Source organism: Trichosurus vulpecula, chromosome 7 (assembly GCF_011100635.1).
Source record: "Trichosurus vulpecula isolate mTriVul1 chromosome 7, mTriVul1.pri, whole genome shotgun sequence".
NCBI lineage: Eukaryota > Metazoa > Chordata > Mammalia > Diprotodontia > Phalangeridae > Trichosurus > Trichosurus vulpecula.
This window is the reverse complement of record NC_050579.1, coordinates 29899910-30476625: the sequence shown is the minus strand read 5'-3', so window position 1 is coordinate 30476625 and position 576716 is coordinate 29899910. Positions and strand designations below refer to the sequence as shown.

Sequence of the window (576716 nt, the reverse complement as noted above, 5' to 3'; positions counted from 1 at the left end):
CCTCTGTGTGCAGCCTGGCTATTGACTAGTTAGGACAATTGTCAAACTTTAACATCAAATTTGAAGAAAAGATGACAAAAAGACTCTAGATGGATTCACAATAATTCCAAACTCACCCAAACAGCCTGTTGACTCAGAAACATGAGAAATGGATTCAAGTCTAGCTTGCATGTCACATAGATTTGACCCATCCAATACTGGCGTTCATTTTTGAGTCAGCACCTGCCTTGTCTCGTCGGTCCCCCTCCCTGCGTGAGGCTGGGAACTTCTCCAGCTAGGTTAGGTCTTGTACATCCTTCCCCATGCTAATAAACCAGGTAAAGAGCACGGGCTGAAGTAACAAAATCAGGTCACTTGCTCTCCCACCTCCATGGCTTTGCCTAGATTGTCCACTGTGCCGGACGTGCTCTCCCTCCCCATCTTAAAATGCCCCGAAGCTTCAAAACTCTTGCTACTCACTACCCCTACAAGATTCCCCCAGCTCGTAAGTGCACTCTCAGTACAAAATTACTTTGTATTCATTTTGTGTGTCTATATTTATATACTTGTGTTTACACACATTTTTCATTGTTGTAGTTCAGTTGTTTCAGTCACATTCTACCCTGTTTGGAGTTTTCTTGGCAAAGATTCTGGAATGGTTTGCTATTTCCTTCTCCAGCTCATTTTACAGACAAAGAACTGAGGCAAGGGTTAAGTGACTTTCCCAGGGTCACACAGTATATACAGTTGTGTATGTATATAGTTGTGCGCATGGAGAAGTAACTATACATGTAACTATATACACGTACGTATGTGTGTGTGTGCGTGTGTGTATATATGTATATATGAAGAGAGAGAGATTCTTCTCTATGTACATGCCATCCATCCCCCACTGCAGTCAAATATAAGCTCCTTGAGGTCAATGGCCATTTTGTCATTTTTCACCCCCATCTTGTAGCACGCTGCCTTGCACAAAGTAGTCATTTGCTAAATACATGTTTCTTATTGGAAGCTGAAAGAGAAAGCCAAAAGAAAGCCATAGAAAACCAATCTCATCTCCCATTCCTCAGTAAATACAATCTCATCCTCCTCCCATTCCCAACAGCCGGATTGGAGCAGTTTAATGTTCAAACCCTTCCAACACTCACACTATTGTCACAGGACCAGGGAGGCTCAAGTGACCACTCGAGGTTTACCAGTCAAAGGGAAGCACAAAGTTCCTTCAGTGCTTGGTCATCCCCTGGACAGTGGATGAAACTCTGGACTTGGAGTTAGGAAGACCTGAGTTCAAATCTTGCCTGCACAGCTATGTGGCCCTGAGCAAGTCACTTAACCTCCATCTTAACCTCATCTATATACTGAGGTTGGTCACAGTGGTCTCCAAGGTCCCTTCTGGTTCTAAATCTATCATCCTTTGAGGGATAAAACGAGGAGATATTTGCTTACCAGGATGTTGCCTCTTTCCTGCAGGACATTCTGTCTGGATGGAAGAGTCCACGGTGTACTGTGGACAGTAAAATTCTTCAGACGGGAGTAGTGGAAAAAAAATTTTAAAATTAATACCAATAATGTTCTCTGTGATTTAGACTCAAGCATGCCAAAAATGCTTCCGTTTAATTGAACATTAATCTGCAGCTAAGGCATTTCCAGGTGGGAGAAAGATGCTCAAACTGGCCTTGTCCCCCATGCCTTCCAACTGGACTCTGTTCCAAGAACATTTCAGGCAATATGAATTTTCTTGAACAAGGAGAAGATGTTTATGTTAAAATATGTTAAATGTAAAAAAAAAAGTAACATTTCAGCCCTCAGTTTCTTCATGTACCACCCCCTTAATGACTGAAAAGAATTCTCCTCTGTGATCACTATGTGAATGAGAAAAGCTTGGGGTGTTCAGGGAGGACCAGCAGCTCTGAGGGCATCCTGAGCCCTTTTCCAGGGCTGCTCATCCACCTTTGGTGTCTGCCTGTCACTCAAGTCTAGGAAGTTAGGGACGCCAGGAAGAGGTGATAGGGAGGGAAAGCATTCCAGACAGAGAGGACAGCCAATGAAAATGCCCAGAGTTGGGAGATGGAGTATCTTGTTCTGGGAACAGCCAGGAGACCAGAGTCACTATATCCTAGAAGGGTTTTGAACACCTGGGAATCTTCGATGCTCTTCAGAGGAAAGGGGGCTGCCTTGGCTGTGGGAAGGGGTTGGGGGCAGTGGGTTTGTGCTGGTAACCAAAAATGGGCTCCTTAGCACTTAGTCAACAAGTGCCCTTGAATAGTTTGGCTTTTTCCCCTGAACTAACTGAATGCTGTTTGTATGTTGGATTGGAGTAAGCATGTCGGCCCCTTCACCTTGCTTCCCTTGCTTAAGCAGATCGAAAGAACCTGTGCTTTCCCCAGCATACCCTACACCCCTCACAGAAGCCGGATGGTTAAAAACAGCTTCCGTTGGAGCCAGAGGCTGCTACAGCTACAGCCACAGCCGAAGCTGAAGCAGGAGCTGCCAGTAGCAGAGCTGACCTACGGGAGGAAGCTGAACAAGGACTTGAGGCCAGTGGGTAATCTTTTTACCATAGAGGGGAAGCATGTATATGATTTTGCTTTATACCATCATGCTTCTCTGTGGCCTCCTGGTTACTCTTGTGAGGTGGACTTATTGGGCCTGGAAGCTTTTGATCAATATATCAAAATGGGGATGCTGGTTTGTGGGCTGGTTACTGTGGAGGCTAAATATATGCTTTGATTCTTCTGCCTCCTACTTTGAGAATTACTTATATCCGGCAGTTCCGAACCTTTCAGACATATGTATGATCCTCTTTGAAATTGTAAACTCTGCCCTCATAATACAGGGTTCTTCCTCGAAAATACCTTTTGGGGGCAGAGAAAATCCATGCGGCCAAAGGCATAGAGGTAAGTGCTGAAGTGGCCCACCTGTGTCTAGTGTTTCTTTCCCTCCCCCACCAAACACCACCAGATGAGACCAAGTCATAACGACAACAATAATGAACAACAGTTAGCATTTATGTTGTGAGTTAAGGTTTGAAAACTGTCTTACATATTTAATTTAATTTAATCATCACAGCAACCAGGGAGGTGATTTATCCCCACCGGACAGGTGAGAACGCTGAGGGTGAGAATTAAGTGACCTGCAAAGGAGTATGAACAGGCAGTTTTCAGAGGAAGAAATTAAAGCTATCTATAGTCATATGAAAAAAAATGCTCTAAATCACTATTGATTAGAGAAATGCAAATGAAAACAACTCTTAGGTACCACATCTCTCCTGTCAGGTTGGCTAACATGACAAAACAGGAAAATGATAAATGCTGGAAAGGATGTGGGAAAATCGGAACACTAATACACTGTTGGTGGAATTGTGAACTGATCCAACCTTTCTGGAGAGCAATTTGGAACTATGCCCAAAGGGCTATAAAAATGTGCATACCCTTTGACCCAGAAATACCACTTCTAGGGCTGTATCCCAAGGAGATCACACAATTGGGAAATGGACCCGTATATACAAAAATATTTATAGCAGCTCTTTTTGTGGTGGCAAAGAATTGGAAATCAAGGGGATGCCTATCAATTGGGGAATGGCTAAACAAGTTGTGGTATATGAATGTAATGGAATACTATTGTGCTCTAGGAAATGAGGAGCTGACAGACTTCATTACCACCCGGAAAGACCTATATGAATTGATGCTGAGTGAGGGGAGCAGAACCAGGAGATCATTATACGTGATTACAGACACACAGTATCTGTAAGCCTAACTTTGATAGACCTGGCTTCTCTCATCAATGCAAGGTTCAAAGGCAGCTCCAAAAGACTCATGATGGAAAAAGCTATGCAGATCCAGAGAATTAGGGAGTCTGAATGCAGATGGAGGCAAACTATTTGCTCTCTTTTTTTCCTTTTTTGGTTTCGTTTCTTCTGTCTCATGATTCATTCCATGGGTTATAATTCTTCTTTACAACTGGACTGTTATGTAAATAAGTTCAAAGTGAAGGTCTATGTAGAACCTACATTGGATTACATGTCATTTTGGGGGGAGGAGAGAGAGGGAGAGAAAATTTGGAACCCCAAAACTTGAGGAAATCAGTGTTGTAAACTAAAAATAAAAAATAAAGTTTATAATTAAAAAAAAAAGAATTAAGCAACCTGCCCAGGATCACAAGGCCAATAAGTGACCAGGGCAGGATTCCAGCTTCTCCTTCTTGCCTCCAAGCCCTTCACTCTCCACTGCCTCGCCAAGGCTGGACATCTCAGTCACTACCTTTGGAGCCTCAGAAATTTAAAAATAAATTGGATTTAGAAATACGTTTTTTCATTTTCTGTTGCTTTGTGGGGGAGGGGATCAGAAATAGGGGTGTGAACTGTGAGGAGCAGATAACACAAACTTAGAACAGTATTTTCATATGAAAAATTCCACCAAACCTTGGGTATAGGGTTTGTACCATTGTTTGTGACACACACAAACTGGTTTATTCACAAACTATCCAGCCTCTAAAGTAAGGTTATGCAGCAGAAGCCTCCATCCTACAAGACATCTGGAGCTGGCCTGAATCTGCCACTTCCTTCTTCAGCTCATTTGAAAGATGAAGAAACTGAGGCAAACAGGGTGAAGTGACTTGTCCAGGGTCACACAGCTAGGAAGTGCCTGAGGCTGCATTTGAATTCAGGTCTTCCTGACTCCAGTACCAGTGTTCTGTGCACTATGGTGCCACCTAGCTGTCCCATTTAAATCATAACACTTCTTACGAAAAGGTAAATGCCGTAAGCTATTTATACTAAATTTTCACATAGATAAATCAGAATACATCACAAGGGCCCCATGTTCAGTATCTTATAATACATTCTAAAATTGAATTATTTATATAGACAGGGTGCACCCCATTCCCCAAATTTGCCCAGGGCCTGTCATACCCCAAGGGTAGTCCTGCTTCTGACATACAGTGGTTGTGGGACCATGTGGGAATCTCTGGGAAGGTAGAAGATTGGACAGAGCCCTGGGCATGACCTCAGCCAAGTCACCTCACTTCCTTGGGCCTCAGTTTCCTTGTCTGTAAAATAAGGAGGGGGGGGGGTGGACTAAACAGCCTCTGTGATTCCTTCCAGAGCCACAGGGATGATCCTTTGAAGCAACAATAGGCCTATGATTCAGACGCAAGACCTCCATGTAGCTTCCCTGGTAGGGCAGTCCAGAACAGCTGGGCTGCACTAGACTGGACACTCAGGCTTCACCTGACCCAGGAGGGGCCAGGCTCTAGGAGGAAGGGCCAATGGACATCCTTCCAGCCAAGGCCAGGTGAAGTGGGGGTGGGGGGAAGGGGGAGGAGCAGCTCAGACCTTTGCTTTGGCCCAGTCCTGCCTTAGGTCTTGCCTCTCCATTCAGCCGGAACTGTCCATTTCCCCCTTGGCTCGGCCCTCCCCATACGACCCCACCCCTTGGTTGACCGCCCTCATTTATTTATTCATTACCCTGGCTTCTAGTGATTTCCCTTGTGACTCCAGGGAAAGAGAAAGGAGGGCTAAGATTTCCAGTTCTCAGATCCAGCTGAAATCTCTTCTCCGCCTCCCAGATTCTGCTGATGAGTTTTAGTTGCAGGGTCTGAGGAACAGCCCTTGACTGATTTGGGGAGAGTTTTCCATCTGCCGTTGGAGGCCCTAGAGCCTCGGGTTAGAATGGACCAGGCCCCAGGAATCACTGATGAGGGCCCTTCTGGAGACAAGAGGAGTGGGGAGGCACAGCCGAGGAAGGGATTTTGGAAGATCATCCCAGAAGGCTTTTTGGCAGAAGCCCTGAGTCTCTTCAAACTCTCGGGACCCCTGGTAAGAGGGCAGGGCTGGGGAGGAGAGGAGAGCACCTTGGGGTCCCCATCTCCCATCACCCGGTTGCTTTCCTAAGCTGGATATAAATAGAGGAAGCCTGGACTATTGCGATTAGAGGTCATTTAATTTTCCAGATGGGGAACTGAGGCTCAGGTAGGACTTTGAGGTCACAGGATAGTAAACGTCAAGAGCTGAAAAGCTTTCATCCCAAGGACAATCCCTAACTGAGGTGGGAGACAAAAGGAAGGGGAAGGAAGGCAGAGGTGGGCACCCCTCAAGTGACATCCCCAGTTCTCAGGGGTCCGGCTGAAACTTCCGCCCAGACCCAGCAGGAGAAGACCTACCATATACCAAGGACCAAAGGCGTGGAATGTCTGCCCAACTTCCTCTGAGGAATCATACTTTACTCTTTCATGAGACCTTTCCCATCCCCTCAACTGCTAATGCCTCCATCCCCCAATTATATCATATTTATTTGTGTGTAGACACACATGTACTCAGCTCCCAAACTAGATCCTCCTTCCCATCACCTTCTCCAGTGGAATCAGAGAGGGACTGCTGAGGTTTGGGGTTGAGGGGTGCTTGAGACCCCAAAATACCAACATGCCGGGTCCTGCCGAATGAATTCGACTCAAGCCTTCTCAGCCAAAGATAAACAAAGTTTGTTAAAGAATGGCCATATTGGGCAGACTCTTAGGGAGCCTGAGCATTTGTGACGCTAATGCCAGTGGACCAGATTGATCTGAGAGAGCACCGTTATGGAGGCAAGATGGAGCTTACATATTCAGAAAGATTGTGGGAGGGATCTAGGGTGGTCAAGGGTAGTCTGGGGTGATGGGGAATGGGGTTTAGGGTGGACTGGGGTGACTGGGGTAAGGTCTGACTTCTGGGTGGGAAGTAGCTGAAGGCTACCAGGAAATGACAGACCAGGGAGGGCTATAGATATTTTGATAGGATCAAGGGTGGGGAAAAAGCCAGAAGGCAGTCTGGAGGTAACCAGACAATGGAAGGCTAGGCTAGGCTATTTGGACATGAAAAGCCACATCAAGTGGGAAGATTCAGATTGGAGTTCAAGGGGGTTCCCACAGTCTAAACCCTAACATGACCCTGTCACAAGGCATCCACCTGTGGCCTCAGGAAAGATCAAATGAGGCAGTATTTGTAATGCACTTCATAAACTAGAAAGTTTACACTATATAAGTACTGGCTATGGCCATGATTATAAAAGGAGTTCCAAGCCAGTAGTGACCATTCATCAGAGGGCCTTTCTCTTGCTTCTCCATGCCCCTGATGCCTTTCCTTGGTTTTTTTCCTCAACCACCAGCATATGACATTCATTCTGTGTATGTGTGAGCTCCTCAAGAACGAGGAGGGGAAGCAGGGCCTCTCAGTGCCCATGGGGAGCCCTCTCCAAGTCTCATTTCTATCTCTATATCTATCCCCAGTGCCTGGCTCACGAGGCACATGGCACATAGTAGGTGCTTAATAAGTGGTTGTTGAAGGGAACTGAGCTGAACACAGACCTGCTGGAAGTGCCCAGCGAGGAGTTACTCTGGGAGCGTCCATCATGTCCAGTTAGTGTAAGGGAAAAAGCGCCAGAGTCAGAAGACCTGAATTTGAATCCTGCCTCCACTTTGGGCAAGTGACTTCCATTCTCTTGGCCTCGATTTTCTCCTCTAAAAAATAAGGAGGTTGGGCTTGATAATCTCCAAGGTCCCATCTGGCTCTAAGTCCAATGACCCTTGACCCCCCCACCCCGGGACTCAGGGAACTCTTGCCTTGTCCCTCTTTTCAAATGAGATAATATTTGTAATGTGCTTAGCACAATGCCCAGCACATAGTAGGCACTTAATCCATGCTTATTCCCTTCCCTCTAGTTCCTGTTCCAACTGTTGATTTTCATGATCTTTGTGGTGAGCAGCGTGTTCTGTGGACACCTGGGAAAGCTGGAGCTGGCCTCGGTGACACTGGCTGTGGCAGTGAGTACTCCGCCCTATTTATTCGCTTGGGGGGAGACAATCCCTCCTTGGAGAGAGGCTAAAGTTCTGTTTCCTTCTCTCCCCTCATCCTCCTAGTGCTACCATTTCTGGGCACCCCTGACGTGACATCCTCAGTCCTCAGGGGTCCGGCTGAAACTTCCGCCCAGACCCAGCAGGAGAAGACCTACCATATACCAAGGACCAAGGGCATGGAATGTCTGCCCAACTTCCTCTGAGGAATCATACTTTACTCTTTCATGAGACCTTTCCCATCCCCTCAACTGCTAATGCCTCCACCCCCCAATTATATCGTATTTATTTGTGTGGAGACACACATGTACTCAGCTCCCCTGATAGAATGCAAGCGCCTTGAGGACAGGCAATGGTCTTTTTTCTTTTTTCTTTTCCTGCCAGCCCCTGGCATGTAGTAGGGTAGTAATGAATGTGCATTGGATTATTCGTATTTATTTGTGTATAAACACATTTGTACTTGTCTCTCCTGCTAGAATGTAAGCTCCTTGAGGATAGGTAATGGTCTCTTCCCCCTCCCCCCCAGTGCCTGTGAATACAGTAGGGGATTAATGAACGTGTTGGATTGTATTTATTTGTATATAAACACATATGCACTTTTCTCCCCTGCTAGAAATGTGAGTTCCTTGAGGACAGGCGATGGTCTCTCTTTTCTTTCTTTTCCTCAGTGCCTGCCATGTAGTAGGGAATCAATAAACCTGTGTTGATTGATTGATAAGCTTTGTGTTCTCTTGCTCTAGTTTGTCAACATTTGCGGAGTTTCAGTCGGTTATGGCATGGCCTCAGCTTGTGACACCCTCATGTCTCAGGTAGGAGGTGGTTCTTGGGCCTGGCTTCTCTTCAGCACACACTGAGAATTACACGTCTCATTTTTTCCAGGGAAGAATCAGATAAGCCGCCTACTGCTCTCCTCTCTTGAGTGAAGTGTTCAGAAGCAGGTTAATTAGATAGATACCCATGGCTGGAATCCAGGCCCCTAGAGAGGAATTAGTCTACAAATTGGGGTGTTGGTGTAAATAATGCAAATGCCACTTTAGGCTACCTGGAGAGAGGCAGAGTATCTGGGAAATTAAGGCACAGAGTCCAGAGGCAGCTGGAGGAGACCGGGTCCAAGTCCCATCTTGGATACATCCTGATTCTGAGCCTCTGGAGAAGTCACTAACTTCTCAGGCTTCCTCCCAGGTAGTTCACTGAGGGCTAGAATAGGTGCTGATCTGAATTTCTTCATTGATAGTTTCCTAAATGAATGAAATTGTAGGTCTATTTGAAAAATACAAAAGGTATCCAGAATTTAGAAGGTGGTCATCCAACCTTCTTCTTCCCTGGCCAGACCATAGCGATATTCATTTCTGGTCACCACACTTCAGCAAGAACCAGGAATGAGAGACCATGCCACGTAAGAGAAAAAAACCAAGAATGTTGAGTCTGGAGGAAAGAATTGGGAGACTGGGGGTAAAAGCTAATTCTTAGTACTTAAGGGATTGTTGGCTGGACCAGGAAAGTCAAACGCAAATAGAAATGGCCTCACATAAACATCCCTTGACTTGCTGATTTAGAAAACCACACAGTAACAGTATTTATGTTTTCTTGTATTTTTATTTAGTTTGTTAAATATTTCCCAATTACCTTTTTAATCTGATTTGGGGCTCACTGGAGAGTGTTGTCTGGCCAGTAAGCCTGATACCTCTGGTGTAAAAGAGTAATTGAAGAAGCTAGAGATGTTTGGCCTGGTGAAGAAGGTTCAAAGGCATCTGAGCCATCTTGGGGTATTTAAAGGGCTTTGGTAAGAAGAGAGATTAATCTTTTTCTGCTCTGCTCCAGTGGGCATTACCCCATACTTGGAGCAGTATTTAGAAGTGGCAAAGAGGCCAGCTGAGGCTTGCCCAGGAAAAGCTTCCTAACAATTAGTCTCTGCTTAGGAATTTCAGGAGGCAGAGAGCCCTAACAGCTGGGAATTCCTTGCGTAGGAGGCCTCAGTTCTCATTCTATTATCTTGTGATGGGGCTCTGTTGGATAATGTGTCACATACAAACAGATACTCGATTGTCCATGGCCATCTGCAGGGTTCCACCCTCCACCCCCACTCCAAAGCATCTCCTCCAGCACTCAGCCCACTGGAGTTACTCCTTCAGATTGAGATAGCATGTCTCTAGAAGCTCCTAGTTCAACCCAAATATTGCTTGATAAGTGGGATGTAATAATTAGCTCTTAAATGCCCATAAAGGCATCAGCACAGACCAGTAGAGTGGAAGTTCTTTGAAGGCAGGGGCTATTTTCAGTTTTTATCTTTGTATTTCTACAGCAGGGTTCCTGTCCCCTTCAGCTTTCAGGAAAACCATCCTGTGCCCCATGTTCAATCTGGAATATGAAAGGAAAGAAACTCTAGTGTTTGCCATGCATATGCACCTAAGAAATAAAACAAAAAAGATAAATTAATTTTTCATGAAGAAAACTATTCCATACATTACATTTTGGGTATCACAAAGCCGTTCAACGTGAATTTTTTCATGATTACTATGACTTTGGGGACGTTTCAATAAGATAATAGAAATATTTACCAAATACTCCTCCCCACATGCTTCTTATCTACACCAGGGTAGAGCTATCCACCCCTGGCCTAGGGTCAGCATCCTGCTTTGTTTAGTAAGTGTTTGTAGAATGAATGCATGAACCATTTCAGAAGCCTGGACCATGAGGGAACAGAACATAGAATAGAATGGGTACATTTCTACCGGAGATGAAGGAGTAGAGAAAGACAGAGGACCTGGAACAGCTAGGAAGAAGCATGAGGGTACTAGGCTCCCTGGGAAGTGAGGAGTGGAAGAAGGAAGAGGAATATCAGAAAAGTCTGCCCCCAAAGGGCTTTACTTTGCCAGGTCCAGCCTGGAGCTGGTAGAGTGGTTTAGGATGTCTGCTTGAGTTGGGGAGGTACTATGCTAAGTGCTTTACAATGATCATCTCATCTGATCTGACCCTTGGAACAGCCCCTGGAGCGAGGTGCTATTATCATCCCCGTTTTACAGATGGGGAAACCAAGGCAGGCAGAGGTGAAGTGACTTGTCCAAGGTCACACAGCTAATAAGTGTTTTAGGCTAGATTTGAACTCAGGTCTTCCTGCTCTATCTGCTGAGCTACCAGCTGTCTCTGAATGGGGCTTTTGCCACTGCTCAGTGGTCTTTCTACCTTCCTCTGCCTCCAGATTTCACTTCTCAGAGGCTGTTCCATCCTTTCCCTCTTCTGCTTAAGCGCCCCAACTCTACTTCCGCCCTCAAATACTTGGTCTCTTATTTCACTGAGAAAAGAGGACCACTGATCCTTTAAACTCCTTCCTCACAACATCTCCCATTTCCATTCAACTCAACACTTAAAAAGTGCCTACTGTGTGCTGAGCTTGCCATCACTCAGATCTTTTCCAGATGAACTGCTCTTGAGCTATGTCCCGCCCCATTTTTTCATTTGTGAAGTTGGTTTTTTGAACTCCAACCTAAGATTTTACATTTATCCTTAATCAATTCTATCTTATTTAGAGTCAACCCAAAGTTCCAGATTTCTTTGTATTTTGACTATCATCTGATATAGGAGCTAGGTGGCTCAGTAGATAGAGTGCTTGGCTTAGTGTCAGGAAGACCTGGGTTTAAATCTGGCCTCAGATACTTACTAGCTGTGTGACCCTGGGCAGGTTACTTCATCCTGCTTGCCTCAAGTTTCCTCAAGTGTAAAATGAGGATAAGAGCACCTAGCTTATAGGGGTTTTGTTGGAGATAGAAAGAGCCCTTTTGTAAAGAGCTTTTCACAGTGCCTGGCACATAGTAGGCATTATACAAAGGCTTATTTTTACTCCCCTACCCCATTCCTCCTAGTGTGTATGATCTGCAGATTTGATGACTATGCCTTCTATGTCTTTATAGAAGTTATTGTATTAAACAGGGATCAAATAAAATAATAAATAAACAGCAAATAATAGGAAATAAATATAAAAATTATAAAATATAATTAAATACACAACAAAATAATAATTAAATTAAATAATACCACTCCTGGTGAGAAAACTCCCTCTACCAATGCAGATCAGTACCTGCTCTGCAATTTATAGTCTTAGCATGTTGTTTGGGAGCACTGAGAGAAGTGACTTGCCCAGGGATACACAGCCAGGATGTATCAGAAATGGAAATGGAATCTCAGCCTTCCAGACTCTAAAGCTGGCTCTCTGTTCAATCCATCCCTTAACTGCCTCTAGTTACCTGGAAGGAAGGAAGGAAGGAAGGGAGGAAGGAAGGAAGGAAGAAAGAAAGAAAGAAAGAAAGAAAGAAAGAAAGAAAGAAAGGAAGAAAAAGAAAGAAAGAAAGAAAGAGAGAAAAGAAGGAGGGGAGGAAGGAAGGAAGGCAGTTTGCCATGACTTGTCCTTTTTCTTAAAATGAATTTAGATTGGAACCTTTGCTTTTTACCTTACCTACATTTCTCAGTGTATTCCTCCTTCTTCTTTGAAGAGGAAGGGAGAGAGACAGAGAGACAGAGAGGGAGAGAGAGACAGAGAAAGAGAGAGAGAGATTTCTTACATCAAAGAATTTTTTAAAAAGGCAGGAAGTAGTAAAACTAACCAACATACAAAAAATCCAACTTTACATGCATTCAGTGTCCCACACCCATAGCCCTTCCCCCACCCCCATTTCTACAAAGAAGCTGAGAAGACACCTGTTCATGTCTCTTCTTTGGCTCCAAGGTTGGGTCCACGACCTGTTTGTGATGAAGCCACCCTGGCTCTTTGTAATCACTACGCCCCTTTCTAGGTGCTCACAAACCAACGTCTTAATTAAAAGGATCTAGAATTTTTCTATTCCCTTACCACATTCCATGAGGATCTGGGGTTGAACTTGGCATCTCCCCTAGGTACATCTGCAATGCAGGGCTCGGAACATAGTTGAATGTCTGTTCAGTTAAATTGCGCCAGGGTTCATAGAACCCTAGGATCACAGATTCAGGGTGGGAAAGGACCTTAGAAGTCAAACCCTTCATTTTACAGATGGAGAAACTGAGGCCCAGACAGATGAGTGACTTGACCAAGGTCACCCAGATAGTAAGGGTCAGAGGCAGGATTTTAACCCAGGTCTTCCTGCCCTATCATGCTGTTTTCCAGACCTATGGAAGCACCAACAAGAAACACGTAGGGGTCATCCTGCAAAGGGGAATCTTGATCCTGCTGCTGTGCTGCTTTCCCTGCTGGGCCCTCTTCATCAACACCGAGAACGTCCTTCTCCTCCTCAGACAAAACCCTGACGTGTGTAGGTGAGGCCCATGACCTCGAGGTCTCCAGCTAGGTTCCCTGGGAAATAGTGGGTGGGAGGCACATTGGCTCTTCCCAGAGAGTGGACTTTAATTTGTTTTTAATTGATGTCTTTGATGTAAATGGTACTCAGCATTGTGCAGCCACGTGTGGCACGTGACACAGAGTCCCCCGCTGGTGTTTTCTGGTTACCCAGGGGTGGTCTTCACTGCTTGAAGGCTATGCCTGCTAAGAGTAAGCCTTGGCAGGTGTAATCAAGGACAGCAAAGTTGGCCATCCAAGGGTCAACGGAGCATTATGGCACAGCGGATGGGCCAGTAGAACCAGAATGATAATAACTAATGTTTACATAGCACTTACCATGGGCAGGCACTTTACAGTTATTAACTCCTCTAATCCTAACAACAACCTTGGGAGGTAGGTGCTATCATTATCATCCCCTTTCTACGGATGAGGAAACTGAGACAAACAGGTTAAGTGACTCACCCAGGGTCCCACAGCAAGTAAGATCTGAGGCTTGACTTGAACTCAGGTCTTCCTGACTCCAGACCCAGTGTTCTAACTAATGTACTACCCAGCTACCATCACATTCCAACCACCTCCACGTGATCTTGGCTAGGTCACTTCACTGCTGTGGACTTTGGTTTCCTGATCCTTGACTGAAGTAAGAGGGTTGGAATAAATGACTCTTTGGGTTCTTTCTGGTTCTCACTCTGGGATTCTGACTTTGGAGAAGATCATTGTGAAGCTAGTCACAACAGGATGACTTTTTGTTTTTTTGCCTCTCAACATTATTTAACCAGTTACTATGGGAGCTGGAGTGCACATGGGTGGAGGGCTGACCCACAGTGATGAAATCACAGACCCTTGAAGCGTGAAGGAAGTAAAAGGAACACAGATGACTATGAGCCTTTATGGGATTTTTCAGGTTATGTTGCTGCTTTCTTTTGTTAGCTTCAAGGAGCTTGGATGGATGGATGGATGGATGGATGGATGGATGGATGGGTAGATGGACGAACATTTGTTAAGGAATGCCATCCCAACAAGGACTATAAAGAATGACATTCTGTGAAGGACAGACTGCCTCTACACAAGAGAGGCCAATTTTTAATTTAGGAGGATCATACCTCAAGACTAATGGAAATTTTAACTCGAAAGAAACAACCTAATGTTTGTGTGTACAGCTAACACCTAGCAGCAATTATGTTCTGAAGAGATGGGGACAAATGCCTGAAAGAGGCCAGCTAGGCTGGTTTCTCAGAGATGATATCTCAGATGCAAATAGACACTAATTTGTTATTATCCGTTAAAAATTTGCTGTAATGGTTATGTCTCACTCATACTTTGTTAATGGATTTTAATTGCATGGTTTATCTTTTGCTTATAAATGACAAGCATTCTTGTTAGTGTTACCTCTGAATCCTAAATTACAGACCGGGTATTCAAACTCCTAAGGTTTAAAACTACTCTAAGACTTTTTGGACGCGCTGTACTGCCGAGGTCTCAGGCTGCCAAGTACTTGGTGCTCTTTAATACCAGCACCAACTTCCTAGGGTTGTTGAGAAGATCAGATGGGATAATATTTGTAAAGCTCTTAGCACAGTGCCTGGCACATAGGAGACTTTATATAAATGATAGTATTATCACGGTGTCTTTGTTGTGGTTCCGTTATTTCAGTTGTGTCTGACTCATGACCCCATTTGGGGGGTTTTCTCGGCAGAGATACTGGAGAGGGCTTTGCCATTTCCTTCTTCAGCTCATTTTACAGATGAGGAAACTGAGGCAAACAGGGTGAAGTGACTCACCCGGGGTCACACAGCTAGTAAGTGTCTGAGGTGGGATTTGAACTCAGGTTTTCCTGTCAATACACCCAGTACTCTATCTATTGCGCTGTTACTATGAGTCAAGTCCTGTGATAAACACTGAGGATACAAAGACAGGCAAAAATAGAAAATTCACGAAAATGATCCCTGCCCTCAAGGAACTTACATTCTTCAAACCCTCGAAACAGCGACAGCGAGAGGGGGTACTTCCACAGTCAGTCTTCCTCTGATGGCTCATGATGGTCTGGGGGTGATCCTGGGTTCCCAGAGACTGTGGCAGAAGAGCTCCAGCTTTGATAGGTCCTGCCAAACTGGAAAGATTTTAAGGATAAGGCTGAATGGAGACAGTGTGTGGCATGCCTGTGGTTGGAGCACCAGGCTGAAAGGCTCTTCCCCAGGTTGATCCCGAGGGGTGATTTTTCTAGCTTAAGTAATTCTCGAAGACCATCTGGCAAGAACATCATAGACAGTTTGGGATTTTTATTAGAAATTTACTGCTGAGCATCAGTGTAGAGAGACAGAGAAGGGGAGAGAGAGATAGAGAAAGAGAAAGACAGACATAGAGACAGAGAAAGAGATTCAGAGACAGAGAGAGGCAGAGAGAGAGCTGTCATCTATGCAAGCCTTGTGTATGCATGTTGTTCCAGCTTGGTAGCTAATTCACAGGCTTTTCTTCACCACAGGGTCAAGCCCCAGGCTCCTCTCTCCAGCTTTAAGGGCTGCAGGATCTCTAAGCTTCTTTGTGGATTGGCAGGCGGCAGGTGAACATTTTATACGTGTCCTAAGTGCCGGCCTCTCATTGGCTGGCCTGCCTCGCCCCCTTGAAAGGACACATGAAAGTTGTTCAGTGACTATTTACATTTAAATAAATTAAGTTCAATGCGCAAACTGTCATAATCCCATGTCAATCCTTCCCCCCTAAGTCTCTTTGAGAAGAATCTTCTCTAAGGAGTCTTTGTATACATTCTTTGTATAATCTAATTCATTGTTCTCAGCCTAGTTCCGGTTAGTTTGGGGGTTTGGGTTTGGGTTTGCTTTTTTTTTTTTTTTTGCAGTATTTCATAAAAATTTCCCTAGGTTTTCTTTGTATTCCTTATACTTTTTTAGCTTTAATTGTGCTGTCAAATTTCACTATGTGAAAGCACCACAATTGATTTAACCCTTTTCCTGTCGTTGGACATTTAGGTGGTCGCCAATTTTGTGTTCTCTTGTTTACAATCACATTTAGCAGGAAACAGAACTAGACCAGGGATTGTATTGGTACTGGGAACTCTCAGATGGGGAAAATGCTCCCCACCAATGCAGGTAGCACCTCCTCTGCCACTTAGAGTTTTAGAGGGTGACCTCAGGCCTTAAGACGTGCTGTCTCTACCCCTTGTACCACTCAGCCACTAGGAAATCTTTGAACAGACAGCACTTGGTGGGGTTTGTTTTGGATCAAAGTATATCAAAATTTGGGTCAAAGTGTGTGTTCAATTTTCTAAGTTTTAGTGAAATATTGCAAGATTATTCTCCGAAAAAAGATTCTGTGAGTTTGCAATTCCACCATCGATGAATATGTACCCGTATCTCCACAATCTACAAACACTGAATTTCATTGCTTTTAATTATTTTTGCTAATTTGACAGATGTGAGGCTGTACATCAATGTTGTTTTAATATGCATTTTTTGGCGTTGAGTCAGAGGACCTGAGTTCAAATCTTACCTCTTGTTTACTACCTATGAAACTTTGGGCAAGTTGCTTCATTCTTCAGGGCCTCAGTTTCCTCATCTGTAAGATGATAAAGCTGGACTCTATGGCCCTCAAAGTCCTCTTGCCATTTCTTTCTCCAGCTCATTTTACAGATGAGGAAACTGAGGCAAACAGGGTTAAGTGACTCATCCAGGGACTAGACCTGAGGTCCTAGGATTGTTAGTGGAGTTAAGCCTTTTGCCAAATGATTATTAACAATTTGAGTTTCTTTTTTTTAATTATCTGTTCTTGTCCTGTGTTCATGTTCCCACACTGATACAACCACAAATTCTTTTCATATTTATGCTGTATATATTTATACATACCCTTGACAACTCCCCCTTTAGAATGGAAGCTTCTCAGGAGAAAGGATTGTTTCATTCTTTGTATTGTATGACTGGAGCTTCACACAGTGCCTGGTATACAGTAGGCACTTGTTAAATGCTTATTCTTTGATTGACATAGATCAAGGTGCAGAACCCCACAGCTAGGAAAATGGAACCAGGAGAGGGCTCTGTTGGTCACTGTAGAACTCTGCTAAAATGTCATTTATTTCTCTCTGTTCCTTGTAGGATAACCCAGGAATATGTGATGATCTTCATTCCTGCTCTTCCTGTAAGTTCCCTTACCTCTCACCTCTAAAGGGTGGTGGTTATTTCCACTGCTCCCAGGTACAATGGAAGGGAACCCCCAAATTCTAGTTGCTTATACTTTTCTGTATCAGTCCTAGGTTGTTCTCTCTCATCTAGAAATTTGGTGGTCTCAGTCTGATGCTTGGTCAGGTTGTGTCTGTGCAACAGGCAGAAAGAATATCCAAATCTCAAAGGCAAGGGAAGGAAAGAGAAACCACCAATTCCAGATCTCACCCCCTTGTTCCTATCATGCAGTTAGTTGCCTGTAGGGGGCTAAAAGAAGTCGAGATTTAATGGGAGTCTTGGAGGTCAGTAGGTAGAATTGAGGAGGGATGGCCAGAGAGAATGCCTGGAGTCAAGAGATGAAGTGTCTTGTTTGTGGAATAGCCAGGAAGCCAGGGGTGCTGGATTGAAGAAGGCTGGAAAGGTAGCAGGGGGGCTAGGTTATGAAGGATTTTGAATGCCAAGAAGAGCATTTGATCCTGGGGGTGATAGGGAGCCACTGGAGTTTATTGAGTGGGGGCGAGGGGTGTCAGACCTGTACTTCAGGAAAATCACTTTGGTGGCTGAACAGAGGAGGGGTTGGAGTGGGGAGAGACTTGAGTTAGGTGCAATTTGACAGAGACTAACATGGTGCAGCAAACAAGCAGGCACTTGATGAGCAGGGAAGAGGAGGAGCGTTTGAAGGAAGTAGCCAGAAGTCTACTTCTTGGAAATTTACCCATGGTTAGCCCATCCAAGATCAGTCCTAATGTGTGCTTGTAAATTTCTCTACAGGCCATTTTCCTTTATTCTTTGGAAGTGAAATATCTACAAAACCAGGTATGGTGACATCCCCACCCCATCCAGGCTCCTGGATGAGATGGTCCAAATAGCTACCCCCCTTACCGCATGCTCCCCCTGGGCCCCAGCCTCTGCTGGGGCTATGTGGTCTCTTGGGGCCAGCCTAAAAAGTGCTTTCAAACTTGGCTCCACCTGGGCTAGAAGGAATGGGGAAAATCGGGCTGTGGAAGAAATTAGAGATCTCGTTGGCCACCCCCGAGGTGGTTCAGTGAACAGGCCAACTCTTCTGCCCACCCTGATTTAACGCACAAGCCTACTCTCTGCTGCCCCTCCCTATGGGGAACTGACCCTCCAATGATCTCTCACAATTGGTAAGAAGGGACTCAGGCTGAGGGGTGGCTGGCTCCCTGTCTTGATCATGGGAGTTTATGTGCTCCTGAAGAGCATCTCATCCTGGGCTCCTGGCCTGGTACTCTGGGGGGTGGGCACACCAGTATCACTAACTCATGAAATCTCAGGTCTACAAGGGCATTGGAGAGCATCAAGTCAGACCCCCTCATCTAATGAGAAATGGAAATAGAGGCCCAGAGAAGGAAGTAACTCACCTTAGGTGACACAGCCAATCAGCAGAAAAACTGGTAACAGAACTCAGGGCTTCTCCTCCTTCCTCAGATTCGCTCCCTTCATCATCACTACCTCCTTCATAAGTCATAGTCACAGAGTCACTTCCAAAGACATGAAGACCCATTCACCAACACTCACAGGCAAACCTGACACCAACATCAGGGGGCCTATCACACCTCATCCCTCTGTTGTCTTACCTTGCCAGACACACTCACAAAGACAAAGTCACACAGGTACACGAGACACTCCCAACCAGACACACTCACGGACAGGCTCGAAGCCACACAAACCTTAGACACAGTCACAAGAGCTCACACTCACAGGTCCTCCCTCTCCAGTTACCCAGCTGCAGAGGGGGTACCCAACAAAGACTCCAAGAAGGAGAGCAGGGGGTCTGAGTGTTCTGTGGCTAGGTTCCTGTTTTCCTGTATTTCAGGGCATTGTCTGGCCTCAGGTTCTCAGCAGCATCCTGGGAAATGGTGTCAATGCGTTGGCTAACTACTTCTTTCTCTACATTTTGAATATGGGAGTGCCGTAAGTAGCAAGCGGGCATCACAAAGGCTGGAAGAGTCTTCCGGCACAATGACACCAGCAAAGATGATGATAATAGTAGCTAACATTTACATAGCCCTGGAAGGTTCGCAAAACTCTTTACAAATATGATCTCAAAACAACCTCTTGGGAGGCAGGTGATTTTACTATCCACTCAGCACCATACCCGGCACATAGTAGGTTTCTAATAAATGCTCATCGATTTACGGATGAGTAAACTGAGGCAGACAAAGGCTAAGTGACTTCCCCAAGGTCACACAGCTAGTAAGTGTCTGCGGTAAGATTTGAACTGCAGTCTGTGGGGTCAGGATGTCGTCTAACTTTAAGCTACGATCCTGCGCTCCTATGACTCCAAGATCACGCAGTTCAACTTCTCGAAAGGAAACTCACAGTGAAGAGCAAGACTCAGAATTTCAGTTCAGGTCTTTGGACTCTTTCTATCGCACCGAATCACCTCAAGGAAGGCAACCAACTTGGGAGCCTGGCCTGCGATTTCCGCTTGTGGGCAGCTGCCATCGCTGTGAGAAGGCTCCAGGTCCCGGGGGGTCTCCTCCCTCTGTCCTGGAGGCCATTCAAGGGTAGCCCCCTGGTTGGGTCGTGTGGGCTCAAGCCCAATAGCAGATCTGCCCCTAGAGAGAACAGGCTGCCTCGGGGGCAGCATGTGTAATCATTTACTGCTGCTGCTACTGCTACTACCACTACTACTACTACTACTACTACCACCACCACTGCTACATTATCATTATTATCATTATTATATTACATTACATTATCATCATTATCATTATCATGACTGGTTCAATCACCTGCCGAGGCGGGAAGGCGTACCCATAGGGTGGGGGTGGGGAGCGGAGGCAGAGGGTTCCGAGGAAGCCTTCCCCACCTGGGACCTTCCTTCTCCTTCCTTCGCAGGGGCTCTGCTTTGGCCAATGTCATTTCCCAGTATATGCAGTCCATCATCCTTTTCCTGTATATCGTGGTGAGAAAACTCCACCTGGAAACGTGGGCAGGTACCGTGTCCCCTCTCTTTCTGGCCACACCCATCCAAGTGTCTTTCTGTCTGCTCGCCCCATCCCTCTCCTGGTGGTAACGTGCTGGCCAGTCCTGCGGCGCGTGGCTTTTCAGGTCAGAGAGACATGATGTGTGTCTGGGTACAAGGATCGTGGGTCTAGAGCTGGAAGAGAGCTCAGAATCCCACTGGTCCAGCCCTTCCATTCTCTAGATGAGCAAACTGAGGATCAAGGTGAGAGAGGTAGTGAGCGTCAGAGGCAGGTGTTGCCCCCAGATCCTTCGATTCTACAGCCAATGTTCCTTTCCCTGCACCGGCGCCTCCTAATGAGACGTTCTGCCTTTCAACCTTTTCCGGAACCTTCCTGGCTCCTTTAATCTTCACGATAGCACGGTGAGGGAACCAGAGGTGAGAGTTATTCTCCTCATTTTACAGATGAGAAACCTGAGGCTAAAAATGATTAAAAGAGGTTAAAAATGACTTGGCCGAGGTCCCAGAATAAGCTAGTGGCAAAAATGGCACCAGAATTCAGTTCTCCTAACTCTGGTGGGGGGTGGAGCAAAGTCCCTAAATTAGGAAGTGAACTTCAATGTCACTGAAAAGGTGAGACCCTACCAAGGCTGGAAATAGACTAGGCCAATTGAGGCTGTACCCCAGGTATTGACCTCTTCCCTGGGGGGCTCGACGGCTGTCCTGTGTCCTTCCCCACCCTAGCACCATCTGCCCCATTGTTCTGGTCCCCAGGCTGTGACCTAGCTGGTACTTTTCCCAGGAGTCTCCCAGCAGGAAAGGGGAATGGCCCCCGATGAGTCACCTGGCCTGAGGTCTTTGGCCACACAGGATGCCTGGGACAACACGCGATCTGCTAGGGGTGGGGCAGCAGGGATCCACAGCAAAGCTGGTCACCAGCCCCATGAGTGGTAGCCATTGGCCACCCTTACCTTCCAATACCAAACCCAGCCCTGGCCCTTTCCTGTTACTGTCCACCCCCCCCCACCCCCACCTCCCCGCCGCCCACTGTTGCTATGACACCCACTGGAGCCCTGTGCTTTTTTGGAGCAATGGAATTAGAGTCAGAGAACCTGAGTGAGAATCCAAGTTCCACCATTCACTCCCTACGGTGCTTGGACAAATCACTTCATCCGCATCTGAAAAATGGGTGTTGACTAGATGGCCTTTAAGGTCCCTTTCACCTTCAGATCTGGGATTCTCTCACCCTGGATCTTTTTGGCTTGAATTTCTAGAGAACAGGGTGTTACAGTAGGAAGAGCCCCGATTCTAGAGTCAGAAAACCTGCATTCAAATCTCCCCTCTGACTTTTACTATTTCTAGATCTATAATGCTCTGATCTTTTCATGCTAGCTTTCTCATCAGCTCTTGCACCCCCCTCCAAGGATGATTGCTCCTCCCCCAAGAAGAGGACCTAGCATACCCTCACTCCCAGACCCTCTCTGTGTCACCATGACTCAGCAATCACGGTTCACAGACTTAGAGCTGGAGGGACCTTAGAAGTCTCCACTCCAATACCTTCACTTTACATCTGAGGAAACTGAGTCTGAGAGAGGCGAAAACTACCTTACCTATGGTCACATGTAGGAGACAACAGAGCTGGGGTTCAGCCTCAGGTCTTCTGGCTCCAAATCTCATGATCTTCCCATTGGACCACCATGGAGGAAGATTTCAGAGGGTTAGAGTTAGGACATGCAGGAACATGTGAATGGGGGGATTCTAGGGCTGAGGCTTGGGACAGTGGGAGGGGGGAGGATCGGTCAGCTGCCTGACATTCAGACTCTTCTCAAGTAAGCCATCTGTCTGGATCCTTACTGATGTCATCCAGGCCCCCCAGGTCACTTTACCTGTTCCCTAGCAGTTTCAGAACTGAGCTTAGAGTTATAGAAGATAAGAATGATGACCTTGAAGGAAGGTCTGGGTTCAAGTCCCACCTCAGATACCAGATGTGTGATCCGGGCTTTGTCTGGCCTCTAGGTGCCTCGGTTTCCTCATCCGTCAAGTGAGGACTCATTGGCCTCCAAACTCCCTTCCAACTCTAAATCTATGATCCTGTGACCCATCATCACCCTGACTTCCCAGTTATTCAGCCTCCTCAACTCCCATGACCTATGTCTCACCTACCTCAGCTATGCATACATAGGAAATGATCATGCCTTAGCGCTTCCATTGTCTCAACTGAACTTGCCTCAGCTACCAGAAGTGGCTCCTAACCCCCACCCCCAATTCTGGGTTCAACGGCCCTGGCACTTTCCACTGTGCCATGTTGCTTCTTCTGAGGCTCTTTGATCAACTTAGCTACTTTCATTTAAGGCTGGCTTTGCTGCGGCTGTTCAGGAACCCCTAGGTTGACCCTCCTCAGGCCTAACTTTGAGCAGCCCTGGGCCAATGGATTTAAACCACTGGGTCTGGCTGATACTGGAGGTAGGGGACAGGAAGGGGGACTCCAGAAGCAGACAGAGGCCTGGACTCCTGGCTACGTTGCATAACATCACTCGGCCCTTGCCCTCCTTTCTCTTCTCAGGTTGGTCCCTCCAGTGCCTACAGGAGTGGGAAACCTTCTTGTCTCTGGCCATTCCAGGCATGCTCATGATATGTATCGAGTGGTGGGCCTATGAGATCGGGAGCCTCCTCATAGGTAAGACTTTGCCATTCATAGAGCCATTGGAGGAACTGGAGGAAGGATGGGAGAGCTGTCTTTACCTATTTGGAGGGGCACCAGGTAGCACATAGATTAGCTATGTCCTGCTGGTCCCCAGAGGACTGAACCAGGAATGGAGAGTGGATGTTAGGAAGAAGGTTAGTCTTGATATCAGGGAAAACGTCCTCATGATGAGAGCCGTCCACGAGTGCAATGGGCTTCCTGGGGAAGTATTGTAGGATCGCAGGAGCCACGAAACAGCTGTCCCTTTAACCTTTGCAAACCACTTTACAAATATTGTCTCAACCTGATCCTCACAGCAACCCTGGGAGGTAGGTGCAGTTAGTATCCCCATTTTATTGATAAGAAACTGAAGAAGAGGTTAAGTGACTTGCCTAGGGTCATGGGGAGTATAAGTGTCGGAGGCAGAATTTGAGTTCAGGTCTTCCTGACTCCAGGCCCAGAGCTCCATCCATTAATTGAGATTTCAGCACCTTTCCCTTCCCTTGCTCCTCTTCCAGGGGGTGGCTGGCCTATATCTGGTACACGTTGGGGAAGGCTGGCACCATCTCTGTATTCTTCAACATTTTGTTTCTCCTAGGTCTGCTCAGTGTGGTGGAACTGTCTGCCCAATCCATAATTTATGAGGTGTCGACTGTTATGTACATGGTGAGTACAAACCTCCCATCCCTTCTAGGCCTGGAAGGAAGAGGCAAGAGACCTTAAGAATCATCTCTCCCCCTTCTCCTTGTAACTTTCCTAGTCTGGCTCTATCCTTGGGGACTTTAGGATCAGAGGACTTGGAGTGAGAAAACCCTTCCAGACTCTCTGGTCTAATTCCTCCTTTTGCAGAAGAGACCCAGAGAGGGTAAATGGGTTATTCTAGGACACCTGGGGCTTCCTTCTTAAGAAGGGCTTGATTATAAAGTCCTCAATCCCTCCTATCCTTAGAGCAATGTGAATTTGTTTAAAAGATATTTTTGTAACTACTTCAAAATAATTGGCTTCCTTTGTGTTTTATTTTGTGCATTTAAGAATATTGTTCTGAGAAGGGGCGCATAGGCTTGACCATCCTACCAGGACATTTTAAAAAGGGTCTAAGAATTTATGCTGCATTCTTTTCCAGTTTAAATCTGTGCTCAAAATGGTTAAAATATTATCCTACTTATAATTAAATGTAGTGCATTTCCAAGGTTGACAGTGATCAGTAAATTGATATTTATTGATCATTTTAAGGCAGAGCTAAATTTTGTCATTAGGGCATAGGATCAGGAACTAGCAGTCCATATCCACAAAAGCCCCTTCCTCTCCCTCCCTCTCCCTCTTTCCCTCCCTTCTTCCCTTCTTCTCTCTCTCTCTCTCTCTCTCTCTCTCTCTCTCTCTCTCTCTCTCTCTCTCTCTCTCTTTCTCCCTCTCCCTCTCTCTCTCTCCCTCTCTCCAGTTTTCTGTCATCTAAACACTTGACCATGCCATATGCCTTTATCCATTCATGGGGGGGCGCGGAAACGTTCAATTGAACAGCACCATGGACAGATCCCTGGAGCATTTTATCAAGGACATCGCTCTCGGTTGATTTCAATCACCATTCTTGAAGCTGATTGTCTACCAACAACTGCCCTCCTAGCTCCTTCCCAGGATCTCTTTTCCCTCCTACACCTTCATTTGCCTTTTCACCTGGCTGCTTTGTCCACATCCTGGGTCTTCTCCTCGCTATCAATTCTTTACTTTAGCTAAAACATACAGCCACGGGGAAAAGCACCCTCAAAACTTTGCAGCAATTTTGTGTGTCTTTCTAAAGACACAGAAACAGATACTTTTGCTTTATTTTTATTGATAACTTCTGTTTTCCAGACATATCACTTCCCTCCCCCAGTCATTGTAACAGAAGAAAAAAGAAAGGGGGAGGGGGGAAGCAGCTCAGCAAAACTAAGCAACGCATCAGTTGAGCCAGACAGTTTATCTAGTGATCCATACCGATAAGTACCTTTGCAAAGAAAGGAAGGAGGCCACCAAGCACTTTTAATTTCACCCCAATCACTTTGATTCCAGATTCCTCTTGGATTTGGCTCCGCTGTGTGTGTCAGAGTGGGGAATGCCTTAGGTGCTGGGGACATCCAAGCAGCTAAGAGATCTGCTGTTACTGGTGTGCTGTGCACTGGTATGTAAATGAGTACTTTCCAGTCCACTCCCAGTCTTTGCCTCTGGACCATGGGTCAGGACATATCTTTGCAATCATCATTGGGCAGATACCCTGTGTAGACCTAGCCAAGTGCTTCCTAATAGGACAGGGACTTTGCCCTCTAGATTTCCGCACATTTCAGGATGGATTTGGGGTTAATGTAATGACTGTTGTAATTTCCCCCCATACCCCAGATCCAATTCCATCTCTCTGCTCCCAATTTATAGGGAATTCTTACTTCTTACAAGGTCCCTTTTGGGGGGAAATCAGAATTTGTGATTTCATTGGTATAGGGAACTCCCTCTACAAAGGCCAACCACTGCTCTCTAGCTTTTGGTCTTTCTTAGAGGGTTACCTGAGACATTGAGAGGCTAAAGGGTTGCCCAGGACCACAAATACATTAGGAGTCCGAAGTGAAACTCAATCCAGTTCTGTCTCTGAAGGTGTGACTCTATCCCCTATATACTACCCTGCTTCTCCCCCGAGGCCCCTGCTGGACAAATTTGTGAAAATGGTTCTGGAGGAGAGTACCAGTCACATACACTAAGCCAAGGTGTCAATTTTTTTTTCCCTTTGTAAGGGCAAGTGCCCTAATGGAAAGCTAGCTCAAGGAAGAGAATGTCCCAGGGACCCCAGGCACCAAAAAGGAGGCTGGGGCCCATTTCTAATGCTTCTTTTCTTGTCTCTCCCTTTTCAGTTGGCATCTTTTTTGTCACTGGCTCCCTGCTAACTATCTGCAAGGATGTCTTGGGAAAGATTTTTACCAATGATGAGTAGGTAATCTATATCCCTACACCCTTGGGTAAATATGGGTCCCTATTTAGTCCTGGGAGAGCTCCTTGAGGTGTCTTCATGTATACACACTAAAGGGGCATGTCTGGCTGCTTCTTTGTCTCTGATATCTTAAAGTGTGTTGGCTGGGGTTTGGAGTGGGAATGGAGGCATCAATCCACCAAACATTCAACAAGCCCATAATAAGTGCTGGGTACTGTCAAGCTCTGGGGATACCAATACAGTCAGTCAGCAAGCATTTATTAAGTGCTTACTATATGACAGACCCTATTCAGTTTTGGGGATATATAGTCAGGTAGCCAGAAGGCATTTATTTTGCACTTACTATATGTCAGATCCTTTTAAGTTTGGGGGATAGAAATACACTTAGGTACGGAAAAAAGCATTTATTTTGTGTTTGCTATGTGGCAGACCCTGTTAGGTTTTGGGGATATCAATGCAGTCAACAAGCATTCATTAAGTGTTTGCTATGTGCCTGGCAAAGTGGAAAATGTTGGGAATACAAAGAAGGGAAAAATACAGTGCCTACCCTCAAGAAGCTCACATTCTAATGGGGGAGAACAAAGTGAGACAGTCTCCCCTTCAAGAAGATTTTATTCTAACTGGAGGATATGACACCTGTCAACCAGTTAACAAGCATTTATCAAATGTCTTCTGTGGGTCAGTGCCTGGGCTCTGCTCAGCCCTGGGGTACAAACAAAATGAGACACTCTCTGTTTGGAGCTTCTGTTCTACTAGAGACATGTGTTCACACCTAAGTAAATATATACTATATTAAGGAAAGGGCCTGGATCTGTGATTTCATTGTTACAAATAACTTCTAGGTGGGGAAACTCCTTTTGCCAATGCAAGTTAATAACCTTTTCACAACTTCCAGTCTTAGACTAGGGCTCCTTGGACCCCCTTTGGCAGTCTGGGGTGGCCTACTGACCCCTTCTCAGAACAATGCCTATAATTATATAAAATAAAATATGTAATACTACACAAAGGAGGTCGATTATATTGAAATAAAGATGTTATTGTTTTCTATTGTTCATGGACCCCCTGAAATCTATCCAGGGAGCTCTGGTTACAAACCTATCTTACGGGGTTGCCTAGATTCCTGAAAAGTGAGATGATTTGCTCAGGTTCACAAAGCCAGTGTATGTCAGGTGGACCAATCCTAGGCTCAAGGTTAGCGCTCTCTCTCTCTTGGATTTATATGTATCTGTATGATGTATCGATCATACATGTACATATGATATATGTACACACATACATATATACATACATACACACGTGTGTGTGTGTGTGTGTGTGTGTGGATGTCTCACCTAGATGTCTCAGTTTTCTTTCTTTCTCTCATCAGTGCTCCTCAGTGGGCAGGATAGGTATAACCCAGCCGCTGAGCACACAGTTTGATAGCCCTGAATGAATGATCTTTTCCCATTCCTCTTGCAGGGAAGTCAATGCCCTGGTGAGCTGGATCATGCCTGTCTATATTGTCTTTAATCTGTTTGAGTCACTCTGTGTAAGTAAATTCCTGAGCTCTGGGCCATCTCTCCCACTCCTCAAACCATCCTTAGGCACATGACCTCTCTCCCCTCTCTCCCTCCTCTCCCCCTCTGCCCAAGGTCTTTATTGGGCAGCTTCCAAACCTAACCCAAACCCAACCTGCTCAGCTTTGCTTCTCTCTTGTTGTTCCCCCAAGCCACAAGGCGAGAGTGTGTGTACCGAAAAAAAGCCCCTTCTCCCTGACTCCTGAATCTCAAAGGGCCATGGAGGACAGAAGACTTCTCCCCTGCTGAGAACAGCTACCAATAACTCAAACTAGGGCCAGTCCCCTGCCCAGGGATCCTGGTCAGTGGCTGAGGGAAGAGAGGCACAGAATCATAAGGGACCCGAGAGCTTATCTAGCCTAACCCTGTCATTATGACAGATGAGGAAACTGAGGCAAAATACTCTAAGGTTTGCAAAATACTTTACAGATATTATTTCATTTGATTCTCACAACAAGCCTGTGATAATAATAGCTAACACCGATAGTGCTTTTAAGGTTTGCAGAGCACTGTATGTGTTCGATCCCACTTGATACTCCTGTGAGGAAAGGGCTATTAATGTGCCCATTTTACAGATGATGGAACTGAGGCTAAGAGACATAAAGTGACTTAGCCCAGGGTCACACAGCTAGGAAGTGTCTGAGGTAGGATTTGAACTTGGATCTGCCTGATTTTAAGTCCTGTCATTCTATCCACCATGCCATTGAGCGGCCTAGTATCAGATAATCAGAATCAGAATGTGAACTCCGGTCTTCCGGTTCCAGAGCTAGTCAATGTGCTCTTTTCTACCTTGCCAAAGTGGAGAAGAGGGGGACCCTGGGTCTGAGTTCAGGTCCAATGGCTGATTCTAAATTGTGCCCTCTGAATTTAGCATTCTTTCCTTTGAACCATGTGCCCTCTCTGCTAGGTACCATATATTATGGGGTACGATCAGAGCCAGGGTGAGAAAGCAGTGACAAAGCAGCCTTGTTTCAAGGTCAGGAAAACCTATGCCCAAGTCCCAGCTTCTACACTAGGCTGAATAAATGATCTCTGCCTCCATTTTCCCTTCTGTACAATGGGTACAAAACTACTTCTAGGTTGGATGAGAGATTCGAGATATTTTGGGTAGAGCCTTATAATGCCTGCCTATTATTGTTGTCACCATCATCATTATTATAATTACTTCCCTGGGGCTCATTCTAAGGCTTCATTTGTCCTTTCCTGGGGCAATGGAAATTGTGGAACCAACTGGATTTAGAACCAAGACCTCTGTCCAAATTCCAGCTGTGACTTAGTACTGGTGGGACCTTGGGCTTGACCTCACTGGGTCTTGGTGTCCTCACCTGTAAGATGGTGGGGTTGGATTGGATGGTCTCTGAGCTCCATTCTATCTTCCGAGGATAGGGAGTACCCCAAAGCCCAGTTTTCTTTATCTATAAAATGAGGACTAGATGGCCCTTCTAGATTGTTAATCCCACAATCCTTTTCTTTTGTTTCCCCACCAGTGTGTTTGCGGTGCACTGCTGAGAGGAACCGGCAAGCTTGTCTTTGGGGCTACTGTGAATGCCATAGGCTATTATGCCATTGGTCTCCCAATTGGTGCTGTGTTGGTATTTGTGATTAAAATTGGAGTCATAGGTACGAGAAAAGTCTGATGAAGCAAGTAGGTAGAGGGGTCAGGGCACCACTGAGTGCCATTTCCCATGAGTTTTTCCCTTGCAGGACTCTGGCTGGGGATGCTGTCCTGTGCTGTCCTGGCAACCACTGCTTTTATCATCTACACTGCCAAAATTAACTGGAAGCTGGCTGCGGAGGAGGTAATCGGGGGTGCTTTGATGGAATGAATCATGCCAGGAACACAGTGACATAATAGGCACTCTTTGGTTTTGGAAGGGGAAAAAAGGGGCAGATCAGTGATTTTGTGGGCATGTCTTATCAGCAGGTTACTGCCTCCATTGCTGGATGGAGTCTGGCAGAGGAGCCATGGAGCTCCTGACCCATTGTAAGCCATTCCAGGGCCAAGAGGTTCTATCTATCCTCCCCTCCCCACAGTGGATTACCCACCTCCTTTGAAATGGCCTCAAGGACTCTCCAGAAAACTGATCATAACCTCCAACCAGTCACATTCCTAGTATTAGCTCAAGCTATCAATTATATTTCATAGTGAGTACAGATAAAAGTGCCTCCTTGGTCTATTGACTCCACTAGGCATAAGGGAGTAGGTTCCATGAGAAAATATTCCTGGCATGTTTTGGGTAATGTACAGAATAGGAGGATGTAACTTGTTTTTCCAGACAGCACAGTGGACCCACAGATCAGGGAGTGGACATGAAGGTTGGGGAGATGGTCATGGGTTCTTCCTTTGGGAAGAGTGGTGGAGACAAGACACTCCCAGGGAGGGAGCCACATTCTATTCAATCAGTATTGTCATGTGACCTCTGGATTAACCTTCCTGAATGCACAGACCTGGCCAAGTCACTCTTCAGCTCAAAAATCGTGAGCTGCTCCCCAATACCTGCTGAGAAAAGCTTAACTTCCTCGGACTTCCAAAGTCGTTGTCTGGCACCTTTATAGCCTTGCCAAATGGGCATCGTTTCATGCCCCCTACAATCCAACTGCACCACTCAGATCCCTGAGCACATCCTCCCCAGGCTTTAAAACCCAGCTCAGAAGAGGTCTGTCTCCTTTTCCAGAAGGTTCCCTGCTGCCCACAATCTCCATCAGGTTCAGGTCTCATGTAGCCACTTTGTACTTTTTCTGCACGTACCCTCCGCCCCCAACAGATTTATGCTGTAACATTATTTATTAGTATCTGAGTTTGTGTTGGGTTCTGCTTTTAGACAGTGAGCAGCTCCTTGAGAGCAGGAATTGCCTCTTGCATCTTACCTAACATCACAGATCCCTTAGTTCCTAGCAGTGATCCTCCCATAGAAGGCACTTAATAACAGTGTTGTGAAGTTAAATTTAAATTAATTAGGAATGAACCTAGATAAGGAAATTTGACAGGAGCGTGCTAACTGCTGAATACCCAAGCTTCTTTTATCTTCATTTTAGTCTACAAATTTTAATCAGAAGTAACTTCAATTTCAGTAAATAAATTCATCAGATCCTTGAGCTAAAGCTGTAAAAGCCTGAGAGAGTGCCTTGTTTGACCTCACTTTACAGATGAGAAAACTGAGGCACAGAAAGATGGAATCACTCATCCAGGGTGCCGCAGAGCTGGGACACAAGCCCAGCTCTCCCGAGCACAAGTCTGGTGGTCTTTCCACTGACTTCTCTTTCCCCCCCTAAGTTCCTACTATGTGTAGGCACTGCGAGGAGTTACAAATTAGAGATAAGACCCAGTCTCGGCCTCAGGGAGTTAGCTGGACTTTACGGTCCTTTCCAGTTCTAAATCCAGGATCCCAAGATCCTCAGCATTGGGAGAAGTAACCACGTGAGACACGCCTTCTCTGACAAGTTTAAGGAAGGATAGGCACCTGTTAAATAAGATGTAAGAGGAGCTCTGTCTAAAGGCAGGAGGATGGAAGAAATGACCTTCCAAGGTGACTTCAAGTTTCATATGCTTTGTTTTTGGTACCTCCTGGACCCTCCTGTCCAATGTGGCTCCTACAAGGGTCACTGGATAAGACAAGAGGAAACCTGAAAGTATCTACATGGCCTACTGAGTCTGTGAGCTCTAGCAAAGATGAAGTGGAGGGTATATGGACACAGATAGCTTCGGTCCAACTCGTCTTTCCAAATGCTAAGCCCCGTCTCACTTCCCTGGCACACATCCCATCCACTTGAACACCTTTTCCCACCTCCCTTCTGGGTCCTTATATACCTTATTATTAACAGCTGTGTGATCTTAGACCAGTTACCTAATTGGAGTCTCATATCCTCATCTAAATGGGGGATAATGATATTTACATAATCTGCCTCATACATTTTAAGACAAGCATTTAAGAACCTAACCACACGGACATAGTCTTGTGACTGTTATGGGATGGGATGAGAGGCAGCCAGAGGGCACTAGCTGACTAACCCTGGTGCAATTTAATCACTAGGCTCAGAAGCGAGCTGGAGTTCACCAACAAGAGCCTCAGAGCACAAGCCCCAGGCAGGGGCCAGGGGAGGTGGCTTTTTCCTCAGGTAACAGTCACTGCTTCTTATTCTCAAACAGAACAGAATGTCAATGTGTCTTTAATTTTTGTAAGTCAAGCATGCCAAGCCAATTGAGAGTGGCCACTAGTCCTTGACTGTGTGTACATATACACACGTGTGCATTTGGGATGGTCAGTGTTTAAAAACTGGCTGATTTTGCATCTCCTCTGTCATTTCTCTGATTGGATCAAGCCTATGAACCAATCCTTCCTGCTGCACTGTCAGGGTTAGGGTCTCCCTCACACATTTCCTTGGACTGTATTGGTACAGTGGTATCCCTCAACAGAAGGTATCAGTGAGTGTTTCAGAGTGCTTGGGCCCAGGGCAATGAGCAGTAGATTGGCAGAGGACCTTACTGGGTGTAGTCGTGTGTTGTACTAACAAACCACAGGACGGCATCGCAGGTTACAACAGGATTCGGCTGTGTTCCACTCGCAGCTAAAACCCAAAGGACACACATTATGTCCTATACTGTAAGTTCCTGAGGGAGCACTGACAGCACCAATCATAGCAACACATAGTAAGAAGTTTCCATGGCAACATGTATAAGATTAAAGGCATATTTAATAGAGAGGCACCATGACTTGATGGAAACAACTGTGAAGTTAGCAAGTCCTGAGTTTAAATCTTGACTTCTTACTAGAAGCGGGACTTTCGGAATCTTTTAAACTCTGTGCACTCCAATAACTCTCTAGAATTTATCTACCAAGTCAAACACGGACTTGGTGGAGGGAGTTGTTCACAATGATGAAAACGAGAGCCCTTCGCCTAGGGTGTATTCATGTCCACCCCATTTCAGTGCCATGTTCAAACACAAATCACTCTTAGTAATTAACACCTACTATTCGTGACCTTGGGCAAGTCAGTTCACCTCAATGCTCCTTAGTTTCCTCATTGGTAAAGTAAATGGGCTGGACTAGGAGGCATCCATGATCCCTTTTGACTCTGAATCTATATGAAACTCAGAACCTTCCCATTTGTAGACTGCTTTTGCTTTTCAAAGCAAATAACATCCTTTGATGGCCACCTGAAATGCCCATCTTCCAGGAAAGTCCTCCTTCCATGGTTCATGAAGATGTGGACATAGCTCTGGGCTCCTGACAACTATGCCAGCTGAGTGCAAGCTCCCATGGGTCCTACCCAGGTTGGAAAGCTTTGGAGCATGGATGACTGTATCTGTCACCCAATGGCCACTGTGGCTGAATGCAGAGAAGCTTATAAGCCAGAGAGCTGGCTATCAAGGCATCACATTTTTTCAGTTATAATGACTGACCATCAAAGCATAGAAGGAATTAGGATCTTTTCATTGGTTAAAAAAAAAGTCAAGTAGCCACACTGATGAAGCCACAGGTCCTTGTACTTATCATTTCTCCCATTTTTCAGATGGGGAGATGGATGCTCAGAGGTGTATTCATTTACCCAAAGTCACATAGTTCCTAAACAGAAAAGTTCAGACACAAACCCAGGTGTTTCGACTCTCCATTCAATGCCTTTTCCATTTTGCCCTGCTGCTTATGACACTCTCTTTGGGTTGTTCATTTCCCCAGTGGCTACAGGTAGCAACCCTGGAATTATTTTGACAAGGTACTCAAAAACCGAGAGTCAGGCAGACCTCTTACCACCTCTGGAAGCAACATCTACCCTTTCTGCCGCCTGCGATGTGCTGTCACTAAAGCAGCTGGCTGTCCGCCGGGGGATTTCTCTTCTAGTGGCTGTCACAGTGCTGATTCTAGGGGTCATGGTCAAGCTCATGACTACCAAGCACTAGAAAGGTTTACCCTACTGAAAACTGAGCCGTCTTGGAACAGTGGCCCTGGGACCGTACCAATCGGAGTACAGGTGGTGTCCTGAGTTACTGAAAACCTCTTCTTTATAAACACTGAAGTCCTTTAGTGCTCCATGGCAACCCAATATATCTTTTCTTCTGGCTTGGAGGTTGGGCTTCCAAGTAGGTCTGCCATGGTCAGAGGGAATGTCAAGGTGAAACTGCTTCCCTCCCTCAAACTTGGACTGCTCATTTGAAATGCTTACAAACTTGAACTAAAATCCTGAGAACTGTCAAAGCTATTTCCAAGTATGAATGAGTTCAAACTGCAAATATTTTGTACCAGAACACACTAGTTACCAGGTTAAAGAAACCGTTTCCGTGGGAGATGTCCTGCTGCTCAGGTTCCTCTGGAAAGCCTTTATGAGGCTGTTTACGTACTCCTAGGCCACACTTTCTAGGCCCAGAAGGGCCTGCTACACCACCATGGATGTTTAGGATGCTCTGTTCCATACAACTATCCGCTTGGGGGGGATGGGTGGGTCTTGGGAACGTTCTCTTCAGAAATCCCATTCAGAAGTATTCTGAGCATCCAGCCCATCAGAATTTCTCTGAAGCCTTTGCCATCATCTTTTTTTCCTCATAGCAATGATGCCCCCAAGAGCACTGAGGACTCGTCAATCATCTGCAGACTACTCTCAGTCACGAGAATCCCATTTCAGGGTTTGCTTAAATCCACTTTGCTTGCTTGCTTGGAACACAAGGGACATAGTGAAAGATAGACACTATCTTTCAGTGGTATCTCTTGCAGAATCTAGAGCAGCTTAGAGAACTTAAAAGTCCTCCCCTCCCCACAAAGTGTGCTCCCGAAGCCCAGAGAAGCCATGAGACAGACATGTCCACAATTAGTAGCAAGCTGCCCAGCTTTAGTTCCGCGCTGCTGCAGGATTTCCTCCCAGGCTTCAGCCAGAAACACCTCCAAACAAGCAGAACAGATGAAATATAGAGAGAGTGCCTCAAAGGTCTTGGTAGAGCTTTAAGCTTTAACAGCTGACTTCTGGGACACATTGCACTGTGTGTATATAACTTTTAATACCACAAGTTAATGTCCTCCATGTCCACAGACTTACAGAAAGAGTTTTAGAGGATAATGATCCTCCTTGCCCTATGACAGAAATATTACTGTCATGGCCTACCATACTATGACCAGTTACTTTGCTGAAAATATAAATACTGGGGTTGGGTGTGTCTAATAAATAAGCCTACAGCTAGGAGACATTTATAGCCAAAGTTTTATCATTCTCAGAGCCGCCAAGGTTCCCAGCGGAGAAAAACAAAGATATTGAGAACTATTTTAAAATTCATCTCAATTTTATTAATAAAGATTTTTAAATAGTAACCAGGCAGCAGTTAAGTTTCACCAAAAAGGCAAATGTGATACACAATTTTGATACACTAAGTCCAAACAGTTTTAAAGTCCATGTCTAACAGTGTAAGGTAATTGCCTAAAAGTTGCCATTTAGTTAACCAGTTCCATTCCCTAAAGAAAGCTAATGATTACTTTTAGTACATGAAGCTTCACCAGCAGGTTATACCTATGCCTGAACAGAATCAATCTAGCAAAGCGATCAATGAAGTAAGCCTCTAAGGGAAATTGCATTCCTCCCCTGAGACCACCACTGATTTCAGATTTTAAATCTGGACATGTATTCAGATGAAAAACTCCCCAATAAAGTCAGCTGAACATTTTTAAGCATGCAAGGGCTTACATGGGTGGCCAGATCACACCTGTGGTGTCTGGCAGGCTTAGTACCACTGCATGTCCACACAACCTGGTACATTGGTAGATGCAGAGTCAGTCTAGTGTTTCCCTTTTCCTCCTTGCTATTCTTGTTGACCCCTGGGTCTCACTTCATCTCCTGACTACACATACGAACCCTGGACCAACACTTTCCCTCATGTCTGGGGATTCAGAATTCATCTTGCTGCCTTCTGGAATTCTTTCCTCACTGATTGGGCTGGTTATTAATGGTGTCTAGTAGAGCTGGGACATTATAACATTAAACACGTCTCTACTTGGGCTGTCATCCACCCATATGATGTCCTCCAGGCTGAACATTCCTTCTGTTTAAGACATCGGTTTCAGTAAAATGATTTGCTGCCCTAAATTATTCAAATTCTACACTTTAAATTTATTTAGAAGGATGGATATTTGGCTTTAAAACATTATAAAGAATGGTTGCTTGCATTTTGGCATACATAATTTGAAAATAGAGATTGAACTTGTCTCAGTTTGTCCTTGTGGCAAACAAATCTGTCCACAAATACCAGCTTTGGGGATCTGGGACTCAGTGAAGGGGGGCTTCTTTAATAGCATAAAAAACAGCTCAACTGAGGACTCCACAATATAAGGATCGATACATAAAAGCTGCCCTCTGTGGGCAGTGGTGGCCCTTCTTGGGACCTGGCAACCTCAGTGAAGGCATATGCATTAACTCTGGCTGTCAAAAACCTGGACTTAACTAAGGCACAAACCCAGGTGAAACACAAAACATGACAGGAGACAAATTACAGAAAACTGTTCTCTGTGAAGACCTTGATTGTGAAGTAAATGTAATTATTTACTTTGCAAAGGATACCTGTGTTCACAAACAGGATGGTGACTGAGTTCTTTGATTGTGGCCAAGTTTAAAGCTTCCTATATCCCTTTGGGCTGCAGTTCTAATTCCCTCAAAACCTGAGTGTAGCAAATGGGAAGATTCTGTGTACCTCCTCTAACCTGGCCTCATGTGGAATTACAAGGCACTGACATAAAATGGCTTCTCTTCTGAGCTATACTGAGGAAGACCAGCTTCCACACCAAAGACCTCAGACCTATGAGGGACTCTCAGTAACTGAGGAACTCTTTCAAAGCCCTGCCCAAACCCTGCCCCCTCTTATGTTCCAACAGAGCCTGGGAGTGGGTGCAAGGTGGAGGGGGAACAAGGCCAGGAACCAAAGAGTCCCACCTAAAGCATCCCTTTCTCCTCACTCCTTTGACCATCTCATTGCATAACAAACTCAATCTGGAACATTCACCTCAAATTGCCCCGTTGCTAGAAGAGTTTGGAGATGTGATTGCAATGGCAGGTTTTTAGGAGAGTAAATAGCAGTCTGCTTTAAGGTAAATTATCTTTGTACTTTTATATTAATATTTTTAATAGGAATCAATTTGTTCATGAATCTGGTAACAAAAGTAGAAATCAAGTAAAGACAACTTGCAAGTTGAACCTGAGCCATCTTTAGGAGTATTGAAACTGTAGAAAGAAAAGAGAGATAAGGGTTAATTTATTGTTTTGAATAAGGAAATAAACTACTTCATTAGTAATCTCAAAACAAGGATTTATGAATTACATTTTACCATATAGTGCCTTTCATAAGAGGACCTAAAAATATTTTTCAAATAAGGGCAAAATATCTCTAGAAAATGTGTTGGTTTTATGTTTTTAAGTGAAATTCAAAGCTAAGTTTCCTGTCAACTGTCAGAGGTTAGATCCCAGTGAGGAAGTGACCCCAGGATCTTTGCCTCCCTGAACCAGTCTATACCAATAACTGAAAAATGGCCCTTTCCCTCTCAGCTGAAAAACTTCAGAATGAACAATTCTTGTTTTTAAAATTCAAAACGTGTCTGGGACTAACTAAACCTAAATCATGCCTTGGAGGCCCAAAGCAGAGCACTTTTACAATAAAAAAAAGCTCAAATAGATCTATTCTTCAGAGGTTCTCCAGCTTCTGTAAGTTTTACATTTCTTGTTCAGAGCTCCCAAACTTATTCCACCAACAGAAAAGGGAGGGCTTGAAGTGAAACCACCAAAGAGTGTGCCAAAACAGGTAAAAATGAACTCCAGGAAATGAATGAGGGGAAGGAAAAGATGAAAAGTTAAACATCCAAGGAAGGAACAAGGCTATGAGAAAGCACAAATCATTAGCAAGCTCCCAGACTAGCCCTTAGCAAGCCACACGACGGGTGATTCTAATGGAACCACAGAGATGTTAACATGAAAGAGACCTTGGAGGGATCATCTGGGATATGTCCCTCATGGGACAAGGAAGAACATGGAAGCCCAGAATGTGAAAGAACTCACCCAGAATCACAAAGCGGGGCTAAGCTAGAATCAGCACTCAGATCACTGGCCTCCAGGCCAAGACTTTTTCCACTAAACCATTCTGCATGTCTTGTGGGGGAAAGAAATGAGTCAGCCAAACCCAGGCCAGGTCTTCTAGAGTAATACTAGACTGGTGCCAACAGTGCAGTTGCACTAGGTGCAGGCCAGTTTGAAGGCCACAAGAATGTGGGAACCCTTACTGCTTCTTTCCTCTAGACTTCCTGTGGCTAACAAGCTACCATTAAGACTGAGAAACTGAGTGTGGATGAGTGAGACTCAAAAGTGGCCTGAAACCCCAGGGGACAGGACAAAAGCCACTCCTACAGTCGCCAAATGCACCCTGTGGCCTTTCTAACTGCAGCTTCCCAAATGAACACACTACCTGGAGACTCTAAGGGACTGGTCCCAATTGCAGTCAGGATCACAACACTATTCAAAAGGGGGGCAAGAAATGGAGTGTGAATGAAAAATAAACAGTAATGTCAGTTCCTATGTGTATATACATCCTCCCAGAAAAGCTAACGGAGGGACAGCTTAGTGCCAGCCTGCTGCCCCACAGCCCTTCTGACCCTTGGCACCTGGAAGCAAGCAGCTTCCCTTTCTTGGCCCAATGGTATACTAGCGCACATATTCTACATCAGGGCTGTCCAAAATGCGGCCTGGGGGTCACGGCCTGTAGTGCCATGCGGCCTGCCTACAAGCACAGAAATTTACATAAATGCTTTAGTAAACGAAGCCGAGTTACCCCAGAGCTCTCACTAAAATGGCAAATCAAAATATATTGTCTATTGTTTCAATAAAAACCTAAGGTTGGACAGCCCTGTTCTACATTATCTTTGCAAATCTAATTTTTATTTTCTATGTTGTTTAAAAACAAATTCTGTAGTTAAGCTGAAAATCTGACTATAAGGAGCCAAGCCCCAGTGCAATGGGTCTAGGGCTAAGTGGAGGCCCCTCCCCGCCCCACATGGGTAAAAAGGAACAAGGAATGCCTACCTCTCTTTAACAGACAGTGCTGCCTTTGGCAATCCGCCGTTCCTCACTGTTTATTGGACCAATGAAGTCTGTGAATTACCAGAAAAATCAACAGGGCCTTTCTCCTCAGCACAGCTTGGTATTTCTGAGAAGACCCAAATGATTCAAAATGCAACTTGCATCCCTCACTCCCAAAAAGGTACAATGGGGTGGGGGAAGTCAAAACCCTTTCAGAATTAAACACACACACACACACACACACACACACACACACACACACACACACAGAGAAATAGAAACAGAAATCTATTAAACATTGAGTCATCACTGAAACGGTTGTCTTCATTCTGTCCAGCCTTCTCCTCCACCAGTCACGTCAGACATGTGCTTCTCCCTGCCCTCACACAGCACCGGGTCTCTTTCCCTCCAACCACCCCTCCCCCCTAAGCCCTTACATTCATAGAGCAGCATAGATCAGCTGTCCAGCAAGGCTTCTGGCACCTGCCACCACAGTCACAAAGATCCACATCCAAATCAAGCTTTACAGACAGAGACAGAGACAGACAGACAGAGAGTGAAAGAGGAAGGATAGACATCCAATCCAGTCACGTGCTTGAGAAGATTGGCATCTTTTACCAAAGCCACTTGCCAAGCCCTTATATGCTCTTCCATGAATTCCTCTGCTAATCCGACCCAGCTGAAAACAGAATTCTAAAGGAGTAAAGGACTTCAATTGCTGAAATGAAAACTGGCATTGATGGGATCACAACCTGCAGAGCTAATTCAGACACACCTTCCCCCAGCGCACACAGCTCAGGACTTCACCACATACAAAATTAAGGCCATTTATTATGGGCTATCTCTTCTCTCCCATTCCCCTCACATCATGTTCCATAGTTCCTTCCCTCCAACGTGACGATGATGAGGTGGTTCTTCCCGCCAAAGCCAGCTCCTCCCACCTCCGTTAGCAAACCACCCCTGCATGTACCCCTCCTTTCTTTCCAATATTTTGGCTCCTGGCCCCACCCCTCCCAAGACATGCCCCAGCCCCCCCATCTTTAGCCCTCACCACAATAAAGCTCCTGCTGTCACATGGTGGACTTCATCCCCCTATCAGCAGAACTCTCTGAAAGAGCTGTCTACAATCAGTGACTTGACTTCCTCTCCTTTCACTCTTCTAAACCCTCTGCAATGTGGCTTCTGGCCTCATCACTGGCCTGGAACTGCTCCCTCCAAAGTTACCACCTTGCCAACATCTCTCCTCTGACACTGCCACCACCTGGAGAGGCCCTCATCACCTCCCACCTGGGCTATGTAATGGTCTGTGCTCCCCAGCTGCCAAAGCAATTTTCCTAAAGTGTGGGTCTGACCATGCCACTGTCCCCCTCCCTCCCACTCAGACTCCAGTTGTTCTTGTTACCTCTAGGACCAAACAGAAACATCTCCACTTGGCATTTAAAGTGCTTCCCAACCTGCCCTTTCCTATCTTCCTGGTATCCTAATTCCTTCAGGACTCAGCTCAAGCACCTCCTTGTACAACAATTTCTTCAAAGATCCTTTTGGATTGACTCCATATCCTGTAGATGCCAATTACCCAGCACATAATAATAAGCAACTATCCTTAGAGCCTCAACTTGATTCAGATTTCAATCTGCATAAGAGCAAAAAGGCTCAGAATTTCAACCTCTGCCCATTTTTTTAAAGCTCTAAAAGTTTAATATGCTTACAAAAAAGAAAACATGAGATGTAGCCCCAAAAACCACCCTAAAAAAGCAGAAAAATAAAGAGATTCACCAATAATCTGACGGAAAGAACGTGACTTCAACTATGCTTTTATAACAAGGAAAGAATACTTACTTTTACAACTATGGCAACCAACACACCCAGAAAAGCGAGAAAGAAGAGACCAACTCTGCCTTTGTTGAAGCGTTTCAAGAGGAAGAAGTTTGCCCAGTCTACCTTGGACTGGCTGTTTGGTGGGTATCTGAGCTTGTTGGCACCTTCCATCTTTAAGCTCTTTATTAGGCATGATCGGCGATGGGAGAAGGTGTCAAAACTGTGTTTTCCATGATATGCGCCCATCCCACTATTACCTAGAATCCAAGGGAAAAACAACCATGAGTTAATGAGCACTTCTTGAGCATCAACTGTGTGCAAAATCTAGTCCTGAGCACAATACACAAGAAAGGGATATGACCTGTGCCTTCAAGGAGCTTGAATTATGACTGAATTGAGTTCCAATGAGGCAACTTGTAGGGAAATTCTTATGTTTAAAATGGGGACAAACTCAAATCTCTTTTGCCTACTTCACAAGATTGTATAAAGGATTAACTGGGACAGTCTATGAGAAAGAGAGCTGAAATCTGACAACAAATGGCAAGTATAATGATCATTATTACAGAAATGGGCAGTGAAATGAGGTATTTTTCTCAACTGCCCAGAGGAAAGTGTGCTAATGGAGTCCTTAATTCACTGCTATCAGAAAATTTGGCTTGGAAGCTGTTTTTCTGTAGGATTATGCTAGATCCATGTTACTCTAATTGGAGGTCATGTTTCAGCCATGATGAAATTCCCAGGAGGTAGCTGGAAACCAGAGTGTCAGGGCCTAAGATTTGACGGATGATGGTCAGAAGATGGACACTATTTAATTTTTTTCAACTTTTTAACATTGCTGTTTAGTTTTGAGTTCCAAATTCCATCCCTCCCTAAGACAATGAGAATCAGATGGAAATTACTCATGTACAATAATGTGAAACGTTTCTATATTAGTCATTTTGTACAAGAAGACTTGGATAAAAGAAAAAAATGAAAGAAAGTGAATATAGCATGCTTCAGTCTGTATTCAATCACTATCAGTTCTTTCTCTAGAGATAGATAGTATGCTTCCTCAGTCCTTTGAGATTGTCCTGGTCCATTGTATTGCTGAGAATAGCTAATTCTATCAAAGTCAGTCATCATACCATGTGGCTGTTACTGTGTACAATGTTCTCCTGGTTCTTTGCATCAGTTTCATGTAAGTCTTTCCAGGTTTTTCTGAAATCATCCTACTTGTCATTTCTTATAGCACAATAATATTCCATTACAATCATATACCACAGGCTGTTTAGCCATTACCCAATTGATGGGCATCCCTTTGAGTTCCAATTTTTAGCCACCACAAAAAGAGCTGCAATAAATATTTTTGTACAAATAGGTCCTTTTCCCTTTATTTGGATGTCTTTAGGATACAGACCTATCAGTGATATTGCTAGGTCAAAGGATACGCACAGTTTTATAGCCCTTTGGGCATAGCTCCAAATTGCTCTCCAGAATGGTTGGAGCAGTTCACAACTCCACCAGCAGTGCATTAGTGTCCCAGTTTTCCCACATGCCCTCCAACAGCCAACATTTTCCTTTTTTTGTTACATTAGCTACTCTAGTGGTACCTCAAAGTTGTTTTAATTTGCATTTCTTTGATCAATAGTGATGTAGAGCATTTTTTTTCATATAACTATAGATAGCCTTAATTTCTTTGTCTAAAAACTGCCTGTTCATATCCTTTGACCATTTATCAACTGGGGAATGATTTGCACTTTTATAAATTTGACTCAGTTTTCTATATATTTCAGAAATTAGGCCTTTATCAAAGATAATTGTTGCATATCTCCTCCACCCCTAGTTTTTGGATTTCCTTATGATTTTGGTTGCATTGGTTTTGTTTGTGGAAAAACGTTTTTTAATTTTATATAATAAAAATGATCTATTTTACATTTTGTAATGCTCTCTGTATCTTCTTTGGTCCTAAATGCTTCTCTTATCCATAAATCTGATAAACTATTCTGTATTCTTTTAATTTGCTTTATGTGTAAATCATGGACCCATTTTGACCTTATCTTGGTATATGGTGTGAGATATTGGTCCTTACCTAGTTTCTGCCATACCGTTTTCCAGTTTTCTCAGCAGTTTTTGTCAAATAGTGAGTTTTTGTTCCAAAAGCCGGGATCTTTGGGTCTATATGCTAGATTACTATGGTCATTCACTATAATGCAATCTGTACCTAACCTAGCCCACTGATCTACTACTTTGCTTCTTAGCCGGGCACCACATTGTTTTGATAATTACTGTTTATAATACAGTTTGAGATCTGATATGGCTAGACCACCTTCTTTCACATTTTTTCATTGATTCCCTTGATATCCTTGAGCTTTTGTTCTGCCAGATGAATTTTATTATTTTTTCAAGTTCTATAAAATAATTTTTTCATATCTTCTTGGTATAGCACCAAATAGATTTAGATAGAACTGTCATTTTTATTACATAGGCTCTGCCTACCCATGAGCAATTAATATTTTTCCAATTGTTTGATTATATTAACTTAAAAAGGTTTTGTACATTTTATAATGCTGTCTTGTTTGGTCATGAACCTGTAATTCACCTAACTTCTTTAAGGATTTCGATGCTATACCACTTGGTGCATACATGTTTAGTATTAATATTACTTCACTGTCTATGGTACTTTTTAGCAAGATGTAGTTTTCTTCTTCATCTTTCTTAATTAGATCTATTTTTGCTTTTGCTTGGTCTGAGATCAGGATTGCTACCCCTGCTTTTTTAACTTCAGCTGAAGCTTAATAGATTCTGCTCCAGCCCCTTACCTTTACTCTGTGTGTGTGTCTCTGCTTCAGATGTGTTTCTTGTAAACAACATATTGTAGGATTCTGGTTTTTAATCTATTCTGACCTCTGCTTCTGTTTTACGGCAGGATCCCACTCACTTTCAGAGTTATGACTACTAACTATGTTATTTCCCTCCATCTTATTTTTCCTTCTGTTTGTCCTCTCCTTTCACACTTTCCCTCCATGACAGTGTTCTGCTTCTATCGCCTCCCCCAGTCTGCTCTCTCTTCTGTCAGCGGCCCCCACCTACCCTTTACTTAATCTCCTATTGGGTAAGATGGATTCCTATATTCAACTGATTGTATCTATTATTCCCTCTTTGAGCTAATAATGATGAGAATAAGGTTCAAGTGATGCTCACTGTCCACCCTCCCATCCTTCCCTCCACTGTAATAGGTTTTCCATGCTTCTTCATGTGAAATAATTTACCCCATTCTACTTCTCCCTTCCTTATGCCCCCAGTGTACTCCTTTTGCTCATCCCATAATTTTTTTATGTCATTACTTCAAATTCACCTTATACCTGTACCCTCTCTGCCTAAATATATATTGAGGATCATTTAATACCATTTTATATCATTTTTGTAACTTTCAGTAAGGGCCAGAGCCTTTTATTAATGATCAACTAGAAGAAGAGCTGAACTCAAGATTCTTTGTTCTCTGAGTTTACCCAGAAAATGCCTCTTCTTATGTCAACAAGCCCAGATGGGGCTGATTTAAGAGCATTCTTTCCTCTGTCCATGGACATTAATGGTGAGAACCTTCACCCCAGACCCTATCTTGAATTATGTCTTTTTCTTATCTTAATATTTTATGGGCATATACTATGTTATGAAATGTTAATGGTAAATTAAACACAGAGATCCTGGGTTGTAATTCCAATTGACACTTTGTCAACTACCCTGACTTATTGTATTTACAACCTATTCCATTAAGGAAAATCCTTATCTTGTATCATGATTAAATATACATGGGGATCATAAAAGTGAAGTAATACAGACATGCTGAATTGTGACTGTTCTAAAAATGTATATAAGCTTTCTCACTCTTTTGTGCAGACAGTCAAATTTTGTCTGGCTCCATGCTATGCTTTAAGGGAATAAACAATATTGATTTTTGTATCACCAAGCTGTTTGCCTCCTTTCACCCAATTTTCAGGTTAACAATATATATTCCTTCCAGCTGTACTATTAGTGGTACAATTTTTAAGAATTACAAGTATCAGCTTCCCATGCAGGGATGTATACAGTTCAGCTCCACTGAATCCCTTATGTTTTCTTTTCCCTTTTTAGGCTTCTCTTGGGTCTTGATATTGGAAATCAACTTTTCTGTTCAATTCTGGTTTTCTTATAAAAGCTTGAAATTCTTCTATTTCATTGAATGACCATTTTTTTCCCCCTGAATGCTTAATTTTGCCAGGTAGGTGATTCTTGGTTGTAGTCCTAGCTCCTTTGCCTTCCAGAATATCATATTCCATGACCTCCAATCCTTCAATGTCATAGCTGCTAAGTCCTGTGTAATCCTGATTGTGGTTCCCTAATATTTGAACTATTTCTTTCTGGCCACCTGCAGTATTTTTTCCTTGACCGGACAGCTCTGAAATTTGGCTATAATGTTCCTTGGAATTTTTATTTTTTAATCTCTTTCCTGAGGGGATTGGTGGATTTTTTCAATGCCTATTTTGCCTTCTGGTTCTAGGATATCAAGACAGATTTCCTTGATAATTTCTTGAAAGATGCTGTCCAAGTCCTCCTTCTGATTATGGCTTTTGGGTAGTCCAATGATTTTAACATTGTCTCTCCTGGATCTGTTTTCCAAGTCAGTTGTTTTTCCAATGAGGTATTTTACATTGTCTTCTATTTTTTCATTCTTTTAAATTTGTTTGATTGATTCTTGAGTCTTGGAGAGTCATTAGCTTCTACTTGCACAATTCTAGCTTTTAAGGAGCTGTTTTCCTCAGTGGATTTTTGCATCTCCTTTTCCATTTGGCTGATTCTACTTTTTAAGGAGCTGTTTTCCTCAGTGGATTTTTGCATCTCCTTTTCCATTTGGCTGATTCTACTTTTTAAGCAGCTGTTTTCTTTTTCAAGCTGTTGACTATTTTTTCGTAATTCTTTTGCATCACTCTCATTTCTTTTCCTAATTTTTCTTCTACCTTTCTTATACAGTTTTTAAGCTCCTTCTAAAGCTCTTCCATGAGGTCTTTCTGGGCTTGCAACCACTTTCCATTTATTGTGGGGTTTTGCCCATAGGTGTTTTGATATTGTTATTCTCTTCTGAGTTTGTGTCTTGATCTTCCCTGTCACCATAATAACTTTCTAAGGTCAGATTCTTTTTTTTCCTCATATTTTTTGGGTTTTTTCCTTTCTTTTAAATTTGAGCTCTGCTCTTGGGGTAGAAGGGGCACTGTCTCAGACTTATTGTGCTAGGGGTTGCAGACCATAGCTGTTTATCTGATGTTGCCCTGAGGCCCACAGGGGACCCTTGCGTCTGGTGCTGTGCTGAAGGGGTGGGGTGGTGGGATGGCTGGCGATGGAGGTCATATAGGTCTAGCTGGTGCTGAGCTGGGCTCCTAGTGCTGGTGTCTAGCATGTGCTGAGGTTGGTGGGGTGTTTCTGTGTTTCCCCAGGGCTACACTGAAGCACGTGTGGGTCTGGCCTTGCCCAGGGCTATGCTAAAGCACTGGCAGGGGCCCTGCACTGGTGGTTGCCTATTTTTTTAGGGCCCGCTAGGGTTGGTGTCTACCCGTTTACCCAGGGTTATGCTGAAGCACATTGAAATGGATGTTCTGAGTGAAGAGAAGGCATACAACAGAGTTCTCAGCTCTCTGCTGCTCACTAGCTGCCATATGCAGGTAGGCCAGTCATTTAAAAACTAAAACAATGTTATCCCATTTGTAAAATGGGAGTTAATAATTAAAAAATAAAACTTACATGACTTACCTTGCCAGGTTGTTACAAGAAAAGCTCTGTAACAGGAAACCAGAGCTATTAGTATAAACTCAGCAGGAAGTCTGTTTGAGTCTCTCTCATCAATGCTCTGTTCCAACCTGGCTCCCCATCCCCCCTCTGACGCTCACTACCTCTGTGACTGTGACCAAGCCACCTCTCTTGTCTGAGCCATTTAGGCCTCATCTGCAAAATCAGGGGGTTGGACTGGGAAGCCTCCAAGGTTTCTCCCAGAGCGGGCTCTATAGGCCTAGGAGCCTTCCAGCCCATGTGCCCCTTCCAGGACATACACAGCAGAGTAAACAGTGTGAGCAACAAGCAACAGTAGAGACAGACAGGATTACAAACCTATTTGTTTGCTTGCTTTAGGGTGGAGGGAGAGTGCTGGTGGAAATAACAGGAATCACACAGACACAGACACAGACACACACAGACACAGACACAGACACAGACACACACACGCAAGTGCAGGCTCAAACATCCAGGTCACATCCAGTAACCAGGGAGTTCTTCCAAGGCTCACCTTGGGCCCCTTTTTCTTCTCAAACTCTCCCAATGGCTGATCTCACCAGCTCCCATGGATTAATTACCATCTCTTTGGCAAAGGATTCCCAGATTCTACGTCCAGCCCTAGCCTATTTCTTGAGCTACAGTCACACATGACCAGGTGCCTTCTGAATATCTCCAACTGGATGTCCTGAGGGCACCTCAAACTTACCATGTCCAGAAATGAGCTTGTCACCTTTCCCTCAAAACTTTCTGTCTTCCCAACTCTCCTATTACTGTTGAAGGGCCACAATGTTCCAAGTCACCCAAAGCTCAGGGTCACCCTTGATTCCACTGTCACTCCCTCCACATGTCACCTTGATGACTTTTTCTTGACTTTCCCCATCAGGATCAGTTCTGCTGGGTTTTCTGGATCTGTTTGGAGGAGTGTGAGGGTGGGGTTCACTGCACTTATTCCTGTTACTCCACCATCTTGATTCCCTTCCCCATTGTGAGCTCTTAGTAAATGCTTGTTGACTGAATGATTGTAACATACCCATTCACTTTTACTACCTTTACAAAAGGAACAGATAAACAGAATATCAGAAAAATCTGGGAGGCAGAGAGGGAGAAGTGACTTTGATGTGAAAGCTGGGTTTTAGTACCAGATCTGCCCCTAGACTAGTTAGGTGAGGCTGGGTAAGTGACTGCCCTTCTCTGGGACACATTTTCCTCATCTATAACAGGAGAAAGTTGGACAACATGTTCAGATCCTAGATGGAGAACTGGAAGGGACTTGGAAGGCCATGAGACCAATCCCCCATTTTACAGAGGAGAAAATGACACCTTCTTCTTGCTTGATGAGTCTATGAATAAATTAACTGGGGAAAGGATAGACTTAACTGAAACAAATGTGAGGCATTACATAATATGGTGGGGCAGGCTTAATGCTACAAAATGGCTTAAGAATACAGGCAATGGCCACCCTGATACAGATCAATGCTCCACTGAGATTCGTACTCTATTTTTGATAGCTGGCACCAATGGACTACATTTTAGAAATCCCATATACAGAGCTATCCTCTGCACCACTGAGTTTTAGGGGATAAACTCTAGGGAATCAAAAACTAGAAAGAACCACCTTTGGTACTTTTAAAATAAGCACGTTGTGTAATTGGATTTAACACTTACCAACTCCTCCAAAGGGCAAAGAGTTGAGAGCGAAATGCATGATGACATCATTGCCAGTAACTCCACCACTGGAGGTCTCCTGTATCATCTTTTTAATCAGCTAAAAGACAAAATAGAACATTCTGACCTCACTGGCCCTCCCAATCCTCAAAAATCCCAACTACCTCTGACCAACTGCACATACTCAGGCAGGACACAGGACATCCCCAGAGAAGTCTGGGGATGTTTGGCTTTTAAAAAAAAACTGCTCAACCAAGCAAGTCAGTTGTTCCCAGGATTCTTCATCTTATCTTTACTTTCCCCACTGCAGGGTTTCTTTGGTAGTGCATTATGCCTACAGTAAATTTAAAATGCAGTCTGGTCTGACATGACATGGATCTGATATAAAACTTTCCGGAAACATCGATTATCGAAAGTGAAATACACTTGCATTAGCCAACAGTAGTCTTTGCTCAGTGATTGCCATCTGGTGGCTCTGCATCTTGTAATGAATGAATGAAAAGCATTTAGTATGTGGCAAGCACTGTGCTAAGAGTTAGGGACACGAATACAAAATAGAGACATCTCTCCCCTTGGCGAGCTTGCATACATAGGGAAGTGGTGTCGGGGGAAGGGAGTTACAGGCTGCAAAGTCACAAAGATGTTAAGTCCACTAACACACATTTCCATGAAACAATGTTCCCATAGCATGATGGGGTGAGTGGGGATGGGAAGGTGGTTGGCAGGGCAGAGATGGCCAGGGTAAAAATGAGGACACCAGGTTCCAGAAAATACAGAGCTGAAGAGCTTAGCTCTGCCCAGGCACAGCCTCTAGTGATCCAGAGTAGAAGGTGAAGTAGCAGCAGCAGATGGGCAAAATGTTTAGATCTGGTGTTCTGTTGCAGACACAGAACCATGTGTCTGCAACTTGTTTGCAAAGTGCCAAGGCACTCATTCAACCTGGACGTATGCTATATAAACATGAAGAAACACCCAAAGTGTATGGTTCTCTCAGCTGCCATCTCCACAACTTGTGCCTCTGACCACTGTCAAGAGTAGTAGCCCTGAGAAAAGACACAAGGACCAGCACCGTGAATGCCCCTGCCCCAGCTCCCAGAGTGGAACTTCAGCTGAGCACTACCTGGGGCTAGAAATCTCCCTCCACATCAAAGGGTAAAATTGAGAGAAATGAATATTAAATAACCAAATTGTGGGAGATTCAGGATTTTTTTCCTTTCCTCCTTTGGAGATTAGGTCAAAGCTTAGTTCTCTGAAGGGCAAGGCAGATGATGAGATGAAATCTTGGAATGTTACCTCACCCAACTAGAGAACCTTAGAAAGAATTTAATCTAAAGTGGATTCCGACTCATTGTGTTCCACTGAGGCAGGCTAGTTTGCCTGAGGCTGGGAGTGGGAGTGAGAGTGAAGACAGGCAAGTCCCTCAGCCCCTCATTAGAACAGGTCCACCTCTCATTATAATATTCATTCTTTTATTACTTGTTAACCAATTAGAGTTTCCACCCCCAGGAATACCTGTTCTTCCAAGGGCACATAAGGGTGTTGAATGGGATCCATGAGGTTCCAAGGGCATATAAGGGTGTTGAGTGGGACCCATGAGGGGTCTTTGGTATTCCAGAGTGCCACTGGCTCCTTTTATTAATTATGCAGAAACAGTGTCTCTAAAATTTTTTATATCACAAAATGGAGGCCAAGGCCATACTTGCTTAATAACCCGAAGTCCCTGGCAAGACTGGATGCATGTAATTAAATTCAAGATAAAACAGATTTGTCGGAAGTTATGAAATGAACTAGTAACACATATCAACCTCTATTCCCAAACAAGTGTTTTGACTCTAAGGAAACATCTGGGTGATTGTCCTGGGGATGGTTTGATACTACTCTGTTGCCCTTTGGGAATTGGTAGATGCAGTCTTTGTAGTTGCTAGCAGATTAACTGTATGCATATAGTCTGGATTTAACCATTTTCCTCTTTTCAATATACATATTTTTTAATTTCAAGGATTGTCTCCACATAGGTTCATTTCAACCTAAAACTATCCTTCCTGGCCATCACTACCACAGACCTCCTAAGCACAACAACAGCCTATCTCGATGACTATGAGAGAGAGGAACAAAAAGCCAAGTGAGAGTCCCAGCAGAATATTGCCCAGGCCTCCTAGCCTGCTTCACCCAATGCCACTCCTGCCCCCTTTTCACTATACAACTGAGGATCAAGTGGCATTTTTCCTGTCCTATGGCTGGGTCAGCAAATTCCAGCCTCCTGCTCCCCTGATGCCTATGGACCTGACTAGCTATATTCTGAGACAGAAAAAACAAATCCTTCCTCCTCCTATCATTAACCATTTTCTTCATCCATACCCCCACCCCAGGTCCCACGGGTCTACCATCGACTTAACGAACACCCTTTCATCACTCCTGTGCTTGTGGAAACCTGGTTGTCTTGGGATGGCCTCTCACCCCTGGCCCACCCTTGATTTGTCTGGATGCTCCTTCTTTCAGGGTCCCCTGCCTACTCTTTGCTCCTCCCTGCCCTTTCCAGACCTTCACTCCACTGTCATTGTTTAGTAACCTTTCTTCCGTTGAGATCACCTCTGACAATCTCTATCACCTTGTTAATAACATCCTCATTTCCCAGTCACTCTTCTTTTTTTAAAAAGTTTGCTGTTCTCCTCTAACTCACCCCACCCCAGGGACATCACCATCAAGAGGATCAATATTCATTACGTTTCTGGTAACTTTCTGGCCTCCCAGTTCATCAGTAGCCATGGCTACAATCTCTCTTCTACCTCAACCACCCACAAGGTTGGTTACACCCTAGACCTTCACCATCATTAAAAACCGTGCCACCTTCATGATTAAGAATTTCAAAATTCCCTTCTCTGATCATAATCTCTTCCTTTGCCTCATTCCTCTGAACTATTTCTTTTTCATGTTTAAAATGTTTTTGTTTGCATATTTTAAAAATTATGCATTATAATAATGAAAATTTTTTGAGCCACCACCAAAAAAATGGCATTTGAATTAACCTGCATTTTACAGCTGGCCAGGACCTTTGCTACCTATACCCAAGCCAAGCTCTTCCTTCACAAAAATACAACCACTGGAATCCCAACTAAGCGGGCAGGCAGACTGAAAGGAAATTCTGAACCAGTAGTTCTATTGTTTTTTGGATATTGAAAGTGGAGAACACATTTATTTAAACTTGATCCAACTCTTCACACCTTACAAAGCTGAAGATGTTGCCTATGGAATGTACCATGTTGGCACACTGGCAGGGCGGACCTCATTATCATTCACTGCCTGCTTCTCCTGCCCAATGGTTTCTTCTGAAAACAGTGGCTTTTTGTCTCATGTTTCTGTCTTCTTCAATCTAGATTTACTAAATAGTTGAGCCTCAGCCCTATCCAGCTTGTCAGGCACCCTGGGAAGTCAGGACCCCAGGTGGCTGCTCTGGTCTGTCTCTGAACTCTCTTCTTCACCCTCATAAAAACCTCCAGGCTCCCCATGCTGTGTCTGGTTTCTTTTTGTTCCCCTCGGGTTTTGATTTCTAATTAACCAGCTCCACTCTGTACTATTCTCTGCTCTTCAGTCCCTTGCTTTCTTGTCCTCCTGCTGTTCTGGGCCCTGAATCACATCCACCCCCCACCCTTTCTGCTCTCACCCCTTAGCTGCTGTATGCTACTGGAGAAAGTCACACAACTGGGCTGCCTGGGCCCACCAATGAATTCATGTTACCTAATATCACCCGGACCCTAACTGCTCCACTCCCCACACCCTCTACCTCAGCAGCTATTCATCTAGTGAGCACTGATTTAGCACCTACTACATACTAAATACTCATTGTACCAAGTACTGGAGAGTTAATTTCATTCACTGACCAGGAAAACCTGGAAAATGAAGTTCTTCCCACCGAGTCTCTGGCACTATCCAATAACCCAATATTAGAAACAGATGGGAATCGGCAGAAATGATGGCTGCATCCTAGGTCCACACTCATTTCAGACTTTCTTGGCTTCTCTACCATTCCTCCATGTCCCTGTGCCAGGCACTTCCTCCTCCCCTGCCCTTTCAGCTTTCTTTTGTTCATAAATTTATTCATTTGACTGTAAGCCTCTTGAGGGTAAAGACTGTCTTTTTCCTATCTGTCTTCCCAGTGCTCAGCACAGTGCCTGGCACACGGTGGGCACTTAAAAATGTTTATTGACCGACCGACCACCTCACTCACAATTGAATCCTATATCTGTTGTTGAGACGAGGAACTCTTGATTCTCCTTTTGGATCCTTAGCAATTAGCACATTGCTTTCTACATAACGAGCACTTAATAAATGCTTTTTCATTCATTCAATTGGGAGAAAATACTCAATACAAAGTAGACACAAAGTAAATTCTGGGGAGATGGGAGGAATTAGGACAGGCTTCCAGAAGAGGCTACCCTGGAGGAGGCTACGAAATCCACACAGCAAAGGTAAGGAGGGAAGAGATTCCGGGCATGGGACACAACTGGGGAAAAGGCACAAAAACAGCAAATGGGCTGCCATGTATGAGGAACAACAGGCAGACTGGTTTGGCTACAATGCCAAGTACATACACCGAGTCTGCAGAGGGAAGCTGGCTTCTGACTGTGAAGGGCTTTGAGAGCCAAACGGAAGAGTCTGTATTGGATCCCCCGTTTAGGACTTCTTGAGCATGGAATGCCGCGGGGAGCCCTGGGCTTTAGGAATCTCACACTTCAGGAGCCTTATGGAGGATGAATTAGAGAAGCGAGAGACAGAATGCAAGTGTCCTGGCTGAGAGACATAAGGGGCCTGAAGCAGGGTGGTGGTGCTGAGATACAGCATGGAGGAGGAACGCCAGGATGTAATTGCCAACTGAAGGTGAGGATAAAGGAAGTGAAAGATGAGTCCCAACTGGATGAACTGTGGTAACCTCAATGGAAAGGGCCAAGTCAGAAAGAGGACAGAGTTTGGGAGGGGAAGGTTTAAAGATGCTAAGTTGTATATTTTGAGATGGGAGATGCCTGCAGGAATCCAGCTGGAGATTCAAAGAGGTGGATGACAATATATGGATTAGGGTTCAAGAGAGAGAGGAAGGTTGGATGTATCTGGGAGTCATCTGCCCAAGTATGACAGTTAAACCCATGGGAGCAGATGAGATCCCCAAGGAAGAGAAGGGGATCTCAGGGGCAGAGATGGCAGGACTCTCCCTTCCTCAGGCTCTCCCATCTTCCAATTCCCTTTCCACACAGCTGCCAAAATCATCCTCCTGCACAGGTTGGATCACATCCCTCTTCTTCTCAAAAGCAATCTATGGCTCCCTAGCGCCCCTGGGATAAACTGCAAAACTCTAGGACTGGCATCAAAGACTTTTCACAATATAGGTCTAACCTACCTTTCCAATCTCATTTCACATCACTCTCCTTCACACCACCTTTGTTCCAGCCTAGCCATCCCTCATGGTACATTCCATTTCCGGCTTCATGCATTCATACAAGCTATCCCCATGCTTCATCTCTGCCTTTTAGAATTCTTATCTTCCTTAAAAGACTTAGAATGCCACATGAGCTCTAGAAAGCTTTCTTGGGTCTCCCTCTTGCTCTCACCTCAAATTCCCCTGAATTCTACTCACTGGTCTTCAGGTCCTATCTTCCCCACCTCTCCTCCCAGTAGAATGTAAACTTGTTGAGGCCAATGACCATTTGGTTTTTGTCTTGCTGCTTCCTAGTGCCCAGCACAATTCCTTACCAAAAGGAGGTGCTTAATAAATGCTGGTTGAGTTGACAACTGTATTTTCTCTACTGGACTTGGCTCATGTTTATGCCCAACACCGGTGTGCTGCGGCCTTGCTGACAGGCTCCAGCTCATCTTGGTCTCTGGCCAGCACTTAAAAACCCTTCCCTTTTAATTTCTAGCATCCATGCACAGTAATCTCAGTGCTCTTTCTCCTTTCTCATGGGATATGGAGGAGTCCATAACCTTTGAACTCCAGGGGGCTTTCCTAAACCAAGTTCATCTGATCTCTGTTCCATGACTTATTCATTATTCAAGGGTCCCACTGTTGGTGCCTTGTGAGCAGATGCCAGAGATGCTTGCAGATGAGATCCTACAAAGCATCTCTAAATACAAGAGGTTTGTGAGAAAACAGGCACTGAGGCAGGAAAGGGGATCGCCTCAATTTCCATTCCAGCCTAAGCCGCCACCTCTGGGAATCAAGTCCTCTTCTACCTCTTCTGACTCATTCCCTCTTATTCAACATTTTCTTCCCAGCAACACTGCTGGCACACAAGCCCCTTCCGGGCCTCTCTCCCACTGCCATCAGGCCCTGCTGAGATCACGTGGCCACTGGCTTAGCTCACCCAAGAAGGAAGGCTTTCTTCAAAATGATTTTAGTTTCTAAAGTTAAATAAATAAAAATTTAAAATAATCAATAAAAAAAGCATTTATTAAATGCTGACTTTGTGCCAGGCACTCTGTTAAGCACTGAGGATACAGAGAAAGGCAAGACAGTCGTTGGCCTCAAGGAGTTCACATTCTAATGGTGAAGTGTAAATAACTGGGCCACCTCAGAGGAGAAGGCAGGGGGAGAGGGGGAGGGGACGTGACAGGCCTTGGGAGGCGGGAACTGAGCTGAGTCTTTAACAGAACCAGGGAAGCTAAGAAGCGGAGATTTGGTGGGCAGGTTTCGAAGAGACACAGTGTCCCAAGTACAGAGGAGGCCAGTGCACAGAGAAAAAACGCACTGGCCAGTGGAGCTGGATTGGGAGTGAGTGGAGGAGAATAAAGTGTAAGACTGAAAAGGAAGGAAAGGAGCAGGCAGAGAAGAGCTTTAAATGTCAAGGAGTTCTAGCTTTGACGTGGGAGGTGATGGGCAGACCACTGAGAGGCAGCTGAGCAGAGGAGGGCCCAGAGTGGGAGATCAGTTAGAAGGCTCCTGCTGAAATAGCCCAGGCAAGAGGGGGTGACAGTTTGTGGCAGTGGGGTGGCCACGAGTAGACAAAAGGGAGCTTGTATGAGAGATGTTGTCTCTTCCAGAAAAGACAGGCTTTAGCAAAGGATGGAGGACACAGGTGAGTGAGAGCGAAGGTGAGGAACTGGGGACAGCATCAAGTACAGAAGTGTCAAGTAATGGAGCATGATACCCCAAATCTGGCCCTAGGGGCTAGCACTTGCTTTGTGGACTAACAAACGTGCCCTCATCTGTCTCATTTTGCACACCATCTGGCTCTACCACTTTAACTCATAATGAAACAAACAAAAAACCCAAACCCAACACAAACAAACTAGACGTGCTGACGCTCAACTTCCAGGCTCTATTTTTCCACTCAAGGCTGGTACCCTTCCTCCACTCGAGGCTGGCACCCTTCCTAACTGTTCCCCCCCAAAACATCTGGAACAAATACTTCTGGCCACCATTATAAGAAGAACCAAGAGAATACATATGGAAACTACAACATAAATGAAAATATTGCTAAAAAGAAATCTACTTTCAAGGAAGGGACAAACCAGTGAAGGTGCCAGAAGGCAGTAATGAAACAGCTCCTGTGACACAGCAGATGGAGGCCAGCCTGGGCTGAGATACGGAGAGACTGATTACCAGAGGGTCACTCTCAATGCTCTTGACATTTCATGTTTGTTGTTCAGTCGTTTTTCAGTTGTGTCCAACTCTTTGTGACCCCATTTGGAGATTTCTTAGAGAAGATAATGCCATTTGCCATTCCCTTCTCCAGCTCATTTTACAGATGAGGAACTGAGACAAGCAGGGTGAAGTGACTTGCCCAGGCTCACATAGCTAGGAATCTCCAAGGACAGATATGAGCTCAGAAAGAAAGACTTCAGGCCTAGTGCTCTGCCCATTTCACCCCCCAGCTGCTCAGACATTTCACGTATTCAACAGCTTTTCTTTGGCATTTTGGGGGTGAGAAATAACTCTGATATAAAGACAAAGGGCATCAATAAAACATTTTTCCCCTAAAAAAGAAAAAAAGTCCATTTTATTAACTGAGCAAACCTGAGTTGCTCCTTTGCAAGGGCATAACCCTATTGGGGCCCTACTTTTTTCTAGGTTTTTAGTCCCAGCAACTGAGGGCGGAACAATTCTTCCTAGCAAGAGGGGCCTTTCTTGGCCCACTGGCCATCCTGGCTGCCTCTGGACAGCAGCCTCTTCTTTGCCACATCTCCTTCCTCTCTTCCCAGGTACTCCTCCTTCTCCTCCTCCTCCCAGTCAGTTGAGCTGTCCAGGTGAGCCACAAAACAATATGGATTGGGCACCCTATTGCAGAAGCAACCCAGCTACTGTGCTGAAGTCAGGAACAATGACTTCAATGAATTCTGCTGGCTGATTTACTCTTCCTACTCATGAGACAGGGCTCTGAAAGACTGAGGAGGACACAACCTCTTTGCCCCACAAGCTCTCACACAAACGGCCACAGAGGAATCAGATCGCATACTTCAAAAAGCCCCTGTCCTTCCCCCACCCTCATCTGTGTCCATTTCCTAGTCCCCTGCCCCTGGATGCTCCCAATTAAATAAGTGGAAAGACATCAACCACCTAGTCAGGGATGTCGTATGGATTACGGAGAGAAAGGCAAGCTGCACGTCAAATGATGTTTCCCCATTACATTTCAGGGTTGTTTGTGAGCCATACACCTTGGGACATTCACCCTCTTAGGACTCAACTATAAGTCAGAGAAGTTTGGGAAAGGTTAAGAACATTTTGTAAGCTCAGTAACATCCCATGGGCCCCATTAACCCAAAGAGAAATCCAATGAATGTAGTCCTCCTTGGTGAAGTCTAGCTTTAAATGAGACAAACAACTTTGGACTTACTGACAAAGAGGATTGTATTTTGCAGTCTCTAACACTCACCTTATTATTATTAGAAAACACATACAGGGCCAGGGGTTTTTCTCGCTGGTTTATGAACTGTATTGCTTCATCTGCATTTTTCACAGGCACTATTGGAAGCACAGGACCAAAAATCTCTTCTTGCATCACCCTGGAGTTGGGGTTAACGTCAGTAAGAACAGTCGGGGCTGCAATGAAAAAAAGAAACCCAAATAACAATGCAGGAGTGGGGTAGCCTCCTCTCTTCTTCCACTCTGCCCACATCTATCCATATGATCACTTAGCCTCTAACCTGGGCCCTACGCCTCCTCATCTACCTGTGTGCTCACTTTCTGAGCAGGTGCTTGCACCTAGGAAGGATCAGAAGTTATCTCCATCAGGCAGCCTTGTGCACAAAGCATGATGGGAGCTATGTCTGCCCATCTTTTTAGTATACATGCCTTCCTCTCTAGGGGCGCAGGTGTTTCTTTCCTCCTTCATCCCTGCCTTACTGTTCTTACCTTTATTGTCTCGTTTGGTCCCTATAACAAGCCTGTAAGCAGGGAAAACGGGCAGAACTAGTATTTAATCAGTACAGAAACAGAGTAAGTGACTTTGCCAGTTAAGGCCAGAGAAGACCAGATCCTGTGACATTAGTTCAGTGCTCTGTCCTCTTTCCCCTGCAGAGCCTGGCACATCCTACAGGAAGCCAATCCTCTTCTACACCACAAGACAAGTCATTGGTGACCACTTAAAGCAAATGCCTAGATGCCATGCACAAAAGAAGCAAGGCTTATTTTATTTAGTCTGGCTTTTATTTTAAACATGAACACGGACAATGTGATCTAATTCAATCCTGCCAAGTTCTGACACCAGGCAATACTGAGGCCACATGGCCTGTGAAAGGTTCAACAGCCCTGACCAGGCTCTGCAAGGAATCACAGCAACGATGTGGACATCTGTGTCCTAAGACCACTGAAGGCTGAGCAGGTCCTCAAAGGTCACAATGACCAGTGCAGAGGGGACTTGGTTCAACCAGTAACCATCTGTCACAGCTCTTGCTGCCTTCATCAGACCATCTTGGTAGCAGATCTGATGTTTCTGCTCCACAAGGCCGAGTGTCACAACTAGCTCAGAAGGCTTTTTTAAAAAGTTTTTATTCTGAATTTAAGAAATAAAATAAGCATTTCTGTTCTGTTCATTTCACTCTTCATTATTTCCATGCAAGTCTTTCCATGTTTTCTAAAATCATGGAGCGCATCACTTCTTATAGCACAACCTTATATCAAAATCACATACCACAACTTGTTTAGTCATTCTCCAATTGAGAAGCATCCCCACAATTTTCAGTTCTTTGTCGCCACAAAGAGAACTGCTATAAATATTTTAGAACATATACAGGGTCTTTTCCTTTCTCCTTAATCACCTTAGGCAACAGGCCTAATGGTGGTATTGCTGAGTCAAAGGGTATAGGCAGTTTTATAATTCTTGGGCATAATTCCAAATTGCTCTCCAAAATGGTTAGATTAGTTCACAATTCCACCAACAATGAATTAGTGTGCCAATTTTCCCACATGCCCTCCAACATTTGTTAGTTTCCCCTTCTTTCATTTTAGCCAATCTGATAGGCTTAAAATGATACCTCAAGATTGTTTTAATTTGCATTTCTCTAATCAATAATGGTTTAGAGCATTTTTTTTCATTTGACTATAAATTGTTTTGATTTCTTCATCAGAAAACTGCCTGTTCATATCCTTTGACCATTTACCAACTGGAGAATGACTTGTATTCTTATAGATTTGAGGTATGAGATCTTCATCTGAGAAACTGTCTTAAAAAAGGCTTTTCCAGATTTTCTTTTTTCCTTCTGATCTTGGCTACACTGGTTTTATTTGTACAAAATCTTTTTAACTTAATGCATTGAAATTATCCATTTCACATCTCCCAATAGTCTCTATCTTGCTTATTCATAAATTGTTCATCTACCCCCAAGTCTGATAAGTAATATGTTCTATGTTCTTCAGATTTTCTTGTAATATCTGCCTTTATATCTAGGTCATGAGTCCATTCTGACCTTATCTCGGTAAATGGTATAAGATACTGGTCTATGCCCAATTTCTGCAAAACCGCTTTCCAGCTTTCCCAATGATGGTTACAAAATAATGAATTCTTATCCCCAAAACTTAAATCTTTAGACTTGTCTTTAGACTTTGTGTTTACAAAGTTACTATAGTCATTTGCTGCCATCAGAAGGCCTTTCCAGAGGGAATGCAGCCTCTTGGCCAAACAGAAGTGCCACCTGGGTCTTCAAAGGTAAAAAACAAAGCCAACAACAACGAGCGAGTAAACTGTTTCTGGAACAATTCTGCCAGGCCCTGGCCAGGGGCCACCACCACCCCTTCTTTGTGTTCCCGTTTTCTCAAGTGCCAGGATAGGAACAATTCTACTTACCCTACCTTCCCCTCCCAGGGTTGCTGTAAAGCCAACACCAGGCAATCAATTTAAGTTATAGTCATAGGGCAGAAGCTGAAAACAGGAAAGGTGTGCAGTGGATGGAGAAGCAGCCTTAAAGTCAGAAAGACCTGAGTTCAAGTCTTGCCTTTGATACATACTGGCTGTATGACCACGAAGAAGTCTCATAACCTCTCAGGGCTGCAGGAAACTCTCTAAGGCAAAGACAAGTGCCAGTCTCCACTAGTGAGGACAGAGTCTACACCAGGAATTTCCCACCTAAATAAAACCACAGGTCCAGACCACACCACTCCCTCTCAAAAAAAGTGAATAACTCACTCATATCAGTATTTATTAGTCATTACAGTCAAGGTTAAAAAAATTAATTAAAAACAGCATTCACAGGTATATAAACTAAGAAACCATCATCTCTCATATTTAAAAAAAAGTAAAATACCTATGTATCGTGTAGCCTCGTCCGTCTCCCCTCCAAAAGCTATCTTTTGTCCTTCAAGTAAATTTGTCACTCTTTTAAAATGACGAAGGTTGATGATCCTTTCATAATCAGGAGACTTTTTTATTTCTTCACCATAGAATTCCTATTTAAAATAATTAAATGTACTTAGTTTTAATGCTCAGACTCATAGCTCTACCAATTAACTTGAAGAACCCAGAATATATACCCAGGTCAAGAATCTACCTTGTTTCCCAAATATCATCATATTTCTACCCATCACCATACTGCTTATTCGTATTATCTCTAGCTAAATGATTATTACAGATGGGGTTTTGAAAGATCACTGTTTTGGATCAAGTTCCATAGAAGGAAAAAGAAAAGCCCAGAGATGGTAAAAGTTACCCAGCTATTAGATATTGTCTTTGTCCAGGGTGCCCAAGGGAAGACTGACACTTAAGACATGCTAGCCAAGGGACAGTCCTAATTTTTATACTCTTCATCCTTCCCTACACAACCATATACACAATCATAGTCCAAAGGACTCAAACCCGCCCCTACCCTCGCTGTTTACATCACACAGCTAGGACACCCCACTGATCAAAGTCCATTAATATCACTGACGCTAAAGAGCTGCAACCACTTTGTACCTTCTGCTTTTAGACCTCTCCATGAAGACAGAAGTCGAGGGTCTCCAATTTTGTGAGAACTCATGGACCCCCAAGCATGGAAAAATAGAGGTTCCCAAGGAACCCTCCCTGCTTATAAGCATAGGGGAACTACAACATTAGAGATATACATGCCCCAAGCCTGCCATGAAATGATGACCTAAGTCTTCACATGCCCTGCAGACCCCAACTTCCACAACCTCTCATTTCTGTGAGTTACGCAATAATCCTGGAAAGAGCTTGAAGCTTCTCAGGGTGTAATACTCCTATCCACCCCACACCTCCCCCCGACTCCCCCACTCCCAGCACTGGAAATGGAAACATGGAATCAAGTTGGCAAAGCAAAACTAATGGAATCACAAGAACAAATCTCTCTCCTCAAGTTCCCCGCACTTGAGAAAGAGACAGGAAAGGACAGACAGGAGTTAATTTTGCTCAGAATGTAGACTACATGAAGAGGAGCAAAATGGGATAATACAAGAAGGAGAGTGTTCTTGAGGGGGAAGGAAGATACATATGCCAAGAACTCTGCTGCAAGGGAAATGGTGAGAAGTACAAAGGCGAGGTCAAGGCCAAGTGTTATAAGAAACCTGATGGAAAGAATGCTTAGTTACAGGGAAACAGCAGGGGTATGGGTATGGGGGAGGCTCAGTGGAGGAGTTAGCCCTTGAGTTGGGTTTTGAAGGAAAGGGGAAACTTCCACAGATGGAGAAGAAAAATGCCAGAGTCAACTCCAAGCAGGAGGGAATGTTGACACCCCTTGCCTTCCCCTCCCCCAGAAAGAGAACGGCAAGACAAGTTCGGGGGGGTGCAGTGTTGGGGTGGCCTGAAACCAATGCAGTTTGACTGAAATATAGACAATGTGAAAGCTGGAATGAATGAGACTAAGGTTGGAAAGGCAGCTTGGAGCCACATTTTAGAGGGTCTTAACCACCAGGATCAGGAATTTATGCTTTATTGAATAACTAATGGTAAGCCATTGGAGATTTTTGAGTAGGGCACAAAATACGAAGATTATATGGAGAGCTATGTGAAGTTTGTCGTAGAGAAGGAAGACAAGAAACCACTACCGTAGTCTGAGCATGAAGAGAAGTAGGGTCCTGGTAGTAGGAACATAGAGGAGCCAGAGGCAAGGTATATTGAGGGGGCAGAACTGACTGAATAAGGCAACTGATACAGGCTGGTGGGAGGTGAGGGAGAGAGAAGAGTCCAAGATGCCTTGGAGGTTAGGAGCCCTGCCAAGCTGGGAAGATGGTGGTACCATCAAAGAAATAGAGAAATTTGGGGGAAGGATAGATTTTTGGAAAGGGAGTTTTTCTGGATGTGCTGAGCTGGAGGTGTTGGTGAGACACCCAGATAGAGAAAGCGGGAAGTTGTAATGAGATTGAAACTCTGGGGAGATGCTGGGGTTAACAATCACTATTTGGGAATGATTCACATAGAAGCGATTCCTGAAGGCACAAAGCAGATGAAACTTGTTCAGTGAAGTCATTTGCTCCCTCCTCTCCAGCTCCATAACCACCTAGTCCAGGCCCTCAGTAATTCAGACTACTCAACAGCCTCCCAACAGCTTCTGTTTATGGTCTGTCTTGTACTCTGCTGCCAGATTAGATTCCTCTTCCTGAAATATCACTTTCATTCCCAAATCAGGAACCCACAAGCTCCCTATGTTACCTATCACATAAAGTCCAGATGGGATTCGGAGGACAGCATCACTTTTCATCTAATTCCATCTTCATATAGCCCCTTCTAACACAAGCTCTCCTTTCTAGCTAGGTCAGTCTCCTCAGCACCCCCTCGCAACATTTCCTGTCATGGTGAGCTTCCTGTCAAAAGAATATCCTTTGCTTTCTTCAGTGGCAAGGCAAATTCTAAATATCTCCTGAATAATTAATAAATGAATTCTCCAGAGTGCCAGGTCCAGTATTTTGCACACAACTGATGATGCTGTCTGAGATAGATTGTGTTTATATCTGTGGTTCTCCATCCCAGTTTCAATACATGTCAGGGTCTCTCAAATGATCTTAAGAGTTGTCACCAAATTTCTCAAAATTCTCTAGTGTTTTTAATTCACTTAAACAAATAAATGACACACAACAAAGTGAAAACCACACCTCTGTGTCACCTGGGAGACAAGGATCCAGTACACCAACAGGGTGGGCCCACACACCCTAGGAAGGCCTCTCTAAGTTGAGAGGCTAAGTCAGCTGTCAAAGGTTCAGAAAAGTTTAGCCCCAGGCTGCCTGATGAGCAAGGATTGTTTCAGCTACAGCAACTCAAAGACCTTCTGCTCAGGTGTAGAGGGCTGCACTCTGCATCTGCGGAGGAAGTGCCCACAGCAGCAAAACCACCGACCCTTGGAGTACTGCATTAACTGTGATTTGTTACTGTTAGAGAGGGACCACTATCAGACAACAGGGGATCAATTCCAAAGGGTGTGGGAATCGCTGACTCACACATGTAAATCAGTCTGACAGTTTGCACTCACCAATCACCTGCCCAATAATTTTACTAATAAGGGAATTACAATAGATTAATGGACTGATGACTTAATTCAGCAACTCTTCCCCACGAATGGTGAAACTGCCAGTTTGTTTCTTTTAGCTAGACGGCAATGACCACTATTTGACAATCTTTCATTGGAATTGCTCAAACTGGATGAGTAATCACTGAGACCAAGACAGGAAAGCACATGAGGATAACCCTTCCTCATCATCCTGCCCACCCTACACCCCCCCATTGTGTCCAACAGACTGATATGACAGAAGTCATTCAAGGATTTGTTAGAGGCGCTGCTGCCAGTCATACTTATCAACACACAGAGACATGCAAACATATACATACATGTGTCGTATATCATAGCATAGACCCACCATATACAAAAACCAGTGGGCCCTGAGTAGTAGTCCTAAGCTATAGTCTATGGGTTTTGGTTACATAAGCCAAGTGGAAATAACAGAATTTTAAAGAGGGCAGAAGGGGAAGTAATGATTTAGACATCAAAGAACAGACAGCAGAAGAGGAAGATCAACACCAGGTAAAATAGTAAATGGGTCAATAAACATTGAGGATGTAGCTGGAATCCGCAGAATAACCATTAACACCGAAGCTATGGCTAGTTATGTGACATGTTTATCTCATGCAAATGGCAATTTGAATAAAGCCAAGTGAGAAATTCTCTGATGATACTAAGTCTTCACTCACCTTCACAGTTTCCTTTATCTTCTCCACAATCTGACTCTGGAGGGACGGCTCACAGAGAACGTAGTCGGGAGCAATGCAGGTCTGACCACAGTTCATATACTTTCCCCAGGTGATACGTCTGAATAAAACAAGAGGCAAGATGAGATAACTATATTAAAATCACCCTCTATTGGTTTCTTGTTGTTATTCGAAGAATTCATTTATAAATTTCCAGAAGGAAGAAGAAATAAAATAGTTCTGAACAAATAATCTCTCCCTTACAACCAGACTCTGTGCCTTATCACAGAGTTTAGACAACTCTCAATTATCCCTGTTAATGGAAACAGCTGCCAATGATCTCCACATCATTTCAATTTGGCTTTAGATAATGTCTATGTGAAAGATGGTGGAATAAGGCAGGCACTCGACTGAGCTCTCCCAAATTACCTTCCAAACAACTTTAAAATGACGACTCAAAACAAATTCTGAAGTGGCAGAACCAACAAAAGGATGGGGTCAAACAATGTTCTAGTCCAAGACAACTTAAGAAGGTTGACAGGAAAGACCTGTCTCACTGAGGTGAGAATGCAGCACAGTCAAGTGCAGGCCTCACTAGGTGCCAGCAGCAAGTCCTGTCCCAGCAAATAAGCACAGGCCTTGGGACCAAATGAGTCAGCAGTAGACCCCTGGAGCTCTCAGCCCACAGATGATAAGGGGGCTGGACAAGTGGTCAGAAGGAGATTACAAAGAATACTTTGCTGGCACTGGGTGCAGGAGATCTGGGTCATAAACCTGGGTTGCAGACTTAGGGTGAGGAGAAAGACTAGCACACTAGAGCATGCAGTCAGAAGGAAGTGGGAATCCTAGTCACAGCTCCAGGGCAGAAATGAGTACTTGTGGTTGCTCACAGACCAGAGCACAGACCAAGAGAGCAGTGACCACACTTCTCCTTATAGCACACCACTTCGGAAGAACTAAAAACGTATAGGTCCCCAGAATTAACTCTGAAAACAGAGCATGAAAAACCTGAAGCTTGGGAGACTATCCCCTCTACCCCAAGAGTAGAACTTTAACATGTAGTTAAGTCAAGAAATAGGCTAGAAAAATGAGAAAGGAAAAAAAAAAAAGAACCTAACCACAGAAAGTTACCATGGTGACAGGGCAAATCAAAGCATAAACTCAGAAGAGGACAACAATGTTAAAACACCTACCTGCAAAGCCACAAAGAAAAATGTCAATTGGTCTCAGGAACAAAAAAGAATTCTTGGAAAAGCTCAAAAAGAATTTTAAAAATAAAATAAGAAAGGTATAAGAAAAATTGGGAAAGGAAAAGAGAGTGATGTAAGAGAATCATGCCAAGAATGCAGAGCTGGTTCAATATTAGGGAAACTATCAGAATAATGGACCATATCAATAACAAAACCAACAGAAATCATATAATTAGCTCAACAGATGTAGAAAAGGCTTTTCACAAAATACAACACCTGTTCCTATTAAAAAACACTAGAGAGCATAGGAATAAATGAAGTTTTCCTTAAAATAATAAGTTTTATCTATCTAAAATCATCAGTAAGCACTATCTGTAATGAGGTTAAGCTAGAAGCTTTCCCAATAAGATCAGGGCCGAAGCAAGGATGTCCATTATTATCACCACTATTATTTAATATTGCACTAGAAATGTTAGCTATAGCAATTAGACAAGAAAAAGAAATTGAAGGAATTAGCATAGGCAATGAAGAAACAAAACTATCACTCTTTGCAGATGATATGATGGTATAGAGAATCCTAGAGAATCAATTAAAAATCTAGTTGAAATAATTAATAACTTTAGCAATGCCATAGGATATAAAACAAGTCCATATAAATCCTAAGCATTTCTATATATTGCCAACAAAATCTAGCAGCAAGCGATAGAGAAATTTCATTTAAAATAACTGTAGGCAACATAAAAGACTTGGGGCGTCTACCTGCCAAGACAAACCCAGAAACTATATGAACACAATTACAAACACTTTTCACATAAATAAAGTCAGATCTAAACAACCAGAGAAATATCAATTACTCACAGGTAGGCTAAGCCAATATAATAAAATTGATAATTCTACCAAAATTAATTTATGTAGTGCCAAACTAATCAAACTACCAAAAAACTATTTTATAGAGCTAGAAGAAATAATAACAAAATTCATTTAGAAGAACAAAAGGTCAAGAATATCAAATGAATTAATGGGAAAAAATATGAAAGAAGGTGGCTTAGCAGTATCAGATCACAAACTGTATGACAAAGTAGTAATCATCAAAACTATCTGGTTCTGACTAAGAATTACAGTGGTGGGTCAGTGGAATACATTAGGTATAGGATACATAGTTATAAATAACTATAGTAATCTAGTGTTTGATAAACCCAAAGATCCAAGCTTTTGGGATAAGAACTCACTATTTGACAAAAACTGCTGGGAAAATAGGAAAGCAGTTTGCCAGAAACCAGGCATAGACCAACATGTCACACCATATACCAAGATAAGGTCAAAATGGGTATGTGATTTAGACATAAAGTGTGATATAATGGACAAATTAGGAAACCATGGGATAGTTTACCTATCAGATTTATGGATATGGAAGAATTCATGATCAAACAAGAGAGCATTATGAAATATAAATGGATAATTTTGATTAGATTAAATTTTAAAAGGTTTTGCACAAATAAAAACAATGCAGCCAAGATTAGAAAGAAATCAGAGAGCTGGGAAAACATTTTTTTACAGCCTGTATCTCTGAGAAAGGCCTCATTTCTTAAATATAGAGAGAACTGGGTCAAATTTACAAGACTGTAAGTCACCATTCCCCAACTGATAAATGGTCAAAGGAGATAAGCAGGCAGTTTCAGAAGAAGTCAAAACTATCAAATACTCATATGAAAAAATGCTCTAAACCACTATTGATTAGAGAAATAAAAATTAAAACACCTCTGAGATACTACCTCACACCTATCAGATTGGCTAGTATGACAGAAGAGAAAATGAAAAATGTTGGAGGGGATGTGGGAAAACTGGGACCCTAATGCACTGCTGGAAGAGCTGCAAACTGATTCAACCATTATGGAGAACAATTTGGAACTATGCCCAAAGGGATATAAGACTATGCATACCCTTTGACCCAGCAATACCACTGCTAGGTCTCTATCCCAAAGAGATCCAAAAATAAGGGGAAAAGATTTACATGAACAAAAATATTTATAGCAGCACTTTTTGTGGAAACTGAAGGGAAGTCCATCAATTGGGGAATGGCTGAATGAGTTATGGTGTATGATTATGATGGAATACTATTGTAAAAAATGATGAGCATGATGGCTTCAGAAAAACCTGGACTCACATGAACCGATACAAAATAAAGTGAGCAGAGCCAGAACATTGTACATAGCAACAGCAGTCTTATATGATAATCAACTGTGAATAACTTAGCTATTCTCAACAATAAGATGATTCAAGACAATTCCAAAGGACTCATGTGAAAAAATGCTATGCATATCAATAGAAAGAACTGATGGCATCTGAATGCAGGTCGAAGCACACTATTTTTCACTTTATTTTTTTTCAGGGTTTTTTTGGAGGGGGGAGTGTCTGTGTTTTCTTTCATAACCTGACTAATGGGGAAATACGTTTTGCACGATTGCACATATATAACCTACATCAAATTGTTTACCATGTTGGGGGGAAAAGGGAAACAAGGAGAGAATTTGGAAATCAAAATTTTTAAAAATGAATGTTAAAAATTGTTTATACATGAAATTGGGAAAAATATATTTAAAATTTTTTGAAAATAATGTGTCTGCTGCATCCAGGGGACCCCCAAATGACAAGGAGCTTATGTTTTCAAATCCTTTTTTTGAACTTGGCCTAAATTTTCCTTTTGAAACAAAGAGATGGGGCAGCTAGGTGGCACAGTAGATAGGACACTGGCTCTGGAGTAAGGAGGACCTGAGTTTAAATCAGGTCTCAGACACTTGACACTTACTAGCTGTGTAACCCTGGGCAAATCACTTAACCCTGACTGCCTCACTCTAAAAAAAAGGAAAAAATGAAACAGAGATGATTAGGTTCCCACATCAAAAGGACCAGCCTCACATTAGGGCTAGCCCACATCAAACACAATTCTATTTGAGCAGCCATCCTGGCCACCTGGCAAAAGGCAAGACAGAAGATGTAGGGCTAGCCCACATCAAACACAATTCTATTTGAGCAGCCATCCTGGCCACCTGGCAAAAGGCAAGACAGAAGATTGTTGATGGCTCAGGGAATGTGCCTCACACACTACAGAATTAGTGACTGCTGGTCTTTGGTGTACTGGCAAATGCTTCTCACATGACCATGACCTTAGGGGTTTGCTGGGCAGTGTCAGTGGGATTTCAGTGACTTGGAGCTATGTCTAAGGGGGACCCCCCCCCCCCGCCACCATCACCTCAAGCCAGCTATTCATATGGGCAGGTATTTTTTAAGTAAGCTGTTCATAACATGTAAGTTTTCTACATTTTCATTTGAACATAGACCCTGATATTCCAAAACTTTGTACTTCAAATAGTGAAGCTAAGCTGTAGAGGCACAAATTAGAAGGTACTGGGTGTTTCATTCCTCTCCTCTGCTTCCTATTTTCCTTCCTGATCCAATTCAGTAATGGAGGTGGTCTACATCAGAGAAGTCAAACTCAAAACTCCAGGCTGAACCAGATTAAAATGTAATTGGGAAACATTTAACAAAAGAACTAAAATTACACTACAATGGAGATAACGTTAATTTGTGGTTCTCTATGTCAATATGTGTTCCTATTTGAATCTGACACCACTGGGCTACATAATACAGTACTATCCTGAACCAAAGCTGGCTTCTTTTTCTTATACTAGTCTGTGTTTTTCCTTAACATGCTAAGTAAAACAGTGTCTAAAATAACATTAGCTTTTTTAGCAGCCAAGTCATCTTCGCAGCATATAAAGGAAGAGTCAATTGACATAATAATCATGATGTCAACAGAGATGAGTAGGCAGAGAAGGTGATAAAGTGAAAAGTCAATGAAAGCAAACAAAGTATCTTGCATCCCAAAGAGAGCTGAGATGGGACAGAAAATGCACCAAATAGATAACTCCTAGGCAGACAAGAGCGTTAAATACCTTGCTGTGTAAAAGTCAGCCAGGGTGCTCAGAATACAGCAGCTGTGTCAGATGCCTTGCAAAAAGGGCAGCAAAACAATCTTTCATAAGAAGAGTCACAGAGTGCCAAATCCTAAAGGTCCACCAAGGCTTTTACCTTCTCCATGGTACCAGGGTACTTTTTAAGGAAGGACAGTTATTTTCTGGATATCAATATCAAGAAGGTTAGGACTAAACCTCCTCTCCAGTCCCAGCCCTGTCCCCAGGCATCTCTAGCTTCCCTTAACTAAGAGGGATGATCAAATCTCTAATAGAATAGTCTATAGTCTTATAGTCCTCCTGTGGACACAGTCCGCAGGCCCTCTTGAAAAGGTAAATAGATGTAACATCAGGCCTCCAAGACACACTGTGTCTGGGACTAGCCATCGCTGCTAAGGTCAACAGGAAATCCCACACTGTAACTGCAAAACTGCAAAGAAGGCAAACATGGAGAGGTAAGGCAACTTTGATCAACTAACAGTGGTTCCCATTTGAGGGGTTCTTGACAATGGTCCAAGAAGTGCAATTTAAAAATTCTTTAATGGTTCTTTAAGCAATACATAAATGTAAAGAATTTTAGGAGTGGCATATTAAATTACCCTGGGAGTTCACCACTTTTTGTTGTTGAAAGGGGTTTAAGGAACAAAAAACACTGGGAACCACAGAACTACAAGTCACTATTAGAACTACACTGCTGAAGCTGAAAGGATGATATATTTATTTCCATTTAAAATTAATCATTTAACTTTTTCAGGAAATATACTTTGTTGAGATTTGGTAGGGTGGTATTAGTTGAGAAATGTCTGTTGTCTAAAAACAAGATCTATTAATAAAGAGAGAAAGAATAAGAGAGAATGGGGATGGGGAGATGGAGAAGAAGAGGTAGGGAAGCAGCATAGTAAATGGATAAAGAAGTGACCATGGAATCTAGAAGACCTGGGTTCAAGTTCTACCTATCTATGTCACCATGGGCAAACCATTCAACATCTTGGTATCCCAGGCAACTTTCTAAGGCTTCTATGTTACAGATGAATTGCCAGTCTACATCAATGTTTTCATTGAAAGTGTACTTTCATTAGTTTATAATGAAATCTCAAGTCTAGACTCCAAACTACATTCCCCCTACCCCTAAAAAAGGAAAACAAAAAGAACCCCAAATCCACAAAGTTAAACAGTTTGTCCAGGTGGGAATTTGGAATCAAGTTATAGCACCAAGATAAAGGCTCAAGTAACTAGCTACTGGGAAGCCAATACCATTCCTTTTCATATGAATTCTCCTAATAAAAATTCAGGTTTTTGGCTATGGAAGGTAGAGCATTCTCTGCGATCTGTAGTTGCTTAGGGTACTGAAAAGTTAAGAGACTTTCTCAGGGTCTCAGGGTCATACAGCCAATGGGTATGGGAGGCAAGATTTAAATCCAAGTCTTCCTGGCTTAGAAGCCAGCTCTCTACCCACCATACCAGAGGTCTCAAACAGCCCGTGTGGACCCCAACACTGCTGAGTCTGATTGTAATGGCATTTTCTAAATTAATCTGTGGCCTCCAAGGAACCTTATGTACAGCTTAGTGGTCCCCATTTCTTTTTGAGGCTGACACCACTGCTCTTCACCAACCTGCCTCTTGCTAGCAAGTGCTATTTTTAATTGAACAATCAGAATCAGAGAGAAGGTTTAGAGAGTCCAGATAACCATAAGAAAGTTCACAAAGTGACTCACAGGCTGCCTACATGGGGCCTAATGTGCCCACTGGATATCCTACCCAGTCTGAGGATAGTCCAAACCAATGGTTCACTATGAGCCAGGTAATTCATATTTGGATACGTAAATCATACACAGATGTTCACATGCTTCTAGTTCTGTCAGTAGGGGAGAATCTAATGGTTTCCTTTGTTAAAAACCTTGGAGATGAACTTCTCTATTCACTCTTTTCATGCAAACTTGCTGTCCTGTTGAGCCTTGGCCTGGAAATCTAGCTTCTACTTCTCCCTTGGTCTTCCCTTCACTCCCTACAAAGTACAGCATGCTGTAGTTTTCCTGTGACAGGTGGGCAAAGCATGACATGAAGCCAAACAAAAATAGCTTTTTTAGCCAACAAGGCAGCAAGATTACACCGAAATGATGTGAACCTGTTCTCTCCAAGGCTCTTTCAAGTGCAGCAAGGCCAGTGTCCCAGAGCGATGCCCTCTCTGGGCCCCACAGATGAGGCTGCTATCCTGGGGGTGTGGTCTGTTTCTATTTAATCCGATCTTCCACAGAAACTGACCTGTGCAGTCATGCACCTCTGGAAGTCTTTGGAGAGACAAAAGTGAATCAAAGGGATGCTTTTTGTGGTGAGGAGGAAGCAAAAACACAATTTCAGATTAGACAGTCAAACCACGCCCCAAATACCTACTTTAGTCGTTGGCACAATTACTAGCCTGGAAAAAGGGACACAGGAAAACAAAAGAATCTACACTCTAAGTAAGCATCTTGTAAGAGGATTTTCATCCTTACATAATCAGTAAGGGGCCCATTTCTACCTTTATGAAATGCCCTCAGGAAATAGGTTAAAGCAGGAAAATTTTCCAAAGAAAAATCCAGAACAATAGTGGAAGACAATAATTCAAATACTACACAGTAAAGGCCCACTTTTTTTCTTATTCAAAGTACCTGACTCTATTCTAGACCAAACAGAGAAGAGAGTGACTATTTAAATGGAAAGTTAAGAGGAAAGAGGGTGCACCGGAGAAGAACATTTATTCAATTAGGAATTGTGGCTTCTGAATATTCACTTAAAAGACATAAGGACATGCACAATAACTCAGGCATGGCTGAATTGTGGTTTATCAGCATAATGGAATATTATTGTATGCCACAAGAAATGACAAATATGAAGAAGATACAGAAATTTGTAAAGACTTATAATGGAATGATGCACACTGTCTACGACTATAGAAAGATAACAAGTGTGACAAAACCCACTAAAGTACATAAGAGAAAAAGAAATCAGAAGAGGACATAGAATTTGACAGGACATTGTTATTATTTTGTTCACTGTCACAGGAAATATGATGTGACTTACAAGTGGGACTCCTGAAACTGATTAGATCAGGCTAAATGTTCCACCAGCCAATCCGTTCAACTGCTGACCAAGCCTCATAGTAAGACTCAAGATGGAACTGTCCGATGTTCTTTCTCTGCCTCCACCTCAAACCATCAGCATCAAGGATTAATCACTTAATTCCTTTGGACATCAGACCAGATGCAAATTCTCAATATCCCAGAATAGTAGGAGCTAACGTACAATTATCAAGCAGGAATCCCAGGAGGTCTTTAGGATCTTAAGGAAAGGTAACTCTGAACAGATATGTGATAAGAATATTTTTTGTCAGCAGGTGGGTCGGGGTGTGTGTCAGGGGTGGGGGTGGGGAATAGAGAGGAAGAGAGTTTAAACAATCATCAATAATTTTTATTAATCATGACAGATATTACAGTAGGATGGGATATGGTTCAATAAAAAGGAATATGGAGGAGGTGACGAGGGGAAGTACTCTTCTGGACCTAAGCTGACTAGGATCAGTCAGGAGACATTAATAAGTGAAAAAGTGGCAGCTATGGGGGGTGGGGTGGTTTGGCTATGTGAAAGGGCAATATTCCCAACCATTTAAGACTGGTGATAGAAGAGAGGAAATCCAGGCATAGTCTGACACCTACCCTAAATCTGGAGAGAACAAATGTCAAGGGGTTCAGAGAAAAAAGGCATAAGACCTCATAGCCTAAAATTCTAGGCAAAGTTGGTTTCAAAAGAGATGAGAAGTCTCATGAATGCCATGTTGAAAATGTAAATAGAAACAATTCCAATGAAAAAGAAAGGGAGTGCTGTCTAGAGACCAAGGCAGATCCACAGGGAACTCATCAACCAGTTTACATTTTTTAAAGAGATGGGCAGAGATGAAGAGAAGGCAGATAATGAGAATAAATCCAAAAGTGTGATAGCCCCTCGAGTAGAGCTCAAATGAGCCAAGGTGGTGAAGGCTTAGGTTCCCAAAGTGGGCCATGCCACCCACTGGGAGGCACTGGAATGATCCAGGGGAGCAGTAGTAGCCCTGGATACAATTGGGGGGCGCTGAACAAAAATAGGGTTAACCTAACCTAACTCCAGGGGCCACTGAGTAATTTGTTTTTCTCCAAAAAGGCTGGCAGGCCAAATAAATTTGGGAACCTCTGGAGGAAGACAAAAAGGAATTAACAGGTTAAAAGGGAGCTGAAACCCCAAATGAGTAAGAAGCTACAGTCAGGTCTAAGCTACATCTCACAGCAAATCACTGGTAAGTGTTGCTGGCTGAGTCACTGTCAGTTAACTCAGAAAGATTTGGGAAACCAGAGGTGCCAAATGGCTTGAAAAAGGCAAATGTTTCAATTTTCTATAAATCTGTCTAAAGCAGAGTTTGGGGACTACAGGTCAATGAACTTGGCATCAACTCTTGGCAAAATCATCATACATGTTAGTAAACTGATAGTTTGTGAACATCTAAAAAGCAAAGCAATCACCAAAAGCTGACTTGGTTTTATCAAGAACAGGTCACGTCAGACTAGTCAAAAAAACATTTAAGTGCTTATTGTGTACCAGGCACTGTGCCGAGAACAGGGAATACAAGTACTAGGAAACAGAAAAACAGTCCCTGTCCTCAAGGAGATTAGATTTTAATGAGGGGGAGAGGGAGAAGGATATAAAACTTACAAGGAAACTGAGATGCAACAGGGATGAGGGATAAAAAGGTATGCATCCAGGACAATGCTGGCAAAGAGAATCAGGCCAGGGACAGAATGGTTGGCTATGACTTCCTCAAAATGGAGGTTCCAGAAGAAACCCACCAATGGGAAGATGGGGAGCTACAGGATAGAAGGGATCTCCCAGCATAAGGTAGCTGAGTTATGGTGGTGAAGTCCAAAGAGTCAGGAGGGGGACAGTCAGTCTATAAAACCTGATTTCTATTTTTTGACAGTCATTGGACAGGCAGATCTGAGTAACACTGTAGACTAAAACCAAATTCCAGAAAAGCATCCGATAAAGTCCTCTTGTGCTCCTTATGGAAGACAGAGACATGGGTGAGATAGTAGTAGAGTTAGGTGGATTCAGATCTCCTGGAATGACTGGAGGCAGAGTCAATGGATTAATGTCAACTTGGTAAGAAGTCTCCAGGAGTGCCTCAGGGACCTGTCCTTGCCTATGTTCTATTTAACATTTTGATTAATGACTTTAAGCAGATAGCATGCTTATCAAACTTGCAGATCATTTAAAGCTAGGAAGGAGAATAAATACTAGTGGAAAAAGACAGCATCCAAAAGGGGGGACAAACTAGAATGATGGGCTAATTTATTAATAGATACTACTATACTAAGGTTCAAAAATCAACTTCACAAAAACAATATGGGAGATAGTCTATCAACAAGCATTTATTATGCACCTACTATGTGTCAGGTACTATGCTAAGCTCTGAGGATACAAAGAAAGACAAAAGACAATCCATGCCCTCTACTCCTGAAAAAGATCTGGTGGGAGGAGAAGTGGGGCCAGCAGACTGCCTATTCAATATGAAATGCAGAAGAACATAGTGGGTCACACAGTTAATGTGATCTGAGACTATACAGGGTGTCCCAAAAGTGTTAGTGTTGTTTTAGGTGATTAATGATTAACTGATTAAATTAGCTCATCATTCTAGCTTGTCCAAACCTCTTTGTACGTGGACTTTTCCCACCAGCATGTTTGCTCTCCTTCCTCACTTTGTGTGGTATCCAAATTTGACAAACCTACCATCCGTTTTAAGTTATTAAGGCTTAAAATGGCACTGAGACTTGAGTATAAGGTATAATGAGAGGCATAACACCCAAAACACAGGAGGAAACATCCCTGTTGTACTCTGCCAGGATCAGACCACATCTCTATCAAGTATTGTGTTCAGTTCTAGGTACCACATTTTAGAACCTGGGCAAGGGCATGCATTAAAAAAAAAACTAGGAAAAAAAATCCCCAATTAAATACCAAATTGGAAATAGTGAAGGTCAAAGGAGAGATTAATAAAAATGAAGCTTAAAAAAAATTAAATTAATAAATAAAACTAGAAGCTGATTTTAGAGGAAAAAAACAATAAAAGAGATAAACTACTGGTTAATTTGATTTTTAAAAAGAAAACCAAATTACCAATATCAAAAATGAAAAAAGGTGAATGCCACCAACGAAGATGAAATTAAAGCAATTATTAGAAGTTATTTTGCCCAATTATATGCCAATAAATGTGACAATCTAATTGAAATGATTATCTACAAAAATATAAAATGCCCAGATTAACAGAAGAGGAAATAGAACACTTAAATAACCCTAGCTTAGTAAAAAGAAACTGAACAAGTCATACATCAGCTTCCTAAGAAAGAATCCCAAAGACCAAATGGATTCACAAGGGAACTCTACTAAACAGTTAAAGAACAATTAATTCCAATACTATATAAACTATTTGGAAAAAAGGTAAAGAAGAAGTCCTACCAAATTCCTCTTTATGATACAAATAGGGTGCTGATACCTAGGCCAGGAAGAGTAAAAACAGAGAAAGAAAATTACAGTATAGACCCATTTCCCTAATGAATATTGAAGCAAAAATTTTAATTAGAATACTTGCAAGGAGATAGCACTGTATCACAAGGACCATACACTGTGACCACATGAGATTTTTGCCAGGAATGCAGGGCTGGTTGAATATTAGGAAAACTATCAGCATAACTAGCCATATCAATACAAAACTAACAAAAATCATATGATTATCTCAGCAAATGCAGAAAAAGCACTTGACAAAATACAACACTCATCCCCAATAAAAACACTAGTAAGTGTAGGAATAAATGTAGCTTTCCTTAAAATAAGTAGTATCTATCTAAAATCATCAGCAAGCATTATCTGTAATGGGGATAAGCTAGAAGCTTTCCCAATAAGATCAGTGCTGAAGCAAGGATTATCACCACTATTATTCAAGATTGTACTAGAAATGCTAGCTATAGAAATCAGACAACAAAAAGAAATTAAAGGAATTAGCATAGGCAAATCACTACTACTCTTTGCAGATGATATGATGGTATACTTAGAAAAACCTAAAGAATTAACTAAAAAAACCAGCTGAAACAATAACTTTAGCAAAGTTGTAGGATATAAAATACCTACCCATAAAAGTCATCAGCATTTCTATATATTACCAACAAAATCCAGCAGTAAGACAGAAAGAAAAATTCCATTTAAAATAACTACAGACAAGATAAAATACTTTCAGTTCTACACGCCAAGACAAACCCAGGAACTATATGAACACAATTACAAAACACTTTTCACACAAATAAAGTCAGATCTAAACAACTGGGGAAATTTCAATTGCTCATGAGTATGCTAAGTCAACAAAATAAAAAATGAAAATAATACCTGAATTAATTTACTTATTTAGTGTCATACCAAACAAAATACCAAAAAAATTATTTTGTAGAGCTAGAAGAAATAACAAAATTCATCTGGAAAAACAAAAGGTCAAGTATATTAAGGCAATCAATGAACAACAGGGTAGCTTAGGAGTATCAGATCATAAACTATATTACAAACTGGTAATCATCAAAATAATCTAGTACCAAGAAATAGGAGTGCTGTGTCAGTGAATAGATTAGGTACACAACATCCAGTCATAAATGACCATAGTAATCTAGTGTTTGATAAAACCAAAGATCCAAACTTTTGGGATAAGAACTCACTCTTTGATAAAAATTGCTGGGAAAACTAGAAAGCAGTTTGGCAGAAACCAGGTACAAACCAACATCTCACACATACCAAAGTATGGTCAAAATGGGTATATGAGTTAGACATAAAGGGTGATATCATAAGCAAATTAGGGGAACATGGAAAAATTTACCTGTCAGATCTATGGATAAGGGAAGAATTTATGACCAAACAAAAGATAGAGAGGATCATGGGAATTAAAATGGATAATTTTGATTCCATTAAATTAAAAAGATTTTGAAGAAACAAAAACAATGCAGCCAAGATGAAAAGGAAAGCAGGAATGTGGGGAAAAACATTTTACAGCATGTGTCTCTGACACAGGCTTTATTTTTTAAATACACAGAGAACTGAGTCAAATTTATAAGAGTATAAGTCATCATTCTCCAATTGATAAATGGTCAAAGGAGATGAACAGGCAGCTTTCAGAAGAAGAAATCAAAGCTATCTATAGTCATATGAAAAAAAAATGCTCTAAATCACTATTGAACAGAGAAATGCAAATTAAACAGCTCTGAGGTACTACCTCACACCTATCAGATCAGCTAGTATGACAGAAGAAAAAAATGACAGATGTTGGAGGCGATGCGGGAAAACTGGGATACTAATGCACTTTTGGTAGAGCTGTGAATCGATTCAACCATTCTGGAAAGCAATTTGGAACTATGCCCAAAGGGCTATAAGACTATGCATATCTTTTGACCCAACAATACTACTACTAGGTCTGTATCCCAAAGAGATCAAAGAAAAAGTAAAAGGACCTATACATACAAAAATATTTACAGCCACTCTTTTGGGTGGCAATGAACTGGAAATTGGGGGGGTGCCCATCAACAGTGGAATGGCTGAACAAGCTGTAGCATATAACTGTGATGGAGTACTACTGCACTAGAAGACATGAAAAACATGGGAAAACCTATATGAACTGATGTAAAGGGAAGTGAGCAGAACAGATCACTGTACCCAGTAACAGCAATACTGTATGAGGATCAACTGTGAATACCTTAGCTATTCTAAGCAATACAATGATCCAAGACAATTCCCGAAGCATTTATGATGAAAATGTCCATCCACCTCCAGAGACAGAACTGATGGAGTCTGAGTGCAGACTGAAGCATAATTTTTTCATTTTTTTCTTTCCTGTTTTTTTTTCCTTTTTTTCTTTTCTTACAACATGGCTGATAAGGAAATATATTTTGCATGATTTCACATGTATAATTGACATCACATTTCTTGCCTTCTCAATGGGTGGAGAAGGGGTGGAAGAGAAGGAGAGAATATAGAACTCAAAATTAAAAAAAAAAAAGCCAAAAATAAATAAATAATAAAAAGAGGGAGGGAAAAAAAAAAAAAAGAACCTGGGCATGCTGCAGAGAGTCCAGAGGAGGCCAAGCAGGATGCTAAAGGATCTTGAAGTCATACCCTATGAAGGGCCAAGGGAAATCCTTAAGGACACAGAGAGATGCCACAGGTGAACAAGCAGACATGCTATGCTTAGTCCTAAGAACAAAGGGCAGAAATGGGAAAGAAGCAGATTTGAGCTTTTGAATGTTAAATTTCAGGGAGGAGTATATTCCCCTTTAATAGAACGCTTCATGTGGAGACTCCATCGCCATCTGTCAAGAATCCTATAGGATAAGTTCTTTTTCAGGTATAGGGTGGACCAGGTAATATCTGTCATCTCTTCTCAATGAGTATCTGAATGATATATCATTTTTAAAAACCAGAAAAACATTTAAAAGACATTGCAATAGTAAACTCTTTTGAACTCTGGACACCCTTCATATAGTGAAATATTCAAAACCAAGCAGTGACATTCTAAGATCAGTGGCCCTAGGGTCAAAGTATATAGTGCATAACAAGGAGTTAATTCCCCTTGACGGAAAATAAATGTGAATGGCACCCTCACCTGCAAGCTATATCAAGATTACAATCTTTATCAACGTAACATGGACTCTTCCCTCCGAGCTCCAGAGTCACAGGGGTCAAATGCTTGGCAGCAGCTTCCATGACAATCTTCCCAACTCCAGTACTTCCAGTATAGAGAATATGGTCAAATCTTTGCTTCAGAAGTTCTGTGGTCTCCTTAACACCACCATTAATAACACAGTATAGATCCTTAGAGGAAGACATGAGAGAGAACAAGGTTAGGTTATCAAATGATTGTAAGCTTCCCACATCCATTCTTAAAGACATCTTCCTATTCTACTAGGCTTTAAAAAATGTTTTAAGTTACACTGCTGCAAAGGGGATTCTAAGGAGACAGACTATGCTATCCCTCTTGTCACTGACAGACAAAGACTCAGGACACAGTCAAGTGAGTAGTTAGCACCATGGACCAGAGTACTAAGATCTGGGTCCAACTGTTTCTGGCCACTAAGACGTGAGGATCCCAGTTCACACAAGAGGAAGACATGGCCTTTGAAACAAGAGGAGATCTAGACCTTATTCTAGATATTCTTATTTTTTCAGTTGCTTATGCACCCAACTGATAGCATTGACTGTTTCTGGCTCAGTAAAGACTGAGTCTACTCTGTCAGAAGATTCTTAAGCTGACAGCAAACCTTGCCAGGGAGAGGCTGGTATTTTGGGGGGACCTCCTTTAAGAAATTCAGTAAGACTCAGAAACTCAGACATCATGGCACTGACTACCTCATGCCTTATGCAAAAAGGAAGAGGGGAAGGAATGGCCAGTAGGGACAAGGTGAGCTTCAGTAGGGTTTGACCTCACAGAATCCTATCACTTGTGTCCTGTGGACTTTAGAGAGTTACTATTGGTCAACTCCTACCCTTTCAAAAGTCTCTTATCTATAGCAGCTCTTCAAAAGGCATCAGCTCTAGATAGTCTGAGATAAACTGGTTCCCTGTCAATGACAGGGCAGAGGGCACACCAAGCTTCATCTCTGCATAGCAGCACCACCAAAGGGAGCAATGGGATTGTGTCTAAAAGCTAGATGAATTCCAGCCCCAGCCTGATCAGACCAGGGAAGTTTTCCACTCCTTTTCCTTGTTTTTAATTCTTAAAATGAACTTTTGTTGATACCTTTTGTTTTTCACATGGTCAGTTTCTCCCAGTATCCCTCCTCCTCCTTCTCCCAGAAAGCCACCCCATATAACAAATATTTTTTCAAGAAAAAAAAAAGGAAGTAAAAAAGTTATGGGGAAATCTGGCCTCAGACACTTACTAGCTTGGTGACCCTAGGCAACTCACTTCACCCTGTTTGCCTCAGTTTCCTCATCTGTAAAATGAGCTGGAGAAGGAAATGGCAAACCACTCTAGTATCTTTGCCAAGAAAATCCCAAATAGGTAACAAAGAGTTAGACATGCCTGAAACAACTAAACAACAACCAAAAAAGTCAACAATCAGTAAACTGAAGAAGTCTGAAAAGATTTGCAATTATGTTCTGCCCAAACCCAAGCCTAGTTTAAGGCCATTATTCTCTGCCCGCCTCCGCTCCTATTAACCTACTGCTAAAGACCTGCACAAAATCAGGCAACAGAACTGACTGGGTCCACTACAAATTTCTATTATCTAATCTCAACTGAGTCCTCACTGTATCAAAGCAAGCCTTTTATCCCTGACAGCCTAGATCACTCTTCTCAAAACTATTTCAAACCTCTTCTCAAGCCTCCCCCAGCAGCCCTTTCTCTAAGGATCTTGCTTTCTGCTTTGTTGAGATTTTGCTTCTTCCTCTCTTCTCATACCATCTTGAATCCAATCTCTGTCGAAGAGATGGACCTTCTGCTTGCCAAAAACTACCCTTCTTTTTTTAAATTTTTTTATTTTTATTTTTTTTTTAAAACTACCCTTCTACATGTACCTTTAATCTTCTCTCCTCCCATCTTCTCCAGACTGCCTCCCAATTAATTACTCCCTCTCTCTTATTTATCTAGTGGTTCCCTCTTTACAAACACATCCAAGTCTTCCTGATCCTTAAAAACAAACAAAACTTTAGCCCAAGAGCAGAGCCCGTACCAGCCCTAGATCCTATCATACCTGTTAATTTACAGGATGTGTCTATGTATGTATAAAAATAGATGTGTATGTATAGACAAATATACGTACCAGCATACATTTCTCCTTGAAAAAGCTACCACTCAATGCCTCTTCTTGTTCTCACCCTCTCCTAAGTCCTCTGCAATATGGTTTCTGACTTCACCATTCAACAGGTGCTGCCCTCTTCAAAGTTACATGATGCATTTATGTAAACTCTGATTTTTCTTGATCTCTCCGCAGCATTGCCAACATTAACCCCGCTCCCTCTGACCCTGGATGAATTTTCATGACGATGCTCTCTCCTGGTTCCACCACCTGTCTGACCATGCCTTCTCAGTGTCCTTTGCTGATCATCACACACATCCCAGCCCCTCCCTGTGGCAGCATCTCAAAGGTCTATCCTCGGTCTTCTCTTCTCTTCTTACACATTCCTCCCTTCCAAGCAAACCTATGGTCTCTAGGGTTTTGCGCCAGCCATCTCCCAGGCCCAGATTTTCTGTCTCACTCTCTGTTCTTTAAAACTCAGCTCAAGTACCACTTGAGTACCATCAGGGATTCTTAAATGTTTTTGTTGAGTCAGGGACCCCTTTGGCAATTCAGTGAAAACTAAAGAACGCTTTTCAGAATAATACTTGGAAAAAGCTTATCATAAAATACGTAGGATTGCAGAGGGAATGGATTATATTGAAAAGGAGTTATCAAAATCTTCTTTGGAAATTCAGTTTGCAGATGCCAGATTAGGTGCCCCTGCTCTACCTGAAGTCTTTCCTGATCCCTGGAGTGGCTAGCACCCTCCCCTTCAAGGTTACTTTGTATTCGGCTTGTATAGACTCTATACGTTTACATACGTCCATGCTAGCTCCGTTACTAGAACAACAACTCCTTAAGGACAGGGATTATTCCTTTGGGTGCTCACAAGGCATTTGCTGTTGATGGCTACAACACATTGTACAAATGGTGCAATAGCATTCTCCAATCATGAACATCAAGGAGACTTAGAGAAAGCAAAGGTACAAACAATCTGACTGCTCAGCCCAGAAGCTGTACCCCTGCCCCCCCGGCCTTGGCTCTTGTCCAGTTCTGGGCAGTTTCTCTGTTTAAATGCATGCTCAGGCTTAAGGGAGTTGCAAATTGATTTCTGCCACTACACACAAATCGAATGAGTAAATACATGCTGACGTGATACAGAGGAAAGTACACAGAACCAGGAGAACAATTTACATGGGGACCACAATAGCATTAAGAGAAACATGAAGGTCTTCAGAATGCTGATGGCTGACCACCAGACCCATGGACCAATCATGGGCTCACAGGGAAGTGACCATCCTACCTCAGGCACAGAATGAGGAAAAGACTAGCCAGCCCTAAAAATGCACTGATTTATTTTGCTTAACTCTATTTGTTACGAGGCAAGAGAGGGTAGGTTTCAGTAAGGTGATGATAATTTCCTTAATGTATTAATAAAACTTAAAAATAAACATTTTAAAATCTGTGGTTAAAAAAAAAAAACAACCAAGGAGGAAATACTCACTTTGTCTAAATATTGAGGGAGGATCTTGGCCAAGAGTGTGGCTGTCCTTTCACTTAATTCGGATGGCTTGACTATAACAGCATTTCCTGAACAATACAAAGCACTGAAGAATCAGATCTAACATTTGAGTAACTTCAACAGCTATTGGTGCAATGTTGAACTGGGGGGCACAGCCATTCTAACTGGCTTTTTGGTAACTGTTACTCCACTCACTAACTCACTTTCTGAAATGGTACAAATTCATGAGAAAGCCTTCGTGACTTTCACCCTTCTACTTTCTGGACCCCTCCAAATCCTGGATTAAAAGGTAGATATAGACTTGGTTAATGGGTGGGGGGGGGGGGAGGTCGGGTCGGGTGGAAGAATATGAAAAGGGAATGTTGTAGTTCCTTCTCCCCTAGCATCCATCTCTCTGGGAAAAGCTCTAATCCTCCTTGCCACATACTGACTAGTCCCTCCAGAATAACCAGCTTCCTATGCTTTTCTTTAGCTGTGGGTTCACTAATCCTATTTCAGCTTTTCTATCTGACTATGTAGATAACTTTTCTAACACGGCTGCAGAGAGAGGTCTCAGGGACAGTAGTGAGCACTTCCAAGACAGGTAACATGTTTCTGCTCCTCAGGCCTTTCCATCACTTTTTTTTTTAATGCTTACTGGGAATAAATTCTCATATATTCCCAACTAATCCATTCTGTAGATTCAGCCTGCCAGAGACAGAAGGGATATTAGTCAACACCTCTTGCCTAATCTCCTCTTCTGAAGAGATTCTCCACTCTTGAACTTTCCTCCCTGCCCTGGAATTTTCAAGCAACACCAAACAAATAGGTTTAGCTGACCCTTAATGGGCAGATTGTTAAGATACCATGCAAATGAAGTATAAAGTTCATGGCACTGATTAATCAGAATCCTTGGGGGCACAGTACAATGCCTAACATGCGATAGCTAGTACATCAAAGACAACAGAATTTACTTACTCAAGGCCTGGGATTCTAGCCAACTGGCTACAATCCCATTCTGTTTACTCCTAATCTATGGGCTGACCTTTGAGGCCTTTACAAATCCCACTAGTCTCAAATGTATGTGGATTCCCCAAGTGCTTGCTAAGAAAGTTACTATGTCTAATTAAAGTCTCTATCATGATTAAATAATGTTTATGAAAAGTAAAGACTAAGTGTCTGGCAAACATGAATGACCATCACTGGAGGGAAATGATTCAACTTGACTTCATCAAAAATGACTCAATGACTTCTACTTTTAATTTGCAAATTAATTTGAGAAAATAAGCATTAAAAAAAAAAGGTAAAGATGACACCATACCTGCTGCAATAGCTCCTATTAATGGCTGCATATTTAGGACAAACGGGTAGTTCCAAGCCCCAATAATCAGGACCACTCCAAGAGGCTCTGAGTGGACATAGGCCTCATCCATCATTGTCAAGAAATTCTTCTTAGCAGGCTCTGGGGCAACCCACTCAGGAAGGTTCTCCAGTACATGGTTAAGCTCCCCAAGAATACTAATTACTTCTTGACTATATGCGTTGAATTCGCTCTATCACAATAGAGAATCATAGTTAATCTTAAAGTGGATATATGGGACAGGAAATACACTCTGCTAAACAATTAATCCCACCCTACTGATTAATGAAGTTATCTCTGCAACTTCGTATTGTTCCAACAAACCCATGCTAAATTCCATTCACCCAACACTGAAATCCCTCTACTCTCTCTCCTACTCATAGCAATCACTTATACAAACTGGCCAAAAACTTAACTGAGAAAAAAGGCCTGAAATTCACTGGAGTTGAATGCCCTTTGACCTTTCATAGCGCACCTGGGCTCTGTGTCTTCACTTGTCTATAACTTGGTTGACAAATATTTTTTTCATACCTCTCTTTTTCTCTCCATCTACTAAAGTGTGATTGGGTCCAAGGCAGGTTCTTTGTGGATCTCGTCCCCTCCCTCCCCCGATCTTAAGAAATCCTTAATAGTGATACGGACTGATGGGGGAACTCCCTCTACAATTTTTAATCTTCTAGAGATGCTACTAGCACGGGATCACCTAGCCTGGATACTGGAGAGGTGAGACTTGGACCCGGGTCTTCCTGGGCAGCCCTCTATCCAGTACACCATAGTACAACCCTCCAAAAGCCCTTTCTGCTTTGGTGCCCTCTCCCCAGGGCCAGCCCTAGCCTGGCGTCCTAAGGGAGAGGTGATGGAAGGGCAGCCCCGCAGTGGAGGTGGGAGTGGCGGGTCACGGCCTTGGAATCGATCAACCAGACTCCTTGTCCTTGGCCTCCCTTCCATCCCAGGACAGATTTCCTCCCTCCCTCCCCCGAGATGAAGTGAACGACTGACGGGCTGTCCGAAATAAGGTTCTGCCTCCTCCTAGTGCCAGGGGAGAAGTGGGGGAAGCCGCGCCGGAAATCAGTTCAACGCAGAGCCGGGGGCGGGGAGGGGGCGGGGCTTCCTCCAGTGCCCTCCCCCCTCCCCGTGGGATCTCCCAGCGCAAGCGGGGTCCCGCTCCCCCACCCCCCCCCAACCTCCCCTCACACCCCCGCGCACCTTGTGCAGGTCCTCGGCCAGCGCCCCCACGATCTCCTTCTGGCACTCCTGCACCATCCTCTGCAGGGCCTGCAGCTGCTGCAGGCGGAACGACAGAGGCCTCGAGCGGCCCGTCTGGAAGGCCGTCCGGACGCGCAACACCAGCTGCTCCATGGCGCCGCCCTGCACGAGACCAGAGCCGAACGGCAGGCGCCCGGAGAGGCCGGCTTCAGGGCCGAGGGCGGGGCGCTCCTGACCGGGGCGGGTCCTCTCCGGCTCCCCCTCCGCCCTCTCCCCCCTCGCTCCGCCCCAACCTTCGCGGGCAGCCCCTTAGGGGGCGGGGCTCGGGGCCTCAGGTGCGAGGGAAGGGCGGGCTCCTCAGCTCCTGGGCGCCAGTCACCTTCAGGCCCGGAGCCCCCAGCCCGCCCTCCTATTGGCCTGAGAACGCCACGTGCTCGAGCGAGTCCCCGCCCCGCGCCCGCGCCCTCCGCTGGTCGCCTGCGGTGGCCTGGGATGGGGGTGGGGGAATGGGGTTCTGACGTCACGCGAGGTTTGGCTCAGGGCCTGCCCTCCCCTCCTCGGTCACGCTGTCTGGTGGCCTAGGCCTCTTCTTTGGGTAGCACCGGACGCGTCACCCCTGCCTCCTAGACCCGTCCTTGAGGATTTCCCCGACCCGTGGGCGGCTCCAGCCCCACTACGGAGTGGAAGGGAATTCCCTGAGGGCACGGGCCTTGGCGGCAGGAAGACCTGGTTCCAGTCCCACCCCTGGTGTAATCTGGGCAAATCCCCCGCATATTTTGCCTCAGTTTCCTCATTTGTAAGACGAAGGAGGGACTGATTGGTTGCCAGGAAGGTCCTTCCGGCTCTAGACCCAACATCCTAAGTCCAAAGGAACTCCCCATCTTTCTTCCCCATCAGCCACGCTCTTCTGCGCTTCCTGGACTGCTCCCTGCACGTGGCTTGTCCGTTTCACCTCATGCTAGGTGGGTTCCCCGGGGCTCGCCCTCTGCAGGACCCCGGCTGGAGTGCAGCTGCCTGCTTTAATGCACTGTATACTGCTAGGCTTTTCCCATCCAAGCCCTCCTCCACACACACCTCTCACCTGGGCTTGGGGAAATGCCTCTTGCCTGGAGTCAAATATAATATAAGCTATCAACAGGGGCCCTTCATTATCCTACCTCAACCTTTCACTCAACCTCAGCATTCTGCAATACTTATTCCAGCCAAACTGCATGACTTGCTGTTACTCATACACAATATTCTGTCTCCTGCCTCAGTCGCTTTCCAAGGCCCTCTTGGACAGGCCAGAAATCCTTTTTCTCTTCACCTCTGCTTCTTGGAACATCTAGGTCCCTTCTAGGCTCATTCTCATACAAGAAGCCTTTCCTGATTCTCCCAGTTATCTGAGAACGTCTTGTTTTTCCCATCGGAATATGAGCTCCTTCCAGGCAGGCATTGTTTCTTTTTTGTCTCTGGTCTCCTGGACTTGGAAGAAAGGCACAGAGTGAGCACTTAATAAATGCCTGCCAAATTGGTTCGAAGGGAATTTGAGATAATGTAGTCCAAACTACTGTTTCACAGAGAAAGAAACAGAAGGGCCCAGAGAAGTGATCTTAGTCAACTATAGGCAGGGAAGGCCCCAGTCCTAAGGGTGGGACAGAGCTGCTAACTGGTTTGTGCAAAGAAATGAATGAGGTTGAGTTCTGTCTCAGAAGAAATGGCAAATTGGTATTTAGATCTACTAAGCTGGTTTGCACACAGGAAAGACACATGCCATGACAAAGTATCCTAGAAAGGAGAAGTCAAAATGGGACCTCCATAGTAAACGATTTAACCAGACCCAAGAGATATTGTGCTTAAGTTTCCCTTTAGGGCAAATCAGCAGCTCTGCAAGGTCTCCCTCGGTGGTACATCACTCCACATCTAGGAGCTTGTTCCTAATACTCTCCATTCTTAAGGAATTCTGGACACCAAGTCAGATTTACCAAAATTAGACACATTTGCTGAGGCTTAGGGAATGGATCTTATTGCAGTCTCTAGAACCACAAAACCTATTTCAGTTTAACCCAGACCTACTAAACAGCAACTCTATTTAGTAGGTGTTTATTAGTAGGTGTATAATTCATATTTAATTTCTATGTTCAAGGAATTGACCACAGAGGGATCTAGAAGGATCCTCCAAGGCCATCTGGTCCCACCCCCTCATTGCTCAAGGCCTGGGTTGGAGGCAGAATTTGGGTGTCACCCAGCCACGGGTCAAGAAGCTTACATTTCGCTGGAGGACATGCCATGTAAATGAAGGGAAAGAACCCTCAGCCAGACTAGAGGAATGGTGAGGGTGATGGGAAGGCTCCTGGCCATTTTGCCACTGGAGCTAGACCTTAAGAAAGGTCATCTCTCTGAGGGGACAGGGCTGGAGAGGAAGTGCATTCCAGACCTGAGTCGGGGCCAGAAGCCTGGAGGAAGCCAGAGACATGGGAAAGTGCAGGTTGGGAAACAACTAGTCATGTAATCTAGAGAGCATGAAGAGATGGCTTTCTCCCCAGTATTTACCACTTTTGTTCTCCCCACTTGTTCCCTTTGGGTAACACTACCACACAGGGTGTGTAGTCCGGTTACTTCCCCTGTATTCTTTTCCCTTAAGTAACTGAAGGGGTAAGATTTAACCCCTCTTAGGTACATGAGATTACACAAACCTAGGCCTCGATTCAATTGCAAAGTTAGCCCCTCTTAACTTGACTCAATTGCAAATCTGGCACAAGTCTTATCTCCTAAAGGAGAAAGCCCTGGGAACTCAAGAAGGAGGTTCCTCGCTAGGTCCTGGCCAAGACCCTGAGATGGACCAGTGTCCTGGAATTAGCCACTCTAAGGATGGGCTGTGCTTGGAGACCTTGAAGGGATTGACCTCCTTTCAGGGCCTTGTGTAAGATGCAGCATTTGCCAAAAACACCTGGCCTGACACCTTCTTTGTTCCCAGCACTATTTGTGCCATAAGATTCGGACCCCAAATTGGAATCTCACCCACGGCAGAGACATCTGGCCTGGGACTTCCGTGAGTGGGACCCCGACGGCTGTACCCCGGGATTCCCCAGCTTGTGTGGTCGGGTTTTGGAGCTCCCCCGCATCGGTGATGACTGTAAATATGTTGATTTTAGTACTTGCCTGTGCAATGGTGACCAGGCGGTTGGAGCCCTGTCTCTTGAGCCATTCCTCTAATCTAGTAATTGCCTTGCTATCATTATTCTTAAGCCTCCCTCTCTGCTACTTTCAATCTCGGTCTCTCTCGCCTGTATTTTAATAATAAAAGAAAAAAACCCTTTTGGGCTTCTTGGAGTGCAGAGTGTTTTGTCCGGGTGAATCCAAACCTTAACTGTACAGTAACTTGATAGCATCTTCAAATTCTACTTCATCTGTTCATCTGTCCAGATTTACTAACTGGTCATTTTGTTTCTCCCTCCAAAAGTCAAAGTAAGATCCATACTTATTGACCTCCCTGGCTTTAAGTCCCAACTAAAACCCCACTTTCTACAGTAGGCCTTCTCTCACCCCTCTTAATTCTGGTACTTTCCCTCTGTTAATTATTTCTTACTTATCCTGTATGTAGCTTGCTTTGTATATATTTGTTTGCATGTTGTCTTCCCCATTAGATAGTAAGCTCCTTGAGGGCAGGGACTGTCTTTTGCCTTTTTTTGTATCCCCAGAGCTTAGCATGGTGTCTGGCACCTAGTAGGCACTTAATAAATGTTTATTGAATGAATGAATGAATGCTAACCTCCTTCATGCTAGGACATATCTATTGACAATCCTTTCAGATTATTTGAACCCCAATAATATCCAAAGCTTCCAAGCTGCTTTTGCTCTACTTTAAAAATGCCCTTTCTGGTGTCAGCAACTTCAAAGACCAGATAAGATTAACAAGGGGTATCTTTCCTGGGGGTGACAGGAGGTCTGCGACCAGAACAGCGGGATTTCTCTTATCTTGATATTCTAGGGACATTTGCATCTTGTGATCATAATCTCTAAGTGATGTTACCTTATCAATTGTCCAGTTCAACTAAGAACTTCTTTATGATATGGAGACCATAAGATTGAGTAACACAGACATGCTGAGTTGGAACTAAAAATGTGCTTAAACCTCATTCCTTAGTTCAGACAGAATTTATGCTCTGGCTCCTTGTACATACAAGTAAGCTAGCTCCATTAGCTTTAAGAAAATAAACATCTTGAATTTACAAATCACCTAGCTTGTTTGCCTCCTTTAACCAAACTTTCAGGTTGACATTATATAGATCATAAGATCATATATTTGTAGCAGGACGGATGTCAAAGCTCATCTAGTCAACTCTCCCATTTTACACATGAGAATACCGAGGCCTCAAAGGATGAAAAGGCTTGCCCAGTATCTATTAGGTAGTAAGTAGCTGGGCCTAGATTCCAAAACTAGGGTTCTTTCCACTGCACCAAGTAACCTCCTTTTCCATAATCCCAGGGGACAAAAGCATGAAAGAACCACATTTGTTTTCAGCAACATAGACTTGGAATTGATTACAGGATCACAGATTCAGAGCTGGGAGGGTCTTCTGAGGTGATTAAGTCTAATTCATTTTACCTACAGTAAACTGAGATCCAGAGAAATTAAGTAAAGTCCCTAAACACGGATTAAGTATCAGAGGTGATATTTGAACCTTGATCCTCCTATTCCCAACCTACTATGATCTCAACAGCCAGCTATTTTTCTTGTTGATCAACTGACTGATTCAGATACTCACACTTAAAATTCACTGATCATTGGGAAAGATTTTGGGCATTAGGAAACCATGCAGAGGAAGTCATGAAAAAGACAGCAATCTTTGGTTTGACTATTTTTTAGGACTCCATACAAATCTAAGGGCAGCCCTGCATTCTGGAAACACAGCTGTTACATAATTTACTGCATTATCTTTACAGCCAAATAGCTAGCATAATTGTAGTAAAGCATCCAACATTTCCCTGATTATAAAAGTTTAAGGCTGTGGGGTTGGAGGGACTCATTTGAACCTGACTGGGAAAACCTCCTTCTTCGTGACCTTTTAGTTCGAGAAGGCTGGTTTTAGCCAGGAGGCTGACTTCACCTACAGCTATTGCTTTAAAGAAACCTAAACATTGGTGAATTCATTCAAAGGACTAACAACAGCAATGAATCTTAGAAAAGAATCAGAAAAAGAAATTACCTTCAACAGAATTTCCCAGTCAAGCTGACAGCCACAATGAGCACAAACAAAATGAAGCTCTTCTGCTCAGCACAAATATAAAGGCGCTCTCAGGAAAGTTGGACCTGAGCCCAAGACCTTTGTACCGTATTATTTAGATAAAATGATAGAGGATTTTCATGTCTGCTTGCCAATTCACTCCCTCTTCTCCTGTTTGCTTCTCCATAACATCAGACCTGCAAACATTCATTGAACCTACCATGTGGCAAGATTGTGTTGGCCTCATTCAGCTCTTTGCCCCTTCCTACTTCTTTCTCCTAGCTCCCATTCTAAATCTAAAGTACAAGCAATTGTAGTTACTTGTGATCATGCTTTTCTGATGTTTCATTGGTGGCAACCTGATAAGTATCTCCAACCCAGCCCTCCACCTGGTGTCAGCATGAATATCTTCCATCTATCTTATCATCACCACCATCAACCAACATGTATTGAGCCACTCCTATAAGGTGGCAGTGGGATGCTCTGAAGAGAGCCCTGGGTCCACAGAGTCATGTAGGTCCATATCTCCACTTAGAATTAATGGATCCTAGTAAGCACTTAGAATGTTTACTGCTTGTATGACCTGATGTAAGTCCCCTAGCCTCCCCAGGGAGCCCTGTGTTTTCTTTCTGGAAAATGAGGAGGTTGGACAAGATGGCCCTCCTTCCATTCCTGAATCTCTGATTTTACCGTCCTATGTGCAGGGTACTGAGCTATGTAGTATGGATCCAAAGACATTTAGTGTTGCAGTCTAGGGGTGCTGGGAACCCTGAAATTCAAGGGTACAATGCCAGTTTTTAAGAATCTGTGAATTTCATGAGGATAAAAAATTGGTACTTTTATAGGGCCAAAAGATTGTGGGAAGATTGGGATGGGATTAAGGAGTGGGAAGTAGCCTGGGATGATCTGGAAGTAACCGGAGAGGGGGTCTGGAGTGGATTAAGGAGTGGGAAGTAGCCTGGGGTGGTCCAAAGGTAACAGAATAGAGGGGTGGGCTGGAGGGAGGAGGGCACATTGAAGGGACAGTTGAGAGGATTATAGTGGGATGAGCCCGATGCCTTAGGCAACCACTAGGGATCTGGGTTCAGGGCCTGAGTTCCCGAAATTCATAGGAAAGTTGAGGGGGGAGTGCAGTCCAGATCCCATACACCTTCATTTAGGATAAGATCTCTGCCTTCTTACAGCATAGTTGGACACAGAACACATATGTGAAAAAAGTAACTATATAAAGGCAGCATAAAAGTAAAAACGAGTGGTCCAAAAAATATTTGGAGTTCAGAGGACTGCTTTGAGATGAGCAAAAGATATCCTTGAGAGTTAGGTTATCTGGATCCCAAGTGTCTAAAGATAATCTTGAACCTGCAAATCAGTTCTGGATTATCTGGGCTAGAAATAAATCCTAGATGACTCCAGTCTACAAGGATTAAGGCAAAAGCTGCCCAGATACTTTCTTTCTTAAATTCAGTGTCCCTTAGGCCCACAGTCCCAAGTCTTTCTCGATCTAGCAGTGTGTAAGATGAGGTTGGGGAGATGAGTGTATGTACTGTGTGGCTCCTGCTCTCAAGCAGCTTAAACTCTAATGTGGAGGGAAGACATGTAGGCAAAGTTTGGATGCCAGGAAGAATTTGCTGAAGTGCCAGACAGGATTCACAGGCCGGGAGCAGACATCTCTGGCAGCAGTGCTTGCCTCGTTCCTCTTGGCAGTATGAAGTCATGGTAGAGACTCCAAATTGGCCTCTGCTTCTCCACCTCAGCCGATCCAGGACTGATTCTCAAGTTTAAATTTGAGTTTAAAATCATCCTTGGGTACTTCCAATCGATCAAGGCTATCTATTCTGCTTCAGCTGCTAGTAGATTAGGATTCCGGCATCAGCCACCTGACTTCCCAAGGATCTTCAGAGGCCCAGCTCCCTGACCAGACCACTACTCTTAGGACTTGTACACATAGTAGCATTTAATAAGGGGCAGCTAGGTGGCACAGTGAACCTGACTTCAAATTTGGCCTCAGACTTATTAACTGGGTGACCCTGGGCAAGTCACTTAACCCTTTTACCTCAGTTTCCTTATCTGTAAAATGAACTGTAGAAGGAAATGGCAAACCACCATAGTATCTTTGCCAAGAAAACCCCAAATAGGGTCACTAAGAGTCATACAAGACTGAAAAACAGCTAAACAACAAGCATTTAATAAATATTTATTGAATGAATGGGTAACAATCTTTCTGATTTTCAGAATATAAGTTTTTAAACAGATAGACTGGACAAACCTGGGAATGTGAACCTGGACATGGAATTTTAAAAGGAAAGTATAATACTAAACAGCTTTCGAGTGGGGATGCTAAAATTTATTTCAACTTATCTGCTGCTAGATGTATGATAATCAAACAATCCCAGAATTGGAAGGGACCTCAAAAGTCACTTACTCTGACCTCTCCCTCCTCATTTGAAGCCTGAATTCTCTATACAACATCCAACAAATAATAATATAACCTCCGCTCAAACACCTTAGGTGTCAGGGAACTCACTACCTTTCGAAGTAGCCCATTCTATTTTTGGACAACTCTACCAGTTTGGAAGTTCCTCCTAACACTCACCAATAGCTGTTCTGTACTTTGGGACCAAATGAAGCAAATATTTAAATAAGATCCACCTTCATCTGGGGCTGAAGCAACAAAAATATTTACTAGGAACTGTACGTTTTCTTAAACTGCAGGCCAAATATTTTGGTGTCTGAGGGAGAGCTTGATGAAAAATATCTCACATGTTAATACTACATTTGGCACCAAGATGGGGGAAAAAATAAAAAAGACAAAAGACTTCAAGTAAGTGGGTTAGGGGCACCATCTTGTGGAATGAGGTGGAAATGAAATGCCTGGTTCCTGCATCTGTTACTGAGTGGTGCTGGATGAGTCCTCAAGTGTAGGAATTGTTTCATTCTTGGTACTTCTCTCCCTAGCACCTTTTACACAGAAGATACTTAACAAATGTATGTCGAAGGATTTACAACGGCTAAGACATGAAGAGTCTTCAAACATCCGTATCGTGCCTTAGAATAGGGGCTCCAAATATGGATTCGTGGATTGGCTCCAACTAGAATTCAGTATTGGATCTGGATGAAGAAGAGATGTCAACGAAGGGCTCTTCAGAACCAGGAGAACATTGGGCACAGTACCAGCAATGTTGTATGCCAACCAACTGAATAATTTGGCTATTCTCAGCAATACAATGATCCAAGACAATTCCAAAGGACTCATGATGAAAAATGCTACCCACCTCCAGAGAAAGAGCTGATGAAGTCTGAATGCGGATCAGGGCATATTTTTTTTTACTTTATTTTTCTCGGAGGGGTTTTGTCTGTTTTCTTTCAAAATATGAATAATATATGGGAATGTTTGCACAACTGCACATGTATAGTTTATATAAAGTAGAGGAGGGGGAGGGAAGAAGGGCGAGAACTTAGAACTCAAAATTTTAAAAAATGTTGAAAATTGTTTTTATGTGTAATTAGAAAAAAATATTTAAAAAATACCACTTTCTAAAAAACAGAACAAAACCAAAGGACCCTTGTTGCATTCCTTTCCCAGGTGGGTTGAGCAAATATAATTTTTCCAGTGTGTGAATGAACTTGACCCAGATTAATTTTACCTTATACCTTTACCCTAGTAATTTAAAGTATGTCCCATATATCCTAAGCAGGAGGCTACACCCTAGAATAATAAAAAGAAAAAGAACCTGGTTAAAGTTTAACCGTTTAGGGCTGCATTCTAGAAAACTAGAACCTTGGTAAAGTGTGGGCATACAGCATATGGAAGAGAAATCATCAGCCTTTTGCCCTTTTCCTTTAAAGATAAGGAGACTAGGTGAAAATGTTGAACCTCCCACATGAAATAATCTTGCATCGGACTAATCCTTTCAGCAGAGAAAGCTGGTTGTCACGATTCTTTCTGACAAGCTCTCCAACCTGCCTGCTCCACGTAAACGTCTTTTATGAGTCTCCAAGGGCTGTATTGCTGGATTTGATATTTGCTTTACATTTCTAATTGATTCTGGAAGTTGTGGTGAGGCAAGTGTAGGCTTGACATCAGGAAGAACTTCCTAAGAATTGGAGCTGTTTGTAAATAGAATGGGCTGCCATGAGAAGTGATGGGTTCTCCTTCCTTAAAGGTTCTCCAGAAGAAGCTGGAGGACCCCTTAGACAGTATGTTATAGTAGGGGTTCCTTTTGGGTCTAGTTTGGACCTGAGAGCTTCTAAGTTCTCTTCTGAATCTCAAATTCTGTGATTCTCTGAATGTAATTAAATACTAGGATGCCGTGCAAATTGGCAGATATGAAGAAAAGAAATATAGGAAAAGTCATGAACTGATACAGAATGAAATAAGCAGAACCATAAGAACAACATATACAACTACAGCAATTCAAATAAAAAAGGCTGCTAAAAGAAAGCCAAAATGAGTAATGAAATATACAACTCCCTCCTCTCAGTAGAGAAGTAGAATATGGCATATATGATGTCACTGTATCAGCCACTGTATTAATTGTCTTAATTATATTTCCTTACTACAAGGGAGGGTATAATCCTAGGGTTTGGGGGTGGGGTACATAGCACAAATCCAGAAATTATGAATAAGAATAAAAGCCATCAATAAAATTTACTTTTTAAAAAAAGGCATGTCTGATTCTTGCTCCCTCTTTTGGGGTAGTCTTCCAAAATGGAAAACTGCAAGCATGCTCAGCTATATACAATTCATAAAAGTTGGGTTAGGAAATCTCTGCTCTTTCAACATTTCACCACTATTGGTTTCATACTGGTATATTCTAGGTAGGGAGAGGCAGGGAAGGAAACTGGAGAGTTCATACCCAGGCCACAAACATTACCCTGGGCAGAAACACCATGATACCCATTTCAGGAAAAGGCAGTCCAGGGCAAGGCACTTGGGTCCAGTAGGCCTCAAATTTCTCAATTTACTCTTTCCTTCCTTGTTTGGGTCATTTCCAAGCGTACTTTCCTCTGGGGCTTGAACCCTCAGCTTCCATACTCATCCATACTGACTCTCATTCAAAGGCCACTCCAAAAATGTTCTACCTTGAATTCAAACTCCACACAGCTGTTCTCATTTTCACCTGTCTGGTCCCACTCAGAATGCTCACAGCCTGCGCAATCAACCACATGTCTTTGGTAAACATTCACCCCATCTCTATCTGCACACAATTCCTCCATCTGTTACAACGGTAACAGCCCACCCAGACTCCAGAACAGATAAGCCAGTTTTCTGGTGTCATCCTGACCCTCCTAAATATTCTTCACAGAACTGTAATCCCTTGCTCACCCTCACAACCCAACACCACCATTATGTTGAGAAAAGGAGATGGGGTCTTTCCTTCCACTCTCAGTCCAGAGTGTTCCAAATTCCTGACAAACAAATCCTAAAACTCAGAACAAGTGGAAGCTTGAGACAAATACTAAGAGAGAACTGAGGCAATCTGGAATAAGGCTCAGGGAAGTGTCAGAAGTCTGAATGGGAAGATGGTGGCTGGAAAGCAGTGACTTGTGTGAGCTCCCCCCAGGTCCCTCCAAAAACCTATAAAAAATGGCTTTGAACAAATTCTAGAGCTGCAGAAACCATGGAATAGCAGAGGGAAGCAGGGCTCCAGCCTAGGACAACCTGGATGGTCGCTGGGTAAGGTCTATCCCACAGAGCTGGGAGAAGAGCCCAGCATGGGCTGCACCTGGACCAACCAGACCAGGAGCCAGGCAGAACAGGCCCTAGTGCCCTGAATCAGTGAGCTGTGGCAGTTACCAGACTTCTCAACCCACAAACACCAAAGACAACAGAGAAGGTTAGTGGGAAAAGCTGCGGGGACACAGTGAAAGGAGTTTGCGGTTAGGCCACCGCCCCAGGGGCAGTGGAGGTGGTGCAGCTCTGAGGACAGAACTACAGCTGCAGTTGCTTCCAGCCCCAGGCCTACCTGGTGGGAGGAATTAAGTGGCAGATCAGAGCAGGAGTGCAGAGCCTGCTTAAGATCTGAGTCCAGTCTGTGTAGAAATAGCTCTGAAAACAACAGCACAACTCCTCAAGCTTGGGACAAAGTACTCTCTACTCTATAAGCAGTCATACCCCAACAAAAAACTCAAGGGTCAAGGAGTTGGCTGGGAACATGGTCAGGCAGTGAAAATGGACTCAGATTCAGACTCAGACTTTGGAATCTTTCTTTGGTGACAAAGAAGACCAAAACATACAGCCAGAAGAAGTCAACAAAGTCAAAGAGCCTACATTGAAAGTCTCCAAGATAAACATGAACTGGTCTCAGGCCATGAAGAGCTCAAAAAGGATTTGGAAAAGCAAGTTAGAGAAGTAGAGGAAAAATTAGGAAAAGAAATGAGAGTGATGTGAGAAAACCATGAAAAACAAGTCAATGACTTGCTAAAGGAGACCCAAAAAAATGCTGAAGAAAATAATGCCTTAAAAAATAGACTAACTCAACTGGCAAAAGAGCTCCAAAAAGCTAATGAGGAGAAGAATGCCTTGAAAGGCAGAATTAGCCAAATGGAAAAGGAGGTCCAAAAGACCATTGAAGAAAATACTACCTTAAAAATTAGACAGGAGCAAGTGGAAGCTAGTGACTTTATGAGAAATCAAGATATTATAAAACAGAACCAAAGGAATGAAAAAAATGGAAGACGATGTGAAATATCTCATTGGAAAAACCACTGACCTGGAAAATAGGTCCAGGAGAGATAATTTAAAAATTATTGGACTACCTGAAAGCCATGATGAAAAAAAGAGCCTAGATATCATCTTTCAAGAAATTATCAAGGAGAACTGCCCTGATATTCTAGAGCCAGAGGGTAAAATAGAAATTGAAAGAATCCACTAATCGCCTCCTGAAAAAAATCCCAAAAAGAAAACTCCTAGGAATATTGTCGCCAAATTCCAGAGCTTCCAGATCAAAGAGAAAATACTGCAAGCAGCCAGAAAGAAACAATTTGAGTATTGTGGAAACACAATCAGAATAACACAAGATGTAGCAGCTTCTACATTAAGGGACTGAAGGGCTTGGAATATGATATTCTGGAGGTCAATGGAGCTAGGATTAAAACCAAGAATCACCTACCCAGCAAAACAGAATATCATGCTCCAAGGCAAAATATGGATTTTCAATAAAATAGAGGACTTTCAAGCTTTCTCAGTGAAAAGACCAGAGCTGAATAGAAAATTTGGCTTTCAAACACAAGAATCAAGATAAGCATGAAAAGGTAATTAAGAAAGAGAAATCATAAGGGACTTACTAAAGTTGAACTGTTTTGTTTATATTCCTACATGGAAAGATGATGTGTATAATTCATGAGACCTCAGTATTAAGGTAGCTGAAGGGAATATACATATACATATACATACACACACACACACACGCACACACACACACACACACACACACACACACATATATATATATATATATATGGACAGAGGGCACAGGGTGAGTTGAATATGAAGGGATGATATCTAAAAAGAAATCAAATTAAGGGATGAGAGAGGAATATATTGAGAGAAAGAGAAAAAGGGAGAGATAGAATGGGATAAATTATCTCACATAAAAGTGGCAAGATAAAGCAGTTCTCTTGGGAGGGAAGAGGGGGCAGGTGAAAGGGAATGAGTGTATCTTGCTCTCATCAGATTTGACATGAGGAGGGAATACCATACACACTCAATTGGGTATTTTACCCCATAGGAAAGAAGGAGGAAGGAGATAAAAAAGGGGGGATATGATAGAAGGGAGGGCAGATAGGGGAAGGAGGTAATCAAAAGCAAACACTTTTGAAAAAGGACAGGGTCAAGGGAGAAAATTGAATAAAGGGGGATAGGATAAGAAGGAGCAAATATAGTTAGTCTTTCACAACATTGAGTATTGTGGAAAGGTTTTGCATAATGATACACATGTGACCTATGTTGAATTGCTTGCCTTCTTAGGGAGGATGGGTGGGAAGGGAAGAGGGGAGAGAATTTGGAACTCAAAGTTTTAAAAGCAGATGTTCAAAAAAAAAGTTTTTTCATGCAACCAGGAAGTAAGATATACAGGCAATGGGGCATAAAAATCTATCTTGTCCTACAAGAAAGTAAGGGAAAAGGGGATGGGGGAAGTAGAGTGACAGAAGGGAGGGCTGACTGGGGAAGGGGTCAATCAGATTATATGCCACCTTAGAGTGGGGGGAGGGTAGAAATGGGGAGAAAATTTGTAATTCAAACTCTTGTGAAAATTAATGCTAAAAACTAAATATACTAAATAAATAAATAATGATTTAAAAAAAAAAAAAGAAGTCTGAATGGCTCTGTGGAGTAAAAAAAAAAAGGAAGAGATAAGAAGAAGCCAGAAGCTAGATTTCCACATAAGACTTTCTTCAACAATGACTGAAGGAAGTTCCTGATTGCGTTAGGGTTTTTACACTAGGATTTTGGATTGTTGTGGAACACAACGGGTAGCCAGCTCAGCTAAGTGAGTAAAGGGCCAAGCAGCTCCAAAGAGTGGGAGAAGGCCAAAAAAATCCCCTCGAAAAGGCAATAAAGGTTTGCTATGGGCATAATGTCCCCCCAAGGACCATAAAAACCCTACAAATAGTCACAGGGAAGAGGCTGTCTGCCATGGGCAGGTAACTGCAGAGCTATAAACACTTCCAGCAAAAGTGACACAGAACTGGGTGTATCCATTCTAGGAAAGGGAGTCTTCTCAGTGACCTGGAAAATGTGCTGTATGTATGTTTGTACCAATACCGAGAAACAGCTACATGTGTACAAACCTATTGGCTTTCCTCTTAACTGAGGTGCAGGGACTGGAGGAAGGCCTCTCTCTTCTTCAGGTTCAATAAGAATTTATTAAGAGCCTACTAAGTGCCAAAGCTTGGGCTAGGTGCTAGGAACACAAAGTCAAAAATGAAAGTCTGTCCCCTCAAGGAGCTTACATTCTAAGGGGATTAGGGGACATATACATAAAAATTGAATACAAATCTTTGTCAAACAATGTTGGTGGAGGCGAAGAGGCTATTAGCTACTGGAGGATCAGCTTGCTATAGAAAATGGCCCTTGAACTAAGCTGAACAGAAGCATGGGGTTAGATGATGTGAAAGGTGGGCATATAGCATATTTCCAGGTCTGGGGGACAGCTTGTTCAAAGGTCCCACATTGGGAGAAGGAATGTGTGAAGAGTGTGTGTGTGTGTGTGTGTGTGTGTGTGTGTGTGTGTACATATACACATACATACATAAATAATAGAAATGCATGAGGAAGAGCAAGTAAGCTGGTTTGGCTTTGTCTGCTGAAGTGACTGGAGCCTAATAGTCAGAGACTAGGGAATTGTTACATACACTCAGACCTTTGCTTTAGGAAAATCTATAAAGAGGAGAGGACACAAGGAGGCTATTGTAACACACAGGCAAGAGGCACCAAGGGCCGGACCAAGGGCATGACATGTAAAGGGCTTAGTGGGCCCCGGGCAGCTGAATGACTATGGAGAGAGGGAAGAGAACAGAGAAACACTCCAAGCTTGTGAACCTCAGTGATTTCTCCACAGAAGAAGGGAAGTTAGAAAAAAGGGAGGGATTTAGTGGAAAGATCATGAGTTTTTTTGGGACATGATGAGTTTGAGATGCCTATGGGACATCTAGAAAGAATGTTGTCAGAAAGAATAAAGAGTTTCTTGAAAGAATAAAGGAAATAGAAAGGAAGAATTTATGACCAAGGAAGAGATAGAAAACACTATGAAATGCAAAATGGATAATTTTGATTACATTAAATTGAAAAGGTTTTGCACAAACAAAACTGATGCAACCAAGATTAGAAGGAAAACAGAAAACTGGGAAACAATTTCTACAGCCAGTGTTTCTGATTAAGCCCTCATCTCTCAAATATAGAGAGAGCTGAGTCAAGTTTATAAGACTATAAATCTTTCCCTAATTGATAAGTGGTCAAAGGATATGAATAGGCAGTTTGCTGATGAAGAAGTTAAAGCTATCTACAGTCATATAAAAAAATGGTCTAAATCACTATTGATTAGAGAAATGCAAATTAAAATAATGCTGAAATACCACTTCATACTATCACATTGGCTAATATGACAGAAAAGGAAAATGATAAATGTTGGAGAAGATGTGGGAAAATTGAGACACTAACGTGGAGTTGGGAAATGATCCAGCCATTCTGGAGAACAATTTGGAACTATGCCCAAAGGGCTATAAAACTGTATATACCCTTTGACCCAGCACTTCTAGGTCTATATACCAAAGAGATAATAAAAAAGGGAAAAGTACAAAAATATTTACAGCAGTTCTTTTTGTGGCAGCAAAGAACTGAAAATTGAGAGGATTCCCATCAATTGGGGAATGGCTGAACAAGTTGTGGGATATGAATCTGATGGAATACTACTGTTCCATAAGAAATACTGAGCAGGAGGATTTCAGAAAAACCTAGAAAGACTTACATGAACAGATGCTGAGTGAAGTGAGCAGAACCAAGAGAATATTGTACACAGTAAGAGCAACATTGTGCTCCAATCAACTATGATAGACTTACTTCTTCTCAGAAATCCAATGATCCAAGACAATTCCAAAAGACTCTTGATGGAAAATGGTATCTACATCCAGAGAAAGAACTATGGAGTCTGAATGCAGATTGAAGCAGACTATTTTCACTTTTTTTTCTTTCTTGTGGCTTTTCCCTTTTGTTCTGATTCTTCCTTCACAACATGATTAATGTGGAAATATGTTTAAGGTGATTGTACATGTATAACCTATATTAGATAGCTTGCTGTCTCGGGAGGGAGAAGTGAGAGAGAAAAATCTGGAACTCAAAATCTTATAAAAATGAATGTTGAAAACTATATTTATATGTAATTGGAAAAAATACTATTAAGTGCAAAAAAAGAATAAAAGAAATATTGCAAATAGAAAGAAAAGAAAAAAAATCTAAAAAGAGAGATGGGAAACTTGACACAGAAAAGAATGGGAAGAAGAACTTTGGAAAAATGTAACAGATGTGAGGCTCTCTCCATAGAGGGTGGAACTAGATTATCTGGGGGGGAAAGCAGCTTCCTGTGCTTTGAGGAATGATGAAGGGGATTCATGGGTGCCACCAGGAAGGAAGTCATCCAGTACTAGTGAAAAGACAAGCTGTGGTTTGGGGCAACTCCATGCAAAGGGATATGAGGTAGCCATTTCATGAACCAGAATAAATCACAGAGAAGTAGGCAATTTCTCCAGCATATATATTTGGTTGGGGGGTGGGCAGGGTGACAATCTCCTGAGACCTCGCCAATTTGATGACCAATGTTCATTTCTAGTGATTTATGCCAGGTCAATTAATACCACTAAAAGAAACTTAGAAAGCAGTGCTATGGAGTATGAAATTCTAGACAGGAACTAAAGACCATGATAATATAGGCAGTCTTTTCATGTACTACCAACTGAAAGTGGTACCAATTCAGAAGAGAAACAAAATTAAGAAAGTAAAAACAGGTTAAGGAGATGGTGCCTGAAAAGAGGAGTTAGAGTTCTAGACCACAACTTAAATTATAAGAATGATGGGAGTTTGGTTAGAGAAGGAATGCATTTGATAAGGGCGAGTAAAAAATATTTGCCTAAAGACTTGCAAAGCAAACCATGAAGACTGTCAATTAAAAAAAGAGGAGGAAGAAGACTGCCTTTCTCTCTCTCTCTCTCTCTCTCTCTCTCTCTCTCTCTCTCTCTCTCTCTCTCTTCCTCTATCCATCCATCCATCCATCCATCCATCTATCCATCCATCATCTATCTATCTATCTATCTATCTATCTATCTATCTATCTATCTCTCTTACACCTAGCCAGATACCACAAAAAGTAGCAGGTATGATTCACATACCAAGTGATTCTAAGGAGCCACTCTCCCAGAAGAGAGGAATTAATAAAATTCCTTTATCTTTAGATGTCTGCATAAATGCACAGTTTATGGGTAATAAAAAGGTGACCCAGAGATTTTAATGGAAAAGGGTACCTCGATTAAAGAGACTGGGTAGACTGTGACTCATGACTGGATTACAATTACGGATGACTATATCTTCATCAGAAGAAACAAACCTATTAGATAATGGGGTGGTAGGTTAGCATTACATATTAATAACCTCTTCACTTGAGGAAATCTATGAACCATATGAGAAGCCTGGTGGAGAACGTTTGAGTGGAGACCAATGGAGTCAAAAGCAAGTGTATTAGAGATAGGCATGTACGGTAACCCACTAGAGCAAAAGAATAGAAGTGAATGATGAGTTTGGAAAGTGGGTCACCAAGCTGGTATAAAGGATAATGTGACTGTGACTGGGAGCTTGGCTACCCAAATGCTTGCTTCTCATTCTGCTAAAAACAAATGTAATTGGGAACTATTTAACAAAATAAAAATTCAATAGAACAGAAATGATGTTACTCTGTGGTTTTCTAAGTCAGAATGTGCCAGCAGGGATCCTTATGTGCTACTTAGTGACCCTGTTGATGCCTTGGTTTACATGATACTCCATTTCCTGTTCTATACTTTGCCCTGTAATCCCCTCCTCTCCTTCCCCTCTCTTCTAAAAATCAGAGTAGTCACTGCTAGCCAAGAAACCTTCGGAGAAAAGGGTTGTCATCAGGGACACATTTAGCTTCAATAGGTCTTGAATGTGGGTGTGTACTGGCTTCTCACCATCCTTTAGTTCACAAAGTTCTGGCTGATCATCATATCTCAGTCAGAAGAGTCAGTGAGATCCAAAACCTGGGCTTTAACAACATTCCCTCCATCCCATCCCAATATCACTGCCACCCTGCACCATGCCTTACTCCAAGCCCCCTCCCTAGGCTTAGCCATAATTTCTCTCCAAGGTGGCTGACTTCCACATAAACCAAGAAACAGTCCTTTTTTCTTCTTCTTCTTCAACTTTACTTCTCTTGGAAAGACCATCACTCGTATCCTGGCTTTGAGAAGATCTTTGTTTCTACATAAAGATACTAAGTACTATCCACCAATATTAAAAATACATTTTGTTGTTTAGATTTTTCAGTCGTGGTCAACTCTTGGTGACCCCATTTGGGGTTTTCTTGGTGGAGATACTGGAGTGGTTTTGCCATTTCCTTCTCCAGCTCATTTGACAGATGAGAAAACTAAGGCAGACAAGGTGAAGTGACTTGCCCAGGGTCACACAGCTAGTAAGTGTCTGAGGCCAGATTTGAACTCAGGAAGATGAGTCTTCCTGACTCCAGGCCTGGCGCTCCATCTACTGTATAAACTGGCTGCCCCTAAAAATACATAAAATCCCTTAAATGATTCAAAGAGTTTTGGTTAGAAAGAGTTATTGGGAGAGAGCTCACATAAGATTCTGCTGATGGAAATAGTCATATAATTTACCATATTAATTTAATTTCAAGATACTTAAAGAGGGTTAGCAATAAATAACATGGAAAAAATTAAATGTACAAAGAACTAAAACCAAAACAAAACCAGACAGGAAAAAAAACAACCATCTCTCTTTATGGCCTATAGTAAAACTCTATGGGCCCAGGTGAACCCACAAATAATCCTTTCCAGATCGGTGGAAGGATGTATCTCCTTCTGTTTTAAGGAAGTTGGCTTCCCTCTACCCACTTGAATTCTGTCTGGCACACCTAGCCAAGAACAGACTAAGCATAGCAACAGCTTTTGGAAATTCCTATCTGAAATCCACAGAGCAGCCACACCATCAGCATCACACACTTTCTTCATCATCGTGATCGATCCTCATCCACATTTATATGATGGGTTACAGGCTACAAGGGCCTCATAACAATCTGAAAGTATTATTTCTACTTTATAAATGCATCCAGTCTCTTTCTTTTCCAATCCATCCTCCAGAGACGCCAACATGATTTTTCCCAAATCACAGGTCTGACTTTGGCACCCCCCTACTTAAGGGGCCGTCAAGTGGCATGGTAGACAGAGCCCTGAAGCTGGAGTTGGAAAGACCTGAGTTCAAATCCTTCCTTGATCATTTACTTGCTGTAGGAACCTGGGCTGATCACTCCCTCTCTGTGCCACACTTTCCTCCTCTAGGAAAGGAAGGGGTTAGACTTGAGGCTAAAGTCTCTCCCCACTTGAAGTCCATTTCTATGAATAAACCCCAGGGGCTCCCCATGACTCTAGGATAAAATACAGTCTTCTGTTTGATATTCAGCACAACCTGGCTCCTTCCTCCCTTTCCAGCCTTCTTAAACCTTATTCCCTCCACATACCTTGGGATCCAGCCACATTTCCCTACTTTCCTCACACATCACAATCCATTTCCCATCTCCAGACATTTGCCCATTCCTGGAATGCTCCCCCTCCTTACCTGTGCCTTCTGGAACTCCTGGTTTCCTTTCAGACTAGGCACAGTTTCTATCTTCTATAGGCCTCTCCTATTCTCTTCAGCTGCTTGGGGCCATCCCTTTCTGGCCTGTCCCATCTCGAGCCACCTCGTGTCTACTTTGTTTTTATCCTGTATATGCTGTGGCTACATTTGTACATGCTGCTAACAAAAAGACAGCTGCAAACAGTACTCGACACAGGGAACACTCAAATATTTTTCTTTAAGACAATGAAAATATTGGCTTAATATTGAAAAACTTTCTCATGACTAGCGACAATTAAACAGAAGCCTTGGCCAATCTGACACAAGATGCTATCTCCTTGGGCCTCAGTTTCCTCATCTATCAAATGGAGGTAATAAGTGGAACCACTCCTACATCATAGGTTGTTGTAAGAATCAAATAATGAAGCACCTAGAAGCACTTTAATTTTAAAGTGCTATTTGAAATGTAATCAATAATAATAACAATGTAGACAGAAAGAACAAATGCTGAAAGTGGATTCTGGACCCAAGCTTGACTCTGCAGAAGAGGTGAAAAAAATGAGCCTCCCTCCCTGCAGAGGTGGGAAGCTATGGGTATAGAATAGTACACACACTGTTACGTATGATCATTGGGGTGAATAGTTTTGCTGAACTGGCTTTTATTTCCTTCTCAGTTTGGTAGAAGAGATGATTTGGGGAGGGGAGAGAAAGGGAAAGATGGGAAATGTGATTTAAAAGAAAAGACATCAACAAAAAAGATAAAATTGGAAAATCCATAAAATGAAATGTAGTCTTATCATTAATAGCACTAAATCTGCCACCTAGATATGTCTAACACTTGTATCTGACACATTCAGAAGGAGAGATAAAGCTCTTATTATATGCCAGGCATAACAATATAATTCCAAGGACTTTGGGGATTTGTTTGGGGGAGGATTATTTCGCTTAGAAGGCACTATTAATGCCAGGCAGGAAGGCCCTGGCAGGTGATGAGGAGAAGCCCAGGCTTACCTGCATGTGGAGTAGTCTGGGCACATAAGGTTTTTTTGCTGTATTGCACGCTTAGAGGTGTTTTCACATAGATCGGTGGTGTCAAACAGAAACTGGTAGAACTGGCTACATACTGACTTAGAAAGCCACAATTGTCTATACCGTATTGTAATTTTATTTATTCTGTTAAACATTTCCAAATTTCATTTGATTTTGGTTTGGGCTGCCATCGGGAGCCCCTGACTTTGAGTTTGAGACCTCTGGTGTAGATGACACTTATCCTCAAGAAACCAAGACTTGGTCCATAAAACTGAAGAGATTCCTCCAGGATTTACATGCTTGTCACTGGTAAACACATAGGCCACAATATTCTTCAGAGCTGCGAATGTGGTGGCTACCACCATGGTACAGACACCTGGAAAAGACAGAACAACAGAATTTTAGACACTGGAGTATGATAAAGGCTTCAGGGATATAATGAATAAAGAAATCTAACAGTTCCAAGAGCTGATTCATGGGACACCAGAGTAGGAAAAGACTTTAAGGTCAGGAGGTCTGTCCTTGCTCACCCACAGGGCAAGAGTGTCTTCTCCAACTCTGCTGTTGGAGAGATGACCCTCTGGCCTTTGCCCATCCCACTGTCAGAGAGACATTCTTTGCATATAAGGCAAAATCTGCTTCCTTATTTCCCAGTCCCTGTTCTGCTTCCTTCAGCTACGATCACATTGTGAGGCCACTTTTGAGGCGATGGTCCTTTGAGTACTTCAGGACAGTTCTCATAATCATCTTTGATTATCTATTGAGGAAGAGCTAAATACATGATGGGCTAGGAATGTAAGAGCACATGACGGTGTCATAACAAATGACAAAATGGACTGTTTAAGAAACTGGAAAGGTCTCTATGAACTGATACAAAGTGAAGTGGGAAGAACCAGGAGAACAACTCCTACCATGAAAGCAATTGAAAGAAAAATCGCTTTGAAAGACTTTGGAACTCTGATCAATGCAATGATAAGCCGCAAGTCCAGAGGACTGAAGATGAAACATGCTGCCCACCTACTGCCAAAGAGGTGATGGTCTTAAAATGCAGAGGGGGACACATAGATCTGAACATGACCAGCCAGTGTGGGAATTTGTTTTTGTAGACTCTGCATATTTGTTGAAAAGGTTAATTTTCTCTTCTTTTTTAGTGTTCAAAGATGGGTTTGGGGGTGGGAAAGGACAGGTGTGAGGGAAACATAATGTCTGTAAAAATAAATAAATAGAAATATGAACAGACTGAATTGGGGAAGATGGAAACTCTAGGGTATTTTGTGAGTAAAATTCACTTTTCCCCTAAAAAACAAAAATAGAGTTTTAGATTTACCCCCACTCAGTTTTATGTCATTGGTCCCAACCCATGATTCCAAGGCACAGAATTCTTTCTGAAGCCTGAATTAGTCATGCAGTTTATGGAGGTATCCCTCCAGCTGTGGGGCAAAGTAGGTTTGCTAGGTCTACCTTCTACAACTGTGCCCGCAGTGGCATGAATATATGATGAAGTAATTGACACAAAAAGACAAAGACATGGGGCTAGGCGAGTCACATAGTCAAGCTATAGACTGATTTTAATGAAGTTACTGACAGTATTTTATACAAGTTAGTTGCTGAGTCATCCAGACTTCAAAGAAGAGTACAATAAAGCATTGGTTAAGTTTTTATCTCCTTGTTCCTAGCAGCGAGACACTATATTTACTCAAGGCTAACCAAATTGAAACATTTATGTTCTCTTGCATGTAGATAACCAGACTGAAACATTTCTGTCATCTCCCATATAAATAGTCAGCTACAAAGGTGGGTTTTCTTTGCCACACCTTCTTATCCTGAAACTGGCCCTTGCCGTGCACAGACCCATTCTCAACTGACCTTGCCGTGCAAAGATCTAAGAGTTTTCCTTGCAGAGGTCTGATGAGGCCTAATCAGGATATAGCTGGTTTTCCGTATACATCTTTATCCAAGTCTTTTTAGGTTTCCTTCTCATCTCTTCAAGACAATGAGGCTTGTAAAAGGGGCTAATTCAGTAATAACCAGGAGAGGCTGATGGGCCAAGTAGGATGATAAAGATGAGTCAGAGGACTCAGAATCCATGTTACACAAAGTAGGTGTTCAATGATGCTAGAGAGATGAATAAATGAATCCCACCAGATTTCTCAAATCATTAAGACAAGTGATACTCAGAGGGCATAGTCCAAAAAGAGTGTAGGAGAAACCTTTAAAGAGAGTAGTCTCAGAGGAACCTAGCCAGCTCACTAGTTTGGGAGAGCTCTGGGTGAGTGAAATGCAGGAACAGCAGCAGGCCCAGGGTGGAAGTACTGGCTACTACGGCAATCGAGCCCTAGGCCTCTCAGCCCAGGACAGGAGTCTGTTGGGAGCTATGGGAGACACCAGCACAGAGCCTGCGGCTGTGGGAGCAGCTAGCCCAGAGGTCTCCAGCCCACAGCCTAAAGGTTTGAAACTCACCTTCTTGAAATTCCGAGAGCCATGACGGCCAAGTAAATCATCTCTCCCCCACCCCCTTGAATAAACCCAGAGAATATTACCTCCGGAGAAACAGAGGAGCCAGAAGTGGGGCTTCAGTAGCCTTTTAGCAAGAGAAGTTGGGGAGAGGGCCCTTCTTGTGGTGGCAGAAGAAGACTAGTGCAGGAAGAGAGGTGCCCCAGCAGCCCTCACCACAGCAGAACAAGAAGAGTTACTGAGCCCCAGGGGGGTAGAGCTAGCAAATGTCAACACCAGGACCCCAGACATGCCTTTGCACAGCCAGGGGAAGTGGCAGACACCAGCACAGATAATGGCTGAGACCACCTGTGCTGTAGAGCAGTCCTGGGGAAGAGGAGACTTCCAACAGCCAGGCCATCCCTCCCCGATACCTCACAAAACCAGAGGCTGTAGCAGACAAAGCCAATGAGCAGGCACAGATCCCAATACAAGAAGCTTGGGACAGAGCCCCCGAGCCCTAGAAGCAGAGATCCACTTTAGAACCCAGGAGCAAAAAAAAAAAAACACCATGAAAAAGCACCCTAAAAAGCCAAAGACTATTGATTCCTATTATTGAGACAGGGAAGATCAAAATACTAATTCGGAAGAGGACAGCAAGATACCCACATCTGAAACCTCAAAAGGGAATGTGAACTGGTCTTCAGCTCAAAAAGCAAAGTAAAAGAAAAAATGGAAAAAAAATTCACTGATGAAAACAAATTTTTAAAAAGTAAAATTGGCGAAATGGTTAAGGAGATTCAGAGTATAAATGGAGAAAATGTCTCATTGAAAAGTAAAGTCAACCAAATGGAAAAGGAGATAGAGAAGCTAAAGGAAGAAAACAATACATTAAAAATTAGAATTGGGCAAGCAGAAGCTAATGACTCTACGAGACATCAAGAATCAGTCAAACAAAATCTAAAGAATGAAAAAATAGAAGAAAATGTGAAATATCTGACTGGAAAAACAAGTGACCTGGAAAATAGATCCAGGAGAGACAATCTAAGAATTATTGGTCTACTGGAAAGCCACAGTGAAAAAAAGAGCCTGGACAGTACCTTCCAAGAAATCACCAAGGATAACTTCCTCAAGGTCCTAGAACCAGAGGGTAAAATAGCCAGCAAAGAATCCACCAATCACCCCCTCAAAGAGATCCCAAATTAAAAACTCCAAGAAATATTATAGCCAAATTCCAGAATTATCAGGTCAAGGAGAAAATACTGCAAGCAGCAAGAAAGAAACAGTTCAAATACTGTGGAACTACAGTCAGGATCATGCAGGATCTTTCAGTTTCTACATTAAATAACAGGAGAAACTGGAACATGATATTCCAAAAGGCAAAGGAGTTTGGACTACAACCAAGCATCAACTACGCAGCAAAATTGAGCGTATTTTTTCAGGCAAGGAGATGGACATTCGGTGAAATGAGGGAATTACAGACCTTCCTGATGAAAAGGCCAGAGCTCAATGGAAAATTTGATCTTCAAATACAAAACTCAAGAGAGACATAAAAAGGTAAACAGAGAAAAAAGCCTCATTAATCAATAAGGCAAATTATTTACATCCTTGTATAGGATTATATTGTTTTATATATGTGTCAATCTTGAGAATAACACAGTTATTATGACAATTGAAAGGGATATACATAGACTGTGGGTGTCAGTATAAAATAACTGATACAATGATAAAAAACATAATTGAGATATGTAGGGATGGTTCTGGGAGAAGAGGTAAGGAGGTAGTAGAAAAGGATATGAAGAGGCACAAAACATATTATAGTAGAGGGAAAGAAGGGAGGGAGAAGAGCAGTATTTGAGCTTTACTCTCATCAGATTTGGTTCAAGAAGGGAATAACATACTCTGATAAGTATAGAAATCAAACTTGTCCTATAGGTAGTAGGAGAGGAAAGGGGAAAGAAAAGGAAGGGGGGGTGGTCAGAAGGGAGGGAAGAAGTATCAATGGGAAAAAGGTAAGATAAAGAAGGGGAATCAAGAGGGAGGGTAAACTGAGGAAGGCAGTGTCAAAAGCAAAACTCTTTTGAGGAGTGGAAGGGAGAAGGGAGAAATAAAAACATAAATGGGGGGAAATAGGATGGCGAAAAAGACACAGATAGATATCATAACTGTGAATGTGAATGGGATGAACTCTCCCGTAAAACAGAAGTGGATAGCAGAATGGATTAAAAACCATAATCCTACAATATGTTGTTTACAAGAAACACATTTGAAACAGGGGGATACACACAAGGTAAAGATAAAAGGCTGGAGTAGAATATATTGTGCTTTAGCTAAAGTAAAAAAAGAAGGGGTAGCAATCCTAATCTCAGACAAAGCAAAAGCACAGGTAGATCTAATTAAAAGAGATAAGGAAGGACATTATATCATGCTAAAAGGCACCATAGACAATGAGGCAATATCATTATTTAACATATATGCACCAAGTGGTATAGTGTGCAAATTCTTAGAGGAGAAGTTAAGGAAGTTATAGGAAGAAATAAACAGCAAAACTATACTAGTGCAGGACCTCAACCTCCCCCTCTCTGAACGTGAAAAATCTAAACTTAAAATAAACAAGAAAAGTTAAGGAGGTGAATTTTAAAAAAGGCAGATATGATAGACCTCTGGAGAAAATTGTATAGGGATAAAAAGGAATAAACTTTTTTCTCAGCAGTACATGGCACATACTCACAAATTGACCACATACTAGGGCATAAAAACCTCACAATCCAGTGCAGAAAGGTAGAAGTAGTCAATGCATCCTTTTCAGATCATGATGCAATAAAATTATTTGTAATAAAGGACAATGGAAAAATAAACTAAAAATTAATTGGAAACTAAATAATCTAATCCGAAAGAATGAGTGGGCCAAGGAACAAATCATAGAAACAATTAATAACTTCTTTCAAGAGAATAACAATAATAAGGCAACATACCAAAACTTATGGAACACAGGAAAAGCAGTTCTTAGGGGAAGTTTTATGTCTCTAAATGCTTACATGAATAAAATAGATAAAAAGGAGATCAATGAATTGGGCATGCAACTGAAAAAGCTAGAGAAAGAACAAATTGAAAATCCCCAATTAAATACCAAATTAGAAATACTGAAAATCAAAGGAGAGATTAATAAAATTGAAATCAAGAAAACTATTAAATTAATAAATAAATCTAAAAACTGGTTTTATGAAAAAAAACCAATAAAATTGATAAACCTTTGGTCAATTTGATTTAAAAAAAGAAAGAAGAAAACCAAATTACCAGTATCAAAAATGAAAATGAAGAGGAAATTAAAACAAAAATTAGGAATTATTTTGCCCAATTGTATGCCCATAAATTTGACAACCTTAGGGAAACGGATGAATATTTACAAAAATATAAATTGCCCAGGTTAACAGAAGAGGAAGTAAAATACCTAAATAACCCCATCTCAGAAAAAGAAATTGAGCAAGCCATCAATGAACTCCCTAGGAAAAAATGTCCAGGGCCAGATGGTTTTACATGTGAATTCTATCAAACATTTAAAGAACAATTAATTCCTATACTTTATAGATTATTTGGGAAAATAGGTGAAGAAGGAGTCCTACCAAACTCTTTTTATGACACAAATATGGTACTAATACCTAAACCAGGAAGAATCAAAATAGAGAAAGAAAATTACAGACCAATTTCCCTAATGAATATTGATGCAAAAATTTTAAATAAGATATTAGCAAAAAGAATGCCTCAACTCATCACAAGAATAATACACTACAACCAGGTAGGATTTATTCTAAGAATGCAAGGCTTGTTCAATATTAGGAAAACTATCAGCATAATTGATCATATCAACAACAAAACTAGCAGAAACCATATGATCATCTCAATAGATGCAGAAAAAAGCCTTTGACAAAATACAACACCCATTCCTATCAAAAACACTAGAATGCATAGGAATAAATGGAGCCTTCCTTAGAGTTATAAATAGCATCTACCTAAAACCATCAGCAAGCATTATGTAATGGGGATAAGCCAGATGCATTCCCAATAAGATTAGGGGTGAAACAAGGATGTTCATTATCACCCCTATTATTCAATTTGGTACTAGAAATGTTATCCGTAGCAATAAGAGAAGAAAAAGAAATTGAAGGAATTAGAATAGGCAAAGAAGAAACTAAATTATTACTTTTTGCAGATGATATGATGATTTACTTAGAGAATCCTAGAGAATCAAGTAAAAACTACTTGAAATAATAAACAACTTTAGCAAAGTTGCAGGATATAAAATAAACTCACATAAATCCTCAGCATTCCTATATATTACTAACAAAGCCCAACAGCAAGAGCTAGAACGAGAAATTCCATTTAAAGTTACTGTAGACACTATAAAATATTTGGGAGTCTATCTGCCAAGACAAACCCAGGGCCTATATGAACATAATCATGAAACGCTTTCACACAAATAAAATCAGATCTAAATAAATGGAAAAACATCAGTTGATCATGGCTAGGCTGAGCTAATATAATAAAAATGACAATTTGACCTAAATTAATTTACTTATTCAGTGCCATACCAATCGAACTACCAAAAAATTGTTTTACAGACCTGGATAAAATAATAACAAGAGGTCCAGAATATCTAGGGAATTAATGTAAAGAAATGCTAGGGAAAGTGGCCTAGCCATACCAGATATTAAACTGTACTATAAAGCAGCAGTCATCAAAACTACTTGGTACTGGCTAAGAAACAGTGTGGTGGATCAGTGGAATAGGTTAGGTACACAAGAAGCAGAAGTCAACGACTATAGCAATCTACTCTTTGATAAACCCAAAGAATCCAGCTTCTCGGCTAAGAATTCACTATTCTACAAAAAATGCTGGGAAAATTAGAAAATGGTATGGCAGAAACTGGGCATAGACCAATATCTTACACCATATACCAAAATAAAGTTAAAATGGGTTTATGATTTAGGAATAAAGGCTGATACTATAAGCAATTTGGGAGAGCAAGGAACAGTTTACCTATCAGATTTATGGGAAAGGAAAGAATCCATGACACAACAAGAGATAGAGAACATTACAAAATGCAAAATGGATAATTTTGGTTATGTGAAATTGAAATGTTTCTGTATAAAAAAAGCCAATGCAATAAAGATTAGGAGGGAAGCAGAAAATTGGGAGAAAATCTTTACAACTAGTGTCTCTGATAAAGGCCTCATCTCTAAAATATGCAGGGAACTGAGACAAATTTATAGGAATACAAGTCATTCCCCTATTGAGAAATGGTCAAAGGATATGAACAGGCAGTTTTCAGAGGAAGAAATTAAAGACATATATATATATAAATATATATATATATATATATATACATAGGCATATGAAAAAATGTTCTAAATCACTATTGATTAGAGAAATGCAAATGAAAACAGCTCTTAGGTGCCACATCTCTCCTGTCAGATTGGCTAACATGACAAAACAGGAAAATGATAAATGCTAGAGAGGATGTGGAAAAATTGTAACATTGTTACATTGTTGGTGGAGTTGTGAACTGATCCAGCCTTTCTGGAGAGCAATTTGGAATTATGCCCAAAGGGCTATAAAAATGTGCATACTCTTTGACCCAGTCATACCAATTCTAGGGCTGTATCCCAAAGAGATCACACAAGTGGGAAAGGGACCCGTATGTATAAAAATATTTATAGCAGCTCTTTTTATGGTAGCAAAGAATTGGAAAACAAGGGGATGCCCATCAATTGGGGAATGGCTAAACAAGTTGTGGTATATGATTGCAATGGAATCCTATTGTGCTATAAGAAATGGGGAAGATACGGATTTCATAATAACCTGGAAAAACCTATATGATATAATGCTGAGTGAGTGGAGCAGAAGTAGGAGAACATTATACACAACCACAGATATGTGGATTCTGAGATGACTAACCTTGATAGACTTGGCTCTTCCCAGCAATACAAGGTTCAGAGACAACTTCAAAGGACTCATGATGAAGAGAGCTATCTACATCTAGAGAAAGAACTATGGAGTCTGAACGCAGATTGAGGCAAACTATTTGCTCTCCTTTTTCATTTCTCTTTTATTTTGGTTTTGTTTCTTCTTTCTCATGATTCATTCCATTGGTCATAATTCTTCTTTACAACTTGACTATTGTATAAATAAGTTTAATTAAAGATATATTGGATTCCATGCCGTCTTGGGGGGGAGAAGGGAGGGGAGGGAACGGAAGAAAATCTGGAACTCAAAAACATGTGGAACTGAGTGTTGTAAACTAAAAAATAAAAAATCTTAATTAAAAAAATAAAATAAAAAATAGTGGTCTCAAAGTTCACACCTATAATGTGACTCCATATGTGCTTTCAACAGTAAGAAAGCTAACAAGTTACAATCTGATATGAAGAAAACAGTGCTAATCATTTATGTGATCTTATTGCATCAGAAAAATTGGAGACATTCTGGAGACTAAAAGTAAGTTACAGTTGATTACTGAATCTTATGAAAGACTATGGATATAATTCTCCTGTCACCTCACCTTCTCTTTGTGTCCTGAACATGCCCACAGCCCTATATCACTTAACTCCAACGCACTTTCATGTCATTGCATCACCTCCCTGATGTCATGGTCCTCATCAAGGATAAAGGACAAACAATAACAACATATCTATATGTGCACATGTTGTGTACAAAGACTCCCCACCACCACCCCTATTAAGCTCCTATAAGGCAGAGACTGCTTCACTTTTTGTTTTGTAGCCCTAGGATTTATAGAATAGTTCCTGCACACGGTAGGTGCTCAGTAAATACTTTTTATTAGTGACGATTGGCTTCTAACTGCCCATCTGTCATCATTTTCCAATGCTGTAGTGCGGTTGTATGTAGCGGCTGCCCTCCCTCAGAACTGGAGCTCACCACACTTGCATACGCAGGTAAAAAAGTCTCCTCAGTACTTTTTATATAAGTACATTGGGTGGTTTTGTTGGACCATGTAGACACTCTTTTTCTTTCTGCTTGGTCTCCCCATGCTTTCCCCCTTCAGCCCATGAGGGCTGCCTGACTTTTGCTCACAGAGTTTGGGTAAGATGGGAGTCACCTACTCAACTCCTGGCGAGACAGAGAAGCACACTCAAGGCCTCATAGTCCGGCCCCTCACAGTATCTTATGGTCCTCAGACCCAGGAGTCCTGGGCCCTGTCATCTGGGCCACTGCTGCACCCTCAGTCCTCAGGGCCTTCCCATCAGCCCCACAGCTGAGCTGTCTGAGCTGGTCCTGTCTCTCCCAATTAGAAGGTGAACTCCTTGAGAGCAGACAGAGCTTTCTCTATTGGCATCCTCAGCCCTTAGCACAGTGCTTGGCACACAGTAGGTGCTTAATAAATACTTTTTCATTCATTCTATTTGCAGGAAGTGTGGTTTCTTTTTTTTTTGAGGGGGGAAGGCAGGGCAATTGGGTTAAGTGACTTGTCCAAGGTCACACAGTGTGTCGACTGTCTGAGGCCACATTTGAACTCAGGTCCTTCTGACTCCAGGGTCAGTGCTGTACTCATTGCACCAGCCAGCTGCCCCAGGAAGTGTGATTTCATAATAGGTATAAGTATGCATGAGCATGCCATGTCATGAAGTCCTTTAAGGCATTTGGTTACTTTCCTTTAACCACAAGGATTTCAGTTATTTTCTTCAGGTAAGGGAGCTACATGTGACAACAATTTCTCTTACTAATTCTTATGTAAAATTAGTGTATTCCTTGGCAGGAGCAAGGGATAAGTTAATAATAGTTACGAGAGGCCAGAAGGTTGTTTTTCCTCTTCCAGATTCAATTCAACGAACAGTTATCAAACACTCTCTGTGCTGCGAGGTATACTGGGGCAAGTGGAGAAAACTTTTTTTTGAAAAGTTCCCTGTCCCTAATTCATTCTTGGTGGAATTATGAACCAATCCAACCATTTAGGAGAGCAATCTGGAATTATGCCCAAATACCTAGATCCTTTGACCCAGCAATACCACTACTAGGTCTATTTCCAAAGATAATTAGGGGAAAAGGAAAAGAGCCTGTATGTTCTAAAATTTTTATAGCAGATGCCTTTGCGGTGGCAAAGAACTGGGAACTGCAGGGATGCCCATCAGTTAGGCAAGTTGTAGAATATGATTGTGATGGAATATGACTGTGCTATAAGAAATGATCAGCTTGATGATATTAAAAATATCATGTATAGACTCACACAAAATAATGAAGAGAAAACTGAGCAGAACCAAGAGAACATTGAATACAGTAATAGCAACCTTGTTTTAAGAAAGACTTTAAGGGCATAAGCCATTTTGACTAGTATAAATTCCCCAATTAACTATAAAGGAAATATGAAGAAAGACAATATCTGCATGTGGAGAAAGAACGGATAAATAGAAGTATGTACAGAATAATTTTACTTGTATATACCTATTTATGTCCAATGCTGGCCATCTCTAGAGCAGGGGGCAGGGGAGAGAGAAGGGGAAAAAAGGGAAAAAAAGAAATTTACATGATAATTTTGTTGTATATTTGAAAAGAATTGCAAATTGTGCATAGTAGGCTTGCAGTTTCATGTGCAATGATCTTTTTTATTTTACTGTGTTATGGAAATGCTTGTTTTATTCCATAAATCAAAAAAAATTTATAAAAAGAAAAGGTCCCTGTCCTTGAGGACTTGACCTTCTGCTGGATTTAGTCTTAGCTCTGAAAATCTGAACCTTAAAGGGACAACTTGCCCTGGAGCTGGAAGGGACTGTATAGACCATTCAATAAATATTTACAATAAATATCCACTTAGTGGATATTTGACAATGTGAAATGACAATGTGAAACTAATATAAAATTGTGGGAAGAAGTCACTAAGCTTTCGGAACAATTAGATGTCAGCCTGGAAAAGACAACTCAGAATATGTCCAACTAAATACAAAATATTTCAGAAATCAAAGAGTTAAACATTAAAGTTATGATTTTAAGTACACATAAAAGATAGAAGGAAGTGAAATGATAATTATCCTAGTTAAAGAGAGAAGATAAATTCCTAAAGAAATAGGGAATATCATGCTTCCAGGGCTTAGCACAGTGTTTAGCACATAGTAGGTGCTTAGTAAATGTTTATTGATCATGAAACAAGATTGATGTATTTGTATCTATAAAAAATAAAAATGCAATCACTAAAATGTAGTAAAAATAAGTATCAAAAGGAAAGAATAGAATAGAGAGAAAAATCTGTGAGAGGAATAACTACAAAATCTTTACTATTCAACATATACAAACCACTTAGAGAAATATATAAGAACAATACCTAGACTTCACTCCATTCATAGTCGAAGGAAAATGAGTCTCATACAAGGAAATACTGGTAGGGGACCTGTATTCATACAAGCTGTTTGTGCAAAAATGTACAGCCTCTCTAGAAATCAGATAAATAAAAATCCAAATAGCTTTAAGGTACTATTATATACCTATTAAACATGCAAAAAAAATCACAAAAAATCCCCAAATTTGAATGTCAGCAGGGAGACAGAAAAAGTTGCACATAGACATTGGCACAGGAGCTGTAAATTGGCTCATTCTTTCTGGTCACTCAATTAACAAACATTTATCACGTACCTACTATGTTCTAGGCACTGGTAATACTAAGACAAAAATTAAAAAATCTCAAGCATGAGATTACATTCTATTGGGAGAAATTACCTGGGATCATAGTCTAGAGCCAGGAGAGACCACAGGGCACTCCCCTCATTTCACAGTAAATGTAAGTATATACAAGTTATAGACAAAATAGAAATAATGTAATTTGGGAAGTGGGGGCATGGAGCAGTCATTCAGTGTGGACAAGGGAGAGCAGCACCTGCTGATCTTGGATTAGTTCATCTAATACATCATTCATACTGTTGTAACTCAGATTGGGTGCATGCCCAGATCACCTAACGTGGAGGAAGTCATGTGGAAAATGGCAGGGACTTGTTTCTAGGAGAATAAATTCTGTATTTCCCTACTGTGTGGGTGAGGACACCCTCTTGGGGCTGTGTTTTTAAAATGACCAGACTGGGACAGTATCATGATCTCTTTCTGATGGCATCAAAGCAGGGAAGGTTTTATTTACCTGCCACACGGGCACCACATACTGAGCTGGGTAGGGAGGAAGGACTGACTACCTGTAGTGCCAAGAAGCAGGCCTGGGATTTTGATTTATTGTCTTTTCCAGTTCTAATTACAATAGATAGAAGCCCCAGACCCGGGAGCTTGAGCCATGGTGACCTTGGAGTCAGGATTCCAGGTCAAATGTCCTGACAGCTCAACGGGGTGGGTATATAGACCCAGAAGGGTTTAGGACTTCAAATTTGGTGGGACTGAAGCTATCTAGGAAACAAACTAAGTTGTGCATCTAATCCAGGGGTGGGGAACCTGCGGCCTTTAGGCCACATGTGGCCCTCTAGGTCCATAAGTGAGGCCTTTTCACTGAATCCAAACTTCACAGAATAAATCCCCTTAATAAAAGGAATAGGTCCTAATCCATCTCCCCTCCCCTGAGAATGAGATAGTATGGGGGGGGTAATTATGAACTGAGGTATTAGGGAAAATATTTATGTGTTTGTTTTTGCTATACCTTTGAAGTAAATATTTTCTCTGCAAAAGCTAATCTATTAAGTGGTTAAATGGACCTGGGGTGCTGGGGATCCTAAAATTGAGGGAATGCAATTTGTAAGGGATTGAATCAATACCAGCGATGAACCCCGGGGAAGAGCTGAAATGTAACATACTTGGCCACCTGGCAGCTGGGGGACCAGGGTTGTCGCTGTTATGCCTGAACACACTCTAGGCAGCTTCCCAAAGAAGAAAAGAACCTACAGAACCCACCTGAAGAAGTATAGGTAGGAAGGGCCTTCAGAGTAGATGGGCCTCACTACCTGCCAGTCCTAGTCCTGTACATCTTGGAGATTTGGAGAAGGGAAGGGAGTAGGAAGCCCTAGAGAAGAGCAGTCACCTGAGGGGAGAGCTTGTAAAGGCTCTTGGTTAGCTGACAGGCCACAGGAGTCACTAGGGGGAGCCAGAGGACTGACAGATATGGTGGTGGGGCCTAGACATGGCCTCTGGGGTTGGACGCCCCAGCCTATGGCTCTGCACCTCTGTTTTAGGCCTTAATCACTCCCATTTACAAGTCAACCCACATGAAGAAGGACCCAGAGAAATCAAAATGTTTGTAGCAGCACTTTTTTTTGTGGCAGCAAAGGCTCAGAAACAAAGTAGATGCCCATTGATCGGGGAATAGTTACATAAGCTATGAAGCATGAATGTAAACAAATACTACTGTACTGTAAGAAATGATGTGTGTGATGAATACCGAGAAGCATGTAAAGATCTATGTGAACTGATGCAGAATGAAGAAAATAATATAACTACAATAGTGTAAATGGGAAGAGCCATAAAATAAAATTAGATGTGAATGTGGTTTGGCACCAAAGAGACAGAAAAAAGGGACCTTCCTCCCTCCTTTGCAGGGATTCATTTTCCCTCCCTTTTTATTCTTTGTTACAAAGAATGCCTCACTGGATAGAGGAGGGGAACATTATATATTTGGAAATGAATAGGATGTGTATAAACAAAAGATATCAATAAGATTTTTTAAAATCTAAAGAGAGTGGCCACAGTCTCCTAAGATTCTCTCCAAACTAAATAACCCTAGTTCTTTCAATGAAGCAATCAATTGACTCCCAGTGGCAGCCAAATTAACATATTTATCCTCTAGGAAACTGTCCCCTTGGCATAAGTAAGAATGAAATACTAACTATGTAGCGTGAGAAGAGAGTGACAGCAACTCAACCAGTAAAGGAGCAAATGAATGAGCTTAGGCATCTGTTCACTTTGCTTTGTTGTTCAGTCACGTTTTCAGTCATGTCCAACTTTTAATGACCCCATTTGGGGTTTTCTTGGCAAAGATGCTGGAGTAGTTTGCCATTTCCTTCTCTAGCTCATATTACAGATGAGCAAACTGAGGCAGATATGATTAAGTGACTTGCCCAGGGTCACACAGGTAGTAAGTATCTGAGGTTGGATTTGAAATAGGTCTTCCTGAGTCCAGGCCCATGCTGTATCCACTGTGCCACCTCACTTTCACTTACTTTGGATTTATTTGTTCATCTAATTTTGGAAATTCCAGATTTAGCTCCTTAATGCCCTCTTTATTTATTTTGTTCATGTAACTTTTTAGAGAGAGGATTTTTCCTCAAAGGATTGTTTTAGCTGTATCCCAGAAATTTTGGTATATAGTCTTATCATTATCATTTTCTCTTTCTAAATAAAAAACATGTATTAGTATATATTGTTTAGATATCACCAACATTTCCCAAGGTATCTCTCCTCCCCTCCCAAGAGAGCCATCGCTTATTATATATTATAGAGAAAAAGAGAGGGAGAGAGAGAGAGGGAGAGGGAGAGAGAGACAGAGAGAGAGAGAGACAGACAGAGAGAGACAGAGACAGAGAGAGACAGAGACAGAGAGAGACAGAGAGAGAGAGAGAGACAGAGACAGAGAGAGACAGAGAGAGAGAGGACAAAAGGCACTGTATAAATGTTTTCATTAAATGAACTGAGTGGTCATTGCTTTGGTACTTGAGCTATCTATCTAGGTACCAAAGAAAAGAAAGAGAAAAGAAAACCAGGGTTAGCAGAACCAAAACAATATGCATGATGACAGCAACAACTTAAAGAAAGTAACACTTCAAGACTTCAGAATGCTGACAGATGCCATGAACAATTATGGTGTCAGAGGAATCAAAGTCAAACATGCTTCCCATCTCTTGATAGAGGTGCAAAACGAGGCACACATTTTTGGATATGATTGATCTATCAATATGTTTTACTTGGCTATACTTATTTCAAAGATTCAAGAACCAATGAACCACAGTTAGGATACCACAAAACCTAGCAACTTCCAGTAAAAGAGAAGAGCTTGGAATACAATATTCCAAAAAGTAAAAGATACGAACTTACAACCAAGAATGATCTAATCTACAAAGCTCAATATAATCCTACAGGGGCAAAAGTGAATCTTCAAAGGATAGAGGGATTTGAACATTTCTCATGAAAAAGTTGAATAGGTACCTACTGAAACGCAAGCACAAGAATCAAGAGAAACCTAGAAAAGTAAACGTATTTTTATAATTGGAAGGGTTGTACTAGGATACAGCGCCAACAATCTCATAGGGAGAAAAAAAACCTAAGTGCTTCCATAATCTTAATATCTTCAAATGGAGTTAAATAAGAAAAACAGAGGTCCTGGGGGCAGATTAAAATATAATATTGTAGAAAGGAGATAGCTGGCGGGACTTGCAAGTCTCATAACTGAGGTGCATAAAAAGAAAAGAATACAAATATGTAGAAAGAGATGGGAAAAGCAGGGATTTTCAGATTTCAAATAAAGCACTGGCACTAAGATGGTGCTGGATGCCTCAGTCATGTGGCCCAAATGATCACAGGCACAAATGGCAGAGAAACCAGTATACCTTTCTGAGTGTTCCTGGCCTATCCTAAAAGCTGACCAAGATTCCTAAGTACTAACGGAAGAGATGAAGATTAAGCTCTAAAAGCAATGCACTGGTATGTTTGGATCCCTGCTTATTCATCCTTAACTGTTACTCAATTCAGCTCAGATTTATTTCCTGCCAACTATGGGCAAGGCCCAGGGCCAGACTCTGGAGATACACCAAAATGGCAGCACCTTCCCTCCAGAAGTTCCTATTGTATATGGACACTGACTGCATTGACCCCCTTTGCCGCATGTACTATAGCAGAGTATCCTGTCCTCCTGGATATGCTCTTGTCTTTGGCACCTCCCTGGTTCTTCTCTGGCCCCTTGGGCCTTTCCTGTTCAGCATCCTTCATCTACATCCTTCTCCCTTAAAGGTGTGTCCTTCCCCTTAGGTTCTATTCTGGGCCCTCTTCCCTTCTCTCTACCATCTCTCATGGTGATCTCATCACCTCCCATATGGGAATACCATTTCAAGATCAGTACCTAATACAGTACCTAGCACATAGTAGGCACTTAATGGTTGGTTGCTGACCTTTGTTCTCAGAGAGAACCAAAATGGCATCATTATGTTAGAGTCAGGTGACAACGCATCCGACTGTGCCTGATCAGACCAATACAAGCTCAGAATGCTCTACCACAGATCGGGCACAGATGGTCCATGTGAACATTTCGAGTGAATTCTCTAAATTTGTGCATCTCGTGTTTCCTTTGAACTGTTTCAATTCTGCTTTGCTCATAGAGCACTGCACATTCTATGATGTGGGCGTGCCATGTTGGCCAGTCCTATGCCAGTGTCTCCCAGGTCACACAATCAATTCCAAAGTGTGGTCGCTAGCTCTGGGACCTTAAGTAGCATGCTCTTTTGGCTCTTTGGGTCACAGCCATCTTTAATACATTCCTCCACCTGAAGTCAAGAAAGAATCGACACCTCAGATACAGTAGCAATAGCAGGACAGAGCACTCCCACGCCCTGGCCCAGGTGGGGGGGTGGTAAAGATTCAAGGCCTCCCTTTATACCCCAGGGTTTAACCGCATGCCACCCATCTCACTTCAATGGAGCCACAGAGGAAAGAATAACACCCATGGCTGACTCATCAGCCACATCAAAAGGCCCCCTGCTTCCTTATACTCACTCATAGCGTACTTGAGGCATGTTCCAAATCTGAAAGCAAGACACCCCCCGCCCCCCCTCCCACACACATACACATTGCACATGCCCAGGGCAGAATCACTAAATATCCATGTTGGGGATTCATCCTAATGCCCAGGGCCTAAGGATTATGGTCTCCCTGGGGGTTCCCTAGTATCCCCCAGAATATAGATACCCTTTTCTCTTTTCTCCTCCTGGTGAGTCTTGACCATTTTTTAAACTTTTGCCATTCTGTAGACCTACTAAGCAGATGCTGTTTGGGGCACTAAAGTTATAGAATATTAGTTTTGTTGTTCAGTCATTTCAGTCACATCCAACTCTGTGACCCCATTTTGGGGTTTTCTTGGCAAAGATACTGGAGGGGTTTGCCATTTCCTTCTCCAGCTCATTTGACAGATAAGGAAACTGAGGCAAACAAGGGGAAGTGACTTGCCCAGGGTCACACAGCTAATAAGCATCTGAGGCCAGATTTGAACTCAGGAAGATGAGTCTTCCTGACTCCAGGCCCAGCAGCACTCTATCTCCTAAACCATTTAGCTGCCCCAGAATATTAGTAACCTCATTTTAATGTCTAACAAAAACAAGTTGGAATTTTTCTTTGAGCTCTGGTCCTCAGACTTTTAAGTTGTTAAATTGATTTACCCCAGTTCAGGCCCTCATCATCTCTTGCAGTAGACTTCTAACTGGTTTCCTTGCCTGAAACCTCTCTCCCCACTCCAATACATCTTCCATTCAATTGCCAAGGTGATTCTTCATCTAAACATTATAGGTCTGACCTTGCTCAATGAGCTCCAGTGGCTCCCTATTACCTCCCGAGCTTAGTTATACTATCCGCTGTTTGACATCTGAAGCTCTTTATAACCTGCCTTAAATCCTCTCTGTGCACCCTGTCATCTAGCCACACTGGCCAGAGTTTGCCCCTGGATGTTCTTCCCCTCTCCACTGAGCCTCTCAGGTTTCCCTGGCTTTCTTCCAGATTCATCTTAAATTCTACCACCCACAGCAGGTCTATCCCAGGCCTCCTCCATGCTGATGTGACCCTTCTCAGAATGCCTCTCATCTTCTCTGTAAATATCTTAGATGTATCTAGTTATTTATGTCACCTCCTTTATTAGAATGGATATTCCTTGAAGGCAGGAATTTTTTTCTTGGAGGGAGGATTGTCTTTTTTAAAATTCTCTGACCTTAGTAGAGCACACATAGTGGGCACTTCATAAACCCTTGTCAACTAACTTTCTAAAAAAGAACTTACTAATGGAAAGAAACCCCAAAATAAAGGGGGGGGGAGAACATACTTTTGGAAAATCCCATCAATGAAGACGATTTTCTTTTGAAAATTGACTAACAATTTCAGTGTTTAGAGATAAGGCTAGACCTGTGACTTCATTTTATTTGTTTTTTGTTTTGTTTATTTATTCAAAAACTCCTGGGTAGGAAACTTCTACCAATGTAGTTGTTTTCTCTGTAACTTCTATTCTTAGAGACCTGCCCCGAGAGTGTGTCCAGGATCACACAGTATGTGTCTGACCTTATTTTGGGGTCATCTAAAAAAAACACTCCCACTTCTGAAGCATACTGATTATGTGACCCTGGGCAAGTCATCTGACTTCCAGGAAGGCTGCAGGATAGGTGCAGATCGAAATTGGTAGAGAAAATTTCCTCACCTGGAGCTCCCTATGGGATGAAATCCAACCCTGGACCTGAACCTCCCCTGTTTGCGTACCAAGGACAGCTACTCAGCTTAGCCTTCAAATCCTCTTCCTCCTGCTGTCCTTTCCTCTCCCCTAACCTAATTTTTTATTATTTCCACTTTTAAGCCATCCACTCCAACTAAGCTTGCTGTTCCCACCCTTGCCACGCTGACTTGGTCATTCCCACCTTTGTGTCTCTTGTGCCAAATGATTACCTTAAGCCCTATGTTATTCCAATCAGTTATTGTTTAGTTTAGTGGGATTCCACAGGGGAGTGAGTACTTTTACTATACTTGTCTATTATTGTCTATTGACATACATTTAATAATATACATTTAGTCCGTCTAAGTAACTAATACCAGCACATATTTTACATAGCTTATATTTAAGGATAATTAGATAAGATTAGGCAGATTCTTTCTTACACTCTTAGAGAGTTCTTTAATTTAGGCCCTGGAGCTTTGTTGTAAGTTGACCATAGGAAGCCAACTAGAGGACCCCCTCCCCTCCCCACCCTTTTTGCTTTGTCATAATGATTTGCATAGTCATGGTGACCAAGCCCAGGCATAGTGGAGATGACCTAACGACATGGAAAGCCCCCTGGTTTATTTTTGTCCCTCTGTTCTGTATCATCTCCTCTCTTGCCCAACATGAGGAAATGGACCAATTGACCAATGGGTGACCTTTGCCTTGCCTATCCTATGACCAACATCCTATGACCATCAGTCCTGTACGTTTTGGGCTTGCTACTGGCCATGAGCTCTTCAACCCTAGGCTGATCTGTAGGTTGTCCTAGAAGGTCAAGGTATGGGTCTGTTGACCAATGAAATTCTGTATTTTACTCTGTATCATCTTGTCAAATGGGATAAAATCAAGGGCCTAGAGACAGAGGGCTTCTCAGATCATGAGGAAGATCTGAGGTCTCATTCACTGAAGGAGGCCAAGACCCTTTAATAAATGGTTATTGGCTCGGAGCTCTGCCTCAGTTTCTTTTATTATAGATGGGACAGCTTCGGACCCCATGCTCTTCAGTGTTGTCTCCTCTCTTGCTCCAGGTCTGACCCTCAGTAGCAAAATCCATCTCAAAACTCACCTTAGGACACCATTCTTTTCTCATGAAACCATCCACCCACTGCCTTCAGTTTTTGTTTACCCCATTCTGCCCCTGAGGAGCTAGTCTATGGCTCTACCCACAGTAAATACTTAATCTCCACAGACAAATCAACTTGGTGATAACATGAAGGGAAAAAGAAAGATTTATTGAAAGAGAAGGGTTTTGAAAACTGATTTTTAAGATTTCCACAAACCCTTCCAAATGTATGGGTTTATACTTTCTGGAAAACAAAAACAAAAGCAGCCAGCTACCATATTAGCAGAGTATAATATATAAACAGTAACCAAAGTTCTTCTCCAAGTCATTGACGGATGAGTTAGCAAGAGAGCCTTTCAGAGGAAGGCACGGGACCAGGCCCCCGCTCCGGCTCGGCTCCTTTTCTTCAGGCAGGCAAAGGTACTTGCCCTGTCGATTCTCAAAGGACATCCATAGGTACAGAACTGGAAGGGACCTGGGAGGCTGGCCTCTCCATTTTACAGATGAGGAAACTGAGACCCAGAGAGGTCTCCTGAGAGAGGTAACACAATTTGTTCAATGTCCCACGGGTGGTAGTGGTAGTGAGTGGCAGAGCCAGGGATTTGAACTCGGGTCCTCTCGACCCCAGGACCAGCACCGTGAAGCCTGTCCTTTTAGGTGGCGGCTGATTACTACCACCTTTGGGGAAAGGGGGAAGGAGATTTACCGCGGATTCCTTCATTGGCTCAAATGTGAAATGGGAGTCACTTTCCATCAGTCCCTTGACCCGTGGCTATGTTCCCGTATAGAGCCGCACCAAAATGCCCACCACCAAGATTAAAACAGCTGCCAGGAGTGCCAGCACCCTCCGGAGGACCAAGTCTTTCAAAGATAAGACTGTGTTTTTTGAATGGGGCCCAGAAAGGGGCTCCTCCGGCTTCACCGGCTGCTCTGCTGGGCTCTCCTCTTTGTTGGCAACATTGCCTGCATCACCCAGTAAAACACCGGCCTGACGCTCCGAGTCCACTACAAGAAAAGAGAATGTAGTCGTTCTGACTAGGGCGCAAATAACTCTGTTCCAGACTTCTAAAAGGATTGTTGATCTAGAACAAACCTCAGAGGTCACCTAGATCAAGTCCCTCATTTTACAGATGAGAAAAAAACATATGAGGCAGATAGAGATTAAGTGACTAGCCCCGGGTCACATAACTAGTAAGTAGGTAATCCACAAAACGTGCACGTGTGTAGGAGGCAGCGAGGTGGCACGGTGGATAGAGTGGAGTCAGACCAAGTCATCTTCCTAAGTTCCAATCTGGCCTCAGTCACGCACTAGCTGTGTGACCCTGGGCAAGTCACCTAACCCTGTTTGCCTCAGTTTCCTCATCTGTAAAATGGGCTGGAGAGGGAAATGGCAAACCACTTCAGTATCTTTGTCAAGAAAACCCCAAATGGAGTCATGGAGAGTCGGACATGACTGGAAAATGACTCAACAACTGTAGGGACTAAACGAGTGATGGGACCTGAAGCATCTTGAGCTTGCTGTGCCACCTGGTGGTTGAAACAAGGGTTGCATTCTGAATATTCTGGCCCCCAGACCTTGCCTTTTCACTCTCTGTGCCCAGGAAAGGCAGGTATTCTTACCGGGAAGAGAAGGCTTATGGTCCAGAGGTGGGGAACCTGTGGCCCTCTAGGTCCTTGGGTGTGGTCTTTTGACTGAGTCCAGGTTTGACAGAACAAATCCTTTTATGAAGGGGATTTGCTCTGTGAAGTTTGGATTCAGTCAAAGGGCTGCACCTGAGGACCTAGAGGGCCACATGCAGCCTTGAGGCCGCAGGTTCCCCACCTCTGGCTGATACCTTATATTTGTACGTGTTTAGGTTGTGCTGTCTCTACCCCTCAGTATAACATACGCTGCAGGAATTGCTACCATCGGTCAGTATCCAAGCTTGAGAAGCTTTAGTGCTTTGAGATTCATTGACTTGCCCAGGGTCCTCCCAGCTTAGTAAGGGTTAGAAGCAGGTTTTGAACCCAGGTCTTCTTAACTTAGAGCCCACCCCATGCCATGACTAATAGTTTCAGCCCCTTTAGCAGGTCATTCACTGCCACAGAACTAGACAAATTCCACTCGTCTGGAGGGTCTGGACAGGCCAGCTCATCAGGAAGGGACGATGAGTCATACCTGATGGGATTGGGCCCTGATAGATGACTCGATCCTGATGGTTCCGAGCTCGGGTCGCTTGACCCTTCAACTTGGCACGCACTCGAGCCTAAAAAGGGAAAGTCAGAATCAATCTCTGACCCTTCTCAGCAAGAATTTCCCAGGAAGATCTTTACTGGACACTTGATTCAGGGAAAGCCAGCTCTTCTAGCCCCTTCTCTCTGCTTCCCAGTTGTTGGTAAATTCCCCAGGGAGGCCTGGAGCTGGCCAGGTTTGAGGCAGGGATACAGACCTGGCCCCACTACCAGAGAACCTGACAAGTCATCCTCCCTCCTTGGGCCAAATTCTATGTCCTCTGAGACCCATCCAGGCTTGAAATCTATGCTCCTAAAATCTATGCTCTTTCACAAAGTTTGAAACAGAAAGGCAAAAAAGAATCGAGATGGGTTCTCTATTCTGTGAAGGGCACCCTTATCCTTCCAGCTTCCCAGGATCTGCAGCCACACAATCATTCTTGACTCTTCCCTCTCTCTTAGCCCCTTGTAGTCCATCACTTGCCACATCCTGTCACTTCTGCCTCCATGACTCTATAGCATCCATCCCTTTCCCTCCACCCACACAACCTTCTCCTTCCTGCCTCAATCATTTCAACATCTCTTCCTTGGTCTTTTCCCTTTCCAGTCCATTCTCAGCACCAGAGATGTCAAACACACCATAGGCCAGAACCAGAGGAAAATGGAATTGGGAAATATGTAACAAAATAAGTACAAATACAATGGGACATAGATAATGTTAATATGTGGTTTTCTAAGTCAATCCCAGCATTCAGGGATCTTTATGGGAGGTTTAGTGCCACTTCCCCATTTCTTTTTGAGTTTGATGCCATTGGTCTAGGTGATATCTCAGGTACTTTCTAATTTTAAATCTAGAATCTAGCTTTTCTCCTTCCTGGGCCTCAGTTTCCTTATCTGTGAAATCAGAGGGTTAGACCAGATAGCCTGTAGAGGTCCCTTTCCAGATCCAAATCTATGATATGTGATTTTTCCCAGGCCTCGGTAATGAAATGAAGCTGTGAAATGAAAGGGTTAAACTAGAAAGCTTCTAAGGTCCCTTTCTTTTTTTTTAATTAAGTTAATTTAATTTATTTTTAGTTTTCAGCATTCACTTCCATAAGTCTTAAATTTTCACCCCCTCCCTCTCGTTTCCCCTCCCAAAGATGGCATGCAATCTGATATATGCTCCTCTACATATACATTCCTGTTAAACATATTTTCACATTAGTCATGTTGTATAGAAGAATTAGAATGAATGGGAGGAACCACGAGAAAGAAAAAACTAAACAAAAAAAGAAAATAGTCTGCTTCATTCTGCATTCAGACTCCATAGTTCTTTCTCTGGATGTGGATGGTATTTTCCATCATGAGTCTTTTGGAATTGTTTTTGGTTAAGGTCCCTTTCTAGACCTAAACCTATGCTCTGTGATCTCTCCTCTCTAGATCTCAGTTTACTCATCTGTAAAATGGAAGGATTGAATGTTAGAAGGGGTTAGATGTCTTCAAAGGTCCTTTCAATCTGTGATTTTAAAGTCTCTGATGTTTCCCCAAAGTTTAAATGGCAGAGATAAAGAAAAGGAATCAGGAGAGATTCATCAAAAATCGCTCACTCCTACCTTGACTTTCACTGTGTTACTCACCCTAATCTAACACCTGGAAGGGAGGAGGGAGGGGGAAGAGCAGGAGGACCATCACAAACTAGGTTGGATCACATCAGGAAGGCTTTGGACTGTTGGAGATGATGGGGGATGGGTTCCCACATCTCCTCCCAAAGTTGAACTCTGTTCTTCCTCCTTCTTGAGATTCTCCTTTCCAGACCATCCCCAGCTGCTGGGAAGAAGCCCGCCCCATATTTCTCTAACCAGTGGATAAACAAAGGAGGACCGGCCCTAACCTGTCCATCTGGCTGTCTACACCAGCCTCCATGCCAGTAAAAACAAGAGACAAGTCAATGCCAAAAGGAGAAAAGGGTCTTCCAGAAGACAGGCGAGGCAGAAAAACGCTGCCTTGTTGACATTCTCCATGGGGAAGCGTTTGCGGGAATGGATCATGGGCAGGGTTACCTCTTCACTGGCCTTTTCCCAGTTCAGGCGTAAGATGAAGGCCAGAAAGCAGACGGCTTGCAAGATGGAGCAGATGATGATGCCGGACCACAGACCTAGAAAGGGAAAGACCAGCAACGAGCAAATATGAATCTCATTGATGGAAAACCTGCTCGCCTCTTGGCCAGTTTGTCCTACAGGTAGCAACGGGTGGTGCAGTGGAGAGAGATTTGGAGTCAGAGGAAAAGGATCCAAATCCAGGCTCTGCCACTTGGGATAAGATGTATGACCTTGGGCAAGTCACTAAGACTCTCTGGGTTGCAATTTCCTCACCTGGAAAAGGAAGGCATTGGACCTTCTATCTGGCCGTTTTTGGCCTCTCGGGTCCTTTTCAGCTCAGATCTATCATTCTGCAGAGGCTGGGTTCAATCCAACAACTCAGCTAACCATTATTAGCTACCACCGAGGCACCGGGCACCGGGCTGAGAAGAGTGCCGAGTAAAACAAGGCCCAGTCCTTTCACTTAGGAAGCTTGCGTTGTATTCAGCTGCTGCCTAGGCCATATAGCAAGCATTTATCTAGGGCTTGAGGGTTGGAGAATGCTTTATTTACGATATTTCAGTTGATCCTCACAACAACTCTGGGAAATTGGTGCTATAGTTATCAGCATTTTACAGATGAGGAAACAGGATGATAAAGGTTAGGTGACCTGCCCAGGGTTCCTCAGCTGGTGTCTGAGGCAGGGCTTCCTGACTCCAAGTCCGACCCACAACCTGGCCATCTGCCCCGCCACTGCCACCCAGATTTTCCCTAAGGGAAGAAGCCTCTACTTCTGGAATGGACTCCCAGAAACTATGGCCCATTTTGTTCCTCTGGGGAGTGAATCCGCTGAGCTTTGGAACACATGCCCTGGGCCTGATCCATCTTGACCTGCGATCTGGGGAGTGCAAACTTTGCTAGCCCACTGTAGCAGGCTCCACACTAGATCATGCTTCCTATTTCACCTAATCCTCTACCGAGGCCACCCTGCCATGCCTCAGTCTTCCCACTTTCCACCTCTTCCTTGGAGCACAGTAATCAAGTAAACACTGTTGGTGCTTGTGGAAAGGTCATGACAACCGACAGCTGGGTCACCACCTCTCTGTGATTCTTCAGACCTTTCTTTATTGTCCACATACACTATCATCTCCTTTCAGAGTGAATAAACAAATGAAAAATGCATGTATTGAGCACTTTCTATATGCAAAGTATTGTGCTAAGCTGGGGGTGCAAATAGAAAAGAAAGACATCCCTGTCCTTAAGGAGCTCCCATTCTAATGGGAGAGACAAGGAAGGTTCCATTGCAAATCAGAAAAGGCCCAGGGTTCTTGGGGGACAGCAACAAAGCCTCTTTTTAAATGCAATTTCCTCTGATAAAATCTGGTCGGTTTCTGATGTTGAGCCATCTACAGGGCCAAGGACTTGGGTGACAAGAAGCCTTTCTGGCTCTTCGTGACTGTGGTTGTAGGGGCCAGGCTGCATCTCCACAGGGCTGCTTCCTAGGATGATGGCTGTGGACATCGGGCTGCTCCCAAGGTTCTCGTGTTCAGGGGCCTGGACTGTCTCCATCAGGACCTGAAGGGTCAAGGTGGCGATGGTGGTTCAGTTTGCCTGACCCATGCTGCCTCCTGTCTCTCCCCCTGTGTGCCTGCCCTATGTGTGGCAGTTGGTAGGATGGCTGCTTCTTTCTCTACAGGAGATACTCTCCAGAATACTGGCTGTGAGGGCTGAGTAAGAAGGAGGATTGGTCGTCTGGGGGTGGGGGCAGGGTTCTCCCGCTCTGATCTCTCCTGTGCCTGCTTGACAGCTGGTGGCAGTTGGTCTGCAGTTGTTCTTGGGGAGGAGGGGTGTGATGAGGAACGTGACCTCTTTGAAGGAAGGGACTGTCTCATTTTTTTTGTCCAGCCCAGTGCCTGTCATGCAGCAAACTCTTAACAAATGTCCATCCAGCTTAGTAGGGGAGGTAAGACATGTTCCAATGAGGCAGAGAGGTGGCTCAGTGGATAGAATTCTGGGCCTGGAGTCAGGAAGACCTGAGTTCAAATGTGACCTCAGATACCTACTAGCTGTGTAACCTTGGGCAAGTCACTTTAACCTCTGTCTGCCTTAGTTTCCCTCCTCTGTAAAAAGGGGATAGTAATAGCACCTACCTGACATGGTTGTTGTGAGGACTGAATGAGATAATGTTTGTAAAGTGCTTTATCAATGCTCTCTATGACTATTGTTATCAAATAAAACACAGAGCAGAAATGTAAGCAAGAAGACAACCAAAAGGAGTGCTCGGTTACCGGGTGGGCCATGACTCATGCTTCCTTAGGGGCAGCCAAGAAGAAGCCAGGCCTGGGGCCAGGCGACTCTCCAATTTCAGCAAACGCAGAGACATTTTTGGCTTTGCTGGCCACGGTGTCCGCCAAAGGCTACCAACAGCAGGCCCAAGAAGGTGCCAGGCCGGAGCAGAACTATATCTCCAGGGACAAACTACTCCAACAAGAAGAATTGGCGACTGTTCTGCTTTCCTAAAAAAGGTGGTTGGGGGTACGAGTGGGGCTGGGGAGAGATCGAGTGACGGCCTGACGTGTAAGAAAGAGCAGGCCCGTTAGTGAGCTGGGTAGAGGGCAATGGGACGTCTCCCATGACAGTCCAACCTCGGCTTCCAGCTTCTCTGCCCGAGGTTTCTTGAGTCAATCCCAAAGTGTGGCGCCCCCCAGAGCCGTATCATTGTTCCATTCTTTGTCTCTGAGTCCCCTCATCACCCAGCACCATTTCTGGCATGTAGTGGGTGTCTAATAAATGCTTACTGGTTGATCTTTGGACTTAAGGAAGAAATAGACTACCCGCATAAATAAAACCTTCTGCAAATCTCTTAAGCTTACAAATAAAACCTGGGTGATAGGGGTCAGGGAGGCCTGTGTCTGATTCTCACCGCAGGCATTTACTAATACCATGACCTCTGGGTTTCAATTGTGTCATCTCTGAAGTGGGCCAGGTATTGGCATCCAGGGAGTCCCCGAGTACAAGTCCAGACCGCGATCCTCCCTAACAATCAAGGCAGGGGCTGGTAGAATCTCAGAGCGGGGCCGTGTTAATCACTTAGCTTCGTAGACCACACTTTCCTCATCTGTGAAATAAGAGGCCTGGAAGCTAATGATCTCAGAGGTGCCTTCCCGCTCGACTCAGAGCAGGGAAGAGCTGGGTGGGAATCCTGCTTGAGACCCTTATTATTAGCTGGGCCAGTCACCTAGCCTCTCACCTTCAGCTTCGCCATCTCTAAGATGCAGACGATTGAGCCCCTGCCTCGCAGAGTTGTTATAAGAACAAGTGACCCCCCAATACATTCATATACATGCAATACATACATACATGTATGTGTGTGGATATAGAAATATAGCCATATACAAACACAAACACTATGTAACTATACATGCATGCACGTATGCAGACATGTGCACATACACACGTATACATATGTATACACGTGTGTGTTTATGTTTCTATCTATGTATATAGACATAGATAGGAATAAAATAAAAGCACCCATCTCTCGAGGTTGTTGTGAGGCTCAACTGAGAGAATAACTGCAGAACACCTCGCACACAGTGCCTGGCACACGGGAAGCACTTTATAAATGTTGGCTATTATGAATATTAATATACATATATTATATTTTAATATAAATTGTAATATGTCACTGATAATGTATTGCATATTATAATAATATACTGGATTATATAATAATATATAAATATTTTTATGATATATTTTATATATTGTATATAAATTTATAATTTGTTACATATAAACGTATCATTTATATAAATATATAAATATCAATCAGATAAGTAAAATGCCAATCACGTGATGGAATTATATATACACACATAATATATTTATAATCATATATACACATATGCAGATATGATTGTATATACATATAATTATGCACACACATATATTACATACACATAATCATATACAATCTTAAATCAAATATTAATCATGCATACACACATGATATTGTGTAATTACAGAAATATTAACAATCGCCAGAATTTATGTAGTGCTTCCGAGGTGCCAGGCACTGTGTGCTAGGTGTTCCACAACTATTCTCTCATTTGAGGCTCACAACAACCCTGGGAGGTAGATATGATTATTATCCCCATTTCACTGTTGAGGAAACCGAGGCAAACAGAAGTAAAGTGACTTGCCCAAGGTGACACAGCTAGGAAGAGTCCAAGGCTGGATTCGAACTCAGGTCTTCCTGACTCAAGGCTCAGTGTTTCCAGCCACTGTGCTTCCAGTCGCCTCCAATACTGCTGTTCTTACTGCTCACAGTCCCTCAGGTGACTCAGCTGAATCACTGCTCCCTCACTGGTCTCCCAGGCCATGTGGTGCAGTAGAAAGAGTGTAGGATTTAGGGTCACTGACCCCAAGTTTGAATTGTGGCTGTACTGCTTAGTCCTTGTATGTCCTTGGGCAATTGACTTAACTTCTCTGGGACTTTTCCTCATCTGTAAATGATAGGCCTGACTAGGTAAACTCCATGGTCCCTCTCAGTCCCAGAGTTAGGATCTGAAGGTTCCATAACCTGAGACCCTCAGGTCTCTCTGATTTTTAAAACCTAGAGGGATTTTCACGGCTTACCAAATGAAAGGGCTATTGAGTAGTCTGGCATTCAAGACTCTTTACCATATGACCCTCGGCTACCCTTCCAGGCTGATCATGCATAGAAGGGACCTCAGAGGTCATCTAGACTCTCTGGCAAATGGGCATCCAGCCTTTTTCTCGAAGCCCCTCAGTGATGAGCAGCCTTCTCCTAAGGGACCCCACCTCTCAGCTTCCTACTTCACGGGACCCCAGGAAATCAGGAAGACCTGAGTGGGAACGCTGCCTCCGGATACTAGCTACATGTGCGCTCCTCACTTACCTCTCTGGGCCTCGGTTCCCTCATCTGTAAAATGTAAGAAGTTGGACTAAGGTCCCCTCCTTCAGTTGACGATTCCAGAGTCTCGCCCTGCCCTGCCCTGACATTTCGTGATGCTACCATCCTTTGGGTTGGCTGCTTCACTATTTGAATAACTCGTAGCCTTTCATGAAAATATTATTGAATCTGAGAACATCTGGAGGAGAGGCTGGGATAAATCGGACTCTAGTTGACTCTAGGTATCAAATGTTCTTTCCCTGGTTCTGGGGTGGAAGCGAGGATTGGTGAATATGAGCACAAGCTATGTCTCTATCAGCTCATTCGCTCTGAAATGGACACATGCCCTTTTTATCATCCCCATCACCCACATACAGACTTATCCATGACACATCTGTGCTCCCCAGGGCTGTTATTTTAGGAAAAGGAGCTGTCCAGGTACTGCTTCACCCAATATTTTTTATTAGCTCTGGCTGGCCCAGACCTAAGAGCTCAGACCTCCCACCCAACCCCAGGAGTGTTCTAAAAATCCCCTTGGACCTCGCCCTTATTATTTTACACTTTAGCTATGAGATCCTTGAGATTGGGGACCATCTTTTGCATTTCTTTGTATCCTCAGTGCTCAGCACAGTACCTGGCACATAGTAGGCATTTAATAAATGCTTGTTGACTGACTGACTTAAGCTGGCCTTTGCCATCTCAAAATGGAGAGCAAGGGGTGGAGTCAAGATGGTGGCTGGAAAGCAGGGACTAGCATAAGCTCCCCAAGTCCCTACAAAACCCTATAAAAATGGCTCGGAACCAATTCTAGAACTGCAGAACCCACAAAATAGCAGAGGGAAGCAGGGCTCCAGCCCAGGACATCCTGGATGGTTGCTGGGTGAGGTCTATCGCGCACAGAGCTGGGAGGGGAGCGGAGCAGAGCCCAGTGTTGGCCACACAGACCAACCAGACCAGGAGCAGGGCGGAGCAGGCCCTAGCACCCTGAATCAGTGAGCTGTGGCAGTTGCCAGACTTCTCAACCCACAAACACCAAAGACAACAGAGAAGAACTACAGAACCCACAAAATACCGGAGGGAAGCAGGACTCCAGCCCAGGACAGCCTGGATGGTCACTGGGTGAGGTCTATTGCGCACGGAGCTGGGAGCGGAGTGGAGCAGAACCCAGCACAGTCAGCGGCAGGACCAACCAGACTGGGAACGGGGTAGAGCAGGCCCTAGCACCCTGAATCAGTGAGCTGCAGCAGTTACCAGACTTCTCAACCCACAAACACCAAAGACAACAGAGAAGGTTAGTGGGAAAAGCTGCTGGGGACAGAGTGAAAGAAGGAGTTTGCAGTTCGGCCACCTCCCCAGGGGCAGTGGAGGTGGGGCAGCTACAGAACTACAGTTGCAGTTACTTCCAGCCCCAGGCCCACCTGGTGGGAGGAATTAAGTGGCAGATCAGAGCAGGAGTGCAAAGCCAGCTTTGATCTGAGTCCAGTCTGGGTTGGGGGTTCTTGGGGAAGGAGGAGTGCTGGTGTGGCAGAGCTGGCTGTAATAGCTCTGAAAACAACAGCACATCCCCTCAAGCTTGGAACATAGTACTCTTTACTCTACAAGCAGTCATACCCCGACAAAAAACTCAAGGGTCAAGTAAGTTGGCTAGGAACATGGCCAGGCAGTGAAAATGCATCCAGATTCAGCCTCAGACTTTGGAATCTTTCTTTGGTGACAAAGAAGACCAAAACATGCAGCCAGAAGAAGTCAACAAAGTCAAAGAGCCTACAACAAAAGCCTCCAATAAAAACATGAACTGGTCTCAGGCCATGGAAGAGCTCAAAAAGGATTTGGAAAAGCAAGTTAGAGAAGTAGAGGAAAAATCGGGAAGAGAAATGAGAATGGTGCAAGAAAACCAGGAAAAACAAGTCAATGACTTGCTAAAGGAGACCCAAAAAATACTGAAGAAAACAACACCTTAAAAAATAGACTAACTCAAATGGTAAAAGAGCTCCAAAAAGCCAATGAGGAGAAGAATGCCTTGAAAGGCAGAATTAGCCAAATGGAAAAGGAGGTCCAAAAGACCACTGAAGAAAATACTACCTTAAAAATTAGACAGGAGCAAGTGGAAGCTAGTGACTTGATGAGAAATCAAGACATTATAAAACAGAACCAAAGGAATGAAAAAGTGGAAGACAATGTCAAATATCTCATTAGAAAAACCACTGACCTGGAAAATAGATCCAGGAGAGATAATTTAAAAATTATTGGACTACCTGAAAGCCATGACCAAAAAAAGAGCCTAGATATCACCTTTCAAGAAATTATCAAGGAGAACTGCCCTGATATTCTAGAGCCACAGGGCAAAATAGAAATTGAAAGAATCCACAGATTGCCTCCTCAGATCCCCAAAAGAAATCTCCTAGGAATATTGTCGCCAAATTCCAGAGCTCCCAGATCAAGGAGAAAATACTGCAAACAGCCAGAAAGAAACAATTTGAGTATTGTGGAAACACAATCAGAATAATCCAAGATCTAGCAGCTTCTACATTAAGAGATCGAAGGGCTTAGAATACGATATTCTGGAGGTCAGTGGAGCTAGGATTAAAACCAAGAATCACCTACCAGCAAAACTGAGTATCATGCTCCAAGGCAAAATATGGATTTTCAATAAAATAGAGGACTTTCAAGCTTTCTCAGTGAAAAGATCAGAGCTGAATAGAAAATTTGACTTTCAAACACAAGAATCAAGAGAAGCATGAAAAGGTAATCAAGAAAAAGAAATCACAAGGGACTTACTAAAGTTGAACTGTTTTGTTTACATTCCTACATGGAAAGATGATGTGTATGATCCATGAGACTTCAGTATTAGAGTAGCTGAAGGGAATATGCACATATATATATATATGTGTGTGTATATATGTGTGTGTGTATGTATATATGTATGTGTATATATATATTATATTTATATTTTTATATATATATGTGTATATATATATGTGTATATATATATATATATATATATATATATATATATACAGAGAGAGAGAGAGAGAGAGAGAGGGCACAGAGTGAGTTGAATATGAAGGGATGATATCTAAAAGAAATAAAATCAAATTAAGGGATGAGAGAGGAATATATTGAGAGAGGGAGAAAGGGAGAGATAGAATGGGGTAGATTATCTCACATAAAGGTGGCAAGAGGAAGCAGTTCTGTAGGAAGGGGAGAGAAGGCAGGTGAGGGGAATGAGTGAATCTTGCTCTCATCAGATTTGACCTGAGGAGGGAATACCATACACACTCAGTTGGGTATCTTACCCCACAGGAAAGAAGGAGGAAGAAGATAAAAAAAGGGTGGATGATAGAAGGGAGGGCAGATGGGGGAGGAGGTAATCAAAAACAAATACTTTCAAAAAGGGACAGGGTCAAGGGAGAAAATTCAGTAAAGGGGGATAAGTTAGGAAGGAACAAAACATAGTCTTTCACAACATGAGTATTATGGAAGGGTTTTACATAATGATAAGCATGTGGCCTATGTTGAATTGCTTGCCTTCTTATGGAGGGTGGGTGGGAAGGGAAGAGGGGAGACAATTTGGAACTCAAAGTTTTAAAAACAGACGTTCAAAAACAACAACAACAACAAAAGTTTTTGCATGCAACTAGAAAATAAGATACACAGGCAATGGGGATAGAAATTTATCTTGCCCTACGAGAAAGGAAGGGAAAAGGGGATGGGAGGGGAGTAGGGTGACAGAAGGGAGGGCTGACTGGGGAACAGGGCAACCAGAATATACACCATCTTGGAGTCGGGGCGAGGGTAGAAATGGGGAGAAAATTTGTAATTCAAACTCTTGTGAAAATCAATGCTGAAAACTAAATATATTAAATAAATTAAATTAAAAAAAAAAAACGGAGAGCAACACCATTGGCCATAAGCAGCTTGAGGTCAGGGAATGTTTTGTCTTTGTCTTTGTCTTTGTCTTTGTCTTCCTAAGGCCCAGTAGAGTTCCTGGCCCAGGTGGGCAGGCTCTTTTTGCATGCATGGGCCCAGGATTCCTGGAGAAAGCTGATGATTCCCTCTGGGGTACCTTTAGAAACCCCAAGAAGTGCATGTGTTTGGATACAACCTCTGAAGTTCCTCAATCAGAAATTCCAAAGCTGGAGGAAATTGTTTCAGGCACAGACCACAGCGTGGAAGAACGTATATGGGGGCAGAGGGCTTGGCTCCTACAGGAATCCTCCTTCTAATGCTTCAGCCGGGTGATTTGGGGAGGGGTCGGCTGAGCCTCAGTTTTTGTGAAATGAGGAAGTAATTAATAATAATAATAAAAAAAAGTAAGAGCTAACATTTATTAAGCACCTACTATGTGCCAGTCACCACGCTGAGTGCTTTACAAGAATCATCCCGTTTGAGTCTTCCAACAACCCTATTATTATCCCCATTTTACAGAAGAGGAAACTGAGGCAATCAGAAATGACTCATCCAGGGTCACACAGCTAGTAAGCGTCTGAGGTCACTTTTGAAGTCGGATCTTCCTGACTCCAGGCTCAGCGCTCCGTGCACTCTGGCACCACCTAGCAGCCCCGGTGTAGTATTTGCACCATCTATCCCAAAGGGTTATTGCAACGTTACATAATCCTTCACTTCTGCAGAGATATGAGCCATCCTTATGAGAGACACCAGAGTCTTCGATGACCACCTCATCTAGAGGCAGCGAGGTGGTGCAGTGGATGCAGCGTCAGGCCTGGAGTCAGGAAGATCTGAGTCCAGATCTGGCCTCACGCACTTACTAGCTGGGTGACCCTGAGTAAGTCACTTAACCTCTGCCTCAGTTTCCTCATCTGTAATATATGGATAATAATAGCACCTGCCTCGTGGGTTATTGAGGACAGAATGAGGTAATGTTTGCAAAGCGCTCTTCAAACTTGAACGCGCCACGTAAATGCCAGCTCTCTTGGCAAACTTCTACGGCTAATTCACTTTTTTTTTTCCCAACTGTTACCCCTGAGATGCCATCATCCCTTTGGTGATGTTTTACTACTCACAAACCATGACAATTCTGAGGCGCAGGGAGTTGTCACTTACCTATCACCCCGAGGTTGGCCGCAAACATCAGCGAGATTCCGATGGGGAGGCCGATGACATAAAAGCCAATGGCATTCAAGATGGCCCCAATCTTCTGATTGCCCGATCCTCTTAGAATCCCACCGCACGTACACTGTCAGGCAGAACGCTATTTTAGCAAGTACTGTTTGTAATTAGCAGGTGCGGCGATAGGGGCTGGAGCTGGGATTTCATCAGTGTGGGGAACTTTGATGCGAGGAAACTCCCTCCACTAATGCAGATCACAGCATCTAGCCTTAGAGGGCTGCCCAGCACCCTGGTGTATCAGAGACAGGACTTGAGGCCAGGTCTTTCTGGCTTTGAGGCCAGCTCTTTATCCACTACATCATTGCTGCCTCTCCATATACAGCACATGGTATTTTTAATCAGATAATGAGAATTATGGAGAGCAACCACAGCTTAGAGAACTAGCTTCAGGGTCAAGAAGTCCTGAGTTCAAATCCTACCCCTTGGCACAGATTGACTGTGTGACCCTGTGCAAATCAGTTACCCTCTTAGTGCAATTTTCTGATACTGTAAATTACACAGCAAGTATTGATATATGTTGGTAGAGGGAATGTCCTCATTGGGAGCTCCCTTCTGTGAAATCGCAGGTGTAAACCAAAAAAAAGGAGAAAGACAGAATCGTAGCTTTAGCATTGGCAAGGACCTTGGAAATTACACAGATCCAGAGCTAGGGGCAAGGGTAGGAGAAGCAACCAAGCAGCTGAGTAGCGTGTATTTTTCTGAGGGGGCTGTAAAGATACTGTAATAATAAATAAATAAGCAAGCAAGTGAAGAAATAAATGAATAATGAATGAACAAATAAATGAGAGATAAATAAATGAGTGAATGAATGGATAAAAGAGATAAATAATGAATGAATAAAAATAAAAGATAAAACAAATAAACAAATAAATAAAATAAAAGTAAAAATACTGTGTAATATTATTTTCTATAAATATATGTGGGAAGCAATGTGGCATAATGATAAAAAGCCAACCTCAGACACATTAAAATCTGTTTGCATCAAGCTTCTGATGCTTACTACCCATGCGACCCTAAGAAAGTCACTTAACTGTGTTGGCCTGTTTCCCGAACTGGAAGACTAGGGGGTTGGACAAGGCAGGTTCTGGGGTTCTTCCTGTTTCTAGCCCTGATTCTGTGATCTATGATTTATTAGGTAAACTACTCAACTTGGACAATATGGCCTCTGAGGTCCCTTCCAGCCCCAGATCTATGATTCTATGGTCCTAAATCTTTCAAAGTTTTAATTCATAACCTCATACCAATGCCAAGACTCAGTACTGCATTCAGAACACCTATTGATCTAACCAGAATGAAAACCTTCTGCAGGGATGGGCCCTCCCAGCCCTTCTCCTCTCCTTGATGCAATCGGAAAAAAAAAGAAAAAGAAAAATCCACCAGAAAAAAAGTCCGGGGGGCAGCTAAGTGGTGCAGTGAGTACAGCACCGGCCCTGAAGTCAGGAGTTCAAATCTGGCCTCAGACACTTGACACACTTACTAGCTGAGTGACCTTGGGCAAGTCACTTAATCCCAATTGCCCTGCCTTCCCCCCTCCAAAAAAAAAAAAAAAAGAAGAAAAAAATCCCAGGACGATCCTGCAGCATACTTACAGCAAAGCCATCAAAAAGATGGGAGGAGGCATAGATGGGAATGACCTTGGAGACCAGGGTGACAATCTCTCTGTTAGGAAAAGAAAGAGCCAAGAGCTTAGTGAGAACTACAAGCTCCAAGGTCCATACTGGGCTCTCAGGGTAACGGTGAGCACATCCCTATAAAGATGCACTCTTTGAAAAGTCTTTTTTATGCCTTTTTTAAAAAAACATCCCACCTCCTCCACCTGCCCCAAGCAGGTCCCACCTTTGGGACAGCTAGGTGGCTCAGTGGATGGAGAGTGCTGGGCCTGAAGTCAGGAAGACTCATCTTCCTGAGTTCAAATCCGACTTTAGACACAATTACTGGGCAAGTCACCTCACCCTGTTTGCCTCGGTTTCCTCATTTGTAAAATTAGCTGGAGAAGGAAATGGCCAGCTACCCCAGTTTCTTTGCCAAGAAAACCCCAAACAGGATCACCACAAGTCAAACATGATTGAAAACAACTGAACAACAACAAAATGGTACCACCCAGAGAGTCTTCCCTTATAAGAAAGAAAACTTTGTATTTACTTGCTTGTGTATATGATCATCTTTTGTACCCCTGTAGAGTACAAGCCCCTTAGGGGATTTTTTTTGGTCATTATCACCAGTGAGAAGCAGCATGACAGAGGTGGCCTTGAGTCACCAATCTACAGTCACTCATCACCTCCTGACTGCTTCCCTGCTGCCTACAAACACTTCCATGTCTTCTCCATCTTCAAAAAATCCTCCCTTGACCAGGCAAATTGTCTGATGTCTTTCTCCCTTCTGTGTCTCAATACCTTGAGAAGGCGGTCTGTAAGCAGGCCTCTGCTTCCTTTCTGGCTTCTGACCTCATTATTCAGCTAAAGAGCTCTCCAAAGATCCCTCTCAATCCTTGTCTTCCCTTCTCCCATATGTATACATGTCTCCCCCTTTAGAATATGAGCACCCTGAGGGCAGGCCTTTCTTTGTATCTCTGGTACTTAGCATAGTTACCTGGCACATAGCAAGTAACGAATGCTTGTTGGCTGACTATGCTGGGTTCATGTCCCACTCTGCCTTTATAACTCTGGGTAAGTCATTCAGCCTTCAAAGCAGGTGTTGACCTGCCCTCAGAGAGGGATTTCCACACTGGAAGCTCCTCATACCTCTGACTATGAAATCAGAGATCTGACTAACACAACCAACCCATTCCCCAGCCAAGTATATGAGGCCCAAAGCAGGTGCTTTTGGGAAATTCAAGAGAGGCAGTGAGTTACGGTGGGAGTGGGCTAGACTTAAGAGTCAGAAAGATCTGATTTTCTGGGGAGGAAATCTCTACCAATGCAGATCAGCAATCATTCTGTGACTTATGATCTTAGAGGGTTATGTGGGAAGCATTTGAGCTGAGCGTTCAAGGACACACAGCCAAGATGTCTCAGAACCAGACCTGAACTCTTGTCTTCGTGATTCTCAAGCCGGAGTTCTCTACTACATCACACACGCTGCCTCCAGAAAAGGCAGCAAGAAAATGCTAAGAAAAGCCAACCACAACAATGGAAAACACAGTCTGCTTGTCCCAGCCAAGTTCTTAGTTGTGCTTTGGTACATTTTTGGGAATGTACTTGGATGGGGAGAAGGAGGCATTCGTTTGTCAGGAGGTATCTGTTATCAAGAATTGTTTTCAAAGAACTGAATACATTGTTATAGAGGGCAGGGAGTCTTCCCCTTTTTTGTGTCATAGGCCTTTCTGACAGCCCAGCGAAGTCAATGGACCCATCTTAGAATAATGTTTTTAAATGCATAAAAGATATCGAATTGCAAAGGAAGCCAATTAGATTGAAATACTGTTATCAAAGTTTAAAAAAAAAGTCCATGGACACCCCTGAAATCTCAACCTGGACTCAGGTTAAGAACTCTGCTGTGGGAAATCCATGTACTCACCTGTCACTAGTGAAAATGTACCCAACGACATCTTTGCAGCTTGCAAGGATGATGCACAAGGTGACCGCAAACATTTCTATGGAAAAAAGGAGGGCAAAATAAACCACCTGGTACATGAGAATAGCAAGGCTCTCCTGGAGAGGGAGAGAGGGCAAGTGTTCACCAATTGCATTTCTGTCTAGTAATTCCAAAAAAATTCCAGGAAGGAACCAGGATGAGAGAGAGATGGGTTATTCTACAGACATGCACCAGCCAGCACCTGTGGTCAGCAGAGAAATAGCCGAGGATATCTTGGCCTGCTCGATATCCCCTGCTCCCAGCGAGTTTCCGACGTGAACGCTGGCAGCCACACTGAATCCTGTGGGGATCTGAAAAATAGAAAACCCCCACCCACCAAAAAAAATAGTAAGAGACAAAGGACACAGCAAGCTTTTTAAGAACCTTTGACTCCCGGCAGGGTTTCCATTTGGTGAGTTAAAAGTCAGACAATGGCAGAACTTTGAATCTCCTAAATAAACTCAGAGGGTGGATGGGAGGCTAGCCTACCATAAGCAGGAGGTTTCTGGGTTCCTGGGATGCACAGTCTGGTCCCCAGTAAAGATGAAAAAAAAAAGCTGGAAATAGTCATTGTTGGAATAATCCTACGAGAAGCAATGAATCTGTCACTTCTTCCCAAATGCCCCCTCCCTCTGGTGTGGCATAGGAAAGAGAGAGGCAGGAAAGCCTGGGCTGGAGTCAGGCCTCTGATACAGGCTGCCTTTGGGACCTCAAGCAAGTCACGGAGCATGTTCAGTGAACAGGCCTCAGCTGCCTCATCTGTAAAACGGGGGCGGAGGGGGTTGGACCTGATGGCTTCTGAGGTCCCTTCTAGCTCTAAATCGATGACTTGTGTGACCCTGGACAAGGCACACGATCTCCAAGGGGGCCTTGGCATCCGTATTCCTTTCCAGCTCTCAATCTATCCCAAATCAGAAGACCTGCATTCCTATCTCAGTTCTGCTGTGTTCTGGCAGTATGACCCTGCACCAGTCACTTCCCACACAAATCCTCAGCTCCCTCACCTATAATATACCCTGTACTACCCACCTTGCAGGGTACCTGGGAGGATTAAATGAGATAAAGTGTGCAAAATACTGCACGAGCTGGAAAGCCTAACATCAACGTTAGCCATTGTCTCCTCTGCCACCAACTACAGTAATGGTATCAGAGTAGTTGTTGTTAAAATGGCTGCTGAGCAATCCAATCTAACAGGCACTTATTAAGCACCTATGGTATACACTATAAATACCCACACAAAGACAAAACAGTCCTAGTCCTCCAGGAGTTAGTATGAAATTGGGGCATGGGGGGGACAACATATATCAAGATAAGTGGATACAAAATAGATATGAGGTAAACCTAAAGAGGGGCTGTGTGGTGAATGGGCCGAGAGTTGGCTTCAGAGTAAGGAAGTCCTCGGTTCAAATGCTAACTCTTGTCATATACTAGTGATGTGATCCTGGCAAATCATTAACTTCTTGGTGACCCATGGAGGGGAGGGCAGATGGGGGTGGAGGTAATCAAAACAAACACTTTGGAAAGGGGACAGGGTCAAGGGAGAAAATTCAATAAAGCGGGATGGGTTGGGAAGGAGCAAAATGTAGTTAGCCTTTCACAACATGAGTATTGTGGAAGGATTATACATAATGATACATGTGTGGCCTAGGTTGAATTGCTCAACTTCTTAGGGAGGGTGGGTGGGAAGGGAAGAGGGGAGAGAATTTGGAACTCAAAGCTTTAAAATCAGATGTTCAAAAACAAAAAAAGTTTTTGCATGCAACTAAAAAATGATACACAGGCAATGGGGCATAGAAATTTATCTTGCCCTACAAGAAAGGAAGGGAAAAGGGGATGAGAGGGGAGGGGGGTGATAGAGGGGAGGGCTGACTGGGGAACAGGGCAACCAGAATATAAGCCATCTTGGAGTGGGGGGGAGGGTAGAAATGGGGAGAAAATTTGTAATTCAAACTTGTGAAAAATCAATGCTGAAAACCAAATATGTTAAATAAATAAATTTAAATTAAAAAAAACTTCTTGGTGGCCCAACAACTGTTTTAAGAGTATAAATTATAGAATATTTGCTGATCTGCAATGGTAGAGGGATTTCCTCGCTGGAAGGAAGGAATGAAATTACAAGTCACACAAAAAATAGTAACGGGGACAGGAATCAGGAAAAGCCACTTATTTTTGTTCAGTTGTTTCAGTCATATTTGGTTCTCCATGATCCCATTTGAGGTTTTCCTGGCAAAGATACTGGAGTGGTTTGTCATTTCCTTTTCCAGCTCATTTGACAGATGAGGAAACTGAGGCCAACAGAGTTAAATGACTTGCCAGGGGTCACCCAGCTAGGAAGTGTCTGAGGGCAGATTTAAACTCAGGTCTTCCTGACTCCAGGTCTGGTGCTCTGTCCCCTGTGCCACCTGTTTGCCCCAGGCCTCTTAAAGGAGATGGCATCACAGCTGAGCTTTTCAGGCAACTAGGGATTCTAAGAGGCCACAGAGAGGAAGGAGAACATGTCAGGTACGAGGGACATCCTGTGCAAAGGCATCAGGATGGGAAATGAAGTATCCCACACTGAGAAAAGAATTCGGGCCAGTATGATGGAAAAGTAGAGTGCAGTGGGAAGAGTATCAGCCTAGAAAACTCGGCTGGGCCCAGAATCAGAAGGGTTTTATAAATCAGACAGAGGAATTTAAGTTTCATCCTAGGGCAATAGGAGTCATCAGAGCTTTCTGAGCAGGAGAATGATAAGGTCACTTTGGGAGGGACATCTCGCAGATTCTTACACTTTAGGACTATTAATCTGGCAGCCAAGTGGAGAACAGATTAGACAGGGAAGAGCCAGGATACAGGGAGGCCAATTAAGAGGCTACTGTAATAGAAGAGAGATGTTGAGGGCTAGGACTGGGGTGGTGGCCACATGAGCACAGTGAAGGTGATGGAAAAAAGTGGTTCTGGGAAGGCCTAAGCAACAAGATGGAGCTGGGTTGGATGGGGGTGGGTGATGAGTGAGAGGAATGGCTTGACTCCTAGGTTACAAACAAAGGTGATGAAATCACTAAGTTACCCTCAATAGAAATAGGGAAATTAAAATGCTAGGATCACTGGTGGACCCTTGTCCACTTTTGTAGCTTTCTTTGCAATTAAGTGGGTTATGTTGTACAGTGGAACCATCTTAAGCCTAAGAGAAGCTGTAGATGTATCCCGTCTATCAGAGAGAGATTGTTTTGGAACTAGACAATGTCTACTGATGATAATCAAATCTCTGGCTATGACCACATTCACATCCTTATTCTTTTTTTTCATATTTTAAAAAATTCTTCCCACTTAATAGTATTTTTCTCTATCACATGTAAAGATAGTTTTCAACATTCAAAATTTTTTATAAGATTTTGAGTTTCAGTTTTTTTCTCCCTCCTCCCCTCCCCCCTCCTCAAGATGGCATGCAATCTGATATAGGCTATATATGTGCAATCATATTAAACATACATCCACATTAGACATGTTGTCACATCCTTATCCTTAGCCTAATTTTCTTGAGTAAACGGATTCTGCCTTCTGTAGCAGCATTGGCTCACAATATCCTGGAAAGGGAATTTTTCTGCTTATGTTGACACTTTTATTCTCAAGACATTTAATACATTTTTGTTCAATTGTATTTATCATCAATATTGTTTTATGATGATGAGCAGGAGGCTTTCAGAAAAATCTGGAAAGACTGACATGAATTGGTGCAAAGTGAAATGAGCAGAACCAGGAGAAGATTGTACACAGTAATGGCAACATTGTATGACAATCAACTATAAATGACTCAGCTATTCTCAGCAATGTGATGATCTAAGACAATTCCAAAGGACTTATGATGAAAAATGCTATCCACCTCCAGAGAAAGAACTGGTGCAATCTCAACACAGATTGAAGCATACCTTTTTTACTTTCCTTATTATTCTTGTTTTGTTGGTCTGTATTTTTTTTTTGCAACATGGCTAATATGGAAATGTTTTGCATGACTGCGCATGTTTAATCTATCTATATCAAATTGCTTGCCTTCTCCAGGAGGGGGAGGGGAAGGAGGGAAGGAGAGAATTTAGAACTCAAAATTTTAAAAAAAATGTTAAAAGTTTTGAATTAAAAATTTTTAAACATTGTTTTAGTTTGCTATCTGGTTTTCTGAACATACCACCATGTGATCTGAAGTAGACATTTTTAACTTCTTATTTTCTGATCGTTGCATTTACTCCTTGTCTTATTTCTGTAGATAACATTTCTAAAATTTTGTTAAATAGTCATTCTGGGAGCAGATAATACTGTTTTACCTCTGCTCCTATAGGAAAGCTACTAATGTTACTTCTTTATGTATAAAGCTGATTCTTGGTTCCCCAAATAAATATTTTTGTCATATTAAGAAGCATTTTTTTGGTGTTAGCAAAGAATGAGAAACAAAGGATATGGGGATAGATTGGAGAATGGCTAAACAAACTGTGGTAAATGAATGTAATAGATAGAATATTACATACATCATTTTAAGAAATGATGAATATGAAGAATTCAGAGAAGCATGGAAAGGCATATGAACTGATGCAGAGAAAAGTAAATGGAAACAGGAAAACAATATGCTCAGTGACCACAGCAATGTAAATTGATAGAACGCGCGCGCGCACGCACACACACACACACACACACAAGTAAACAGAACTATGTCTCTTAAGAAGAGATGAGAAAAATGCATTTCCTCCTCTTTGGTTTCCTCCTTTTGGCTGATGTGTTAGTTTTAGGGGGTAATTTTAATATTTTACTTTTCCCCCAATTATATGTAAGAACAATTTTAACATTCTTTTTTTTTTTTTCAAATTTTGAGTTCCAGTTCTCTCTCTCTCTCTCTCTCTCTCTCTCTCTCCTCCCAAGCAGTTTGACATAAGTTACATATGTTTGCAGTTATACAGAACACATGTCCATGTAAGCCAGGCTGTGAAAGAAAACACAGACAAAAAAAAATAACCAAAAAAGAAAGTAAGGAAATCTGTAGTCAGGCTCCACCAGTTCTTCCTCTGGAGATGGACAGCACCTTTCGTCAAAAGTCCTTCAGAACTGTCTTGGATCATTGTATCACTGACAAGAGCTAAGTTATTCACAGTAAATTGATGTGTTAGTTTTGTTGAGATGATTTGTGTTTTTGTCTTTTTTATTACAAGAGATGGTTCACTGGGCATATGTGTGGGAGGGTGGGGGGAGAGAAATATATTCAGAAATAAAGGCAACGTGAAAACAAAAGATGGGTGGCTAGGTGGCTCAGTGGATAAAGTGCAAGGCCTGAAGTCAGGAAGTCTCATCTTCCCAAGTTCAAATCTGACATCAGACATTTACTAGCTGTGTGACTCTGGGTAAATCACTCAACTGTCCCTCAGTTTCCTCAACTGTAAAATGAGCTAGAGAAGAAAATGGCAAACTGCTCCAGTATCTCTGCCAAGAAAACCCCAAATGGGGTCACAAAGAGTTGGACAGGAGTGAAATGAATGAATAATAACAAAAAAGACATTAATAAAATTATTTTTCAAAAAGCCTATCCTTTAGATTGATGGAAAGGTAGTAGAAAGGCATTCTATATTGTAGCAGGTCTCCATGTGCGGGAGCACAGAAAGATAAGACTAGATGGGTAGGGTATGGGTCAGCTGATCAAACACCATGAATGCCTGAAGTCTGGAAAGGCTTGTTGATAGAGCTTAGTATTGTGGGTTTTAAACATCTTGAAAAAGAAGGAAAGGTGGGTAGGCTGGTCAGTCATCAAAAGCAAAGGATGAGAGATGAACAGCTCACACGCTCTACGGGAACCCTAAGAATGTCAAAAGGTCTACAGAGAGAGAAACATAGAAAGTCACAGACAAGAGCTATATAGCGTGAGAAGGTACAGATAGGTTGTCATCTGAGCTATGGAAGGGAGCTATTCATATTGATGAGATCACAAGTCCTTGAAGCATGGAAAAAGTGAAATTATATACTCTAAAATAAAAAATTTTAAATGAATAATATATTTAAATAGATAAATACAATTTTAAAATAAAAAAAATTACATACTCTAAAAATAAAGTAAGTTTAAAATAAATAATTTTAAATAAATAAATAAAATTTTAAAATTGAATTATGTGCTCTAAAATAGAAAGCAAAATAAATTTAAAATCAATCAATAAATTTAAATAAGTAAAATTTTAACATAAAATAAATGACATGCTCTAAAATAAAATGCCTAAAGGATCAAATGCAAAAAATGGGTTGACAAGTCTAGCTGTATATGTTTTGCCATTTTGCCAAATTCTCTAGTCAGAACATTGCTGAATAAGTGCAAACTTACTACTATATATTGAGCTGGGCCCAGACCTGACCATGCCTCCCTTTCCCATCCCACCCCACCACCCACTCAGGCCATCTTGACAGCTGCTTTGGTCTCAGTAAGGTATTATTATCTTCATTTTTCAGATGGGGGAACTGAGGCTCAAAGAATCATAGGATTACTGGATGACAGTTTTAGAGCAGGAAGAGATATCAGAGGCCATCTTAGCCATCAGAAGCTTAGAGAATTAAGTGACTTTTAAGATCACAAAGAAAAGTGTCAGAGGTAAGGTTTAAACCCAGGTCCCTCCTGACTCCAGGACTGGCCATTTACCACCCCCCCCCCCAGACACAACACCACCTCCTGGGTAGAAAGGATTTGTACCTGGCATTCCGAAGTACCTGCTCAACCAGTTCTGGCTTTCCACTGGTTTCTCATTACCAGTGAAGTTACAGGCAGCAAAGGTCTAGAAAATAGATTCTTCTCTTAAGTGTCTAAGCGTGTTCCTTAACATCTTAATAATAGTGAGAATAATTAGTAGTAATGATAAGGATAGGTGGCATTTCTACAGTGCTTTAAGATTTGCAAAGCGCTATACATATGTTCCCTCATTTGATCCTCCAAACAATCCCACGACTCAGGTGCATCCTCACTTTACAAATGGGGGAACTGAGACTGGGAAGTGATGTGATTTGCCCAGGGCCACCTAGCTAGTAAGTCTCTGATCTAGAATGTGAACTCAGGTCTTCCTGTCTCTAGTCTGGCATTCTATCTTCTCACCAGTGGCATCAAACTCAAGTAGAATCTGGGCCACTAAAGCCTACAAAGGATCCCTTCGAAAATAACATATTAATATTATGTTCTGCTGTATTTTTTATTTATTTTGTTAAATATCCCCAAATTAGATTTTAATCTGGTTCTGGCGCCATCCTCCTGTCTGATACCTCTGCTCTTTACCCCTTAGCCGCCTCAAAGTCAACAGCTCAACAAATTCCTTTTCCTCTATACTGTTGTTGTTGTTGAGTCATATGCGACTCTTCATGACCCCTTTTGGAGTTTTCTTGGGAAAGATACTGTAGTAGTCTGACATTTCCTCCTCTAGCGCATTTGACAGATGAGGAAACTAAGGCAAACAGGGTGAAGTGACTTGCCCAGGGTCACAGAGCTAGTAAGTGTCTGAGGCTCGATTTGAATTTAGGAAGATGAATCTTCCTGACTCCAGGCCTGGTGCTCTGTGCACTATGGCACCCCCTAGCTGCCCAGGAGAGATATATCTGGACTGAAAATCTGGCTCTGCTACTTAATACACATGTGCCCCTGAGCATGACTTCATGTCCCTGTTCCTTAGTGTCCTCACCTGTAAAATAGGGGTTCGATCAGATGACCTTTGCACTTCCTTCCAATTCTAAATCTATGACCCTAAGTTGCTTAATCTCTCTGGGCCTGTTTCCTCATTTGTAAAATGAGAGGGCTAAACCAGATGTTCTCTGAGATCCTTTCTAGTTCTAAATCTACACTCCTATGATTTGATTTTAATTCTAAAACGAGGCCAAAAACGACATGGAAAGGTTTCTGCATGACATTTTCTTTTCATATCCTATCTACGATTATATAATTTTTGAAAATATGCTAGTGCACTAGCAGGGCTCCCACACCGCCAATCCCAGCAATGGAACATGCAGAGACGTCTCATCCGTCCTTCTTAGTTCCAGTGACCGGGAAGGAAAGCTTTTAACCAAAATGGCACTGCATATCCTTAGGCCCCTTACCATGTACACTATTGTAGCCAGCTCATAGACAACAGACTGGGCTCCCAGCTCCACCATGCTGATGGTACCTGATGAAAAGATTCCATTTACTCCCTGGCTTAAGTGGCACCTTCCCACTCCATGTGTCCTCCTCCAGCATCACCTGTCCCTGCACTGACCGCTGAGGAAGCTCCCAATCTCATATGCCCACCACTCAATACAGAGCATGAGCATGCTTGGAATGGCCAGGTGAAGGAAGGAGTCCCACTCATGAAGGCACTCAAGGGACCACCCTGTAAGGAGAAGACAAAGAAATTCCTTTCGCTACAAAGAACAGTTTCCCCAATCAGTAACTTTTATTCTCATCCTAGCTGCAATAATTTTGTTCATGCAGCAGCTTTTTCAACTTCATGAATACACCAAAGCCCCTTTTTTCATGTAGAAATTTTATTTACTGAAGACAGGAAAAGGGTATTTATTAGGTTGAGTAGAAACACAGAAAGTTCTAAGAATGCCTGAGTGAAAGCAGCCCCTTAAGCAGAATAATTATCTGATGTTAAAGACAGCTGCAGTGCATTTTTCCCAGCTGTTAATTTACATATGACTGGTTTGTAGGATTTTGAAATTTACTTCTGTTTGGGAACTCTGGGACAATAACATCTGATAAGAAATGTAGATTTGGGGATTTTTCACTTATATATGAGGAAAAGTTGATTTGAATCAAGAAAGAGAAGCTAGAGAATTAGAAGCCTGATGGCGATGGATTTGAAAAGCTGACAGAACCAAAAAGTGAACAGGAGATAGTAACAGTTACTTTGAGATGAGCCTAACTGCACCTAACTGACTAGGGACCGAGAGGTACTATAGCTGCTCCAGTGAGCTGATCTGATCAGAGGAAAATCTTGTGCTGGGAGCTGACTGGAGAAAGCAGAACCCTTTGCTGTTTGAAGATCTGGCCTTGCTTTCCAGGCCTATTTGTAGGCTTAAAGAGAGGAAATCCTTTATAGGCTTGTTTATATTGCCTTTTGCAAGCCCTTAAAACAGAGAGAAAACCTGAATAGCTAGGTTTCAGACCTTAGAAGCTCTAAGGATCCCAGGCTTAATAAGGCTTCTGTTTGTTAAAGGAGCCTAACACTGCTTACACAGCCTGAGAAGAGAAGAGGAATGCTCCTGCTTCCCCATACTGCCCAAGGACATCAAGGCCTGTATTCTAAAGTTATAAGTTTCCCTACTCATGTGTGTCACTGCCAGCTTTCTATAAGTTTGCGTCCATTTTCCCCAATGGACACTGTACGTTGTCCCAAAGAGGGGGACCTAGGTTTATAGGTGGATTGTTATGTTGTGCTGTGATTACTAATTGTCCTTTTCTCAGTAAATGGTTTATGATTAAAAGTAAGTGATATCATCTCAGCTGATTTGTTTAAATGGAAATCATGCCACTGGAATCTTAGGAACAACAAATGTAAGTACTAGACATATGTCTTCCCCTCTACCAGGGAACCCCTAGAATACTGAAAATGAGTTGTAGCAATACAGCAACTTGGGAACCACCCTGAACCTTGCAGTGTGAGTATGGGGTATACGGGGTGAATGAGCCAGCCCCAGTACTGGAAGAGAGATCCTGGAGAGAGTTGGGGGTCAATGTCACACCCTGTGTTCTACATTACTAAAATTGATTCTTAGGGTCCAATGGGGTAAACTTTTTCTTCCCCTTTCAATAAATAAAATGACCACACAAGAAAAGTGCCATGCATTTGTAATCAAAGTTAGCTATTTTATCTTTTTTGATCACTTCTATCCCTTGTTTGGTTAAGAATTCTCCCAAGGACCATAGCTGGATCTGGCTCTCTACTTTTTGTTATGATATGACTTTTAGTATTCAGGTCAGGATCATTTTGAGTTTATTATGGTGTATGGTATAAGATGCTGGTCAGAACCTAATTTGATCAAGAATTTCCTTGTGGAATCATGTGGCATTAGTCAGTCAATCAGTCAATAAACATTTATTAAGTGACTACTATGTGCCAGGCACTATGTTAAGCTCCTCCAAGAAGTGTACAATTTGGAGTGGACTATGGCATGCATTACCTTCCCAGGTGTCACGGTATAGTTTTCTCCAGAGAATGTACAGAAAGAGGAGGAGGGTCAGGGTGAATTGGGAAATGGTATTCGCCAGTGCTGATCCCCTAGGAGGAAAGAACAAGACAGAGTAGTGGTATGATATCTGCTCATCTGCATTGCCAAGCCCCTACAGTGAACTAGGGAGTTTCAATATGCCAGCAGGAGGACTGATCACTAGGATCACAGGACTTTGAACTATAAAGGACCCTAGAGTTCAAAATCATAGAATTCTCAGAGTTGGATTATCTGGTCCAAGCCCGTCATTTTACGGAGGAGGAAATGAAAACCCAGAAAAGGGAAGTGACTAGTCCAAAGTCACACAGCTAATAAGTGGCGGAACCAGGCTTTGGATCCAAGACCCCCGACTCCAAGCTGATCATCCTTTCTGCTATGTTATGCAGTACATCCTTCCCACAGGCTATTTCCACAGGTTAATTTTTCTGGGGAAGCAGGTATAACCTTCCACCCCTTGAAATGTTTCCTCAGTTGGCACAAGGAGGTATAAATAGGTGGGTACATGTTACCAATGCCAAGGTTGCTTGAGGTCCAGCAGCCCAGGGCAGTGTGAGCCTTTTTCCTTTTCCCTGTTCAAAGACTGAATTAGACTCACATCACACCCAAGCTCAGTTGATGGAGAAGCACGTAGTTAATGAGTGCATTGAGGATGTTGGCCACCACTCCCGTAATAATCTGAGGAAGTATTATTCCCTGAAACAGGCAGAAAACCACTCAGTATTTTTAAAAGTACTGTCTCTGTGCCAAACACATGTTAGGAGTACAATTCTCTTTTTTTTTTCAAATTTTAAAAGAACGAGAAAGTTCTAATCATCTTACCTGATTCTTACCTATTCAGAAGACTTTAGAGGCACATATTTAGAGCTGGATGGGACCTGAGAGGTCATCTAGTCCAACCCTGGCATTTTACAGATGGGGAAACTGAGAAATGGAGAAAAATGAGATGACGTGCCTAGAGCCATGCACGTGATAAGTGGAATAACTAGGACTTGAACCCTGGTCCTCTACAAATGACTTATCCAATGCGAAAGCAAGAATTTGAAAATGAAAACAAAAATAATTTTTTAAAAAAGCTCCCAAATCTTGAAGGGAGGGAGTGAATTTGAAAATGAAAATAAATAAATAAATAAAATAATAATAAATAAAATAAATAAAATAAAATAAATAAAATAAATAAATAAATTAAATAATAATAAATAAAATAAATAAATAAATAAATAAAATAAAATAAAATAAAATAAAATAAAAATAAAATAAAATAAATAAATAAAAATTTTTTTAAAGCTCCCAACTCTGTTGATGCATTAGAAAGAACCAGGAATAGGACTCAGAAGTCAAGAGACCCAGATTCTAGTCTCCACTTGGTCCCTACTCCATGATGTACGTTAGGCAGGTCATGTGAAATGGCCTCTCTGAGCCTCAGCTTTCTCTTCTATAAAATGGAGAAAGTGACCTAGACGGTCTCCCTCTCCAGCTCCAAGGTTTCAGATTTCTAGCCCCTAATTAGAAGGATCTGTGATCATGAGACATGGGGCTATTTCTCCTCCCACTGGTGGAGGCTGCCTTCCCCTGTGGGTTCTCTCCCATCAAGAATTTTATTCCATATTCCCACTATTTTTTTAATTTCTCCCCAAAGTTCTTTTCCACATCTGTAAAATGGAGTCCATAGACCTCTCAGGAGTATAGCGAAAACCAAACATATGTAGAGTGCTTCAAAAACTGGTCAGTAATTGTTACTTAAATAATAGAGAATAAAGAATTACATTTTTCTATGCTGGGATTCAGATCCAAACAGCCCTGGGACAAGTTACTGTCCATTTACATTGATAACGTTCAGCCGGGTATTGTGCACATTCGTAGTATAACTGCTTCTGGCAGTCGAATAAGTGTCAAGACATAATCTCATGGTTTGTTTGTTTTTGGTTTTTTTAACTGCTATCATGATGATTTTCATTCCCATTACCTCTCCTAGAGGGGAGGAGTATGGAATTCTGGCCACATGGAGACAGAGGCAGGAATCTAGAAAGAAGGAATCTCCTGTGAAAGTAGAGAAGCAACCAGGAGGTGTGAACCCCACCTATGTGACCCCAAATATGACGTGTGACACCAAAGATCGCCGTTTCTAATTATGGAACTGTGAGACCCCAATCTGGGGATCTGAGAAATCAGCTCACTAATTATATCACATATGTACTTCTATGTATACACACACACACACACACATATATATATATATATATATGTCTACATAGGCATATATAAATAATAGTGTTTATTAGTGAGCACAGTGGAGTTACCTAGGAGAAACAGAGAAGACTCAGGAAGGTACGGTGTTTCCCTGAGAATCGGGAGGCCTGCATTCAAACCCCGTTCACACATTAGCTCAGTGACCCTGAACAAAATACTTGACTATACTGGCTCCCACTGCCTCATTTATAAAATGGGGCTGATATCTCACACTAGGAGACCATGTGGTGCAGTGAAAAGAATGATGAATTTGAAGTCACAAGACCCGAGTTCAGATCCTGACTGCCATTTACTACCTGCATCACTTTGGGCAATATTCTTCACCTCTCAGGGCCTTAGTTTCCTAACCTGTAAAATGAGCTGACTGACCTGTAAGATTGGCTTTAAGTGCTAATCCTATGACCCTGTGAACAGGGGAATTTTCAGGAGCCAGATGTCCAATTTTTTTTACATAACTACCAAATATTAAGCCCTTTGTAGTCAGAGATTGTGTCTGGGGCAGAGGAAAGAGCTCTGGATTTGGTATTACAGGCCCTGAGTTCAAATCCGAGCTCTGCTAGTTACTGACTCTGTGATCTTGGATAAATCACTTAACTTCCCTATGACTCAGTTTCCTTATCTGTAAAAAAGGCCTGGACTAAATGGTATCTGAAGTACCTTCCAATTCTAGGTCTATGATCCAGTGAGATCTAGGCTCTGCCCCTCACTACCTGTGTGACTTTGGGTTATTAATTAATTTAATTAAACAACTTCTCTGGGCCTTAGCTTCCTCTTCTCTGAAATGAAAGGCTTGGACTAGATGATTTCTGAGATCAATTCCAATTCAGTTTGGGATCTATGAACCTAGAAACATGGGGAGATGTGTTTTAAGTGTTTCCTATGCCAAAACAGAATTTTCCCTGCACTCTCTGAATTAAGAACACACTGATCCCTGTGTGAGACTGATGCCCAAAGTTTTCTCAGAGAGAGAAGGAAACATACCCACTGTACCCCTAGAGGAAGGAAATGAGTGATCATTACCTGGTTCTGCAAATATTTAACCTGCAGTATGTAAAGGAAGGCTGCCTACGAGAAAACAAAGAGACGTAAATGTTAATATTTCATTTCTTTCCAAGCTAGGTGACTTAATCTCTGCTCAATCCTGACCACCCATCTGCGTGGATTAGCGGAGCTGCTTATCTGTGATGCCCACATGCTTGTGCAGACTTCTCCATGACCTTCGACAGACTAGAAATGGGGAAAGCGTGGCAGGTTTAGGGGGATGAGGATAAAAACCAAGTGAACTTGTCTTGGTTTTCAAAAAAGGAATGACAATAGAGTCTACAGACTAGGGACTTCTGGGAAAATTCTAGACTAGACCATTAAAGAAATGGGTAGCCAACGCCTAAAAAACAGATGTGGTGATTTCAAAGCACCCAACATGACTTAATCAGGAGCAGCCTCATGCAGACCAGCCTTATTATTAAATTAGAATATGGGCATTATCGATATAGTTTACTGATCCTAACAAATAATTCGGTAAAATATTTAATATTATTCCTGAGGACAATACGGAAAGAGGTGGATTGGATGTTAATAAAATTTGATGGAACTGGAACTGGTTAGGGAACCAGACTCAGAGCCCAGTTGTTAATGGTCTCCACCGGACTGCCCCAGGGTTCTGTCCTTGGCCACATATGGGTGAACATTTGTTATCAATGATTTGGATAAAAGCATAAACATCAGACTCATCCATCTTGTAGCTGGCACAAGGCTCAGAGGGATAGTTAACACAAAGGACAATAATCACGGTGCATAAAGGTCTCGACAAGCTACAGCATTGGACTCAATCTAATAAGCATAAATATAAGGTCTTATTCTCAGCTTAAAAAAACCACTTCACAAAGATAGGATGAGGATGGCAATGACAGGGAGCATTTATTCCAAAAAAGGATCTGGAGTTTTTTGTGAACAGCAGGTTCTATGAGAGTCAGCAGCATGATGGACAAGTCTCCCAAATAAAGAAAAATACCACTAATGTAACCTTGAGTGGCATTAAGAGAGAGGCTTAGCTTTCTGAAATAAGGAAGCCTGGGGAGCACTCTGCCCTAATCAGACCACATCTAGAGGGCTGTGTCCAGTCATGGGAGGCTCAGTTGAAGGAAGCTGGGAGATGTTCAGTCTGGAGAAAAGGGTTGACACTCCAGCTGTCTCTGAGTATTTAAGGGGCTCTAAGGTGGAAGGGGGAATCAGACCAAGCCTTTTGGGCTCCACAGAGCAAGAGGGGGGAAGCTGTGATGAGGTCAGTTTTCAGCCTGCTATCAGTGAAAACTTGCTAACAAAGGGAGCTTTCCCAAAGTAGATTCCTCCTCACTGAAAGTCTTCAAGTTGTTGCCAGTCAGTAAGCATTTATTAAGTGCTTACAGTGTACCAGAACATGAGCTGGGAAGGGATGGTTCCCTTGGCTAGGTATGACTTTTTTTTCCCCCAGTATAGGTTGAACTATAACTAGGGGTAGCTAGGTGGCACCATAGTGCCACAGAGAGCTGGGCCTGGAGTCGGAAGACTCATCTTCATGAGTTCAAATCCAGCCTCAGACACTTACTAGCTGTATGACCCTGGGCAAGTCACTTCACCCTATTTGCCTCAGTTTCCTCATCTATCAAATGAGCTGGGGAAGGAAATGGCAAACCACTCCAGTATCTCTGCCAAGAAAACCCTAAATGGGGTCACCAAGAGTCGGACGTGACTGAAAACTCAGCAACAACTTAATCAGTTGAACAAGAGATTCCTTCTAGCTCTCAATGTGCTCTTTTCAGTCTCCTCCATTCCTCCCATTCTGTGCTCATATAGAGCACCACACCAGACGCACAGCTGCAAAGCCTAACCCCCAGGAGCCGTCTAGTCCAACCTCTTTGTATTACAGATGAAGAAACTATGCCCTAGAGAGAAAAGACCTGCCTTGGGTTACAAAGACTGTAGAACCAGAATCTGAACCCAGGTCCATCCTCGCAAGACCCTAAGGGGTCAGAATTCCAGGCAATTGCTACCTCCTCATTCCATGGCACACAAAATACCCACTTCCCCTTCCCTTGTAATTCCAGATGGCCATCTGCCACGTTGAAAGCTCCCTCTCCCTGATCTCTCACCTTCATCTAGTTTAGCCCTGGCCAGCGGAGTGCTGGAGCTAGCTTATAACCCACTGGAGCTAGCTGTAACCTGCTGAAGCTAGCTCATAACCCGCTAAAGCAAGCCAGTTGTTAAACTTTTAGTGTGAGCATTTACACCTTGGAAATGGGTTAGAGTTACAAATAGAAACTTGATTTATTGATTGTCCAGACTTAAGGAACTGCTGGAGAAAAGTGTTAATAATGTTTATCCTTCTCTAATTATTCATCTTCGTGCCAGCTAAGCCTTCCAGCTATTTCTGTTTTCCTCTGTTTATAAATCAACCAACACGTATTTATTATGCATCTATTAGGTGCCAGTCACAGGGGACGCAGGTACAAAGAACGAAACAACCCCTGCTGGTAACGAGCTTACGTTCTAATGGGGAGGGGGCATGTATAAGCACCTACAGCATAAATACCAAGCAATAAATACAAAATAGTTAAATATAAGGCAATTTAGGAAGGGAAGGCGCTAGTCAAAATTTTCCCTCCTTTTTTCTTTAGTACTATAACTGTTTAAAAATAGAACACTCTTCTTTTGGGGGAGCTTAAAGGATTTCTGAGGGTAATTTTGGCCACTCTGGATTAATGCTTTAAGGTTTCTCTTTAGAGCCTAAACCCCAGTTAAGGTTGGCCTCAGGTGTGATGGAGCCTTGTCTGGTAAATGTCTCCCTGACCGAGTGCACCTTGTCCCTAGGACTCCAGCAGTGTAAACTCGATCTCCTGGAAATCCCATCTCTATCTTCATTACCCAAGCACCCCATAAAATGAACCCTTTGACCCTTGGGAACTCACAGGAAGAGCAGGGATGAAGATCAGGACGTAGGTCTGAGTAAGCCTATCAGAGTTAAAACAAAAGAGAAAAGGAAAAGCGTTACAGGTGCCCCTGGCAATGAGATGGTCTAGCAGACAATTGGCTGGGTCTGCTCAGGCTCTCCGGCTTGTCCTGAGCACAAGCATTTAAATGTGACCAGCCAGCCCAAGCAAAGGGAGACTTATTCTAATCCCTACATTCCAAAGTCAGCTTGTCACCTCAAAGTCCAAATTATTTCCTCTTTTGAGAAAAAAAAAGTCTCTAGTTTCCAGGACAAAGAGCTTTCTTAAATTCTTATCGCCTCTTATCGCCTCAGACTCTCACCCCCCACAGGCCTCCATTCCTCCATTCTAAAGGGGTTTGGGGACTGAATTCCAAGCTCTTTGACCCTAGAAACAAAAAACAAGTTTTTCAGCCCAGGAGCAGCAAACCGGTGGCCAGGATGCTTCTAGCAGGTAGGCATTGGGCTGAAGGGAAACTGAAGGATTTGAACCATTAGTCCAAAGAGAGCTTCAAACACCCAATGTTTCATCCGGTCCACTGGGCTTTGCTAATGTCTGGGCTCCACTGTCTGGGCAGTGTTTTCTACTCACCATTGGTAGAAGTGACAGTGATAACAGCTATGATTATTACACACCATTCTTAGATTTTTGAAGTGCTTCACAGCCGCCCTCTCATTAGATCCTCACACAACAATCCTGGGAGGGAGGCACTGTCTCATCACACCCATTTGACAGATGGGGGAACTGAGGCCCGGAGCAGCTCACCTGGACACATCTGGATCCTGCCTGAAGAGGAGCAGGATCTGCTCAGTGTTAATGAAGACGGCCCAGCAGGGGAAACAGCACAAGAGGAGCATAAGGATGCCTCGCTGGACGATGACCCCCACGTACTTCAGGTTACGGCTGCCGTATGTCTGAGGGGAACACGGGAGGCAGAGAGGGCTGTTAGCTCAGGATTAAACAAGCCTTTACTGAGCACCTACTATGTGCCTGGCAGTGTGCTAGCTTCTGGACATACAAAGACAAAAAGGAAACAGCCCCTGCTTACATTCTATCTGGGAAGATTTTCCCGTTACTTTCTCGGTTGTCATTCAGTCGTGTCTGACTCTTCATGCCCCCATTTGGGGTTTTCTTGGCAAAGATCCTGGAGGGGTTTGCCATGTCCTTCTCCAGCTCACTTTACAGATGAGGAAACTGAGGCAAACAGGGTTAAGGAACTTGCCCAGGGTCACATAGACTGGATTTCAACTCAGGTCTTCCTGACTCCAGGCCATATATATATTAAAAATGCTTCTCTAATGGTAATAGGAAATCAGTGAAATCTCCCCTCAACTCAGACATCCCTAGGCACTGGGCATATGAAGACAAAAAGGAAGCAGTGCCTGCTCTCAGGGAGCTGACATTCTATGTGGGTGGCCAGGGAAGGCACTGTCTAGGGAGTCACAGGGGGTGAACTGACCCACAAGGCAGACAACGGATCTTCCCTTTGCAGGAGCAATGTTAGGACTGGTTCTAAGTAGAAGGAGGGCATGTAGAAGGAACCTGTGCCACTTCAGGAGAAATGGCGAGAAAGAGGGGTTGCATCTGTGGCTGCAGATAAATGAACGTAAGGGAACATGAGGCGGGAGAGAGAAGCACAATGAGAGACATAAGGAAAGTCCTCTCAGAAGCAGTGAAGAATTGAACGGAGCCTTGAAAGATGCTAAGATTCTAACAGGTGGAGGTGAGAAGGGAGGGTATGCCAGACACGGGGCACTGCCTAGATAACAGCACTGAGGTAGGGGGCACAAACACAGACAACCCTGAACAGGGGTGTTTCTACATTCCTTCCCTCCCACCTCCAGGTTGAATGACTTGCCCAGGGTCATACAGCTAGTAAGTCTGTGAGGTAGGATTTTTATCTTGGTTCTTCCTGCCTCTAAGCCCATTTTCCGTCTGCACTGTTTTTTTGTGTCTCTCATACATACAAAAACAACAAAAAACCCACAAATCTACCTACCTTTAATCCCAGATCATTTCAGTTTTGTAAAACCTGGGCCAAATCCCTCTAAGCCATAGGTGTCTCAGGGGCGGAATTCTATCCTGGCACTGGAGGTCAAGTTACTGAATCTCCCTCCACCTTACTTTCCTCATCTGTAAACTAAGGAGGCTGGATCATTGCCTCCGAGCCGCCTTCAGGCTCCAAATCTAAGCTCCCATGCTAAGCATAATGCAGAGGAAAGAGGCCCGATTTGGAGTCAGAGATCCCAGATTCAAATCCTGCTCCTGCCTGGATGACCTTGGGTGAGTCACTTTGAATCCCCTGCCCCCACCACCTGTAAATGGAGAGGGTTGAGCCAGGTGACTTCCGAGCTCCCTTCCAGCTCTGAGGCCATAATCCTTCGGCCCTATGATCATCTCCAGCAAAGAAAGCCTGCAACGTTGGCAAATGAACATGCACGGCTTTTCCTATTAGCCCAACACAAAGGAATTCATTCAGTTCTGAAACTGAGAATGAAAGTTCTGGAGGCAAACAAGACCCAGCAGAGCTCCTGGGGCTCCTACTGAAAACAAAGGTCAGCTCAGGCCTAGCAGCACCAGTCAAGACAAATGTCTCCAAACACACATCCTGGGAAGACAAAACAAAAGTCTGTTTTTCTATAGATATTTTTGAGAAGACTCAAAACCAGACTCCAGAGCAAATAGGTGCTGCCCTGACATTGGCGGCTAGACAGCTGGGAAGCATCCTTTCCCAGCGGGTGGCCCAGACACGAGCAGGGATGGCTCTTGGTTCCCAGGCTGAGTCAGGGTCATCTTTGCTGCTGCTTTAGCTTCCTTCCCTAAGCAACAGGGAGAGTCTCCAGCCCTGCCTCAAGGGCCCACAGCATCTTTGAGGTAAGTGGGGGAAAGACATTATCACACTAAGGGATCCCGCAAAACCTACACACAGGACAGAAATAACTCTAGGATAGGGACTAGACTAGAGCTGCTAAGTGGTGGCATAGTGCACAGAGGGCCACACCTGGAGTCAGGAAGACTCATCTTCCTGAGTTCAAATCTGGCTTCAGATACTTACTAGCTGTGTGACCCTGGGCAAGTTACTTCATCCTGTTTGCCTCAGTTTCCTTATCCATAGAATGAGCTGGAGAAGGAAATGGAAAACTCTAACATCTTTGACAAGAAAACCCCAAAATGTCATGAACAGTTGGACATGATTGAAACAGCTGAATAACAGGGACTGGACATGAGATTGGGAACTCCTGAAGGTAGAGACTCTTTCAACTAATACAGGTTGGCTCCTGCTTAGTGACTTATAGTCTCAGTTGTCTTCTCTTTGTGACCCCATTTGGGGTTTTCTTGGCAGAGATACTAGAGTGGTTTGTCATTTTTTTCTCCAGTTCATTTGACATATGAGAAAACTGAGGCAAATAGGGTGAAGTGACTCGCCCAGGGTCACACTGCTGGTGCCTGAGGTTGCATTTGCACTCAGGTCTTCCTGACTCCAGGTCCAGCCCTCTATCCTCTGTACCACCTAGCGGCCCTTGTCTTGGAGAGTTGTCTAAAGCACAGACTTGGGTGATAAATCAGAGGGCTCCCTAGAAATGGCCCCAAGCTCTGTTTTTTGGACTAGTGGTCCAGACCCTTGATTTCCCCTCCAGCCCGTTGCCTGCCTGCTAGAAGCATCCTGGCCACCGGTTTGCTGCTCCTGGGCTGAAAAACTTGTTTTTTGTTTCTAGGGTCAAAGAGGTTGGAATTCAGTCCCCAAACCTCTTTGGAATGGAGGAATGGGGGTGTGAGGGTGCAATTCTGAGGAGATAAGAATTTAAGAAGGCCCTCTGTCTCGGAAACTAGCAGACTTTCTTTTTTCTCAAAAGAGAAAATAATTCAGACTTTGAGGCCCTACACCGACATCACCCAAGGAAGAGCATAGGGTCATTGATGCATAGCTGGAGAGGACCTCAGAAGCCTTCTCTAGCCCAACCTCATTTTACAGATGAGGAAACCAAGACCCAGGAAAGTGAAGGATTTAGCCTAGTGCACATAGGCCATGTCAGAGGTCATATTTAAACCCAGCTCTTCTCTTTCCCGTGCTTTTTATTCCGTCTCTTTCCTTTTATCTCTCACTCATTCCTCTTGAAAGCAGAGCCAGACTACGTTGTCTCTGGAAACAACATGGCCTGCCTGGCATCTGTCACCGCCACGCTCCCTTCACCTGTGTCCAGGCGAGGGCCAATGTGAGAGCCTGACGGCTAGCTGCCACCTCCTTACCTGCGAGATAAGCGTGTCACAGGCTGAAGCCAAGCCGAATCCGACTGAAATGCCCGTGACGTTTATCACCTACACAGAGAGCCGTGGAAAGAAAACAACATTGCATCCGTTAACCCAAGGAAAGGAAGCCCTTTCTTCTTCAGTGTGAATAAGACCCACGCCCCTGGCAATCAACCAGGGTGCACAAGAGGAATGGACCCATCACTGGGTCCTAGGGATGGCTAGGTGGTACAGTGGATAGACCAAGAGTCACAAAGCCCTGAGTTCAAATCCAGCCTCATTCACTCACTAGCTGTGTGACCCAGGGCAAGTCACTTTACCTCTACTTGCCTCAGTTTCTCCCTCTGTAAAATGAGGATAATAATATAGTCTCTCTCGCAGGGTTGTTGTGAGGATAACATGAGATAATATACACAAAACTATCCGCCAACCTTAAAGTGCCAGGGAAAGGCTAACTATTATTATGCTGAAACCCGAGGTCTTTCCTATTGCCCTGGTTGCTAGGACTTCCCCTCCTTACTCTGTATACATTTTGTTTCAATTTACTGCCAATATACACATTATTTCCGCCTTAGAATGTAAGCCCCATGAGGGCAGGATCTTTTTTTTTTTTGCCTTTATATCCTCAGCATCCTAGGCTGGCATTCAGTAGGCACTGGATTAATGCTTCTTTAAATACACAAATGAAGGATAAAGCCAGAGCTGTGGTACATCACAAGTTTCAGATTGCTCTCTCTGCTATGGCCCAGGAATGATCCGCCCCCAAGTCATCAGGCAGAGGGGCAAGCTGGGGCCCAGGAAGCAGTTCAAGATGCGGGCACCATTTCTGAATGCTCAAAGACGGGATAACCAGTGCTGGAATTCTGACGTGGCAAGACCGATAACTTTGCCCAGCCCCATCCCCTTCATTCAGATGAGTCAGGTCTGAGAGTGTGCTGTAAGTGGTCCAGCATTCCTCCTTTCTGAGTGATCCATCCTCTTTTTGGTTTGGCTCCCGGTATTACCCCCACTAGAATAGAGACAGCCTCAGAATGACTTCTGGCCTCCCTTCAGTTCTAGGCTTGGGGGGCGGGGCAGAGGAAAAAAGGAAATTTTGCTGATTTCTTCTTTCCACCTTTAGGCCTCACATATCACCAGGACAAACAGCTAACTAATTCACAGGTTGGACCAACTGGTCCAAAGGGCAGTTCCCACTTCCTAGTTTGGAGAATAGTCAGCTACTGGTTGACTGTCATAAGATCAACCTTATTGAATAGCACATGGAGAAGGTAATACATACAGCAATCGCGAGGGTGACGGCATCCAGTTCCAGCTTTCCCAAGTGGCCACAGAACACAGAACTTATGAAACTGATTAGAAACATCATCAGCTGAGCCAAAAACTAGAAAATAGAAAAAAAAAAAACAAAAAATACCGTGATTCCGTGTCAGCCTGCTAGGATGCCCGAAGATGGTAAAAAAATGTTTGTCCCATGGTAAACAGCCTTTTAGCTCCCTCCTAGTCTTTCCCTCTCCAAACTGGCCCAATCCAAAAAGCATTTACTAAGGGCCTACCATGTGAGGGATGCTACGGTAGGCACTAGAGATGCAAGACAAAACAGATTGGGCCTGCCCTCAGGGAGTTTATAATCCTCATCTCCTCCAGAATGCCCACAGATACTTTTGGAGTCAGAAGCCTCACTGCCAGTCTCTGCTCAAACTTGGTGACAGCCTGAGCTGAGAATAAGAAGGCATGACAAGCAAGTGGAAACAACAAAATGTTAAAGAGGACACATAGTAGGTGCTTAATAAATGTTTATCGATTATTAGCAAATGTTTATTGATTGCTTAAGCAGAGAGAAGCAGTGTGAGGTAAGGCCGGGAAAACTGGTTGAAATCAGACTGCAGAGGACCTTGGATATCAGGGTAAGAAATCTGCATTTTCTGTTTATAGACAGTAGGGAGTGACCATCAGAGCTGTGTCTTCTAAAACTGGCTCTGAGAGTCATTGGATCTTATGGAGAAGAATGCACAGAGGTCCCCTAGGAACCTGTTTTCATAGTCCAGGTAATAAAGGCACCTCCTCTTACCTTATCTAGGACAAAGTTTGGTAGCTAGGGTTACACGGCATTCAATTTTGACATTTTTCTTTGTTCTTTTTATTTACCCTGTTGTAGTCATTGACTATGTTGTTTTCTTGGATCTGCGTACTTCTCTTTATTATTTCACAGAACTTTGCCAAGGGAACTTTCTGTCACCAAAAGGTCTGTTTGCTCACTTATTTTCCTGAGCAGAGCATGACTTCACAATAGATTAGTCTGCCTTTCTTGGGAGCAAGGGATTGACTGCTGTCCTGTGATTCCTCAGTAGTATTTTGTTTTCCAAAGTTATGTGTAAAGAAAGTTTTCAATATTCATTTTTCTAAGATTTTGAGTTTCAAATTTTTCTCCCTCCTTCCCTTCCCTGGCCCCACACCCCACCCCCAACAGCAATCTGGTATAGGTGTCCCATGATTCCTAACGGAGAACAGAGGCGCCAGCCTGACCAACACTGCCCTGGAAACGAGCACCCCAATGAGCACTCAAATGAAGGGTGTGAGGCTCTGATAAGCTACCCAAGGGTAGCGTATATTAGCACCTGGTTCACAGGGCTGCTTTGAGGAATAAATGAGATAAGATACATAAAAAACATCCTATCAATGCTTTTAAATTTTTATATCGTCTTGTTTTTATACCACCTTTATTTCCCAAAATGTCCCTTTCTCCTTCCCCACCCAGAAAGTCACTCTTTAGAACAAAGGACAAAAACAGAGAGAAGAAAGGCAGGTCAGCAAAGCTAAGTGAACATCAACCAAGTCTGACAGTAAGCAATATTCTATGCCCATCATCCCCCAACTATGGGAAGGTGAATAGGAGAAATGGAGCTTGTATACCTTGATCTGGCAGGTCAAATTGATCTTGAGCAAGGGGCTTTTCCTCGGGGGCCTCAGTTTCCTTGCCTATAAAGTGAGGGGATTGGATGGTCCCCAAGGTCCTCATAGAGTCCTTCTCTTCCTTAAGACACTACCTTCCTCTGCATGAAGCCTCTCCTGATCCCCACAACTGCTGTTTCCAAATACTCCTTCCCCAGATACTTTGTGTTAACTAAGTTAACTATGGAGTTACCTTTGTATATATTTGTACTTCTTCATTTATATGTATGTATGCATATACATACACACACATACACATGCACACACATGCACACACACACACACACACACACACACACACACACACACACACGTCCTTTCTTGAACTAAACTGCCAAGCATTCAAACTCTGCTTCAGAGAGTGCAATTCTGATGGGTTGTTAGAATGCAAAATGTATGCTTGCCAAAAAGACTATTTTATGGAGAACTCACACAGGCAAGCGTTCACACGGTGGTCAGAAGAAGTGGTACAAGGGCACTCTCAAGGTCTCTCTTAAGAACTTTGAAATTGATTGTGTGACATGGGGGACACTGGCACAGGACTGCTCAGCATGGCGTGCCCGTCTCGGAGAAGGTGCCATGCTCCATGAGCAAAGCAGAACTGAAGCAGCTCAAAGGAAACGTGAGTTGTGCAAATTTAGAGAATCCTCCCCAGGTGTTCACACGGACTATTTGTGCCCGTCCTGTGGCAGAGCCCTCCGAGCTCGAATTGGTCTCATCAGCCACAATAGGACATGCTGCTATCCGAGGGACTCTCAAAAGTCCTCTCCAGCACCATAATTCAAAAGCATCAATTCTGTAGTGCTCAGCTTGCCTTATAGTCCAACAATCGCAGCCACACATCGCTACTGGAAAAACCATGGTTTTGACTACCAATACATTAAAAAATAAATTACATGATTCTTTTTTTTTAAAAAAAAACAACATTAATAAATATAGCACTTTGAGGTTTGCAAAGTGACTTACAAACATTATCTCATTTGATCCTTGGGAGGTAGGTAGGTGCTATTATCATCCCCATTTTACAGTTGAGGAAACTGAGGTAAACAGAGGTTAAGTGACTTTCTCAGGGTCACCCAGCTAGTAAGTGTCTGAGGTCGGATTTGAACTCAGGTCTTTTCTATTCCAGGTCCAATGCTCTATCTACCGTACCACCTAGCCTGTTTCATAGAGGTGTTGAGGTCACATCTACAGAAGTATTTTGAACACTGCAGATTGCTACACGAATGTAAGGGCTTCTGGCAATAAATTGACATATATCATCTCACTGAGCACAACACCATCTGAGGGAGGTACTACAGACACTCTTCTCCCTATTTTACAGATGGGGAAATTGAGGCTCAGAAAAGTTACTCAATTTGCCTAGGGTCACACAGCTCATAAACACCAGAGGTGAGATTTGAACTCAGGACTAGACTGGTGCTCTCTTCTTTTCTCCATGTATACGTGGAGGGCTCTGGATCTGGAGTTAGGAAGGCCAAGGAGAGCCACTTACCTGTGGGATTTGGGGACCTTCCTATCTTATCCGTAGACTAGATAACTCTCTTCCAGCTTTAAAGCTGTAATTTCATGATTCCATCTGGAGATAGCTCAGTGCTCTTGCCCTGGTTTGGGGGAAAGGTCCCAAAGGTGTGTCCTGGGCTGTCCTTTGGTACAAGGCTCATGGCAAGGGAGACAAAGGTGGGGGGAGCAAGTGAGCCACAGGGATTGAAGTAGGATTTAAAGCGATAGCCTGACACCTTACTCTGTCTGGGCCTCAATTCTCTCGTCTGTAAAATGAGGAGGTGGAACTAGATCTCTTAAAATCTTTTTATACAAGAAACAAGTAGGTTAAACATTAAACCCTCCCCCCATAAATCCCTCCAGGAATTCATTCCACAGGTTTCCAATTTGCCTGAGAGAGAATTAGACTCTTTAACATAACACATATCAATATGATACCACTATAACCAGTAATAAAACCAAAAGACAACTATTAGTCTTCCACCATGATAATAATCTGCGATAATTTCTCAGTAGACCAAAGTCTCAAGGCCATGGCAACATGGAGCAAGGTCTCTGTAGTCATTACTAGCTATTACTATCACTACTGTTATATTTATTAGCTGTGTGACCTTGGGCAAGTCACTTAACCCTGTTTGCCTCTGCTTCCTCATCTGTAGCTGGAGAAGAAAATAGCAAACCACTCCATTATCTCTGCCAAGAAAGCCCCAAGTGGGGTCACAAAAAGTCGGATACAACTGAAAGATGACTGAACAAAAGTCATTACCCACAAAGCCCAGGGTGCAGAACAACTCTACCATCTTGACTATATGGGGCCCAGCCTAGAGTCCCAGCAGCAGGGGCCCTATGGCTCCTGGAAATTTCTGGCCTCCAGTGACCAACTGCATGGACTACTTGTTTGGAAGCTTCACCCCAAGCTCCCAAGCACTTTGCAACCTATTCCAGAGCCTCAGTAGCAAGAATGTACTTTGACCAAAAAGTAACCCAGTCACTGGTCAGAGAGCCACGATCCTGTGAACGATGGAAGGGACTGGCCATTCAGTAGATGGGATTCTATCCAGCATCCCAAGGCCAGGCCCGTCCCTTCTCTGCCTCTCAGACAAGGTTTGAGGTCCCTTCTGGCTCTGAAGCTGTGGTCTCAGGATCCCGTGACCCAGACAGTTCTTCAACCCACGGCTGCTGTGACTGTTTGTGACCTATCCTTTAACAAGGAAAAGGCATGAGGTGTGGAGTCAAATGAGATGAGTTCAAATCTGTGACCTCAGTTTCCATATCTGGAAAAAGGAGAAATAGCAGCGCCTCCCTCCCAGGCTGTCCCAAGACTCCAATGAGCTGCTGTGGGTAAACGAGCTTTGCAATCTTTCAGGTACTTTAGCAGGCAGCTGCTGGTTCTGCTGAGGTCGCACAGGTAAGTAGTAGCAATGTAAGTATTGGGTCAGACTCCATTTTGGCTCTTTCATCTAAAGGGCATTGACTGCTAAAATGACAGCCTATATACAGAGAGCGAAGATGCCAGCTGAGACAAGGAGTCCTCCCTCAGACCCTGAGCCCAAGAGCCTTGGCAATGTCTGTGCCTCCAGCCCATACCCTCATACGTCATCCCAGGAAGCAGCCCGTGGTCATGTAGCCTGACCCCTGCCCCTGCAGGTGTAGCAGCCACGCCTCCTGAAGACCCAGAAAAATCAGGGCTTCTCACCAGAGCCCTTGGCCCTGTCCAATGTTTTACCTGCAGAAATGGACATGATTTTATCAGTGGAAATGACGTTTAAAAAGCAGCACTTTCACCTGCTCTGTAACTGCCCCATAAGGACCATGGGCGTTTTCTATCTGACATGCAGCTGAAACCTTCCATACGTGTTCTCCCTCTGTTAGACTGTGAGCTCCTGGAGAGCAGGGATGGTCTTACTCTTTGTTTGTGTTCCTGGCATAGTACACTGCTTTGTGCATAGTAAGAGCATAATAAATGCTTCATTCATTAATTCAATTAATCACCTCATTAGAATGGAAGCTACTTGAGGACTGGGACTGTCTGGGGTTTGTTTGTTTGTATTTATATATCCAGTGCTTAGCACAGTGCCTGGCACATAGGAAGAGGTAAAATAAATGCTATTGACTGACTCATTGACCTACTTTCAGAGAAGTTTGAGAATGAAGGACGAACAACAACCACTCTAAGTTTTTTTTCCTAACATCCTGACATCGATCCTAATTTGTCTTCTCTACCATTTGGACCCTGTTCTGTTCCTGTTCTGCCCTGTGGGGCTATAGTGGATCAAGTCTTTTCCTTCTTTCATATGACAACCCTTCAGATACATCAAGGCAGCCATCATATTCTTCCCTTCCCCAAGCTAACCATCCCCAGTTCTTTCAACTCATCCTCATAGACTTAAGGCCCTTCTCCACGCTGATTGGACTCTCCTAGACATTCCCCAGCTTACCAAAGTCCTCCCTAAACTCTCATACCTAGGACTGAACCCAGCCCTCCAGATGTGGTCTGACCAGGGCAGCGTACAGAGGAACTTTCACATCCTTATTCCTGGCAGTGATTCCTCTTTTATTAAAGCTCACACCCAGGCCTTTGTTTATTTTCGGTTTCCACATCAAGTTTCTGATTGACATTAAATGTGCAGTGAACTCCAATCTCCAGATCTTAAAGACAAACTATCCTCAAACCATGGCTTTCCCTCAACCTGTCTTTGTGGGGTTGACTTCTTTTAACCCAAGGGTAAGACTTGACATTTATTCCTCCTGAATGTCATGTTATTGGACTGAGACCAAGTAAAATTAATCATACATTGTTAATAAAATAAAGGGTGAAGAGTTATGTCAAAGTTAGTTTGTGCATTTTCTTTAAAAATAAACTCCAAAACTAAGGAGATGCCCATCAACTGGGAATAGTTGAACAAGTTGTGGCATATAAATGGAATACTATTGTGCCATAAGAAAGGATGAGCAGGCAGATTTCAGAAAAATCCAGAAAGACTTACATGAACTGATGCTGAGTGATGTGAGCAGAACCAGGAGAATATTGTACACAGTAACAGCGACATTATTTGATGATCAACTTTGTTAGACTTAGCTTTTCTCAGCAATACAGTGATCTAAAACAATTCCAAAAGACTCATGATGGAAAATGCTATCCATATCCAGAGAAAGAACTATGGAGTCTGAATGCAGATGGAAGCATATCATTTTCACTTTTTTTCTTTCTTGTGGTTTTCCCCTTTGTTCTGATTCTTCTTTCACAACATGACTAATGTGGAAATACGTTTACATGACTGTACATGTATGACCTATATCAGATTGCTTGCCATCTTAGAGAAGGGGGATAGGAGGCAGGGAGGGAGAAAAAATTCAAAACTCAAAATCTTATAAAAGCGAGTGCTGAAAACTATCTTTACATGTTAACTGGGAAAAATACTATTAAATGAAAAAATAAAATAAAAATGAACTCCAAATTCTACAATTCATGCCAGTTAAACACCAAAACTAAAATCTATATGTTAACAGGAGGTGGATCTTTCTGGATCCTCACACTTGGTGTGTTAACTCTCCCTCCCCAGCTCTAGACTAGATCATCTCATTTAACCCATCTCTCTTAAAGATGAGGACTTGGGGGTCCAGATCACACAAGGGAGTTAGGGGAGTAGCAGGAATGAGAACCCAGCTATCCTGACTCCACAGCCCAGAGAATTCTTACCACCCCACCACACCCCCACCCTTCTCTTGTACTCATCCTTTGCCTTCCAACCCCATAGCCAATCTGCCCTATGAAATGTCTTTCTGATTCCTTCCCCATTCCTTCTTGCCTCCTGGCCTCCATCCCCATCTGCCTAGGACACCTGAACAACTTTCTAGCCAGTTTATAAATCCAGCCTTTCAGCCTCTCCCCTCTCCAATCCATCTTCCACATTACCATCAGACTAAGCATCCCAAGACACCACTTTGATCTCTTTTAAAGGACAAAGACCATGTCTTTGTGGTCTCAGCACCTTCCTTAAATTAAGTAAGTGCCTGATAAATGTTTGCTGGATTGAATTCGGCGTCACTCCCTTGCTCAAAAATCTTCAATGGCTCCCTACTACTTATAAGATAAAGTCCAAACTGTCATCAGGTTTTCAAGGATCCCTGAACCTGGCACTGGCTTTATCCCCCACTACTTCCCAACATGCACCTCCTCATCTAGCTAGAGCACTCTTCTCATGTGACCCCTATATACACCCTGCTGCCACACTGTTTGGGAATAAATGAATGACGACCATTTATTAAGTGTATACCAACTGTAAGCCGGTCATTGTGCTAAGTACTAAAAATACAAAGAGAAAATGTGGAAAGGGCTCCTTGCCTTCTGATAGGCGGAGACAACCCATACTGGGGAATGATGGCCAAGGAAGAGAGTTTGGTTTGGGGAGTCACAGTGATGCTGAGTGGAGCCCCAGGGAAGTCAGCTGTCACTCCTTTCCAGAATCAATGCAGGTACTGATTTGATTACTGGGCCCAGAGCAAGAGGCAGAAAGGAGGAGACAGGAGAAGGTAGAAGGTTGGGTGGGACATGAAACAGTCTGGTCTGGTGGCCTGGGGCTGTCTGAATAGAGTCAGGCTCCATGAGTTAGCTAGCAAGGTGGCTTGGCCTGGATAAATGGCTTTCTACTCATTGTCACTTGTGTATCCAATCTCTAAGTAGATTGGAATCTCTAGGAGGGCAACTATCATGATAAATGCTTCTTTTAAAGGAGCATGGGGGGGGGGCCACAATAGGTATTAAACCTATTAAACCTGTCTGTTTCTTCAGAAAGCCTGCCAATTTAGTCTGGCAGCAAGATATTTTGCGGTGGGAAGGCAGGACCAAACTTCCAAGCAATTCAGATACCTGCAGGCATACGGTTTTCCGCCTGACTCTCAACTCATCCTAATGCAGAGTTTCTTCCTTGTTTTGGGTGTCCTGGCCCCCTTGGGCAGCCTGGTAAAGCCTATGGACTCCTCAGAATACAGTTTTATTTTAATACATAAAATAAAATCCCCTTATTTTATTTGTCCTGGTAAGTAATAGGAATTGGAATTGAAGGCAGGATTTCTTAATCTGGGGTCCATGGACTTGTTTTTTAAAAATAATTTTGATTGCTGCATTTCACTTTCATTGGAATCCTATGGATTTAGAAACACGATTCTGGGAAGGGGTCCAGAGGTTTCCCAGCCTGCCCCAGGAGTCCAGGACACAAATAAAGTTAAGAACCTCTGAGGCCCCTTCCAGCTCTAAATGTGGTAGGGGGTTAGAGTGGATGGTATCTCCAATCCTCTGATTGCCTTTGGAAGCAGAGGCTCCTGGAACTCGGCCTGCCTACTCATTGCTAGATCTATCCATGGCTAATGAGCATGACCCCACTTGGGGGTTATGGCTTCTCTCCCACCCTCTTTTCCCTTCTCTTTCCCCCTAACCATCTCTAACCTCCTGGTTCTTATCCATACAATCATAGATTTAAGAGCTATAGGATCACCTGCCTAGTCCATCCCACTCAGTTTCTGGAAGCCAAGGGAAGTAAAGTGATATCTCAAAAGTCAAGCTAGGTGGCACCATAGTGCACAGAATGCCAGGCCTGGGGTCAAGAAGACTCCTCTTTGTGAGTTCAAATCTGGCCTCAGATACTTACTAGCTGTGTGACCCTGGGCAAGTCACTTTATCCTGTTTGCCTCAGTTTCCTTATCTGTCAAATGAGCTGGAGAAGGAAATGGCAAACCGCTCCAGTATCTCTGCCAAGAAAACTCAAATGGGGTCACAAAGAACCGGACATGACTGAAACAACTGAACAACGAAGTCACATAGCTATTAAATGGCACAACTGGTATTCAAATCCAGGTAGTCCAATTCTAAACCTCATTCCACTCTTCTATGCTTGACTATGAGGAAAAATCTGGTTTTTCCTTTAAATTGTTTTTAATCTGTGAGCAATTAGTTCACAGAAAAAGTCGTGTCCTATAGGCTCACTGGGCCACCCAGGGAGATTCAGTGACATCTAGGCTATTAGAGTATTTTCATGCTCTGGGCCTCAGGCCTCAGCAAAATGAAGGGGGTGGATGCAATACCCCTTCCAATCCCCTCCAGCTCCAACCTGCTATGATTCTACAAACCCAGCAGCAGCCAACCCAAGGAAGGGGTGTTGTGTTTTGTGATTTGGAGAATACGGGAGTCATTTTTCCTCGTGTCACAGGACAGGATGATACTGTAGAAGCAAATGAAATCAGGGGCTGAGAAATAAATGGCTACTCTCTGACAAAACCATGCCTAGAGAAGAGAGACAGACAGAGAAAAAGAGCGAGAGACAGCGAAAGAGAGGGAGAGAGAAAGAGAAAGAGAGACAGGAAGAGAGAGAGGAGAGAGAAAGAGAGAGGGAGACAGAGAGAGAGAGGGAGAGGAGAGGAGAGCCAGAGAAAGAGAGAGAAAAGAGGCAGAGAGAGAGAGGAGAGGGAGAGACAGAGAGATGGGAGAGGGAGGGAGAGAGGGAAAGAGAGAGAGGGACAGGGAGGGGGGAGAGAGCAAGAGAGAGAGAGAGAGGCAGAAAAAGACAGAAAGAGAGAGAAGGTAGGGAGAGAGAGAAAAAGAGAGAGAGAGGGAGGGGGACAGAGACAGAGAGAAAAGAGGAAGAGAAAGAGAGCAAAGAAAAGAGAGGGGGGAGAGACAGACAGAAAAAAGAGAGAAAGAGAGACAGGGAGGGAGACAAAGAGAAAGAGAAAAGGGGGCACAGAGAAAGAGAGACAGACAGAGAGAGACAGAAAAAAACAGAAAAAGAGAGAGACAGGGAGGGAGGCAAAGAGAAAGTGAAACAGAGTTGAATTTAGCAGGGTTCTAAGTTAGGACCTGAGTTCAAATCTCAATTCTTCCACTTACTACCTGCATGACCTTAACCCTTAACTCATCTGGGCCTCAGGTTGGTCTCCTGTGGTGTGTGCACTAGATGGCCTCTGAGGTCCCTTGCAGCTCTGAAATTATGATTTTATGACAACCTCTTTCTAGCCTGGCACCCAAGTCCCTTGCTAAGCCAGATCTGTCAGAAATCTCTCTGTCTGCGGGCTATTTCTGATGCCTAAGCAACAATTCGAAGGCAGAGGGCCTGAAGAGTGAGTGGTCTGGCTATTTCTAATGAGAAAAAAACATCTATTGCCTGCACACGCTGATGGTACTGTGTCTTTTTCTTCCCTGCCCATCTCGTTTAGGGCGATGATACTCTCACCTGATCAGAGACAGCTGAGACTACTCAGCAGGAGCCAGGTGCTCCCAGTTCTGTAGCAAGGATGCTTGAAATCCCCAGGGCTGAGTTCATTTGCATTTGTGGTGTTCTAGCCACCTGTGAGGCCCTAGTGAAAAGGTCTTGGGGAAAGGGTGGATGTCTTGGAACTGAGCAGCAAAAGGCTATTTCAAAGTCCTGCCTGGCTGGACATCAAGAGCTGCAGAGACAGGATGGGACCAATCTGTCCTACAGATGCCATAATGTAATCCATTTGGCAAAAGATAAACACTGCTCCAGCCTGATATGCCTGCAGAAAAGTGACTTTTCTGGTCAAACAAGGCTGTGCTCTTAACAGTGGAGCTGAAGACGTGGGTTTTTTTAAGCCACCTAAAAGGACAGAGATGCAGCAAAGTATTACAATTCATAGGGATCTTACAAGAGGAGGTGACATTGGGAGTCATGTCAAATTCAACTCTCATTTTACAGAAGAGAAAACGGAGGCTCAGAGGTGATTCACCATGGGCCACAGCAGCTAGTAAGTGTCTGAGGATTTGAACCCTGGATTTGAAGTCAGAAGATCTGAGTTCAAGTCCAGCTATTAATTTGTTCTCTGTGTGACTTTGGGCAAATCATTTCACGTCTCAAGCAGAGGCTCTCTCATCAGTGAAACAAGGGGGTGGAGAACTAACTGGCTGACCTCTCCCTGAGGTCCTTCCAGCTCTAAATCTATGACCTCAGGACCATCAAGTCTGAGCCCTTCCATTTGGGAGGTGGAGGTGAGAATTTCGTATGGAATTTACCAAACCCAGAGTTGACCCTTTAGGGATGGGGGTTGGGGGGTGGGGGTAGGGACATCCAGAGAGTTTAGAACTGTAAGAGACCTGAGAGGTTACCTAGTTCAAGCCCTTCATTTTACAGGAGACTGAGGCCTAATGAGGTCAAAGAGACTTGTCCAAGCTCTGAGTCCAAGCTGGGAGCTGAACACAAATGAGAGAGATATGGAAGAAACTGCCCTTGGGGAAGTTGCCTGAAATCAACTCCTTGATTAATCAACTCTGCCACTAACTCTCCGTGTCACCTTGGGTGAATCATTTACCTTCTTCAGGCCTCAGTCATCTCATCTGCAGAACAGAGGGAATGGATTGCTTGATTTACAAAGGGCCCATACAGCTGGAACATTTTGTGACAGTGTAAAAATCCCAGTGACACTTTCAGCCCACTGCCCTGCCAAGTGGGATCATCTCTCCTGGCTGCCAGAACCTCAACCCAAGAGGAGTTGCAGCACCTGGATTTGGTCACTTGTGACCACATATGACCACTTCTTGTGTGACTTTTGTTCAGGTTACCTGACTTCCCTGGGCCTCAGTTCCCTTATCTGTGAAATAAGGGGGCTTGACCAAACGGTCTTTATGTTCTCTTTTGGCTCTAAATCTATGATTATACAAATTCTTTTCTTCTTTTTCTTTCTTGTTGTTAATGTAAGGAAAGGATATAGAATAGTTTCTCTCTCCAAAAGGCTGTAAGATTCAAAAATCTACCTGAAAGACCTTTTCTAGGCAGAAATCTCTCAAGTGACACATTCTGTTATGTATTGTCTTTGGCACTAAAGATTCTAGGAGACACAGCCATACAACAAGGGAGACAATTTGGCTATCTGGGTCCTCAGTCTCTCCAGCTTTAGAATGGGCACAGTGATCATTCTCCCTAACTTCACAATAGATGAACTGAGGACATGGGAACCTAATTTATTTTCTCAGTCAAAAAAGGAGATGTAAGGACTCTTTGGGGCTTTTGGCAATAACATACATCCCTTATTGGCTTTGCTGGTTTGAGTAGGTATCCTAGAAGGCCCTGATTTTTCCCAGAGTCATCTCTCCTCCCAGAGCACAGTCGGGGTTATGGCAAAAACAATGAATTAGGGGTAGAATCATAGACCTAGAGATGTAGGGGACCTCAAAGATCATTTAGTCCAACCCCCTCATTTTACAGATGGGGAAACTGAGGCCTGGGGGATGTAACTTATAGGATCACAGCTCTAGAAGCCACCTTGTACAACCCCCCTTGTTGTACAAACAAGAAAATTGAAACCCAGGGAGGTTAAGGCAGAGGGTGAGCTTCAGGCACCCTGTTCTTCTGACTCCAGAGCCAGTATGCCTTCTACTTTATACCACTCTAACCTGGGTTCAGACTTACTTGTTATGAGCTTGGGCAAGTCAGTGACTGTCTCTGGGCCTCAGTTTCCATATCAGTAAAGTTAGAGGTTTGGATCCGACGGCTTTTAAGTTTCCTCACTCTGTTTCTCCAGCCTACAGGTCCCATTCTAAAGGATCGGCATCAGATTTGACTAGATCCATAAGAAATTCCCACGCCCGAATCCCAAACCCGCAGTGTCCTGCCCTTCTTAGAACTCCCTTAGGCGGGTTAGGTCCTGAAAGTTGAGTTTGAATAATGCTGCAAAGCTAGCAGACCAAGCTCGTCCACGCGGTAACAGTTTGCGTAATCAGGGACGAAATTGTAAAAAAAGAACCTTTCCAAGTCAGGTCAAGCAGAAGTGGGGACATTAGCGCTGTCTCTTATGACAGCAGACAGACAGACGCTGGCTTCCCTTCTGCACGCAGGAAATGCCTGCCCTCCTTGCTCAGCAAGAAGCCCGGGACTGCTGCCGGTCCCCGCAGCCATGACTTCCCCAGCTGGCCCTCCAGAAGCCCCGGGCTGGAGTCCTCCAGGTGGGCATTCTGGATGAGCCCAAGAGCGAGGTGGGGAAAGGGAGGGAAAGGAAGGAAGGAAGGCGGAGGGCGAGAAGGTGGAGGGGAGCTTACCACCGGGCCGGCCAGCCACAGGAGCCCCCGCAGTTCCTTTCGGAAGTTGAGGGTCAGCAGCCAGCGTAGCCCCCGGGCCTCGGAGGGCGCTGGCACGTCCTGGGGAGCCTCCTCCATACTCGGCAGACTGGCTCCCCGGCGCAGGGTACAGAGAGGGCCAGTGAGCGCCTGGACTCTAGAGGAGCAGTCTCCGCCCCGGACCGCCCCTGCTCCAGCCCGAGCCCGCCCAGATCATCCCAGGGCGGGCCGGGCCACCGGCAGCTGTGGGGCAGCGCAGACTAGCCGGAGACGCCAGCGCGCAGCTGGGAGCCACTGCCCGAGCGCCCCACGGCCACGGTCCTGAAAGCTCTTGGAGAGTGTTTGGAACGCGCTGGCCTGATCTGCCCGCCTCCAGGAAGCCTGTCCCCGCCCCACCAGGACCGGCCATTCCTCCGACCGAGCCGGCGACCTTGACCGCGTATCCTCTAACGGTACAGCCTGGCGCGCGGCGCCCGGAGCCAAAGCACTTGGCTCTCAGCTCCATCTCTGCCATTAACTACCTGCGTGACGCTGGCCAAGGCGGTTCCTTTTGGTCCGCGTCAGCCTCCCCACCTGGAAGATGAAGTCGTTGGGCTTAAGGCTCACACAGGTCCCTGCAAGCTCTAAACACTATTCCTTCCTGAAAGTACAGTACAACCCCACCCTCCTTCCCCAAACAACTTCCCTCCTCAATTAACTATGAATCCGTGAGAAATGGGTATTTTTAGCTAAAGGGCTTTGAACGGCTTGGGGGCAAACAGAAGCACAAACACTGAAGGAGAACGTAACATTTTAAAGCTAGATTTTTATTAATCACCTACATTTCCGAATGTATTTTCCACCCACTCCAGGTAAAACCATCTCTTATGTCAAACAAACAAACAAAAATAAGGAAAAGAATAAAGTGAAAAATAAACGTAATACGATCAACCCATTTTTTAAAATGACCATTATATCCTGTAGACCACTTCCCCCCACTTCTGCAGGGGCCAGAAAAGGGAGAGGAGATATCCGAGATAACGTTTGAAAGCAGCAGGGTGCAGGGGAAAGAGACATCACCAGAGCAGGGGTCAGCAGACCTAGGTTCAAGTCCATGTTTGGCTGCTAACTGACTGGTAGCCGTCACTTCTCTGTAAATTGGTGGGGTTGGGGTGGGAGTAGGGGGCTTGAATCAGAATATTTCTAAGGTTCTGCCATTCTACGAGGGTCATTTGTCCATTCACTGGGGAATTACAGTTAACTGCTCAATAGAAAACTCCCCAGATGGCTAACTTAATCTATGCTTTAATAATAGGCAGCATGTTCATAGCATTTTAAGATTTGCCAAGCGCTTCACATAGATGGTCTCATTTGATCCTCACGATAACCTGGTGAGGTTGGTATTATCATTATTTCCATTTTACAGATAAGAGAAACTGAGGCTGAAAGAGGTTAAGGACATTGCCCAGTGTCACACAACTAGTAAAGGGTCTGAGGCAGGATGCCCACTTGGATCTTCCTGAGGATACTCTAGGCACTCCTACCCAAACCATGCTCTTCCTCCTGTGGTCTTCTTCCTTGCCCCCCTAATTCTGGAAGCCATGCCTTGCTTAGTACAGCTCAATAGTGCATTAAGCTTTGTTGGCCCCCACATCACTCTGTTGATTCACGATGATCTTTTATTGTTCAGTCCTGTCTGACGCTCTGTGACCCCCGTTTTGGAGTTTTCTTGGCAAAGATACTAAAGTAGTTTGCTATTTCCTTCTTCAGTTCATTTGACAGATGAGGAAACTGAGGTAAAGAGGGTGATGTGACTTGCCCACGGTCACACATCCAGTAACTGTCTGAGACTGGATTTGAACGCAGGGAGTTGAGTTTTCCTGACTCCAGCCCAGAACTCTGTCCACTGAGCCACCTACCTGCTGCAAAGATCTATATCCCTAAGTTTTTCACACACACACACACACACACACACACACACACACACACACACACACAATTATAGCTGTAAAGCTGATTTGTTTTGTACCCAAGAGTAAAATTCTACATATATTCCCATTGAATTTCATCTTCGTAGATTCCAGCTCCATGCTTCAGCCTATCAAGAGCTTTTTGGATCCTGACTCTTTTATTCCATGCATTAGTTGTTCTCCCCGTTTCGTGCCATTTGCAGATTTGAATATCTTATTATCTATGCCTTTATCCAAATTATTAATAAAAATGTGAAGCAGCATAGGGCTCAGCATAAATCCCTAGGGCACTCCATGAGATACCCCCCCCTGCCCTGACACGAGCCCACAGCAAATACTTTCTGAGTCCAGCTAGCTGTCCGGACAGTTCAGAATCCTTTTAATTGTATTGCTCCCTAATCTATTTCTCTTCATTTCTCCCTCTCTGTCTCTGTGTGTGTGTGTGTGTGTGTCTCTCTCCTTTTTTCTCTTCTCTTCTCTCTCTCTGTCTCTGTCTCTCTCTGTCTCTCTGTCTCTGTCTCTCTCTGTCTCTCTCTCTCTCTCTCTCTCTCTCTCTCTCTCTCTTTCTCTTTCTCTCCTCCCCTCCCCTCCCCTCTCCTCTCTTCCCCTCCCATCTCCCCATCTTTGTCTCTCTCAATCTCTCTGTCTCTGTCTGTCTCTTTCTCTCTCCCTCCCTCCCTCCCTTGGTAAATCAAGGGATCCAGCCCTCTCATCAGAGAGGGATCTCATCAGCTCCCCTGGTTTCAGTTGGTATCCTTTATACAGAAGACCTCCGTGCTTCTAAATCTAGCCTTAGTCTCTCTCCTGGGCTCTAATCCTGCTTTGACTATTCCTTGCTGGACATTCATCTGGATGTGCCATTGGCATTTCCGATTCAATGTGTTCAAAATGGAACTCATTATGTCCTCACACCCACAACCTACCCCTTTCCCAAACTCCCTTGTTTCTTGAGAGGGTACCAACCAGCCTCCCAGTCAGCCAGGTTCACAACCTCAGCCATGCTTGACTTTTCCCTCTCCCTCACTTCCTAGCTGCCAAGGCTTCTTGATCATCCAGCCGCAGCACCTCTTGTATCTGTCCCCTCCTCTGCACCCACACGACCCTTGCCATCTCTAGCCTATCGAAGTAATCTCTGAGCTTTTCTCTATCCACTGCGCCCCCTAGCCGCCCCTGCACTACATGACACTGCATGGTCTTCTGATTCCAAAACCAGCCTGAACTATACTGATCGCAATGCTTTTCAATTCTGTTCCCCCTTAAGTCATCTGGTTCTAATTTGGAATCTGAAGCACCAGAGTAGCCTGAGTCAGGCCTAAGCTACAACATTTGTCACAGAAGTGACCAGATTGCCGAGTGATGGATTGATTTAAGTTGGGAAAAGATGATGCCCAAGAAGGTGACTCCCAGCAGGCCCCCTGGCAACGATGGCTACACACTATGAGGTGTCTGCCATCCTTTGTCCCAAGGGGACTAGAGGGGAAACTATCTATGGGAATTCAGCAGCTAGAGCAAGGGAAGAATATGCTTGTAACTTTAAGAACTATGCCCTGAAGGTGATAAATGTGGTGAATTTTCACTTGTTAAATTTGCATAATGTTTGTGTTTGTGGGTAATTGTGATCTCCAGGCCCCAGCTATGGCAGATCTATGTCCACCATAAAGACTAGAATTGAAGAATTGTCTAAAAACTGTACAAGGGACTGCTTAGGGTTTTTTCTATGGCATTTTGGAAGCCATTGGGGACCATGCCACATGGACTTTGTTGGGACTCTTCTGTCCAAGGCACTGGGGAAGGTCCTTGAAAGGACATTCCTTGATCCTCCCCAGAGGCCTCTGTGCCAAATGAGGCAAATCCATCATGATTGATTGGCTCGATCAGTTTAAGAAACTTAATGGGGGCGGAGGGGATAGCTTGGGCTCTTGCCCTTCCAAACTTTCTCTGTCTCTCCCTCTCTCTCTATTTGTCTCCCTCTATCTCTCTATGTCTGTCTTTCCCTGTCTCTGTCTTTCTCCCTTATTTCCCTCCCTTTTTCTCCTCTCTCTGTATCTCTCTTCCCTTCTTCTCTCTCTTTCTTCCCTACCTCCATCTCTCTGTTTCTGTCTCTCTGCCTTTCTCTTCTGTCTTTCTCTCCCTCTCTCTCTGTCTCTCTCTTCTCTTCCTTTCTCTCCCCTGCCTTCACTCTCTGCCTCTCTGTCTGTGTCTATCTCTGTCTCTGCATCTCTCTGTCTCTGTTTCTCCTTTCCTCTCTTCCTCCTTCCCTCTCTGTTTTCCAGGAAGGGCTGAGTGAGGAGTTGCTATGGAGTGGGCCCCAGCACAGGGGAAGCGGCAACTCTCACGGACACATTCTGCCTAGCAGCTCTACAGATCTGGCCTAGAAGGGTAGTGGCCAGGCTCCAGCAGCAGCAGTGGCAGCAAAGCCTATGTCAGTATTCAGTCTGACCAAGAGGAGCAGATCTCACGCCCCAGCAGCAGAGGCAATGGCAGTGTCCACAGCCATGCTCTAGCCCTGGTACAAGAGGGTTGTGGTAGCACCTGCATCAGCACCCAAGCCCTAGCCTATAGGGACATCATTTAGCTTAGCACAGAGGGTCATAACTAGGCCCTGGAAGAGAGAGCCGTACTTAGGCCCCAGGAATGGCAGCGCCTACTGTGCTGTGGCTGGACCGGGGCGGGGGGGGGGGACGGGGAGGGGGTCAGCATTCAGTCTCCAGTACAGGGAGGGTAGTGCTTGGCCCTGGCAGAGTGGGCAGTGGATCAAGGCAGTCTAGCCAGCCCCAGCAGCAGTAGAAGGGCAGTGATGTGAATACAGCTGCCAGTGCTGCAAGGACCCAATGGTTACTGGGCAACTTTTCAGGAAGCACTCAGCAGACCAAGGCATAGAGTTTGAGGGGACATAACTCTCTTTCTGGCTAGAGCAGGGAGGAGGAACTGTCTATGTAGCACCTTCTATCTCCCCCTCCCCAAGAAATGGGGAAATCCCTGAGCAAAAGCTTCTAAGGGGGCAAAGATTTGTTATTGCCCCCTCTCTCCCTAGGGCTCCCAGGGTCCAGGGAAGGGCCTGTGTGGAGGACCGCTGGGTCACTTGCAAGATTAGAACGACCTCTTAGTTACTTTACTACATGTGATCCAGCCTTCTGATGACCATCAATGACTGTGGAAGAAGAGACATCTGTGCTCTAGTCCAACTGTTTCTGGTACCGCTCCTGCTCATCACCAGCACTTTCTTCTGGGACATCCCCTCACTGGGAAACACAAAGGTTTGGCCTCATCCACATGGACCAGGTTGTTATGATGCCAGCCTTGGTCTTTCTTAAGGGGAGAGGCAAAGCCTGGGACTCTTGGTCTTCCTTCTTCTCCCTATTCTATCACTTCTTCAGGGATGTTACATTGCTTATTTTTTCTGTGGTGGCATTGACTTTTTTTTTCATTTTTCTTTTCCCCCTCCAATGCTGTCCATGTCAGTCTTCTTATGGGCCTGAGATTAGGGTTGTCCAAGAATAAATCCATTGAAATGGTGGGCAGCATATTGAATTTCGGTTCAGTAGTTTTTTTCAGTCGTCTCTGACTCTCAGTGACTCTATTTGGGGTTTTGGGCAAAGAAACTGCCATTTATTTCTTTAGCTCATTTTACAGATGAGGAAACTGAGGCAAACAAGGTAAAGTGACTTGCCCAGGGTCACATAGCTAGGAAGTGTCTGAGGCTGGATTTGAACTCAAGAAGATGAGTCTGCCTGACTTCAGGCCCAGTGCTCTATCCAGTGGGCCACCTAGCTGCTTCTAGTATGTTGACTTAGAAAAGCACAAATTAACATTATTTATGTTGTATTGTAGTTTTATTTATTTTGTTACATATTTCCCCAGTTACTCTGGCTACAAGGTTCTCTGGCTGCAAGTTTGACATCTCTGCTCCAGATCTTTAGACCTTTAAGACTTTGCCACCAACAGATAGAGTGTGGCAAAAGCAATATCTGCCGTATTAGCTAGGCCAGTTTTTACTTACAAGATTTTAAACCATTCTAAAGATCTAATTGGCTCAGGGGACTAAGACTTGGGCTTTCTGGTGTCCTGAGTACAAAAGGCCAGCACACAAAGAGTTAACCTCGTTCTGACCAGTGGACCAGCATGATCTGGGATAGAGGCAAGGAATCTACAACCAAGTGAATCAATGCTGTATCCTTCCTAAATGACCTTTCTATTCTACAGTTAGGGAGACTTCCAAATCTAAACTGTTCATGTACGAAAGTTGAATTTCTAAACTCGAAGCACCAGATTGGCCTGACTCAGGCCTGGCCTATGATGTACAACTGCTTCCTTTTAGAATTGTACATTTTCTCAGTGATGTCTTTGCTGCTACTTCTTGTGAGCAGATGCATTGAAAATGTATTGTTTCCTACTTGTTCCCTTCATTTCTTTGGAAACTGTGGTGTTCCAAGCTTCACAACTATAACAACACTTCCAGGAGAATGTTGACATTTTTTAAAAGGTGAGTTGTTGTTTCGGGGGCAGCTTAGAGTGGTTGAAAGCACTCCACAATTTCCCAAATGCAATCTAATCAGTAGCACCAGTAATAATAAATTTCCAGAAACATTTTAAAAATGCTTGATGGAAAAAAGCAATATTCTGCTTGGCTGTTGAAATCATTTTCCAAAAGCACAAAAGTCTGACCATATCGTTCCCTTGCTCAGTAATCTTAAAGCAGCTTCCTGCCACATCTAGGACAAAACACAAAATCCTCAGCCCTCCAAAAGCAGGCCCCAGACCACCTTCCCACTGCTCCTTCATGTTGCTTGCCTTCCTGTGACTGGCCCGTTGTTCTGCTAGTCCCTAAACGTACCGTTCCGTCTTCCTCCTCCAAGACCTTACAGGCTATTCCTCAAGACTAGCTGAGTCTCTCGTTCCCTCCTTCGATCCCTTCAAGGCTCAGCTCAGGTGTCCCTGCCTCTAGGGAGCCTTTTGTTATTCTCCTACTTGTTAGTACTTTCTCCTCTTAAATTATCTTGCATTTGAGAATAAATTTTCTATTTACATGTTATTTAAAGTACACATCCCTTAAGGGAGAGAAAGGGAAGGGACAAATTTTTTGTTACTGTTTGGTTTTTGTGCCCGTAAAGTTTTGCACGCAGTAGATATCTAATAAATGTTAAATGTAGTCAACCTTGTCCACCATCCTCTTTTCAATTTTGGCTACTAGGAGCTCAATTCCACTTCTTTCCAATGGGTGGCAGCAAAGTCCTGCAAACTAAACAGATTCACTGGGACCCCGTCAGCAACAACATTCCCAGCGTGGCTGCTGCTCTTCCATACTCTCCTGTCGTACAATTCCATCTAGGAAGCTTGAGTCTGGATGCCCATATTCCTTCAGCATCTCTTAGAAAGGTCTCTTTATTCCAGCTGACATCTGGACCTCACTGTAATACTACTCCTAACTTTGAGCATTTAAAACCTTTCATGATCGGCTCCAGCCTATGTTTCCAGGTACTACTTGTCATAAATTGCATTTTTCAGCCATTGGCCTGGTTGCTATTGCTTGCACATAACTTCCTATCTTCATGTCTTTGAACAAGCTGGGATGCTTTCTCTTCTCACCTCTATATTTTGGAACTCTTCAGAGGCAGAGCTCAAATGCTAACACCTTCAAAAGACCTTTCCTTATTCTCCTAATTTTTAGTCTTCCTTCTCCCTTCCCTCAATCTCTTCACTTTGTATTTACTTATATAGCACACCCTCTGAGATTACTTCCTTAACTCCCACTTCCATTGGCAGACTGGGTCCCTAGTGGGTAGCTGACATCTACTAGTCTCATGGTACTATGTGATGGCCTGGGTTTCTAGTATTGTCACTCATGAGCCCCCACCACCATGCTTCCCATTAATAATCAGACAGCAGCATTAGTGAGCTTTTAGCAAAGATATTTACTATGATCATATAGTATGAATAATTGACGCAAAATACTCCCCCCAAACTGGGGGAATACGCTCTCCCTAAAAACATAAGGTGCTTGAGGAGAATGGATTCAAACTTTAAGTGCATTGGTAGTGAGGCACAAGTGTAGAAAACACATGGGCCCAAAGGGTAAACTCACAACTTCTGGTTACAGTAAGTCCTTATCCACTTTATTTGTGTGTGTGTGTGTGTGTGTGTGTGTGTGTGTGTGTGTGTAGAATTGTGCTTTAGCATGTTAAATTGATTTCGTTTAATGAATTCATTACAGTTGGAGATTCTTGTGAATTTTAAAATTTACCAGATTTTATGTTTACCTGATAGAGTCTGAGGGATTATTCAAGTTACACATTAGTACATTCCAATTACAGTGAATATTGACTTACTTCAGGGGATAACTCTACCATTTTAAAGTTTATCGTCGACACTATTTCTTCTTCTTTGTAGCTCATCTTTTTCTAGAGCCTGGACTTCTGAAATCTTTATTTGCTCCTCAGCTGGAATGCCCTGGAGCTGCTTTAATGAACTGATAATTAATTTATGAAGTTGGGCAGGCTTGCCCTGTTCCTTAGGTACTCATTGAGAAAGACAAGGCTTGGCAGAGGGGAACAAGGGGCCAATCACATTTTAATAAGGCACAGAGACAAGGGGCAAAAAGTGGGGAGGGATACAGAGGTAGATGATGTGGCTCAGGGACAAGGGAATGGGATGGTGAAGGAAGGCAGAGTGGGGAAGAGGATGGGGAGAGAGCAAGGGTAAGGCAGGGGGTACTACTCAAGGAATCATGGATCAGAACTTGGAGCACTAGGTAGCATGGACCTTATTGAAATGGAAGAAGAGTCTGAGGTCTCATTTTTATAGGATTTTTTTGGGGGGGAACAAACCAACTCCTACCTGTACCATCTAGGGGTTAGTTCATTAACATAACCAAATCATCTCAAAGTTATCAGTAGAATTTCAAAGTTGTCAGTACCTTTTTGATGTTCCACTGGTCTGGGTTTGTGGAGGTCTGGATTTTATCTAGAATTTTTATATCATACGATCATTGAACTTTGACAGGTAGTGCCTACATGCACATATTAATTACTAGGTTGCAAATTTTAGTTAATATATGATAACAATTTGGAAATTGTGCTCTTTTGATCTTTGGAATAGTTTGTATGTGACTTCCAGGTTCCCCTTTACAATCTTATTTCTTCCAGCACTGGCAAGGTGGGAAAGAATATATAGGGAAGGAATATGATACCACCCAACCCAGGGGTGGGGAACCTGTGGCCTTGAGACCACATGTGGCCTTCTAGGGTCTTGGGCACGGCTTTTTGACTGAGTCCAAGTTTTACAGAACAAATCCTTTTATTAAGGGGATTTGTTCTGAAAAGTTTAGATTTAGTCAAAAGGCTGCACTTGAGGACCTAGAAGGCTACATGTGGCCTCGAGGCCACAGGTTGGAACACCTTCCCACCAAAGGCTGGTTAGACAAAAGACCATCATAAATAGTGAATAGTGAGCCAATCCACGCAGAATAGCAAGCAAAAAATCAGAGAAGTTATATAGATTAGCATATGCCAGAAAGTAAATGAGCTTTAGATGGAAGTGAAATGAAATCTCAACCCAACCATGAGAGGCTCTGTTTTCACCCAAGGGGAAATTTTCTAAAGTCTCGAGAAAAGAAAACTGGAAATCAGAGACATGCTGAGGATGGAGTGTCCCCAACGTGCTAGCATCCTCCAAAGTCAGCATCCTCTCTCCTCATGTCTGCTGTCCATCTGAAGAGTATCTGGGACCACACATGTCCTCTCTCAAATAATCAATGCCTCTCTTTCTCCAAAGCTCTCACACCAGTTCTTTCCCTCTTGGAGGAATGAAGCATTGAATGAACATTCCCTCCCCATTCCAGAACTACACCTGTGTACCAAGAGCAGGAATAATGTCCCAGACTTGGAAGCCTAGTTACATTTACACTTACATACACTTGTGAGTTGCTTGTATCCACAAGGCCAACTGCAGTGTCCTGCACATATTAACCTTCAACTGACTCATTAAACACCTAGTAGGAATACAAAAACAAACGGGAAACCATCCTTGCCCTCAAAAAGGAGGAAACACTTTTTACACTTATAAGTATATGCGCAATAAAAGGGGATGGAAGGAATATTTCTTAAGCACATACTACAGGCCAGATACTTTACCAATATTATCTCAGGGTAACACTAGCAGCTCGAGGAGTCAGGAAAGGTCTCAGGAGGATCAGAGATGTAGAGCTGCAAAGGAGCATAGAGTCCAGCTCCCTCATTGTAAAATCTGTAAAGATTTTTCATTTCCCATTTGTAAAGATTAGAAAAAGGAGGCTGAGAGAGGTTAAATGACTCACCCAGAATCACGAGCTAATGTATTGGAACCAAAATTCAAACTGAGGTCTTCCTGACTCCAAGTCCAGCCTCCTACCATGGAGCCAGCTACCTCAGATAGGAATGAGCTGTGATTTTCAAAGAAACTGGCAATTCTAAGAATCAGGAGTAAGAAGGGACTGCATTCCAGGCATGGGGACCGGCCTGAGCAAAGGTGTGGTGATGGACTTGCGCGTCAGAGACAAGAAAGCTAGTCTGGACGCATCGTAGAGAATGTGGAAGGCAGGAATGTATTCGGGGTCTGGAAAGGTGGACGGTGGGCATGAGGAAGGGATGGGAGAGGGACCCCCAAGGGTAGCATTAGCATTATGGGGCTTTCCATCGGATGGCATGACTTGGCTATGGAAAGCAGGCTGGCTTCTGTTAGAGACTCTGAGTTTGAATCCTGACCGTGTCCCTTATGTGAGTGAAACCCAGGTACGCCATCAAGGCTCTTTGAACTTCCTCCTCCAGAGTCCCTTTACAGAGTCCCTTCGGACTCAAAATCTATGATTCTAAGATCTAAAGCTCAGGCTCATGTAGGGCAAGATAACTTCCTTCCCTATAGTTCTACACCCAAGGAATCTCAGCCAGGTCTTGGGCACCTGGGAGCCAGAGTCCGCCTCGCTCAGCCCGAGAGGGTGAGCTCCGCAGCTCAGCGGACTGACCTAGGCAAGGCGTGGGAGAGCTCTCCGGGCTGAAGTTTGGCTGCGGGGTACGCCGGGATGTGTAGTCCACCTTGGCCCCTGGATCTCTCCGGCCGTCGCCGCGGCGCCGCTGGACTACACTTCCCAGTGTTCCTCGCGGGCTCCGCGTTCCCTCTCGCCCCCTGGCGGACGCGGGCGCCAGTCTCAGGCGCCTGAGGCTTCCTCGGGACGCAGAGCATCCGCGAGGCTAGACCAACCTGCTGCTGCTGCACTGCCCCGGCACCGGCCCGGCTGCTGCGGGAGGGCGGGCGGGCACAGGTGAGGGATGCGCGTGCTGCCCTGCTCTCCTGCTGCTGCTGCCCCTGCTTCTGCCGCTGCCCCTGCAACTGCTGCCGCCGCCGCTGCTGCTGCTGCTGCTGATCCCGGTCCTGCAGAGCCGGTGCAGCACCTGCCGAGAGGGAGGGAGGAAGGACAGAGGGAGGGAGGGAGAGATGCAGGGATGGAGAAGCTGAGGATCGGGAGCCCGGGGAAGGAAAGGCTCGGGGCCGGACGGGACTGCCTCCTCCTGGCTTCCCCCTTGGAAGGCACCCTTCTGTCCTCTCTTAGCCTCTGCGGGCTGAGACGGCGAGGGGAAGGGACCTCTCTCCACCAGCCTCCCCCCTCTCTTTCCTATCCTAGAGTCCCCCCACAGATACCTTCCCATGACACTGCCGGGGCCCAGGTGTAGATAGCCCTTCATTGCCCCCTTTGCATGGCGAGGAGGCGTTCTGGCCCCAGCAGGCATGCCTACGACTGGCACGCAGCCCCGGGGCGGGAGAAAAGGTGGCCTCAAGGTCCAGGCTGGTGGCTGGCCCCTGACCCCCAAGGGGAAGGATCCCCCCATTCCCAGACACCTCTGTGTCTGAAATGGAGCGGGGCTGCCCTTAGCCTTGTCTCCTGCCAGGAGGGCTCCTTCAGCCTAACTCCCCTTCAGGGAAAGGTGAAGAAGATGGGGCCCCTGACGCTTTGGTGGGGTTCGCAGAGAATCAGCTCAATGAACCCTCACATCCCTGGCAGCCAGAATTTAGACAGGGCCCACAGGGGCAGCTTGTGTGACCCCCTGTTCCGCAGCTGTGAGATGCCCACACCTGGTCTATGGGAGTTCAAGGTAAGGTCCCTAAGGCTGCCATTTCGGAACCACTCCTCAGCAGTGCGGGCCATTTCACTTTATGAGGCCCTGGTTCCTTGGGCTCTGGGACGGTCCAGTGACCACCTCTTCCCAGATCCCTTTGAAATGGAACTAGTTTTATTTCGGAAGACAAGTAAATGGAGAGCACAAACCTCTGTGTTTGGATTTTACTCTTGTGGGGGAATTCATCACCAAGAAGTAAGCTTATATAATAAGTAGGGGACATTGGGTTTTTTTTTTTTAAACTACTGTGTGCTCATTTGTGCCCTCTGCTGGAGAAATTACCTTGGACCAGTTCAAATGCTTATCTGTTTCTGCAGTAACTAGAGGCCTGAGATAAGGTTATTAACCGGCAGGAGAGCCGTATCTGAGCCAGCCAGCCTTTTTGGGTGCCAGTTCAGGATGTCAGTTTTATTTAGAGATATATTCATGACCAGTGAAGAAAAGCAAAATAAATAAACACATAAAAACGGTCCTGTGCAGAAATTAGCCTTAATTGGATTTGTTTCCTTCCTCTCCCCCCTGCCCCCGCCCCCACTCAGTGAACCATTATTAAGCACCTACTATGTATAAGAGAGAGCTTGTAATAAAATCTGGAGGTGCAAAGATATTGGCCCAGACCCGGTTCTCAAGGAATTCATATGAGAAATAATAGGGGAAATGACATTTATGCAAATGACTGTGATAAGGAAGAAGACTAAAAGGTCATAGGAGATGTTGAGGTAAGAGATTATAAGAAATTTGAGGAGGGCCAGATCATTTTCACTCAGGCTTCATGGAGGAGGTATCCCCAGATGTGGGACTTGAAGGAAGGGAGGATTCTGCAATATTTTGGAGAAAGCAAGAATGTGCTTGGGATTGATAGGAGTTGTACATATAGGTTGGGGCCTTTGCCTGGATATAAACTTCAGCCGGGTCAGTGATAATTCAGACTAAATGCAAATGGTGGCTGATTTGGGTTTTTTTTTCTGAATTATGAGAATGGGGATTGTGACATTGTGTTGAAACCGAGCAGAAAAATTTTAGAGACTTTTAGTCAAATGGCAAGACTCCTTCCCTCCCCACCCCCTCCAAGGGTCAAGCTTCATCAGCTGGTTATTTTCTTGTGATTCTTTGTTGATGCTGTCCTGGGGTCGGTCCAGTCTTCAAAGAAGTGATACGTGCCCATAGTGCTTTTTTTTAAAGAATTTTTTAAAGAATAAGTGAATGAGAAAAGCATTTATTAAACACGTATTCGTGATAATAAAACAGTGTACTAAGTGGTGGGTATACAAATAGAAAACAGAGTCAGTGTCTGCTTTCAAGGTCCTCACGTTCTCATTGGGGAGACAACACACAAGGAGGGGGTAGGGGGCTCAGCTGCTTTTTAGATGGAAAGTCTCAGGAGCCCTTTTCTGGAGGTCAAATGGCAGAATCTGGGAATGTAGATGGCTCTGCACCCCAATGAATCCTGGTGCCTACAATACTAGACTTGGAGCCAGGAAGCTCTGGGTATCTGGGGACTTGTTATCTCCCTTATAGAATGTGAACTCTTTGAAGACAAGAAGTGTTTCATTTTTGTTTTTATATCCCCACACATAGTAGGTGCTCAGTACATAGTAGGTACTTCATTACTAATTGATTGACTCTGAGCAAGTTGGTTAATGGCTCCCTTGTATGGCTTTGGGAAAGTCGCTCTATCGCCATGGGCCTCAGTTTCCTCCTCTGTGAAAAGGGGGACTAGATGGCCTCTTAGGTACCTTCCTGCTCTAGATCTGTGGTCCTATGTACTCTACACACTATGCTAAGTGGCTTCTAAAACATTGTTAGTGTCAGTCATTATAGTTACTTATTATTATCCTAAATGATAGGGGATAGCTAGGTGGTACAGTGATAGAGCACTGTGCTGGGAATCAGGAAGACTCATCTAACCTCAGACATTTACTAGCTTTATGACCCTTAGCAAGTCACTTAACCCTCTTTGCCTCAGTTTCCTCATCTGTAAAATGATCTGGAGAAGGAAATGGCAAACTACTCCAGTATCTCAGCCAAGAAAATCCCAGATGGGGTCACGGAAAATTGGGCACAACTGAACAACAAATCCTAAATGACTCCCCCTCCCATTTTACTGGAGAAGTAATAATCACCCCATTGTCACTTTGGAAATCCATTCTTTCTGTGTTGTATGTGAGGTGAATGGGTCATTTAAGTGTGTACAAAGAAAGCTTGTGCGCCCTGGTGCATAGATTGGAGAGCCAGCTGCTCCCTGGCTTTGTCTCAGTTTGGGTCCCAGGCATTGTATGTTTCCAGCCTGTGCAGGAAGGCTGGCCCCTCAGGCTTCATCAGGACCATGGCTCTCCCATGGCTCTCCTCCATTGGGCAGGACCTGGAGATATTGACAAACCTGACACTCTCCCCTCCAGGTTCTTGAAGTTAGGCTGGCAGTACAGGAGGGAGAGAGGAAGGGCAGGGCCAGCGTTTTGATGCCAGTGAATTTCACCAGCCCCTGAAATAACAATCCACACTCTCCCCAAGAGATGTCCCTCAATCTTTGAATGTCAGAGTACAGCTTCACCATTGCAAGGATTTTTGACAAGGTGCAGAACTCCAAACATTCTCACTGTGTACTGTTCTTGTCCCAGTCCTCAGCCAGTCAATGAGCATTTATTAAGGAGCTACAGTAAACAGAGTGCCAGGCCTGGAGTCAGGGAGACCCAAGTTCAAATCCTTCCTCAGACACTTACTAGCTGTGTGACCCTGGGCAAGTCACTTCACCCTCTTTGCCTCAATTTCCTCATCTGTAAAATGAGCTGGAGAAGAAAATGGCAAACCACTCCGTGTATCTTTGCCAAGAAAACCCCAAATGGGATCACCAAGAATCAGACACAACAACAAAATGTGCCGAGTTGAGGATATGAAGATAAATCTAAAGCAATCCCTGCTTATGTTCTTTAAAAAAAAAAAAAGGCATTAAGATTAAGGAGGGCTGGGAGAAGGTGGGAATTTAGCTGAGACTTGAAGGAAGCCAGGGAAGCCAGGAGGGGGAGATGAGGAGGGAAAGCATTCCAGGCATCAGGGACAGCTGATGCAAAGACATGGAGGTGGGGGATAGGGAAACCTGTGAAGCGCCATCTATCTCAATTAATTAATTAATTAATTTTCATTAATTTCATTAAATTCATTAAAATATTCATGAAGTGCCAGCTGCATTAATTTTCCATTGGTCCTTGCTCCCATTTCACTAGAGGGCAGCACATAGAGTCTCATCGAGGATTGTCATAGAGCCCAAACGAACTTACAGAGAGGGCTGTTTTCTGCACCGTAAGGAGCTGGTTATGCAGTTACTGAATGAAATCCCTCCTGGCCCTCAGAATTGGTTCCTCTCCCTGTCATTAATAAACAGACACTCTGCTGGGAACAGGATCAGAAGTCAGTTTTGCATAGTCTCAACTGTTATTTTTCTCTCTCCTCCCTAGGAAGTATGTTTCTAATTTCACAGACCCTGAGGTTTTTCACATCTCTTCAGTCAAACTCCCGACTTGGGATTTTTTATGTTTAGCTTCCGATCTTTGCAAACTGGGTGAGGCTTTCCAAAGACCCGGGTTTATGCTACTTTGTTCATTTCCTCTTATTGTAGGAACTAGAAGCCCTTGTTTCCTTCAGAACTCGATTCAGGTGCCACCTTCTCCAGGACACCCTTCCTGATGCCCCCGCTCAGGTGCTGCCGCCTCCCCCCACCCTCTATTCCATCCTAGAAAACAGTATTGAGTAGATACCTAAGTCAGGACGCGTCTTCTCCCACCAGAGGGAAACCCTTTGAGTCCTCTTTGAGCTGCTAGACTTTGCCAAGTGCCTGGCACATAGTAGGTGCTTGTGGATTGATTTTAAGAAATGTTCCAGTGCCGCTTTGTGTAGTAGTAACAGCAGCAGTAGTAGTAGTGATGGTGGTGGTTGTGGTGGTAGTAGGTATAGTAGTAGTAGTAGTAGTCGTAGTAGTAGTAGTAGTAGTAGTGGTAGTGGTAGTAGTAGTAGAAGTAGTAATAGTGGTAGTGTAGTAGTGATGGTGGTAGTAATGGTAGCGGTGGTAGTAGTAGTGGTAATTGTATTAGTAGCGATGGTGGTAGTAGTAGTACTAATAGCGGTGGTAGTAGTAGTGGTGGTAGGGACAGTAGTGATAGTAGTAGTGGTGGTGGTGGTGGTTGTAGTTGTAGTGGCAGTAACAGTATTAGTTAATAATAATAATAATAATAATAACAACAACAGTAAGTAGTACTAACAGTGGCGGTGGTAGTAGTGGTAACAGCTATTGTAGCAGTCGCCAGCATTTCTATAGCACTTTAAGGTTTGCAAAGCGCTTTATAAACATTATCTCAAGTGATCCTCGTAACAACCCTGGGAAGTAGATGCTACGATTACCCCCATTTTAGAGATGAGGAAACTAAGGCAGGCAGAGGTTTAGTGACTTGCTCAGGATCTCACAGGAGTAAATATCTGAGGCTGGATTTGAACTCAGGTCTTCCTGAGTCCAGGTTCAGTGCTGTATCCACTATATCGACTGGTATCCGGTATGCATGATCCTAACAGCTGCTTAAGGCTTAAAATTTTTAAAAAGGTATTGAGATACTTTGTTTTTATAAATCCTTCATTTCTGAATAGCAGTGTAGTAGTCTCTCCTCCCCTACCCAGGGAATCATTCTTTATAATAACAATGAGTCAAAAAAAAAAAGAATTAGGGAGAAGCATTTCATCAAAAATAACCAACATGTCCACTGAGTTTGACTACATAGGTAATGTTCCACAGCCGTAACCTCACGCGCATCCCGACCCCCAATCTCTTCTCGAAGAGAGGGAGATACGTTTGCCATCTACCTAGGTCTAAGCGTCTCCTCTGTGGTCGTTCATTGAGTTCAGAGAGAATGCAAACATTTGAAAAATTAAATTAAAATGTTCAATTAGCCAAAATCTGCCCTTTCTCCCTTCTGCCTTTTCCATTGCTCCCGGCTGAAAAACGAAAGTAAAACTAATCCCCCAATGACTCTGCCTAGAAAAGGTCTGTGTCTCCATCTGCCTTCTATGCATCCAGAGTATCCATTACTTCTCGGTTGGGGAGGAGCGGCATCTAGAGTCATGCTTGACCATTGTGTTGATCTGATCTTTTGAGCCCTTCAAAATTGTTTTTTACCACCTTGTAGTAATTGTATAAATTGTTCCCCTGGTTCTGTTCCCTTCACTCTGGGGGCATAGTTCCAAATTGCTTTCCAGAAAGGCTGGACCAGTTCACAGCTAGCCTCTCCAATGGGTCATTTTTGTTAATGGCCAACTCTCTCAGTCTGATGGAAACATTTCTTATTAACTAAAGAAAAACCTGGGCATATCATGGCAAAAGGAAAAAAAAATAGTTGACTGCATATGACAAGTATGTACCTTTTTTTCTTTATTTGCATTGCCTTATGCAGTAATGCACTTCTTCAAGGACATTGTATTGGAGAGAGAGTCTCACTATGAAGATGATTTCTAGTCTCTGTTACCCTTTTCTTTGTGTTCCAAGACCATAGGTAGTGAAGAGATGGTTGGGGGAGAGGAAGAAGAAACTAAAAGAAGGGGACCTAGAATAGTATAGATAAACTCAGACATAGACAAAACTGTTTTTACTGACTTTAAAATACTTGCCTTTGATTTGGACAATTTCTGACACTAGAAATAAGAATTGCAAAAGGCTCAGCTTAAAACCCTGCATCCGCGAACATGCTTAGACCTAGGGGGATATTCTCCCCTTTGAGCTCCCAGCACTGAACTTTTTTTTTTAACAGATTTTAAAATTGTTTTTATATTCCCTAAATCTGCCCAGCATCTCTCCTGATCCTGTCCTAGAGAGCCATCTCTTATAACAAAGAATTAAAAGAAAATGAGAAAGGTGTATGTGTGGGGTGGGTGGGTGGATTTCAATAGAATCAATCAAGAAGTCGGTAAATCTGACATTACATTCAATGTTCTTCACCTGTGGCACCCCTAGCCTCCCCCACCTCTGCAAAGAAATGAGGGAAGGGGTCTTCTCACATCTCTTCATGGGGGCCAGGTTTGTTCTTTGTGATTTTTCAACATTCACATGATGGTTGTTAACATTAACATTGTCATGTTTATTATAAACATTGTTTTCTTTGCTCCGCATCAGTTCACATAGGTCTTCCCATACTTCTCTATATACATTATATTCATCATTTCTGATAGCACAGTAATGTCCTATTACATTCATGAACCCCCTTTTGTTCTGCCATGCCCTAGTCAATGGGTGTCTCCTTTGTTTCCAGTTCTTTGCTACCCCCAAAAAGTGCTGCCATAAATATTTTAGTCTGTGTGGGGACTTTATTTTCTCAGTGATCTCCTTGGGTCTTGCCCATCAGTCGAATCTCTGGGTCAAATTTCAGTAACTTAATTTGCCTAACTCCAGATTGCTTTCCAGAATGGTTGTGTTTGTACTACTTCCCACCCCCATTAGCATGTCTGGTTTTTGGATTCTTGCAACTCTTCTAACATTGACTTTTCCCATCTCTTGTCATCTTTGTCACTGTGTTGGGTGTGAAGTGAACCCTCAAGGTTGTTTTGATTTGCATTTCTCTTATAATTACTGATTTAGAGCAGTCGAGTGGTTGTGCATAGTTTCTGTTTTTCTTTTGACAATTGCTTGTTCCTATCCTTTGATCACTTATCTATTGGGAAATGGCTTTTGGTGTTACATATATTTTTTGCCTACATATATTATATACTAAATCCTTATCTGAGAGATTTCATGCAAATGTTTTTTTTTTTCAGTTGACCGCATCTCTTCTTGATCTGGATAGAGCACTGGGCCTACAATTAGGAAGACTTGAGTTCAAATTTAGCCTCAGACACTTACTAGCTATGTGAGCCTGGGCAAGTCACTTAACCTCTGTTTGCCTTATTTTTCCCAGTTATAAAATGGGGATAATAACAACACAACAAGAGTTATTGTGGGATCAAATGGGATAATCGTTATAAAATATGTAGCCCAGTGCCTGACATATAGTAAGTGCTATATAAATATTAGTCCTTCTCCGTCTTCTCCTTCTCTTCCTCCTTCTTCCAAAGCTTTTCAATTTCAGTTAATCAAAATGACCTTTTGTAAATGGCTCTACCCTTTCTTTGCTTAAGAATTCACCTCCTACCCATACCTGTGAAAGGTAAATGATCTGCTTGTCTTCTAACTTCTTTTATGGGATGATCTTAAAAATTCAGGCTGCGTATCAATTTTGTATTATAGAATATGGTGTAAGATGTTGGTATCAGCCTAATTTCTGCCAGATTGCTTTCCGGTTTCTGCAATTCTTATCAAATAAGGAGTTCTTTCCTAAATGATTTAGATTATCAAGTTCCATTATTTATGATTTTTCCTTATCTAGTCTGCTCCATTGATCTTCTTTCTCATTTTTTAGCCAATACCAAAACGTTTTTTATACTTGCTGCTTTATAATATAGTTTGAGGCCTGGAAGTGCTGTTTCCCACTTTGCTCCTATCTTTTTTTTTCATTATTTCCCTTGATATTCTAGATCTTTTTGCTTCTCCAAATAAATTTTATTAATATTTTGTCTAGCTATGGAAAGAATTCCTCTTAGAGTCTGATTGGTATAGCATTAAATATGTAAATTAATTTTAGTAGTATTGTCATTTTTATTAAATTGACAGGGCTCATCCATGAACACTGAATATTCTTCCAGCTATTTAAGTTTTTTTTCTTTCTTTAAAGAATATTCTGTAATTGAATCTATACATGTATTAAATGCTCTTTTGTAGGTTGACTCCTAAATATCTCATGCATTTTGTGCTTATTTTCAATGTCATTTCCCTTTCTATTATTGTTTTTTGGACTTTGTCTTTTGACCCTTTGAACTCCTAGTGCTTACTGTCTTAAACAAAGTTATTAATATCTTTTATTTCTATATCACTTTCATTTCTGAACATACCCATCCCTTCCCCTCAATTCCAAACTCTCAGGGAGCCATCCATTGTGAAAAACAAAGAAGGGGGAAAGTAATTCCACAAAATAAGCCAACATATCAATCAAGTCTCACATACTCTCCCACACTTATTGTTATCAGTGACTGGATGCCCATCACAGGCTGCTGCATTTTGACAGTTTTTGCCTTAATGTGGCATCTTGTGGTGGCCAATGTTTCTTGTGTTTCTCTTGATTTTCCAGTCTGAGTTGGGATTTGTATAGATGCCTTAGAGATGGGTGATTCCTTTGAGGGCAGGAGCTGTGGAGTCTGAGGATGTGGGTTTAAATCCTGCCTCTGGTGTTTATATTACCACAGATACCTTCCTAGACTTCTTCATTTTATTTCATTTTTAAAGATTTTAATTAGATGCAGCAGGGTGGCCCAGTGACTAGAGTGTTGGACACGGAGTCAGGAAAGTCTGAGTTCCAAGGCTCTTTTAGGCATTTACTTTGTTAACTGTGTCACCCTGGGCTGGTCTTTCAATCTATTTCAGTCTCAGTTTCCTCATCTGCAAAATAATAATAATTATGATAATAAATAAAATAATTTAAATAATAAATATTAAATAAATTTCAAAAAATGAAAATTTTAAAAAACCCACTAACCTTATGGGGTCGTTGTGCAGATCAAATGAGAGAGTATATTGAAAGTGCTTTGGAAACCTCAAGACCTGAGTTCAAATCCAGCTTCTGACATTTGCTAGCTGTGTGACCCCGGGTAAGCCAACTCCCCTCTGTTATCCTCAGTGTCCTCATTTGTAAACTCTCCCAGGGTTGTCGTGAGGGTCAAATGAGACAATATTTGTCAAGTGCTTCGCAAAGCTTAAAGTGCTATAAAATGTTAGCTATTAGCTATTGAAGAGCTATATTTGTGTATATCATTAATATTATTTTTAGTTTTTCTCTCCCTCCCACTGAAAAAGAAAAGAAAAAAAGAAAAAACTCCATGTAATAGGCACAGTCAAGCAAAGTAAATCGCCACATTTCCTGTGTCCCCAAATTCATGTCTCATTGTTCATCCTGAATCTCCCACCTCTCGATCATGCTTCTGGGCTTCTCATGCTAGTTTTTGGCAGAAGATTATCCAGAGTCAGAAGGCTGTTTTAAAAGCTAAATGCTGTCTGGGGATAAGAAAATACAGGAAAGACTAGAAGCCTCTTTTCTGATGCTGTTTGAAAGTTCAAGAAGCCCTGCTGATCTTGATGCTGCATGGGATCCCCTCCCTCTTCTCTGTGATCCAGAAACACGAGACACTCCATCTTCCCACTCCACTCATTTTCAGTGGTGATCCCACATGTCTGCAATGCCCTCCCTCCTTATCTGTCTGCTGGCCTCCCTGACTTCCTTCAGGTTGAAGCTAAATTCCCCCCTTCTGAAAAAAGCCTCTCCCAGCCCCCCTCCCCAAGGCTAAAGCCTTCCCCCTAAAATGATCTCCAATTTAGCCTGTCTGTATCTTCTTTAAATGCAGTTGTTTGCGTGTTGTCTCCCCTAGAAGACTGGGATCACCTTGATTGCAGGGGCTATCTTTGGCCTTGCTTTGTATCTCCGGTGCTTAACACAATGCCTAACACATAGTAGGTGCTCAATAAATGTTTGTTCACTTGACTCGATATCAGAACCAAGAGTGCCTGGGTTAGGGCTGTTGGTGCTGAACAGAGCTTTGCAAATAGTAGGTGTTTAATAGATGTTTGTAGAATTTTATCATCGAGGCCCCAATTTATGGTTTTACCTGTTAAATCCTTGTTTGCTCCTTTTTGGACCCCATTTTTGTCTCTACAACACCCCACCACATCGTTATGGTTCCTGAGGCTGCTGGGTTCTCATGGCCAGAGTTCCCATGGCTAGGGTTGGGCAGTACTCATATCCAATGGCTTAGCAGCTAATTATTGTCTGGACCATGTCAGACTGTGTCTTAAAAAGAATAATAAAAGACCTGAAAGGAAGGGAAACAAGTTATATGTGTTTGTGTCCTGCTTTGGAACTATTCATGAGCTAGTTATGAATTATTGTTTTTTTTCTCTAAGTTATTAAATGACCCAGAGCAGGTTTCGCTTGATGGATGAAAACCTTTTTATTGGCTGCAGAATGAGAATGCCAGTAGCATCATTGTCCTAGCTTAGGACATCCCACCCTATGCAGTATTGTCTGACCTGATGCCTCATGTGTGATGAGTTGAAGCGAAGGCTCTGGGTTGTGGTGTTGAAGGTGTCCTTTGAAGGCTTTTGGGTCCTCTGAGAGGTCGGGATTTTGGCTGGTGTTTTTGCCTAGAATCCTGTGCAGGAAATCTCTATTTCCTGGCCTTGTTTCTACTCTTACCTTTTGAACCGATTACTCACCTTCTCTAGGCATCATGATTCCTTTCGGAAATGGGAGGATCCCAAGGCTTGCATCCTACTTCACTTAAGGCGTGGTGAGAGGATGCTTATAAAATACTCAGAGATGCAGCAGCTGGATGAAAGGCAATATATAAAACATTGACTGTGGGGATTATTAATGACAACAAAGGCAGCTCTCACTTAAGATCTAAGGGATTATTTACATTTAAAGGAGGAGGATTTGCAACATTCTAATAACCATCTATTCTGTTAGGTCATAGAATCATAGCTCAGGAGCTAGAAGCAACCTCAGAGGTCCTCTATTTCAAACCCATTTCACAGGTGTGGAAATTGAGGCTTGGGGATGGGAAGGTACAGAGGTAAGCATTTAATAAATGCTTTTTCATTCATTCATTGGAGGCACACTGTCATCCCTGCTAAAACGTCAGCTTCTTAAGCTGAGGGTCTCCCAGCAATTAGTGCCGTGTCTAGCCCACGTTAGGAGCTTAATAAATGCTTGTTGACTTGACCTACCTTTCCAGCCTTTTCACACCTGACTCCCTCTCATGTGCTCTGCCATTCAGCGAGATGGGCCTCTTGGTTGTCCCTTTACCTCCCCACTCCAGGCATCTTCACTGGCTGCTCTCCAAGCCTGGAATCCTCCCTCGCCTTGGTTGGGTCTCCTCCAAGTCCCAGCTTGAATCTGATCTTCTCCAGGATGACTTTCCTGAGCCCCCTTAAGGCTATTAGTGCCTTCCCTCCGTTAGTTCCCTCTGGTTTATCCTGCTTGTTTGCACATGGCTGTTTGCTTGGGGGGTCTCCCCAGTTAGATTGGGAGCTCTTCAGGAGCAGGAACTGTCTTTTTGTCTTTCTTTGTATCTTTAGTGCTCTGTGTTCTGTATACAGTAGGTGCTTGATAGGTGTTTGCTGGCTGACTGGTCTCCTGCCCTTCATTCTCATCCTCCAGTTCCTCTGACGTCATGAAGGACCTATTTTACCATTATTGGATGGTTATGATAATTCCTGTTTCTTTTGTGCATTAAGGGCTTCAAAGCACTTTCTTCTTTTGCAAAAGGTGGTAAGAAGATGATTCTCCCCATTTTACAAGGTGTGGATATCTGGGGCCATAGATGGGAAACAGTGTTCCCAAAGTCACACACTTAGCGTCTGAGCTGGGATTTGAACTCAGGCCTCCTTACACCCAAATCTAGCACTCCACCATGTTGTGCTGAATCTCATTCATCACTTTGTATTGTTATCTCTTCTATATAATATATACAAACATAGAAAATGTATCTATATACACACATGGAATATGTTTATATATGGTATGTACTTCTGTGTGTTTGTATATGAAAATGTGGACATGCATATATATTTATATACATATACATTTATGCACATATTTGGAATTTATAAATAAATGTATATGTACAACTATATACACATATGGAAAGTGTGTATTTGTATATAAATACGTGTATACACAAATATATTTCAACTCTATTTTGCATATAAATATGTTTATGTGCACAAATCTTTATATACACATACATTCACATACATCTATGTACTACAGTTATATGTACTGTAGATAAATAAATGTGTGTACATAAATATATCATATATGGAATATATGTGCATGTGTATATAAATATATGTATATACACATATACGTATTTGGAATATATTTGTACGTGTTTGTATATAACTATATGTAAATGCATGACTCTTTATATATACATATATTTACGTACATACATGGACCATGTTTATATGTATTTGTATATAAATAAATGTGTGTACATAAATATATCATATATGGAATATATGTGCATGTGTATATAAATATGTACACATACATTTATATACATATTTGGAATATATTTATATGTATTTATATATAATATGTATTATGTATATGTATAAGCATGAATCTTTATATACATATACATTTATATACATGTTTACTATATATTATTTGTATAAAATATATACACAAATATATGCATATGTATGTGTATATATATATGTGTGTGTGTATGTATGTGTGTGTATCTATCTGTCTATAGATAGAGAGATATATAAAATATATACCCAGATCAAGCCCTGATTTGTCACATTTGCCAATTTCCAAGGCATAAATGTTTTTGGTGAAAATTTAACAATTGGCTCTCCCTAACCAGTTTGTGAGCCGGCTCCAGCACACTCCTGGATGCTCCAGATAGCAGTTTATCCTTGTGGCAAAGGACTTCCTCACCTCCTGGGTCCTCAGTGGTCAATAGTCTCTTGCCTAGTAATTGCAGTGTGTGGGTGAAGGTTCTGGGGTGGGGTGAAAATGAAAAAAGCTGGTTTGGCCAGAGGACCTTGGCTTGATCACTAGCTTAATTACTTACTTCCTGTATGACCTTAATTGCTATGGGCCTCAGTTCCCTCATCTGTAAGGTGAAGGAGTTGGCTTGGATAGACTCTGAGGCTCCTTTCAGCTAGAAGATCCCATGATATGAGGCTGAATTCCCAAACTCTCATCCTGAGGCCCCTGGGCTGTAAAAGGAGAAGCTCTTTAGCTTGACAGGAGAGGATCCCACTTGAGCAACTTTATTGGGACGCTGGGACACATGGGGAGCCTTAAGCCAATGCCTAGTGGATCATTTGGCACTGGATGGGCCTGGCCTTTTCATTCATAAAACAGGAGTTGAACATTACATCACAAACCCTGCTTTCTGTTAACAGTCTGTTCACTGAGTAGGCATCTTAACGTACTCTTAGACCTACAGAAAGTGTGTCTTTTTCAAATTATCCTAGAGCCACCTGGAACTGTCCTTTGTCCCTACCAGTCCTTCCTGGTATCATACTTTTCTAAGTACATTTTGTATTTTTTTCTTAGTAGAATATAGTTTTTTGGGGGGGGAGTAGGAAATATTTTGATCTCTAGTGTCTTATACACGATAGACCCATAAGAAATTTGGGATTTAGGACTGGATAACAGAATTCATTGGTATAAGCGAGGACTCTTGGTGAAAAGACTCTCTCTACCATGCAAATGAACACCTGTTGTCCAGTGTTTAGTCTTAGAGACAGAAAATGAATGGCTGGCCCAGAGTCAGCATGACTGATAGGTCAGAGGTGGGATTTTAAACTAAGTCTTCCTGGCTTTGAGCCTAGTTGACAGTCTAGTAGGCTCCATTGCCTTCCCTACTAAATGTTTATTGAAAGTGGATGCCTGCCAGGGAAGTTCATCTGCAGAAGGATTCAGGAGACCTACAGACCCACATTTAAACCTCCCCCCAAACCAAATGAAGGACAGCCTCACAAACATGAAGCTGTAAGTGGGGCAGGGCCAGGAAACAACACATAGGGATGAGGCTTACCCAAGATGTATGGTTCTGTTGGGCTCTCGGTCTCCATGACAACATCAGAGCTGCTGCTCTGGTAAGAACCTCGCCAAGGCTTGGTTAGGTGGCTAGTATCCACCTAAGAACCAGCAAGAGGATCCACAATTTCAGTGGTCATTTCAGACAGGCAGAGTATCTGAAAAAGAAGGAGGCTAAACCTGGGACCTACTCAACCTGGTCATGTCCTGAGGTCTGTGTTTTTATGGTTCAGAGTCACATTACAGGCTCCTCTTCTTCTCTGTAATGTTGGGGGTTACCCAGTAGGCCTTTTGGGGATTCCCATGGGGCTGCCTGCCCAGAGGGGTTAGTTCCCCCTAAGAGGGTTGTTTTGAGAACATACGGGTTCTCCTGTTGGGTGGGCAGATTTGCCACTAAGGTCTGCATTTCTGGGACTTGTTACCCCAGCTGGATTAACTAACCCTTCCCTAAAACCTTTGGGTCAGCTTACATCGGCTGAAGGTTAATTACCTATACGAGTGTTCTTTTCTTCCTCTAAAGTTCCCTCTATATTCCTAGCACCTAAAATGGTTAATAGGTACTTAATAAATACCCTTGAAGTAGGTGTTTGTTGTTGTTGTTCAGGCATGTCCAACTCTTTGTGACCCCATTTGGGGTTTTCTTGGCAGAGATACTGGAGTGGTTTGCATTTCCTTCTCCAGCTCATTTTACAGGATGAGGAAACTGAGGTAAACAGGGTTAAATGGCTTGCCCAGGGTCACACAGCTAGTAAGGGTCAGAGGTTAGATTTGAACTCAGGAAGATGAGTCTTACTGACTCCAGGCCCAGTGCTCTAGCCACTGCGCCACCTGGCTAGGTTCATGTCCTGTTTCTGTCCGGATGAACTTTGGCAATCTACCTAATTTCTATGGGCCTTAGTCTCCTCATTTGTAAAATGAGGTGTTTAGAAATATGGACTTTGTGTTCCTGGCCTGTGATCTTGTGATCCTTAGTGGAGTGGTCTTCAGGAGCAATGAGGAGATCTGAGGCCATAGGAAGACAGACATAGGATCCAGCACATGGTGGGGAGGTAAGTCTTGGGAGCTTGTGTTTCATGTGACTGAGTTCAAACGTGACGTGAGCCTCCTTTCCCCATCTTTTTTGGAAGCTGTGTTCTGAAAATAAATTCCCTTGCAAAGCCGGAAGTAGCCATTCCAAGAATGAGTGGCAAGGAGACCACCATGATTTTGTTTGGTGACATCCTGGCTGCTTCTGGGTGGGAGGGCGGCAGCTGCAGCACACGGACCTTATTGACAAATCTCGTGGTGACGTCCTGGAGCATATGAGTCTCTTTGTCACAGGGTGGTGGCCCCGTGGTGGCCGTAGCAGCTCCAAGTTGCTGTTGGTGGTACATTTATTTTCAAAATAGCTCAGAATACAAGCAGTTCCATCTCTGTCACAACAACCCTACTGCCAGTCATTTTGGACACTAAGATTGCCAGAAGCTCTTGTTCTGGACAATGAATCTTCATTCATCTTGGATGAGTTTAAGGGATTGGGAAGAGGAATCTTATCTGGCCTGTTACCACTCCCCATCTGGAAGCACCACGATGCCAAGACTATCAAACTGTGACTTATTGTTCTCTAATAAAGAGATTGAATGGAAGATGCCAAGTCATTAAACAGATTATTGGAAAGGGATTCACCAATAAACCTGTCAGACTTTTGGTCACTCAGAGAGCCATTCCATAGACAAAGACAGGAATCGATCTTCCTGAATTTCCAATGGGATAGTGTCCCAAGATTTGCTTTGGTGGCCTCCATCAAGACTTAGCTGAGGATTTAAAAAATGACAAGAATGTTGTGGAGGCCCCTTTTTTTGGCCTATGGGGTAAGAGAACATGGATTTATTAAGCACCTACTACATGCCAAGCTGTGCTAGATACCTTACAGATATTTTTCATTTGGTCTTGTATCACGAGTCCTCTGGAATTGTGGTTGGTCATTGCAGTGGTCAACATTGTGAAGTTTTTCAAAGTTGTTGTTTTTGCACAAATCCTTCTCCTGGCTCTGATCACTTCACTCTATGTCCATTCATACAAATCTTCCCAGGTTTCTTTGAAACTATTGCTTTCACCAGTTTTCATGGCATAAAAGTTATTTCACTACACTCTTATGGGATAATTTGCCCATCCTTTCTTCAACTGATGGGCCCCCTCTCTTTGTTTCTAGTTCTTTGTCATTGCAAAAAAAAAAAAAAGCTGCTATCAATATTTTGTACATTTGGGTCCTTTTCTTCTTTCTTTGATCCCTTTGGGATATAGACCTAATAAGGTATTGCTGGGTCAACTGAGTGACAGTTTTGGTCACAGTCTCAGATTGCTTTGTAGGATGGATGTATCATTTCCCGGCTCCACCAACAGTATATTTATGATTTTCCCTACCCCTGACACCATTTGCTATTTTCCTTTTCTTTTTTGTTGTTCTTTTTGTCAATCTGATGAGTGTGAGGGGGCACCACAGAGTTACTTTAATTTGCATTTCTATTATTACTAGTGATTTCAAGAATTTTTTTTATATGGCCTTTGAGACTTTAGATCTGATGTTCATTTTCCTACTCCTCCTAAGGACTCTCTAGAACTATACGACTGGAAATTCTCTGGTTACTATAACTGCTGAAGTGGAGTTACTTGGTATAGTTCTACTCCCTGTGATGATATAGGGTTGGGATCTGGGATTAAATCAGTTTGGAGAATTCCCAGGTGAGGAAGCTCCGTTCACCAGTGCAGGCTGGCACCTTCCCAGCAAGTGAAAGCCCGAGAAAGCTGCCTAGAGCTGGTGTCAAACTCAAATAGAAACAGGCCACTAAAATTGTACATAAGGATCCCTTTGGGTTGTATATTGACTTAGAAAACCATATATAAATATTATCTCATGTTTCATCACATTTTTTTTTTTAATATTCCCCAGTCACATTTTAATCTTGTTTGGGCTGTGTGTTTGACACCTCTGACTTAGAGCCCTGAGGTTAAAATGACTTTTCTAGGATCATACAGCCAGTGTGTATGTCAGAAGTAGTTCTCGAACCCAGGTCTTCTTGACTTCTAAAAGCCAGCCTTCTGTTCTCCCATACTCTGCCACCTCTTGCCCACTAAAATAACTATTAATAAATAATAGTCATTATTCATGAATTAATGAATGAAAAAAGCATTTATTAAGCACTTACTGTGTGCAAAGTATTGGGCTTACATTGGATATGATATGATATGATATAAGACCATATCCTTTAGATAGAGTACATAGGGGTCATAATAAGGTTATGTATTAAGACCGAAGGGCCTTAAAGGCTAACCAGAAGAGTTGATAGTTGCACCTAAAGGTAATAGGGAGAAACCTGCGTTTATTGAGTAGGGGAGTAAGATCAGTAATCCTGTTAGCATCCAAAAGAAAGCTAATTGTCTCAGATCCTTGACGCTTACCAGCTGTGTGACACTGGGCAACCCTGATCGCCTCACAAACAAAAGAAAGATAATCAGTATTTTTTAAAAAGTAGAAAAGTAAGGCAGCAGTTCTTAAGGAACTCCTGTTACAGTGGGGGCAGACAACATAAGGAGGATGTTTCAGCTGTAAATCAGAGGGGAAGGCTCCCTGGTCTTTAGGTGGATGTCATTTCTTTAATAAAAACTTTGATAAATAATACATTCATACAATATTAAGTAAATTAATCTAGCAATTTAATAGCATTTTAAGATTGTGTGTCTATGCTTTTTTTCCAAGTAGCTCACCCATTTTACAGATGAGCAAATTCAGGCCCATTAATAACCAAGATTTATGTAGTACATTATTTTGCCTTAAATATTTTACAGCTATTTATTTGCTTTACATATTTATTTATTATTTTACAAAGATTTTATTCTCCCTACAACCCTGGGAAGTAGGTGCTATTATTACCCTAAGGAATCTGAGGCTGACAGAAGGGAAGGGAAGAAAATAAGCCTTTATGTAGTGCCTACTATGTGTCAGGCACAGTGTCAAGCCCTTTTCACAAATATTATCTCCCTTGATCCTCACAACAACGTGGGGAGGGGGGAGGTGCTGTTATCCCCATTTTACAGACTGAGACAGACAGTGGTTAAGTGACTTGCCCAGGGTCACACAGCTAGTAAGACTCTGATGTGAGATTTGAGCTCATTTTCTTATTCAGAATCCATCTGTTTTTCCATGATCCCATGTTGCCTTCACTTGTATAATACAGAGACAGCCTCCCCAAAGAGTGTTCCCTAGTTTTTTTTCATTTTTGGCGGAAGGGCATTTAGAATCAAGTTTATTTAATTTTTAGAACAAGTATAACTCATTCTTGTTCGAGAGAATGCCAAACAAAAAATGGCCACTCTAGACCAAAAGGCAATTTTTGCCCTATCTCCAGTGACCACATTTCCTGAACCGAAAGTGTGAACACAAGGTCTAACAAAGGACATTCTTTTCGTTAAACCTCATTAAAAATACACATTCTTTTTCTTGAAATCTGGATTGTACTGGAAAATCAGCACAGCCTCCAGCACTAGTTTTTCAGATTTTATTTTTTAAAACTCTTTATTTGGTTCAAAAATTTTAAAATGGTCAGTGTACCTATGGGCAGCAGACCTGAAGGACAAATGAAGTATGAGAAGAAAATTCGCCTCTGCATGAGCAAGAAAGTTTTTGCTCGTTTCTATTATATGCAGAACCTAAGTTATTCATAGATTAAAAATGACACATTTGTTGTTTTGAATAACTTATTCTAATTTTAAAATATTCTTGATATCTTTTGTTTTTACATCATCTTTATTTTGGTTTGTATCCATCCCCTACTCAGGGAGAATAAGAGAGAAAAGAATATTTTAAAAAAGAATATTACAAAGAATAAAAAAAGAATTTAAAAAAGAATAAAACAAAGAATAAGAGAGAAAAAAAGCAGTTTAACCCATCAACTGGAAGTATATAAGTATATATGGTATTGTACCCATCTGTTCATTGCCCTTACAAAGAAGGGAGGGAAATGTAAACTCTCATCTCTTCTTAGGGCAATGGTCCTAAGGCCAGGCCACCAATCCATATGTAAGGATCCTTGCAGGCCACATTTTGACTTAGTTTTAAAATGTAATGTTATCTATATTTTATTGTATTTTTATTTATTTTTTAAATAGTTCCCAATTACATTTTAATCTGGTTCTGGCTGCTCAGGTCAGTCCATGGGATTGTTTAGCATCTCGGTTCTTTTTTAATTAAGATTTTTTATTTTTTAGTTTACAACACTCAGTTCTGCATGCTTTTGAGTTCCAGATTTTCTTTCTCTCCCTCCCTTCCCTCTTCCCCCTTCCCCCCTCAAGACGGCATAGAATCCGATATATTTTCTACGTATAGCTTTGCATTAAACTTATTTACACAATAGTCAAGTTGTAAAGAAGAATTAGGACCAATGGAATAAATCATGAGAAAGAAGAAACAAAACCAAAATAAAAGAGAAACAAAAAAGGAGAGCAAACAGTTTGCCTCAGTCTGCATTCAGACTCCATAGTTCTTTCTCTGGATGTAGATAGCTCTTTCCATCATGAGTCCTTCGGAGCTGTCTTTGAACCTTGTATTGCCGAGAAGAGCCAAGTCTATCAAAGTTAGTCATCAGAGAAGCAATATGTCTGTGGCTATGTACAATGTTCTCCTGGTTCTGCTCCCCTCACTTAGCATCAGGTCACGTAGGCCTTTCCAGGTTATTATGAAGTCCATTTCTTATAGCATAATAGCATTCTATTACATTCATATACCACAACTTGTTTAGCCATTCCCCAATTGATGGGCATCCCCTTGATTTCCAATTCTTTGCTACCACAAAAAGAGCTGCTATAAATATTTTTGTACATACAGGTCCCTTTCCCACTTGTGTGATTTCTTTGGGATACAACCTTAGAAGTAGTATTTGCTGGGTCAAAGGGTATGTGCATTTTTGTAGCCCTTTGGCCATAATTCCAAATTGCGCTCCAGAATGGTTGGATCAGTTCACAACTCCACCAACAATGTAACAGTGTTCCAATTTTTCCACATCCTTTCCAGCATTTATCATTTTCTTGTTTTGTCATTTCAGCCAATCTGACAGGAGAGATGTGGTACCCAAGAGTTGTTTTCATATGCATTTCTCTAATCAATAGTGATTTAGAGTATTTTTTCATATGCCTATAGATATCTTTAATTCCATCCTGTGAAAACTGCCTGTTCATATCTTTTGACCATTTCTCAATTGGGGAATGACTTGTATTCCTATAAATTTGGCTCAGTTCCCTGTGTATTTTAGAGATGAAGCCTTTATCAGAGACACTGGTTGTAAAGATTTTCTCCCAATTTTCTGCTTTCCTCCTAATCTTTGTTGCATTGGCTTTGTTTATACAAAAACATTTTAATTTAACATAATCAAAATTATCTGTTTTGCATTTTGTAATGCTCTCTATCTCTTGTTGTGTCATGAATTCTTTCCTTTCCCATAAATCTGATAGGTAAACTATTCCTTGGTCTCCCAAAATGCTCATAGTATCAGCCTTTATTCCTAAATCATGAACCATTTTGACTTTATTTTGGTATATGGTGTAAGATATTGGTCTATGCCCAGTTTCTGCCATACCATTTTCCAATTTTCCCAGCAGTTTTTGTGGAATACTGAATTCTTAGCCTAGAAGCTGGATTCTTTGGGTTCATCAAATAGTAGATTGCTATAGTCGTTGACTTCTGCTTCTTGTGTACCTAACCTATTCCACTGATCCACCACTCTGTTTCTTAGCCAGTACCAAGTAGTTTTTATGACTGCTGCTTTATAGTACAGTTTAATATCCGGTATGGCTAGGCCACCTTCCCTAGTATTTCTTTTCATTAATTCCCTTGATATTCTGAACTTCTTGTTCTTCCAGATGAATTTTGTTATTATTTTATCCAGCTCTGTAAAATAATTTTTTGGTAGTTTGATTGGTATGGCACTGAATAAGTAAATTAATGTAGGTCAAATTGTCATTTTTATTATATTAGCTCAGCCTAGCCATGAGCAACTGATATTTTTCCATTTATTTAGATCTGACTTTATTTGTGTGAAAAGTGTTTCATGATTATGTTCATATATGTCCTGGGTTTGTCTTGGCAGATAGACTCCCAAATATTTTATAGCGTCTACAATATTTTTAAATGGAACTTCTCTTTCTATCTCTTGCTGTTGGGCTTTGTTAGTAATGTACAGGAATGCTGAGGATTTGTGTGGGTTTATTTTATATCCTGCAACTTTGCTAAAGTTTTTTTTATTATTTCAAGCAGTTTTTTACTTGATTCTCTAGGATTCTCTAAGTAAATCATCATATAGTCTTCAAAAAGTGATAATTTAGCTTCTTCTTTGGCTATTCTATTTCTTTCAATTTCTTTTTCTTCTCTTATTGCTATAGCTAACATTTCTAGTACCAAATTGAATAACAGGGGTGATAATGAACATCCTTGTTTCACCCCTGATCTTATTGGGAATGTATCTAGCTTATTCCCATTACATATAATGCTTGCCAATGGTTTTAGGTAGATGCTATTTATAATTTTAAGGAAGACTCCATTTATTTCTATGCTTCCTAGTGTTTTTAATAGGAATGGGTGTTGTATTTTGTCAAAGGCTTTTTCTGCATCTATTGAGATGATCATATGGTTTCTGCTAGTTTTGTTGTTAACATGATAAATTATGCTGATAGTTTTCCTAATATTGAACAAGCCTTGCATTCCTGGAATAAATCCTACCTGGTCATAGTGTATTATTCTTGTGATAAGTTGCTGCAATTTTTTTGCTAATATTTTATTTAAAATTTTTGCATCAATATTCATTGTAATTTTCTTTCTCTGTTTTGACTCTTCCTGGTTTGGGTATTAGTACCATATTTGTTTCATAAAAAGAATTTGGCAGGACTCCTTCTTCACCTATTTCCCCAAATAGTCTATAAAGTATAGGAATTGATTGTTCTTTAAATGTTTGATAGAATTCACATGTAAAACCATCTGGCCCTGGAGATTTTTTCCTAGGGAGTTCATTGATGGCTTGCTCAATTTCTTTTTCTGAGATGGGGTTATTTAGGTATTTTACTTCCTCTTCTGTTAACCTGGGCAATTTATATTTTTGTAGATATTCATTCATATCCCTAAGGTTATCAAATTTATGGGCATACAATTGGGCAAAGTAATTCCTAATTATTGTTTTAATTTCCTCTTCAGTGGAGGTGAATTCATCTTTTTCATTTTTGATACTGGTAATTTGGTTTTCTTCTTTCTTTTTTTTTAATCAAATTGGCCATAGCTCCAACAGACTCCAGGTCCTGGGCTGAGAAGCCTGCAGGCTCTATCACCACAGTAGCCAGTGCTTCTGCCCTGGGGCTGCTTCTGTTCCTGAGTTTCACTAGCCCAGCACTCTCCCAGATCAGCACACTGGCTGGGTTCCTCTGCTGTTTCTGGTTGATGTGGTCTGGTGCCATTCTGCGTGCCTGGCGCTCCTTCATCTCTCAGTCTACCAGTGACTTCTAACTCTCTCAAATCTGCTCAGATTCATTTTTTTAGACGTATCTGACAGGATTTGTGAGAGAGCTCCAGTAGTTCGCTCCTTTTGCAGCACCATCTTGGCTCCGCCACCTTGGTGGTGATTTGAAGTACACGTGAAGGGGAATCTGATGCTTGAGAGTGTGGCACATGGTCTTTTTTGCCCGTTCATTCTTGGCTCCTTTAACGATTTGCTGTGGAGCAGGTTTTTTGTTTTTGCTGTTGTTGTTACTTTTTGTTGCACTAATTAGTCACTGGTGCCTGCTGGTCCCTGAGTTTCCCAGAGATAATCTGGAGTCAGTTGTGAATTCTTAAAGATAATCACTTATTACTTCCCTTTCTGACTCCAGAGAGTAAGTGACCAAAACTGGCCCAAACCCATAGGCATCAGACCTTCCCAAACTGGTTTTGTCTGCTGGATACTGTGATATCCTTTCTCACCAGGGACTATGTCAGTTTCCAGTTTGAAACCCAACACCATAAGCGTCCATAGACACAGATGGAGAAAAAGTCTGCTATAAGGGTGAGACCTGATTTTTCCATCAGTGAAAAACAGTGATGATGCCAATATTTTCTTGTGTGTTTTTCTGACCTTACAGCTTTGTGTGGGTCAGGAGATTTGGAAATACTTCCTAGTTCTGGGTCCTCACAGCTCTACAGTTCCTAATAATTGATGAAAATTCTCTTGTTCTGGAGAGATGGTGGATGAAAATTCAAGTACCGTGCATGCCACCAGTAAGAAGGTACCCAATGGCATCTTAATTAATACCTGTTTTGCCAGATGTAATGCTCCGGCATCTGCTGCATGTCAAAAATGGATTCTCCATCCATGGGACACATGCTTTTATGATCCTTGCTATGAGGTTATTGGGGTTCCTCCCCCATAGTATTAACAGATGGAGGCTGATAATCTGTGTTCTTTACTAGGCTCCCCTGTGACAAAGGGAATGAATTTTCAAGCCATCCAGGAAAGTTAGGATGTAGTCTGTAGATCTGGAAGAGATGTAAGCTAGCCAGTCCATCTGGGGACCAAATGACACTTTGGCATTCATTTTACACACGTCCTGGCCAGCGTGGTGTTGGTGTTCTCTGAGAATGATGACAGATGGACACAGGTGAACCAAGTGGTATCCTGGCAGAACTTCTGGATGCATTTCCAGAGTTCTAGAGGCAGGTGTTTCTTATTCTATAACTTCAGTTCATTCTTCAGCTGGTTAATGCAATAGAAACTCTTCAGTTTTAGGGATTTTTCTTCCTAATCGAGCCAAAAATTAGTTTAGCTTTGAAAAAATAGGATATATGCATTAAAGAATCATAGGGTCATAGGATCATGTCTGTAATGCTCTCCCCCTTCACCTCTTTTCTCTTGACTCTTCCACAACTTTGCTCAGGGACTGCCTTCTCCATGAGGCCTTCCCTGACCCCCTTACCCCCAGCCACAAGAGCCACCCTCATCACTGTGCATTTATTGTGCAGGTATTGTATACATTCTTATACATGGATACACTGTCTCAAACTCCTTGAGGGCAGGAACTCAATGCTTTTATTTTATATCTTTATCCCCAATGCCCAGCAGTTCCTGGTACGCAGTAGGGTCTTAATGAATGCCCGTTGATTAAACATGGTCCTAGAACTGGAAAGACAATCTAGTGCAAATGTCTCATTTTTCAGATAAGAAAGCTGAGGTCCCAGGAGGCTAAATGACCTCACCCAAGGTCACTCAGGTGCCATTCAGAAAGCATTTACTGAATGCCTACTGTATGCCAAGCACTGGGTTAAGTGCTAGGGATACAAATGCAAAGAATGAAGCAATCCTTATTCTCATGGATTTTCCTTTTTAACTAGGGACAAGTGTTTCTGGGTGTGTATACACATATATACATATGATTATGTGAGTGTGTGTATATACATACATGCTTATGTGTGTTCAAAATACAAAGTAAATACACAGTCAATAGGTAGGGAAGGCACTAGCCCTCGGGGAGACCAGGAAAGGCTGCACATACAATGTGATGTATGAGCTTTCTCTTGAAGGAAAAGGACGATTCTTTGAGATGAGGGTGAGGATGCAATGTATTCCAGGCATGAGGGCACAGCCATTGCAAAAGTACGGAGATGGGAGATCTCTGTATTTGGGGTGCTGTGTGTGAGGAAGAAAAAAAGGTTAGCCTGGATTAAACTGCATAGTCCTCGAAGGGAATAAGGGGCCAGCTAGGTGGTGCAGTGGATAGAACGCCAGACTCATCTCCCTGAGTTCAACTCTGGCTTCAGGCACTTACTAGCCATGTGACTCTGGGCATGTCACTTTACCCTGCTTGCCTCAGTTTCCTCATCTGTCAAATGAGCTGGAGAAGGAAATGGCAAACCGCACCAGTATCTTTGCCAAGAAAACCCCCAGGAGGGTCATGAAGACTGAACAGGAACAGAAAGGAGAGTGATGCCCACTGATTCTAGAAAGATAGAGTAGGGGTGAGTATATAATAACGACAGTAATGATGGTAACAATAACTAACATTCATATTGTACTCTAAGGCTTACGAAGTGCTTCACAACAGCCCTGGAAGGTACGTGCCGTTATTACCCTCATTTTACAGTCGAGGAAACTGAGACAGGCACAGGCTAATGACGTGCCCAGGGTCACACAGCTAGTAAGTGTCTAGGGCTGGATCTGAACTCAGGGCTTCCCGACTCCTGGCCCAGGGCTCTATCCATTGGGCCATCTAGCTGCTCCTCTCTCATTTGATCTTCATAACGATACGGGAGAGAGGCAGCTGTTATCATTCTATACATTTTATGGGTGAGGAAACTGAGGCAGACAGAATGACCTAGCTGCCTCTGCGCTAAGTGCCCGTGAGTACGACAGGGAAGAGTGTGGCTGAGGCAGGATTCCCACTCAGACCGTCCATGGGAAGCGTCCCGCTCCGGAACCTGGCAAATCTCACAGCAAAATTAGCTGACGTTTGTAAAGACTGAAAAACCAAGGGGAGCCCTAACTTATTAAGCCGGCTCAGGCGCACCAAAGCGCTTTTCAATCTAAACAATACTTTGAGTTGCTGGTTTAGAAAATTGCCCTCCCCTTTAAAATAAAATTTTTTTTAAAAAAATCAGAGAAGTTGGTAGGATTTTAAAATAACTTCCAACAATATAAATATCAGTGTCTAATAAGGGTTGTGATTCAAAAGGAGACACCTTTAAATAGCCATCAGCTTCTCTCGTTGCCATGGGAATGGCTAACTGGGGCCTGCTGACTGATGGGGCTCTGTTCTTTCTGGGAGTGATCAGAGTTTTGTGTTTGTCAGCTCTGGGAAGGGGACAAGTTTTGGGGGGAAGGAAATCGGCCTGATCTTTCCGGTATTGTTTGAGACAAATATAGCAGAAGGGACCGGTGCTGACTAGCCCCCAGGTGAGAGATTTGTATCTGTGTGGAGGTGGAACCCCTGGACCTCACCCAACTACATCCCACACAACCAGTGTGTACTGCCAGGCTGAGTGAGAAACAAGGTGAGGAGTCACCCACACACCTGCCTGCCTGCCGGCTGCAGGGGGCCAGCTGGCTTCAGTGAACCCTGAGCCCCACTCATGAAACACCCCTTTGGACTAGGGTCATCCATCCATTTATCCAGGAGAAAAACTTGAACCGTTCTCTTTCTGGCTTCCCAGGGCTTACAACTGCTGGGCGTGGATACTGCATTGCAGTCTTTCATGTGGTGCTGCTTGTCAGGATAGATAAAATGGGACTGCAGTGATGGGGGCTTCTCCTAGGAGATGTCCATCGTGGCTGATGTTAGCCTGCCCTGTGCTCCAGAGGGCCCTTGGGAGATCCCTGATGGGGCTGCAGTCTTTGGTGGTCTGTGCGATCGAGGATGAGCAGGAAGCCCAAAGCTAGCCGTCTCTGCGTCTGCAAGAGAGTGTAAGCTAGTGGAAAGAGTGGTGGACTTAAAACCAGGAGAGGGCTGGGTGTGAATCCTGGTTCAGATCTTTTCCAGTGGTGTGGCTGTGAGCGACAATTCTAAGAGCTGACATCTGTCTTTTGCTTTACACGTACTATGTCATTTGATCCTTACTACAGCCCCGTGAGGCAGGTACTGTTACTGTCCTCACTTTAGAGACAAGGAAACTGAGGCAGACAGATGTGTGCCTTGTCCCAGATCATGTAGTCAGGATCTGAATCCAGGTCTTCCTGTCCTGAGACTAGCTGTCTATCCACCGTGCCACGTGGCTGCCTCCCACAACAATGATGACGATGATGATCAATGACATGTATGTAGTGTTTTAAAATTTGTTATGCCCTTTACACACATTAGGACAGTTGATCCTCTCGGTAACCAGGGCAGGAAGGTGCTACTATTACCTGACTTTACAGGGGAAGAAAATAAGGAGTGACAGGGGTTAAGTGACTTGCCCGGGGTCATACAGCTAGAAAATGTCTGAGGTTGGATTGGAACTCAGGTCTTCCTGATGCCCAATCTAGTGTTCTGTCCACCATACAAAGCTGCTTCTTACTGTGAGCAAGTCATAGACTCACATGTAGGGTACAGTGGGCCACCTTGTCCAGACCCTTCATTTTACAGATGAAGGAGCGGAGGCCCAGCAAAATCACAGAGGCAGTAAGTTACAGAGCCAAGATCCGCACTCAGGCCCTCTAACTCCTTTTAAACCTCTGTGAGCCTCAGTTTTCTCATCTCTAAAAGGGGAGTGATAACACTTGCAGAGCCAACTTCATAGGGTGGTTGAGAGACTCAGAAGGCATTAACGGATGTAAAGTACTTTGCTGGCTAACCTGAAAGAACCACAAAAATGCTGGTGATTATTATTATCATTTCTCGCTGGCCACTGGGAACCTGGTGGGTGGCAGCTATCTCCAGCTATTGGGCAGCTGGGTGGCACGACAGCTCACAGAATGCCAGGCCTAGAGTCAAGAAGACTCTTTTTCATGAGTTCAAATCTGATCTCAGACACTTACTAGCTGTGTAACCCTGGGCAAGTCACTTCACCCTGTTTGCCTCAGTTTCCTCATCTGTAAAATGATCTAGAGAAGGAAATGGAAAACCACTCCAGTATCTCTGCCAAGAAAACCCCAAATGGGGTCACGAAGGGTCAGACACAACTGAACGATTAAACACTGGTGATTAAGACCAGATCAAATACTGCTCCAGAGTTGTTCAATGTATCATGTTAAGAGGCATTTTTTCCTTTTAATTTCTTACCATAGAAATAAAGATTTTGCTGAAAGCCAGCATGGAAACTGGATTTAGAATCAGGAAGACTAGATTCTAGTTATGACTCTGACACTTCTCTCTGAGGAACTAGTCACTTACCCTCCCCTAGGTTCCTCATCTTTAAAATGTAGATACCATAATAATGTAGTTGTTGGGAGGATGAAATAAAGTCATGTATTTAAGAGGTTTTGTAAACTTGAAATCACAATGCCTGGTATACAGTGGGTGCTCAGTAAATGCTTATTGACTTGATAAATAGATGGAGAAGTGAATAGAGGGCTGAACCTGGAATCAGGAAGACTTGAGTTCAAACCCAGCCTCAGATGCTTTAGCAGCTGTGTGACCCTGAGGAAGTCATTTAACCTCTTTGTTCTCAAGTTTCCTCAAATGTAAAATGGGGACATCAGCACCTACCTGCCAAAGTTGTTGTGAGGATAAAATGAAACACTTTTGTAAAGCACTTTGCACACCTTCCAAGCGCTATGTAAATGCCCTATATAATGCTAGCAATTGGTATTAATGAACATCCATTATTATGGAGAAAAAGTAATATTTTCTTGAATGTTTTAAAATTTTAAAAATTATATTGACCAAATTAAATGTTTCACGTATTTTTAAAATTTCTATCCTTTTTAAAGCAAATTTTTGTGTCTAATGGTTTCCCTTGGATTCTCCCTATTCTCCCGTTAGCCTCCTAGGATAACACACTTAGGAGTTATCTTATTTTTTTTTTGAGGGGTAAAGGCAGGGCAATTGGGGTTAAGTGACTTGCCCGAGGTCACACAGCTAGTAAGTGTGTGAAGTATCTGAGGCAGGATTTGAACTCGGGTCCTCCTGATTCCAGGGCGGATGCTCTACTCACTGCGCCACCTAGCGGCCACTAGGGGGTGTCCAAGCTCTAAATCTTTCACTTGATCTCCTCCTCTCCCCGTCCCCTGCCAAACTAATTTTCTTTGCCTTAGCGTATCTCATTCAGGAAGGACTATATTTGCTTACCTGACAATTGTTAGCTAAGGAAAGACTGAAAAACTGATAAATAAATTCACCCAAGGGCACAAATAGTAGACACCAGGCAGTGAAGTTGGAGGGTGGAAGATAATGACCTAAGGGAAGGAATACGTTATAGCAGCCATCTTGCCCAGTCCACCATTAAAAAAAAAAGATGTATCTTTATTTAGAAAGTGATGATGCCTAACCAATTACAAACAGACATCAGAAAAGATGGTTTTTATAATGTATATAGATATGTATGGGAAATTTTATAAAGTAAACAGAGACTGTGACAGTAAACATTTGTCACTCTGTCAATAGTCAATAACTATGTCAATAGATCTCTCTTAAACGCAAATACTGGTTTGGAATATCCCTCATAAAATAGTCCTACTTTATTAAAATAATGGAAAAGAACTCTACTATAAACAATATTATTTTAAAAATAGACGGAGAAAACATCCCAGTAACAATGCTTACCTTGATCAAATACTGCCTTAATTTTCCCTAAGGTCTTTAAGCAAAAAAGGCAGTTTAATAACTGCAGTAATAGGTTAGTGTTTTTTAATACAACGCTTTATTTCAATAATCAACACAGGTTACAAAAGCTATACAATACAGCTTTATTAGCTATTTGCTGTTATATAGGAAATCCTCTCCTTTCAGAGTGAAAACAGTCTTTATAAAGGTATTGACTTGTTTTGCCCTTTCCCAATGCCGATAAATGGCCAGTACAGATGTCTTAAAAGAAGAGTTTGCCAGTCCACCATTTTATACTGATATCCAGAGGTGGAGTGACTTATTCAGGGTCATTCATGTTGAGGTTCAAACCCAGTATATCTAACTGTAGATCCAATAGCCTTTCTTATACATTATTCTTCTTTTGGGAGGTTCCAGAGATCTCCCTCCCAAGAGGCTACTTGTTTTTATCCAAAGGCCTCAAGGAACAGGTTGGTGCGTGGCATCCTGGGGCGCATAGTCTGTATCTTGGAAATTCCAAATGAGGTCAAGTGGGTGTTTATGCAAGGGCAACCCTGGTGGCTGTGCAGGGATGGAGTCTTCTACATTAGCAAATAATTCTCAGAAGTATGACTCTTTCAATTCTATTTTTGAAAAATTATATTCTTTTTTAAAAAATATATCAATACTTTTCAATATTTTGTGGATAACTTTTATTTTTATATCACCTTCATCTCTAAATAAGCTTCTCTCTCCCTTTGTAACAGAACTTTAAAAAGAAAGGGGAAAAAGATAATTTAGCAAAACTAACCAGTTGTGTCTGATGGTAGTTGCAACATTCCATATCCATAGTCCCCTTACCTCAGCTATAAAGAGAGAGATGAAAATTATATTCTCATTTGAATACAGGGCCTTATACATTGCAGACATAGTAGAAATATTTCTTGAATGAACGAATGAAAATACAAATGCCATTTACTTCTACCCCATTTGTGGGTTCTGGAACAAAACTTAGAATATTTGATTCAACAAGGGAGAGGAAGAGAGAGAGAGAAAGGAGAAAGAGAGAGAGAGAGAGAGAGAGAGAGAGAGAGAGAGAGATCATCCAAAAAACCAGTTGATTTAAAAAGGATTTGTACGTGACTTCAGAGTATGTTATGTGATACTAGAAGCAGCAAATTTACCTTCCTATTTTACTTTTGCTTAGGTAAACATAAAAATCTATTTGTGCCCTTCAGCACGTTGTGACTTTCGCAGTCTGGCATGTGTCCCCGCCATTCTCCTGAAGCAGCTCCCTTCAAGGTTACCCTATTGCCAAATGCAGTGGCCTTTTGGCTGACTTCATCCTCCTTTGGGGGGCCTTTGACACTATGGTCTATCGCTTCCTGTTATAAATAGTCCCCACTTTTGGCTTCCATTACCTTGTCCCTCTTATGGTCTTCCACCTACTTCCCAGATTGTTCCTTCTTTTTTTCTTTTCTTGGATCTTCCTCCTCCACCCTTATATGTGAGTGTTTCTGAGGTTTTTATCTTAGCCCTCTTTTCTTTCTGTTCTCTCTCCCTAGGAAATAGCGTTTATTTCCATGGCTACCGTTATATTATCTTTGCAGGTGACTTTGAAATCCCTAACTCTACCCACAGTCTGTTTCCAGAACTCTCAGTCCTGTATTTTCCATTGCCTTGTTGGAAATCACTACTTGGATGAACTACTGGTAACTTACTCAGCCCCATGGGTTTCCCATATCAATGAACTAAGAAATAATTCTCAGAAGTCTGACTCTTTTAAAGTATGACTCGGAAGTATGACTCAATTGAAAATGTTCTAAAAACTCTGAACCTTGTGATCTTAGAGAGTTGTCTGAAACACCAAGAGATCAATCAATCAGCAAGCATTTATTAAGTGCTTACTGTGTGCCAAACATACCTTGACCCTTGGTGATGTCAATGTGAAGAAGGATGGTAGAAAATATGCTGGGAAATATGGCTCAAGACCAAGGAATGGAAGAGGCCAAAGACTTGAAAATGGCTCAAAAGCCTTGTTCTGGTAGATCATGAATACTTATTTCAGGAAGAGAATCAGATGGCGCCAGATGGGGGAAACACCAGATGACATCACAGAGAAGTGAAGTCATCTATCTTTAGTCCAATTCAGCCAACATTTATTATGTACCCACTGTGCGCAGGATTCCATATGGAAATGACTGGTTACTGATGTATCAGCTGTCCATGGGTCCAGTTAGACCAATGGTCAAAATCAAACTCTGAATGGGCAGAAAGAATAAGAATGAGAAGATACCATTTGTAATCACAGCAGCACCAACTCAGCCTATTCAAATTGACCCTGGGAAATGGATAAAAGTAAAGATACTTTCTCTTAACATCATCATGTCTTAGAGATGTTTATGTGATATGTAGCTAGGGCAGATCATGTTCTTCCTTTCCTTCTCCCCTCTTCTCCCCAATCCCTTCCTCTTTTTCTCCCACCCTCTTATCACTGCTCTCTTCTTCCCCTTTATTTTCCTCCTTTCTCTCCACTCTCACCTCATTCTCTTCTTCCCTTTACCTCTACTCTCTCTTGAGGGGTGTGGTGTCCTGAGAAGATTGCTTTCTTAGAGATCCAGAAATATTCACATGGTTCCTCACCTACCCATACTCCCTTAGATATGACTGGTGATAGCCTAGAGGGATTTGAATAATCCCACCCAGTTGTCTCAATAAGATTGAGATTTGAGAGCAGATTATGGAGAAATTAGCATGTTTTGTTAAATTTCTGAGCACATCAGGGATATTCACCTGAGCAGAAGATACTTGTTTTTTTTTTTTTAGACTGGGTCTCCCTACTTTGCTTGGGCTAGAGTTGCAGCAGCCAAACATGGACCCTGTCTCGCTACCAACTGGCATGGAAGCTTTGACCTGCTCTGTTTCTGACCTGGACCCATTTGCCCCTCTTTAGGCTATCCTCACCTCTGAGGCTCACTATATTAATAAACTATATAAATAAACCTAGTGTAAAAAGGCAGCCAGGTGGTGCAATGGATAAAGTATTAGGCCTAGAGTCAGGAGGACCTGAGTTCAAATACAGCCTCAGATATTACTAGCTGTGTGACCTTGGGCAAGTCACTTAACCCTGTTTGCCTCAGTTTCCTCACTGTAAAATTAGCTGGAAAAGAAAATGACAAATCTTTCCAGTGCCAAGAAAACCCCAAATGGGGTCACAAAGAGTCAGACACAACTGAAATAACTGAACAACAAAAAACTTAGTGTGAATTGGCTTATGCCCTCCCCTGTAGCAGGGATTGTAGGAGACCCCTTCAGGCTCAGAAGATACTTCTTACTGATGGGAGAGACAGAAAGAGCATTAAGTCTCCGGGTAGTCTCTGAGCCTGGTGTTGGTGGCTGGGCCTCTGCTGGAGACAGTGACTTTCCTGTTCCCTGGGCAGGCCTTTGTGAGGTCAGAGGTTGGTAGTAGAAAGGGTAGCAAAACAGCCTCACTGATTAGTTTGGCCCTGTATTGCTACAGCTGTGACGCTTGGACAATTGCCTCTCCTACCAGAGAGGAGATTTGGGGGGGCCTTCCCTCCCCGGTGGGCAGAGACAGCACCCAATAGCATTGAGCAGTTTGTGGTGGCAGAGCTCCATGCTGTCTAGTGACTGAGAAATGGCTTGGGATACTGAAGCCTGGGAGCTATGCTGGACATCGGGAGGAGCCGGGCCTGTGAACCAGGAATGCCACTACTGGAGCCTCTCAGGAGCCGTTGGGAGGCCTGCTTCCTAAGACTGTAAGTGCCTGTTAACTCGAGACTGGTCTTTGGGAGAGCGCTGCTCATCCCCAGGTATCTGTTTTCCAAGAGCGCCATTATGAGGTTTTTGGTTTTTCCCTTTCTTCATTCCAAAGGCACTTTGCTACCTTTGTGAACTGTCTCCTTCCCAGCTCACTGAGTCATGTCCCAATAGTGATTTTTCCAGATTTTCCTGGCCCATTGTGTCTTCATGTTGTAAGAGCCTCAGACATGAGGGCTACAACAAGGAGGCCAGAAGAGCACAGAAGCCATTTCCCCTAGTAGACGCAAGATGCCCTCACCCAGTACAGAGATGGCATCCAGCACCGATTCAGAGGCTGAACTCATCTGTAAAACATTACAGAAGATGATGGTGCGAAGATTATGAGCAAAATCACAACTCAGAAACAATGGTGAAGAAAATGGAAGCTTGGTGTGAGACCCAATGAGCCAAAGTAATTCCAGCAGCATTTTAAAAGAATAGGTGATAATAGCTAACATTGATATCATGCTTAGTATGTGCCAAGCCCTGTGCTGAGTCCTTTATAGTTATTTTCTCTCATTTGATCTTTACAACCCTAGGAGGCAGGTACTCTTACACCACAATGGGCATTTTTACAGTTGAGGAAACTGAGGTAAACAGAAGTCATTTGCCCAGAATCACAGAGCTAGTGAGTGTCTGAGGCTGGATTTGAACTCAGGTTTGCCTGACTCTAGGCCCAGCAGTCTGTCTACCATACTACCTAACCAGAAGAATGCCTCCATGTTTCTGGATGATCCCTCTAATAGAGGATTTATCTGTAAGAGGATATGGTCAATAATTACATAGGATGCCTTGCAGTATATGTCCGTGGAGGGAGGGGAGAACCCATGTCACTGATGGAACCATCAAAGTATTGAAGATATTGATCAACTTGGGAGCTCTGGACCCAGGTTGCTTCTGGCATCTCAATCTTTTTTTTTTTAATTAGAAATTGAAATGATATTGCAAAATAAAATAGGAACTTTTCTGGTCTTCTATAAGGTCACTATTTAAATGGTGAAATTCTTTTAAACTTATTTTATTTTACTTTCACTTCCATGTACATATGTTTATATACATACATGAGAATGTGTATATCTCCTTTGCACTTAATAAAAAAAGAAACAATCTAGCAAAACCAACCAATGCATCAGCATATTTAAAAGCATATGGGCCTATTCTGGTAATTTATTGGCCAAGTTCTCCAGGATGGTCTGAGGTCTGTCATACGGCATATGTCATTCCATGAAAAATAGCAAATCTCTGATGTGTAATTCTAGCCACCGGGTCATGTCTTGATAGGTATTCAGTAGGTGCTAAATTTTTACAGCCTGTGGTGATATTGTATAGTTTCTACTATCTTTTTTATGTAATCTAGATTCATCATTGAACCTGGACCCCTCAAGTATAACCCTCCTTTAATTTTTGGTGACAATGACCTGGTCCTGAATTATATCTTTATAGATTCCTTGGCTTCCACAAGTAAATCTGCATGATGAAAGTTTGGTTGGGTCCTTCACTGTTCGTACATTGCTGGCCGAGCTCATAGGATGTCACCTGGGGAGGGCCTTTGATTCTGTGCTCAGAGCTTAGCTATTTCATAGGATGAATCTGAAAATAAACCTATTGAGTTACATCGGACAAATCCAATGGTATGCACATGTTATCAGCCCTATTACTTGTCAAAGTAATATCTACTTGTTCCAAAGGTATTTACCATGTGCCCTAGGAATTTTGTCAATTGACCTCCTTCTTCCTTTGTCAAGAAGATATTCATTTTGGTAGTTGCCTTGGGATGTAGACCTCGTGTTTTGTTAACATTATGTAGGTTTCTGTGAATATACTTTCTAAGTCTGTTCTGGTCAATTACAATTCCAAAAGTATGTACATTAAAATTGGTATTGCATAGGCGTTAATAGCCTTAGACATGTTCTTCTCATTCAGCTTTGATTTCATAATTCTCGTAAGTCTCAGCATAATCAGCCCTAGCTTTTTCATCGCTTTTTTTTCTTGAGGTGTCTTGCCTAGAGGAGATTTATTGGGGTATTGCCTTCATCCATTGGTCCACTGTGACCTTGGGCTTCAAGTTCAGAGTCTTCAGTCTGTATCTTCCCTTGGCATACATTAGACATTTTACACTTATTGAGTCCAGATGGCCTTTTGGTAACATTGGAGAAAGATTTCACGAGACAGAGGAGGTGTTTAATGTGTTTTTCAGCAGAGTTATATAGCTAATTAATATGATGTCAGCTTCCTCCATCATTTGAAGTCCATATTTGGTTCATTTAGGGAGATGATAATGGATTTAAAGATAAACAGAGTCATAATAGGCTTTAAAAATCTTTCCCTTTAGAGAATTTAGAACTCAAAATTAAAAAAAGAATGTTAAAAACTATTTTTACATGTAATTGGGAAAAAATGAAATATTATTCAAAGTAAAAAAAAAACAAAAGAAATAAATATTTCTCCCTCCCCAAAATTCCATGCTTTTTATCAATTGCTCTTGTATAATGATGATGATGGTGGTGGTGGTGGTGGTAGCTACAGCAGGAGCATTGTTCATTCAGAGTTGATTCCTATGAGTCCCCATTTCTTATATTCTACCATAATTACCAAATACATTGGTAATTGCCTTCATTTGCCATTTGTTGTTGCTACTCAAGTGTATAACCCATAGTCGGTTCATTGAGTATTAGGGACCTAAATGTTGTTCACACTCACATCAGAAACTCAGGAGGGATCCCACAAGATCATGCCTTCTGCTGAGGTTTTTAGGTCTTGGTTCCTTTTTATTTGCATTTCCCATGGAGCTCAAAATAATATGATTTGGCTTCACAACTTCCTCTCCTGTTCACTCTGACTTAAATAAAACTTCACTCTAAACCCCTCATGGTTCTTTCCTTCTGACATCACAGAAATAAAGGCTGTGTACAAGCACAGCCACATTGGGTACTGTGAAATAAAGAAGCCTTCATTGTTTACCCCCAGAACTGCTGAGATATTTTTCCAGAGTCTGGAAAGAGAAAACCATGCTAATTTGAAATCAATAATGTTTTCCTGCTAAATGGAGGTAGTGATGATTTCAGGATCTTGATGCTCTCAGTTATTAACCAAGCCACTTATTCCTAAGACTTACTCTTCGCGATGCCAGGATTGATTAAAGAGGCAATCAGTGTCTCCCAAAATAAATAGGTATATTGCTATAGTAGATGTCTATAATGTAGATTTTTGTTGTTGAGTTGTTTCAGTCGTGTCCAACTCTCTATGACCCCATTTGGGGTTTTCTTGGCAGAGATGTGGGAATGGTTTGCCGTTTCCTTCTCTAGCTCATCTTATAGGGTCACCCAGCTAAGTAAGTGTCTAAAACAGGTTTTGAACTCAGGTCCTCCTGATTCCAGGGCTGGCACTCTATCCACTATGCCCCCTATATCTACATGTTGACAGATAGAGAGATAGATAGTTAGATAGATAGAAAGAGTATGAATATGTCTCTATCCACTCACTCCTCTCTTCTTCCTCTCTTCCCTCTCTCTCCTCTTCTCCTTTCCTCTCTCTCTCTCTCTCTCTCTCTCTCTCCCCCTCCCTCCCTCCCTCCCTCCCTCCCTCTCCTCAGGGTCCCAAGCAACTCTCTAAGATTATGAATAGGAGAGAAGGTACCAACCTCACTGGTAGAGGAGATTTCCTTACTGGGAGTTCCCTATGGCAATGAAATCATAAATTTGGTCCAAGAATGGATGGATGGATGGATGGATGGATGGATGGATGGAACAAGCAGCCTTTTCAGTGAGGGCCCAGTCAGTTGTTTAGAGGCCTTCGCTCTTTGGCCCTCAGCATGCCTATGGCGAAGCTGAGGTTTGCCACATCCTCTGTCAGCATCTTGGTCCCTACAAACATGCAGTCTCAGCAGGAAGCCTAACGCTGCCCCTATAATTCAGTCCATATGGAATTCAGTGTCTGTGCCAGCCAGACTCCTTTCTGGCTGCCCTATGTGGCATTTCAGTGAACTGTCGAGATGATGCAGGTGTATTTTGGAGGTCGATGTGCTTTCCTCTGCAGCATCTGTAACAAGCCATTCATTATTGGATGGAATCAGCCCCTCGATAAGAGGTTTCCCGGGGCTAATTATACCCCTCTTCCTCCCAAGCCTTGCTTTCAAATGCTTTTTCATTCATTCGTTCACACATTCATTCATTCACTCATTCATCATTCGTTCATTCCCAGTAGAATGTATGCTCCTTGAAGGCAGGACCGTTTCAGTTTTGTCTTTGTACCTTCAGTGTCTGGCACACAGTATGTACTTAGAAACTTTTTGAATAAATTAATTGATGGGTGTGGCATTGTAGCTAGGCTTCATTCAGGCATACCTGCTACAAAGTTCTGTAGCCAGTCCTCTGAACCAGCCCAGGTCAGCCCGGGGTGTCCAGGTTGAGTCTTTGCTCTTCACTTGGGCTGTGGATTGGCGCAGACCAATGTGGAGCATATTCTGTGCCAGTTCACTGATAAGCCTAATCTACGACTCAGCAGTATGGAGTTAATCACCCTACCTCCGCTGCTTTTGGAACACAAAGAGAGAAGAAGGGGTAAAACATCAGGAGGATTTGCTATTTTCTAGTCCGCTCTGGGCAGTTTCAAAGTCTCATGTGTTACCCATACTGTAGGCTCCTGAGCAGGGTAGTCTTTGAGCTTGCCCCTGGATCTAGTCACTTTACCGCCCTGCTGTACTTCCAGGCAGTTGGATTGTACCTTCCACATCTGCATTCAAAGTTTTGTTGTCCTTTTTCCTTTTTTAGAAGCAATATCCAACTCTTTTGGGAGTTGTCACCTCCAGCTGGATCCCAAGATAAGTCAGTAAGCATTGATTAAGCACCTACTATGTGCCAGCACTTTACTAAACACTGGAGATATAAAGAAAGTAAAAAAAAAAACAAACAAAAAAACCAATCCTGGCTCTTTAGGAACTACAACACAAACAACTCTATACAAATAAGACAGATTCAGGATAAATTGGAGTTTATCTGGAGGGAAGGCTCTAAGATTAAGGCAGACTAGCAGATTCTTCTTATACAGGGTGTTCCTAAAGTCTGGACGCATAGGCAATTGATGGCAATGTGGAGTTATTGCATCAAGTTCATGTGAATCTTGCAAAGCGCATCAACCTTTGCATCACAAATGATGGAAATCATATTGAAGATGCTATTTGTTAATATTCCAATTAAATAAAATGTTGTTGAAAATTTCATTTCTTGAAAATATGCATTTTTGCCTGTGTATCCAGACTTCAGGAACACCCTGGAGAAGGCAAAATTTTAACTGAGATTTGAAGGAAACCAGGGAAGCCCAGAGGTGACAACTAAGAAAGAGCTTCTTGGGGAGGGACAAGCCCTTCTTTCCATCTCTCTTCTGAGATGTTGCGGAGGTTTTTTACCTTTTAAAGTCCACTGTCTCTCTCTCTCCCCACCCACCATCTTGGGGAGATGCCTCCTCCATGATGCATGTCAAGGGTCCACTCCTCTGTTCCATCTTGGTGTCCAAGCAACCCTGGTCATTATAGAAGCTGATTTAAAGCTTTTATGGACCTAAACTTGTTTGTTCAAGAACCTATCCATCTCTTCCATTTATAACACTGTTGCTATGGAACCAATGGCCCCCATGATGTTGTCACCTAAAGCCAAGGTTTCATGGAATCAATTAGCAGTGTGCAGTGGGGGTGTGCCTGGTCTCCAGATGATTCTGGCCCATTGGGCCCAGAGTGCAGTTATAATGCTTGTTTTTTTCCATCTGGATACCATACTATAATTGGTGCAGCCTACGACTGCAGTAGCTTAATTTAGCCGTCCTACCACCCTGTTGGCTCATGTTAAGGTCGTGGTTAATGAAAATCTTCAGATCTTTTTCACGAGAACCACTGTAAAGTCAGGTTTCCCCTATTCCTTACTTGCCTGCAGCAGTACTTAAGATCAAGCCCCATTAAGTTCCATCCTGTTGGTTTTGGCACAGGGTTCCAATTTGTCAAGACCATTTGGGATTTTCATCCTATCAATTCTAGTATGAATTAACCCTGTGTCCTCTGAAAATCTGATGAGTATCCCTCTCTATAGGGGCAGGTAGGTGTAGATAGAAGTGTTGGAACACCTAGAATCAGGAAGACTCCTCAAGTTCAAATCTGGCCTCAGCCATTTCCTAGCTATATGACCCTGAGCAAGTCACTTCATCCTGGTTGCCTCAGTTTCCTCATCTGTAACCTGAGCTGGAGAAGGAAATGGCCAACCATTCTAGTGTCTTTTCCAGGAAAGAGTCGTACACAACTGAAATGACAGAACACATGCATACACACTACTGACAGTCCACATAGTAGACCCATAGTAAATTCTTGTTGATTGATTGATCCAAGTCATTTTTCTCTATAACCTAGAAATTCCACAGAAAAACGTTAATACTTTTCTGCACTTTTCATTTCTCCTGACATCTCTGTGTTCCAAAACATCTTTGCTGTGACCAGTTTTTCAAAAGGTGCTATCCCTTCCTCTTTCTCCTTCCCCTTTTCAGTCTTTTAAGATGACAGCAATATAGACATTCCCTCCACTGATGGCAGACCATTATCCTACCACACCTTAGGGTGTAGCTTGGTGTATTTCTGTGGCCCAAATGTCTGTCTCTTGACTGATGACGAGCCTTTCTGATTTTGGCTGGTTCAATCTTTGAAGAAGGTCTACTCTAAATCTGTGACCCTCCCTCTTCCACATGCCGGCTCTTGGCCTCATTGAAGACAGTTATTATCACCCAGACCTCCAAGTCTTCTCTTTTTGAAGCCAAGCATCCCCAGATCCTCAGCCAATGCTTATTCATCAGCCTGTTTAGATGTTCTACAGCCTCTTAATGTCCTTCTGTCTCCAAACCTCATCCCACTTTTTCAGATGCAGACAAACCAGGGCTGGGAACCCAAGGTCCCCTTCCTTGAGTCCCAAGGCATCATTGGTTTAACGTTTTTTTTTTTTTTTAGTTCTTTTGATTTCTCCTCTTGGCTATAGAAGTTGACATCTGGAATATCTGTAGTAGCAAAAACATCTGTTGGACCTCTCCTGGCTCTTTGTCATCTTTTGTTAAAGGCTTTTTTTTTTTTAACTGTCTTTTGGAGAGAAGTCAAAGTGATGGTAATGGATGACCCAGTGGGATAGTGACAGCAGAGAAGTAGCGGAGAAGCTGAAATAAATGCAGATAAATGCAGAATGTCTTTAACAGGCCACCCTAGGGATGTGCAAGTGCTGACTCAGGGCCCAGGGTCTCTTCTGCTAATTCTGACATTTTAGGTACCTGGTGAAATCCAAGGACCCTAAGGCCTGCCTTCTTCATTTGCTGGGGAGATTTCAGGACTGGGATAGATCGATGGATCTGCGATCCCTTTGATGTGGGGACTTTCTCTCTTGGATTGCCACCTGTGCCCTCCCTTACCCAGCTTGCAAGGGGCCTCATTGTTAGATGAGGATCTCACATTTAGAGATCCTGTGGTTAAGTTTCCTGCCCTCCACACCCTTCTCCCCATGCCCTGTCCTCACTTTGGGTCCCTCTACCCTTGTCTCTGCTTAAAACCAAAAATGGCCTCACAGAGCCTAGTTTTAGAGCCAGAAGGGACCTTAGACATCTGACCCTTTCTTTTTTACAGTTGAGGAAACTGAGGCCCAGAGAGGTTCAGTGATTTGCCCAAGATCACAGAATGAATGAATGGAAGAATCAGGATTTGAACTCAGATCATAGGATCATAAATTGAGATTGGATAAGGACCTCAGAGGTCTTTAAGCCCACCCTCTTCATTTCAAAGATGAGGAGAGGGAGGAGTCTGTCCCCCATATCCAGAATGCTCTGCCCCTTCACCTGGGCTTCCTTCAAGACTTATGCTCAATTCCCACCTTCTGCAAGAGTCTCCCTCCCCACCCCCACCCACTAATTACTTTCCATTTACATTGTATCTATCTGCCCCTCCCCCATGCCTGGAATGCTCTCACTCCTCTGTTCCAACCATAGACCTCCAACGGCTTTCTTTAAGTCACAACTAAAAGCCCACCTTTTACAGGAAACTTTCCCTCTTATTCCAATGCCTTCCCTCTTTTATTTCTTGTCTATCCTGCATATAGCTTGCTTCATGTATATTTGTTTGTGTGTTGTCTCCCTCATTAGATTGTAAGCTCCTTGGGGACAGGGACCGTCTTTTGCCTCTACTTGTATATTTACAGTTATAGTTCTTCTGTTTCTCTCTGCATCCGTTCCTGGGAGTTAATTAATTAATGTGCTTAATTTAATTTTTTACATATTGGGAAATTTTCATTCTCTGTGTTCTGGCACCATTATTGGTTGTTCGGTGAATCAGTTTCGTCATCATCCACCATCATGACCATCATCATCATTGCTAGCATTTATAGAGCTCTTTAAGGTTTGCAACCCTGGAAGGTACGTCCTATTATTATCCCCATGTTATAGATGAGGAAATTGAGGCATAGAGTGGTTAAATGAATTAGGGTCACGCAGCTAAATGTTTGAGGCAGGATTCAAACTCAGGTCTTCCTGACTCCAGGCCCTGGACTCTAGCCATGGCATTCCCAAGCTGCCCCTTTTGATGAGTTTTTCATTACTATTCTTTTTTATTATTATTTTAAATTTATTTATTTATTTTTAGTTTAAAACATTCAGTTCCACAAGCTTTTGAGCTTTAAATTTCTACCCCCCATCCCTCTTATTCCCATTCTTGTAATCATCACTGGAAACAGAGAGAGGGGGCATGGTTTGCTCCAACCCTTCACCTAGAAGCATTGCTTCCTGAGATGGGCTGATGTGGATGGAGAACGGACAGATGCCGGGAAGATGCCTCAGTCCTCTGGAGGGCAGAAGATGAGGCGCCTGTAGCAGGGGGCAAAAGAACCCTTTTCTCCGCAGTTTAGGATTAAATGACCTAGCTGAGAAGTGCAGGCAAACACCAGTAAGAGACATACCACAGGGGTAGACAAAATTGGCAAGCATTTTTTTAAGCCAAGCCTTTGAGATAATTGTGAATCTGAAACCGAAATGCAAACAGTGCTAGGCTCTGTAACGCTGAGGGCAGCTGCCGATTGAAAGCAGTGGGTTTTGTGCAGGGTGAGCAAAGATTGCCTGTTCAACCTCAGCCTCCACAATCGTTGCTTTATGCAGGAACAGCCCATACTGTTAGCACTACCTTCAATCTTGAGCACTCACGCATGTGCGTAGATCTACACCTATTCCCTTTAAAAAGAAAAAAAAATCCCTAAATATTGATGAAGAGCTGTTAACAAACTCATGAATTTTAATTCTGTCTGCACTTCTGGAAGGTGTTGGTTTTTGGCTCAGCCCTTTGAAAGTGTTGACTTAGCCTGGGGTCATGTTGTAAAAATCCCAACATGCTTAGGAATTTTAACACGTTTTATCCGTGTCGACCCAAAGTCTTAATCAATTCCCCCACGCCTCCAAACTGCAGACTTTTTATGACAAAAGCTAAATTTTTAAAAATGGATTTTCTAATTGCTCTCCTTTGCTAATTGTTCTTCTCTAGTTATCTTTCTCCCTCTCTTACCCTGATCCAGGCCCACCAAGATGCTTTCTGGCCATCTCCCAGCCCTCTGTGGAAGAGCACCCCCCACACACACCCTGTTTTTTCCCCATTAGAATAGAATCTCCTAGAGGACAGGGACTTAGAGCCAATTCTGACTAGAGAGCTTTGTTAAATTTTTAGAGAGACCGTTAATTTTTTAGCGTGAGCATTTGCACCCCCCGGGAAATCAGCAAATGGTACAAATCAGGCCTTGATTTATCATTTTCGTTGAGAGTCTAGCCTTAAGAAAGTGACGAAGATATTACATTGCAGATCAAACCTAAAAGTCTATCATCCTTTCTGTAGCCAGTCATTCTGCATTTACCAGCACGCCACTGGCAGGTACCATCTTGGTTTCTTGTATTTGTGTCTCTAGTGTGTAGCACAGCACCTGGTATGAAGTAATAGCTTAATAAATACTTCATCATTCATCATTCGTTTTCCATACCAGTGAGTGAGACCTTCCTGAAAAAGTCTTGAGATGAGGATTCACATTCTGTACTCCATGATAATATAATGGAAAGGTTAGCATCTGTTCTCGTCCTTTCTTAACCTAGCAGAGGCCCAGAAATTAAGTTCTTTTCTATGGAGGGATGTTGCCTCATTGCTCACCCTTTGAGCAGGTGAAGAAGTACTACCATCTGGGGAAGTCATGGCCACTTTTAGGGAGTGAGTGGAGTCAAGGAGTCACTTGGTCAAAAGCTAACACCCAAGGGCCAAGGGTTCTATGACTGATAAGTGGCCTTCAGTCTTGGGTTCTGTGCCATTGTCATGACCAAGGAAGGCTATGAAATGTTTTCTAGGATATTTAAAACCAGATAGATTTGCATTTACCTGCGAAGCTTTCCTTCTTTTTTCCTTTTAAACGTGTATTGATTTCTTTTGTTTTTGTCTTAAAATGTATCCCTCCCCCATATGCAGAGAGGTATCCCCTGAAACTAAGGATAAGAGAGGGGGGAAAAAGGCAGTTGAACAGAACTAACCAAGGCTTCAACTGAATCTTACCATAATAACTATCGAGCTTTAAGGTTTGTAAAGCGCTTAACAAATAGTACGTCATTTGATCCTCTCAACCACTGTGGGAGGTAGGTACTAATATTGTCCCCATTTTATCGATGGGGAAGCTGATGCTAAAAGTTAATAATAATAATAATAATAATGAATCTATATAAAGTACCTACTATGTGCCAGACAGGTGTTAAGTGCTTTTTATCTCACTTGATCCTCATTATTCCCATTTTACAGATGGGGAAAATGAAGCCGAAAGGTTTAATAATAATAATAACATTTATAAAGTGCCTTCTATGTGCCAGACACTGTGCTAAGCACTTTACATTTATTATCACAACAACCCTAGGGGAGATAGGTGCTGTTATTAAACTAGTTTTATAGATGAGGAAACTGAGGCAAACAGAATTAAGTGACTTGCCCAGGGTCACACAGCCAATAGGTGTCTGAAGCTGGATTGGTATTTAGGAAGATGAGTCTTCCTGACTCCAGCCCCTTGCTCTCTGCTCTACGGCACCAGCTAGCTGCCTTTCAGTGTTCTTCACCAATAGTCATCTCTCCATCCCACCCCATCCCCACCTCCACCCCTGCAAAGAAAGGAGGAAGATGCATTTTCTCATAGTATCTGGCACATAGTAGGCACTTAATAAATGCATTCTTCGAGGCCAAATTTAGCATGACTTCTTAAGGTCCTTTTGGATTATAGGATTATAAATTAGGGTTGGAAGGGCCCTGAGAAGCCACGTAGTCCAACCTCTTCATTTTCTAGATGGGGAAACTGAGGCCCAGAGAAACTTAATTGCCCGAGATCACTAAGGTAATAAGGGATAGAGGCCAAGTCCTCTGACTCCAAACCTACCGGGTTTTTTTTCTTTCATTTTTAGTCATGCAAATGTATTTTGTTAACTCAGCATTACTTTTTTCCTTTTCACACAACTTTTAAAAATCAGCCCACTCAGTCTCTGTGAGTTAACATGCACTTCCTTCCTGTTCTCAGGGAAAGGCAGAGTTAACTTTGCCTCACTGCCAAAATCCAGACTAAATTTTCTAACTCCTACTTTCCCCTGGGGCCATGACTTTTCCCCTGTAATTACTTCCTCTGTGTAATTCCTTACACTGATATTTTGTGCTTCAGAACTGAATTAAAGGGTCATCTGATTATAGGCTTTTCAGGATGGCATTCCAGTTCCTCTTATCAGAATTGATGGATGTTTACAGTTCTGTATATCATGGAAAAAAATTATATTTCTAGTCTGAATGCTTCTAGTGGCTAATTTCAGATTTTCCCTTCTCTGTGATCATACTGATGGTAATCTGTCCACATTGGATTGGATGGTAATCTGTCTACATAATCTCGATAATACACACCGAATGTGTTATTGGCGAGATAAAGATGGAATTTATTTCATACAAGACTTCTACAGATTTAGTTAGAATCCTGTGAATTTCAATCCCTCCCATCTCATTTGTTTTCCTCTGAGAATGGCCTCTGTCATTGCACTGTGGGAGATGTGCCCATGAACCTAACTTTGGAAACGACAATCCTTCATATGTCTCTGGGACTCTTCCTCTGACAGTCTTTCCTAAAATTAGTTAGACATTTGAAAACTCATGCAAAATCACTTTCATCTTGGGCTCAGCACTAGTTATTTTTAGCAATGCTAAATTTGTTTCCAAGTATAAAACAGAACATTTTAGCCACCTCCCCCCCCCCTTTTTTTTCTTATTTGGCTAAGAGTTAGGAAATTTTGTTTGGTTGAGAAGTGGCTGGTTTCCCACTGAGCCATGTATGAACTCGGCAGCAATGTCAAAAATTCAAGCTGCAGAAACAAAACCTTCTTTTCAACCTGCTTACTGAAGTCACAGATGCAGGACACCAAGTCACAGAACTCGAAGGGGACCCCCAAGAAGATTGTTGTTGGCAAGATTAAAAGATGGGATTTATTTTGTATGAGAGTCCTGCAGATTTAGCTAGAATCCTGTGAATTTCAATCCCTCCCCTCTCATTTTTTTCCTATGACTATGGCCTTTGGCTGGCTCTGAAGACACTGAAGAGCCCAAAGTTCTCAGATAAGTGAGTGGGAACTTTAAAAGGAGAATTGAGCCTGTTTTCGAGTCTTCTGCAAGCCCCTCCTTGGGCTCAAGGATTCATTCTTCATCCTCCATTGTAGATAAAGGGACTTCTGTCCTATTTTTAAAGCTCTCCTAGGGTTTTACTTTCACAGCCTTCACCTTGTCTGCCTTTTCTCGACCTCTGTTATTCTTATGTCTAAAAAACTTCTAGAAAGTCTGTAGTCCAATTCAAGCAACATTCATTAAGGGCCTAGGATGCCAGCCCTTGTACTAGGGAATGGAGATATATAGACGAGACAAAAGGAGACCCTGATCTCAAGGAGTTTCTGTACCTCTCGGGGGATACCATAGATCTAATTGAGTTTTCTTTCTGCAATTTCTTAAGCCTATCTCCTCTGGCTCCATCCTCTCGCAGTCTATGCTAGTATCATGTCCATTTCATTAGACAGTTACCATGCAGAGACTGATGCTTAATAATGTCCAAGAGATTGATTTGAAACAGGCAAGTTTCTGGCAGTGAGTTACCTATAATTTGGTGATGACAAAGCCAGCCCATTGTTCAAACTGAGGGAAGGTTTGGGCCAGTAATCATTCTCCCAAATACCTGCATGATTTCATTGTCTGTGTATGTGTCATCCGGAATAACAGGAGCAGTCCCCAGTGGATAAGAAAATGCATTAGAAAATGAATCACTGGGACTGAGCAAAGTAAAACAATATGGTTATAGATCTTGTGGATTCCGAGTTGAAGAGCCCTTCAGTTTAACTTTTCAGATAAAATTATCCTGGAGGAAACCTCTCCAAGGCTTTGGTTTGGGTCTAGACCTATGATTTTACTAGTCTAGCCAGAGAACTGCTTATCCACAGTTCATGCTACATATCCATTTCTTATATGTCAAAGTGTAGAATCTTTTTTTAAGGACTTTTATATATCTTTCTGTGTAACTAGGGTGAGGCAATTAGAATTTTGTTCCACAGTGCTCAATTTGGAGGGTACCGAACTGTAGTTATTCAGCAAAGTGGAAACTACAGATCCTAGCCTTTAGTTAATAAAGACGACTCGTTAAAATAGGCAACTACCAGATGGAAGGCTGAAGGCAGAGCTCTCATTCCACCCTGCTCTGTTCCCAGGGTCTCTGTCTCCTGTCCTCCAGCCCTCAATTAAGGGAGGGAGAGAAAGGAGAGAGACGAGAGAGAGAAGAGAGAGAGAGAGAGAGAGAGAGAGAGAGAGAGAGAGAGAGAGAGAGAGAGAGAAGAGAGAGAGAGAGGGAGGGAGGGAGGGAGAGGAGAGAGAAGAGAGATTCCTAATTGTGATTTTTGTGCACGACAGAATTTTGTATTTGTATCCTTAGCACTTAGTAAGGTGATTGGCACATGTTAAGAACCTAATAAATGCTTTTCATTCACTTCATCCCCATTCTAGAATTGGAGGTGGGGGAAGGAGTTTGGGGGGGGGAAGCCCTCAGAGGCCATCTAGTCCAACACAAATCATTACTTTTGAGGAAATGTTCATTTCCTCTCTACTGATAACCATAAGAACAAGAGTCCACTCCACAACCCTAATACTCCGGGGCTCTCTTTGGCCATATTCTTGACTTCTAGTTGGAGATGCCATTGGAGAGGCTGTTGTAGAAGTATTTTGAACTCCACTGAAATTAGAGAAGCCCTACATAGAAACTATTAGCATCTACTCTCCTCAGAACCAATTCAACAAACACTTATTGATCACTTGCTGTATACAAAATACCAGGAATACCCCCCCCAAAAAACATAGACAGTCCTTTCCTTCAAGGAGCTTACTTGGGGGGATGTTATAAGGAAGGAAGTAACAACATATCAACCAGGTTTGAACCTTGGAACTTGGTGGGATAGGAAGAATGTCCACCTTAAGTAAGAGAAGGTATACAGCCTCCAAAACAGCTTAAAGGGATATGGATTAACCACCAAGACTGGGCTGGGACATTTCCTCTCCATGAGCTTAGAAGGTGGGCCATAGGGAAGGGGTTCTCTCTTACATGGATCCATTTGTTCAGACACTGAAGAGCCCAAAGTTCTCAGATAAGTGAGTGGGAACTTTAAAAGGAGAATTGAGCCTGTTTTCGAGTCTTCTGCAATAACGCCCCCTCCCTCGAAGGAAGATGAAAACAGAGGGTCTAATTAAAAAATGCGAGTCTGTGCTAACTCTGTAAACAATGGATTCCAGGTTAATGAAGAGATCTGGCAATGGGGAGGCTTTGGACACAGAGCCAGACTAAATGTTCCTTTGCCGTGTTCATTATTGATTTTAAGAGAAAATATTTTATCACTACTTTTTAACTAACCAACAGGACTGGGAATTGGGAGATTCGGCCTTCCCACTGGCTAAGCAGCCTCCCCTCTCTCAGTTTCTTCATCTGTAAAATGGAAATGATCCTGCTTGTAATGAGCGACCGAACAGCACCTTTGCAGGGAGGTAAGATCATGTATTTAGAACTCTGCAAAACAAAGCGATGTAAAAACGTCAGCTCTTGTTACTCAGAGCATTTTTCTCAGCTTTTTTTCAATGAAGTTAGATAGAAATGGCCCCTAGGGCAAGCTGCCCTCCTGCTATTATTTTTGGACACAATGTTCTTTAGACTGTGGTGCCGACGCACAAGGGTGACTGCTGGTCGTGACTGGATTTAAGTGTTGGGGTGCGGGCTTCTCTTCTTTTGGTTCCCCAATCAAAGCTTCCTCCCAACAACTCCAGTGGCAGATGCCGCTACCATGGGGGTGAGAAGAGCTTTGCACCATTCCCGCATGGCTTCCATCTCTCCTGCTAGGTACTGCCTCTGGAGTGTCTGCTGTTTAGATGTTCTTTTTCATCTTAAATACTTTTTTTTATTGATAGCTTTTGTTTTTTCATCATCTGCATTTACCAGTACAGGACTTTGGTCCTGCCACTGTGATGACTCTGGAAGAGAGAGCGAGGCTGATGACTTTGTACAGTTCTGCCTCACTGAAATCTAATTCATGTGCGAGTCAAGACATCATTCATGATGTCATTGGTCCTCTTTGAAAAGGAAGGACAAACAGCAGCATTTATCTATCATCTATCGGTTGTTCATACACACACACATCTATATAATCAATCAATGAACATCTTTATCATCTGTCATCTATCTATTTGTCTGTCTGTCTGTCTGTCTATCTGTCTATGTCAGTCTTCCCAAATGTGGTCTCAACAATTTTGCTGCATTCTCTTTGGCTTGTTTTGTTGTTGTGTTTACCTCGCTCTGGTCATTGTAAATAATGTTTGCCTGGTTCTGCTGACCACAGAACTGTATCAGTTCTTCCATGCTTTAGGGTTTGGTTTTATTTTCAGACTCTTCTGTTTCTCCCTCTTCACATTTAAGTAACTCTTCAATTCCCGATCTTATTCCATCTCTTCTGGGCTGAGGGGTGAAGTTATTTCTTACACTTGCTCTACATGGATCTTTAATACAATTTTGTATGATTCAGTGCTGAGAATACTATTGACCAAAAACAGATGAAGGGGCAGCTAGTTGGCTCAGTGGATAGAGCACCAGCCCTGGAGTCAGTTCAAATCTGACCTCAGACATTTACTAGCTGTGTAACCCTGGGCGAGTCACTTAACCCCAATTGTAGGAAGAAAGGAAGGAAGCAAGCAAGGAAGGAAGAAAACAGGCAAGAATAAAACCTGAAAAAAGAAAGAAAAAGAACATTAAGGAAAAAAGAAAGATGAAACCCTTGACCCTCACTGGCAAGATCTTTTGCAGTGTGGGTATGAAGTCACACTGGCCCATAATAAAGTTTTCATTATCTTACGTCCATGTCATGTGCACTTGTGGCTTGCCTGCTTCAGTGGCCAGTGACACCTGCACCAAAGCATCTTCCAGAGATGGGGGTATTGGCACATCTGGTTTGTTCCAGCATTTCCCATGATCCCAGAACACAGCCCAAGTCCACTTGCTCCTCCATCCTGATTATCACAATGAATCTGAGTAGGGCCAACCTACAGCCATGTGCTGCCCCATCTGTTTTTTAATTCACAGGACCAATTATGTCCCATTGACTGAGTTGTTTGGCTGGTCAGTGGTATTGCCAGATCCCCATCGGTCAGCCTTTCAGGCTTTCAGTGCTGTTGGGTTTGGTCTCAGGGCACACAGAGGCTCTGCTGTACATTACCCTGGCTGGCATTTCTATACTCTGCTGTCATGCCCTTCCTCATGACATGGGCTTTGGGGGGTTATTATTATTATTGCTGATAGTATTATTAGTAGTAATATCCAGTCTTAAAAAATTCTATCTTCTACAAGAGATGGGAAATTGAAGTTGGTATGGGATTAGATCTTGTCACAGGAAATTCTCCCATTCTCTGGGGAAGTCAGTCAATTGGTGGCCTTTAATATTAACTCAGTTAATCAGGCTTTTCTACTTCTTAACCTCTCATGGTAGCTGGATAAGTTAGAAATTCTTTTGACCTATGATTTAATTTTTTCCTGTGGATAAATGGACTGAGTTATTAGAAGTTTCCATTGTCTTCTGTGCTTCTTAATTAGTTCTTTCACAACCCCAGCATGTATATGTATTGGTTCAGATGTTTGTAGAGTGCCTGCTAAGTATGAGGTACAGTCAGTTCTTGTTTTGAAAATACAAATTTGTTCCAACACAATTGATATAATAAGGAAGATTTTGAATATGACACAAGTTTCAAGTTGGCTGATATGCCATTTCTTCGTCAAGAATATAGAAAACTGCACAATATCTCACATGCTCCAGTGACTCCACTTGAGATTTTTGTAAAGACCTAAAGTCCTTACAAAGGTTAAGTGTCATATGTATTATATCTTATCACACATATATTATATGCATAAAATGTCATATGTATTGTACATCTTATCACATACATATTGAATAACTTGGCATATATATTGTATATGGATCTTTTCAAGGTAAAGCGAACAGAAATGGACTGGTCTGAACTAATCCCTGCCCCACTCCTTCTGCCCCCTCCCACCCCATGCCCCATTTCAAGGCCTGGAGTTGTGGCTCCTGGGACTCGGAGTTGCAGCCTGTCATACTTGCCAAAGACTTTGCCAGTCCAGTCTACCGGACCCCCAATGTATGTTGAGCAGTAGCTTGAGGCCATGAATGCTGTCACTATTTATTATACTATTCATGTATTTATTAATCCTTTAATATGTATGAAATGGTGCCACCATTTTTATTAGGTTTTCATATAATTTAATTAATATTATATTTATATTAATTTAATTTATAATGCAATTTGATATTAGATATAATATATTATTATAGTTATATAATTATAATAATATAATTAATAGCTAATATATATAATATGTATAATGTAATTTAATATTAGTAGATACACTGTGCCACCTAGCTGTCCTCTGCCACTCATACAAAGCCCCTAAAAAGAGTTATTTATACCTCCTGCCTCCCCTTACTCGCAAACCCTTTCCAGTCTGGCCTTTGTCCCAACCGGTATCCTGGAGCAGCAGCTCTCCTCAGGTTCACAGATGAGTTCTTTGTCGCTGGATACTGTTTTTGCTGTTGCCCCCCTTGGCCACTCTATAGCATCTGGCATTTCCTTCTTGGAACTATTTGAATGGTAATGACAGCTAATATTTGCATAGCAAGGCTGGCAAAGTGCTTTACAGATATTTTCTGATTTGATTCTCTCAACATCCTTGAGATGTAGGTGTTATTATCCCATTTTACAGATGAGAGACCCAAGGTTGAGAAAAGTTAAGCAGCCTGTCACACAGGAGGGGAGTGGTAGAGATGAGATTTAAACCCAGATTTAAACCCTTTTCACTTTATCATTGTGCCACCCAACTGTCTGTTGGAGCTCTTCCCTTGGACAAGCCACCGCCAGATCAACATTCCCCCAACTAAACTCATCTTCCCTCCCAAACCCACCCTTCTCACCTAACTTTCGTTTTCCTTTTAAAAATGCCACCCTTGCCCCAGTCTTCTGTCATCTTTGGCTCCTCTGGCTTTGATGCTACAGGTCAATCTCTTGCCAAACTGTTGTTTCTTCAACTCCTATAATATTATTCCTTCTCCTCCACTCTCAGGGACAGCTCCATACCTTGTGCCTCTATCTTCTCACCTAAGCTACTGAAATTGCCTCTTAGCGGATGTTCCTGCCTTCCCGCTCTCCCCTCTGCTGGAGGAGTCTTAATGTACCACATCTCAGAAATGTTGAGTGGCTTCCAAATAAAATGTGGCTCCTGATCCCAGCATTTGAAGACCTCCACAGCTCATTCTCTTCCCCTTCGTGTATTCTGTGCTCCCACCAAGCTGGGATGCTTTCCATCCTGGCCTCACCCATCTCCCTGCTTCTGCTTATGCCATCTTCAGTGCTTGGATTCTATTCATTCTATCTCTTTTGGGGTTCTTGCCTTCCTTTTAGGTTCAGTAGGGACCACCTCATCTATGGGTCTTTCCCTGATCCTCCTCCCAAGTGACAGTGATAGACATTTAATAAACATTTATTTAATTGAACAAATAATTCTGATGTAAGAAAGAAGACTTAAAAGAAGTACAGACAGAAAGCTGTTGGGACTTCAGAAGAGAGGGACATATTGGAGGAACTCTTGGGGACCTTCCTAGGCATGGCATTGAGCTGGCCCTTAAAGAAGAGTCAGGTTTTTTTTTAAGGTAGAGGTGGGTCTAAGGACATTTCAGGCACAAGGACTGCTGTTAGCAAAGGCACAGAGTCTGGAAAGTACAGGGTATATGATGTGGAGTCCTCCAAATTTATTAGTGGTCTCTGGACTGCAATTAAGGGAATAGAGCTTAGGGCTTGGTGTAGCAGATAAGGCAGCATATGTGCCCAGGTTTTGCCAATAACCACTTAACGTGCACTTTGAGTGAGGTGACTTGAGTTTTCTCATCTGCAAAATGGGGATAATTACACCTTGTGGGGATAGGATGGAGATGAAATGAGAAAATTATGTGAATACACTTTATAAATGCTACCTGAATATAAGTCATCATTAAGCTGTTGTTATCTCCTCTTCTGAGAGACTTCCTGGAGCCGTTGGGAGGAGTCCCCTGGTCCAAAGTGGTGAAAAAGCAGCTGCTGGGTCTGGGGAGGGGTCATCAAGTAATGTCTGTTCTCTGGGGAATTGGGAGTAGGTGGGGTATCCCGTGTGTGCTTCTGAGGAGAGAAATATGCCATTACTGGGGTGGTAGGTAATGATATTAATCAGAAAATACACGAATAAGTATAATAATAATAAGCATGTACATGAATAGATATATGTACATATATATGTATTATAAGTAAGACACTGCTGGGGAATCACGGGATCATAGATCTAGTGCTAAAAGGGACCTGACAACCCCACCCTGCCATTTTATAGATGAGTAAACTGGGGCCCAGGGAAATGAAGTGATTTGCCCAAGACCATATAGGCAGTAAGCAGCAGATCAGGAATTGAACCCACATCCTTTGACTCAAGAGCTAGAGCTCCTTCTCTTCTGTTCTTCTCTCTTTCCTTCCTTTCCTTTCCTTCCTTCCTTCCTTCCTTCCTTCTTTCCTTCCTTCCCTCCCTCCTTCCTTCCTTTCCTTCCTTCCTTCCTTTTTTCCTTCCTTCCCTCCCTCCTTCCTTCCTTTTCTTTTTTCTTATCTGATTTATTATTTTAAGTTCCAAATATTCTCTCTCTCCCACCCATTGAAAAGGCAAAAAAATTCAATATAAATATACATAGTCATACAAAATAAATTTCTCTATTAGCCATGTCCCTTTAAAAAAAAGAGAGAAGAAAGAAAAGAAAGTATTTTTCATTCTACCCTCTGAGTCCATCAGTTCTCCATCTGGGGGTGGATAGTATGTTGCATCATAGTCTTTTGGAACTGTGGTTCGTCATTGTGCTGATCAGAGTCACTAAGTCTTTTTCAAGCTGATTATCATTACAATATTGCTGTTATTGTGTAAATTATTCTCCTAGTTCTGTTCATTTCACTCCGTATCAGTTCATATAAGTCTTCCCAAGTTTTTCTGAAAACATCTTCATTTTTTTTTAGTACAATAATACTTCATCACAATCATATACCACCACTTGTTCAGGCATTCTGCAGTTTATGGGCATCCTCTCAATTTCCAATTCTTTGCCACCGCAAAAAGAGTTGCTAGTAATATATTTGTACCTCTGGATCTTTTTCTTCTTTTTTTGATCTCTTTGGGGTGTAGATCTGGGGTTTCCCTGGGTCAAAGGATGTGCTTTTTGGTCAAAGTTCTAAATTGTTCTCTAGAATGGTTGGAGCAGTTCACAGCTCCACCAACAGTGCATGAGTGTACCTATTTTTCCCATAGCTCCTTCAGCATTTGTCATTTTCCCTTTTTTGTCATCTTAGTCAATCTGATGGGCCTGGGGTAGTACCTCAGTTGTTTTAATTTGCATTTCTTGAATTATTAGTGTTTGTTCATATGTCTGTTGAGAGCTTTTATTTCTCCCTCTGATACCTGCCTATTCATATCCTTTGACCATTTATCAATTGGGGAATGGCTCTTATTCTTGTAAATTTGATTCAGTTCCCTATATATTTTAGTAATAATAATAATGATAGTTAACATTTAGATATCACTTACTATGTGCCAGGCACTGTGTTAATTGCTTTACAATTATTATCTCATTTGATTCTCACAACAATCCTGAGAGGTAGATGCTACCATTATCTTCATTTTACAGATAAAGAAACTGAAGCAAATGAGGTTGACTGCCCAAAAGTGTCTGAAATCAGATTTGACTGCAGGTCTTCCTGTTGCTGGGGCAGTTAGAATGACAGATCTGGAGAAAGGAAGACTCCCCTTGGGCAAGTCACTTCACCCTGCTTGCCTCAGTTTCCTCATCTGTAAAATGAACTGGAGAAGGAAATGGTGAACAATTCCATTATCTCTGCCAAGAAAACCCCAAATGGGGTCACAAAGAGTTAGATTTGATGAAAAAAAAAGGATTGAACAACAACTTCCTGATGCCAGGCCCACCTCTCTACCCACAGAGAAAGTTGCTGCAAAAGTTTTTCCCCCAGTTTTGCTAGGGTTCTTTCCATTATACCCCACTGGACACAAAGACTGGCCCCTACTCTGGCTGGAGAGCACTTGGAAAGTTAATACTACATTTATATTCAGGATATAGTCAGGATATAAATAAATGGTATGGGGTCAGTGTCCTAAGGGGGCACTTGAAGCTGAGTTAGGGGGTGGAGGGTCAGGAAAGCTCCTTGGAGGAGTTAGAAGCCTAGCCTGAAAGAGGGTCAGGGTATGCAGAGGGGGAGGAACAGAAAGGGTTAAAGGCATAGAGGTGGGAGGATGAGTTCCAGAGCAGATGAGAAGATGAGCTTGATTAGGCTTAGAGAGTTTGGAATGGGGAGTAGTAGGTCTGTACGCTGTATCAAGCACTTTTCCATGCATTCCTGCCCCCCCATTTAATATTTTCTTCCCTCCTCAAATTATCCAGTTTTCTTATCTATGTACCTTATCTATGATATCCTTTAGTAGACTGTAAACTCCTTGAGGGCAGGGCATATCTCCTAGTACCTTGGATGTAGTTGTAGTGTCATTTAGTAGTCCCGTCTGACTCTCTGTGACCCCCATATGGGGTTTTCTTGACAGAGACACTGAAGAGGTTTGCCACTTCCTTCTCCTGCTCATTTGACAGATGAAGAAACTAAGGCAAAGAGGATAAAGTGACTTGCCCAGGGTCACACAGCTGATATAGGGGAGAGGCCTAATCTGAACTCAGGTCTTCCTGACTCCAGGCCTGGTAATCTATCTATTATGCCACCTGGCTGCCCCCATTGGAGGTAGTAAGTACTTAATATGTGTTTGTTAAATGAATTTGTGCCAGGCCCTTAGCTAGGTGCTGACTCTAACTCCAAATTAAAACTTGGCTCCTGCTCTCCAGGAAGTCAGTCCCTTAAGTATTTTTAAGCACCTCCCACTTTGCTAAAGGCTGAGGATACAAAGAAAATGCAAAAAGTAGCCGCTGCCCTCAAGGAGCTTACCTTCTAAAGGGTAAGATGCATATACATGGATGAGTCCATAATAGCTAACATCTTTACAGGCTTACTATGTGCCAGGCACCAAGCTAAGCGCTAAGCATTTAAGTAAGCTTCTTGAGGGCAGGGATTATTTTATAGGACCAACAATCTAGAGCTAGAGGTGACCCTAGAGACCACTGAGGCCAAGCTCTTTCTCTTTATCGATGAGGAGCTGAGGTCTCTGGAGGCCGAGTGACTTGCCCCAAGGTCCCACAGCTCTGAAGTGCCAGCCAAGGGTTCATTTTTGTCTTTCTGTTCCCAATGCCTAGCATAGTACCTGGCATACAGTAAGTGCTAAAATAAGTGCTTGTTGAAGATTATCTCATTCGATCCTCACAACCACCCTGGACGTAGGTGGTATTATTACTTTATAAATGTGGAAACTGAGACAGACATTGGTTAAGCGGCTTACCAGGGTCACACAGTTAGTGTCTGAGGTCTGAAGTCTTCCTGATTCTGTGTCCATTAGGCCAGGGAGATGAGATTATAAAGGGCTATGAGATCAGGTAAGGGATAAAGCCTTTCCAGCTTGGGGTGTGTGGAGGGAGAGGGTGAAAGCCTCTCCTTCTATTGGCCCTATGACTGACTCCTACTCCGCTCCCTTCAGTTGCCACTGACTTAGCTTCGAGAGCCCCTTGCACTGGGATGGGCCACTGTGGTTTCTGTCCTTCCTCTCTGTTGGGTCCCTTATGTAGAGCACTGAGTTCTTGCTTCAGAGACTAGCTGGTGTGGTGGCAGCTCGAGCCTTGTAGGAGTTATAGCAGGTCCTTGAAACTGAGAGGGAATGTGCGGCTGTCAGTCAACCAACAAGCATTTATTAAGCACCCGCTGAGTGCCTGGCATTGTGCTAAGCTGTGGGGCTGCAAAGAAGGCAAAAAATAGTCCCTGCCCTCAAGGAGCTCATATTCTAATACGTGTAAATCCCTAGGTGCATCAACATGTTATATAACAGTAATGACAGCCCCCACCTCTGTTCATCATTCACTTGTTCTCTGTGGGAGTAAAGGGGGAGGGGTTCTGCAGCTACATGGGGGAGGGGACTCAGAGGACCCAGTGGAGTTAAATAAGACCGAAGAGAGAGGCTCCAGCGGACCCCCACGCCAATGCTTCTGCAGAGCCCGAAGCCCAGCCAGCGTTTCTGCCTTTGGTCCTTCCTTAGGATTACTTTCTGTGGGTGGCCCTGCCCCAGCCTCCCATCCCCTCCAACTTCCACTCCCAAAGCAGCATCCCACCTTCAGCCAGGGGTAGCCACAGTCATTCCCCTCAACCCCAATAACACCTGGCATATTCTCAGGATTCGAGTGCCCCAGACACCTGCCCTTATTCCTTCTTACTTGGCCCAGGGGGAAAAATGCCCTCTGTCATTACCTCTCTTGTCCCACAGCTTCCCACCCACCCCCAACCCTTGCCGCTGCCCTTCTGTTTATTTGCCAGCTCACTTGGGTAGAACAGATTGGGACTAGGGCTGATCAAGCCACCTAATGCAAGAATGTGAGGGGTTTTTGTGATTTTGTGTTGTTTTTTGCTATTTGATACTGAGAGAAAAGATCAGCATGAAAAGAACCAGCCTACGCCTTTAAAATGGGCTTCATTTTTCTGCATTTCAACACAGGTACAAATTAAGTGGAAGCATAAATTCAGCTTAACAGGATGGAAATATCATTTGCTCCCTTTCCCTAAGTGGTGTGTGTGTGTATAGGGGGGAGTGCAGAGTTTGTGAGAGTGTGTGTGTTCTGAGTGTCAGGGCGCTGCCGAAGCCAGCCAGCTTCCGTATGTGAATCATTGCTCAACAAACTCTCCAGCTCACTGCACTGTGTGGTTTTCCTCCCAGGGAAGCACCAAACCCTGAAATAGACAGCCTGGCTTGCCCATGTCAGAAGTTAGAGAAAAGTAGTTCTCATTTTGGGGCAGAAGAGAAAGAGAGAGAGAGAGAGCTCTTGCAGTAAGTAATCATTTATTTAAAAAAAATATTCAGCTAGAGATCAGAGCATCCGATAGCCATCCAAGGGAAGAGGTGGTGGGGGTATGTTTGTTTCATTGTGGGTCACCCAATTTCCAGCAACTGGTTGACACTAACATTAGCCAGGTTGGTGTGTTCTCGTCAGCAGCTAGTTGACATTAGCCAGGTTGGCGCGATCACATCAGTTGCTGGCTGATACCGATGTTACCCAGGTTGGTGTGTTCTCACAGCAGCAGCAGTCAGTTTCTGTTGTTTAGTGTCTTTGGCAGATGCTTCTGTTTGCTCCTTGATAACTAGGCTCTATGATTCATTTTCTGCTGCTTCAGAAAAGTAATGTGTTCCCTTGGCTTTGGTTTTCTTTTCTGTGAGAGTGAGGGGGATTTAATACAGACCACCCTCATGGATTAATGTCCAAACTTCCTTTGAAAGGCAGTAGTTTCTTTTAGACAAGTGCTGATTTGGGGAATTTGGATTTGGTTTGGCAACTAACTAAATGAGGAGAAATAGAATTAGGAGAAACAGAATATGTAAAGGTGAAATATGAAGACTTTGAAGGTAAAAAAGATGGGCTGAAGAGCAGCTGAGTGAATTGGTTTTTTCCCAGTAGAAAGAACCAGGGGCACTTCCTGCAGCCTTGGCCATGAGGCGTAGAAAGAGCAAAATTCTATCCGGAGAAAGGAATGGAGTGGGCTGCTGGGGCTGTGGAAAGGTCCTGCAGCTGCTCAGAAAACCAGGGCTTGGGTCAGTCTGTGATGTGCCCTCTCTCCCGCTCTGAGCTGAGGCTGAGTCAAACAAGGCTCATGTTAGAAACATCTGGGTTGGGATCTGAAACCTGGAGCATGGCAACCATATGGGCCAGATTTTCTGGGATGGTCCTGATTTCAAATATTCCGTTCTATTCAAATGAGAAAGAAAGGAAGAAAGGAAGGAAGGAAGGAAGGAAAAAAGAAAGAAAAGAAGGAAAGAGGGAAGAAAGGAAAATAAATGAAGAAAAGAAGAAAAAGAAATGAAGGAAGGAGGCAAAGAAAGGAAAAAAGGAAGAGAAAGAAATGGAGAAAAAAAGAAAATCCTTTGCGAGGCCATTTCATTTTTTACTGCAAGCACCTAGTAGAGCACTTGGCACATAGTAGGTGCTTAATAAATGCTTGTTGCTTGATTGATTCAGAAAGTGTAGTCACTTCACTTATAAAGTTCTGTACTTATAAGGCATTTGAGAGTAGAATTTCAAGACAGTAGAGTGAGAAAAGGAGTGGCTTTTTTTTTTCAAGAAGGGTCTCCTACTTGAAGAAGGGAACCTATCTAAACTGATTATTACTATTATTATTTGTAATGATAATAGTTATAAGTATGACTAGGAATATTGCCCTATATGTGATACATATTGTTGTAGGAACATTGCATAGTTTTATGTGTATATATGTATATGTATGTATATATTATATATGTATGTATACATTATTTATATTGATATATATGAAGACAGAGAGACAGAGAGACAGAGAGACAGAGAGAGAGAGAGAGAGAGAGAGAGAGAACCATTTTTTTTGATATCTCAAAGCACTTTTATCTAGTTCCTAACCAAGGCTTTCTCAGTAAGGTAGGGACATGTAATAATAATCTCCATTCTTCCTTCAGAAATATCCATAAAACTTCCTTTTCCCATTTCAAATTCCCCACTTTATAGACTGAAATGTTTTAGTGATTAATTTATTACCTTAGCTCAAGCAGTCTATATTGTTAAGTCCTTTCTGTGAGAGACCTATTCAGGGGAAAGAGCACTAGATTTGGAATCAGAGGTCTTGGGTTCCAATCCCACCGTCAATTAGTACTTAGCACAATATTGGGAGTGTCTGTGTGTGTGTGTGTGTGTGTGTGTTTACCAAAGCCACATTTGATGTTTGTAAATGATAAAATTGGAGGATAACAACCAGGCATAAAGGGGATCACCCCCCCTCCACGGGTTGCCACCAGGAGGCTCTCTTTACTTTTCTTTCCAATACAGACTTACCACCCCCCCCAACACCTCTGGGCCCATGTGTACCCCAGAATGGTCTGGGCTTTAGCTGTACAGCATTGAGAGAGGAGTACACCACCTCCAGAGTCATAGGGCAGAAGGTAAGTCAAGAGAGTCTCAGATAAGGCCAACCCAGAGTTTGGCTTAGAGAGCAGCATCCCCTCCTCCTAACTAGACTTGCTTTTTAGGATCCTCCTCCTTTTTTAACAGAGGAGAATACTGAGGCCCAGAGTGGAAAAGTGACTTGCCTAGAGTCATACATCCTCTAAGTGGCTGAGTCAGAATTAAAACCCAGATCCTCCAACCTCAATTCCAACTCTGCTGTGTCTTCATGCTGCCCAAGCCAGAGGAGTCACAAAGAGGGAGAGAAGGAATAGGCATTCAGTGCCTTTTATATGCTGGGCACAGTGCTAGGCACTTTCACAGGTGTTCCCTTAGAGTGACTTCCACTCTGGTAATTAAAGAAAAAAAAGATTCCATAACCAATGGTCAACAAAAGTTCTTACCTTCCCTTTTTATTTTTTAAAATGCATTTTTAAAATTTTTTTAAAAGGTATTTTATTTTTTCCAATTACATGTAAAAACAATTTTTAACATTCGTTTTTAAAATTTCTGAGTTCTAAATCATCTCCTTCTGTCCCTTCTCCCTGAGATGGCAAGCAATTTGATATAGGTAAAATAAATTTTCATTGATTTTTTTTACATCAGCAAAATTTCTCCTAGTATCTTTCCCCTCCCCTCTGCATTCCGCAGTTCAACTTAATCCAGTAACAATTAGAGAAACCGAGGAAACTGGGGCTGACACTCCACAGGACCTTTGATTCTCAAGAAGTAGGGGAATCTCATTGCATCTGATTTATTTACCTTTCACATCTAGATGGCATCAATTGTTCTGAGTTGTGCCAGCCTTCTTAAAAGTAAACTGGACCACATGCCCCTTCTTGTTTTTCCATTTAACTATTATAGGCTAGGGCTCTGAAGAGACATCATCCATCCCTCCTCATTCATTTTTGTGGGATGCTGGCGGAACAGGGGTGGCATCATTCCAGCCTGCGTGGTTGGAGTGGGAGCAAAGGGCTGTCGCTGGCTGTCTCTCTCACCTGGGGAACAGTGGCTGTCACCATGGGGAGCCGGGTACATCATCTGGGTAGCCATTCTGCAGTGACACAGTTATTTTTGTCTCTCAAACCAGAAGGCAGGTGACGTGGCAGCCCCTGCACTCTCTGTACCTTTTAAGTGTGACTCCCGAGGACTGTCAGGGACATGTAATGACAGGGTATCGGAAAAGCACAGCTTGTGAAATCCTCCCTCCCCTTTGGAATGATTATAGCCAGCATTTAAAAATATAATGCCATGATACAATGCAAGGAATACTAACTCTCAAGTCAGTGGGCCCAGGCTCAAATCCTTCCCCTGGCAGTGACTATTTGTGTGATTCTAAGAAGCAAGTTACCACCCCGTGCCTCAGTTGCTCCATCTGTAAAATGAGAAGGTTGGATTTGGTGGCCTTCTAAGGCCCTTTCCAGCTTTAAATCTATGATGTTCTGTATGAATAGATGGCCTCTGAGATCCTTTCCAGCTCTGGATCTGTGATATTCTAAGTTTCACACTATAGAAGGGTAAGCCAGACCATCACTGGTCCCAAATACCATGTGCCCACTAAGTCCAGAGGTTTGCTTTTATGAACTGCCAGGTGTCACAGGAAAAAATACCTAAAGCCTATGGGTTTAAAAAAAATAACAACACCAGAAAATTTCAGGAATGTGAAAACAAAAATAATCTTCTGCATTCAGCCGTTAGACTTAATCCAACAGCAATTAGAGAAACCGAGAAAGCTGGGGCTAAAATTACGTAGGGCTTTTGATCTGCAAGAAGTGGGGGATTCCCATTGTTTCTGATGTATTCACCTTTCACGTCTACATGGCACTGGCCCTTGTTTTTATTTCTGCCAGCCTTCTTGATGGAGGGGATGCTAATTGTTGAGAATTTTAGTGCTACCAAAAAAAATCAGTATGTAGTATGCTCATTCTTTTTTTTCTTCCTGTGCAATTATCGCTAATGGGAGTTCCATAGTTCAATTCCAAAGTTTCAGATGACATATCTGGAGCTATCAGAGACCTGAGAGTCATCAGTTTACAGATGAGGAAACTGAGGCCCTCAAGTAGTCAGTAGTGGAGCTAGAATTTGAACTCATGCCCTCTGACTCTCAAGCTGGCATACTTTCCAGTATGTACTATGATGCCCCTGAGGTTGCCACCCTGGGAGAACAGAATCCTTCCCCGGAGCAGAAAAGGAGCCCTGGGCTTGATGTAATCCTTTCTTATGTATTGTGTTTTTAACCACACATACATTGCAACAATCCTGCCTTTTGCCAGGTTTGAGATTTATCTTAGTTAATAAATTGGCCCCTGTTTTCTTATGCTCAGCCAGAAACTCCAGATTCCTGTTGAGGAGTCTGCCATGTAAGCACAGGACTAGATGAACACCCACCTCTCCACCCCCCTCCCCCCCCCCCCCGGATTACAGAAAGCAAGAAATCTCTTTTGGGAAATTGGAGAAGTTTGTTAGATATATTGTGAGTAATAAGTAGAGATACTAGTCCAGGGGTTCCCAACTATTTTTGTGTCCTGGACCCTATGGACTCTTCCTATGAAGAAAGTATTTTTATAATTTATTTTTAACTTTCTTTTAAAATTTTGACTTCCAAATTCTTTCCTTCCCTCTTACCTACTGAGAAGGCCATCAAAATTATATCAATCAATTATACACGTGAAATCATGAAAACCATTTCATTATTAGTCATAGTGAAAAAAAAAGAAAAAGAAAGCAAAAACATTTGTACTTGGAGTTCATCAGATCTCTCTCTGGAGATGCATAGCCATTTTCATCACAAGTCCTTCCAAATTGTCCTGGATCATTGTATTTGTAACAGTAGCCAAATCTTTCACAGTTGATCATTGTTATAATGTTGCCATTACTGTGCACAATAATCTCCAGGTTCTTCTCGCTACACTTTGCATCAGTTCATATGGGTCTTGCTATGTTTTCTCTGAAGCCACCCCCCTCCTTGTCATTTCTTATAATAGCGCAACAGTATTCCATCACAATCATATACCACAACTTGTTCAGCCATTGATGGAAATCCCCTGGATTTCTAATTCTTTGCCACCACAAAAAGAGTTGCTATAAAAATTTTTGTACATGTAGGTCTTTTTCCTTTTTCTTCGATCTCTTTGGGGTACAGACCTAGGTATCATTGGATCAAAGGGTGTGCATTGTTTTATAGCCCTTGGGCATAGCTCTAAGTAATTTACCAGAATTGTTGGACCAGTTCACCACTCCACCAACAGTTCATTAGTGTACCTGTTTTTCCCTCATCCCATTCAGCATTTGTCATTTCTGTTAGGTGTGGGGTGATATCCCAGAGTTGTTTTAATTTGTACTCTCATTGGAATTAGTTCAAAGAGGGAAGAATACACTCTCTCTCTCTCTCTCTCTCTCTCTCTCTCTCTCGCTCTCCCTCTCTCTCATTCGGGCATAGAAATCTAACTTACTCAATAAGAAAATAAGAGGGGAAGTAGATAAGAGACATGGGGAGGGGAGGATGATAAAAGGGAGAACAGATTATATTTTTGCACATGCAGGTCCTTTTCCTTTTTATATGATCTCTTTGGAATACAGACCTAGTAGTGGTATTGCTGGATCAAAGGGTATTCAGTTTGGTTGCCCTTTGGGCATAGTTCCAAATTGCCCTCCAGAATCCTTGGATCAGTTCACAACACCACTAACAGTGCATTAGTGTCCCCAAGGTTAGAAGCAAAACAGACTTTTGAGAAGCGACAGGATAAAAATAGAGAGAGAAGGATAAACTGAAGAAAACAGGATGGAGGGAAATACACAATAATCATAGCTATGAATGTGAATGGGATGAGCTCACCCATAAAACAGAAACAGATAGCAGAATGAATCAGAAGCCATAACTGGACATTATGTTCTTTACAAGAGACACATTTGAAACAAAAAGACACACACAGAGTCAAGATAAAGGGCTGGCACAGAATGTAATATGCTTCAGCTGAACTAAAAGAAGGCAAAGGTAGAAATCACTCTCTCAAAAATAGACCTAATTAAAGAGATAATCAAGAAGATGACATTTTGCTAACAGGTACTGTAGACAATGAAGTAACATAAAAAAATTGCAGCAAGTTTCTCTGATAAAGGCTTCATTTCTCAAATATATAAAGAACTGAATCAAATTTATAAAATTAAGAGTCATTCCCTAATTGATAAATGGTCAAAGGATATGAACTTAAGGCAGTTTTTAGAAGAAGAAATCAAAGCTATTTATAGTCATATGAAAAAATGCCCTAAATCACTATCAATTAGAGAAATGCACTCCAATCCATCCTGACAAAGTGATTTTTCTCATTATAGGTTTGACCATATCACTCTCCCCTACTCAAGAAACAGCGATGGCTCCCTCTTACCTTCAGGGTCCAATGTCTATAAAGTCCTCTGTTTGGCATTTAAAGCCCTTCTTATAATTTATTGTCCTCCATGGATTCTATGATGCAGCCACATTGACCTGCTTCCTACTCCTGTCACATGACCTTCTATCTCCCATCTCTGTGCCTTTGTCCTGGCTGTCCCCAATGCTGGTGATGCCCTCCCTTTTCACTGCCATCTTTTAGGTTCCCTTGCTTCCTTTAAGAATGTTCAAATTCCTCTTCTACAACAGGCCTTTTCTGGTCCCCTCTGCTGCTAGTACCTGAGATTACTTTCCGCCTGCTCTATATGTTATTTTGTATGTACATACTTGTTTGCATATTGTCTGTTTTTGTTTTTCTTTGTATCCACCATGCTTACCATGTAGGTGCTTGTTGACTGACCAGTCTTGCTTTGTCTTACACATGGCACTCCTTTTCTGAGCCTTCCCACAGGCTGCCCCTTAGGCCTGCAATGCCCATCCTCCTCACCCTCAGTTTCCTTCAGAACACCATTTAAACACTACTTTCCAAATTAGGCTAATCTGTACCTCTTTCTACCCTCCCAACTGCTGTTGCCTTCCTTCTACAAATTCCCTCTTAGATAGATAGATAGATAGATAGATAGATAGATAGATAGATAGATAGGTGATACACAGATAGATACAAGGTAATATATGTGTATGTATATATGTATGTGTGTGTGTATATATATATATATATGTTTTGTATAATCTTATATGTGTACATGCTGTCTCCCACAATAGAGTATAAGCTACTTGAGGGCAAGAAGTGTTCAATTTTTGTTTTCGTATCCTCAGAACCGAGCACAATGCCTGGCATACAGAAGGTCTTTAATAAATGCTTGTTGGTTGATTTGAAGGTAATTGCTTTCGTGTCATCTAACAGAGAACGAACACGCAATTTAAAAGAATTTTCAAGTCAGAATATTTTTTCAAGCCTGTCACTTAAACGAGAAGAAACAACTTCCTTTTTCAAACACTACAGTGGGTAAAAATTGGTGGCTTTTAGAATGAGAGCGTTGGCAGTGTTCAACAGCCCTCAGACCCAGGTTGGGAGAAGATAGAGAGTGGGCAGGCTGTGGTGGCTGATTTGGGCCTAGTTTAAAAGAGACTATGGAAATGGCATCCCACATCCCAGAGCTAACACTGAACACAGAGCTCCAGCCACCACTTGCACAGATTTCCATCATGTAGGCTCACAGGGACATTTCTCAAGCCTGTAGCAATGGCAGACAGCTGGACACCTGAAGAGATGTGGGCATGAGGAATGTGGAAACAGGCAGATAGTGGGTTGGAGTAGGATCATAAACCCCCAGAGGCCATCTACTCCAATGTCCTCATCTGAGAGTTGAGGAAACTGAAGCCCAGGGAGGTGAGGCTGCTTGTCTAAATCACATAGGTATTATCATGACTATTTTACAATTAAAGAAACTGAGGCTTACAAAGATTAAGTAACATGGGATCATAGGTCTAGAGCTGGAAGGGGCCAAAGAGGCCATCTCTTCTAACCCCTTCATTTTATACTCGATGAAACTGAGACCTAAGGAGACTGTCACTTGTCATACAGGTGACAGGTAGGATTTGAACCCATATCCTTTTACTCTTGTGCCTTAATGCTCTTTTCACAATAGCATGCTCCTCCTCTATTTAATTTATTTTTTAGGGAAATTTGCAGTTTAATGGGAATTCTCAGGGTGTGTTTTAGCAGAGTATTATTTATGTTGTATGAAAAGTCCAAATTTTAAGGAAATTAATCAAATATTTTTGATATTTGATTATTTTAACTATTTCATTTAACTATTAATTTTAAATATTTGATTATTTTAACATCACAGGATTTGGACATGGATGGGAGCTTAGAGAATGACACCATTTTACCTAAGCAGAAACTGAGGCCTGGGGATTAAGTAGCAAGAGCCAAGATCCGGACCCAGGTCCTTGTCCTGGCGTCTTCCCACTTTCAGGGTTGGAGGTGACAGCCCTCGGCCTCAGGATGGGATCGTGTGACCCATCTATCATGGCAGAAGGGCCCGGTGCTCACACAAGCTGCTATTTTCCCTTTTCAAAAATCCCTCCACTGGTCATATCAAAGGGCTCTCACTTGGTAGGTGAAAAAATTAGGGAGAGGCTGTGACAAAGCTGAGACTCAGGAAGGTGTGTCATCTAGAGAATTTTGATGAAACCACGGGCAGGCGGAAACCCATTTGAACTCTGCTCTAATGTGGAGCCCACAGGAGAGACGAGGCGACATTTCAGTGGTTACAGAGATGGCACAGTGCTCATTAAGAGTCTTCTGAGCGGGGTTACTGTGCCTTGCTAGGATCTGTGTCTCATATGACTCTGTGGGGTGTTGTCCTATTAAATGAGCAAGGACTCTGACCATAGGAGCAGAACTGGCAAACACTCACATGCTCATCCTTCTTCATCTGTTTCTTCGCTAAGACAGGCAAGTCATTTTTAAGTTTTTCCTTGTTTTTTTGGGGGGAGGTAACTTTTAATTTTTTTCCTGTTGTAGTAGTATACAGAAAGTATTATACTATTAGTAGTGGGGATGAGAAGATCCTAGGTGGAGAAATAAAAAGGACCTTAGAGACCATCTGGTCTAACCCTCTCCTTTTATGGGTGAGGAAATTAAAGCTCAATCTCAACAAAGGTATCATGTATATTGCACTAACAGGGGTGGGGAACCTGTGGCCTCAAGGCCCTCTGGGTCCTCAAGTTTTGGATTCAGTCAAAGGTCCTCACTTGGGGACCTAGAGGGCCACAGGGTACTTGTTCTGTGAAGTTTAGATTCAGCCAAAGGTCCACACTTGAGGACCTAGAGGGCCACATGTGGACTCAAGGCTGCAGGTTCCCCATCCCTGCAGATTCCATTTCAGATATGGGTTCAACTAGATGATCACTAAGGTCCTCCCCAACTTTCAACTTCTGTACTTGTGTGCATTCATTAAGTGCCCACTGTATGCCAGGGTCTGTGCTAACTGCTGAGGATATCAAGATAGAAAGGAAAGAAACCATTTCTGCCCTCAAGGAAATCGAGTGATTTGCTCAAGATCGGGCAGGTAATATGTATCTGAGGAAGGTTTTGAATTCATTTTCCTTGATTCTGAATCAAGTGCATCTTTAACAAATTAGGATATTTTTAATGGTGTAAAAATAGTCTGTGTTCAGTGTGGTGATTATAATATCTTATAAATCTCATAAAATCTGCAATTCAACAGTCAGGTTCAGCCCCTGCTGTGTGGAAAGGATGGAGCTGGGCACTATGCAGAGGAAGAAAAAAGTGGAGGGGTTGTCTACCCTCAGGGGGCTTACATTTCCACTGCAATTAAATAAAAGAATACAGTCGTTTTTGCTGTATGTTTTAACAAGTTGCCAAGAAACAAAGGTTCTCGTGAGTCAGCAACAGAAAAGTCATCCCTTAGCAGTTGAAACCAGTCCAGGAAAGTAGACTAGTTTTGGTGTCAGAAGACCTGGGTTTGAATCCCGCTTCTGATGCCTCCTCCCTGCATGACCTCGGACAAATCCCTTGACATCTGTGGGTCCTCCTCTGTAAAATGAGCAGGTTAGAATAGGTCACCTTACAGAGTCCTTCTGGCTCTAGACCTAACAATCCTCTCTGACCCTCAGTTTCTTCATCTGTAAAATGAGGAGTTAGACAAGCCAGCCTCTGAAGTCCCTTCCACTCTGGATGGTCCTATGAATGGTGGGTAGTGAAGGGACTTACCTTGGCTTTTTAAAAAATGCCTAGCAAGAGTCCTGGGAGAAAATCCAGCCCCAGGGAGTAGCTGATGCATAGGTCACACCATGGTCATGGATTTCATTTCTGCAAAGAGAAGGTCTGCAGTTTGGGGGGAGGGGAGCACTGAGTGAGGAAATTCAAGAACTGTTTCAGCTTGTTGGATGCGGGGATGTCCCACTATGGAAAATTCCATCCCTCCTGGGATTTCCTCCCTCAGCCTCCTGCAGGGACACCTGGAGGGGGTTGCCAGTTTTAAATCTGCCCTTTCTAGCCTGGCAGAGGAGGTGGTGGATGCCTAACCCACGACTTCTCTTTTCCAAGAACATTGAGAATTGGCTTATTATTCTGTGTAGCCTCCCAGACGGTTGCTAGATCTGCTCCCTCCACCCCCCCATATTTACAGCTTTGGGACAGTTGGGGAAGTGGAATCTGACATCGCAATTTCATGTTCCTTTTTTGGAGTGTTTGGAAGAGCTGTAAAAATACCAGAGGGAAACTTAGCCGTGTGTGTGTGTGTGTGTGTGTGTGTGTGTGTGTGTGGGTGTATTCATGTGTCTGTGTATGTGTGTGTGCGCACATACATATGTGGGAGATTTAGGGTATAGTCTGGGATTCTCTCAGAGGGCACTTGGGCTTTTGTCAACTGGGTGGCAACAGAACCTACAATTTCTCTACTCCTCCTAGGAGAGCTGGAGGAAAGTGAGATGGGACCTTTCTAAGGCTATATTGCCTTGGGAAGCTTCTCCCCGGGGCTCGGCAGTCCTTTGGGCAATCAGCCCCACCTCATTCAGGTGCCACAGCGAAGGCCAGAGAAGCAGGAAAGGATGTATACAAGGAGAAGAGGCAACCGGCTAGCTTTGATATGTGTAGTTCCAGGCTTGTTAAACCAGCGTCTAAGCAGCCCATGGGTTCCATCCGTCTCCCCATTTCAAAGCCGAGGCACTTTATGGCCGAGGCACTTTCTGGAAGGCACTTTGAAATCCTCTACAACCAGAAAGTGCAGGGTGCTGGCCTTCACTGGGATTGTACAGGAGTGGCTAATAAGGAAAGGGCCTCGTTAAGGAAGTAGGTGACGTCAGTAAAGAGGAGGAAGGATGTGTGGATGCCTGATTCTGGAGGTTTGAATGCTATTGGGACAAGTATAATGTTCTAGGCACGATGGTATAAAGGAAGGAGGTTTTGCACTTGACGACCCAGAACTCACACGGCCACATGAGCATTAGTTACCCTTTTAAGTAAGTATCAAGGGAGGCTACATGTTGATTCCCACAATGCAACACTGCTATTGCTCAGAATAGTTTGTGTGTTTGGAGATTGAGGGCCTGGGTTCAAATTCTGGCTTTACCCCTTACTATTTGTATGACCTTGGAAAAGTCACAACCCCTCTGGCCTCAGTTTCCTCAACTGTTAAACAAAGGGTTGTATTACATATTTTCTAAGGTCCTTCTGGTTCTAAAGCTGTTATCTTCCCTTGGATTTGCCTTCTAGGCCAGTTTATATATTTATAGTAGCAAAGGACCTCAGATACCATCTGGCCCAAACCTCTCCTTTTTCAGGCGAGGACATTGAGGCACACAGGGTCAAACAGCTAATAAGCATCAGAGGCAGTATTAGAGCCCAGGTCTCCCAACTGCAGAGCCCAGTCCCTTTCACTGTACGGTTCTAAGGACCAGTCTTCTTTATTCATAGCTATGCCTTGGCTTTATTATTATATTTAACCAAAAATGGTATAAGACAGCATATTTCCTCACCTGGTTTACCAGACTTGGCATTGAATCCCTTCTGACTATTGCCAGAGACAACACTCAGGCCCTCCCAGGATGAAGTCCTGCCTCTGTGGAGAACAGTCTAAAGAATGTGCCGTGGGCTTGCAAGGCCGTTCCAAATTCGAAGAGTCCCACAGTGTTTTGAGCAAAGGCAGCCTTGCTGGAATGAGTTCTTGGATGGCCTAGGTTTTGACAGGAACAAAGACTCCTTCAAATATAGGCATCCTAATAAATATGCATTTATTTGTTCTATAATATATAGACATATCTCTCTCTATATATATATATATATATATATATATATATATATATATATATCATTCTCATTACCTTATAATTGTACAACATGGCAGAGGCAGTGTGGTGTAACAGGGAGAGCCCAAATACTAGTTGTGGAGTCAGAAGACCAGGGTTTGAATCCTGAATGCCTTCATAAGCTTGGGTAAGATCCTCCCTTCTAGGTCTCACTTTTCTCTTCTGTAAAACAAGCTGGTTGGAGCAGATGGTCTTGGAGAGGTCCCTTCCAGCTGTAGAGCTAGGATCCCATCACTTCCTGCTTCCTAATACCTGTGTGACCTTGGGCAAGTCACTTCTCCTTTCTAGATCTCAGTTTTCTCATCTGCAAAATGGGAGTGCTGGACTTGAAAACCACTAAAGCTTTTGCCGGCTCTAAATCTCCATCCCATCCCATCCCATCCCATCCCATCCCATCCCATCCCATTCCATCCACAGATTCCCCAGGGTAGTAGCTTTGGCAGTGGTTTGGTTCCCATAAGAGAAGGTGCCCAAAAGATAAGACTTCTGCTGGAGCAGGAGTTTGGGGCTGCCAGATTTTGCTTGGGGGACTCAGTTTTGATAAACAGAAATGTAGTGTAGTGGGTTTGATTCTTCCTTCTGCCCTTCTCTGGCTGTGTGACTCTGGGTAAGTCATGTAACCACTCTGTGCCCCAAACAACTCTCTCAGGTTGTTGATTTGTATTGATAGAGGGGTCCCTCCCCCACGCTGGGCTAATGATACTATAGGTCTGGACAAAAATAAAATGAAGTAAAATGCTACAATTTGAGGAGCTGCCCAAACAGAAAATCTTAGACCCGCTACTTTGCAGCATCCTCCTGTCTCCAAAGTTAAACCAAGAGACAGACTCCTGGGGAGCTGAGTGCACAGTCTTACTTAGACAGGAAGGAGACATAGGGAAACTCACAAATCAAGCTAATTTTTCTCTTGGCAGTCTTTTTTGAAGAAGATAGTAATTTTAAAAATATACTTTTGCTCTTATTAAAGTCAGAAGGGACCATTGTCTGGTAGCAGTTTTGCGTGTGTATACAAACATGAATGTATCTAGAATATATGTATATATATATAAATATAATGTATAATTTACATTTTTGATCTTTATAACAACTCGGTGAGGTGGGTGCTATTCTTATCCCCGTTTTATAGATAAGGGAATCAAGGCCCAGAAAAGTTAAGTGACTTGTCCAGGGTCACACAGCTAGAAAGTGTCTGAGGCATATACTGCTTCTACCTGGGTGTGTGTTTTTCTGTCTTGCATGGTCGGGGGTTTTGTGCCTTTCTTCATCTCCTATTCCTCTTCACCCTCATCCTCTGTATGTGCCATAGATGGTATTAGGTTTAATAATACAGCACAATTTAGCTCTGACTAGAGCCTAAGGTATGAAAGGTAGAGGGTTTGGCTACTGGAAGAGGAGCCCATGTCCCCCAAACTTATTTTAGGGCTTCTGCCCTACTCTCAACCCCAGGTGTGCTTTATGGAGGATGTTGCAATGAAGCCTGCGCCTTCCCAAGATCCTTCTTATCATGTGAAGGAGTTAAAGAACAGAAGCCTAGGCAAAGCACCTGCACCTTGTTCACTATCTGCCAGCAAAATAACCCAAACCAAAGTAAAAGAAGACCCAACCCTGGACTCTGACCATTTCAAAACTCACTGTTTCCCTATGAAAGAGACTAGACTGTCTCTTTTGTATGTAGTTGTTCATTTTTAGTTGTGTCCAACTCTACATGACCCCATTTGGGGTTTTCTTGGCAGAGACACTGGAGTTGTTTGCCATTTCTTTTTCCAGCTCATTTGACAGATGAGGAAACTGAGGCAAACAGGGTGAAGTGACTTGCTCAGGGTCACAAAGCTAATGAGTGTCTGAAGATAGATTTGTACTCAGGTCTTCCTGACTCCAGGCCCAGCACTCTATCCACTAAGCCACCTAGCTGCCCCCTTATCAAGTATTATAAGTCTTTATATTACACAAAACAGACATGCGCACACCCTTGAGACATCACCAGATAAACTGTGCCAGACAGACCTGGAGCACCATCACAGACAAAACTCTTGTTCACAGTTACCCAGACATCACATTGGTCCATGAAGAGTCAAGGACATTTTAATAGATGTTGTCATAATCTCTAAACTCGGTGAAGTAAAAAGCTTTCTGACCATGGAGACTTAGTGGAAGAAATCAAAGCCATGTGGGTACACAATCATCCCCTTCATCCTGTCTTGTTACCGGAGTTGTAAACGTACTTGTAAAACACCTAGCCTTCTCCAATCAGTGATCAACCATGATTCCAGAGACCTGATGCTGATCTGTGCTATCCACCTCCTGACAGAAAGGTGGTAGACTCAGCATGCAGAATGGTACATACATTTTTGGACATGGACAATCAATATGAAGTTTGTTTTGCTTGACTTTGTATGTTTGTACAAAGATTTTTTTTTCCGATGATGGGGAGGTAGGAGGAAAAGAAAAATCAAATCCTGTTGGTTGAAAAAAAATAGCTACTCTTTTCTCGCATCTTTTCCTTTTATGGGATAGAGAAGAAATATTTTTATACTGCCCCTTCCATAGTATTCAGTGCCTCAGTTTACCTTCTTGTAAAGACAGAATCAGATGTCTTAGGATTCTGTGTCTTTTGTGACAAAGAATCAGATATTTACTAGACACAATTAGATATTTTGCCTATCCAATTATTTCATTACTAAGTTGTCATTTAGAGTTTTAAAAAAAATTATTATTCAAATTTGTTACTAAGTGTCTACCACTTGCAAGATGATCTGCAGGGTGCTTGGGATATAAGATCAAATAACACAATTCCTGACCTCAAGATGCTTACTTTCCACCAGAAAGAATAAGGCATATAACACAGATGTCAATCACATACAACCCAACATGATGCACAGAAAGGTCAAGGTAAAGTAATCTAGGAAAATCGAAGAGGGTGGGGAAACACTTACATCTGAGGATGGAGATCTAGGAAGGCTTCATGGAAAAGGTGGCACCTCAGCTAAGCCTTGAAGGAAGAGAAGAATCGGAAAGAAAAGAGGACCTTTAAGACACAGGAGACAGTCTGCCCAAAGGCACAAAATCAGAATCACAAAATCACTTTAAGTCTAAAAAAGGGTAGTCTGATATGGCTGGGACATAGAGTACAAAAATGGGAGCAATATGGCAAAGTAAAGCTACAAGGAGGGCACCTAGGTGGCACAGTGGGTAGAGCAGTGGATCTGGCATCAGGAATGCCTGGCCTCAGATACTTCCTAGCTGTGTGACCCTGGGCAGGTCACTTCACCCTGTTTGCCTCGGTGTTTTCATCTGTCAAATGAGCTGGAGAAGGAAATGGCAAACCACTCCAGCATTTGCCAAGAAAACTCAAATGGGGTCACAGAGAACTGGACATGACTGAAATGACTGAACAATAACAGCAAGGCTATAAGGACAGGTTGGAGCGAGATTGTGGTTGGTCTTAAATGTCAGGGTAGGCAGTCTTTATTTTATCTGATCACAATGGAAGGCTTTCGAGTAAGGGAGTGAGATGGGTAGAGCTTTGTATTAGGAAGATAATTTTCATGGTTATGAAATGGATGTGTTAGAAAAGGGAGATACTGGAAGGAGAGACACTACATAGGAGGATGTTTACTAGGGCCCAGGTGGGGGCATTGGTGAATGATGGTCTTAACTAGGATGACAGGAGAGTGAATCAAGAGAAGGAATGGATTTGAGAGATGGCTTGGTACCTAATTGGAAACGGGGGCATTGGAGAAGTGAGGAAGAGGGAGAGTCAGAGATGATGCTTTAATTTTAAGACTGGGTGACTTGGCAGACAGTTATGCCATGAAGAGAAATAGGGGAGCTGGGTGAAACAGTAGGTTTAGGGGTAAGGCAGTGAGTTCCATTTTGGACCCGTCCAACCTGCAGTGCTAACAAGCAGGATATTCCATTAGAGATATGATACTAGGAGGCCAGGGAAGAGATCAGGGCTGGATGAATAGATTTGGGAGTCATCTGTATACAGGTGATAATTGAAACCATGGGAATGAATGACATCATCAAGAAAGAGTATTCACAGAGAAGAGCACAGGTCCTAGGACAGAGCCTTTGGGGGATACTCACTCTTAAAGGGTGGGAGAAGGATTATGAATGAGTGAAGAAGATGTGGTCATCCAGGTAGGAGAGGAAAATCAAGAGCAAACAGTAAAACAGTACCACTGAAGCCCAGGGAGGAAAAGAGCATCCAAGATGATGGGGCTAGAAAATCAGCAGTAAAAGCTGGCTGTGTGGAAAACAACAGTAAAGTTGAGGAGAGTGAGATAATAATAACTGAGAGAGTTATTATTACTATGTTACAGTAGATTGAGGCTGGACCTTTAATGAGCCCATTGCCGGTTTCCTGAACAATTATTGACAAATGAGCCATTGTGTGTGTTGTTTTCCTATTCTGCTCATTTCATTTTGCATCCGTTCATACCAGTCTTCCCATGTTTCTCTGTATTCTTCATTGTCACCTTTTGTTATAGTGTAATAATTCTCCATTACATTCACTTCCCATAACTTGTTTGGCCATTCCCCCATCGATGGGCACCTACTATTTTTCTGTTTCTTTGTTCCAGCAAAAAGCACTGCTATGAATATTTGGATTTCCATGGAACCTTTTTTTTTCTTTTCTTTTTCTTTCAATTTTTAACATTTCTTTAGCCCATCTCTGGGCCAAAGGGTAGAGACCTCTTAGTCCCTTTTTTTTTAAGCATCATTCCAAATTCTTTCCCAGAATGGTTAGACCAGTTCATAACTCCACTCATAGCATATGACTCTGCTTGTCTTTTCACATCGCCTTTGACATTGACTGTTCTCTTGCCCATCCTCTGTTAATGTATTAGTTTTGTAGGCATTTTCTAATCAGTCACTTTCCAAAAGGAAGCTGAGTTCAATGAACCAAGAGCTTCATTTGATATTACGAATTCTCCACTTAGTCAAATGTCTTTACGCAGCCAGGCAGCTGCCTAAACATCATCGTAAGATAATAGAATCTTTGAGGTCATCTAGTTCAAGCCTTCCATTTTTCACTTGAGGAAACTGAGGCCCAGAGAGGTTAAGCAAACCACCTGCATGAGGTCACACAGAGAGAGTAGGTTGCCAAGCCAGAATTTGTAATTTGGGATCACAGATTTAGAGATAGAAGGAAGCTCAGAGGTCCTCTAGCCCAATCCCTTCATTTTGTATTAAGCATCAGAGGTAGGTCCTTCTTTGACTCCAAATCCAGCACTCTTTCCATTATAACAGAAAAGCATTTACAAAACAAAACAAACAAACAGACAAAAACCACACTGACTGCTGTATTTAACTTTGAGGGTTAGGGATTTTCAGCCTGAGCCTGCTTGCTTACAACAGTGTCTGATTCTCATGATAGTTGAACTCTACCATCTGTCCTCAGTTCCCTTTCATTTTTCATTCTTGATCTTCCCAAATCAAATGGATTGCTTTGTGTCCAAGGAGAGTTCCCTCTCTCAGTTGGTCAGTCCTGTTCAGTCTGTCTGGTTCCTGCTACTCAGCTTTGATTTAATTAATTGGGCTTAAGCCCAAGAATGAAGAATGTTAACTTAAATACCAAACTGTTTTCTAGATGAGTTGAACCAGTTCCCAGCTTTGCCCACAGTATATGAGTGTGCCTGCCTTCCTCCAGCCCCTCTAGCATGTACAGGCTTCTCTTACAGTACATTATACAAAAGTAGGGGGGAAAGCAGGGGGTTCTAATACCTCACTGCCAAGGACAACACACCTTAATCCTCCAAAAACATAACGCTTTTAGCATTTGTCCTGTGGCTTTCACTACTGAGCCTGTTTGCTGCTCTTAATGATAGCTGTGTACATATTGCTGTTTCCTTTTTTTTTTTAAAGGAAAAGGGGTGTGGAGTGGGGTATGGGGTGGGGAGAATCTGGGATCTCTCCGGCCTCCTCTTTGGTAACTTCATCTGAATAAATTAATGCTGACCCCGGCCCTACAACTGCACCTTGAGTTGTCATGGCTAAAAAAATCCATCATTTGGTGACCAACTGATGAAGACCCTTTTAGAACTTAGCTGGGCTGGGCTGGTTCAAGGCCTGGGCTCAGAACATGTTCAACCTTTGTAGAACTTGTCAAAGTCTATGTTCTGCTGCATAGACTTAAAATAAATCAGGGTCACCTTCATGCCATAATGGGACATTGGAGGAAGAATTTGGCAGCTTTAATTTTTTTTTCTGTCTATACTTTTAACGAGGCAGTTAGGTGGTTCCCAGACACTGTCCTGGAGTCAGGAAGACTTACCTTCCTGAGTTCAAATCCAGCCTCAGATGCTTATTAGCTTTGTGACCCTGGATAAGTCACTTAACTCCATTTGCCTCAGTTTCCTCATCTGTAAAATAAGCTGGAGAAAGAAAAGGCAAACTACTCTAGCTAGCATCTTTGCCAAGAAAACCCCAAAATGGGGCCATGAAGAATTGTACATGACTGAGCAACAAATACTTTTTAACAGGTTTAAAATGGATACATTTGGCATGTTTCCAAATATGTCCCTCTCCCCACGTCTATCCACAGAGCCATTCCTTGTAACAATAAAAAAGAGAAAACAAAGTTCAGCAAAGTTAACCAGTATAATATAGTAGTATAAGAGAGTGTAATAGGATATAACAGTGTTACACACCCATAATCCTCCACCTCTCACAAAAAGGAGGGCGGTGTATTTTCTCCTATCTACTTCTAACACTTCTATCCTATCTACTCCTCCTCCCATCTACTTCTAATCATTGTCTTCCAGAATGCGGATATCATCCATGGGGAAACTGAGGTCCAGAAAGGGGGAGAGATTTGATCCTTCTGATTACCTAACGTTCAGCTCTCTTTCTTCCATGTACATTGTTGTAGGCATTGTGTAGATGACTTTCCTGGTTCTGCTTACTTTACTTTGTACCAATTTGTACAAATTTTCTCATAATTAATAACAACAAGAATCATTGCTAACATTTATAGAGGGCTTACTATGTGCCAGGTACTATGCTAAGCACTTTACCATTATTTTCTTACGTGATTATCACAACAACCCTGGGAGGTAGGTGCTATTATTATTCCCCCATTTTACAGGTGAGGAAACTGAGGCAAACAGGTTAAGTGATTTGCCCATGGTCACACTGCTAGTAAGTGTCTGAGATTGGATTTGAACTCAGGTCTTTCTGACTATAGGCCCAGCACTCTATCTGCTGCAACACCTATATTTTTTCCCTCTTTTTCATTTTTTTTAATTTAAAAAGTGTTATTTGTTATATGGAATAGCTCTCTGGAAGGGGGAAAGGAAGGGATACTGGAGGAAACTGGTGATGTAAAAAAGACATCAATAAAACTATTAAATTATTAATAAAATTATTATTAAAATATGTCTTTCTGTCCTTTCCATATTTGCCATATTAATTTTTCTTATAGCACAATAATATTTCCTTCTCCAGCTTGTGTAGCTGTCCTCCCAGTCTACGGGTGTCTCCTATGTTTCTAGTTCTTTGCTACCACAATAAGTGCTTCTTTGAATATTGAGACCTGTCCTTTTGTCACTGATCTCCTTGGGGTATATGCCCAGCAGTGACATCTTTGGGTCAAAGGATATGGCCCCTTTAGTTACTTTCTTTGAATAATTCCCAGTTTTAGCAGCTTTTCTTACTCAGACACAGTTTCCATGCAGTTTGAAAAATGAGGCTGTGTTTATCCAGTGGGTTAGAATTCTCTATTGTGAGTCACAGATTTGGTCCCCAGAGCTGGGAATCCAGGGATGGTTAGGACTGGCAGAGCCGTGGGCCACAGTCTGCAGGAAGGATACTTTTTTATACCTTGGCATGTCCTTGGATTCTTCCACCAGGGTCTGCAATCTTGGGGACATGGGTCCTCCTTCCACCCTCCCCTTATTATCCTGTGTGATTCATCCTGGCTCTCCAGCAAATCATCCCAGTTTGGTGGAGGCGTTTCTCCGAACTTCCAGATGTCTTGATATGTGGGTGCCAGTGGCGTTCATAGGAGGCCGCTTTTTAAAAAATAATTTTTCAGACGGTTTTTGGGCCACCTCAAGTGAGGAAACTTTGGTAGTTCTGCAAAGAATGATTTTAAAACTTTGGTCACCTCCCAATGACCCCAGTCCCCAAGTAAACAACACTTCTGTAACAAAGCAACACAGTATAATTATGCAAAACAATCAGTTTCCCTTTTTGTAAACATTAGAGGTCATCTTAAACCAACCCAGTCAATTCTTTTAAAAAATACATTGTTATTGATATAAGCCATCCTTCGAAAAAATCATAAAAAAAGGTGGGGGGAGTTAGAAAAAATTAACCAACACAGTGAAAAAACCTGACAGTTTATGCAATATTCCACACTCAAGGTTGAGAAGGAAGGAAGATACCTTCTCATTAGCTCTTCTTTGGGCCCCGCTTGGTCATTATAATTTCATAGCCTGAAGGCTGAACTGAAGTTTGAGATATTTCATTTTTGTGGTTTCCATTTACACTGTTGCAGTCATTATTTATATTGTTTCCTGGTTCTTCCTGCTTCATTCTTAATCAGCATTACATAAGTCTTCCCACATTTCTCTGTGTTAATCACATTCACTGTTTCTTATGTTACAGGAACATATCATTACATTCTTGTACTACAACTTGTTTAGCCATTCCCCAAACGTTAACCCAGCCCAGCCATGAGCACTGAATGAATAGTCCTCCAACTGTTTTGAGTTATTTCTTTAAGGAGCATTTTGCAATTGAATCTATACAAATCTTTTGTCTGTTTTGATAGATTAATCCCCATACATTGTATAGTTTATAGGTATTTGAATGAGATTTTACTTTTGGTTATTATCCCTTGGATTTTGTTATCACTATATAGAAATGTCATTGATTTTTGAGTATTTCTTTGTAACCTGGAATCTTACTGAAGCTATTAATTGTTTCAATGAGTATCTTTGCTGATTTTCTAGGATTTTCCAAGTAAACCATCATATCTACAAGGAGGGATGGTTTTATCTTCTCTTCGCCTTTCTCTTGACTTATTGTTATTACTAGCATTTCCCAAACTATACCTAACGATAATGGGGAAAGTGGATATCATGGATTTACTTGGTGTTTATCGAGAAACATTCTAGGGTATCCTCATTGCATACGATGTTTGCTTTTGGTTCTGATAGATGCTTTTTATGATATTATAAAGGTATCTCAATGCCTACATTTTGTAGAGTTTGGGGTTTTTTTTAGCATAAATGTTGCACTTTGTCAGATGCTTTTTCTGCATTTTTGAGACAATGATATGAACTTGGATGTTTTCATTTTTAACATGATTTATTATATTTATTGATTTCCTAACATTGAGCCATCCTTGTATCTTTGTAATATTTATATTAATATTTATTGTAATATTTATATTAATAAATCTAATGTGGTTACAAATGAATGCTTTCTGTACTCTGTCTGACAAGAATTTATTTAAATATTCTGAATCAATATTCATTTATGACATAGCTCTATAATTTTCCTTTGTACATTATCCTTCCCTGGTTTAGATATTAGGACTATATTTGTCTCATAAAAGGAATCTGGTGGTATGCTTTTTTCCCCCAATTTTTGAGAATACTTAGTACATTCCCAAGGATGGGCATCCAGTTTGTTTCTAGTATTTTGCCACTACAGAAACTGCTGCTAAAATATATTGCTGTATACAGGACCTTTCATTTTATATTTGACCTCCTTGGGATATGGCCTTAACAGCTGTCTCTGGGTCAGTCAGAAAGCATTTATCAAGTGCCTACTATGTGTCAGGCAAAAGCCAATCCCTGCTCTCAAGGAGCTCTTGGTCTAATGAGTCAGAGGGTATGGACATTCTTAGTCACTTTCTTCTAATAATTGCTTTCCAGAATGCAAAAGGCCTCCTATCACATGTGGGAAAACTGAGGTTCAGAAAGCAGAATAGGGGCATCTAGGTGGCGTAATGAGTAGAGCACTGGCCTTGGAATCAAGAGGACCTGAGTTCAAATCCAGCCTCAGACACTTGACACACTTACTAGCTATGTGATCTTGGGCAAGTCACTTAACCCCAATTGCCCTGCCTTCTTCCCTCCAAAAAAAAAAAACAAAACCAGAAAGCAGAATAATTTGACTTAGGTTCCCACTGCTAGTTTATAATAGAACTTAGTCCTAGCCCCTAGTGCTCTGAGGCTCCAGGCCATCCCCATAAGACGTTGTTGTTCGGTCATTTCAGTCCTGTCCAATTCTTCGTGACCCCATTTGGCATTTTCTTGGCAAAGATACTGTAATGACTTCCCATTTCCTTGCCTGGCTCATTTTATGGATGAGGAAACTGAGGTAAACAGGGTGAAGTGACTTACCCAGGGTCACACAGTGTCAGAGGCTGGATTTGAACTCAGGTTTTCCTGACTGCAGGCCCAGTGTTCCATATTCTATATCCATACCGTACCACCTATCTGCTCCATCAGATATCTGCTCCCTTTTCTGAGAGGCAGTGCAGACAAAATGGTGGAATCAGAGTTAAAAGTCCAGGGTTTGAATCCCTTTCTTTGACACTGACTAGCTGTGGGACTGTGGGTGAATCACTTTATCTCTTTGAGCCTCAGCTTCCCCGCCTGCAAAATGAGGCTAATAAACATTGTGCTGTTTACATCACATTCTTGCATGAGGCTCCAATGAGATAATATATGTAAAATGCTTTGTAAACCTTAGAGTACTCTATAAATGTGAGCTATTATTTTTTCTTCCTCATTAAATGTGGTAGATGTTAAAAGCTGTCATTGTTTTATACCTTGGATAATTTTCACAAAACGCATCCAATTATAGGTTAGCATCTACATTGTGGGAAGGAATGCCTAAGCTGATGAGATCACAGACCCATTGAAGTATTTGACATTATCTCCATTCTGGCACCCAGCTAGAAATGATAGACATTTTAAAAGATGTGCTTGAGACTTCCAGGCATCTCTGCCAACCCACATAGCTACCTACAGGGATGGGGTCTGGCATGATGCTGGATTTTTTTTTTTTTTTGCTATGGGTTCTGTAGGCGGCTGAAAGTTGATTTTTGTTGTTGTTCAGTCATTTTCAGTCATTCCCAACTCTTCATGACCCCATTTGGGTTTTCTTGGCAAAGATACTGAAGTGGTTTGACATTTCCTTCTCCAGTTCATTTTACAGATGAAGAAACTGAGGCAGACAGGGTTAAATGATTTGCCTAGGGTCATATAGCTAGTAAGTGTCCTAGGCCAGACTTGAACTCAGGAAGTTGAGTCTTCACGTAGTGAAGTCTATTACATGGTAAAAAAAAAAAAGTGACCAAGAGGAGGAATTCAGAGAAGCCTAGAAAGACTCACATGAACAGAAGCAGAGTGAAGTGAGCAGAACCAGGAGAACAAAAGACATAGTGACTACAATTTAATGTCAATGAAAAGAGTGCAAAAAGGCAGCCAAACTCTCATTTTAATGACTGATTTTGATTCCTAGCATAGATGTTAAATCACCTTTTCATCATCTCTGTAGAGAAGTTGAGGGAATTTCCTTACTGAAGTCCCCTACCATGATGAAATCACAGGTCTGACGAACAATGACAACAGAACAACAAAAACCCATCTCACGTCAACTCCATGACCTCTTCCTGGAGAAGAACCACTTTGAAGGGTTGACCAAGGCAGCAAGGATGAATGTCAGCTCTTTGTAGTAGAAGGAATACTGAGCTTAGAGGGAAGAGATCCACAGCTGGCTCCATCTAACCCAATCTCCTCATTTTACAGAGGTGGAAAAGGAACCCCAGAGAGGTAAAGTCAAATGAAGTAAAGTCAACAGGCATTTATTAAGCACCTACTATGCACCAGGAACTATGCTTAGTGCTGTGGTTCGTGATGGCTGACTTCTTGATCAAAGTGGACTGAATTGTGGCAGAGATCAAGAAGACAAATTAGAGAATGAGTGGCATTAAGAAATATACTAACTAATAAAGATAACATTTATATAGTACCTACTGTGTGTCAAGCACTGTGCTAGATGCTTTACAAATATCTTATTTGATCCTGGCAATAACCCTAGTGCTATTATTAGCCCTGTTTTATAAGTGAGGAAACTGAGGCAAGCAGGGTTAAGTGACTTGCCCCAGAGTCACACAGCTAGTAAGTGTCTGAAATCAGATTTGAACTCAGACCTTCCTGACTCCAGGCCTGACATTCTGTGCACTCCCTAATAGCATCGGTTAGTAGCTGGTCTGTAAAACTACTTCCTAGTTAAACAGTTATTCCATTTATCTACCTCCCCTTCATAAATCTGTGGTCCCTGTTATCTGTCGAACACCTCCCCCCATCCCAATATTTGCATGTGTAAACATTCCCATACCAAGAATGCTTTTACTCCTCACATGTGCTTTTTGGAGCCCCCACCACCCTTCAAAGCTCGGTTTAAATGCCACCTCCTTCAAGAAAACTTCCTGGATTGCCTCGTTGTTAGGACTCCCCCATCCCCAGTTGGTTTGTGTTTATTTTTTGTAAGTCTTCGTACTCACCTTCATCTCAGTAGAATAGAAGTTTCCCAACGGCAGGGACTTTAAAGTTTTGTCTTTCTGGCCCCAGCATACAGTATACAGAAAGTGCTTAATAACTGCTTGCTGATTGATTTATTAGGGAGTGAGTGTTTTCAGCAAAAGATCTGATGAAATCATTGACTCTAAGATACGTGTCCTGTAAGTCTTTAATGAGCACCCTTCTAAGGAGGATATTGGGGGGGAGTTGTTTGCTTTTTGTTTTTGGTCTGTTCTTGTGATTTTAGGGAATTCATAGTGATCAGTTTAGGAATTCCAGAAACTTGCCTGTAACTTAAAGTCTCAGAGAGTCGTTGTTGTTCAGTCGTGTCTGACTCTGTGACTGCATTTGGGGTTTTCTTGGCAGACACTGGGGTGGTTTGCCATTTCCTTCTCCAGCTCATTTGACAGATGAGTAAACTGAGGCACAAAGGGTTAAGTGACTTGCCCAGGGTCACACAGCTAGTAAGTGTCTGAGGCCGTATTTGAACTCAGGCCTTCCTCACTCTAGGCCTGGGGTTCTATTCGTGGCACCATCTAGCTGCCCCTCAGAGAGTTATAGAGAGGTTAAATGCCTTATCTGTGGTCACAAAGCTGGTTTATGCCAGAAGCAGGGCTCGAACCCAGGTCTTCCTCAGTTGCACTTCATGTCTCCTGAGGAAGACTCTGGTGACTAGGGCAGACCATGGGGTTCACTCTCCCATACTGGGAGTCCCCAGTGGGATTACTGGTATAAAAAGAGCAGTTCTTCAAATGCTGTCACTGAAACCATTGTCAAACTGAAAACTTCTGGAGCATCAGAATGCAGAACAAACCTAGACATGACTTAAGTTCCTTCTTTGCTTTCTGGAAGCCTGCAGAGAAAGAAGCCCCAAGGTTCAGGTGACTAATGGGATCTCAGCATCATAGATCTACACTTGAGAGAAGGGTCTCAGAGGCCCTCTGGCCTGCCTCTCCCCGCATCATTTTACAGATGAGGAAACTGAGGCCAGGAGAAGGGAAGGGAAGTGCCCAATGAGATGCCCAATGAGCACAAGGTGGATTTGAACCCATGTCCTCTGCTCCAGAGGTGGTTCTCCTTTCTTTGTACCATGCTTCCTCTCTACACCCCAGAAGCAGGCACCGTTACTCCTCTTGGTTTTGGTTCACTGGGGATAATTCTTTGAAATAAACTGAGAAAGTTCCACCTCTCATCCTCCTTCCTCTGATGCTGCTGCTGCTTCAGGATCCCTTTTTCCGGGGGAGCTCAAAAAGAGCATTTCTGCCCCTGATGACTAGAGGGAGGTCCAGGTGGATCCTTAGCCCGAAGGGCCAATGCTCAGGCAGACAACATGGTCATCAGACAAGAGACTCTGCCAAACTGGTGGAGTCTGCAGGAATGCTTGGCCACTGGCTTGCAGATACAAGTCAAGTCCAAACAGGAATCTGAGCTGGACTGATCTTGCCCAGGAGGCCCAGCTGCTTCCATCCATCCCATGGTCAGGCCAGCCTGAGAGTGCTCAAGAGAAATGTGAGCCAATAGCATAGAAGGTGCTGTCAGTATGATAGGGGAGGGGAGGAAATCAACAGTTGTTTTTTCCCAGTGGTGGTTGGGGTGGGGGAGGGAGGGTTGATGCACATGAACCAGATGGTCTTGGTGCGGCTAAGGAAGGCTGAGGGATGGTAAGGGGCTGATGGCAGCCAGGTCAAGATCCTTTTAGAGCAAGAGAATGGCTCCCCCCAAACGCCCATCCATCGGCAGTGAGGATGACTGTATTCAGTGGATTCGAGAATCCTGAACGTAGAGCTGGAATGGACCATCTAGTCCCACCCCATCAGGAAACTGAGGCACAGAGGAATTACGCAAAGTCATCCAGGTAGTAAACAGCAGGGATGGAATTTGAACTCAGTTCCTCCATCACCAAATGCTAAATGCTTTCCACTCTAACATACTGTCTGCTATTGTATGTTTTAATTTACCCATTAGTAAAATTCAGGTAATAAGAGCACCTACCTCCCAGGTGGTAGTGATGATCAAATGAGGTAATATTTGTAAAGTGCTTTGCCAACCTTCAAGCGCCGTGTGAATGCTAGCTAACATTACAGGCTTTGTATATGTGGTATGTGCTTATGTGTACATATTGCCGCCCTTAGTAGAATGGAAGCCTTTTGAAGGCAGGGACTGTTACACTTTTGTCTTTGTATCTCCAGCACTTAGCCCAGATCTCGACACACAGCAGGTGCTTAATAAGTACTTATTGATACACTAATGCGTAAACCGAAGGCATCTATATGTACACACATATACATACATATATGTGTGCATGTGTCTACATTTATAACCTGAGGCAAGTTACTTAACCACTATGAGACTCAGTTTTCTCATCTCTAAAACAAGTGATGAGAAGCAGTGTGGTACAGTGCCTTGGAGTCAGGAAGTCTCACCACTTGGCAAATCCTCTGGGCAACTTCTCTGGGACTGTGTATCCTCCTCTTTAAAATGAGGGAATTGGACTGAGCTCCCTCCCAGGTCCGGATCTGTGACCCTGTGATTTAGACCAGCCCTCTCCTTTTTACAGAGGGGGAAGCTGAAGCCTAGGGGAGGGGGAGGAAGTGATCTGCCCAAGGACACCTAAGCCAGGAGCTCCAGGTCTGAGATTGGAAGCCGGATGCTCCCCTTCCCCACCCCCACTCCTTTCCATTGTCCTTTGAGATGATGACTCCAGTGTTGGTTAGCTTTGAGGCCATGGGCAGATCACGTCTGCTCTCCGCGTCTCATTTTCCACATCTGTCAAATGGGGCTAATGACGCTCTTCCAACCTCTCAAGACTGTTGTGAGGAAAGCATCTTGTAAACCTTAGAGTGTTAGATGGAAGGGGGTTACCAGTAATAACCACTCTGCATCTTCATTTCATAATGACAGCAAGTAATTTCCCCAAGACCATACAGTTGGTTAGGTTCAGAGTTGTGACTAGAACCCAATGAGCTTTTCTACTTTCCCCCTCCAAACCCTCCACACCTTTCCTTTGCTCACCCCCTCCCCGCACCATGAGTCATCTTTTTTAACAGAATAATAAAACTAATCAAGACATCATATATGCAGTGTTCCCCACCCATGGTCCCCCACCTCTGTCAAAAAGGGGGAAAGTTCACTTTCTCATTCCTTCTTCAAGGTAAAGCATGGTCATTATAATTACAAAGTGTTTGGGATTTTGTTGTTCTTTCTTTCCATTTTTCATTGTCACCAGTGTGTATTTTTGCCTGGTTCTGCTTGCTTCATTCTGCATCAGTTTTTTCATAAAAGTCTTTTCAGATTTCTCTAACTTCTTCCTATTCCTTGTTTCTACAGCATAGTAATATTCCGTGACATTCATGTGCCACAACTGGCTTAGCCATTCCCTGTCCCCGTTCCCATGTTGATTCCCCTCCCCTCACTATTCTGTCTTAGGCTTCTTTGCATAACCTCATTAAATTTTAGTGCTAAAGGCTGCTGTTGTTGGGTGTGACCAAATGTATCTAAGCACAGAGTATGGTTTAGTCATTATGTAAAAAATGTTCTCAAAAAACCCTGGAACAACAAGCCTTGGAAAAGAGGGTTGGAAAAGCTAACCTTGTGTTTTTGTGATCATTTCACAAAATCAGATTTTGGCCAATTGGCTTTTGTGTATTAAATTGACTTGAAATGTTCAGATTCTGTCTCTGGAGATAGAGAAGATAGACCCATCCACCCCACTTCCCCCACTATGCTCATGGCCTTGACTTGAGCCAACCTGCACTAGAAGAGCTGGCTGATGTAAATGTGGTATTAGATGACCCTGTCCCAGAAGCCCTTGCACTTCCAATGGAAAGAAATTCAGAAAATTAAGTTTAGTGAAAAGAGATGCTTCTTTTAGAGAAGAGAGGATTTTGTGTGGAATTTAGAAAACGTGACCTCTTGCTCAGTACATCCAGTTTGGTCTCAAGATCCCTTGTTGATCTTAGAGAAGGAATGTTCTATTTTCAGCTAAATCTGAGGGCTAGGTCCTCATAACGACCACAAGAAGGCTTAGTGATGGCAAGTAACGCATGCGCTGATATTCTCACACATACCCTCTTAATTAAGACACTGCTTTAGTTCAGGATGATGAAAACACAATTTTTTATTTCATTTATTTTCTCTTTCTGCTCCAGCCTCCTCTAGGAAGTCGGACCCCCTAGAACAATGAAGAGTGTCGCCAAACCCTGGAACATAACAGTAAAGCAAGGGACTCATGGGATTGAGCGGGGTCGTCCCCTCACTCCAGCTACGTCCGGCATGAAGACTTCCAAATCTTCTACATCACTCGCTTTTGAGTCAAGACTCAGTAAGGTAGTGATTTTTTTTAAAGCACATGCCAAGTTTTGGTGATAATTTTGAATATTACCTAGGGTGAAGGATGGGGGTAGCTACTCTTCTGCCCGGATAATGTAAGTGAGCATGTATAGGCAGGCTGATCCGACTGCAGGGGAATCGACCAACAGACATCGAGCACCTACTATGTATCAGACACTGTGCTAGGTGTTAGGAATGCAGGGGCAATGAATGAAACAATCCCTGCCTTCAGAGAACTTACAGTCTATCAATTGATCAACAAGCATTTATTAAACATCTGCTACTAGGCCAGGGATACAGTGGAACAATCCTACTCGCCAGGAGGGGAAGGGTGGCAGTGTATGGATAGGGAGGAAGAGGGAGAACAGTCATCCCCCCAATATCCCAAATGTCTGTGCTTTTGTTAGCTTGGGTAACCTTTCTTCCTGTGTGGACTACAACATATAATAGTAAATCGCTTCTTCAGTTGCAGCCAGATTAATCACCCAGTGCCTGTCTTTTCAGTAAGACACTTCTTCAGTCTCTAGGCATGCAGAGACAAAAATGAAGCATTCTCTGCTGACAAAGACCTTATCTTCTAACAAGAATGTAAAGGAAATATGAGAAAAGAGGTTGTGTGAACTTGTTTACAGTATTACTAACTCTAGAGATACTTCGGAAAGGGAGCCTGTAAGATGTACATAAAAGCTTACAACTCCTGCAAAAATCCTACCCCTATGTTTCATTATGGTGTGTAGGTGACTCTATACTCTGGAAGAACCTACTAGCACTAGCAGGGTCTACCAAGCTGGAAAGGCTTTGAATGTAGGCCTAGCAGCAGGCTCTATGTCTCTTGTCTGAGGCTCAACTTAATTAAGTTCAGAGAAGCGCATCATTAGAAGGTTATGTGCCAGATCATCTTTTTATTTTCCCTTTTTGACTAAATCAGCTTATGAATGCAATCTGTTAAAGGAGTTCAGTTTAATTGAAGCATTTATTAAGTGCCAACTATATGCTTTACTTAAAACTAATTGAATGTCTACAATAAGTCTTGTAGTGATGATATGATACCCTGGAAGTGGAAAGCCACCAGCCTGCCTAAGAATTTAGGGTGGAACTGGAAAACATGTGCCTATCGATAGTGGGCCTGTTGGTGGCTGCTGCACTTCCAGCCTAGGTGAGCTAAAGAGACATGGTCTCCCTCAAAAAAATAGATGCCCTGAATTTAATGTAAATTAAAAGGCAGTTTAAGCACTTGAAAACAATAACATGTCTAGAATACAATAACATGTCTAGCCATAAGGGACAGTGAGTCCCTGAGGAGTGGTGTCCTGACTCACTGTCTGTAGAAGTGCCTGTCCTGGGAATTCATTATAGAGGAAAGAGCCAGAGTAAAGCAAATGAATGCACTAAAGGCTGGGACTGCTCATTAATCCTGCTCAGTATTTTGTATAGTAAGACTTAACATAGGAAGAAAACACAGAACATTCCCCCCATCAATATCCCTGACCATCCCATCTCCATCTGTCATCATAATATCCCTTTCTCCACCCCTAGCCTCTCATCAGCCCCTTTGGGAGAGAGGGAAGAGAGATAAACAGGGATAGTGGATAAAGAAGGAGAAGAGAAGGGAGAGGAGAAGGAAAAGCAAGAAGAGAGATTTCTGTGTACTCAAAAACGAAGAGAAGAGAGTGTAACTCGTTGGGAGCGAGGAATGTCTTTTGTTTTTATTTGCATCCCTGGCACTTAGCATTAAGTGCCTGGAATATAGTAAGTGCTTAATAAACACTCTATCTATCCATCTATCCATCCAGGCATCAATCATTTACCTGTCCATATATCCATCTGTCTATCCATCCATCTATCTATCCATTCATCCATCAATCTATCATCCATCTATCCAACCATCTATCCACCTATCTATCCATCTATCCATACATCCATCTAGCTAGCTAGCTAGCTATTTCTCTCTTCCTATCTACCTAAATGGAGAGATCAGACTGTCACTCCTCTTTTCTGGAAGGAATGGTAGAAGAAGTAGAGAGAATGAGTGAAGTAAAGAGGAGACACATTAAGACCATTTGCAACTTGGGCCAATGGCCTGTGAGTGTCACTTGAACCTTTTTGTGTGTCAAAATGCTACTCCTAGGTGACAAGTGTGCAGAAGGAGATATCCAGGTCATTTCTCCTTCACAATCAGAAAGAAAACATGAGAGAGATAGAAAGGAAGACCAAGACACTGGAGCCAGACCAGAATTTTTAGCTGAACAGCCCTCCAGCCAGGGTAATTTTCTAGAGCCTTGTCTCAAGTATTAACTATTTATGAAAGATTCTAACCAGATTCTGGCATATCCCTGAATAGTAAAGTCCATGTTGTATTGTGAGCAGTGGTTTTAGAACTCAGAATTTAATATCTTAGAGAACCTCCGCATAGTCATATCTTTATTGATGAGAAGTAGACTAGTGTAGTGGATAGGGAACCATCCTTGGAGTCAAGAAGACCCAAGTTCAAGTCTTCTGAGCCATACTGGCTGCGCAACCCTGAGCAGGTCACTTAAATCTTGGTGCCTTTGGAAATTCTCTTCAGACTACAGGATAGTTGATGATATACATTGGGAGAGGGAGTTTCTACACTGGCAGCTCCTTACACCAGTGGATCATACATCCAGTCCTAAACCAAACCAATCCATTTTATTGACATCTTTTGTTCTGACATCAATTTTATATCCAAATCTATCCTTTGTCCCTTCTCTACCCATCGGGCCACCAGACACAAGATTTTTTTAAAAGAGAGAAAAATAGTTTAGTGAATCCAACAAACAGATCTGCCTCCATACAGAAAGGCTCCATGGAGAAAGAAGGGATATCTTATTTCCTTTTCATTTGTGAACTATTTAAATGGTTCCCTTTTATAAACTTTCCCATGCAGGTGCCCAGTAGCTTAAAAAAACAGTGAAGAAATAAAAATGTTTATTGAACATTATCAAAGCTTCAGCTTGACCAAGGTACATACATGTATACAGATCTGTTTCTATAGCATGTTCTATAGCATGTTTTTAAGGTATTTCTCAATAGAATTGAATCATTAATTTCTACCATCAGGGAGTATGTATGCTATGGATAATGGTTTAGCAAAGGAGACTGAGGAGGCTTGGTTAGAGAGGTGGGAGAAGAAGGAGAGAGAGAGAGGGAGAGGGGGAGAGAGAGAGAGAGACAGAGAGGGAGAGAGAGAGAGAGAGAGAGAGAGAGAGAGAGACAGAGGGAGAGAGAGAGAGACAGAGAGAGAGAGAGAGCTACGTTATAAAAACCCACAGAAGAGAGAATATCCAGGAGGAAGAAGGTGGCCACGAATGGTACATGCTGCAGAGAGGTAGAGGAAGATAAGGATTAAGAAAAGATCATTGGAATTGGCAATTAAGAGATCACTGACAATGGTGGAAAGAGCAATTTCAATTGAGTGATGAGGTTGGAAGCCATACTGGAAAGGATTGAGGAATGGAAGAAAGAGAAGGCAGCAGCATACACAGCTTCCTCCCACCCCAGAAATTCGGCAGAGAGAAGGAGAAATATAGAACAATATCTCGAGGGGAGCAGGGTATAATGAAGGGGTTTTTTCAGGATGGAGGAGATAGGATATGTTTGCATGCAGCAGAGAAGGAACCAATTAGTAAGTAGAGATTGAAGATTAGAGTGGAAGATGTTTATAAGGGCAATCCAACTGAGAAAGACAGGAGGGGATGATGGGATCAAAGAACTGGCCTTGGTGAAGAGAAAAGCCATCTCCTTACTCAGAATGGAGTAAAGGAGGAGAGAGTGGGGTTGAGATCAAGAGGTTTTACCTGGCATACAGTAGGCACTTAATAAATGCTCCCTGGGTTGTTGGGTTAGAGTGACTGAGAGGAGAAATAGGAGTTGGAAATAAGCAATTGTTTATTTTGATAATTTTGTTTCATTTTAATTGTTTAATAGTTTTGTTTAATTGATACGGTGATATGAACAAGTTTCAGTCTTGGTCTGACTATAGATTATACATCTCCCCCAAATCTCCTGCTCCCCGGATCTGGCTTCTCTATAACCTGTGGCCTGTCTGTTCTCTTAGTTCCATCCCACGTTTCTCATCCCATGTTGATCCTTCTGTGACAAAGATAAAGAAAATGGCAATGAATGAATAAAACATTTTAACTTTAATTAGAAGGAATATAAACATATTAAATTATTTTCTACCATGAAGACTACTTCATAAGGTAATTGTGTATGATTGTTTTTCAGGATATGTTTTTTCCTCTTTCAAAGGGTTTTCCTTTTAGGAGCCTGTGTTCAGACCTCTCTTATCATAAGAAAAATGAAGGCCAAATTAGTATCCCCCTGTGAGTCAGTTACCTCTTTTTCCTAGAACTGAGCAGAGCCCTGACTTACAGAGCCCCTGAAAGACAGGGAAATTCCTTCTTCAGAGAAAGAAGATATATTCCCTGCCCTCGGGAGGCTTATAGGCAGCTAATGTATGAGACAGAGCATTAGAGAGAAGCACAAGGGATAAGACATGTGTATTTGTTGTTTATGTGCAGTGTCGTACACCTATTGAGGAAGGCCAGAAAGCTAAAATGATCAAATGTGTCCCTAATGGCAAGAATGAGTGAAATCATTCAGATCAGGTGAAGAGAGAGTGGAACCCTGGAGTATTGGGTAAGGGGGTTGGTAGAAAAAGTGGGTGGAAGGAACACTTGGCCCAAGGGTCAGGGGACCTAGGTTCAAGTCCTCCCTCTGACACTAATCCTCTGCGTGACCCTGGATAAGTCACCTAACCCTGAGTCATGATTGCATCATCTAGAAATGAGAGGGCTAGACCAAATGGCTGTTGTCCATGGTTGTCTATCCACTTTTCTGGGATGCCTTAAAACAGAAAACTTAAGCCCATTGAATCACAGAATCACAGCTCTAGAATTTAGAAAGGACTCCAGAGGCCATCTAGTCCAACCCCCTCATTTTATAGAAGAGGAGACTGAGGGAAGTGCCTGGCCCAGAGGAAGGCTGTCAGGATCAGGGAAGGGCCTTAGAACATAGAATGTCAGAGCTGGAAGGGACTTACAAGGAAACTGAGACCCTGAGAAGTGACTTGTCCAAGGTCACACATCAGATTCATGCTAAAACTAACATAAGAACCCAGGTCTCCTGCCTCCCAGTCCAGCGGCCCTCCCTCTGTGCCCCAGCACTTCTGCCTGCTATTTAGTCTGGGGCACTTACCACTAATTAAGCAATTAAGCGCTGTCCAACACTCCCTCAGCTTTCAGATTAAATCCACTCTCCTTGCTCGTTTTTATGACATCAGAAAATGGGAACATTTGCCTTTGAAAGTAGGAACAGAAGCGTTTTGTTTGTGATCATGCATCTGGAATTCCCTGATGTCAGGCAGTCCATTTCCCTTCTTTATATGAGGAGCTCTCCAGGGACCATTCAGCCTCCACAATCGGATGTGCCTCATTGCTCTCACCCACTTCCTGTGGTGTTCGGGGAGCGAGGCTCCACCCCTGTCCCAGCATGAGGTGTCTGGAGTGTGGACTAGAGAATTCAAGCAGCACTGACCACCAGCAGCTGTTTTTTCACTTGGCTGCTGGCACCTCCAGGTGGATGGAGCCAGAAGGCTTGAAGAGGAAGAGCCAGGTCAGAAGCCCCAAGAAGTGGGTTCCAGCACAGTGGCTCTCCACTACTCTATTAATCCAGGCATGATACCTGTCCTGGATGATCCAAGAATGGCCACATTTATGTGTAGAGGCCAAGCTTAAAAGAGAAAAGGAATTTTAGATTTGTGGCTCTTAGATTTAGCAGATGGCAGCCTTCCTTTTCTGGTGATACCAGGGGACAGTTTTGCAGTGAAATGCATTTGAGGTCACCAATTGATGCCTATTAATGTCTTTGTTCACAAAGACTCACTTCTGGTCTAATAAATCTGGCAGTATTCCCCAGGCAAGGAGCCAGTTTGGGCTGACCATGGCCCTCTTTTTTAGAACAAGCTGCACTCTCTCCCTCCACCCCCTCTTAAGATAGGGCAGATCCCCTCTGAAGTCACTGCTGGTGGGTAACAGCTGCATTCTTCAAAGCTGCGTCATTACAAGGGGGTCACTAGGGGTCTGGCTTAGTATAAGCCCCTGTGTCCCGCTGCTTAGCACACAGAGCTGGACAGCACCACAAGGATGCTCTTGTCCAGCCCCCTCATTTTACAGAAGAGGAGATGGGCAGGCCGTGTTGTTTGCCCAAGGGTCACATAGTGAGTTAGTGACCAATCTGGTTTTTCCCAGCCTGATGCATTTTCTCACGTTGCCTTGTATTTCTTTCCATCAATCCCACAATTCCCTGTTTCCTTGGTCACCACAGAAATCCTAGGTCTGTAGATTTAGAGCCGGAAATGGTGACTGGACTATAGATGGAGACCTCAAAGGGAATTACAATTCCATATGTTCCTACTCCCCCCCCCACCCTCCATTTTACAAATGAGGAAAGAGTGTGGGGCAGTCCTAGATCATAGCTTCTTAGAGCTGGAAGGAATCTTAGAAGTCATCGAGTTGAATCTTTCATTTTACAGATGAGGAAACTGAGGCAAAGAGATTACCTGGGTAAAGGTCACATATAGGTAGTAAGTGGCAGAGCTGAGATTTGAACCCAGATCTTTAGACTCCAAATCCTTGACTGTTTCCATCAGACTGCACTGCAGAGATTTTCCCTCACTACTCGAATTGAAATTCTAGACCATATTATTAAAGAGATGACTGATGAAATCTAGAAAAGGAAGCAGTGATCACGAAGTGCCAGCTTTTCTTCACTGAGAACAAGTCATCCAGACTAAGCTCATTTCCCTTTCTGTGACGAGATTGCTAATGGATCACCGGGATGCTGGAGAGATAGTAATAATAACTTTAAGGTTTTCAAAGTGCTTTCCAGACATTATCTCATTTGATCACAACAACCCTGTGAAGTAGGTGATATTCCCATATTCCTGATACAGAAACTGAGGCAGAAGTTAAGGAACTTGGTCAGAATCACACAGCTAGCTGGTCTTTGAGTTATTCTAATGATTCAAACTCAAAAAGTCTTCCTGACTCCACATCCAAAATGCCATCCATCACACCTGCCTGCCTCCGTAGAGATGACTTGCTGGATTTTAGTAGAGCTTTTGACAGAGCCTCTTTTGGTGTTAGGCGAAAGATAGTGAAATGTGGGTGAGATAATGCTATAATTAGAGGGATGAATGACCAGAGGTCTGCAGTCCATCAGCAGGTATTTATTAAGCACTTCCTGTGTTCCAGGTAGTGTACTGGGCACAGGGGATGCTCCAGCTCCCAGGGGATACTTACGAGTCTTCTTTCTTGTCCCCTCTCCCCTTCTCCTGCCTTTCTTCCTTACAGCTAAAGAGGGCCAGTAGTGATGACATGCTCACCAAACCAGGCAGCGCCAGCTCCTCTGGAACCTCCAGGCTGAAGAAGACGGTGACTTCTGGTGCCATCTCGGAGCTTGCGGAGAACCGTTTAAAGAGCTGCGTAGGTAGGCAGGATCCGAGCAAACCCCAGCCCTGTCCTCTGCACCAACCCCTTTCACTCTGACTGCTCCAGGATCACAGTTCCCTCGTGATTCTGTAGCTAACAGCTTCTCCTCTTAGCCTGCTGTGAAGTTGGTAGGGCAGGCATTGGGGCTGAGGAGGGTTTCGTTGACATGGGGATCTGTGACTGGGGAAAGGTCCACCATTGTAGACCTGCTTAGGACTTGAGTCTTTGAAGGTCTCCTGAGGCACTTGACGGGTTCTGGGACCTGCCCAGGGCTACCATGAAGGGTAGAACGTGAATGACAGAAGCCAAGATGGACCCCCGAAGCCACATTGCCTCTTGCAGATGTCGGAGGAAACAACATGATTAGCTACTGAGGCTTAAAACCACACTATGATCAAGGAACACTTTGTATAACTCTTTGTATAGGCTCTGAATGTACACCCCTTCAGTAGGGTATCCCCAAGAACCTAGTCCAGGCTCTGCAACAGGGGAGGTGCTCGAGGTATACCTGGCAGTTGGTTTTTAAAGGCGGAACAAAGACCAATCAGTGATAATCATAGGGAAGTGAACTTACTTTGCAAACAAAAGCAAGCCATCTCTCTGGACCTTGGGCAACTTTCTAATAACTCTCTCTAAATCTATGAGTCCATGAGCCTATAAGTCTCTGACCTGCCAGCTTATAGGTCGTTTGGATAGGATGAGAAGATATGGACAGGTAGTGGTCTTCACCACCTAGGGGGAGTAGGGAAGAGAATCCGCATCAGGTGCTTTACAAATATCATCTGATTTAATCTTCCTAACAACCCTGCAAGGTAACATTAATAACTAACATTTATGGGGCACCAACTGTGTACTTGGTATTATGCTAAGCACTTTCCAATTATTATCTCATGCGATCCACACAACAACCCTGTGAAGTAGGCACTGTTACTATTCCTCACTTTAAAATTGTGGAAACTGAGGCAAATAGAGGTTGAGTGACCTGCCCAGGGTCATACAGCTAGCAAGTGTCCAAGATTGGATTTGCACTCAGGTCTTCCTGACTTCGGGCCCAGAGCTCTATCCACTGAGCTATCTCACTGACACAATGTGGATAAGAAAAAAGGGTCATTAATGACTAACTTGGAGAATCATAGGAGTATCTGGGACTGGAAGAGGGGACCTCAGAAGCCATCCAGATCAAACCCCTCATTTTATACATGTGGACACTTGGGCCCTAGGGAGTTTAAGTGATTTGCCCTAGATCATTCCCAGAATGAGTTTCCAAAGGTGGCGGGCATCCAGTGACCTTTAATTTTACTGGTTTTCAAGAACTGATCCGGGGAGATGGCCCCATCTTGTCTTTCACTTTTTTCTGCCTTAGGTAGCCTGGTGGTAATTTCCCTTCATATCACAGATCTTACGTTTGTTTCAGTTTTGTGTAAAAATCAAAAAAAGACATTGGAGGCCATGGTGAAAATTGTTTTCCCCGTTATGAAAACATGAAAATCTCATCTTCCATTTACTTCTCATGGCACTTTAAAAATCATTTTCCAGAGAATCCTCTTATTCCTTCCTCTCAGCAGGTTTTTATTATGTGTTGAATGCTTTTATTTAACAGCAGTAAAGAGGCATTTTATAAAAGATCTAGCAGTACTACTAACTTTAATGAAACGATTTTCTGACTCAATTATGCTTAGGTGAGAATGCATCATCTTTAGTTAAATAACTTTTTGTTATTGAAATACTAATTTTTTTTCTCTCAACCACATTAATCTCTACTATAAATTATGGCTCTGTTTTTTCAAATTCACTGTGATTTTGAGTTCTTTTAATTCTGGTTAAGTTGAGAGATAGACCACTAGGTGGCGCCAACATCAAGCACATTGACTTGCACCCAATCTCCAATTCTTTGATAAGGTTCATGGTTTGCTTTGGTTTGATCTGAGAATAACGGGATTGAGCATTGGAAGGGAACCCAGCAGAGCATCTAGCTCAACTCATTCCTGGAAGACAGTCCTTACTCTTGAAGACTTTTGAGGGGAAAGAAATTTATCAGTCATTTCTCAGTGGAACATGTAATTAGAAGAGTGGAATGGTTTGGAAAATCCTGTTAAGGGAGAATACAAGTTCCTAGATTTAGAGCTGGAAAGGACCTCAGAAGCTATGGAGCCCATTCCTCTCATTTTGCAGGTAGGTGAACTGAGGCCCAGAGAGTTTAAGTGATTTTGCCTAATGTCACAAAGAGGAGTAGGTTGCAGTTCTAAGATTGAAACTCAGATTGTGGCTCCAAGTTCAGTTCCACTATACCACGATATGGCTTCCTTATACTCCAAATTCATTTATTTTGAATATTGGGAGTTGGTTCGTATATTAGTCACCCTCTTCTCAATCAATTCCAGTGGCTCCCTGTTACCTCCAGGAACAACTATAAATTCTCTTGTTTAGTATTTAAAGCTTTTGGGTTTTTTTTGGTTTTTTTTTTTTTTTGGAGGGGGGAAGGCAGGGCAATTGGGGTTAAGTGACTTGCCCAAGGTCACACAGATATGTCAAGTGTCTGAGGCCAAATTTGAACTCAGGTCCTCCTGACTCCAGGGCCGGTGTTCTCCTCACTACGCCACCTAGCTGCCCCTATTTAAAGCTTTTTTACAACCTTACAGACTTTATACATCTTACTCCCCTCCGAGTACCCATGTCATCTCTGGCCCCCATGCATTTGGACTTCCTGTTCACCATGCTTGCAATGGCTCTCCCTCCCAACCTCTGATTCTTAGGCTCAAGGCTTCCAAGACTCAACTTAAGTGCCATCTCCTTTGGCCTTTCTGTCTCTTCCCCTCCCCCATTTCCCAAGCCTCCAGTGCCTTCCCCATGTTGATTTGTATATATTGCCTCCACCATTAGAACATTAACTCATTGAAGGCAGGGACTCCTTTTGCTTTTCTTTGTGTCTGAAGTGCTTAAGTAAACACTTATTAGATGCTGCTAGATTGATTAGTGATTAAATATGAATATGTTTTAACTTTGTAAGCAGAAGACTAGACGCGTTATAAAGGGTTGACCAGAAGGCTGTTTGGAGTGCTTCTGTTTGGAATCCCATTTTTTAGAAAGTGCCTTAGCAGATGGAATGTACCCAGAGCAGAAGGTGATGGAAGGTTGGAGATGGTGCCATATGAGGAGCCATTGACAGAGCTAAGGAGCCCAGACAAGTCCCAGGCAAGGCATGAATAGTTATCTTGAAGGGTTTGAAGAGCAGTCACATGGAAGAGGAAGAAGCAGCAGTCACATGGAAGAAGAAGAAGTTTCATTCTGCTTGGCCTCTGAGGAAAGAACCAAGAGCAATGAGGCAGGGGAGGTGGGGGCAGGGAGAGCCAAAAAAGGGGCAGATTTAGGCTGGAAGTCAAGGACAACTTTGGAAGTCTCCAAAAGTGGACTGTGCTCCCCTAGAGCTAATGGGTTCACCTGCACCAGAGGCCTTCAAGTAGAGGCTGCATAACCACTGGGAGGGGATAGCACCCAGGGGATGCCTGTCTGGGTCTGAGTTGGACAAGATGACCCAGAGATTCTGTGACTCTGGGAAGGGAGAACTATAGATCACCTCTTGAACTCAGAAAGCACTAGCTTAAAGTTTGGGGAAGGCCAGCTCTGGATCTGGCATCCTAGGACTTGGGTGACCTTGAAGTAGGCGGTCTCTGAGGATCTTCCCAGCTCTAAATCTACGAGCCTCAGATCTGCCATATAAGGTTGTCCAACCATTCCACCCTTTCACTGGGACAGAGCATCCCAAAAGTCCAGGTTCAGTTGATAGTAGCTTAAAAGTGCACTAAAAGTTTTGGGACACCCCATCTGTATCATCGAGAAGTAGCTGATAAATGTCTTTCCCCTTCAGATATCTAGATTAGTCTCACATGGCAGAATTATCAAATGAGCGGAATATTAACATGACATAACTCACCTTATTACCCTCTCTGGGCCCCCATTTCCCGAACTATGTAAAGGTTGTTAAAAAAAAGCTTTAAATGCTAACTAAACAAAGGACTTTATAGTTGCTCCTGGAGGTAGCAGGGAGCACTGGAATTGATTGAGAAGAGGGTGACTAATATAAAGATACAAATATTCAAAATAAATGAATTCGGGGTATAAGGAAGCCATATTGCGGTATAGTGGAACTGAACTTGGAGCTGCAATCTGAGTTTCAATCTTAGTAGATGAAATCCAAGGTCCCTTCTAGCTTTCAAGCTTTGCTTCCATGATTTTATGTTAATTCCAACCCATTAAAGCTTGGAACGGCACAAAGACTTTTGGGACACCTCGTATGCTGCTGTAATGTGGTTATTCAATAGTTGTATCAATGCCTGGAAGCTGAGTGTGAAGGACAGAACAATGTTTTGTCATTGGGTAACACAAGGAGAGGCAGCTGAGAGTACGGCCCAACTCCCGGGGTCATTCTCCGATACAGATTAATGTCTTACCTACAGACTGCCATGACTGAGTTACAGATCGTATGTTTGTGGACCCAGGTTTGAATTCTGCCTCTGATACTTGCAAGTTAATTAGGGTCTCAAGAGTGGGGAGGGACCTCAGGTCATTTAGTCCGGCTGTTCTTTTGTAGTTGAGGTGAAGTAGTTTGTCTGAGGTCAGATGGGTTGTGAGAGGCAGAGCTGGGTCTGGAATCCAGTTTCCCAGACTCCAAACTCAACACTCTCTCTACTGTGGCACATTAACTCTCAGTGTATAGTGTCCTAAAAAATAGGGGACCTAAGACAACGGTAGTGCTGCTAGGTGGCACCATAGCGCACAGAGCACCAGGCCTGGAGTCAAAAAGACTCATCTTCTTGAGTTCAAATCTGATCTCAGACACTTACTAGCTGTGTGACCCTGGGCAAGTCACTTCACCTTGTTTGCCTCAGTTTCCTCATCTGTAAAATGAGCTGGAGAAGGAAATGGCAAACCACTCCTGTATCTTTGCCAAGAAAACCTCAAATGGGGTCACAAAGACTTGCACATGACCGAAATGACTGAACAACCACAATAATGGTTTGATATATGATAAATATATGATAAATGTTTAACATATAAATTACATATATATAGTTCAAATTTTTAATATTGTATGTAAGAAAACCCCTATAGGGTATAGTTGAAGAGAATGATTACCTAACATCATATAGCAAGACATCTTTTTCCAAAGTTCATGCATTGTCTCTCTCTCTCTCTAATTTTTAAAGTAATTCATGAAAATTATTCTCCCAGCACAGGCGGAGTCATTTGATTAGCATGTGCCCAAGCCCGCTGGAGCCATGTGCCAGGGACTAAGATGTTCGGCTGGGAAGTAGTTGGTTAGAAACATTGGGGACAGCAGTGTTTGTGATAATTAAATATGTCAATGGCCAGATGACGTCAGCTAACTCAATGTGGGAGATGCTTTAGAAGAAACATGTCAGAGGTGATTATAAAAACTCAAGCTAAGGGAGGGTAGAGGAAAGAAGCGACAAGATGCTTTCAGCTATCTGCTTGAGTAAGGTCAGCTCAGACCCTTCAAGAGGGCCACAGTAGCTAGATATCTGAAGTGGAGAGAGTGCTGGGCCTGGAGTCAAGGGGACGAGTTCAAATCCTACCTGAGATACTTACCATCTGTGTGACCCTGGGCAAGTCTCAGAGGCTCAGTTTTGTCATTTGAAAAAGGACTCCACTTCTAAGAGATGTGATCTTTGAGAGGGTGGTAGCCTGGCCAAGACTGCTTGGCCCCATGCCACAATACACAAATTCAGCATGGAAGATGAGAGAATCATGACGCAGAGGTGCCCACAGCATCATGAGCTGGCCTAGCAGAAGGGGTTCCCCCAGCCCCCAGCCTGGGGAATCTTTCTTTGTTCTCCTCCTACACATTGGCTTCCAGAGACTATTCATGAGAAAGGCAGGGGGGTGTAGGAGGACTTTCCAGTGAATTCATGGAAGATTGAAGTTCAGGTCTGTGAACTTGCCTATGACCTCCTAAAATGGTCAAGTCCCTCTGTGGAAAACAGTATCAGATTTGCTCTTTCAGCTGCTTTTCCTGGTGGACTTCATACACAGGGCTATTGTGTGGCTGCTCACTGCTTGGAGGATTCTCTAGTTCCCTGGGGTTCACTGCTGGGCTGGATGAAATTTCCGCTTGCATAGTAATTCCTTCCATGTCATCATCCATTCAATAGAGAGAAGAGGGATGGATGATGGTGGTGAAAAGGGCCCTGACCATACCTGGAAGACCACAGATTTTCCCCTTGGAGCAATGATAGCACTCAGGCACTCAGCATGGAAGCACCTTTCACTCCCTTCCCAATGGCACCAGACTCTGGTTCCCAGTGTGGAAACCCCCTCCACCAAGGTGTATCAGCAACTGTTCTGCCTCTTACAGTCTGATTGATTACCTGGGGCACTGCCCCGAGTCCCACAGCCAGGATCCCAGACTATCATCATTGCTAGCATTTCTATTACTTTAATATTTCTTTAAGGTTTACAATGTATTCTTGTCTATCTATCTATCTATCTATCTATCTATCTATCCATCCTTATATAAATATATGTATATATGTGTGTAAACACATGTAAATCTATATATACATATGTATTTACATATGTATTATCTCATCTGGTCCTCACCACACTCAAAGAGATTAAGTGGCTTGTCTGTGGTCACACAGTTAGAAAGTGTTGGGGCAGCTGGGTGGCTCAGTGGATAGAACACAGGCCCTGGAGTCAAGGACCTGCATTCAAATCAAGCTTCAGACACTTAGTAGCTGTGTGACCCTGGACAAGTCACTTAACCTTGACTGCCTAAAAAAAAGTGTCTGAGGCAGCATTTGAAGTCACATCTTCCAGCCATCTCAGGGTCTGATTGAGACAGTTGTGCTTTTTGACAGCTCCCAAAAGAAGTGCAGGTTCAGTGGCTCTATGCTGTGAATACCTCAACAAGCATTTATCATGGGTCTTCTGTGTGCCAGACTGTGCTGAGCACTACAAAGACAAAAATGAAGCAATGATTCCTGCTCTCCAGGCGTTTGCAATCTCTCTGGGAGATGATAAACACATAAATAAGTGTGTATATACAAGTTATATTGTGTGTGTGTGTGTGTGTGTAGGTCACTAGCAAATAAGGGCATCAGAAGAAATTTCTGAACCGAGTTATTTGTAAGAAAACATCTCATACAACAACCGATGTCATTTATCCCATGTTGCTGGGAAATGAGATGTTCCACATAACTGAAATTCTCCATTTAACTGAAGCCTACCACTTTAAGCACCGTTTCATGTTATTTTAATAACCTTTGCTGGAAATCTCTCAAAAACATATTGCATGGAGTAAAGAGAGTTTGCCACAGCTACAACAATGTAAATAGGTCACCAGTGGAGAGGCAGCAAATCCCTGGTCAGTTCTAATAGTCAATGTCCATACTTCACTAAGTCACAGGGGCCCATCCTTCCTCCCAGGTGGCAACGGAAAAACCATTTTTCAGGGAATGTACTGTATGAAGGGGGTCTGTTTGGGGGTTTATTGGAGAAGGTCACTCAAGTCAAGATAAAATGTGTCGAATTTTTAAAATTCAGTGCATTTCATTCTCAGAAAGGCCTCAGAATGCTAAGAGGCATTTCATGGCTTCTCAGAGCTTCATTTAACCTTTTCTTGATGACTCCAAATCATCATTATGAATGTGGGAGAATTAAAGCCCTAAGGACCCCTAGAGATAATCTAGTCCCACTTCCTTGAAGATGCAGACAGCCTGTTAAATTTGCTTTTCTCTTCCCCCTCCTTGCAATACCTGGCCCTGTCACTCCTGATCAATAAAAAGGGGCCGAACCAAATTTAATACGTATTTGTTGTACATTGATCAGAGAAAAAGTCTTTAAAAGGATATAAATACCTCCTGCCACTCTCTCTCCCGAAAAGAGAATGGCGTCCTTTAGATATTTCCTTTCCCAAACTGGGACCTTTGAAGTGATAACATTACAAACAAGTTATATCTGCATTATGGATTTAACATGGGCTTCTATTTGTTTAGAGATTAACTGATTTTCAGAGATTCATTAAGGTATGCAAGTATGTGGGTTTTATTTATCTTTGCTTAGAGAGAGAGGAGACAGGGTGACATCTAATAGCAGGATAAAAAATTTCTTTCCCCCTGACAATTAGGGAGAGAACTAAGTGGTGATCATTTCTATGGAGGAGGGGCAGAGTTTGAAAATGGCAGTAAACCAATTAGGGAAACTCAGTTGGTTTAGTGAACCACTGTCATTTAACTCTGGAGTTCAATTGGTTGTAAATTACCCAGGATGCTAGTAGGGACCCTTCAGCAAACCGCTAGGAAATTTGGCAAGTATCCTTCTTCTTTTTAAAGGCCTTTAGTGCTAGCCCACCCAAGAACCCAGGAAACCTGCATATTACAGACAAAAAAATAGGCATAGAGAATATTGGGTTAAACACCTTTTTATTCTCAGTAGAGAGGTGGGAGGCTATGGGTGTAGAATGTGGCACACAGTGTCAGATTGAGGGTACCTGTGGTCTGTTGGCTTTGTTTAAACATAATTCTTTATTGCAAGGGATAGGGACCATGCCTGTAATTTAACTGAACTCCTGGATGAGAAAACTAATTGATATTGCTTAAAAAGAAAAAAAAAAGATGGGGCCAGCGATTTTATTGGTGTGTTCATGTTGTTTGTCCTTTGTTTTTGAAGAGGACCAATGACATCATGAGGTGATGTCTTGACTTGGGAGTGAATGGCATTTAAATGAGGCAGAGTTGTCAGCCTCCCTGTCTGAGGCCAGCTTTCTACCCATACTGTGTCCTGTTACAGGGTTGGAATTAATGGGGAAGGGATTGTGAAGAGGAAATGAGTAAGGCCCCAAAAAAGCAGGTGAGAAAAAAATTTTTTAATGTAGAAAACATGTAAAAATCAGATACTTCTCAACGGGTAAAAAAAAATGAAGGGGGAACACTATCCCCATCAAACAATATCAGAGAATTGAGGTATCTGGAAGGGATTCTGCTAGTAAAATTCAACATGTGCCTTAAACTGAAATGAAACGGCTCAGGATTTCTATCCAGAGGAATCCCTTGGGATTTTAGAACCATGATCTTCTTTCATTAAAGGAAAGGAGGAGGGTGATAAGACTGAGCCAACGGGGATCTAATTGCCCCATTTCTAACATCTACCCCCCCACCATGAGATTTATGCTTGGGGTTACTGGCTTGGAGTGTCTCTTATTTTAAATTCTTTGTCTTGAGTCTGTGGCAGCCCTGGCCTGGTAGATGGGGAGGAGGAGAAGATGGGGAGGGTAGGAAGGCTCTCAGGAAGCATTTGTCAAGGGCCTACCCTGGAGGTGATACCCCGAGAGGAACCAACAATCCCTCATCTCTAGGAGCTTATGATGAAGCCACGGAAATAGAATGTTAAGCCATAAGAAAACAACAGAAACAAATTTGAGGGTTTTTATGTTTCCTCCTCATAACTATGCAAACTTCTGTGTGAATTGTGAACTCTTTGCATGTTTGTTTCTCTTGTAATAAACTTAGTAAGTTGTGATTGCCTGTTGGCAAAGGGCAGGGTCATAGATTTTGAGCTGAAAGGGATCCTAAAGGCTATCAAGTCTATTTTACAGATGAGGAAACTGAGGCTGGGAGAGATTAAGTGATTTGCCCAGTGTCACACACTACATGCCTGTGTGTAGTAGTAGTAAGTGATCCAGGATTTGAACCCAAGTCCACTGACCAATTAATTTGTCATAAGCTGTGTTAAGGTGGGATAGAGTGCTCAGGAAGACCTGGTTCAAATCCAGCCTCAGATGCTTACTAGCTCTGTGACCCTGTGCAAGTCACTTAACCCTGTTTGCCTCAGTTTCCTCATCTGTAAAATGAGCCGGAGAAAGAAATGGCAAACCACTCCAGTATCTCTGCCAAGAAAGCCCCAAATGGGGTCACGGAGAGTCGGACATGACTGAAAACCACTGAAAGACAACGATGCTACATTAAAGCCAGCTCTGCCAAGTAACTGGTTGTGTGAGCTTGGGGGTGGGCGGTAGGGGGTGGTCAGTTGCCATCCCATGATGATCCTCAGTTTACCAATATTAAATATAAGATTTAAACTAAATTATCTTCATGACCCCTTCCAGCTTTAAACATTCCACCGTCTATACGGCTAGGTAGCTGGACTAATGATGAAGCCCTGAAGTGGACACGTACATTCGGATCCAAACTGTTCAAAACTGTAATTATATAAAATATGGCCATTTGTTGTAGCCCAGTGGAAATAGAATGATAATGCTAATATTCATATAGCGCTTACTGTTATCTCACTGGTCCTCAGAACAACCCTGAGAAGTAGATACTATCATTATTCCCATTTTAGGGAAACTGAGGCAAGCAGAGGTTAAGTGATTTGTTCAAGGTTGCATAGATAGGATTTGAAGTCAGGTCTTCTGGATTCCAGACCCAGCATTTAATCAGATAAGCCACAGCTGCCTGGTGAGAATTTGAATAAATCAACCACTTCGGGGGATTTTCGGGGGGGGGGGGCACTAATCAGGACCTAGCTTTACGAATTGTGTACATAGCACTGAGGGGATACAGTCAAGCCACATCAAGGCAACAAGCATTTATGAAGAACTTGCTATGTGCCAGGCACTGTACTAAGCACTGGGGATGCTAAGAAAGAAAGAAATCCCTGTTCTCCAGTGTAATAAGAGAGGCAATATGCAAAAAAATGTATGCAAAGAAGATATTCACAGCCTAAATTGGAGATAATCTCAGAAGGAAGACACTGGAAAGGTTTCTTGCAGAGAAGTTAAGAGCGCAGTCAGAGAATGTTAGGGATAAGTTAAGAGACTTTTTGGAAGAGCTACATCTTGAACCGGACTTTTTGGTGGATGCCTGTGATTTTATCAGCATAGAGAACTCCCAGTGTGGAAATCCTCTCCACAGATGCTGATCAGCAACTCATCTCTGACTTAAGATTGTAAGCTCAGAGGTAGAAAGGACCTCAGAGGCCATCTAGTCCAGAAATGAGGAAATGAGGCCAGAGATGATAAATGATTTGCCTAAACTCACCAAGGAAGTGGTGGCATGTGTAACCCGGTCCTCTCCCCCCAGATGAAGCCCTTCATCCACTCTACTACAAACTGTAGGTCACTGGGGTCCTTTGAGACACATCTCAAAGAAATATAGTTATCCCTTCCACATTGTGGGGTTAGGGGCAAGGCGCCCCTGCAGTCTGGAAAATCTGCATAAAATTTTTGGCCCCCCCATTCATACCAGAAAAGTCTGAATTATTATGGTACTAATAGATAAAATATGTTCCTATACTATACAATACTATACCTATATCTTATGCATTTCTGAGTTTCTAAACCTTTTCTGTGTCATCTGCGGCTTCCACAAAAAGCCCCCAAAATCTCATCAAATTTCTCATGCTGACCCATGACATATGGAAACTGAGATGGGCAAAGTCATGATGTGGAAAGAATGACTGCAAATAGAAATAGTTTGGCAGTGAGTGAGGAGGTAGAAGAATTGGAGTCAAATTTGGAGTCAAATGTCACAGCCCTTCTTGCCCTAGGAAATCGTGTTGCTCAAGACATTCCCAAGGATGGGAACATGACCATCCTATAAATATGGGGCTGTTGGGTCCTCATCAGTAAACCTGATGAGAGCCAATGGAGAAAACCTTTCCGTTTCACCCAAGTAAGGCACAGAGATCCTGGTTGCTCCCTATTTTGTAGATGAAACAGCAAATTCATTTTATTGTCTACCATGCTGCTTAAGGAAATCTCACTGGTGCAGGGCATAGAGCTCTGAACCTGGAGGTGGGAAGCCCTGAGCTCAAATCCACCCTCCAGCACTTACTGGCTGTATGACCTGGGGTCTGTCTGCCTCAGTTTCTTGGTCTGAGAAATGGAGGTAATAAGCAACTCCCTCCCTGCCAGTCGCCACTCCATAGTCAGGATCAACTGAGATCATATTTGTCAAGCACTTTGCAAATCTTAAAGCATTATCTAAATCTCTCTGGCTGCTTCTCTCTCCTCACCCCTTTCAGAGAATGATGGGGGGACAGTACATAGGGAGCTGTCCTAGAAGTCAGGAAGTCTCTGATCTAAGTTCCAATTCTGAAACCTACTTGCCTCTGTGACCCTGGGCAGCCTCTCAATATGAAGCATCACTCTCTAAGCCTGTAAGTCTTGAGATGGTGCCGATCTTCGTTGATAGAGATACCTAATTCAAATAAAACTTCAGGTCCAGGCCCAGACCTTCATTCCAACCATGTGAGTTATTTTCACCCTGAGGATGCTTCATCCGGCAAGTGAGCCATGGTCATGGTTATGACTCAGGACTTCCAGTCCTCCTCTTTTCATGTGCAAATGATATAAAAAGGGGTTGGCCTTTCTCCTTCCCTCCAGCATTTGTCCTTTCATCCCTAAGACTCCGAGGCACCCTCCAGGGGCCTGGGCATCATTCTTGTTTTCTTAGTCCATCACCTAGTCTAGGCAGATCAGATATACTTACTTTCCCTTTTTAAGGGTGATGAGTAATAAGATTTGCAAAGCTCTTTACAAATATTATCTCAATTTATCCTCAAAACAACCCTGGGAGGTAGATGCTGTTGGGATCCCTATTTTTTTTTTCTTCAGTCATTTTCTCAGTTGTGTCCAATTCTACATGACCCCATTCGGGGTTTTCTTGGTAAAGATACTAGAGTGGTTTGCTGTTTCCTTAGAGATGAGGAAACCGAAGCAAATAGGCCTAAGTGACTTCCCCGGGGTCACACAGCTAGTAAGTGTCCAAGTCTGGATTTCTCTTCCTGACTCCAGGCTCGGCTCTCTATCCACTGCACCACCTTGCTGCCCTGATCCCTATTTTACAGATAAGGAAACTGAGGCAGGCAAGGTAGAAGCTAGATGTGAATCCAGGTCTTCCTGACTCCAGGGCCAGGGCTCTATCAGAAAAGGAATCTTCCTGTAGGTTCTGACATTTGACAGTTAAGGCCCCTCCAAATGAGTAGGCAGGTGGCAACGTGGCATCTGCAGGAAGGGAAAAAGGAAAAGGCCCACATACCAGACTTCCATGTCAAGTCAAGTCAAGAAGATTTTAAGCAGTGCTTACTCTATGTCAGGTACCGAGATAAGCGCTGGCAACATGAAGGCAAAACAGCCCCCACCCTCAAGGAACTTACGTTCTAATGGAGGAGACAACATGTAAACAATTAGATTTACGACCAACAGGAGATGTACCGATTGAGGCCTGAGGAGGAGCAGAGATGAGAGCAGATGCTTGGGGTGATGGTACAGCTCCTCCACAGGTGGCTTCCCAGCTTTCCCCTTTTGTTCAAGAGAATATCCATCCCATCTCTGAAGGGAGTTAGGGATGCCCCCTCCTTTTCAGGGGTTCCAGGATGTTGCTTGGTGGAGGGGGGAGGGCAACAGCAAGAGATTACCTTCTCCCTCTGCTCCCAGACCTTCACTTGAGGGTCTTGGAGCAGAGTAACCGGTGGAAGGGTCATTGAGAGGATGAGAGTGAAAGGTTCCCTAACTGATTCAAGAGGCTTACGCTGGAGAAATGAAAGCTTTTATCTCTGATGCCAGGTGCTTGCTATGGGGCTGCCTGGGCCCAAATGGACACTTTATCTATGTGATTGTTGTTGGGAAAAAAAGCAGGGAGAGGCCCTTTTGGCTAGTAAAAGCAAAAAATAATCAGAAGACACTGAATGCTTTCAGGATTTCTGCCAAGGGTTATAGACATCAATCCACCCAGGAAGTTCTTTCTCATACATTATCCTTAAGGTATTCTCTCAAGTAAGGGAGAAATGGCCTTAGGAAGGTACTTGTGGTCTAAATGATAACCCACAGTCCACAGAAGAGTAGAGAATAAACCTCCAATACACTAACCTTTCCTGCCCCCTTGAACTGCTGGGTCCCCCTTTCCTCAACTACCTTGTATTATAACTCTTTATTTGTGTTTATTCTCTTCCCATATAGAATGTTATTGTTGTTCAGTCGTGTCCGACTCTTCGTGACCTCATGGACCATGGGGTTTTCTTGGCAAAGATACTGGAGTGGTTTGCCATTTCTTTCTCCAGTGAATTAAGGCAAACAGAGGTTAAGTGACTTGCCTAGGGTCATACAGCTAGTAAGTTTCTGAGGCTGAATTTGAACTCTGGTCTTCCTGACTCCAGGTCCAGCACTCTGTCCACTAAGCCACCTAATAGCTTCCAAGGCAAACAGAGGTTAAATGATTTGCCCAGGGGAACATAGCTAGTAAGTGAGGCCAGATTTGAACTCAGGCCTGAATCCAGGCCAGTGCCCTATCCGCTGAGCCACCTATCTATTGAACAAATACATTCTCCATGGAATGTATATATACATTCTCCATGTATATACACATATGTATTTGTATAGATATATGATACACGTATACACACATATACATATATGTCTTTGTTGTCTCTTCCATTAGAATGTAAACTTCTTGTGAGTAGAGATTGCTTCATTTTTTATATTTGTGTCCCCAGAGCCTAGCACAGGGCTTGTTGTTACATAGTAGGGGCTTAATAAATTCTTGTTGATTGATTGATCCTAAGGGGAATAAAGGTGTTACTTACTAGCAGAGATATGCAGCAGTGTGCTGGTAAATGTTTCACAACCTGCTCTCCCAAAGTGAAATGTACCCATGACAGACTTCGAAGTTAATCTATATTGAACATTTTCTCCACCACTTTCTCAAGTCTGGATCATCCACAAAATAGAAAATCAAACCTGGGCTTGTAGGGTTTTCCATTTTCCAAGGCATTAATACTCAAACTGAAATTTAACAGCCACCTCTAGTGAGCCAGTTTGAGCCGGCTCCAGGCACAGCTCTGTGGATGTGTATAAATGTGTGTATGCATTATAGGCACATTTTATAGCAAGCAATGTTGATTGATTCATCTGCACACCTCAGGGTGAGGAAGGATGGCAGTTGTGTTTACAAAATTCTAAAAAGCCAAATTATAGCCTTAGACTCCTAATAAGCAGGGTCACAGAGAACCCAACTAGACAAGAGAATGGCCCTGATCGCATGTACATCACAAGCTTCTTGCTTCTTGCTTCATTGGACTCTTAAGTGCCTGGTGCAGTGAGACATATACAGCAGACAGTCAGGAAATATTTGCCGAGAAGCCATTGGACCTGGGTTTCCACTCCCAGCTCCCATCTCTTACTAGTTTTTTGACCTTGGGCAAGTCACCTAACAGACATCTCTGGGCCTCAGCTTCCTCATTTCTGAAAGGAGGAGGTCAAAATGGCCTTGAAAGTCCTTTCCAGGCCAAAGTCTATGATCCTAGGAATCTGCCCCTTGAGGGCAGAAAGCAGATTGTATGTGGGTACTACTGTTCTTTGACAGTGCCATGCCCCAGGTGGTCATCTCAGTGGTTTATCTTAGGGCCCAATTTTTTTTTTTATTTTTGAAATAATCAGACAAGAAAACTCAGCATGTCTGGAATTCCTCCTCAGAGAATGTCCATAGCAGGTCTTGTCTTAGGAAACAAAGACATCTTCCTCAGGATTGCCTCATTCCACTGTGAATAAATGCACTCATCTATGAAAGTTGTTCTGAATGTTACTAAGCCAACAAGATCTCCATGAGGTTAGGAGCCAGGGATCAAGCACTTATTAAGTACCAGCCATGTACCAGGCCCTGTGCTAAGTCCTTTACAAATATCATCTCATCCATCCTCATAACAACCCTGGGCAGTATCATGAGTAAATTTAATAAAGGCAGACTGAGGTACAGACTCTGAGCAAAATCAGTTTATTAGCAGTGACTTGTATGGCTGTCAGCAAAGTGGGTAAATACCCACCTCAGATCCTCCACTCCTAGGGAGGGCTGACAGGGTCTTTTAAACCCAGGTGTAGGTTACCCTGTATACCCATGTATTGAATATTTTATTATACAATTCACTTACATAATATGTAACATTTACATTTATTGTTATGGTTATACAAAAAGTCTTAGCTTAAAACTGCGCTGAGACTTTTGAGACAGCCTATACAATATATTTTGAGAGATACTGTAGAGGATCAGTATCCAGGCTCTCTGAGCTTGGTAATTAGTAGATTAAGTGCAGACCTGCCTTGGTTAGAGGCAGTTGCCTTTTTGGGAATGAATGAATGTCACAATGAAATCACAGGTCTCGTGGCGGGGGGGGGGGGGGGGGGGGGGGGAGGGGAATATTTTATATTTATATTAAAATTTTCAGTAAGCAGTAAACGTTTTGAAATTTAAAATCTTTCTTCCCCCTCCCTGCCTTCTATCACTAAAATTCAGTTCCCTAGACCCCTAGGTCACAGGTTTCCACATTCAGAAATAATAATTAAAGATACATGTGGGTATTATGCAAAAATATGTATAACCATGAAAATGCTAGCAATCGAAGGGAATTGGCATGCTCTTGATGCTTCTCATTCACCCCACTTTTCTGTCTTGGAGTCAATGATGTGATGTATGGTGTGACGGAAAAGCTGGTTTTCTGGTTGCGGAAATGGTTTCCTACTAAGAGACATGCGATTCTATCTGATCCAAGAAGGCTTTATAAAGCACCCAGTCAGTGCCAGGTATAGTGACAGGCCCTGGAGACACACAAACCAAATGGGAAAGCTGCCCTGACCTCAAGGAGCTTACATTCCTTCTGCAATGGGAGTAATTCAATAAGAAACCTTCAGAAAATTTTCAACTAAGCAGTACTTTCAAAAAACTTTTACTGATGCCTTATTACTTTTTTTAATCTCAGAGGCACCCCCTTATATGCCCCTATACCCTGAATACCCTCCTTTGTAATAAGGAAAAATAGCTAAGCAAAACCAACTGGCCCAGCCACTGTGTATGATAGCGTATGCAGCATTCTGCACTGGTAGTCCCCATGTCTCTGAGAAGAGCTGAGCTGAGAGGAGGGTCTTCTTGCATCTGACCTGTGGCACTGAAACTGATCATAACATTAATAAACTCCTCTTTTTTTAAAGTACCAATACCAAGTCTCGTCGCTCTGCCTCTACAACATTTCTCTCATACGTTGCTGAAGTGAACTTAAAACAAATTATTTAGTCATTTCATTTGAAGACGATTTCATGGGAAAAAATCTTTAGGTTATTTCTGATTCTGATTGTTTTGCTTTCAAATATTGGGAGAACTTTGGTGGCTTCATGTCCTGGTAGAACAGTGATCATGGTAAAATGATGTGCCAGATAGCTCTGAGCCTTGGCTCCTAGACACAGATCCTGCTTCTGATACTACAACATGACTGGGGCTCAGTTTCCTCATCTGTAAACTGAGAGAGCTGAATTAGGTATCTCCCCAAGGCTCCTTCCAACTCAAGAACTTGGAAACTATGATTTTTGTGATAAAAGCTAGGCACCGTCTTTGTGGATTTTTCCTCATAAAAAAAAAATCACCCTTTTGATGTTTTTATGTAAGCCAAAAGGTAGTACTTGAATAAACATTTAAAGAGAAAATTACCATAATTATAATATGTGCACTATACCAATAAAAATGAACATAGCCAACCACTAGTTGTAAACTGATGCCCAGGTATCCATCAATTGAAACATGGCGGACATGACAAGCAGCTCCTCCCACTTGGACCTGGGGTTCAGCCATGACCTTCCTTCTACCTGAGAAATCCCCTGAGTTAGGTTGGGACTTACTTACATTGACCTCATTGGACAAGGGTCTAATTTATCCTGCCTAGCCCAAGAAGTTTTTAAAGTTTATGGATTTTAAGAAGTAAGGACCTTTGAAAGTTAATATATATATATATATATATATGTATACACACACACACATGTGCTGGTAAAAACTTGTTTCTGAATGGTGGTTTTCCACTTATATCCTCAGCACCTGGCCCATGGCGGGTGATTCATACATACTTGTGGCTCAGTTGGTTGGCAAACACGGGCATAGTGGGACCTTGCTTCTCTACCACTCTCTTTCTCAATGAATTTTTTAAAATCCTTTTCAAAAACATGTAACACTATTTCCTGTTAGTAAAAAGGATCCAAGATAACTATTGAGTGTCTTAAGTTTATCTGACAAACTAAAAGGCAGTTGAGATTAGGGGCTAGCAAACTTTCTGCAACTTAACTTGCTATAAAAGGTATTGTTGGAGCCTGTAGGGGTCTTCTCCCTGCAGGGCATACAGTATCCCCAAGGTTAAGGACGCTAATCCTTTCATTATTTGGCAGGAGCTCTGAGAAGGTAGTGGGTAAGTATGGTTTTTTCTGTCCTCAAATGGAGAAGCATTGGCCTTGATAATAAAGTCAGGTGACTTGCCCAGGGTCATAAAGCCAGCAACAGAGTCCCATATCAGTTAGGGGAGGGGGCAGGGAAGGCAGAAGCCCTTCAGCAGGATGTAGGCTGCTGGCTTTTAATTAAATGCCAGTTATGTTTGCACATTTTTTTTTTCCATCTGTGGTCTGAAGGGCTGCTTCTCTGGAGATCTTATGTTAGGCTGCCATAGATTGTCCACTTCAGGAGCATCTCACTTTACAGAAAACTTATTTCCATATATGGAATCCTTTAAAAAGTGCTGGATGCCAGGATTAGGAGTCACAAAGACCTGGGTTCAAATACCAATCCAGAGAGTAAGTAGTCATGTAGCCTCAGGGAAGTCACTGTGCCTCTCGTTTATTTTTTCCCCTTCTGTAAAAAGAGGGGGGATGGGCTAGATAACAATGAGAATTCTTTCTGGCTCTCAGTCCTAGATCTTTTACAATTCTCACCTTCCATGATTCTATGGAGTAGGTATAGTTAGAAAGTCTGGATTTGGAGTCAGAAGACCTGAGTTTGAAGCCCACCTCTACCATTTACTACCCATGTAACTGTGGGCAGCTATGTGGCGCAGTGGGTAAAGTGCTAGGCCTGGCGTCAGGAAGGCCTGAGTTCAAATTCAGACTCAGACACTTATTAGCTGTGTGACCCTGGGCAGGTCACTTCTTGCCTCAGTTTCCTTATCTGTAAAATGAGCTGGAGAAGGAAATGTAAACCACTCCACTATGTTTGCCAAGAAAAACCCAAGAGTTAGACACAACTGAAAAATGACTCAGCAACAAAAGGAAGAGATAAGATTTGGTGGGAGAGTGGAATAAAGAAGGGAGGAGATGGAGTTGAACCAGACCTTTAAGGTCTCTGCCTTCTCTAGATTTTGATTCTCTGACAAGTTAGGTTTGGTTTATGTTCATTCTGTGGTGCCGAGTTTTAAAAAGTTGGACTGGGGCTCATGAGACAGTTGGAGCTGGAGATTTGGGAGTAGAGAGGTGAGAGTTGAAGCCTGGAGTGGATAAGATCTCCAGAGGGACAGGAAGAGAAGACCAAACCTTGGGAGATGCTTCTTGTTGAGTCATTTATCACTTGTGTCTAACTCTCCATGACCCCATTTGGGGTTTTCTTGGCAAAGATACTGGAAGGGTTTGCCATTTCCTTCTCCAACTCATTTGACAGATGCGGAAACTGAGGCAAGCAGGATGAAGTGATTTGCCCAGGGTCACACAGCTAGTAAGTGTCTTCTAGCTTAGGAGGAATGCTTAGGATCACAGATTTAGAGCTAGCTGGAAGGGAGAGAAGAGATTATACAGTTCAGCATCTCCTTCTCCCACTCCCCCTTTACTTTACAAATGAAGAAAGTGGAGATCCCAGAGAGGTTGTGGCTGGCTCAAGAGAAAGTAGGGAGGAGACAGAGAAAGGGGGACACAGAGAGGGAGAGAGAGACAAAAAGAGAAAGAGAAGGATGAAAAGAGAAAGAGAGAAGGAGAGAAAGAGGAGAGAGATGAAGAGAAAGAAAGAGCTATAAAAAGAGAGGGGGGAGGGAGAGGGAGAGGGAGAGAGGGAGAGAGAGAGAGAGAGAGAGAGAGAGAGAGCAGTCAGAAAGATAAGAGAAGCAGTGTCACAGATCTGAGCCAAGGGAAGAAAGAACTTTGAGAAGGAGGGGGTGGTCAGTAGTGTTGGATGCTGCAATGCTGCAGACCAGTAAAGGAGGCTGAGGCTGCAAAAGGCTGTTTGAAAGGTAGTCAGCTACAGTGGAAAGGGCCCTGGATGCCGAGTGAGAAAAGCTTGGTTTAAATCCGAGCTGTTTGCTTACTACCCACCTTACCTTGAGCTGGTGCCCCACTCCTTGGGCTCCAATTTCCTTCTCAACTGAAAGGGGGGTGGGGTGAGAGATCTTAGAAGACCTCCAAATTTCCATCCAGTTTAGGATCTTTATGATCTAGCCATTAAGGCATTTATAATCTAGTTAAGGAGACAAATACGGAATAATTAAAGACAATCCAAGGCATCCTGCAATTAAATGCTGAATTGTACCCAGGCCAGGCTCCAGATGAGACAGGAAAAGTTACTGTTGTTTTGCCAAGGATTTTCATTGTGTTCTGAGCAGTTCCTCCATAAAATTGCCGGACAATTTACTGTCAAAACCTCAGCCGGTAAATAAGATCATCTCAAAAGGTTTGGAAACAAAACTGCAGGCAGACAGCTTCATACTTTTACTTTATTAGTAGGCTCGCAGGCTGGAGAGAGACCTCAGTTGACCAACCTCCTTTATTTGACAGATGAGGAAACTGAGGCGGGGGAGAGGGAGTGAGTCAGGGTCACACAGGTAGTAAACATCGGAGGCAGTTGCCTGGTCCAATCCTGTCAGTTCGCAGATGACAGGATACTAAAGCTGAGAGAAATCTGTGTTTCCCCAAGGCTCCTTGGGGCCCCGGAGGGATTTTTTTTTTGAGGGGCGGGGCCTTTTTCTTCTCGGCCCCACGTAGAGTTTAGCACACCAAAAGATCACAGCAACGTAGATTTATCTTTGGAAGGGACTTCAGACGCCACCTAGACCAATCTCTTTTATTAGACAAATAAACTGGGATATGAAGTAATATGCTTAAAGTTTCAGAGGTAGGGTTGAAACCAGTGCTTTGAAGCAAGCAGCCAGGCGGGACTTGGACTCAGGAGTTTGAATGCTGACTCAGACACCTCCCAGCTGTGGTACCTTGGGCAAGTCACTTAACCTCTTGGGCTTCAGGTTCCTCATCCGTAAAATGGGACAGTTGAGCCTGTGGCCTCCAAGGTCCTTCCAGCTCTAGTCTTATATGCCTATGAAAGGACCGTAGTAGTCCAGTTTATCATGTCTGATAGGCTTGTTTGAGCGATGTCTCCCCCATTGGACTGAGCTTCCTGAGAACAGGGTCTGTGCTTTGTCTTTCTTTGTGTCTCCCACAGTGCCCGGCACATAGTGGGCGCTTAATCAATATTTACAGACTGACTGTGATTCCCTAATTACCGGAGCTCTTTGCACTCGCCTCGTTTAACTGTGCCTCTCCCTTTGTCCGTTCCCGGCTCCCCTTCTCCTCCCGGGCCTCTCCGGCTTTCTCGCAAGCTCGCGCGCGCACACACACCCTCAGAGCCATCGCTCCCCGCCTGCCCTTTGTCTCCTGCTGTCTTTCATACACTATCCCCTCTTCCTGTCTCTCTCCCTCTCTCCCCTCTCGGGGCTGCAGTTTGCACCGGCTGCCTCTGCGTGGCCCACAGCCCGGCTGGAGTCACACACACACACACACACACACACACACACACACACACACACGCACACACACACACGCCTACCTCTCTCCCTCTCCCTCTCCCAGTCTCATTCCAGCACTCCGCCGGCTAATTAAGCGCTGCCTAGGCCGGGCCCGGGCCGGTGCATAATATTGTAATGAGGTAGGAGGGCTCAGCCCAGCTGCCCCAGCATGAGGGGCAGCCCCCGAGCCCGGTGCCAGGAACTAGGAAGCAGCCGACTCTTTTATTGGACTGGAGCATAAACACCCAGAGGCAGAAAGGAAGGAGCCAGCCGGGCTGCGGGGCTGCCTGGGAAGCCGGACCATGAGCAGGGTGTAGGTGCCTTAACCGATCTCTCGAAGAGCAGTGGCTGGAGTTGGCCGGAGATGGGCAATCAGTCGGGGCGCCCAGAGGAGCTGGAACAAGGTCTGTGCGCGCTAGCCTTGGCTTGGGGAAGGGAGGCTCTTTGCATTGGCTGGGCATGAAATGCTGCAACGGAGACCGACGGGGAACCGTACCTTGGGGCTGCCTTTCTCCCGTCTGCTTCTTTCTCTCCCTACCCCCACCCTACTCCCTTGCTGTTGAATTGGTCAATTTCGCGCCTTGAAGGCACTTTAGCAGCGCCTGGGCGCACCGAGCAGAAAGGTTGAGATTCCCGAGCTGGGGGTGGGGTGGGGGGAGGGCGGTTTGAACCGTTCTCGGTGGGGTTCGGAAGCTAGCTACCTTTGCCTTACCGTGGGACAAGGAAATGCAGAGTATTTATAAACACACACACACCTCTCTTCTCTCCTACCTGAAAGGACAGGCTTTTCCTGAAGTGGTGCATTGAGGAAGGAAGAGTGTCTCTGAGATCAGTCTGCCCTCTTCCAGCTAGGGAGAAAGGAGAAAGGAAGAGAGCTTCCCACCCCCTACTCGGGGTGCCGGTGGAACCCTGCTCTGCCTGTGCTAGGAAGGCGAGCCCGGCTATTCCCAAAGTTCTAAAGTATGTGTACATTTCATGGAAATCAACTTGTCACTCTATCCACCTGGACTCAGGCGTTTCATTAATCTAACTAGTCAGTTTCTCCACTTGGGCTTGTACATTCCATAAAAATTTAACTTGTCAGTCTTTCTACCTGGGCTTGTACATTTCATGGAATCTTAACTAGTCAGTCTCTCCCTTCTGGGCTCATGCATTTCGTGGAATCTAGGCAGTTTCTCCACCTGAGCTTGTACATTTTCAAAAAAAGCTAACTTGTCAGTTTCTCCATCTGGGCTTTTAGATATCATGGACTCTTAACTGATCGGTTTCTCTACCTGGCTTTGTATATTTCATAGAAGTTAACTTGTCAGTCTCTCCACATGAGATTGTACATTTCATGGAATCTAACTGATCAGTCTCTCCCTCCTGGCCTTGTGTATTTATTTCATGGACTTCAACTAGTCAGTTTCTCTACCTGGGCTTGTATATTTGATAGAAGCTAACTTGTCAGTCTCTCCAGCCTGGGCTTGTACATGTTGTGGAATCCAGTGTGTCATTCCCTCCTGCCTGGACTTTAGCAGCTTCCCTGCTCCCAGCCTGCTGTCTGGAAGGCCAGCTGCTTCAAACTTCCTAGGCCTTGGCAATGAGAAAGTGTGCCCTTGCAGGGGGTTCTCTTTTCCATTGTCCCTCCTTCAGGACATCAGTTGCATATTAAGCACTCCAAGTTCCCTGGAAGGTGGAGAACTCTCAGCTCTCTGTATGTTCCTCTGAGACAAGCCCAGGGTTTGAATTGGAACTGTCCTATTCAGAATGCTGGCTTTATTCCTGTATCGCCTAGATTTCTCTGGTTTATCTAGCTTTTGTTTTTCCTCCTGCCTCTCTAAGAAATTCATAGAGCTTAGTGGAAGGTCACAGGGTCAGTCAGTCTCTGGTTTTCATTACCTGGTATAGGTTGCACCCTGACACAGATGTGGATAATGAGCAAGGAGCTATACTTTTAGAAAATGTTTTTAAAAATTAAAAACCCATATTCCTACTGAAGGTTGCAGACTAAATTTAACTAGGAAAATTACAAGTCAAGGTATTCAGTAGCCAACTCAGGGAGAGAACCTCATGGGAGTTTAGTGGCAGGTTAAACATCTCCTTTGCTTTCTATGGAAAAAAAATTCCTCAAGTTTATTAATGGAGACTTCTTAATTTTTATAACATTTTTTTCTTTCTTTAATAAATGTTTGTTTATGTCTTTTGTTTTGATATGACAGCCATTTCTGGTATCATTCAACCCTCCTTTAAAACGTAGAAAAAATAGTTAAGCAAAAATAACCCTATACAAGAACAGAAAATGGATGTAACATTTTGTCCTTGTAAGCCCCTAAATTTTTGCAGGGAGGAGGGAGGTATATTATATTACCTTTTCTCCTATGACCAAGATTAGTTCTCATAATTACTCAGAATTTGGCTTCATGGGATCATAGGTCTGGAGTCAGAATGGACCCCAAAGGCCATGTAGTCCAACCCCCATATCTTAATGAGGAAACCGAGACCTGGAGCAGGGTGTTATGAGTTGTCCAAGGTCAAGTAGGTAGTAATCATGAAAGATAGCCTTTTTAATGAATAAGATATTTAACTCTAAAGTCCTGACCAGCTAAGACGTCCTATTTTGGTATTATAGAAGACCACAAACTTAAGAGTTGTGGGAATTTTTCTGAGGGGGTGTTGGGGGGAGAGGAGGATCCAGACCTTTAATTCCATCATTTTAGGGAACTCTTAGTGTGTATGTTCCCTTCTAGGAAGAGTCTGTAACTTGTAGTTTTAGAGCATTGCTGGGGACCCTTAGAGGTTAAGTGACTTGTCCAGGGTCACATGTGTAGTATATGTTTGCAGTAATATTTGCACTCAGGTCTTCCTGACCCTAAAGCCAGCCCCTCTACCTGTTTAGTGTTTGTTGAATGCAGTGTCTTTCCAACTCCTTTCTAAGCCTAGAAACTTCCCTGGAGCAGAATAACCCTTGAACATAATTCAAATGCTGGCAGTAAGGTCATTTAAGCAGGTGGTTAGAAAATAGAACACAAAATCCATCCATGATAAATTTCTCCCACCAGGACTGGCCATGTCAGGTCTATTAAAATGGCTTCTCTCCACTCTCTGCTTTTTATTAAAAGTATGACAAGACTTTGTCACCATTGTTAGAAATTTCCATAGTCCTAGGAAGTTGTTAGTATTTCTGTTTCTTAGTATTTTCAACTTAAAGCCCAGCGGATGGCCATTGTGGCACAGTGGGAAAGAGCCCTGAATTCCCTGAATTTAGAATCAGGGGAAATGGGTTAGAATCCTGGCTCTTTGATTGCCTGGCCTTCTCAGATCCCTTCTAGCACCAAGGATCCTATGGAAAATTTAAAGGGTAAGGAACAAATAGAAACACCTCATCCTAGGGCCTGGCCCATAAAAGGCTCTTGGCAATAAATGTTTGTTGATTGATTGATTTATTTAAAATTTTGTTGGCATCTTTTTTAATGTCACCATCATTTCCAAATAAATCCTGCTCCCCTTCCTCACCCAGAAGGCCATTACTTAGAAAAAAAGAATTAAAAAGGACTTTAAAAAACAACACATCAAAACTAACTCCCACATTCAACAGTGATGTTTGAAATGTTATGCTTTCCCCACCTCTGCAAATTAGAAATTGCAGAACCATAGATTTTTGAGTCAACTAGTCCAAATTCTTCTGGGGCCCAGAGACAGGGTAAGTGACATGGCCAAGGTCACACAGTTAGGAGGTGGCAGAGCTGGAATTTGAATCCAAGTCCCAAGTTCTTTCCATAGTACCATGCGGAGGTTCATTCTTATATTTCTTTTTCCAAGGCACGCTTGGCCATTGTAATTATCCAGCATTCGGTTTCATCATTGATCAATTTATCACTAGTGTTTGGGTCAAAGGTTCTTGACCCTTTTTGTGTCATGGACCCCTTTGATGCTCAATTTCAGTTAGAGGTTATTGAAAATAAAGATGTAATTTTTTTTCCCATCCAAGTTCAGGGATGCCCTAGTGTAGTAGAGTCCAGGTTAAAAACCCTCTGTCTAGATTCTTGTTACAGCTTCCTTTTCCATTGCCAATTTATAAACAATAAGTTGGGCTTTCTGATTCCTTCTCCAGTAAAGGGCATTGCTTAAGGGACCCTTCCCACTTTTCTCTGGATAGTGGTATCTAAGGACGTAAATGTGGCTGGTGTGGTTATACCCTCTCACAGGGCTTAGCTGAGTCGCCAAGGCTGAAAAATTCATCACCCTGCAGGAAATTAATAATGTAGATCATCCTTTTAAATTATTGCTATTTTTATCTCATCATCAGCTGATGAGCCTCTCCAATCCTGGCCTGGGCCAGCAGACATCACTGGCCCATCCAGGCCACTGCTGGTCTTTCCAGGCTGAGAGCCAACCCCTCCCTGGATGTGAGTATTTTGCACAAAAGGGAGAACCGAGGCTCAGATTTGCTGGGGATCGTGGTTAGTAATTCACTTCCTCCCTGACTCCACCTCGGAGAACCCCCTGCTTCCTTTAGGGACCCAGGTCAGGTGCTACCTCCTCCAAGAAGCCTTCCTTGGGAGCCTCAGCCACTAGTGCCATCCCCTCTAAAGCAACCTTGTATCTACTTTGTAAGTAACACTGTATTCATACATCTTTGGGTATGATAAAATGTAACCTCCTTGAAAGCAAGAACTGCTTCATCTTCATCTTTGAATGCCTGGCTTAGCACAGCGCCTGACACATAGGAAGGCCTTATTCGTTGGTGATTAGAGCCAGGAATACATTCCAGGTCTCTCCAGATTCCCAGCAAATTCTTTCTTGTAAACCATAATATCTCCAGGACAGCCTTGGTGATTCTATAGATTTAGAACTTGAAAGGGATCTTTGAGGTCTTTGTGCGCAGTAAGGAAACTGAGGCCCAGAGAGAGAGGAAGGGGTTTGCCCCTCCTTGCCTAGTAATTGTTTGAGACAGGATTTGAACCCATGTCTTTCCTTCTCAAAGTCCGGCTCTCTGTCCATTCTGCTGAGCTGCCTCTAGCCAGGGAGCTAGTTTTGAAGATTACCTCTTCTGACCCTAGGCCAAGACTCTCTCTGGTGCATCATGCCTTCTCAATCATAATAAAAGATTAAAATATAAGATTATGGATCAAATGCCTTTCCAGTGAGCAGCTTGCTGGAGCAGCAATTGCTTCGGTATTAAGAACATACAGTATAACTCTGTTATTTATTACACAGCTCTGGGTGCACAGCTGATTAAATTGCAACTCCCAGGGTGGTTTAAGAGTATCTAGAAAAAGCTTGATGGAAATCTTATGCCATCTCAGCATCAATATCAGAACCAGGGCTGCCCCAGGAAATCTTCCGTACCAAGAGCCAATCCCATAGCTCCTACACTGTCCATTCTGCAGCTAACTTAGCTGTGTGACCCTGAATGCATTCACTTGACCTCACTAGTCCTCAGTTTCCTCAGCTTGTAAAATGAGATCTTTGGGTCAAATGAAGGGATTGGAGTACATGATCCACAGAGTCTCTTCTAGCTGTCAACAGGGGCCCCCAAAAGGCCTTTTATCTTTCTCCTTAAGCCTATTTCCACTAAGTACTATTTTGGTCCACCAGAAAGCAGAAGACTTGTGTCTTCCTTGTTTCTGATGTCTCTGTTCACTTGGCCATCATCAGACCACAAATTCAGAGCTGGGAGGCAACCAGGGTCCTCTGAAATCTGGCACCAGCCTCCCTGTCTATGTCTGGCCCATTCTATTTGCTGTCATGGATTCAAACTAGAGAGCCTGTCACCTTTCCAACAGGTCCTCCATTTTCTCCACCTCTCTGGCTTTGGTTCTGCTGATACCTACCCCTGCAAAATGCCCTCCTTCACCCCTCTTTCTCTGTTGAATTTCCTTCAAAGTCCAACCACTCAGTTTCCCCTTTTGGATGTAACATTCTGAATGTCTCATGTATTCAGTCACATATCATTTTACATTATAGTTATTTGTTTCCAGTGTATGTACACATGCGATATTATGTGATTTCAGAGCCAGGTAGAGTATAGGAATATGACATAGATGGACCCAATCACAGGTCTGGACCACATTCTCCTACTAGACTTTGATCTTCACACTGGCAGGGATCACATTGGATCTAAGCTTTGTGTCTCCCCCAGTGCCTAGAACAGTGCTCTGTGTACAGTAACAAACATAACAATAAAAGGATTGATAAAGTGTTTCAGATTTTCAAAAACACTTTACATACATTACATTGTCTGGGACCTTACAACTGCCCTGTGAAGAAAATACTGCAAATAGTCACCACCTTTTTAGTAGGTACTTACTGCATCTTATTGAGATGAACTAAAATTTTGTGAATGACCTTGGCCCATCTCAGGCCTGAACTCCTTGATCTTTTTTCTTTATATTCTCTTCCTTGGCAAGCTGGTTCCATTCACTTTGACGTCAACAGCATGGATGACTCTCACTATTGTATGGTACCATACAATCTGAGTCCTGGCCTTTCCCCCAAGTTCCAGTCCCCTAGTTCTAAATCACCTGCCTGTCTCAACTTTCTTATCTATTTCCCATTCTCCCAGGGTCAAAGCTCCCAAATCCAGCCATTTCTATGGTCATAACCTGATTGAATGAAGGAAGAAGCATTTAGTAATTACTGTGTGCCTAGCATTTTGCTAAGTCCTGGAGGCAAAAATAGAAAAAGCTAGAAAGGTCCCTGCTCTCAAGTAGCTCACACTCTGAAAAGTGGGAGACCACACGTGAAAGGAGGTTCTTCTTCAGGGCAGATGGCAAGGCCCAGAAGTCTTAAGGGAGCCTCAGTGGTGCAGATGGCAAGGCCCAGAGGTCTCTGGGTTACATAGGTATGTCAGATGATGGTGCTGGGAGGCATTGCCAGGTACTTAGTGAAGGCCTGGTTGTGCGCCATTTTATCAGAAGGAAGAGAGCTGTTGATTCCCATGGTCTCATCAAAATATCTCATGGATTCTTTGTTTTTAATCTTCCTAGTGCCTTTTGCAGACTGAGCCTTTACCACCTCATTCCTATAATGCTGCAATAGTTAAGTCATCGGTCTCATCATCTTTAGCCCACCTCTCTCTTCCTTTTTCTCTTACTATCCATCTTGTATACTTCCAGTGCAGAATGGTAAAGAGGAAAGAACCTTGGACTTGGAGCAGGAGAGACCTGGGTTCAAATTCTGCCTCTTATACTTACTAGATGTATAACCATTAACTTCTCTGGGCCTCAGTTTTTTCATCCATAAAATGGGGGTGATAATGTCTGCAGCACCCATATCAGGGTACTGAGTGGGGTTGTTGTGTGGATTAAATGAGATCATGGATGTGCAATGCTTTGTAAACCTTGAGGTGCTGCATCAGTGTCCCCTATCATCATTGCTGTTAATGATAATGAACTGAAGCAAATTCAGTGGAATTCACTCAACAAACTTTGAATAAAAGGGCCCCATTGTTCCCCTAAGCCTGTCCCTGGCCCAGAGCAGTGGAACTTTGTCATCTCAGTGCACAGAAATTCACTGACATCTTACTTTATCCATGTTGCTGTCACAATAACAGTGAGTTAAACAGGCCAGTCTCTGGCCCTGTGACATCAGCAGAGCCCAAGGAGGAATAGAGGACACCTGGGCCCAAGCAGGGGCAGCTGCCCTCATTTCTCTCAGCTGCTTCTCTCCACTTTTTTTATTTTTGTTTCTCCTCCCTTGTATCTTCTCTGAAAGAGGCAGCTGGGTGGCTCCGTGGATAGAGCCCTGGGGCCTAGATTCAGGAAGACTTGAGTTCAAATTCAGCCTCAGAAACTGACTAGCTGTGTGACCCTGGGCAAGTCACTTTACCTCTGTCTGCCTTAATCCACTGGAGAAGAAAGTGGCAAACCACTTCAGTACCTTTGCCAAGAAAACCCCATGGGCACAGAGTTAAGAAGAACTGTACATGACTGAACAACAAAATTTTCTTAGAAGAGGAGTTTTCGTCCTGCTTTCACAATAAGCTTGGGTTGTTGAAAGGCAACATGGTATAAGAGAAGTGGCCTCAAAGTCAGGTTCAGATCCGTCTCTGACACATTGACTCTGTAACCCTGGGCAGGTGTCTTAACCTTTCACCACCCGGACACTTCTTAAGTTGGTGGACAATTGCTGTCCTTAGTTGGTTGAGGGCATTTTCTTATCAGGAGACTTTTCTTGTCCTAATGAAGGGAATGAATGAAAGGCCTTTAAGCAATGCCTGTGTGCCTTGCACCATGCCGAACGCTGGGGAGACAAATAGAAAAGTAAGACAGTGCCTGCCTTCAGGTAGCTTATGTTCTAATAGAAGAAGTTAAGACTTTCAGGGGAATGGTGGCTGGGGAAAAGAATTTTGGTCTGGTGAGTCCCAGGGACGGTGAGGGCTGCCACAGGGCCCTGGATTACATTCCTTTCCAGAGATGGTGTGGTCTTGATTTGATTACTCTGCCAAAGCAAGGTGGGGAGTCACTGTGGGAGTAGTGGCAGGGTCAACAGCAAGATGGCCAGGGGAGACAGCTGATTGGGATGTGAAATAAAATCACAGATCTGGGCAACAACAAAAACATGCCTGGGTTACTCCACAAACCTCCCCCAGCCCGGCCTGCTTGTTGCGGGGCACAGGGAAGGATGGATGGTCCCTGATAATGACTCCTTAGTATTTGTGTTAACTTCAGTATCCAAAGGACCTGAGGTTTGCGGAGTGGGGGTGGATTCTAGAAGATAAATCCTTCTCCAGTCTTTGGTCTCCATGTGAAGGCTTCCCAAAAATGGCTGCTGCCTATTTCCTTTTTAGAGGTCATCTCATCTATGTTCCTTGGAATGAAGGCTCTGGGTGTGTTACAATAAAATTCCAGTGAGGCAAAACATTCTGACACCGAAGTGAAAACTGTGGCAGGGAGGAAGCGTTTTGGCATAGTAGAAAGAAGGACTAAAAGCAGGCTTCTTTGTATTATGGACCCCTCGGGCAGCAGACTGTTCAGGGCTAGGAGCCCCTTCACAGAGTAAGATTTTTAATTGAATAAAACAAAATACATAGGATTACAAAGGAAACCAATAGGTAATAATAAGTAGCATGTATATGGTAATTAAGGTTTGCAAATCACTTTACAAATGTTATCTTATTGGATCCTCACAGCAGTCCAGGGAGGTAGGTGCTATTGTTATCCCCATCTTACACTTGGAGAAATTGAGGCAGACAGGGGTTAAGGGACTTGCCCAGGGTCACACAGCTAGTAAGTGCCTGAAGCTGGATTTGAACTCAGGTCTTCCTGACTCCAGGTATGAAGCTTTATCCACTGTGCCACCTAGCTGCCTCCTGAAGCTCTAAGTCAGTTATGTTGAAATAGTTATCAAAATGAGGCATCTGGGTGCCGCACTAGATAAAGCTTGGTACCTGGAGTCAGGAAGACCTGAATTCAAATCCAGCCTCAGACACTTACTAGCTGTGTGACCCTGGGCAAGTCACTTAACCCTGTTTGCCTTGGTTACCTCATCTGTAAAATGAGTTGGAGAAGGAAATGGCAAACCAATCCAGTATCTCTACTGAGAAAACCCAAATGGGGTCACAAAGAGTCAAACATGACTGAAGCGACTGAACGACAAGGAAGTTATCAAAGTATTTTTAAAAACAACTTCATTGACCCCAGGTTAAGAAACCCTGTGGTAGATGATCTGAGACCCTGCCTCGTTCTGATTTTCTCTCTTTGACTCTATGAGGAATTTGAATTGTGTTAGCTACAGGCCAGGCTGAAACCCTTTGTTAATTCAATACTTCCCCTTCATAATCTCAGTTTATTGGCTGGGTATGAGAGTGTGGGGTGAAGAGAAGCCCCAAATGTTGCCATGTTTGGAAACAGAAGAGGAAGCCATGGAAAGGATGCTGGGCCTAAGAGTCAGAGGATCCGGGTTCAATTCCAGCCCTGACCCTTACTTACCATCCAACCTCGGGCAAGTGGCTGAGCCTCTCTGAACCGAAGTTTCCTTAGCTGTGCAATGAGGACATTGGACTCAGTGACCTCAAGCTCCCATCCAGCTCTAAATCTATGATCCCATAGATCAAACAAGTCAGAAGGGAACCAAGTCAAGAAGAACTCCGAGGCCGAGTCAGTACAGACAGAAAGAGAAACTATAATGCTATACTTAGGTGTCTGACTCTTTTGTTAATTTCTCTTTAAATTAAATTCTATTTTTGTTTCAGTTAGTCATTTATTGAATCCCTTTCCCATCCCCACCCCCAAACCCTTGTAATGAATATGTGTAGCCAAGCAAAACAAATCCCTCTATTGGCCACTTCCAAAAACATGTGTCTCATTCTACATATTTAGTCTGTCACCTCCTTCAGGTGGTGAGTGGATCTTTATTTTGGCAGTTAAAAATTTGTACACATGGTCATTCTGGGAGGGAGGAGAGAGAAGGAAGGAAGGTAGGAAGGAAGGAAGGAAGGAGGGACAGACTTACTTTTAGGTGAAAAACACCATTTGGCTAGTTTGCAGCCAGCATTAAAAACAATTGATCCCATCCTGGGTGATTGGATGTGACCTCCCCAAAGCTTCTGGACAGCAACTGACTCTAGGGGGTGGTAGCTGGGCAGTGACTCCAAGAGGCAGTAGGGGCTGGTAAGGAGGAAGGTCTTTCTGTCCTGGCACTAGACAAAGCCATATATTACATATCTCCCCAGGCTTTAGTGATGTGCTTCTGTGACCCTTGGCTTTGCATCTGGTTTGGCAGAGGTACACAGACCTGGGAGTGGTGAGGGACTCCCAAGTGTACTTTGTCCAAATACATACTCCTCGGGAGTGGCTTTGGTTTCTAAACTTCTTTAGGGATGTCTCCCAACAAATTAAACTATTTTTTTCCAGTGAAATTCAGATATTGACTAGATTTGAAGCATGGCAGGTAGGGAAAGCAGGGACTTGGGGTTCCTCCTTTCAGAGCAACCCAAGCCACCTAATGGTATCTTTATAAGGCTTTAGGTTTCACAAAACATTTTATAAAAATGTACATTGTCTCATTTGATCGCCATTTGAACTTTATAAGTCTGGTATTTGCAGGGCTCCCTCTCCCCGTTCTACAGATAAGAACACTAAGCCTCAGTGGAAAGAGCCATAGTGGCATCAAGAAAAGACCCAAGTTCAAATCCCTCTTAGCTGTGTGACCCTGGGCAAGTCATCTAGCTTCTTTCCACCATAGATTCTTCATCAGCAAAATGAGGGGATTAGACTTGATGGTTCTCTCAGGTCCCTTCCAGCTCAAAATCTGTGATCCTGCACATGGTACCATGTGCCAAATGCTGTACTAAGTGCTGGTGATACAAAGAAAGGTTAAAAATTGATGCATTCAAGATGCAGAAGGAGATCTACATTTTTGAATGTGGCCAACGTAGGAATTTGTTTTGCTTAACTATGTGTATTTGTTTCCAAGGTTTTGTTTTTCCTTTTTTTTAATGGATAGACATGAGAGGGAGAGAATGTACATACTTGTCAATTTGGGGGGGGGAAGGGAATTAATTATTAAAAATAATTTAATTCTTATTACTTAATAATTAACGAGCTCCTCAAGGAGCTCCCATTCTAATTGGGAGACAGCACATCCATATCTTGACATAAGATATCTGTTGAGTAGATGGGAGGTCAGGCTGTGAGCTGGAGAACCTGGAGAGGTCTCCTGCAGGAGGGGTCTTTGAGCCAGTGAGTACAGGGAATCGATCTAGAATCTGGGGTTCTCTTGACCTCGGCTCCAGCCTGCTCTCCTCTCTCCTTGGCTAAGGCTTCTCTGTATCAATCATTCACCTTGCCCACCACTTGAGGTTTTTTTTGGGGGGGGGGGTGGCGGGAGCTGGAAGAGAGGAAGTGAAGGAGACAAGAGATGGTCTAGGGGCTTTTTTTCTATGAACTCATTCCACTAGCGAGTAGAATTAAGGCTGTAGATAGAAAAGGAAAAGAAGGTGGGACTTCTATCAGGGTTTATGTGATGGGAGGACGTCTCGTGCATCCATGCTCCATATTTTTCATCTTTCTTCTGGTGGTGTGGGTTCTGCCCCTGCCTTAGCGGGTGAATTCAGGGCTCATTTCATTACGTCTCTCTCTTGAATGTCGCCCTTGGTGGTGGAAGAGGATGGATCCTGGAGTTCTGAAGTTGATGACTGAAATGTTCTCTGCTCTTGCTAAATCTCCCCTAGGCAGCCATTAACAGGAAAACAATGGTTGGTGATGATCTCATCTCGCTGGAGGAGACGGGTCCGCTGGAATGTTCATAGGGGTTGGTTTCTATCAAACATCTGTGAGCAATGCTCCTGCCGGTGGATAACAAAGGGTCAACCGGTCCTTCCAGGTGGAGCTGAGAATGCCCAGAGCCCGGAACAGGCATGGACGTAGATAGAAGGGCCTCTAGGCCCAGTGACGTTTGCCCTGATTTGGGCCAGGTTCTCTAACTGGTTATTTTTGTATCTGCTTAACCAGCATTTGCAAAATTCCTACACTAGATACCCTTTGCTCAGCAATGCCCATTTGGCCAGGGTGGAAAACCACAGCTCCCAAGGCTCAGGCCAATACAAAACTCCTCTGGTGCCATGTCCTTCCACTCACCTTGACTCCAGCTGCAGCGAAGCCTTGCTTTTTGGTGTTTTGGTTTTTTTTTAATGACATAAATATCACGGTTTCTGCCTGGCCTCACTGACATTTACTTTTAAAGGATCATAGCTCAAGAGTTGGAATGGACTTTGCAGGCCATTTAAACCAACTTCCTCATTTTACAGATGAGGAAACTGAGGCAGAGGGCAGTTAAGTGATTTGTCCAAGGTCACACAGGCAGTAAGTGCCAAAGGTGGAGTTTGAACCCAGGTCCTCCTGAGCCAGTGTATTAATATCCAGATATTTCTTTGAGGCGGATGGGGGAAGGCAATTGGGAAAGGTGGAGATCAGAGAGTTATTTGTTCTTTAAGTCAGTCCTGGAATCTCTGAGTCAGAGGGGACCTCATATAGTCCAACCAGGACCCAGATAAGAATCTCATTTACAATATCTGGGGGTCATCTTGGTGCAATGGATCTATGAGCTTCCAGCATGGAAGCCATGGATCCTGAGACCCAATTCTCCTTCCCCTGGGTGTGTGTGACCTTGGACAAGTCATTTCCCAGACTGGGCCTCAGGTTCTTCATCTGTAAAATGAGAGTTGGACTAGACAGCCTCCTGGGTCCCTTCCAACCCAAAATGAAGATCCAGTACCCCTCGGTGGGTCACTGCCCTTTGCTTCCAGACCTCCCAGGGTAGCCCAGTTTCCTTCCGCAAAGTTCCAATAATTAGGAAGTTTTTCCACCCAAAGTTCATAGATTTGGAGATAGGGGGTTCCATTTGAGGTGTATGGTATAGAGGGAAGAGCTGCAGGCTTAGAAGTCTGAAAGACCTGAGTGTGAATCCTGTCTCATGCTTGGTGTTACAGTGGAGAGGGTGTTGGATTTGGAGTCAGGAAAACTTGTGTGCACATCCAGGCTTAGACATCAGCTAGTCACTTAACTGCTCACTGCCTCAGTTTCCTCATCTTTAAAGTGTGTATAAGGTGGTCGTGAATATAAGATGAGACATTTGTCAAGTAGTTTGCAAACTTTGCACAGACTCAAACGCTAATGATTATTGTCATTACTGTGGTTATTATTTTAAGCTCCGTGACCCTGGGCACGCAGGTGACAATTACTGCTGTCCTTTGACCCTGGAGCATCCTAGATTACATACATACAAGTAGCACGCCTTGTCGCATCTCCAGCTCCAGGGCTCTTTAAAGTTTGCGAAACGTTCTCTGTAGCCACAATGCCTGCTTCATATACTTGTGAGCAATCATTACGAGTAGTGGAGTCTATTTTTTGGACTGGATCTCTCATTTCATTGCTATTGGGTGCTCCCAGTAAGAAAAGTCCCTCTATCAATACAGGTCAGCACCTTTAGAGCATATGAGAGAGCTATCTAGAACACTGAGAGATAAGGAATTTCCCGACGTGTCAGAGGTGGCTCTGGAGCCCAGGCCTTCCAGACTCTGAGGCCAGCTTCTTTCCACCACACAGTATATCATCATGCTCCTTTTCCAGACAAGGAAACTGAGGCTCAGAGAAGCCTTCCCAGGTTCATGCAGCCAGTAAATGCCTCAGCTGGGACATGATCTGAGGTTTCTCCCATCCCTAATTTCCTTTCTCCTCTTGCTGCCCCCTTCCCCTCTTGAAATACACTCATTAATGTGGAAAGAGAAAGAATGAGCAGATCTGTAATAGACGTCATAGGCTTAATATGATTTTAATAGCAATTTGAAATTCTGTGCAGCATCATTAATAACTTTTCAATAGTTCATCAAGCTGTTGACTTGAAAATGGTGCTGGTGCCCTTTTTACCTGGTTCCCAAGGAAGCCTGGGAAACCCCTTGGTCCGTATAATGCCCTAGTATCCAACCATCCTACATAATGTCCTTTTTATCCCGCTTGGAAAAACTTAGGCTCCCCAGACAATGGAATTACAGATGGGCAATTAGAGAATAGAGTATGGAAACAGGATTTATCCCAGTTGGGAAGTGCTGTGGTATCATTTGAGGAGATCTGGATTTTAGGCCAGGGCTTTGTGGCTGATTTGTTGTATGACTGTGGATGAATCACTTCCCCTGGCTGGACCTCAAGTTTTTGCCTCTCTGAAATGAGAGTTTTGGCCTCTAAGAGACCCTCTAGCTTTATGAGCCAAAGAATCTGAGTGTTAACAGATCCAGAGCTGGAGAGGTCCCTGAAAGCTGGTCCAATCTTCCCATTTTCGAGATGAAGAAACCAAGGCCAAGGATAGTTTAGGTGACTTGCTCAAGGTTCTATGAATACAGAACAGAAACCTAGTTAAGATCACTCACAGAGGATGAAATGTTTGTCATTTTTTTTACATCTTTCTTGTTGGAGGAAGTGATTTATCCAGTGTGCTATCCGTTTTAAAGGAAATTAACCCAACTTTCAGTTGAGATGCGAAGTTGTGTTCTTGGGTTGTGAAAGGAGGTCAGCATGACTTCTTAAAATGGGACTGAAATTTGTGAAAAGTGTTAGCTCCAGTCATGGCCATTGTTAAGAAGCCTATTGGTGTCAGAGAACCGTGTTTTGGGGACCTTGGTGGCGGAGGAAGAAGGCTTGCCAAAGGACCATTGGGAAGTGATGCTTCCCAAACACCGGGTAGAAAAATGTTGTTTTCTTAATCTCTTCCCTACTTAAAAATTTTAAAAGCTATTCTTTCTTTTTAGATCACTTACATTTCCCAGTGCATCCCTTCATTTATTAAGTGCCTACTATGTGGCAAATACTTTACAAATATTATTTCATTTGATCCTCACAACACCCCTATGATAATAACCCTGTTATTATCCTCATTTTACAGTTGAGAAACTGAGGCAGACAAAGATTAAGTGACTTGCCCAGGGTCACATAGCTAGTAAGTGTCCAAGGCCGAATTTGAACTTGGGTCTTCCTGACTGTAGGACCAGTGCTCTCTGCACTCTGCCACCTATCTGCCTAAAAAAGAGAGAGGAAAATGAAACTCACACATCAAACAAGTCTGACATTGTATGTTATATTCCATGCCCATAGCCCCCCACCTCTGTAAAGAAGGAAGGAAGATACCATTTCAACACTCTTTTAGGGTCACTCTCTTCGCTGTAATGTTACAGCAGCCAGTTTCATTTGCTTCATCATTCCTTCTGTTTACATTGCTTGCTTCTCTTTGTAGACCCAGACTTTTTTATTTCTTTTTAAACAGCAACAACACTGATGATTATGTGGCACAGTGGATAGGTGGATCAGGTGCATATTTGTATTGGCAGAGGTTATCTCAGCTGGAGCACCCCAAGCCCATTTGGTCACAGGCCTGGCCTTGCTCCATCCCTCCCCCCAATGTAGGCTCTTGGGGTGTGAGTTAAAGACTCCTTCAGATACTGATTTTCTGGATTCTCTCCCACCATAGCTTCTCGTAGCCATTTTGTTTGGTCATGGACCCTCGTCTGGTGTGAGCTTGCTTTTTTCCCATCAGTATCTTACTCCAATTTCTCTTCTTTCCCCTCCCCCTCCTCCTATGATTGGAAAGCAGTAAGGCATTTCCATCCAACATGGCCCTGGTCCTTTAGGAGATGACCGTTCAAACACTTGGGTTTGCCCTGTTGGTTTTATTGCTTCTTTTCCGTTCCCTGGGGATGGGGATGGTGAGAAGTAGGGAACAGGAAGGACTACTGTGTTCAAAATCAGCAAGCATCTCTTAAGGGTCTACTATGTACAAGGGAATACAGGCAAAAAATGAAGCAATTTCTGCCCTCAAAGGGAATGCGCTGCCTACAGAAGTGATGGGGGTCACCCCCTTGGAAGTCTCCGAGCAGAGGCTGGGTAATTGTTGGGTATCAGACAGTCAACAAGCATTAATTAAGCACCTACCATGTGCAGCTGACAGAAATAAAAATATAAAGAAAAAAAACCATAACTGCCCTCAACAAGCTTGCATTCTAATGGGAGAGACAACAAGGAGATATACAAATAAATACAAATTTAAAGTCAATAGATACAAGCAAAGAAGTTTGGGGGGGATAACACAAATATTTTGTGGACTGGCAAAGGCTTAAGGCAGAAGAGAGTACTTGAGATGCATCTTAAAAGAAGAGAGTTCTCTGAAACTGACATAGGAAGGGAGTGCTTTCCAGGCAAGGGGGCACTGCCAGTGTAGTACCACAGAGGTGGGAGATGCAGTGTTGTGTATAAGGAATAGAGAGAGAGCCAGTTTGACTGAACCACAGGGGGCAGGAGGGGCTGTAATGTCTACTGAGGCTGGAAAAGAGTCTGGGGGCCTGGTGGCAAAAGGCTTTACTAAACAGAAGAGTTAGTATTTCTTCCTAGAGAGTGGAAGCCAGTGGAGTTGGTTGAACAGGTCAGATGTGCGATTAAGGAAAATCACCCAGGCAGCAGTGTCTGAGGATAGATTGAAGTGGGGAGAAACTTAAATTTAGACCAATTTTAGATCACTTCCCAGTGAGGGAACTCCCTCCAGTAATGGAAGTCAGCACCTCCTCTGCAATCATGGTCTTAGAGAGTTTACCCCAGCACAGATAGGCCAAGAGACTTCCCCAGGGTCACACAGCCAGAATGCCTGTTGACATTCAGGCCTCATTCAGGGCCTGAGCTAAGGTGTGAGTGGAGAGGAGTCGGATGTCATGAAAGTATGTTACAAGGGGGACCTTTTCTTCTATGAGCTGGAATGGATAGCTGCTGAGTTCCCTTCCAACTCAACAATCTGTGATTCTGTGAAGATTACAGTCTATCCGCCATGTTGGGAGATCTTGACCCTGGACATATATTGTAGGGTCAATTGGAGGCTGGGTCATGCTATCCTCCCCTCCTCTTCCTTTCCCCCCTCCAACTTTTCCTTCCTCCATTCCCTTTCTCATTGAGCATCGCCCAAGTTCCTGCCTCTCCCATGTTCCATTTGACATGGAAAGTCTTTGAGCTGGATTTGGGAATGTGTCAGAACCATCCTTCTGCCAAACAGCTCAGTGGAACCGACATCTCTTAAAGAGAGCATGGGGAATAGCCCAAGCAGGCTAATGATTCACGATGGCAATTTACACAGAAAAAAAAAATAACTGAGGCCATATTTTCTTGGAATTCCATCAGCGCTTCTCGCTGACCTTTCTCCACAGAGCCAGCGGACCGCGATTTTCTCTCCTCCTTCTCTAGGATTAATTCTTCTTTCATTACCTAGGATGATCCTTTTTTGGACGGCTTCAGTGTTTCTCTCAAGGGTTTGCCTTGAATTTGTGCATTTGTAAAGAAACTTTAGCCAGTGCACTGGGCGTTTCCAAGTGCTTGTACCCGGGAGCCAGCCACGGTACCTTTTTCAGTCTAGTTTTTAACTCAGATACACCAATTAAGAGACATCCTGTTTGCCCAAGAGTCCCACAGAATTTCAAGCTCAATCAAAGCCTAGAAAACTTCAGAGATCCCATCCACCCCTTCCTAACCAGTGATCTTTGTTGAGCTCCCTTGCTCTCTAGCCCTTCTTCCAACCCAGCTGAGTCCTATTGGGTCAATCTCCACCGTGCCACCTTCCTACCCCTAATCCTGTGTATTTTGCCTGATGCGTTTAAAAACATTGTGCTGAGAAAAGGGGATCCATAGGATTCCCCAACCTTCTAAGAGGGATCCATGTTACAGGAAAAAAAAAAAGGTTAAGAACACCTCTTCTAAGGGGCAGCGGGGTGGCGCAGTGAGTAGAGCACTGGCCGTGGAGTCAGGAGTACCTGAATTCAAATTCGACCTCAGACACTTGACCCACTTACTAGCTGTGTGACCTTGGGCAAGTCACTTAACCCCAATTGCCCTGCCTTCCCCCCTCCAAAAAAAAACACCTCTTCTAGAGCTGGCAGAAACCTTTGAGGTCATTGAGCTTAATTCCCTCCATTCACAAATTGGGAAACTGAGTCAGCCAGGTGTCACAGTGGAAAGAATGCTGGGCCCAGAGTCAGGAAGTCCTGAGTTCAAATTCAACTCAGTCATTTAGTAGCTGTGGGACCCGGGGTAAGCCGCTTTATCTCAAGTTGTCTGAGATTGTTTCCTCCACTAAACAAAAAATAAACAAAATAAAGGTAATAAAAAATAGTAAAATAGAGAAAATAGAGTCATTGTGAGGCTCAAATGAGATGATATTTGTAAAGTGCTTAGCACGGTGCCTGGCACGCAGTAGGTGCTTAGTAAAATGCTTCTTGCCTGAGACGCAGAGAGGTCATGGGATCCTTGAGGTAGAAAGGACCATAGAGGCTGTCTAGCCCAAGATGAGTGCCAGAAGTGGGATGCGAATCCGGGTCCTCTGACTAGAACTGATGTTCTTTCTACCGTGTCAGGAGCATTTTTTGAGGTCTCTGAAAAGGAAGATGACACAATCTAATGGGTTTCTATTTTGGAATCGCTCCCTTCTGCTTTTTATAATGCCATCTCCCCCCACCCCCACCCAACAGAACCTTCTCTTATAACAAAGGAAAACAATTAAACAAAACAAACCACGTGAGATGTCTACCCTGTCAGCCCTCCCTGCCCAGTAAGCAGCCAGCAGCGCGTTCTGAGGCCCAGGGCATGTGTTCACTCAGCAGTGGCTCCATCATCCATTCTCTGGAGCCACTATCAGACACGATGTGTAAATGGAATTCCATTGTCTTTTCCAAAGTCACTGTTGGTCTGCTTCTGCTTTCCTCACTCTGATAGGATGGTAGACTCAGGGCTGACATCACTCCTGGAGGTCATCACATCCAATCTCCTTGTTTCACAACAATCCCAACACCAACTAGCATTTCTTAAGTACCTACTGTGTGTGCCAGACAGAGTGCCCAGAGCCGGTGATACAAAGAAAGGCAAAGACATAGTTCTTGTCCTCGATCCAGTAAACATTAAACACCTACTATGTGCCTGGCCCTCTGCTAAGCCCCAGGGATACAAAAAGAGGCAAAAAAGAGCCTGGTGGGGAGACCACATACAAGGTATGAAGAAACAGTCCCATTGAGACATTGAGTGACTTACTCAAGGTCACACAGGTAGTAATTGGCATAACTGGGTTCATACAAATCTTTCCATGTTCAGTCGTTTTTCAATTGTGTCTGATTCTTCATAACCTTATTTAGGGTTTTCTTGGCAGAGATACTAGAGTGGTTTGCCATTTCCTTCTCCAGCCTATTTTACAGATGAGGAAACTGAGGCAAACAGGGTGAAGTGACTTGCCCAGGGTCACACAGCTAGTAAGTGTCTGAGGCCACATTTGAACTCTGGAAGATGAGTCTTCCTGATGCCAGGCCTGGTACTCTATCCATCATGCCACCCAGTCCTTACAATTCCTCATTTTCATCTTTTTTGTGTGTATGCTATAATAATAATAAGCCACCATTGTGGCAAAAGCATAAGAGGACATGGATGATAAGTTTGTGCACAACTGGGCAGATTTGCTTGGCTGTGTTACAATCTGCCTCCCTGGAGAGACCAGAATTTTAGAGCTGAGAAGAGCTTCTGTTGAAAAGACTGCCAAGGGCAGCTAGGTGGTGCAGTGAGCAGAGCACAGGCCCTGGAGTCAGGAGGACCTGAGTTCAAATCCGACCTCAGACACTTGACACCCTTACTAGCTGTGTGACCTTGGGCAAGTCACTTTACCCCAGTTGCCTTGCCTCTCCCCCCTCAAAAAAAAAGAGACTGCCGACCTCTTGGAGTGTTGCAACAACAATATTCCTTTACATTCATATGCTGTCTTATATAAAGTCTTTCTCTGGTTGCTGGGCATCCCTAGCACTTAGCACAGTGCCTGGTAGGGAGTAGGGGCTTTATAAATATTTATTGACTGATCTTGTGTCCAGTTGGGGACTGGCACAAAGATTCTGGCGGCCAATTTGTGGCCAAAGTGACCAAAGTTTTGTCTGTCTTTAAACAAGTCTATGGACAGCAATGGGGTCTGTTTCTGACAATTCTGTAGTTTCAGGACCCCAGAACAGGCCCATAGGATCAGTGTCTGGGGCTGGAAGGGACCTTGTCGAACCCCACTCCAGCACTGTAAGACTTCAGGCAAGTTACTGTCTCCTGGGTCTGTTTGCTCCTCTTTATGCTTAAGGGAGTGTGCCTGAGGGCCTCAAAGGTCGCTCCAGCTCCAAATCTGAGACCTGATGACCCTAGACCTCTCCCTCCTCCTCTCATAGAGGAAGATGCTGAGGCAGGGAGTGGAGGGACTTTAGTATCAGGGGCAGTATTTGAATCCCGGTCCTTTGCCCCAGAGCCAGCTCTGTTACAAAGTTCTATCTCGTCCCCCCTCCACTAAAGCAATCAAACAAATGATAACCACCTACCAACCAACTCTATCCCTCTTCTATCTGGTTCTGAGATGCCTAGAACTCTAAAATTAGAAGTTCATTCCTTTTACTTAAGGGTTGGTCTCTTAATAAACTATAAATACCCCTGGAGAAGGAACTCATTAAGAGTTATCAGTCATTTACAAATTGGTTCCCAAGAGATTATCAGATCCTTTCCTGATAATGGATTTTACTAATGGTGTAAAAAGCTGGAGGATGTGGGCCCCCTGGGTGGGGGAGGAACTGAGGAAAAAGGCACGAAAAGGGGGTGAAGTAGGCAAACCCTCTTCTCTGAGCTTCCTTACCAGCAGCTGAGCCTGGAGTCTAGAACGACCTGAGCTTGAATCCGGCCTCACACACTGTGATTCTCTTATATACCTGTTTGTTTTTAATATTTAAATATTTCCCTTGGTTTAGCCCTGGTGTAACAAGAGTATAATTTCCCAGGTGAAATCCTGGGCAAATCCTGGGACTCTGTCTGCCTCAGTTTTCCCATCTGTGAAATGGGGATAACAATAGTACAAAGTGCTCTGTAACTGCTGGCTATCATTATTGTGAGGTTACTCTGTATGGGAGGAGAAGAAAGGTCAGTTATGTTTCTTGATCCCTGCCCACCAAGACTGTAATTAGGGGGTAATTCTTGATGGTGGTCCAAATATGCCTATAAAAAAAAACACCTTAAAATTCGCAAATCCTCACCCCTGTTCCTCCTCGTCCAAGCAGCCCAGGAGGTCCCTGAAGGTTGGTGCTATTTTTAAAATCCATTAAATTAATATTTGGAAGGCAGTCTGGCTTTAAGCTAAGAGCTCAGCAGCCCAATGCTGGAGTTTGATTAAGGCAAAGTCCGCTGCAGCTGGCTCCCAAGTGATTGAAGAGACAGAGGTGGCATGAAGGGGCAGAGCTGGAATTCAGCAAAATTGGCTCCGGCCTGAAAATCTCTTGTGCCTGATCAGGGATGATTAAGTTTTGGGACACTGAGTGGCCTTGGAGCTGTAACAAAGGGAGGATTAGTTTATTTTTCCCCCAACCCCAGAGTGTGCATTTGGCCCCTCCTGGGTCTCTGATTAGAAACTGGCTTCTGGAAATGCCACTCTGGAAGGACGCTGCTGGCCCAGGAGGGTGGTATAATGGAAAGAACTCCACTTGTTCTGGAGTCAGAGGACCTGGGTTCAAATCCTGCCCCTGGCACTACTTGTAGGATCTTGGGCCTCAGTTTCCTTTTCTGAAAAAACAAGGATATTCCTACCAGATGCGCCCAGAGGACCCTTGCGGTGCTGGGTCTGTGATTTTATGATCTTACCTAGGTGGCACAGTCAGATAGAGCTCTGGGCCCAGAGTCCAAAAGACCCAAGTTCAAATCCAAGTTCAGACTCTTACTAGCTGTGTGACCTTGAGCAAGTCACTTCACTGTTGTCTGTCTCAGTTTCCTCAACTGCAAAATGGGGACTATAAAAACACCTACCTCAAAGAGTTGTTGTGAGGATCCAATTTTTGTAAAGTGTTTAACCCAGTGCCTGGTACACAGTAGGTACTTAATAAATGCTCTCCCCCACCCTTCTTCCTCCTCCCCGAATCTATCTCCTCCTCCATAAAATGAGAAGGGTTGTACAATGTGGACTCCATGGAAAGTTACACCGTAGTGACTCTAGATAAAGAGCTTTACTCTATGATTAATTCTAGATCATCTTTCTCAGCCAAAGCAGAGAGAGGCAGCCCTGCCAGATCACCAGGGTTGAGGCTCCTGCTGTGCTGGGCTTCATGGTTTCCCCTCTATCACACCCGACCGTCTTCATTGTGGTGATGGGCATTGCTTTCCCCCAGCTCAGTCCTTTACAGGCAGCTGGCTGAACAATTCACACAAGGCTCAGATTTTTTTTGTTTGCTTGGTTTTGTTGTCTCTGAGGACTTGTGTTCACTTCCCCTCTTTGACACTTAGTACCTGTGTGACTCTGAGCAAGTCGCTTGGTTTTCTCTGTAAAATGAGGAGACCCAATTCAGTGGCCTCAGACTTTTCCTAGCTCCAAAGCTAAGATCTACCATTGATTCCTTGGTCTCTTTATTAATTTCCAAACATATCACTCAGACCTTCCCTACCCATCAAGGCTTTCCTTGTTAACAAGATTAAGAAATGAAGAAGAAAAAGTAGCAGTTGAGTTAAACCAACCAACACATGGACCCTAACCGACAGTGTATGTAACACTCCAGACCCATAGTCCCCCCACCTCTATAATGATGAAAAGGAAGGGCATTTTCTGAGCTCTTCCCTGGATTAAAACTTGGTCATTTAATTACACAGGTTTCACTTTCATGTTATTATTTTTTTCATTTACTTTTTTCTCCTTTACTTTTTTTTATTGGTGTTGAGTTCCCGGGAAGGAGGGGGCTTCCTTTACCAACACCGCTTGATGACTTAGGGTCTTTGAGAAGTTAAGTGATTTGTGCAAGATCACTCAGCCACGCTGTGTCGGAGGTGGGGCTGGCCTGGGACCATCTACCTCACTAACCCTCAGTGGCCTGTCACAGTGACTCAGGTTTACAGTGATGACCCTGAGTCAGCAGGAAAATTCCATTCACAGAGTCTCCAAGGTCATCTAACTGGTTTTGTGCCCAAATGGGAATTCCCTTTACAGAACTGCTAAGTTTTAACCTTTGCTTGACATTCCACAGCCTTGCAAGGCAGCCCATTACACTTTTGTATAGCTGTGGTTGTTGGGTGTTTTTTTTTCTCACCCCAAACCTAAATCTGCCTCCTTGTGGTCTCAACCCATTCCTGTGGCCTTAGTGACCAAGCAGAGCACATCTGATCCATGAGAGTGGCAGTAGTCCTAAGTGTCAGAAGTGGGATTAGAACCCCTGTCTGCCCAGTCCTCTATCTGTGATATATCACTGCCTGTTGGGCTTTCGATACGGCTTTTTTTCTCTATATAGTTTTAGAATTGTTGGTGTTGTCTCGGCAGATTTGTGCTATGACTTATGGTTACTCAAATTCCCATTTAGACTTGTTTGACATCTCTGAGTGGAGATGATAGGATTTCTGCAGGCAGAAAGAGGGTCCCAGAGGCATGCTGGTGACTGAGGAAAGCTCCCCTTCCTGGGATTAAAAAAACTCCATGCCAGTAATCCTTAAAAGTATAAACTAGAGTGTAGTATTACCGGAAGCAGTTAGGAAGGCTGACAGTCAGTTGTACTCCATGCTGAAGGGTCCATCCTTTTCCCTCAAGCTGGAAAGATATCTTTCTGTGCCAACTTTCCTCCCTTCCTGAAAAAGATCACAACACAGTATCCCTTGATCATACTTGGAAAGGGGCCACCAATTATTTTTGTCTTCCAGCTTCATCATCATTCAGGGAGTAATTCCTATTGGTCAGGGTGGGGCAGGGATGAGAGCCAAGACTCTTGAAAACAATGAACTCCATGTTCCAAGGTCATTCTCTTCAGGATTCTGTTATTACTATTAAAATGGAAATTAAAAAAATTTTAGTGATATTTTATGTTTTCATATTGTCTTCATTACCAAGTGTATCTCCTTCTCCATCCTCCCTGGAGAGCATTTCCTTGTAAAAAAGAAAAAAGAATTAAAAAGAAGAGAGAGGGGGAAAAGCAGTTCAACAAATGGAATAAACACATCACCTGACTATGTATGCAGTGTGCCACACACATAGCCCCCCACCCCCACCTTTGCAAAGAAGAGAGGGGAGGCGCTTTTTCTCATCTCTTCCTGGCCTCAGCTTGGTCGCTATGGTTATGCCACCTTCAGTTCCATTTTGTTGCTCATTTCCGTTTACATAGTTGTAATTCATGTGTCTGTTGTTTCCCTGGTTGTACCCATTTCAGTTTGCGTCAGTTCATATAAAGCTTCCTGTGTTTCTCTGCATTCCCAAAGTGCCAAACTTTTGCCCTTATTTATGACAGCATTTAAAGGGGAGAGAAGCGATTTCTTGTTTTTTAATCTTCATCCTCTACATTATATTGAGTCAAACACCAAGGTTTTTGTTTGTTCCTTTGTTCTTTCAGTGGAAAGAAACGTACAGGTGGGCCTAATCTCACAAATTCCTGCCTTCGAAATTCCTTGCCCACTTCTCCAGAAAGAGGAAGGTGTATTTTTCAAACCATAGGCCAATGAGTTTGACTTCAATTCTTGGCAAAATTCCAACATGTGTAATTAAAGGAATGGTTTGTGAGCCCTTGGAAAAGGAGAAATAGTAACGTCTCAAAGCTAGTATGGACTATTGAAGAACAAGTCTTGTCTGTTTTGGGCTGATTATTAGATTGTCAGATTAGAGCCGGGTACTATCACAGACATAGTGTACCAAGTTTTCAGCAAAATGTTTGTCAAAGTGTCACTTGATATCCTAGGAAGCCACAGAGGGGAGGGCTTTGGATTCAGAAAACTTGGTTCAGATCTTGCCCATTATCAGCTGTGTGACCCTAGGGAAGTCATTTCACTTACCTGAGTCCCAGTTTCCTTAGCAGTAAATTGAGGAGTTTGGGCCAGATGATGTGTGAGGTCCCTTCCAGCCCTTGATGCTCTGGTCCTATGAAGATGAAGAAAAGTGGCCTGAATGATAGTATCATTAGGTGGGTGTGATAATTTGGACCCCAAATGTGCTGATCATTGAATCGATGTATACCTTAGAGGGCACCTTTGGTGGAACAGAGCAGGGCTTTATCCTTGGTGCTATTCTGTTCAGCATTTTTGTGGATGACTTGGATGGAAGCCTAGATAAAAGACTTTTATCAAATTTAGGAGTGGCACAGAGCTTAGAGGGAAAACTAGCATGTTGGCCGGTAGAATCAGGATCCCAGAGAGATCACAGTGGGCTGAAGCAATGGGCCCAACTGGGTAAATGCAATATAACAGGGATAAAGGAGAAGCCGGCACATGGCTTCATGGACGGGAGACGCAATAAGGTAGCAGTTGCTGTGACAAGACCTTGGCCTTTTAGGGGACAGCAACAAAACTCAGACACAGCTCTTAAACAAGTTAAAGAAGTCTTTTGAGGTGCTTGGAAGTCACTGGGAGGATGAGCTAAATTGTCTAAAAGGAAAAATATCCAAAATAGTTAAGAGTTGTCCAAATGTGGAATGGCTTTTGGTTTGGATAGGTAGTGAATTCCCCATCCCTATAAGCAACAATTTCCTAACAGCTTTCTGAATGCGAAATAGCTTATTTTGGGAGAGGTAGTGAGCTCTCCATCTCTTGATGTCTTCAGTCACGGACTGGGTGACCACTTACCAGAGATGTTACAGGAGATATTTCTGTTTATTTATGAGTTGGGCCAGATGACCTCTGGGGTCCCTTCCAACTGAGATTCTCTGAGTCCAGCAGCTAATTTAGGCTGTAATCTGTGTTACTAGGCTTAGGTTACACCTTGTGGTTATCTCCTGTGGAGGGCAGTCCACATTCTACTCTTTCTCTTTTCTCCTCCCCTAAGCACCATACTGAAAGTTGCTTCCACCCTAGCTCAGCTGTTTTGAATATTAAATAAATGAATAATGCATTTATTAAACTCTTCTTATGTGCAAAGCATCAGGGATAAAAATAGAAGAAGATAGTCTTGCTCTCAGGAGCTCACAGCCTAAGGGAGGAGACAACACATATGGAAGGTTCCAGCCGCAAAGCAGATGGAAAGGTCCCATGGTCCTTTGGGTGGTTTTTTAAGGTCATCCCAAAATAGGAACAAACCATGTTTTCTTATTTTCCGATAGGTATCTGCCTTTCATAGGAGCATAGGTTAGTGTTTTACATCAGTAGATAGAGTGAGCATTTATTAAGGGCCACATAGGTCCGGATCTTATATCAGTAGAATGAGCATTTATTAAGTGCCATATAGATTAGGATCTTATATCAATAGATAGAGTGAGCATTTATTAAGGGCCACATGAAGTTAGGGTCTTACATCAGTAGAATGAGCATTTATTAAGTGCCACCTAGGTTAAGATTTTACATAGATAGAGGGAACATTTATTAAGTACCTTTTATGTGCCAGGCAGTGTGCTAAGCACTGGGATACAGACACAAGCAATTGGGACAGTCCTTGCCCTCAAGGAGTTTACATTCTAGTGGGAGAGATAACATGTGCCAGGTAGACACAGGGTGGCTGGAAGGTGGACTCAGAGGGAAGGCAGTGGGGCAGGGGATCGCAGGGAAGGGCCTCCCAGAATCTGGCAGGAGCAGATCTTGAACCTGGGTCTTCTTAGCTTTAAGGCCAGCTCTCCACTCAGCTGTCTTTCTACAGATATTAATAAACTCACTTTGCCAATGAGGAGACTGAAGCCCAGGGAAATGACTTGCCCATATTCCTGCGGTCTCCAGCCCAGTTCTTCCCTGATTCCCCAACCAACAATCTGTCTGCCCCGTTCCCCAGTCTGCCTGTTGTCAGCCTAGGATATTTGAATATATATGTGCTTTGCACTTAATCCCTCCTTCAGGTTTCTAGGCACGCCAGTTTCCTGTCACTGCAGGGATGTGTTCCTAGCTGTGACCTTGCTTTATCTCAGTTGAGATTAGCTATCTTATCATTTGTCGTTAATACATTTTCTTTGGGCTGACTCTGTTATCCCAACAGGCTCCCAGCTGCCTGAACCTTGGAGAAGAGGGGAAAGGTGGGGTTTTCTGGCCTGTGGTCATTTCAGTGAACGGAGGCTTCCCACTTAATGGACAGGCTCTTCGATGCTGGGGCGCTGTCCCCCAAAGGTCAGCACTTTGCCGCACTGAACAACGTTTGACCAAGCGTTCCTCTCCCTGAGCTGTCACATAGGATTTGCACCCTTGTACGTTTAACAGGATGCAGATGCTGCCCAAGTATAGATTTCACCCTATGAGAGACAAACTTTGTCACCCCTGAGTGACCCCAACTTTACAGAGAAAACTCAACTTGGCCAATGGAAAATGAGAGTTAAAGCTTAGAATTGGGCAGCTGCCTCCCTGCCCATCAGCGTTTAGCACCTTTGAAAAGCTTAACTTCTTAATTAAGAGATGAAGTGTAAGGGAGTAGTTAGAGAGCCAGGAAGGTCTGGGTTCAAATCTTACTCCCCTGACACATACTGGCCAAATCACTTTACCTTTTGGTGCTCTAGGGCACAGGGCTTCTTAAACTTTTTCCACTCGAGGACCCTTCAGTGCTTCTTAAACCGTGGGCCTCAACCCCATATGGGGTTAACTTTCTAAGACTATGTCATAGAGAAGTCAACTAGCATTTATGAAGCACCACTATGTACTACGGATTGTACCAAGCATTGTGTGTACAGAGAAGGGCTGAAACAACACCACCAATACCCCCAAAACCCAGTGCCTGCTCTGAATGAGATTACAGTCTAATGGGGAGAGGGGGAGAAGGTGCCAACCTGCACTGGGAGAGTTCCCCCTGTACCAATGAAATCGCAGGTCAATCCTTGTCCTTAATAAGCGTCTACTACGTGCTAGGCACTACTCTAAGCTCTGAGGATGTAAAAACAAGATGGAAGACTGCCACAGGACCTTGTCTTCCAAGGTTACCATATATTTATCTTTACGGAGATAGAGCTTACCCCATTAGAAGGTAAGGTACTTGATGCCAGGTCTCACCTCTGCTTTTTCTTTGGATCCCTCATGTTTATCACTGTGTCTGGCACATAGTAAGTGCTTAACAAACGCTTGTTGATTGACTGATAGAGAGCCTCCAAATTGTATCTGGAACATGGTATTCAGTTTTGAAAATTATGTTTTAGTGAGGACACTGACAAACTGAAATGAGGTCCAGAGAAAGGTGATCAAGATGGAGGAAGATGGGGATGAGCGTTTATTAAGCACCTGCTATGTGCCAGGCACTGTGCTAAGCACTTTACAGATCTTAAGTTCATTTGCTCCTCACAACAACCCTGGAAGCTAGGTGCTTTTCTTATCCCCATTTTACAGATGAAGGAATGGAGGCAGAGAGAGGTGAAGTGGCTTGCCTCACACAACTGAGCAGGATTTGAATTCAGGTCTTCCTGACTCCTGGCCCAGTGCCCCAGCTGGCCTAGATGTCCAGGGGATTGACTAGACATCGTGTCACAGGCGGATTGTTTAAAGGATCTCGGGGTGGCTATCTTGGCACAGAAAAAGCTCAGGAGGGATGTCATCACTGTTTTAGGTATTTGAAAGACTGTCATGTGGAAGAGGGATTAGCCTTGGGATTAGCCAGGACTGGAGACCGCAGCTGAGAAGAGCAGAAAGGCAGATTTGGGTTCAGGAGAAAATTCTGAAAAATTGGAGGTGCCTAATCATAAAAGGGATGCTGTGATCCATCTCCGAGAAGAGACTGCTCAGCCAGCCCTTTGATGGAGGCGATTTTGGCTCTGGTGAAGTGGGTCTGGAGGGGAGACAGACTGGGAGGCCTTTCCTCTTCCTCCTCCACAGCCTCCTTCCCTTCCCTGACCTGCCATGTTTTCCAGCCTTCTGCTTCTCCCTCCATTCCTGGAACCATTCACTCTGCCATTGTTCCTGGGTGCCCTGTATTAATCTCTTCACCCTCCCTGTGACTGTCTGGACCAAAATCTCCCCTCCAGGCCCCCTCTCCCCCACATGTCATGTTTTCCCTCCTCTAAACAGCAAGGACTGTCTTTGCTTTGGGACTTAAACCCTCAGTTTCTAAGTATAGTGTTGGGGGAGGGGGTGGCTGATTTTTGTTGTTGCTGTTCAGTTGTGTCTGATTCCATGATCCCATTTACGAGTTTTCTTGGCAAAGATACTGGACTGGCTTGCCATTTCCTTCTCCACCTCATTTGAAAAATGAGGAAACTGAGGCAAGCAGGGTGAAGTGACTTGCCTGGCTAATAAGTGTCTGAGGCTGGATTTGAACTCAGATCTTCCTGACCTCAGGGCTGCCTAATCATGGGTCCATAGTAGACATTTAACAGCTGCTTTTTCATTCATTCATAAATAGCATGGCACGGTAGGAGGATCTGGAAGGAGGGGACCAGGGTTCAAATCTCATTTGGGTCACTTATTTGTGTTGCCTGAGATAAGTTACTTGGCCTTAGTTTCCTCATCGTTAAGGAGAGGAGGTTGGGTTCTATGACCCCTAAGGCTCCTTCCTCCTCTGAGCCTGTGATGCTATGAAGTGATGACCCTGGTGGCCCCTTTCAGTTTAGATTATGGAATTAGCCCTCTGCAGAGAGGCCTGGACAGGGCCAGTCGTGATCACTTGGTGGCTGTTTTTTGCCAAATCCTTCTCTTTTGGAAGGGGAGTTTTTGTACTTTGGGGTGCAGTCAATCCCTGAAAATCTGAGAGAAGGGAACTGGCTTGGTTTGGGGCAGCATTGACTGTCACCTTGATCTCAGAATGGTTTTCTAGCCAACAGAACTTTTATAATACTCACTTTCCAGATACCTCCTTTGGTGTGGTCCAGGTTTAAATATGAAAGTTTCCTTAATCTGGAGACCTCTGGTAACTATGGAATTATATTAATATTATTAATATATAATATAATTAATATAATGTAATCTAATCTAATATAAATATAATATAATATAACATATAACATAATATAATAATATAATATAAAAATTATAAAAACAAGATCTCATAGAGTACTTTAAAGGCAGCAAACGTACATATTGTCTCATGCATTCCTTTGAACAACCATGTGAGCTTGGGGTCATCCTCGTCCCCATTACAGATTCATACAGCTAGTAAGCGTTTGAGATGAGTAACGTGTCTGAGGCAGGGGCTAGTACTTGACTAAAGCAGGATTCAAACCCAAGTCTTCATGACTCTCTGTCTGATGCCACAACACATTTCTTCCCTTTTGTAAGGAGTCCCCAAATCCATATGTATAGACACCATCCATTCTCATTTTGACCTTCATGTAGCTCCAGGGGTGACCCAATACAATTAATAAAGAAACATACCTTCTGTAGACTAAATAAATGTGCCTCACACATGAGTTGCTATTATTTGAGTGAAGATAGATGCCTCAAAAACCAGTTTCTCTGAATTTGAAGTAGCTTTTGACTGGCGTGGATTTTTTTTTCAGTCGGTGGATTCTAATGGTTGTGAGTTGGCATTTAGGGATCTGAGAAATGTTAAATGTTAAATGGGGGGAATCCTCATATTCAAAAAGTTTGGGCTCTCCTGAGTTATGTCTTTAGAAGAGGCAGTATGCTGCAACAGACTGAGTCAGGAAGCCCCAGCTTCTGTGCCTGATTCAGGGAGTTTCTAGATCTCTGACCTTGGGCAGCTCAATGTGCAGTAAGATTCATCGTAGCACCCACCTCATGATATTGTTGTGAGGATCAAATGAGATCTAAACCTGGAGTCAAGAACATCTGAGTTCGAATCCTGACCCAGACCCTATCTGGTCAAGTCACTTTTGTCTGCCTCAGCTCCCTCATCTGTAAAATTGTGACATCACCACCTCCCTCCAAAGGTTTTTTTGAGGATTGAATGAAATCGTCTTTGAAAAGCTTCACGTGCCATAGAAATGCTCGCTATTACTATTACAAAGCATCGTGGCTGTCTTGAGTGGTAGCTATTATCCTCACTGATTTATTTAACCATTTCTTGAGTCTGTTTCTCTCCCCACCTAAGATGGTCAATAATTTTGAAAGATTGGACCGTGTTTTCTTCTGCTCCTTTTCAATCTAGCCCACATCCGGCCAAGCATGGCAGTCACTCAATAAATATTTGTGGAATTGAGTTAGCCAGCCAGAGACCAGAAGAGAATGGGCCCTTTCCCTGGTGTCTGGGGAGACAGGCTGGCAGAGAAGGTGATTTGAGAATGGCCCCCCTGGCATTTCTCAAGGTCTGTGGGCACTTTGGGCCTTTTCCCAAGTCTTGTTGGCAAGGGAAGGAGACTCCTTGCCACTGGCAGAGTTTTGATGAATGTTTCGTTCAGCCCTCTCCCTGGCCCAGGAAGAATTCTCATCCCTGTGGGTGGTGTGCGTGTGTGTTTTGTTTGGCTCAAACTGTTGCAGATTGGATATTTGGTGGTCATGGGGGGCATTGGGGGGGTAATTCCTGTTTCCCAGAGGTGGGTGAGACATTTTCATCTCGGCCTAGAAAGCACCAAAGAACAGGGCGGGGGGGAGGGAGTATCAAACTATTTGGGGGTAAGGGTCATTAATCCCTCCTTTGAAATTGACAATATCATCAAAGGCCCCTTACTTAATGCTAAGGAAGGGTAACCAAAGCCACCAGGAAAGTTTGTGAGAATATCTGGTCTATTTTAGCGTTTATGTGAGAGGGATTAAAAAGTGACTCCAGTTTGGGGGTGGGCAACAATCTAAGCACAGGCAACATGGTATCTGGTGGGTTTTATGTTTGTGAAAAAAGGTAAACATGTTGACACTGTGATCATACCCTTCCCATCAATCCAGGTCAAATCCAAGTATCATGGTCCTTGCCACTGAAAGGCTCAGATTTGGATTTGGAAGACCTGGTTTTGAATCCCATCTCTGCTGAAAGTTTCTGAGGCCTTCAAGTGGGTTAGCTTCCTGGGGCTTAGTTTCTTCATTTGTAAAATGAAGGGGTTGGACTGGATGACCTGCCTTTAAGGTTCTTCAGATCAGTTCTAGATCTCTGATCTCATCCTCCTAGGAAGTTCCACTTTCTCCAGAATATGGATTCTTAATCTTTTTTGTGACATGACCTCCTTCAACAGGCTGGTGATGCCTATGGATTTCTTTTCAATCAATTAATCAACAAACATTTATTAAGTGCCTGCTGTGTGCCATGCACTGTGGTAAGTGCCAGGGATACAAAAAGAGGCAAAAGACAACCCCTGCCCTCAAGGAGCTTACAATCTAATGAGGAAGACAACATGCAAACAAAACATTAAGAGATGGGGCTGCTAGTAAGAAGGTAGAGTGGTCTGAGCTAAGAGTAAAGTGAACATGGCTGGGCTTCCTCAAGTGGCTCTCTTGGACAAGGACTGACCAATCACGCAGGCACCAGGGTGAAGGTATCTTGAAGCAGGCAAGGCCACTGGTGAAGAGGTGCCATAGCTGGGAGAGGGAGGTGAGCTGATAGGCATTTCATAAAACCTTGTTGTAGGCAGACATGAAGAGAGAAAGGGGGGGAAGGAAAAGAAGAAAAAGAAGAGAAGGAAAGGAGAAAGGAAGGAGGTAGGGAGAAAGGGAGGGAGGATGGAAGAAAAGGAAGGGAGGGAGTGAAGGGGGAAGGGAGGGAAAAGAAGGAAGAGAAGTAAGGAAGGATGAAAGAGAAGAAAAAAGGGAAGGAAGGAAAGGAGGAAAGAAAGAAGGGAGAGAGGAAATGAAAGAGGGAGGAAGAAAGGAAAGGAAAGGAAAGGAAAGGAAAGGAAAGGAAAGGAAAGGAAGGGAAAGGAAGGGAAAGGAAGGGAAAGGAAGGGAAAGGAAGGGAAAGGAAGGGAAAGGAAGGGAAAGGAAGGGAAAGGAAGGGAAAGGAAAGGAAAGGAAAGGAAAGGAAAGGAAAGGAAAGGAAAGGAAAGGAAAGGAAAGGAAAGGAAAGGAAAGGAAAGGAAAGGAAAGGAAAGGAAAGGAAAGGAAAGGAAAAGAAGAAAAGGAAGGAAAGGAGGAAAGAAGGAAAGGAGGGAGAGAGAGAATAAAGAAGGAAGGAAGGAAACTGTTTCACATCTTTCCATCTTTACTCACGTATTCAGTGGTTTCCACTGATGACACGGAACATGTCTGAACAGACAAGGCTGAATGAATGATAAGCACTCAGTCCAAGTAGAACACACAAACTGGCCAGATTCTGTTTTATTTCAAGAGCTGCTTGGAGGCACATGTCCAGGAAGCATTACAGCAGAACTCAGCTTGGAGCCCCGAGTTGGCTGACCTGTGCTTAGTTCATCATCAGAAAAATGTTCTTCATGTTGGCTGGGCCAGAGCTGGGTCTTTGGGAGCCCTGGGGGCAAGAGAATCTTATGGGGCTCCTTGTGGGTGTTCTATTAAGAGAAGGTTGTCCGGTCCATACCCTGGAAAGAGGCACAATGATTCTGGAGTCCAGTCTCTGACATTAATTACTGCTTGTGAAGCCTGAAGAAAAGTCGCTAAATCTCCTTGTGCCTCAGTTTCTACATCTGTAAAACAAGACAGACTTGATGACCCTGGAGCTCTCACTGAGATCTAGACCCATGGTCCTTTGACCTCATGACTTATATTAGTATCACAGGATTCCCTGAGAATCCCAGCATGGACTAATTCTAATAAATCTTGGATTCTTTTTTTTTTTAACAAGGTTACTCTGCCCCGCTCCCTCCCAGAATCACTGCTTCTAAATTTTAAAATTCTCCAGGCACATCTGAATGGGTGGAAATTGTAGGGTCAGAGATCTAGAGCTGGAAGGCATCCTCGAGGTCATCTGGTCAAATCACCTCATTTTACAAGAGAGGAAACTGAGACCTAGGGAGGCCAAGGCTCAAATTCACAGAAAATGCTAAGTGGCAGAGCTGGAATTTGAACTCAGGTCCTATGACTGGAAAGCTCAGTGCTCTTTCCATTGCACTAATTGTAATTCTCTTTTATGATGGGTAAAACATCTTCCTTGAAAAGTGGTACTTAATAATGATAATAATAATTATTATCATGATAATGATAATAACTGGCACTTACATAGTGCCTACTTGGTGCCAGATACTGTAGTAAGTGCCTTTAAATGGTATCCCCTCTGATTATCACACTAACCTGCCAGGGAAGTGCTGTTATTATCTTCACTTTACAGTTGGGGAAACTGAGGCAAACAGAGGTTAAGTGATGTGCCTAGGGTCACACAGCTAGTAGATGTCTGAGACCCACTTTGAACTCAGGTAGTACAAATATTATCATTGTCAGTGAGGAAAAAAGCTGAAGGACATGAAGTGACTTCCTTAAGGTCACACAATTTATAAGCAATACACTGGTGTCCTGATCTACCCTCTTTCATTGTTCCCTGCCATTGGCTACGAGCGTACTTCGTAACTAATATTAGGAGCAACCCATCAGACATTTACTTTTTTGAAGTTAGGTTTTGTTTTATTTTCAAACAAAGATCTGCCCTCTCCCCCTCCCGCCTTCTTTTTTTTGACATCTTTATTGAGAAAACAAAACCCTATTACAGACATGGATAGACAAGTGGGGAAAAAAAATCCTACGTTGGCCATATCGAGCATATGCCTGTGTGTATATATGTATATATGTGTATACTACGTATGTCTTTTTCTGCCCTGTATTGATCTCCTCTCTCTCTGGAGGTGGGCAGCATGTTTTATCATGAGTTCTCTGAAGTTGTGGTTGGTCATTGAATTCATCAGAATCAGGCGTTTATTAAACACCTTCTGCATACATGCTGTGTACTGTGGATTTGAATATAAAGAATAAAATAAATCCTTACTCCCAAAGAGTTTACATTCTAGTGAGAGAGGCAGCAAAGTCATATATAAGTATATACATGCAGAATAAATACAAAGAGAATACAAATAAATGAAAGGAAAAAAGGAAGGAAGAAAGAAAAAGGAAGGAAGGAAGGAAAAAGAAGGAAGGAGACAAGCGTTTATTAAGTGCCTATTAAGTGCCAGGTACTTTATAAATCTATTTGAACCTTGCAAAGACTTGGGAGGTAAGAATTATGATTATTCCAGTTTTATAGTTGAGGAGGACTTAGAAGGCAAGTGGCACCACTAGTTGGGGTGGGGGTGGAAATTGGGATCAGAAAAGAGTGTGTCGATGTGTGAGATGGTGCCTGAGCAAGCCTTGAATGAAAAGAGGGATCCTATGATTCTGAGGTTCTGGGTTCATTTAGAAAATAAATAAAAGTCAACCCCCAGCTCTGTCCCCTTGTTTTTCTGCAAACATGTTCTGAATGTGTTGTTGAGTCATTTTCAGTCATGCCCAACTCTTCATGACCCCATTTAGGGTTTTCTTGGCAAAGGTACTGGAATGGTTTGCCATTTCCTTCTCCAGCTCATTTGACAGATGAGGAAACTGAGGCCAACAGGGTTAAGTGACTTGCCCAGGGTCACACAGCTAGAATATGGTTTAGACATTCACTATGACAATTAAAAATGAGGGCTCGGTTGCCCTGGCTTCATTCTCACAGGCTGATGAAGGGTTCTGAAGTTTCTGCGAGCTCTTTACTTAAGAATGTTGCTAAGTATTACAAGTTATGTAGAAAAGAGAAAACTAGTGATCTGAACTAAGGATGAGATGCTACATTAAGCTGCTAAGCACCTTTAGGGTCCCCATTCTTAAAATAAATGGTGTATTAAAACAACAACAATGTAACCAAGTAAACTTGCTTAGTAACAGTTTGCATTTAAATTAATCAGTTTAAATACTGACGGTATCCCAGAGGCGCCAGTAATGTGCCAGGATTTTTTGTCCATCCCCTCTTTTCTCATACACGCTTCCCATTCCTTTATTTCATAAAGGTCTTTTATTCCCACTTTCTTCGTATCCCTCCTAATGGCCAGATTTTCAAATATGAATCTCCCTCACCTTACTTAACTCTTCTTCTCTTGCTGGATGCTTAGGGTGCTTCCAACTTTTCAAAGTGCAGGTAATGCTACTCTAAAATCACCGAACAGATAGCTAAGTGTTTTTCTTGTTTTGTCTTTAAACACACTTTTCAGCTCTGCCTGCCGATGCACAGATTTCTTTACAATTCTTAGTAGGCATCCCAGGACTAACTCCATACATCTTCTCTTGTCCTCCCTACATGCCCTGCCCTTGAAACTGACCCAATTAATGCTAATGAACTCCGTGATACTTGTTAAATGACCTTGGGTTAGCTGGATGGAACCTCGGAGGCCATGGAGTCCACATCCATGTCCACGCACCGCCCCACCTTCCCCTCCTGGCCCCATCATTTTACATATCCCACAGATAATAAGCATTGGAAGTGGAATCTGAACCCAGGTGCCTCCGACTGCCCAGCTGGGGCCCTTTTCCATATACCATCCTTGCTTCCCTGGAAAGGCTTCTTAGCTACAGAAAGCGTGTCACAGAAAAGCAGGGGCTGGCTTTGCAGGGCCGTTGTTTCTCCCAGCGCTTTACCCAGTGCCTGACACATAGTAAGCCCTTAATGAATGCTTATCAACTGAAACATAAAATCCATCCTTATTGCTCCTTATTAAGGAAAACTATTATTATTGTAGGGTTGGAAAAATATCCGCTGGCTTCTGTGCTCCTCTTTCTCCCCTTTTTCTCTTTCCTTGGTTGAAAAGTACAGTGAGGGGAAACCTCAGGTTCCATTACAGACTCACCCGAACTTGAACCCAAGCCTTCTGGGCTATGAAATACTCTCTTTGTCACTGTTCTTTCTCTGACATGAGCAAGGCAACTACCTTTCAATCTATATTCACTGCCACCTACTAGTTTTCTCTGTCCCTTTATTCCATTTGCCAGAATGATCACAGTTGGAAGCATCTTTTGCTTTCCGTGTATGTGTGCGCATGCGCATGTGCTTTTGAAGAAGATATGTTTTATAATATCTGTGCTTTCTTGGACAAGCCGCACATCTTGGTGACTCCCAGAGGCCAATGTGTAATGTTCCTTTCAGGGGACTGGCGATTCCCCAAACTACAAGCATATAAATTACCTTCCTCCCCGGAGAGCTGTGTGAAGCTTGGGGCTGCTTCCTTTCTTTTTATCCCATAGGTTTCCAATCACTGGCTTATGTTTGTCTTTGTGACTCTGGCCTCAGTCATAAATTGAAGGAGGCCTCCTCACTCATTCCCTGCTAGGGTTTGTTCACAGACAGACCGGAGCTAATGCCTTTCCTGCCTCACTTTCTAGCCTTGTCTCCCTTCCCCCCTCCCCTGGCTCCTACTCCTGAACTGGGTAAACTTCATGTCCCAGAGCAATCCTGAAAACGAATGGAGGTCCTGAAGCATTTACAATAAGGCTGAAGGCTGCCACAAAGCCTGTTTTATTATATGGCCAACATATGGGAAAGAGCTGTTCGTGTTTCATTAAAACCAGCCATCTTGTACAGCAGTTCACGTTTCCATAGAAAGAAATTAAAGCGAGTCTGGACTGAAGGACTTAGTGGTATGAAATTTATAGATTGGGATTGGGGGATAGTGTTGGGGGGGGGGTGGCGGTAAGCAAGACATTTTAATCAACAGTTTTATTTGGAAGCTGATGGCCTCCTGACTTCATTTGATTCAGCAGTTTGTGTCTGCTCAGAATGTAGCTCAGAATGAAAAGAGGATTCGCCAGAGTAGGACTGGAATACAGGGGAGGGAAATTTAAACTAAATGTTGGATAAAAAGAAACATAGACCATCCACAGTGTACAAAAATTCAGTTGCAAATAAATAAAATTACATTATTAGATGATCACCACAAAATTTGAAATCATCAAATGTGAAAATGTTTTATATTCTGTTTATTTTTTTTCACTTTTATATCCCCTTACTTTTCAGTATATCCATCCCCTCTCCCCCAGCCAGAGAGCCATCCCTTATAAAGAGAATAAAAAGTGGGGGAGGAAAGCATTTCAGTAAAAACTAAACAGCACAATAGCCACTTCTCTTGGGATATGCCATATTCTGTACCGATAGTCTCCCACTTGAGCAAAGGAGGAAGGGAAGTTCATTCTCAGCTCTTCTTTGGGGCCAAGTTTGGTTGTTATGATGATCACAACATATAGTTTCATTTTTTGTTCTTACGTGTACATCTTTGTTGCAGTGATCTATGTTATTTTCCTGGTTCTGCTTACTCTGTGCTGTACCAACATTCACAGGAGACTTCATATATTTTTTTGGAGGGGGGAAGGCAGGGCAATTGGGGTTAAGTGACTTGCTCGAGGTCACACAGCTATTAAGTGTCAAGTGTCTGAGGTCACATTTGAACTCAGGTCCTCCTGACTCCGGGGCTGGTGCTCTACTCACTGTACCACCCAGCTGCTCCTGTATATTTTTCTGATTCTTCCTCATCATGTTTCATTATGGTGCAACAACACTCTGTTGTATTCCATATGTGTTTAAACAATGTGTTTAGCCATCCTCCAACTTTTTAATCTTTAAGTAAAAAACCTACCAGAAGCCAATATACAAACATGATGGGAAAAGGAGAACCTGCCTCTCCCGTCTTTCTAGATGTCTGGTAAACCCAGCATGGGAGAGGTTTTAATTTCCCAGTCCTGGGTTTAATTTAAGTCCTAAATTTAATTCCTAATTGAAGTCCCTAAGTTCTCCAGAGCTGGGATTGTGTCTGAAGAAAGACAGCAGCATAAAGGAGGTGTATGGTCTGATTTTTTTTCTCAGCCATCCAGCAGAGGGTCTGAATTATGTTCAGATATTTTCAGTTGTGTCCAACTCTTTGTGACCCCATTTGGGGGTTTCTTGGCAAAAATACTGAAGTGTTTTGGCCATTTCCTTCCCCAGCTCATTTTACAGATAGGAAACTGAGGGCAAACAGAGGTTTAGTGACTTGCCTGGGGTCACACAACTAGTAAGTGTCTGAGGCTGGTTTTGAACTCAGTTCTTCCTGACTCCAGTGCCTGTGTTCTAACCACTGCACCTCGTGCCTGAATATTAGATCCAAATTACAGGATCTGGAGGGAAAAGTCATCAGAGGGCCGGTTGGTCCAAGCTCCTCCTGTCTTATAATCTTCTCATACTTCTCTGCCTTCTTTAAAAGTCACCATTTCTTAGGCTGGAGTTTTATCCCGTCACGTTCATGTGCCATGTTCTCTTTTTTTAGCCATTCTCCAATTTGTGTGTGTGTGTGTGTGTGTGTGTGTGTGTGTGTGTGTGTGTGTGTGTGTTGTGGTTTGTCTTTCATTCTCAAAGAGACCATGACATCAGGGAGGTGATGCCGTGACATGCAAGTGAATCGGATTTAAGTGAGGCAGGGCTATACAAAGTCACCAACCTCACTCTCTCCTTCGGAGCCAGCCAAGTGACCAGATGTAGATCAGGATGACTGGAGATGGCCCCCATTCTCCAATTTAAAGAAAAAGCTGAGGCCTAGAAAGGTCTGCCCAAAGTCACATGGGTCACACAAAGTCACACAGGTAGGTGCCCAGCATCAAATGAGGAGTTGAACCCAGGTCCTTAGAAAATGCTACACTATGATGCACTCTTATTTTAGGAATAGTCAGAAATAATAGATGGCGATGATGGTAAAACTCATTTCGCTAACATTTCAGGTTTTAAAAAGCACTGTCCTTGCAACAACCCCTTGGGGTTGGTAATATTGAGGAGCAGAGGCAGGGTTTGAACCTGGGGCTCTGAGTCCAAATTAGCTCTCTTTCTGCATTGAATGAATGAATGAAAATGTATTTCTTAAGTACTTAGCATGTGCCAAGGACTGTGTTAAGTACTGGGGAAACAGAAAACCCGACAGGCCTAACCTTCCAGGTCTCTTGCTTCTCTCTCCCAAGTTGTCCACAAGCATTTTTCTTTGAATCAGCAGGTAGGTGGGAGTATCCCCCCCACCCCCAGGCTCCAAAGTGTTTTTCCTAATGCCGGTTTCTTGTTCTGAGGTGGTCTGGAGTTAGCACTTGAGCTCCCTTTGGCATGATAAGCATTCTTGCAGGGAATGCAGAGGTCTAAGGTCAACACCTGTCTGGCATTCACCTGGGGACCTCCCAAGAAGGACAATATCTGCTTTCTGTTCACGGGAGCCTTTGCCTGGGAATGTACCCTCACTGGCCACCCCTCCTGTGGCCACCCAATTCTGGGCCCTCCAGGCCCTCTGAACAGATGGATTGGCGAACCCTTCATGGTCCCTGCAGGGGGTCATTGGATCATGAGCTCTACAGGCCACCTCGCTGAGCTCCTTCATCTTACCGCTGAGGACACAGAGACTTGGAGGGCTGTCATTGATCTAAATTCACATGGCTGGTAAACAGCAGAGGCTGAATTTGAACACATACCCTCTGACTCCAGGCCCAGTATTCATTCCACTGTACCTCCATAGGGCAATATAGGTGCCTAGGTTATCTCTGTGTGTGTGTGTGTGTGTGTGTGTGTGTGTGTTGGGAAGGCTGGATAGGCCTACCTCCCTGCCCCTCCTCCCCTTCATTACCCCCTTCTTCCTCCCCCCAACCCCTGTTCTCATTCTTATGGATCTTTGGGGAGCTTGTGAAATTGACCAAGCTACAAAAGGTCTTCACATCCTGCTTTAAAATTGTCCTCTGGGATGCTCGTTTCGAATTGGCCCAGATACACAGAAGAAAGGATCCTGGAAGCTGATGCTGGAAGAAACCTCCAGAAATCATCTGGCCTGGCCCCCAGCCCTCAGGCAGGTGAACGACTCAAACATCCCTAGACAGATGGTTGTCTATAACCTTCTTAATGACCTCTGCCTAAATGACATGGATTATGTTTCGTAGGCCTTAGAGCAGGAAGAGACCCTGGAGAACATCTTGTCTACCCCGCCTGCCACTTCCCCATTTTACAGAGTGGGAAACTAGACCCAGGAAGGTCATATAGGTATTTACAAGGTTAGCATCGGAATCCAAGTCTTCTGACTTGCTCCTTCCTTGTTTGGGGCTGTGGTTTGTTTTTTTTTTCCTGTGTACCCTAGAAATTCCACATTCCCTTTTTTTAATCTCTAGATATAGAACTCAGATAAACAAAAGGAAACACCACAGACAGCATGATTCCTGGCATTTCCGACTCAGAATGAGGAAGTACCGGGCCTCAGCCTCCTTCTGTGCCTTAATGCTCAGAGGAACAAGATAGCCCCCTTAGCTGGTGAAGACGATCCACCCCAAAAAGAGTGGGCACCACCAAGAGTGGTTGAACAGATTTCCCTCTCCTTCCCCGATAATATGAAGGAAGGCCTTTTTAAAAAACCAAAATGAAACAACAAAGAATGTGAGAGGGCCAAAGGGATTATATGAATAATGTATATTGGAACTCAGCCCAATTCAGGTGAGGCTATCTGATTTCACAAGGTATGTCTCTGTGTTAGCATGTTTGCTAGTGGAGAGAGGCCAATGTTCAGAGCTGCACTTACTGGAACTTTTTAAGTATTGTAGATCAAAGACTGGAAGGGACTAAGGCAATCCTCTCCTTCTACAGAGTAAGAAGTGAGGTGTGGAGAGGGCAAGCAAGGAAATGGACAGAGCTTGATGTTAGAGTGAGGAAAACCCAAGATTAAGTCCTACCTCAGACTCTCCCTAGCTAAGTGACCCTGAGCAAGTAGCTTGCTTTCAGAACCTCAGTTTCTTCGACAATATAATGGGAATGATCATAGCAATAACCATCATCATGTGGTTTTAAGGATTGATGAGATCATTGATGTATAAAGTCAACTATTATATGGACTATTGTGCCCAACCTGTGGTAGAGCCTTCCAGGCTCTTATTGGTCTGATCAGCCACAGCTGGACACACTGTACCTTGACCCCAACATAGTGATGTCATTTTGGTCCTTTGATTACCAAGGATGACAACTGTTGTCAGCTACTGTTACTGTAATTGTTATAATAATAATCATTGTCGTTGTCATTAGATCACTGGACTTGGTGTGAATTTCATTGGTGTGAATTCCTGTAAGGGAATTCCCTCCACCAACGGCAGTTGCCAAGTGACTCACCAAGCCAGCCTTTCTCAGAGGCAGGCCTGGTCCCAGGTCTTCTTACTGGGAGGCCAGCTCCATTTAGAGGATTCCATATTTCCTCGCCTTTTTATTACTATTAAGTGACCTGCCCCAGAACTCTCAAGTGATGTTTTGGGGACTGTCCAGGCCATTTCCACAGCCACCTTACAGAAAACCTCTCTATCTGCCTTCGTCATGCTCATGTCAATCTGTGCTCCTTGGCTGCCTGACTCTTTCATCTCAGCAGTTACTTAATGGTGTTGTTGGAATCCCATCCTCCTGTGGCTGGAGCTCTCTACCTCCTACAGTCTTATCAGACGTGGCCCTCATGGGGAGTTGGGAGTTGTTTGAAAATAGCAGTAAACCTTTGGTCTTTTTCATTTCTCCTCCCTCTAGCTTCTTTCTTGGTAATCGGAACAAACGATAACGTTGTTCCGTTGTGTCCAACTCTCTGTGACCCTATTTGGGATTTTTTCAGCAAAGATACTGGAGTGCTTTGCTATCTCCTTCTCCAGTTCATTTGATAGATGAGGAAACTGAGGCAAACAGGGTTAAGTGAGTTGCCCAGGCTCACACAGCTAGTAAGGGTAAGAGGCAAAATTTAAACTCAGAGAGATGAATCTTCCTGACTCCAAGCTTAGTTTTCTATTTACTTCACCATCTAGCTGCCCCAGCAAAAACAATAAACATTTGTAACGTGCTAGAATATCTTTTTTCTTTCTAGTTCCAAATGAGTTTTTTTTTTCACCTTAAAATGGGCATTTTAGGGCTCTCTTTTTTTTGAGGCTATAAGATGAAAACTCAAAAAGTTTGATTTCTTTTTAAATGCTCCCACTCTTCTAAACAGCATAGCACAGTGGGAAGTAGTGGATTTGCATTCAGATCCCAGCTTTACCACTCACTACTTAGATGACCTTAGTCAGAAAGCTTCATCCTTTTTGTGTCTCCATTTCTTTCCCATAAAATGAGCTGTCTGGGCTAGGAGTGTAGAGGTTGGGGCCTTGGAAGGCACCTCATTTAACCGCCTCATTTTACAGATGAGGACATTGAGGGCTTGAGATGTTAAGGGAGGTATACAAGAGCGTGGATAGGATCCAAGCTCTAGAGCTGGAAGGAACCTTAGAGGCCATCTGGTTCAACCCTCTACTCTTACAGATGAGGAAGCTGAGGTCCAGAAAGTCAACAAGCATTTATTTATTAAGCTATTTATTTACTCATTATTATGAAACTGAAGAAACAAAGAAAGGCAAAAACAGCCCCTCCCCTCCAAAGGGCTTCCAGACCACTAGGGGGAGACAACATGGAGTGACTTTGCTCACACACAAGATATCGTCAAGCTGATGACCGGTGATTTCAGGAGGGAGGTGCTAGCTGCTAGGGGGACCAAGAAAGCCATCCTGTGGAAAATAGGAATTGAGCTAAGTCTTGAAGGAAGCCAATGAGGTGAGCAGTGGGGAGTGTTCCAGGCATGGAGGGGGCAGGTCACCAGTGCAAACACACAGAGACTGATAGGTTGAGTGATTTTCCCATGGTCATAGATGTTAAACGGGAAGGGTCTTTAGGGTCATGTAATCCAACCTCCACATTTGACGGAGGGGTAAACGGAGGCTTGGGAAGGCCCAGACAAGGTCAGGCAAGTATTAATAGAACTAGGATCCAAACCCAGATCCAGTATTCTTCCTTCTGTACCAGGCTCCTCTCCTGGGTGACGTTCTCAGATCCCATTGTCCCTAAATCTATGACTGTTGACTTCCTCATTGCCAAATCCAGTGGCACTTTTCCTCTGTCTTTGACTGTGACTTTTCTGCTCCATGGGACACTAGGGAGCCTCCTTTCTTTCTTTAAGTATCTTGCCTCCCCCAACTAAGCCGTATTAGTTAGGCTCTCCTCCCCCCTCTGGAGGCTCTACGTTCCAATTAGCTCTGAGCCCCTTATCTCTTTCCTTCAATTACTTCTCTCTCCTCCTGTGTCCCAAAGATGGATTTTCTACAAGGCTTGTTCAGACCATCCTAGCATTTTAGACCATGAAGGGGCCTTTGAAATGATCTAATCCGACCCTCATTTCTGCACAAGGGGAGACTGAGGCCCATAGAGATTAAGATTAAGATTAAGATTAAGATCATGAAAGTAGACAGCTGGGATGTGAATTTTGGTCTTATGACAACATATGGTATGTGCTCATAGACAAATACTTGTCACTTGGTGGGAACAGATGCGCCATTTTTTCCTCTCCAGTTCTCCAGAGGAGACTTTTGAATAACCTCAACCCTGTGGCATACAGCCACAAACTCAGGAGGAAGTTGGGGAGGGGGAGAGAAAACCCTATGAACTCCCAAAATTACTGTTACAAAGGCTGCATGTGACTGGAGACATGTTGGAATAGAGAAAGTGCTGGATTTAGAATCAGAAGTGGCCTGGGTTCTAATCCCACCTCCTACATTTACTAGTTGGATAAACTGATTGTTAAATTTTCAATGTATGCGTCTGCACCTTGCAAATTGGCAAATGCTTCAAATCGGGGCTCATTTTATTTTGTTGATTGTCTAGACTTCAAAAAGTGATGGACAAAACGTTAAGAATGCAGAGTAAACATGTGTTGTGCATACATTTTTCTACTAGTATCTCCCCTCCCCTGTATGTGGCCATGGACAAGTTACTTGACCTCTGAGTCCCAATTTGCTGATCTATAAAAAGGGTTTATCATTAATACAAGGAGAACCTCCTTCATAGAGTTGTTGTAAAGATCAAACGATCGGTTATCATTAGTGCTGGTAGGACCTACTTTATGGGCTGTTGAGGCAGCATGTCGCAGTCGCATAGGGTAGCAGACATAGAGTCAGGAAGACCTGTGTTCAAATCCCACTGATGGTTACCCTGTATGACCCTGGGCAAGTCACTTAACTTCCCTTTGTCTTAGTTTCTTCATCTGTGAAATATGGAATTGGACTCATTGACCTCCAGTAGTGGTTCCCTTAGTGTGGTCCCCAAGACCCTTTCAGGGGGTCCTCAAGGTCAGAAGGCTTTCACAATAATACTAAGACTTTCAATGATAGTAAATATCAATAGATATATAATATATAATATAATGTAATGTAATGTATTATATATTTATAATATATACTATAAATAATTGTATTTATATATTATAATGTAATGTAATATATAATTATATTTGTATGTAATATATAATATTATATATATTAATATAATATAAACTGTATGTAATATATAAACAAAAGCTCTTTGGAGGACGCTAAATAATTTTCAAGAGGAAAAAAGAGATCCAGAAACCAAAAAGTCTGAGAACTGTTGGCCTCCAAGCCCCCCCTTTTTAGCTTTAAGTGATCACATGGTTTATGCTTCTATGGTCAGATAGTTAAATGTTATTAATTCCAGTAAGACCTGCTTCTCAGGATGTTGAAGTAGCATGTTATGCTGGACTTGGAGTCAGGATGACTTAACTACTCTGAGCCTCAGTTTCCTCTCCTGTAAATTGGAGATAGCAACAGCATCTGCCTCCCAGGGTTGATGGGAAGTTCAAATGAGTTCATGTGTGTGAGCACTGTGTGAATGGGAGTTATTATAGAAGCAGCCTGGGGTAATGGATTCAGATGGTGGGAACAGTGGGCTGAGGAGGGAATTTAGCAGCTAAGCACAAGGGATACATGGATAAAACCAAAATCCACTGAACTTGTAGAGGTCTGACAGTGGGGGTGGGATGGTCTGTGTCCTGTAAAAAAATAAAAGACTCGGGTTGAGTCGACTGCAATCTCAATCTGAACTCATAGCATGAATTGCAGCTGCCAAAGGAGCTGATTCTGAGTGGGAATGTATTTATAGAAGTCCTGTGCCTGGAACAAGGGAGGTGATGGCTCCATTACATCCTGCCATGGTGAGGCTGTTTCTGGAGGATGGTTTTCTGTTACGAGGCCCACATTTTAACAGGAATGCTGATAAAGTGGCGTGTGTCCAGCCAGGAGTGGGGCAAGTGTCGGTCACCCTCCCGCCCTGGTCACAAACTGCAGGATATTTTGAAAAAGACCCAAGATCAGGGCATATCAGATTTCTTTCAGCTTTCTGAAGAGTTGCCGAGTGGAAGAGAGAATAGGCTTTGCTTCTTATGTTGCTGGATAAAACAGAACCAGAATCATAGGATGTGAATCCCGGGAGAGCAGATTTCAGCTCAGTATAAGGTCAGCCTTTCCACGGAGCAAACTTGTCGTTGGTCTCCCAGCGTTCTGTCCAGATTGGGTTTATTTCTCTTCCTATGGTTGGTGGGTTTTTTTCTCAGTATTTGATCACCTTCCAGCATCTGGCTCCTTATTTCAGTGGGTGGCTTCCTTGCCATACCCCCTTCCATGAGGTCCCAAGGCTGCTCCTTCAGGAGGAGGTATGACCGAATGGGGTAGACCAGTAGGATACATTGATGAATCTCTCCTTCCATGTCTCCCATTCTTCTCCTTAACGATAACAGCTCCCTCTAGAATTCACCACCTAGGGCTGGCAGGTCATCAAGATAGAAACTGCTATGGTCACCAGCTTTCCTTCAAGTCCCTATCCTCCAGACAACCAAAAAAGCTGGCTCAGGCTGGGTCCCTTTCCTTACCAGTCTAGCAGCTCCATCCCACACTGGGAGCTCATCACCTGCCCACGCAGTTTCACAATGTGGCCCCTAGGTCTTCTGCCCTCTCTTACCCCACTGTCCAAGCCTCCTGCAGGGCACACAGCTGTCCAAACCACCTCCAGAAGCCTGCTTCTCCTATACCAGCATGAAGTGACTAAGTGAATACGATGGAAGGAAAATCTCCTCCCTCTTACCTCTAGAGTTCTTGGATATTGAGGTCATCAGCATGGGCGACTTTAACATCGTGATTGGGAAGCTGATTGATACTGTCTTTGAAAACATAGAACAGATGAAATTCACATGAGGCTTAGGTTTCCATAACCAAGAATGAGAGAAGGAACGTTGGAGTGGTTCCTGGGGCACAACACTCAACTGGGGGCACCTTTGATGATGTTCTTTTATTTTTAAATTAGATCTATGATTTAATTAGTGTAGCAGGTTCTCAGTGAGGAGTTTTTTTTCCATGTAGATAAATAGGCATCTTCTTTGAAACTTAAGATCATACTCTTGCCTCCCATATCACAGAGGAGACTGAGGCCTAGGGAGAATAAGGGACTTATCCATGGTCACACAGGTAGTAAGTGTCTGAGGCTGAACTTGAACCCAGGACATCCTGGTTTTGAGGCCACCCCACTTCTCATGACCATTTGTAAATGTGCCTATTTTCAGTCTTAGAACATCTGTCTCTCTGGGGTCTGTAGGACTTTATTTTGCAATAAGACAAGCCATATGCACAACAGTGATGGCCCAAAGCCTCTGTCAGACACTAATAATCTACAGGGAGTACAGAATTTTAAACACCAAGGATGAACTTTTCTAACCTTTCCTTATCTGCATGGATGCCTCGTCCTGGCTCTGCAGGTTTTCTTCCTTCCTGCTTTGGGGTAAATACAGGCCCTCTCAGGGCAGTACTAAAATGAAACTGACTTCTTGAATGGGCAACCAAATTTATACCCACTTAGAGAAACTAAAGACAGCGAAAATAGAAACACATGATTCTGATGCTTACATTTTTTACTGTGTCTTGGTATTTTTCATCCAAGTTAAATTTCTTTTCCTCTAATTATCTTAAAGTAGAATTCTTATTTCTAGTGTAAGGCCCTGGAGGACAGGGGTGGCTTCATTTTCACCTTCTATCCCCAGCACCCCTAGCATCTTACTTGGGGTGGGGACCAGGGAAGGACAGGCACAAAATGTACAAAGATAAGTAAATACAAAGTATGTATAGGAGGTCCAGGACACTGTGGAGGAGTGCAAGCTTTGAAGGGAGTTAGGAATTCTTAGAGGCACAGGGGAGGAAGGAGTGTGTTCCTGATATGGGATCTAGCCTAGGCAAAAGTACACAGGGGAAACAGCATCCTGGAGACCATGTAGGAGTCCAATTTGACTGGGATGGAACATGCATGACCTAATCAATGAATACATACTATGTACCTTTGATGTGATGGGAATTATGCAGTGTACTAGGAATATAAAGACAAAAAATGAACTAAGAAATGCCTGCCCTCAGGGAGCTTACACTCAGTCGAGGGGGTGGGGAGGACAACGTGTACGCATAGAACTAAATAGAAAATATACATAAAGTAAATGCGACATAATATTTTGTGGGGCAGGGGCTGGACACTAGAAGCTGAGGGAATCTGGAAAGGCCTTGTGTGAGCATTGGCATTTGAACTGAACTTTGAAGGAATCTAGAGATTCTACAAGGCAGAAGAAAGGGAGGGGGGAGAAGTGTCATGTGTGCAGAGCAGGCCAAGGTGTCTGGAGCTTAGCATATATGTGAGTACTGGCCGATAAGGCTGGAAAGTTAGATTGTCAAAGGTGGAAAGGCCAAAGAAGAGTCTGTATTAGCAAGTGGGTGCCCTGGGAACTTTTGAACAGGGAAATGATGTGGTCAGATCTGTGTTTTCAGCTGTGTGCAGAGTAGGTGTTGGGAGAGCAGGGAGGACCTTTCCAGTCTTCCTACACCTTCCTTCCACCCCCTCCTCATGCCCCAGGCATTTTCACTGGTGAGCCCCATGCCTGCAGTTTTCTCCTTCCTCATCTCTGCCTCCTGGTTTTCCTTGTTGTTGTTCATTTATTCCAGTCACATCCAACATATTATGACCCCATTTGGCATTTTCTCAGCAGACACTAGAGTGGTTTGTCATTTCCTTCTCTAGCTCATTTTACAGATGAGGAAACTGAGGTGAATAGGGTTAAGTGACTTGTCCAGGGTAACATAGCTAGTATGTGTCTGAGGCTGGATTTGAACTGAGGTGTTCTTGACTGCAGGCCCAGCATTCTATCCACTGTGCTACATTGGCTGGCTTTCCTGGCTGCCTTCAAGTCTCAGCTTCTGCAGAAAGTCTTTCCTGATTCCTCCTTAATGATGGTGCCTTTCCCCTCTTTTTTATCTCCAGTTTATCCTGTATATATCTTGTTGTACGTAGCTGTTCCATGTTGTCTCCCACATTAGAAACTGGAATTGTTTTTTCCTTTGTTTGTATCCCCAGCACTTAGGATGGTGCCCGGCATATAGTAGGTGCTTAATAAATGCTTGTTGACTTGACTTTGGCTAGAGGTAATGAGGGTATGAACTAGAGGGGGGTCTGAATGAGTGGAGAGACAGGGGGATAGATGAGAGAGGCTGTGAAGGAAGAAATGCTAAGTCTTAGCCACTGATGGGATAAAATAATATTATATACTAATATAGGAATTATTATAATTATAATATGATAATTATTATAATATCTTTCTACATAATGAGATATTTAAGGATGAGGGGTCAGGAAGACTGAACCAAAGCTGTGAAACTGGATAACTTTAATAATCGTGATGCCCTCTTCAGAAAATTAGGAAGAGTGGTGGGTTCGAAAATGAATTATATAAAATAAGACAGATAGGAAGGAGCCCCATGGAGGTAGGAGATGGAGAGGGTGGCTTTATATGACAAGCTGACTGTTTCTTCTTTTTTCCAAAAGTGATAGGGGGCCAAGGAAATGTTTTGAATGTGTGTGGAGGTGGGCAGGGAGAGCCGTGGTAAGATCATGCTCAGCCTCCAGGGCCTAGTAACTCCTGTCAAGAGATTTCAAAAACTATTCCATCTCATAGCAATGTTAACAATTTAACTCTTAAGCCGTCTCACTGTTCTTTGGATATTGGTTTGCCTATCTGCTTATTGTTATTTTTCATAGTTCCTGGATAGGGCCAACCAACCTGCTCTAGCCGCAGTCCTAGAACAAAGTTATTAAAACATTAAAATCACCCAAGATTGCCCTGTATCCTTTTATAGTGGTTTTTTTTTTAAAACATCACACCACACGGCCTTTATGATGGCAGCCCTCCCTGGATTTCCAGAATACTTTTAAGCTGCTTCTTAAAATTTCAAAATTGAGTTGTCTTGGCAAAACTTTTTATTTTTCATTTTGATGAAAGATCAAAACTTTGGAGGTTGAATTATTAAAGTCTGTCTCATGACTTGCAAATACATCAACAAAGAACCGTGTCTGTCTCCAAAGGACTTTGAGGTTTTAGATAGTCCTAGAATCATGAAGTAGTTTAACTTTAATCTAGCAATTTCATGGCATTTATAAAAAGTTTCATGGAATTCCCATGTTTCCAAAGAGAGAAAAGGAGGAAGAGACTGTGGTCCATATCCTGCAGCCACCTATTTCCCATGGCCCTTTCCAGTTCCCCTCAAACCTCTCCTCACCCTGCTAGCATCCCTCCTTTATGCTCAACCAACAGCTTTATCCTATGAAATCTGGGTCAATAACAGTGGCAGGGTTGGTTGGTTGTTGTCCTTCATTCTCAGAGAGGACCAAAATGACATCACTATGCTAAAGTCCAGTTTCAGTGGTCTGATTGTGGCTGATCAGACCAATACAAGCTCAGAATGCTCTGCCACAGGTCAGGCACAAATAGTCCATGTGAACATTTGTGGTAGATTCTCTAAATTTGCACATCCTGCATTTCCTTTGAGCTATTTCAATTCTGTTCATAGAGCACGGCACCTTCTCTGATGTGGGCATGCCATGCTGAGCAGTCCTGTGCCAGTGTCTCCCATGTCACGCAATCGATTCCAAAGTTCTTAAGAGAAACCTTGAGAGTGTCTTTGTATCGCTGCTTCTGACCACCATGTGAACGCTGGCCCTCTGTGATTTCTCCTTCTCTGTAAAATAGTCTTTCTGGCAAGCGTACATTTTTCATTCAAACAATGTGGCGAGCCCATTGGAGTTGCTGTCTCTTCAGGAGAGTTTGAATGCTTAGCAGTTTAGTTCAAGAAAGGACCTCAGTGTCTGGTACCTTGTCCTGCCAGGTAATCTTCAGAATGATTGAATGAATATGAATGGATACATGAATGAATTAATGAATGAATGAAAAAAGAAAAAAGCATTTATTAAGTGCTTACTGTGTGTCAAGAACTGTGCTAGGAACAGAGGAGAGAAATAAATCAAGAAATGACAGGGCATTTAGATGATGTCACTCATGTGTCCTTGGAGGATTAGTTGCTCATTTGATAACTGAGATTACTAGAAGCAACATGGATGAGAGAAAAGAGATCTTAAAGGTCTAATTTAGTCTAATCACCTCATTTTACAGATAAGAAAACTGAGGGCCAATGTGCTGCTCTAGTCCCGTCCTCTCATTTTATTTGTCGCTTTCCTCCCTAGCCACTCCTGCCTCTTTTCATTTTGTTGCTTCCAACCTAGTAGGAGCTTGAAAATTAGATGATCAAGCTTGTTAGAAATGTATGTATACTAAGAGTTAATAGGCCCTGAATGAGAGAGACGAGAGAGTTACCGGAGGGTAACTCCCATAAGTGTGGGGACTTGGTGACATCTCTTTTTGTCTGCTGGGACACCACCTTCTTTGCTTTCTTCTTGGTTCTTAGGTGTGTTCCAGGTACCTGAGATGTTATTGAACTTTTACGCAATCTTATCTCTTGGGAAAATCTTGTCAGAGGCTGTCATATTAAACCAATGTATCTTTAAAATGGCAAGAAGAAAAGTCTTCTTCCCTTGGTTGTTACCTGGGCCCCCGGGAAGGCTAGCAAAAGTCAAGCTGCAGAGCAAAGAGTCGGGATTCCTGCATCATTCTTTATATTATTTTTTAAAAATTAAGTCCAGACAGGAAAATTTCCAAATAAGGGTGCATTAGCAGACCTGACCTAAGAAGAATTTCTAAAATACAAGTCAGGCCTTTGCCCTGGCATGTAAAGAATGCAGACTGGTAACTGACCCATAGGATTCTGTCTGGCTCTGTGTCTTAGGTGAAATGTTGAAATTTGCAGAGTCCTTGACCACTGGTCTGGAAGTGGGGGCTTTTAAAGCTTGGCCTAATGGCAATGGCATTTCCTTGAGAGCAAGGATGGGAAGGATCTTAAATGTGGCTTTAACGTCAAATGAAAAGGGTAGGAAAACATCACTGCCCAACTTCTATTTGGGGAGGGTTGGGGAACTATTTTTTGAAAAACAAAGAATGCCCAAATTGGGTTCAAATCCTTTGCACAGTATCCTACATATAGGAGTTAATGAGCATAGTAAGTGTTTGTGGAATTTGAACCCAATTTGGAACACTAATGCAGGTCAGTACTTTCTCCGCAATTTAAGAGTCTCAGAGAAGTCCCTGGGGCACTGAGAGATTAAGGACATGGGCAGAGGTTGTATCTCAGACATCACTTGAACCCAGGTCCTCCCAGCTCCAAGCCCCCATGCCACCACTCACGTGGTTAGTTTTGTCACCCATGACAATCCCTGAAGAATGCCTGCACTGATTCACACACAGGTTGCAATGTGTCTCAGTGGAGGGGATGTGCCCATGGACAGAATGCTTTATAAAGAAAAATCATTTTCCCCTAGAGCCAGGTTTTGAGACTTGAAGGTACAGCATGTGGATCCAACACATCCAGATGACTCCTCCAAATGTGATTGCTATTGAAGACATGGTGTAAATAGGGGTTTTCTCTGTTGATTACTAAGCACAAGGGCAGTCACAATTACAGCAGCCCACCCAGATGGGGAGTCTAATAACAAACTCAGCCGTATTGAACACTGGCTGAGTATCGGATAATGGGACTCCATGGCCATTAATCAAGCCTTCTTCCCAAGAGCCCAAGAGCATTCCCAGCTCCCACATTCATGGTTCTAAATGATATGAATGCTATGAAACTCCTACCTCCCACCTCTCCACTCCTATCCTTTACAACTTCCTCCCCTGAGTTCCTAGGCTCATAGATCTGGAGTGGGATTTGAATCCTGGCTCTGGACTTTCTAGCTGTGTGACCTTGATCAAAGTCATTGAAACTCTCTGAGTCTCACTTTCCTCAGCTATAAGATGAGAGGGACAGACAGGAAAAATGGGAGAGAAGTTGTGATGTTAAAAATAGCGAGATGCAGCAGTGGGCTGAATATTTAGATAGAGGAAGGTTACCCAGGTGTTAGAGGTCGAATCTGAAGAATGGTCATTGAAGAGAGGACAGCTGGGCCTGGAATCACTGTGTAACCCTGGGTAAGTCACTTAACCCTGTTTGCCTCAGTTTCCTCATCTGTCAAATGAGCTGGAGAAGTAAATGGCAAACCACTCCAGTATCTCTGCCAAGAAAACCCCAAATGGGGTCAAAAGAGTCAGAAATAAGTCATCATCGACAACAATGTTGCCTTAGGTATTTGGGACACGTTAAGTGTTGGATGCCAAAGGGACATTGATTTTGAAATGGCCGATCATCAGACAATTGGACAAAGCGGATGAGGCTCGACTGTGGCATGTGAGGGGGATGTGCTACGCTGAGCCTGGTACACCCAAGATGGATTCAGAGAAAGGCTGTATTGATCAGAATGGTTCAGAAGGATGCTGTTGTCTCAGATGAACTGAACTTTCCCTTCCCCAACACACACACACACACACACACACACACACACACACACACGTTTGGCTTCTAAAATCGTGGCTGACATATTAAATACTGCCAGGGGACTAGCCTGGTACAGTTTGATTTTCTTATTCACTGTCGTGATTAACAGAAATGCAGTTAGTAAAGATGTTCGAGTTGCAAATGAAATCAAAGAGATATAGATGGATTTCCACATCACTTGTTGAAATTCCAGATCTTATGGTCAGGGTGGACCACTGGATAGATTTGTTGCACTTAAAGAGCCAATGGTTCATTTATGTCTTGTGGGTGGTGGGCTCCACGCCCGCAATTGACAGCACCAAGTTTTGAGTCTCTTTGCAAGGTGCCAAGACAGCATGAATAGAGCACCATGCATCGGGAAGATGCCTTATTTCTTCAGCATCATTTCCACAGTTCTTTCTCAGGTCATGTTTCTCTTTGTCTTATTTGCATATCAGGAGAATGGCAAAGCTTTTAGTCTCTTAAACTGTATTGTGGACTTGGTAAGGGAGATTTTTTTCTCTTTTAGTCTTTAGGATTTAAACTGTTTTCATCGTGATTTTAAAAAATGGTTTCCAATAAGTAATAGCAGAGATTTTAGTGTCTTAAAATTGTATTGTGGGTCTGGTAAAATGATTTTTTTCCTTTTGGTTTTTAGGATTTAAAATAGTTTCCCTGTGATTTTTAAAAATGATTTTCAATAAGCAATAGTCTGAATTCAATTTTTTGGTCCTTTGGTGCTTAGGGGAGAGATTGCAGGATTGGTGATAACCCTGTGGGCCTCTTCAAATATATCTGGTAGCAATTAGCGCCCCTTACCTGACAAATTTTTTACTGCAAAGCACGGTCCCAATTTATTGATCTTGTGTACACCCATCAGAACTTGTCTCAGGATGCCTTGTTGCATGCACTCTCATTATGGAGAAACACATTCAGATGCTTGGGCATCTTTGACATTTCCTATGTGTGAGAACCTTCATCTCGCTTTCTAAGCACTCAGTGCTGGCTCTGTAAAAGCTCTGCTTTTCCCCCTCCACACCCAGGTGGGAGATGTTTTCCATTGTAGAATCTTAGATTCAGAACAGGAAGGATCTTAAGAGATCATCGCAGCCAACCTTGTAAGCCAATCTTACAGAAGATGCCCAGAGAGGGGAAATGTCTTGGTCACGCAGCTAATAAGCCATAGAGTCTAGATTCGAACCCAAGCCCTCTGACTCCAAATCCATTATGCTTTCCCTTCACTGTGTTGCTTCCCTAGTTACTTTTGATTGGGTGTCCAGTTCCCCAGCATGCTACAGAACTGGCCTCATTAGACTCTCAGTGAGGTGTATGTGTGTTTATGGGTCCCCACATTGATTTTTTAAAATCAATAAAAGGCTAAAATTAGATGCTTGTTTAGGTTCTAATCTTTATTGTTATAGCCTGGAACGTTTTCATTTCAAAGACACTAATGGAGTAGTTCCCTCTGATCAATAGACATTGAAATACAATTCGCCCAATGTCAGATTTTTTTGCTTTGCTCTCTGTGCCAGGGATATTGAGTAAGTTCTATTTCCCACCTGCATATTCAGTTAATTATTATGAGGGAGGCACTCTCTCTTGGGGCACAGCTTTGAAAAAGTTGCGTCATAGGTGGTGACAATAATTCACATCGATGTGGTATTTACAGCGTAAGGCTTCCCACAAGACTCAGATCAAATCAGGCCTTTCCTGGTTCTCCTGGCTGCTAACGCCTTCTTCCCCTTTCCAATTCTCTTCTGCCTGATGTATAGGCATCATATATTTGTGTGTACATATATGTATGTGTGCATGTATATATACATATGCATGCGTACATGTATATAGACATGTGCTTATATATACATGCGTACATATATGCACACCTATATCTGTGTTTATATGTATGTGTGCCTATGTGTATGTATATGTGCCTATGTGTATATGCAGCATATGCAGGTACATATATGTATCTGTGTGTACTTGTGGAATGCGTATACACACACACACACACACACACACACACACACACACACATATATATATATATGCACATATAAAACTATTTACATGTTGTCTGTTCCATTAGACTGAGTATTTTGAGGGCATGGACTACTTTTGCCTTTTTTTGTATTCTCAGTCCCTGTGCTTAAGCTTAAGCACTTAATAAATTATTAATAAAATATTAAATGCTTCATAAATGCTTGTTGTTTGACTATGCCAAATTCCAGCCCGCAAAATCACAAATTTAATCATGGAGAATCACTCTTTTCCAGCCAGCTACTGTCCGGCAAGCATCAGAAGTGTCTTTTCCTGTACACCAAAGATTCATGCATTCTCCTGGGCTATCCTCTACCCCCAAAGTTGGAGAACGTATTCGAATCACTTATGATGGTACTTGAAAGAGGGAGCTGTCTTGAAGGTTCGTTTGTGGAGAAGAGTAACTACATGGCTGAATTGAAAAGCTCTTGGACCTTAACTTGAATTATCAGCCTGCAGAAAGTCAGTCTAGACTCCAGGGAAATGGCTGAACAAATTGTGCTACACAAATACAATGGAATATTGTTGGACCGTATATGAACAGAAGGAATTTAGAGAAGCATAGGAAGATTTGTAGGAATGAGACAGAGGGAAGTGAGCAGAACCACGGAAACAGTGGACACCTTAATAATGATAGTGGTAATAAAGAACAGTAAAAGAAAGTTGAATTGTTGTAGTTATGATGACCAATCATGGCTCTGGAGAAGAGATGAGGAAATACGCCCCCTTCCTCCCACTGGAAAGGTGGGGAACCCTGGGTATGGGCTGTGGCACATTTTTTAAGAATTACCATATCCGTTGGTCTTGCTCGATTGCTTTGTTGTTGTGGAGTTGTTTCAGTTGTGTCCCACTCTTCATGACCCTATTTGGGTTTGCACTAGGGAGGTTTGCCATTTTCTTCTCCAGCTCTTTTTACAGATGAGAAAACTGAGGCAAATAGAGTTAAGTGACTTGCCCAGGGTCACAGAGCTAGTAAATAAGTGTCTAAGGCCAGATTTGAACTCAAGTTTTCCTGACTCCGGGCTTGGTACTTCATCCACTCTGCCACATTTTACATTTTCCAAAAGAAAGAGGAACAAAATTAGCCTCAATCAGCAAGTTATTTATTCATTATTATTAAACATCTACTATGTGTCCAGCATTGTATGGGACCCTGTGGAGGGGAGATGCAAAAGGAGTTTAAGATTTCCAACTCAAAATATTTCAGATCTAGTTGAATCATGAACACACTTGGAACAGTGGCAAATAGTAAAAGGCTGCAAAGTCAGTAGATACATAAACACTGAATTTCACAATACAAATGATTATTGCTGAAGAATTTCCAAAGAGAGGAAGATGAGGGAAGTAGTTTAGGAAGATTTTAAAGACTAAACAGGACAGAGAGAGACAGAAAGAGACAGAGAGAGACAGAAACAGAGAGAGAGAAAAAGAGAGAGAGAGAGAGATAGAGAGAGCTACTATCTAGCATTTATATAGTTCTTACTGTATGTCAGGCATTGTGCTAAATGCTTTTAAAATGTTATCTCATTTGATCTTTACAAGAGCCCTGGGAAGTGCTTTTATTATCCCCATTTTACAGTTGAAGAAACTGAGGCAAAAAGTAATTAAATGACTTGCTCAAGGTCACACAGCTCCTAAGTATCTGAGGCTAGATTTGAACTCACTTCTTACTGACTTTGGGCCTAGGGCGGTTGTCACCTAGCTGCCTGGTACTTTTGTGCCTAGCATGATGCTGAGCATTTAAAGTTAGTGATAAAGGCAGGAGAGGGAAGAGAGGCCACAGATGATCATAGAGGTCATAGATTTAAAGCTGGAGGTCATCTGTTATATCTCCCTCATTTTACAGATGAGGAAGCTGAGGCCCAGAGAGGGTGAGTTGTTTGCCAGAAGTCATAGAGGTAGAAGGGAGCCTTGAAAGGCATTGGAACAGTAGAATACCGTAATTATTCTAAAAGAAGGAAAGATTATTCTTCCAGCATTGAGCAGAATGATTTGGGATGGCAGAATAGAGCTGTCTGGGAGGCTGCTGGAGGCTGCATGCCCTGGAGTAAGTCGGTCTTTTGGGGAATGGAGAAGGATAAATAAGAGAAACATTTCAAAGGGGAAAATCAATAGTAAGCTGTCACTGCACAAATATGGAGGGAATAAAGGAGAGCCAGGAGTGAACATTGAATCCAAGTTTTCCATCGTGGGTGACTCAGAATGGCTGTGTTTCGTTGACAGAGCCGGCAAAGTTGGGAGGGGAGAAAGTACACAATACCCCTGTCTTTGAAAAGAAGGGCGTGAGAAAGTCATCTGAGTTGTCCAGAGGACCTTAAGTGATTGATCACTTCCTCATAACCTGATGCCATGTAGCGGTGAGACCAGAAAAATCCGCAGAAAGAAACATTTGGCCACTACACTGGGCCTGTTTATTCCAAATTCCATCTGATACGGTCATTGTAAGAAGGCCTGTGTTTTCTTGGTCGAGAAGTTGTTCACGAAAGCTGAATGATCCATCAGTTATACTGCTCAATCATGGCTTGGTAGAAGAGAGGAGAAAATATGCCTCTATTCCTCCTTAGCTGAGGTGGGGGACTATTGGCGTAAAATACTGTCCATCCTGGGAGCTCCAGTTGTGTTGGTTAGTTTTGCTGAACTGATTTCTTTGTCTCTTATTCTTTGTTACAAGGGATGGCTCCCAGGGTGGGGATGAACTAGTGGAAAGGACAAGGGATAGATTATTTGGAAATGACAGAGATGTAAAAACAAAAGATTTTGAAAACTTTTTTTAATTAAAAAAAAAGGATGTTAATGTTAGAGTCAAGTACTGGTCAAGAAGTTTGGAGAAAAAAAAAAGATTTCCTTCCCATCAGCAATACTCATCAGATTTGTTCCTTGAGGGCATGTCTAATTTCCACTTGTTTCATCCTGACACAACAGGTCTCTTCCCTTCGCATGCCTTTGGCCGTTCTGCATTTAAGGAGCCTCCCAAAACAACAGGTTCAGGGCTGGAAGAGAGCTTGGGCCTCTTTAGGCCCCTGTTATAGATGAGGCAACTTTGGAGCCTGGACTGATGATGTGGTTTGCCCAGGGCTGCATGGGCAGTGAGGGGCAGAGCTAGGATCTGACCCCAGGCCTCTGCTGCCAAATCTGGGGCTCTTTTCTACTGGACCTCATGTCTTCATGGAGTCTGAGAACATATTTGGTCATATTAGGAAGCAGTTATTACCACAGAGGTCAGCTTTCTTGAAAGGACCCATGTAGCACTGAAAAGTTGGCTGTAAAGTGAATCATATGTTCCTGTTGACTCCCATCATAATTTTAGGTTGGAGGTCATTAATTTGCTAAGCCCTGGTTCGGCATGTTCAGAGACACTTACTCATTAACAGGTGTGAATAAGTCACATTCAGATAGGTCTATGACATCATTGATGTGGGTTTTCTAATGGTGAAAATCACCGCCCATCCATGCCCCTGCCCATCCATGCCTCTACCCATCCATGCCCCTGCCCATCTCCTTCAGCTCTTGTCCTTGCCCTCCCACAAGTTCACCTTTGGGAGTCCATCCAGCATGCTGGGGATCTTTTCTGTTTTCTCTGACATCTTGAGGCAAGCAACGGACCTTACTGGTGTGATTCAATGATTACCCCTCACTTGTGTCACATGACTTGTGTCACATCATTTTCACTCACGCATTTGTTTGATAACCTTTCTTGTTCTAGAGCTAGAAGGGCCATCAGAGGCCATCTAGTCCAACCTCCTCATTTTACAGGTGAGAAAACTGAGGCCCAGAAGGGACAAGTGACTTGTTCAAGGTCACCCATGTAGCAAGTGACCTTCCATTGTCCTTGGGATGATTTTCAGTCCATTTCTTTGAACCATAGCCTTCTGTGACCCATAGCCACACAACAACACTGGGAGAATATCAATGTTTTAAAACAAATTAACTTTTCAGAGAAAAGCCTGGGTTCATTAAAAAACAAACCAACCGCCAACTCTGTGTAATATTACTGAATATTCGTCCGATTGAATATTTGTTAACAATTATTAGTCAGTGGCCTTCTTACCATTCTCACATATGACACTCCACTTTCCATGCCTGGAATGTACTCCCTTACTCCTGCTCCTCAAAAGTTCTTCAGAGCTCAGCTCAAGAGCCACCTTCTACATAAAGTCTTTCCTGATCACCCCCATTGCTGGTGCTTCCCTTCTGAAATTACATTCTGTGATCGATCAAGAAGCAAGTATTTATTAAGCACCTACCATGTGGCATGTAGGTGGCTTAGTGGATAGAGCTCATGGTCCTAGAGGCAGGAAGACCTGAGTTCACATTTGGACTCAGACACTTAGTAGCTCTGTGACCCCAGGCAAGTAATTTAGTGTTGTTTGTCTCAGTTTCTTCAGCTGTCAAATGAGTTGGAGAAAGAAATGGCAAACTACCTGCCAAGAAAACCACAATGGGGTTCAAAAAGAGTCAGACACAACTGAAATGACTGAACAACAACTGAAAAATGTGCCAGTCACTGTGTAAGGCCCCAGGGAAAGCAGAAACCAAAATGAAACTATCCCTGCCCTCAGGGAACTTTGATTTGGAAAGCAGCAGATAAAGCACTGGACTCGCAGTCAGGAAGACTGGGTTCAAGTCCAATTTCAGACATTTAGCAGCTGGGTGACTCTTCCTCTTCTCCTCTTAGACCCTCAGATTCCTTCTCTGTAAATTGAGGAGGTTGGAATAAAGGACTGAGGAGGTCTTGTCCAGATCTGAATCTGGGGTCCTATACTCTGCTTATATTTTCTATATACATGAATGCATATTGTTTTCCCCAATAAAATGTTCGCTCCTAGAGTTCAAGGGGCCATTTCATTTTTTGTCTTGGTATCCCTAGCACCTAATACATACAGCACTTGGCACAAAGTTGATGCTCAATAAATACTTGTTGATTAATTAAATAAATCAGACCCAAACTGGGGGTGGGGTGGGGAGTGTGAGTACATGTACATATGCATATGGGAATGGGTCCCTTTGGGGGGCATTAACTAGGATTAGTGTTTAGTCTTCAGTATATGTAGAAGGCACTTCATCAATGCTTCTGGACAGCTTATTGACAACATATAATCCCTACTTAGTGTCGTCATCAGAAGAGAATTTAAGAAGATTCTAAATCACCCATACAAGTGGCAAGGTCAGATTTAAAGCTGGCTCTTTGGTCTCACCCGTGATTCTAGAGACACTTGCCACCTGGCTCACCCTGTGGTGCTAACAGGCATGTAGAATCTCTAATTCCCGTGGATTCAGACTTTGGATTTAAGATCACAGGCTAGCTAGCACCCACCTGTGAGCTTAATCCCTACCTGGCAGGGCAGTGTCTTTATCAAATTTGAGTTCTGATCAGGGAGAGGCTTCTGGAGGGCTCCATTCCACGGTCTTATACCTACTTGCCAAGGGCTGACTCTTTAGAGGTTTAGGTGAGAAATGCTCAGCCCTACCCCCCAACCCAGAAATAGAGAAGAAACATAATGAGGAAAGCATGAGATTCCATTTCTTCAGTAATCCCCCTGAGCTGGAAGTGTTGCAATAGAACCAAAAGTAGAATGAAAATGCTAAAGATGGCCAATTCTTATCTCCTTGAAATCAGACTCTCCTGGCAGAAGATGAAAGTTTAACATTTCCCCATCACATGGGGCAGGTCTTTCTGATGGGAATCGTAACTCAGCATGCACAGTCTCCAAATGTTTCCCCACAATGGATGTTGGTTTGTTTTCGCTTTTTTGTTTTTAGAATGAGCCAACAGATATTTACTCAGCACCTACTGAGCAAGAAGCAGGGCTAGGTGCTATGGGAGTTAGCTCTGCCATTAGCCCTCTTCTTTTCTTTATATTCCCCTAGTATTGTCATCCATTCTTATGGCTTCATTGATCACATCTTCATGAATGACTCATGAATCTCTAAGTCCTAATGTTCTTTATGGAACTCCAATCCCTCCTTTCTAGTGCCTATTGGTCCTTTCCTCTGGGATTTCTAAGCATTACCCCGATCTCAAGGTCTAGAGCCAAACTACTACTCCTCATCTTCAGCTTTTCTTTTTAACTTCCCTTCTCCTATTAATGGCACCATGACTCTCCCAGTTACTTGGATTCGTAATCTTAGAGCCCTCCTTTGGTTGCCATTTCTCATTCCCTGTCAAAGACTGTTGAGACTTCATAGGCCCTCTCACCTACCCATCTATCAGCTGATCAGTCAACAAGTATTTATTAAGCCCTTGCTGTGTACCAGGCAAGGTACTTCAGTACTGAAGATACAAGTACAAAGAATGAAACAACCTCAAGTCACAAGGAGCCTAATATTGATCCCTTCTTTCCATTCCTACTGCTGCCACCTCAGTTCAAACCTTTATCTTCCCTATATCCAGGGAGAGAGGCTTTCTGGAAGTATTTAAGCTATAGGGGGAAAGTTTTTTTGGATTTTTTTTTTGGCGGAGGGGTGGGGAAATTAAAATACCTGAAATACTTTACAGAAAATGAGCTGAGACCAAAATTGAATAAGAGGAAGAGAGTGATATGGGTTGCATTTGGGAAATTTAGTAGTGCCTTCAAGGCCCCCAAACTTCTCTCTGAAACAAAACCCCATTTTTTAAAACCCTATTTTCTTCTGGTGACACTGTACGGCTGTGAATCATGGAATACAATCACCACAGAAGAATTGTGAGGTCACCTGAAGGGCAATGGAGAGGCACAGGATGGGTGTAAATAAGCTTCAGGGTATCACTAATGACAGACCTGCCTGCAAGAAGTGACATGAAGGCTGTCCAAGTGACGTATGGCCAGTGGAAGAACTGGTCGTGGTAAGAGTCTTATAGGAAAGCATCTAACACAGTGAGTAGATGTCCTCTGGAGGATTTATGGAAGGACTCAGACAAAAGTTGCACCTGAGGAAGTGTGGATGGGTTGTGACCTGCACCAGCAGAGGGTGTATCCACACCAACGAGGTCCCAAAGCCAATGCAATGTCATCCGAGGAATAAGAAAAATGTTGCTGGGCACTCGAAATGACTGCTTTTGTTTGCTGTTGCCATCCCCTTGTTTCGGTTGTGTCCCACTCTTCATGACTGCATTTGGTGTTTTCCTGGCAGAGATGCTGGAGTGGTTTTGCCATTTCCTTCTCTAGCTCATTTGAGCTGGAGAAATGATAAGAAACTGAGGCAAACAGGCTTAAGTGACTTGCCCAGGGTCACACAACTAGTAAGTGTCTGTGACTGGATGTGTCTGAGTCAGGTCTTCCTGATTCCAGGCCCAGCACTCTATCCACTATGACACCTAGCTTCTCGTGTTTACTATATTACTCTTAAATGTATAATTTATTTAAATAACATGTATATATTTACTAGTTAACCTTAACTGGTAATTGTTTTTATGGGGACAGTGAGCTGTTTAGATATTGAAGAATTGACCACTTCTTAATTTTTGCCAATTTCTTGCAAATTATTAAAAAAAAACACGTGAGAGCTGCCAATGTTATGATTAAATAAAGCCTAGAGATAATCTGCCAATGACTTTTGTGTCTTTGGACATATTGTTTAACTCGAGGGAGTCAGTGCCATGAAGTGAAAAGATAAATGGATTGGAAGGAAACCCGGGTTCAAATTTCTAGACCTCAGTTTCCTCATCTGCAAAATTGAGGGGGTTGGACTAGGTGGCCTAGAGGCAGCAAGGTGGTACACTGGGCCTGGAGACCCGAGTTCAAATTCAGCCTCAGACATTTACTTGCTGTGTCACTTCACCTCTCTCTGCCTCAGTTTCCTGAACTGCAAAATGGAGATAGTAACAGCACCTACCTCCCAGGGTTATTGTGAGGATCAAATGAGAGAATATTTGTTAAAAAGCACTTAGCATAGTGCCAAGCACATAGTAGATGTCTTATAAACACTTATTTCCCTTCTTCTCTTCTTAGGCCCCTTCCAACTCTAAGTCTGTGACCCTAGAATACTCACAAACTCCATGTGGTGCCACATTTATTCTCCCTATTTTATGATGAAACAACTGAGGTTCAGAGTGGTTGCCTAGTCAGTGAGTTGGTTGGTGAGTCTTCTTCTGCCCCCAAGTCTACTGCTTTTTCTATTCTATCCCTCCATGTCTCAGTGTCATGCTCTGTTTAAGCTCAGAAAACATCCATTTTGGACAGTTCTTTAAACATCCAGGTACTCTGAGGACCTTGGCCATGGCTCTCCTAAAAACCCTTTTGCTTTCTCTTCTATTTTCAAAGTCCAAAAGGACTTTGCCAACGCCATTGATTTTTTGGCCGCCTTTCATGGTTCCTCCTCCATTCTTGGCGCTCTTTCTCGTTTTCCTCAGGTGCCTTTTTTTTAATGTTATGACTGTTTTCCTTTCTCTTAATCTCCTGAAGGAACCTGACTCAGTGATGAAATCATTGAGAGGCTGAGGAGGCCACGAGCTGCCTGTCCACCATGTGGGGAGTTTTATCTCTTACTGTCCCTCACGTGGCTTTTGCGTTACTTACGCTGCCAATGAGCAAAGCAAATACTTTTCTAATTCCAATTTTCTGCATGATTTCAGACATTTTACAGCTCACATCCCCTGCCCTGCATCTCTTTTCTCTCCTTTCAGGGCATCTTTAAAAAGGATCCAAATCATAGAAGCACCCAGTCCAACGCAGGCCTAAGCAAGGATCTCCTCGCCTTGATAACCAGAAAGTGGTCATTAAGCCTTTGCTTAGACACCTGTTTTGGAGAGAGAGTCTCCCCCCTCCTCCCCCCCCCCCCCCCGCCCCGAGACATACCGTCTGGCTCTTGGGTAGTCTGTCCCTGCTGAGTCTTGTCTCCCAGATTAAATGCCCCCAGTTCCTTCAGGCTAGTCTGATGGGGCAGGATCTCTAGACCCTTCACTACTCTAGTTGCCCTTCTCTGGGTGTCCTCCAGCTTGTCAATTGCATTCCTAAAAAATGGTACTGAATTCTCTACTCCGCATGTGGTCAGCTAGGGCAAGTACCTGGCTCTATCCCCACCCTAGTTCTGGACACTATGCCTATTTTAATGAAGACTAAGCCATTTAATTTGGCAGGTTTGTTTGTTTGTTTTTGTAGGGGAGAGGGAACTTAATTCCTTTTTTAAATTCCAAATACATGAATCCCACTGTGTATTTGAGATGCCTCAGGGTATCCTAGTTAGTGCAGTGGATGGAATGTAGGGACCTGGAGTCAGGAAGTTGTTATTCAGTCATTTTTTTCAACTGTGTCTGTCTGTCTCTTTCTTCTCCAGCTCATTTTACAGATGAGGAAACTGAGGCAAACAGGGTTAAGTAATTTGCCCAGGGTCACCTAGCTAGTAAGGGTCTGAGGTCAAATTTAAATTCAGTAAGACAAGTCTTCATGACTCCAAACCCAGTGATCTATCCACTCCACTGCCACTAAGCTGCCTTGGAGTCCTGAATTCAAATCCAGCCTCAGACACTAGCTGTATGACCCTGGGCAAGTCACCTAAGTTCTGTTTTCCTCAGTTCTCATCTTTAAAATGGAAATATTAATAACATCCCACGTGCTACAGTTGTGAAGATCAAATAAGACAATATCTGTGAAGTGCTATGTAGAAATGCTTGTCCAGCCCCTTCGCTTTACAAATGACTTTATTGAGTAGGTAGCATTTATTAAAGAGGTCGGCTAGGTGGCACAGTGTATAGAGCACCAGCCTCAGAGCTAAGAGGACCAGAGTTCAAATCTGGCCTCAGACATTTACTTTATTAGCTAGGCAAGTCACTTAGCGCTTTTTGCCTCAGTTTCTTTCTCTGTAAAATGAGCTAGATAAGGAAATGACAAACCATCCCAGTATTTCTGCCAAGAAAATGCCAAATGGGGATACGAAGAGTTGGATATGTCTAATCTACTAAGCTACAACAAATTATCAAGCAGGAGAGTGACCTGTTTGGACCTACACTTGAGGAAAATCAGTTATGTTGGGTTCATATCCAGCCTCTGACAACTGCTAGCGTGAGACCACTTATCTGCTAAGTTTTAGATGAGATGTGCTGGTGGAGGGAATTCCCACACCTGGGAAATCCCAAATCCTTACTTGATTTGTTGGCTGTATCTTGGCCACTCAGCTACATTGTGAGCTCCTTCCTGGCAGAGACTGTGTACATACATTGTTTCAACTTTGTATGTATCTTAAAGGTAACTACAAATGTACATTTCGATCTCCCTCATTAGAATGTAAACTCCTGAGGGCAGGGATGGTTCCATGGTTAATAAATGCTTGTCTATTATTACTTTGTATCTGTCTGAGACTAGCACAGCGCTGTGTGCATAGTGGGTTCTCAGCTCGCTAAATATTTGCTGAATAATTGAATTTCATGTAACTGTGCTATATCAGAAGGACAAAGAAAGTTTTCGTGGTTTAAGAGAGAAAATAAACACATTACCATGGAAGCCCATTCTAGAAGGTGGAATATAAAGGGGAGGGGGGGGAAGAGCTGATACAGTCGTGGCCCCACCTGGCTTCCCTTCACCACAGGAGGACTTTAAAGACACCTGTGCATGGCTCAGGCTCTCTTTGAGCAAGTTGGGTCATTTCCAGGGTCCCGTTCCCCCCCCCCCCCCGACAAGATTGCTGTCTCATCCCTAACAATGCAGCTTTATGAAGCCAGATGGCTCCGCTTGGCTCAGGCATTCTCTGCTTGCTGAAGGAGAGAGTTTTGTCCTGGGAAATAAGAGCCCTGTGGACATGGGTCTTTCTTTTCATGCTTCTGTCAAAGTATTTTCCTACATCACCCCTCTCTCCATCTGTGTTTTTTCATTTGCAAAGAAATGCCTGAATACCAGTGCAATCCTATTACAACAAAACCAATTGCAAAAATGATTTTTCTAAGGTTACCAGGTTGGAGAAATTGCATGAATAGGGTCGACTGCTGGTTGTCCTTGTGGATAAGATGGAGAAACATAGGCTGGATGATGCTGTGGTTGGACAAATTTGTAGCTGGTTAATTCACTAGGGATTGGGATAAGGTTAGACCTGTGGTTTTATTGGTATAGGGAACTCATGGGAAAGGAAATGCCCTATCCCAGTCCTTGTCCCTGTTCCTACAAATGACTGGACCCAAAGAGTATGGTTGATATCCACAGGACAGTCACTCTCCTTAGCCTTATTCTGTTTAATCTTGGATTTAGAGCCAAAAGAGACTTCAGAGATCATCCAATTCAATCTTTTTATTTTGTAGATTGAGGAAACTGAGATCCTATTCAATGAAAAGACTTGTCCAAGGTGTCGTAGCTTGTGTTAGAGGCAGGGTTTGAACCCCAGTCCTCTGCACTCTACAGCCTGTGCTCTTCCAAAGGCATGCTCAATAAAATTGTAGGTGGCACAAAGCTGGGAGAAAGATCTGATAGTTGACAGATTCAGAATTGAAAAAGTATCCCAGTAGGCTGGGATTTGAGGCTAAAGCTAACGAGATGAAATTTGACAGATAAATGCACTGAGGTTCAGAATGTTGGATATACAAGTTGTACAAGGGCAGAATGCAAGGAATGGTGGCAGCATCTTGTATGAAAGGGTCTTAGTAGACCAAAAGCTTACCATGAACTAAGGGGCTTTAACATGAATATGTTTAAGAGTCTACGATTTCATTGATGGGAGCATTTCTTCCCCCAATGCAGATCATAACCCGCTCCTATTTAGCAAATAAGAAAGAGCATCCTTCAACCAACATATAAGTGAGTCTCTATACCAGGAGTGGAGAACCTGCAGCCTCAAGGCCACATATGGCCTTCCAGATCCAACAGAACTGAAAAATGACTGAACAAAAAACAAGAATATTTAGCCTAAAGGGATTCCTGGTTACCATTTTTAGATATTTTAAGGAAATCTTTGAAAGCCTCCCCACATTCCCCCCCACCAATTTCAAGAGAAATAAAGGAAGCCCCACTCCCCCTTCTTCCAGAAAGATCCTTCTGGCTCTGAATCAATAATCCTCTCATTCCATAGCCTACCTGGCCAGTGGTCTCTGAGGTTTCTTTTAGCCTGAATGTTCTTTGGGCCTTTTATCTCTAAGCTCTCCTCCAACTCAAAAATTCTATGGATTTCAAGCCCAAGCCACTCATTCATGCCATTGGACACCATAAATTCCAGTTCAAGGAATATGTCCAGCCCTTTGAGCTTTTCATAAGGGATTTGATCCACATAGGGATACAAAATAGATGCTGGTATTAATCTGAGTGGGGTGCAGCCCTCTCTCCTTCCCTCACACTTTGGTGTTACCACTTGGAAGTTTCTCACGGATACCAATGGTGCCCTCTGTGTAGCTGAGCCAAACGAGGAATTCCAGGACCTAGAAATAAATTAGTAACTTAGACCTCTACTTCAAGTTGCTTCAAGCTAAACAAGGGAGTTACTCCCTCCCCACCCCCCAATTAGTTTTACAGATCTAGCTTTATGTAATCAGGAAGGATCCTCCCCCAATAGGACCTAAGAGTTCCATCCAGCTCTCCTTTGCTTGGAAGTGACTGACACATCCAGACACAGACCATTTAATTCATCCCTTCCCCTCTTCCTGCCCCCTCCCTCCTTTCAACTGCCAATTATGCTTTAGTGTGAGCTGCATAGAAACCAGGGGCTTTCTTCCCACCATAGCACTAGAGGATTCCCCTTCAGAGGTGCCAAGTCCTTGAATTAGGGAATGGGAACATTTCTGGACTCATGCAGTAAATTCTATTAGAACTGTACAGAAATGGTGAGGATTTCTTTTATGTATCTATTTTGTCCCTTTGCTTCTTATGCCGAAGCTCTTAATCAGCTCCATTGGTTTATCCACTGATTCTCTGGGGTTTTCTAAGTAAATTGTCATACTTTCTGCAATGCAGAGACTTCTGTCTCCCCTTTGCTGATGTTTATGTCATTATTTCCTTGGCTTGTGGATGTGACAGACCTGGCCAGTGTGCATTGGCCACTTCAGTTTCAATGGAAAATGGCTGTATTTCATTCTTCTGACTGCTTGTGTGTTGGACCCAGCCTTTTTCCAGGCCCTTCTGAAGATGACTTAACTCCAGCCTGGCTGTGTGGGCTGCCTGCAGGCCAGCCAGAATATTCCGACTATCTCTGAGCCCCATAAACACTGCAGGCTTTGTATTCTCCCTTATCGAAGCTTTAACATAACAGAGCACTTACTGTGTTCCATTTGGACCCTGGCAGCCACAGCTCCACCTCACCGCCTTCCCTTCCATTTTAGGGGTCTTTTGTTTCTTTGTCCCTCCCAGTCTCCCCTGGCCACACTGAGTTGTGCCTGCAATAAAAGTATGTTTATTTGGGGGAAGAGAAAAGATGCTTTCCCCCCACCCACACTTCGTGTGGATTTACAAATGTATTCATTCAGTCCTGCCTCAAGCTGCCGACAGCAAAATTAACTCCTTGTCCTCCAAAAAGTAAATGGGAACTGGAGAATGGAAGGCCTTTGTTATTCCCAGGAGGAAAGTTCTGAGTGTTAAAACTGGCAATGTTTACCTGGATCACTGGCTTTGGAGTGCAGAGGACCTGGGTTCAAGTCTTGCCTCAGTCACTCACCCCATTACTGCACCTACATCTCTAGATCTAGGAGTCGGTCCTAGCTGGCATCTATTTCGTGCTTTAAGCTTCACTAAATATCTTCTGTTTTATTTCATTTGAGCCCCTCGATAACCATCTGAAGAAGATGTGATAGGTATTCTTATCCCCATTCTACAGATGGGGAAACTGAGACTTAAAGAGGGAGTGATTTGGCCATGATCACACAACTAGCAGTAAAATGTGCACATTGTGTGAAAATACCATCTTCTGAGACTAGATGGAGGTCATCCCAACAGTGCCCACCGATTAATCAAGGCAGGGAACAGCATGATTTGATCACCTACTATGGCACCTCTGTTCTCTGGAATTGCCTCCCTATTATAACACATGCTGTAGGCTTAAAAAAAAAATTATTTCCTTCTTTCTAAGCCAGGGTGCCTGCAAAACAGTCTTCCCACTGTGACCAGATACCTGTGTGTGTACGTGTGTGTGTGTGTGTGTGTGTGTGTGTGTGTGTGTGTGTGTGGCCTCCTCCCACTTTGTTCTGCTGTTCTTTTCCTCAGTTAAAACCTTGGCTCTCTCCCCCGAAGTCTATCTTCACGTCGTCGTACCTGCTATCTCTGCTCATAAACTGCACAGCTTTGCCACAGCCCTTTTTTCTCTGGTCCCAGATCATTTTGCTCTCATAAGCCTGGGAGTCAAGGTCACAGAGCTCCCCTCTGCCTTCCTCCTCTTCCCAATGGGAAAATCCCTTGTATTTTCCTAATGGACTCTCACCTGCCTGAGAGAGAACAGCTGCCCTCAAGCTTTGCAGTGGACCTTTTCTCACTGGCTAAAGCTCTCAAGTTGGAAGCCTTCTGTAGATGCCTCTCCCTCACTTCTCTAGTAGGATCATAGCTCTGAAACTGAAAGGGACTTCAAAGGCCCACAAGGCCAATCATTTCATTTTACAGATGAGGAAACTGAGGCCAGAGACACACCTGTCTCTTCTCTCTGTTCCCACAGCCAATTCCCCTGGTACAGATCTTTTTTTTCTGTTCAGTTGTTTTTTCTTTTTCAGCTATGCCTGCCTCCTCATGACCCCTTTTGGGATTTTCTTGGCAAAGATACTGGAGGGGTTTGTCATTTCCTTCCTCCAGCTCATTTTACAGATGAGGAAACTGAGGCAAACAGGTTTAAGTGACTTACCCAGGGTCACACACAGCCAGTAAGTGTCTGAAGCCAGATTTGAACTCAGGAAGATGAGTCTTCCTGATTCCAGGCCTGGTACTCTATCCACTGTGCCTCCCAGCTGCCCTCTAGACCTTTGTTACTTGGGTTATTGGAATAAGTTCAAACTCCTGAAAAATCACTCCCCTTTTATTCTCTGACCCATTCACTGCATCCTTCATGATGCTGCCACACTCATCTTCCATATGCCTCGATGTCGTTCCTGGATTCTTCTGCTCCAAAACCCATTGCTTGTTGAGTAAAGTTCATGTGGGAGCTCAAGGGCCTCCACTCTTTGGTGCCACCTTACTTTGAGAGGCAGCCTAGTCCAGGGGGTGGCCAGAGGGCTGGATTTGGAGCCAGGGATCCTGTATGAAAATCCTGGTTTGGCCACTCAACCTTCTACAGGTCCCTTAACTTCCTGGGCCTCAGTTTCCTCATCTGTAAAAAGGGCAAGACTTTGAACCCTGATCTTCTTCACACTGAATCTAGCTTCCTATCCACCAGTGGCACGTTGCTTCTACCTTATGCACCTGTAATATTGTGTATTTATATGGGCAGTATGGTGAGTCTTGTCCTATTGTGTATTTATGGCCATCTGTGTTTGTGTCTCATCTCACCAGACTGAGAACTCTGTGGAAGCAGAGACTAGATGTTCTCTTGGTTTCCTTCCCCAGCACCAAGCAATGGCCCCTGTATACACTAGGTGTTGTTAGAAATGAATGAATAAATGGGAAAAGGCATTTTTTAAGCCCTTGGTATAGGCCAAGCACTGGGCCAGGTGCTAGGGGTACAGATTCAAAAGACACAAGCCCTGCCCTCAAGGAGCTTACCTTCTAACAGCCATGCCGTGAGCTTCAATGAAGATGAGACCTAAACTTGTTTGAAGATTGGAGGAAAGGAACCTTGGAGCCAGACCCGATGCACAGCCCTGCAGCCCCGCTGCTGGTGGCCAAACAGAAGCCATCAGTCTCCTTCTTGGCAATACCAGGGTCTCCCCCTGTGCACTGTAGTCAGAGGGCAGGCAGTGTTGACCATTTCCAATTTCACGTCGAAGCCTGCCCTGGGATTTCTGTATCCTGGCAACCTTGTGTTGCCATTGTCAGGTGCCTCATGGGGATTTTAATCTCCCTCTTTTACAGGAATAGCTGAATAAATAGTTTCTGAACTAAATGTTCAATGTGGTATAAGGGATTCTAGGCACAGAGCCACCTGAAAGTGAAATTTTTTGAAAACTCTCATTTCTTTTAATTGAAAAATCTGCTCATTCCCTGGAGCCGTCATTCCCAGCACATTTTCAGTGTCCCAGGTGTTATTAAGAGCTCTTAGTGGAAATCACTTAAAATACCAGCTTATTCCAAGTCTCCTCCTCCTTTTCATGAACTCCCCATTCCACGCAAACCCAACACTCCATCTCTGGCTTCCATGCTTTTTTGGATTTTTTCCCCTTTAAAATTGTTTTAAATTAAATTAATTTCTTTCAATGAACAAAAATCTTATTTCTCTTCATTCCTCTTTCCTCACCCCTCCCACCTTCATGGGGTGGGGGGAAGCATGTAACAAATATGCAAAGTCAAAGAAAACAAATTGCCCCATGGGCCATGTCCAAAAAGTGTATCTCTCACTCTGTGCCCTGAGTCCATCATCACTTCTCTCTTAGGAGGTGCCACCATGCTTTCAAACCCCAAGGTGTGCCCAGAATGCTCTTCCACCCAGAGAGTCGAACTCCCTGCTGCATAGTAGATAGACCTTGAGTCAGGAAGAACTGGGTATAAAGCCCACCTCAGACTCTTATGCTCTGTGGCTCTTGGTAAGTCAGCCCCTTAACCTGTCACACTGCGGGTTTCCTCACCTATAAAATGGGGATACTAATAGAACTTAACCTCAAGAGATTGTAAGGATCAGATGAGAGAAGATATTTATAAAGTGCTCTGCATACCGTAAAGGGGTAGAGACTTGCTAGGTACTGGACCTGAGACCTCATTGGTATAGGGAACTTCCAGGGGAGGAAATTCCCTTTACCAGTGCAGATGTGTCTGTTGATTAACATTTATTAAACTTTTACTATGTGCCAGTCTCTGAGAATGCAAGAAAAAGCAAAAGATGACCCTTGCCCTCAAGGAGCTTCCAATCTAATGGGGAGGAGGGGAGATAATGTGCAAACAAATATGTGCAAACAAGCTATATTTTATACAAGATAAATGGGAAATAATTAGCCAGAGGGAAGGCACTGGAATTTAGGGGTTGGGGAAGGCTTCCTGTAACTCTGCCATTTGTAGTCTTAGAGAGTCGACTGGGACACTGAGAAAGGTGAGTGACTAGCTCACGGTCACTTAGCCAATATATGACCTGAGTGAGACTTGAATCTATGTCTTCGTAGCTTGAAGGTCCAGCCCTCCAGGATATTCTACCCCTGGGCAAACCTTAAAATAGTCTATAAATAGGAGCTGTTAGCATCCTCATTATCATCACTAATACTCATCTATGTCTCTTAGTAACCTGGAATCCCTTCAAATCTCAGCTCAGGTGCCACCTTTTCCATGGAGCTCTATGTTTCCTGGAAACTCCCTGAGGGCAGACTGTATCACTGTAGTCTTTGTAATCCCCTATCTAATTTAGTGCCTAGCACATAGTAGGTGCTTAATATTTGCCTGTTGACGTCATTGATTTTCTGCAAGCACTTGCCCTCAAAAGCACACACGCACATGCACACACATATACACACACATGCACACACACATGCACATGCGTGCATGCGCGTGTGCACACACACACACACACACACAGAGTTAATACTATGTCTAGCCTTCACTTATATAGTGAATAGATAGCTGACCTTGTTGAGTTCAAGTTACGAGTCCAACACATCCCGACTCTGTAACCTTGCGCATGTCACTTAATGTCTTCATACTCTCTAAGCCTGTTTAATTGTGGATCTGCATGGGTGGAGGGAGTTTTCCTCTTTTGAGTTCCCACTGCAGTGTAATCCCAGCTCTGATCCAAACCACTCCCCCCCAAATACCCAAAACAAACTTAGCTGTGCACATGCTCGGTCCCCTCAGTAAAATGTCTTGTCCTCAAGGGCAGGGTGTTTATATTTCTGTTGCCTTTCTTCAGAGTAAGCACTTTAAGTTTTGTTGACTTGAATTCAGGATCTCAGAGGTCCTTGGGGTCCTCAGTCCTCCCTGACACACAAATGAGTTGGGCAGAGGGGCATAGTCAGAGGAGGGAGTTTGATCCCATGCTGTAGGAGGATTGGTTGAAAGAATTGGAAATATTTAACCTATAGAAGAAAGTCTTGAAGGAAGACACAATTACTGTCTTCAAATATTTGAAAGGCTGTCCTTGGAAAGAAGGATTTAGGGATGTTTTTGTTTGATCCCAGAGGTGAAAGATGCAGAGAGATGGATTTTGACTCAATATAAGGAAAACCTTCTTGACAATGAGAGCCATCAAAAATCAGCAGGGAATGAATCACCTTGGGAGGTAGTCCCCATCACTATTAGATGGCCACTTATTTGTCAGGATGTAGCTTAGACTCAGCTCCATGATTCTTTAACATTTAATTGGGATCAAATGAATTGAAGAGTTCTGTGATTTTTCCTTGATCAGCTCAATGCTTTGGGCTTAAAACAGCTGAATTTCCCCCAAATGTTTGCAAAGCTGGAGGCAGAATTCCTATGCACTGAAGCTAGATGAGTCTTGCCAGTATCCACTGAAATTTGGTCCTTGTTTGGAAGCTGGATCGGGAGCCCAGAGACAGCTGAGCACCAGCCTCGCCAAGTCCTCAGGGGGTCATCCTCAGGTTGGCTGCAGAAGGATCGGTTTTTGGCTTTTCATTTGTTGTGGTCACGGCAGCTCTTAGAAACAGTCTGTTTGAGCCAGGCTGGTGCTGTGGATGGAGCCATGGACTTGGATTGGGAGAGGCATGGATTCAAATCTAACTAACTTTGCAACCTGGGCCAGTCCCTTCAAGTCTCTGGGCCTCAGTTTCCTCCTCTTTAAAATAGGGAGAATAATCAAATTTTAGGGTCTCTTTCACAGAGTTGTTGTAAGAACAGAATGAGGTAATACGAACCCTAAAGCTTAAGATCGATGTCCACTTTTCCTGATTCATGACTGTAATAAGCAGTGTAATAGATTGTAATATGCAGCATCCCAAGGAAGTCATGGGTAATAGTCATAGCCACCATGCCACATGGTGTAGGTGATAGAATCCCAAAGTAGGAGCCAAGGGTGACTTGGGCTCATATCCTGCCTCCTTACTAGCTGTGTGACCCTGGGCAAGTCACTCTGCCTACAGTTTACTCATCTCTGAAGTGGGGATAATAATGGACTTTATCTCATGACATGGTTGTGAGGGAAATAACGTGAGAGAAATAAAGAAAGGGTTTTGGGAAACTTGAACTACTATTAGTTAGGTGGTGGTAGTAGCAGCAGCAGCAGCAGCAGTAGAAATAGTGGTGCTAGTACTAGGTCTAACTAGCATCATCTCACTCCTTTGATCTTTCTGGTGGGATTCAGACGGAGAGGGCGAAGAGAAATCACCATCTCACTACTATTTATTGTTCCTTTATATTCAGTGTTCTATGAACTATCATGGGTAGGGAAGAAAATGAGACTTGCTCTATGTCAAACACTGTGCTAAGTGCTGGGGACCCTACTGTCAAGGAGCTCACTCTCTAATCAGGAAACAACACAGAAGAGACAGACTAAGAAGTCCCAAAGGAGCAGTAAAGGTTGGAGTGTGTGTGTGTGTGTGTGTGTGTGTGTGTGTGTGTGTGTGTGTGTTTTGGGAGAGGGGATGTCTGGAGGGAACAGCATCAGGGCAGACGGTAAGAACCAGAGGAGCCAGCATCAGGGAAGATGATAAGGCCTGGTAGCCCACCCTACCCCCCAACTCCAATCTTACCAGAAGGAATGGACTTGGTGATGCCCATACCAGCCAAGTTGTGTGAGCAGCACTAAGCAGCCCAGGGGGTTTCTCATGCCTCAGTTGCCTCATCTATATAATGAGCTGAAGAAGGAAATGGCAAACCACTCCAGTATCTTTGCCAAGAAAACCCCAAATGGGGTCACAAAGAATTGGACACAACTGGAAAATGACTGAACAACAACAAAAATTTGTTAAGTGTCTGGCCCATAGTAGGCACCTGAAGACTTGTTCCCTTTCCTTCTGCCCCCATAGTGGGGGCTCACCATGGACGGGTTTGGGGATGCTGGCTTCTGCTGTTGTACCATCTGCTATAGGCTTTGGGTGCCCTTCAGCAGAGGACTGTGAGGGACTCTGAGCTTAAGCTTTGGACTCTTGGGGTCATGGGACTGAGACCTACCCAGGATCAGAACCGGTCCCGGTGGCTACCTTTCCTAGAGTGCTCTCTCACCACAACCTGGAGGCCTCTTAGAATCCAGGTTACCTTCCATATGAGGCCCTTCTTCTCTCCCTCTCACCTAACTACCTTATGTGCTTTAACCATTTAAATTTTTACCCTCCCAGTAGAATGTAAGGTCCTTGAGTGCAAGGATTGTATTTCATTTTGTTTTTGTATACCCAGCACCTCGTAGGCACATTATCCACATTTGTTGGATTAGATTGGATTCCATTCCATTCTATCTACTGGGCATTCTTTAACTGGGGATGGATTAAAGATAGGTGGGGTCTGGGCAACAGAGTCACCATCTCCGGTGAGGAAGGAGTCACTGTAATAGAAAATGGAGCTTTGGGCCTTCCTTTGCCATTATCTCCACCTTTCTCCTCCAGTAGCCCTTCTGGGCCTTGGTTAATTGGTTTAGATAGTTGCATCATTCCACTCATGAAGCACACACTATTCGTCAGGCACCATCCTAAGTCCTGGTGGTAGTCTAATAGAAGAAAGGCAAAAACACAGTCCTTGTTCTCAGTGAGCTCGTGTTCTCATGGGGGCATAGCATGTCAGTGCACTGGCAAGGATGGGGCCTGAGAGGCCTTCAGGTCTGGCCCCATCATTTTACAGATGAGCACCTTGAGGCTGAGGGACATTAACTTGCCCATGGTCCCTGAGGTAATCATCCTTAGTAATCAAGGTGTCTAGAGCTGGAGTTCTTTTTCCTGGAACATCTCCTCTGTCTCTCTCTGTCTCTGTCTCTGTCTGTCTGTCTCTGTCTTTCTGTCTGTATCTTTCTGTCTCTCAGTCTCTGTCTCTCTCTCTGTCCCTCTCTGTCTCTCTGTCTCTGTCTGTCTCTGTCTCTCTCTGTCTCTGTCTCTCTCTGTCTCTGTCTCTGTCTCTCTCTGTCTCTCTGTCTCTCTCTCTGTCTCTCTCTCTCTCTCTCGATGTTTCCAGGGTCAGCTCTGGTTTTATATATGGCTTTTTTAGCTTGGAGGTACATTTTGATTCCCCGGCACTCAGAAGACCGATGCTTTTGTTTTTACCCCTGAAACACATTACTCATTGTCCTCCTTGGCCTGGGACAGATGGAAATGTGAACTACTTCAGTACAACCCAGTTTCCCTGTGGGTCATAAGCATCCTGAGGGACTATGTCATCATGCCGTGGAAGGCCACAGAAACTTCTGGAACAGGCTTGAGCAGCCAATGAATCACTCATCCCATTTGCTTTTGTCCATTTCTCAAACACACATCACCGTGGGCCCATTCTGTGCAGTTACAGATGTCTTGTTTCCACCACTGTCCAGAGAGCTTTGCCATTGGATCAGTCCAGTGTGTCCTTAGTCTGATAAACAAATGCTCATGGTTTCTGGGGCTAGGGCCAACCTGTGCTCACTCAGGGCCCTTAGATAGTGTCTAGATCAGCCCCTGAACTTATGAATGAAGAAACTAACACCCAGAGGCTTACCCAAGGCCACAGAGCAAGCTGTGGCAAAGCCAGGGTTAGATAACCTGACTTTTAAACAGACATAGGTCGTGGAGGAAGGTAATGAGCTTGACATTCAAATGAAAACCTATGCTAGTGATAGCCAGTTATTTACCCAAATGATCAAAGATTTGGCTGGCATGAGACCAAATCTTCTATGTCACCACTTGTGTGACCTTGTGTAAATCACTATGACTCATCAGGCCTTAGCTTCCTCATCTATAAAAGAAGGGTCAAGGACTAGATGACCTCAAAGGATCCTTCCAGCTCTCAATCAGTGAATAGCCCCCATTCCCAAGTGGAAGAAGACCAAGGCAAAACCCAAGGTCACACAGGTATAAAGTGATGGAGTAGCATCCCACCCTCACGCCCTGTCACTTAACTTGTAACCCTGGGCAAGTCCCTGACCCTCAGTTTTTTTCATCTGTAAAGAGTTTAGATGACATTGGATAAAGGTCTTTCTCAATTGTGGGGCTAAACCTTGCAAACCTCCCTAGGCCTTACTTCCTCTGTAAATTTATGAGGTAGGACTAGATAGAAAGCCCCTTTCAGCTCTAGGTCTGGGCCTGAGTCTCTTTCCTTCTCTGCCATTTTGATGAGATGACCTCAGTGGTTCCTTCCAGCTCTCGAACCTATGAACCCGTGACGACTTATACTTTTTTTGGTCTCAGTATACAAAAATAACTTCTTTATTCACCTTGCTTTTCTTCTCACTTTTCCAGGAACAATTTCATCCACCAAGAGAACGGGGATTCCAGCTCCTCGAGAACTTTCCACGCCTGTCTCCAGAGAGAGATCTGCCCTTCGAGGTCCCACCAGTGCAAAGAAACCAATCCCCAGTCCGATATCCTCCAGTACCCCAACTCCTACCAAGCACTTAAGGGGCACCAATAAATCCAAGCAGGAGAATGAATCTGGGGACAAGGCATTGCTGGAATCCCAGGTCCGGGAACTCCTGGCAGAAGCCAAAACAAAAGATTTTGAAATCAGCAGGCTCCGAACTGAACTCAAGAAATTCAAAGACAAAGCATCCCCAACTGTCATAGAAGGAACCGATGCTTTTGACCAGAATGGCGATGGATTGCCAACCTCCCCTGGGGATCTAGATCCTTTGATAAGAACTCTTCAGGAGAAGAATAGAAATTTCCAAAAAGAGCTGGTAGATCTGGGGGAAGAAAACCGGGCTCTGAAAGAGAAATTGGCGTACCTGGAGCATTCCCCTAGCTCCGAGGCGGCCACGAGCAATGATGGGGGCAGCAGCCTGCCCACACCGACTACTCAAGAGTCGAGCTTTGGAAGCCCGACGAAAAACCAGCTCTCAGGGGAAACGGAGGAGTATAAACAGACTCTGACCGGGAATACCTTAAGAACCTCAGGGTCCTCGAGCAGTGACGTGACCAAGGCTTCTCTGTCCCCTGATGCTTCCGATTTTGAGCACATAGCCGAGGCTCCTTCTAGGCCCCTGTCCTCAGGCAGCAATCCTTTCAAGAGCCCCCGGTGCTCCACGGGCGGCAGCTCCCCCAACAACATTAGCGAGCTGTCTGTAGCTTCTCTCACTGAGAAAATCCAGAAGATGGAGGAGAACCATCACAGCACCACGGAAGAACTGCAGGCTACCCTGCAGGAGCTGTCAGACCAGCAGCAGATGGTCCAAGAGCTGACAGCCGAGAACGAGAAGCTGGTGGACGAGAAGACCCTTCTGGAGACGTCCTTCCACCAGCACAGGGAGCGGGCCGAGCAGCTGAGCCAGGAGAACGAGAAGCTGATGAGCCTCCTGCAGGAGCGGGCGCAGGAGGAGGAGTCCGGCGGCACCGACAACAAGGTCCTGGAGCTGGAGCAGAAGTGTACTGAGATCCTGGAGAATGCCCAGTTCGAGAGGGAGAAGCTACTCAACATCCAGCAGCAGCTGACATGCAGCCTGCGGAAGATCGAAGGGGAGACCCAGGGCGCCGCCGAGGTGATCAAGCGTTTGCAGGAGGAGAACGCGGAGCTGAACGGCCTTCTGGAGATGGAGCGGCGCAACAGCGGCCTGACGGCCAAGGCCCTCGAGGACTGCCGCGTCAATCTGGAGGCACTCAAGATGGAGAACGCCTCCCTGAAGGCCCAGCTGGAGAGCGAGAAGCAGAAGGCGCTGGAGCTGAGCGCCACGGGCCACACCAGGGACGCCTCTGACGTGCAGGAGAAGCTCAAGGCGGCCCGGGCGGAAAAGGACCAGCTGGAGCGGTCCTGCCTGGAGCTCAAGCAAGAGCTGCTGAAGGCCAGCAGTGAGAGTCAGCACTTCCAGAGCATGCTGGCCAAGGTAAAAGGGCAGCCCCCTGCCCCACCCCGCCCCACCTCGACCCCTGCCCGGTCCTCTTCTTCAGCCTCCCAAGCCACTGCCTTACCCAGCTCTGCGCCTCTATTTAGCGCTTGCTGTATGCTCTTGTGATATGTGGATTTCAATATGATTTCAATATACTTTATGTGATTTGGAAAAGGGATCCATAGTCTTTACTAGACTGCCAAATGGGTGGATGACCCCAGAAAAGTTAAGAACCCCTGCCTTATGGTGTGATAGAATGGGAGGAAGATTTGCATGTGGAGACAGAAGGCAGCATTCAGAGATCTGCTGTGGAACCCAGAGAAAATTACTTACCCTCTCTGCTTAGCTCCATAAATTTACTTCATGTTGATTTTTTTAAATATCCTGCTGTTTTGGGGAGAGGCAGAGCAGAATGGGGGCCAGGGTGGGGAGAGGGACATGCTAGATTTGGAGTCAAAGGACCTGGGTTTAAACCCTCACTCTGCCCCTATGGGATGCAGGGCAAGTTATTTCTCCAACCTGGGCCTCAGTTTCCTCATCTGTAAAATAAGAGGATAAGACAGGATGGCCTCCGAGGTCTCTTCTGGCTCCAGATCTGTGTTCCCCTGATCTGTAAAATAAAGATCCCAAAGATCCCATCCTAAATATCACTCTCTCTAATATTCTCTTTCCCCCTCCCCCCTGCCTTCCCCTTTCCCCCTTTCCCTCTTTCTTTCTCTCTTCCCCCCTCTTCCTCCCTCCTCCTCTCTCCCTCTTCTTCTCTCTCATACGTTCAACCTCTCCCTATCTACTGGTTTCTTCCCTCTGCCTTCCAAAGTGCCCAAGTGTGGCCATCCTTAAAAAAACCAAGGGCCACTTAATATCTGCTTGTTTTCTGATTGATCGATAAAGCTTTCCCAGACTTCTTCCAGTTGGCTCAGGTCATTCTGATCTTTCTAGGGCACATGCGTTGCTTATTTTTTTTATCCTTCTTAGCTTCCTGATGATCTGGGGGTCCTTGCATAATAGCTGGTTATATGTGTGTCCTTAATTATTTTCTACTAGGACTTAAATATCTTCTTCCCCCCTCCCCATTCATTTGAGTTCAGCAAGCATTTATTAAATACCAACTGCATGCTAGGAACTGAGTAAGGCACTGGGGATACAAAGACAAAAATGAACAGCCCCTGACCTCAGGGAGCTTACATTCTATTGGGAGGAAACAGCTGGTTCAACACAAATCCAAAATATCAATTAATCAGTAAACATTGATTAAGTACCTGACATGTACCAGGCACTGTGCTAAATGCCAGGAATACAAAAAAAGAAGCAAAAGGCAGTCCTTGCTCTCAAGGAGTTTGCATTCTACCAGGAGGAAACAATGGGTACATAAGCAAATTCAAAATATAGACAAAGTATTTTTTTGGTTAGAGGAGTGCCAGGATTGCAGTAGTGGGGTGAGGGGGATGTTTCAGCCTTATGTAGGAGGTAGCATTTGAATTGCAAGCCAGAAATTCCAAGAGACAGAGGTGGGGAAGGAGAGTGTACTTTAGACATGGGGCACAGCCTGGACAAAGACCTGGAGATGAGAGATGGAATTTCATGGTTCAGAAATAGCAAGTATATGAGTTTGGCTGGAATACCAAATGCATAAGACATATAGGAAGGTGAAATCAGCCTGGAAAGACAGGGTGGCGCCCCAGTGTCAGAGAAGGGTTTATATTGTATCCATAATCAATCTGTTGACGTAAGTGCCTCAGTAGTTGAGGGAGGGGACATTTCTTTTTCTGGGTCTGGCTCTCCCCTCGGTGCCTAGGACCTTTGTGCTCTTAGTGCTCCTGAGTCCTGGGGTCCAACCCCCACACTTAAAAAGGGTGTTGGCTTTTTTTTTAGCAGACGCAGTTAAATTGCTTACCTGAATGTTTTAAAATGAAGAATAAATGGATTCAGATTGAGTCACAAGTTAATATTCAAACAAGAGAACTTAATTCTATTCTAAATCATGAACCTGATGCACCATTGTTAGGCAAAGTGGTGGTGTTATTGTAGTGTGAAAAATGAGGTCAGGCTAGACAGAAAAATAAACACAGTCGTGTGGTGCTCAGTCATTCAAGGGGCCCGCTGGCTCAGTGGGCAGAGCAGTGACCTTGGAGGCAAGAAGGCCCGGGCCCAAATCCGGTCTCAGATGCTTCCTAGCCTTGTGATCTTCAGTCACTTCACCTCTGCCTCAGTTTCCTTATCTGTAAAATGAAGAGGTTGGACCCAATATCTTCTAAGGTCCTTTCCAGGTCTTAAAGCTGTGATCCTATGAAATGGGGATGGAGAGACAGCCCACTGTCTCTGAGCTTGCAGAGCCACCATCAGATCTCGTCACTTAACTAGCTGTGTGACCCTGGGTGAGTCACTTAAAACCTCTGACCTTCAAGCAAACCCCCTAGGACTTATCTGTGAAGTCCTAGTCCTGAGTGGGGTAGAAGGAATTCCCACTCCAGAAATACTGACTTGCGTGTTCACGTCGCATGAGACAAGACATGCAAAAACATTTTCAATTTGGGAAACACCTGAAACTTTCAGACAGTGTAGGGCCAGGTAGGTATCAAGGTGGATGTAGCATTGTGGCATCAGGCCTGTAGTCAGGAAGACTGGAGTCAGAGCTGTGCAACCCTGGGCAAGTCAGTTAAAAACAAAACAAAATGGAAAAAAAAATTAACAAAAATCCTCTATTTGCCTGTTTTCTCATCTGTGAAATGGGGATAAAAATAGTACCTCCCTCCCAGAGCCTAGAACAGGGTAAGCACTATATAAATGTCAGCCATTGTTGTTATACAATTGTATTATTATCACCAGAAAGAAAAAGAAACACGTAGTGTCTGTGGCCAAAAACCTAGTCATTCAAATAGTCTTTTGAAAGCAAAAAATCCTCCATTGAGTGCAAATTTAACATCCTCTTATGTCGTCCAAGCCGGGTGCCAGAGGCGGGGTGATGGAGTGGGACGGGAGCCAACCTCCCAGTCAGGAAGCCCCAGGTTCAAATCCTGCCTCTGACATGCCCTGCTGGTCTCTGAGCCTCCTCTCTGTGCCCGGCTTCTCCCTGAGGTTGAGGTGTAGGTGGAGGGAGCTCCTTTCATGCCATTGAAATCACTGGCCGGGCCAACGACATCAAACATGGTGCCTTCCTTCCACCTTGTTGAAAAAGCTTCCTTTCTGTGGTTCTTTCTTTTCAAATAATTTTTGTTGATTTTTTTTATCACCTGTGTTTCCCGTTGTCTCTCCTTCCCCTTCCCCCTTGGTGTGATTCCTAGTATAGACCTCCCAGTGAGCCAAACCTCAGAATAAAGAAGTTTTTAAAAAGAAGGAGAAAAACAGTTTAGCAAACTAAGGTGAAAACAGCCTGACATCGTATGCAGCCTTCTGCACCTGTGGCCCCCCACCTCTGCAAAGAAGCAGGGGGAAGGGGGAGGCACCCTTTCCTTTCTTTTTCTTTTCCTTTTTCTGTTTCTTTTTATTTTCTTTTTTCATCATATGCTTTTCAAAGCCTAGGCCAGCATGTCTGCTCGATGATGCTCTGGGAAAGCCTGCCCGCTCTACTCCTACCGAGATGTAACACTGATTCCCTCAACTAGGACCTACGTGGTTAAGCCCTATATACATGCTAGCTCTTATGATTTTCAAAAAGATAAAAGGTGTGCCTTAAGGTTTGCAAACACTTTATGGGGTGGTATCTCACAACCGCCTCACGAGGTAGGTGCTCTTATTATCCTCATATTACAGAGGAGGAAACTCAAGCATAGAGAGACTTGCCCGGGGTCACACAGCTGGTGAGCCATTGAGGATAGATTTGAACTCAGGTCTTCCTGACCCTACTGTATCCCCTAGCTCCCTCATTTTCTTGTTCAGTTGTTCAAATCATGTCTGACTTTTTGTGACCCCATTTGGGGTTTTCTTGGCAAAGATATTGGGGTGGCTTGCCATTTCCTTCTCCATTCCTGATTTTACAAATGGGGAAACTGAGCCCAGAAAGTTAAGTGACTTATCCAAAGTCGTTTGGGTAGTGAGGTGTGAAGGTGGGATCTGGACCTGGGTCCCCTCCCTTCAAACCTCCTGTACCACAATAGGAGCAAAAGAACTCACCTTGGGCTAGTCACTTAACCCCAATTGCCTTGCCTTCCCCCATCCAAAAAAAAAAAAAGAACTCAACTTTAGAGAGGCGAGACTATTGCTGCCCACTCCTCAGAGCCCCAACTCCCTTTGCTGGATCCAGTCTCCACTTCCTCCCCTGACTCCACCTGGCAGATCATCAGAGAGGCAGGAGAAGCTTGGGATTGCACCTCCCTCCCCCACCCCAATCTGGAGAACACAACGGAAACACTCTTAAGTAAGACAAGAAAAGGCCAGGGGGAAAGCTTCCCAGGATGCTTTGTTTCTTTGACATCTTCCCAACACCAGAGCATTAGCATGCATTTGCTTCATCCTGTGAAAGGAACAGGCCCCTTTTTAGGACTGAACAGTAGATGAAAAGATGCTTGCCAAGTTTCTTTGCAGTGTCTTTGTTCAGTGACTAGGTTATTGGGGGCCAGGATTTGGGGGGGGAATCCCCACTTCTGATTTTCAAGCCATCAGACCTGATTTTTGTGCCTTCTTTTCCATGCAAAGCTAATGTTGCAGACCTATTGCCATGGCCAGCTTTTCTCCCCCTGGTAACAGCAGAGATTGGCATGGAGTTTTAAGGCTTGGGAAGCGCCATATACACATTCTACGTTCCCTGATCCCCCAAGCTGCTAGAGAAGGAGGGGAGGGGCTCTTAACTTGGGGCCCGGGAACTTGTTTGTTCTTTCAAACTATTTCTCCAACTATTTCAGTATAATTAATTTGCTTTGTAGTTCAGTGGATTTGATTACATGGGTTGAAAAACATGGTTCTAGAGAAGGGTCCGTAGGCTCCCCAGGTTGGTAAGGGGTCCCAGACACAGACAGGGGTCAGAGGCCTTGTGCTGGTGCCTCTACCTTATGGGACTGGACCTGGGATCTCAAGGACTTTAAACCGAACTCCCAGATTAGAAAACACCCACCACCAGTGCAAGTTGGCACCTTCTCTGTATCTTAGAGAGTTTCTTAGAACACTGAGAAATATGATCCTCCTTAACCTTTGACCTTTCATTCTGCTATGGAAAGAATGCTGGATGTGCAGAAAGAAAGGAAGGAAACACATACTTATTAAGCCCCTACTATGTGCCAGGCACTGGGAAGCACTTTCCAAATATTTTCTCATTTGAGCCTCATAGCAGACCTGGGAGGTAGGTTCTAGTTGGATTCCCATTTTACAGATGGGGAAAACTAAGGCAGACAGAGGTTAAGTGGGTGTGCCCTGGGTCACACAACTAGTAAGTAGCCAAGGCACTATTTGAACTCAGGTCTATCCTGATTCCTAGGATCCATCAATTTGTTGTTGGTTGTATAGAATAGATATCAGTGTATTTCAATGTGAAGTCCTATGTATTTTATCTTGTGCATTTAAACATGATTCTGAGAAGGGGTCCATAGGCTTCACCAGAGTGGTTGCCAAGGGGTCCAGGAGACAGGAAAGATGAAAAACCTCTTCCCTGAATGCTAGATTGAGCCAGGGATCAAGCTTCAAACAAGGCCCAGGCCTCTGCAGTGATTCTGCTCCCCCTCTGTTGGGAGAGCATCATCCCTCAGCCCCAGCTGCTGATGGAGGAAGGGGCTATGGGAAAAAGAAGGGAAGAATCTGGTGAGGAGGAAAAGCACGGGGCCATGAGGCACCCCAGGAGTCACAAGATTTAGGGAATCCAGATGTGTTAGCTGTTGAAGTAGGTGGCTGGAGTGCAGTGAGAAGAAAAGCCCCAGAGGGCCTTAAAACCCTGTTGGCTGGGAAGCTTTGGAAGCTGCAGATGACAAATGAAGCCCAGCCTGACTTTTACTGCAGCGCCTGGAGATTGGCCTCCTCTAAGAAAGACTGCAGGATTCTCTTGGAGCTCCTTCCCCTGGCCGGCCTCAGCAGGACCATATATTCTGCTGGCACCTAGCTCATGCACACACTCTTTGACCCAGGAGGAAAGAGAGCATTCAATCTGCCCCAAACCTTTTATGCTTTGCCAATCTCACATCGAGAGAGAGACAGAGACAGAGAGAGAATGAGGGAGGGGGAAGGAGAGAGATGGGGGAGAAGAGAAAGAAAGAGCGGGAAGGGAGGGGGATGGGGGGGAGAGAGAGAGAGAGAGAGAGGAAGGAAGGAAGGAAGGAAGGAAGGAAGGAAGGAAGGAAGAAAGGAAGAGAAAAAAAGAAGGAGGGAGGGGGGAGAGAGAAAGAGAGAGAGAGAGAGAGGAAGGAAGGAAGGAAGGAAGGAAGGAAGAAAGGAAGAGAAAGAAAGAGGGAGGGAGGGGGGAGAGAGAAAGAGAGAGTGTGAGAATGATTGAGGATGAGATCTTTATTTTACAGATCCAGGGAACACAGATCTGGAGCCAGAAGAGACCTCAGAGGCCATCCTATCTGGCCCTCTAATTTTACAGATGAGGAAACTGAGGCCCAGGGGCACAGTGAGGGTTTAAACCCAGGTCCTTTGACTCCAAATCTAGCATGTCCCCCTCCTCACCCCACCCCCATTCTGCTCTGCCTCTCCCCAAGACAGCAGGATATTTTAAAAAATCAATATAAATGCTCTTTCTCGACTTGTGCAGTGAAGTAACCTCCCTAGAATCCTGGAGAAAACAGCCTGATTCGCTCTGGGCGTCCACGGCCCCATCTAGTCTCCTATTGAATCTGTAGCCAGAGGGCTCACTCTGTAAGGGACCAGAGCCTCATTTGAGCCCAGCCAGGCCCTTTCTGGAGAGTAGGGCTGGCCAACATCTGGAGATTTTATATGCAGTCACTCATTAGCCATTTCTTCATACCTTGACCTCCAGCATTTTGAAATTTTAACAAACCTCCAGCTCAGCAGATGCGTTTTCCTCCTTTTGAAGTAATTACCTTTGACTGCTAAAGGAATGTCAGTAGCTTCCAGGAAGCCCAGGCCTCCCAGGGCTGGGAGAGAGATCTGGGGGAAACTCCCTCAGTGAATACAGCAGATTGTTCACCACATCCTAGGGAGTCTGTAAACTGGATGTTACTACTCCCTGTGCTTTATAAGGCTTCCCTGGGGGGTGGGGGGAGGGAGGTGTCAGCTGGAGTAGAATATGAGCTTCTGGAGGACAGGCACTGCTTTTTATTTGTGTCCCCAGGGCCCATCACAGTGCCTGCTGCATAGTAGGTGCTTAATTAAATGAGCTTGGCTCTGAAGAGGAGATGGGAAAATGCAAGCTTTCTCCCTTCCTTGAAGAGGAACTCACCTGTTATGCTTAATGTTTCTGGGAACTTGAGTAGGCCCATTTCCCCTGTGCCGAAGTTTCCTCATCTGTGGAGGAGGAGATGTAGGACTAGACATTCTCTGAGGACCCTTCTAAAGTAAAGCTCTGGAGTGCCATGTGTCAGCTAGTGTCACTCCAACTGATCCCCCCCTTCTATATTCCTTGTTCCATACAAAGGATAGATTTCTGGGGAGGAGAGAAGGAAAGAATAGATCTGGAAATAAAGGTAGGGTAAAATAAAATATAAAATAGAATACGATAATATGATGTGATATAATATAATATGCATGTATAATATATATATACAACCTTTATATATGCACACATACATATATGCATATATTTGTATACATATATACCTATACATGAATAAATATTTTAAAGTGGTGGTTAAATTGAATTAAGAGACAGAAGGATCTGAATATCATAGGCTTAGAGCTAGAAGGAGCTCTAGTCCTTTCCCACACACACACTTTACAGAAGAGGAAACTGAGGCAACAGTGATATAAATTTCCCCCTGCATATGGCCTGGCTACATCCCACAGATTTTGGCATATTGTCTCATTGTCATTACCTTTAATGAAATTATCGATGGCTTCTATAGGATCATCTTGAGAATTAGGTTATTCCATTTCCAGTTAATTTTTAGTCTAGCCTAACAGAGAGACGATTAGCTCTGGGTCCAAACTCCACCTTGGACAGTCATTGGGCAAATCCCTTCTCCTCCCTGGGCCTTAGTTTCCCCATCTGTATAATGGGCACTTGGACTCCATGCCTTCAGAGGTCCACGTGAATTCCGGGTCTCATGCTTGAGGTTTCTGCTGCCCAGAGAGCGGCAGTCAGTGCCAGAACTCAGATCCTGACCCCACACCCTGGGGTCCTCCATGGCCCCTTTCACCGATCCACACAGCCCCATCCTTATGTCAACTCTGCAGTCTTTTCTGTCTTCTGCTACATTTTTGGATTCTGAATGCATTGTGGTCTTGGAGAATTGCAAAGGGATTCTCTGTCGTGGATCTGTGGTTTAAAAAGCCTTTTTCCTTCTCTGCAGTCTGGCTCCCCTCTCCCCATTTCTCCCAGCCCCCGTCTCTTTGTCAGCTCTCCAGTCATTTACCTACCTGGACAGTGCAGACTAAAAGGCCCACTCATCCAATGCACTCCAGTTTCAGGAAAGATGAATTTTAAAAATACAGCCACACTGTATATTGCCAGCAGCCTGGTGCATCTGAAGCCCAGCCAGGAAGCAGGAAGTCAGTGAGAGCAAGACCTCTGGGCAGTCAGAGGGGAGGTCACACAGTCCTCCATCAGACACTCGCCTCACAGGGGAGCTCCACAGTCCCTCCGAACTTACCCTGAATTTACTCTTACTTTACACACAAGCTTAGTAATCTCCTGGAGGAGCAGAAAGAGCACAGGATTTGGAGGCCAAGGACCTGGGTCAGACGTTTAGTTCTGCTTTTTAACATCAGCATACCTCTGGCAATGTACTACCCTTCCCAAGCTTACATTTCCTCATCTTTTGAGGAATGAGGGAGTTTGACTGGATCCAGAGGCCTTGGGTTTAAATTCTGGCTCCTTTACCATCTCGCTATTTAAAATTTTTGTTTTTATTCCAAATTTAAACACCAATCAGAAAGAGCATTTCCATTTACAAAGTAGAAAAGGAAAAGAAGGTTGGGACACAAAATTGTGACGATAATGCACGGTTTGTTTTTCCTTTTAAGTCTGTCATAAGGCTGTGTGCCTCAGTTTCTTCATCTGTCAAATGAGGCAGCTGCATAGCACAGTGAGTGAATAGTGTCAGATCTGGAGGTGGGAAAACCTGAGTTTAAATCCTGCCTCAGAGCCTTGGTCGCTGTATGCCCCTGGGCAAGTCACTTAACTGCTGTCTGCCTCAGTTTCCCCTTTTATAAAATTGAGATAATAATAGTGCCTACCTCCTAGGATTGTGGTGAGGACATTTGTAAAGCCCTTTGCAAACCTTAAAGTACTGTAGAAATGGCAGCCATTATCATTAAATGCTGCCATGAAAAGAGGGGCTTAGACCAGAAGACCTCACTGGGGATCCTTTCCAGGTCTCTAGATCTTTAATCCTATAAAGACAGGGAGATGATCTCTCTTCAAGCCTTCTCTAACTGTGGTTAGTCTCCATGAAGTAGGTGCTATTATGATCCCCATTTTACAGTGGAGTAAACTGAGGTGGAGAGAGGTTAAGTGAGTTGCCCAAAATCACACAGCACACAAGGGCCTGATGTGGGATTCGAACTCGGGTCTTCCCAACTCCAGAGCCTGGCAAAGGTCCGTCCAGTGGGGGATGCAGTGCGGCTCCAGAGAAGGTGGGGTGTTGTGGTGTAGACACAAGAATGTTGAGGACCTGGACTCCTATTCCCAGCTCTGTGGCTTACTCCCTGTGTGACCTTGGGCAAGTCATTTCATATCTTCTCTCAGTCTCAGTTTCCTCTCTGTTAAATGGGGAGATTATCCAAAGGTCCCTCACAACTCTCAATCCTGCAGTCTTTGGCATATGGGCGCCCCCTAGTGGAAGACTCAGCATCCAGGCTCCAATCTTTAGAGCTGCTGGCCATCAGGAAGACCCCCGCTGCCCATCCGAAAGGGGATGGAAAAGCAGTCAGTGTTACTCCCTGTGGATTTGCTGACAGCGTTCAAGGCTCTTTTCTTGCATTTATTTTGATAACTTATATTTCTGTCTGTGGAGATCTGACTGAGGAAGGGATGTTCTGAGGGTTCCCCAGCCCATCTTTCCCCTAAGGGCCAGCTAACAAACAGATGGAGGCCCAGGCCACCCCCAGCTGTGCACCCTGGCAATCAGCCAGTCCATCAAGAAGCATTTATTAAGTTCCTACTGTATGCATAAAGGGTTTTGCAAACCTGAAGTGATATGGAAGTGTTGCTAGTTACTCTTAGGTGCCAGAAGGTACTGCTGACATTCTTTTGGGGAAAAACAACATAAACATAAGTGCATAGAAAACATAAGCCAGGTGAGTAGGGGATAGTTTCTTGAAGGTGTCAAGTAGTTGAGCTCATCAAGAGAAGCTTCAAGCTGATCTTTAAAGGAAGCAAGGAATTCTAAAAGACAGAGGTGATGAGAGAGGGCATTCCAGGCATAAGGGACAGCCTGGGCAAAGGCCCTGAGGCAAGAGATAGGATATCATGAAGGAGGAACAAGTCTGGCCTAGATTTGTAAAGTACGTGGAGAAGAAGAAGTGTATAATAAGCCTGGAAAGATATGTGCAAAACGGATGAAAATAATACAAAAGTGCCCCTTCCAGATTCAAGAATGTCGCTTCCTTCTTGGTATCTCTGCTGCAAGGGTATCTGGGAACTTTTTGCCTTTGGGATTAATAGGAGACTTCCTTTTTCTTCTAGGTGGAGAAAGAATGTGGTTACCTAAAAGAGGTCTGTGACCGGCAGGCTGAGCAGCTGAGTCGGACCAGCTTGCAATTGCAAGAGAAAGCCTCGGAGAGTGACGCTGAGATCAAGGACATGAAGGAGACCATCTTTGAGCTGGAAGATCAGGTGGAGCAGCACCGAGCGGTTAAGCTGCACAATAACCAGCTGATTAGTGAACTCGAAAGTAAGTGACACTGAGAACCCCGACTGCAAGGGGAAGAGCAGGCAGGCACCTACACAGAAACCATTAGTGACAGGAGAATGTGGACAAGAGCAAACATTGGCTGCTTGGAATTCGGTTACTTTGCAAAGTTCTGTTGTTACCTATTTGTAAGAATCATTCCTAGTGATAATGACCACACTGCGTATTGCTGTCATCCTCATTGCGCTAAGGGATTTGCACCTGCGCCTCCCTCCCCTCCCCTCTCAAGGCTAGGTGGTGCTAGTGTTGGCATCACTTTGTCAACCAATCAACAAGCATTTATTAAGCGCTTGCTCTGTGCTAGACACTGGGGATACAAAGAAAGGCAAAAGGAGCTCACAGTCTAATGGGGGAAACGATATGCAGATAACTGTACGTATGAGATAGATACAGATGGAAGGTAACATTAGAGCCTGTCATTTATTAAGCACTTACTGTTTGCTAAGCAGAGGGCATACAAAGGCAAAAATAGTCCCTGCCCTTGGGGAGCTTATAATCTAATGGGGGAGACAACATGTAAATAACTAGATGTGTACAAGACGAACGTAGGCATCAGATTTCTAATCTGTAAATGAAATGGTTGGACCAGATGGTTGCCAAGATTCCTTCTAGCTCTCAATCTAGGGTCTGACTTAGTACCTGTATGACCTTGACCTTCAACTAAGTTCACCTCCCTGGGCAGACTCAGTTTCCTTCTCTGTAAAATGAAGGGGTTGGACTTGGTGACCTCCAAATTCCTTTCTAGTTCTAAAGCTATGATCTTATGAACCTAATCTAGTTGCTGAATGATCGATTGGTGACAGTAACCACGGGTACCATTTGGTCACTGGAGGAAGAACAATTTAAGCACGTATCCTGTGGGCAATGAGAAAGGTCTCTGAACTGAGCGATCAGATTGCCCAGAATATTTATCACTGGGGAGGCAGGCAGTGTGGCTAAGGCAGCAGCACCATGCCCCCCAAACCTGAGGCACCCGTGTGGTCAGTGTGTAAGCCAGTCATTTACCTCGATTAGGGAGGGACCTAAGAAGGGCAACTGACCCATGATAGCTACCACCAGGACAGCTCTTCAGATTATATTCAATATTCATTATGTAGGTTTGAAAAGTACTTTACAAATAGCTCATTTTATCTTTACAGCAGTCCTGAGAGGCACATGCTATTATAATAGATCCCCATTTTTCAGATGAGGAAACTGAGACAGAGGTTCAGTGACTTCCCCAAGGTCACACAGCTAGTGAGTCTGAGGTTGGATTCGAACTCGGGTCTTCCAAGTCTAATATTCCACTTAGCTATCTAGCTAGACACTTTCCATGTTGTTCCAGATAAGGTCCTCTAGGTTGCCACATAAAATGTTCATCACTCTTTCGGGAATCTCCATTCATTAATTCTGGTTAATTAGTTATGTCCAATTCATTTTCCCAAGTCTACTAGGAAACCATTCATTTTCCTTCTTTCCTCAGTAACTAAAATGACTCTTAAATTATATATAGGCTATGTTTTCCCCTCAATTTCCTCACCTGTAAAATTAGATTAATACCTAGCAATTCCCAAAGCTACTGGGAGTCTACTGATTAATTTTGGTATTACCTTTGGACATGAAAATGACTAGTATTTCCTCAGTTCCCTCATTAGTAAAATGGGCATAAGACTGAAGGATTCCCAAGTCTTCCGTTTGCATTGAATATTTCTGGTTGACTACAACAGTCTCACCAGCATTAATGGCACCCATTAATGGTCTCATCCAGTGGCATCCAACCCAAATAGAAGTGGATCCCTGCGGGCCTCATATTGACTCAGAAAACCATATATTGGCATTCTTTATGTCCTGTTATATTTGGCTTTGTTTCGTTAAATATTTCCCAATTTCATTTGAATTTGGTTTGGGCTCACACCGGGGAGTGTCACGAGTCCCCTCGCTGAGTGTTGGACATCTCTGGTCTCCAGTGCTGTCAAGCAGAATTGACTCAGTTGCTTCAGCCTGACTTGAGGATGCTACAGGACAGCCAGAGCTGGTGTCCAAGTTCTCTTCCAAGCAATAGCTCTGGGTCCAGTGAGACTGAAAGGAGAATGAGATCGAGACCCAGCAACACTGATGGGCAGTGCAGGACTGAGACCAGCACGGCATTTGGGCGACACTGTCCCACAAGCCTGAACAGCTGGCTTCAAGTAGAAAAATGCATCTGGGAAGTGGGTCTGGTTTTGTGGTGCTGGACATTTGGGACGTGTGGGTCAACGGGGCGTCAAACCCCAGAGGAAATGGAAGCAGGGGCTGATTTGTAGCGAGCCTCAAATGGCACATTCATCTCATTTGTCAGATTGGAGGGTGATGGACCTAGATCCCAGCATGGGGGGTCATTGAAGTAATGATAATTCTGATGATGATACCACGGCTTATCACATTGTGATGTGTCACATATACTCATCATCGTTATCACAGCTGACATATCGCATTTTAAGGTGTAAAACATTTTACAAAGATCATCTCACCCCGGGAGGTAGATGTTATTACCACCCCCGTTTTACAGATGCAGTAACTGAGGCAGAGGATAGAAATTAAATGACTCGTCCAGGGCCGCATAGCTAGTTAGGAGTCTGAAACCTAATTTGAACTCAAGTCTTCCTGACTTGAGCACGTTATCCACCATGGAATCTGGCTGCTCAATGGCAAATAACAAAAATAATAACAAAAAATTGACTTTTATATGGGCTTTAGGAACATAGGATCCTCATCCTGGAGCTGCAAGGGGGATTTGTGTGTTCTTAGATGAGCAAATTGAGGCCCAAGGTGGTTAAGTGACTTGCCTAAGGTCGCACAGGTTGGCAGTGAGTGTCAGGGGCAGAACTCTTCTGACTCCAGGACGAGGGCTCTTTTCACTAACCCACGCTGCGGCCCTGAGTAGCTTCAAGTAATGGTAGTATCTCATACTTGGAAGAAGCCTCAGAGGATTAGTCCCCACCCATGAATGGAGGTAACTCCCAGCCTATTGAATCCGCTTAGCTTTCACCAAAGAATCAGACCAACCAGTGATGCTGAAAGCAAGAAGACTTTATTAAGGGCATGTTTTAACTCACACAAAGACAATGTCTAGCTGGAGTTCAGGATAACTTAATTGACAGGGACAATTGAGGACACTCTAGGGAGGAGAATGGAAAGCAAGGGATACGAAGGTTACGACCAGGGCCAGTTCCCAGTCTTGGCGCCTGGGGACCAAGGGTAAGGCAATCAGCAATGGTTCTCTGAGTAGCCAGCCACCTTCTGGACTTGGTATCTCTGAGTTATACCAAACTCTTTTTGTTTGTTCTAGTTCAATGAAAGGGATGCTTGAGTCCTGTGTCATCCCCATATGAGGACGGCTCAGCACTTCATAGATTTTATAGGGAGGGGCGGGTCCTGGCTCAGGCATACAGCTAATCTGCTCCCCATCTCTGGTGTCACAGACAGGGAGATGCTGGAGAAGGGTTAGCAGGGCCCCTACTCATTTTAATCCAGCCTAGAAGATTCCAGAAAGGCCCAGGGTAGGGGTGCTAAGGAAGGGGCCTGTCTAGAACAGAAGCAGCTTGTGACAATTGAGTCTTCCAAGTCAAAAATGGAAGGAGGGCAATGTTAAAAAAAATTACACCTGGGCCCAGAGACCCCCCCACACACACCAATAGGGTGCCAAGTTCATCTTATAACAGCAGCTGGGTGGATAGGGATAGACCTGTGATTTCACTGGTAGGGAGCTGCATCTTCTCTGAAATGGGTCTTGCAGAATTACCTGGAACATTGTTCAGTAATTTGTCTCGGGTCACAGAGCAAGTGTGTCAGAGGCAGGATTTGAACTGAGGTCTTCCTGGCTCTTCCAGTCAGTTCTGTATCTCCTTTGGCCACAACTGCCTCTCAGTGGCTGGATGGCTGGAAATATATAAATCCCCAAATCGTGAGTCCCCACCATTCAAACATCATTCCTTGGGGTTAGTAGGCTCAAGCTCATCGTCCCCCCTTTAATTGATTGCATATGTATATGAGAGGGCTAGAAAAAAAACATTTTGAGGGTTGAGCCCAGCTAATTTTAGGGGGAAGAGGTCTTTGGTAACCTTTCCCATCTATCTCCCCACTACTGTTCATCTGTGGACATGTCCACAAAAGAACCTTTGAAGGCACTTCAACATAGGGCTCCAGAAGCAGGGTCCCGTTGGCACACACTGGGGTCCCAACCTTAGTCAGCTACATCTCTCACCTTCCCCTTTGGAGTTAAGGATGCTTGTTCCCTTCATCCCTGGTTCCCCCAGAGATACATCATTGTATCGTGCCCAGTTTCTTCCAGACCTCACCATTCATACAATATATACTCCCACTCACTCTCCAGAGCCCCAATAGAACTGTCCTTCATCCCTCCATCAGGGAAAGAAAGCAAAGAAGGCGTTATCAGAAAAGTTCCATCGTCTTTGGGGGCTGCATCAGTATAATATCTCTTCTCTTTAAGAGTTACCAGTGACCAATTAGGAATTCCCATGTGCCATTCGGAGCCACCCTTCCTCTGAGGACTCAGAAAACAGCCAGCCAGTGGCCCACGGACAGTTTCACTTTGGTTATGCATCTGCATAGTCCCCATTATCAATAATTCCCAACACAATCTGTTCTAATTTAGCAAGCCTGCTAAAATAAAGTGTTCCTCTCGGTATACGGAGCCAAGATCATAATTTCGTAATTGGGACACTAGGTGGCGCCATATTGCATAGAGTGCCAGGCCTGGAGTGAGGAAGCTTCAACTTGAGTTCAAATATGACTTCAGACACTTACTAGCTGTGTGACACTGGACAAATCACTTCACTCTGTTTGCCTCAGTTTCCTCATCTGTAAAATGGGGTGGAGAAGGAAATGGCAAACCACTCCAGTATCTCTGCCAAGAAAACCTCAAATGGGGTCACGGAGAGTCAGACATGTCTGAAAAATGACTGAACGAGCCCAAGCCAGAAGGAACCTTGGAGGTCGTCAAGTCCAATTCAGCAAATACATTTCAGCTAATAGAGAAGATAGGGTCGAACACTATTTAATCATCTTGAAATCAGTGCTTTCCATTGTAAGTTAAATTATAATGTGGAACTGTAGGCAGAGCTGGTTTGGTAACTCACTGCTTTCAAGCGAAGACTTCTTACTGTCTTACTGATCTACAAGATGACATTTACAGAGGGAGAAACTGAGGCTCAGAGAGTTAAAGTGACTCACACAGCTAGTAATTGTGTGAGGCGGGATTTGAACCCAGGGTCTTCCTGACTCTGAGACCAGGGCTATGTCCACTCTTCCACCCTGACAAATAAACCGAGTCAGTATTCACCAGTTTCCCATCGGTGGCTATGGAGATGGTCCATTTTCTCTAAATAGTTCCCCAAGCAAGAGAAGGGGGAAGAACCCCACAATCGTAAGACAGCCCTGTTCAAGTGAGTCTGTGACTACGAGGCATTTTCCATACTTTTCTCAGATGAGCTGTCAGTTCTGGAGAGGACAACGTCAGATGGCCACAAGCCCTGGTCCTGTTTCCCCAAACAACTGTTCTGAAGTGAACGGGCCTCTGACAATCCCCTTAGCTGCTGAGTGGACTGGCCGAGGCTCTGAGGATTTAAGAACTCAGCCTTGGGCCACACAGCTAGTAAATGTCAGATGTGGCATTCCAACCCGGCTCTGCCTGAATCTCCTAGGCGATCGCTCCCTCCACTTCAGCAGGCTGGCTAGCTCTTGTGAACCTGTATAAACCCATCTGTTTCCTTTGTTGTTGCTGAGTTGTGTCCAACTCTAAATTGTGACCCCATTGGGGGTTTTCTTGGCGAGGATGCTGGGTATGTGGTTTGAACTCAGATCCTCCTCACTCCAGGCCTGGCACTCTATCCACTGCCTTCCCTAGCATTCCCTGTATACCTTTATAATTATCTGAATTCCCTCGTTTCTCTCCAGCTCTGTTCTGCTGGTCAGTGCAGGGTTGATTTGTTTGTTTTAAATCTTTGTTCATACATACAAATCTCTCCACTTTTGGAAGGCAGACTCTTTTTTTTAAACATTTTTTTTTTAAATTTTAAGCTCAAACACCAGAACTCAAATACAGAATAGAGAAAAGAAAAAGAAACATATCATAAACTTAAATGTTGAAACTTAAATACAAAGTAATAGACTCTTTCAGATAAGCTTGCAACCTTTAAAGTCACAATCAGTAATCACCTTTACACAGCAGTTAATTTGGAGTCTGGAGTCAGGAAGACTCATCTTTGTAAGTTCGAATCCAGCCTCTGACACTTACTGACTATATGACCCTGGACAAGTCACTTCACCCTGTTTCCCTCAGTTTCCTCATCTGTAAAATGAGCTGGAGAAGCAAATGGCAGACCAGTCCAGCATCTCCACCAAGAAAACCCCAAATGGGGTCACAAAAAGTTGGACACAACTGAAAAAACAGCTAATTTCTAAAAACCCTTTCGGATATAAAGCAAGCTTTACCTTTGCTCCTTGCGAGTCCTAGTTACTACCTTGCTTTGTTCTTGGAGCAGATGGGTGGTGCAGTATACTGGGCCTGGAGTCAGGAAGATCTGAGTTCAAATCTGGCCTTTGACACTTACTGGCTTTGTGATTGTGTCTGCCTCAGTTTCCCCATCTGTAAATGGGGGTAAGAATAGCACCTACCTCCCAGGGTTATTGTGAGGATTAAATGACATCATAATTGTCAAGTACCTGGCACATAGGGGGCGCTATGTAAATGTCGGCTATCATTATTATTATTGTTTGCTGTCAGAAGAAAAAGCGTTGTAATGTTCCACCTTCCCAGTTTGGACAAAGAAGTTCCTCCCCGTTCCCATCACAGTGACACCTGTACAAGAAAAGTGATCATCATAACTAGGGGCAGGGGGGAGATTAAAAGAGTCTGGAGTTCAGAGAGGACCACTGATCTCGCCTTCAAAGAGGAGACCAGGAAATTAAAGCCCAAACTGAGAAGACTCAACCACAACCCAGGTATCCGGGCTCCAGGGTCTCCTTGTATCTCAGGCTTCTCTCCCATCAGATGCCGTAGGCCAGCCACGGATGCCCCTGGAAGGACCAGAGGCTAGAAGCCGGAGTCTCAACGTGCCTCTGCATGGAGATACTCTTCTCTGGGCATCTCTTGAGTCCCACATCCCCTAAGGAGATCCACAAGGCCTGCAGGGTCCTGGACCCCATTCTTTGCCACAGCCCTGTCGAAAGGGAGACACAAAATAACATAGGCCAAAAAAGAAAAAGAAGAAAAGATGAAGGGGAAGGAGGTGCCGATAATAATTGGAGCCCCCCCACACCCACTCCAGAACCACCCCCCCATCTCATCACAGAGCATCTAGGTGGAGCAGCAGACACAGTCCTCAGCCTAGAGTCAGGACGGCCTGAATTCAAATCCATCCTCAGATACCTGCTAGTTGTCTGACCCTGGGCAAGTCTCTTAACTCCTCAGCCTTAGTTTCCCCATCTGTAAAAGGACAGCTTTTGTTTGCTTGTTTGTATTTTGATGGTCTCTAAGCTCTAAAGCTATGATTCTATGCTTCAGTGATGCCAAAAAGAAATAGGCCATTATTACAGTGTTTTATAACACCCACAAGAGAAGGCATTTTCTTAACCTGAGATACCTAGGAGGCAAGGAAATGGGAAGCCAGGCTAACCAAGGGCAGGAATGGCCAGGGATACATACGCCTGAGGGAGCAGAGGTGAGGATCCTGGGGTTGCCATGGTCGATGGGCCTTGGGTGTGGCAGGAAGAAGGATGCTCCTGTGTGACTCAGCATACACAGGGTCCTCCAAGCTTCCATCACCTCCAGGGACTGGCACACCTGGGTGGTTCAGGGATGTGGGAGGAGGGGAGTTTATAAGCCACCTGGCTTTTCAGGAATGACTGTCTGATTGTTTTCCTATCTCTGATGTCACAAAAAGGGAGATGTGGGGATTGGCTACTGAGCACCCCATTCTATAAGTGGGGAACTAGGAGAATCCAGTGTGAAATGTTCTAGAAAAGAACCAGGCGGTGTGGTTCCATGGCTCTTAAGAAGAGGCGATCTGTAGCAACCAAGCCTTATGGATGGGCCCCCCTAAACCAGAGGTGAATACTTCAAGGCAGCTATATGCAAAGAGGAGAGAATCAGCAAACATTTATTAGGCACTTACTATGTACAAGGTATTATGCTAGGTAACAGAAGGACGAAGACAAAACTGAAACAGCCCCTGCCCTCGAGAAGCTTCTGTTTTACTGAGAGACAACATGTTCCTATGTAAGTGCCTCTAAAATAATATTTTTGGGGGACTGGATGTATGATTTCATTGGTGTCTGGCAGAAGTGCCAAACGCTGGGCCAGGCTGCATGCAGCCTACAGCACTCTCAAATGTACCCGAAGTATTAAAACATACTTAGGAAAAAGTTAACAAGACAAGGAAAAATAGAATAGAGCCATAAAAATGTCAATATGCAGTCAGTCTTCTAAGTCAGCATGGGAGTTGCTAGGTGGCGCTGGGTTTTTTTTATAATAATATATTTATTTTTAGTTTTCAACATTTACTTCCATAAGTTTTAGATTTTCTTCCTCTCCCTCTCTTCCCCCCTCCCCAAGACGGTGTGCAATCTGATATAGGCTCTCTATACACATTCACATGAAACATATTTTCACATTAGTCATGTCGTATAGAAGAATTAGGACAAATGGGAGGAACCATGAGAGAAAACAAAACCAAGGAAATAGCCTGCTTCAATCTGGATGCAGACTCCATATTTCTTTCTTTGGATGTGGATGGCATTTTCCATCATGAGCCTTTTGGAATTGTTTTAGGTTAGGTGGCTCTGTTTTTAACAGTTTTAACCCTGCTTGCCTCAGTTTCTTCATCTGTAAAATGAGCTGGAGAAGGAAATGGCAAACCCCTCCAGCATCTTTGCCAAGAAAACTCCAGATGGGGTCACTGAGTCAGACATGATTGAAACAACCGAACATCAAGTCAGTGTGTGGCCCCATTGCTGTCTGAGTGTGATGCCATGGGAGTAGGGGACTCCCAGCTAAGACAAAATGCCCTTTACCAGTTCACATCAGCACCCGCCTGTGACTCAGAGCTTTGGGAGGGATTCCTGGGACACTGAGAAGGTCACACAGAGATAGGATGTGTCCAGATGTGGGACAGGTCTTCCTAACTCCAAGACCAGCTTTCTCTACGTTAAGCTGTGGCCTTTTATATAAAATACATACAGAATTAAGACAATGGGGGAAAGGTAAAAAGCAGCTGGAGGTGGGGTAGGGGAAGGTGGGGCCATCTGGAAGGGTTTCATGTAGAAGATGGTGCTTCATCTGAGCTTTGAAGAAAAGAGAGATTTCAAGGGGTGAAGGTGAGGAGGGATGGCATGCCTGGTATGAGAAACAGCCAGAGCAAAAGCATGGAGAAGGGAGATAGAGTGTTATGTGAGGAACAGCAAGAAGGCCAGAGTTTTTTCCTCACTGCCCCTGATTGTCTCCAATTAGAATCTTGGACTCTAAGTTGGATGAGACTTTAGAAATCACTTTGTCTAGCCTTGACCCATGTAAGGAACCCTCTTAAGTATTCATGTCAAGAAGTCATCTGGCCTGGTGGACCTCCCAATTAGGTTTTTTAATACCTACCTCTGTACTCTATCTCCCCAGGAGAATGAAAGTTCCTAGAGGGCAGGTCGGGGCCAGATGGTCAAAGGTTTTAAATGACAGAGTTTTGTATTTGATTCTAGAAGCAATAGGGAGCCACAGCAGTTTATGGAACAGGAGAGTGACCTACACTTCAAGAAAATCATGTTAGCGGTTGAGTGGAGGCAGGGAGACCCATTGGGAGAATAAATGCAACACAAAAGTCATTGAAGGTAGCCGTTGTCTCCCAGCCTAACCCTGTGCCCAGGCACACAGAAGGCACTAAATCAATGTTTGTTGAATTAAGTATGGAGCCTTAAATCCATCTAATTGCATGATTGTAGATTGTTGGAAGTCAGCAACAGACCCTTTTGGTAGAGACTGAAAGAGGCCCTGGACATCACTTAGTCTGATGTCATTTTATCAAGGAGTCCAAGACAAATAGAGGGACGTGTTCTGGCAGCATTTCAAGTTAAAGCCAAGACCAGAGCTAGGGCCAGAGCCCGGCTCTCCAAGCCACCATTTTGTATTCTTCCCACCACACCCTGCTGCGTCCTCAAATCTTTTTAAAAAAGTGACGAGTGGCCTTTTTTGTGGGAGTACTATTACTAATAACAGTAATGCCATCCTACCTCTCAGGGTTGTTGTGAGGATAAAATAAGATAAGATTTGTCAGGTGCTTTGCTCGGTAAACGCCAGCTACCGGAGCCCTGGGCTTTGAGTCAGGAAGACCTGCCCCAGATATCTGTTAGCTCGGTGACCCTGGGCGTGTCTCCCTGCTTCAGCTTCCTCGTCTGTAAAATGGGAACAACAGGAGTATTTATTTCACAAGACTATTGAAATTCAAATGAGTTAACATATGTAAAATTCTTTGTAAACCTTAAGGCACGTCATCGTCATCATCATCCTCATCATTATTATCGTTAATTATTAGGCACAGATGGACTGTTGGGACAATTGCAGGTTAGTGTTGGTGTAGCTAGAACGCTGCTTCCCGGTTGGTTCATGGCCACATATTGGGGTAGCTAGAACGCCGCTTCCCGGTTGGGTTCATGGCCACGTATTGGGGTAGCTAGAACGTCGCTTCCTGGTGGGTTCATGGCCATGTATTGGGGTAACTAGAACACCACTTCCCAATTGGGTTCATGGCCACGTATTGAGGTAGCTAGAACGTTGCTTCCAAGTTGGGTACATGACCGCCATGATTCTGGCTGATGTAATTTTTCAGAAGTCTAGGTCTGAGTGTCACCCTCTCGTTCTGGTGGTTCCCTGTTCCCACCAGGATGAAATATAAATTCCTTTGTTTTGTATTTCCTGGCCCCATCCTACCTCTCTAGTCATGTTATTGGTTATTCCCTTCCATGTACTCTGGGGTCCAGTCATACTGCTCTCCTCACTTTTCCTCACACATGATAACCATCTGCCTTTTCCTGGCTATCCCCATGCCTGGAATGCTCTCCCTCCACATCTCTACCCATTAGATTCCCTGGCTTCCTTCAAGACTCAGCTCAAGTCCCACCTTCCACAAGGAGGCCTGTTCAGTCCTCCCTGGTACAAGCACATTCCCTTCTGAGGATACCCTCCAATTACTCTCTATCTTGTATGTACCAAGCTATTTACACCTTATCCCTTCCCATTAAAATGTCAGCTCCTCAAGGCAGGGACTGGTTTTGTTTTTTCTTTATATCTCCAGCCCTTAGCACAGTGCCTGGAACATAGTAAGCACCTAATAGATGCTCTAAATGGATGGATCCCTAAGTTTGTTTGTTTCTTCTCCTCTGGGGACCTAGCCCCAATGAATAATCTTCATAGGAGCTCCTGACCCTTCCATTCCCTCCACTTCTTACAGAAGTAACACCTTCTTCCCCTCACTCAAAAGCAAAAGCCAGTTTTGTAGAGTGGCCAGAATTTGAAGTGATGTCATTGGTCATTTGGGGCCTGTTAAGGCCTGTTGGTCTAAAATCAAGATGATGTTTCTTTGCTGCCTGCTTGGCCTTCCCAGGGCGCACCTCTCTAATACTCCCATCTTCTCTCCAGATAACGTGATGAAGCTTGAGGAACAGAAGCTGGAGCTGGAGCGGCAGCTGAAGGCTCTGACAAAGCAGATAAAGGTCAGAAGGACTGCAAGCGTTGGACGTGTCCCTTATCTGCCTTGAAGAACTTGTGCTAGGCCCCGGGAAATACATATCAGGGTCCCTTTGAGTCACTTTGAGTGGTAGATTCAAGAGTATCTTTAAATTGTTTCACTCCTCTCTTCAGCTTTCCCTTTCTCCTAACAGAGACAGTAGTGGAAAATAGCCAGGAGGGCCCGGGTTTGAGTCCTGCCTCTGACTTACTACCTGTGTGACTCTGGGCAAGTCATTTAACTTTCAATGCTCCCAGGCAGCTTAGCCGTTTTTTGTGTGTCCTGGATCTTTAGGCAGAGAGTCTGGTGAAGCCCACTGGTCCTTTCAATGCATAAGACATTAAGGAAGCCAATTATATTGAAATACAATGATCAGATCTTTTTATAAAAACTCATTGACGCCAAACCAAGGACTTTTGCTGTGAGGCTATAAATCGCTATAAAAAGTATGGCCCTCCACTGGTCAATGGTGTTTGCTGATCACTGAATTCCCTATGTCAGTGATCTATCAAAGGTCCTCCCCCCATCCTTACCCCTTTCTCCTACAGTGTCACCTTCTGAGCCTCAGGAAATCCAAATTGGTGCCTGAGTGAGGCTGAGTGACCGCTGACCCGTTCAGCCTTTGGGATGTCTGCATGTTTTAGTGTATACTTTTAGGTTCTTCATGAATGGACAGGACATGGTTGTCTCCATATTTGTTGCTATTGTTCAGTCATGTCCAACTCCTTGTGACCCTGTTGTCCAAGGGGTTTTCTGGGCAAGGATCTTAGAGTGGTTTGCCCTTTCCTTCTCTAGTGGATTAAGTCAGAGGTTAAGTGACTTGCCCAGGGTCACACAGCCAGTAAATCTCTGAGGCTAGATTTGAACTCAGGTCTTCCTGACTCCATTCTATCCACTGAGCCATCTAGCTGTCTCCATATTAACCTGATTAATCATTAAGATATTTAAGATATATGTAAGATAATTAAGAATTTGGTGGGGTAGGGGCACTAACAAGCGCTATTAAATCAGAGGAAGAAAACTTACATAGTGTAGAAGATACAAAAAGATGCTTATTGGGGGGGAAGGTATTAGCAGGTTTTCAAGCTGAATACAGGGAGTCTACCTATGAGCCAGAGAGCAAGAGAAAGAAAGGGAAGGAGATACCTGGAAGAGGTAGAGGGCCCACAGTTGGGATGGCCAAAGGAGACGAAAAGCTACAGACTTATCTGGGCTGAAAGTAGATGGGACCTTAGCCATCCTTTGGTCCAACTTCCTCAAAACCAAGTCCCAGCCAGGGAAAGTGTTTTCTGGAGCTCACCCAGCTAGTTAATGGCACAGGACAGAGGAAGGCCCCAGACTTCCCGACTGTCCAATGACCACTGCATCTCCATGGCTGGGGTGGCGAGAAGGGAAGGGGGCAGGGCATGGCATCTCACAGTAGCAAGATAGGACGTAGAACCGAAATGGGCCCTCTGGTTGGTTGGTTTCTGGGTTTTCGCTGGGAGAAGTAGAGAAGAGTTCTGTTTTTATAGTAGGATCAGAATTCCCTTCCTTTCAGAGGTGGCTAACTGGACTATAGAAGAGGGGGTGAAGGCAGGCCAAGGCTGTGTGTCATCTCCGCATAGATGGCTCAGTATTGCTTCGAGATCAATGGGTCAAGAATAGAACTGGTCCTCTTTTTCCTAAGACAAACCAACGTGATAGCGTTGAGAGAGAGCGAGGCTTTGTGGTCAGAGGACCCAGGTTCAAGCCCGCCCTCTGAAACCTCCTCCATGGGCAGCCGTGCACACAGCGTCCTCATCTGTAAAATGAAGGCAACTGAGGCCCTTTCTAGCTCTTGTCACTACCTCATGGATTATCTCCCCCACAGCCAAAGCACAGGACTTTGTATGCAGTAGGCACTTAATGATAACTAGAATTAGTGAATGATTGCTCAAGTTAGGCTGGAAGCCTCTATGGAGACCTCCCTGTGCCAGGTGGGGCTGGGCACTGGGCTCCTACAAGCTTAGCTAGTAACGTGCATCTGGCTGAAAATGGAGTCAGAGAGCAGAACGATTCATTGAGAAGGCACCAGTCATCATAAGGTTAAATTAAGGAAAGGGTCAGGGAGTTCACTTCACATTGCATGGCTAGGGTTTGTTTGGTGAAGGCTTACATTTTTTTTCCCCCAAAAGGAATGCATTTCCTTTGAGAGGGTGAAGATGGGAAGGGGCCTCCAAGGCCATCTAGACTAACTCCCTACTGTTACAAATGGGAAAACTGAGACCCTGAAGTTAAGTGACATGCCTAAGGTCACGCAAGTCATAAGATCGTAGGTTCAGAGTTGGAGGGTACCTCTGAGGCCATCTAGATTAACCCTTTCATGTTACAAATGAGGAAACTGAGATCCTGAGGATTGACTATTAAGTTCCTGAGGTCATACAGGTAACAAATTATCAGAAATGGGATCTGCGTCTAGGGCCTCCAACTTCCAACTCAGGATATATAATTTCCATGGCAAAGTCAGGATTTGAACCCAGGGACTATGACTCCAAAGCCAGTGTTCTTTTCCACTCCTGTGCCAATGTGTCATCTTTCTCTGTGACCAGGAGGCCATGCGATACAAGGAGGCACATTCACTGCCTCGGGTGCCCAAGCATTCTCTGACCGCTGCTTCAGTTTCTTTATCTGTAATGAAGAGAGTAGACCAGATGACCTCTGAGGTCTTTTCCTGCTCTAAAACTATGATCCTATAACTTAGGTGAAGTCACTTAATATCTGGGCCTCAGTTGCCCCCACTGACCAATAAGGGGGTTGACCTAGATGGCCTTCGAGGCCCCCTGTGGCTCTTGATCTAGGATCCCATGGTCATACAGGACATAGGACAGACAGGTATGGGCTGGAACTCCAGGTGGCTTTCGTACCCAGCAGGCTCCTGACTCTCCACGTCTCTCGTCTGCCACCCATAGGAGGAGACAGAGGAATGGAGGCGCTTCCAAGCTGACCTCCAGACGGCAGTGGTGGTGGCCAATGATATCAAGTGTGAAGCCCAACAGGAGCTTCGTACAGTCAAGCGGAAATTGCTGGAGGAAGAGGAGAAGAACGCCAAGCTCCAGAAGGAGTTGGGGGCCGTGCAGGGGAACAGCAGGTTGGTCTGTGGCCAGGGTTCTGGCTCCGTGAGCACTAACACGCATGCAGACAAGGCTCCATCGCCGGCCCTGCAGATGTGCATGTAGCTCCGGAGGTTGTACGTTGCTCTCTCTGTGAGATGTTCTCTTTCTCTTTCTGGGGATCCCTCCACCAGCCCTCCAGGGACTAGATCAGGAGTGTTCTGGCTATCACTTGCCAGGCCAGGGGAACCACAGCAGCCTCTCATCAGAAAAGCGCCCTTGGGGGATCTAGCCAAGGATGCTCCCTATGATGGAGGATAGGCTTTACCTCCTGATGTTCCCTCCATCTTGGTACTTCCCATAATTCTAGGGAGAGTAGTACCACTGTGTTCTGGCTTTGCCCTGCCAGGGAGACATGCGATGGTTCTTAGGCATGGCAGTAGTCTGATGGAAGGATTGGTCCTGCCTCCTTTGGGTCACACCCAAATGAATCATATAGGACCTCTTAAAATGGCCTGTTCCATTAAAAAATGAAAAGGGAGACTATGGAAGAAATTCATTGTTTATAGTCAACAAACAGCTAGCCTTGGAGTCAGAAAGACCTAGGTTCAAGTCCCACCTTTGGCTGTGTGACCCTGGACAAATCATTTAACCCTTAAGTGATCTGGGCAGCTCTCAAAGACTAAATTTCAGAGAAGGTGCATTTAATTAGTGTTAGAAGAGAGTTCCTCACCAGACCACTCCAGTGAAGAAATCAACATTATTTATAAATCAAAGAAATTATGACTTAGGGAGTGATCTTAGCCAGGGCTTGACATAGCTACCCCTCATGTCTTTGAGCAGGAGAGACTGAGCATGCTCCATCCCATAAAACTCTTCCACCTAAGAGGGAAAGAGAGGCAGCTGTAAATGGTTCCGGAGAGGAGGTGGACACTGATGACTGTGTTAAAAATAAAAGCTCTTTACTACATTATTTTGCACTCACCGTGGGACTAATAAAATCTCAGTTTTCCTTTTTTACAGTCAGGAATAAATGTTTGTACTTTGGGGTCCTCAATTTCAGGAAATTATTTGGAGTCATTCTCTTTCAGGGTTCAGATGTGTGGCAATCATTTGACCTGGAAAACAGGCTGCAGAATTTGCGCCCTGCCCCCCCATCACTGGCAGAGTCCAAAGCAGGGGGTTTACTGGGGAGGTAATTTGGTAGGCAAGATTCTGGAGTCCAACAAATGAACCTCGATTTCCTTATCTGACAAATGAGGAGATTGGCTTAGATGTTCTCTTAGGAGCCTTCCAGCCCTAAATCTATGATCTTGGGATCTCAATTCCCATTTTCGTGACTTTTGGAGACTTTAGAGACTCAAACAGTAGCCCTCAAAGGTCTATTGGGGGTCTAAGTTAATTCTCCCCTCATTGTCCCTGTTTTCCAACTCTAGCATTGAGTATATCAATTAGAGTATTAAGGTGAGATGGAGGAATGAAAAGTAGGAGACAGGCCTCACAATTTAATAAGTACCTGTCATGGTGCCATACGCCGCCACAGGCCCAGGAGATACAAAAATATAAACCAAGCAGCCCCTGTCCTCAAGGGTCTTCCACTCCATTGGAAGAGACACACAAGGTCTCCTCAGAAGCAGCCTCATGAGTTCAGACTCACTCCTTAACTACCAGCTTCTGTCCCCACCGAGGGAAATCACGGAGGAGACCGAGCCAGACTGCATCCCCGCGATGAGCGAGGTGTGCTGTTCATTATGGGGCCTATCTTTGTTGGCTTTTGTATGTCCGCCTCTCTATTTGTCTGTCTATCTTGCTTCTCCACTCTGTTTTTTTAAATAGAACCCAAAGGCCTAACTTCCAATGCCCAATAATACTCAATTGTCATTCATCGAGCAATTATGGGTCACCTACTATGTGCAAGGTGCTGGAGAGACGAGGACAAAGCTGAAAAGTGCTCTGCCCTCAAGGGGCTTACCCTTTATTGAGGGGCATGCACACAAGTGTATATGTACACAAACATATGTGTGTGTATAAACATATGCGTGTGTACATACATACACAATGCACATAGACATACGCATTTAATCCATGTGTACATATGTGTGTATGTGTGTATATATGTATACATGAATATACATATATATAATAAATGTGAGGTAATTTTGAGGGGGAAGGTGCTAGCCGGTGGAGGAAATGGTAACAGATTAGTCTTGGAGATAGAGAAGGCCCAGGAGGTCCTTTAGAAAGAGCTTCATTTGTATCCTCTAGGAAGCAGGCCGGAATCTATCAATGGAGCCCTAGAATTAGAGCCATACTTTAGATCTCTCAATACAGGCGTACACTTTAGGATGCCCTCAACCTTCAGACTCATGGTCACTGTTTAAGACAGGATGCTTTTTCTTCAGCCCTCCCAAGACTGGCTAATTCCCATACCATGAAAACTTCCCCCTCTCCAGCCCCCAGTTTCTGGGCTGGGCCCCGCTCTCAGATGTGACATGCTACTGAACTCGGTTTGAGCCTCCCTGCATCCGCTCGCGTCTTGTTGCGTTGATCGGCCCTGCCTTTTGGCAGATTATCAGACAGTGCCTCCCAGGGATGGTTTCCTGTCTGATGGCAAGTTCTTTTGGCAAAATGCCCTCCTCCTGAGAGGTGGCTGCTCCTCGGAGGCTGACGATGGCTCGGCCGCTTCCTGAATTCGCCACAGGAGCAAGAAGCAAAGCCCGGCACGGTCCCCAGGGGCCCTGCTGCAGCTACTTTAGCATTTCCACTCTGGCTAAATGAATTCTTGGCTGGAACCCTGAGTTTTGTAGCCTTTGTCCAGTGAGGCATGGATGAATCATTTGTGGTTCAGGCACAGCCAGAAAACTCGCAGAAAATATCCCGATGAATTCTTCCAAGCACAGCCTCTGAAAGAAAGGTAAGAACCTCCAGGAAGGTGCCCTCAGACAAAAAGCACTGACTGTCTCATTCACTTTCCAATTTTGCAAAAGGGGACCGCTCTGGGAGTGTAGTGATGACAGCTGAGATAGAAGCATGGACAAGCAAAGCAGAGATGTTGCCTAAATCTCAGGGTCTGAGTACAAATGAGTATTTGTTAGTGAAATAAGTTAACCTGCTAAACCTCTTGGTACCTCAGAGAGAGGTAAGAGGGCAAAGCAGTAACTAGGGTAGGGCAACTGGGGCTTTACCCAAAGGTGCTGAATTTCAAGGGTGCTGCTGACTGTACTTGCAGGCTTTTAGCAAGGTAAAAGCAACAGAGGTTGGTAGCTATTTGACAAAAATAAATAATTGTGATTAAAATAAGAAATTGAAATGGCACACGTAGCTCCTCATATCTCAGAGCCAGGAAGACCCAGCATCAAGATGTTCCTCTGACCCATGCTGCTGGTGGGACCCTGGGTGACTTACCTAAGATTTCAGTGCCTCCAGGGAAATTTCTGAGAAGGTGGTAACCTATGTTGGTAGGCATTTCCTCTGCCAGTGAAATCCCAGGTGTAGCCCCTAACTCTCCAGTATTATATGTAGGAAGGTACCAGGTGGTAGACTGAGGCAGCTCCTCCACCCTGACTTTTTCTCTCCCAAGCACCCCAGTGGGCCACAGTCTCTCATCTCCCCTCCATGGTGTGGTGTCTCCCCCACTTCCCATTAATTAAATATATCAGCCACACCACTGACCTCACCTTCACTCCTAGTAATGGCTCTTTAGTTCTGAGCTGTCATGTGACCAAACCACTTTCCCTAATGTGGTTTTCTGGAGGATGGGGGAGGAATTTTCAGCTGCCGAGATGGTACTGCTGGCTTCCCATGTACACCCTCACCCTGTTTGGACCAGTCCATTAACGTTCCTTTGCCCGGCCTCCTTGACCCATCAGGAAATCTGGCCAGCCCACCTTGTCCACTATCAGAACCCCCAAATCATCTAGAAGCAGGTATCTCTGAGCAGATTGGGGGTGGGGATTAATTCTTGAACTTTTCTATCATAGTTTATCCTAATTTGAGACAGCAAGGAGAAAGACGTAGAAAGGAAAAACAAACCAACCTTCCTTTAACCATTTAAATGCTGGCTGAGCTTTCTGGCCTGGCTGGTCTCTGCATAGGAACAATGAAAGCAACATGGACCCCTTTGGCAGACAGTGCGATGAAGCCTGTAGACCCTTCTCAGAATCATGTCGCATCAAATAACTCATGGAAACCAATAATATTGAAATAGTTATCAAAATATTTTTTAAAAACCAAGTTCATGGACCCCCAGACTAAGAACCTTACCCCCAAATTCCAATAAGTCACCAAAAAAGGGTTTTTTTTTTTTCCTTTTTAAGCATGGGCTAACACGTTAGGGAAACTAATCTGGCTAACAAAGTGCAGTGGATAGAGTGCCAGGCCTGGAGTCAGGAAGACTCCTCTTCACGAGTTCAAGGCCACCATCAGACACTCGCGTTGTGACCTTGGGCAACTCACTTCACCGTTTGCCTCAGTTTCCTCATCTGTAAAATGAGCCAGAGAAGGAAATGGCAAACCACCCCAGTGTCTTTGCCAAGAAAACCCCAAATGGGTTCATAGAGAGGCAGACACAACTGAAAAATAACCACACTTGTACCCATGCCAGAAGCATGGTAGCCTTTAAGATAATTTTTCTCGTTTCAAGTGACAAGCCATCATTTTTTCTAGGTTCATACATGTGCATCTTTATCGTATGGTATCAGATCTGTATCCAAGAAGGAGTGTCAGGGGAGATAATTATGTTAAAGGCATATGCTTTTTTCCCCAGCACTGAGTGAATTTTTTTAACTGTTCATTTACCAAGATGTTATTTATTTTTACTGCCTATTGTGTCAGTTCATTTTTAAAAGTTTTTGTGGATGCCTTTTGTTTTTATATCAGAATTATTTCCAAATAGGCCCCTCTTCTCCTTCCCATCCCCTGATCATCCTTCCCTTGTAACAAAGGGAAGAATGAAAGTTACGCAAAACCAACCAAAGCATGAATCACGGTCCTATCCATCCCTGGAGTGGGTCGTTTAAAATAAAGCCTGACATTCACAGTGAGAAGCTTGGCCCATCCCATGGATGTTTGTTTCTTTCCTTCTTTATCTTTCTTTCTTTCTCCCCCCCCACCGCCCCCAGCCCCGACATTCCCTCCTATTGTCACTTCTCAAGCGCACAGCCTGGCAGACAGCACGTGACACACGAACTCTCCCGAAACTAAAGCTTCCACCTCGTCCGTCTGCATCTGTGCGAAGCCCCCAGTGTCCAGTCTGTGTGCGCCAGTGTGTGGCCCCTTCTGTGTCTTTCTTGCAGCTGTTGTGTCTGACCGAGCTTTCAGCAGTTCTCCTGCCGCCAAAAAGGGGCAGACAAGGAAGATGGAGGTAAATCCTTGACCCTGCCTCGGACTCGTGCCCAGCTCCTCTGAGGATGAGACGCTGGCTTCCAGAGGAGAGGGTCCCCTGGGAAGCCCTGCCCACACCCCAGATGACCCGCTGAAATTTATATATATTTACACACACACACACATAAACATACACATACTCAAACACTGAAAGTCTTCCTTCTGAGAAGAGTGTAGAAGACCTGTCATTTCTTGGAACAAAGGCCTTCTCTTACAATATACTTCTGGGCAAGTGCCCACATGCATGGATGGAGAGTTTCCACACTGGGAGTCCTCTACACAGATGAAATCATGGCTTCTCTCCAGATAGACAGATAGACAGACAAAAAGACAAACAGAGACGGACAGATAGATAGACAGACAAACACATACAGATAGATAGATAAACAGAAAGACAGAGACAGATAGATAGATACATAGATAGACAGACAAACACGTACAGATAGAAAGACAGACAGACATAGATAGACAGACAGATGGATAGATAGATAGACAAACATAGACAGATAGAAAGATAAACAGACAGACATAGACAAACAGACAGACATAGATAGATAGATAGACAGACAGGCATAGACAGATAGACATAGACAGACAAACAGACAAACATGGACAGACAGATAGACATAGAGAGATATGTATATAGATATATCTGTTAGTATAGAGGTGTATGCACATGTACACATATTTCGAATCTCTGCAGTAATGGGGTCGTAGACCTAGTTTTCCTCAGTGCTCTTGAGAGATTTCAGACTAAAGTGATAAAACGGTCTCTTCCTCTTTAAAAAAAACAAAAACAAAAACAAAAAAAACCAAAACCCCTTGCCTACCCTGATTCCATAGCTCAGGACTTCTTCATTTTCTGTGTCATGGACCCCTTGGAAGTTAGTCTGGTGAAGCCTACTGACCCCTTCTCAGAATCATGTTTTTCAGTACATAAATGAAATGTCTTAGGTTACAAAGAAAGCCAATTATATTGAAATACAAATATATATTTACATATGCAATTAAATATATTTTATATAGTGCATATGTTTATCTATATAAATACATAACCATATGTCAGTATAGTTGGTTTCCTTTGTTACATGTATCTTGTAATACAATATTTTGTAAAAATATATATTTATAGAGCAACTAGGTGGCGCGGTAGATAGAGCACTAGCCTTGGAGTCCCAAGGACCTGAGTTCAAATTAAGCCTCATCATGTGACCATGGGCAAGACATTTAACCCCGATTGCCTCCAAAAAACAAATTATACATAGACACACACATAGACACACGTATTTATTTATAATATAATATTGGTTGGTTGTTGTCCGTTCTCCAAGAGGAAAAAAATGATATCACTATGTTGGGGTCAAGGTACACTGTGGCTGATCAGATCAATATGAGCCCAGAAAACTCTACTACAGGTCAGATATAATAATATTATATGTATATAATATAATATATACACCTATAAATAATATACACATACATATACACACATACATAAATATTCATCCATGAGCACACACATATGTGTATGTTTATATATATATATATGTATGTATTTTTTTAACCAAGTTCACAGACTCCAGGTTAAGAACCCCAGCTGAGGACCCTCTAGACCTCCAGGACAATAGTGGGTTACATAAGCCACTGCCTAAATTGACTTTTTCTACTCCAAATGACCTTGACTTTTTAAAAACTTGGCTGTGCCCTCCCAACATAACTGTTCACTGGTGGGCACCCAGTGGGAAGGCTCCAGGCTTTGGCGTTTGGTGGTGGTTTATGTAGCAGAGAGAAGAGCCTCAGTTAGACTCTCTTTTAGTGGCAGGTTTTTTGCCCCCTCCCTCAGTTAAGGTAGTTCCACTCTAACCCTGACATGGAAGCCATAAAGCTGAGATCTCTTCACTTTGTGAGATGCCTTTACCATCCCTCCCCTTCCCATTTTTTTCTTCTGTTTTCACAGTGCCCTGGTCTCTGCCAGCTAGCACAGCCTGGAGCGAGAAAAAGACAGAAAGACCCACTCTTGCCATGACTGGACACTTCAGCCTCTTCTGCCTGAAGGGGGAAATCTTTATAGGAAAAGAGCATTTCTTTACAAAGAGCCAAATTATTTCCCAAGTTATTTCCCACCATCTCATACCGTGGGAATTCAGTCTGTTTGTGTTACACCCCATTGTGGATGGAGTCACCGCCCTGGTCAGCCTTAATAGCCCGCATCCTTTTCTTCAGTCCTTTTTCTCCCAAGATGCAACAGGTTTTCTTTTTGAGATGAAAACAAGAAATTTCTTTGGATACATTATCCTCCTGGAACACACAGGAGGCGAGTGAAAAATTTCAAGAGCTTGGGGTACCGCGTGGAAAGAGAATGCCAAAGTCCCCTCCAGGACATCTCAGGATCATCCTGAGAATGAAGTGGCCAGGCGCTTATGAATTGTAATTTCATTTGGTCCCCCGTCACTCATCTTCATGGAAGAGAAAAAGTGGCATGGGAATTCCAGCATGGTGGACAGCCCAAGACCGGGGTTTTGTTTGTTTGTTTTGTTTTGTTTTGGCATTTGTGGGGGTTTTTTCTTTCTATTTCCATTTTAACATGAATATTCTAAGAATTCACGATACTTTAAAAAAAAATGAAGCCATACTGTGAAGACTCCCCTTGGACATAGCAAGAAAGCTATCCAGCCTCTCCATCCTACTTTCCTGTCCCATACCTCCCCTCTACCTTGATGAACCACGTAATACACCCACTCAACTGATGCAAACTGATGGCCCTGGCCCTGGTTTGATTTCTGATGGATCATAGCATGGATGCAAGAGTTGATAGCGATGGATGGCCAGCAGAGGGTGTAGTTGAGCATATAGAAGAAGAGAGTGGACCATATTAAGCTTCCCTCAACTGAAAGCCAGAGGCAACAAACAGATGGCTGGAACCAACCTGCTTTGGACCCCTAAGGGGTTTTTTAAATGACATATACACTAGGTGGCGATGTTGGACCCCGAGTGGAGCAAGGCTTGAACTAGGTGGTGAAACTTTTCCTGAAGTGTCCTAGAGAGTGTGCCTTTGTGAAGATCTGGACCGAATTCAGCAACTCCCAATAGTCAGAAACCTCCCGTCCCCCTAACTTGAGGGCCTGGTCAATAGCAGGCGATGCCAAACAGAATTGGTTTTGTTTTGTTTTTGCTTTATTAATTTAATTTTTTGCAACATTTAATTATTCATTGCATGGGGCAAGTGTAATTGCCCACCAACCATAATGTCAGGGAGGGTCAAAGTGTGTATAGCTTCTTCTCAGGGCAGGTGTATGGCCTAGGAAACTTTCCCTGGTGTCAGCCTGGGGAGTAGAGAATCACTAAAAAATCTCTCTGGGCCATCAGAAGGAAAGTTTTTCCAATGCCTCTGCACACGTGTTTCAGAAACTGCCTCGATTTGTCCTATTGTGGGTTCTGGGCTGCGCAGCTTTGCCATCTCCCTAGGAGGGGGATGCTCAGAGTAACTGCATGCCAAGAAGGGTGCCCGATGCTGAATGAGCAGCTCATCTACACCCTGCCCTTTGGGTCCTTCTTGCACCGTCTGTATCTGCTACTGGCTTTTATATGTGAAGATTATAGAATGAAGTGATAAATAAACCTGGCACTGTTTCACGTAGCCTCTGGAGTGTTGTTTAATCATTAGCCACTTGTATGTAGCTCTGGCATTTTCAAAGGAAGATCCTTCAGGGGTTTTTTGTTTTGTTTTGTTTTTTATAAAAAACAAGGTGTTGAGAGCAGAGCATGGGGAAGGAGGCAACCTGGGACAGAGGCTACCAGGGTCCCATCCTTAATGCTGCCAGCAAGCTACATTCCCAAGAGAAGCCAGAAGATTAGAAGGAGAGGAGGGAGAGACAAGGGATATAAAGTGGTAGATTCTTGTTTTCTTTGACTATTATGGAGTGTTGTAGGGCAGACTTACAGATTTCAGATGAGAACAGAGGCAGTTTCCTTGTGGGAATAAGTATCAGTCCAAGCATTTATTAAGCACCTATTATATACTAGGTGCTGAGGGTGTACAAAGAAGAAAGAAGGTGGTGAGGAGGAAGCAGGTAATTCATTTTCACAAAAGAAAGGAAAATTAGGCCTTCAGAGAATAGAACATGTTAATTTAGAAACATTGTGTTGTTAGTTAAAATTCAAAAGTAGGGTTGGGATGCTGCAGGTGTAAAGAATGCTTTCTAGTTCCCCTCTTTTAACAAAGTATCAAACAATTTTTAGATTTTAATTTTTTGTAAGAAAAGAGAGGGATAGAACAGAGCTTAGCCTTAATGTTAGGAGAAATCCTGACCTCTCTCAGAGTGGAAGGGCTGCCCTCATAAGGTAGCAGGGTCCCTCTAACTGGAGACCTTCAAGCCAGAGCTGTGGAGCCATTTGTCCAAGGCATCACAAAAAGGACTCTGGCCCAGGTTTAACTGGATAACTTCTGAGGTTCCTTCCAGGTTTGTTAGCTTATGATTCTGAGAATCAGGAAAAGTCACTGATGTTCTTAAATCTATAGTAAATCTCTTTTTTTAATGCTTATTCATTTCAAGCTTTGGTTTATCTTAATTCCATTGAACCTAGGTTCTCATCCCTGCCCTACAACTTGCTGTGTTATGACCCTGGGCAAGTCACTCTCCCTTTGGGGGCTTCAGTTTTCTCTAAAAAGAGGATGACAGGAAGGTTGGACTAGATCTCTATAATATATAATAAAATATAACATATAAAGGTCCCCTCCAGTTATGATATTCATTCTATGGTTCCATGATGATAAACTTTGGTTTACTTCCTTAGGGGATGGCGGTGTATGGAGGAAATAATTTAGTGGGCACTTTATTTTAAAATGTGGTATAGGTGCTAGAGAGCCAGCCTCAGCGTCAGGAAGGCCTGGGTTTAAATCCTGCCTCAGATATAGCAGCTCTCTAAGACATAAGTTACAGAGAAGACGCCTGGCTGTCTTGAGAGAGGAAGCTACTCACCAGGAGTCCCCTACCCCAAAGGGCCAGCTTAAAAAAATGTGTTTCCTAAATAATTTGTAGAATCTCTTCCCACTGACGCCTAAAAAATAAACCCATCTTTTTTTCTGGTGGTCTTATTGGAATGTACTTTCGGTATCTTCAATCAATGAGTGGACTAAAATATGCCTACTGGATATGGGGAATAGCAGTTTTGATTTTATCCAATTTCATGGGAAGGAACCACATTAGCTTTGGTATTAGAAATGAAATCCAAGTGAGTTCTTGGCTTATTGTTGCTGTTACTTTAATGAACAATGGAAGATTTTATTCATTCCCTCTGATTCAGCTAGCATTTAGTAAACTCTTGCTCTGGGCAAGGCATTGTGTTAGGCACTTAGGGTACAAAGACAAATGGCAAATTTTGGGTAATTGAAGGAGATTGGACTAAGTCATCAGAATGCAGGGTGCACACTCAGAACTTTCTTCTTATTGGATTACTGGAAAATGGAATTAAGATGGATTTCCAAAACCATCTGCCTTCCAGGGATGGCCTGCATTTCAAAAAGGCACAAAAGTACCCTAAGTGAATTAGTTAAACAAGTAGCCAGTTCCATTAAAGACCTCCCTGGATATTGTCAGGAATAGAAACCCAAGGCATCTCCCCCATCTCTGCTGGTAACTGACTTGGCCTCATTGCTTTCCTCCCCATCTTCACCATAAGTCATTTTGCGGAAGGGAATAAAGTACCACAAGGTCGATCCGTTATGATTGGTGAAGTTTCTTAGGGGATGGGGTGCTGGAGCTGAAGTCAGGGTCTGTGTTCAAATTCAGCCTCAGATATTTACTAGCTGTGTGTACTGTGGTCTAGCCTTCTCCTTATCTGTACATGGGGATAATGATTGCTGGAGTGCTGACCTTCCAGGTTCATCATGAGGTTCCATTGAGAACATACAATTAGTGCTTTTGCAAACATTAAGGAGAAATTTCTTTTTTTTTTTTGAGGGGGAAAGGCAGGGTAATTGGGGTTAAGTGACTTGCCCAAGGTCACACGGTTAGTAAGTGTGTCAAGTGTCTGAACTCAGATTTAAACTCAGGTTCTCCTAACTCCAGGGCCAGTGCCCTACTCACTGTGCCACCTAGCTGCCCCTAAGGTGCAATTTCAATGTTAGTTATTGTTTATTATTATTAATAGATGGCGCGGGCCCTCATCACCTCACACCTGGATTGTTACCATAACCTGCTGGGTGGCCTCCGTCCCATTTCTCTCCCCATTCCAATCTGTCCTTCCACTCAGCTGTCAAGTCGATCTTTCTAAAGCTCAGGTGTGACCACCTCACCCCCCTACTCAATAAACTCCAGCAATGCCCTAACACCTTTAGGACCAAATGCAAAGTCCTCCATTGGCTTTTAAAGCCCTTAATAAACTAGACCCTTCCTGCTTTTCCAAGCAAATACCTTCTTTCCACATAGTCTGGGGTCCAGTGACCCTGGCCTCCTCACACATAGCACTCCATCACTTCACTACAGACACTTTCACTGGTTGTCCCCCATGCTGGAAATATACACCCTCTCTCCTCATCTTCTGGCTTCCTTCAAGTCTCAGCTAAATTCCTATTTTCTGCAAGAAGCCTTTCCCACTCCTTCTTAATCCTAACTTTCCCTCTGAGATGTTCTCCAATTTATCCTGTATATAGCTTGTTTTTACATAGTTTTCCTGTTGTCTCCCCCTTTAGATTGTAAGCTCCTTGTAGACAGGGGTTGTCTTTTGCATCTTTTGATTTCCTGAGAGCTTAGCACAGTGCCTGGGATATTTTGTTGTTGTTGTTCATTCATTTCAGTTGTGTCTGACTCTTTGTGACCCCATTTGGGGTTTTCTTGGCAAAGATACTGGACTGGTTTGCCATTTCCTTCTCCAGCTCATTTGACAGATGAGAAAACTGAGGCAAATAGGGTGATGTGACTTGTCCAGGGTCACACAGCCAGTAAGTATCTGAGGTTCGATTTGAACTCAGGCCTTCCTGATTCCAGGGCTGGTGCTCTAGCTGCCTGGCTGGGATATAATAAGCATTTAATAAATGCTTGTTGACTAGATATCCAGGGAGATAGATAGAGAGAGAGAGAGAGAGAGAGAGAGACAGACAGACAGACAGACAGATGTTGGTATGATAAAAAGAACACTCCACATGGAGTAAGGAGGTTTGAGTTCTAGTGTTGTTTTTGCTATTTACAGTGTGACCCTGGGCAAGACACTTGCCCACTTCTCTAGGCTTAGTTTCCTCATCTCCAGAATGAGAGTGAATGGAGGGGTGCTAAGTGGGAGGTTGGACTTACTGTTCTCTACTAAGATTCCTTCCAGCTCCAATTCTCTGGCTCCTTTATTCTGAATATCTAGTTAACTGCATGATGGGGTTGAGTACATTGAACAGAAACACAGGAGAGAGATCTGGGCTGGGGTAGGGTTGGATCGCATGGGATGGAAGTGTTTTAGTTTGGAGTTTTGTGCTGGGGCTGTATTTTAGTTAGGAGGGACTGCTTTTTTATTGCTTGGAGAGCTCTGTACCCAGTTAGGTTATTCAAGAGACGGAAGTCTGGGGATGTAAGGACCAACAAATTAAATCACTAAAGCTTGGGAGCTGTTAGAATCATTTGAGCCAAGATTATTAGTACGTCTTTCACATTTTAAGCCTCTACGGTGTGTATCAACATAAGCAGGACGTTTTCCCTTTGGGCTCTTAGTCCACATCCAGTTAGCCTCTTGCCTCAACACAGCACAGTGGAGGGCACCAGACCAGGACTCTGGATTCTAGCCCTGGGTCTACCACCGACTTAGCCGTGTGACCATAAGCAAGCTACTTCGCCTCAGTTACCTCCTCTGAAAAATTAGGCCAGACAGGAAAATCCCCAAGGTCTCTCCCCAGCTCTGACATTCCGTGACTCTGTAATGCTGACCAATGCAAAGTTGGCGCTAAGGTACCAGGAAGCTTACAACAAGGCAGGAAACCGGTCCTCACCTGGAGACCGAGAGCATCCTCCCAGAGGCTTGTTTAGTCTAGCGCTATTGTGGTGGACACAGCTGGCTAAATCTATACATAGAATTGCTATTTTGGGCCCAGCCCAAGGAATTTCTCAAGAGAAATGCTATCTTATTTATAAGTAGATAATAGGCACCCAAAATAATTTCCTAATGCAGTGGGTCCAACTGGCAAAGAGAAGGAATGAGTTGGAATCCCACCCCATCCCCCAGTTCTGCTTGCTTTCTCATCTTTATTTCTTTGTCTCTTGCAGAAACTTCCATATCCTACTCCATGGGCCTCTCCTTACTCATCTTGTTCTGCCTTTTGCACACAGGCCTGTAAATGAAGAGCCAGACTCCCCAGAAATGGATGGCCCCAGCCGGTGGCAAGGGGTCTGTGTGAGCAGAGCTTCCCCGACGCCTTCAGAGTCAGCGGCTACTGTTAAATCACTTATCAAGTCATTTGACTTGGGATGCTCAGGTACAGAATCATTGCATTTCAGGCAGAGAGCATCGTCCACCTTGCTTCCCCACCCCCTTCTCCCCTCTGTCTACACAAAACCAAATACGTCCATTGTGTGGGGAAGATGGAAGAGTGCTGAATTCTTACGACATCTGCGGCCTGGTTGTCACCACCATAAGACTCTAGTGCTGAATCACATGGAGAGTCGGTCTAGAGACACGAGGATGGATTGCTTGGCCAGCCTCAGCGTGGAGCCTTCCACTGGAGTGGAAATGAGTCTTGGCTCTGCACCTTATTGGGAATGTGGCCTTATGTGAGTGGTCGCTTCATCTCTTGGGCCTGTTTCCTCTATAAATGAGGATGTTGGATGAGATAATCTTCAAGGCCCCTCCCAGCTTGGAAAACCTGATTTTCCTACTGTATTCAGATCTTGCAAGTAAGAAAAAGACTAGATTGAAATGGTTTGGGTCATAGCTACTCCCTACTTTTAGCTTCTCTCTTGATGGGCCTACCTTTTTTTCTCTGCATTGTGCCCCTTCACCTACCCCAGACTAAACCAAACCTAGTCACCTGCCACCACCACCCCATCACTGACCAAGATGGGAAAGGGGAAGAGATAGTTTACAAGTAACATCTTAGGAAGCCTTCTGGGCTCCCAAAATTAATGCTTTAGATGTTGGCCCTCAGCAGAGGTGGCAAAGTGATGCCCCACCTTAGCAGGGAGTCAGTGTGGTGTGGGAGAAATAGAGCTAGCTCTGGAGTCAGAAGACCCAGGTTCAAATTCTGACTCTGACCTTTACAACCAATGTGATCAAGGCCTCAGTTTCTTTATGTGCAGAATTAGGAGTTTGGACCAAATGACCTCGAAGGCCCCTTCCAGCTCAGAATCTAGGATCTGTGCCCACCCCAGTAAAGCATTGACTGTGATTTACTGATTGGACTAGCATAACACACAAACCTCATCAACCCTTCCTTTGGCAGGTGGCCCTGGGCAGAGTGTCTCTGTGCACAAGACCCCCCGGAGTCCCCTCAGTGGAATTCCAGTGAGGACAGCACCAGCAGCTGCCGTCTCCCCCATACAGGTATGAGGAGTCTTCCTGGAGCACACAGTGGGAGGGAGTCAAAGGTACCTTCTGAGATAGGGTGCTGTCCTATTAAATTCACCCAGGCCACCAAAGGGCAGTGAAAACTGATCTGTTTGTTTCCTAAGGAACATCGGATGTCAGTGTTCTAAGCTTGAGGAGGAAAAAAAAATACATTTTTAATGAAACTGACATAAACCATTAAGTCTGTGTTGCCTTATCAAGGTCCCCAAGGGACAGTTGTGAACTTCTCAGGATCTTGTTGAGAATTTTTCTTTCTCATTGCCCAGAAAGAAAAGAAAGTTCCAAGACTATCATTTTTTCCTCAACATGCCATTTCTAAAGTATTCCCAGAATAAATAGCTAGCATTTCTATAACATTTTAAAATTTGCAAAGCACTTAAATACTATTTCATTTTATCGTCATGACAACTCTGGGAGGAAGGTTCTATTATTGTCCCCATTTTACAGATGGGATAATTGACCATGAGTTAAGTGACTTGCCCAGTATTACATAGCTAGGAGTCTGATGCTGGATTTGAACTCAGGTCTTCCTGACTCCAGATCCCAGAGATCTATCCACTCAGTGCTCCACCTGGCTGCCTTCAAGCATCCCTTTAAATGAAGATTGTAGTGTGTGGGGAGGGGAGGAGATGGGGGTGGAAATGGATGATGAAACTAATCTCTGTTGGGAATAGACAATGAAACTGAAAGATATTGGAAATGAACAATGAAACTGACCTATGTTAGAAATGGACAAGGAAACTGAAAGATGTTGGAAATGGACTATGAAACTGACCTATATTCTTAATGGACAAAAACCTATACATTTAAAAAAAAAGTCAGAGGAAGTGAGAATGTGTCTACAAATTATGGAGAGTTCACAGGGGTCATTGAATTTTTGCCTGCCTACTTAACCATACACCAAATAAACATTTTACCAATCATGGCACTAGCCTAACAATATTTAGCTTAGAAATGAACAAATGGGACCAATGCTAACCTAACTTAGCATATGACTTGTACAATTGGCAATTTCCCTGTGCTTTCTATGGTATGTAATCTCCTTGAAGGTCCAGGCTTGTGCTTTTAAGATACTCTTAACAACACTTAGCCCACTGACAGATCTCTAGGGTCAAGACTAATATTATTAGGACTATTATCTCCTGTATCATTAATGGCCTCTTAGAAATATTGCTGTTTTTTGGTTTTAGGAAGTAAAACTTACTTAGCCTTGTCTGTCGTCTTGTAGATGCAGACACAAATTAAATAATTAGCTGTGTTTTGGTGATTATTTGCTTAAAAGCCTTGGAATGAGCAGGCTTTGTTTATCTTAAGTAATTTATCTGAACTCTTAAAACCCACTAGAAAGGGACTGTGTCTAATATCAATCAGTCAACAATTATTAAGCACCTATTTTGTCCCAGGCCTGCTCACTTCCCACCCTCCTTACAGGGTGGACCTTTGATTTCACTGGGATAAAGAACTCCTAATTGGCCACTCACATATAATATATACTCTTAGAAAAGGGTTTCTTAACTTTGCATGTGTGTATCCTGGGCCCCTCTGTGAAATCCGGTGAAGCCTATGGAGCCCTTCTCAGAATAAAGTTTTTAAATCCACAAACTAAAATACATAAAATTACTAAGGAAACCGAAGATTAGTAAGGAGGTAATTTTTTTTCACCATCCAAACTCACCTCCTGAAATGTATGCACAGACTCCTGGTGGTCCCCAAAGTCCAAGTTAATAACTCTTGTCTGAGAGAGTTTTCTGAGTCACTGGGAGACAACAGAATGACCTGTCCATGGTCACATAGCCACTAAGTGTTGGAGGCAGCACTTGAACCCAGTTCATTTCAATTCAGTAAATGCCTAAAGAGGTAGCCTGGTGGTTAGAGTGTTGGAGTTAGGACAGCCTGCCTCTGATACTTAACCAGCTGTGTGAATCAGTTCAGTTCCTCAACAGTAAAATGAGGGTTCTGGACTGAATGACCTCTAAAGTACTTTCTAATTCCTGTCTATAATCTTATGTGGCTGCCATGTGTCAGGCACTACACAGACATAAATGGAACAGGCCTTGCCCTCACCCCCCAAGGGGCTGGTTTTCTACTGGGGGAGATCAACATGTACTTAGAAAATTAAATTTAAAAATATACAAAGCCATTTCCAGAGAGGAAGCAGAAGCAACAAGGAGGGTCAGGGAAGGCCCCATGTAGGAGGAGATGGCACTTTGCAGGATGCCAGAAATTCTGAGAGGCAGAGGGCAGCCCATGTAAAAGGAGATTGGCATGCCAGCCCTCCAGGCCACATTGCATCTCTCAGAGGCGATACCCATCCACACTTTGTATAAGTTGCTGCAAAGAGCAGCGGCACTAAGAAACCTCATTTATTTGTATTTCTACCTAGAAAAAAAGTAATTTGACCTTTTCTCAGGAGGTGGGGCAGCAGAACCTTCCTGTGGCTTGTGGGTTGTCTACAGAGCAGACAAGGCCAGAGGTGGATGTAAGAGGCCTGGGGGTGGGGGTGGGGGTGGGGCGGCGGGTCTCCAATACTAAGGGGACACAAGTCACTTTCTCAAGAGGTGAAGCCTTTGGATTAATTGGCATAAAAAGTCATTTCTCAGGTGACAGCGATGTCCTTTGCCCTCACCTGCAGAAAAACCTCAGGACAGTGAAGCTAATTCATCTGGATGTCTTGAGATTATTTAAGGTAGCTAAAGGGACAGACAGACACAGGCAGAGATAAAGCATTTTTTAAAATGCTCACTGAGTGCCAAGCCCTGTGCTAAGGACTGAGGATTCAAAGGAAGACAAAACTAATTCCTGCCCTTTGGGAGCTTACTACATATTAATAGAGGACAATGTGTGAAGGGAGGCTGGCAAGGGGCTTGCTCAGTTTGGAAATAGAGGCTTGCTTCTGGGCAAGAGAAGGTGAAGGCTCACCTGTCGGCCCACAGTCCAAGCTTGGGGATAGAGGTGGAGAAGGAGGGGAGATACGGATGATGGCCAGAGTGGAGCTAATTTGGACATGGTGACAGGCCTAATATCAGGGAGATCTGAGTTTGGATCCTGCCTCACAAACTTAACAGCTGAGTCACTTAAGTGATTCTCAGCCTCAGTTTCCTCATTTGTAAAAACAGGGCTACTAATAACATCTAACAAGGTTGTCGAGAAGGATCAAATGAGATAACGTTTGTAAAGCTCTTTGAAAAATCTTAGCGTTGTATCAATGCTAGTTGGTAGCAGCGGCAGTGGCAGCAGGCGGTGGCTGGGTGGTGCAGTGGACAGAGCACCAAGCCTGGAATGAGAAAGATCTAAGTTCAGATCTAGCCTGAGACACTTATTAGCTGAGCAAATCATTTAACCCTGCTTGCCTCAGTTTCCTCATCTGTAAAATGAGCTGGAGAAGGAATCGGCAAACCACTCCAGTATCTTGGCCAAGAGAAGCCCAAGTGGGATCACGAAGAGTCAGACAGGACTGAAAACAACCGAACAACAAAAAAAGTAGTAGTGGTGGTAGTGGTACTGCTGCTACTACTACCACTGCTACTACCACAACTGCTACTACCACCACTGCTGCTGTTACTGTAGAGCAGAGATAGTGAGATGGCTCCAGGTTGGATCCAGCCTGACTGCTTTTACTGGCCACACGGCAAGAAGATAATCATCCTTTGGTCCATCGGCAAAGCTGGTCCATCTTTCTGTCTCTCCTTTAATTACCGAGCTTCTTGAGATGAGAGACTGTTTGATTTTTTGCCCCTTTATTCCCAATGGTAAATTTCTAATGGATGCTTGATTGACAGAGACGGGAACTCTAGAGTCACAAGAAGACAGACTTTAGAAGGAATGATGCCATCAGTTGGTCAGCATTTATTAAGCACTCGCCATGCACTAGGCCCCAGTGCTGGGGTTCCAAAGGCAAAATCAAATAGTCCCTGCCCCCATTCCAATGGAGGAGATAACATATATGCATAATTGTGGACAGAATAGATACACAGTGTTTTCAGGAGGTGGGGGGAGGCCCCTCGCTGGGGATCAGAAAAGGCCTCCTGGAGGTGGCAGTACTTGAGTCTTAAGGGAAGCTAGGGGATTCCAAGAGGCCCAGCTAGAGACGGAGTGGGGTCCAGGCATTGGGGGAGGGGGAAGACAGCCAGGGCAAAGCTAACATTTGGGTGACCCTTTAAAATCTGTAAATTACTTTGGAGCCTCACAGCAGCTCCGGGAGGTAGGTGTGTTATCTCCATTTTACAGATGTGGAAACTGAGGCTCAGAGACCTGACTTGGCCCTGTTGATACAGTCAGAAGTAGAATTTGAACCTAGGACTCCCAGTCCAGGGACTGTAGCCACTGCCACACACTGCCTCTGAAATCTCAGTAGTCTCTGGATGCCAGTTTTACAAGCCTTTTAGGAAATTGAAATTCCAGAGGTGCTATGAGTCTGAAGTTCAGATTCCTGTGGTTGTGGTGAAAGAAAAAAAATTGATGGTGGAAAAAAATACAATTTTTCAGAAATTCTCAATTAATAGAAAAAAAAAAACTAGGTTCTCTTGTCCTAAGAGCCATCTAGAAATGACTTCTTCCCAGAAGTCCTTGAAATCAGATCATTTTGGTCTTCTTTGGGAATGAAGGACAAACAATTTGTGAGTAGTAGTAGCTGCCCCTGGGGACTAATCAGTTCCAGTTGGGCAGTGCTGCCTCTTCCTTCGTTCCTTTCTTCCTACCTTCCTTCCTTCCCTTTTTCCCTTCTCCCTTTCCTCCTTCCACATGGGCAATCATACACTTAACATGTGGGTGCTCTGCCCAAAGGAATATAAATTTCTTTTGTTTTCTTTTTTTGCAGGGGTCGGGGGGGGGGGGAAGGCAGGGCAATTGGAGTTAAGTGACTTGCCCAAGGTCACACAGCTAGTAAGTGTGTCAAGTGTCTGAGGCTGGATTTGAACTCAGGTCCTCCAGGGCCAGTGCTCTACTCACTGAGGCACCTAGCTGACCCGGAATATAAATTTCTTGAAATAGAGCTCTGGAAGCCAGGCTTTGATAAAGCCCATTTGGATTCAAATGCAGCTACTTGACTATATCTTAAACCCAAATCATTCTGGCTCTCACTCATTGGCCAATAATAAGTGCCAGATCTAGCCTCCCTTGGGTTACTGTTTAGATTTTGATAGTTCAGAGTGAGTGTAAATAGCAATTGTTTTTGTTCTGGCCAGAAACCCTGAGGGTCTTTTCCTTCCAAATTGATTTTTTTTTAAAATAGGCAAAGGAAGCCATCTTTTGCTTCATTTGTTACCCAGCCTAAATCACTGAATGGGTGTTGCCTCAGACAAATTGAGACCTGGGAAAGACAATTACAAGGAATGTAAATCTCTTGAAATACAGCTCTGGAAACCAGGCATTGATAAAGCCATTGGGATTCAAATGGTATTTGAGCTATTTGACTAAGCCTTAACCTCAGATCATTCTGGCTCTCACTGATTAGTCAATAATGGGCCCCAACCCAAGCTTCATTTGGTCATTGTCGGGTTTTGTTGGCTCAGAGTGAGTGTAAATAGCTATTGCTTCTGTTCTGGCCAGAAACCCATTCAGATTGATTTTTTCTTTTGAGTAGGTAGAAGAAGCCATTTTTTTTGCCTCATTTCTTACCTAATCTTAATCACTGAATGGGTATTGCCTCAGAGTGAGACCTGGGAAAGATTTTAGCTTAAAAAGGCCAAGGCCTCCCACTGCATTGGGGCCATCTCCATTTGTCCTGGTCTATATCTAGCCACTGGGCCCAGATGGCTCCTGAGTAGAAAGTGAGGCTAGTGACTTTACACAGCCCTCCCTCACTTAAGTCCAATTCACTTGCATGTAAAGACATCACCTTCCTGATGTCATTGGTCCTCTTCCAGAAAGAAGAACAAAGAACTACAACTTAGCAGATAGCAATGCCCTGCTCATCAGTCACTAGGACCCTGGAGGGGCCAATTACCTCCCATCTGTTCCTTCCTTAGCCTAGTGGTTGGGTAGGAAGTTCATAAGATCACAAGGCTAGAAGGTATCTCCAGGTCATCTCGTCCAATTCCCTCATTTTACAGATGATGAAAGTGTGTCCCCGGAAAGAGAAGTGATTTACTCAGTGTCTTAGATGGTACGTGTCATGGGCCTTTGATTCCAGAGCTAGTGCTCTGTTCATAGTATCCCCTGGCCAAGCAGATCCCAGGGAAATATTTCAGGGTCATAGAAGATGGTATTCCCAATGCAGATTCAGGAAAGAAAATGAAAAAAGAATGAGAATAACCAGATGCCCAGGCCATGCAGAAGTCAGACTGGGCAGACAGCTCTGAGGGCTGGCAGGGAGCCTGCAGACCGCCCGAGCACAGCACGGGGCGGAGGGGATCTTGGCAGCCAAAAGCAAGTCATGTTTAGCTGTGACTCACTGTTCAGAAGGTGAGGGCATGTAGAAGGCCGAGAGGCCTCCAGTGAGTTATTTTTGACATTTGTTTTAACAATAGGAAAATTCTTCAAAAAGGAAGATGGAGAGGAAGTCATTGGAAGTCCAATACGTGGTTAGGCCTGAATTCTTTGTGTCTGACTTTTTCCTTTTTTTTTTTTTAATTGAAAAAAATTATTTATATCTTTTGTTTTCACATCCCCATTATTTCCCATATCTGTCCCCTCCCTTACCCTTCTTCTCCGACAAACAATTTTATAGGAGGTGGGGGATGGAGGAATCAGCTTCTCAAAATTAACCAACCCATCAACTGAGTCTGATGATATAGTCAATACTTCTCACCCGTAGTCTCTATATCTCTGCAAAGAAAGGAGAGAGGTCTGGCTGACTTAAGTGGGCTAACTGATTAGCACCAAGCTACGGGTATCCCATAAGACTTTGTCCTGGGCTATCTTCCCTTGTTCCTCTATAGTATTTTATTTGGTGATCTCATCAGCTCCTATTAGTTCAGTTATTATCTTTATGCAAATTATTTTCAAATCCACTTATCTAGGGCTAACCTCTCTGCCCATCTCTAGTCCTCCATCTCCAATTCCCTTTCAGACATCTTGAACTGGATGTCCTGTAAACATCTTAAACTCAACACATCTAAAACACAACTCATTACCTTTTCCCCACATTCTCCCTTCTTCCTAACTTCCCTGTTACTAGTGAGGGCACCACCATCCCCCCCAGACTTGCCCATAGGTGTTCTCTCTCTTTCTCCCCATGTCCAATCTGTTGCCAAGGCCTGTTGAATTCACCTTTGTAACATCTGGTTATGTCCCCTTCTCTCCTCTAATACTGCCCTTACCCTGGTGCTGACCTTCATCCCCTCACACCTTCTAGTGGGTTTGCCTGCCTCAAAGCTCTCCTCCCCTCAGTCCAGCCACCCTTCAGCTGCCAACGTGATCTTCCTAAAGTGTAAGTCCAGTCATTTCACACACACAACTCCTCCCCTCTGCCCCCTCTCAATAAGTTACAATGGCCTGTTACTTCCAGGATCAAATATAAAATTCTGTGTTTGGTCTTCAAAGCCCTCCATAGCCTGATCCCTTGCCATTTTCCCAGCCTTCTTACACCTTAAAGCACCCCATTGACTCTTCAATCCATTACTCTTCTGGTCACCATGTTGTTCTTCTCACACAACACTCCATCTCTTGACTCTACCATCATCCCTGGCTGCCCCCCAAGCTGGAAGCTCTCCCTCCTCGTCTCTTTCCTCTTACTCCTCTGGCTTCCTTCAGTTCCCAACTAAAATCCCCTTTATTCTCGGGCCTTCCCTTGTATTATTTCTAATGTATCCTGAACATCATTTGTTTGCATGTCTTCTCCCCTGTTAGACTGTAAGGTCCTTGAGGGCAGGCTCTGTATTTTGCCTTCTTTTGTGTCCCCAGTGCCTAGCACAGAGTAGGGCCTTAATAAACACTGATTGAGTTATCAAACACTATCTTGGGAAAGATTCCTCCTTGCATTAGATTTTATATAGAACTTTCAGGTTTGCAAAGGCCTTTACCTATGTTCTCTCATTGGATCCTCACCTTAACCCTGGTTATTATTATCCCTGTTTTACAGATGAGGAAACTGAGGCAAGTAGAGGTTTAGGGACTTGCCCAGGGTCATACAACTAGTGTCTGAGCCAGGATTTGAACTCAGATCTTCCTGACTCTGGGCCCAGCTCTCTATCCACTGCACCACCCAGCTTCCTGTTTAAGCCCATGGGACATGGTGCCTGTTCTTTTTCATCCTTCAGAAAATAATTGATCATTTTTTTTCATATTTTTGGAAACAGCATCATCTCTCTGTGATCACGGTTCCAACTCCTCATGTCTCTCTACCTTGGCTTCTTCCTCTCTGAAAGAGGGGACCTCAGTTCTCTTCATTAAAATAAACTTCTGCTACCCTGCAGACCCCATAGGAACAGTTTTTGCATCTTAAGGCATGTTTCTGGAGAGAACATCCATAGATTACTTAAGAAATTCCTTGGGAATGAGATTCCTTTATATGGAGTCAGCATAGTTTAAAAAAATAAAAATTAAAAAAATTTTCATTAATCTTGAGCAGCAGAACTGATTGCATTTGCAGCTGCATGAAAAAAAACAAAACCCCATAGTACTCAGTTTCTGTTTGTTCTGGCACTGTTGAAGAGGAACAGGCCAGTGTGGGGCAAACTAGCAAAGTACAGAATCTTCTGCAATCTTCCCTCTCTGCTTTTTCTCACCCCTCAATACCATCTTCTTGCTTTTCAGGAGTTCCAGGCACTGCACTCCTCATTCTACTTAAATTTTTTTTTAAAAAAAAACCTGATGTTCTCATTTACATTTGTCAATTGAATAAATGTACTTTTAATTGAAATTCATTTATACTAAAGTGCTACAGGCAACTGGGCTTTTTAACAGCCTCTTTGCCTCCTTTTTTCTTTTTCTTTTCTTTCCTTCCTTTCTTTCTCTCCTTTTTTCTTCCTTCCTTCCTTTCTTTTTCTTTCTTTCTTCTTTTTTCTTTCTTTCTCTTTCTTTCTTCCTTCCTTTCTTTCTTTCTTTCAGAAAAGGCGGACAGACAGACTAATGCTAGACACTGTAGAATCCAGTATTCCTTGAGACTAACAGTCAGTAACAAGGAGCCAGTGAAGCGCTGTCCTATCAGAGCTGTTAAACCCTGAAAATTCCAGAGAGGGAACTAGATTCAAATGTAATAGACAAATGTTTAGCAAAAGAAATAAAAATACAACACAACACAGATAATGTTAATATGTGCTTTTCTAAGTCAATATGTAGCTGCAGGGATTTGTTTCAGTGTGAGTTTGACACTGATGGCTTGGAGCACCGTCAGCCCTGACGGTGACATACAGAGGGCCTTCAGAAAAGCTGAAGTGGGTTCATGTTTAGAAGGTTGGCTACACATTCCTTCTTCAGCCCTGTCTCACAGAATCCCTCTTTTCCCTCAAGATCCAGCTTAAATGCCACCTTCTACATGAAGCCTTTCCTCATCCCTCCAACTTCTAGTATCCTCTCTCTCACACTATCATTGATTTAACTAGTTATTTGCAATTGTATTTATTTGTATTTATTCCATTTATATTTATTCTGTCTACACTTGTGTATGTCCTTATCACCTTCCCTGTTTGTTGGAACAGGGAGAATGTAGGTTGTTTCTTTTTTGTCCTATCCCATACCTAGCACAGTGTAGTCAGGCACATGTAATATATGTTTAATAAATGCTCGTTAATTGTTTGGGGACAGTACCAAGAATGTAAGCTGAAGGGGAGCATGGGAAAGGAGCCCATCTCTGCTCCATCTCTTCTCTCACAAGAGAGGGCAACCTCCCTTGAAGTCAGAGATTATTTCTTCTTGTCTATTTGTATTCCCAATGTCTGTCACAGAATACTCAATAAGTTGTTTTTCATTCGTTGCTTAATAGTATTCTAAGGGCCTCCATAGTATCTAGGGATTTATTCTGAGCGCCATATTGAAAGATAGGATGGGAGCCAAGGGCCTGAGGAATTGCTTGGCTGAGCCCACCCTGGCTCCTTGCCTTCACCTCAGCCCCACCCAGGGCTGTAGCCCTGTAGTTACCTATAGCTGAAGGGGGCGCTCATGTCACCTGGACCACCTCCACGCAGGTCCAATCAAATGCTAAACTCAATTCCCCCAGTGGAGAATCTTCTCTAGATCTCCTCTTGGTGAGGCAGAAATGGAAATGGAAACTCTTCCCTCTGCCCTTTTTTTCTCCAAGCAAAGGTGAGAAGCCTGGGAACCATCTCAGGAGAATCAGTTGAATGAGCCCAGAAAGGGGATGACTTGGCTGGGGTCACGGGGTTCAAGCGTCCAAAGGACAGATGTGGCAGAGGGATGAATCTTGTTCTGCTTGGCAGAGTGGGGAACAGAGTTACAGAGAGACAATTCAGGCTCCATGAGAAGAAAAATGTCCTAATGATTAGAACTCTCCATAAATAGGGTGGGAGGCCTTTAAGCAGACTGGGTGATCGGTAGAAAAAACAGTGTGTTGCAGTATAAAGGGCTTGGGATTTGGAATCTGAGAACAAGGATTTTAATCTCTATTCTGCTACTTATTGTCTATGTGACCCTGGTCAATTCATATTAATCTCTATGGGCCTCAGTTTCTCCATCTGCATGGTGGACTCAGTGGCAGCTAAGGTACCTTCTAACAAATTCATGAACCTACAAGAATTTGAGAGTGCAAAGGTACGTGAGCTGCCAGACATTTCAACCTATACAAAAAAGGAGTTCTGATGTTAACGTACCTGACAGGTGGTTAGGTAAGTCTCAACTTGGAGATGTTCAAGGAGAAGGAACCCACGACCTGTAAAGGGCAGCCTGTTCCCTTGTTGGTAGGAGGTTTATGTTCACATCAAAGCTAAAATTTCCCCATTGCCTCTTCCACCCGATTATTCCTGGTTCTGCCCTTGCAAGAGATGCCACAGAAAGGATACCTGCTCAGCTTGAGGCTATGCTAGCTGGGCTTCAAGACACCATGGGGATCCAGGGACCTGCCACCTACCTCAAGCTAACCTGTCCTTTGTAATCCTCCTGTCCTGCAGAGACATTCTACCTACAGCAGCATAAGGCAAGCCGGAAAGGGGATGGCTAAGCTCTCAGACCTGCCAGACCTCCCGCTCACAGGTGAGTCCCTTTCCCCATCCTGAGACACCTCTGATGGCCAACAGAAATGAAAAAAACAATCCTTGCTCTCTTTCCCAGCCTCCTTTTCTCTGCATGGAACAGAGAGCTTAGAAGTGTCAGTGAGGATATGCTTCCAGTCACTTTGACTTTGAACTGTCCTTGGCCCTGACAGCTCATCAGGCTGCAGCCAGTGGAGAGGGGCTGGTTTCCTTCTAACTTTCTTTTCACATTGTGAATGTAGCCAGGGAGAAAGGCATGGCTTTGTTCTTTTTTTGAAAACCGGGTCTCTAGTGAATTATGTGAAAATGGATTGGAATCTCAAGAGAATGAGTGAGGCTATTTTAAGAGGGGGCCCTATCTGGATCTGAATTTCCATAACTTTCATAGTTTCTGAGAAATATATCTTTTTTTATTTTAGGCCTCCTTTGTTTTTTTTCATGTTCTCCCCCCATTCTGTTCCTCCCCTCCCCTCTAGTAGCATTCTATAGTCTTCCTTTGGGTTGACATCCTGATATACAGGCCCTGGAAACAGACTTTGAGCTGGGCTCTCGCTGGCCAACTCTACTCTCACCTTTTTATCTATCACCTTCCCTTCTGTTTTCAGTGCTGAGCTAGCTTAGACTTCTAGAACCAAAAGAGAACCACCCATTGGAGCAAAGGGTACCCTCAAGGAAACCCCAAACATCTCATTTGGAAATAGAAGAACTTTTTCAATGTCATGTAGTGATGCTCATTTTAGGACTTGAAGGATCTGTGATCTCCTTGGTATGGGTATGCCCTCCCTCAATGCCGACTAATGCCTCTCTGAATCTTAGTAGATGGGTCTTTGAAAGTTGCCTTGGCCAAAGAATTCATCACCCCATGGTCAAATGTAGCAAGGCTGGTCTTCAGCATGCAGATGGGAAGGGTATCATGGGGCCTTTACCTGACACCATTCCAGACTGGTGGAACCCTGCCAGAATCTGCTTTCTGAGGAGCTAGCCTTCAGCCTCCCAGGGTCACCCCTGCATCACAATCATGCTGTGGTGGTCAGGGGGGCAACCTTGAGTCTGTCTGGGTTCTAGGGTTTTGTCAGATTTCTTCCACAATGAAGAATGAAACCCTGCAACTTAGGGTCATAGGAGCTGGAAGGGGCCTCAGAGGCCATCTAGTACAACCCTGTTATTTTGTAGATAAGGAAAAAAATGACAAAGAGGATGTTAGATTGTAACAGCGGCTTGAGAGGCAGACAAGCTGTCTTAGTCGGGAAGACCTGGGTTCTCGTCCCACTGCTGACACGTCCTGGGTGACTCAAGGGGTGACTAAGACTTGCCAGTTGCTGAGAAGGTACCTGGAACACCCTTCTTTCTCACCTCAGCCCCTTTGAACCCCTGTGTTCCTTCATGGTTCACTTCCTCTATGAGCCCTTTCCTGACTCTCCCCTGTAGTTGGTGATATCTCCCCCTTCAAATCACCTTGTATTTACTTAACTCTCTTGTATTCCCCCCAATGGAATATAAGCTTCTTGAGAGCAGGGACTGTTTCTATTTTTCTCTTTTCCCTTTTTTTTTCTCCCAGTACCTTGCACAGTGCCTTGAACACACTAGGTGTTTGACAACTGTTTTTTGGATTTAATTAGACCAAACTAAAGTGGGGTATGAGAGGGCAGAAAAGGAACACATAGGGGTTGCCAAGAATAAGGGCTTTGGGGATCCAGCAGATATGTCAGCCTCTTCAGTGACAGCAACATGCATGTTCTCCCAGAAGATGTACTGGAACTTTATTTCCTCTTTTCAAAAAAGAAGACAAATCGTAGTCTATGAGAAGTTCTTAATTGAAGCTGTGCCTATAGGTTAGGTTGAGGGAAATATTCCCTTCTCCATGCCAACTCAGAGGATCTTCACCCTACCATCTTAATTAATATGTGTTAATGACTCCCCCTCTACTACAATCCTCCAGTGCCTCCTCATGATGTAGAGATGACCCATGCCAAAGGCCATACCAGTGGGCATGAGCCAAGCAGAAAAACCTTGTTGACCAGACAGTTATGTGGAGAGGCTCACTACCAGCTTGGATATAGGGTCAGGAATTTTTCAGCCCCGATATCTCTCTAAGACCTTCACAAAATCTTGCTCTCTCTGTTGGAGGAGGGGACAGCCCTGCTCACTGGTGAAATTTTTGGAGTGAGAATAATGGAACTAGGGACCAGGGAGCCCACGGCCCCTTTGGAAGGCTCCCTTTGAGGATGGGGAGAGGCTGGTCATTAGAAGGCGTATCCATGCAATGAAATCACAGGTGGTTGGTGTGTCCCTGTATCTTGGGTACCCTTGGTCTTTTTTTCTCTGGTCTGAGTGTCTGGTTCCTCTTCACCCAAGGAGGATGACTTCACTATCTTGATGGCCAGTCTATCATGTAGGAGAACCATTATCCTAATTGCTGAGATGAACGCGGGGGCGGAAGCCACAGGGGGGCTGTTGCCACTGAGTAAACAACCTGTAGTGTTTCCTCTCCCTTCCTCCCAGACCCCTCTGCATTGGTAGAGCCCTGTTTACTCTGCTGAGGAGAGCCAGGCCCATAAAGGATGCTTGGTTTTCAGACGCTGAAGTCAAGAGCATCAGGGTCTTGGGACTCGTGGGCTGCCACGTGATTCTCCGTGGCCCCCTCTTTGTCTCTGCTCTTTATGAGCTGGTTTTCCCAGCTTTGTTTTGCTAAAATAAGGGTTGCAGGACACAGTCTGTGATGTCCTTTCCTGTGATGGATTCCAGAGAGGGTCTTGCTTTCAGATGCCCAAGAGGAGCAGGGTGGACCGGGGGACAGACTGGGAGGTGAGATCAGATTCTAGTTCTCACCCAGTTCTAAGACACTGAGGGACATTGTCTCCCCTCTCTGGGCCTCAGTTGTCCTCCATTACAAAATTCAGAAGTTTGAGCTGAATGATTCCTAGGGTCCCTTCCAGCTTGGAAATTCCATGATTCTTTTAAGAAATTTCATCTCATTCTCTCTTTCACTGCCTTCTTCTAGGGCAGGATAGAGCAGTGAAAGTCTAGAGCCCTAGAGTTGAAGTCGGAGGTCCTGAGTTCAAATCCCAGCTCTTGTCATTTACTGTTTGGTCTTGGGCAAATCATTTCATCTGGCTGGGCCTTAGGTTCATTATAATTTTTTTTTAGGCAGTCAGGCTTAAGTGACTTGCCCAGGGTCACAAAGCTAGTAAGTGTCTGGGGTGAGATTTGAACTCGGGTCCTCTTACCTCAGGGGCCGGTGCTCTATCTACTATCTCACTTCGCTGCATTCATTATTTATAACATAGAGGGCATTGGATTGGATGATCTTAGTTCCCTTTGCAATCTAAATCTACGATCCTGTAAGATACCAATAATAATAAATATTACTATAATATCATCAATATAATTATTGATATTATAATATTATTAATAATAAATACGTTATCTCAATCTATAGAATTGTAAAGGTTCCAAAGTGATTGATATGCATTATTTCGTTTGCTCCTCATTGCAGTCCTGTTAGGTAGATGTTAGTGTTGTTACTGTTCAGTCATTTCAGTTGTGTCTGACTCTTTGTGAACCCTTTATTTCCTTGGCAAAGGTACTGGAGTGCTTTGCCATTTCCTTCTCTAGCTCATTTTACAGGTGAGGAAACTGAGGCAGACAGGGTGAAGTGACTTGCCCAGGGTCACACAGCTAGGAAGTGTCTGAGGCCAGATTTGAACTCATCTTCCTGACTCCCAAATTCAACGTTGTCTACTGTACCACCTAGCTGCCTCCTATGATGCCTAAGGTTCTTTCCAGCACTAAATCTATCATCCTATGACCTCTAAGGTCCCTTTCTAGCTCTAAATTTATGATCCTGTGGTCTTTGCCTCTGACTGGATACCAGAAGTGGTAGGGCGGTTTTGCCACAGGTGAATGTTAGAGTAGAAAAAAGACTATGACCCTTTGAACAAATCTAATTAGTGGGAGAGAAGGGTCTCTTCTCCCACTTTTCCCCACTGGGGCCCTAACTTCTTGTGATTCACCTTCACAGATTTCACCTTCCTGAGCTATTAATTGGTAGGTAATTTGCTAGACTTTCTATTCTCCCAATTCTTCTCCTAATGAGTAACTAAACTTTCTTTCTCTGATGTGATTTCTTCTAGAAAAGATTTGTTTCCCAGCCTGTCTTTAGTCCGATGGCCAGTGAATGTACTTGTCAGCTCAAATGCCAGTCAGGCTCCCCCCATTTCTGTGCTGGCTAAAGATAGGGCAGGAAAAGTGACCACCTTGCTGATCCTGTATCCACAATGGACGATTGTTGTTATTGTTGTTCACACAGACATCCTAAAGGGAAGAAACGAGGACCTGAAACCTGACCATTACCTCCGTAAGAGCCCCTCGCTCGAGTCCCTGAGCAGACCCCCTTCACTGGGCTTCAGTCATGCCAGGTTGCTGACTCCTACCCCTGGGGGCTTGAAACCACAGAGCAAACTCAGGTACCAAGCTGTAAATAATGAGAAAGTCAAAAAAGCATTTGGCTCTAACTTCCGATGTAAAAAATATGGTCTCTGTTCTCAGACCCTGCTTCCTAGCCTTTTCCGATACCCATTCCAATTTAATCGTGCCCGATGGAACCCTTCCCTGTTCACACGGTATCCAGGATCTACCCAGCTGTTTAGCTATGCTCTGTAACTTCAGTACCAGAAGATTTGGGGCTCTTGCCCACACTTTCTCTTTCCAAAACAAAAAGAGAGAGTAGCATGTGCTCAGCTGGGAAGAGCTTCTTCAAGAATGGAGAAAGGGAAGCACCAAGCATCAGCATCACAATCTGACTGTTGCCTGCCCATCAGGGAACCAGTCACACACAAGTTCAGTTGCTTTTTCTCCTCTTCCTCCCCCTCTTCTTTCTCTGCTTTCTCTTCCTCTTCTTCCTCTTCCTCTCCCTCCTCCTTTTCTACCTTTTCTTCCTCCTCTTTTCCTCTCCTCCACTCCTCTTCCTCCTCCTCTTCCTTCCCTCCTCTTCCTCTTCCTCCTCTTCCTCCTCCTCTTCCTCCTCTTCCTCCTCCTCTTCCTCCCCTCCATTGCTCCCACTGTCACCCACTAATGGAGGGTCTGCCCTCAGCACTTGCTCCTCAGACCCTTTTGGTCTGCCTTCCATCCCATTCATTCCTTTCTCTGGAATAACCCACTCCTGACCACTTCTCATCCTTCTTGGCCTTTCTGCTCCACTTCCTGCTGTCACCTCCCACCCTCTTCTTGATGCTCTCTCTCCCCTGGCTTCCATGGTGTTGTGCTTTCCTGGTATCTCATCTTAGCTACTTCATAAGCAAATACATATTGAGTGAAAGATTTAATTCAGTTTAATTCAGCCAATATGCTGCTATATGCATATCTAGCCGTATGCACAGATATGCATATGTATGCAAGGCAATCATCCAATCAGTCCTCAAGCATTTATTAAGCACTTACTGTGTACCAAGGAAGAAAAAGAAAATCCCATAACAGTTCCTGCCCTCAAAGGGCTTACATTCTAATGGAGAGGTCAGGTGCACATACGAGATAAATGCAGCCCAAATGGGAGGGAGACTAGGAAAGGCATCCTGAAAAAAATGGTGTCTGAGCTGAGTCTTGAAGGAAGGCAAGGGTCCTAAGAGGTACAGTTGAGGAGGGAGAGCATTCCAGGCATGGGGGACAGCCTGGGCAAAGTCCTGGAGGTAGGAGATGGGATTTCATGTATCACCGATCAGTAGTCAGAGTAGGTGTGGAGTTAATTAGTGAGCCCATCCTTTCATTCATTCAAAGTGCTTTTCTTTTCCCTCTTCATGCTAATATTATTGGGCAATTTATCCACTTCCCAGGGTCTCTTACCACCTCTGAGCTCATGATTCTCCAGTCTGTGCCTTAAGCCTTTATCTGTGCACTGCCTTTAGCCTCTCTCTGAAACTATGCCTTTGGTTTCCTGCATTTGGCTATTCCGTTAAGCAGTTACAACTTAGCATGTCAAAAACAGAGCTCATTTGTTTCTCTCTTTCCTTTCTTATTTTCCATTAACTCTGGTTACATTTCTCTTTCTCTGGTCACAACCATGGAGTAATTTTGTTCCTTCCCCTTCAAAACCACCCCTACCTTGCCCCCATTTTATCATCCTACTCTTTGCTTAATCACCTGCCTCTTCCTTCCAGCCACCACCTTCATCCTACATTCCTGCATCACTTTCCATGTAGTCTCTCCTTATCAGTCAATCAACACATATTTAGTAAGCACCTAGTGTGTGCCAGATACTTGCTAGATGCTGGGGTAAGTACCTACTGTGTGCTAGTCACTTTGCTAGATGCCATGGTAAGCACCTACTGTGTGCCAGGAACTTTGCTAGGTGCCAGGGTGAGCACCTACTGTGTGCCAGCCGATTTTGCTAAATGCCATGGTAAGCACCTACTGTGTGCCAGCCGATTTTGCTGGATGCCAGGGTAAGCACCTACTGTGTGCCAGCCGCTGTGCTAGATGCCATGGTAAGCACCTACCATGTGCCAGGCACTTTTGCTAGATGCCATGGTAAGCACCTACCATGTGCCAGGCACTTTTGCTAGATGCCATGGTAAGCACCTACTGTGTGCCAGCCACTTTGCTAGATGCCAGGGTAAGCACCTACTGTGTGCCAGCCGCTTTGCTAGATGCCATGGTAAGCACCTACCATGTGCCAGGCACTTTTGCTAGATGCCATGGTAAGCACCTACTGTGTGCTAGGAACTTTGCTAGGTGCCGGGGTGAGCACCTACCGTGTGCCAGCCGATTTTGCTAGATGCCATGGTAAGCACCTACTGTGTGCCAGCCAATTTTGCTGGATGCCATGGTAAGCACCTACTGTGTGCCAGGCACTTTTGCTAGATGCCATGGTAAGCACCTACTGTGTGCCAGCCACTTTGCTAGATGCCAGGGTGAGCACCTACTGTGTGCCAGCCGCTATGCTAGATGCCATGGTAAGCACCTGCCGTGTGCCAGGCACTTTTGCTAGATGCCATGGTAAGCACCTACTGTGTGCCAGCTGATTTTGCTAGATGCCAGGGTAAGCACCTACTGTGTGCCAGCTACTTTGCTAGATGCCATGGTAAGCACCTACCATGTGCCAGGCACTTTTGCTAGATGCCATGGTAAGCACCTACTGTGTGCCAGCCACTTTGCTAGATGCCAGGGTGAGCACCTACTGTGTGCCAGCCGCTATGCTAGATGCCATGGTAAGCACCTACCATGTGCCAGGCACTTTTGCTAGATGCCATGGTAAGCACCTACTGTGTGCCAGCCACTTTGCTAGATGCCAGGGTAAGCACCTACTGTGTGCCAGCTGCTTTGCTAGATGCCATGGTAAGCACCTACCATGTTCCAGGCACTTTTGCTAGATGCCATGGTAAGCACCTACTGTGTGCCAGGAACTTTGCTAGGTGCCGGGGTGAGCACCTACTGTGTGCCAGCCGATTTTGCTAGATGCCATGGTAAGCACCTACTGTGTGCCAGCCAATTTTGCTGGATGCCATGGTAAGCACCTACTGTGTGCCAGCCAATTTTGCTAGATGCCATGGTAAGCACCTACTGTGTGCCAGGAACTTTGCTAGGTGCCGGGGTGAGCACCTACTGTGTGCCAGCCGATTTTGCTAGATGCCATGGTAAGCGCCTACTGTGTGCCAGCCACTTTGCTAGATGCCATGGTAAGCACTTACTGTGTGCCAGCCAATTTTGCTAGATGCCATGGTAATCACCTACTATGTGCCAGTCACTTTGCCAGATGCCAGGGTAAGCACCTACTGTATGCCAGGAACTTTGCTGGGTGCTGGGGTAAGTACCTACTATGTGCCAGCATTTTGCTGGGTGCTGGGGATGTAACAACAAAAATTAGAAAGGACCCAAGGCAGGAACTGGATTCCATTCTAGCAATCTGTTAGGATGTAGACTCCTTGATAGTAGAGATTGTTTCATTCTTTGCATTTGTATCCCCAGCACCTAGCACATAGTAAGCACTTGATAAATGCTTGCTGATGGATTGATTCTGCTGGGGATGTACACAGTATGTTCACAGATAATTAAGTATAGGATCTATACAAAATAAAAACACACTGATGGGGGTGGGGATCAGGAAATTCTTTTTGAAGGAAGTGGCATCTGGACCTCAGTTTCAACTCTAAAATGAGGAGGTTTGGATAAGACAACCTGTAGGGTCCTTTCCCTCTCTAAATCCATGAGCTTCACCCCAGATCTCTCCTTGTTCTGACTGTTGCCATCTATAACCATTTGGGTACTCTGCAAAACACCATGTTCTGCTCTCACTCGAGAGTCTCCCTATTGGTTTCCAATTCAGAATACTCAGGTTGGCCTTTGGAGCTCTCTGTCTGCTCCTCCTTGACCAACCCTCCCATTAGGTTCATTTCTAAGAGGTTTTTGGCTTCCACTGCAACTTCCACAGTATGGCGCACGTACTTCATCTCACTGATATGTACCACCACCCCCGCCCCCACCCTTTTCTGTCACTCTCTCTCTCTGTCTCTCTTTATCTCTGTCTTTCTTCTCTCTCTTTCTGTTTCTCTCTCACACATGTACACACACACACACACACACACACACACACACACACACACACGTCCTTCACAGTGCCTTCCCTGATGAACTCCACCATTCTCAGATTAGGACTCGTCATCCCCCAGCATCTCTGAGAGTTGACCCATGGCCAAGCACAGCGCTTCACAAATGAGACTGGAGAGGAATATGGCATCTACTCCGCTACCCAAAACCACTGCTCCTCCAGTCTTTTAAAAAATAAAGATTTCCTGATGCCTTTTTGTTTTTTTGCACATCTAGCCCTTCCCAATGGATCCCCACCACCTCCTCCACCAATAGAACCTTCCCTTCTAACAGTAAAGTACAATTAACCTAAAACAAATCAGTGTAGCAACCATATCTGACAACACATGCCTTATTCTGCTGCCAGAGTCCACCACCTTGCTACTGAGTGGTGGAGACGTGATTCCCCATCGCTCCTCATTGGTCATTGCCTTGATGCCAAGTCCTGAGGCCTTTTGTTGCTCCCCAAACTCGTTTAACTGACATAATAGCTGTCTTGTGACCCCAGCCATGTTTGTTTCATGATGTGCCTAAACACTGATCTGGGTCTTTGCCTCCTGCTCTCATTTAACAACGTGGTTGGTGCCTCACTAAGGTCTTGTCACCATTTCTGTTGGTTGCTCCCACCTCCTGCCCTTCCTGACTCCAATGGCTAGGACTTTGGAGACAGGTTGAGCCTCTTCTAATCCCTGCTCAGCCTTCCCAGGTGGTTGGCTTAACTGTCTGATTGATTTCCCAGGAAACTTCGTCATGTTCACAATTGCTGTTTTGGTGTATGTTTTTTCTAAATCGTCTTGTATTTTTTCCCATTTTTTCATATTTCTGTTGTCTGCATGCTCATGTATTTTCATGTATGTATGTTCCATCTCCTCCACCCCCCCCCATTAGATTGTGAACTTCTTGAGGGCAGGACTCTGTCTTCTGTTCCTTCCACTTCTCCCTATAGCATCTAGTTCCCTACACATGGTAGGGATTCAATAAATGTTGTTGATTGACATTGACTGGCAGTGTGGTCTAATGTGGGAGTGGCCGATTCGCTGTTCAATAGGGCGTGGGTGATTGAGTTCACTGTACTATGCCTCAGTTTACAGCTTTGTCGAAAGGGGGTAGTCATCTCCACCATTGGCATGTTGTGATGGTAAAAGGAACATCCATCCATGCTTCAGGACCAAAGAAACACAGATTTGGAAGGGACCTCAACAGTCACTTACTAGTCCAATCCTTAAACTGAACAAGGATTCTCTTCTCAAAACTCCTTTAAAAAATGATGACCAAGCCTTTCCTCGGAGTTCTCCAACAAAGGGGAACAACCCCTACTCCTCAAGACATCTCATTCTGCTTTGGGGGAGCTCAGGGTATCAGAACAGGAGTCTTAACCTGGGGCCTGTAAACTTGATAATTGTGTTGTTGGTGTTCATTTGTGTCCAACTCCCTGTGGCCCCATTTGGGGTTTTCTTGACAAAGATGCTGGAGTGATTTGCCATTTCCTTCTCCAGCCCGTTTGACAGATGAGGAAACTAAGGTAAACAGGGTGAAGTGCCTTGCCCAAGGTCACACAGCTAGTAAGTGTGAGAGGTAAGACTTGAACTCAGGTCTTCCTGACTCCAGGTGCAGTGCTCTATGCACTATGGCGCCAGCTAGTTAATTGGTTTCCTTCGTCATCCTGTGTACTTTATTTTATGCAGTTAAAAACATTCTTCTGAGAAGCCGTCTGCAGGTTTCTCCAGGCTACCAAAGGGGCCTGTGGCACAGCAAAGGTTAACAGCCTCCTGGTGACTTGCCCTCACTTTTCCTAATTCTGTCCCCTGAGTACAAATGTAGTTTCTCTTACTTTTAGCATCCATGCCCTGAACCACTGGCTCCTGCTCTCCCCACCAGAATAGAACGTTGTTGTCAACCTGTCCCACTGCAGACTCCTGGCATCCAGTGTCAACAGGTCCCTTCTTGCTGCCCAGCCATCCCTTGCTCTATCCAGTAGTTCGTGGAAATTTTATGCCATATTACCCTTCTAAGAGTGAGCCCATCTCAAAGAATGTGTCCTGGGTAGTGGAGTGGACATAAGGCCCAGGGGAATACATTTGCTGCTATGTTGTTTATTATACAAATTACATAGTGCATAAGGAGGTTAACAGCAAATGTAATTTGCTGTTGAGATTCATTTATTCATTATGTCATTTGTCTATTTGTAAAGCAGTTATTAAATGCCTACTATGTGCAAAGACCTTGAGGAGATATACACCAATCAACAAGAGTTTATAAAGTACCAACTATGTGCCAGGGTTACAGATACAGTAAAATAGTCCTTATCTGCAAGGAGTTTACTTTGTCAGGGGCAAGACAGCAATACATATAGATAAGTCTATACAGAATAAATACAAATAAATAAATGCATTGGTAGTTGGAAGAAGGTAGGATTAAGAAAAGCTTCATACAGAAGATGGTGCTTGAACTATGTCCGGAAGGAAGAGAGGAACAAGTGGAAGTGACTACGTTCCAGGGGACTGAAGGGGACATGCAAAGGCATGGAAGTGAGAGATGAGATGTGTAAAAAAACAGAAAAAAGGCCAGTTTGGCTGGATCACAGAGAGTGTGAGGGGGAGTAATGTCCAGTGTGGCCAGAAAGACAGGCTCAGACAAAATTGTGAAAGAATTGCCCCCATGGAGCTTGTACTCTGCTAAGGGAGGCTATAGATTATACTGTAGTATGTGGGATGAATCATAAGGGACCATAGATCAATCATTTAAAGCTAGAAGTTACCGTAGAGGTCTTCTAATCACATTTCCTCATCTTACAGACGAGAAACTCAAGGTCACATAGTTAAGTAGTGACAGAGCTGGGATTTGAAGCCCATGTCCTTCCACTCACTATCCAATGTTCTTAAAATGCTGCACCCCACATCCTCCTAATAAGAAATGTGCTCATGCACAAAGGACTATAATGTAGAATAGAGGGGAGGGGGGTGAGCCCACAGAAATCTTGAGGAAAGTAATTCACTGAAGCCAATTAAAAACACCAATCCTGGGTCAGACTTTTCCCTTCCACTTTCCCACTGTCCTGTTTGGAAATCACTTCCTCTGGAAACCCTGATTATATTCACAGTTAAAATCATTTGCTAACAGATATTGAGGGGTTCACAAACTGCATTTCCCCTGTGTTCTTTCTGCCCTGACTCTGGCATGACCACCACTACAAATCTGATTCCTAACACTCTCCCCTTTGTCATTGTTGTTGTGTTTGTATTTGAGTTGGTGCACTAAAATGCTTCCATCCTAACATGCTTTTGCTTTTTACAAAACACATTAGGAAAATTGGTAATTATGCCTTCTAAATTATTAAATTGGATAATATACATAAAGTTCTTCACGAACCAGAAAACAAACCTGTAAATATGAGCTATCAACAACTGTAGGAATAGAATTTTGAATTTGACATATTCTGCGTAGGAGATATTGAGTGATCCTATACACTCATTATTTGAACAAGGTAAGGTTGAATGAAATATAGTATTAATATTGGTAATTGGTAGAGAACTAGGAGGGGAAGGGGAGAGAGCTCTATAGTTATTTGTTCCTAATCACTTCATCCTTTGAAATTCTAGAGTATCACTGAAATTGTTTAGTTTTGGTTTAAAAAAAAAAACTTAACCCAACAATGATACCATCCCCTCTCACAGGACTGGTATCCAGTAATCACCAATGAATTCATCTCTTTGTTACCATTGATTGGCTCTTTGAAAGATGTCTGTTGAACTGAACTAGCCCAGTTGACATGAATGAGTCTAGGTTTATTCTTCTTTAGGTGCTCATTAGCAAGCACATCCTTGGCAGTGCTAAGAAACATCTTGACTCCTCCATGTTTTCTCTAACCTTAGTGTGGAAAGAAAGGATCCACTGGCTGCCCTGGCCCGGGAATATGGTGGCTCCAAGCGGAATGCATTGCTAAAATGGTGTCAGAAGAAGACAGAAGGCTATCCGGTAAGGAACGAACATCTTTCATCGGGGAACGTCTCATAACAATGTCACTCATGTACCAGCCTGTGTGCAGCCAGCCTTTAATTTGTACAAGGCATTTGTCTCTTAACCTCTTTCAGACTCAGTTTCCTTATCTGTAGAATGGGGAATAATAATAGTACCTACCTTATGGGGCTGTTGTGGGGATGAAATGAGATGACATTTGTGATGTACTTTGCAAGGCTTAACGTCCAATATAAATGTTAGCTGCTATCATCATCCATCCATTTGTTTATTTATTTGTTTTTATCCAAACCAGTCAAAGCAAGAAGAACTGATAAATGTTGGAAGGGGCCTCCCCTCTTAACTTAACATCTCTACCCTTTCCCCACTACAATTTGCCACTCCTGTGACAGAAAATAAATGTCCCCAAATTTCCAAACTGTCCAAAAGGGCGTATGACAAGCCCCAGAAGCTCAAAGTCAATAATCTGTTTTCAATTTGTAATTTTATATTTTTATATTGTTTTCACTTTATACTGTTTTCAATTTGGAATTTTATATATTTTTTCAATTTGTAACTTTGGGTTATGAATTAAGCTTGGTCAGGACTATTGATTAATTAACATAAGGAACTCTCAGAGGAGGAAGCTCCCTCTCCCAATGCAGGTTGGGACCTTCTGTGCAGTTTATGGTCTTAGGGAGTTGTCTAGAAATGACTTGTCCAGTGTTTCACAGGCAGTCCCGTGTCATGGGTAGGATTTGAACCCTAGGTCTTCCTGACTCCTACCAACCTTCTGTGAAACCATACTGCCTCTCAATGAACGTTAAGGTTAACTCCAGACCCTTTTCTAGTCAGATTTTTCCTTATCTCCAAAATCATATATGTACACGTTGGGATGGGGGTGGGGTTTGTTAAGTTTTCTTGATGTCATTTGTTTTTTACACAACAGTCATTTCTGTCAAATGAGGGGGTTGTGCTAGATGAAATCTGAGGTGAATTTTATGTTCTTACGTTTCTGGCTGCACCGCCCTGCCTCTTTCCATTTGACCTGCCTTTTTAAAAAGAAAAATAATTAAGTGAAACTATCAAAATGATTATCCAGTAGGGGTAAAATTCCACTCCCATAGTCCCTCCCTCTCTACCAAGATGAGGAAATAATTATTGGGCGGATGGATGGATGGATGGGTGGATGGATGGATGGATGGATGCATGGATGCATGGCTGGAAGGATGGATGGATAGATGCATAGATGCATGGATGGATGGATGGATGGACACATGGATGGATGGAGGGATGGATGAAAAAACATTCTATTTGTGTTCTGTCTGTCAAGTACTGTACTAAGTGCTAGTGATAGAAATATTTTAAAAAGAGACCCTTTCTACCCTTATGAAGCTTATATTTTATTTTATTTTTGCATTTGGACACATATACTTTTATTGCATAATACGGTCTTGGTATAATATTGGAATTGAGACAGTGATAACAAGGGCTTTACAGGTTAAGTCATAGTGAGCAAAGCACTGAAAAATTAGGGACCTGACAGATCACTGGCCTAATGGAGGCTGGTAAAGGGACACAGTCATTGGTGGGTCTTACTATACACCCCGTTTTAAATTCACTCTGATTATCTTGAGTGTCGATGAAAAGGTTCAACTCTAAAAAGAAAAATGATACATAAGACACATTAAGCACTTTTGTTCCATTCAAAGGACATTCTGACACTCAATTAGATTTCACTTGAATAGCCATGACTCAAATTCAAGTGGCACAAACAGAACTCAAGTCTAGACTCTCCCAATGAAGATTTGCCGCTGTTTTACAAACCAGAGTTGGCTTAGTCATTGCCCAGAGTCACACAACCCAGATTGCCCATATCCAAAGCCAGCTTTTTGTCCACTACGCCAGACCTTTGAGTGCTACATAAAAGCCAGTCATCATCATTGAGACTACCAATCCAATCTACTTTTTTTAAAGAACCAACATAACACTAAGTTCAGTTGCAAAAGCATCATTTCCTGAAGAGTAGCGAAGACTACTCTTCTGGGCAGGGGCATGGAGGACGGAAGGATAATTAAAACCCATGAGTTTGTATGGTGATCAAAGAAATTAGACTAATGAGTAAATCTCCTTGTTGAATATGCTCCTGAGTCTCACACTGATGATACCTCATTGGGCTCTGGGACTGGTATCCTCATGTACATCTAGTACTTTCAGTTAGACACAATTATGTTAACTGAAATGACTTAAGGAATTTTTAAAAAATTAATTTCTCAAACCGAGCCACTTTCAAAAAATGAGCTTAATTTGCCATGAAAGAGAAGATGAATATTTGAATTCTATTTGGTTCAGGGTACATTCTTTCTAAAAAACATATTCTGAACTTATCAAACACCAAATAAAATGGCCCTTACCATAAAAATAGTAGAACAGAAAAAAAGTCTTATGCATGATGACGCTGTTGACTACATTATGACTAGCTTTCTTTTGTCTGATAATGAGTTGCTTTTTAGAAGTTACTTTTAAAAGTTGAACCTGTAGTTTTCAAAGCTGTCCTGTTTGTCTGAATTTCTTTCCAGCTTTCTTTCTTTACTCTACATTAAAAAAAAGATACCATAATGTCCATCTTAGCTTTCTTCTCTTTCGAGCTTCCAGGTTGACTCATATAAAGAAGTGGTGACCAGGGAGGGGTGTTTTGCTTTGGGGAGGTAGAAAAGGCAAAGAGTACAGGGTATTCAGGTGGCAAAGGCAGCTGGCCTGCGAACCCTCAAAGACCACCTGTTAAGATGGAGGAGTTGTCATCTATGGATGAGGGACCCACATTGGTGGAATCATGGATCCCTGAAGCATGGAAGCGTCAGTGAAAGGCAGTGTGATGTGCCTGCCTCAGAGCTGGAGAAACTTTGTATAGATTTGTTTGCATCTTATCTCTCCCATTAGATTATAAGCTCCTTGAGGGCAGGGGTTGTCTCTTGCCTCTTTTTGTATCCCTAGTGCTTAGTATAGTACATGGCATGCCTTAATAAATGTTTATTGGTTGGTTGATTGACCTGTGTGACCCTTGACAAACCTCTCAGTGCCCACAGTAAACTTTTTAATCAAGCAAGCAAACATGAGGTTATTAAGCTCCTATAAAATGCCAGATGAGACGTAATGTAGTATAATGGATAGAACATCAGCCTTGGAATCTGGGAAGACCTGGATTCAGGTCTTGCCTCTGATTTAGACTGGCTGTGTGTGACCCTAGATAAGTCCCTTAACCTCTTGGTGTCCCAGGAAACTCTTTTAACCAATCAAGCTAATAGGCTAGCGAGCCAGTAAGCATTTCTTAAGTTCTTCCCGTATTCCAGGCACTGGGCTATGTTCTGGGGATACAGAGAAAGGCAAAAACAGTCCCTGACTTCAAGGAGCTTACATTCTAATGGATTCTAATAAACAAGCATTTATTAATCTCCTACGCTTAGCATGGTACTTTAGTTAGCACTTTAAAAAATGCTTTTCCAATTCATTCCTTCCCTTAGCTTTCATCTGAAATCTCTGAATCGTCTGAGCCATCTGAATCTCACAGTAACAGGTTGAGAAAGGTTCTGGGGATATTATAATATTATCCCATTTTACAGATAAGAAACCTGGGGGCCAAATAATTTAGGATCATAGATCTAAGGATCTAAGGAAAGGACACTTCTCTTTTTACAGAAAAAGAAACTGGACCCCTGAAAAGTAGAGGGTGACTTGTCCAAATTCACACAAACGGAAAGTGGCCAAGCTATACATTGAACTCACAGGCTTCAGTCCCAAGCGTGGCATTCTCTCCACTGCACCATTGGGTGTCCCATGCCCAGAGTCCTACAAGTAGTAAATGAAAGAATTGGTGTTCAGAGGCAGATCTTTGGGACTCGCTCGTCATCCACCCCCAAGCCTCTTACTGGTAAATGATGAGCCATTGTAATACCCTTCACCCCGCCTGCTAGAGATGAATAAAAAAAAAAAAAGATAATGACAGATAAGAAGCAACTCTCTGAGCCCTTCTGAAAAAAAAAAGAAAGCCAACATAAATAGACAAGATGCTTATCATTATTCTCATTAAATTAGGCCAAGGATCTAGTCTCCCTGGTATTTCTACTCCTGAGTCAGAGGATGATGTTTCCTGATGGAAAAATGAGCAAAGCAGCCTTGGTTTAGGGTTGGTCAACATCTGGAAGTATTTCCCAAACCATCGCACACTGGATGAAACCCCCAACTCATTTATCCCTGAGAATTTGTCTTCCCTTAATTTTTCAACGCCTCTGGACCCTGAGGTGGGAACATAATGAGTAGATTTCTGAGCTATTTTCTTATGACTCGATGATGCTGTTTGTTAAGAGCTGGCTGTGGTTGAGGGTGCTGTGTCAGCTGGGGTGTGCCGGAGCCAACTTGTATTGTTTCTTGAGAGCTGACTGTTAAATTTTCAGTGTGAGCATTTAAACTAAGGAAATCAGAAAGTGCTACAAATCCGGGCTTCATTTATTGTTTTGTTGATTTTCTAGCCTGGAACAAATGATGGGAAAATACTAATAATACAGATTAAACATATAGTGTCCTGTGATGGTTTGGGAAATCCAGTTGTTAAACATTTGCCAGTGCGCCCTTGCTTGTGAGTCTTTGAAAGCTGTTTTTGGTGGAGTTAGAAAGTCAAAAAAAATGGACAAAATCCCAAATGTTTCAAGGTCACTTAGAAAATGAGGATCTGTGACTGGAGAAAAATATTAAATTAAAAACAAAGAAAAGAAAATTTGAAAAAAAAAGAAAAAATGGGGATCCACATGGGAGAGCAGTGGGTAGAAACATATAGAACCAAAATGAAATTCCTCCATCAATAGGGATTTATTGTGTGTACTATAAGAGGCAGAGTGTGAAGAGAAGATCCCAGCAAGATCGGGGTTCAGGCCTCACCTCGGACACATAATGGTTGTATGATCCTGAGCAAGTCTCTCAACAGTTCAGCCTCAGTTTCTTCATCTGTAAAAAGAAGATAATAATAGCACCTACGTCCCAGAGGGGTCATGAGGTAACATGCAAAGACTTTTGTATACCTTAAAGTTCTATTTAAAAATTAACTATTATTATTAATGGCTATTCCTAATTACATTCACAATGCTACCTGGCTTGCCTCTCTGCCCTGCCTCTGGTGGCCAACTTCATCCCTTGTTCCCCACCCCCAGACTTCCCGTGAGCATCCCTGATGGGACTGTCCCTTCCCTTCACACAGGACAAGGAAACTAGAAATGATCTCCCACCATTTTCTTCTTGCCTCCCATCATTAATGTTCCAGAATTGCGGCACAGACACACAAAGCCAGAGGGTTTCCTTAGTCTTTGATTTCTCTTAACTGTCAACATCTTCCAAGATGGCACCAAGATCTTCAGTGGGCAGGGAAGGAGCCTCATAGTGGTAGTAACTGAAACAATGGGGAGAAGATGCATTGGTGAAATTTTCCAGCATGGTTTGAATATAAAAAGATCTCTGGATGAAAAATGATTTTAAAAATCACCTGGTATTTACTAGTAGGGCCTTGATGAAGGCTTCGTGCATAGAAAATACTGTTTTCCAAGGGACGGGGAAGAATGACACTTGCTGTTATCCCATGAAACAAATCATTTTGGCAGTTGTATGGTTAGGTCATTTAATAATACCAGAGCTAATCTTAGATGAAAGATTTAAGAGACAGCAATTAACGGGATAATAATAGGCCCCAAGTCCAAAACTTCCAGAGAGAACATTGCTTGTTTTTAAAAATGTCTTTCAAATTTATATTAAAAAAGTAATTGTTTTTGTCTGTTCTCACTCAGCCAGAGGCTCTTAACTGTTTTTGGCAATCTGGTGGAGTCTGTGGACCTCTTCTCTGAGTAATTCTTTTTCAAATCAATAAAATAAAAGGAGATTACAAGAGAAAGCAAATGTCAGTGAAAGTGAAGATGCCACTTTTTTCCTGTCCAAGTTCACTGACCCCTGAAATCTCCATGGTTGGGGGTCCTTGGACCCCAACCTAAGAACTCCCACACTAAACCAAAGGTAGTTTGGAAAACCTGATGGCTCAAAATCTCCTTCCCCCACCCAGACCTGATGCCTCTTTGACATCTCAGTGTAGTCGAGAGGATAAGCAGTGAGTGAATTAGCCAACAGGAGGCTCTCCTTGGGCCCAGGTTACCATACTCTGCAAAGTTCTTTCCAATGCTCACCTTTGGTTGATCTCTACCAAGGTGCTGTAGTAAGCCATGAAACAATATCAGTCAAGCATTGAGTATTTTGGGGGCCCCCTTGATGTGCCCAGAACCATTCTGGGACCTGTTGTGGTTCAGGGAATCATGGGATCTTAGAAGGGGCTTTGGAAGGGCCATCTTGTTCAACCCTCCTATTTTACAGATCAGGAAACTGAAGTGGAGGTCTGTAGTAATTTAAGTGACTCCATGGGATCATAGACAGAAGTCACCTCAGTGGCTCTCTCATGCAAGCCCATCATTTTACAGAACCAAACCCTGTCTCTGGAGTTAGAGAACCTGGGTTCAAATCCCACCTTGGATGTTTTCCACCTTAAGTAGGTCACTTCATTTGTCTGAGTTCAAGTTTATTTGTCAGCTAAAGGCCTTGTACCACATGGCCTCTGGGGGCCCATCCAGCTCAACATTTGTGATCCTAAGAGCCTGAGACATCTAAAAAAAAGAATGAGAGAGTAATTGAATGTGAAAATGTATGATGCCAACTCTAATCCAAGTAGGAGGTCAGAGAAGGGAGGGGTCTTGGGCTGGAGTGATATTGAATGGTTTGCCCAGTTTGCCTCCGTGTCTTGACTCCCTGTTCCGTTTTGTCACCCTCCTCTCAGTCCCCCATCCTGGACTCCTCACTGGCTCTCACCTTCCATATCCAAGCTGTTACCAAGGCCAGTCCATCTCATCTGTCCATCTCACCTGAATATACATGCCCTTTTCTCCTCTGACATTGCCCCTTATCACTTCACATCTGGACTATTGCAATACCCTTTTGGGTCTGCCCACCCTCTCCAACTCATCTTCCATTCAAGTGATTTTCCTAAAAAGCGTGTCCTATCATGCTACCACCCCCCCAAAAAAAATCTGCACTGGGTCCCTATGGCCTCCAGGATCAAATACAAAATGCTGTTTGGCATTCAGAGCCCTTCCTAACCTAGCTCTCTCCCACCTTTCCAGTCTTCTTACATCTTACTCCCCCACACATACCCTTCCATCAGCAGGACAGCCCAAGACCCCTAAAATGTTACAGATAGATAAGAGAGAGAGCTTCCAGATAATGTGGTAACTTTCACCCTAGGGTCCTAGCCATTAGGAAGCAGGCATCCCCTACAGGAACAACAAAGGGAAAGTCACCAATCTAGGGGACAGTGGTTCTCAGGAATGTGTTGAAGTCACGAGTCCTTCTGGGACCCTCCAAAGGGATGAAGCCGATGACTCAGCCTCCCATCATCAGGCTTTCAAAGTGGAACTTGGAATCTTTTCTCCTGAGCATCTTGTCTCTTTCACACGTCTATGGCTCAGGCCCATTAGGAAGATAATCAATGGAGCTCCATCGAGGATGAGTGGAAGGCTTTTTAAAACTGCAGCTGGTCTCCCTGAATGTAAATAAGGCTCTCCGAATGATAGGGGTTATTCAGAGGGAGTAGGTAGTAATTTCCCTCCCCAGCCCTAGCTGCCAGATGCTCTGACTCAGTCTGCTTTGGGCCTTCATCCAATGTTCCTTTTTCTATGAGACTTTCTTGGATTTCTCCACCTCCTCCAGCCCTACAGACCTTTATACCCTGCTTGTGTACTTAGAGATCACCAGTTCTGTTAGAGGAGTAATGGGCAAGTCCTTTAATAGCTGGGGGCATCAGGTAACTCCCTAGAATGAACCTTAAGATCAAATTCTATTTCGCATGGGCAAAGGATATTTCCACACCAGAAATTTCCCAGCATGGCACTAATAATACTGTAATATTATATAATTGTGTATATTCATATATCTCTATATAATTTTGTGTTAGTGTGATAATTTATGTGCTTTGTTATAACTTATATTAATATTGTATTATATTAATCACTAGCCAGGGGTAGCTAGGCAATGCAATGCCTAGAGTGCTGGGCTGGGGTCAGGAAGACTCCTCTTGAGTTCAAATCCGGCCTCAGGCACTTACTGGCTATGTGACCCTGGTCAAATCGCTTCACCCTGTTTGCCTTAGTTTCTTCATCCGTAGAATGAGCTGGAGAAGGAAATGGCAAACCATTCCAGTATCTTTGCTAGGAAAACCCCAAATGAGGCCATGAAGAGTCAAACACAACTGAATAACAAATCACTAGCTTGGTTAAACATATATTGGAGCAGGTTGGTGATTTCATTAACATAGGGAACTCCCAGTGAAGGAATTCTCTCCACCAAACAGATCTGTAAGTGCCCTGCAGCTTATAGCTATAGAACAGAGCTTCTCCACATGTGGCCCCAGGACTCTCAGGGGTTCTTGAGAACCTTTCACGAGTCCATGAGGTCAAAACCACTCATGCTGATACTAAGACATTTTAATTTCTAATATGGTAAATACTGATAAACATAGCCCAAATAAACAAAAGCTCTTGGAGTGGGGGGTCCTCAAAATGTTTAAGAGGCTATAGGAGTCCTGAGACCCAAAAGTTTGAGAACCACTGCCTTAGAGAGCTGCCCGTGACCCAGAGAGGGTGTGACTTGCCAAGGATCACACAGCCAGCATGTGTCAGAGGCAGAAGTCAAATCCAGGTCTTCCTGGCTCTCTCTCCACTAACCACATGGCCTCTTACTTGTACCCCTGCTAAACTGTAAATATCATAAAGGTGGGGAAAAGAAGGAAATCTGTATTTTCCTACCTTGGTGGCATTTCTTATGTATATGCCCTTCTCTGCTCTTGACACTGTGGTCACATGTCTCACCTGGGGTATTGTAGTAGCCTTCTGGGAAGAAAAGAAAAAGCAAACTCCTTTGCATCAAACATTTCTGATAAGGATCCAGTACCCAAAATATAGAGGGAATGAATACAAATACCCAAGACCAAAAGCCACTCTCACAGAGCACATTGTCCAAAGTATACCCCCAAACACTTCTCCAAAGAATCACAAGCTCTTAACAACATGACACATAGATCCAAATCCCTAGTAAGTCCAACTACGCTTTCGTTTAACCCTTTTGTGAGTCAGACATTTTAGTTAGACTTGTAAAATTGTAAGTCACCTCCCTCTACCCTTAAACTTGACGATCAAGGTTCACCATCACGACTTGTTCCTTTTCTGGCCTCCAGCTTCCATCTGCTTTCATCCTGTGTACTAAGGGGAGACCCAGTCCTTCTCCCCTTCTCTTTCTTCCCCTCCCCTCCTTAGCTAATCTCCAGACCAGCCCTCATCTTAGGAAAAAGAAGGCCCTGGCATCGACTGCTTTCGAGCACCCCTTCCGCAGTTGGCCAAGAACACCCACATTGCATGAAAACAAGGGGGAAAGTTGGGTTTTCTTACCCCGGGTCCCTCAGGAGAGGAGCCTGAAATATGCTTGTGCAGGAGGAGGCAGCCTGGGAGACACACAGGGCATTGGGGTCTATTTGTTATTCCTTTTGAGACAGGTCTCTGGAGGGTTGGATGCTCCAAGTTCAGAGGACAGTAAAAGTTTCTGGTTTATGGATGTTCAGAAGGATTCTTTCTTTGCCTGACCTCACCATGCAGATGAGTCCTCAGTGGGAGATTTATGTCATTGTTGGCCTCTGCTCTGATAGGCCCCTTTTCCAGTCCTGCCCACGCCTCATCCTGCTGCTGTCTTTGAAGCCGATTTGTTTTGTGGTTATTTAAGGCTTTCTAGACTAGACAGCCAACATCCATCCCATGGCTAAAGCCATTTGTCATTGCCATCCCTCTCGTTGGTTTGGAAAGGAAAGGTGAGAGGACCAAGATCTGGGGCAGGTTGGTAAAGTGGGAGATATTTGGAACTCACAGGGTCTCAGAGTGGGCACCTAGACTAGCCTCTGCCTGAGCAAGAATCTCCTCTGCTGCATAACCAGTGAGGGGTCATCCAGCCTCTGCTTGACAACCCCCAGCGAGCAGGAACCCCTTACCTCTCCAACCAATCAGTAGATATTTTTAAACGTCTGCTATATGCTAGGCCCTAGCACATCAATGGATCAATCAATAAATACTTATTGAGTGCCTACTGTGTGCCAGACACTAAGCTAAGCTCTAGACAGCCCCATTCTGCTTTGAGACAGCTCTCAGTGTTGGAAAGATTTTACTTCTGTCCAAGAGAAATCTACTTCTCTGAAATTTCTACCCACTGCTGCCAATTCTGCTTCCTGAGGCCAAGAAGAACAAGCCTAACCCCTCTTCCTGACAGCGCCCCCAGATCCTTGCAGACAACTGTTCTGTACCTTCGTGTTGCCCCCAGGCCTTCCAGCTGTTCTTTGAATGGCTTCTCCTCCCTCCCCTCCACAGTCCTCCCCATCACACCCTGAACCCTCCTCATGCCAGCACCTTCCCTCTGGTGGTCCTCTCCCATTTATCCTGCGTACAGCTTGTGTGTACATAGTTGTTTATGCATGGCCTCCCCCACTTGACTGGAGTTCCTTGAGACTAGTCCATCCTACACAAGGAAAGGATTTATTAAGCACCTACTATGTACCAGAGACTGTGCTAAGTGCTTTACAGTTATGATCTTATTTGATCCTCACAACCCTGGAAGGTAGGTGTTATTATTATCCCCATTTTACAGGGGAGGAAACTGAGGCAAACAGGGTTAAGTGACTTGCCCAGGGTCACACAGCTAGTAAATGTCTGAGGCTGGATTTGAACTCAAGTCTTCCTAACACCATATCCAGCATAGCCTCAACAAGAAAACCTTTCCCACAGTCATTGAAGATGTTCACAGGGAATAAAAACCAAAGAGTAATTTTTGAAGGTTTATGAAGACCTACATTCAAATCTTCCTTTAAAATATGCTTTACATGACATCCCATGTATGGTGGGTGTCGTGTTGCTTGCCTTCTTAATGGGTGGGAAGGGCTGAAAGGAGAGAGAGAATTTAGAACACAAAATTTATCAAATGAATGTTCAATTTTACCTGAGATATATATTAGCTGTATGACCTTGGGCAAGTCCCTCCACTTCTCTGGACTTCCACTTCCTCTTCTCTGACATGATGGGATTGGGTACAGGAACCTCTCAGGTCCCTTCCAGCTCTCAATCCTACGGCCCTTTGCTTGTTCCTTGGGTCACATGCTCATTCTCTTCTCCCCTGGTCCATCTATCCCAAAGTTTCTGGACAGGAGGGATGTAGCCTTGAGAGAGAAGCGTAGAATGACAGGTGGTCAGAAGCGCAAGGAGACGCCAGCAGAGAAGAGAACTGAGGCCTTATGGCTAATGGGTGGTAACTTGACTTCCACTCGGGTCTGCAGGCGCCTAGCTAATCAGCTCTTTGAAGACAAGAGAGAAAGTCTCATTGAAGTGGGCACTTCTCCTGACTTTGTTTATGATTCATCCAGCCTTCTCTTCTTGTATAATTCTAATGCATGACCTCCTAAGTCACATCCACTATTCTGGCAGCCTTCTTTGGGGCTTTTTCACATTCCACAGGGTAGTGAGCAAGGCAAGGTTGTGCATCTGTTGTCCTTTGCCTTCACTATATGACTGAACACTTCCATTTCCATTCCTGTGTTTCCTGGATGATAATCTCTCATACCACTTCCTGCATACCAGTCAATTAGCCATAGACCACAGCTTAGCACACATCTCTCCATTTACCTTTGAGTTACCTGTAGTTTGATTCTTCAGAACGTGTGGCGTTCCATGGTTCATAGTATCACCACAAGAGTATTTGTGTTTTTGAAAGTGTGAGTGTATGTGTGTAGGTAGGTGGGTGTGTGGATGGTCAGAGAGCAGAGTTTGGAATCATAAAAAGCATCAAATGGTTTCCCAAATGAAATTCTTCCCACTCTCTTCCTCTTATTAAGGCTGGCATTACTCATTCTGCCATAACTGTCCCAGATGATGGACTAACTCAGTGGGCTGCCCATCCAACTGCACATAGGCAATTTTCCATCCATTCTGCTTTCCTTGTGTGAATTGCTAGGCTAAACTCTTTGGAACAGTGGTGGCTGTCATTGGAGAAGGTCTATAGGATTCCAGGACCTGACACCAACAGTCCAGTGTCACTTGCAAACAAGCATCTGGAGGACCACACCTTCTATAGGAAATCCCCCTTCCAATTGGACTGTGCCCCATACATACTTCTTGACATTGGTACTGGATAAGGAACAAACACAAATACCAAAGACCCAAAACTATCCTAGTGAGGTTCTGTCTTTCTGTGTTGTTGTGGTTTTGTCATCCTCTTCCTTGGACAGTTAAAAGCTCATTGAACAAAAACATCTATGTAGCCATAGCTATCAAGGAATCATATATGCATGGAACATACCTTGCGGAAGAAGCCCTTTTAAGGCGGCATTTGTTTCTACCAAGTCAAATGATTATTTCTAATCAATGATAATGAATGCAGTGGGCTCTTCTGTCTGCTACCCCTTGTGTCAGCTGTGAGAACTGAAGACCTTCATTGTCCATCACTTGTTCACTAGGTTAGGGGGGCTCTGTGCCCTTCAGCAGTCAATTAACAGAATCTTATTTGTAAAACAAGAGGCATTGGACTAGATAACTAGTTATTTGGTGTCTCCCTCCCTTTTAAGTAACTTGATCCATTTTTTTCTTTTTTTTTCTGGAGGGGGGAAGGCAGGGCCATTTGGGGTTAAGTGACTTGCCCAAGGTCACAAAGCTAGTATATGTGCCAAGTGTCTGAGGCCGGATTCAAACTCAGGTCCTCCTGACTCCAGGGCTGGTGCTCTATTCACTGTGCCACCTAGCTGCTCCCAATTAATTTTAGTAACATACAAATCACCAGTTGCACATGCACACCCACATACACACACACACGAGGATACAAGGAAATAATATCTAATGAGTTCCCTACCTGCTTCCTTCTCATCTTTTTTATCAAAGTTATACTCAATAGATATATAGATTATTTTTCATAATCTGATAGGAATCAGAAGGCAGGCACAGGGATTGGTCATTACTGACATCTTCTTGATCCCCTTTTTGAAGTTCCCCCCCCCCCACAGCATCCTGGGCCATCTCCAGTTGTCCTGATCAATATCTGGCCACTGGACCCAGATGGCTATGGAGGAGAAAATGAGGCTGGTGACTCTGCATAGCCCTGCCTCACTTAAATCCAACTCACTGGCATATGGTGGCATCACCTCCTTGATGTCACCTTCAAGAACAAAGGACAAACAATAACAGCCACTGGTGGTAATAACATTTCAAAATTTTTCCAGTCATTTAACGTCTTCCCCTCTTTCAGATGTCTTAAAAATTGATCCTGCAATGCTTTCAAAATTGTGTTGCCTCCAGCGGGGGTTTCTTCTGTATGTATTCAGTTGGGTTCAGCTTCCCTCCCCAACTTCTTCTTCATTGCCATTTTTCCTTCCTCATATATGGAGACCGAGGTGTGGGTTCAGAAGCAGAATGATTGATGAGAAAAACTTTTTTTGTTATAAAAATTCTGGCAGATCTCTTTCATCTTTCTTTTTGTTGTCTTCCTTTTATCATCTATAAATGCAGTGAGGATGATCCAGCTTAGTTGCATCTCACATCAAGCTTTCAACAAACGTATTTTCTTCCCATTGCTCCCACTTTTTCCTTTTTTATGAAAAAGTGCTGCTTGTAATCTTTTACCATCTTCTTATAGAAGATTTACTAAAATACATTTTCATTGATATTTTTGGGTCTTACATTGCCTATATTTCCCCCTATTTTACTCCCCTTTCTGTTTCCTAGAGAATCATCCCATAAAACAAAGACTGTTCTTAAAAAAAAAAAAAAGAAAAGAAAACACATTCCAAAGGGGTATCTAGGTGGTGCTGGGGTGGGGGTGGGGGAAGGAGAGGGAGACACACAATGATTCCACTCAGAACTCTGCCACCCTACTGTAGCCCAGGCAACATCGTGGCTCAAGGCCTAGAGCTTGTTCTCCAGGGTGCAGGCCAGATATCTGTATGCACCTGATGTTCCCAGGAAGGCAAGTTCCCACTAACTCTCCTAAGTCTGGTCATTTTTTCCCCCTTCTATTTCTGTATGTAGTTGACCCATCTGCTTATGAAAACAATGGTCAAAATCAATAGCTAATTAGAACAATGTCTTGGAATAACGGCTCCCACCTGACCTATTCAAATAAACTACTGACAATGAAAAATGGAAAGCAAATAGTAAAAGACAAAGACAAGGATTGTCACACCTTCCCACAGAAGTCTAACTGATGTAGTGTAATCACCACCAGCTCAAAGGAGCCCAGAAATGGCCTTAGCCGAGAAATGACTGGTCTCCTTCCCCCAAAAGACAGACATAGCAGCCAAGCTATGGGCTCATAGCTCAAGCTATACCCCAAGCTATTGGGCTAAGAATGAGTTCATGATGTTGGGGAAGACCCTTTCCTGCTCCCGCCACCCATTCCTTTGCAGAAGTGGCGGGGTTAACTGGTGAGCAACATTGCATAGATTTTCAGATTTGTCTGATGTATTGATAGGTTTTGCTGAATTTTCTTTCTTTTTTTTTTTAAGAACAGTCTTTGTTTTATGGGATGATTCTCTAGGAAACAGAAAGGGGAGTAAAATGGGGAAATAGGCAATGTAAGACCCAAAAGTATCAATGAACAGGCTTAGGCAAAATGGCGCATTAGGCAAATGCTTCCATTCTTCAGGCTTCCTCTTTCAGTCGTGCGCCACTCAGTCTACAATTCCCTCATGGCCTGTACGGTGTACCTGAGGCTCATGTGTTGAGCCTTTAGTCTTTTCAGCCAGGTAAGTGGACTTAAGGAGCAAGACCCCACCAAGTGTAGAGAGAAGAATTCCAAATGGTTAGCCTACTTCTGGATCTCCAGGAAAGAAGATGGAATACCACTAGGCTCATTGAGAATATGCAAACCATCAGTCCACAAGTACCAAAACAAAGGAACAAAAACCAAGTCCCTGACCTCAAGGGGTGTGCATTCTATTGTCTCGGTCGCTGTCTCCTGGAACCTTTTTCTAACTCTATCCACCCTCTAGAGATTTCATATTTACTCCTCTACGTAAATATCGTGGCCTTCTCCTCCTTAAAATGTAAGGCATTAAGGGCAGAGGCTCTTCTGCTCTTGTCTTTGTGAGTCCAAGCACCTAGTAGGCCCCTACAGGGGACATAGTAGGTGTTTCATCAGAAGGCAGGTTGGATGCTAGAAAAACAAAAGGAGGGGAAGGTAGAGACAGCAGCCAAATCCAGCTCATTTTTCAAGAGGGTTAAGCTCCAACAAAGAAGCAAATTATAAGTAATGCCGTCCATGAGAATGCCGGGCCACCCATCCACCAAGTAAGACAAAGAAATTTACAACAGGAATCAGCTTCGCCCATCCTTGAGCCAGACAGATGAATAAGTCTCTTCACTAATTCAGAATTAGGTTTCAAAAAGACAAAAATGCAAACGACCTATTATTTGCATCCAAGGAAAGAAATAAAGAAGCAAATGGAAATAAATTTTAAAGGAAGCTGTCTTAAAGGACTAACGGGCATGTTTTCATTCCTAATTGAGGCACCCTGACCCAACAGGCAGGGTTGCAAGGTCGAGACACTCTTGGAGACCAGTATGGGTCGCTTCAGTCATCTGGATGACAGGCCCCTGGGGAGAGGTTGTTTCTGACTCAGGAACATCAAGAGGAAGTGGTTGGCACTACTTGTTGGCACACTACAGTCTTCCCCAGTTCCAAATGGAATTATTTTCCCCTTTGGGCATTTGAGGGAGGATGGGTAAGTGGAGTCTGAGAACAGAAGACAGGGAGGAGATAGAGGGCCTTGAAGGTGGTTTGGCCAAGGTCTAGGTCAATGCCTGTGGAGTCCCGGAGTCAGATGGAAGAACAGGATTGCTTTGGATGGAGTACGATCGAAAGAAGGCCGCATCAATCCTAAGAGGCTGCCCAAGAGAACTTATATGGGGGGGCAACATCTGTTACAGTAACTTTCATTTACAGATCATCGAGGTAGAGCTGGGTGTAAGAAACCCTCAAGGTCCCCTGATCCACCCCACCCCCCCTCCTCACTTTACAGCTGAGGAAACAGAGACCCTGAAAAGTAACTTCCAAGGTCACAACTAGTGAGTGGCAGAAGCAGGACTTGAACCCAGGTCCTCTGACTCCAAACCCAGAGTGTTTTCCTCCATATGACTCGCCTCTTTGGGCTGATGGGATTCATCTTAACTTTGCCCATTGCTATTCATTCTGTCAATTGTGGGATGGAATGGAGAGCAGGGTTTTGAGTGGCAGAGCTTGTCTTGGAAGGTGAGGACTCTGAGGCCTATAGATTTTTAGAGCTGAGAGGGACCTTAGAGGCTATCAAACCCAACCTGATAATTTTATAGATGAGGAAGGGAGAGTGACTTGGCCAAAGTCGCTCAGGTAGCCAAATGACCAAGATGAGATTTGAACTCAGACCCTGGGACCCTATGGAGTGGAAAAGAGGGGGGAGGGCGCCATGGTGAGGGGCCTGGAAAGGCAGCATTTGGAAAAGAAAGCCTCAAGCCATCAGATTCAAGATGGGACCTGGGAAGAGTGGCTAGTGAGGAAGATAGACATGGCGGCAGCTCTTGGGACCAAGTGGGAATCAGACACAAGAAGAGGCCAAGGAAAGAGAATGTTGGAGTCATCAAGATGGGCGCTGGCCAGAAGACACTCCAGGGACCTTATGGGTGGGACTTGGTGGATTTTGGATGTGTGGAAGAAGGATGAAAAGGATTTCAAATATGCTTAAATTGTGGGAAGAAATGAGAACAGTGAGGGGTCCAGACAGTGTGTCATTTAAAGGCTGGGAGAATGTTGGTGACCCATCTCCTGGACCTATCACCAGTCATCGTCCGTTGCTTCAGACTTGAAATAGTTATGTGGAGTGGAAAGGATGGAGGACCTGGATTCAAATCCTGGCTTGGTCACTTGCCAGCTGAGTCCTTGGGCAAGTCATTTAACTTCTCAGGGCCTCAGTTTTCTCATCTGTAAAATGAGGGAAGGGGTTGAGCTAGATGTCCTCTAAGGTCTAGATCTAGGATCCTGTGACCTAGGTTTGAAGTTTCTTCATCTCTCTGAGTTGCCTCCACTGTAAAACAAAGGGGTTGGCTTAGATGCCCTCTGAAGTCCTTCTTTGATGAGGATCTTATTTTCCTTTGATTTGAGTTCAAGTTCAGCTAAGTGTGCAGTAGATAAGGCATGGGACTCAGAGTCAGGAAGATGTGAGTTTGAAGCCTATCTTAGAAACTTAGTAGCCATATGACCTTGGACAAGTCACTTAACCTTTCTCTGTCTCCGTCTCCTCATCTGTAAACTGGAGATGTTAGTCGTACCTGCCTCATAAGGGGGCAGCTAGGTTGTACAGCAGATAGAGTGCCAAGAAGACTCTTCTTCCTGTGCTCAAATGCAGCCTCAGACACTTATTAACTGTGTGATCCTGGGCAAATCACTTCACCCAGCTTGCCTCAGTTTCCTCATCTGTAAAATGAGCTGGAGGAGGAAATGGCAAACCACTCCGGTGTCTCTGCCAAGAAAACCCCAAGTGGGGTCATGGAGAGTCTAGGGCTGGGAAAGGACCTCAGAAACCATCACATTCAACCCCCTCATTTTACAGACAAGGACACTGAAGTGCAGAGGGGTCTGGAGGGAACCTCAGAGGCCATTGAGTCCAACCCCTTCATCTTACAAATGAGGAAATCGAGGCCCAGAGAGGCTGGGTGGCTATAGCTCTAAAGCAGGAAGGGGCCTCTGAGTCCATCAGGTCCAGCCTCTTCATTTTACAGACAGGGAAACTGAGGCCCAGGGAGGTAAAGGGACTTGTCCAAGATCTACAGCTGAGCAACAGAGTCACAGAAAATTCAGGTGGACTTGGCCAAGATCACAGAGTTGGGATTTGATTTCGGGTTCTACTATGTCAAATCTAGCTCTCTTTTCACTCTACCATGCTGTCACCCTAATACTATACATATTGTCCATATGTATAGGGCAAACCCTGTGAAGTAGGTCCTGTCCCATTTTACAGATGGGGAAACCAAGGCTGAGAGAGGTTAAATGACTCATCCAGAATTGTACAGAAGCAGGATTCAAACTCAGGTCTTGCCTGAGTCCAAGTCAAGCACTGTCCCCACTTCACCATTGTGAGCAGCACATCCCCTCTCTCTCTAACTTGGAAGGTGTTTTTGGAGAGTTGCTGTAGCCAAAACAAAAAAAAAAACAAAAATCCTGCTCTCCAGCCAATCTGGTGATGAGCCTATTACTGGGCTCTCATCCTAGAAGCATTTCCAACTTGGAAAGACTTAGCAGAACTCGTGTTCCTCTGGCACATCCTTTGAGAGGTCAGAGCCGCCTCCACATCATGATATGAGGCATTCAGAGAAGACTTTAGCAATTACACTCCGTCTCCCACCTCTGAATCTTTGCCCTGGCTGTGTCTGGTGCCTTGAATGCCCTCCCTCCTCACCTCTGCCTCTTACGATCCTGCTCTTCCTTCAAGGCTTAGGGCAAGTGCCACCTTCCATAGGAAGCATCTCCCAGTCTCTCCAGATTCTGGGTCCTTCTCCAAAGTTAACCTTTTATCTACTTTGTAGGAATCTTGGATCTGCCTCTTATTTATTGTCTACCCCATTAGAAGGTAAGCTCCTTGAAGGCAAGGACTGTTTTTGCTTTTTCTTCACATCCCCAGAGCTTAGCACAGTTGTTGGCCCATAATAAATATTTGTTGATTGATTGCTAGATAGAGGCATGCGTGATCCTAGCAGAGAGTGAGTGCTTATTAAGTGCATTCCATTCATTCATTCATCCATCCATCCATCCATCCATCCATCCATTCATCCATCCATCCACCCATCCATCCATCCATCCATCCATTCATTCATTCATTCATGATCACGAGCACAAGCACCACCACACCCTCATTTCTTTTATGAGTAAAAGGATGATTTAATCCTTTCCTGTATCCCAGCCAAGTGGCATCTCTTCAGCCCTCACCTATTGAGAAGGGGTGCAGTGGGCATTGCCCGATTTTAGGGCTGCCAATACTCTTCACTTACGTTGGTGATCACGCATGCACTCACATGCTGCTGCCTCCAGACATTCATGCCTGTTAACTTCCTGAGACATGCATGAGGAGATGAGTTGATAACATGTGCATATTTGATTTTTAAAAAAAATAAAAAGCAAGTTCAGTTATGGGGCTTTTACCCTGAGTTAGTTCTGCTTTTTTGGCCTTGAATGATGACTCGAGGGAACCTATCCTGCATGAGGATGCTTCTGAGCTGTATTTTTATTCTAAGTGTGTATGTGTGTGTGTGTGTGTGTGTGTTTCTTTTCTTTTTTTTTAAATCCAAATAAAGAGATTATTTCGTGAGACTATCAGAGAGTAAAAACCCAGGTATTCAGTTCCATCCACCTTCAAAATAACAGGCTCTTGCCAAAGAGTTGTCTCTGTTGTGTTATGTTCTTTAGTACTCTCATTAGTGGCTGCAGTGGTTTTTGTTGGGTTTTTTAAAGTGCTTTCTGTCTGTTTACTCTCTGTGGGACCATCTGTCACAAGGCCAGAACCTCTCTAGAGTAAGTCTGTGTGCAGCTGAAATTGTATTGTGAGAGCCAACAACTTCCAGAGGCAATGATCTTCCCATCACTGGGGGAAAGGGAGGTCTCTTGTCCTCCAGGAAAATGCATAAGTTTCTTCTTGGATAATTATGATCCTGAATGAGCCAACCCGGAATATTTTCCCCATTCTCTTAGCCATGGAATGTCCAAGGGGTGAAGGAAGAGTCTGGCCAGAAGAAGCTGATTATATCAGTAAGTCAATGCTGGTTACCCAGTGCCTGAGGATGAAGATCTACGGTGAATCAGACTTAAGTCTCAGGACTCATTTCCTATGTCATGACCTTCTCTTTCTTGGAAAAACAGCAGAGACTCTTGAAAAATTTCCTCCACCTCACCCCTGGGGGAGATTCTGTGCAAAAGCTGGCAGAAAACTAGAGCATGAAGGGACAACCAACTCAAATCAACGAACAGAAATAACTATTATGTGAAGGCTGCTTCTGTAACATAAGAGAATTTGACAGTCCTTGCCTTCAAGGAGCTTATGATCTAATGAAGGGGAGGTAGGAGGAGATACACAGCATGTGTATGGATAAATAAATACAAAGATAGGAATAAACAAAGAGAGAGAATTTGGGGGGAATTGGGAAAGACATTGGATACGAGATGGCACCTCTGATGTGTCTTTCTAAAAATGTTTGTTTCTCAATATATTCTTCTCCCCAAGAATGATCCTTTGTAACAAAGAATAAAAAAGAAGACCAAAAAACCTTTTTAGCCAAAACCAACACATCACTCATGGCCGGTGTTGTCTCCAGAGTTCTACATCTGTGGTTCCCCACTTCTACCAAGAAGGCAGGGAGGTGCTTCCTTATGTCTCTATTTGGGACCGTGCTTAGTCATGTCAATTACACAGAATTTAGCCTGGGGTCTTTCTGTTGCTATTTGTCACAGTGCCTCTGCATAGGGCAGCTAGGTGGCACAGTGGATGGAGTGCTGGACCTAGAGTCAGGAAGACTCATTTTTGTGAGTTTAAATCTGGCCTCAGACACTCATTAGCTCTGTGACTCTGGGCAAGTCCCTCTACCCTGTTTGACTCAGTTTCCTCATCTGTAAAAATGAGCCAGAGAAGGAAATGGCAAAGCATTTCAATATCTCTGCCAAGAAAACCCCAAATGGGGTCAGGAAGAGTGGGACAGGACTGAAAGATGACAACAACAAAGCCCCTGTATATAGTTTCCCTGGCTCAGCTTACTTCACTCTGCATCAGTTCATGTCTTTCCATGTTTCTCTGCATCCTTCCAATTCATCATTTCTTAGAAAACAATGATTTTCCATTACATCTACCTACCACAATTTAGCCATTCCACAATTAATAGCTGTCAACTTTTGTCTTTGATTCTTCACTACTTCAAAACAAAATGCTATGCATTTTTTGTAGTATATGGAGCCTTTCTTTCTTTCTGCCCTCCTTGGGGTCTATGCTTAGCAGCTGGATCTCTGGGCACTCGATTTATGTCTTTAAGCCAAGGAGTCCAGGAAACAAAAGTGAGAAGGGAGTCAATTCCAGACCAAAGGAACTGGGGATATTTAGCTCGGAGAATAGAAGTAGGGGGAAGGAGAGAAGCAGAAGAAGAGGAACAACAAGCTAGCCGTCTGCAAGCATTCGAAGGGCTGTTACACACAAGAGAAATGGGTCTTTCTGCTTAACCCAAGAAGAAAAAGCCAAGAGCAGTAGGTTGATGTTGCCAAGAGGCCAGTTTAGATATGATATCAAGAAAGAATTACTACCAATGGGAGGTTTCCAGCAATTGCATAGGCTGGCTCAGAAAGGCATTGGTTTCCCCTCACAGGAGATATACAGGCAGAGAGACTGGATGGCAGCTTGTTGAGTATGTTAGAATTGGGATTCCCTTTAGCTATGGGTTGGGTTAGATGGTTAGTGAGGCCCCTACTTATGAGTGTGTGATTGTGTGAAGGTGTGAGTCATGACACACTTGTGACTAATTAGATTTGTGACCTTACATGGGGGCCTTGGCTCCATCCTCTCTCTTCAGCTCACGTGACCTGCTCCTTCACTCAGGCTCAGCCACAAACAGGGCTGGTCATGCCCTCGACCTCCCCACTCACAACCTCTATGATCAAGAATCCTGAAATTCCCATATCTGACCATGATCCTCTTTCATCTCATCTCTCCCTGTGCCTTACTTCTCCCACACCTGGATGTCCAATCTCTCCATCCTGCGGAACTTTGCCAAGTTCTCCCTTCTGTCATGGCATCACTTTCTCCCTTCCAAATCTAGACCTTTTAGTTAACCCTCTGAACATTATACAGCCCTCTAGTTTCAAGTCCCTTTCTCCATTTTCTTTTGCCAAAACCCAACCCTGGATCACTCCTATCATCTTCCTCCTCTGCTCCTACTCTAAGAAGAGCTGGAGAAAGTCACACTGCCAAGATGGCCGGGTCCAAGTGCATCAATTCATCATTCACCAGGTACTTAAAATACCAGTAGCAGGGCTTGGGGGATAGAGAGCCTGGGAAGGGCCTACATACTGGCTGTGTGACCCTGGACAAGGGTCACACTTAGCCTCTTGGTGTTCTAGGTAACTCCTTAAGTCTAGAAGATGCTGACCTGCATTAGTAGAGTTTCCTTATCTGAGATTTCCCTTTGCCAATGAAATCACAGGCCCGGACCCTCTCCCCCATGTGCCAAGCACTGTGCTATGTCGTTTAGTCTTCCCTGGGCAATCCTTTTGCTCCTCCCCTTTAGCAATCACACTTCTCCCAGCAGCTGTTTCAGAACGACTGTTCTCTTCTCAGGTTGCCCACACCTGCCTCTCCCTAAGACCTTGCCTCATACTCTAGTGAGAAAATTAGGAACGTTCACCATGAGCCTCCTCTTCTTCCTTCCTGGACAACACAAAACCTCTTGACATCATTCTGCATTTTCTCCTCCTCTACTCACTTCTCCTCCCCAGCATGAACACTTCTTCTACACTCAGTGTCATCTGCTTTCATCTCCTCTGGCGGACTGCACTCACAGTTATCCCCTCTCCCTAATTTTCGGTTTCTCTTTGTCTACCAGTCCGTTTCCCACAGCATACAAATATGCCTGGGTATCCCCTCTCTTCCTTTCCCTTAAAAAAGCTCTCATCAGACCTTATCCTCCTCTCAAGCTGTCGTCCTATGTCTCTCCTTCCTCATACAGCCAAACTCCTAGAAAATGTTGCTGTGATGCTTTGCCTCCTCCTCCTTCCATCTTACTTCTCAATCCCTGGCAGCCCCTGGCTTCTGACCTCATCCCTCAACTGAAACTGTTCCTACCAGTTATCAATCATCTCCTGATTGCTAAATAAGATGGCCTTTCCTCAGTCCTCCTCCTTCTGCCCTAGGCCCCTCTACAACCTTTGACCCTAGTGACTGCTGGATGACATGTTGTGTTCCACCTTGGCTGTCCTCTTCCTACCTCTGTGATCACTCTTTCCAGTCTCATCCACCATATTGTATCCCTCAGTGGCTTCCCAAGGCTCCATCCTGAGCCATCTTTGCTTCTCACTCATGATGACCTCATCGGCCCCCAAGGTTTCAGTATTCCCTACACATGTCCCTCCCACATTTCTGTTCCCTGACCTAGTCTCTCTCCTGCCCTCAGGCCCCACATTTTAACTGCTATTTAAACATTTTGAGTAGGTTGCACCATAAGCATATCACACTCAACAAATCCAAAACCCATCCCTTTTCCGAACTTCCTTATTTACCTCTTTTATGGGTACCACCATCTTCTCTGTCACTCAGATTTGCAGCCCTCGGTCATCCCCAACTCCTCCCTCTCCCTTACCCAAATTGGCCAACTCTGTGTCCATATCCTCTCAAACTCCATCCTCTTCTCTAGTAGGTCTCCCCACTTTGGTCTCCCTCCCAGTCTATCCTGCCCTCAGGGTCTGACCCTATCACCCTCTCAGAAACACCTGAGGCTGCTGTTTACCTCTAGGATCAGATACAAAACTCTGCTGTTTGGCATTTAAGGCCTTCCCATGGGCTGCAGCTTTCCACTCCTTCCCGTTCCCGCAAGCCAAGGTCCCACCAAACTCACCATGTTTCTCCCACACAACACCTCATCCCTTTTCACAAACTGTGTCCTATGCCTGGAATTTCTCCTCACCTTAACAAAGTCCATAGTCTCCTTCTAAGCTCAGCTCAAATGCCACCTCTAAGATGAGGTGCTTTCTGATTCCTTCCCTCTCCCCATTCCTCTCTCCCCACCTCCTAGTACCTTCCTCCTCCTCCCCCAGCTCTCCTATTGCCTTAGATTGTGAAGAGGCAGAATGGGAGTCCAGGCCTCAGAGAGCAACAAATCTGGTCAATCCCAGGACGCAAGACTGAAAGAACAGACAGAGCTCGGGGTGGAAGTAAAGTTTAAAAAGAAAAAAAAGGTGGCCCCTGCGGTCAGGCTTAGAGGTGAGGTGTGGTGATGGGAAGGAAGGTAAAAACAGTGAATTCCTGGAACAACTTGTTAACCATTTTAAGCCTGTGCCAACTGGGATATATTTGCTGGCATTTTATAGCATTGATTTGGGAAATCAAGCAATTTCCTGCCAAGCATTATGCCTGCAATTCCTGGAGCTGCCACTAGGGAGCTACCTCTGGGTAGGATCCCCTTAGGCATAGGTATATAAGAGAAGCAGATAACGTTGAGTACATTTTTCACTCTTTAAAATATTATAATAAATTGCGTCATTAAAAATGATATTTTAATATCCTAAAATATTATTTATAATAGATGTCACAATATTTTTAAAATATGCTTCTTTAAAATATAATAAACACATTTTAAAATATTATTTATTTAAAATATTATAATAATCATAATGTTTCTTAGGGTTGGACCAAACCAATATTTAATTACTCCTTGCTTTAGCCAGGATACACTATAAAGCCACACTGCAAGACAGGGACATAACCCCCTAAGAACACATGAAAGCTTCTCATCATTAGTCTTCAACTGTCATTAATTTAATCACTACTTATTCCAACTCGAGTAGTTTCCCAGGCCCAGGGAGCAAATCAGTTAGTCAATAACATTTATTAAGCGCTTACTATGTGCTAAGTGCTGCGGCATCTTGGATTTCTAGAGCCAGAAGGGGCCTCAGAGGTCACCTGGGCCTTACCTCTCCATTTTATAGATGAGTAAACTGACACCTAGTGAGGTCCCAGAAGTTTAGAATTTGAAGGAACCTTAATAGCCATCTAAATCCAGCTTCTGTCTGAAGAGCAATCCCCATTGTAACATCCCGGACAAATGGTCCCCCAGGGTCTGCTTGAAGACTCCCAATGATCTTCAGTGATCTTAGGCCTCTCATCTATAAAATGAGTCGGTTGATAGAGATGGCCTTTATGGTCCCTTCCAGCTCAAAACCAATAACCCTGGGCCTGCTGTCTCCTGAGGCCTCCCATCCCCCTTTAGACAGCAGTCAGAGTTAGCAAGATTTTCCTAACATTAAGCCTCGATTGTAATTTGTGTCCACTACTTGGTTCTTCCCGTTGTGCCAAGAAGAATGAGGCCAGTCCCTCTTCCTCACGACAATTCTCCAAGTACTTGAACCCAGCCATGATGATCCCTATTAGCCTCCCCCAGGCAAAAGAGACTTGTGCAAGATCAGAGAAATAGAAAGTGGCTGAGGCAGGATTTGAACCCAAATTCTCTAATCTCAAACCCGGCACACTTGACACTGTCCCGGGGGCCTCTGCCTAGGCAGGCTTCCAGGCCATTCTTGTAGGGTTTGGATGGGATTTTTTTTTTTTTTTGCGAGGATCCTCCAGGCAGGCTTTAAACTAGCTGCTTGCTCTTACTCAAACTGTAACTTCCCCTTTTTAACCTCCTCCGTCAACTCTAAGATATTCCATTGTTTCTCCCCTGGCTCTTTTTACACAGAGAAGCTTCTCCTTTCCATACTTGTTGACCCCACCCATGCTCCACTGTGGCTGAGCAGGCAGGGAAAAACCCTCAGAGTCATAACATGGCATGCTGGCCCATGATGACATCCATCCTGTCATGAGGACATTACGCGTGGTGACCTTGCTTCTGGGACTCTCTACGAGGCAGTCTCCCAGCTGGTCCATCAGCTCATTTGATGGAGACTAATTCAAGATGGCTCTTGGATTCAACCCTACTTCTGGGGTTTGGCGCTTGGCTCTCCTTTTAAAAATGTGTGTCTTTGTGTTTTCACTGATGTCTTTGTTTTTCCTCTTCCCTACCCTCTACCTCCCAACAAGCCATCCCTGTAACAAAGATGAAAAAAGAAAATAGTGCAGCAAACCAGCCTATTTCATAGTATAGGCAACAGACCATGCCCAAAGCCCCCCTGTTTCTCCAGTCAAAGGAGTCAGGTACATTTTCTCATAAGAGATGAGCTCTGGGACTAAGTTTGGTCATGGGTCATGGAGTGTAGAGTGGAAAGGGACCTCAAAGGCCTTCTAGTCCAACCTCCTCATTTTCAGATAAGGGAACTGAGGCAGATGGGCTCAGTGACTTTCCCAAGGTCACACAGCTAGTAAGTATCTGAGGCTGGATTTGAGCTCAGATCTTCCTGACTCCAAGCCCAGTGCTTATGTACTATGGCCACCACCTAGCTGTGCCTAAGAACACATGGGCGTCTGGAATCCTCATATTTGATACAGTGGCATCATGAGGAAACACCACTAGTCTAGGGGGTGTGTTGTTTGGAAGAAGCAACATGGTGAAGTGGATTGGGCACTGAATGTGGAGCATTTATCCTGGGGTTCACTTGCATGACCTTGGGTAGGAAAGTCACTAGGTGGCATGGTGGATAGAGCCCTGGACTTTGGAGTCAAGAAGATCCGAGTTCAAATGTTACTTCAGATGGTTCCTAGTTGTGTGGCCTTGACTGTCTGCCTCAGTTTCCTCAACTGTAAAATGAGGATAATAATAGCACCTATGAGATGATGGTGTAGGTAAAGACCTTCCTTTGCAAGCCTTAAAGCTATCCATCTAAATAGTAGCTTGCTATTATGTGGTTCCATACAGCAAAGGAGTATGAACCCCTTCTTTGGAGTTCAGTGAGGGCAATGAATTGGATGTTTCAAAGTGAGGGGAATCGCCAGACTTCAACTAAGGAGGACCTTGGAATTTCTTGTATGATTGTAAAACTGAATTTCAAAAAGTGTCTTCATATAAACAGATACGTACCCGTCTGTGATCTTTTTTTGCAGAAGCTATATAATGAGTGATAATACACTTCAAATTCTTCCTTCATTATTGGCCTTGACAAGTCTCCAGTTAGGTTGGATGGATGGATGGGTAGATGGATGGAAGGGTAGATAGGTAGATGAGTGAATGGATGATGGATGGACAGATGGATGGGTGGGTGGATGGATGGATGCATGAATGAATGAAATACATTCAGTAAATGTGTGCTATGTGCCAGGCATTGTGCTAGAAACCCAGAAGCAAGATAACATCCCTGCTCTGAGAAGCTTCCATTCTTCTAATGGGGAGAGACAACACAGATAAGGGAGTTTTGGTCTGAGAAGTCACAGGGATGGTGAGTGCAGCCATAAAGTAATTAATTGGCATGCCCTTCCCAGAAGCCCAGAAGCAATGGTAATGCTAATTTGATTACTGTTGCCAGAGGAAGAGATGGGAGGGGCTGGCTAGTGGGGCAGGTGGATGGCTGGCAGAATGTGAAGGAGGATCTATTAGGATGTGCTTGGAAGAAGACAGGAAGTTAATAATCTCTGTGTGTAACTGCATCTGAATTCCATTTGAGCTGCTGTCTCACTCCTTTGGCCAAGAATTGTTTTTTTCTTTAGCTTCCTGGAAGCCTTTGTTAAACTGAAAAGATAATCTAACACAGAATAGTCAGGGCTGGTTTCAACCTGTTTCTGATCTGTTGGTATGTGGTTACAAGGGCAGGGTTTCCCAGAAGACAGTAAGAGAGGAGCGCCATGGTTTCTTTAGACCTTAGTTGGGGAAGAGAAGGAGCATTCAGTAAGCACCTACTATGTGCCAGGTACTGTGCTAAAAACTTTATAAATAGGATTTCATTTGTCCCTCACAACCTCCCTGGGAGGGAAGGGCCATGATTATCCCCACTTTGCAGATAAGGAAACTGAGGCAAAGAGGGGTTAAATATTTGCTCCGAGTCGAATAGCTAGGTAAGAGTCTGAGGCCAGGCTGGAACTCAGAAAAGTACTTGGAATAAAATCATTTGATTGGTGAAATAAATAAACAATAAACAAAAACCAAACTCTAAGCCCAGAGCTCCACTTACCGTACCACCTAGCTAAAGAACACTGGATCTATTTTTAATCTTGTAATCCTTAGAATTTTCCCATTTCCTATTAAGTGCAAGGTCAGTCTCTGGGACAGCAGCACTGTGGTTGGTCTGAAGAAATTTAAGGGGAAATGATCCCAGTCACTCTGGCCTAAAATATCTGGAGGTTGGGAATAAGGGGCTGGTTTTGAATGATTGAACGAATTTTCATTCTTTCATTCATCTCAAGCTTGAAAAAAAAACAGTGAGGAAACAGATTCTGAAACATTGCTGTCACTGGCTCCTTAGCTAGAGATGGAAGTGAAACCCCCAGCTTAGACTGATCTCCCCAGGGTGGTGACAAATGAGCTGGACCAGGAATTTCTCTCTAGGGGGAAGGCCATGGATCCCTAGAGAAGAGCCCGAAGGGGAAGCAACCTTCTCCAGTCCTGATTCCCTCAGCTTGGAGTGTCATTAGACTCCTGCTCATCCTGACATTTGAGTCTCTTCAAATTATGATGTCAGCTAATGGATGCGGAGAAAAGGGAAGGTTCGAAAACATGGTAGGCGGTGCTCACTAGCCAGGAGTCAGAGTGGCACACTGGAAAGAGGGCTGGATTTGGGATCCTCAGACCTGGCTGCAATTCCTGGCTCTCTCACTTGTCCTAAGGGTGACCTTGGTCAAGTCACAACTTTATCAAGCCTCAGTTCCTTCATCTGTAAAATGAGGGTTGGACTAAGTGACCTATGAGGTCTCGTAAGGTCAGAGGGACCAGGATAAGGCATGTGCCGGGTGGTCTGGCCAGGAAGAACAGCTGGACCTGAAGGAGTAAGCACTACATGGTCTATATCAGGCAACTCAGAAGCTGACCTGACTGCTGTTATCTTGGGCCACTCTGAGGAGTAGCCCACCCTTTGGTGTTCAGTCATGTCCAACTCTCCATGACCCCATTTGGAGTTTTCTTGGCCAAGATACTGGAGTGGCTGGCCATTTCCTTCTCCAGCTTATTTTATACATGAGGAAACTGAGGCAAACTGGGTAAAGTGACTTGTTCAGGGTCACACAGCTGGGGAGTGTCTGAGACCAGATTTGAACTCAGGAAGATGAGTCTTCCTGACTTCAGGCCTGGGCTCTATCCACTGCACCACCTGTCTCTGCCAAAAGTCACTTTAACTCATGTCTATGTAGCACTTTTAAGTATTCTTTTTTTGTTATTAATTTTCTTTTTTTTAATCTGAACTTTATAAATACCAAATAAATACATTTTTATATATGAAGTAGAAAAGAGAAAGAGGACTGTATTTGAAATTGAATACTACAGGGTGCCTTTCCTCTTAAGTCTTCACGTAGTTTAAAGCTATTAACACTGTGAATTGGTCCTTTCTTCAGAAAGCAATTTGAAACTTAGCTCTTCATGCCTAAAACCGCACTAAGACTTTTGGGACACCCTGTATAATAAATTCACCATGTATGTTCCAAAGCCGTCCAGCCTGCTTGTGTTTCCTCCTGACCTTCCTTCTGTTCTCTTCTGTGCATTAGTTTAAAAATGCTCCAATGACCCTCTTTTCATCCTTTTTTTTATCTTTCCTTTTCCTTTTCATGGGGGTCTATACATAGTCCCTCCCTTCCTAAGTCAAATTAACAAGCATTTGCTAAATGTTGATGCAAGCAGAAACAAAGACAGCCCTTATCCTGAAGGAGCTTACATTCTGATACAGAGAGAGAGATGATAAAAGGGGCCTGAAAAAGGGGAGGGGCCTAACAGGATGGGGGAAGGGGGAGAGAAAAGGAAAAAAAATCAGACCCTTATGACAAAAATGTAATCATGCCAAACAGATTCCCACTCTGTCCGTGCCCCAAACTGTGTGTCTCATCCTGCCCCTTTAGTTCGTCACCTCTCAGTCCTCTGGAATTGGCCATTAGTCATTGCCTTGGTCATAGTTCCTAAGTCTTTCCAAGGTGTTTTTCTTTAAATTGTTGTTGTTAAAAATTCTTTGGAGATCAGCAAAGGTTTCAAGATGGGGCCAGCTTGTGTTGGTGACTTTCATGAGACAAGGACAATTCCAATAGGTCCAAGGCAGCAAAAGGGGATGGGCCATTGCATTTTAGCTCCTCCCTAAGATAGCAGGTATGTTACAATTTGCCAGGTACAAACAGAAAGGGGATGACTGGGGTACCTGGGGATGTGCAAATATAGTCATCCCTTTTCCCCATCTTTGTTTTGATATATCACAGGTCAGCATAAGAAATTAAATGGGAACTTTGGGGGAGTTTTTTTGGAAGCCACAGATGACACATGAAGGCCAGCAGATGACACAGAAAAAGTTTAGAAACTCAGAAATGCATAAAATATATGTATTATATAATTAGCAACATATTTTGTAGTATAAAATATCAACATATTTTGTCCTTTAATGCCACATTAATTCAGACTTCTTTCCTGGTACAAAAAAAGAAACAAATAATTTTACACAAATTTTCCAGATCCCTGGTGGTGGGGTGGGGTGGGGGGGATGGAGGTGGCCCATACCATACTTCCAACCCCCACCACATGGAAGGGATAACTAATACAAAGCTACAGACTGGTTGACGCCCCCGCCAGCACTGATTGACAAGCAGGTCTGAGAACAATGGGTCGCTGAGTCAGCAGAACTTTCAATAGTCTTTGTGTGGTTCTGATCCCATCACTGCACATCATCAGTTCTTACAAGTCCTTCCAGACTTCTCTGAATACATCCCTTTCATCTTTTGAAAAAGACTAAGGTCTCACGCTGCATCCAGGGCCATCTCCAGTTGCCCTGATCTATATCTTGCCACTGGACCCAAATGGCTCTGAAGGAGAAATTGAGGCTGGTGACCTTGCACAGCCCTCCTTCACTTAAATACAATTCACTTGAAAGTCAAGACATCACCCTCCTAATGTCACTGGTCCTCTTTGAAAATGAAGGACAAAAAGGACCCAAATATACAAAAATATTTATAGTGGCTCTTTTTGTGGTGGCCAAGATTTAGATGAGGGGCTATCTGTCAATTGGGGAGTGGCTGAACAAGCTGTGGTGTATGTATGTAATGGAATATTATTGTGCTATAAGAAATGATGAGCAGGTGGACTTCAGAAAAACCTGGAAAGACCTATATGAACTGATGCTGAGTGAAGTGAGCAGAACCAGGAGAACACTGTACGCAGTAACAGCCACATTGTGCGATGACTGACTTTGATAGACTTAGCTCTTCTCAGCAATGCAGGGATCTCGAACAATTCCAAAGGACTCATGATGGAAAATGCCATCCACATCCAGACAAAGAACTGTGGAGTCTGAATGCAGAGCGAAGTCAGACTATTTTCTTTTTTCATTTTGTTTTGTTTTGTTTTTTCTTTCTCATGGTTTCTCCCATTCGTTATAATTCTTCTATGACTAATGTGAAAATATGTTTAATAGGAATGTATATGTAGAACTTATATAGGATTTCAAGCCATCTTGGGGAGGGAGGGGGAGAAAATCTAAAACTTATGGAAGTGAATGTTGAAAACTAAAAATAAATAAACTAACTAGTTAAAAAAAAAGAAAATGAAGGACAAGCAACAGTAATTCATCATTTATTATAGCACAATAATATTCCATTATTATATTCGTAGACCATAATTGGTTCAGCCATTCCCCAGTGGACAAATTCTCTGTCAAGCTCTCCAACACAACCAAAAGAGTCATTGTAAATCTTTTTGTATGCCTGGGTCCTTTTCCTCTATCCTTTGGTGTGTAGATCTAGAAGTGGTGGCATTGCTGGGTCCTGCACAGTTGACTTTGGGGGCCTAGATCCAAATTGCTTTCCAGAAGAGCTGGGCCAATTCATGACTCCATCGACAAGCATGTTAATTAAGACTTTCAAAATGCTCTCCTCACCCTCTCCTCATGGAATATCTAACATCATCATCTCCATTTTACAGATGAAGAAACAAAGGTTGAGGGACTTTTTAAGATCACAAGCTAACAGAAAGCAGAGCGCCTAACATTAGACCACACTAGCTCGAGAGTAATTTTGAGGGCTCAATGTGGAAGGATACAGGAAGCCCGAGTTTCAAATCCCCTGTCTTCTGACAGCATCTCAGAGGGTCATTGTGAGAGTCAAAAGTATGGTAGATTTTGGCTGGGAAGGAACCCCAGAAGTCACCTCTTCCAAAGCACTCATTTTTTCCTTGACTTGACTCACCCAAGATCACACAGGTGAATGAGGCAACAGATCGAAGCGCTTTGCCAAACTTTAAAATATATAAATACCAGTTATTGTCTTGTCATTGTAATTTTCCAGAAGACTAAGAAAAGGATTTGAAACACTGGTCCTGGGAAGGTTCCTTTTTGTTAAACGTCAGATCTCTTACAAAGAGGTGGCAGGGGATGCTAGAGGTGACGGAGACGCCAGGTGGTCAGGAAGTCCCATCACACGGGCTTCCCATCCTGCCACATCCAAGGGGGGGGGCGTGTTTTCATTTTGCTTTGTTTTTAAGTCATTAGAAAATGTGTTCCCAAACATGCTAAAGGTCAGAACAAAAACGTGGCTCTTTCTCTTTGGGGATTAGGAGCTGGGGATTCCATGACTGCTAGGGGTATTGGACGAAACTCCCATCCAGGCCGAAATAAGCATAGTAAGAACAACAGCCCAGTGCCTGGAGGTTTGCAGAATGCTTCCTACACAGTCAGTATGTCCTTTGATCCTCCCAACAGCCCTGAAAGAGACGCTCCTCGGATTGGTCCAGAGGGGCCTACTGAAGAGACACCCATATAGGAAACATGAATACAGCTCCAATGAGTGAATGAAAAGGCATTTTGAGAACCTACTGTGTGCCAGCCACTGTGCTAAGCAGGGGGCTTCCAATACAAAAGCCAGATACTCCCTGCTCACAAGGATGCTCAGAGACATCTGGTGTTAAGAGTACATAGAGTCCTGGGCTGGGAGTCAGGAAGACCTGAGTTTGAATCCAGCCTCTGAGACTTACTGGCTCTGTGACTTTGGGTCAGTCACTGCTCGCCTCAGTTTCCTCATCTGTAAAATGGAGATAGCAGTAGCACGTTATCTCCCAGGGTCATTGTGAGGAACAAATGACATTATAAGTAGGAAGCACTATATAAATGCTAGATTTTACCATTATCATCCCAGTGGTCTATGGCTGTTAAGGGTAAAGCTGAACCCAAAGGACTGAAGGACCAGCAGAGAGAACTGGAATGTAAGCCCCTTGAGGGCAGGAACTTCTATTGACTTTTCTTCATATCAGCGCCTAGTCCGGTGCCTGGCACTTTTATTTTTAGTCATTTTATTTATTCTATTTATTTAGCCAACTTTTTCTATATATTTTTTCATTCATTCATTCATTTAGTCATTTTATTTATTTGTTTAGTCATTCAGTCACGACCCTGTAGACCATACTGTCCATGGAGTATTCATGGCAGAGATACTGGTGTGGTTCGCCATTTCCTTCTCCTGGCCGGGGCCCGCTGTCAGGAGTCCAGCAGCCACGGCCTCTTCTTCAGTACCCCTATCTACTGGGAAAGGGCAGAGACCATAGGAGACACAGCGCATCACAGGTCAACTTAGGACACATAGTAGGAGCTTCATAAACCTGATTGACCAACTAGCATTACGTGAAAGGACAAGGTAGTGAGTATTGTAGGTCGATAAGAGAGTTTTCAGGTCTGACAAGGTTCCCCAGGCAGGTGAGAACTCCTCTAATTGGGAACAGGGATTAAGAAATTTGATCTGTGAAAATAGTATCAGTACAGGCCTTGTAGCATCTTAGATTCAGAACTGGAAGGGGGGCCTGACTTACAGGTGAATTCCCCTCATTTTACAGATAGAGAAACTGAGGCACAGAAAAGTTAAGTGACTTGCCTGGAGTTACAGGGCTAATGAATTGCCTTGGGCAGGATTCAAACTTAGTTCTTCCTAACTGTTTTCTCCTTTCTCTGTCTCCCTAGTTCTTAGCTCAGGGTCTGTCATAGTAGGTGCTCAATAAATGCTTTGTGACTAACCCCAAGTACAGTGCCCTGGGCTCACTGATAGAGACAACTGGAGGTGAGGCCTGAAGTTCAGTGTTACTCATTGTGCCTGCCCACCTATCAAATCCTCCTATTCCCCATCCCCTGGAACAAGCATGAAACGTATCCTCAGATCAACTTGGTGTGCCATGTATGAAAAGGAGATGCTTTGGGGTGTGGTGGATGGAGAGCAGGGATCTGACTCAGAAAGACCTGAATTCAGGTCTCACCACTGCCCAGGGCCCCAGCAATTTTGTTAGGCATAAGCTACCAATAAGGTGCTGATCTGTGCTGATAAAGGGAAATTACCCACTGGGAGTTCTTTACCCTGATGAATCATAGTTCCGATGCAAAAAATAAATTAAAGATAGATAGATGGATAGATAGATAGATAGATAGACAGACAGATAAACAAAATATTAGGGAATAGTTTCTCACAGTTGGAAGAGACCGCTGAGGTCATCTAGTCTGACCCATAGTATTTATGCTTGTGTGTTCTTTCTCCTGTCCTAGAAGGGCCTTGGCAAAGCTCCCATCTACATAGCCTTAGGGAGGGAAGGTAGCCCCACATCTTTTGCCCTTTCCATGAGGAAATGATCCTGCTTGTAGAAGAAGAGAGAATGAGAGTCAGGCTGGTCTTCCTGAAGGTGATAGGGATGTGTTCCCAAACATGCTAAAGGTCAGAACAAAAATGTGGCTCTTTCTCTTTGGGTATTAGGAATTGGGGATTCCATGACCACTAGGGGTATCAGACAAAACTCCCATCCAGGCCAAAATAAGCATAGGGCTTGGGTGGGGATTTAGCTGTGGGGTATAGGGAAAGGAGGGAGCAAAGAGGTAGAATTCCTTTCTCTTCCCAACCACCTGTAAATAAAACCTCCTCTTCTTCACCTCTCAGCTAACCTCAGAGCTCCTATTCCCCTTCCTTCCTCCTTTGCTGGGGAAGGACATGGATTAAATTTCTGCACTCTCTAAATTCACCACCCTGAGAAGTGGCTCTGATGGCCTCACCCTAGTTACATTCCTGGAAGAAAGAAACCTGGCCTCAGAGGCAGAAAATCTGGGCCTGAGTAACTCGTTGTCCCTTTTTGAGCTGTATGAACCTCATCATTCAGGTTTCCTTATCTGTAAAATAAGAATGCTTAAAATACCTAATTCACAAAGCTATTGTAAAGAAAACACTAAACCAACAAGCATTTATTAAGCACCTACTATGCTCCAGGCACTGTACTAAGTCCTGGGACATACAGGACCACTCTGGCTCTCAGGGAGCTTGCAATCTACAGAAATAGGAAGCTACCATTATAATTGCCATGGATGGGCTGATCAGACCTGTTCGTGGGCATCAGGAAGTCCTCCACCTTGGAGGCCATGGATCCTAGCCCAGAGATGGGCCCTTGTAGGGAGTCGATCCTCCCGGGCCTGAGGAAATGGCCCTGTTCTAATTGTTCTCCTGGCCTGTCTGGGGAACTGGGCCCACTGCTCCCCAGGGGACACATTTTAGCCTGTGATACTAGAGTGGCCGGAAACCAGTGGTTTTAGGTACAGGACCCGCAGCCTTTCCCACGGGGCTGCCCCACAGGTCGAGGACAGACATCTGGGGCTGAGATGGGAAATGTGCTTCAGGAGGCTCCGTGGAACTTGGAGTAGGAAATCAGAGGGAAAAGGCATCTGGCCTCCCCACCATCATGTCCCCCCACTTGGGTGCTTCCTGTTCCCCCGTTAAAGAAATAATCTCTTAAAATTTGGGAGTCAGAGGGCCCAGGTTGCTTCCTGCCCGTGTGAGCTGGGGTCAATCACTTGGCCTTCCATAGGATGAGGCAGTGGGGTAGCCTGAACAGTGCACTGGGCTTGGCACCTGGCTAAACAGGGTTCAGATCCTGCCTCAGACACTCGCCTGCTGTGTGACTTAGGAGGCCTCTGAGCCTCAGTTTTACTCATCTGTCAAATGAGGGTTGGACTCAGTGACCTCTAAAATTCCAGCTAGATTTAGCTAAATTCAAGCTTGGTGAAATGAAAAGCAATCTCTGAAGTCCCTCCACCTCTGGTTGTAAGATCTCTGAGCCTAGAAAAGCAAATAAATAACTGAAATAAGATCAAATGCAGTAAGGGAGAATAGTTCAATTATAAATAATTAAGATACATAAATAGTTAAAATGCTTTGTTATAGAAAATATTTTTAAAAGCCGATGTGATTTAAACAAATGACTATGAGCCAAAGTCCCTTGTCTGAATTAGACAAGGGTTTATTTGTTGCCTTCACGTGGGTGTCTTTATGGAGCTGGACTTCCTGAGAAGCAGGGTGGCCCAGCAGCCCTGGAGTGGGCCCTCTGGTCAGTGCCTCACGGCACAAACCTGGCTTTGACTGTGGGAACTGAACTTCTATCCACTGAGGGCACATCTGGGGTGATCTCCCAATCAAGGCAGCTGCAACAAAACAGCCCCCTCATCCTAGGGCCCTCTGGGGCTCCCATCATCACTCAGACACTTCTAAACCAACATTTAAAACTCCAGATTGGTAAGACATTACCAGAGTCATACACAGTGTAAATAGAAGGCAATCTTAATGGAAAGAGGAAGGGGCTTTCCATTGTGGAGGACTAGTAGTTAGGGGAAAGGACCAAGAATTACATGGTGCGGTGGATAGAGTGCCTGTCCTGGATTCAGGAGGACCTGAGGTCAAATCTCGCCTTATATATTTACCGGCTGTGTGATCCTGGGCAAGTTTGCCTCAGTTTCCTCATCTGTCAAATGAGCTGGAGAAGGAAACGGCAAATGGGGAAAACCCCAAATGGGGTCATGAAGAGTCAGACACAACTGAAAAACAGCTGAACAACAACGTACCAGGGATTGGAGATACAGACAGAAAACAAACAAAATCTTTGACCTCAAGGTGTTTAGAATCCAATAGAAGAGACAACCCATAGAAAGGTGAAAGGTGCCTGGGAAGGGAGTTTTTGTCTGGGGTGGTCTTCATAGGATAACTGATTATCACACCCTTTCCGACAGAAGTGGTGGCTTTGACTTGACATTCCTGTGCCCATAGAGTTAGGGACAGAGAGGTAGTACAGATGGTGTGGTTCCTGGAGTGGCTGCCTAGCAAGGTCAGTGAGCAAGGTGAGCTTGCCTCCTCTCCCTCGCCCATCAGGAGAGCTGAGGCCCAGCAGGGAGTTCCGCAGCTGAGTGGATTAGCTCCCCCGGGGTTTGGGGGGGACTTGATCGGGCAGAGATCCAGTCTGGGGGAGTGAAGAGAAATGAGGCAGCCGCAATGCAGATGGTGAGAGGCACCAGGGTGGATGGAGGGGTGGAAGAAACTAAGTCAGGACTCTTCTAGTTCAAGATCCCCTGAGTCTTTCTCCCTCACAGCTGAAGCTCTGATATGCTGAGGCTACCAAATTGTTATTGTCTGGGGCCCAGTGCAATGCCAACGACACTGATCAAAGAGGGAGGGGGCAGGGCTGCCACAGCGCCATGGTGAAGGAAGGATTGGTGCAGAAGATGTTTTCCTTGGCTGGCGCTCTCTAGTGCTAGCTGACCTGTGTGACCTTAGGGCCACAACCTTTGTTTCCCTAGCTTGACCTGTAAAATAAGGAGGTCGGACTCAAGGGCCTCTGAGGTCCCTTCCCGTCCTTGGTTTAGCACCCCCTGATTTCCTCCATGCCAACCACTCCCCCCGCCCCACTCCTCCTCTGTCCTCTCTGGATTTGTAAACAACAGGACCCTCTATGGCTTGGCCTGAGCATGGCTCTCAGATAACCCAATCAGGGACTTACCAGTCAGCAAAGAAAGACCCAGGATAAAGAGGAAAACATTCTATAAACCTCAAGGTTTCCTCATCTGGCCACCTTTAGAAACCTCTTCCCAAATGGGAAGGAAGAACAGAGAGCAGCGAGGAGGAAGGGCATGGATGAAGCAGGGGCCATGAGCTACTTGAGGACAGACACTGTCTTTTGCCTCTTTTTGTATCCCCAGAACTTAGCACAGTGCCTGCCACATAGTGGGTGCTTAATAAATGCTTATTGACTGACTACTCTTGGGACAATACTTGTAGCAGAGGGACCCTAATTCCGGCATAATGCCAGCCTGACCGGACAGGGCTCAGACGTTGGATAGCTGAGAAGGATGAGGCCTCAACACCAAAGGCATCTGCTTGTCTCCGGCCAAGAGGCCAAACCGCAGCCTGGTTCCCACTGAGCCTGACCTGAGAGCTGTTTCTCAGTTTGTAATAAATTCACCAATGATGATTTGTGGTCTCAATCGAGCCCCAGGGAATGTTTTCACCAGTCTATAAAAAGAAGCCTTGGAATCATTCTGAATTATCAGTAGCCTCTTCTCCAAACAATGGAGTGGAACAATCACCTCTGCAGTTGGAGGACCAGGGCTCGATGCCTTGAACGTTACCTGTCTGACCCTCACTGAGCCTCAGTTTCCTCATCTGTAAAGTGAGAAGGTTGGTCTCTCTTCTAGCTGTTCTCCAGGATGGAATTACAGAGGGTGTTAATGAGCTATGATTAAGCTATGCTAGGCTCCGATGAGACCTGGGATATGCCAGCAGACGTTTCCTAGTGGAGGTGCCCATTTTTCTTCTTTTTTACCCAAATATCTTACATTTCTGACTCTCTAAGGTCACATTCACCCATGAGCTGAAAAGTCAAGAGAAGTTTTCAGAGACTGTTTGCAATCTGCAGGTATTAAAGGAGATGGTGGGATGTGGGTGATTTCCAGATGCACCTGGCAAGGTCAGGGTACAGAAACAAGTGTGACTGTCTCAGCAGCCCAGATTCCTAAATTTCCTTGGGTGCGGTGTCCGCCCCAGGCCTGGCCCTCACATCCCAACCCAGGACTGTTGCTGGCCTGGTACATCTCCCTGGTACACCTCTCCATCTTGTCCAGTGATTCTGAGCAGGGCAGTGTGTGTCTGTTTGGAAAATAAATTCTACTTTCCAATTGTTTGTCCAGATTTATAATTGATAGCCAGACCCTCACTCTGCGGTCACAAATTCTGAGGGCAGTTGGGAGCTGATGTAAGGGAGGGCAGCTCATGAATTCTGCCTGTGACTGTACCCTAGACAACTTTGTGTATAGGCATTTAAGGTGACCCTCTCTTCATGAATAAGCCAGCCAATTCTGACATTCATTTCAGGGCTTTGGAAACCCTAAAGTGGGCTGTAGAGAGGAGGGGGATGTTACTTTTCAACTTGTGTAGCGAATACCTAGTAAATCATTTCCCTTTGCTCTCCCCTCAGTGCCAGACCCTTCCCCCTTTCACCACTGACCCCATCCCTCCCCCAACAGCACTCAGCAGCCATAATTTCAAAGGGTCTATGTGTTTACAAGAGGCAAATTGTTAAATACAGAGAAGCTTATTGTAGTAGAGAGAGCAGAGTATCTATGGGCAAAAGGCAGGGTTTGAATCTTGTCTGTGACCCCTCAGTCAAGCCACTGAGCTCCGTCTGGGTCTTAGTTTACTCATCTCTAATATGAGGGGGCTGGAAGATAATACCCCACCACCACCACCTCCAGAACCCTTCCTGCTCCAATCATCAATAAAACAGGGCAGGGTTTTAAAAAAAAACTATATCAAAATAATTATATGTAATTGGTCTCTTCTGCCTCTCTCATATTCTTTTTTAAAAATTTATGTGTACCTTTTCAGCTGTCAAGCATTTTTTTCTTCCCCTCCCTCCTAGGAGAAAAAAAGGAAAAACAAAGCTCTTGTATCAAGTATAGTCAAGTACAATAAATTCTCACCCTGACTGCCTCACTTTCCCCAAATTTCATGTGCTAGAAAGCCATTTCTCTCTCTTTTTGAAGCCTTTTTTTCTTCACACTGAATGGACAGAGAAAGCATTGTTAGGGATTAGGGGTGGGGGGCTGGTTCTGGAGTGACATCTGGAAATGGTTCTCCCTTTCAGGAGCTCAGCAGTCTTGGATGTGAACTTTGATCTTCTCCAGAAATCAGCCAACCCCCTTTGGATGGCAGGTCCCCACGGGATTATCTCTTGTCCACATTATGGGTCTGCCTGTATTATTTGGATTTCGGAGATAGCCAGACAGGAAGATTGAGGTCAGAGGCTTCTTGCAGAGACAGACAGACTTTTGATAATTCAGCAAGTGTGTGTGTGTTAAAGTGCCTACTGTGTGGAAGACACATCTGAAACAAAAGTTCATTTTTTAGAAAAAGTTTTATGGATGCCGTTTTTTTACATCATACTCATGGCCAGATATGGTGACCCCCGCCTGCGTGTCACAAAGCCCCCAGTGAATCCTCCCTTGTAATAATAACAATAGCCAACATTGACTACTTAAAGCTTTACGTATATTGCCTCATTTGATCCTTGTGACACCCCTGTGAGGTAGCTTCTTTTGTAACCCCATTTTACAGATGAGGACATCAAGACTGATTAGGCTTAAATGATTTGCCCAGGGTTACAAAGTGAAGAAGCATCTGATTCAAACCCAGGTCTTCCTGAGTCCAAGTCTAACATTCCATGCACAGGCTGCCCTTGAAACAAACAAAAAACTGGGCAGCTTGGTGGCACAGTGAGTAGAGCGCCAGCCCTGGAGTCAGGAGGACCTGAGTTCAAATCTGGCTTCAGACACACTTGACACACTTACTAGCTGTGTGACCTTGGGCAAGTCACTTAACCCCAATTGCCTTCCCTTCTCCCCTCTGAAAAAAAAAATGTTGTGAAGCAAAACCGCCAGACACAGTGGCACCATCTGATGGTATATATACAGTTGTGCACCAATAGTTCTCCACCTCTCTATGAGAGGAGGGAGCTGCTTCCTTGGCCAAGGTTGGTCATTCCAATTACTCGACATTCCAAAGTCTATCTTTTTTACTTGTTTTTCTCTGACAACTGTACTCTTCAGATGATGCTGCTGTGAGTCATGAATTGACTTAGTCTCCAAAGAATTTAAATGGAGAGTCACTCCAAGGGCAATGGAGAGTTGCATAGTGGGGTCTTGAGCTGGGTAGAAATAGAATCAGGGAGAGATACAACTGTGGGGGGGGAGGGGAAGATGGGTCAGTCACATAGCAACAGTGACCAATGGATGACCAAGGAATATCCCGTGTCCTCCACCGCACAACGTGACTAGCTCTAGTCCTGAGTGTGTTGAGCAGGAAGGTATGGTCAAGAGTCCCGCAGGATGGGTCACAACCTGCCCCTTTGGAGGGAATGTTGATGTGGAGGAGGTGATATTTCATCTGGGCTTTGAAGGTATCCCTCCTTATTGCACTTTAATATGGGTTCTTCATATAATAAATAAACTACTCCTAGGACCATAGAGCTAGAATAGAGACCACCCAGTCCATCCCTCTCATTTTACAGAAAGCGAAACTGAGGCCCAGAGAGGTACGGTGATCTGCCCAGGGTCATAAGTGACAAAGCTGGGGTCTGGACCCAAATCCAGCATTCTTGCCACCGCTCTGTGACTCACAAAGGTAATTCATCTCGTTTTAATTTTGAGAGCGTTGATCAAATTTGGAGTCAGAGCACCTAGATCTCAGTGCCAGTGCTGATACTGTCTTGGCATCACTGTCAATCCGTCAACTCGCATTTATTAAGCACCTGCTGTGTGCCAGGCACTGTGCAAAGAGCTGGGGATACAAAGAAAGGGGAAAAGACAGACCCTGCCCCCAAGGAGTTTCCAGTCCAACGGAGGAGAAAACATGCAAAAAAAAAACCCTAAATACAAAGAAGATCTAGGCGGGATAAATGGGAGATAATGGAGGGAAGGCTGCTTGCAAAAGATAGGAGTTCAGCTGAGGCCTGTGGGAAGCCAGGGAGGCTGGGAGGTGAGAGGAAGAGGAAAAAGTTCCTGGCGTGGGGGACAGCCAGTGATGGTGGTTGGAGTGGCCTGAGTGAAGAGCAGCCAGTCACAGAGTATGTGGAGAGGGCAGAGTTTGACTCCCAGGTCTGCCACTTACTACCTGTGTGACCTTAAGGACCTCTCTGGGCCTCAGTTTCCTCATCTGTAAAATGAGGGGGCGGGACCAGGTGACCTTGGACATCCTTGATGGCTCCCGGTCTCTGATTCCATGAGCGCACTTTGGGTGTCCTTGAACAAGTCCCTTCCCCCAGCTGGGCTTTAGTTTCCCCTCCCGATATATAATGAAGAGGGGTTGGCCTAGATGATCATGAAGGGCCCCACTAGCACCCACCCTCATGAAATGCTTCCTGTTGTGAGTCCTCTGTGATGCGCTTCAATAGCAAGTTGTCCCCCCTCCCCCCCCCGCATGGAGAGCTGACTTTGCTGGCTCGTTGGGCTGGGCTGATCCCACCACCTCCGCTCAGGCAGAATAAGCCAGATGGGACACATTAAATCATCAAGGCGACAGGCGCTATTTTGCACAGCTCAGGTCGGGAATTATGATGAATGAAAGCGTTCAACGTCCAGATGTCACCGAAGAAAGGATGAATGCCCACTTTCCATCAGAGTCACCATTCACAGGAAAAGCAGATTTTTCCATGACTAATGACTTCCAGCAACCACGTGACTGCAGAAATGATCTACAGATTGCCTCTTTGCAAAAAAATGTCTCCTCAGACTTCCAAAGGAAAAATATTTCTAGATACTAGCCTTTCTCTCTTTCGATTTTCAGTGGCCAGGTAAACTTGAGAAGGAGGAACATCTGCTAGTAGGGAGAGTGAAGGAATAGTCATTGAGTGTTTGGGGATGAGAGGTATGGTATGGTGGATAGTGTGTTGGCCTTGGAGTCAGGCGGATCTGGGTTCGAATATCACCTCAGCTGTGTGACCCTGGCCAAATCACCTAACCTCTACCTGCCTCAGTTTCCTTCTCTGTAAAGTGAGGAGGGTTGCACTTGGTGACCAACCTCTAAGGTCCTGTCTGTGAAAGGCCACGTGATATAATGGATGGGGTCCTGGCCCCAGAGTCAGGAGAGACTTGACACCCCTGATGCTAGCTGTGTGTCACCGGACAAGTCACTTAACCTCTGTGTCCTTTTCAGCAACTCTTGGACTTCCTCTGCTAAGTCAGAGTTGGGCTGATCCACCATCATCGTGCAGTTATCTGGCCTGGATAATAATCAATTTTAAAAGGCCATTTGGAGGATCTACAAGAAGAGTTGGACAAGAGACTGGCCCAGGTTGGGCCAGCATGGAAGGGTTACAATCTGTGCCTTTACCATTCAACCCCAAGGACTCTTGAAATATGCAGCAAAGGTCTCATGAACAATGACAGAAGGGATGGATTTGCAGTCCTAGGACCTGGGTTCAAATCCCTGCTCTGCCACTGACTACCCATGTAGTAATGGCTCTGGGCAGGTCATTTTACCTCTCTGGGTCTTCTGTAAAATGATGATCTCAAAGGTCTCTCTCATCTCTCAACCTTAAGGCATCTCGTCCACTTGCTAATAGTCACATACACTAATTACCTCTGTGGTCCTCAGTTTCCTCCTCTGAAAAATGAGTGAGGTTAGACTAGATCGGGGGTGGGGAACTGCAGAGGGGCACACTTGAGGACCTAGAGGGCCATATGTGGCCTCAAGGCCACAGGTTCCCCACCCCTGCACTAGAGAGTTTCTAAGGTCCTTTCCCTGGCTCTGAATGTTAAGAGTCTAATAATAAATGGGCATCTGGGTGGCTCAGTGGGTAGAGCACCGGGTCTGGAGTCAGGAAGACCTGAGTTCACATTCAACCTCAGACACTTATGGGTGGCCCTGGGCAAGTCACTTAACTCTGCCTCAATAAGAACACCTATCTCTCAGTGTTTTGTGAAGATCAGATGAGATGCCATTTGTAACGCACTTAGTCCCATGCCTGTTATAAAGCAGGCACTATATAAATGCTAGCTGTTATTAATTATAATAATTATTAGTAGCATTAGTAATGTATTACTAATAATAGTGCTATTACTAATAATAACCACCACTAACAATAGCCAATATTTCTGGGGTGCGCAAGAGTTTGCTGGAATCAGCTCTGGCACTTTCTCCCCCCCCCGCCCCCGGCTGCCCCCATTACTGGTATGACCGTAATATTGCAGCAAGATTTACTCCCCTTCTGGGAGGCCCATCAGTCGGGGAATGGATGAACAAGTGGTGGTATATGAATGTAATGGAATACTGTTGTGCCATAAGAAATGAGGAACAGGGGGACTTCAGAAAAACCTGGGAAGACTTATATGAACTGATGCTGAGGGAAGTGAGCAGAACCAGGGGAACACTGTACACAGTAACAGCCACACTGTGTGAGGACTAACTTTGATAGACTTGGCTCTTCTCAGCAATGCAAGAACCAAAATAATTCCAAAAGACTCATGATAGAAAATGCCATACACATCCAGAAAAAAAAAATATAGACTCTGAATGCAGATCAAAGCGGACTATTTTCTTTTTTTGTTTTGTTTTATGTTTTTCTTTCTCATAGTTACTTCCATTTGTTCTATACAACATGACTAATGTGAAAATATGTTTAATAGGAATGTATATGTAGAGCCTATATCGGATTGCAGGCCGTCTTGGGGAAGGAGAGAAAATTTAGAATGTATGGAAGCGAATGTTGAAAACTAAAAATATTAATAAAAAAAGATTTATTCCCCTTCCATCCCGCAGTCTCTCTTAGTAGTCAGCCCTATTATCCCGAGTTAATGGGTGTCTTAAAATCATTGACAATGCGGGCAGGAAATACTAATGACTGCGGATGGCTTCCTGAGTCTCCAACCTGCCGTAAATCCATGGGCTGGGCCTGGGCTTTCCCGGCTCCCTCCTGATGTGGCCCAGACCCTGCCCGGGCCCTGGGGGCACTTAGGTTGGCTTGGTCTTCATTGCAACCCATCTATAAGTTCATTTGCAAAGGTCAGGAAGAGATGAAGGAAAGGCAGGCTGAAGTCATCACTCTGGGAAGGAAGAAGAGAAGTGAACAGGAAAGAAGGGAGGGGCTAGGAAGAGAGGGAGAGCACACGGTACCTTGGATAGAGGTCTCTGGGTGCAAATCCTGCTTCTGATGATAAATCACTCACCCTCCCTGGGCTTCAGTTTCCTCGTCTGTAAAATGAGGGGGTTGGCCTAGATGGCATCTGAGGACCCTTCCGGAGCCAAACCCATGACCCTCCCATGGAGGAGAGGGATGCCAAAGAGGATCTGAGTTTGAATGCCGTTCTCTCCAGCAGACCTGGATTCATATGCTGCCTCTGATGCTTACTATCAATCAACCAGCATTAAGCACCTACCGTATAACTAGGGGCAATGTGTTGGGCACAGGAGACACAAATCCAAAACAGAGGCATTTGCATTCTGCTGGGGGATCTAGCCGACCTAGCTCTCCCGGGCCTTGGTTTCCCCATCTTTAAGATGAGAATGATGATAATAGCAAAGAGGCTGCTGTGAGGCCCAACTGAGGTCATCTTTGTAAAGCATTCTGCACCACAAAGAGAGCGGCTATAAATATTTTAGGACATATAGGTTGCCAGGAGAAGTATCAACAATCTCAGATATGCTGACAATACCACTCTGATGGCAGAAAGTGAAGAGGAATTAAGAAGCCTCTTGATGAGGGTGAGAGAGGAGAGTGTAAAAGCTGGCTTGAAGCTTAACATCAAAGAAAACTAAGATCTCGGCAACTGATCCCATCACTTCCTGGCAAATAGAGGGAGAAGAAATGGAAGCAATGTCAGATTTTATATTTCTGGGCTCAAAGATCACTGCAGATGGTGACTGCAGCCTTGAAATTAGAAGACTCTTGCTCCTTGGAAGGAGAACTATGATGAATCGGACAGCATGCCAAAAAGCAGAGACATCTCTTTGCCAACCTATGAAAAACCTATGGTTTTTTACAGTAGCAATGTATGGCTGTGAGAACTGGACTATAAGGAAAGCTGAGCGCTACGGAAGCAATAGTTTTGAATTAAGGTGCTGGAGAAGACTCTTGAGGGTCTCTTGGACAGCAGGGAGATCAAATCGGTCAACACTGAAAGAAATTAATTCAGGCTATTCACAGGAAGGTCAAATACTGAAGCTGAAGCTTAAATACTTTGGCCACATAATGAGAAGAGAAAACTCATTGGAAAAGACCCTGATACTGGGAAAGATAGAAAGCAAAAGGAAAAGGGGACGGCAGAGAATAAGATGGATGGAGTATCATGGAAACAATGAACATGAGTTCATTGGACAGACTTCAAAAGATAGCGGAGGATAGGATGGTCCATGAGGTCATGAAGAGTCAGACAGGACTGAACAACAGAAAAAGCTACATTGGGTATCAGGTTATCATTGTCCTTTTAATTAAAAATAAGAAGAACTGGGATCTAGTCCCAGCTTTGTATGGCTTCACTGACCTTTAGATTCCTCATCTCTAAAATGGGGATGGAAATACCTGTCCTTCCTCCCCCCTCAGGTGTTAATGAGGAGCAAATGAGATAAACATGACAATATCAAAGGACCCAGCGTTGTACATTTCTGTATTCTCCGAGGATTCCCTCATGCATCCCCGCTGTCCAGTAAATGGAATGAATGAGCCAAACCTTCTGAGGCCAAGCTAATGGGAGAATGTACATAAAGGGCTTTGCAAACCTTGAAATGACGTGGAAATTAATCTTTTTTTTCATTATTGTTATAGCATCGCGTTAAGGTTCCTGAACAAACAGAAAGATCGGCTTTGCTCAAATGAAGCCCACTGTTGTTCCTTCCTCGGTAATTCGTTACTCACGCAGGTGTAATCGCACTCCTCATCTCCGACCACATCCTCTTTGCTTTCCAGTCTTTGCATCCGCTGCCCTCAGTGAATAGTAGGTGCTTGATGCTTGGTTAATATTATTTTCACACAGTCAGTCAGTCAACGAGCAATTGAATGGCCCCTCTGTGCAGAGAACTGAACTCATCACTGAGGGAGAAACTCAAGATGAAATTCACTCTGTGCACTCAAGGAACTTAGGAGTCTGGTTGGAAAGCCCAGCCTTCCTCGTTTAAAGTAATTAAAAGGCAGGAGGGGGAAGGGCTAGCCTATTTTTGTCCTTGTATCACCACCCCTTAACGCTGTGCACAGTTGGTGCTTAATAAATACAGGACAAGAATTGAGTCACCATTCAAAGTATGGGCATAGTCATGGTGTCTCTTCTCATCCCACCTCAGATGCAAACTAGCTGTCTGACCATCTGAATCTCATTTTCCTCATCTGTAAAATAAAATTATTGGACTCGAGGATCTCTTAAGGACCCTTCCACCTCAAAATTTAGGATCCTATGGCCTCTCTGGGTCTGTTTCCTCCTCTGTAAAAGAAGAAGGCTGGGCTCAGCGGTCTCTAAGGATCCTTGCAGCTCTGGAATCATGTCTGGGGCTCCCATCTACCTTTGTCCACTCTGGAAACCCATCTAATCTGCCCTTCTCAGTGTTTTCCCAACAAAGGAAATCAACTCAACCTGATTTCTACAGCTCAGGCAAAGGAGGGGGAGAGAGACTGAGACACAGATAGGAAAAATGAGAGACAGAGACAGCATAGGGGAGAGAGAGACAGAGTGGGGGAGGGAGAGGAGAGGAGGGGGGGGAGAGAGAAACAGAGAGAGAGAGAGACAGAGACAGAGAAAGAGAGAGAGAGAGAGACAAAGACAAAGAAACAGAGAGAGAGAGAGAGAGAGAGCACGCCAAAGAGCAGACAGATCCTGGGGGTGGGAAGATCAGGTCCTTGTGGGACTGAGGCAGCTACTTCCTGTCAAAGCAAAGGTACGGAATTTCTAATCACAGACTCTGGCTTTTTTTCCCACGAGCTTTGCATATCCTTTTCTCCTGTACATCAAGTGCACAGATTGGCCTCCTTCCTAGAAGTCCAGGGGAAAGGGGGGCAAGATAGAATGGGACCAAAAGTCCCTCAGAGGTTGGAGCAAGAAGAACAAAGGGGTGGTCAGGAGAGGGTCTGACAGCTGCAGAACCCATGGCCGTGGATGAATGGCATGTAGCAGAGGGCCTTCCCTGGCTTCGTCCCCCTCTGATCCCCCATTTGGAGCTCCTTCAGCCAGTGAACGATTTCGTGTTTTGGCTGATTGTTGGTGCTTCTAGGCAACAAGAGGCAAATGGCTGGAACCCTTCTCCACCCCCTACCCCCAAGGGCAGAATGTCTATGTGAAGGGTAGTTGGGCTTACTTCTGTCCTGCCAGGCAATTAAAAGAGTACTGTTCCTCTGGGGAGATTTGGCCCTCCTGACTGTTTGTCAACAAAATAAGCCAGTTTGAGGAGGGACTGGGAAGGGGATGGAGAGAACTAACTTTGTTCTTGGATGTTCTTTGAGAAATCAGGTCTGTTTGTTCACTTCCCGTCAGAGCCATAACTAGGCATTTTGGCATCTGGGGCAAATTTGTAGGGGAGGAGTATAGAAGGGGCAGCCTGGCCTGGTTGGACGCAGTGGTGCCAGGAAAAGCCATCCCAGGAGAGACAGCGCTGGCTCCTTGAGTATGCTCAACAGTTCCCAACCAGGGAGCAGCAGGAATGGGGTGAAGCAATGGGGGGAAGACCTGGCCCATGGAGAGGAGTGATGCTACACTGAATGCAGCCAAGAGGGACCTCAGAGGTCATTGAGTGGACAGTGGACAGATGAGGAAACTGAGGCCCAGGGTGGAGTAGTGACTAGATAGTAATATGGTAGTGAATGTCAAAGATGGACCATGAACCCAGCACCTCTGCCTGGAAAGCCCCCAGGCCTGGCACACTCTGTCTCCTGGCTTCCCTCCCAGATCTTCCCTTCTCCAGGAGGCCTTTTCTAGTCTCCCTCACCTCCATTGCTTCCTCTGAGGTTACCTCCCATTCATACTGTCTGTATCTTGTATGGGCATGGGTATCTGCATGTCATCGCCTCCACTAAAACATGTACTTCTTGAGGGCAGGAACCATGTTTTTGCTTTTTATCTACGGGGCATTAGCACAATGCCTGGCACTTCATAAGCCCCTAACAAATATTTGTTGACTCACTCAGAGGTCTAAAATTGTCAGAGGGGGAAGAGTGCCCCCTAGAAACTGACGCCTCAGGCAAAGCCCCAGTGACCCTGCCCTAGTTCTGACTCTGTTACTTATAATGCTCAGTATGAAGACAGTGATTAAGATTGAAGGTGTTCATGGTTTGGATCATTGTTCTCAAAGGGCCTATATTAAGATTGGGAGGGATGGGAAGAGGGGTGGACCAAGAAATTCTCATGCCTTATAAATTCTTCTCTTAAGCCCACAGAAATTATATCTGCTTTGGAAAAGTTAGAAATCAAATATCAGAATATCACATCCTGTTTAATTTGGGACTACCCCATTGACATCATCATCATCCCCATCGCAGATGCCACTTTATAAAAATATGCGCTGAGAGGAGAAAAAATAAATGTTTGTTAATTGAAATTTTTTTTAAAAAAATAACTTAAAATAAATAAAATGATGCAGCCATTTACTAAGAGGCAACTTTGTTAGAAAGAACAGCAGACCTAAGCCGAAGGACCCCCCCTCCCCCAAGGCCTCCCCAACCCTGTCAAGGCCCGGCTTCAGCACTTTCTTAGCTGTGTGACTTTGGGCCAGTCAGTAAACATTTCTTAATCACTTACTATGTGCTAGCTAATAAGCACCAGGGACACAAATAGGAAAAAAAACCAGCTCCTGCCCTCAAAGAACTTATAGTCTCATGATTGGGAAAATCATTTAAGATCTCTGAGGGGGCGTCTTCATCTGTGAAGGGGGATGGGCCGATGATCTTTGTATTAACTTACCGCAGAGGGCTGCTGTGGGGGTCTAAGAATAATTACAATAAACAACTATATGGGAAAAGGAAGAAATACAAACTATCCCTCCCTATCCTTCTGTCAGCCGCTGGAGTTGGCCCAGAGATTGCTTCAGTGAGACTACAGCGGATGACCGTGCGTCCCAGTGTTACCGTGTGCTCTTGGGCTGATTCAGTCACGTCTGCCTCTTCGTGTCCCCTTGGGGGTTTTCTTGGCAAAGATCCTGGAGTAGTCTGCTATTTCCTTCTCCAGCTCATTTTTACAGATGAGGAAACTGAGGCAAACAGGGTGAAGTGACTTGCCCAGGCTGGATTTGAATTCAGCTCCTCCTGACTCCAGGCCAGCACTCTATCCACTGAGCCATCTAGCTGCCCATTACTTTCATCCAATTACAAAAATCAATCACCTTGTCCACCTGTGAAAGAGTCCACCAAGAGGAGCTTGGTTGTGACTCAGTCCAAGACTGTCTCCGTCGGAGCTCCAAAGAGGAGAAAAAGGAAATGATGATAATAGCCAGGACTCATGTCTGCCGAGCACTTTAAACACATCTCGTTCGAGTATCCCAACAACCCCGTGCAGCAGAGGCCATCATTACCTCCGTTTCAGAGGTGTGGAAACTAAGGTTTGGTGAGATGAAATGATTGGATCAGGCCCACATAGGCTGAGGCAGCATTTGAACCCAGGGCCTCCGGCTGCAGAACCAGTGTTTGTTAGCCAAAGGCTACCTGCCTGCCATATGAATGGAGGTGCCCTGGGGTGGGCCGTGGGGAGGTTCCACTGTCCTGTGGTCTTGACGTGAGCAGCCTGTCTGGTCCAGGTACCTAACCATGTAAATGCCGTGTTTCTCCACCACATCCCCAAGTCCTCCCTGGTATAAATAAGTTGTCTTTTTGTTATTTCTTTTAAAAGTGCTTTATAAGTAAGACACGCTAAAGAAATGTGAGTCATTCCTATCATTGCTATGGGAACATTTGAAAACGCCTTGGAAGGGCCCGGGGTCATCTCAGCAATGGCTCCTGTTGGTCTCACTTATACGGGACTTTAAAGTTCACCATGACGTGAGCTGGATGAGGATCATTTCCTGGAAAAGCTCGGGCCATCCACAGATTCTTTGTGTGTGCTTGCTCTGGTCCGTGGGATCAGGCCTGGGGCGGCCCCCTCTTGTGTGATCGTTGTCTGTGGAAATGCTGATTGTTGGGTTCATAAGTAAGATGGAACTAGAAGCCGGGCCTATGATCTGCTTGGCCTAGGGAACCCCCCAGTGAAGAAACCTCTTCCGATGCAGTCTAACACCTTCTCTGAGAAATTAGGGGACTTGCCTAGAGTGACACAGCCTCTATGTGTCAACGGCGGCATTTGAACCGAGGTCTTTCTGGCTTTGTATCTGTATCTACTCTGGTAGACGACCTCATTCATTTAAGTATAAAAAAAAAACCTAGCATAAGTGTTCCAAAATGTGATCTGTTATTTTCTAAATTAATCGTATTTGTATCCCTCCAATAGGATGTTGACTATGTCTGTTTTATTTCAGAAAATGGATTAAAACACTCACAGTCAAATATCCTGGTCATCAGAACCAACGTGATTAAGTGGGGGCATCGTTGGTGTGATAGGAGAACACAGAGCTGGGAGGCTACTCTGCCTCTCGACCTGTGTGGCCTTGGACAACATGAGTCCCCCCAGCCTCAGTTTCCCTGTCTGTAAAATGCTAATTACCAATTTGCCCCCCAGCCTACCTCACAAGCTTGCCTCACAACACGATGTTGCTGCAGCTTGGGGATCTTGACATGGCATCCATGTGTAGATTTCAGGGGGTCTATAGACTTGGATGCCCATTAGATTGTAAGCCCCTTGAGGGCAGAGATTGTCTTCTGTTTCTTTTTATATCCCCAGCATTTAGCACAGTTCCTGGCACATAGTAGGTGCTTAATAAATGCTTATTGATTGATTGGATAAGGAGGGAAGATTGCATCCTTGTTTTTTCTTTTGTAACTGTGTATTTTATTTGCTATTTTTAAAAGCACGATTCGGAGAAGGGGACCCTGGATTTTACCAAACTGTTGTCAAAGCAGTTCGTGACACAGAACAGGTTAAGTAAGAGACATCCTGCCATAGCCAAAGGGCGTTGTCAACCTTCAAACCCTAAATTAATAATAACTGACATTCCTCGTGAGGAAACAGACCCATTAAGTGTCTTGCTCATTGTCAGGTAGTAATACCTAACAGGGATCTGAGGGAGGATTTGAGCCAGGGACCCAGCCCTCTCTACCCGCTGCCCCTAATTGCCCTAATTAATACATGGGGCTAATTATTAAGATCACTTCCTCCTCTGTAGGATCAGAGAGCTAGAACCAAACGGAATCTCATAGAGGCCAACCCTCTCATTTTACAGATGAGGAACTGAGGCCCAGGAAGGTTAAATGACTTGCCCAAGGTCACATCAGTAACAGACGTCATTGATTGGGCCCAGTGATGACCTTGAAGTAATCATACCTAGGGTTTAGATAGCACTCCAAGGTTTAAAAAACACTTTTTCACAACAACCCTGGGTGGCAGTAGGTCCTGTCGCCATGCCCCTTTTGCAGATGAAGACACTGAGGCCACAAGGAGTTAAGTGATTTGCCCAGGGCCACACAGATAGTGACGGTCTGAGACCAGTTTTGCACCCAGGTCTTTTGGATTCCAGGTGCCTTCAAAGCTGCCTCTGAAGGAGGTAATCTGTTTCCAATGCACGAAGCTTGATTGCTTTTTGTACTTGTTTGATCATTTTCCAGTCTTTTCCAAATCTTCATGACCCCTTTTGGGGTTTCCTTGGCAAAGAAACCAGAGTGGTTTTCCATTTCCTTCTCCAACCTAAAATTGCTCCTCTCCATCTGCAGACCCCATTTTGGGTCCCTGTGTGGTCAGTAACAGTCTCCATGATATGAGCTGTGCTCAGAAGGATTTGGGATGCTTCCCAGGTAGTGAGTTTCCCTTCCCTGGGAATAGTCAAGCAGAGGCTGACTGACCATTTGTCAAAGAAACCACAGAGAAGATTTCTGCTTTCCGGAGGACTCACTAGTTTCCAAGGTCCATTACAGCTCCAAGGCCCCATGATATTGCTCATCTCAAATGACAGTGGTGCAGACAAGGAGGGAGCCATCTCAGCCACTCCCATTCCCAGCAGTTCAATAGCATTCATTCTGCATGTAGATTCCGAAAAACGAGCAGCATCAAATTGTATCAAATCCTATTAACTGGATCTCTGTTCTCTTCTGTGTCAGGGATGGGGCTCAGTTTGCAGTTCACCCCTAAAATGGAGTAATTGAATCATTTCTGTTAGCATCGATTCAGTCTGCTCAGGTGATCACTTATGGAGTCAATGGGGTATTTCTGAGTTATTGAGATTTTCCCTCTGCCTTTGGTTGGTGTGTGTGTGTGCGTGCAAGCGCGCGCGCGCACACACACACACACACACACACACACACACACACACACACGCACACAGTCTACACCAGTGATTTCACCTGTGTAGGGAACTTCTGGTTTGAAAACTCTCTCCATCATGCTGCTTAACACCTTCCCGGCATTTTGTAATCTTGGCAGAGTTGCCTAGAACACTCAGAAGTTGTGACTTGCTCAGGGTCACATGGCCAATAGGAGTCAGAGGCAAGACTTGAATCCAGGTCTTCATGACTTTCAATTCCTCTCTCTGCCCACATGACACGCACACCTCTCCTCCTGGTCACTGAAACTGTTGAATGCAGTGATTTTCAAAATAATTATTCTGCCACATAATTACTACTACCATTGTTGGCCCAGGAGAGGAGAAGGAAATACACTTCTCATCTTTCATTGGGTCGAGGGTGTGGAATATATCGGTATATTCAATATCAGTATATCAGGAATATTCCGCTATATCTGGAAATTACCGTGATATAAAAACAAAAAGCATCGATAAAAAAACCAACCAGTTTTGAGTCAGTTTCAGGGGAAGAGAGTAACTTCACTTGCTTGATCGTAGAAAATGAACTTCGAAGGTCTGAAGTCTGATACAAGAGCCCTGAAGGGCTTATAATGCCCAAAATAGCAACCAGCTGCCCTCCATTTCCAGCAATGATATTCAATCAAGGGAAGTAAGCAACAGGAGAGATTTAGCTTAGCTACATGAGAAAACCTTCCTGAGGTTACTTGGGATGGATAATCCAGAGCAGGGATGGGGAACCTGCCATACTTGAGGCCGTAGAGGGCCATATGTGGCCTCAAAGCTGCAGGTTTCCCACCCTAGATTAGAGAGATCGAATCATTTCTTCTTTCCAAGATACTTTTGGTGGGGGCTTTATCTAAAGGCAGGGGAATGGATTCAGGGACAGCCACTTAAAGCCCAAGGATTCTCAAACCTGTGTTGGGCCCTGGCCTCAGGTCCACCATTTTGCCCAGTTTCTCTATTGTGGTTATGATCTCATCAGAATTCAAACCTCAAACAGTCGTTGATTGTTTACAAGCCCAGAGGCAGAGATGTTTTTAAAATGACATTCAGGTCTCCCTTCTTGGGTGTGTTCTTGGGTTTGTGGGATGATTCCCTTTCTGGAGAGAGGACACAGTTGAAGGAAGTTGACATTTTGTGTCTTATAGCTGGGGCAGGAGAGAGGTGGATAGTAAGCACCCCTACTCTTAAATCTGAAAGCTTCTACAGCTACCTTGGACACAGGTGGCTGCTCTTTCCTTCTATGCTCTTCTTTCCTGTCTTGATTTCCATGATCCCAGGCTCACCTAGCTCTTTTCCTATCTCTTGGATCATCCATCTTGTGTCTCCATCACTGGCTTCTTTTCCTCTTTCCATCTGGTGAACATGGGCTTTCCTCAGTCTTCGTTTTGGTCCTCTTTGTCACTCTCCTGTACTTCCATAGTTTTAATTCTAAGAAAACTCTGTACTTTTTTGTGTAGACCTTTATTCAGTAGCTTTCATTATATATATATATCTACTAGAATATAAGCTTCTTGAAGGTAGAGAATATGTCTTAGTCATCTGTGCATTTCTCGCAGTATGTGAACATTGTAGAAACCCAATAAATCTATAATGAAAGGAGGAAGGAAATAAACATTTATTAATGTTTAGGCTATGTTCTAGGCATTGCGATAAGTACTTTATAAATATCTCTTCGGGTCGGATTTTTTTTTTCGGAGAATTTTTCTGAACTCATCTTTATTATTCACTGCTCCTCTTTTTCCTCCATGGTTAAACTCAGATTTGCAGCCTGGGCTATATCCTGAGCATCTTCGGAATACATCATTTCATTCTTTCCTGCATTTTCCGGTGGAATATATATTATTTGAATTTTGTTGTTGTTGTTCAGTCGTTTCAGTCATGCCTGACTCTTCATGACCTCTTTTGGGATTTTTCTGGCAAAGATACTAGAGCAATTTGCTCTTTCCTTCTCTAGCTCCTTTTACAGATGAGGAAACTAAAGCAAACAGGGTTAAGTGACTTGCCCAGGATCACACAGCTAGTAATTGTCTGAGGTCACATTTGAACTCAGGTCTTCCTGACTCCAGGCCTGGCTCTCTACGCACTATGGTGCCAACCTAGCTGCCCTACTTTAATTTCCTTTCCATTATATTTGAATATCTATCTCTTGATCACTTGCAGAATTTGTTTCTAAATTGAATTGCTGAATTTAACAACTATGTGTCCTTGGAGCTTGCAGCCTTGGGTTTTTTCCCCCTGGAGGTGATGCGTGTATTCTTTCAATTGGTGTTTCATTCTCCGTGTTCAGAAGTTCTGGGCAGTTCTCTTGTATTATTTCTTTCACTGTAGTATTCTGGTTTTTTGTCCTGTTGTGTTCTGGGAGACCTGTGACATCTTGTCTTCAAGACCAGTGTGTTTTGCTTGGAGAGAGAACAGATTTTCTTCTAATGTTATCGTTTTCTACTTCTCTTCTTATAGTTGTCCTTCACTTCTGTATGTTTGCATTGCCAATCTCTTGATCTCACTTTTGTTTCTTTGGTGAGACTTGACATTACAGATCAAATTTTTTCTACTCTGCCCATTAGTTTTGCTGTGCAGACCATAAATTCAATTCTTATGTTCTCATTTCTTTTTTGAACTACTTAGAAACAGCATGTTGTACTTCCATGTTCTTCTCACGTTCTACAAGATCCTCCATCTCATCAAGTTTGGGATCATTTCCCTTTGTTTTGCAGTATTTATTCATAGGTCCCCAAACTCATTTACCAGATATAAAGACTGATATTCTTCTGTTGTTAATTGTTTCCCTATTTATTTGCCTGTGTTCAAGGCTTTTGAGTTTTCTTTTTTCCAGAGATCTATAGTCATTTCAGTTCCCTCCCCTAATTTTCCACTATTTCTCACTTTCTGACTCCCTCCCCCTCTGATAGTGGTTTCCTCGGAGGCTGAATCTCAAAATGCCTCAGCCTCCTCCCATGCCGGGCATTTCACAGTTCACCACCCTAAGTCTCTGCCCCTGCTCTGATTTGGGCAGGGCGGAGGCAGGAACAGAACTGGTGCCAGTAGATGCTAGACTCTTTTCATCAGCCCCCCCCCCACACCTTGTTGTGTCATGTTGTACTGCCCCGGTTCCTCTTTTCTTCAGTTCTCTGGCCCAACACCAACAGTTCAGAGAACTGCCATGCTGGTGCTAGGGGGTTGATTTCTATAGTTTGGGGCATCTCTGATGCTTGGGGAGGCAGGGCATGGGAAGGTTTGAATTGTTGCCACAATACCAGTTGTTTGTCAAGGCCCAAGCAGATTTCTGAAGCATGGAGCTGGGATTTCCACATCTTTGGAGAGAGGGAGAACCAAGTCCTTGGGTCAGCTACTGCAGCCTCACTGCTAGTAGCAGGGGTGGGGGTGGAGGATGGGGAAGGATGCTGAATGAGCTCAGTATAAATGTCAGTTCATGGGTGGTGATGGTGTTGGGGTTTTTTTAATCTTCTCTTGGGTTTCTGGTGTCCTAGACCACAGAAACAGCCAAAGTTGCTTTATCTTTTGCACATAATTTCTGTTTTGAAGAGGTTTGAGGCATCATGGGCATCAGAGAAAATGTCTAATCTTCCATATTGTTGGTCATATGACTCAGAAGTTTACAAATATCTTGCTTGATCTTCACAACAACTCTAGGAGGAAGATGCTGTGATTATCCTCATTTTACAGTTGAAGAGACTAAGACAGTTTAAGTGACTTACCCAGGGTCACATCAGTAGTAAGTGTATGAAGCTGGATTTGAACTCTGGTCTTCCTGACTCCAAGCCTAGTTAGTGCTCTATCTACGGCACCACCAACATAGAAAGCTTTACCTGGCAGGGATGAATGGGTGCATGGATGGATGGCTAGAAGGATGGATGCACAGATGGATGGATGGATGGAGAGAAGAACATATGAATGGATAGACGGATAGAAGGATAGATGGATGGATAGAAGGATGGATGGATAAAAGAATGGATGGATGAAAGGATGGATGGATGGATGGATGGATGGATGGATGGATGGATGGATGGATGGAAAAATGGATGGATGGATGGATGGATAGAAGGATGGATGGATGGATGGATGGATGAATGGAAGGAGAGAAGGATGGATGGATGGTGAGAAGGATAGATGGATAGATAGAAGGATAGATGGATGAATGGATGGATATATGAATGAAAGAATGGATGAACAGGTGAAAGTGTGGATGAATGAATTCATTCATTCATTAGCCTGCTTTGTCATAAAGGTTTATGCTAGTACTATACTAGTATGCTAGTGCTCCCTATGATCTCTCGGATCACATGTAAACCCCCCTGATTGTCATTTAAAGTGCCTCACAACTGACTCTAGCCTACTTCTTCACCCTGTCCTACATTCTTTCATCCGGCCAAACTGACCTTATGATGGTTCCTCCTACATAGCCCTCCATCTCCTGCCTTCATGCCTTTGCTCAAGCTGCCCCTCACACCTGGAATGCCCTACCTCCTCCCCTTCATCTCTTAAAATCCCTGGTTAATTAGCTTGTGTCTGCACCTCTATGCAGCCTTTCTTGGCCCCTCCTGGCTGCTAGTTCCCCCCCCCACCCCGAAATCACTTTGTTATGTATGTTCTATCTCACCCTACAGAATGTAAGCCCATTGAAGGCAGGAACTGTTTCATTTTTTTGTCTTAGTATCCTCAGTATGCAGCATAATAATCAGCACATCTGTCTGTTATTTAGGGTTATTTAGGTTATTTAGGGTTCTTTGTTACAGGGAACCCTCAGTGAGGAAGCTCCCTCTACCGTCAGTCAATAAACATTCATTAAGCACCTACTATGTGCCAGGCACTGTGCTCCGTGCAGGGGATATAAATACAAAAAAAGAAAGAGTTCTTGCCCTCCAGGAGTTTATACTTTAATGGGGACAGACAACACACAAGAGAAAACAGGAAATAGGAGAGCAGTGGCGGGGGAATGAGGGAGAGAAGGTAGGTTTGAGAAGTCCCAAAGCAGTGCGGCTGGCTGAGGAAACAGGACATATTTTGAGCTGAGTGCCCTCCTTAACTGGGGGTTTGTGGGTGCCCCCCTCTAGTCAGAGAAGCAGAGGTTAGCAATAAGATGGAGGATACCAAGGCTGATGGGATCTTTTAGGATATGAGGTTTTCCCAATTATGAACTTCCTGGAACATGGTGAAAACAGCAACAACAACCGGTCAATGCCTTAGCTGCAACCGATAAATGCTCCAAAGTTCTTAACCTTTGACCCCTTTGGCAGTCCAATGAGGTCTGTAGGCCCCTTCTCAGAATAAAGTCTTTAAATACATCAAATAAAATACATAGGATTACAAAGGAAGTTGATTATATTTAAATATAATTATCAAAATATTTTTTTTTAAAACAAGACTGTGGACTCCGGGTTAGGAACCACTGTCTTAGAGAGCTGCCTAGATCAGGGGAAGTGACTTGGCCACAGTCACATAGTATGGGCCACAAGAGGTATTTGAAACCACATTCTCTTGCCTTCATAGCCCAATCTCTGTCCATTCGCCTTGTATGTAATCAGTCAACGGATTGACGGGACAGAGAGTTGCCCTCTCAGTCTCCAATCTTGGGGCAGGAATTCCACTTCTGGATCTCTGGGAGCTCAGTAGCTCAGTTTTCTTTCCTTTGACCCACTGTCTGGGTTCCTCCTATAACGGAGGTTCAGTCTACACCTAAGCTGGGCCCCAGCCCCTCACCCTCCTCAGCTCTCTGGTTTTCCCTCTAGATCTACCAAACAACCCAGCAGCTGCTCAGAATTCACCCATCCTGACTGGCTGTGGATGTTCATTCTCTTTCAGATAGGGTCTATTTTTATCGAAAACCTGCCTGACAACACACCAAGCTATTTCCCCCCCTACAAAAGGCGCCTGTGGGGTTCTGCACGTCCCAGCATGCCCAGATGTCAAGCTAGTCTGCAGCAGCAATGGCCTGGGTCACTCCAAGACAATGTTTGTTTTTCCTCCTTCTGGGTCAGAAGCATGTGAGGGGAGATAGGTCAAGGTGATGGTTCTGGGCTGTCTTGGGCCTCCTCAGCCTGGGAGAGAGTGAAAGGAAGGAAGCATCCGATCTTGATAAGGCCGGGGAATGTCTGACTTCCCTCAGGCTCCCCCGGGGTCCCCGGCCATCATCCTCTCACGGAGTTAATGGACTAGACATCTGGTTTTAATGTCAGAAGCATGAAAGGGACAATGCCCATCGCATCTTGGCCTTCTCCCTCTGCTGATTTAACTTTAAAAGCCCTTCTGAAAAGACACAATCCAAGGGTTCCCTTCCAATTCTTTCCAAAGCAATCCTCATCTATGGCTGAGGCCCACAGTGAGTTCACTCTGGCCCTTTGAGGTCCCAAACTGCAAAGAACGGGCTCACCATCAGACTTGTGCAGCTGCAGATGGGGACAGATCTCCATCTGACCAGGGCATCCCTGGCTTATTTTTTTTTCTTCATGTTTTATTATTTCACTGGGGCCTTTTATTCTTTCAAAGTCACGTCCACTCCCTGGGAACCCACTCTTGTAATTAAAACAGGGAAACAACTTGACCCTGAAGAAGGAAGGAGAAAATATACTTTTCTCCTTTGTTTGCAGAAGTGGGGAACTGGGGGTGTGGAACATTGAATATACTGCCAGGTTCAGTTGATGGCAGTTAGTTCTGCTGAGTTGATTCCCGCCCCCCCCCCAACTCTATTTTATTCTTTGCTACAAGGGCTGAGCCACTGGGTTGGGGAGGGAATTTGTGGGAGGGATATATTTAAAATGAGAATGATGTTAAAAACAAAAGATACAACTAAAAATATTTTTAAAAGGAAAAACAGTTAAGCAGAACTGCTTAACCAAATCACCATTCCTGACAGTGCATGCAACATTCTGCACCTATGGGCTCCCACTTCTTTACTGAAAGGAGAGATGTGTGTTCAACGATCTGTCCCCTGGGACTAACATGTGTCGTTAACTTTGAAGGAATACTAGGATGTCTGAGTATTTAAAATGTTATGTTTTGATCCCCAGAAACCAGAATGAAGAGGATAATTTGTAGTCTTCCATCTCTCTTTTGTCTGTGCCGGGTTGACAAATGCTTTCATGGAGATGTTCTCACCTGGGCAGACTGATCTGGAGACCCTAGGGTTGGAATCTCACCTCCAACGTTTGCTAGCTCTTCCATGTCCGTTTTGACACATAATGTATCCATATTGTTAAAGAGTGAGATAAAGATGAAGTAATATTTGACTCAAGAGTCAGGAGGGGCCTCTGGAGTTCACTGAGTAGTGGAATGATATGGCCAGGCGGGACCGGTGCTTTTGGAAGATTTGATTTATCAGCCATGTAGACTTGGGACAGGAAGACCAATTAGGGGACTATTAGAGAGTCCAGGTGAGAGGGAATGGGGGCCCGATCTAGGCTGGTGGCTGTGTGAGGGTGAAGAGGACAGATGCTCCAAGTACTGGAGAGGTTGAACTAGCAAGATCTGGCAATTGACTGGATATGTGGGGTGGGGGGAAGAGGGAGGTGAAGATCGCTTCGAAGTTGTAAAAACCCCAGGGCCTTGGAGGACGGGGGTGCCCTTGGTGGTATAAGGGGTTTGGTAAAGGGGTGGGTTTGGAGGGAAAGATGTAACGATGTCAACATTGTAGTTCACAGCCCTTCTCTATCTGCTCCATCCCACCTAAAGTGAAAAAGGGTTTGGGGTGGGGCCACAGGGTAAGTATTCTGGGCCTGGTGGGGTGTTTCCCAACCCTAAGCTGCATTGATGCGGGTGTCACTGTGGATGTCTGGGTAGCCATTAAAGGTCACAACATAACTGCTTATAACCACCGAGAGGTGGACCCCCCTCAAAGTGGGAGGAGCAGGGGATTGTGGGAGGATCAGAGACAAACCCCCCATTGTCAGTGCAGGGAGAGTGAGATCACACAGCTCATGGAGTCCGACTGTAGGGTCTCAGGCCCCCTTGGGAGATCAATGCCCTAGACACTCACTCCTAAGTTGTAGCCTAGCTCTAGCTGGACGCCACAAATTATCTCGAATGCTAAAGTCATCTACAAGCCACTTCCTGCTCCCGGAGGCCTTTAGTGCTTGGCTTCATCGCAGGAAACATTAAAATATCCATATTCACTCTGTTTCGCTCTCTTGTGTTTCCACCATCACCGTGACCCTATGTATTCTGAAGAGAAGACCCAGAAGAAGCTGCGTCTGCTCACTGCCCTTTCCTCCCCTCTGAAACAGCCAGTGTTCCCAGCCGAGGGTTCCTCCTCTGACTGACCTTGGAGGAACAGATGGAAAATTCAGTTGTACAGAAGTAGCCACCGTTTGCCCCTGGCTGGGATGGCCTGAGGGAGGGACACCCCTGTCAGGGCTCTCTCTCCTTATTTTTGTTTGCGGCCATGCTGGGGCACTAGGCAAGTTCATTGTTGGCACCCACCCTGGGGCTGGACTTTCTCCAAGCCCAAACCTGAAATTTGAAAAGGAATGCTAAACGTCACTGGGCCACCCTGACAGTCCCGTGTGAACCATCTCTTGCCAGCCTCTCAGACACAAGCAACTCCCCACCTGTCCCTTAAAATGGTCTAAATGTTAAGGAATTGATAAATGAAAGGAAAAATCTTAGGAGGCCTAGGTTCCAGACCACTTTACTAATAATTATAGTGACAGGTAGCATTTCCATCTCATTATAAGGCTTGTAAGGCACTTTATAAATATTATCTCAGTCTGTCCTCACTACAAGCTCTGGGTGGTTGAGGCTCTTATCATCCCCATTTTACAGATGCCAAAGTGGAGGTAGGCTGGGGTAGGGGTGGGGGGGGAAGTGACTTGCTCAGGGTCACACAGCTAGTTAATTGTTTAGAGGCTGGATTTGAAGCCAGGTCCTCCTGAATCCACGCCCAGAACTCTATTCACTGTACATCTTAGCTACCATTACCTGGCTTCATAGTGTTCCCCTAACACTTGCTCAATGCGTGACCCTGGGCAAGTCCCCTGACCTCCATGGGCCTCAGTTTCCTAATCTCTAAAATGGGTCATAGTAATAGCCATCATACCTACCTCCTGGGGTTTTTAAGTGAGATAATGGAAGTACAGTGTCCGTTATTATTATCAATAGTGGCAGTTAGGTAGAGAGAGTGGAAATCTCAGCAGTTAATGGAGGTTGCTGAAAATGGCCATGGATGCTCCTTACATATTTTCTCCAGAAGCTCTTATCCCCACCCCATTTTAAAATGAATTGAAAGGGGAGGATGGATGGAGAGCAGGAAGGGAAATCCAGGGGGGTCGTGGCGGAGCACAAGGGGTCTGCCCAACAGCCCTGTGATCCCTGGCACCTGAACACGGGAATTAAAAACTTCTGGAAAGGACCGAGCCACATCAATAGACACTTTTTATTAATAGACAGCTTTTTTAATCTATAGGTCAAAGAAAATAGAGACAATAAGATGAAAATTGTTACATCAAAATGAAATGCTAATGTCCTGCTCATAATCATTTGTGCTTAAAGGGCATCTGCACAGATAGGCGACATTGGAGTAAAATGAGTATTTTTTAATTGCTTCATTTGACAAGCCTTGTCCTTCTAGTGTTAATTAAGCACCTCTTATGGGCAGCTAACGGATTGAGCTCTGGGTCTAGGGTCAGGAAGATTCATCTTCATGGGTTCAAATCCAGCCTCAGATATTTACTAGCTGTGTGACCCTGGGCAAGTCACTTAACCCTGTTTGCCTCAGTTTCCTTATCTGTCAAATGAGCTGGAGAAGGAAATGGCAAACCACTGCATTGTCTTTGCCAAGAAAACCCTAGATGGGGTCACAAAGAGTCAGAGGTGACTAAAAAGACTGAATAACAATAAATGTGGACTGCACTGCACATTGGGCACGGAGAATAAAGCAAAATGCACCTTCCACCCTCAGAGGTAAGGGACCCTGGGTGTGGACTATTATATTCACTGCCAGAAAGAAGTTGATATGTAGGTTCATTTTCCTAAACTGCTTCTCCCCCTCTCTCTTTTTTATTCTTTACTTTAAAGGTGGCTCTCAGGGTCAGGGAAGGGGAAGAATATATTGGGAAATGGAAGTAACCAAAAAAAGAGAAAGAAATCAATAAAACCCCAAAATTTTAAAGAACCCTTGCCCTCAAAGAACTTGCATTCTGCTTGGGAAAGGGGCAGGGTGCGATGGTTACTGATAAGAACACCAGCATCTGTAAGAGTCAGGGCACACCTGTGGGAGGAGGGGATGGCTGAGCTGGGCCTGGAAGGAAGCTGGAAGTGAGAAGGGGGTGCACATAAAGGAGAGTCATCTGAAATCAGCAGGGAAGGTAGAGCTCAGCCACTGTTCAGTCATTTTTTTTTTCAGTCCCGTCTGACTCTCCATGACCCCATTTGGGGTTTTCTTGGCAAAGATCCTGGAGTGGTTTGTCATTTCCTTCTCCAGCTCATTTGACAGATGAGGAAACTGAGGCAAACAGAGTGAAGTGACTTGCCCAGGGTCACAGAGTCTAAGGCTGGATTTGAACTCAGACCTTCCCTACTTCAGGCCCAATGCTCTAAAGACTGCACCATCTCGCTGCCCTCGAGACCTTTAAATGCAAGGCTGAAGATTCCATATTTTATCTTAGAAATAATATCACTATTCCCATAAGTGAGAGTGTAGAGACCCAGATAGCACAAGTCACTGTTCCAAGGCCCCATCAGATGTTCCAAGTGGCTCCCCGCACAGCAGGCTTCCTTCACAATGATTAAATACCATCTGGGTGCCTCACTCTTTCTCCAGATCGTTTAGCCCCAGGGCCAGACAAGTCTGAGTACCTGTAAGGCAGCCGCCAGACCCCGTCGCCCGCAGGTCAGCCAGCATCTTCTGTCCCCCTAATAACTGTAAGCTGATCAACGGTATAGAATCTGCTCCTTGAAAGGAGTGAAGAAGGCCTCCATCTATGTCCATCCGGCTCCTATCACGTAATTAGCTTAGACCATTGAGATTTGTGGGCTGCGGAGATAAAGGCCCCTTCTGTGAGAAGTTGGGGCCCAGCAGACAAAGGCCTTATCTCATCCTGGTGTCTTGATTCTGTTTTTGTGGTTGATAGATTCCAGGTTCATCGGCTAATCTCCCAACATGAGTGTATAGGAGTGACGGGGGACGGGCGCTCACCAGTTGGCCCTGGACTTCCTGACTCACTAAGTGTGTCTCCAAACCCAGTTATTTCCTGATTTATGCCTGTATTTATCCCATTTACAGAGGGAGATTTGTTTTTAATAGCCCTGACTCCATGAAATAATCATGGCCTCAAATTGGAGCATGTCCATTAAGGTCTTAGAGACCTGAGGGAAAAAACAGCTTGCCTCACCCTTGGTCAACTTTTTAGAAATTCAGCAAACATTGTTATTCAGATGCTAATTATCCAGTTTGTTGGCTGTGGAGCCCTCCCCTCCCTTCTGGTTGGCATCTCTGTCTGAGAGTAAAGTGTCTGTGAATTATATGCAATTCAAATCACTTCTGTCTTTTCCCTTGGTTTCACCTGTTTTCTCTCCCTTTCTTCTTTCCCTCTTCCCTTCCCCAGGCTTTTCTGCCCTTTGCCCCTCCCTACCCGTGTCCCTTAACTTTTCCTCATCCTCAAAAGAGGAGACTAGGCTAGATGACTTCTAAGTGGGAGTATGCTAGCAAATGTTTAACAACCAGCTTTCTGTTTAACAACCAGGTCTTTGGATCTGCTTGGGACATATGGTTTGACGTTTAATCTGTATTATTTAACATGTTCTCCATCATTTTCTTAAGACTAGGCAGTCAACAAAGCAGTAATCAAGTCGTGATTGATTTGTAGAATTCGCTGACTTCTGAGGTGGAAATTGCCTCTAAGGTTCCTTCCTCCTAGAAATCTGTGGTCTTTGACACCATAACTGAAGTAAATTGCCAAGATGAGTAAGATTTGATCCCTGTTCTCGATGAGTTTATAATCTAATAAGGTCATACTAGGGGAGGGGAACAAACCAAGCATTGGAAACTGGGAGAGTTGTTAGGAGGTTATTGACATCTGGGGTCAGAGATCATGGGAAAGGGTGGGAAAGAGGATCACAGCTGGGAGTGAGATAAGGTACCACACAGGTCATGATAATAATAAAAACCCACATTCCCAGAGAGCTTAAAGATTTACAAAACTTCTCTAAACTCTGTGTAATTATAATGACCAAGTTTGTCCTTAAAAAGGAGATGAGAAAAAAGCGTTCCCCTCCCTCCTTTGCAGAAGTGGGGGGCTATGGGTGTGGGACAGTGCTTACACTGTCATACATGGTTGATCCTTTATTATAAGGGGTCGCTCTCTGTGAAGGGGAGATGTGTGGAGATGAAGTTGAAGTGAAAACAAAAGATAGCAATAACATTATTTATTAATAGATAGTATTTATACAGTCTTTTAAAGTTTGCAAAGCACTTTACAATTTTTATTTCATTGGATCCTCACAACAACCTTTGGAGATAGGTGCTGTAACTATCCCCATTTTAGAGATGCGGAAACTGAGGCAGGCAGCGGTGAAGTGACTTGCCCAAGGACACACATTTAGCAAGTATCTGAGATTGGATTTGACCGTAGGTCCCTCACTCTTTCTCCTGTGTCTCCTAGCCGCCTGTTTTTATTTTCACTTAATAAACACTACCCTCTGAAGGGGTTGTATTGAAGTCAATTTGAACCAGCTCAGGAGTGCTGGTTGTTAAATTTTCAATATGAGCATTTACGCCCTGGAAATCAGCAAAAGCTACGAATCAGGACTTGTTTTGTTGTTCTGCTAATTGTCTAAACTTGAGAAAGTGATGTTAATAATTAAAATTTTAAATTTTAAATAATATTAAAATGTTTAAAATGTCAATAATGCAGATTAAATTGAAAAGTACCTCATGTGTACAGGACCCCTCCCTCCTTGCTGGAGAGCTGGTTGTTAAACATTTAACAATACACCCCTTTAGTAGTATAACTCCTGTCATGCCCATTCCACAGATGAGAAAACCGAGGCTCAGAGAGATTATGATGGAACCAATGTTATGTAGGCTCACTAAGAGCAGAAACTGATTCCTTTTTGTCCTTATATCCCCAGCACCTAGTACAGCGCCCAGCACATAGTAGAAACTTTGGGGCATTATTTGGTAGTCAGTAGAAAGTTTAGTCCCTGTCCAAGACAGTTAATCTCACCCTAAGGAAGGGCTCTGTTTCCCCAGCAAGGTGAGCAAGCTGTCTGAAAAATTGTGGGCCATAACAGGAACAAAGTAACTGAGTCTGGATGAGTCCTTGAAGCTTCCTCCCTGGTGTCAGGAAATCTCAGCACTCCTGTCCAGCGGACAGTACCCGCTCCTGGCTTGTTTGCCTAGAGAGGCTTTTTGCAGATTTAAGTTTCAAAGAAGCTTTGTGCTTCTCCCCTCTGGAATTTCAGAACAATCTAGAAGCCAGATAAATGAAGGCAATCACTTTTTAATTTCATGCGTGCATCTCTTACTTCTGTTTTAGTTTTATGAATACCCATATCCCTCTTCCCTCCCCAGAGAGCCATCCCTTGTAACAAGGAACAAAAAAGAAAGAAGGGAAAAAAGCCGCTTGGCAAAACGAACCAATGTATCGGCCACGGGTGACAGTGTATGCATGGTTCCGCACTCATAGTCCCTCACCTCTCCAATGCTAAGGTGCTTCATAAATGTTTGTTGACAGGTCAGCTGACAGCAGAGTTCCTCCCTTCAATGAGCTTACATTCCAATGAGACTCCTTTGGGGTATGGGATGGACTAGATAGCTACCCATGATTCTGCCTTAATGTCCTCATCTGTAAAATTGAGATAATATAGGAAAATAGGCAAACCTTCTTCCAGGCCTACTGCCAGGACCAAATGAGAGATCTGGTTTCATCAGCCAGAAAGGCCTCTCTAAACATATCAGCCCTTATCCTTATGCTTACTGTGACTCACTCCCTCCCCACCCTGACTTTCAGAGCTGTTACCTTCTCCCTCACCGGGGATGCTGAAAAAGGGGCAGCTGTTCCCTTTCCAACATTTCCATTAGCAGTGGAAAATGTATTGTGGAACAGACCCAGCGGCCGTCAGCCCTGGGGGTATGAAATGTGGTAGGGAAGGAGGCTGGTGGAGATGTCTCTAGAGCCAGGGCTGCAGGTGGCCAGGTGTGGGCAGCTGTGAGACCGATGCCAATGCCTGGCAGTCTGGCTCCATCTTTATCTTATGGGGATTCTCCCTTCTGAAGTGGGTTCTGTACTGTTTGTGTTTAATGCCTTAGAAATCCAGAGAGGTCATGATGGCCTAGAAGAATTCTTTAGGGAGAGTGGAGAGAACTCAGTCTTCTACTCTGCAGACAAGCCTGTGCCTTCTCTGCGGGGAGGAGGAGGAGGCTGCCCTTCACAATGGGTTGGGTAGTGGGAACTGCTAAGCTCATTGGCCCTCTTGTGAATTTGGCAAGCAAAGATGAAAAATTTTCAGGCCCAGTGATCTCACAGAATTGCCAGGGTTGCTATACAATAGTTGTGTGTTTGCGGCTTGTGACCTCGGTGCCAAGATTTGCATGGGAATATGTAATTGGGCAGGGAAACTCAGTGTTTCCTCTTCATGGAAAAGATGAAGATTTTAAGAGACGATGGAATAACAGGTCTGGAGGGGCCATCTAGGCCAAACCCCTCCTTTTACAGATGGGGAAACTGAGGCCTAGGGGATGAAGTGACTTGCCCTGGTAGTAAGTAGCCAAGCAAGGCTGTGAATGCAGGTCCTGTGACCTGGGATGCAGTCTTGAGAAAGGGGCACTCATCCCCACCTTCAATTTTGTGAAGGGTTCCTGGGAGTGATGTCATAGGAGCATAGATTTAGAGCTGGCAGGGGCCTTAACGTTCACCTGGTCCCATAGTTATATGATGGTCAGGGCTAGACAATCCAAGGGGTGTCATTATCTACCTGCCCAACATGGAGAATTGCCACACTCGGGTTGGGATTCAGGTTTTCTGACTCCAAATCGAGTCCTTTCCAGGTCTTCTAGACACTAAGCCCAGCACTCTAACTATTGGGCTGCCTGGCCCCGGAAAGAATTGAGATGAGTTAGTTAAATATGACTTGGCTTATGGGCTTCCACCCTTTCCCGTATTACTCTTTGAAATGCAAATTAACCACTACTCACTGCTCTTCTTCTATTCTAACTTGGTATCTCCAGAAGTTTCTCTCTGAATGGCAAAACGAGAGAATACCACTGGGGGAGACCTGACTTTCTGGTCTATAGCAGCTACAGAATTTGGAGGACCGGATGAATTCAAAACAAGGGCAAAATCTGGGCTATGGGCCAGAGATTCCCCACCCCCGGGCTTAAACAAATGTTTACATTTGGGACCAGGATATCGATAATTCAGCTTGCGGCCTAGTGCCAGGGAGAAAGTTGCCTGACCTGCTTGGAGACCAAATCCAACTATATCAGTCAGGGCTAAGTAAGCACAATTCAGCTTTGGGACTTCTCCCCTTGCCCCTGGAGCCCATCCTGAGTGCCCTATTATTTGAGGCTTCCACCCTAAAATGTTCTGTAGGGCCCCAGTACACCACATTTAAAATTGCCCCTACATATGTGACCCCAACAGGGCCTATGTTTTGTCACAGAACAGTGGAGTTGAGCCCAAGACTATGGGCAAGGGTCCTGCCTCTGCCACTCATCTCCTATGCAGCCATGGCCATGTCCCTTAGTTATGGTTCTATATGGCTCTATGCCCCCAATTTAACCATGGCCTTTAAAAAAATTATTAAATTTATTTTTTCCTCAATTACATCTAAAAACAAGTTTTAGCGTTCATTTAAGAATGTTTTGATTTTCAAATTCTCTCCCTCCCTTCCTCTCTTCCCCTCCTTGAGAAGGCAAGCAGTTTGGTTTAGGTTATGTATGTGCAGTCATGCAAAATATATTTCCATATTAGCCATGTTCTGGAAAAAAAAAACAGACCACAAACAAGAAAAATAAAGTTTAAAACGTGTGCTCTGATCTGCATTCAGACTCCATCAGTTCTTTCTTTGGGAGTGAATAGCTTTTTTCATCGTAAGTCCTTTGGAATTGTCTTGGATCATTACATTGCTCAGAATAACTAATCATCGTTACAATGTTGTGGTTACTGTATACAATGTTCTCCTGGTTCTGCTCACTTTACATCAGTTCATGTAAGTCTTCCCAGGTTTTTCTGAAACCATCTTGCTCTTCATTTCTTATAGCAAAATAGTATTCCATCATAGTCACATGCCACAACTTTTAACCAACTCCTAACAATAAAGACTTCACTTGGATTGTCTAGCCCAGCCCATCATATAACTGAATTTTCTTCACTGTGCCTGGGGAGAATGACTCACCTTTACCCTTCAATCATCACCCATTCATCCACACCCCACCCCACCTATAGTTATATGATGATACAGCACAGCAGCCTCTACAACTCTCACCTTCCCCTTCTACATCAAGATTGTTCAAAGAGAGTGAGGAAATCCAGAATGTTGCCACATCCCCAGAAAGCCCTGGAATGTCCTGACCTAGTAGTTAGGAGACAATCATCTGACCCCAAAGAATTAGTTTATGGTTGGCATTTAAGACCAAGGAGGAAAGGAGGGGACAGTCCAGTGGCAGGACAGGGGGCCTGAGGGAGCTCCTCACAGAGGAACATGGGACAGTGGAAAGCAAGCCGAATTTAAAGGAGACCCCATTTAAAGGAGAACCCAGGAGACCTGGCTTCAAATCTTAACTCAGGCACTAACCTGGGTGACCTACAGGGAAGTCACTTCACTTGCATGGACTTCAGCTGCTCACCTGCAAAATGGGGGTGGGGGGAAGTGTTTAGATGACCTCGAAGATCCTGTCCAATTCTAAATCTGTGATTTTTTAAATTAGAAAATCTTACCACATTGGCAACATCTAATGGCCGCGTACTTTCTATGTACCAACCCTGCTGATGCTAATTATCTCATCTTGTCCAAATTCTGTCGGTCTATAAGAGGTTATTAGCTAATGAGGGAGGCTCCCTGCTTAAATTTTCTGTACTGTACAATTTCTGGTTATTATGATACATTGTGTTTGATAGGTGCTTATGAGAATTGCAGAAATAACTCTGTGTCTGCTAAAAATGAGATCACCTTCCAGTTACACAAAATGCACCTTGGGTGTACAGAATTCTTTACAGGTTGTCTCCTCCATTAGAAGGCAGGGAGAATAGTTTTGTCTTTATATCTATCCCCAGTGCTTAACAGAGTGCCTGGCACATAATGGGCACTTCATAAATGCTTGTTGACTCACAGACTGAATACTTGTACGTAATGAAAAATACCTCCTTACTCTAAAGGATAAACCAGAAGACAGACTAACAGAACCTCAGAGTGAGAAAAGTCATCAGTAAGTGCCATCTCTGGCAATTTCTTGTTCCCAAGGCAGCATGCCGGGGGCAGGTGGCCCAAGATGGATGGGGGGAGGTAGGGGAGAGGGGCAGAACTGCCCTGGACTTCAGCTGTCGCCCTCCCTGGCTTCCTTTGAGTCTGGACTAAAATCCCACCTTCTACAGGAAGCCTTCCCCAGCTCCTCTTCATTTCAGATCCCTCCCTCTGTTCATTCATTCCTACTTATCCTGTACACAGCTTGCTTTGTATATATCTGTTCTCATGTTGTCTCCCTCCCCCGTTAGACTGTAAGCTTCTTGAGGGCAGGGAATATTTTTTTGCCTGTTTTTGTATCCCCAGCACCTAGCACAGTGCCTGGCACATAGTTGATGCTTAATAAATACTTATTAATTGACTGATTATGCCACATCTCCTCTATTGTGAGTTCAGCTCAATGTGCTGGGCACCTTCCAGGTGTGCTTAAACTTATATGTGTCTTGGACCTCCCAGAGCAGTCTGGGAACCCTATGGTCACCTTCTCAGAATAATGGTTTTTGCCTACATTAATAAGTAAAGGAAATGGTAAATTCCAGTTAGAGGTTAATGAAAATGAAGATATAATTTTTCCCACTGGAGTTAATGGACCCCCAAAATCTATCCACAGACCCTTTGGGGGGCCATGAACTCCAAATTAAGAACCTAAACCTTTTAACACAATGTGAGTACCAGCATAGCACATAGTAGGCCATCCATAAGGGGAAAAGGAAGGAAAAAAGGAAACAAATATTTATTAAGCACCTGCTATGTGCCAGGCACTATACTAGGCACTTTAAAAATTCATCCTTACTACACTAACCTGCTATTATGATACCCCATTTTACAGTTGAGAAAACTGAGGCAGAAGGAAGTAAAGTGACTCACCCAGGGTCACACTGCTAATTAACATCTACAGCTGAATTTGAATTCAGTTCTTCTTGACCCTAGACCCAGTCAATCAATAAACATTTATTAAGCACCTACTATATTCCAGGCACTGTGCTAAGTACTAGGGATACAGAGGCAAAAGACAATCTGTGCCCTTAAGGAGTTTATAATCTAAGTCCAGCACTAGATTTGGAGTCTAACATCTGACCCTTACTATCTGTGTGATTTTACATAAGCCAACCTTTTGGGACTAGTTTTCCCCATTTTACAGATGAGGAAACTGAGGCAAACAGGTGAAGTGACTTGCTCAGGGTCATATAGCTAGTAAGTATCTGAGGTCAGATTCAAAATCAGGTTCTCCTGACTTCAGATGCCGCACTCCATCCACTGCACCACCTAGCTGCTTCCCCAATCAGAGAGAACCTGCCTGAGCTTGTATGCCACTGGGGAGTCATGACAGTCAAGAACCCAGCATCACCCACAATGTCACCACAGTGAGGACTCTGGGAAGACTTCTGCTGTTCCATACAAAACACTCTCTGTTTACAAACCAGAAATAAGACAAGTGCTTTGGAACAGCCTGTCAGTCAGTCAACAAACTCCAGCTCCAGGTAATGATGGGAATGCAAAGACAAAAGTGAAATGAGCAGCCCTGTCCTCAGGGAGCTCACCTCCTCCCAACCAGTCCATTTTTCCATAGAAAATGAGGGTCATTGTGGTAGAATAGCTTTGGAGGGCTTCCAGGGGACCTGGGTTCACATGCTGCTTACTACCTGCGTGACCTTAGGCAAGTCACTTAATGTCTCTGTGACTCAGTTCCCTCAACTGTAAAATGAGGGGGTTGGACTGGATGGCCCCTTCTAGATCTAAATCTATAATTCTCTTGATTCTAAAAAAAAGGACAGCTTTAACAAGCAGGCTGGCCATCCGTGTTTACCTTTGCAAAGTAGAGCTGACAACTTAGACTTTAGGGGAAGGCCTGAGCACACCAGCATTTCCTCATTGGCCTTTCCCAGTGTGCTCTGGTTCTGATTGCTCATCTGAGCCCAAGAAACAGAGCGGTGATGAGTGGAACAAGCCTAATGAAGTCTTCCCTTTGGGAAGCTGTCACTTTAGGGTTGGGAATGTGTCTTAGGGAACATTCACCCCCTATGCCCATTCAGCAGAGGCTAAGACAGTTATTCCATTGAATACAAAGGCAGCCTTGACCTTGGGATCCCAATCTGTGGAAGTGGCCGAGCCTGGGAGGGGTCTCTTGAAGAGTTCCTCATTGGCAGGCCAGGGCCTGGTCCTTCAGGTACCTGGCAAAGGCTGGATGGAAGACGTGCCTGGCCAGAAGGGAGGGCAGGTATTAATGCAGCCTGGACAGGGCAGAATTCACAGGTCCCCGGAGCCCTGTAGAGGGACAGACATTTAGAGAGGAAAGGGACCTAGTCCGGTCCACCAGATTAGAGCCGCTCACTCTTGCATTTTGGGGAAGAGCTCTCTTTGGGAGGTCGAGGACTTTTAAAATGAGACTCCAACAGTCTCTCCCACTCATTGCACTTTCTAACTTTAGTGTCTGAGGCCTCTTCCAATGACCAGTGGGCATTCTAGGCAGAAGGAAGATTTACTTGTCCAAAAGAGATTTGTTAAAAAATATTCTTTACAGCTGAGAGGAGGGGGCTGCCGCTGACCCCCAGGCAGACATCCAGACTGGGGAGATGGTAAGGTAGTTCCCAAGAGGGCTCCCCAGCTTCCCCTTTTTGTACAGCAGAAGTCTTATCTCCAATGTTTGTTAACGATGCTTGGGCAGCTGGGAGTGCCAGCTCTGGAGTCAGGAGGATCTGAGTTCAAATCCAGCCTCAGACACTTACCAGCTGTATGATCCTGGACAAGTCACTTAACCCCCATTGCCTCCAAAAAACAAAATAAAATACAGTGCTCCTTCTTCCTCAGAGGTTCCAGGATAGGGATTCTCTTCTTTTCTGATCTAGAAGCAACCAGGGGGCTTAATGAATAGAATGTGGGACTAGACTTGGAGTCAGAGAGACAAATATGGCCTCAGACAATCACTAGCTGTGTGACCCTGGGCAAGTCACTTAGCCTCTATCTGCCTCAGTTTCTCTTATCTGTAAAATGAAGAGAATGACAGCACCTGCCTCCCATGGGTTCTTCCGAGGATCAATGGAGGTAACATAGGTAAACCTCTTTGCAAATCTGAAAGCTTTATATGACTATTAACTGGTATTATAATTCTTATTATCATTCATGCTTCGGGATCATTGGTGACCTAGGTCTGGATCCTGTCTGCTATTTATCCCCTGCATGATCTTAGACTTCCTAGGGTCTTCACTATCATCTATAAAACGTAGGGCCTGGACTCAGCAGCATCTAACAGATCTACAGACACTCTGGGCCCTGATGTTCGATCAGGGGGCCTTCCCCTTTTTACTGTCCTGGACTCCCTTGGCAGACAGTCTGGCCTATGGATTCCTTCTCAGAATGATGTTCTTAAATGCATACAATAAAATACATGGGACTACAAAGAAAGCCAGTTATGTTGAAATGGAGCTGTCAGTGGGGCAGCTAGGTGGCGCAATGGATAGAGCATGGGGCCTGAAGTCAGACCTGAGTTCAAATGTGGCTTCACACACTTACCAGCTGTGTGACCCTGGGTCACTTACCCTTGTTTGCCTTGGTTTCCTCATCTGTCAAATGAGCTAGAGAAGGAAATGGTGAACCCCTCCAGCGTCTCTTCCGAGAAAATCCCAAATGGGGTCATGGAGAGTTGGATCCATTGAAAATGACTGAACAAAGCAGTTGTCACAATATTTTTAAAACACGTTTTCAGCCCTTAGGTGAAGAGCCCTTGGGCCGGGATGATGGAGGCAACGATGGTGACGCCCAACATTACATCCTGTTTTAAGGCTGGTGAAGCGCTTTACCTCTGGTGTCTAATGTGATCCTCACAACAACTTTGAGAGACAAGGATGACAGATAGCATCATCCCCATTTTACAGAAGAGGAAACTGGGGCCCAGAAAAGTTAAATGATTTGCCATGGGTCACGCAGCTAGTAAGTCTCTGAGGTAAGATTTGAACTGGAGTCTTCCTGACTCCAAGCCCAGAACTCCATCCCTTCTGGCCATGTCCAAAGACTCAGAAATATCAACAGCTCTGGGCAACCAGGTGGCACAGTGAGTAGAGCACCGGCCCTGGAGTCAGGAGGACCTGAGTTCAAATCCAGCCTCAGACACTTGATGGACTTACTAGCTGTGTGAGCTTGGGTAAGTCACTTAACCCCAATTGCCCTGCCTTCTCCCTCCAAAAAAAAAAATCTCAACAACTCAGTTCATCCCTGTTTAACCACGCTGAGCCTCATTTGAAAAGTGGGGACAATGTTAGTTGGGGATAGTGAGGGTAACGATGATTGCGCTTCCCTTGCAGGGTTGTTGTAAAGATCAGATGGTGCACACCCATATAAAGAGCTTCAGCCAGCTCTCCCTGTCCTCTTGGTATCATTATTTTCCTGTCTCTGTGAGGACCGACAGAGGCTCTGGTCCCAGCCTGGGCCCCTTTCTCACGTTGGCCCGTTGGGTGATTGTTGCTGGTGTTCTTCCTCCCACAGAACATCGATATCACCAATTTCAGCAGCAGCTGGAGCGACGGCCTGGCCTTCTGCGCCCTCCTTCACACCTACCTGCCTGCGCACATTCCCTACCAGGAACTCAACAGCCAGGAGAAAGTAAGTCCCCAAACACGACCCCCACCGAGTCTGCTGGGAAGTTACCAAAGGATCCTATCAAGTTAGACCACAGGGAGGTTTTATAGGCCTGAAGAAGAAACCCAGATCTTGATAGCAAACCTAAGTAGCCAGTGGCTAATCTATGGCTTACCCTAGAGTCCTGTCTGCAGTTCACACTGTCTTATTCATTCCTTCATTCAGCACGCATTAAGTGTGTGATGTATACAGTGCCAGAGACAGCCAGGCTGGGGCAGGCAGGGAGAGGGTCAGCCTTGGAGCCAGGAAGACCTGGATTCAAGTCCTGTCTTCTGACGATTAAAGAGTATTGTTGTTGTCGCTTCTTCAAATTGGTGATACTAATTTAGAAAAAATAAAATAAGGGTCTGTATGTGCATCATACACCCCTAAATTAGGGTTGGCTCCGGGGTCCTGTGGGAAGGGCTAGCAAGCTTAAAAAATAGATACTAAATATAATACATATAAAATATATATAAATATAATAATAGATACTAAGCTTATCTTAGAATATTCAGACATTTTACATCTATTAAAACATACTACTTTTGTGATCTTGGCAAATAAAATATAAAAGAAATAAAAATGAAATAGAAATAAAAGAAATAAAAAATAAAAACAAAATTAAAATAGAAGAAGAAATAAAACACTACTTTTGTGATCTTGGCAAATAAAAATATAAAAGAAATAAATAAAACATATTCCTTTTGTGATCTTGGCAAATAAAGATGAAGAAATGAATAAAGAGAAATACAACATACTACTTTTGCCTCCAAGGCAGAAGTGACAGGGCTTGGTGACAGATTGGAGAGAGAGAATAAATATGAGGGAGGAACTCCAGATGACACCCAGGCAGCAAGTCTGGGCATCCAGAAGGGTGGCCCTTGGGTGGCATGGTTTTGTCTTGATATTAGTACACCACACATTTTTGCTTCTGGCTTCATGTCTTGGCTTCAAAAGCCCAAGGACCTGTGGTTTCATTGGGGGGAAGATTCTATTCACCAATGCAGATTTCAATCCAGCCCCACTCCAGAGATCATAGAGTCATAGCTCAGAGGATGGGAGGGACCTTTTTATCCATCCTTTTTATCCAACCCCTTCATTTTACAGATATAGAAACTGAGACCCTGTGGAGATGGAATGATTTGCCCAAAGTCACACAGTAAAACACCATAGTTGGAATTTGAACCAAGAGCATTTGCCCTTCCCCCACCTGCCCCCCAGCCATTGCTCTGTACCACACTGATCCTCAACCCCCATCCTAAATGTCATAAAAATAAACCTAACTCCATCTCCAAGCCCCACCCCCGTTGCTCCATCTTGCCTCCTTCAACCTGACTCTACCTACCTCCCTGTAACTCTTCAAATAACTGGACTTGGGCTCCAACAAGCCTCCTGGTTGTCCCATTTTCCAAGGCACCATTCCCCTTTTTACTAAACACTGAAGTGCTACTTTTGCCTCATGTGAATCCTAGCACATCTCCTTCCTCCAAATGGATCCTTTTGTCCAATAGACTGTAGGCTCCCTGAGGACAGGTCAGTCAACTAGCATTTATTAAGTGCTTACTTTGTGCCAGGCACTGGGTTAGGAACTAAGGATAGGGGCAGCTAGGTGGTGCACGGAGTGGAGCACCGGCCCTGGAGTCAGGAGGACCTGAGTTCAAATGCGGCCTCAGACACTTGACACACTTACTAGCTGTGTGACCCGGGGCAAGTCACTTAACCCCAATTGCCCTACCTTCCTCCATCCAGAAAAAAAAGAACTAAGGATACAAAGAAAGCCACAACCTGGTCCCCACCCTCATATTCTAATGGGGGAGACAATGTGTGAACAGCTACTAACACACAAGATAGGTGTAGAGTGATCTCAGAGGGCAAGTGCTAACATTGGGGAGGAAGGCATCTTGTAGAAGGCAGGATTTAAGCTTCTTCCCAGAGGAAGCCAGGGTGAGGAGGGTGGGCATTCCATGGGAGGTAGCCAGCGAAAGAGCAGGGAGGTGGGAGGATGGACTGTCTTGGGCAAGAAACAGTGAGGAGGTCAGCATTACTCGATTGTAGAATTGTTGTTCGTCCTTCATTTTCAAAGAGGACCAATGACATTGTGATGTTGGGGCCAAGGTACGGTGTGTCCAACTGTGACTGATCAGTCCAGTACAAGCTTGGAAGGCTCTACCATAGGTCAGGCCCAAGAAGTCTGTTTGAACATTTGGGATGGAGATGTCTCTAGATATGTGCATCTCACATCTCCTTTGCGCTACTGTGATTCTGCTTTGCTCATAGAGCACAGCACCTTCTTTGATGTGGGCACACCATGCTGGGCAGTCCTGTGCCAGCATCTCCCGTATCTCACAATTGATTCCAGAATTCTTCAGAGAGACCTTGCAAGTATCCTTATAGCTCTTCTGACCTGCATGAAAGAGTGTGAGGTTTAAGAAGGGGAAGGAAGAAGGGGCCAGGTTCTAAAGGGGTGTAAAAGTCAAACTGAGGGTTTGATGTTTCATCCTGGAGGTGATAAGGAACCACTGGAGTTTATCAAGTAGGGGGAAGTGGGGGGTAGGGTCACACTGGCTTGAGTTTGGCAGCTGAGAGGATGGCTCCGAGTGGGAAGAGATTTTAGACCTGCAGATGACTCGGGATTACGATAGTCCAGGTGTGAGGTGATGAGGGTCTGCACCAGAGTGGTCACAGTGTCAGAGGAGAGAAGGGGGCATATTTGAGGGATGTTAAAAAGGTAGAAATGACGGGTCTTGGCAACAGATTAAAGATGGGGGGTGGGGTGAGAGCGAGTGAGGGGTCCACCATGATACCGAGGGTCTGAGCCCAACCAGTTGGGAAGATGATGATGCCCTTGGTGGATACTGTTCATTTTCTCTTTGTATCAGCAATATGTAGCACATAGTAGGTGTTTAATAAATGCTTATTGGTTGTTGGGTATGCACTTGTACCCTTTCCAACTTGGTAGGCTAGAGACTCTTGGAGAGACTATGCCATGATGAGGCACCAAAGGAGATCATCCTGTTTCATGGGACTAGCTACCCTTCATCTGGCCCCATGGTGACTCACTGTATGGGTCCCACTAGGATGATTCATAGCATGCCCCTGACCCTTTGCGGGCCATCTCCTGCCAACATGGCGACGTGCAACAGCAAATTAAACACCAGCTTCCTGTTCCACGTCTTATTTATTTTCCATTGTCAACTGCTACATTGTAGCTACTTGTACTTCCTCGCACTCCACTATCAACCTGGCAGGAAGCCCACAGCATCCATATGGACCGGGGGAGATGGGAGGAGAGGGAAGGTCACGGCCCTTGTTCCGAACTCCAGGGGTGGATTTCTCCTTTCATCATTTGGTCATTCAGTCATCCAGAAATAGGTACAGTAGAGTTCACTGCAAGGCTGAGATAAGACCAGGGGGCACAGTGAAGCCCCCACGGACCATGAGAAGCCCTGTATTATAAGAAATACTTGATTCAAAGCATCCCTGTCCTTCACACCCAACAGGAGTCAGGATTGATGCAAGGTGCCCAGGCTGGGATGCTGTTCTGAAATTAACCAGCTGCTCCCCCTTCCCCCTTAAAAAAGAGACAACTCTCCATTTTGGGGAGTTTCATCTCTTACTGAAAGTGAGTGAAGAGGCCAGAACAAGTCAGTCATCAGTGAGCAAAGAGTATGTGAAAAAGCACTGAGCTGGCCTGAGAAGGAGGAAATAAATTAGTACTTACATGGAGTCAGAAAGATCTGAGTTCCAGTCCAGCCTTACTGGCTGTGTGTCCTTGGACAAGTCACTTAACCATCGTTTGCCTTAGTTTCCTCCTTTATAAAATAGGGCACGATGAGTTATTGTTAGGATAAAATGAGGTAATATTTGGAAAGCATTTTGCAAACCTTAAAGTTCTCTATAAATCTGAACACTTTTTATTGTGAATGAATGAATGAACACGCACATGTACATTAGCATCTAGGTGGTACAGTAAATAGAGTATGAGTCCTGGAGTTAGAAAGACCCAAGTTCAAATCCAGCCTTGGACACTTACTAGCTGTATGACCCTCTTTGCCTCAGTTTCCTCATCTGTAAAATGAGCTGGAGAAGGAATTGGCAAACCATGCCAGTATCTCTGCCAAGAAAGCCCCAAATGGGGTCACAAAGAGTCAGACGCGACTGAAACAACTGAACAGGAATACTAAATAATTTATTAATATATCAAAGTTAAAGTACAGATCTAACCACATCCCTCCCTTGCTCAAACTCTAGTGGCTCCTCCAGGGCCTTTGGTGTCAAATGCAAACTCTTCTGTTTGGCGTTTCAGCCAATCCCCGCTGGGCTCCCACCCACTTCTCCAGGCTTCTTACACAGCCCTCCACTCCATACCCTTTCTGGTCCAGTTTAACTAGCTTTTTAAATTCTCTGCACACAGACATTCCATTTCTCCTCTGGGTGCCTTTGTCAGGCCATCCCCCGTACCTGGGCTCTTCTCCCCTCCCCCTCCTCAATTTGCTTTCCTTCAGACCTCAGCAGACCCACATTCAAATGCTGCTTCTGACATACTGCCCGAATAACCTTGGGCAAATCGTTGAGTTGTTGGCACGATGCCCATCTCAGGAGGGAATTTCTTCACTGTGTGCCAATGAAGCCCCAGGTACAATCCACAAAAGTCTAGCACAGTGCCTGCAGTAATTAATAAATATTTGTTGATTAGTCGATATAATACAAAGCTCAGAACTCAAGTCCCATGAATGCAATGCAGCATGAAAGAGACGGTGTAGCCAGAGAAAGGTGTTGTAGAAGCAGCGTGTTGCTACCTGGTTCCTGGGGCTGAATTCTCCCATTCTGGACCCATCGTGTGAGGAAGAAGAAGTACAGAGAACAGTCGGTGTGGAAGAGAGGGGTGAGAGAGGGTACAGCCCAGTGGGGAGTCAGATGGTAAGGGCTACCCATCCCTTCCCTGTGTGTCCTCAGGCAAGTGGCTCAACCTCTCTGAACCTCTGAGGCTTCCTGTGTAAAATGAGGGAGTCGAACAAGGTGGCCCCTGAGGCCCCCATTCTAGCTCTGTGATCTTAGGGTCTGCTCATCCAGATGTTCCCCATGAGCCTGGGGTCGTTAGCCGGCTGGCACCCTCTAAGCTCACCTGCCCTAGATAGAATCCTGAATCCAAGGTGGTCTTTGTAGAAGGCACCTCATGGGACACTGAACTTGGGAATCAGGAAGACCTGAGTCCTGTTCTTGCTTTGTGACCGTGGGTAGGTCATTTGCCTTCTCTGGGCTTCAGTAAACTGAAGGGGGTGGGATTCAGTATCTTCAAAATTCCCTTCTGGCTTTAAATCTGAGCTAATGATTAAATGAATTATCGACTCAATCATTCAACAAGGATTCATCTAGCCTTTCCTGTGTGCCAGATACCGTCTCCAAAGATAAAGGATGAAACAATCCCTGCTCTCAAGGATCTTACATTCTGTCGAATGAATGAATGGGTGAATCGATGAACAATGAAGCGAATAGTGTACCACCACTGGTTTCCCAGAAGGGGAGCAGTGGAGGCAGGCCTATACTATGTTTGGTAAAAACCTATTAAAAGCAAGACAAAGATTCTGAGTGGGTTTTGGCCGATTTTGGCCACTGACAGTCCCCAGAGCTCTAGGGTCTCCGGGCAGCTTCTTACTAAATGGAATTAATTGACCCGGTCATTCTGGACATCTGCAACAAATAGGAAAGTTCAGAAAGAACTAGCAGCCTGTCTTCTCCCATGACTTAAAAGGAAGATACAATCAAAGGGTGTTAGATACAATCAAAGGAAGGTTTCCTTTTGTTTTGAAGTTTGTTTGTTTATTTTGTTTTAATAAAAAAGAGAGACTGTGCTTTGCAACAGACTTCTCTAGTTAGGCTAAGCCAGGCCGATTCCTTTGGGGGTAGAAGACAAGCCTGGTTTGAGGGGTATTGGGAGAAGGGATGGTCGGGTCTGGCTGTCTTTCCTTCCTTCCCATTAAAGCTGACCACTCCCCCCATCAATGTTCTCTGTCCCATCCCTGTCTACTTCCCAAAGCCCCTGGCTCTCACAATCAGCCCCCAGCATTCAAAGTCTTCAATCATTTCCTTTCCACTGGCTTCATTCCAAAAGCCAAGCTCTTTAGCCTAACCCTTGAGACAAACTCTAATCCTTGAGATCACTCCATTAGGGGGATCAGAGATGAAGAGATCTCAGGAGCCAGTGGATCCAACTCCTTCATTTGATGGAGGAAATGAAGTGACTTGCCCAAAGTCTTCCAGGCAGTAATTATCAGAAGCAGGATTTGAACCCAGGTCCTCAAGGGCCAGGGCTTTTTTCCATGCCCTTTCCCTGCTATCCTTCCTAACCTCTCCCCATTCATTTATCTTCGAATAAGCCTTGAGCTTTCCCACTTCTGCACCTTTGTTCATACAGTCTTCTCTATCTAGAATGTCCTCCCCTTCACCTGTGCCTGGAGGCAGCTCATATGGGCTCCTAAGAGCCAATTGTTAAATTTTCAGTGTGAGCATTTACACTTCAGAAATTAGCAAACTCTACAAATTAGGGCGTGATTTATTGTTTTGTTGATTGTCTTGACTTTAAAAATTGATGGGGAAAATACTAATAATGAAGATTAAAATTAAATGTGTGCCCTGATTATACCACCCTCCAATGGAGAGCTGGTTGTTCAACATTTACCAGCACACCCCTGTAGATGAATCATATTCCCTCCTTGAAAAGTTTCAGTTCGTTTTTCATTTCCCCCAATATCATTGCAGATGACAAAGATTGATCTCTCTCTCTCTCTCTCCCCCCACCCCCCCCCGCCCCACCCCTCTGAATTCCTATAGTTTTTGTACCTCTATTTTACGGTATATCATAGACTGCCCCGTAGTATACTTGTGTGCTTGTCTTTCCTCCCCTACTAGATTGTGAGACAGTAGGAACTATCTTATCAGATAATTTAATTCAGTAGGCATTTATTCAGCACCTACTGTGTTCAGAGCCCTATGCTAGACACTATGGGAGAAACAAAGTTTAGAGAGGGGTTGGGTAATTGACTCCATATAAATGGTAGGGGAGAGAGAAGCACTCAAGATGACACCAGAGATTTAAATATGGCAGACTGAGACAAAGATGGTTGGAACCATTGTCAAAGCTCTGTGTCCTCCTGCAGAGCCTAGCATGCTGCCTTGTACATCGTAGGCACTAGTATCATTGTTGAATATTAAGACCTGAGTTCAAATCTGGCCTCTAACACTTACTAGCTGTGTAACCTTGGGCAAGTCACTTTGCACTCTGTTTCCTCACCCATGAAAGGGAGATGATAATGGCACCTACTTCCCAAGGTTATGGCGAGGATCAAATCAGGTATCTGTTAAGCGCTTGGCCAACTTTTAAGTGTTATATCTATGCTAGTTATCATCATCATCATCATCATCATCATCATCGTCGTCGTCGTTGTTATCATCACTAGTACTACTCTACTACTCCCACCGCTACTACTACCACTACCACTACCACTACTACTACTACTACTAGACTGTGACCTTTGGCAAATCACATCTCTCTGGGTCTCAATGTCCTTATCTATAAGATCACTAGGTGATCTCTAAGCTCCTACCCAGGTCTGAGAAGCGATGACTCTCTTTCCACCCGTAGTAGCTGCGTGGCCATGCACTAACTATACCCCTGACCTCCCAAAGTTGTCATGAGGGAAAGCACCGTAAATCTCGAAGCACCGTAGAGAGGTGAGTTAATTACTTATTGGCTGTTGAATAGATCTAGACAGAATCTCAGAGGTCGTCCGTTTCAACCCTTCTCATCTTAGATCTGAGAAAAATGAGGCCCGGAGAGTTTGGGACTTGCCCAAGGCTTGTTAGCTGTGGAGATAAAATTAGAATCCAGGTCTACCAAGACTGTCCAGAGTCCCAGAGGCCAGATGGCTAAGGGGGAAGAATTTTTTGAGGTGGTATTCTCTGTCCATTTGTAAAACAAGTTATCCCATCGGCGACTCGGCTGTCTTGTCCGCTTCGTCCCCCTTACAATTTTTTCACTAATTAATCCAATGAAAATCCCTGGCCTTTTCTGCCCTTCCAACTCCATCAATTTCCCCACAGAGTTCTTAAAAGACCAGGCAGCTAAGATAGTGCAGTATATAGAAGGCTGGGCCTGCAGTCAGGAAGATCTGAGTTCAAATGTAGATTCAGACCCTTCTTAGCTGTGTGACCCTAGACATTTCAATTTCCTCATCTGCAAAAATGAGGGTTTGGACTTGGTGATGTCTGAGGTCCCTGCCAGCTCTAGATCCTATGACCTATCTCTAATAAGCACACGTGGTATTATTAGTTGACATTTAGTTTGGGTCTGAGATCTCATCCATCTAGGTACTCCCTCCCGCAGTCCGGAGCCCAGTCTACCCATGCCTTCTTATCCATTTTGAGTGGCCATAGCCTTCCTTAAGTCATTCCTTCCCTGAGGAGGAGCCCAACGTATAGGGGCCCACCCTCTACATCTTTGATTGCTTTGGTGCGTTGAGTCCCCATGGAGCTCACAGGCTACCTATCTGCTCCCTCTCTCCCTCTTGCTGCATGACCAGTCCACACTTCCTTTTCTGGTTATCTCTGGTATACTACAGCTCTAACATCCTGTAAGATGTACCATATTGGGGCAGCCAGGTGGCGCAGTAAGTAGAGCACCGGCCCTGGAGTCAGGAGGACCTGAGTTCAAATCCAGCCTCAGACACTTGACACATGTACTAGCTGTGTGACCCTGGGGCAAGTCACTTAACCCCAATTGCCCTGCCAAAAAAACCCCAAAAACCCCAAAACCAAGATGTACCATATTTGACTGGCCATTCTGCAGCAGCCTCTTTCTACCCACAATGCCTCACTTCATTGTTCCAAGGGTAACTCAATGGCTTGCCTTCTTCGGGGACTATGGTATGGGCATTATTTGCAACCATAGGACCCAGATGGCTCTGGAGGAGGAAGTGAGGCTGGTGACCTCACACAGCCCTTCCTCACTCAAATCAAAGTCAACTGCAAGTCACGTCATGGTCCTCCTTGAAAATGAAGGCTGAACACAACAACCACCCCCACCATAGGGCATCACCAGAAAAAAAATATGTTTCAAAAAGATAGGTCTTTGTTTCAGAAGGGTTGTACAGTTTTCTTTTTCTCCTCAAATTTGATATTCTTTATTTTTGGGATTCATTTTTTAAAATTTCGAGTTTTGAATTCTCTCCTTCCCTCCCTCCCCTCACCCACTCATTGAGAAGGCAAGAAATGTGATAGCAATTTTATATGTGAAATCATATGAAGCATATCATTCATTTTCCCAAAGGCAGTCTGGCTCGCTCTCTTCCTCCTGCTCAAATCTGAGCGGGCTTGTTGTCTTCTCTGATAAAAGAGATAATAATTTTAAAGTGCTTGGCATGGTGCCTTGCACATAGTAGGACCTAGATAAATGCTTATTCCCTTCCCTTCTCCATCTGCAGTGTCTGTCAAGGGTCTATATACTGACAGATCAGCTTCCACAGCCTGCCTACCAGCCATGAGATTCCTCTTCTCCCTTATTCTGCATCTTCCTCTCCTCCCCCTTCCTTTTCCCAAGGCCAACACTTCTACTTGTATGCTCGGCCCCTTCCCTTCCTATCTCTTGTTTATATTTTCTATCTCTCCCTTCCTACTGGCTCCTTCCAGGCTGCCTACAAGCAGCCCAAGCCTCTCCCAGCCTTCAGAAAACTTTCACTTGATCCTAACTTTTCTCAAGCTATGATCCTTGGGGGCAGGGACTGTTTCACATTTGTGTCCCCCGATGCCTAGCACGGGGCCTAGTACATGATGGGTGCTTAGCAAACATCTCCTGAGCAAGTCAATGAGAGGAGTGAGCTTGGACAGCGCAAGGAGACCACTGACACTCAATCCCCAAGCCCAGGTCCATGATATTAGAAGCAAACAATGGTTTAATTCCACTGAGTGCTTGGCGTGGGCAGGTGTCCCTTAATTCATTTTTGAAAACTCCAACTTAGCTCTAAATAGAAACTCAGGGATTTACAGTGGAAAGAACCCTAGCTCTGGAGGTAAAGGATCTGGTTTGAAACCCAACTTCTGCCCTCTTACAGCTTCTATGAGTTTGGCCAAGGTTTTGAATCTCACTGGACTCAGTTTCCTCCTCTGTGAAATGACAGGGTTGGACTAGATGGCTTCTGAGGCCCCTTCCCATCAATTAACAAGTAATTTATTAAGTCCCTACTATGTGCCAGATCCTGTGGAGACTCCAGGGATACAAGTAGAAATGATAAAACAATCCCTTCCTGTAATAAGCTTCCATTCCAATGGGAAAGATTACAAGTAGATAGAAATTATATTTGTATACTATAAATACATATATACATATATGTATGTGTATATACATGCACATATACATAGATGGAGAGAGAATATAGAGTTTGTGTTATTCAGTCATCTCAGCCGTGTCTGGCTCTTCATGACCCACCTGGGGTTTTCTTGGCAAGAGTGGTTTGCCATTTCCTTCTCCAGCTCATTTGATGGATGAGGAAACTGAGGCAAACAGGGTGAAGTGACTTGCCCAGGGTCACACAGTTAGTAAGTGTCTGAGGATGGTTTTGAATTCAAGTCTTCTCAATTCCAGGCACAGCACTCAGTCCATTGTTCCACCTAGCTGCTTCACGTATAAAATTAATGGTCTGGCTCCATCCTCTAATCGTGGAAACAGTTCAGATGGTTCGTGATGCTTTGTGCCCTTGGCCATGGCAGTGGAGACCTTCCCATGGTAACGAGTGAGGATTAGGGTAATGACATCTGGCTCCTTGTGTCCCCTGTCCAGACACATAAAAATCATTTTTATGAACAAAGAATCGGCCCCTCTCGATGGTGGTCCTTGGTGGATACTGTTTCCAATTCTTTTCTGAGTCGGGCTCCCCATGGGGTCCTAAACTGGCTACTTCTTTGTTTGGCATTGACTTGGAACACACCAGTCAGGTTCATTATAGTCAGCCATGAGAGCCTTGGGAAAACCCTCTAGCCTTTGATTTAGAGACATTTCCTCCCTCGCATTGTCTGTTTCTCTCTCTTAACTTGGTCCGTCCTAGCTTCCTTCAAGGCTCAGCTCATAGACTGTCTTCTACACGAAATCTATCAAGACAATGCTCTCCCCTTCCTCCTTAAGTGACTGAATGTACTTACCTGCTTCCATGTTGTATTCCCCCAGTAGAATATAAGCCCCTTGAGGGCAGGGACTTACATATTTGTCTTTGTGCCCTGACACTTAGTGCAGTACCTGGCACATAGTAGGCACTTAATAAAAGCTTGTTCAAGTCTTATGGGATGGCTCTCAGAGGTAGAAGGGAAGGGAGTCATGGGATACTATGATGATGTAAGTAATAAAAAAATGAATTCAAACAATCCATTATTCATAAAGAATGTAATCTCCCTGAGGGCAGGGACTATTTAATTTCCATTTTTGTATCCCCAAAACTTAGCACAGTGCCTGGCACATGGTAGATGCTTAATAAATGCTTGTAGAATTAAAAATGAATTCAAACAATTCATTGATCCTAGAGAGCATAACTTTCTTTAGGGAAAGGACTATGTACAGGACCTAACACATAGTAGGTCTATAGTAAATGCTTCTTGCTTTAATACACTCCAAACCCTGAGCTGAACATTCTTTCATATAGTACTCCAGATCATGACATCATGACCTAGAACAGAAAGGGCCCTCCCTCATCTAGTCCAACCCCATCCTCTTACAGGTGCAAAAACTGAGACTGGGGAAGTCAATTCAGTGATTCACTCAAGGCCACAGGTCATGATCATTGGAGGTGGGATTTGAACCCAGATGCTTGGACTCTAGGATCTGTGCTCTTTCTACCACACCATGCGGTTCTCTTTGCTTTTCAGCTATCCTAGAAACATGCCTCTGAAGGTGTGGACTCAAGAACTTGCAAAGGGATCCCCAACTCCATTTGGGGAACCAATGGCAGCTGGATTGTGTCATCCACTGAACCATAAAAGCCCATGAGCATACACACAAACTCATGCCTATGTGTGCGTGTGTGTGTGTGTGTGTGTGTGTGTGTGTGTGTGTGTGTTGATGCGTTTGGGGAAGGGGCATGTGGCAGTTGTCACTAAATATCTGTTAAGCTTCCATCATCCTTTAAAAAAGGTCAAACTGAAGTTTTCTTGTTTTTTAAAAAATTATTTTTACACGCATTTATATTCTGTCCTTCCCACCGTCCCCGCAACTAAACAACAAACAGAATTTAAAAATAAAACTCTCATCATGCATATGCATAGTCCAGCAAAACAAATTCCCACATTGTCCATGCCAGAAAATATATTGCTTCCTCTGCATTTTAAATCTGTCACATCTGTAGCAGGAGGATAGTGACGAGGTGTATCACTGCATTGGCCAGAGCGATAGCCTTGCAACATTGTCTTTTTCTACAATGTTGCTTATTGCATAAATTATTTTCTCCTGGATCTGTTCACTTAGCTCTGTCTCCATCCTTAGAGATTTTTCCAATTGAAAGTTCCCTGTTAAGAGGAAGCATTGCAATACATGGGAGGTTTGAAGAGAAGTAGATGATTGTCTGGTCTTTTGCTCAGAACATCTGATTAAGTTGTGTCTTGTCTCTTATGAGGACCTAATATCATTTAGGCAATCAACAAGCATTTATTAAGTGCCTACTATGTACCAGGCACTGTGCTGGGTACTCAGGCTACAGGTACAAAGAACAGAACAATCCCTACTTTCTGATGGATAAGACAACAAGGACATATACAGGGATGTGCAGAATAGATATAAAGTGCTTAAATTCAAGGTCTTTTGGGCAGCCATTGCCTTTGGATTCCTATGGCACTTGTAGCTACCGGCTTTTAGAGAGGGTCAACAGGATAGAGGTGGCCTTACTTTTTTTTTAAGTTGATAACATCCATCTTTCTCATTTTTCCCAACCCCCAGAAAAGGAATCTCTTATTGGCGTTCCAGGCTGCAGAGAGTGTTGGCATCACCCCCAGTCTGGTGAGTATCTTCATTTGTATCCTTGAGATGGCTTTGGTCAGTGACCTGGGGCAAGGGACCCGTATCTTATTGGAAATTGAAATCCCTCATCCAAAGAGGCTCATAAATTTAAGCCTTCCCATTGGTCAGACCCCATTAAAACCAAATCTCATCTGTTAAGATACAGTGATGTAAGAATTCAACTTGGGTTGGGCCATGCACAAGAGTTGTATAGGATGAGCGAACACAGATGGTTTGGGACCAGCTTTGCTGGTGAACATAATTACATCGATGAGCTCATTGACTCATCAAAGCACTGAAAGACTAAGGACTAGGAATCAGAAGCTTGGTCCTGTCAGAGAAGGCATCAATAGAACTTTCAGTCCTTTCCCTGCAATGGAAGGAGGTCAGTGTTCGCCACTGAATGAAAGCGTCCGTGCATGAATGTCCTGCCTAATGAGCTGCTGTTTCTGAATCTAATCTAATCCCCTCTTCTCACATATCAAGCCTTTAGATACTAATGATAGCTCCCATTGCCCCTCCCCCAAGTCTTTCCTTCTTCCGGCTACACATGGGATCATAGATTTAGGGCTGGAAGAGACTTCTCTAGCTAGTTCCTTCAAATAAGCCTCATATGGCATGACCTTAACCTTGAAACCCTTCACCCTCCTGGTCCCCTTCCTCTGGATGCTTCCCACTGTCCTCCAAGCTCAGGGCTCTTTCCACAATAATCACAAAATCCTTTCCTCAGAAATATAGAGCCCCCAGCATAGGAAGATGAGGAAACAAGAATGATGAAAGGTTCATGGAGGCTCCCTGGCTTTGGTTTGTGCTTGCTCGCACTCGCTGACATTTGTGAGATGAAGAAGTTCCCAAGATAGGACAGCTAGAAGATCATGAGATCATAGATTTAGAACTGGATTTTAGAGGTCAGCGACCTCTGCCTAATCATCTTACACATGAGCACATTGAGGCCCATCGTAGCACAGCTATGTAGCAGAGCTGGAATTTGAACTCAAGTCCTCTGTGTAGACACCAAGAACTTTTTTCCCTGCATGGAGCTGAATTAAAGAGGTGTAAAAAGAGCCGCAGCAGTTTTCCAGTGGCCCAGAGTGGGCATAGAAGTACAGCAGAGAGATCAGAGGCAGAGGACCTGAGGTTCAAATCCCATCTCTTCCACTTACTACCTGTGTGACCTTTGGACAAGTCATTTTACTTCCTTGGGCCTTGGTTTCCCCATCTGTAAAATAAGGTCCCAGAGAATGACCCCTAAGGACTCTCCTGAGTTCTGCTCTGCCTCTTCCTAGTCTGAAATGTACCGTAGGGGCCATCTGGTGGGACCCTCTCATTTTATAGAGAAAGAAACCAAAGCTTCTGAGGACTGTGACTTTGCCAATGTCACAGAAGTTGATAGTATCCTAGCCCTAGAGGTGAAGTTAGTGGCTAAGTCCAAGTCCCTTATTTTACAGCTGAGGAATCTGAGGCTTAAGGGGAAGAAAAAAAAAAAGGAAAGCATTGATCTTTCAAGACCCTCCCAGTTCTAAAAGACTCCAACCTGATTTATGACCTCCCAGGTCTCTTCCAGCCCCCACATCCCATGAATTGGTGATCTTTTGGTGCTATGTTAGTGACTAGGGATGGGACCTGTGATGTTATTGGGACAGGAAAATTCCTGGTAGGAAACCCCTTCTACCAAAGCACTTTGGCATCTTCCCTGCCACACTGGTGCCTTGCCTGGGAGCAAAAGCCTTTTTTGATTGTCCTTTCTTAAGTCCCCTCCCCAGTCTCCATGCAACAGCTTGTCCTTGGTTCCGTTGGGCCAGTAAATGGATGCTTTTGTGTATTTGCCCATCAGTTTCCCAACATTCGGGTCCCTGTCTTTTAAAGAGACCACAACTAGCCTCTTGCCCTCGGCACTTGCTGAAGCAGTCATTCCCTGAACCCTTTTCACTTCAGGGGTCTCTCTGCTTGGCTTTCACCACCCGCGTCCCACTCCCATCCAGACCCCACAGCCAACATCGACCTACAGCTTATTCTTCCACACTGCCAGGGAACAAGTTAGTCAAGTATGCTGTGGATGTTGTTTAAACAGTGGATAAATGGCGCATTAATAGGGCCCCATCAGGCCTCCCAGTGCCCAGTAACAGACACAGAGCGTTGTGTAGTTTTGTTTAATATATGACATGATGTTCTGTTCCTACCTTGTTTGTCTGCTGACGTGCTCCTGGGTGTTCTTCTGTGACTTCTGAAGAAGTCCAACACGGGTTTCCAGCCCACTTGTGGACATTTCTAGCAGAAAAAAATGGCTTGTCCCAATGACGTCATAGGTCCCATCCCCAGTTGTTGACATAGCACCAAAAGATCACCAATCCATGGGATGTGTGAACTAGAAGACACCTGAGAGGTCAAAAATCAGCTTGGAGCCTTTAAAGATCAATGTTTTCCTTTTTTTCTTTGCCTTCTCTTCCTCCAGTCAATCAGGAAGCATTTCTTAAGCACCTACTATGTCAAGCACTGTGCTAGGCACTAGGATACAAATACAACAAATGAGATGATCCCAATTCATGAAGAACTTATGCTCTAGTGAGGGCTGCCAAAAAAAAGTGTATGTATATACTTACATATATGCATACATACATATACACATATATAAATACAAATAAATGCAAAATAGTTGAATACAAGGAATCAGGGAAGAAAGACTCTAGCTATGAGGGATGAGGAAAAACTTCTCAAAGAATAGGGACTCTTAACCTTTGTGCCAGGGACTCCTTGGGCAGCAGTCTAGGGAAGCCCATGGAGCCCTCCTCAGAAGCATGGTTTTAAATGCATATGATAAAATGCATAAGATAAAAAAGAAATCCAATTATATTGACATGAAGATGTAATTTTTTTCCCATTCAAGTTCACAGATCCTCTGAATTCTATCCCTAAACTCCTTGGAAATCCCCCTTGGGGATCTGTGGATTCCCAGCTTAAGAACCCCTCATGTAGAATGTGGTGCTTGAGCTGTGTCTTGTAGAAAGAGAGGGATTCTCTGAGGCAGGGATGAAGAAAGGGTGCATTCCTCCTCCTCTTCCTCTTATTTCTCTTCCTCTTCTTCCTCCTCTTCCTTCTCTTCTTCCTCCTCCTCCTCCTCCTCCTCCTCTTCTTCTTCTTCTTCTTTCTTTTCCTCTTCCTCTTCCTATTCTTGTTCTTCCTCCTCCTCCTCTTCTTATTCTTATTCTTCCTCCTCCTTCATTTTCTTTCTTTGCCTTCTCTTTTTCCTCTATCTTCACCTCCCCCTCATCCCAGAAGAAAGAGGTTCTTTTGTTTTAGTTTCTATATCCCCAGTGCCTAGCATGATGCCTGGCACATAGTAGGTACTTCATGAATGCTTGTTGGTTAACTGATGAAATAACCAACCAGCCTAGCATGGAACTGTCCTAAGCCTCCAAGGACCAGACAGCATCACTTTCTGGCCTTGTTCTTGTACCTGCTGGCTACTGGCAGCTGTTTCTACCTTGTGGGCTAATGATAGATGAAGGCTGGGCTGCAGAAACAGAAGGATACCCATCTGGTCCATATCTAAAATAGCCTAGCCCATCCTTAATTAAATAAAATGGTGGTCAGCCATTGCTTCTGTCTTTTAAAGAGGTTAGCATCTCCTGATTAAGGACAGAAGTATTTTTCATTTGCTTGGATGACAATTCTCAGGAATTCATTGACTGGTGTGAACTTACATGCTTGAGAGGAAATCTCTCCAGGATCTGATGTCATCAGACTAAAGAATTCTTAGGAAAGAGCATCTCAGAGCCTTTGACCTTTGCCCACCCAGAGATCCTCCAATTCCTTTCCAGGAAGAAGGAAGTATACCCTGGGTTTGCCACATGCCCCTGTGTTTCATTCCATGCTCTTTCCCCTGCAGCCAGGAAACTGACTCTCTCTTTGCCTCCCACACAGGAACTCAGTGAGATGCTGTACACGGATCGTCCTGACTGGCAGAGTGTTATGCAGTATGTGGCCCAGATCTACAAGTACTTTGAGACCTAATCCCCTTGGGAAGAGAGAGATGGAGGAGGAGGAGAGACAGGAGAAAGGGGAATGCCACAGAAGCACTCGATCACTTTATAGAGGAAACAAAAGGAAAAGAATTCTGGTTCTGAAGAGAGACTCTTTGGTGGGCCAGAATGAACTGCAAAGAGAGTGAGACAGTGGCCAAATACACAAACACATCCAAGACCTCCCATAGGCACACACACACACACACACACACACACACCCTGATCAGTCAAGGAGAAATGGCCACATCTAAGTCAGAGAAAGTTTTCCATTCCATGGGATGGGTCTAAAGGGAATGACCTCATTCTAGACATCACAGTTCCCTCTGGGACCAAGGTCCATTCTGGCCAAGCCCCGCCTTCTATATTCAACCACTCCATACACGGTCTTAGGCTGCTATCTGCAGAGATGACAGACTGCCACATGACAGCTGGAAGTTTTTGCTCTATCAACTCTCAGATTCCTACCCCCCCCCAAAAAAAAAAGATTTTTAGAAGAAACCTTGATCCCCACCTTTCCAAACATTAAACTCTCTTGTTGATTTCCATCTGCCCTGCCCCTCACCCCCTCCAAAAATGCAGAAACATGCATTCTTTCATAGTCAAGACAGATGGGAGCCAACTAGGAGATGGGATATTATTGTTGAGAGTGAGATTCCCAAAGCCCAGAGAACAGGTATGTCCTGCACATGTGACTAAGTGTGGGAATTCCTACCCTCCAGTACCATGCTCAGATGTGGGAATGATACTCTTGGGCCTGTATATAGCTGTAGAAGGAGGCATCATTTCCATGGGTTGTCTTATAGGTGGGTAGACCTATAGGCTAAGTGGATATGTCCATGCATGAGCCCCTCTCTCAATCTGAATGCCCAGAGCCTCTCCCGGTCACTGACCCTCTCACAGGACTGCTGCTGAGATGGATAAGCACTTGTGGCCATCTAATCAGACACACACACACACACACTTATGTGTGACCCCTTCTGTGGGCACAGCAACATCTCCTGCATGTGGCTAGCCGGTGAAAAGGAGGGTCACCCACCATGAGTCTGAACCTGCCCAGGTCTGTCTAATGAAAATGGATTTGAGGTGACCCTCTACAGATAGCTGGTGGTTATTTCCCAAGGGAAACTGGGCAGGTTGCAACTGAACATGAGATCCCAGCTTTAGAAATGCTACAATTTCCCAAGATGTGTCCCATCCCCTGGGCAAAACGAAGTTGGGAGAAGTGGGTGGGAGTTTCTGTGGGGGGAAATGGATTGGTGGCTTCATTTCTACTAGAACTAAAGAATAGAGACACATACTTTTAGTGACCAACCGTGTTTTCTTGAAGAAGTCTGATCCTTTATCAAAGAGCCCTCATCTGCTCAGAAATGCTAGGAACAGGGGACTGTTGGTGGATGTCCTGAGCTGTATGCCAGGCAGGGTGAATGAATGTCTTTAACTTCATCAAGAAATTCAGAAAAATGTATAACTAGTGACGTGGCACTTACATATGAAGCCTAAATTCTGGGTGATGGTCCATCTGAAAGTTGAAACACATTCGGTGTTTAAAGTATTGACATGCCTGTGGGGAGTGGAGGGTGGGGATCTGTCACAGCTGACCCCCTAAACTATATGGTGAAAGTGGAGTACAAATGAGGCTCAAGCTGTGAGTCTGGGCCCCTATTAGACATTTTATTCTGAGATAGAGAAGTCTTATTCTAACTTGTACAGGGCTATAACTACCAGTATTAGGGTCTAGACAAGCCCCATAAACCATGCCCTCCAGTCAACCATGGCTGTCTAAAAGAGACCTAGGATGCTGACTCCATGGGAGGAAAGACTCCCCAGGACGCTGGGAAGTGGGATAGAGGTAGACATAGGACATCAGCCAAGTGGGAGTGGGGGGAGGAGGGTAAGGGGAGAGAGACTCCAGGACACTGTGCTGCAGCTGCTTCAGAGGGAGAAGCAAGATGGAATGAGCTAGAGCTCCCCTGACCTCTGGGGGAGGGGGAATAGAGAAGTGTGCCTTCTTGTAGCTTCCTGGTATGGCCAGTTTCACTGGTTAACTAACCAATGTCTTTGCTGTTGAAGGAGTAAAAATGATATCAAAATATAAATGTATTGGATTTTAAAACTGCATCATCTTTTTAAATCATTTTAAATTGTTGCATCCTTTTAAATGTACATGCCCCAGAGGCCAAAACCCCAGTTGCCTCTACCCTAGTTATAGCCCTGCTCACAAATACGTGCCTTTGGTCACAGAGGGACAAGGACTGAGGGGATAATTCAGTCTAATCTCTTCACACTGGTGGAAGATAAGTCAGAGTACACATCCTACTCATAGCAGGCCAATCACATAGCGAGACAGGATACAAAAGGGGAAAGAGCACCGGACTGGGGGCAGATGACCTGAGTTCTGATCCTGGCTTGGATTCCTGCCCTGTGTCATGACAGGCTTGGACTCAATGTCCTCAAAGGTGCTTTCCTCCTCCTCTCGTCTAGTTCTGTGTGTCCTGAAAGGAACACATTTTTCTTCATCTTCCACAGAGACATAAAAAGAGGAATTAGGAATGACATGAACGAATGTCTGGTAACTATTATGGCACAAAGCATCCGTGTTTTGACCAGCTCTCCTTTTCTCCTGCCTGATGCTTCTACATACGCGGCAGTCCCTCGGGCACAACACTCCCTCCCAGCTGCATCTTTGTTGACATCATTTAGACACTCATTGCCTCCATCATCTACCATCTGAGTTAGTGGAGGGATGGATGTTCCAGGCAGTGGATCGAGCTCTTCCTTGCTCAGCATCAGCAGGGACAAAGATCCACTGAACCTGGAGTCAGGAGACCTCGATTAAAATCCTGACCCCAACCCTTAGCAGCTGGGCAACCCCAGGCATGTCACTTAATGTCTCTTGGCCTCACTTTCCACATCCATCAAATGGGGCAGAGGATACTTACCCACCTACCATGCAAAGCTGTCAGGAGCAGGGTGCTTCCAAGGCATTAGAAATCAGAGTTGTTTTGGAGTATGTTCATTACCACCATCTCTCTGTTTCTTGCCGGCGACGATCCCACAATGACCAGAAGTCATTTTATTCTTTCTTACATCTTCCAAAATGGATCTGGACTAGTCTCAGGCTCCCCTCAAGAGCACAGGAGTTGGGTTCTAATTGAGATCCTCCAGATACATTATTTGAATGAAGCATGTCTCTTATTGTGTGTGGTTATTTCTATAAGGGGAGTGAAATTAGTGAGGTTTAGGGGAGTGGAAAGCCAAGCTGATTTGAAACAAGCTCCAGGGAACTTGTTTTAGAGAAGGGGAGAAAGGGAGCCCTGACCTCTGATGTTGTTAACTTTGGGAACCCAGGCTATGGAAATCCAGAATGACAAGGCCTCTGCCACTTATGCTCTTAGCCCTCTAATGGTTCTGCCATATTGCCTTTCTATAGCGGAAGGAACCCTGGAACCCTAGCCCTCTGTAAATGGAGGGGATTGAATTAGATAATGTCCAAGATGCCAACCCAGCTCTAAATCTATGATCTCATAAGCTGATCTGTGACTCTGGCAACTAAACATCTTTCCCCATGTGCATTGGAGGCAGATGAAGGATGAGCATAGGAACAGGTGTTGTACAGAGAAGCTATCAGTGAGGAAGTTAGTTCTATCTAGATCCCAGGTTATTTGCCTCTAAAATCGGGTTGGACTAAATAATGAGCAGTTCTTGAACTGTGGGTCATGACCCCACATAGGGTCTCAAACCAACAGTTTAAGAAGCACTGGGGTCACCAGTGGAAAAAGTTTAAGAAACCCTGGACTAGATGATTTCTATGGTCCCTTCTGGCTCTAAACGTATGATCCTGTAATTTCATTAGCAACAGGAACTCCCAGAGTGGAAATGCCCTCCATCAAGGCAGTTAGAGAACTCCTCCAAAACTTCTAGTATTAGAGAGTTTCTGGGAATGCTAAGGGGTCACACAGCCAGGATGGGCCAGAGGTGGCCCTTGAACTCTGGCAATTCTGATTCAGAGCCTGCCTCTAGTAAAAAACAAATAAACAAACAAAAAACCGTACTGAGGTCTTTTAAAAAAAAAAATCACCCCTAGATAATTATCAGATTATCTATTTGCTGGTTTCTGGGGCACCTCACCCTTCCGGGAAGCATTGCTTTCTACATCAGGCCATTGGTACAAGTCTTCTCAGATAGTTTCACCCCTCCTGATGAGGAAGACAGTGCTGGCATGCCCCAAACTTAGCACAGCTGGACCTTGATTTCATGATGCAAATATGTAATACCTGACTTTTAGTTCCAGTTTTCTTATTTACTGCCTTGTGACCATTTCTTCATCTGTAAAAATGAGGAGGTGGAACTAGATGCCTTCAGTTTTTAGACTTCCAATTCTATAAATCACGGACCCTCTATGGGCCTCAGCGTCCTCAACTGTAAAATTGGAGTGTTGGACTTGATTGTTTCCGAGGTCTCTCCCAGCTCTTAGATCCATTTGTCTGTTGTTGCTTTTCCCCTCCAGTGCCTCTGATCCTCTCACCCAGGAGACAAAGGTCACTCCAATCTGTGACCTATAGAGATACAATGTTAGCTTGGCTTTTGGAGTGGTAGCACCATCTTTAAGCATTAAACTGGAGAAGGGAACAAGCATCCATCTTCTTGGAGACAGCTTGGTCCCTAAAGTTTCTTCCTGATGTGCTGAAGAATGAGATGTTTGGTCTAAGTTACAATTCTCCTTCCTAGGCAGTAGGGTGTGATGAGAGGGCTCCTTCCATAAGAGCTGGCGTTTACAAAGCGTTTTGTGGTTTGCAAATCTTTAAATGAATCATCTCACTGGACCCTCACACCAACTTTGTGAAGGAGGTGCTGCTATCATCATTTTGCAGATAAGGAAACTGAGGCTGAGATTTGCCTGCTTCGGATGCGTTCCGCCCCGTGTGACCTTGGCTAAATCACTTTGGTTCTCTGGGCCTCAGTTTCCTCATCTGTAAAATGAGAGATTGGACTCGACACCTAAGACCCTTGCAGCTCAAAATCTATGACCTTCCTACTGTTTCCTTTGCATCTTTGTTATCTCCCTAGGAAACCTGCATGGCACTCTGTACATTAGCACTTGATAAATAGTTGTCAAATTGGAATTCAAATCCCCATCAAGCACAACAGAAATCAGCTAGAAAGTCGATGTGATGCCACAAATTAAAAACCAGTCAAGCATTTATTAAGTGCCTGCTATGTGGCACTGGAGGCAGCTAGGTGGCCAAGTGGATAGAGAATGGGATCTGGAGTCAGGAAGACTCATCTTCCTTTGTTCAAATGTGGCTTCAGACACTTACTAGCTGTGTGACCTTGGACAATTTATTTAACCCTGTTTGCCTCAGTTTCCTCATCTGTAAACTGAGCTGAAGAAGGAAATAGTAAACCTTTCTAGTGTCTTTGCCAAGAAAACCCCACAATGGAGTCATGAAGAGCCAGACATGACTGAAACAACTGAACTGAACTGAATGTGGTGCTGGGAATAAAAAGAAGTGAACCACTCTCTGCCTTCAAAGAGCTTATGTTCTAATATGCAAATATATACATATATGCATACATATACATTGTCTCTGTTCCTGTTTTATACCTACACATACATTGTGTTTGAACCTGTTAAATACTACATATACATTTGTCTCTGTACCTGTATTTATATATGAGCACAGAATATGCATTAAATGGATGCAAAGTAGGCTTGGGAGGGAAGGCACCCACGGATGGAGTGGGAAGGAGGACTTGAGAAATGTTTCATTTACAAGGTGGTGCTACAATGTACCTTCTAGCAAACCCATGGCCACCTAGGAAGTTCATAGGAGACCACAGATTCTAAGTTCAGAGTCTATCAAGTCCAGTACCCTCATTTTATGGTTGAGGAAACCAAAGCCCAAAGTGGATAAGCGACTTAAAATTCACAGGGTCATACAGGAAGGGACCTGGGATACCATCTGATCCAACCCCTTCATTTTACAGGAAGGAAACTGGATCAGAGTTTTGTGGTTTGCCCCAAGTCACCCACATCAATGGCAGAGCTAAGATTCAAAGTGACGTCCTCTGGTTCCAAATCCAGATCTCGAGTGGGTCCATCCCCTTTCCCATTCTGCTGCCTTTACATTTCTATTAAAGTCCCGTCATGAGGAAGCAAAGCTGTCACACAAATAGTATTTTAGGAATCAGGGAACAATGTTCCCTCCCTTCTCTTGACCTGTGTGTGCACACAGACACGGGCCATTTTCATTCTCACTGATCTGTTGCGAAAGGGACTTGGAAAGAGATGCATTTGTTCTGTTCCAGGATGGTTAGCCAAAGCAGGACTTGCAGAACTGTCCCAGGATAGCTATTAATGCAAAATTATTAATAATAACAATAAATCCCAAGCTTGAAGAGATACGGTGGAGAGTGAGGTCACTGACCGGATCCTGGAAACTCGAAGTCTATTACATTAATGAAAGAAAAGGCATGTGGGTGTGTGACTGATGAAGGGAAGACAAGTGGGGTCCAGGGGTTGGATCTTCCTGGAAGGGTTAGGTGGTTTCCTGTAAAGTGGTTGATTACACAGGATGTGGGGGGTGGGGATATCAGAAGTTCCTGGGTGTAGAAGATAAGTCGAAAAGGAGCAAGAAGAGATCAAGGAGGTATCTATATATGGACTTTCCTCACCCGCACCCCTATTCTACCCTCCACCACTGTGGTGATGTAGCACAGTGCCTGGCACAAAGTAGGTACTTAATAAGTGTTTGTTGATTGATTGATTGACTGATTCCCCCCCTCAAAGGGAACCACTCCCTCCTCCCCTCCCCCATTGGAGAACACAGGATTTCCTGGGGCAAGATTTTCAAGTCCTTTGAAAATCTATGAAAAGGGGTGATCAGGAACAATTCAAACTGCATAAAACTAGGTGAATGCCCTTGGTATTTTCTTATTCCCCATCATAGGCAGGGCATAATGGGAAGGGGGCTGGCTTTGGAGTCAGGAAGACCTGGGCTCAAATACTCCCTCTGATACCTATAGATGTGAGACCCTGGGCAAGTCACTTAGAATTTAAGTTCCTTGGGACCTTGGAGGTCACTTGACATTTAATAACTTAAAAAATAGCTAGCTTTTACATAGCACTTGAAGGTTTGCAAAGCATTTTGCAAATAACTCATGTCATTGTGATAACAACCTTGGGAGGTAGGTGCTATTACTAACCCCATTTAATCGATGAGAAAACTGAGGCAGAGAAGTTTAGTGACTTGCCCAGAGTCACATGGCTAGTAAGTTATCTGAGTTCACATTTGAACTCAGGTTTTCCAGACTCCTGGGCTTGGAGAACCCAGAAGCCTCAGGCCATAAAGGTTGGGATTGTCTCTTTTTAATATTTGTATCTTCATCATTTAATACAATGTCTGGCACATAGTGCTTAATGAGTGCTTTTTCATTTATTTATTAATTCATCAGGCACCTCTCTAACACTATATTCCAATGTGATATAAATTCCTTAAGGGCAGAGACTCATCTAATTTTTTTACTTTGTATCCCCAGAATGAAGCACAGTGAGTAGTACACAGTAGTTGCTTAATAAATGCTTGTTGATTGAAAAGTAAGTCACATGTGGGTAACTCATCATCTGCATGGGTGGAGGGAGTTACTGTACTGGGAGTTCCTATGTTGACCTTGGGTAAGTCACAGCCACTCTAGGTTGCCATGTCCTCCAATGTGAAATGAGGGGGCCCTAAGATCCTGTATCCTTACTAAGGCACCAGCCAAACTGGAATCATCCCCTTATAGGAGACAAAATGGAATAGTCCAGGGAAAGAGTGCTCAACGTGGAATTAAGCAATGTGGGTTCAAATCCCCCATCCTTGCCCTCAGTTTCCTCGTATGTAAAATGAGAGTGTGGGACTTGATGACCTGATCTCTGATCCCTCCCCTCTCCCGGAGTGGAAAGGTGATGTCCAGCTGATTGAAAATACATTGGGCTTTCAGGCTTGTTATTCCAGCTTTTTAGAGGGCAAGCTAAATGTGTGTGTGTGTGTGTGTGTGAAAGAGGCAGACAAATAGAGAAATTACACTTGGAGAAGTGAGTATCTAGAAGGAACAAATCTTCACTCTTTGGGGGAACAACTGTGACTCCTTTCTCACCATTTCCCCTGCCTTCCAGAGGGTCGCTCCCAGAATATTAAGAGCAAGACACACCTCACACAAGCACATACAGATCCAGAAGACACAGATCACAGCTGCCTGAACACATTTGCCCAAGTCAGGAAGAGTTAGCGGTTTGCCTTTCTTTTTTTCTTTCTTAATAATGCACTCCAAAGTCTATTCTCATCAGGCAGCGTGCATGTCATTTGGAGACTGAGCACAGAAGCCACGCCCCAAGAAAGAAACAACTTCCAGATGGCCTACAGTGAAGGACGTACTCGAAACACTCCTCATCCTTTTGAAAACATATTTTCAAGGTATATTCCACCGAATTCCCCTGGATGTGGTGAGATGTTTGCCTTCTCTGACCAGGCTAGAGCTTGGCCCAATGGCCCAGTCACTGACATATGCTGAGTAGCTAGTGCATCGTTAATAACATCCATGTGTCCAGTGAAGACATCCATGGTCTAGTTTCTCTGAAGAGCACACTAGAATGTATCAAGCATGGTCAAGATTCGACCTGCTCACATAAATCAGTTGAAGTATTAACATGAAGTTGTATGATATAGAATATATGTGATAATTTCTTATAAGTATGTTTTGTTGCTGAAGCCTTGGCCAATCCTGTCATTAGCACAGCCAAGTGCTAATGAAAATTAGGACAGCTAGGTGGTGCAGTGGATAGAGCGCTACGCCTAGAGTCAGGAAGACCTGAGTTTAAATCTGGCCTCAGATACCTACTAGCTGAGGTTAAGTACCTCCCCCAAAGTCACACAAGTCATAAGTATCAGAGGCAGAATTTAAACCCAGCTCCACTGCACCATGCTATCTCCCAAATTAGTGACCGTATCCCATAGATTCTTGCTATTATTGTTGGCATTTTTAATAATAATAATGCCTCCTCAGCTCACTGGGCAGATGCATATTCCTCATTAATGGCAACTTGAGAGGTAAGATAGTTTTCGGGCTGTGTAGTTGCCTTTCAATAGCTGTTACTGCTTATGAGAAGAAAGTGCTCTTCTCCTTCTTCTCCTTCTTCCTCTTCTTCCTCTTCTTCTTCTTCTCCTCTTCTTCTTCTCTTCTTCTTCTTCTCTTCTTCCTCATCTTCTTCCTCCTCCTCCTCCTTCTTCACCTTTTTACATTTGATTTTTATTTTATCTTTTCTCCAATTACATGTAAACAAAAAAATTTAAGATTTTTTTTAATTTTGAATTCCATATTCTCACCCTCTTTCTCCTCCCCTTTCCTTGAGAAGACAAGCAATTTGATATATATTATACATGTGCAGCCATGCAAAACATTTCCATGTTAGCATGTTGCAAAAGAAAATGTCGACAAAAACAAAACAAGAATAATAAAAAAGAAGTAAGCTTCAATGTGCATTCAGACATCATCGGTTCTTTCTCTGCAGGTGGACTGTATTTTTCATCATGAGTCCTTTGGAATTGTCTTGGATCATTATATTCCTGAGAATAGCTAAGTCATTCCCAGTTGATCATCATATAATATTGTTCTTACAGGGTATGATGTTCTCTTGCTTCTGCTCATTTCATTTTGTATCAGTTCATATAAATCTTTCCAGGTTTTTCTGAAACCATCCTGTTTATCATTTCTTATAGCACAAAAGTATTTCATCACAATTCAGCCATTCCCCAATTGATGGGCATCCCCTCAATTTCCAATTCTTTGCCACCACAAAAAGAGCTGCTATAAATATTTTTGTACCTATAGGTCCTTTTTCTGTTATCTCTTTGGGGTACAGACCTAGCAGTGGTATTCCTGGGTCAAAGGACATATACAGTTTTAGAGCCTTTTGGGCATAGTTCTAAATTACTCTAAAAAAAAGTTCTTCTGAGATCTAGCTACTGGATATCAAAGAGATGACAAATTTGAGTAAGCTACAAGCTGGCATCAAACTGGATGGCCATACTGGCCTTTTTCTTTTCCACATCATGAAAATTCAGCAACTCCCTCAAGCCCATGGCTTCCCAGAATTTACTAATCTTGGGTACAGGAGGCAAGCATAGGGGATAGTGGAAAGACCACTGGATTTAGAAAAATAGACTCACGACATCAAAAGGACCTCAGAGGCCATTTTCCCAAAGAGATCACAGAAAAAGGACCTATAGGTATAAAAATATTTGTAGCAGGGTATTGGTAATTATGGTGGGACATTTTTACTGCTTTAGAATGCTAAATTAATTAAGTTCTTTTGATTAAGTCTTACTAGGTACAAAGCTCCAGGCACACACCCTTTTGCTAACTAGGTGTAAAGCCCCAGGCTCACACCCTTTTGCTGATTAGGTGTGAATCCTTCACAGAGTATAGAAACTCCAAAGTTAACATTTTGTCTGGGGCTCACTCATGGAAGAGTGTTGATGTGGCACATGACTCTGGGCAAGCCATTGTAACTGCCCCGGAGGCTTTGCTAATGCAGATGTTGGTTTGTATTTGGTCTGTTTATAATGTATGTTTGTAATTTGTTTCTATTTGCTCTGAAGTTCAGGGTGCTGGCTTTTCCTCCTGAACTAAGTGAATGATATTTGTATGTTGGATTAAAGTAAGATTGTTAACTCCTTAAAGTTGCCTTCCTTAGTAAGGCAGATCAAAGACCCTGTGCTGGTCTTGTTGGGTCTTACACATCACAACAGCTGCTAGCCAAATTGTTACAAGCGACTCTTTTTGTAGTGGCAAAGAATTGGAAATTGAGGGGATGCCCATCAATTGGGAAATGGCTGAACAAGCTGTGGTATGTAGTTGTGATAAAATATTTTTCTGCTATAAGAAACGATAAACAGGATGATTTCAGAAAAACCTGGAAAGATTTATATGAACTGATACAAAGTGAAATAAGCAGAACCAGGAGAACATCACACACATGAATGACTTAGCAAGACTATTCCGAAGCACTTCTCATGAAAATCCCATCCAGGGTGGAGCCAAGATGGTGACTGGAAAGCAGGGACTTGCCTGAGCTCCCTACCAGGACCCTCCAAAAACCTATAAAAAATGGCTCTGAACAAATTCTAGAACTGCAGAACCACAAAATAGCAGAGGGAAGCAGGGATCCAGCCCAGGACAGCCTGGATGGTCTCTGGATGAGGTCTATCATGCACGGAGCAAAGGGGAGCAGAGCTCAGCATGGGCGGTGGCAGGACCAACCAGACCAGGAGCCGGATGGAACAGGCCCTAGCGCCCTGAATCAGTGAGCTGTGGCAGTTACCAGACTTCTCAACCCACAAACACCAAAGACAACAGAGAAGATTAGTGGGAAAAGCTGCAGGGGACAGAGTGGAAAGAGTTCGCAGTTGGGCCCAGAGGTAGCGGGGGTGGTGTAGCTACAGAACTACAGCTGCAGTTACTTCTGGCCCCAGGCCCACCTGGTGGGAGGAATTAAGTGGTAGATCAGAGCAAGAGTGCAGAGCCTGCTTAAGATTTGCATCAGGTCCGGGTTGGTGGCTCTTGGGGAAGGAGGAGTGCTGGTGTGGCAGAGCTGGCTGTATAGAAATAGCTCTGAAATCAACAGCACATCCCCTCAAGCTTGGAACAAAGTACTCTTTACTCTACAAGCAGTCATACCCCGATGAAAAACTCAAGGGTCAAGTAAGTTGGCTGGGAATATGGCCAGGCATCGAAAACATACTCAGATTCAGTCTCAGACTTTGGAATCTTTCTTTGGTGACAAAGAATACCAGAACATACAGCCAGAAGAAGTCAACAAAGTCAAAGAGCCTACAACAAAAGCCTCCAAGAAAAACATGAACTGGTCTCAAGCCATGGAAGAGCTCAAAAAGGATTTGGAAAAGCAAGTTAGAGAAGTAGAAAAATTGGAAAGAGAAATGAGAGTGATACAATAAAGCCATGAAAAACAAGTCAATGACTGGCTAAAGGAGACCCAAAAAAATGCTGAAAAAAATATTGAAGAAAACAACACCTTAAAAAATAGACTAACTCAAATGGCAAAAGAGCTCCCAAAAGCCAATGAGGAGAAGAATGCCTTGAAAGGAAGAATTAGCCAAATGGAAAAGGAGGTCCAAAAGACCACTGAAGAAAATACTACCTTAAAAATTAGATTGGAGCAGGTGGAAGCTAGTGACTTTATGAGAAATCAAGATATTCTAAAACAGAACCAAAGGAATGAAAAAGTGGAAGACAATGTGAAATATCTCATTGGAAAAACCACTGACCTGGAAAATAGATCCAGGAGAGATCATTTTAAAATTATTGGACTACCTGAAAGCCATGATCTAAAACAGAGCCTAGATATCATCTTTCAAGAAATTATCGAGAACTGCCCTGATATTCTAGAGCCAGAGGGTAAAATAGAAATTGAAAGAATCCACAGATCGCCTCCTCGAAAAGATCCCAAAAAGAAAACTAGGAATATTGTTGCCAAATTCCAGAGCTCCCAGGTCAAGGAGAAAATACTGCAAGCAGCCAGAAAGAAACAATTTGAGTATTGTGGAAAAACAATCAGGATAACATAGGAACTAGCAGCTTCCACATTAAGGGATTGAAGGGCTTGGAATACGATATTCCAGAGGTCAATGGAGCTAGGATTAAAACCAAGAATCACCTACCCAGCAAAACTGAGTATCATGCTCCAACGCAAAATATGGATTTTCAATAAAATAGAAGACTTTCAAGCTTTCTCTGTGAAAAGACCAGAGCTGAATAGAAAATTTGACTTTCAAACACAAGGATCAAGACAAGCATGAAAAGGTAAACAAGAAAGAGAAATTATAAGGGACTTATTAAAGTTGAACTGTTTTGTTTATATTCCTACATGGAAAGATGATGTGTATGATTCATGAGACCTCAGTATCATAGTAGCTGAAAAGAATATGCATATGTATGTGTGTATGTATATATATATGCATATGTGTGTGTCTTTGTATGTATATGTGGAGGTGTGTGTGTATATATATATATATATATATATATATATATTAGAGAGAGAGAGAGACAGAGAGAGACAGAGAGAGAGACAGAGACAGAGACAGAGACAGAGACAGAGGGCACAGGGTGAGTTGAGTGTGAAGGGGTGATATCTAAAAAAATTAAGGGATAAGAGAGAGGAATATATTGAGAGAGAGAGAAAGGGAGAGATAGAATGGGGTAAATTATCTCGCATAAAAGTGGCAAGAAAAAGCGGTTCTGTAGGAAGGGAAGAGGGGGCAGGTAAGGAGGAATGAGTAAATCTTGCTCTCATTGGATTTGACCTGAGGAGGGAATACCATACACTCTCAATTGGGTATCTTACCCCACAGGAAAGAAGGAGGAAGAAGACAAAAAAGGGGGGATGAGAGAAGGGAGGGCAGACAGGAGGAGGAGGTAATCAAAAACAAACACTTTCAAAAAGGGACAGGGTCAAGGGAGAAAATTCAATAAAGGGGGATAGGTTAGGAAGGAGCAAAACATAGTTAATCTTTCACAACATGAGTATTGTGGAAGGATTTTACATAATACACGCACGTGGCCTATGTTGAATTGCTCGCCTTCTTAGGGAGGGTGGGTGGAGAGGGAAGAGGGGAGAGAATTTGGAACTCAAAGTTTTAAGAACGGACGTTCAAAAACAAAAAAAAAAGTTTTTGCATGCAACTAGGAAATAAGATACACAGGCAATGGGGCGTAGAAATTTATCTTGCCCTACAAGAGAAGAAGGGAAAGGGGGATGGGAGGGGAGTGGGGTGACAGAAGGGAGAGCTGACTGGGGAATGGGGCAACCAGAATATATGCCATCTTGGAGTGGGTGGGAGAGTAGAAATGGGGAGAAAATTCATAATTCAAACTCTTGTGAAAATCAATGCTGAAAAATAAGTATATTAAATAAATTAAATTTAAAAAAAAGAAAATCCCATCCAAAGAATAGGAGGACTAGAAGACCTGCATTCCAATCACTACTCACTCGGTAGTTAAGTGGACAAGTCATCTCTTTGTGGACTTCAGGTGCCTAGAAAGGTAGGATAGATCTGAGTTGTGAAGCACTACACTAAAACTTAGTGCTGGAAAGGCTCTTAAGAGATCAACTCCTCCAAATTCTCCATTTGACAGACAGGGAAGGGAAAGGACTTCTCCACACAGTAAGTCAATAGCAGAAGTGAGATTCAAACCCAAGTCTTTTGATGCTAACTGTAGCCCTCCTTTCACCACACATGGCTGCCTTGTAGGTTCATTATTCTGCCTTTCAAGGCTGGTTATCAGGCTAGGGTTTATGTCTTGTCTCTCTAGCACAAAGGTTCTTAACCTGAGAACTTGGCTAGGAAGACAAATCATATCTTTATTTTCATTAACCCCAATTGAAATTGAGTAGTTCATTTGGTTATTTAAAAACCTGATTCTCAGCAGAGGTCCATTGGCTTCACCAGCCTGCCAAAGGGGGCCATGACACGGGAAAGATTAAGGAGCTCTGTGCCACCCTAGCAGAATTGGGATCTCCTGCGGGGCAGGGACCAGGTCTCATATTTCCTGCTGCCTAGATTGAGAGCCACAGTCCTGCCAATGGCAGTCTCATCATTAAGACCCAGGGAGCAGCCAGGTCCCACCAATCACCCCTCTTTCTTCAGCTCCTCCCTCATGATTTGGGAAAAGAAAATGTCAGGATATAGACTGATCTCCCAAGAACTATGGTGAGCAGATCCAGGCAGAAAAGCTTAGTAGATAGAATACTGGACTTGGAATCAGGAAGACCTGAGTTCATTCAGACACTTCCTAGCTGTGTGACCCAGGGCAAGTCATTTTATCCTGTTTGCCTCAGTTTCCTCATCTCTAAAATGAGCTGGAGAAGGCAATGGCAAACCGCTCCAGTATCTTTGCCAAGAAAACTCCAAATGGGGTCATAAAGAGTTAGACATGACTGAAACAACTGAACAACAACAAATCATGTTCTATGCACTGTGCCAAGTGCTGGAAATACAATGACAAAAGGCATACAGACCCTGCCCTCAAGGAGCTTACATTCTACCCAGGAAATGTTCATAGCTAAGTAAACAGGGTATATAGAAACCAAATAGTTATAAAACTATTTCAAGGGTGAGGGGAGACAGGAGGGGAGACAGGAGAGGTCCAAAAAGGCATCTTGGAGGAAGTTGTGCTTGAGCTGAGCCCTGAAGGGAGCTAGAAGTGAAGAAGAAGAGCATTTGGGCCATGAGGAACATCCTGTATATGAGCGGGGCCTTTCTTTTTGTCAATAATCTCCTTGGCCTAAGAGGGGCATCTCTGGGTCAAAGAGTATGAGCATTTTGTTCATGTGTGAAGAACAGCGTGAAGGCCCCTTTGGCTGGACTGTGGAGTTCTCGAAAGAGAGCAATGGATCACAAGTCTGGAAAAGGAGGCTTGGACCCGATTATAGAGGAGTCTAAAGACTAAAGAGAGAAATTTCTATTGGATCCTAGAGACAAGAGGAAGCCAGGAGATTTTTATCGGGCAAGGGAATGATGTGGTCAGGCCTGTGCTCTAAGAAATCACAGGCAGATGTATGGAGGACGAGCTGGGGAGGGGAGAAACGAGGGGCTGGAAAACCAAATAGGAGACTACCCAAGTACCCCAGGCCTAGGCCAGGGGTGAGGGGAAAAGAAGGGGTCCTACTCAAGAGACAGTATGGAGATAGAGCCCAATCCTCAGTTTCATTAACTATAAAAAGGGTATAAAAATACCTCCCTCACAGAATGTCATGAGGCTGAATTCACACACACACACACACACACACACACACACACACTTATATATGTATACTTACACACACACACTTACATACATATACTTACACACACATACTTACATACGTATACTTACACACACACGTAAGTTTGCATATATATGTGTGTATATGTATGTAACATATATATGTATATCATATATATGTGTGTATACATACATATATATATATATATATCTTCACAAACTTTAAAACTCTGTGCCAATGTCAATTGTTAGCACTATTCCAAGGTGAGCAATGATACACAACAGTTTTGTACAGGACAAAATGTCATAAGGTCATGAGGCCTGGAAGGGTCTAAAATTTGGATAAAGGTCGAGGGATAAAGGTCTGGGCTTTTGGCAAGAACCTCAGAAGCTGCTGTGCCACCACTGGGGCCCAGCCAGAAACTGGCCACTGCCACAAGGACCACAGGGGATGGACAACTGATATGGGGAGTAACAAAACTGCCCCAAACCAGGAAGGAAAGATAAGGCCATAGGAGGGTGTGGCCCTGCTCAGGAAATGCTGGCCAGCAGTTACATGGAGAAAATAGGGTGGTTAGAGTTCTTTTGGGTGAAGATTTAAAAACATTTCATGACTTGGTCCAACCGTTCTAGAAAGAAATTTGGAATCATGGTGAGAAAGTTACAAAAATGTCTATATCCTTTGACCCAGAGATCCTATTGCTAGATATACACTCCAGGGAGGGCAATGAACAAAGAAAGGCCCCACATACTATAAAATATTTATAACAATACTTTTCAAAGTAGACAAAGAATTGGAAACAAAGTAGATGGCCTTTGAGGAAAAGTTGAATAGAGTGTGTGCAATATTTGTTCTTGGGTCATGAGATGAATATAAAGAAACTAGAGAAGCCTGAGAAGACTTACATGGACTGATCCAAAGCAGTCAGCAGAACCTGCAAAGCAATATACATGATGACTACAATAATGGAAATGCAAAGAATAACAAAACAAGTTGACACCAAGTTTCAAAAGTATAAGAATAAGCAAGTTTGGCCCCAAAGAAGAACTATGAGAAGGTACCTCCCTCCTTTCTTTTCAGAAGCGGGGGTCTATGGGTATGAATACTACAAATAATGTGATACTTTTTCAATGTGTTCATTAGTTTTGTGGAGTTTTTCCCCCTCTATTCTTTATTATAAGGGTTAGCTGCCCTCTGGAGGGGGAAGGCAAAAGGGATAGATTGACAAACATAGGTGAAGTAAAAACAAAAAGACAACTATTACAGTGTGTTTGAAACAAAATAGAATTTTCCTGTCCAGAGCTGAGGGTATTTTGGAGTTAACGAGCCCTCAGTCCTTCATCACCTGATCCCTTATTTCTCTACGATGATCATGGTCCTTCCTTGGAAAGAGCAAACTGATTTCCAAACTGATCTTGTATAGTTTCACAGAACATAAACACACACACACACACACACACACACACACACACACACGCCCTTTTCAAACGACTTAAGTCCGACTCAAGAAGAGCCTGGTGTAGAGAACAAACCTTGCAATCCAAAAAGACTTGAGTTCAAATTTCACCTCTGACACATTCTGACTGTATGACTTAGGCTATGTCACATACTCGTTCATTGTCTCTTAGCACACTAAGACTCTAAGTCACTGATCTTCGGGGGAAGTTCTCATGCTGGAATTGTAGGATCATAGAGGCAGTGTGGCAAAGGAGATAGGGTGCTCAAATTGAAGTCACGAAGATCCACGTTCAAATCCTTCCTCAGATACTTACTAATTATATGTCTGGGCAAGTCACCTCACCTCTTTGAGGCAGCTGGGTGGCACAGTGGATAGAGTGCTGGTCCTGGAGTCAGGAAGGCCTGAATTCAAATCTAACCTCAGACACTCACTAAACCTCCGTTTGCCTCAGTTTCCTCAATTGTAAAATGGAGATATAACAGCACTTAACTCCCAGAGTCAAATGAGATTACATTTGTAAAGTGCTTAGCACAGTGCCTGGAACACAGCAGGCGCCACAAGGGGTTGGACTCTGTGACTTCTAAGATCCCCTGCAGCTCCAAACCCATAATCCCGTGATCTAGGGTTGGAAGGGCCTTGGAGGCCGTCCAGGCCAACCTCACTGATGAAGCAGCTTAGATACAGAGAGGTTAATGACTTACCCACAGTAATGCAGAGAAACCCCAGAGGCAAGAAGAAATCACAGATCTGGATGAAAAGGAAGAAGTTCAACTTAGCCCACATCCATTATTAGATGAAGGCAAAATAGTGATAACAACAACAACAATAATAATGGAGGGAGAGAGAGAGAGAGAGAGAGAGAGAGAGAGACAGAAAGAAAGAGAAGGGAAGGAAGGAAAGAAGGAAAGAAGGAAAGAAAGAAAGAAAGGAAGAAAGAAAGAAAGAAAGAAAGAAAGAAAATAAAGACAAGAGAGAAAGAAAATAAAGACAAGAGAGAAGAAAGGAAGAAAAGAGAAAAAGGAAAGGGAGGAAAGAAGGAAGAAGAAAGGAAGAAAAGAGAAAGAAAAGAAGAAAGAAAGAGAGAAAAGGAGGGAGAAATGAAGGAAGAAAAGAAAGATTTGGCATGAAGGCCTTTCTATCTTTCTGCTCAATTGCACATCTGTGTGGTTATTTATAGAGAGCCTCAGAGCACACAATTGCTGGAGCCCTAGCAGAGAGGCGGGTAACGGAAGATGGGAAACGTTATCTCCAGCTGCAGGCCAGCCACCGCTGTTATGTTTGGCTCCGCAGCTTTTTGAAGAGCCTGCTGTGCCAAACCCCAAGTCTATTTGGTCACAAAATAGCCGATGGTTATGGAGGCAAAATGTTTGTGGTCTCCCAGGCCAGCAAACTGACCAGAGGGTGAGAGGGGCATTGAATTATCCCATGTACATCAGCAATTATTTATAAAGCACCTACCATTTGCCAGGTTCTGTGCTAGGCTCTGGAGATCCAAAGACCAAAAACAAACAAACAAACAAACAAAAAAGCAGTCATTGGCCTCACAGAGCTTACATTCTATTTTAGTGAAACAATATGTACATAAAGAATTAAAAAACAGAATTAAAAAGCCAGTCATTTCTGGCAGGAGAGCAAGGTCTAGTACAAATGCCAGTTTGTGAAGAATAGAACAAGCATTCCAGAGGGTACCATGAAAGAACAGAGATTAGTCAGATAGGTATCCCAGAGTGATGGGGCTGCCATAATTGGTTCTGAGCTCTTGGAATGGTAGCCAGGGAAGGGAGCTTAGACAAGAAGAGGTGGAGGGAGGGGTGGAATGTGGAGCATAAAGACAGCGGGCAAAATCCCTGGCTCTACCAAGGCAGTTGTACCTGGAGTGGTACCTGAGTCTTGGCTGGTTAGAAAGGGGTGAGTTATCCACCTCAACAAGGTCAGCTCTGGCCCAGGGCTCACTCCAAGGTTGAATATATCATCTTCCCTGCCTGGTCTGAGGGAACATGACGAAGGTGAAGGACTCTCACTCTGATGTGTCCACAAGCCCTCAGAAGACAGCCGAGGAGCAGGACTGGGCTACGACCTGGGCAGAAGAGCCTACGGGCCTATGTGGTGTGATTTCAGAGGACCAGAGAAGGCACAATCTTCCCCCAACTGCTTGGGGTATCTGAACCTCAGGCAATGAGAGATTCAGTTCTTTGAGGCCTTCCATATCCATAGCCTTATCCTTCCATTGGGCCCTCTAGAATCTTCCTTCTGCTGCTAATAAACTGCCATGGCCTCCCCCTTGAAATTATTTCATTCATCTTTATATTTAATTTATATATGTGTTCTTTCTCTCCAATAGAATATAAATTCCTTTCAGGCAGTGACAGTTTTGGTTTTGTCTTTGCATCGCCAGTCCTGGCACATAGTAAGCATTAAAAACACTTGTTGAATTAAGTGCCTCTTGGATTAGAGCATATCAAGCCCTATCAATCATTTACCCTGTAGTATGAATGAGTTTCTACCGATGTTGGTTGGCTCCTTCTCTGCAATTTATGGTCTTAGAGAGTTGTCAGAGGCATTAAGAGTTAAAGTGACTCATCCAGGGTCACTCAGCAAGGATGTGTCAGGGAAATGACTCGGACCTGGGTCTTTCTGATGCCCAGGTCAGCTAGGTTTCGATCCACTTTTCCCTTCTCACTCTCACTGTATTGGTAGAGGGAATTTCCTGAGCAGGAATTCTTTACACCGATGAAATCACAAGTCCAGTCCAAAAAACTAATAAGTGAATGAGATGACCGAATTCCTCCCTGAAAATCCTCCTTGAGAGAGGCATGGCTGTCCAAAACAGGAGGAAACTGGGAGTCTCTGTGAAGAAAACAAATGGGTCTCACCCCGATCAGAAAGAGGAAGCCTTTGGGCTCAAAATACAAATCTGGTCTGCTTTGGAAATGTTTGGGGTTGTCATTTTCAGAGAAACCAGGGGCGGGCCTGACAAACTATCTTCCCATGTTCCATCTCTGACACCCTGGGTTTTTTCCCTGCATCACTGAAGGCTGACTCTGTTCTTAGCTCATGGGGGAGGGTGCCCTCCAGCCTCTGAGACAAGGCTTCCCTTAGCAGGGAGGCAGCTGCTCTGCTCTAAGTGGGCACAAAGCAGGAGTCCTTTGATGCCCGAGGGAAGGAAAGACCTTGGCATTGGCTGAACCCTGCTTTCTACCCAGGGTTGGGCTAAGCAGAACTTTTTTGGGGAATCTATTTTTGTACGGAAAATGAAAAAATCCAAGCCCTTGAGTGATTCCCATCTGGCAACAGCCTGAAATCATTGCTGGAGTTAAGGCTATGGTGGCTTCATAACCCAGGGAAGCTGGGTTGGCAAAGGCTGACCGCCCAATAACAGCTGAACAGAAGCCCAGAAAGAGAAATACAGTTTCTTGGCTTTCCAGAAGGGCATCTCGCCCAAGTCATTCACTCGACTGAGCCTTTGCCTTTGACAGAAATGGATCCCATCCCGCCCTCCCTTAGACCAGTGAACAGAGAGCATGGGAATGCCCAATATCCAAGAGAAACTTCAGCTTACTGCCGGGAAAATAAACCTACCATGATGAGCGTTGCACAGCGGGTGGGAGACGTCCATTAAACGCGACCTTGAGAAACAACCTTTTCCCTTTTATAAGGTACATCCTTTAAAGAAAACCATTGGTAGCTTTTGTTTTGACACGGCCCTCTTCCTATTCAATCAGTCAGTAAGTATTTAGCAAGCCCTTACTATGTGCCCAACACTGGGTTAGACACTGGAGATACAAGTACAAAAAGGGGACACGGGGCAGCTAGGGGGCGCAGTGAGTAGAGCACCGGCCCTGGAGTCAGGAGGACCCGAGTTCAAATTCGGCCTCAGACGCTTGACACATTGACTAGCTGCGTGACCTTGGGTAAGTCACTTAACCCCAATTGCCCTGCCCCCCCCCCCAAAGGCAAACAATCCAACAAGCTATCCCTCGTGATGAGGCGTAAGAATGAAAGGAACAATTCGACAAAGCCGACTGATGCATCATAGTACTTGCCGCGCTCCGCAATCCTCACCCGCGGTCTGCCGCATCTGCGAGAGATGAGGAAGAGGGAGATTCTTTTCGTCCTTTCTGTGGGACCACGCAGCATTGAGTCCGCGCTTTTGTTCTTTGCGTTTACGTTATTGCAGTCACTGTTTGTATCATTTTCCCGGTTCTTCTTACGTCGCTTTGCATCAGTTCGTACGCGTCTTCCCGCGCTTCTCTGAATTCTTCTACACGGTCATCATTTCTTATGGTATAGTATATTCATTTACCAGAATTTGTTCAGACATTCCTCAATCCGCGGGGATCTGTTTTGTTTCTGGCTCTTTGCTACCACAAACAAATACTGTGACGAGTATTTTGGCGTACGTGTGACCTTTCTTTACAGCGTGACCCCTTTCTAACCATAGAAATTGCATTACCTGACACACGCTGGCGAGAGGGTCGGAAGGCAGTCCCTAGATACCGTCAAAGGCAAGATATACAGATACCCAGAAAGGAAGGTAATATAAACAGAACGCCGTCTCTGCTGCACCAGAAACATTCTGTAGAAAGATCTCGAGTTGAAATTTCAATGGCTTTCAAAACCAAAACTCCTTCCCAGTTGACAGCGCGGCATCCATCAAGCGGCTCCCTTTCGCGTCAAAGCTTATATCATTTTAAAGTGTCTTCAAGCAGGGGGAGCGATGTGTCATAGTGTGTAGTCAAGAGGCGCTTGAGCTGGATGAAGGCGTAGAGGGGCGTTCTTACCAAATCTGCAGATAGAGCAAAGCTGAGAGAATAAGCTCACACGCCGGATATTGACGCTAGAACACGAGGCCGATGGGGCTTAATGAAGATAAATGTAAAGTCTTACATTTGAATTCAAAAAATCAATTTCACAATCACAAGGGAGGAAGTGGGGTTAGTTAGCAGTTTGTCTGAAAAAAATCTGAGATTTCAGCTCCGTCTGAATACATCCTGTAATGTGTCAGCCCAAAAAAAAAATGCTGATGCAAACTTGAGCAGCATTTAAAGAGGAATAGCTTCTGGGAAGAAGGAGGAGATAGTCTCCCTGTATACTAACACATCTGGTCTAACACATCTGGAATATTGCATTCAGTTCTAGGTGCCATATTTAATAAAGGATATTGATAAACTGGAGAGGGTTTTAAGGAGGGCAACCAGAATAGTGAAGCATCTTAAGTTCATGACACACAAGGATAGGTTGAAGGAACTGGAGGTGTTTGTTCTGAAGAAGGGAAGGCTCAGGGAGAATATGAGATCTGTCTTCAAAGACAAGAAAGTTTGTCATGCGGAAGAGGAAGAAGTCAGTAAGTTTGTTTGCTTTTGCCCCAGACAGCAGAACTGGGAGTCATGAGTGGAAGTTGGACAGAGAAGCAACTTTACTTTCAATGGATGGAAAAACTTGATCACAATTAAATCTATTCATAAGTGGATTGAGCTGCAGTGGAAGGTAGTGAGTCTGCTCTCATGGGATGTCTCTGAGAAGAGTCTGGATGACTACTTGAGATGTGTGTTGAAATAAAGATTCTTGCCATTCCAAGTGACTTAATTGGCTGTATAATTGGAAGCTGAAAAGCCAAAATGGGGAAAGAAGCATTTACTAAGCACTTACTATGTGCCAGGAACTCTGCCAATCACTCTGTGAATATCATCTTGTTTGATCAATGAAATTCACCGGATGTCTGAGGCTCAGATCAAAATGGCCAGTCCAATGGAAGGACCTTCTACTGGATAGGTCAACTGCCAGTGTTATGCTGGACCAATACCTAGTTCAGGGGTGGGGAACATCTGGATTCAGTCAAAGGGCCATGCTTGAGGACACAGAGGGCCACATGAGGCCTCAAGGCCACAGGTTCCTCTCCCCTAAGTCCTAGTCAATGCCAGGCTTTCTTCGGAGGTGGGTTGTATGGGGATAAGCTAGCATCATGCAGACTCACCCATGACACCTTTCTGCTGCTCATCCACCACCCATGAGCCAACTGGGTAATTTCTAAAGGGTATGCTTTTGGTTTCTATACAACTTAATCATCCATTTGTGATTTTAAAACTCATAGCATTTTAACCTGTTGGCCATAGATGCTGAGATTCATATGGAATTTATAAGCTTTTATGAGCTATTTTTTGTTTGGTATTGGGAGGGGGCAGGCGTGAATTTTTTGAGAGCTAGAGATCATAATTTTTTTCTGTTTTATTATTGAAATGTAAGAGTATAATGTTAATATACCTCAGTTTAGTTCTTTAATGTCAAGAATTTTCCCCTAAAAAATTAAAGATGGACTGTGGAAAAAATAAAATGAATGGACTGGACAAAATGTAAAGTCCCTTCTAGTGCTAAGGCTGTGATTCAATGATCTTACTTTATGCCAAGTGCTGGGAATACAAAGACAAAAAATACTGAAAATAATATCTGCCCTCAAGGAGCTTTGGAGTCAAAGTATCATAGAATCATAGGACGTAGAGCTGGAAATGAACTTGGAGATCATTTAATTCAACCTGTGTCAAGTTATAGAGAAGACTGAGACCCAGAGAGGAGCAGTGACTTGGTAAGGTCACACAGCTACTAAGTGGTAAAGTCAGGATTTGAACTCAGGTCCTCTGATCAGAAACAAGCATGACTTGGTAGAGGATGATGGGGGAGTGTAGTATTCTAACTTGGCTACATGGAGAGTGTAGTGGGCAATGACAAGAAACAGTGTTATACAGGTAGGATGGAGTCATATTTGAAGGTCTTAAAAGCTCCTGCCAGTGGAGTTTAGACCTGGTATTATAGGAAATAGGGGCAGCTGGGTAGTGCCACCTGGGTGGTGCAGTAGATAGAGAGCCGGGCCTGGAGGCAGGAAGACTCATCTTTCTATGTTCAAATCTGGCTTCAGGCCCTTACTCTGTGTGACCCTGGGCAAGTCACTTCACCCTGTTTGCCTTAGTTTTCTCATCTGTAAAATGAGGGATGGAGAAAGAAATGACAAACTATTCCAGTACCCTTGCCAAGAAAACCTTAAATTGGGTCACGAAGAGTCAGGCATGACTGAAAACAACTGAACAATGAAGGTTGTAGGAAATGGGAAATTGTCGAGTGTTTTTGTTGGTTTTTTTGTGTTCATATATTTTATTTTTACATAACCTCCATTTTCAAATATATCTCTCCCTTCCTCTCCCTTTCTTTCCCCTCCCCTCCCCTCCCCTCCCCAAGGAGTCATCCCTTGTAACAAAGAACAAAAAAGAAGTGAGACATCGTTAAAAACTAACCAGCACATCAAAAAAGTCTCACAGTACAAGCAGTATTCCTCACCCATAGGCACTGCAAAATGGGGAGAGGGATCTGCATTTTCTCTTGCCTTCTCCAGGCTAAGCTTATCATGAGTGGTAAGAAAGAGTAACCTAGTAGGGGCAGGCTGGATGGGTTAGGAGAGGGTAAGGCATGCAGTCCCAGAGGAAGCAGATGAAGTCCAGGTGTGAAGTGAGGAGGTCTGGAATAGGGTAAATTCCTGTGAGAAGGGAGGGCAGCCTGCATTTAGGGTTCCAAATTCCAAATTCTTTTCACCTGGTAACACTCAATCAAGGCAGCTTTTATGTGTTTAATTCAATTCGACAAGTATTTATTAAGTCTTTACTATACACTGGCACTGAGCAAGCACTCAGGTTACAGCTATAAAAAGAAAATAGTCCTTGCCTTCAAGGAGCTTACATTCTATTGGGAGGAAACAACATTACACAGAATTAAATTTAAAATATGTGCAAAGTATATGGAGAGTAAGTAAGGGAAGGGAATAAACATTTGTGTAGAGCCTACTATGAGCTGGGTGCTGTACTAAGTGCTTTACAAATATTGTCTCATTTGATAATAGCAATTTGGTAGGGGGAGGAGGAAGATAAATCAGGATTGGCTCCCTAGAGAAAGTGTGACCTGAGCTGAACCTTAATAGAAGCCAGGGATTCTTCAAGGTGGGGGTGGAAAGGAAGAGCATTTGGGGCATGGGGACACCTTGGGTAAAAGCACGGAGGTGGGAGATGAAAGATCAAATACCTTGTACAGGGAGTAGCCAGTCGGGCCAGTTTGGCTAGAAATGGAGTACATGAGATGGGGAGTAATGTGTAATTACCCAGGAAAGAAAGATTGGGGCTGAATTGTGATGGGTTTTAAAAATCAAACTGAAGAGTCTATATTTTATCTTCAACAAAGAGTCACAAAAGCTTCATAAGCTAAGGAATGATGTGATCAGATCTGTCATTCCTTGATATTCCATGGTATTTCTTAAAGAATATCCATTTGGCAGCTGTCGGCAGGAAAGATTCCGGAAAAGAAAGACTGGATGCAGGGAAGGCAGTGAGGACGCTGTTAAAATAGTCCAGGCGAGGGGTGATGGGGGCTTGAGCCAGAGTGTGGCTGTGTGAGTGTTTAGAAGAAGACAGCATCTGTCTTATCTTTCAAATTCAGTTTCCTTGTCTGTAAAATGGGGATCATAATAGCACCTACCTCCCAAAGTTATTGTGAGGATGAGAAGATTCTTTGTTTTGTTGAGTGACTTGCCCAGGGTGACAGGGCTAGTAGGTATCTGAGGCAAGATTTAAACTCAGCTCCTCCTGACTCCAGTAGCTACCCCATCATGAGGATTAAATGAGAATATTTATAAAGTGCTTAGCACAGTGCCTGGCACAGAGTAGGCACTACATAAATGCTATCTGTTAGTGCTTATCTATTCATCCATCTGTCTGTCTGTCTATTTTTCTACCAACCTGCCTGCCTACCAGCCTGCCTATCTAGCTATCACTATCTCTATCTCTGTAAATATAAGTAGGAGAATGAGAGAGAGAAAATCAAGGATGATTCTGAGGTTGGGAACGTGGCTGACTGGAAGGATGGAGCCCTAAACATGCTGGGAGGTTAAAAAGTGGGGTTTATTAGGAGTTTGGAAGTGGTCAAACGGGGAGGTCAAGAATGAATGTCAAAGGAGGCAGAAAGGTCAGGAAGGAAACAGACCATTGGACTTAGCAATTTAGAAGTCATTGGCAATTTTGGAGAAAGGAGTTTCAGGTGAGTGATAAAGTTGAGATTCAGATGACAAGGAATGAGAAATAAGTAGGATAAGAGGAAGTGTAGGCAGCACGGGAAGACATGTTGCCTCTGTGAGTAGCGAACCTTGAGCCGGTTATTTAATTTCTTTGTGCCTCAGGTAGTTCTCAGAGACAATGTTACAGATGAGTTTCTGACCTGAGTCAGTGGAGTGTGTTTTGAAACACTGGGATTCTCCTATACTGTACCAATAAAATCATATGTCAAAATGGTGAACTAGAAATAGGTCTGTGGACAAAAATCACAAGGCCTGATGTAGCTGGGGACTGTACACAGACGATCCAGTAAGTGTGGGTTAGAAAGCCAGCTGCAGATGGGATTTCTTCTCCTTTTTATTTCTTTCTCTTCCTCCTTCTCCCATCTTCTTTTTCCTCCCCAGCCCTTCTCCTCTTTCCCTGTTCCTCCTCCTCTCCCTTCCTATCCTCTCTCCTTCTCTTCCTCCTTTCTCCTCTTCCTTCTTTCTTCTCCCAGATTCTACTTCTTCCCCTTTTTTCTCCTAATTCTTCCTCTTCCTGTCCCATTCCTCCTCCTTTCTTCCTTCTTCCTCCTTCTTTCTCTGCTTCATCTCTTTCATCCTTCTTTTTGAGAGGCACGTTGGTATAATGGTTAGGGTGTCAGACCTCGAGTTAGGAAAACTTGAATTCAAATCCTGCCTCAAAACACTCACTAGCTGTGTGACTGCTCAAGTCACCTAACTTTTCTCAGCTTGACTTTGCTCATCTATAAAATTGTAAGGATCAAATGAATGAAGTTGTAAGCTATTATAGCTTAGAAAACTTAAGTTTTAATAGCTTAAAACAGTACTAAGACTTTTGGGATCCCCTATATATGTAAAGTGCTTTGCAAACCTCAAAGTGTTAGGTCTGGTGGTGGTGGTGGTATTCAGGCATGTCTGACTCTCCATGACCCTATTTTGGGGTTTTCTTGGCAAAGATACTGGAGTGGTTTGGCCATTTCCTTCTCCAGCTCATTTTACAGATGAGGAAACTGAGGCAAACGAGGTTAAGTGACACACAGCAAGTTTCTGAGGCTGGATTTGAACCCATGAAGATGAGTCTGACTCCAAGCCCAGTGCTCTGTACACTATGGCACCACCTAGCCACCTGCTAACTATAATGATAATGTCGATAATTTCCCTCCCAGTTTCTCCTCCTTTCTCTTTCTTTCTTCCTCTCCCTCCTGTCTCCTTTTCTCCTCTTCTGTTTATTCCTTCTTCCATCATCATCATCCCCCTTATTTCTAGCATAGCAGGGAAGCACAGAGCTTCCTCTTTTGCTACCTTGATTTTTCAGTTGATTGACCCAAAAGACCAGTGTACCAGAGACAAAGGTGTTGTCATCTTTGACAGTTTTAGGACACTATCAAAATCTGGTCCCAATCTAGGAACACTGCCATGGGGAGACCAACCCGAGGTCACACTGGGAAGAAGGTAAAGTTAATCTGCCAGTGCTGCCCAGCCCCTAGTCCTGCCCTCTTTTGCCCCATGCCCTTTATATCCTAGTGTTCACTATCCTCAACACACAACACAGGTCAAGAAAGCTCCTCTCTTGAAAAAAGATGAAGAATTAATCCATGCTCAAGGCATGTCGAAAGATCCAAAAATGGAATTATAAGGCTTGAGTTGTGTCTTTGACGTCCCAGTTCAATGACTTCCAAGCTTCGTGACCTTGGTCCAGTCACTCAACACCTCTGAGCACAACTTCCCCCTCTGCGAGGCTATGTTAAGAATATTTATCCAATCTTCTTATAGGTTTGTTCTGAACACCAGAGTAGGTACAAGTAGAATAAAAAACCATAGGATGCTCCATAATTATATAGCATTCTTATTATTAAAATGTGGAGACTAGCTGGGCAAAGCTTATTGTGTTACTGCTATTACTCAGTGCATTACCACTAATAAAACCATACTTTTCTATACTTCACCACCTCTATGAGGTAGGTTTGATTATACGCCTTTTCCATATGGGCATAGGTTCCTAAAGTGGGTGATACTGCCCCCTGGGAGGCACTGGAATGATCCGGGGGCTCTAGTAGCCCCAGGTGCAATTGGGGGGCATTGAATAAAAATAAGGGGGCAGTGGAAGCATAAGGAAAGAAGAAAAGAGAAGAAAAATGTGAAAAACCCTTTGTATGTGTTTCATCTGTTGTGTAACAGAATTAACATCATAGTGATTACATTATCTTCCAAATAAATGCACAAAATGCAAATTATAACTAATCAGTGGTCAAGTCCGCTGACAGGTCTTCACAAGGAAGTGTTGGCAGGTGAGCATTTTGCACGTTGTCGGGTAGGAATATGTACATGTAATGACTTGTTTATAGTATGATACTATACAGTTACATGATGTAATACTGCATCATCAAAATTTCAATGCAGGAAAAAACCCACAAACTTTACAGTAAATTGTTAAATTTAAGATGTGTCATTTTTTAAAAAAAAAAATTTTATATTTTTTTTGAAATGATGCAATTTAAGAAAAAAACATTAAAGGATTAAAGGAAGTAGATTTCCAGGGAGACACTGAGTAATTTTTTTTTCCGAAAAGGGGCAGTAGGCCAAATAAGTTTGGGAACCTCTAAATATGGGGAAGCTGAAGATCGTGGGATCATAGATTTAAAGCAGTGAAGGTCATCTCTCTACCATTTTATTTCAGAGTACAGGAAACTAGATAGTTTATGGGAAGGAAGCCAGTATTCAAACTCTGATCCTCTATCTTCAAATTCAGGGTTTATTCCATTGTGCCATCCAGCTCTGACCCTAAGAAATGAATTTATTTGCCCAGGTTCATGTGGCTATTGAGGTAGGATTCAAACCCAGGTGCTCCTGGCTTCAAGTTCAACACTTTATCTATGTGATGAAATGGGTTCTGAAATGGGTCCTTAGGTGCAAGGGGCCTCAGAAGTTGTCTCTTCCAATCGCCTCATTTTCCAGATGTGGAGATGAGGACCAGGGAGATTAAGCATTTACCCAAAGCCATGTAGGTAGGAAGCATTAGGTGTGGAATTTGAACTCAGGCTATCTGACTTCAAATCCAGTGCTCTTTCCAGATTCTCAATGATTAGGTTTTTGGAGCATAAGGGATCTCCCTCAGAACACCTGAAGTCCGCTTTTCCGCTGGGACCCAAGGTCAACCATGTCCCATCCATATCCAGCAGGCCATGGAAAATGGGCTGTCAGCTGGAAATTCAGGGGATGCCCATAAAATGGGGAATAACTGAGCAAATGATGGCATGTGAATATAATGGAATACTGTTGTGATATAAGAAAGAAGGATGGTTTCCAAGAAACCTGGGAGGACTAGTATGAACTGATGCAGAGGGAAGGGAGCAGAACCAGAAGAACAATCTATATATAACAACAGCATTTTAAGACAACTTTGAAAAGCTTAAGAACTTTGATCAACCCCGTCCATGAGTCTAGAGAACCCATGATGAAGCATGCTGCCCACCTCCAGACACAGAGGCGATGTGCTCAGGATACAGATTTAGACAATTTTCTAAATATGGCCAATGAGAGAATTTGCTTTGCTTGCCTTGAATATTTGTTATAACGGTTTGTGTTTTGTTTCCACCCATGGGGATGGGGAAGGAGAAAGTGTGAGTGAAAGAAAATAGATTTTTTGTTAGATAAAAATTTTTTTAATTTGAAAAAAAAGTGGAATTGCCCTAATAGATGTCATGGCACAGTGGATAGATAGTCAAGAAGACCTGAGTTCAAATCCTACCTCAGACACTCACTAGCTACGTGACCTTGGATAAATCACTTAACCTCTGTCTGTCTCAATGTCCTCTTCTGTAAAATAGGAACGGTAGTAGGACCTACCTCCCAGGGATTCGGTCAGATGACATATGCGAACCTCAGAGCGCTCCATGTTGGCTATTAGCAGGGTCCATCCCTTCTTTCCTCCAAACCCGTTGTCCAGAGCACTTCTCTCCCATCATGTTTGTGTTCAGTCCCAGAGGAACCTCAGGTTGGGTTCCCAGAACACCATTTGGGATTGAAACCTTCAACGTTGAGTCAGGCTGACACTGGTGAGCATCACAGCTGAGACAGTCCCCAGGCTATCCCTGACCTCCATTTTGCCTTTGAAGGTCTGCAGACAATAGAAACCAATTTACCGGCAGGAAGAAGGCAAGTGAGAACAGAGAGAAGTGTTCACATCGAGACCAAACATGACTTGAAACAGGTTCTGTCTTCTATTTAAAGTTGAAAGCAACAGGCAGCTTTCCCTCAGTACCCAGAAGGACTTTGAGCTGTGGCCAAGAGCCACAGGGCCCATGGATGGTGCTGGAAGATGGGCCAACCTGCTTCCCCAAGCCCTGAAGTACCAAACTGCCTTCCCTTTTCCGATTCAGAAGCTGCTTCTGACTGAGCTTCCTGCCTTCTCCTCCTTTCTTCATTATTCTCAATCTTCAGTCTGTTCAGGGTAGCATAGGAAGGCCTTCTCTGTCAAACCCTAACCGTTGGACCACCCTGTCCCCACACCACATCAGTTTATGCTTCTCTCCATTTGGGAGCTGTACAAGAAATTCAAAAGTATTGGTGGATTGGCTCTGAAGTCAAAGGACCTGGATTCAAACCCCACCCCCGAAGTGACTTTGGACAACCCACGACCTCCTGAGGTCATCTACACAATAAGAGACTTTGACTTCTGATCCTAAATCTAAATCTTACAATCCTTTTGGCCAACTGCTCTCCACCCCTTTTGTCTCTGCAGCCTTTTGAGAGTGCAGCATGATGTTGTGGGAAGAATGTTAGACTCAGTCAGGAGATCTGGGTTTGAATTGTGGCTCTGTCACTCTCTGGCTTGGACCAGCCTCTTCTCTCCTCTGGGCCTCAGTAACTTTTCTGTAAAATGGGGAGAGGGCACCAGCAAGACTAGGTGATATCTGAGGTCAAGAGACAAAATCACACCACGATCAGAATCCCAGAACCTTTCCTTTACTCCATCCACAGGACCACAGATTTGGACTTGGAAGGGACAATAGAGATTATAAAATCATGGCTCTAGACCTGAAGGGAGACTCATCTACTCCAATCTGCTTGTTGCACAGTTAAAGAAACTGAGGATGTTCAGGGATTCTCCCAAAGTCATGCAGATAATAAATAGCAGAACCAGCATTTGAATTCAGGTCCTCTGATTTCTTTCTTTCTTTCTTCCTTCCTTCCTTCCTTTCTCCTTTCAGAGGTAATTGGGGTTAAGTGACTTGACCAGGGTTTCACAACTAGTAAGAGTTCAGATTTGATCTCAGGTCCTCCTGACTTCAGGGCCAGTGCTCTATTCACTGCAGCACCACCTAGCTGCCTCATCCTCTGAGTTCAAATCCTAACATTTTCCCACTCTGCCGCTAACCGTGCAAGAAATGGTTTCTAGCCCTTTGCACCAAACCAGTTTCCCTGCTGAAGCCCATTTCATACCCTCATCTCACCCCACCCACTGCAGGAAGTGTATACCAGTTTGAATCGCACCAAGATGAAAGAAAAGCCTCAGCTTTTTTCCTTCCACTCACTGGTTTCTAGAAGCGACCCTGGGTCAGGGGCCTGCCCTCCCAATCACCTCCCAGCAGCGTGAGCCTCTGTGGCTTTTGGCATAGGTTTGGGGCCACTCTCGAATAGGTATAAATGTCACACATACTTCCCACACCCCACTCCAGGCATATTCAGAAAGGAAGCCATAGCAGCCCAGCCAGGCAGCTCACAGACTCAGAATACAGAGTCCCTGCACTGGGGGTGTGGGCCTTCTTGAGGTGCGCAGAGCCAGCTCCTTCTGTGGAGAAGTGGATTCCCAGAGAGGAGATTGTGTGTCTCCCTGCCCCACCGCATCTCGGGTCTCCGTTCTGTCCTATGCTCTTTGCAAGGGCCCCAGAATAAATCTGGAAGATCTTCAAAGAGCTGGGTGCCTCTGACTTTCCACTGGGTTTTGTTTTGTTTTGTTTTTTGCTCCAGAGGCACGCGAGCCCTTCTGAGCATGGTCAATTAAGGTAAAGTTCATTGGCCGGAGGGTGGATTCCAGCCTTCTGGCAGCTAGGGGTGGAGAGCAAAGGCAGGGAGGGAGAAAATTCAGAGGCCCAGGAGGTCACCTCATGGGAATCCCTAAGCTGTCCTTCCGCTTCCCTTTCCAAACCCTCTGCCCTAACTATGTCAAGATGAGAAGCTGAAGGAACAGGGGAACAAGACGTTTTTCCTGTGGGTTTCTGTCTGTGCCACCTTTCCCAGGACACAATAAGGGGCAGAAGGGGAGGGCAACCAGAATCCCGGTTTCTAAGGGACAGACTGTCTTACAGTAGCCCTGGTCTGGCCCAGTTTCCTTCCTTCTGAAAGCAAAGGAAGTTAGAGGGATTGTCACAAAGGCTATTTTCAGTTAGCACTATACCGTACACTCCGCGAGGACAGGGATCTGGCTTTGCTTTTTTAATAATCCCCATTTACCTCCCTTCCCTTCGCAAATCAAAGGGACCTGGCACATAGAAGTGTTTATCAAAAGCCTGTAGAGGGGCAGCTGGATGGTGCAGTCACAGGCCCTGGAGTCAAGAGGACCTGAGTTTAAATGTGGCCTCAGATACTTTCTAACTGTGTGACCCTGGGCAAGTCACTTGCCTCCATTGCCTCTCCAAAAACAAACAAAAGCCTATAGAATGGGCTTGTGTTAAATGAGCCTTCCCACTTCGTGGGGAAAGGGTTGGGAGGTGGGAGAACACAGCCAATTCCTTACTTCTTTTTCCCCAAAAGTGGATTTCTTTAACGCAAATTGAATCCTCAATTTGGAAGATCTGAGTTCAGAAACTGCTTCAGATATTTACTATCTGTGTGACCTCAAAGGTCAAGACCTCTCTCTACCTCAGTTTCCTCAGCTGTAAAATGAAGAGTTTGACTTGTTGGCCTTTAAAATCTCTTCCAGTCTAATATCAGCCTACGATTTATTTTTATTATTGTTTTTTGGTTGTTTTAGTCACATATGAGTCTTTGCGACCCCCCTGGGGTTTTCTTGGCAAAGATACTGGAGTGGTTTGCCATTTCCTTCTCCAGCTCATTTGACAGATAAGGAAACTGAGGCAAACAGGGTTAAGTGACTTGCCCAGGGTCACCCAGATAAAAAGTATCTCAGGCCAGATTTGAACTCAGGCCTTCCTGACTCCAGGTCTGGTGCTCCATCCACTGCCCCTCTCTTCGAAGGGTTATTTGTGAGGCTTCGGTGAAATCATAAAACTTTACAGCATGATATAACCTATTTTCCCATCATTCTCATAGAAGAGGCAGTGAGGCCTAATGAATAAAAAGCTGGCCTCAAAGTCAGAAAGGCCTGGATTCTGCTCTTGCCTCCGACCCACACTGGCTTAGTGAACCCCCTGGGCAACCTATCAGTGTCCTAGGCAGACCTGGAAGACCATAAGGTGCTGACCAGCATAGGCAGAAGGAGTCTCCTGGGACAGGGAAAGCCTAGTTTCTGTCTCTGTCATAGGCTAGAGGCCACCCAGGGTTCCCCAGATCACACTTTGAGAACCACCATACTCCATCATTTCATCAGCAATCCCCATTGGTCTACATGGTAATTTTGCAGATGATGGTTTTCCATTTCGGATGAGCTCAGTGGCTTTTTTTAAAGTTTAAAATTTCGTTCCTCCCATACAGTCCTCCGTGCCAATTCGCACCTTCCTCTCCCCTCCCACCAGTCATCACAGAATGTTAACACCAGTGGGGGAAAATTGTGATCATTTCATCTGAACGCTTAACGGTCTGCAAGTGAACGCTGCCCCTCCCCTCCCATCTCTCCTACCTTCATAATTTCCATCAAAGTTTCTTTGGTGCTAGAAGGGACCACAGACACTCCCCAGTCCATTTCCCGAGTCTCACCAAGGAGGAAGAGGGGGAGGGGCCAGAGACACCCACCGACAGGGTCGCACAACTGGTTAGCAGTGGAGCTGACACCAGAACCCCAGGTCTACTGCCTCAGTTGTTCCACTGAATAGAGCCCGGAGGGAAGGAATGGCTTTAGAATAGGACTTAGACACATTTGGGATCTAGTAGAAAGAGCACTGGATTTGGAGACAAGGAACCTGAGCTTGAATCCCACTTCTATCACTTGTTAGCTATAGGACCTTAGGCAAGTGACTGGACTTCTCTGGGACTCAGTTTCCTAATCTGTAAAATGGAGGGAGAGGATTCTGATAGCCTCTCTTTCATCTGTAAATCTATGATCCTATGATCTAATCCAACTGCTGGGTTTTACAGAAATGGAAGCTGAAGAGGATCAATCAATCAACCAATAAACATTTATTAAGCACCTACTATTTTGCTGAACACTCTGCTAAGCACTGAAAGTGACTTGCCCGAGGTCTCACATCTGGTCAGGGCTGGCTACCTGTCATGACTTGGAGGGAAAG

General features: G+C 43.8%; 4 protein-coding genes across 11 annotated transcripts; 2 read left to right on the top strand and 2 right to left on the bottom strand.

Moving 5' to 3' along the window:
- The first annotated feature begins 5437 nt into the window (after window positions 1–5437).
- Window positions 5438–35047, top strand: LOC118856341 (multidrug and toxin extrusion protein 2-like). 2 transcript variants are annotated; one of them, XM_036766610.1, is made up of 17 exons: window positions 5438–5794; window positions 7672–7773; window positions 8544–8612; window positions 12938–13086; window positions 17212–17254; window positions 18049–18093; window positions 19115–19212; window positions 20143–20240; window positions 22773–22886; window positions 23491–23558; window positions 24939–25047; window positions 25766–25841; window positions 27301–27370; window positions 28886–29018; window positions 29103–29197; window positions 31430–31514; window positions 33938–35047. In XM_036766610.1, the coding sequence occupies exons 1-17, from the start codon at window positions 5648–5650 to the stop codon at window positions 34117–34119; spliced, it is 1683 nt and encodes a 560-aa protein (XP_036622505.1). In that variant the 5' UTR covers window positions 5438–5647; the 3' UTR covers window positions 34120–35047. The 2 variants fall into 2 exon arrangements, with proteins under 2 accessions (XP_036622505.1, XP_036622504.1); XM_036766609.1 differs by having other exon boundaries at window positions 33074–34031.
- ALDH3A2 (aldehyde dehydrogenase 3 family member A2) lies at window positions 34642–89593 on the bottom strand. Of its 3 annotated transcripts, none has more exons than XR_005010860.1 (12): window positions 89511–89593; window positions 84322–84483; window positions 83077–83308; window positions 81759–81844; window positions 78139–78347; window positions 63287–63404; window positions 59418–59559; window positions 56552–56718; window positions 47691–47790; window positions 40269–40504; window positions 38433–38500; window positions 34642–36587 (listed from the first exon to the last, which is right to left on the bottom strand). XR_005010860.1 is itself a non-coding variant. In XM_036766611.1 (12 exons), the coding sequence occupies exons 2-11, from the start codon at window positions 84472–84474 to the stop codon at window positions 38476–38478; spliced, it is 1524 nt and encodes a 507-aa protein (XP_036622506.1). In that variant the 5' UTR covers window positions 84475–84483; window positions 89511–89593; the 3' UTR covers window positions 34642–36587; window positions 38433–38475. The 3 variants fall into 3 exon arrangements, 2 of the variants coding, with proteins under 2 accessions (XP_036622506.1, XP_036622507.1); XM_036766611.1 differs by having other exon boundaries at window positions 38433–38556; XM_036766612.1 differs by lacking the exon at window positions 38433–38500.
- A 15431-nt stretch (window positions 89594–105024) lies between these two features.
- Window positions 105025–178305, bottom strand: LOC118858725 (multidrug and toxin extrusion protein 1-like). Of its 3 annotated transcripts, none has more exons than XM_036769330.1 (17): window positions 177873–178305; window positions 164658–164759; window positions 163379–163447; window positions 159896–160044; window positions 159110–159152; window positions 156186–156230; window positions 153514–153611; window positions 152871–152968; window positions 150962–151075; window positions 150804–150871; window positions 142930–143038; window positions 142671–142746; window positions 140744–140813; window positions 139089–139221; window positions 129089–129183; window positions 126994–127081; window positions 105025–105286 (listed from the first exon to the last, which is right to left on the bottom strand). In XM_036769330.1, exons 1-17 carry the CDS (start codon window positions 177987–177989, stop codon window positions 105075–105077), a joined length of 1686 nt encoding a protein of 561 aa, XP_036625225.1. In that variant the 5' UTR covers window positions 177990–178305; the 3' UTR covers window positions 105025–105074. The 3 variants fall into 3 exon arrangements, with proteins under 3 accessions (XP_036625225.1, XP_036625224.1, XP_036625226.1); XM_036769329.1 differs by lacking the exon at window positions 105025–105286 and adding an exon at window positions 125379–125840 and having other exon boundaries at window positions 177873–177996; XM_036769331.1 differs by lacking the exons at window positions 105025–105286; window positions 163379–163447 and adding an exon at window positions 125379–125840 and having other exon boundaries at window positions 177873–177996.
- A 10806-nt stretch (window positions 178306–189111) lies between these two features.
- On the top strand, window positions 189112–544057 carry SPECC1 (sperm antigen with calponin homology and coiled-coil domains 1). Of its 3 annotated transcripts, XM_036767682.1 has the most exons (15): window positions 189112–189131; window positions 276401–276578; window positions 283958–284093; window positions 383825–385401; window positions 396131–396338; window positions 408016–408089; window positions 411034–411212; window positions 424863–425008; window positions 425972–426072; window positions 437100–437181; window positions 441490–441646; window positions 449630–449732; window positions 524758–524874; window positions 537863–537922; window positions 541844–543452. In XM_036767682.1, exons 2-15 carry the CDS (start codon window positions 276432–276434, stop codon window positions 541931–541933), a joined length of 3177 nt encoding a protein of 1058 aa, XP_036623577.1. In that variant the 5' UTR covers window positions 189112–189131; window positions 276401–276431; the 3' UTR covers window positions 541934–543452. The 3 variants fall into 3 exon arrangements, with proteins under 3 accessions (XP_036623577.1, XP_036623578.1, XP_036623579.1); XM_036767683.1 differs by lacking the exons at window positions 189112–189131; window positions 276401–276578; window positions 283958–284093 and adding an exon at window positions 305681–306075 and having other exon boundaries at window positions 541844–544057; XM_036767684.1 differs by lacking the exons at window positions 189112–189131; window positions 276401–276578; window positions 283958–284093; ... (6 more) ...; window positions 537863–537922; window positions 541844–543452 and adding exons at window positions 305897–306075; window positions 418514–420193.
- Window positions 544058–576716: the final 32659 nt, after the last annotated feature.

Excerpts from the sequence above, each read along its gene's own strand:
- LOC118856341 (XM_036766609.1), top strand. The coding sequence starts at position 5,648 with ATGGACCAGGCCCCAGGAATCACTGATGAGGGCCCTTCTGGAGACAAG. Across the intron at positions 19,213-20,142 it reads ATTTTGAATATGGGAGTGCC|GGGCTCTGCTTTGGCCAATG; the intron begins GTAAGTAGCAAG and ends CTTCCTTCGCAG. Across the intron at positions 29,019-29,102 it reads GATTAAAATTGGAGTCATAG|GACTCTGGCTGGGGATGCTG; the intron begins GTACGAGAAAAG and ends TTTCCCTTGCAG.
- ALDH3A2 (XM_036766611.1), bottom strand. The coding sequence starts at position 84,474 with ATGGAGCAGCTGGTGTTGCGCGTCCGGACGGCCTTCCAGACGGGCCGC. Across the intron at positions 78,348-81,758 it reads TCCCTCAATATTTAGACAAA|GATCTATACTGTGTTATTAA; the intron begins GTGAGTATTTCC and ends TCTTCCTCTAAG. Across the intron at positions 38,557-40,268 it reads TGGTTGCCATAGTTGTAAAA|AAATACCAAGCTGTGCTGAG; the intron begins GTAAGTATTCTT and ends GGGTCTTCTCAG.
- LOC118858725 (XM_036769329.1), bottom strand. The coding sequence starts at position 177,989 with ATGGAGGAGGCTCCCCAGGACGTGCCAGCGCCCTCCGAGGCCCGGGGG. Across the intron at positions 160,045-163,378 it reads GTGACACGCTTATCTCGCAG|ACATACGGCAGCCGTAACCT; the intron begins GTAAGGAGGTGG and ends TGTTCCCCTCAG. Across the intron at positions 139,222-140,743 it reads ATCTTTTTGATGGCTTTGCT|TGTACGTGCGGTGGGATTCT; the intron begins GTAAGTATGCTG and ends TCTGCCTGACAG.
- SPECC1 (XM_036767682.1), top strand. The coding sequence starts at position 276,432 with ATGAAGAGTGTCGCCAAACCCTGGAACATAACAGTAAAGCAAGGGACT. Across the intron at positions 396,339-408,015 it reads GCTGATTAGTGAACTCGAAA|ATAACGTGATGAAGCTTGAG; the intron begins GTAAGTGACACT and ends TCTTCTCTCCAG. Across the intron at positions 411,213-424,862 it reads GCCGTGCAGGGGAACAGCAG|GCCTGTAAATGAAGAGCCAG; the intron begins GTTGGTCTGTGG and ends TTTTGCACACAG.